Below are 564,690 nucleotides of genomic sequence, written 5' to 3' on the forward strand. Positions count from 1 at the left end.
TTGCACTGCCACTCATTTCCAGGCTGGAAGGCTCAGGGGCTGCAAGGGAGTGAATCTGTTCATCAGCCTACCTAAGAAGAGCAAACAGATGAATGTGAGATGGTGTTTCTGGACAAGATTAATAAATTCTTGCTGAAAGGAAAGTGGGGGTGAGGGTAGGGAAGGGGGTAGCTCTAAAAGACTGGCTGTTTGTTTTTTTTTTCCTAGGGATATCTTGACTCAGTGGCATGGCTGCAGTGAAATTTTCAAAACCAAGCTTTAGGCCCAGTCACCTTCTCAGTTGCTTTGAACACATCCATCTTACTGGCTGTCTCATCCTGCTTTCCCTTGTCTAGTAACCCTCCTTGTGCAGGTTCATGGTTTGCTGTCAGTCCCGCAGTTTGATGTAATTACAGTTGTACCTTTCTCCAGAAGCAGCGTAGTGGGTCAGCACTTCTCCAGTAGGTGCAGAGGCCCATAATCTCTCTTCTTCAGTCTCAGCGCTTTCACTGGCTCCGGCTATTTATAGGTCCTGTGATCCCTTCCTCCCCGTGTTTCCCTTCTATCCTATCAGCTGGAAATCTTCCAGGTCCTGTATTCTTCCCCTTTGACTTCCTGAGTCTATTGTTCCTGCTTTCAGCAGGAGGCTGACACTGGAAGTGTCGCTGTCCCCAGCTGTGATCGTGCTAGCCCTTTCTCTCAAATCCTGCTCAGGGCCACACAGGTGCCACACAGTTCCTAAGGAAAGCTTCATCCACAGCCCAGTGTATGTTTGCATCCTCTCTACACATTGTGGCCACCCGCAGAGCCGAAACACTGCTACCTACTCACTCTCCACCCAAATCCCATTTCACAGTGGTGCTTATATTCTCTGGGAATTGTGTATTTTCAAAACTTTTATAGTAAAGCAACAGCTTTCTGATTTTTCCTTGTTTACACTGTTTTTTTTTTAGCATTGCCTGCCTTGGGTCGCTGTCTTCTGCTCTAGGCATGCTTCCCACTCCTGTGGGGCCTGCAGGCAACTAGTCCCTGTACTGGAGGGATTCAGTTTAGGACACTGGTGAGTGAGGTGATCTGCAGGGAACATGGAGATTACATGCCCGCTGGAAGAGTCAGAAAAGTCACGTATAATAGGACAGCCCTTCCAGCTCTGTCCTACAGCAAATCAGTGCCTGTGCTGTGGACTGCCCCTGAAAGGAGGCAGCGGCCAGGCAACTCAGAAACTCCAGAAGAGGCTCGTTGTTCTGGGGTGAAAAAGGAGGCGTTTCCCCCACTGGAGTACCACCACCTTCCCCCTTCTCCACCTCCCTTCTTCCCCCACCCCCAGGTCACTTGGTTTTTCAGCTTATTTAATTCCAGCATTAAAGTGCTTCAGGAAAGATGCTCAAAACCACAGAAAGCACTAGCTTTTAACTCCCACATGGTCTGTCCCAGGCCTGCAGGCTGGCAGCTAAGCTAGTCCTGACAGCCCAAGACCAACACAAGCAATAATTCTCAAAGACAGTACCTTTTCTTCAAGGAGTTGGACTTCTTGTGACTTCAGGGTCTGCGAACAAAACCAATGCCTTTGATGCCTGGGCCTCGAGTTGTCTGAGAGGACAGCCAAGGCTTTCGGCCTTGTGCTGCCACTGCTGTTCCTGAAGTTTCAGCTGCTGCAGGTGTTGAAGACTGGTGAGCCACTCAGAAAATCAAGTAATAGCCTCACGCCCTGCACACTGAGGCAAAGCCAGGTTGGCTGTGAAATAAAGGTCTCTGCTGTGCTCCTGCTGACCAGCTGTGGAGCACCATTCCCCTGGAGCTGCTGCTCTGGCCAGGCTGACGTCCCCCTGCCTGCAAACAGCCTGGGGATCCCTCTCCTGCTGCAGAGCACCCTGGTGAGACACGCAGTGCCAGCACATGGCCTTGCTGCTCACCTGGAAGGTCCCAGAGCCTGCAGCGTTCTGTGGACAAAGGTGTGCAGGTAGCAGGGACACTGGTGTCCCCGGGTTCCTGCTGCCACACACAGGAAGACTTCTGCAGCCACTGACGCATCGTCTGCACTGTAAACCCCAGCTCTAAAGTCAGTCATTGTGTGCCACATGTCGTAACGGAGCTGCCTCTCCAGCAACATTGCTCCAAAGAGCAGCAAACAACATCAGAAATCTGTCCTCTGCATGCAGCCTGCCTGCTGAGGCACTGAAGGCTGAGCTCAGGGCTGGTGTTGGAGCTGGAGACACCTGCAATGGAGAACACAGGAAGCTGAAGGAGAAAGATTTAATGAAACCATGGCCTAGGAAGAACTTGAGCAATGAGGAAGTGGCTACAAACCCTAAAGGCCACCTGCTCCTGTGTGATCTGAGGGGTAACAGTCTCCCAAAGTGCTCTCCTTCCCTGCGGCAGGCTGCTTTGGTTTTCTGTCAGAGGCTGATGGATTCCCACCCCTCTTGGGTTCAGAGAACATGTTCCTCTCTCACTCCCTCTGGGAGTCTTTTTTGGCCTTTGCTCTATCCAAGGTTTCACAATTAGGTACTGAGATCTGCTGGTGTGCAGTTTTCTGTTCCCTAAAGAAGTTCTATTCCCCTTCATCCCAGCTGTGCCTCTTTCCTGCTTGCCCACGAGGATGTCTGCCAGTCACCCAGATGCAAGCTGCTGCCTGCTTTCCCTGGTTCCCAGCCTTTCTGCTTCAGGCTCATCACTGAACACGACCTCATTTACCAGATGAAATGCTGTGTGACACAAGGCACACTCCAGGCCCCGCGCTGCTCTGTGGCTCTCCACTGCTCCTTACAAGCTTCCCCCTTTCCTGCAGCTCAGTACAGCACTGGGCACAGCAAACCTTGACTCTCCTATTTATTAACCACTTCCCAGGGCTGAACATGTCTTTTATCAACCTCTGACTAATGGCTAAGTTTATCAACTGCCCTCTGGGAGAGGGATGCAGCAACTGTGCCCTGGCTTGCTGTGGGGTCTGGCTGAGGGTCATTTTTCTTGCAGCTTCCATCCCTTTCAAGGCTGACAGCAGACCCAACGCAATTTTCCCAATATGCCAGCAAATGTTTATTTTTTGTAACCTATTCTACTTCCACGTCCCATCCCCAGGACTTTCCAGAAGTTCCCCCTCATGGCTGAGGAGCCACTGTGACTGCTATGAGCCTGTGGCCGTGCAACAGCACAGCCAAGAGCTCCAGTTCTGCCATGCTTGAGGCAGACAGGGTTTTTCTAGCTGCAATGAGGCAGAAGCTCTGCAAGGAGACTGTGCTGCTGCCATTTCCATTTTTTATGTACCTTGTTAGCTAGGACAGGAGTGATGTCTGTTGTTGAACCAGTCTTTCTGGTGCCAACTTCTGCTGTATTTTGGGGGACCTCAGGGTGTGCGTTGCTCCTTGGATGGCTTCTGTGTGGGAGAAAACAGTGGGTCATTCCAAGAACAGTTAAGACTGTGATGAATAAATCACCCCCAAAGGCATCCCCAAAACCTCCCATGTCCCCAGCACCTGCAACACCAGGTGAGTGTTTCAAACCAGACCTTTGAAAATAAATATTTGCTTACAAGAGTGGAAATGGAGTTACGAAAGAAGAGCATGAAGACACACGTGCATGCACACACGCAGAGAGTCACTTAACAACTAGGTTATCGGCAGCAATCAGGACTCACGCTCCAGTTACCGTTTCCATCAAGCCCCAGCAGTTTTGCCTGGCAGCCCAGCAACATCAGCTGATGCAACTGAGAGGGACAGTCCTCTCCTCTCCTCTCCCTGTCAAGCCTTCCTAGCCCTTCCCTTACTCTTGCAGTCACAGGGGAAAGAGGGAGACCAGCTCAGCCACCAGAGCGGGTGCAAGGGGCATGACGTGCAGCAGGACCGGCCTTTCGGCTGCAGCGCAACCCCAAACTGGATGAAGCCAGCCACGACTGCTCCTCAGTATCTCCCAAGTTACCCACTCATCGTCTTCCTTTGTAGGTTCCTTCTACCTTTGCTGGATTGTCTCCAAACCACAACATTTGTAAGACTGCAGTAAAATTGTGTAAGTTGTAAACCTTAACAAAATATTCACTCTGCACATAACGTATTAGCTCCTTATCTTAAATCTTGCTGGAAGCATTGTACGGAGTCAGTGTGTGACGTGCCTGCCTGCCTTTGTACAGTACTTTTCCTAGGGAGGCAGTTACTAATTGCACTGGCACAGTGGCAGACTGGTCCCCAGTATCAGTAAACTGGTTGGTTAAAAAAAAATAAAAAAAAAAAAATAGAAAAATAAAAGACTTAAGAATTTCTCCTCTCCCCAGGGAATAGCTAAATTCCTGGTACCCCACCACTCGCATTGTGATCCATGGGAAACTGTCTCTCCCAGTTATTTTGGGGCAGTTTACTGAATTTCCTGCTCCCTCCCCTATTCTTCTCATTCAGCAAAAGCACAAGAGGCCAACAGGTCCAAGAAGGAGGGCAGGACCCAGCCAGCACCCTCCCTCTCCCGCACAGTCCTTGCAGCCTGCAGTCTGTGCTGAGCAGTGGAAAACAGCAAAGCCCCTGCTGCCCTCTGGGACCACCCTGCTTCCAGACAGATCCCCAGAGGGGCACCTTCTCCTTGCCTTCGCTCTGACCTGCAAGTGCAGGGCAGGTTTTCCCCCATCACAGCACTTCACTTCTGAGCCTCCCGAGCCCTCATCTGACTATCTCCTTGCTTTGCCATTTATCCTTCCACGGTAACCTCAAACAGCAAGATTCTGTGCTGATAAAAGCATCCCCAGTGGTATGGCAGGCTCCAAGAGCAAGCCTGGTCACCCTCCTTCGCTCTCCTGGATGATGCTGGGGACTGTCACCTCCTGACGGCAGTAGCAGCAAGGAGATCTCCGATTATGGGGCTACAGCTGGCTCGGGGTCTGGTGTCACAGCAGTCAGGAGGAAAGAGGTGAATGTCAGATATGATGTAGGTGGACATGAAAGCTGAGGGCCAAAGAGCAGGCTGCCAGCTTGCAGCTCAGAAATTCAACAGCAAAGCACATGAGATGCAAGAGAAACAGATGCAGGAAATAGCAAGGACTGTGCAGTGACAGCACACGCTCGCAGGGAACAGTCAGCAGCGGGAGGTCTTTCCTGTACTGACAAAGGCAACAAAAAGAAGCTGACTATTTTTCAGACCAGCAGCATGCTCTTCCTGCTGTTTTTATGTAAAACTGATGGACAGGATCAGCAGCCTTGCCAGCACTTGGAGCAAACAGCGTGGGCTGGAAGGCTTGCAAGGGACACAGCTGAGGCAAGGAAGCTCAAGGAACCCTGCTGTAGCAAGTCCTCTTTGGACACAGCACAGCGAGCATAAACCATGCACCCTTCCCAGAGCAGAGCAGCCTGCACTGTCTCTCCAGGTGCCTCCTAGCACAGACAGGCAGGGACATCGTGTGACACTGACCTACAGACCTCTGAGGCTGCCTGGGCTCGTGCCATTTCTCTCTCGTAAGCCCCAACTAGGGTTAACACCACCACAAATAGATTCTGTCCCTCCTGGCCCCTGCACAGCATCTCTGCCACATGGCCAAGCACAGACGCAGGCAGAATAAAGCCAGCAGAGGAGGGGAGCAGCAGCACACAACAGATGGGACAAGGCAGGAGCAAGCACCTCAGGCTAACACTGCTCAGGCCAGCAGAACACCACCACTCCCAGTATATGCTCACTGCCTGAACTGGCTTTCAGCAAATGCTCCTCTTCATGACAATACACAGTTTATGCAGTCTCCACCAAGCCACTATATGCTCTACCTCCTATCTCTCAGTCTGCCTTCAGCTGCTACAACCCTAACAGCACTAACAGATCTTAATTGCCCTGAGCAGCCCCACCTGGAGCATTTACCCACAGCTGCTGCCCATGTGTGGGTGGGTGTGGGTGTCCATTTAAGTTCAGCCCAGGGCTATTACCTCTTGTTTGAGCTAACCTGGGGAGGTGCTGCAGTCTGGCTGTGCCTTCTGGATCCTGCTGAGCTTGAGCCTGTTGCTAAATTCAGCTTGCCACCATGGACCTGCCTGGTGATTGCTAGACATCATCCTGAGTTGTGAATTGCCTTCCTAGCCTGACTGCAGGCCTACCTCGTTGCCAGGGGCTTGCCTGGCAATCTCACCTCTTGGCTGCTCCCCTGCTTGCTGGGCTCAGGTTTTATGGGATGGGCCAGGACTGCTGAAGGCACAGCCCTACCGGGAGCTCCTCTCAGCTCCCCTTTTCCTAGGGTGCAGCCAGCCCTCACTGCTGGCCCTCCTGGTATGTGCCCAGACAGCTGCACCACAAATGGGAGCAGGGAGCTCAGCTGGCTTAAAAATAGCCATGACAAAAAGCTATCGCTTACTCCTTCTACCTGAGGGGGTCCCCCAGCACTGCAGGGGTAACCCAGAAAGGGGCACAGAAACCACCACGAGGCAGGGGCAGCCAGGGCTGTGCCTCACGGCCTCACCGTGGGGGAGCTCAGGGCGGGTGCCTCAGCGGAGGGGCAGCCTGCCTCCTAGATCGGGTCTTGGCAGCGAGACCTGAAGTACAACGCCTGATTCCTCCGCTAAACCTTGTTTGTTTGATTGTTTTTTTTCTATTTTTTTTTCAGGGTCTTTTGCTGATTAGTTCAGTTGTTGCTGATTTTATCTGCGTGTCTTGGTGTTATGGAACTTAAGATCATGGATCGTGGGCTCCTAGGGCAGTTAGTGCCACAGTCCTCGTGTGGGGGAAAAAAATAAAACGAAGCGAAAGGCAAGCCGTTCGATTTAACCCGAAAGCCGTTAAACTTAACCTGAAAGCCGCCATGCCCAGGCACTAACCCATTTCCTCTTATTTTATACGCAATAACTTGTCGTGACGGAGCAGCGTCCTCCGTGAGGCGAGCCCCCCCCCTCAGTGCCCGCCCCGCCCTGCCGCTCCCCTCACGGGCGGCCGCCGCCGAGCCCCGGGCGGGCGGGCGGGAGGCGGTGCCCGGGCCGCCCCCCTCGGAGGCCGGGGCCCGTCCGGCTCCCGTAGCACCGCCCGTGGCTGCGGTGGCGTGTGGGAAGGAGAGACGATGGCGGCGGAGCCGGGCCGGGCGGAGATCCAGGCCTTCTTCAGGCGGCTGCGGGCGGCGCCGGCCAACAAGGTAACGGGCGGCGGGGGAGGAAGGGCGAGGGGACGGGGATCGGGAGGGAGCCGCCGGCCCTCAGCCGCCCTCTGCCTCTCTCTGCCTTAGTCCTGCTTCGACTGCGGCGCCAAGAACCCGAGCTGGGCCAGCGTCACCTACGGCGTCTTCCTCTGCATCGACTGCTCCGGAGCGCACCGCGCCCTGGGCGTGCACCTCAGCTTCATCAGGTTGGGGGCACCCTGCGGGGCTGGGCGAGCTGGGGAGGAGAAGAGTTCGGGTTTGGCTTCTGTGTGCGGGGAGAATGGGTCTGGGGTGCCGCTGTCTGGCCGTGTGTGCTGCCCCGAGGGGCTGTGAGGCGGTGAGGTGCCACCCTCACCTTCTAAATGTGAGTGCTGATCACTCACGGACTTTACTGATCACTTTAAAAGTCCAAATCGATTCCTTCTGGGAGTAAACAAGTTACCGAGATGTTCTTCCCCCCCTTTGCCACCATTACTCTGCTGGGATATCTGGCGATTCGAGCTCAGAGCATGGTTTTTTTTTTTTTTTTTTTTTGCCTTTGCCACGCCTGCCTATTGTTGATAGGAGTAACTTGTTCTCGCGCAGGTCCACGGAGCTGGATTCCAACTGGAACTGGTTCCAGCTGAGGTGCATGCAAGTCGGCAGCAATGCCAACGCGGTAAGGAGCCTTTGTAGGCGTTTTGTTTGCTTTCCGGTTTGCTAAGCCACGTCCTCTGTTCCTTGTCCCTTTCCTCTGTAGCTTTCTGGGTGCCAGCCTTGCTGCCATACCGTGGTCCATACCGTGTGCTCAGAGCTATACCCTCTGTCTCTGGGAAGCTTCCTCTTCCTGTTGTCTTTGCATCGTGTCTAATGCTTGCCTGAGTGTGACCTGGCAGCCAGGAGACTGAACATTATTCTCTTTTCAGACTGCTTTCTTCCGTCAGCATGGCTGCACTACAACAGATGCCAATGCGAAGTACAACAGTCGAGCTGCCCAGATGTACAGGGAGAAGATCCGGCAGCTGGCGAGCGCTGCCATGGCCAAGTATGGCACTGATGTAAGTTGAAGCAGCTCTATGCTGTTAGATACGTAGAACTGGGTGCTGAGTCTTGTAGGATAGCTTCTTCTTTCCTCTTTTCTCTTCAGCTGCTCATAGATGGACTGAGTGGAGCCCCTGGGCATTCCCCTGACAAGAGCGATGCTGATTTCTTCATGGAGCACACACAGGTGAGAAGCTGTCCAACCAGACAGCCCAAACAGCTCTCAGAGAGCCAGCTGGTCACCCGGGAGCCTGGAGAGGCAGTAGGAACAGTCCTGCTTAGACTGGAGGGATTTTAAGTTGTATACACATTCAGTAGGAACATGGAACAACTAAGATTCAGTCATCAGCCTGGTATATAATCCACAGATCTAAATATTTCCACATGGGGCCTGTAATATCCATGTCCTTTCTCTTTGAAAGTATCTTCATCTTCAAGGGATACTCAGAGTCATCAATTACTCCCTGGAAAATTCTTTTTCTACTGCTTTAATGCAGTGTTTGTGGACAGTTAAAGAGAGGGCTGGCTGTTATGTGAAACTTCTGGTTAAGTCAGCTTTCCAGTGCATAGACCTTGGTGAAGTTGGATTTAGGCAAGTGCTTCTACAATGCAAAGTGGATTATCTCAACTGAATGTAGTGATGTGACAATGTGGCAACAAGTTATCTGGCAGTAAGGACAATGGAAATCACAGTTATTTTCATAGTCCTGCTTTCAGCTGCGATAGTTAATTTTCTACAAAATACCCCCCAGCCTGCTCCCCTCAGTTTCATTGTTCAGCATGATGCTGTGTCGTGTGGGACATCCCTTCGGCCAGTGTGAGTGAGCTGTCCTGGTTGTGTCCTCTCCCAGCTTCTTGTACCCCACCCTCCTTGCTAGCAGGGCACCATAAGAAGCTGCAAAATCCTTGACTCAGCATAAGCACTGCTTAGCAACAACTGAAACATTGTAGTATTAATATCATTCTCATTCTAAATCCAAAACATAACACCATATCAGCTCCCAGACGAAACCAGGACACTCATTCAGCTGGCTTCTCTTTTTTTTTTTTTTTTTTTTGTCCCTGATAATGTGTGGATAGCTCCACATTCCCTTATCTTCAGCAAAGGGTTAGTCTGGAGTTGGGAACATGTTTTCTTGACCTCAAATTCAGTACAAGTTATTGAACTTGAAGTAAGTTGAGGATGGTTAGATTCGTTCATTCTCTGCAAATCATTCAAATGAGCATCTCTTTGCAGTCTTCCAGTACCTGGGACGTAGCTGATGCCAGCCAGAATCTTGCACAGTCTTCCCTGGAGGTGGAAAAAGCACCAAAGTCATCAGAAAGCAGTGAAGCATCAAGTGAGTTCCCTGCTTAATAATTTTCTTGAGAACCTGACTTAATGTCCAGGATGTCCAGGAGAGTACAGTTCTGTACCACAGTTGGAAGGGCTAAGCTTTGTCCCTTGGTTCAGGCTTGAAGAAACTCTGTGTGCTGTCTGATGTTAAATTAGTGGACACTTAAAAGAACAGCTTGGTTTGGGCTCAAGGAGTCAGTTCTTTGCATTTCCTGAAATGCATGAAAAACAGTTTAGTTGGGGCTGGTTGCTCTGTTTCTCTACTTCCAGACGTAATTCTTCATTTAAACACTTTTCTCTATCCCTTGAATTTGATTGTTCTATATTCACATTTTATTTTCAGACCTGAAAACCATTTCTAGGGTGAATTACAAAGAAACCAAGAATGTGGGAGAACAGATGTAATTTGAAACAGCTTTTGTATTCCCTTGACAGAGTATTTACTTTCTTTTAATGCATTAAGAGCACTGCAGAATGGTTAACTTGCTCTGTGGAGACTTAAGGTGGTTGTGCTTGGCAAATTGCACCTTTCAAATGGAAATTAGATTGTTGAAGGAATTTCTGGGTGATGGGGGGGCAGAGGAGGTAGAAGACATAGGGCAGAACTGTGAACACAGAAAAGGAAGGAGAATTTCTCTGAATGTTCTCTTCTGTTCTTGTGCTCGCAGATCCCAGCCAAGGTCCATCTATTGACTTGTTGAGCACATCTCCTAAAGCTCCTCTAGGTAAGTAACGCTTCAGTATGTCCTGGATCAGTCTTGCTGTTACACGTACTGTTCTGTAGTAACTTTAGTGGAACTGTAACTAATGAGCCCATTTTCAGAATATTGAAAGGTGTTTTATCTGACTATGGAGCAAATACTGATGATCTCCATAAATTCCAAAACCACTCCACAGCTTATTGGAGGTTTCTTGCTCCTTTGGATGATTGAGTCCAAAGCTGTCTCGTTCTCAAAAACTTGTTTTCGTTTCTGGGCTTTGGTCAAAACTTGGTATTTGCATATCTGGAACTTGGTTGACCAAGGCCACGTGGCTGTTTTGTGTTTCATCTGGCTTTTTCCCCTAGAAGCTTGGAACAAATACGCATTTAGTTTGCTGAATAACAGGTGTTTATATCTGATTGTCCCCCACCATTACTGTCCTGGCCACACACAACGTATAGCTCAGCTTCTTTTCTTACCAAGAGTGTGTTCCTGGCCCACAGGGGGCTTCATCCTGGGTGGAAAGCCTGTGTCCTTAAGCGTCTGTTCATTCCCCGTGTTTGTTTCTTCTCAGACGCGTCCATGTGTCTATCAACACAAGAGCCTGCTCCTGCCAGAGGTAACTGGCTAACAGCTGGCCTGCTCTGGCTGCTTGTGACAACTCTGCCTGCCCCTTTTGTAATTCTGCCTTCAATAACTTTAGCTTCTTGTGCTTAGAGGGAGAGAATGAGCCAAAGCTTACATGTATTGTATTGGGATCTAAACCAGCTATTACTTCTCTGGAAATGGACCTTATTGTTACTTCTATTAAAACATTTCTTGACAGTAATCAATAAAATCAGGACCAGTATGCTGAAAGCAGTCTGATAGTGATGAACGTGCCAAACCCCTTATTTCAAAAAAAAATCTTATGGTAAAATGAGAAAAGATCGTTCTTGACAGCCTTCCCAGTATCTCAAGTATGGATTGACAAAAGTCATGTGGGTGTAGAAAGCAAGGAAACAGTTCTGTGGAAGAGAATCCCACGAGGGCAGTAAGACTGGAGCTACATAATGTTAAAAGCTGGAAAAGTGTCCTGGGCAGTCCCCCTTTATGCTTGCTTTGTTCTTACACATTTTCCACAGGCACCTACTGCTTGGCTGGATCTTGGCTGTTATACAGGTGTGGCGTGCTTTATGCCCTCAGAGTGACAGGTTTCTGGTAGAAGGTGTTGAGGAACCTGTTGCTTCTACAGCTCGCTGCACTTTAGGTCCATTTTGTTGGTGGTCTGTACATGTAAACGTTGCTTTAGGGTTCCTGCTTTCATCCCTAAGGCACTGGTGAGACGCTGACCTTCATGTGGTTTTGAAGCTTCGTTTTCCTGGGTTTATGTATGAAATAAATGTAGTGTCTCTAGCAACCCTGATCTGTACTGGACAGGGTCGCCAACTGCATGACACCTGGAGGAGCTTTTTGAAGGTCTCAATTCAGTTAAAAGCTTCTCCAGGGATGGGCATGCTTCTCTAGGCCACCAGCCTGCAATTGTGGAGCTTTTCAGTGCATCTTTCTTGGCTGGGTGAAATCACCCAGCTTTCTGATGCAAAGCTGCATGGTGTGCCCTGGATTCTGTAGCAGCTGGACTGGGGTGGATGTCTGTGTGGGTTCCTGACTAATTTTGGCTTCTTAAATTAATTCATTTCTGTTTGTTTGCTGCTTTCCTCCTCTTGCAGAACTTAAATCCTCCCTCATCGGAAAGAAGAAGCCTGGAGCTGCCAAGAAAGGGGTACGTCTGAGCTCTTACTTTCTGGAGAGGAGGCAGAGCACGTCTCGTATTACTGCTGTCCTTTCCCTGGGCCTGTGCTTTCTGCCATTACCCAAGCTGTCTACTGAGAGATCTGTTTGGGGAAGGCAGAGCTTTATCTCACCGCCTCTTTTGAAAGCTAGCTTGTAAATTAATGGACAAAAACAAATAGGGTTTGGATTGTTACTGGAGTGTATGTGGCTAATCTCTTCACACTGGGCACCGGTGGGTCAACTCTCATGTTTTTTTTCCATCCTCTGCTGCAGGCTGTCCTGGGACTGTAGGTTGTGACTAAACAGGGAGACCAAAAGCCTGAGCTGCTGGTTTTCTTGTACTGCGAACAGCTTAGGGGGAAGAAGTCCTTTTTGTATGTTTTTTTTTTCCTTTCTTTCTCAGCTGGGTGCAAAGAAAGGTCTTGGAGCCCAGAAAGTGAGCAGCCAGAGCTTCAGTGAGATTGAGCGGCAAGCCCAGGTGGCAGAGCAGCTGAAGGAGCAGCAGGCAGCGGAATCCAGGAAACAAGCTGAGGAGTCCATGTAAGTGCCCTGTCTGGGCCGTACGCCTTGTGTACATAAGGTAGAAGTAACACATGGTTGATGCTGTTCTAGGACTGTCTGATATGACTACAGAACATCCACAACCAGTCCTTACAGCAGGGCACAAGCTATATTGCTGTATTTTATTCAAATTAGTACCTCTGGAAGGTTTTAAGGAGCAGATATGCATTTTTTTTATTTTTCTGTGGACCTTTGGCCAGGACTGATAAAAGCAAAGGCTGAGCTGGGTGGGTGTTCTTGTGCATCTGTCTCAGGGGGTACAGAGGCAATACCTACACCAAGAAAATTACATTTTGCTAGAAAAGAGTTGAATCCCAGTGGAGGTGAGGTGGGGAGACAAGCTGCTATGAAGGGATTTCTGGCTGTGCTGCTGTGGAAGCAGGTGTTTTCAGGGGTTGTCAGGGTTGCTCTTCCCCTTGTCCCTCCACAGCATGGGCTGGGTTAGGGCAGAAGGGTAATGGGCTGGTACCCACTGCAGCTCTTTCCTTTAGAGTCACCTCGATGCGACTGGCTTATCAGGAACTGCAGCTCGATCGGAAGAAGGAAGAGAAGAAACTTCAGAACCTCGAAGGGAAGAAGCGTGAACAAGCTGAGAGGCTAGGCATGGGCTTGGTGTCAAGAAGGTACTTGGCTGGGGATGGCATGGGGTAGAGGTGCTCTGGAACCACACTGCTCTAAAACAGTTTCTCAAAGGCAGTAGCTTGCTGCTGCTCTAACAAAAGGAAGGGAATCTTCTTGCATGCTGGACTGTGTCTAAAAATGCTTCACACCGCAGAAGGAATGGAGACTGTTCAAAGGTTCCACTTCTTGTGTGAGCTTTTCCAAAGTTGCTTGTGGCCTGTCAGTGCCTAGCTCTGAAGCCTTACAACTCCACAGATGTCTGCGTGTAGGCAGGCATCACCCTACCTCCCTTAAGAAGGTAACTCAAGACTTTGAGGGATTCAAGCCTGACGTGTGGTAAAGGGGGTTGGCTCCCCACAACTTCCCTCCAGCTCTGTGGCACCTGCCCTGTCTCTGAAGGCCAGATTCAGTTTTGAGGGAGACTGTTTGTAGGAGCTCGTAGCTGTCAGCCCTGACCACCTGTTTGTTGTGCTAGCTCTGTTTCACACTCGGTGATGTCTGAGATGCAAGTCATTGAGCAGGAGACGCCACTGGCTGTGAAATCTTCCCGCTCCCAATTGGACCTGTTTGAAGATGCTGGAAGCTTCACATCTGGACCCCCCAAGTAAGACTAAGCTTCAGTGTAATGTTTGGCTTGTTTCTAAATTGAGTATCTGGCTTAAACTACCTATTTTTGGTACCTAGGTACAAATATAGTCCCTTCTCATTTGAAGATGCCTTTGGCTCACGATGGGAAGCAGACTCCTCATGGGGTGTTGACAAAGAGGAGGAACCAGAGGTGACAATTTCCAGTATTCGGCCAATTTCAGAGAGGTAAAGCACCTGCTACCGTACTGTCCTTGTACGGGACAAAGGGATGGGTCTAGGAGTTGTGGCGGAGATGCTACCGTGCTGTGACAGGAGCTGAGCCTTAGGCTGCAGAAGATCACTTGCATGGGTAATCCTGAGAAAAGGGGCCTTTGGTGAGAGATCCTTTGGGCGCTTCTTTTCCTATTGTGTCACAGCCCTTATGGTCATCAAATGGGGTCTGTCCTGGGGTGGGGGGAGGAGAGAACTCTGGTAGCAGCTAGCCCTTGGGGTTTGTTCCTCTCCTTCCATCAGATGGGATATGAGACATGTCTTTCTCTACTGTGTTGCTGAGCTTAAGCTGAGCTGTCTCCTCTCTCTCTTCCTCAGGCCCACCAGTAGAAGAGATACAGAGAACAGGACATCAGTTGTGGAATCAAATGAAGCTCGGCAGAAGTTCGCAGGAGCTAAAGCTATCTCTTCAGATATGTTCTTTGGGCGGGAAGCAGATGCTGAGGTAAATGCACTTTGCAGTGCTCTGACTTCATCTCCTGTTTGCTCAGGTTGTTCTCTGTTCCGTTCCTTTATCTTTTTTATTTGTTTTCCTTTCTTCTGCAGTACGAAGCCAGATCCCGACTGCAGCAGCTCTCAGGCAGCAGCGCTATCAGTTCTGCAGACCTGTTTGGAGAGGCTGAGAATGCGCACTCAGGTTTGTTAGCGCTCAGTGGGTTGAGGAAGGGAGTGCAGCTTCGGAGGACCTCAACAGGAGGGGCTCAGGGTGTTCTCTGGAGCCGGAGAACTCCAGCCTTACTCCTCCTGGTTCTTGTAGGTGGCGTGTCGATTGGAAATGTCCTGCCTGCAGCCGATATCGCACAGTTCAAGCAAGGAGTAAAGTCAGTTGCTGGCAAGATGGCTGTCCTAGCCAACGGGGTGATGAACTCCCTCCAGGTGAGGTTGCACTGCAGCACCTTCAGACAGGTTCTAGTCATGTTCGGGGACGTCGACCATATCCTGGCCGTTCCGAGTGATTTCACTGGGATTATCATCGTCTTCTCAAATTATATAGAAAGTCCTAGGTAGAGATGAGCCCTTTTGTAGCTGAGGATTCTATAGCTGACCAATTCCCGGTGGCTGGTGAATGCTACTCGGACAACATTATTCTCTTGCTGGACAGGTTACTGTGTTACGTCAGATATGCCTTTTCCCACAGATCTTTAAACTTAAAAAATTGAGCCCATTTTACCTCCTGTCTTTGCAAGGTGTCCTCTCTTGAGGCAACCTGTTGTTGACCATTGTGTATTGATTGCATTAATGCCAAACCCCCATGACCTTGTTATTTTCTTCTTTGGAGTTTGCAGAGTGTTACAGAATGGTGTCTCGGTGTGTTTCCTCCCCAGGATCGTTATGGTTCATATTGATGACCCAGGAACTGCAACTCGCAGGGAAGCCAGCAGGAGGCACTGATGCCACCTTCGCCTGGAGTAAACTCTGCAGGATTGTCTTAGTTTGTCTGGGGTGGGTGGGGAGGGGAGAAGGAAAGCAGAAGGGGGCAGGACATGGCTGTGCCCAGGATGCTTTCCAAATATCTGAATTCCACTCTGCATTAAAATTCGATGTGCCCTCAGACCCACTGCTATCTACTAGCCAGTGGAGATGGGGATAACCTCATGGCTGTGAAAGATGTGGGAATTCCTGTGACTGCCCTCATCAGTGCTCCTATCCTTCTTGGCCCATCCCTTAGCTGACCACGTGACAGAGGAAATGGGAATGCTGTTTTTCTGAACGTGTTACCTGGTCCCCATGGACATGACTGTTGCTTTCTGTTCTGCTCAGTGCTCTTACTGCCTGATCCCAAGCAGGCTGCTGCAGCAGTTCACAGCACGGGTAAGGCATTTTCAACTGCAAGGTTCTAGTGTGCATGGTAAGCCATGGTGTCACAATTCCTCTGTATTTGCAGGGTTTGCCTTTTACCATGGGATAATCCTTTTTATTGTCTTGTAAACCGGCATATATTGATGCGGGAGAACAAATCAAGCAAAGATTATTTTTTTTAGCTTCTAATCACATCATGAGCAAAAAAAAGGCCCAGGCCATGAAGTACTATAAAGATATTTGCTGGACCCTTGGTTATTGTGTTGCCCTACCCTATCTTCCATCCAGACTTGGACAGAGGGGGAAGGTCCTGAAACCCTGGCTTAAGTGGGACAGGGGTGAGGGAGGCTGTCCCCATGGGGACTGCAACCTTAGTCCTACTCAGGTGGGCTCTTTGCTTCTGAGTGTGGTTTCAACAAGAGCAGTTTTCCCTTTTCTTTATGCAGTTGAGGATCGGATGGGCCTCTTTTTTTTTTTCCCTGTTCTTATTTTGCAACTATTGCAAAATAGCTGGATGAGCAAAACGATTTAACTCCATGGGTTCCTGTCAGCAAACGCCCCCTCCAGGGCTGGGCCCCCACCTTGTGCCAGATGTGCACGGACCCCCCTGGTCCATTGGGGGCTGCGTGGCAGCAGCCAGAGGGGCCGTGGTACCCCCAGGGCTGTGGCGGGGGTGGAAGTGGCTGAGGGTTGAATGTGCTTGCGTGGGTGGTGTGGGCACGGTGCCATTTGTGCTGGAGGTGGCAGCGGGCCCCACCCGGGCGGGGTCAGCATTGTGGGGCCCCATGAGAGGCCACTGGGGCCTGGGGGGGAGGGGCACAGACCACAGTTTCTCAGGCTTGGCCCCAGGCCTTGCACTGCATGCTTTATTCCCTTGCTTTGGTTGTTGCCCACTGCTGGGTGAGGAAAAAACGTGCAGTTAAAGAGCATGCTGATAACTTACAATCAATAAATACCTCCCCCTACCTCCACAGCCAGGTCAGCAGTAGCTAAAAGATTACTCTTAAAATAGTTCCAGCATGTGCTGAATCCGCTCGGCTTAGGGCAGCGCTAAGCTTTGGGTTAACAGATCTTAGTAGCCTACACCGTGCAGCATTTTAGGGCAGGGAAGAGCAAAGAGGCTCCCAAAGGCTCACGAGAAATTGGGGTGTCTTGCGAAATAACAAGTCCATGCAAGCTGTGACAGAGATGCATGGCTGGTCAGCTGTTCAGGGCTGTGGAGGCCAAGCTGCAGAGTTAGTTACCACTGAGGCTGCAATTCTTTCTGTAGCTGTACAGGCCACACCGCGATGCTACAACAATGCCAATATTTACAAAAAGTACCTGGGCCTCACTTGAAAACTGCCTCCTTCTCCCCCAGTGCTTCTGCCCACCAACCCCCAGCAGATACACTGTGTTGGCAGGCTGCACCACCACCTGTGGCCAAACCATCTGAAGACTTTTCATCTCTCTGTTCCACCCCCCTCTCCAAAGCCTGCTTTCAGCAAATGAGCTTAACGGGGAGGCCTCCCAGAAGGGAACTCGGCACAGCAGAGGATCCGCAAAGCACCGTGCAGTACTTGCTGAAATCTAGCTTATTATTTGCTTTGGCTTGGCTTGGACTCATGGAGGAGGAAGCTGTGACAGGTGGCAAGGCACTACCTAAACCCTTCTATTCTAGGAACTTAAGGAATTTCTCTACCTTTGATCACATGCAGGTGCAGCTTTACTGGGAATAATTACAATGGAGCGTGAATGCAAAGCTGCCGCTGGCAATTTAACCACTCTATTGTCTAGGCCAAGTCTGAACACAGCTACACAACAAAACCCTGGCACCCAGCCTGTGCCAGCGCTCCCACTGCTCCAGCACCTGCTGAACTGGGAGAGAGCCCTGGCTGGGAGAACGCCGGGCTATTTCCAAGTACGGGCAGCTCGAGCAGCTGCTGGTTTGTCGTCTTACGTGCCAGCAGATGGCAGCAGAACTCTGCAGCTGGAAATAGCTACTCCTACACAGATTTGGATCTAGGGAAAAAAAAAAAAAGGCAGCGTTCTTGCTGGGAAGGGACAGGTGGACTTGGCAATGGGGCCTGGCACAGCCGTGCACACACTGGTGATGTGGATGTAACCCAGTGCCAGAGCAGATGCTCTGGGAGGAGGTGCTGCACCTCCAGGGAGATGTGGACAAACCAAAGATGGGACCGGTGCCCACCCTCACAACCTTCAGTTTTCAGAGGAGTCTGTCTCTTCGTTGGAGCCTTCACTCTCAGCATCCATTTTTCGGCGATGGTGGAGAGGTTTCCAGGGAGAGTTAATCCTGGGTGAGTGACGGACAGGCAAATTAGCAGTGTCCCCGCTGGAGCTGGTAGGAGCAGAGATGGCAAGCCCTGAAACCTGAGCTATCCTGGAAGAGAAAAGACAAATGCTGGGTAGCCGAGCTTGTCATCTCCAGCCTTAACCATAGCAATTTTGGAGTAAACTCGTGAAGAGGACTTGTTCCCAACTAGAAAGATGTTCATGGCAAAGATGGGGAATACTTTACACCAGTATCTGCCAGACTTGCTGTGCAAATCTTTTTCCCCTGTTAAAACAGAACATCTGGGCTCAGCCTGTGTCTCCTAACACTCCTGGTTTTCACCATCCAACTTTTTTTTTTTTCCTAACCAAGGTGCATTTCCTCCCCAGTTTCTGAAGCCTTTTCTAAGGATTTTGTTAGCACCACCAAGGCACCCCAGGAGGCCCTCTCTGCCCAGGCTGCTCTGTTAGCTCCTCTCTTGTCTTATAGTTGAGTAAAAGACTAGGGGCAGTACTTCAGTGAAGCTTTCCTTAACATGCTACTTTCCATCTGTTGTTTTACCTCCTACTCCAGGCAATTCCACTTACAATTTCTCAAGTTCCTGATCCATGGCAGGGTCCAGAAACAAATCTCCTTTATCTGGCAAAGCCCCTGGGAAGAAGAAGGAAAAAAAGTATCAGAGCAGAGTTAGGCTACCCAGGGGTCACCTGTTCGAAGAAAATTACTGAAGTCATACCAGCATCTGTAATGTGTCCTGCAAGACAAAAAAGACCCTTCAGAGGAATGGACATTGAATATTGAGGATCAAGGACAGGCAAAGAATGATGTTGCATACTCTGTGTCCTTCACACAGGCTCTAGCGGGACCTCAGCCTAGATGGGAGGCACTCAGCAGTCTCACCTCTCACAGAACTTGAAAAGCCCAAAGATTTGGCAGGTTCTGTTCCTCGAACTACTGGGTGCTGACTGTCACAGGGTGATGTCCCTGTGAATTGCCCTATACAGCTACCAGTCCTAAATCCTATAAGAACAACACAGCCTTCAGGAAGATGGGGCTCTTAGGAAATCCCTGTAACAAACTCCACCTTGCACAGGGACCGTAGGAGGGTCTGATCGGTCAGCATGGAGATGACAGAAGTTGCCTGAATGATGCCACTGCACACCAGGAAAAATGTATTTGGTAATCTGTACCAACACTGCAGCGAGAAATGCTCTTGTTTTTCAGGAGACCTGGGTGCCACACTGGGTATCCTTGGGAAGGAGCTCTTGTACTGCCCTGGGGGGACACAAAGCAGATGTCTGGCCCTGGCACCTCTGTCCTGAAGGAGGGGCTGGAGAGCCACCTCTTACAGACAGGCAAATGGCAGTCATAAAAAAATGTAGCAATGAGCATCTAACAAATTAGAAGCAGTTCCAACCAGATCTGACTCCTCTACTTCCAGTTCTGGTCTTCTTCTCTTGCACATGACCAGGAAAACCTGGCACAGCAACACAGAGTGGTGGGAGGTCCAGTGCTTGCTTTCACACACTACATTAAAAGAATAAGCAAGCAGCTAAAGCTTAACTTGTTTCTGTGTTTGCAGAATGTAGTGAGGTCTCTGGGGCACAAGAATTACTTGGGAGAGTCAGTAAATGGCACTTAAAGGTTTCACAAATCTACGTTAACACTGGAGTTAGGCTGCAGGTTCCCATTTGCCTGACAAGTTCATCAGTGCTACCCCAGCCAGAATGAACTGCTGTAATCCCTACCCCAGCTCTAGAGGGGCCACTGGCTTTGTGAGGCGGGAGAGCAGGCAGGCCTCCTCACTGAAAGCTCCTTTGCCTGAAACTGCCCTTGCTGAAGGGCTTTGGGGAGCTTGTGATCCCCTACAGACCAAAGACTATTGAAATCACCCTTCAGGAGAGATTAAAAGACACCAGGAAAAGAATCCTCCTCTCCTTGCCAAGATGCTAGCACCTGTCAGACTTGTGGCTGCTGCCCCTCCTCTGCGAGAGGCCTCAGCAGGAGGCTGGCAGAGGGCCAGGGGCCAGGCCCACATTAATAGAAAGGAAAACCCACACACTTTGTAGATGGCACAATGGAAGCTGTGGGCAGGATCTTTTTTTTTTTTTTTTTTCCCCATCTGTTTTCTTTGCACTCGATTGGAAGTGGATTTTGTCGGGCAAAGGAAAAAAGAATTTGTTTGGTGCAATCCAGGCATCACCTGTGAGTACACAGCTTCCTAAACCTGTTTGCAGAGGGGAGTGCAGGGCTGTAGTCATGCACCTTTGATATATAATCTCTGTGTTGCTGGGTAAGCAGCCCTTCCCCAGAGGGGCATTAGAAGCTTAAATTGTTTGCTGGAAGAAGAGGCTCAGCCAGGGAGGGGACACTTCTACTATGACACACCTGTGCAAAAGAACAAGCCCTCAGGCAAGGTACAGCATCTTTTCACTAAGGCTTGTCTTTGAAATATGGGGATTGGCAGATACTCAGGCCTGGAGTAGAGGGAGAGGATAACCAAAGAAAGAGCTTATCCTTACTGACCCGATGGTCTGCTGAGCAGAGTGAAGGTGTGTGAGCCTCCATGCTTTCAAACATTTCTCCTTGTCAAATGCCAAAAGCCATTGCTGTTCCCCTTTGCAGGAGGAAGAGGAGCACAACCAAGTCATATGGGGACAACACAGCGTTATGTGTCTGAATTATGCACGGATTAAAGATGTAAAGCATTGCTGTCTTAGGGCAGCATTTCACACCTCATTTTACTGTGGAAGAAGCTCCACAGCTTCAAGCAGACAAGTAAGGTGCAGTGCTATGTTTCTAAACTTTAATCCATTTCAAAAAAAAAAAAAAAGATGAAAAATGGCCCCACTTTCTTCCTAATGAAGTAAAATCTGGGGCATAACTACAGCGGAAATTCCACAGAAATGCAGAATGACTGAAAATGTAGAGCTGTCCCAGTCATAGAAATTTTACCTAGGGCTCTGTTGATCCCTTGGTCCTTTGCAAGCGCCAAAAGGAATCCATAGAAGGTCAGTCTCTGTGCAGTACTCAGCATTTCCTTCACAAGAGCACAAGGTGGACAGCTAGGAAAAGAGAGACAAAGAGGTTATCTTGTCTATTAAATATCTTTTTTTTTTTTTTCAAGATGCAGCTCAAATTGGAAGAATATGCCCATTTACCTGTTCAAATATTGTCAAGTTGCCCCCATTGTTTAAAACTAATAGCCAACAGCTTGTTTACTTGGCATTGCATCTGCTCCCAATTTGCTAAGCAAAAATGATTGGGCTGGGGTACATCCCTAGGAGCAGTCTCACCTGCCTCCTTTCCAAGGACAGGGAGAAAAACCCAGATCTGCTGAGAAGCATATACACATGTCCACTCTTGACATATCATATTCTTTCATTTAAAAAAAAAAAAAGGAAATCCTTTCTTTTAGCAGTCAATAAACTCCCATTTCTGTGAGGGCACTGTTATTATCACCCTTTTACCATCAACAGACATTCAAGGGGCAGGAAAATCTCTCCAATGACAGACTAAATATGTCCTAAAACATTTGAGTGGGGACTGCAATTCCTATGTCCCCTTCATCTACACTCACCTTAAACCCTGGCCCTGACCTTTAGGCAATATCATCATTATGATTCTTGCTCTTGCTTAATACTCCTTAAAGAGTTTCCTGCAAAATGGAACTGCTGCATGTAGAGGAAATGAAAGTGCTGAACAGATCAGGACTTAGTAGCACTCCTGGGAGATGTGGGTGTGGGCTGGTGATCCCTCAGGCAAAGGTGGTTACCAAAGCCTGGCTGAGCATTGAGCTACTTGAGGAAAGGCTGGGAATGTCTCCCCTCACAGATAGGCTTACAATATCCTCCCCAGCCGAAGCTCTGGGGGCATACAGGGAACGTAGAGCTTCTGTTACTTAAACGTCCAAACAGCCCGGAATCTCTGCTTAGGTGCCTATGGTTCTGGACAGTAGTTCAGAACTAATTTTGGGGATCACAAATTTCGATTCACATAAAGCAGGAGTCAGGTGGGGCCTGTGACATGAGTCTTTTTGTGGATCTAGACCACGACTATCTGCTCACTACCTGCAACTATGAAGAATGTGTCTATTAAAGCTATACAGTAAGGCCTGGTTTTTCTCTGTCCCTTGATGAACCAAGGCTAGTCTTGTGCCTGGGATCTCTAACTGGAGACCAGCTCCATCCCATATTCCAGTTCAGACTAGCAGTGTGATCTTGTCCAGGTGCTAAAGCTTCATCCACCCCAGTGTGGCCTGCCTGTACTTCAACACTCAGGAACATACTTGTATTTGTTTATCTCTTCTAGTTAATCCATGATGGTAGATGAACCCCCCCCCCCCTTGATGAAAATATCAACGTAAAAGCGAGCAGGAAAGCAGAGTCCCAAATCAACCAATTATCCCAATAATCTGCTCAACTCCCCTGTGTTTATTAGGCCCAGGAAATTGTTTTTCTATTTTGGTTAAGGCAGTTCTGCTGTGATCTCTCCCTTCATACTTCTCCAATGAGATCTATGTGGAAGTTACAGCTTGTTCAAAGTCCTGTATTTCTTCGCAGATCCAACCTTACCAAGGGTCTCCAGAGACAGAGACTTCACGTCTGTGTTTTGGACTCTATTCATACCTGTATTTTGATCTGTCACACAAGGACTCTAGGCACTGGTAGAAGAGAGACGCCTCTACCCCATCGAGTGGGTTGCAGTCATTTGGGGGTTGTCGCTGCCGATGTTGCCCAGAGGATGATGTTGGCACAATCACAGTATTTGGATTCTTACCAGCCAATAGGTCTTGATAAATGGCAGCAACACTTTCCAGGAACTCTGAAAAAACAGAAAGCGATTTATAACTCAGGGCTACAGCCAGCTAAGTATCCTCCTGACCTACCAGACCCAGGATTAAATTGTCATTCCCTGCTCTGTGCTGCACATGACACCAACAGGAAATGAATGTAAGCACAATACTAAGGCACCCTGCATATTTAGATCAGATATTATGCAGGCACAAGCAGCCATTTCCATGTAAGTTGCTGGCTTCTCCCTGTCAGGATGGTTATGAGAGGCCAGCCACTCTGTTCAGACTCTTCTAAAGGGAACAGAGGCCAGCACGTGAATAAAGCAGTGGAGTGTGAAAGCTAATGTCAAACACACAGCTAGTTTGCAAAGTCTCAAAAGTTTTCCTTCTTCGTCTGTTACCACCAACCGAGAACTCATCCAAGTTGGGAACAAAATATATGGTACTGCAACAGAAGCAAAGGGAGCAAGTTAGTCAGGGCTCCAGGCTGTATCCCAGCTTGTCTCTGTGCTGCTCCAAAGTAAATATTACATGGGATCTAGAGGAAGGGCCAGGGCAGGTCAGGGCTAGAGTTGGCAGAAAGCCTCTCCCCAGGCTCCTCATACTACCCACTGTTTACTGCAAGAGCCTAATTTTAAACAAGTTTGTTTATGGATGTGGTCAGCAGTTTACAAATCTAGATTCCATTTGGAGTGGTTTGCATGTGTGTGGGTTGGTGGGAGAGCGTATGACAGGCTGCGTGTGTGCGCTGTGCCTGGGCGAGCGGGACAGGGCCGGGCTGCCTGAGTGTGTGCACACAAGGGCGCGTTTGGGAGGGCTCCGGTGGCATTTGTGTCCCCAGCGAATGGAAGTGCGAGGATGTGCGTGAGGCGGCTGGAAAGGAAAGGCGGGATGGCGGCGGGCCCTCGGGCTGCGCTGAGGTTTTGCAGCTCAGTGGAAATATTTTGTTGTATCAGAGAAAAACTTTCCAAGCGCATTTTCTGTCCGCAGCTCAAGGCGCTGCAAGCCTGGTTCTGCCCAACCCAAAATCACCATTTTAACTGTTTTTCTTTGATGACTTGTCACGGGTAATGTTGTGATATGCACAGGGGAGTTATACAGAGAAAAGTACTAAGAAATAGAGATGTTTGTATTAGGAATAGCAGCTGACTCATAACTGCTGGAAAGATGGGAACTGACAGGTTGGATCAGATCAGCAGGCCACCCAAGGCTGCACTCTGACCACAAACTGTGCTCCACCACAGCTTCTAGCCAGTGTCTCCCTGTATCCCTGACCTGGCCCCTTTTGCCTGATCAAGGCCAACCGAGAGCTATGCCCATCAGCAGGAACTGTTAGTGTGAGCGGACAGAATCCCATGAGCTTTTGTTGCCTTTAGAAAGTGCTCTGTGCTGCAAGACGAGTGAGTGAGTGCCTGTGCAGTGCCCCATGCTTGGGAGCATATCTAACTTTGATACGGGAAACGTTTCCCTCTTTTTCCCCACTTGAGCAGTTTCCTGGATGAGTTCCTTTCCTCAACAACATTTTAGGGGGCTAAGACAAACAGGCCAACATACTTTAAAACATCTCCCTGTAAAGAAAAAGCACACGAGTGTTCATCCAAGTTTCTCCCCCTTGCCACCTGAACTTTAGTTTAAAAATACCTCAGGATTTTTACAGCTGTGTATGTGTGGGTGAGTGTATGTAAAAATATGCATACACAAACTATTAGTATTTGATTTGTACTTCTCCTGTCAATAATCTTAAAAGAAGTGCTCCATATACTTAAAACTCAAACTGAGGGAGAGGGGTAGAATATGACAAATGACCAATAATACGAAAAGCATAGATAGGGATTAACTGTTCGTTTTCCCTTCCAACTAGGGGCTCTCAAATCAAATGAGAGGTGGATCTTCGTGGAACAGGTGGCAGACCCATGCAACTCCTTGCCAAGGAGAGTTGTGGAGGTGAAATGTTGATGTGATTTCAAGGGGACACTGGAAAATTCCTTGGGAGAGGAATCCCCTGAGTGTTTCTAAACCTGTAGAAACTATACGCATTTCAGAAACATTTTGAGCTGAAAACAGCTTGTAGTTGGATGAGTATTAGGGGTAAGAATTGGATGAATTTGCCAAGTTCCTTTTTTTTTTTTTTTTTTTTTTTGAGGCACCAGCTCCCAATCCCTGTTGGGGTCAGAACATTGGGTTAGGCTTGCTCTGGGCTGTTCTGATCCTGTCTCCAGCAGGGGCCACTACTTTAGAGGCAGAAATGCTGTATTGCAGAATTACAGAACAAAAATATTAGTAAAAGTTAACTGTTAGGTGCTAACATACACTAGACAAAGCTTGAAATTTATGTCTCAGGGCTAAGACAAATACATGCATAAGCCATAGCTATTACAGGTATCTTGTTATTCATAAACATTTGGAACCTCCTTATGAAGCCTTCTAATCTATTGGCATCAGTGACAGCTTTTATTGATGGGTTCCATTAGCTATATATTCTCTGTGAAAACCCATGCGTGTCCTTACAAGGCTGAAAAAACTGCAGGGATAGAAGAGCTGTAAGGCTGTAATGATATGCCAGAGGGTGAAACCAGCAGCTTCCCAGTATTTACCTGAGTAGTAGAATTGGATCTGGAAAGCAAAGAGGAAATCAGAAAAAGACATCAGGCAATCCATAGCATCATCCATCAGCACAATCCTAGGAATAAGATGAGAGAAACGGTTTGGCATCTCCAAAAGGATTAAAGCCTTCAAGCAGGAACCCCAGATCCAGAGAAAGCACAGCTAGGCAGCTACATGCAACTGAGAACTGCTAGTGGCTTGGCCCAGGGTAAGAGGTTAGGAGAGAGCAATGGGAACACCCACCAGTGCGTGGATGAGGGCACCCTAATATCAAATGAAAGCAGCTTGAGAACCTGGGGTGAGGAGAAGATCCTGAGTATCAGTGCTATCATGCACTAGCTTCAGTGTGACCAGAGCAAGATGAACGTTAAGCATTCAGGCCTGGGGGATGTGCTGGAATGAACATTGGCAGTAAAACTACTAGGCTGGTTCGCATGGCTGTATAAAGAGTAAATTTGCTACAGGCCAGGCAGTTACACGATTATAAAACTGGTGTAAGCAGAATGAGACTTGTGCTATTCTTCTGTACACCAGATTTTATTGAACTAGGCTATTTCCACATTCATAAGTATAATAATAGCCGTTAAATTCCAACCTATGGCCCAACTCCACCTGACTACAGAGGAAATAACACGATGTCTCTTCTGCATCAACAATCAGCTTTAAAATTACTCACCATAAACATCCTATCCTCCCTTTCTCATGGATCAGTCCCTTTTCATATATTATCAGGTCAAATTTCATAGAGACTGAAGACTTCCTGGACAAGGGACAATGTCTTCTTTCTCTCTGCTAAACCCCAGGTGCATCTAGGGAGTTACATGTATCCTTATTTTGAATCATACTTTAGGAATACATAAAATATCAGCAATAGGCCACAGAGATGAAGTACAAGGGATAGCAAACTCCACCTCCTCCTTTTGGGAAAAAAACGCTGGATTTCAGAACTAAGTAGTTAGGGCAAGAAATATAAAAATAAAAATGAAAACAATGCTCTGGTCACTACCAGGGATTAGGAAACTTGAGCTGATCAGCGATAACTTAGACCAGAAAGCAGAAGGAAACACAGCACTTTGACAGGAAAAAAAAAAAACAGTACTCAGAGGATGTTAAAGAAAGGTGGCTGGTGCTTCCTTTCAGCTGTGTGTTTTCTGGACCACCATGCAGCTTTAAGCAGAAACAGGTCTACTGACCCTGTATGGTCAGTATCTGGGATATCACACAAGGAGGATTAGCAGTTCACTACAGCCAAAGTGTGGGCCATCTACTAGGACACTTCTGAACGCAGGGCCAAATGCTGTCCTCAGACCAACTCCTGCAGCATCAATGGTCTGAACACACTGCTGGGGAAACACTGCTATGTCTCGTGTAAAATACTCCAGGGAGCTGTGTGGGAGGCTGTCCTAGAAGAGTTAGAGGATCTTGCAAGAGGCTTACTTCCCCGCCACTCAGACCAGTTCTGTTCACTGTGGCAAAATCAAACATGCAGAGCAGCTTGAATTAATTATCTCAAAGAAGAAAGACTGGGGCTAAGAGGGTCCCCAGGAGAAAAGCCAGTATTTAAAACAAAACCCTTTGAAGATGTCAAAGTGCTTCTGATTTATTTATTATGTTCCAGAAGCCTCCTCCTCCTGTCTAAAGAAGCAGTAGCTTCAGTGCTTAATTCTCACTAATAAGCATGTTACTAAGATTGTCAGTGGCCACATCAAGGAAATAGCTTTGAAGCTGGCAGGCAGAGCATCCTCATCTCTCAGGCAATATTGCTCAGCTACTGGCATTTCCAACCACTCTTTAAGCACTGGAAATGCTATGGGCCACATCACTGAGAAGCTGCACTCCCTCCTTTGAAATAATGGTCTGTCTCCCAGATACCCTCAAAGCACGAGCTCCAAAGCTTTTACCAGTGCATTTCTTCATCCTGGAGAAACAGGAGAACAATACTGGAGAGATTTTTTTACATATTTATTTTGTGGAGAGAAAATATTACATCACCCTCACAACAATCAACTAATTTCACTTGTTTTAAATCTAAAGCTATGGTCGATGGGTGTGCCCTGCAGCAGGAAGTCCCGCTCTGCTACTTACAGAAGAGCATCGGGAAGTGGGCAGAGGTCTGAGAATTTAATATTTCTTGCTGTTAGAGCCAGCAAGGAGCCTCTAAGGAGGGCTGCACAGCACATATGTAACGGAGGAGCGTCTAAATAGAAGCAGGTGCACTCTGGTGCTGGGTTACTGACTCCACTTGGCCCAGGAGCCTGCACTCCGGAAATGTTGAGAAGTCTTTAAATCCAATACAATCATTTATGAGGAGATTGACTGCAGCTGGCTATTCCCCCACATAGCCAGCTGACTGCGCAGCCAGGGAAGCTGAGAGAGCATCACATGCAACATATCTGTACATCTTCCCTGAAGTATCTGGCAGCGAGAGAATCCCAGCCATTGCTGGTCTGTAACCTAGCCAGCAGGAGCTAAACTGAGGATGAAATCTGAAAAGTCTGAACTGGAACTCAAAAGAGTTCATCAGGTAGCTGAGATTTCAACAGTTGCTTTATTCACTCTTGTTCAAATTAGATTTTAAGCCCTTAGGGGCACAGACTTATTTACGAGGTTAGTAGTCAGCACTTAATGAATAATGAAAATTAAGGAGAAACTCTGGAAAGGATGTAAGAAAGATGCCTCCATTTCAGGGACTCTGGTAAGGGTGTAGTGGTCTTTCAGGGTTCAGGCGGGTTTGGCTGACAGGGAAGCCTTGCTATTGTGCCAGTGGGGGAACTTTATCATCTGCTGACTGTGGTGAAAATCTCGGAAACCCAGACTAGACAGGATGTCCCCAGGACAAACTCTAGAGCAGGCAAGTTGAAAGGACTTTTACTGTTCCCCGCTACCATTAAGGGCTAACTGACACTGTGTGTCTTAAGGCCAGGCTGGCTCAAATGGGTCTTCAGGGACGTGGTTAGTTTGCTGATACACAGAGGCAAAAATAAATGGAACATGCAAAAAGAGCAAGATCTGCACTCTCAGGCAATCTTTTACACTTCTATTAGCAGTGACCCGTGCAGCGTGAGCTCCCATATTGCATAAAACAGCATGGGACCTGTGAGCTACTTGGTTCCCACTGCTGTAATGCAGGCAGTGAGCTCTGTGGGTTTCTGTTACAGGAGAGGAGTCAGTGCTCAGGTACAGGTCCTGAGATCCCAGCACCAAACCTGAAAATCCCTTCCTTTTCTGCCCTGTCGCAATTTCAAGATTCAGAAAGCCAGAAGGTGCCTCTGAAGATCAAAGGTATCCCTGTAGATTAAGATCTTTAATCTGCTAATGCCTATGGCCCTTTGAAGGGGAAAAAAAAGTCCAAGAAATCTCACTTATAGCTTGGGTTTTTTAGGGGGTTATGACCCCTGCATTTGTGTGGCACCAGGAACAGACAGATGGAGGTCTCTGGTGTAATGCTAATAAAACCTATATTGTTGTAGCCTCTGTTCTGCTCTGACATTTCCAGGTCCTGTTCGCGTCCAGTGTTTGTTATCAGCGCGTAGCAACAGCTCGTGGGCAAGAGGAGAGCCCTGTGCTCTGAGCTCATCTCAGCCAGGCAGCGCTGGGACCGCAACTGCGACTGCTCCAACAATTACACGGCTCCTGGCTGTACCAGCAAACGCTGGGGCTACTGCCACCACTGCACTTAATTCCTGTCCCAAGGCAAATCAGCACCAAAGTTGCTGGGGGTGTGTGGACAGAAGGAGGAGCGATGTCAGCAGGTCTGCGTGTGCCGTTCCTGCTCCGCAAGGATGTAAGCAAGCAGTGCTGGAAGGCAGCCTGCAGGGCTCACCTTCCCGACTGGAGGAACCGAGGAGGACATTAGGAAGTGGGAACCAGAATAAGCAGCAGCACGGGGCAAGAAAAAGGAAAACGAGTGAGAGAGAGCAGCAGCTAGAAGCAATGAGAAAGATGTTTGAGAAACATGATGAGTTTTATTAAAATTGCTCAACCAGATTATCTTGTAACAGAGGAACAGCAATGTTTAAGTAAATCTCTGGCCAGCCAACAGCAAGAGTGAGGTCATCCCCACCTGAGCCGGGGTGCCTCAGACAGAGATCTCATTTCTCTCTAACACCTGCTCCCAAAGCTGGCTTGTCTGTCTCTAAGGCACACGCACAACAGCGCAGCAGGCCCCTGAATGGGGCCTCTAGTTTACAACAGCCTTGTGGATTAAATTCCTTGACACAAACATCATAACATGTGTAGATACGCTGAAGACTCCTTTCATGCACCATCAAAAATTCCTGCTCCGCTCAGCTGGAGCTCTCTGAAATGCACACCCGCACATCGGACTGGAGCTGCAGTACCTCCATGAAAGGAAGCAGCGGCTAGATCCCTGCTACAGGGTCAGCATTCTTTCTTAGCCCGGCATTGGGGGCCAAGCAACTGTACTCCGCAGAGCCCAGAAGGCCCGCTGATGAGTTAGAGGGAATGGTAGCGCTCCTCTTTTAGTATTAATTGAAGCAACACAGCTTTAACTGCGGTTCAGTTCGGAGAGCAGAACAGAGAAGCCTGGGAAGAATTCAGAGAATCAGCCAAGTGGAAGTGCTAGCAGATGGATAACATTTTTTCATTCTCTTTTCTTAATACACTTTTCAAGGGACTCTCATTCTGTTATCTTTCTTCAGCATCAAAGACAGAAAATGAGGACCTCTTCATTATGCAGGCCATGAGCAACACAGGCAGCAGCTATCATCCTGATCACATGCCGGGATTCTGTTTCCAATGCTATATCTATATAGCATTATATATATGAAAAGCCTTTAATTTCCATGCCCCCTCTACTGACATGGCTAGGAATGAAAGTACTTAGTAATCTTGCTGTGATTATGTATACGTGTGTGTGCTCCTACTGAGATCTGAACTGACCCCCTACCCCAACAGATGTATATACCTTATTACATTTTCACTATCAGATAGTTAATAATCAACTGCCTGGGCTGGACTGGAACCAGCAAGCACTAACAGCAAAAAAATCCCGTATCACCTTATCAGTGCCCTGAGCCATCTATCTGCTTTAGGCCTTGTCTAGATTAAAACAAAATTTCAAACAAATTAGGTACCATGTTCTTAGCTACAGTACTTTAAAACAATCCTTCAGAGTTTAGTACCTTTTTTACATGTGATCAAGCATAGGAAACTGGGGAGGGTGGAGGGGAAGGAACACATTTTTAAAATGGTAAACTATTTTAAATAGAGTTTAAAATGGTATCAGTTAAAACCACTTTGACTAACATTTTTGATATGCAACTCATCTGCTGAATTTAGAGATGACAGCAGCATTCTGCGCTGAGATTTCAGTCCTTGTATACCATAAATACACATTCTTTCTCATTGCTAGAAAAAAGACACTCTGTTCTTAATCTCAAATCATGACATGGCTTTTCCCCAGAATCTTAAAAGCTGGAGGTCCCTGTTCATATCTTTACCCACAGATCTAGTTCCTAAGTCCATGTGTGTAGGGCTGATCTTGCCTTAAAAGAATCGATGAGGACCAACCTTGCTGCTTTCTGGGTGAGTTCCATTGGGAAGTCAGGGCAGAGCAGCTGCAGCAGGCAGTGGTATTCCTGTGCTGTCAGCAAATCTGCAAGAAAAAGAGAGGTGAGAACATCAGAATTCTCTTACAGGTTGTTCCCTCCCCTTGTTTCATTTCTAGGAAAGAAATCAAGCTCTCTTCTCTTCTCAATTCAAGCAGACTGGATACTTCTGACACCAAAACTGCTAGCCTTATTCCCCAGGCCCTCAGAACTGGGCTCTGCAGATAGGAGTTGCCAGTGACCCAGGCAATCGGAAAGGGGCCTGATGAAGGGGAAATGCTCCTGAAGAGATTCCCTCAGAGAAACCGGTAACAGGTAGCGGTGATTCAGTGTGAAAAAGAGGTAACCAAAACTGGGCAGTTTCAAGTGACAACACGGTTTGGTTTGACTTGAATATAACCATGTGGAAAAAAGAATCATTTCAAAGTTGCTTAAATTTGCTGAAATTCACTGGCATGGCGACATTCACCACAATGAGCCTGAAAACCGTCCACAGAACATCTGGCAGCAGTAACAAAGGCAAACAAGGTTTTGGGGTTGTATATGGAAGGCTACAGTGTATAAACCACAGACGTTATTACTTTGGCATTCGGTAAGGCAGCTGGACGGTCTCTTCTGGAATAACGTGTACGAATCTGGTCACTCTATTATAGGAAGCACAGAACAAAGATCCAAAAAACACAAGAAAAGCAATCAAATGATTCATGTTTTAGGGAGCTGCTTTGTGCAAGACTGGTCAAGAAAGCTCTCTGTGGTTCAGCAGGAGTCATAGAGGTGAATCTTAGGGAACTTTATAGGATCCCAAGGGAATGGAAACATACTGATGTCAAAAAGCCCTACATGATTGTATGTTCACAGTCCAAAAGCCTGTGGACTGGGCTTACGGAGATGACTAGCTGAACAGCAGCAATTTTGCAGTACTTCTATATACAGAAGAATGTCAAGTATGGAAGAAAGAGCCAGGGGTGGAAGTAGAGCCAAGCAGTAGTCAGGGAGGGAATCCAAAGGGCACAGGCACTAGGGCTGAGGTACAGAACATCAGGTCTGTTACCACGGACACGTCTTAGCCTTCCTTAGCCCTGAAACTCCCATCCAAATAATCAACCTCGTTCCAGGTGATAGCCACGACTTCTTCATATCTCAAAGCATGATAGTTCCACAAAACTAGGAGAGAGAATGCTACACTTCTGTCTGTTTCAAGAGGCAGATATTCAGTAGCAAAGGACATTTCGCTGTGACATCCAGCCCAGCCAAAGTAACGTTTTCAATGCTGACTACTGAAACATTGCAGGATGACTGTCATCAAAATCAGGCTACAGACTTTTCCTTTGCCTACATTACTAGCAAGGGAGGTGGGGGAAAAAAATGAAAGATCTAATACTTCTCTCTTCTGTTCAGGAAACTCTAGAGCTGAAAAACACTGTCATCAGGCTCTTCAACATCCATTATGGATGCTGTCTAGAATTCCATACTTTGCACTGCTCTCAGGAGGACATTCTATCTCACAAAGCACCTTAGATTTAGGGTCATGCTATGAAGAGATTATTTTGAATAATGAGTAGAAAAAAAAAAAAAATGCACTGTCTGGAAAAGCCAACTCTGCAGCCAGAAATCTGCTGTAACAGAAGGAGGTCCCAGTCTGTGCTGAACTGCAACAGCACTGCTGGGATCTGTGCATCCTATTCTGCTATAGGGGTAAGTACATCAGAATCTCTCTTCTTCCCAGATAGGAACACTGAGCTGAATTCAATTTCTGTGACTGCGCTGAAATGGCAGATGTCTCAGAGAATATGGAGGGCACTGTAACATTTTTCTATTGTCATTTCTTACTTAAGCACAGTTCAGAGGCTGCCCTTCATTGCAGATGCTTGCATATATGTCAGCATATATCTGAGCTTGGAAGTTGCTACTTGCAATTTTTCAGCCAACTATTTCTATTTCGTGAAACAACATGGAGAAAAAAAGACTCTTCTCAGTTATTTTGTTAATCCAACATTCATTTATAGCAGTAAAGATTTTGGTCCTAAGTTCTTAAAGAAGCAATCCGAGCAGTTAGGGTACATGCAAGCTTCATGAAATCATCCTCAACTAGCTCAGCACATGGAGCAGGTTAGGGAAACCAGAGAAGCTGGACATAAAAAGGCTCTTTAGAAACAGACACTTTGTTATAATTGAAGAGAATGGCATGGGCCTCTAACAGCTACTCTTGAAGGCTTTCTAAATCTAGCTTTGAATAATGCTGAGCATTAAAATCTTGATCTTTTTCTAAAAAGCTTACACATTGGTCCTCAAGGAGTCACACCATTTGGAAGCTTTACCCAATGCTCAGTTTACATTTCTGGGTTGCTTAAGTTCAAATTCCTGTTTATGCATCCTTACAGTCTCTGAGGCTTCTAGATAAAAGCATCTTAAAAGAGTAACTGGGCCCTAAGCAAGCATTAGTTCTGAGGCATAGAGATCTCTCCCTTGCTGGAATTAACGTATTTTTAAAACTTAATAATCATTTATGAGGTCTTTTTCTCCTTTCCCTTTGCACTGAGTCAAGGCATCATCCTCACTCCTCCATCACAAAACCACAAAGCAACATCCAGCTAAAGCACAAGTCTGCTCAAAAGGACCTTGGGAAAGGGCGTCAGAGACCTCTCCAGCCAGCACATCAGCAGGTGATGTGTATTCTCAGCACACGTGAATTCACTAATTGCAGTTTGAGTCTTTGAGCAAGCGGTCTGTTTAGATGGGAACTGCACGCAGAGCTGAAGCGGTGCAGAGAAGTTCCTGCTGTAAAGAAAGCAGCTCATTCTTTACTCCTTCCTTCTCGCTGCTTGTGCCTGGAGCGAGGGCACCCTCAGCTGAGTCATCCAGCACGCAGGCAGGCTCTTTCAGCCCAGAACGCAGCTCAGCCCGTAGACACCCCAGGCATCCGACCAATAAATCATATCAATTTCTCAGACTATGGATGGGTACCTATTACACAGGAAGGGGGATCACCGCAGACCTTAGGAGGTGTCTACAGTTTGCTGTGATGGCTGTTTTCCTATTCCCTACGGCAAGGTCAATGAAGCCCATGCAGAAAATTACATTTGCCCATGCACCATATTGTCTGCCAAGAGCTGCTTGGAATAAACAAGGGCAGTTTTGGTGCATGACCACATCGCTCCTTCCTGTCTCCAGGCCACAGCTGAGTAAATAGTGTTCAATGCTGCATGATGAAGAAAGAAAGAAAAGGAGGAAGGTACCGGTCAGAATGAGTGAAAACTGGAATCCACAACTGCTACTTTGGTTGCTACCACAAATTACTGCATCTCAAGTTCCAGTAACAAATGAAGCAAATCACAGAGTTTAAATCTGACCCCATAGCATAGGGCAGCGAGCTATAAGCACTCTACCACGCTCTCGCAGTGGAACAAACTTGGTCATACCGTGTGCTTAAGGATGGAGAGAGACTGATTGCAATCTGCATGTTAATCGTGTTCATTTACAGCTGAAAATAATGCTTTGCTCTTCTCCTGTAAAACAGCTAATCAAGAAACTCCAGAGTGATTTTAAAACAGCAGTCCACTAAGGAGGAGCTGGGAGGCTTAACAGAAAAAGTAGAGGAAAAAGTAAATGGGTATGGCTGAAGTTGCAGAGGAAGCTCAACTGTTTAATCTCAATTTTTGCTGTGCTGGTCTTCAAACTCCTGCCCAGCCTGCTGCTCCTGTGCTACTAGGAAAACGCAGGCTGTTCCCTACCACCTCTTACTGCCCATGATTAGTTTATTGGCCTTCAGTGCCTGGGGCAGACTCATCCTTACATTTCAGAGACACAGGGGAAAAGGGTTTTTGTCCATGTGGTATAGTTGTGGAACACAAACACTGCTTTCTGGACAAAAATGGCCCCACAGTTGAGAAATATGGAGGCAGCCACTTCATATTTCCCTGGCTTTTAAAACATAGGCTCTTTTTACCCCCTTCCTTTGCTGTGTGTGTGTAGCTGACAGGCAGCACCTAACGCAAACTGATGCAGACCTGAGGAATGCTAAATGACGCGTTTATGCTGTTATCAGTGTCCTGAACAGAGTGCAGCACACACACACCTGAGCCATCCTTAAACCAGTTCTTTCCTACTGACAGCAGCCCAGTCACAGAAGCCTGGAGCTCAGTGAAGGCTGTAAAATCAACCCAGGAAGCCAATAAATATTTAGGACTTAGCTTGAAGTGCAGTCATTGCTGCTATATCTAGGCTGCTTTCGGCACAAAGGGTAGCTATCTACAGTGCTGTCACAACACTATGACAGCTATAAATATGCCAAAAGCAGTAAAAGAATATTTATCGCAGTTGGTGTATGAAATCTGACCCAAAAAGCCATATTAGTAACTCCCCAGAAACTGGAGGATTTCCTTGATGAATATAAATTGAAGTTCCTTATTCCCATCGTATTTCACATACAACTACCCGAACAGGCTGGAGCGCTGAGCAATGTAGCCTTCCCCTCTGGATTACGGTAGGACACAAAATTTCCACAGACTGCTTTTCTGCCACAGTCACGACGTCATTCAAGAGCCATAAAGTCAGAGAGCTGTAAATCAGCCTCCTAGAAATATAACAGAACAGCCTAATAAATAATCAAATGTAATTTTAAATGCTGGGAGAGTCTTTCTCGGCCTTTAGATTTTTAGGATTTCTGGTACAAATATCACATTCTTCGGATTCTCTCCATATCTGTGCAGTCTCGTAACCTTGTAAAGAATGAAAACAAAGCCTCTAAAAATAAAAGTCTAGGTGTTCTTGTGCTGCCTATAGGAGCTGCAATCTTACAAATAAATAAATAAATAAACACATCTACTGATAATACTGCAACTTCACAACTCTCATTTGACCAATAGGCTGCACTCTGCACGTCTCACTCTCAGGATACCGATAGCCTCATTTCCTTACCTCTCCATACATCTAGCACTAATAACAAACAGAAAACCGAGAACTCAAGGAAAAGGAATGCAAACATTCTTTCCTTTCTTCCTCATAAAACTTTAAGCTTAATAAAAAAAAAATCCTTCCTTATTAATCATTTATAAAATTTGACATTGAGAGATTTTATGAATTATCATGAAAAAGATCTGTTCCTGTAACTCGAAGAATTAATAAGAATTTTAAAGAAAATAAAAGCATTCAAGTACTGTTTCTTTGACTAATTTTTTTTTAATGACAAGAAGAGATATAAAATAAACAGAAACCATATCCAGAACTTGCATTTGTCTTATTTTAAAAACTTGTTTTCTTTATTTTTCAAGCAAGTTAGAAAATAGTCCTAAGAGCAGAGAAAATCAAAAGAAAACTCACAGAGACTTAAGAGTTACTTTTAAGTGACAGGAAAATGTACTGAAGCCAAAGATTTCTGCCAGGTTAGCTCAAAACCAGCTTCCCCCTAAGGAAGGTTTCTAGCAAATATTTTATAGAGTGCAATGGTCAGATCTGTTTCACGGATCAACACAAGATCCTGTGCTTTACATGGAATTTTGGACATGAAGCTTTAAAGGACTAGTTTTAATAACTGGATGCATTACCTCTGCCTTCCTAATGGTGCAGGTCAAGAAGCAGCTAAGACAGTTTAAAACCTTCCTCTTACTGAAAGGGTCCCCTCTACCCTTTTTCCCTTTCCCCTTCTTGCAGCTGGCCACATGGTTGTGAACGACCCCTGGTACCAGCTCTGCAGCTCAGCAGACCCTTTAGGAGAAAATTCAACTTTTCCCCTGGGCCAGTGAATTGAACTGACTCTCAAAAACATGTGATGAAAGTTTGTGCAAAGTAAGCTGTGGAGAGGTGCAGGGAAGAGAGAAGGTAGAGGGAGAGCAGGACCTCCCCTTTTCAGCAGAGATAAACCTAGACAGGCTCAGGTAATTCCCTGCTTAAGGTGTTTTAATTCATAAGCCCAGGATATGCAATCCTATTGTCATAGGATTAATGATCCTTGTAATCAAAAGTAGGTTTGGGTCAGCTGGCTGAATTTGCATTACACTGCTAAGACAGTTTGTTAACACTCTGCTATCAGACACTCTTGAGACTCAAATTCTGGCATCCTTACTATATCCAAGCAGACAACTCATGAATCCCATCTGCTCTTTCCACAGATACCATTTAGGTCCTTCCAGAAAGGATCCCAGGGCATCCTCAGGAAGACTCAGGACCGTGGAAGATTTGTGCCTGACACAACAGCAGAGGCAAGCAGGATAACTGAAGAATTCAGTTGCTAAAGTTTGGCTCTGTGGGTGGATTCTTCCCAAAGGGTACTTGAAGCACTGAGTGCATGCTGGATTGCCTCTACTGACCTGAGAGCATTTGCAAAATCCTGCCAGAACCAGATGTGAGAGAGCTGCTGCAGGCAGCTAGCCTTCACAAGGTGTTTTGGAGCACAGCTGCGAGCAGTAGTATATTTAGGTGACTCCTGATGGCAAGAGGTAGAAAGACCCAGCTTTGGATGTGAAAAAGAAGAAAAGAGTGACAGAGATGTAGTGAGATTTGCCTGGAACAACCTGTGTCAGACTCGGGACAAATATAGTGGAGAGCTAAAGCAGACTGACCTAAAAAGATTTGTTGGGGGAGTGCTGAAAGAGAGAACAGTTCGAGAGGATTAGCACCGTGCTTGAGCAGAAAGCTAGTTTGAAGGCACTCAGGTAAGAAGGAAAAGATTCAGCTGCAGCTGAAATAAAGAATGAAAGCATTAGTCCTGAAGGGAACCTGAACAGTTCATATGAACAGTAAACTCACAGCTGTCTCACTATGGGCAAAGCTCCAGTAGCACCACATTTTGAGTGAGTTAAAGAATATTTTTTTAAATAAAATCCTCTAAACAGTGCAATTATTTTTCTGTCCCTTGATCTTGAGCCCTTTTATCAATAAGCCACTTGCCAGATTAACAAAAACAAGACACGAATCTCTATAGAACTGCTCCAGTTCTATCCCCAAAATCCAGAATCTTGCTGTTTATGCAAACTTTCAATCATCCTCTAGTCCCTTTCAAATTCCCTGTAATTATCCTGCAGTATGAAACATTTCATGTGGCAGAATTACTTAGAGCGACTGTTAGTCAGGGCAGGATGAGCTGTGCCAAAGGTACAGTCCAAAGCTATCATGTGGCATACTTATGTGGCTAGCATGGCACATCCAGAAACTGAAGAATTTAAACTTTCATTAGAAACAAAAAATGTTCTCAGCTCTCATGGTTGTAAAGAAAACATTCCAACAGTGGAAGAGTTTAGCCATCATCAGTGTGGCATCCCTGAACCCACAGACAGTTTGAAACATAACTCAAGAATGAACTTTCCACCGACTTTGGGAACCCTAAGCCTAAAACCCGATGAAATATTAAAGGCAATGCTAACTCTTCCATTTTGTGTTTTAGCTATAGGCTGGGACTTCAAATGAAGCTGAATTTTAAAGAATTCAGAGTTCTTGAAGTGCAAGAACAGCAAATAATAAGAAAGAAGATGTGACCACTACTTCTGACAGTATTTTCAGAAGTAGAAGATAGAAGACAACAAACAAAAAGGGATGGTTTAAATTTCTCAATCTATTGCTGACTACAGCAAACAAATAGTATATAAAACTTTATTTGCTGCATAGACTTCCAATTTTCTCCATGCAGCCTTCTTTCATGTTTGCAAAGATATTTCTGTGTATATTCAGAAGCATGGATAATCCTAAAGATACGCTCAGCTCTTTGAGTATGATCCAAAAGGACATTTAGCCTCCTTCAAAGGACATATGCCTGAAGCTGGTTTGGTGGACTACAGTATAAAAATTTATGGCTTTCCATCATATTTAGAGGCATTAAAAAGCCAAGTAAGAAATGTTAAGCATACCCTAACATCTGAAGTTGAGTGTGATAATAAATACGCTGTATATGCTTGGGTAACTGTAAAGCTGTGACCAAGCAGAAATTACCCCTGGTAATCCTCAGCCTGTAGGTACCTACAAGGGAAACAACACCAGATAATAGTAAGTACTTTAATCCACCAAATATACATATAGCAAATACAAAACAAAACAGGACTGGCTCTTAATACAGATAAACTGGAAAATCAGAAATAAGGTATAATTACAGAGTGAGATTAATTTAAAACTAAAACATTGTGACATTTGACATTCTTTGTGTGCCATCTACGAAACCATTTTTTTCATTTCACCCTCATGTCCCTGAAGATGCAGCTAGCAGATCTTCCAAAGGATAGGTGACTTAAGAGAGAGAGACTGCTTCACTCTTGTTCACCAGTTGATTTTCCTCACTTTGAGGAGCTTTCAGTCTCTCATTGAGCAAATAATCAATCCAATGCCAGAGCTAAGTGGTTGTGTAAACAATAAGGAGCAAACATTCCCGTAGGAGTTCTGGCCATCTGGGGGGCAGACTGCTCAACCACTTGAAACGGGACCCACAGCAATCTTCATAGTGAGCTACAGGAATGCCGGCAACACTTCACTGGAGGGGACCAGCAACATTTCCCCGAGCTCTCAAACAGCATCAGTAATCTTTAGGCAAGATGTGGCTCAGGCTCGATTCAAGAAAACAAGTTGTCATTAAGCTTAAGATCTTCAAAACAACTAAAGAATTCAGAGCTACACATCACGAGAAGGGTAGAGCAAAGGGCAGGTGGTATGCAGCTGCATCTCATGCAACACAGGACCTTACGTACAACCCCCTCAGATACACACTAGGTCTTGTGACAGTAATAGGACCATGGCCAAGGAGAGGCACAGAGTCTTCTGTCACTGCCTGCTATTTTCTTTCTGTTTTGGGAGCCCTAAGGAGTAGTTGGCTGGCAGACAGCTCATCTGTGTCATGCACAGAGGGTCTGGGAGCAGAAGAAAAGCTATGGCATTGTCCTAGAAAGAGGAAAGAAAGGACGTACGATGAACTCTGGAAATGCTGCAGAGTGCTGTAACAATTTCAGGTCAAAGAACTCCTTGACTTACAGTTTCTTTCTAGCCTGACCTTTCCAGGAAACACCAACAAAAGGTTCTGGTGAACCAGTTCCAGTAGAATCAAGTATTTCAAACACACTGAATTTCCCAAGCGTTTCAGACTCCACATGGGACATACAAAGCATGAAGTGCAACGGTCAACAATTTCCCCAGAACAATGAGTGAAGCTGGAATGTTTTGGACTTTTATCTACTGTTTCAGAAGAGGCTTTCAGGGAACAATGCAGTTGCTACAAGCACCCTACGGAAGGCTGACAAAACATTTCAGCATAATTTAGAATGCCATTATGCAAAGCAGCCAACTCGCTGTGGATGAAGCTAGCTGTGATCCACAAAGCACTGAATGGTCTGGCACATCTTTCTCTGTAAACTTGTGTCCACCTGGGTCAACATCTTGACTTAAACATGAACCTACCAAGAACCAGAAGCCATTCACAGTCCTGGCCATTCTTTGGCTGCACTGCACAGTACATTTATATATAGGGTTTTCCACAAACTATGCCGTACAATCCTAAGCACCCAGACTGTTAGCTAGTTTTCTCCAATTTTCTTTTACTAATTATAATGCTGAGGGAAACAGTGTGAAAGAACTCTTTTTTAGGAGCTTCTGAGTCAACAGTTAAAGCCTCTATTCATAGAAACAAACACTGGAGTACATGAAGCCATGGTTTGACAATGTTTTTCTGTCACGTATAATGCTCTTGAACACTCTGACACTAGATCTCTTTTCTGAGTGTGAAAACCTAAGAAGAAAATGAACCTGAAACTAAACAAGTCAATAAGAGAACTGGTTGGAGAAAGGTTAGCCGGTTAATGACAAGACAGAAGAAGTCACCAGTTGGTTATTTAGAAGGAAAGGCAGTGGAGCATGTAAGCTCCACAGAGAGTGTTTGCAGCCCATTACAATAACAATGAGCTAGATTAATGATTATAAATGACTACCAGTACAGAACTGGCCTGAATGCAGAGCAGAATGAATGTGCTAGGAGCAACCTGAAACAAGGCATCCAACCACCCCTTTTACGGGTATGCTTTTGGCCAAGGGTCTGTAACCTCAATCTTGATTTTAACTCTTAAATACTCTAGTGAGCAGTATGCCCCCCCCCCCACACACAGAAGAGAGAATTTTATCTGTATTTCCCCTACATTTTAAAATAAGAACTTATCACAAACATTCACTAAAAAAATAGAAATTGTTTGTCGTTCTTTAAATTTCAGCCCAACAAGTTCTAAACTCTTCATATGTCCATTAGTCCAGGAAGTTTCACATGGACAGCATGCATTTTTGTCAAAATTTAACTTAAACACCATCTATTTTACGGTGTAATACATTTCCATGGACCATCTACCATGAACCACAAATTAAGATTATTTTGCTGGAGGAAGGTTCAAGCAAATGCCCTAAATTCTCCAGCATTATGTCCTAACACTGATGGTATGCATATATTATGGTAATGAGGGAAGTGTAAGAAATTAGACAAAAGAGTGCCTCTTGTTGGCAAAAGAAAAAGGACACTCTTGTTGCTGCACAGGATTTTCTAGAGAAAACAAAGGCCATCTACTGGAGGACAAATGTAGAGATAAATCCATACTGTAATTCTTGCTTGAAGACACTGAAAATAGCTAAAGTTCAGTTGTTTAATCTTCTTTCAGCCTCATAACAAGGTGAGGCTCTTCAGCTGGCAGTGTGAAGATCTTTATGGAGGGAGCAATAAAAAGGAGTATCGCTCAACAGAATTGTGGTGATAGCTTAGCATAGCGAGCAAATGCTTGTGACCAGTTATGATATACAAGTGATTTCTTCTAAAGGAAGCATGATCAATACTCTGTGTAAACTCCTGTATGACTGCTGCTGCAATGCAGGCTACTGAGAAGAGAATCAAAGATGAAACAAAACCAGAACTTTTAAGAGATGTAGGGCTATCCTTATTTGGGAAGAAAAAAAAAAAAAAGAATTGCAGGAGTCCTAGTACCCCAGTTACTGCTGACTGACCCATTTGATGACAACAGTAAGAGAGGCCATCCATACTAACACTATATTAACCTTTACTAGCAGCTGGATCCTCACTTACATTGTTCTAACACAACTGTACTCTTTGTGGTTTTGCTCTTACATTTTTTTTTTGTCTCTTGTGCAACAATATCCTGACTGTTCAGCAAAAAAACCATCATGGAAATGCAAGTATGATAAACCCTCAGAGTGGGAGTCAAGATGAAAGCTGCTCTTTAAGCATCTCCAGCCATTAAAGACTTACAAAACACATGTTCCTTTTATTTGCTGCAACATTTGCCCTTCTTTTCCCATTTGATGGTGAGACTTATGGAACAAGTCTGAAAATCAGATGGTGCAAATCATACAGCAATATAGCATTAAGGAGTACTTAAACGTAATGTATTTCAGCATATGTTCTTGACTCAAAGGAAATATGCCGGATCTTTCAAAGCAGAGCTTAAAAGTTGAGGTCCTGTTTGCTCCATGCAATTATAAATGTTTCTTCATGGTGTCTTGTTGGGAAAAAATTTGCTTCCTGGTGTTTCTGGCAAAAGAACTGTATCTAAAGACACTACATCAGATGTAGCTGCATTTTAGTAGTGCTCTATGTGAAGCGAATGGTAAAAGAATTCATAATAAAGATGCTATATACACGTATTGATTCGGATTCCTCTCACTTCCATGCCACATTTAAAGGTAACATCCATCCCTCCAGTTGTCTTTCACATGAGTTATCTCCTGTCTGGATCTGTTTCAGGCTTTGCTGTTCCAGGTCCACACCCACATGTAATACCGAGGGCTCTGAAACTAGTAGTGCTAGCTTTTAAAAGATTCAGGATTAAATACAATTATTAACATATAGTTAATGGTCCCAAAGGAAAGCTGAAAATATTCCACCTCCAAAAAAAATTCCAAGATGTTTAGCAGGTAGACGTTACAAGAAACAGCTCCTCATTTATTACAGAAATACAGAAGTGACTCTCTGGACTTGAGAACCTGGTTCCAAGTGCCAAACCAAGGCTTTACTTACAAGCTCCTGGAATCAGGAACAGACAGAAAGAACAGGGCCCCGGAGGATCCATGTTGGTGGGCAACAAACAAAACGCTGAAGTTCAAGGTTTCTAATTATCTTCGCTAATATGGGATATGTTTGGAAAGTCACTTTACATGACATGTTTTTCAGGAGAAGCAAATCTTCTCGCTATTTACTTTTGCTCTTTCCTTTTAAGAGGATGTCTTCTGGCGTTTGCTAGAGAACAAACAGATGAGAGCTGCAAAGGGAAATAGACTGAAAGCCTTTATGTGCACATCTCATTTTCACTTCCAGCTCTGTATACACAGCTGTGACCAGAACAGACTTCTGCTGAATGAAGGACACAGTTCTGCATCCACTGTCACAGCACATGGAAAATCATCATTTCTTCCTTTTCAGTTAAGGTTTGAAATAACAAATCAGTGAATTATTTGGAAGTTTAATGAGCCTTTCTTCTGATTTCCTTTTCTTTTTGAACTGCTGTCTGTGCCACTCTACAGTCTTCCCATGAATACAGTGTAGATTTGAAAGCTTTTCAGTGCTAGACAGATTAGATTCTCATTTCAATGTCTGAGTGAAAATTTTAACTATTCTAGATGTTAAAAGGAAGCTATGAAAATGCTTTTTATTATAACTACTAATAAACACAAAGAAAGCTATACAACTACTAGAAATTTCTGGTATATCAGGAATATGTGGAGATGTATGAGCAGAATTTGTGGTCTCAGACAGTTTCTGCCTTCGGATATTAAATAGAGATAGGGAGAGAGGAGTTTTGACTACATAAGACTCATTCTCTGTAAAACAAGCAAGTCTAATTTATTATTTGTCTTTCCAGTATAAAACTACTTCCTTGAGAATGCAGTATTTTATTTTTTTTAAGTGTGAATACTGCTGGTCAGTAACAAACAAGATTGGTACTTTGCGATAATGACATATCAGCATATGGACACACCTGGCTCAAAAACATCCAAAAGTTAGAGTAGAAAAAATCATTGAATGTAAGGGTGAAATTAATGTAGGTGAAATATTAAGCAGAAAGATAAAAATATTCCTGATTTTCTCCAAAAAATGACAATGTTCAGCTGAGTCACAGACCTGTCACAGTGCAAACAGCACTTGCTGTGCCATAGGAAGTCTGGGATTCAGTCACAATTCCACCCCTTTTTTGGGAATACAAGAAAAGAATACAGTGATCTAGTTATTCATGCTTGGGGCACCTAATAATAGGTTAAAAGTTAATGTGTAACATTATAAATAGAGATCTATAATCACCTTTTGAACTTGGCTATCTTGGTCTGCAAGTATAATGACGATAGAAGATAGGGCATGAATGAACCATCTAGGTGACTGAACGTTTTTGAAAAGACCAAAGTTGATACCGTCCCCTGAAAACCTGGGACAGCAGTTACTAGTACACTTGCAGGTCACCACTTCCATCTGCAGAGACTGGAAACAAATAAAACAAAAAACCAAAGCACCAGCATTCCCATTTCCCCAAAGTAGATTAGGATCACTTGGAGAAAGAAGATGGTTTCTTATCAGGGAAAACCCAAGACTGCCAGTGATCTGTGATACAGAAGCAAACAAACATGAAAAGTGAAATGTAGAAGTGGCTGGAGCCACTCTGAACTCCATGAACTCTGCCTGACCCTCAGGTGGAAGATGGCAAGATGACCTTACAGACAAGCCTCTAAAGTTTTCTTTAAACATTTTTCTCTAGAGGACTTGGAAGCATCTATTGCTAGCATTACTACCTCAGAGAGGATGGAAGTACAGGCAGCAAGGTTCAGTCAGACCAAACTCTGGGTTCTGCTTAGGCAAAGGTACAGCAAACTCAGGAACCAAACATGCAACAAGAAAATCAGAATTATTCCACCCTGCATCAGGTTGGAGACTAAGGAAGAAAGATGCACTGAGTTACTTAAGTTCAACAATTCATCCAGTCTGCTAGCTGTGAGTGCTTACTTCCCACTGTGCACCTGACAATATTGATGTAACACACAAACAGAGGTCTTTCCTTTTCCTAAGATGATGAACTGCAGTGCTGAATGTGCTAATTTGCCTTTCTCACTGTGAACTTTCCCACTAAGAACTATGAGCTATAGCTGAAGTAGAACCCATACAGCAAAGGAACTTCTTACCTCTTGTTTACTTACCCAAGACAGAAACAATCTTGTTCTCTCTTCTTAAATTACATCTCCCCAGCCTTTTCACTTTCAAAGCTTTGGGTCAAGAGAGACTCAACTGTCACAGTATGCCAACAGAATTAGGGCACCTAATGTAATCAGAAACCTGGGGATAGACTGCTGCCCTTTTGGTACAGAACATCAGCAACACTACCACACATTCGGTCAGCTACCCAACGCTAGCTAGATACTTCAGTAATCTCAAAATAGCATTGAATATTTTCCTCATTGATTTGGGTGGGTAGATTATCACTGAAAGCCTAATTGTGCATCACTGCTACCAGACTGTATGAAAACCCATACAATAAATGCATGGAATCCCAAAGAAATCTGAGAGCACTGTGAGGCAGACAGTCACTAGTGTTCTAAACAAAACCTCCCTTTATTAAATTGGTGAATATCTTAAGTTTTAAAATATGAAGACATGTGTGTTTCTATTTCTAGGGTTTTCCTTTCCCGTTCCAAGACAGATCATTAAAGCATCCCATGATATTGGAGCTGAAAATCAGCTGTACAGAAGGAAGGTCTTTAAGTGATAGTACACGATACTGCATTTAACTGTGCTTCTGTGCCAGTCTGCATAATGAGAAGGGGATGAAAAGCAATCGTTTTTCTTCATGTACCGCTCAGTAAGGACAGTTCCAAGCCTGCCACACAAAACTTCTTTAATAATGCAATCCAGTGCCTTTGATTTGAGGAACACGCAAAAGAATAAACAACCTATTAATCTAAATTTTCTAGTTTGCCTGAAAGTACAAAGCGGCAATGAACAAACCTCTTGGCTACATTAAGTGTACTGAAATGCAAAACGGCTTCTTTCTCACCCTACAGTTAGTTACTCAGGAAAAAAAAGGGGGAAGAAGAGGGAAGGGAGAGAACAGGCAAGGGAAGCAGAAATGGTTTTAATATAAATTGCTCAGTCAAAACACAGGGCATAAAGAATTCTGAAGAAGGCTTTCAAGTATTGCCACACGAAGGCACTTTAATGCAAGTGGATGTGCTCAGAAGATGAGTGCAGGAGATAGCATTACTTAGTAAAGAGCAAGAATCCTCAGGCTAACCAGCTCTCAATTGAGCTGCTACTGTCAAGATGAAGGAACCAATGGTAGCAGTTTGATTAATGCTTTCAGTGGTTTTGTTTGTTTGGGGAAGCTGCAATACAAAATACAGGTGAACACCTTGATTAATGTTAGTCTCCTGCCTGTCTGCAGTGGTGTGCTTTGCTCTGTTATTCTAATGGACTCGCAGTCGGCAGAGGTGCTTTCATCATCCATCCCCGGGTTTTAGCATCTGAACTGGAATTGTTCTAGAAGCACTGTCAGTCTGACTCACAGCAAGGCTGCTGCCTGAGCACTACCAGTTTGGTTGGAGGATATGTTTAGGCATTTGGTTAAATGGTTTTTGGCAAAAGTTCTTGGTTCCCCTACGGCCTTTTTCACAGCTTGAGAAGGGCAAAGAGATATTAAAGACAAGCAGCTTTACTACACCAATGGTTTGGGTAAAACATGGATAGTTTCAGTCAAACTCTTCTCACTATGTACAGAAAATTACAACGTACTTGGGAAAGTTAGACAAAAAAAAAAAAAGGATGAAAATGCTGCTTCATTGTCTGTAACATAAATGGACTTTTGGAAAAAGTAGAAGTTTTCTGACAGCTTGGGATGAACAAAACCATGAACTGAGAAAAGGGTGGGGCTGATGCCTCAGAGGATTTCATTAATACCCCTGGGCTAGACTTCTCTAATACTTTCTGTATCAAAAATTCAGTGAGAGGCTCTAAATACCTGCAACCAGGGTATTTTTGGTAAAACGTTATTTGAGCCAATATACTAGTCATCTTTTTGCTTCAGCATGCAGTTAAATCCAGACGTGACAGATTTAGCAAGCTGTTGGTAGCTTATGCCACAGTTGTAAACAAGAGACCCGAGCTTATATATAAATTGTTTTCTGAGGAACAGAAGCTTGATGGCATTAAGAGTAAATTTGGCCTACTAGGCTCTTTATGTCACTACCAAGAAAAGCCATAGTACAAACCCAGACGGCCATCTGCTGAAAAGCTCAGTCCTCCTCCCTGCTCTTCACACCTAGCTTCTCCACAGCTGCTTATACAGCTCTACTGTGAACGGGTCGAGAACCTGATTAAACTGAGAAGTAACTTCTTTTTTTTCCAGGTTATTTTTTGTTTGGATTAGCTCTGTGCTGTCTTCACACAGCCAGCTTTGCCACCACAAAGGAAGGGGAAGAAACTGGTAGCACAAAGGAAGCCAGGACTACTCCTTCCCTCAGCAATGCCAACCTAAAAGTGCTTATCTAACCACAGTTGCCTTCCTTGGAAAGAGGCAGTTTCCTTGCAAGCAATCTTGTAGAATAGTTTGGCTTGGCACAGGCCTGTCCATAAAAGTTTCCTCCTAATTCTCCCATGTCCAAAAGCAATGCATCATCTTCCTCAGAATGCAATCCATAAAACATCCCTGCTTCCACGGAAAAGAGGACAGAGTGACAGACAATATTTCATGGCCCTAAAAACGATAGCAACTATGATTAGAAAATGCAAATGAAATCCATAATATTCCTGGTTTAAAAAAAAAAAAAAATGGATAAATGTCAACACTGGTGAAAAAGCAGGAAATTAATCTCTTGGAGAGTAAATTTAACTATCTTCTGCATCGTGCAATTCTAAATCATTAAGGAAATAGCTTATGGTTATTAAAAGCTAGAGAATTAAAGGGATAAATCATTCCGAATTTATCTACTGAAGAATCTCTTACAAGAGTAAAAAAATCATACTAAATTTAGTGAACAAGTGCCAGATGCTTCCAATTATACCCTCCAGTAGCCACCATCTGAAGAAATTTAGGGTCATCTTAATTAAGGACAAATGAATCTTAACCAGACACTTTAGTACACAGCAATGGTCTATGAACTTCTGTTTTGTAGCAGTCAGAGGTTGAATTTTCAAGTTTTATTAAACAAGATGGGAACATCCCTTGCTCTGGGCAAAAAAGTCATTAGATGCAGCTAGTTCCACCCTGTCTCTCTTAGGCTTTTGTATTTGACTTGGAAAGGTGCGTCTCCTTCAAAAGTGCCATGTCTGCCTTAAGGTTTTCCAACTGAGTCAATTTTCTTTCCTAGTAATGGGACTACTTACCCTTTTGAAGTTTTTTTTTTCCTTCCTTTTTCTTTCTTTTTTTTTTTTTTTTTTTTTTTAGAGTTACTCATGATTATCAGGTGGTTGAAAGTGTAATAATTAATTCTAAAAAATTACCAGATCACACTTCTCTGCAGAGAGCAGATTATTAATAGCTGAAGAGTTCAAAATTCTGAAAATCCACCCACACTTGGAATGACATGTCAACATGAGGCATATTTTGCCTTTACTGTCAGTTTCTATCACTAATTAGTAGAATTACTATTCAACTTTATGAACAGCAAATGGCATTACAATAAACTTCTCTAATACGTGTAAATTGCAAGAACTGGCTTTGGATCTTCACAGTCTAAAAGTCTACTTTTCCACTCAATAGAGTAAAAGGATGAGCATGGATCAACCAATTTATAGTTTAATAACCTTTTTAGGAACTTTACAATATTGCCTACATACTGAAATTCTAATCTGATGTTACAATTTACCATTCCAAACCGAAATTTTCCCTGTTTACATCTTCACATGTTTCAGAAGTCATGCAAAGAATTAACAAGGCTTTGTCCCACCTGTTACCAAATTTCATACACATCTAATAGAATGAACACAAGAAAAATTACCTATTAGGAAATTTCTTCTGTACATCAGATAGGAAGGCAGTTAGTATTAATCAATTATTTCAGTTGTGTGAAATCTTGTTCATCTCAACAACAACAATGTAAAAGCATGTAAAAAAAGCTTGACGGCACTACAGAACTATATTTGTATTGCTAAGTACTGTAAATGTCAGAAAATACTAAAATTAGGAATGAACAGAAAACTTTATCTTTCTCAAGTCCATATAAGTTATATGACCACATCCTTCGTTATGCAAACACTATTCTTAAGCATTATAATATTAAGTTTTTCCTAGCTTCTTTGCAAAGTCTGTTGTTTTTGCCTACTTCATAAAAATTTCATTGTGCCAATGTAGTAGTGCCAACACATTAATTTTTTTGTTATATTTTATTTGAATAAAATGTCATTTTATTTATTTTCCAAAAGGTGCACAGTGTACAGAAAGTGAAATTAAGATAATAGGAGAGATTAAGTGCCAAAACACTGATAAAATTTTAGCTACTTTTCTGGTATATTTCAATTGGAAGATTCAAATAAAACTGACGTAGTTTTGGCATCGATGTCTTTCTTGGACTCCTAAGCAGTATAAAAATAAATCATACAAAGTAAAAAAAGGCTCTGCTGACAGCAATGAATAATAGTGAGAAGCCACGACTTTGGAGATAATTGAAAAGAGAAACAAAATGAAAGAGGGGAAAAAATAAGGGGACAAAAAGATAATTATATGTATATCAGGAGAAAACTGTAGTAATGATAGTGCTCTTGACATTTTGCTCTGGGGAGGAAAGGAGGGGGATAAAGGAGTATTCAGAAAAAGTGTGTGCTGCATTTAATATAATACATATCATCCTTCTTTTTCTGTGCAATGCAAACATTTTCCATTTCAGTGATGACTTGGGAAGATGTCAGTAGTGAAGTGGTACTTAACATATTAAGAAATTAAAAACAGATGTTCATAATTTGTCAGAATTTTGAAGTGAGTTGGCTGAGAAGCTCTCAGCACTGTGGAAAATTGATTTGCAAAGTCTACAACACCTGGGAAATTTTGTAGAACTAAAAGACAGTTAAATTTCTATTAGCACTTAAAATTATAAGATCAGTGGTTTATTCTGAAGTGCTTACCCAACAGGAGCATGCATGCAGGAGCTAGCGCAAAGATGGGGTCAACACAGGGCCTACAGTGCTGCCACAAGATGACTTAAATATTTGTACCATGGCCAGCTCAACAGAACTCTCAAAGAAAACATTCGAACAGGAAACACCGGACTTCTTCCAGTGAACCTACCAATAGCTATCAACTATGAAAAAAATAACCTTGGAGAATTATCTTTTCGAATGGGAATAAAAACCTAGATGTAAAAAAGCATCGTATAACAAGCTTTGAGAGATATTGCACTACACTAAGCAGTGCCGTGATTAGAAAATGTGAATGCTATAAGAGGACACCTTAACAGAATAACTGTTGTATCTCAAAATGAGGATGAGGAATCACCACTTAGAAGGTGCATTTCACCTGGGACCACCAAGAATACCACCACAGATCTACACTCTGAAGAACTTTCTAAATTAATGGCCTACAACAGCACAAAAATTAATTTGTGAGCCATATAGCAACTGTAGAAATATCAAAACTTTGAGGAAAGAGTAGTGACATAGGAAAAAAAAAACACTGACAGACTTTGCTTACACCTAGTTTAGAGTACCATCATGTATGAAATAGAAACAAATCTAGAAACAAATAATGCAGAGGGCTCCACCTAGGTAATAAGCTTCTACAAAGACAATGGAGAGGAAGGTGAACATGAATGCTCAGAACAATGCAACTTGGAAGGTAATCATCTTCAGATGAATACACACAGTAATGCCAATTAGAGAGGCTGAGTTACCAGTGCTTGGCCAGTCTGAAATACTCACAACTCAAAAATGATGGTGAGAACTGAAAAGGCGTCAAAACAGCTGCAAAACTAAAAATGAGCTTTCAAAACATGCCTTAGACAGAGGTTCAAGGTGATAATTTACTTGGCTTATTGAAAAGGTGGCTAAGACACTGGCTTCAACATATGATTCAAGTAGTTAAGAAAACGTAATTTTCATAAACTTCTTAAATGGATATATTTAAGGAGAAGATAATCAGATTGTTAGAGACTGCCACAAGTTGAGGTTGTACTGCAGTGCTCAGGATTTTGATTTTACTAGTTCCTGATATTTTTCAGTTTGAAGTCAAGCAAATCTTAGTAAATCCAGTCCTCTCACAAAACCAAAGTTATCCAAAAAAAAACAAAAAACAACACTGACAACCTTACTCTTCCAAGGAGGGTTTCTTTCTCATCTGTCCCTTCTGCTACCACAAGGAGCCCATAAAAGCCACGTCCTTTTCAGCAGCAGAGAGCAGAGCGTGCCCCGGAGCCACCCAACCACGTGTGTGCAGAACTGCTGCGCATCTCTCGGGCCTCCTGCCCGTGTGTTAAGGCATGTTCGAACACACCGGGCACAAGGTGTCTGAGAGCAAGCTATTTCCAGCAGCCCTCCTTCCCATGAAAACTTGGTGCTTCGTGGGGCCCGGGCCGCAGGCCAGCCTAATTGCTCTGGCAGCTCCACCAGCTGACTGCTTCCTGCTGCTATTTTTCCCAGGGGCCTTCGTCCCCTTCAGTGCCACATGACTTAATCAAACCTGAATGCCCTTCTGGAAGATATGCAAATGATTTTTCAGTCACACAAAAGGGTTTTGGCTCGATACTGGTGTTACTAAGTGAAGTTTAATGATGTGCTATACAGGTCAGGCTACATGGCCTAGTGGTGCTTTCTGGCTATAAACTCTATGAGTGTATTACTCTCTAAAAGAGGTTTTAAAACAAAATACTAGCATATTGCATTGTATTATCTAATTAGACTGGGCCAAGTGTCAACACAAAGGAGTACGACCTGTACTTGAGGGCCAGGCTTGTCCAAATGGGAGTTATGGCATTTATAAAGTGCTGGTTTGAGTTCAGCTGTGGTGCCAGCCTCTGCAGCCCACCTCACGCGTGACCTTGCAGTGGCGCAGCTCAGCGTGCTCTGCTGACAGAAACTAACTCAACCAGCACAAATACTACACAGCTTTCTGCCAGTTTAGCATGCTGAGGCAGATCAGTACAAGAAGGGACAAGTGCTGGGGCTGGCATAAGAAGGATGTGAGAAGGCACTATCTAGCTAGCCAGCAATTAGATCGCGTTATGCTGACACGGAACTGCAGCTTTAAGTAAGGTATTAGCAGAATCTCAGATGCATTCAGAGAAGGCATCAACTTCAGTTTATGATCTATCCTAGGCATATGACCAGAATAGGTTTCTCTTCCCTGTATGGCTCTTACCACAAGGAACTGCATCACCGAGATATCCTTAAGTACTGAGCTGAAGCTTTTTCCACTGCAAATTAGGATAAACCTATGATGAATGTTTCATAGCCACATGAAGCATGCTAGTCTGGTTTTGAAGCCAGTTTAAAACTGTTTGTTTGTGAGGAAAGATGAATTATGTTGCTTTCAAGGCAACAAAGGTACAATCCCTAAAAGAACAGGTTTCAACTTGCAGGATTCCATCGTGCTCTGGGCAACCCATTCACACTGCGTGGTGGAGCAGCCTTGTGTGTTCCCTTTGTTTGTATTAAAGACACAGTGAGGGATCCTAAAAATGCCTTACAGGTGATAACACTTAATATTGGACAACTCCACATGCATTTTCTTGGTACTTTCACCTGTTAAAATTGACTCGGAAAAACGCTAGAGGTAATGCTAAGACAAAGACACTAGTAGTTGTACAATAAGGCTTCTGGGATAAACTGGCAAGCATATCACTAGATGCTGGGATCAGTTGTTCCTAAATAATAGTGGTACATCTACCTTCTCCTGCCAGCTGCATGTCCTTGTATACTTTACTAGAATACTATACAGAACTCCAGATAACTCATTGTTTATTTACAACCACCCTTCTCACATGCTAATGAGTGACACCAGCTCTTCAAAGAGAAGGAGAATCTGCTTTTCTTGCCAACTCACCCTTGGCAGACTCTGCCCTTGAAACAGAAGATTTCAGAGAGGGACTGAAGCCAATGAAAGGGAATGTAAGAGGATAGTATGATATGAGAAGAATGCCTGCAATTTCACTGGGAGAAGACCCAGCTGCCACTTATTTAGATGTTTCAACTCACACACAGATATTAAGCTATTCCATCACCAAAAGGTACACACTTAGATACTTAATTGTCAGAAAATGCCAGGGAACAACAGGTCCTCTAAACTCCTTATGTATTTATAATTGAAGGTGGCTGCTTTAAGAAATAATGCAATATACCATACTTTCTCCCACCCCCGAAAAAAAAGGAAAATATCTCTACTACTACACCTTCATTTCTACTGTGGACAAAGCCTACGAAGATAACATAGTTACTAGCAGCTTCTTCAAACTGACCTTTGATTAGGGTAAACTATGCTGGCCTTGGCACTTTTCTCAACAAGCAAAAACCGAACATAATTCAGAATTTTGAAACTCTTCCAAACGAACAAACAAGAAAGCAACAATGAAGTAGTTTGCCTCTCTTTTGTTGTATTCCAAGCTCCTATCAGTCCATAGTGATGCTTTTGTCCCTTTCCAAATCATTGGATGCTACTGAGAAGCAAAGGGATTGCACTCTGTAGCTTTAGGAGAATGCATCTGTTCAGTGATGCTTTTTTTTTTTTTTTTTTTTTAAAGCATTCAGACATGAAAATCACACACTAAACCTGTAAAATAAGAGAATCAAAGGATTTCTTGGAGAAGTAACTTCCACACTAGGCTAAAACTGCAGAACACATCTCTTCAGTACCTTTCCTGTACACTACTGTAAATGGAAAAATGACATAGTTACATATGCGGAAACAGGAGAACAAACTACGCAATGAATTTCGGTGCTGATGAGTATTGTAAGATATTAACATTAGTGGAATCTGATGTAGTTAAAGCCTAAACGGAATTTTGCAAAACGTCACCCAATTGATTTCCAACTCATTCCCATTCACCCAGTTGATTCTGATCCGCTGTAAAGATTAAAGAAACGGATGTGTATGCACTGTTCTCTACCTAGTGGCTTTAGGAGAAAGACTGTAAAATAAAAGAAAGCTCATCCATATTAATAGCCAACCTAAAGTCCAGCTTGTGAAGCACCACACAAAGGTTCCCCCCCACCACCTAACTTATTAATTTTCATTTCAGCATTACTAATTAGTCAATGACATTTACTGCCACTTATACCCAAACTTCCTTACTTTCTGCTACACTCATCTTTATAATGAGCAAGCTAATTATATTTTAGACATCCATCAAAAGCTACTTAACCTACTCTGGTAGGGGGAGGGGAGTTGTCAGCCAGTTTTAATTTATAACTATCATGGGAAGGAGAGATAGAGTATGTTGGTTAAGATAATTGGATAATCTTTTTTAAAGCTTTAAATTAGAATCACATTTATATTTTGCTACCTGCTGTTATATTAAGGTACAAGGCTATAGACAGGTATAAAATTTCATACAAATAGATTTTTTTGTTTAATAATTTGTAGCCAAGAATTGGAGATGATCATATTTACAGCTGTAACAAGAATAAACTCAAACACATCAGAAGAACAAAAGTATGTTCTTCAGGTAGGTTTCAATTTGTACAGTGGAGGTCTGTTAGTGGGTATCTCTTTCTTTGATAGCAAATTTGACCATTTATCACTTCCACATGCTCCTGTCACAGTTCATGGCTCTTTGTTTGCCAAATCAATTGTTTTAGGGAACGTGTCATAAATCCGATTATTAAAGTAATCCAAGTTAAAAATAACCTATTAGAAATCAGTAAAGAAGTAGTGAAAGGACAAAACACTATACTGACTACATCTGTCTAATCCCACAGTTTAAGAGGAAAAAAAGAAAAAGAGAACTTTTGCAGAAAACTCAGCAGTCCACACGTCACCCTAGCTTCATTCAAGTCCCCAGCCATTCTGTATTGCACTTTCAACTACAGCAGATGTGAGCTGATCTAAGAGGCTAAATCTAAAGTATTTTGGTGAGTTATCACTTCCAGTTATTTCTCAGTGTTGTTGCTTTTGGTTGATTGGCTTTGTTTCTCCTCAAAACCATCACAGATGGCAAACAATGCAAAATTCTCTTCGGGGCTCCAGGTGAATAATATCCATCAGAACTGAACTTACCTTGAAACTATGTGAAGCCTGAAATTATCTGTATGAGGTTCCTAACAAGTAGATGAGTCATTCCCAGGTACTTCAGCAACTTGAAGACTCAGTATTTTGAAGAAAAATCTACATTTTATTTAAATCATCTCTTCTACGGAAATACAAGCTATTTCATCCTGTAATTATTTACCTTTGCTGGTATTTCCTCAAAAAACGTACTATAGTCTGAAAGTAAGACTTTAGACTAACTTCTGGCTATAACATGAACAATAATGGCTATAACATGAACAATAATGTTCCACACAGATTAGGTTGTAAGGAACATACATCTGTGTAAAATGACCCAGTTAACTTGCTCATGATTCAAACTCCTCTACAGTTACTTACAACCACACTCCAGTTACAGATTGATCATTGCTGTGTAACTGTAGAGGTTATGTAAATTCCTTTTGCAATGTTGCCTGCAAATGACCTTATAAGTCATATAAATAATTTTCTAGTGAGAGCTAACTTACTAGCAAGCAAATATGCAGTGTTTTGAGGATGTTTAAAATAAGAGATTACCTCAACACTTACCTAAGCCTCTTCTCAAAATACCTTACAGCCATTCCTTAGTGGTGATTGAATATTGAGGTCTGCAGGGTAGTCATAAGCCACTGCTCTGTGCTTAACAGTCAGAAATACAATCTTACAAATACTCACAAATTAAGTATCAGATGTATTTCACCAATGCCTAATTTTTTAATAGCCATTTAATAAATGCTCATATACAGATACATCAAGAAAAACATCGAGGCAAGGAAACAAATTTCAACTTTCTGACTAAAAAACATTGGTCTACTTCATCTCTGTTGAAAGCATGCTGGGCCTGAAAGAGTTCAAGATGATTGTGTATGTTGTGTGTGATAGTTTTCTGCAACCAAACCACAACAAACAAAGCTGCCACTTTCATATTTCCTTTCTGCAGGTTTAGTTAGTTTTTGCATGAATAGATATAGCTCTTGAAATCCTATTCTAACTATCAAAAAGTATTTTCTTCCTTCTTTCAGAACTTATTTTACTATCATCCAAAGAGCTGTTAAAAGGCAGAAAAATTCCCATAGGAAAAAACTTCAGAGGGGAATGGCAAGAGGAGGAGGAGGTAGAGGGGAAGATGAGAAGGATTAAAGCTTTTTAATGTCAAATGCTTACACTGCTTTACTCATTCTTTGTATATTTAAAGAATTTTTATTTTAGCAAAAGGAAGAAGCAATGAAGTTTGCATGCTCTTCTGCTGAAAACTAACTGCTTAATACAAACAAAACAAGTGAGAGTTCATTAAAGCCTTGATGCTGTCAAATGTGATCTACACAGACATCTAAGTAGTCTCAGTTTTACTTATCTAGCCAAAACTCCTATGTCCAGTGTGCTAGTCTGATTCAACAGGTGGAAGTCCAGGTTATAAATAGGAAAACAGAAGTGCATTGAGGTTAAGTGATCTGCCCAGGACACTGCCTAAAAGGATTAGGATTCAGGAGTTGCCAGTCTGCATTTCTGTTGTTTGTCCCACTGTTGCTCCACCAGATTATGTACAATAAGAAGAGCAGGGAAGGAAGGAAAATGCTTACATCTTACGCTTGGAGCCAACAAAAAATACTGTCACACTATTTAATATCAGATATTTACCTACAGATTTGCTTTACATACCTAAACCACGTCTATAATCTGAAATAATACAAGTACACAAGAACTAAATTATTTCATTTGAAATCAGCACAAGTTCTTACAAAACTAATATCCAGACTCTGTGTATGTAGAGGGATATTGTGGATACAATCTCTAGCATGGCAAAAGAAAGAATGGATAAATTTACAGTAGCTATCATCTATGCTAAAAAAAAATAATAAAAAAAAAGCTTCCCTGAAATGCCATCTTTAATTTCTTCATCTGCTAAAGCTGTCAGTGTTCACTTTCAGAGAAACGGGTCGCATTTCACTAGATTTTTTTTCACCTGTAACATTAGATCTCCAAGATGTCTTAAATAGGATTCCAAATGAAATACTTCAAGAGATTATAAATTTGATTTCAGTGACTGTGGGTTTGTTTAATAAGACTTAATATGATATTAATTTTCTCTCCCCTACTTAGCAGATACTTGAGATACAAAAGTTGTAGAAGATTTATAAGGGAAGAAAAGCATTTTGGAATCAAACACTTTCCTAAAAGGCTTATTTATGGGTACTACAGAACAGTGAGCGACAAACTGAAATGAAACAGCATCATCAAAAAGGTGCATTTTGCTAAGGGTTTTGTGTACTCCTCTGAGAAATAGCACATCAGTGAAATTGAAGAGTGCAAAGGTAATTTTTATGCTGTCCATATGTTTTAACCTCTGGTGACAAACTTAGAACCTCTAAGGCTGCTCTACATAAACTCCTAATATAATCATTAAATAAAGATTCATGGCAAGATCCCACCTGAACTGTTCAAAGCTGCCCTCAGATCACCCCTCGGATCACCCCTTCTCTGTTGGCTATAAAAGACGACTATGGAGACTCGATTTCTATTCTGTGCATCGATTCCCATTGGAGAATTCTCTTGTATTCTCATGGGACAGGGGGAATTCTAATCAGATGTTAGGGGGGAAAAAAATCTCAACCAGAGTAGTCAAACACTGGGACAATTTACTCAGGGGCATCTCCACAATTGAGGATCCTCAAAACTCAGCTGGGGAGAGCCCTGGGCCTGCTCAGAGGAAGGCACTGACCCAGGTAAACCACAGGTGTTGCTCTCAGCCCAAATTACTCTGTACATCCTCAACATGAATTCCAACTTTCCAAAAGTGTTTTCCTCCTTTTTCTTCCTTGTGACCTTCACACAGATCTCCCTTATGCAGTCTATGCCAAGACTAACACATTAAGAATCCTCTTCACCAATTTGTGTCCTTTTTATTTTTATTATTATATTTTTATTCCTTTAGTTCAAGAAGGTTGAAAGTAACAGCTGCAGCTCCAGCAGGTATTCTTCAGCTTTGGTTACTCAAGTGCACATGCACAACTTTTCAGTGCAGACTTGTTGGAGCCAATGCCAAAATCTCACTTTGTTGGGTTTGAGATCCAAAGCTCAGCTTATAAACCAGTATTTCCAGATAAATAGCAAGGTATAACAGAGCCAGCTCAAGTTCTAGGCTTCTCCTCTCTAGGGCTTAAACAGAATTCAGACAACAGCTCTTCACAGAACAGATGTGCTCAGGAAATCTTTCACTAGACAGAACGTGCAACTCACCCAGCAGTCTGGACCTAAGGGGACAGAACTGTATAATATTTTATAAGGTGGTCCCTTGAAGAATAACATGTTTGAACATGACTCTATACTAGTTAGTCCTTTGAAGTTATGGAGAAACAACAAAAGACTGAAACCTCTGTATAAAAGGAAAATATTCTGAATTTACAATGAGGGAAGATGAATAAAGGAGATACTCCAGCATACAAAGTAGTTTCTATTTTGAGCTCCTTCAAAACAGAAAATCTCTTGCCAATTTAACATTAGAAGCTAGCAACTTCTATACAAAGGGATTTGCTTTTTAAGTGACAAAGTTACCAGATAAGCACCAGAATGCTTCTGAGCCAAGGCACATGCACATGAGATTACCAGGATTGAAAGGGGTACTAAGCATGTGGTTCTACAACAGAGATGAATATGACAACATTTGTTAGCTAAATGACTTCTGTTTTGCTCCAAAGATTTTGACTTGAAAAGCAAACAGTGAAGGGGGTTAGAATATCCAACTTGAGAAGAACTAAAAAATACATCCTATGACTGCATGCAGGTCATGCACTGCGGTATACTATTGTCAGTAAGCCAATGATCACTCAAAACTGTTACAAATTAAATATAAACCAGCTTTAAAAATAATTTATTTAAACAACATTGCTTCACAGTAATAGTTACGTTTTCCCTACTTGTCTCATGGTAAAAGTAGCCCATGTTATGATTTGTCATTTGTCATAACTCAACACTGGTAGGAAGAGTAGGAAGAAAAACAGGAATAGATCACCAGATCCCAGGTCTAGAAGGAAGCATATTTGAGAAACAGGTGATCAAAATAAACACAGATAAACTCAGGAGAACAGCAAGGTGATGATAAATTATAAAAAATGGGCAGGTAAAGAACTGAATAGAGGAAGGAATGAATATAGTTCAGAATGAAAATTTGTCCTACGGTTCAATGGAACAAAAAGCGGAAAGGCTGAAATGCCATTTAGAATAATATCACCTTTCCTGACTTCCCTCCTCTCTCTACAAAAATGAACACTAGTAAAACTTTGGAACCTGACATACTTGCACTTTCCACCACCACCAAAAAATAATCAATTTCTTTTCAACCGTTTGATTTCCTTTAGGTTTACCTACTCAGCTCCTTGTACTCTCCAATCCTTAGCACTGCTTCTTCTCTTACGCAACGGGAGGTTAATTTCACTATTACAAATAATACACAAGTTCTACTGAGGAATTTATACCAGTTTATTAAGTCAGCTGATGTAAATTTTGAGTGCTTCTGGGCCTAGACTTTAATGCAGGAAAACCTCAGAAGACAAGTTTTAACAAGTAGCTCTGTGAGCACTGGAACTAACAAAGCCTTTCTCCTGCAGATTTGTGGGTTTTGGCTAAACTGACATTACAGTCGAGGAAGGTGTGAACTTCTATTGAAGCTTTTCCTGCACCTGAAGCATTTCTAAGGTCTTTGTCTTTATACCTAAACAACCATTTCATGAAGCTTTCAGGAATTTATCTGATTCCTATTCTTCTGTCAAGTTTAGTTGAAATCAACTAGAAGATACTGAGAGAGGACACACAGAAAACAATCATAGACACAACCACAACCCAGTCATACATGAAGAGAGAAACGAAACCAGTACTTGTTCTGGAAGTACCAAATAAGGCTGTGATGAGGCTAATTTTGTAGATGTTTAAACCCTTACGAAAAGGAGACGAAAGAGAAAGCTATGTTTTTGACAGTCACACCTGGTTTGTTAGCAATCCCTCTGGTTTTATTTCTAGAGAAAGACTTCCTACTTCAAATCTCAGTGAATAGAAGAACAATGGGGTTTGGATGCTCTAGTTTAACAGGGATTTCTTAGTCCCACTGAGATTTAAGGGTGGTCAAACACTGGAACAGTTTGTCCACAGTGGTTATGTAGTCTGCATTTGTGGAAACATTCAAAGCCCAACTAGATGCTGTTCTGGACAACATGCTCTAGCTGACCCTGCTTGGTTCCTTCCAACCTAAACAGTTTTGTGATAACGTTCAGAGTTTTCTACCCAATAGCGCCTTTCTTATCACATCCAAAACTTATTTCCTTTTTCAAAACTTAATCTTCTTTCTACCATTTTCCTTGTGAGAGCAGAAATCACCTTGGAAACATACACCAGGCAGCAGTGACAAAGTCCCAGGCCTCACTCGTGCATCTATCTTGGGTTATTTGAAGAAGCATACCCGATTGTGGCAGTCTCTAGATAGCACTTAAAACACATTGAAAATTCAAGAGTTCCCTACAGCACAGATATGCTGTTGAGTAGCCTCCGCATCAGTGAGCAGCACAGCAGAAGATTGCTCTGGAAGTATCAGTTACAGTTAATTATCCTTATGGTGTACTGAAAAAGACACTAAACACCCATTATTTCTTTTGGGGGATTCTTTGTATCAAATACAAACAATAAGTTTAGTTTTTTGCAGCTATCTGTATGGAGGATCCACATCACTGAGCTAGGCAATATTCCATACGGTTCTGGATAACAGTGAAATAAAGGGATTAAAGGGAGGGATTTTATTTTGGTAAAAGTATATCGTAGACCAAGTCATTTCACTTCCCACTTTTTTCTTCCCCAATTCCGTGTTTTGCAGTTAACAAAAAGGAAGGATTGTGCCATCGGAGGTGAGTTCATGCTTTGTAAGGCCATGGAAGGCAAGTTACTCTCAGATCAGCTTGTGAAGGAAGATACCACACTGTACAATGTCAGAATCATGTGCTGGTGAAAAACTCAAAATAGATCGAGCTTTATTTATAAATATTACCAACTCTATTTTGTAGCTCATTTGCAGATGACAGGATTTCCGCAGTACTACCTTACTGCCATTTCACAAAGTAGTAGTAGTATATCAAAGTACTAATCATGCATGCAGATCACTTCTACTGATATTCATCTAGAATTCTCACAGGATGCACAGCAGAATACAACTCTTTTTTTTGTTTAATCATATACAACACCTTTATTCATGATCATACTGATTTAAACCAGACTTACATAAGTCTGGTAAGGTAAGACAACTTTAGGATGATGTAAGAACTCCTACACCTAGGCACAGCTGCGCTGTTTAGCTAAACTAATTCAACATCACACCTTCAGTCAAACAGGGGCATCCTGAAGGGCACCAAGACCTCAAACCAAAATGCAGAGCAGGGACTTCCTGAGAGATTATGAGTTTGTAGGCATTAATTACCTTGCCTAGTAGGAAAAGATTAGCTGGAAGAGTTTGGTAACATTATTACAGGAATAGAAATTTAGCTTATATCAGTCCTTTGTCACCACAGGGAAAAATCTGTTCCCAGAAGAAATAAACGGCATTAAGAAGCCTGTTTCACCAGAATAACTGCACTTCAAGTTTTTGGTGAGTATAACCAGTTGTGGAAGAAAAGTAACAAGAGTGAGAGACTGTGATTGTCCATACTCACAATCAACAAAGAGATCAAAACCCTTTTAGATAGAGATTAGGCCTCCTTCATCCTATAGGTCATGGTACATGCTCGAGTCAGAAGCACATTCTGTAAATCAAAAGGGTTAATTTACAAAAGCTAGGACAAGAATTTACAGTGATGGAAACTATGCATAAAAAAGAACACCAGAGAGGAAAGCTACAAGCAGCAGCTGGGACAATAAAGGCACAAAAGACTGGTTCAGAGCAGCTGGATGACAGTATTGAATAGATAGATAGATGTAGATACACCTTCATTTATCATGACATCTGCTAGCACCTAGGCCACTTTGAAGAATTAACTGTATGTGTGTAAATGAGGTTCTTTATTCTGTTCACACTGAACAGGAATACACATTCTCTCTTGATATTGCTCATCCTCAGGTTGCATCTACACTGCAAAGTATCTCAGCACACAGTCCAGAGTTTATTCCATGGCAATGAGCTGCACGGACTCACCGTAACAGCACTGCTCGTATGTCAACTGACCTGCTGAGAGATAGCTGGTCTCAGGCTGCTAACAAAGAAATTCAACTCTGCAACTTTAAGGTCCCAAGCTAGTATCAGGAGATAATGCTGAATTGTGTGATATGGAAACATCATCCTTGAGTTTTGATTGTCTATATAAACACTGCATTATACAGCACAGATGTATGCTGGAAACAAGCAGCTTGGGGAGAAACGTTTCATTGTTCAGTGAGAAGGATGAAGATAACACTTCTCTCAGTTAAGGCACTTTCACGTCTCAAGGCAGGTTAAGAGCCAACAGTGGGTTGAAAGCAGATGTGGATTTCACAGAGGTTCTTGTTTTCCTACAACTTTTTGCAAAAGTCACAATATAAAGAATCAAGAGGGAAAAAAAAGGTGCTCCTCTCCTTTCTCTATCTCTCCCCCTTTCTTTTAGCATCTCTGCTGCTGAGGAGTAGATGAGAAACACCATAAAACATCCTAGTTAATGAAGCCAATGCTTCAAAGACCTTCTGCTGGATAATTGCCCACGCATGTATAGTGTGCAGATCACCTCTCAAAACTTGTCACAAGTGACAAAAGATAGAGACCAAGATCATTTAATATAAAAAACATGGAGAGTTCAGAATCCCAGCCCAGATCACACAACTTAGAACTAGTTTTATTCCAGGGAACTTCCCCACGATTTGGAATACCAATTCTCCAGGCCCATATCGGAACCTAAAAAAGTCTTAAGTGACTTAATTGAAAAAATCCATTTCAGTTGGTTTGAATAAGGATGCTGTCATAGGGATGGGCAACTTGCCAAAAGACTGCAAAGCAAATGGTAATAATGATTGTCAGTTGAATTTTGGATAATTGCTTAGCAGAATGCAACAATGATCACTGTGCACAAACTCATTTAAATGTTTCATTCTAACTGGGATGAAAAATAAAGAACATATTAATTTAATTTGCCAGTGACAAAGCCAGTGGAGTACTGTAAGACACAAATAGCCAGAAAAATGATTAAGAAGAAAACACAGAAAATTTATTGTTTTTCCAAAAAAAGTGTATTTCGAGAGACCTAGAATATGAAGTTATGAAGTTGAGAAAAACATTTGGAAATTAAAATGAGCTTCTGCTTGTTCAAAGATATAGTTAAAATGGAAATGCAACATAGGGGGGTAAGATTAGATAAGGATGACTTCTAGTGTACTATACTGAATTTCACAAACTGCATAGAGAAAGACTGAATTCAAGGAGAGGCTGGGTGAAGATTTGATCACTGACCTGTGTGTTGTTCCTACTACAAGTGATTACTGCAGTGCATTTTGTGTCTATGTAAAGCAGATGTTTTGACTTACAATGATTGTAGATATACCTCACCATCTCTATAACGTAATCCTCTACTTATTTCTCTTCAGTTTCCGAAATCCTTTGTACTGATATTTGGGAGTCATCAGTGGTTCCAGACACAGCTACATCAATAAATCATAAGTAGTAACAGCTACAATTGTAGGGCAACGGAACTACCAAGTGAACAAAGGCTAGAGATCAATCATTTCAGCTAAGGCCATTTCACTGCAGAATGAACTTCAGAGATCACTATATTAAAATCCATAGCTTAATCATCTTTAGGACATACCACAAGCCCTTACCAATTCATAAAAAACTTTCCTGCAGTAACATTATATAAAGATCTAATTTGGTTTTAATAGCAAAAGGGAAAAGGCAGTAGATTCTGCATTTATCTTGATCATCACTGTATCATTCTATGCATCTCACTAAATAAGGGACTGCAACTGCTTAAGCTATAAATGGAGTATAAAAACTTACGAGGGAGAAAGTAAAAAAAAAAAAAAAAAAAAGGAGAGAGAGAAGAGTTTAATATAGGGAATTAAATGGGGAAGCGTTAAGATGACACTAGCAAAGGAAGAGGTTTCAGAACCTCAAGAAAGTAATCTTGTCAGTGAAATGCATTAAAATGTATCTTTCAAAGGAGCTGGGAGAACAGTGTTCTTTCTAGCTCTTCTCAATCTTCAAGTTACATGAATCATACAGATATGGTATTTCTTTAATTTCTGTAAGGAGTCTAACCTTCCCGGTGAACCCAAGAAGACCTAGTCAGAGTCGCATACCACCCTTCTCACTCCCTGACAGATACGTGCTTGTGATATGTCTTCTCTCCAGAAGCTCCAAAAGTAGGTAGACTATCAATTTCTTAATTCATGTGTGCAGAAACAAAGCCATTACACCATGTGATGAATGTGAAAGAAACAAGCGAAGTATAGAAGATTTTATTTCAATTCAAGCAGTAACACTACTTTGTCTGAAGGGGAGGTAACAGCCTGCAAAAAGGATTCTTAGCCAATATACTCCAGCATACTTTCTGCAGCAGTTTTATGCTTCAGTGCTGTGTGGATCTAAATAAAGTGACAACCACCCCTGCGTGCAAGGATAAGATCCTGTATCTGCTATTGAACCATTCTAGGACTATATCTAAAGTATCAGACAGGAACTATTTTTCCTGGAGGCAATTTTAAGTTGAAGGTTTTTAAAAAAGAAAAAAAAAAAAAAAAAAAAAAAAAAAGGAAAGAAAGAACGAAAGAAAAAAGAAAAAAGAAAAGAAAAGCTGTTGAAAAGCACCAAAGAAAGCTGGGTCTCTAGAAAAAAAAGTGCCAATGATCCTGACTGAGCTTTCTGTTTGCTTCTCAATACATCAGGCCTGGAACAAGTTTCTCAGTGCAAAATTTCTCTAATTGGCTGGAAAGCATTTAAGGAAAAAATCTTTTTAATTAAAAACAGAGAACCAAAAAGACATGAAAGCCATGGGGGTTGGGAGAGGCATATGTTGACCTTATGAAGCTTCACAGCAGAACTCTGCAGGGGCTGTTTAAACTGAGAAAGCACAGTTTTAATTAAAGAGTCCTGAGGAACAGACAATTCAAAAGAGCAGGTCAGCTAGATTCCAAGAGGTCAATTTAAGCATAAGAGGAGGGAAAACAAGACTTCTGGTCATTTCGCCTTCCTCTGGGAGAAATCTGTTTCTAACCAAGCATTATGCTCTGTGTTTCTCAACACAGAAACTGGCTGTCCCTCTGACCACCTCCATGGGTGTTGTGTATCATCGGTAAGTGCTTATGGGATGGAAAAAATTTTGTCAAGTCCACCCCAGTTTCTTGACACCGGGTCACATTCTAAAATAAACCCAATTGTATTTTTTCCCCAGTGCATGGAATCCCAGATATGCTTATGCATACTTGAAAACAAAACTCTGAACTTTGCTAAGCTTTGAAAAACAGTGGGAAACCCTGTCAAAACCAGATCCGTTACATTGAAATCCTCCTCCTTTTTCTTTTCCTAAACTTTTTCTTTACTTTTTGAAGTGTGCTATGTTGCTAACACAGTTAGTGAAGCTAGTGATTTTTCCTTGCTATTTGGAGACAAACTGAAAAATAAATCCAGTCTCCAAACAGAACGCATGAGCAACGTCACTAGAACTGATCAAGTATCAGGGCTAACATACAAAATCCTAATATAAAAGGTGCTTCATTTCTCCAAGAAGAACTAGATGCCTTTAATTCAAAAGGATAAGGAATTAAGCAGAAGGGTAGTATCTACAGGCTGCCAAGGGAAACAATAATTTTAGTTCATTTCAATTAGTGTATATAGGGTTCTGCACATGCACTGATTCTGAGTATTGCTCCTGTTCAGATCTCTCTTATTGACCCTTTGAGAACTCATGGCTAGATGCATCTGCTTGGTGAACAAAGTGCACCAAAATCAAGACATGCTTATTTCAAGAATTATAGATCAAGTAATAAATCCTACAGGGAGAATTTCACTGCATTGAGCAGAAGCAATTAGCAGCCAGATTAGTTGGTCAGTTCACTCATTTGTGAAATAGTCTGCTTTTCTAAAATCCCAATTAAATTCTCAGAACTGGGAATTTTTATTTATTTCTTAAGATTTTTATACACTTAGGAATCACATTGTCTCATAGGCATCTTTAATCCTATTGTCTCCTGCTTCATCCAGAGTGCAAACTTTGATGCAAGTTCTTGTTTGCGTTGATCTACATCCTCAGAGCCGGCATTTATGCAGTTTGTACCCACCACAAATGGAGAAAACTAAGAAAAAGCCATCCACTTGCTTCTAAAACAGAAATTCAGGTCTGGCATGAAACTGAAAAGAATCGAAAGGGATGACTGGCACCAAACACATTTGTGGCAAAGGAATGAACAACAACAGAAACTTTCCATTCACCTGACACAGTGCACCAATTGTAGAGAGACACTAGTTCCCTTCTCAAAAGCTATATTCCAGGATATCTGGAGCAATACTGCTTCTAATTCCAGAACTGGCAGGTTGTTTGCCCTGTCATCAGTTGCATGGTGTAGGATTACCATAAACAAAATTTCTGAACAGGACTCTTAACTTTTCTACCTCTTGTACATAATTAAGTTAAAATTGTCCTAATTGTATCAATGTAAAATGACATGCTGTAGCAACAAACTGTCTTTAGGTAGAGTTATGATTCCATGCAAACTCATAACTACGTTTCTTTGATATATACGTGCAGTCTTGCATTCTCTTTCAGTGATCATAAAGAAACAACTAATTTCTGGAATAATCTAATTCGAAGACACTCTGACAGCCATGCTTCTAAGGAAAGCTCCAAGCTGGGAGTCTTACTTGCTTTGGTTATCACTTAAATTTGACTTTTTCTATTGTAACAAGACATATTTTGTAGTTTGGATCACCGAACTAACTTCTGATTGCTGTCATTTGTTGTATAACATTATTTCTTCCTGCATTCACCCCCAAAACATCTTATTTCTGATAAATATATCCAAGTCTAGCCTACACGTGAGAGTGGTAACAATCATCTTTCATCTGCCATGTTACAGAGGTTAGGTGGCAGCTGCTTCTTAGTAAATTGAGTTTAGTGCTTAAGAGACCATGGATGTTCTGAGTTCTCTTATGCACAAGTGTAGTATTTTGATTGCAGATACAGAGTAATTCCTTTAAGAAATGAATGCCTGCTACATGATGCATTAGGGACAATAAGCTCAGAGCAAGTAAAACTAAAATGAATAAAAGCAAGGTTCGAGATTGTAATTACTGATATCAAACCAGAGAAGTTGGACTGAATGGCTGAAAATCTTGTCAGCAACTTCTCTAAAATTGATTAATTTCTACCTCTAATTAACTTAAAAAGGAAACATATATAAACAATGTATAAATATACAGGTAAACATGTTGTATTTGCTTAGACTAAGAAATACAGCCACTGGACTTTGAAGTCAGAAAAATATATCCTAAGCTTTTTTAAAACCATAACCAGAGTATAGTAGCATTCACCTGAGCTTTTGTTCTTATGGTCCTCCCTTTCCTTTCAAAGTACCTTGGTGGTTACATTTTCATCCAAGACCTTTTCCATATTCACATAAAACTGCTCCAAGTATTGACTTATTATGTAGTCAAAGCTTTTTGTTTCTTTCTAACAAATTCAATTACCTTTCATCTGGCCAGATCGGATGTTAGATAGACAAAGTGTGGTGAGAACTTGCATTGGAAATACAACAATTGGTACCTTCCATCACATAGCTTCTCAGTTTGTCAACAAGGTTCACCACTGACAAGCTGCAGTTCTGGTGGATGACTTCTTCACTGTCATCTCTCAACTCTACTACAGAAACCTGTTCCAGGAATCTGTACTCTATCTTTCCTGACCAAGACCTGACCTTACATCATAGATGTCTTCATGGCATACTCATTAGATTAGTACCATACAATTTACCTGGTATCTTAAAGGTGTTATCCTTAAACCAAAATAAATGATTTAGAACATAACAGAACTATGACTAGCAAGAAGGTGTTACAGACAGCATACCTAGTCACCTCAGTAGCTAATTACAGATTTTGTCATGTTAACTACAATTGTCAAATTTCAAAGGATCTAAAACAGATATGTCAAAAGACATCTCCTTATTTATACTCTTGGAAACTGTTCATCATAATCAGAAACCTTGCAAAGCTTAGCTAGAAGTTGAGTATTTATCTGTATGTACAAAGATGGTTCTAGTCTTCCCTGCTACAAGAAGTGAGGCTGAATAGCTTGAAACAACTGAGGCTCATAGTCAAAAAGAAACCAAAAAGCAAAAAACAAAACAGACAAACAAACAAAAAAAAACAAACACCACTAAAATTCATATTTGTACAACAACATTTAGTATGTTTGCTTAAAATTTTGAACTAAAAACCAAACCAAAACTTAATTTTAGTTGCATGTAGTTACATGAGTTTATTTTGAACTCTGGCCAGTTCTCCAATACCTAATCTACAGTGTACAGCATAAGAATAGCTAGACAAGATAGTACAGTGCTGAATGGTTATTTTGGCATTGAATCTTTTTCCTTGTGGGTGGGGTTGGGGAAGAGGTCACACAGCTGTCAGTGGTCCCTGTTCCATACTCATCAGGGTCCTGTAATGTGATCTAGGAGATGTTCCAGGACTAGCTCAGGCACAGCTTAGGTGCCCGTGTTCACCACCCTACAGCCCAACACCACTGTAACTCCTACCTCCTGCAGAGCTCATGGTCAAAGCACTGGGCATTTAGTGCTCTCAGTCTGAATACAGAGTAGGAAGCATATCTCCACAACTGCTATCCCACTCCCATCCACTGATGCCCAGCACTTTTTTTTTCTTTGCATCCCCGTGCATAGTCCCACAAATGTCCTCCCTCTGGTCTGTTGTTGCTCAACACGCTGTTCTGTAATGGAAGGAGCACAGGCAACAAGGTGCCCCTATACTAATTTTCACATATTCCACAGGGTACTGTGATGATGTTTCCCTTTTTACAGCATTAGAACATTCAGCCAGTGTGCAGTGTCAGTATTTGTATTGCACTAATAGCCTAGCTAACAATTTTGATGTCAATATAACAAGATATCAGCAGATGCTGGAATACTTGCCTCCGTTCTTCCCCACCGTTCGGAAACATCTCCAGAAGGTCCGAAGAAAAGATGCTCTGTTATGAGGGGTAGCTTGGACAAAGCTGAACTCACGGAACAAAATGTGTGTTCCTTGACGCACACTGTTAAAACTGTGGAGATAAAGTAAAAACAACAAAACGTTAGAAAGCTGAACCAATGTGAATGTTCTGGGGCCAGCTGGAACAGTAGCAAAAAACCACTGGCAGTTATATTTTGTGAAACCAAATCTCTAAAGCTTATATCCATCTGTTCTCTAGAGAGAAGACTATTTGCAAAAACCACACATTGAAACTTAATTATAGGAATTAAGGGTTTGTCAAAGTAAAATTCATTCTAAAGAATCCCAGCAAGGGGTGTCCAAGAGCCACTTAAATTCTTGAGACCAATCCACTGGAAAATGAGTGGCTAAGAGTTACTGTTGTTTGTCTGACCAGAAGATGCCTTTTCTTTTAGCACCATTTGAATTTCACTGCTATTCTCACCAGTTTTCCCCGAAGCCACAAAATAACAACAAAAAACTTCTTCAACAGAAGTCTCAAGATTTTATTTCTAGGTTACTTGACTGAGACATGACTGTACTGAATGTATAAAATCTGCTTTAGTTGTCATGAAAACTAGACTGGCACCTCCCTAAATAGCTCTTTGCACCAGTGCATTTTGAAAATAGTAGCTGGTCATTACGATGGAGAGTCAATTTGATATTCAAAGTCTTGGATTTTAGTACAAATTTCTCATATTTGACTTGTAAGCACTTCAGGCTAACTTCTTATGGCAAACATTTGTCTTAAAAAGGTTTCTCTGAAGTGTAAGAAGCTCTCCTTTGGGTATGGTGGAGCTCAGCATGTAAGAACAATAGAAATGCAAATACAAACATTATATACCAAAGGTACAATGACAGGGTTGCCTCAAAGATGGATTTTGCGCATTTCTCTCTGAATCATGCAAGTGGGACAAAAGCTTTCAAACACTCCAGAGAGATCATTAAAAACATTCACATGGGACAGCAGCTTAACTTGCCTGCACAGTGGAGAATTAATGAAAAGATACAAGCTTATCTTTCATCACAGCAGAACCTCTCCGTAGGTAGCATCTCCGCAACAGAAAAAATCCAGTGGTCAGTGGGAGCCCATTCAGTTTGCAATTTTAAAATCATCTTACATATAACTAGTTTCAATCACCTTTTTATGCTGCCTAGCATAGAAAAGGGCCTCACATTTCAGAGAGAATTATACCAGAGATAGCAAAAATTAAAGCCATATTATCAGTTTAGGGGGATGGGAGGGTGGAGTGGTTGTAGCCCTCCTATTCTGAAGGGAATGCAACTCACATAAAATAAGTACAACCACATTATGATTAAAAAACACTCATCCTTGAATCCTGGAAATCAGGAACACTTTTTTTTTCTGTAAATATCATGAACAAATTGATTATTTCACATTTATGAAGCCTCACTCATGTACCTGTGCTGTGCAAGCCAGTGAAAAGCACAGGCATCGTAGCAAAAGATTTAAGTAAATAAGTAGAACCTGTGTCTGATCAAAATATCCCAAAATTAGAGGAAAGGGCTCCCATGACTATCACTGTAAGTGAAGAATATTCACTACAAAGTGTTATAGCTCATTATTTAGAGGGAAGAAGTACAGAGGAAGGGAAAGAAACTTGCTTTAAATCCCACAAAGCAACTGTGACAAAGCTGGAAATGGCATTTCAGATCATCTCATCCCAAACCACAACCTATAAGACTTTTTTGATTTCTTATTTGCATTGTTTTGTTGATGATTTGACAGCCTGATGGAAAAAAAAGAAGGGTACAAATGAAAAAGAAGCAGCTTGGTGTAATTGAAGAAGGCAGCTTTCAGAAAGATGACACGTAAGGGAGATATATAGGAAGAGGAAAAAAAGATGAAGGCAAGAGTACGGTTGTACAGACCCCTGAGGGAACGAGAAAGAATACTCAAAAGTTTAAATCTGAGAAAGAAATAGGGGGAGGTTAGCTGCACGATGATTTATCTAAATGTACCCAAGTTATATTGCTCAGAATAACTACAGTACCTACACCAGCTGGAAGCAAATCCTGGCACATCTATAAGGGAAAGTTCCAGACATGAAGCTAACATACTATTAGCTCACAGCAGACAGCTCTGCTATATTACTCCTTAGTCCTAATAAGAGAAAACTCAAGGCACTTGGATTTTCAGCACGGGATGGCTCTAAAGCTAGCAGGCAGAAGGGAATGATATCGTTTGTTGTTGCTTACTCGGCTATAAGAGTGGGTGGATATGTTGGAACACAGCACACCTGCGTGTACTGACAGCCAAGTGCCGTCAGCTAGTTGAGAGAAGAGGTCCATTGCTTCTTTCGTTCCTCATTTCTTGCAATAACATTTCATTTAACTATACAATGAGAGGATTTTGCCCCAAAAGCTCAAGTCTGCAACCACAGGAGTTAGTGTTATCTCCGTTAAGATGCTGCATTTCAGTAATTACTTTATACATTCTTTTTTTATAGTTTGCAAGTGCTCAGCTCAAAGGAGAGCACCACCTCCTGCAGCCCACGGTGGAGCTATCCAGCAAGCAGCCCACTGAGATCAACAGGTCTGGTCTCAGGCAGGGTCAACACCGCTACCAGGGACAGGAATTTTAAACATATTTTAAACATATTTTATAATACTTAGAGTATTTATTTTATAGTGGGTAGAGGGGCAGTATAAATCTAACTCTGGCACCTTTTCCATAAGGATCACCCAGAGATGAAGTTATCATTCATGTGGCAAGTAGCAATGGCCTGCAGGTAAACTCTGCTGAAAGCAAAAGGAATGGTGACTACCAAAACCTACTGCAGTTATTTCAACTGCATGTCTGCAGTGTGACCAACACATTACCTTTGATTCTAATATACACTTGAACAGATGTCTTTTCCAGTTTCTTTTGAACACAGGAATAAAAGAAGCTGCCCTCCCAGAGGAATGGTTTAAGTAAGCAAGATATCAACTGCAAGGCAACAAACTTAGCTCAAAGATTTTCAGCAAGTTTAACAGCTGCTGAGGTTCCTCCCTTAGGATTGCTCAGTCTTTTCCTCTATCTGTCCTCCTCTCATGGAACAATTCATACCCTCAGCAAAGTCAGGTGGCCATAGCTCAGCAGCACATTGTGCAGGAGAAAGACCTACAAACTAGGCTATCTTTACAAGCTGTTAGTTTGTCCTCATTCATTTGAAAGCGGGCTTGTGAACCTAGAAATACAAGCTGGGAAAATAACTCCTCACTTATCTGGTTACCTCCTCCTTTCCCCGCTTTCAGGCATTCAGCGTGGCCATTTGCAGAGAATCCTCCTAGAAGGAAGCTTAGAAAGTTTCAAAGTCTTCAACTGCAGAACTAATGGCTGTCTTGGCCCTCTACCTTACCAGTAAACAGTGTAGACAAATAAGAACACTACCAGAAGTTATTAATGACACGATTATGTTTGTCTGAAATAAAAAATGAGACCAGGCAGTGAGTTGAATATTAACACCAGTTTACTGCAGACACTCATATTTCACACAAGAATTGTTACACAACAAGGTACTGTGCTAAGCTTCTCATTCACTTAAGAGAATATTCTGGGGAAAGATGAGACAGGTTTAAAGCAAGGTTCTTGCTCAATGGGAAACTTTGAAAATTTGAAGAAGGTTTTGCAGCAGGGACCTAAAGGTCTTCCTTTTTCACTCTTTTCCATCATGTGCCCTAGAGCAGCCAACCCAAGGAATCAAATCTCTTCCGATGCCTCTGCTGAGAAAGCTGCATCTTGCAGCACACCCAGTCCATGCTTGGGGGATGGCACGTGCATGGGAGAAGAAGAAAAAAGTTTTGGGAAGAGACTGATAAAACAACCCCAGCTCTCAGAAACGGCTGTGCTGGGAACCCTCGCACTCAGGTGCTGCTTCTCCAAACAGAGCTGCTTTCAGTAAGGCTTTGTCTTTTGTGTAATTACATTTCGGCAACTTGCCAGAGTTCAGAAACTTTCAAGCACTCTTTTCAAACCTTTGGACTTCTAAATAGATTGTAAAAGTCCCAGGATGCTATGGTAACATCCCAATTGAAACCCACTGCAGTAGTTAGCCTCTGCCTGCTGAACTCGGGCAAAGCCAAACATGCACAATGCAGAGAGAGCCCCGTGCCCTGCAAAGGACAGAAGTTTGCCAGCGCCCCGCTGTCCCCCTAGCAGGTGCCACCTTTGGTTACTGAATGAGTTCTCAGGCCCCCTTCTCTACTAAAGCAAGGAACAGGGACCGTTATTCCTTAGCTTACACCATACTGCTTTCATTTTCCACCAAGAGCATGATGAAGGAGGAAAAGCTCACTTTGCTGGCTTATGCTGCTTCTGCAGAGGACTTGATGTCAATGCTGTGGGTATTTCAGGGTTCATTTTTCTTGAAACACACTTTGGACTGGCTCTGGTTTGGTCTCCTGGACCGCATGCTCATTTGCAGTTGGAACACATCTTTCAGTTTAGTTCATCTGAAAGGAACCCAGGTCACGAGCTCCAAGTCTGCTTCATGGTGTGAACCAAAGCACAGTAAGTAGGGATAATCAGGAGTATTAGGATTAGAAACTACGGTACAATGGGTAACAAAGAACTAGCTCTAGCAATAGAAAATACTGGAATTCAAAAGGCCTTAAAGCTCAGGCAATTTCTGTTGTTAAATAACTCATCCATGCACAAAGCATCGCGAAGCGACCAATCACACTTACCCAAGGTTTTGCTCCAAAATAGCAAAGTCAGGTTTACCTTGCCTGGAAAGAGCCCAGAGAGGGGAAACATTTAAAATAACGGGCATCACTGAGAAAAAAATCCCAGATATACTGCTACGATGAATAAAGTACTACTGAATGAGCATAGTTTAATGTAAGATTGCTGTTCCTTACCTATTTAAGTTTACTAGGCTACGTGCAAGATGCAGACCAATCATTGGATTATTTCTTTAGCTATCACTCTTGGAAGGTAGCAGAGAAATATCAGCATTCCTCAACGCAAAGCTGTTGTACCAAGTGCTTTGTGAAATTCCAGAGATACTAAGATTCAGGACAATGAAGTTAACCTAAAAGAAATCAACATCTTCCTCTAATGAAATTAACAGTGCTTTTTAGGCACTTCCTTTGAAATGTGTTAATGGTATTAAGGTGAAACAGATGCCGACAGTTATTCCTGATGGCTGACTTTAAGGAAAAAAATCCTTTTTTAACAACTGGGCAGATAGGAAATCATTAACACTTAACATTTTGGTGCGACTGGGTGATGTAACACTGCAAACAGACTTTGTGGGTTGTTTTTTTTTTGCAATCCATTCTGTCTCACCCACTCAAGTTTATTTCAGCTGAGAGGAGCGGAAAGAGAGAAAGGAGTGACACAAATGTTAGAGATTTGTTTTCAGGCTTTCTGGTGTAGGCTCAGGGATCTCTGTATTCATGGCAGCATTAGTACAGGTGGTACAGAGATTATCCCCAGTACCGTCTGAAAGGAAATGAAGCACAGCACCTGTGACACAGCTCAGATAGGCAGCAAACAGGCCTTCTTATGTTGCTTTGTATCAAATCAAACCCTCTGAGACCAGTCTACAGATTCTGGAGAAGGAAAGGATAAAAAGAGTTGCTGTGCTTGCTTTTTATTACCTGGAATCCCTTTATCTTTTTAGAGTCCCCTCCCTTGATTTTTCCTGTGCTAGGTCAGTAATTTAAGACCTTGAAGCTTTCAAATCAAAAGCTAAAATGACCTTACTGTGTTGAATTATTAGCCCAGGATTTAAAAACAAAAGCAGCAAATGGGGGCTGGGAGGGGAATCTCTTAAAACAGAGGCCTTTTGATCAGAGCAGCATCCTGCAGTTTGCTGTAACTCAAGCTGGCCATTCTTACAGAGCAGGAATTAAGGACTCCCCCTGCCAGGCAGGGCCCTATTAAAACACAATAGCTGCTTGAAAAGAGTAAGGCAAGCTGATATGGATATAATAGGCCACATATTGAGGCCCCTTTCTGCTTTGAAATAAAGCCGCTGCTTAGAGTTATGAGCTGGGAAATCTAGTATTTGGGAAGATGGGAAGGGCGTACAATGGCAGGCTGTAAATAGCCGTGCAGAAGCCCTCCAAGGTGCTTAAGGAAAAAGTAAGGAAGCCTTCAGAGATAAGCATCAATCACCACGAGTTGCTTTTTCAGTCTGATCAGGTAATTTCAGACCACATGGTGCTTCAGTGAGCCTAGAAAGGTCTTGCTGGTATAAATGGAGGTTTAGTTTTTAGGGCAGAATACAAAAACACAGCGTGTTGCCCACTGCAGAGACGGCTGCATGAATGCTGTTAGAACAGGTTTTAAGGAGATCACGAAGTTGCTACTCAGCTTCCCTCAAAAACCCTTGCCCTCCTTGTACCTCAACATTAAATAATTAAATAAGTAAAATGCAGAATTATAACTACACCAAGGAAGGTGCTAACTCTCCAGCTAATGTGGTTAGTATTTGTTCAAACTCGTCTAGGTAGACATTTCTTGGGAAGAAGAGGCCTCTGTATTGAACTGCTCAATAACCTTCGCTATGCAGATGGCATGGGAGATTCAAGCCTTCAATAAGCATTGCTAACACCATGAACTCCATTCTTTGCCTTCCTTTATTTACGCGGATATATTGTTGCTCTACCTGTCACACTGCGGAATTGATTCACGGTCTCTGAGATGCTACAGCAACCGTTAAGGGAACTGGGGGCAAGGGTGAGAGAATGGCACAAGGAAAAGAAACCATTAAAAATGCAAGCATCACAAGGTAGCAGTCGGATTACTTCCAGCCTAACAAGTCTGGAAGTTGCTACGGAATTGACAGTGGCTGGAGATGGAACTTGATACCAAAAAGTCAATGTCCACTGAAAGAGGAGTGTGAATTTGAGAATCGCTGAATGACTGAACCCATCTCGTACCATTGAGATCAAAGTAAAGGCAAACTGGCTTCTCAGAAAGGTGAGGGCCTGCTTGCTCCACTCTGCACAGTCTCCTGTAGGTCATATTGCCAGACAGTTCAAGACAGCTCTGTTATAATAAATCAGACTTTTAATTAGTTTAAAAGATATCAGTACAATCGCATTATGATGGTGATGATCCACAAACCACTGAAACAAAACCTCACGACTGTTTTAAAAGGAGATTCAATGCTGCATGGTTCTGCCATGCGTGCAGCTCCAATATTTGCTTTTTTCAGTCTTGGTCAGAATGGAGAAATTTAGAAGGAACAAAACCAACAACCAGTATTCCCTCACCTGATTCAGTCGCACTGGCAAGAACCACAGCACATCAGAGACTGAGCAGCTTCCAGGATTTCCATCACGGCAACGAATGAACACTGCCAGAATTCCTCAGCAGAGATGAAGCTTCATCATTTTACGTTAATGTTAGGTCTGCATTTAGAGATTGCTGAGCTAAACCACTTTATGCCCACTGCTTGGCTGTAGCATTGACGAGCTACTGTTTGTCCAATTTATTTGATGAAATGCAATGGGATTCATTTTGTCAGACATGAGATTACTGCAAGTCTCTGAGGCTAACGTTCTGGAATCTGTATGGTTTCAACACTACACAACAGCACAAAATCTCAGGTTTACTATTTTTAAAAAGGAGAGAAAAGGAAACTAACTAGAAGAACTATAAGGCTTTCAGCTGTCTGCTATTCTTGGGAATGCAGAGACATTTAAGGGATTTTACCTTGTAAAGGATACAGAATCCTATAATAGGATCTTGTTGCATCCCATGCTGTAGGCATTTGCTGATTTTTACAGCTTGGTATAACCAGTTTATGAGAAATTTTACATTTGTTGGCCATGTTCTTAGCAAGACAATTGGAAATGCTCCTCAAATTTTCCTCTAACACCACAACATTTTACAGCCTAAGAACAAACACAAAACTTCTTCCAATATCCCCAAGACAATAAATGCCTAAATTCTGTTCCATCTTTTCTTAAAGATCTTTCCAGGACAGATAAAACATTCCTCAAACTTACATTACTTTATTCTACTTTAATACAAAGTCTTGTAAGTTTAAATGGATGGAAGCCAAACATTCTTCTGAAATTGATCTCCCATTTGCACATAGTCTAGATTCATGCCAAAATGCTTCATTAAAACTAGAACAAAACCAAATGAGGTTGTAATACAGGGAAAGGTATAGTTAATACTGAAGCCATCATGTATGCAACAGTGGTTTTCTTACAGTTTGAGACATCAAAAACTGTTTTGGAGGAACTAGTGTGTTCCAAAAAATTTCCTTACAGAAAAGGAAGAGACTATGACATGTAAATTCCTAAAAAGAAAAAAGAGTATAGTAAAATGAAGTTACCCATGGGTACTAAGCTTCCTCCATTATTATGCTTTTCCAGAGCTCCTATTTTCTCCTGCATTTCTACTGAATCCCCAGTGCCAATTACACATTACTAAAACAGTTCTCTTCAAAACATTTACAGAAGCTGCAGGAAATCCAATCCTTACGGCAAGTGACCAAGCATGACAAGAGATTACTCTTTTATATACACATTGCAGATTGTAAGCAAAAGACTGTAAATAGACCCACTACATCTGTTGTGGATAAGTCACTATTTGCCTCTTTTTCCAATATATTCCAACCCAGAGTGACTCAGCAAGCACAAATAAGCCATTTTCCAGAATGATGGAGAAAGATGTTTTTCAAAGTGATCTCAGCATTGAGTGTTTACTTTGCATTACAGAAAGCTCTGCTCCAGAGCTTCCCTCGGTGGAAGACAGACAATATACGATTCTGACTCGAGGGCCCTCTCACTTCTGCAAGAATTCAGACTAAAGCAGAGCAGAAATATGTGATCAGAAATGCAAGAACAGGGAGAAGGAAGTAAGCGTCAAATACCACAGATATAAAAAACAAACAAACAAACAAACAAAAAAAAAAACACAAAACAGTAGACAGTTGGAGAAAATAAAATGAAACAAAAGACCCTGTAGCGTCCCAAAAGTAACACAACGATCATCTATAAAATACCCAACTGATGAAATAAGTTATGGCGAAATGACCCCAAAGAACTCATGTACAGGAGTTTCCCTAAAGATGTTCTTAGGAACTGCAATGACTTACACATCTATTTTGTTGCACTGCCAAATGCAGACAGCAGGGGTGGACCAGGGAGTAGGAAAACTGTATCACAAACCAAATAGATCAAGTTAAAATTACTTCTGGTACCTTCTAATCCACATGAGAGTGATCAGTTTTCAGCATATTGCAGGATCTCATCCTTTTCAATTACTCCCTAAATTATTCAAACTGTTCCAAGAATAAATTTATACATTCAACGTATCTTAACAACAGCCTGATATTAACTTCCAGCTGGGATCATGCATGTGTGTCCAAATTTGCATTAGTAACATTAACAACTACACCAAAAACTAATAAAAATTTGGAAGCATAAGCAGAATTATTACCTAAAGCTAGACAGAGGAAAATACATTCAAACCTAGCCCAGAGAAACAGCATAAACATAGCTAACTCAGATACACATCATCCTACCACTTACACCATTTGCCAGGTTTCTGGAGTTCACCTTTTGGAAAATTTCAGATGTCTGTTTTTCAGGCTCATTAGCTATCAACACTGCTTATATGCAATTAGGTTTAATGATCATTGAAGGCATCTCAGCTCTATGGCAAACGTGTTGCCTTTCAGCATTCAAGGTTATAAGAAGGCATACAGATACACCCAGCTATATAAAGGTCTTCTATCAGGCAGTCAGACCACATGTGCTGCAACATGTAGTTTCCACGATGTAAAGCAATAGTAAAGAAGCAAAGACTGCACTGATACACAGTGAATGCCTCCTGGAAGCATCACAATCTGACCACACTGCATATGAAAGATGCAATTGCTCCCCTTCAGACAGCAAGAGCAGAGTGCAGCTCGGCTATTTAGAAGGGGAGGCTTACCTGTAGAGAACTACCCTGTGCTGCCACTGCGCTGATATCAAGTGCTAACGTTCCTATGTTATGGCACGTTTTCTAGATTCTGCTGTCATCAAAACAGTATTATAAGTTTCCTGAGTGGAATGTATTATCATACGCAGCATCAAACATAAACGTTGCCTTCTATGTTCAATGCTATGTTGCTCTTCTGACTGCAAACTTCATCTGTTTGTCCTGCTTACCAAACATCCTCTTTATGATATTTCCCCCCCTCTTTCTTTGCAAGGGTTTGGATTCATCCAAGCGTCTCCTCACTTTTAAGATTCTCAACTATGTGGGAAAAAAAAAGTTATATTTTTGAATATATTGGCAACTGGTACAAGCTTCAGTGGGAATCGGTGTGTTATTCCCATTAATATATGCATTTTTTCCAGCTGTTTACTCAACAGCAGCCATCCCAATCAGCATACTTGTCAGGCTAGGACTTGTTGCAATGTTTGTTGCAAAGAAACAACTCTGGGAAAACTGGGACTTCACAGAACCTGCCTGTCAGATGAAGATACGAGTACTGTTCCTGCTGTCAAGCAGTTCTTTACTGGAAACATCAAGCTACAGGCAATCTACAGGCACTGGACAAAATTTGTGTAATTTTAAATGACAAATGATCTGAGTTATCTACCCTCCCATATCTTCCATAGCTCTCATACAAAACATATGCCCTTACTCTGTAGGCAGGTGGTACTGAAATCCTTTTTCTGCTATGGCTTGGAGAAACTTTGATTATAATGAAGAGACAGACTTCCCGTTCTAACAAGTCTGCTCTGTAGAGGCAACAAATGGACTTTAACAGAAAGGCTTTGTGTCCGTTCACCACACATCTGTGAGTGTAGAAATATGCAACTATTATAGGTTCCCCAGGAAAATTTATCGCCAAATTCAGTCCTGCAAATCTATCTGCTCTCCGGAAACGGACACTGAGAACGTCTTGCTCATAGTAACTCATTCACATGAGCTGCAAAATCTGTTCCTCAGAGTGCTTGGCACGAGTGCTGTCTCTCAGAATGCATATATTCATTCTCTCTCCACTGATAACTGAAAAGTGAAGGAGAGACAGGCAGCACTCTTATGTAGTGCCCTAGGGACCAAGGAATCCCAAGCAAGAGCCTGTCAGGAGCCATCACGCACATCCCCCCAGCTGAGATTTTCAGCCCAAAGGGCTGCTTCACAGCTGGGTCGCTGACAGCAGCAGCTTCACACCTATCACACAGCTCACTGCAGGCTCACACTGAGCATGATAATTTTGTAGTTTTGTCTCCAGAGCAAAAGAATTGCAGAAGTCCTGAGAGCATTTAAGGAACGCAGGAAATACAATCTCATGAGCTATTGCAAAAATAGTGAGAGAGCTTATCAACATTTGCTGTAAGAACCTGAAAGAATTTTTACCTGCCAGATGCTGAGTTTCTCAAAACCAAAAAACACAGAATGAGGGGGAGGAAAAAAAACAACACAAAAAAATAACCTTCCCCACCAACAAACAAACACACACCCGCCCCAAACAGTCTTGCCAACAAGTTCTAATGACGACACCCTGCTAGACTCCATCTCTCAAAAAGGGAATCCAGTACAACCTGTCAAAGCCCTAAGGACCTTCTCACTACTGTTTTTGCTGTTTATACTACAACCGTACAAAGCATGGAGACAATGTCATACAGTGCTGCATGCTGTAAAATACATGCAGTACAATATAATTCCTGTCTTGAAGAGCTTACACTATCCTTGCAAGCAAGATAGAACAAGTTACTGTGAAAAGGGGAAAGATACAGTGCAGATGACAGCGAGATGACGACGATAAGGCCTACGCACACAGAGGGCTGAAAAAAAAAACCAAAACATATGGCTCTGAGTTAGCTCTAAGAATCTCTCCTGTTTATAAGTAGATAATTCAGCTTATTTCCAGTTGTCATTCAGTGCTGCCTTCAGTGAGTGGCTTATTTCTCACAGGCATCCCATCTGTCCCATTCCTGGCCCTTCCCCTCTGCCTCTTCCATTCCCCCAAGGGTACTGAGACCATTTTAAACAGGAGGACATTGTTTCCTCTACACTTTTATTTAGCTAAAGAAAGGTAGATGTACAGGACTGAACAAGCTGAAAGCTTTTTTCTGATAACGAAGCTGGTGTCACTGCTATTGCCAGAGGAGGTCAAAAAAGCAGTATCACAGCTGTCCCTAAGGAATAAGTTCACCAAATTGTTCTAGCCAATCCAGAGAGCAGGAGAAAATGAGGGACCTTCATTACTATATTATTTCTCACCACGATAACATCTTCCTGTCCCATGGTCTCAAGCTATATAGCACTGGCAGTCCTGTTATTCTGAACTAGATAAGTGTCCCTTAGTGTAAAAGTGCTCTACATAGCGGAGACCTGGGATTTTGAAAAAAAAACTCCATGCCAACCACACAACTGACCTAAATGCAGCATCCAGCCCCCCCTCACAGCAAACACACACATCACACACAGCTTCTCAGATAGATATTATCAAAGCAGTCATCAGAGAGCACATGAATGTGCACAAGATCCAGCAGGGACGCTTCAAGTTAAACCCAGCTGAAACATCCTTTTACATAAACAGGGAATCTTGGACATCAGTTTGCAGAGCCAAATAGAGGCGATGAGGCATCTGCAAAACAACAGCAAGATGCCTTTCTCAGTCGTGCTCCAGCTGGCAGGTAGACCCAAAGACATTGCACCATAAACAAAGGAAAACAACAAGTGTTCTGGAAGAAGAACAAAAAAAATGCCTTTCCAAGGAGTCTTGAACAGAGCAGGTCATCTACCTGCAAACTGGAAAAGTTTCAAGCACACTGTCAGCACAGAAAAAAAAAAAAAAAAGGACTAAAAGGAAGCCTTTTGGTAAAGAAAAGTTTGTGCTGCTTCTTCTAGCTGAAGGGAAATAAACACACAGCTTCCCCTTAAGATCCCAGAAAGCTTGAAGTGGGGCATGATGCACATTCCCTCTGAGTGATCAAATCCACTAGCACGGGGGCCCTGCTTTTCTTGAGTACAAGAACAATCAAGAAAACAGGATAATAAATAATGTATAGGAGGAACGTGTCCCTTTAAGATATGTTGGCACAGAAGATAGGCTGGAAGAAGTAAAGCAGCATTAGTCCATAATTACACGGAGGGTTTTCAAGAGTCTGTATTTCATGGAGATTCAAAAGCAGAGCAGAGACTTCTTGGGTTTGTAACGAGCAAATACCAGTAGCATTTCAGCAGATCTATAAAATTTAGACTAGTCCTGAGAGAGGAATAATTTTACTCTTTAGCAAAAAGATGTGGATTAATTCACAGAAGAGTGATTGAGCCCTGTTCCTCTAAGAGCCAGGAGCGAGTCAGGTGAGAAAAGCCTCAAGGAACTCCCAAGATTAAAAGCAGATGTCCACATAATTGGGACAAATGAACAATTGAATAAAGTGGGTGAAAAAAAAATATCCTTAAAGACTAAAAATATTCTGGAAGGGGAGCTGCGGAGATGAGGGTCAGCCCTCTGCAATCAGCAATCAGTGCTAGGCAGTGAATAGCAGTGGAATACATAACCAGCCTCATTTCCGGAGCTAAGAACAACTCCTTGCCTGCAAAACACTTACAGCTTGATCCATACAGAGCTCTATGACCACCTAGTTTTCAACTCTGAAATTTCACTCAAATAAGCTAAACCCCAAAACCGAGTATTTTCTTAATAATTATAAGCTGTTGTAACTGGTACAAAGACTTGAAGTGACCCACGGTAATGTGTGATGGAAAGGCCACAACTGCTCTTCAGTGGTGAATCCAGTGAGGAGGGGTTGTCCATGCAACACCACTATGTTGAACAGTGTGCCCTCTGAAAAGAGTTTGGAGAATATCTAACACACTAACTTCACATCCTTGACACACTAACTTCATTATTTCTGCAAAGTTACAGAAGTTGTATTACTTCTGTAATACAAACTTGAAAAAAATTACTTGCTTGGGCCTACCTCCTAGCTTCCTAAATTCTGGGCTTTTAGCCTGTGATGCTAAGCGAACACTGTGCTGTCCTTACTAACGTGAAGGATTGGACACCTAAAAACAAGCTCCTTTATCTTAAATCCCTACAGCGTACTTCAAAATACAGACATGCCAATCCTCTCCCGTAGAATAACCTGGAACAAGCAAAACACTAGAACAGTACAAACAAACCTTAGGAATCTCACGAGTTATCTTAGAGTTCTAAGGTATTAAGATCAAAAAATAAAAATCAAGATCAAGCATAGCCTGAACAAACACTGACGGATGGGTGAATAGAATTCCACTGGGCAGCAAGGACACACCACTTACCCCTGGGAAACTGCCTATTCTGTCTGTCTCCATAGTTCTGATTATTTTTTCTCCACATAAGAAAGATTCACACATTCCACATGCTAAGAGTTTCACAGCTCTCCAAATCACAAAGGCTGTTTGTGCTTTGGTACAGGGACACAATGTCATCCGTTAAATTCCAGCTATACCACATAAAAAAAAAAAAAAGACAGAAAAAAAAAAAAAGAAATTACTCTAAATTACTCACAGAAAAAAAAAAAAAAAAAAGCCATCTTCTTCTGTCTTTCAAAAAATCAGAAGCTCCATGGAAAACTCAGTGTGAACACAAAGCCATTGTAGAAAGCCATATCTTTGAAAATAAACAGGAAAAACATGAGCTCCAGCACTTACGTCAATCAGAGGGTTGTGCTCCGTGCTGACAGTTCTGTTTGTTTGTTGCAATGATCTGGAATTACTATTTATGCTTTCAGCGGTGGAAGAGGGCTAGGAAGTGTAAAGGTGGTGGTTATCAGGTCACGATGAAGAAATACTGCAGAGAAGCAACATCAGCAGTTTTTAAAGAGTGTGGTAGACCTCTTTGACCACCATTTAATTTTTGAAGTATGTATGTGCAGAAGTTTGGAAAAGGCCCTGAGGTGTCAGCTTGAAAGCAGGTGCAAACCAAACCCAATCTGGACAGATGCCTGAATGACAATTTCGACTAGGTATTTCAGAGCCACCTTGTTTTCAGTCTTGGTAAACAAATCCTGCTGAGGGTGGAGGTCATTATAGTTGTGCTCTTTATCTTCAAGCTCTTGTTTACTATTTGTTCAGATGATTAATCTTGGTATTACTTTCTGTGGAAAGTCACCTGTATCTGATGGAGTATCATCATTCCCAATCACATCGTGTGCAGAGATTGTAACTTCGTTTGTCCCCAGTACCTGCTCTCAGTGATTAACTCTCCATAACTCTCACATACCAATGACTGCTACCACTGCAACTTGCTCAGAACATGGAAGTGCACTACAGGGAAAGGTTAATAGTAAAACATAACAGCCTTGTTCAGCTGTTTGATTCTTCTTGATTGTTCTGTGTAAATGCCTTTATTCTGGAAGTCGTACATGGGACTTCCAGATTTTGTAACAGGGACAATTCACTCCAAGTGAAATCTGGAAGTACTTTGTTGAGAACAAGAGAGATAAGGAACTACCAAAAAAACATTTTCTTGTTACAATGCGACCTACCTAAAAGACTTGTTCTATAAACAGAAAAATGAGATAGCCCATATCTTACCTCCTCTGCCAAGCATGGACAAAACACACTGGTCTCGAGCAGCTTCTCACCCTGTTTCCAAAACAACTTGCTTTGAAAATTTCCACTCAGACTTGCTGCATAGTTTATTTTAATTACTACTTTACCAGTGAGAATCTCTGGTATCTATAAGTTTAAAATATGCATGGGGCAGGAAAATATAATGTAAGTAGTCCAGACAACTGAAATAGCAAGTTAGATCTCATTTGGAGGTCAAATTGATGCTTCAGTAAAAAAAAAACACCTCTGGTCAGCTCAGAAAGAAAGTTGCTCCTGTGCTTTGAAATTCTCTTCCACAGACGTAGTACAGAGAGTTTTGTGAAATGCTCTGCACGTTGATTTGTCTCAGCAAAAGTTAACAGGAAAGGAAGCAAGCAAGCAGATTTTCAAATGGGCAAAGGACAGACTGAAACATACCAACTGCAAGCACACCCATTACCAAGAGATTTTTAATGAAGCTGCCTGGAGACCTTGAAATATTGTGTAAGACAATAAGTTCGCAAAACATACAGTGATCAGCTGAGTCAACACCAATAACGTTGAAGACTAGCACGCAGTTTCCCTCCCCCCTAAATCCTTCTAAACTAGTAGGAAGAGATTATCTGTGCTAATTATTATGTTCCTTTTAAGGACTTACACAGATTATAAGGGAGCAAGAGACATTCTATTAAAGCATTCAGCATGATAACAATCACACAAGGAGACAAAACAGTTCAAATTCATGTTCAGAAAAAGAAAGAATAAGTGCTGCTGAAACCAGAAGCACTCCCTGCTTTTGATACTGGCCAACAGCCCTGATTAAGCCAAGCACAATTTGTTTTTTTAATATGCTTTTAAAAACTCTCTTCCCCAAAGTGACTGCTTCACATGGAGGTTTGTAACAGGAGAGGTACCAAACTGTACGAAACCCATGCACGTTTCTGAAACATGCTCAGGCAGCCCTTGGCTAACCTAGTGAAATGCAGCATTCACAACATAATCAGCATGTGTCCAGCTCCATTCTCCATGTACCCTGCCTGTTTCCAAAAGCCCCCCTCAGGCTGCCCGTGTTGGCAGTGTCCTCGTGTACTTACTATTCAGTGAAGAACCTGGCAATGCCATACTGACTAATATCTTCTCTGTTCTCCAACAGCTGGCTCACTGCATCCTCCATGTACGTGAGGACATGTCTTTGAGCTGCAAATAAAAGACAGTAAGAGAGAGAAATTAGAATACAAGTGGGCCTGCAAAGCCCAGAGCCAGACTAGCCTCACTCTGTGCCTTACAAAAACAAACCAATAAGCATTTGCTCCCTCAGTTAGAAAGCAGAGCTTAAATTCTGCTAGATATGGATAGTAGAACTCCTCACTTAAGTCCTGCTTTCATTCCTGGCTACACAGAGGTAGTCATTAACAGTGTGGACCCTTTTTTAAGTCCCCTGAGATTCTGCAAGCAAAGGAAGTTGCAGATGCAATGGAGTTGTCTGCCTTGCTGGAAAATGCTTACTCCTGATCTCTGTTCCGAGTCACAACCATCTTTCCCATACAGCTCATCAATGCTGTATCAATGGGGTTGTTGCAGAGCTTTACATGTTCCCCACCCGTCCCTGCTTACGAAGCCAAGTAGCTCTAAGGTTGTTCTGTAAAGATTTTTTCCTAAAGGTGCAACTAAAAGTACATCTGCTTCCATGCAAGCATCAATGGCTGTTCTTGGAGTGGCAGGTGGGGAACAGGTCTCAGTGCCAAGAGAGATTTATATTGCTCAACAGTCAATCTCAACTAACTGCCTAACCAAACGCAAGGAGATTTCAGAAGAGGCAGATCTGCCAGAGCCCAACCACAGAACCCCGCTCACTTCTGAGTTAAGGTAGTTTGGTACAAGACAAACCATTTTGCTGCTTCTACAGGGGGCAGACTCTGTACAAGTCAAGCGCTTGCCAGGGAGGAAACAGCGTGGATTTGCCACTGCGAGCCTTTGATGTTTTTGGCTGGAAACCAACTCGGAGCAACAAAGAGCCGAGGCTGGGGTGATGCGCCAGCTAGCAAGCAGAAGACTTTCCAAATCTACAAGTTCAACAATCAGAAGACAAGTCACAACGAACCCAGGAAAATCGTTCCTAACCTGGAAAGCGCACAAGCCCTGTTCCCAAAGCACACGCCTCCATCCTAAACACGTATGCTACTGCACCTTTGCAAGTAGTGTCGTGTCCTAAAAAGAGCAGGAGAAAACCCTCAGGGGATATAGGAAAGGCAAAGGCTGTTCTTGCTCCTTGCCAATCTATTCCAGACTTGGCAGCATCATCCCCTCAACCAGCAACTGGCCAACCTCAGACCCACATCAATATTCTTCAAACCATTTTAATTTGTGCTTAATACCCTGGTAAGTGTCAAGCCTGTGCCACTCGATACACAGCGTGGAAATCCCTTTCATCTTAGTGTGGGGCAGGTGGACTTCAAGAGAGGCCCGGAAGTGATTATTCCCAGTGGATACAGCGATTAAAAATATGTATGAACATTGATTGCTATCAGGGGATTTCTCTGCCTAGAACACTTTTCAGGACAATGGCAAAATTGGTTAAGCACACCCTGGAAAATACCTTGCAGCTGATAGCAAAATGGTGAGCCAAAGGTTCAAAGATATTATCTGGCACTAAAAGATACAGGGCGTAGCTTTATTTAATTATTTTAATGCAAAGGAATAAATTTAATTTATGTGAGTGATTAAAGAAAAATAGCTCTGCGCACCTGTGTCCCCTGAGGGAGGAATGAGTCGTGCAGCTCAGTCACAGTCTTAAGATAACAGCAACTGGGTAACTTTATTCCAGCCCATCCTTCCTCCCTCTTCATTATGCAGCCCATCTTACACCCAGAAACTGTCTTCCCAGGCCCCTCGTGGGCTGTCAGTGGTACCAGGTTAAGCCAGGAAGCCCTGCTAGCAGCCAGCCTTCCACTCACGTTGGTCTGCAAGCAATGTCTGAGTTCCCACTCAACTGTAAAACCATTTCCTAAACCTCGTGGGGAAGCACACGCACCTTTTGTTGAAGAGCCCCTATCAGCGAAACACATTTCTGTTATTTGGCTTGCTTGGAGTCATTAACCTCTCCCCGAAAAGACCAAGGGAATAAACAGGCACGGTCCTACAGTGCTGCACAACACAATAAGACCGACCTCTATAACAAAGACCTTTAAGTCTGCTCCTGGAGAATAAATTAACTTTCAGCATGGAATTTCAGCCATTTCTGTCACACGTAAGTGTACACAAATATGCACGGGTCACTACTGAATACAGTCCCTGGACAAAGGATATTTCTGTTAAGCTTTTTGCTGCATGGTCTCCGGATCCTGGCAAAGAACCTCTCTCCATATTTCCCAGAAGGTAGGTAGGGGAGTAGGGGAGGGAAGAAATTAGTGAGCAGAGAAGCTGAAAGAAAATAGCACTTGCAATCTACTTTAGAAGCCTCTCTCCTTGGCTCTTTGACTACTGTGCTGTTTTCCAGGTAGCACAGCTCACGGTGCCAAACCAAATTCCAGTTCTGGCTTCCTGTTCTCTGGCTGCCTAGTTTCATGGAACGGTACGAGCAGTGTTTTATAGCCCGACCAACTCGATCCTACACAAAAAAAGGCATAGAATATAACTTAATTTGCAGGCAGGTTCTAGCAGGCCAGGGAGGCAAAATAAAACGCCAGGAGTCTGGTTATAGCAAAACACGAGTGCCATAATTTATACAAATGGTACTTTCCATAACAAACACGGGAACCATACCGCAACATTATCTATTTATGCGAGCAGAGAGTTAAAAATCCATGGGGTCCTGTGCAAAATAAACATGATGATTCATAGCTTTTAACAACGTTTTAGATTCTTTGAAAATCTGGGGAGATGGAGTATTGGTATAGTCAGTGCTCATACTTTTGAAGTTAACTTTGCAATAAGGCAACAAGTCCAAATCAGAATGTAAAGCCCAAATACTCATTCAACAATGCCATTACAGCTTGCTCTCCCTGCTCATTTCCTTCCTGATAGGACTCCTGTATACTGCAGCTTCCATGCACATTACCTTCATCATTTATTGTTTATGGCTTATTCCAACAAAAGCTCTTCTCCCTGCTCATACAAAACCTTCCTAGGTAATGGATCACGCAACCTGTATTTGCTGAGCTCTTCCCCAAACATGCCCACACCCCACCATCACGCACGTGCTCAAGGTTCAAAGTTAATTTTGGAATTAAGGCACTCTGGCTCAAAACCAAGTTCAGGGTTGAATAGTGGCTGTTCAACTCAAGCATGGCCAGACCAGGTCATACAAGTTTCCTCCAGCTTACAAGAAAAAGGCAAACAAGGATTACATCCACAGTCAGTCCACATTCTCTGTTTACATGACCCCAACTAATTCCCTTTAGCTGTAACAGTACCAAATCATGTACTAAAACCAGTCCTTTCCTAAGTCTGTGAGTGACCTCTTTCAGTCTGCTTATGAGAACAAACAGTCCTGGTAATCTGTAGACTTGATTACAAAATATGCTAAGTACAAGCATTGATACTTGAAAAAATCTTGAAGGAAAAGGAAAAATGAATGCAAATAATACCAATACATGAAACAGAATATGTGTCTTGAAATTCTCAAAGCCAGAAATTCAGGAGGAAGGAAGGAAATACACGTCACCTTTAAGTAATGATACTGCATTTATGTATTTTTTTATTTTTTTTTAATTACTGGTAGTGCTCAGGAACCAGGAGGATTAAGACCTTACGTGCGCTGTAGCACTGTTCACAAGAGTTGCGTAACACCTACTTCAGCACACACTGGCAACACGATGGAGTTAACTGTGCTGCTTCTGCATATTAGCTACCTACTGTTACAGCTTAGGTGCATTTCTCTATCACTACATTAATAATTAGCTTTTATTTCCAGTAAGTTTGCTTTTTCTAAGATGGCATAGAGAAAAATAATAATACTGAAGATAAATATACCAGCATGCTTACCAGAATGTGTTACTGCATGTCATAAACAAAGGGACTAGGAAACATGGGGTGGCCGGAAGATGCAATAAAAAGATCAGCAGAAGCTGCAAACAGAAAAATAAAGTGTGCCAAACAAACTGAAGGAAGACTATGATTAGAATAAACTCACACAGGATAGTGAAACACACATCAGGACAGGCCACCAGGTATATCCTGTTAAAAGAAGCAGCAGAACAGAGCCTTAGAGCAGAGGTAAATCCAACCAAATGATCAAATTTTTTTAATTATTTTTTTTCCCCTAGCTGGTTCATTCCTAGCATAGCAGAATATTTTGAAAAATTGGGAGTGAGAATTCCTGGATAATAAGACCAATTTTTATTAATTATTTGCCTCCTCCTTAACTAAAGTGCTGAAAATACACACTCTTCGATGCAATTAACTTTGTAACTCATTTCAGTTATCAGAAGTTCAAAAGCATTATAAGCTTTAACACACTTGAAATATTTTCTGCATTTCTAAATCTCTAAGAGTGTACAAAGTATCAGCTAAGTACACTTTCTGAATTTATTCTAAATTGGTGCTTAACTAAGGAGCCTGCTGCATTACTGACTTTTGGAAAGAGACATCTATGACTACACCAAACCAGCTTCATGCAAGGAACTATAATGATGTGAGAAGGAATTAGCAAGGATACAAATTGCAAGAACAAAATAACAAATTCTGGAAGATTTTCCAGCATTAATGGTCTTTCAGGATGCTATTCTTAATCTCTTCAGATATCCCCAAGGAAAGGACTGAGCAAGAGAAGTATGTAAACAAAACAATCAACCTAAAAGCTTAATCACTGTACAGCTGTGGTTCCTTCCAGCTTGGCAGTAAAATTTCCTATTAACCCTAAAAAAATGGGGTTAAAGGACAGAACGTGTGGCAAAGTGCAAGGAGACCTGGTGGCACCAGAAATAAACACTAGGATGGGAGACACCGCCATTCAGGAAAGCACGCTAAAAGACAACAGGACACATTGTATTTTGTACGTTTACAGTTTCAAAACTGCTTTCAACAACACCACCAACAAAAAGAAATGTTTCAGTTTATAGGTTAATCCTGACCATAACTGAAAATTTGTCTCAAACAATTAATCAGCATATTAATTGCAAACCATGACGTTGCCCTCCTTCAGTTTGCACACACATCCTCAGACCACACACAGACCGACTTCACTGCTCAAGTCCCTCCAGCAACCACCTCCTGCAAGACACAGTACAGCTGCTGGGAATCACCACCTCTTCATTGCAAAACTGTTGAGCTATTTAAAAAAATACAAAATAAAAAAAAAAATCTGAGTTTAAGCAGTACATTATTAACACTGTGGAAGTAATCATCATTCCAGCTTGTTCTAAGGACACTAAATAACCCAGTGGCTCCCTACCTCTTCATACTCACATGCTCTCCAGTTCTGGAAATCTCCCTAGCTCAGTCTCAGATTTCCCTTATGCCCTTCAAGCTAAGGTGGAAGTCCTGAAGTGCAGCAGCAGGTTTGGGGATGAAACTGCAAAGTTGGAGAAAGTCCTAGATTTTGGAGAAACTGCTAGTATCTTAGAAGATTCTAATGTATCATTTTTACAATCAAACTTGAATGCATCAGTGAGGAAGTCATTCATACTCCACGTTATAGATCTCCTATCCATACAACAGAGCAAGAAAGAAAAAGAAGGGGGGAAAAAAAAAAAAAGCATTGCATTGTTTTCACTTTTTAGACCACAAGCTTTTTCAGCCAGAAAAAGCTTGTCAGATACCTCGATGAAGAGGAGATTCAGCATGGGCTGAGATGTCTGGATACCAATATAATCTGTATGTTGAATACGCTGGTGAATAAATTGTGCTCAGGAAAATTGAGTTTGGAAGTCCAAGACTGTTCAGAAAAAGAGTAAATCCTGGTTGTGTGCAAAGTATCTGCACAACTGAAGTTCTCTGCTGGAAGCTGCCCTTGGTTTTGTAAAAGCACCAATGCCATGAATGTTCTTTCAACTCATTAAGCTCAAGCCCTCTTAAGAGAGAGATGAGGAAACAGGACCTTGTTTCTGGCACTCGGTAGCCCCATGCTTTACCAAGAAGGCATTTCCCTAACAGAATATTTATGTTCTTACATGTCTTATGTTGGCAGAGGAAGAAAAGAAACAACATCCTGGAGCTGGCAAGTGAAAAGCGGGAGAATCCAGGGGAAAATAAAAGTTCAGAAATTTGCAATAATCTTCAGCACTTTCTTTATAACAGAGGAGGAGGGGAAACATACAATTTGAAGCTTCAGAAGACAGCTGCATGAGTAGAACAATACACTAAGTGCTCCACTGCCTGCTATAAATAACCAAGCAATCACCAGTTATTAAACCATAATGAGGAAGGCATGGAAAAGTGTCTCAAATAGGCCTCATTTTGCCTACTGTAGTTCTAGTCTCATCCATCAAATGTAAAACACATTTTCATCACTATCCCCAAACACTAAATGTTGTTTACTCAGTGAAAACGCTGTTTAAAATATCCTGCTTGTTACAACTTCTTCACTGTAGCCTTTGTGCCAACTTTGCAGACCTCATTTCTTTTCCTATTCTCTCAATTCTAGTCACCTCTGTTCTTTACCTGCTGTCTCGCAGTCACTATGGCCTGAGTTCTGTATTTTCCAGGAACTCTGCTGTACCAAAGCTTTGCATTTATTTTTCATTTTAAGAGAATGCTTGATTCACTTCTCCATGTTTATTTATATTTTAACTCACAACTGCTTTTTTCCCCTTAGAATATGTTCAACTGTGTAGTACTCTTAGCATCCAAATTGGACACAAAATATTTTTTTTTCCATATTTAAGGTAAAAGTGAACACAGCAAGTAACACAAGGTTATTTTGGCCACTGATTTTTATTTGTTTGCCTATTTTCAGTTGTGAGAAGGGAGGGAAAAGAGGTTAGGTGTAGCTCACCCATTCCAGGCCAGGAAAGACAGAGTGCCACCTGATCTGGGAGACTCAAAGAATACCTCATGTGGCAGCCTGGGGCAACACAATTTCAGAATGAAATTACAGAATGTGAAACTTGTTTATCACAGTTGCTTACAACCCCACATCAGACAACAATATTAACAAGACTTTGAGGAACACAATAGGACGAATCCAACCAACGGTGATTTCAGAATGCCAAATAATGCAGAAAACTAAAAAGCATCTTATAGAAACAGTTTTTATCAATTCCCCACTGTGAAGACAAAATTCATTCTCTTTTGTGTGTGAGCAGCTTGGTAAGTTACAAAGTCTCACGAAGACAAAACAATTATTCTTGATGACATTTACGGCCAATGAAAACACCCCTGCGTAGCAGACGCTTTCTCTCTAATAGAGGACAGATTGTAACTTAAACAGAAGGATGCGCTATGTGAGCAACAGAACAAGCTCTTATACAAGCTACTGCTCAACCTGCATGCTCCTGTGTGTCTTCACCTAACCCAAATGTCACAGAAATTTAGGTTTTACAAAATGAAAAGGGAAGGGTAGATCAGCAAGTAGAACAGAGATAAAAGGAGGCTCACTTTAAGTAGGCTAATAATGCTGCTTGTACCACGCAATGTTACATACCTCTCAGAAGTCTCACTTCTCAGCTTCAGGTGTAAAACAGAAAACTGGTTATTTCTCCTCACTCTCTAAGATTTTTTTAGTCTGCCTCCTAGATTGTTTTGACTGATTCAGTCCTTACTGACAAGTTTCACACGAGTAAGAGTTAAGCGCCGATTTCATTAAAAACAATTAAACGAACCTAAAACCAAGTTGGCTCATTAAAAAGAAAGAAATTTTGCAAGTTGCAGCCTAGAGCAACTCTGTGGAAAAGTTATGAGCACCTCTATTAATGAATAGGTTGAAAATGCTGACGTGGTGTGATAGAGCAGTACACAACTGAAGGGTGTATTTACACGGCACGCCGTGATATTGTTCTCAAATACCTGAACTAGCGCCAACATTGAAATCAGTAGTAAGAACTTCACCAAAGTGGATCTCCTGAGAATCATCCTGACCTGAGAACTAAACCTCTGATTTCTGCCTTGAGTTTCCTTAACGCAGAACAGCACCGTGGTCACGTAGGGGGATGCACAAAGCATCCCAGTAATGGCCTAGTAGCAAAATTATGAGATTCTACTCCAAGAGGACCTACATCACTCCTCTGCTTAACCACTTCAGCTCTCTTTCTTGCCATGATGCACTCTGAAAGACGGGTCAGATCCCTACTCATTGACACCAGTGCTAGGCTAAAGAAACTGAGTTCCTGTAGCCTCCCGCCTGTAGGACTGGATTTCCATTTACTGGAAGCTAGCGATGTTTTCTAGCCTTGTCCCATTCTGACTGACCAGAGATGGCAAAATCATGGTGGACTATGTACCACAAACCAATAGATGACGTTTCTTACCTTTTCTTGTATAAGAAAGCTCCAGAACGTTATGTATATCTTAACAGTTGTTACCAAATAGCATCTCGGGCCTAGAAAGTGATGGCTGAAGAATTTCACTTTTAAAATATTGATTTGTATGTGTTCCAAATGCTTACCACTTGCAATTCATCTCCTCTTTAGCAATTAAATGAAGTCATATTGACTTTTTTCCACCATAATTACTTTTCTTGACGTACTAACACCTAATCTCTTTGTTCCTTAGTTTACTGAACATTGAGTAGTAGCAACACAAACTGCTAGAGCTTCAAAGTTTGCAGTCAGTAAGGGAGCAGCTGCTTTATGAGTGAAAAGATTCCCATTTTACGGGACACAGATCAGTAGGAAACACCACCTTTATTCCAGAAGAAAGGCTAACACCCAAACCACCTCAGGCCCTAGCCCGAACCACCTCACAACCTAAGAGCAGCACCCGTTCTGACATTGCAAAACAAGCCTAAAATAGGGTTGCTTTCACAGAGGGCAAACAGAGGACTTCCAGAAGTCCTCACAGAGGATTTCGGATGGGCTACAGGGGGGCAGGGGCAGCAGCACCTTGCTCCGCGCCACCCCCACAGCCCAAGGATGCAGGCAGGCGGTGGCAGCCCACCCTCCTCAGCCCAACCCAGCCTGCAGGGAGATGGCACCCACTGGTCCAAGAGGGGCACCCAGAGGGATGCAAGAGCCCCGTTCCCCACCCGCAAGCCCCAGGCAGCCGAGATGGCGGACACGGAGCCCCCTCCTCTCGCCTCAGGGGCTCGCCCCGGGCGGGGAGGGCAGGCACCGGGCAGCCCCTCCGCGCCGCCCCGCTCCTCACCCAGGTACTCGGGCCCCGGCAGCGAGAGCCGCTCGGGGCTCAGCATCCTCTCGCCGCCGCTCCCTGACGGTTTCCGCCCGTTTCCAAGGCTCCCGACGCTCAGGGCCCGGCGCTGCTCCTCCGCCGGCCCCGGCTGGGAACGAGCCCCGCCGCTGCCACCGTTCCGGGCCCCGCAGCGCTCGGCCGGGGGCTCCTCGCCCCACCGCCTGCAGCGGGGCCACGGCGGTCACCCTGCACCCGCCCGGTGCTCGGCACCGGCCTGGGGCTGAGGGAGAGGCTGGGAGGCCGTGAGCCGCCTCAGGGGACGGGGCTGTGGAGGGCGATGTGACGGCACGGCTTGCCCTAAGGGGCTGGGGTTGACATGGCGGCCATGCCCTGAGGAAGGGGCCGGGGGTGATGGCCTGGGCTGCGGGCATCCTCAGCTCCTGGGGACTCCTCAGAGGAAGGGCTGAAGAGCCAAAATGGCACGAGGAGCGAAGGCATATGAAGTCGTTCTGGTTCAATTTGGAAACCAGAAGGTGCCTAAGACTGCTGGAGGTTCTGGGCTACGGCTGTGGGGGGAAAGATCCAAATTTGAAGGTAAATGGAAATAAGTCACTGAAAGGCGTTATGTAGCAACCTTGTTCCAGAGAGCCAGGCCTGAGCAGGGTGACCATGAAGGCCCCTTACGGTTACATCAGTCTGTCAGTACTGCTGCTTGGCTCCCAGGCTGTTTTTTTGGCAGCCCTGGTTCTCCAGAGAGGAGGGAACGGGTGGCATCGGGCATTACCCATTGCTCACAGGAAAGCAGAAAGTAACAGAAAAGCTCTGAGCCTCTGAGCAGCTCTGCTGGGTGCCTTTTCTCCAGAAGCTGATAGGGCTGAAATTTCCCAATGCCTTTGCAGTTTTTTCTTGCATCAGCATTAGAAAAAGCCCAGCCTAGGATGTAATCCCAGGAGTTCCAAAAGAAGAACTGGAAAGTGTTATGTTTTTAATGACAAATGCAAAAGAACAGAAATTAAATAAACCACTTATGTGTGCATGCAAGCCTTTACTCCACAAAAGGAAAAAGCTGTCGCTGTTGGAAACTCAGCTTTAACTTCTACTCAAAGTACAGCCAAAAGAGCAAATAGGATGTTACAGATAACCTACTTAAATTCCACATTACCCCACCCTCCATCCCCCCGCCCTCCCCAAATTGCCTGGACCTTTCTGCTGTCTTTGTCTTGTTCTGTCTTTAAAATGTCTTAGATATAAATATTTGAAAGCTAAGTAGTGAGAATAATGTAAGAAACAGACTGAGACACCCCAATGTGAAGAGTGATTGGATAAAAGATAAAACTGTCTTAAAGAGGATCGTTAAACATATCAAATGACAATATTATTGAAAATTATTTGTGCTACAATGAAGTTCATTTTAAAAATCATGTGTCCACTTTTGCAGTTTACACATTTAGTCCTGTGTATTTAAAGGCTATAAATTTAAAGAAGAGATTTTGATACCAGATAAAATCAGAATGTATCTTGCATTGATGCAAGATATTTTTGGAGCCAAGAATTCAGCAGAATTTAGAAAGGAAGTAGATGTTTTTACACAGAATGAGAAAATACAGGATTATGTTATTACATATAAAACCATACAGGGGGAAAAAAAGAGCACAGTGACTGGAGGAACATGAACTTCGTGGTGAAGGCAATTATCTGACTAATGGGGTTTTGGAAAAGATTTTTCCTAACATGAGGTCTATCCATAACTGCTCACTTTAGGGTTTCAGACACTTTGCAGTGAGGTGTCTGCTTCTAGGCCACTGTTGGAGAGGAGACAGAATTTGGTAGACCCCCTGTGATCCTTAGGTTTAAGAACACAGTTCTTGTGCTTCTAAAACTAGTGTCAAGATCTGTTTTCACAAGCAGTCCTTTACAATCATCCAGGCAGTTTTACTGGTATTTAAAAGCCAAATCTAGAAGACTTTCCTCTCCTATATTCCCAGTCAGCTGTGCTGGTTGGGGCCTTCCACAGGTTCATTATTTCTTTTCTGTTGTTTAACCCATTTCTGTAAAACACAGTTTCTCCTTGATCAATTTCTGGAGCGCTCATTTACAAGATGCTTTTAACGTCCATTTTTAACAACTACATTATAATATTTCTATTTTGCATTTTCTCTGGGATTTTTTTTTTTCTTGTTACGGTTTGGTCTCTATGGATTGGACTATGTTATTTCCCTTAAGCTAGCTCAGGGAATCCTTTTGGACACCGAGCCCATTTGTGGTTGTAATAATGATAAGTTTCAGCAGTAGTGGCGCCTGACTGTTAATGACTCAAAGAAAAATATATAAAAACAAGACGTCATTTCTGGAGCCATTTATAAACTTCCCTATTTACTATAATTTCTTTCTGGGCTTGCCAGAGCCAGGATTAGGTGATATAACCAATCAGCTGCAGCACTCACCTGTTCTCTCAAGCTTGTGACCTGAAAAGGGAGAAATGCTGCCAGCCTGGCCATGGGTATTGCTTTCCTATATTCATCCTTGAACCCAAGACTATTGTGTTTTAATAAAAAGCTCTTTTAAATTGAGAAGGCTTTTCTGGATCAGTGGGAAACATCTGCAAGTTTAATAGCTGCTCCAGGAAGAACAGCCCTCTAACAGGAGGTTAATGTTCCTTTGGACCCAGCTGGAAGAATGACAATGAAAACCAGTAGTTTTCTCTGTCAGCAGCTCCTCAGTGGATAATCAGGGGTACAGGTCTTGCTTTAGGACAAACATAGGGAGTAGACTCTCAAGGTTACCATCCGCCCTGGCAAACATGGTGATGCTTGCATCTTTTAACTAAACGTGCTGAGTTCGTCTACCAGCATTTGGGAATCCAAATCAGTCTTTCAAGAAGATCAGTTGGACTACACTGATATATTTTGTGAACACTGTCTCTCAAAGTTAAAGTGACCTTGATTTGATTTAGCTTAATTCACTTCAAAGTCTGGTTTTGGAAGGCCTTCAGAAGTCATACCTTTAGGTAAATAGGGGTAATTTGCTTTTATAAGAGACCATGTGTTCACAAGTTTGAAAATAGTCAGTGGCATAATTTAAATTATATCATGAAGGAAAGTATCTCTATTATGTTATGATGCATGGACTGGAAAACTCCTTCCTGTGTCAGTTTTACAAGAGTTTCTCATCAATTTAGCTTAAATCAGATTTGTCTTCTCCGTTCCCACATACTTTGCACCCACTGTGTTAATTGTGTTGTTTAATCTTTGCTGTTTTTATGGTCACTGTTCTAAATGATACTATCAAAGTTCTTCTGATTTTTTTTTTTTTTTAATTAGTCAGAGTTCTGTGAGGCAGCTCCTAATTCAGAGAGATTATTGTATAGAATAATAAACAGGACTAGATATCAAGCAACAAATTCCAGAGGAAATGCCTTGTTTTAAACAGACTGAGTCATTTTGTCTGGCTTCTATTAATTCTTCTTGGAATGAAATATTTTATTTGCTTAGAATTTTAACAATTGTTGCTAAAGTATTTACAATAAAGCATAGTGGTATCGGAGGCAAAAATGTAACTTTTTTTTTTTTTTTTCTTCAGGAAGCAATTGGAAACTGTCGCTTTAAAGGTTATAACTACAACATACAAAGAACTAGGTTGTGGGGAGTCTTCAGTCCTGTTCCAGGTCCGACTTCTATTCATGTAAGCAAGTTTCACAAGAAACACCAGGAAACTGTCTCTAGACTTTCTTGTTTATCTTCTGAGCGTCCAAAGCATTGTCCTATTTAGAAGAGTTAACTAAGAACCTATACTGTGCAGGACTTTGGGGGATTTGGTGGTGCTTTGTATTTTTTGAGGTCTCCCATATATTTGCCAACTGAGGTTTACCTAGTACGTGAGAAATAAGAAAATTGCTGGTGGGATAACAAAACACATTTATCTGAAGACATCTGAAAAACAAATCACAGTGAGAGGAGAAAACACTGAGTGAAAACTGCTGTCAATTTTTATTGATGATCTATTGTTTTAGGCACCAGAGCAGAGAGAAGTTTTGAAGGGCGATCTGAAGGAATGGGGAATAAGATCTTCACATACTATTGTTTATGTAAATTATTGGAAATCTTGTAAATGAGATTAGGATTCTATTATGCAAGACATTTGAAAAATAATTGGTGCTGCAGCTGGATGATTCATTTGTGAGTCAGTTGCAAACTCATAAAAAAACTCCCAATTAATTTCTGATTTAATAATTATATGTATGAATTATGATCAAACTCTCTAAACACATGCACTAAAAATAAGATTATCTTAAATTAAAAGGTCAGCCAAAACCACAATGAAATTATGTGATGAAATCTGTATTTTCATATTGTTGATTCCTCAGGAGACATTTACAGAGAAAGATCCAGTACTCCCAGTGCTTATCCTGCTCTGAGCCTCCTCATGCTGAATGAACTGTTTATCTAGTTTACAGTCAGCACAGAGGTTTAGCACAACATTTAATGCTGTCACTTTTCCCTAATAAGATAGTATTAATACTAATTTACCTCTGCATGTAAAACCTAGGCAACCAGATGGGTTTTAGATTGTTTTTAAGGCCAACAGATGTTAGAGAAATAAGATTCACAGTTTCTCACTCCTTACATCTGCTACAAAATGAAGTCTAGAAACAACATTGTATTTTGCAGCTAGTGATAGGATATGATGACAGCAGCAGCTCTCTTAAACTGCCAGGATTTGTACCATTAAAAGGGCTTAAGTTCGATACATGTAATTATACCTGGAATTCTTAAGTCGAGGATATACTTAACTGGTAAGGTGTCATAAACACGCAGGAGACTACGCTGTGAACATGATTTATTTCTTCTTTACTAGTAGTTTACCTGCTAATCCTTAGTCTGGATCACTGAGATTTTGTCTTGTTCCTTGAACTGGTGGACAGAAAGAAAGTAAGTAGAGATCTGATGTAATTTTGAGGACTCTCTATGCCGATAAACTTTATGTTCACCTGAGGATTTAGGTTTAATCAAGTTGTGCGATGCTTATATTTTAAATGTAAGTTCTTAAAGAAAAAAAATGTGAAACATTCTTCTACTTGTTGGTCATGAGAGTAGTTTTATATTCTGGATGATCTGCTTATGAGAAGAGGGAATATTATTATGACAGGTTCTGTGACTTATGGAGGCTGCATCTTCATTTTACAATCAAGGGTAGCTCTAGGTGGTGTGGTAGATTCCTGTCATGTATTATATGTGTTGTCCAAATTTTAGTTGTTTTTGAGCTCGATGTTAGTAAGCAAATTTGGCTTTTTTTTTTTTGTAACAGCAAACTGTTGAAAGACTCTCCTTCAGTTTTTGTTCCCATTATCTCTTCAGGAAGGAAAGGACAACATCTTTAAAAATACTTAAGTACCAAGCGAGTGACCCTTCTCTGCTGGAATGCCGCCCCACTAATGATGCAGAGAAGAAAAACAGCCATTTCTGGCAGAGTTTTCAGGATCTCTCATGCCAAACACACACACACCAAAAAAAAAAAAAAAAGTCTAAAATGCCTGGTAAAAATAAATATCAGTAAGAAATCCTGGCATGGAAAACATTTCTGACAGCCAAGGCTTAGCTCATCCTGGGGGGTAACTCAAGAAGGCCTGCAATTTTCATTCTTCTTTTCTGCTCATTGAATGCTCCTTGCAAACTTAAGCATCTAGAGCATATCATCTATTGGGCCAGGTGTCTGTGTGATAAAATAAGTAAATGAAGTTCTGTGTGTGTGTTTATACACACACAAGAGAAGGAGCGGGTCTGTGTGGAAATGAGCTGTTGCTTCTTAGGCTGAAGTGAAGCAGTTACTCTGACAGCTGGACTGGCCAGCTCTTATGGGAAAGGGACATAAATTCCTATCTGCAGTACAGAGACTTAGCACATTCAAAATAGTCTGGAAGTAAGTAAGACAGAAGGCTTACAACATCTACAGGGAAGATCAAATGATGGAAACAAGGAAAAAATAGCAGAAGGAAGTGAAAATCATAGATTCATTAAAGTTGTGAAACTCTTGTAAAAGAATCCTTAGCTTTACTTTTCAGGTACATAAAAGAGAGCCCGAGTATTTATTAGGGCTATTGCAAGGGAGCACTGCAGAACATTGCAGCTATGCAAGAGCTGAAGTCAGTGTTCTTTTTAGTGAGAGCACACACTGATATGCCAGTCATTCACGCAGTAATCTAAGACAACAAAGTGAAGAATGTTCTTTCCTTTCTGCTACATAATACTTGAGGTGTTTTCAGGAGTAACAGCTTTGTGGAGTCACCAAAAGAGAAGATAGAGACCAGAAGATTATATAGTGGTTGGAGAGTTTAGGAAGATATATTGAGAAGCAATAGATGGGAGATAGAAAAGGTGGCATGCAAATCACTTACTGAGGGAGAAGATAAGCCAAAGGAGACTGAACCAGCAAATTAAGATACTAAGTTTTATCTGAGGAATGTATTTAAATTTTGCTTTTGATTTTCTGACTTTATTGTGCTTGTTTCTAAAACAGAAAAATAGATCGACCATTCTCCATTTGAAATTCATAATAACACATAAGATAGTCAGAAACTTTCTTTAAGTCTCCAATTCTTTACACATTAAACTTTACGCAGCAAAAGCAGAGTTGCTCCTCGAACACTCCTGAAGTTTAGGTATGCGTCAGAGTTTCCCTCAAGCTCTGTGACTGGATTACATTTCTGGTATTTACTAATCATATTCGGTGTGGTCTAAGTTATGTGAAAGGGAAACCTGCACTCTCTGTGACAAAATTTTCACTGTGCATCAAAAGCATACTTCTGTGCTTGCTTAAGTCCTTAAGTTTCTATCAACATTTATGAATGAATTAATTTAGGCTGAATTAAAGCCTAAATTGCAATACACAACCCCCCATTACCTAGAATTCTCAGAATATTAGGGTGAATAGTATTAAAAGGGTAATGCTTAAGTGTCCTAAAATCCTAAAATCGCAATGACATAGATGTGAGTATACATGGCTGGGAGGGAGATTGGACATGTGTGTATATGTGTGGGCAGCTGATCTCAGAGGTGGAGGGTGTGTACAACTCTGGGATCTTGCTCCCACCTGTGCCTTTATTCAGGTCTCACTTGGTGCTGGTAAGAAGCAATTAATTTGTTCCCTCATTCACATTTATCAAGAGCTAATATGAGAGAGGGAGAGGTGTTAAGAGGCGTCTCTGATTCAGCCACCTGATAGGAGAGCAGATGGTTGACATGTAGTATCTCTTATCAGAAAGGCTCAAGGGTTATATCTTGTGCATGCTGGCAGTACTTGCCTAACTCATCATGCCAGTAAAGTATTAGAACTGAATCATCTTCAAGAAAGAAAACACTCTTTATCTGTCTGTCTACATTTTTACATGTCACTCATCTCCATAGTGGCTGGGTTTCTGCAAACAAGAAAGGTTTGTGAGCTGAAGGAAAGATCTGTTTGTGTCTTTCACATCTATTCCCATGGCTCCTTGTTTCTCTTGCGGGCCCAATTCAGGTACTCTGCTTTTTTTGAGGAAGGAAAGCTCTGCCCATCAAAGCTATTCCTTGTACTGAGGTGTAAGGTCACCTTTCTTTCTGGTTGTGTGACTGAGTTCCAGAGTTCCACCACAAACTTTTTGTTTGAACTCGGAACCTATTGATTACAAACCACATTAAGAGCCTGAAATCAAAGAAAAGTCCTGGTCCTCAGTTCTTTGGAAAATGCTTCTCTATGCATTCAAGAATTACTTTAGGAGCCACAACTTGTTGCTTATCCATTTGAATGTGTTTGGAGAATAAAGGTGGTTAGGTTTTTGCCTTCAAATTGAATTCTTCTACTGCTAGCTTTTAAAAGAACATTTTTCTTTTATGCTCTTCCTTTTTCTCTCTCTCTCTCTCTCTCTCTTTTTTTTTTTTTTTTTTTTTTTTTTTTTTCTGCCAGAGTCAAGGTATTAAACTGTGCTCTTCCTAAGGCTAGGCCACAGGCTACCTTTGCAATGCAGACATTGTGCAAGGCCTGGGTAATTGCCATTTCACTGCAGGGAGGAGTCCAATCAAGAATAGAAGAGGGTGTATTTGCATTATTTTTACATAGAGGATGTAAAGGAACTGGCAAAAGAAAGAGCAGAACCAGCTTGCAGGACACCCAGGAAGAGCTACTGTCTCAAGCAAAACATGAAGGAAGGTTTGGTTTGCTCTTTTTCCTCCTGATTTGAGAGTCAATTTACTTACTTGGGGCTTTTTGCACCTCTCCATCAAGTGTCAGTAGATAAATAAATAAATAAAAGAGCTTTCAGATGAATCTGCACTTGGGTCATTAAATTACGTAGTGACTTTTGCAGGATTCTTCGTATCTCAGCTTCTGAGTGCAGCCATTTAATGTAATGTTTAGTTTTACTGTTCTGCACCATAAAGTAGAATTAATAGTTGTCTGTTAGATGGTCACAAATTTCCCTCAAATAAATTGGAATTTGACTGTTTTAGAAGGTAGTAAATAGAAAAAAGGCTGAGAATGGGAAGTAGTGCATGAGCTCTGACTTGTTAACCTGAATTTTGTTTTGTCGCAAATGAAAACAACTGCGGTAACGCTGCAGAAGACAACATATGGATTACTGTTGTCTTCACAGTAAGTGGCTTCAGCTTGAGAAACAGCATAAAGGACAGTACTGACAGGACTGGAATGTTTATGACATCTAAAAGGACATCTGGGTTCAAAGTAGTGGTGCTACTGCTAGAAAAATTCAGGAAAGGCAACAAGGGAAAAAGCAATAGCATAGCATAAAATATAAATCAATGCTAACATTTCACTTAATGTATTTAACACTGAGACCATCATTTACAAACTAGGTCACCAGCTGTGAATGCTGCAGGCCCCTCAGCTCTTTGGAAAATCAAACTGTTTCTTTCTATGTACAACAGTGAATTCTGAGGCCCAACTGCATATCTGCATCTTCCTCCATATGGGTAAAATCTTCATTTTTATCTTACCGGGCATTCCAAGCTACAGCCTCTTTGGTTCACTAGTGACACAGAAAAGGGAACTGGTATGGGTAATATAGCAGGAGAATAATGATAGAAATTAAAAGGGCCATTGAAAAATCCCACAGTCTGATGGCACTGTCATTTTATCTTGAATGTAGAGCTCGGTAGGGAGCAACTTGTTATTTTCCTGGATTTTCTATTTAGTTAAGGAAGCCCATTAGTACAGCAGAATTTGAACAACCAAAATGTAGACTTCATATTGATCTTTCCAGTTAAATTTTTTTGAGTTATATCCATAGTGGAACTGGAGGTTTGGAAGAGATCCCAAAAGACCACCTAGCTCAACCTGTACCACATCCAGATTAATTATATCAAGGCCAGCACTAGCAAGTTTATCCAATTTCGTTCTTAAAAAAAATCCAATGGAATTGATTCCACAATGCCTCTAGACAGTCTGCTGCAGTGTTTAAAAAAAATGCTTAGCTGGAATGCTGATTAGCAAAATCTTTTAAGTATTTCTTGTCAGAAATCAAGTTGACTCTTTAATGCCTTTCTACTGGAGCCATAGAGAATAGCTGATCACCATCTCTATAGCGAGCTTTTATGTATCAGAAAGCTGCATCTACTTGGAGCTTATTTTCTTGACTAAGCTAATCTAAATTCCTTCAGCTTTTTCTCGTAGGGTTTGTTTTATAAACTTCTTGTTCTTGTTGTTATTTTCTTGTTTCTCTTCAGCTGTGTTTGTATTTCTAAGGTGTTCAGCTAAAATGAGATGCAGCGTGCTACTTGGGGCTTCAGTACCATGAGAAGCTTAGAAATGAAACAAATTGTCTTCCTTGTGACACACCTTTTAATGCATTCCAGAATGAAATGAATTTTTTGGCAGTGGCACTGCACCGCTGATTTATACTGTTTGTTATACGTGTAACCCTAAGATGTGTTTTTGCTGTATTTCTGACTTGTCAGGAATTCACAATGTTTACAGATGTCTGTTTCTGAAGAATAATATTTTACATTTCTCGTTACTGTTTTCTTCCTTGTTGATTTTTGGGCAATCTGTCCAATTTGTCAATAGTATTTGGGGAATCTGATCTCACCCTTCCTAGTGTTTGCGTCCCCTGCTGTTCTTTTGAGATTATCAGGGTTTCTTTAATACAGATATTCAAGCATAAATAGTGTGTTACCTAAGCTGTCTCTGAACATACAAAGCAAAACAGGGGTTAGGACAGACTCTGAGAGGTACCAACTGACATGCCTTTGCATTTTGATAAATAACCACTGATGACCACTGTGGTTTTCTTCTATCAGATGCCTACACACTTTCCACTAGTTGTATTTAAAGTATGATTCTGTGAAAACATCCTGTGAGACAGTGTTAAAAGTCATACCAGATTTATTGTGTCTTCTGTTTACCCAGTAAGCCTAACATTACTTAAAAAAGGGAGGCTAGCATTTTGCCCTTATTAAATTAACTCATACAATCCTAAATATTTAGAACATGATTGCTCCAAACCTTTGTGAACATACGAATTAAATTATCTGGTCTGTCATTCTCTTCTAGGAAACTTGAGGTGTGGAGCAGCATCTTCCAAGGAAGGGCCATTTGTGTGCTTTAGAAGTACTTTGACAGGTAAGAACAAAACTGCCCATCTTTCTCTCTCTCTCTCTCTCTCTCTTTTTTTTTTTTAACCTATTTTTAGGATCTTTATGGTTTAAAAATAGCTAAAGTGCATTTTCTCTCGTAATCCTACCTGGTTCTAGATCCTTTCCTTTTTCCTTTTCCAATGTCCTTGGTGTTCTGGACGCAGTTGCTACAAATGGTGCTAAAGTTTAATATTATTTCATTGTAGTTATTTTCTCTCATTGGGTTGGTTTATTTCTGTAATGCATCTATTATTTGGAGGAAAATTGTGTCATGAAATGGTCGTTATGATGATAATTTCCCTGTTCCCTTTATAATGCCTGCTTTATTTGATTAAGCATATTGTCATATCAATTAATCATTAATTATATTTTAATTACTCCTTTCCCATTTTCATTACAATACTTATGCTATATGTCACTTATCAATGATCTATAAATTATTACAAGTTACATAATATTCTTCCCTCACAGCTGTGTGTAAAAACCAGTACATATCTTGTGCATGTGTTGAAATGTCTTCTGGTATCCATGTAGTTTTTCTTCAAGTTATTTGGTTTGAGAGAGTTAAGTTCTAAGCATATGGTTCAATTTTACCAGCATTATTTAGCAGCTTTTCTACTGTTTTTTCACCAAAAATATTCATTTTGCACTACATCAGTCCACTTCACAATTATTCCTGAAAGATCCCACATGGAATCAGGGCTATATTCAGTCACAGTATTGTATCATCAGGTAGGTAACTCAGAGGGTTAGGAGAAAAATTTCCATCCTCTCTACTGCAGCAGATCTAGGAAGTTGTTATGAAAAGCAGAATAATACTAGTGCTTCTCTATCATTTCACCTTGGGATTTCAATATGATTTATAAGTCAGAGATTTAATTATAGGGAAATTGAGCACAGAGAGGAAAGTGATTGCCGGAACACAGGCACGAGTTGCAGAGGACTGGTAAACACACTTCAGCAAACACAAGTGGGTAAAAATGTTTGTTCCCTGGGGAGAGAAGGACTGAAGAGATAACAAGTGAATTTATTTGTGTTTATGACAATATTTTTTCAAGAGGCTTTTGTTTCAAACACAGGAAAACACTCCTCTCGATTGCTGGAAGACTGTTTCATGACTTAAGTATGTAGTTATCAGGAAGTTCTGGGCCCTGTGTTTGTGCATTATCACGTGCAGTACTTTAGCATCTAAACTTCTCACAAGCTTCTGTGAGCCTGAAGTGAGCGGGGCTTCTCTGATTTACCCACAACCTTCTCTGATTTACACCACAATCTAGCCTCAATAGAGAATATATACTTGAATGAATTGTGGGTGTGTTGCCCTGTATTTTTAGGGGGTGCAATAATGTGAGGGTTTGGCATGGTAGCCAGCCAGCCAGCCCCCTGTCAGAGTTATGTTAATGTTTTCTCACCTTTAACTTCAGCCCCCTGTTCCCAACTCTTCCACTTCAATCATCTCGGAGCTTATTCTCTTACAATAACTGCTTTTTCTTTTCGTGCCTCAGTCTGTCCCTGTTTCCAAGTCAATGTTAGCATAGCGAGGCTTTTTAATCGCTCCACCTCAATTAGTCCCTCTTGGCTACCTTTTTTGTTGTTACTGGTTGGCAACTTTGTGCACTTTGTGTCTGTCAAAGGCGCAGGATTCAGAGCCATAGCCGAGGTGCTATTGCACACATGCTGCGTAGAGCGGATCTATTCCCCTCCTGAAGCAGCAATTCAGCATATAAAACAAATAGACTGTTGTGTGGGTATTTTTTGCAATCTGGGCCCCATATATTGTAAATTTATGCTTGGTTTGCTTCTTCTGGTGTTCCTGTTCTTGGGAGTTCTCCTCAGTGAAGCTGTTTCGGATTATTTTTTTTCTTTAGATTTCTTTTTTTTTTCTCTCAGTTCGTCAAGAATCAGCCCCTGCTTTAATTTTCTGTTGACATGTTTAATAATATCCTTTGTTTTCGCCATTTTACACTTAATTAATAGGAATGGCAGAATTGTCTCAGTCACATGCTGTGCTGTTTACTTGCTCTTGTGATTCTTTAAAGGAGAGGAATAATTGCAGCTTCCTCTGGATTCATCTGCGTGAAGGCTTTAAATAAGACCATTGCTAACTCCGGCCCTTTGGTGTCAATTTGACGAAATTCCCATCTTCCCCTGTGGTCCAGGGTTTGGGCTATCTGAATCAGCTTGCCATCCGAATTAATACTTAGAAATCATCCGAGATTAATTACATAACAGAACTTTCTTGCGTTGCCAACCCCGCGTATTAAGATGTCAAGTCATGCCACAGAGGATCGTAAAACTTGTTTTAACAATGACATCCAGTGAAAGCCTGTCTGCTTTTAAACTCAAGGCAGAAACCAGAAGGCACGGAAGACGATTGTCCAAGTGTTAATTTCTACTCCTACAGGCTTCGACCCTGGCTCCCTTTTTTTTTATTATTTTTTAGGGTAGCAGAGATTCCTACATCATCGGCTGTCTCCAGGCTGTAAAAAAAACATCAAATATGAGAAGAATTGCGATGAACGGGGGGGGAAAATTTCTCCCTCGGAGCAGGGAGCTGGGGAAGGGGCTGCTCAGGGGCGTTCAGTTCCCGAAGGGTGCGCGGCGAAGGGGCTGGGACGGGGCGCAGGGGCTCTGCCTCGGCTGCACCGGGCACAAGGCGGGGAGCTCTCCGCCCCCGGGGGGAGCCCGGAGCCCCGGGGACCGCTTTGGGGAGCCCGCAGAGGGCCGAGCCCGAGGGTCCCGTGGCGGTGCCGACCCCGGGAGGGGGGAAGGCGACGGGTCGGGGTCTCAGCACGGAGCCGCCTCCGCCGCGCGGAAAGTTTGGGAAGCGCCGGGGGGGAGCGGGGCGGGGGCTGCCCCGGCGGGGCTCCTCCTCCGGGGCCGGGCCTGGGCCGGGCGGAGCGGGGAGCGAGCCCCCAGCCCCGGAGCCGCCGCGGCTGCCGAGGGAGCGAGCGAGAGAGCGGCGGCGGCGGGGAGCGGGGCTGCGGCGCGCAGGAGGAGCCGGCGAGGGGGCTGCGGGGCCGGGGCGCTGCCAGCATGGGGCGGCGCGGCGGGGGCTGCCTCTCGCCCGCTCCTCCGCCGCTCCTGCTGCTGCTGCTGCTGTTGGGAGCGCTGCTCCACGCCAGAGGTAAGCCGCTGCCGAGGCGCCCTCTGCCCTCGGGGGGGGGGGTCCCGGTACCGGCCGGGAGCCGCTCACCTGCCCGCGCCCGCCCGCCGGGGAGCGCTGCCCCGGGGCCGCCGCCGGAGGGGATCCCTCGGAGGGGGTCCCCGGAGCCCCAGGCGGCCGCTGCCCCCCTTGGGAGCCGTGCGGCGGGCTCGGGCTTTGTTCCCGTGGGGCGGGCGCGCAGGTTGCCTCCGAGCCTGCCGTGCCCGGCGTGTCGGGACAGCCGCCGCTCCGCAGCAGGAATGCAGCCGCGGGCCCCTTAAAGGCGCAGCCCGGCTCCGCCGTGGCTCCCCCCGGCCCCGGGCTACCTGCCCCGGCCGGCACAGGGGGTGGGGGGGGCGCTTCCCCCAAAATAGCGGCGGTGGGGCCGGGGGGAGGCTGGTTGCCGAGCGGGGACGCGCTTGCGGCGAGGCTCGTCGGGGGAAAAAACTTCGCCCCGCGGTTGCCCCGCCGCCTGCGAAGCGCTCTTCGTCCTCGTGCGCGGCGGTGCCTTGTTTTCCGAGCGCGCCCGGTGGAGGGGAAACCATCCAAACGCTCCTCGGGATTGTTTATAAAGAGTTGGGAGGCTTCGGGGGGAGGGGAGCGGAGATACGGACCTCGCTTCTCTCCCTTCGCTCCTCCGGCAGCTGCCGCGGGATTTCACCCATCCTTTTTCTCCTCCGCTTCTCTGAAATTACAGGAAGCGTTTGCAGCGGTGCTGCTGACCTCCTCCATCGTTCTACAGGCATCGCCTCTGGGGCACAATCACATGGGGTTTGGGTTTCAAGTAATATTATTTCTCTTCTAACAAGGGACCTAATTGCAGGCAGCTTTGAAGAAGGTGCTAAAGCAGCTCGGGAAGGCTGAGTAGAGGGCTGCAGTTCCGTGTATCAGAAAATCTGCTTTTTAAAGCAAGAGGTGCTCTTAAGTTCCCAAGTGCCACACGTTTAGCTGCGCTCTAGGAGTGAGAAGGATGTAAAGCATAGGTCTTCGTGTAGGTACAGATCTGGATGTGTTTTATTTTGGCTGTTACCCAGGTGCTCCTAGTTAATGTGTCTGGGCTGTTAACAGCCATGTGGGGGATGTCTGATTGTAAAGAGTGGGTTTGTTCCTAGGTGGTTGTGTCTTGATGTCTCTGGGACACTTTTATGGCAGTTTGTCTCTCTTTCAAGTAGTTTTCCCATCAGCGCCCTTTTCTCTATCCTCTTGTCAAGTGAGCGTGAGTTTTTGATTGGATGCACCAACTATTCCCAGAAGTGAGCTGCTGCTTTCTTTCACAGGGAGAAATGCTTCCCAATAATGCAGGACACAATTCCTGAACAATATTTTTTGTATTTAGAAGTAAGGAAAAAGATAGGGAGGTGGCAGAGAAGATGCCAAAGCCAGTGGCGAATTGGTGGCCCTAGTTTCCACCCCTTAGCTTTTGCAGAGCTTTTCCCATCGGTGTTCCTTAGAAGTACGTGTGGGGACAGTGTATAGCTCAACTGTCATAAAGCATCAACAGCCACAGAATTTGCAATGCCAAACAAGTAAATTATAGGAAATGTTAAAAGCACCCGGTCATTTACTGCCTGCCGAACCTCACTGCAGGAGCGGGTAAAGCAAACAAATCTCCAGGACTGAACTTTGATCTTCTGTTGGTGGATAGGGGCAGTTGAAACGGGAGAAGTCTGTGCAGGGGAATAAAGCAGGTCTGCAACTATCATGAGCTCTTGGAAAAGCATCTCACAGGTAACAACAGGCACAGAGGGGGAGAATTAAAAGTTAATGGCATGCACCGGTGGTGCATGGTGATGAAGAAGGGCCTGACGGTATGATGGTCTGTGTTAGTATAAACACAGAATGTCACAGAACCTGTCTGGGTGATGTGTTTGCTGTTCTAGCTCCTGGAGCTGTGCCAGGAAAATACATGGCTAGTATCAGAGCTTCACTCCCCGAACATCTTGACTCTTAGAGTCACGAACTTGAAGGTGGTACCTCTGGAGAAGTACAGTTTGCAGTGGGCGTCAAGATCTTCACTACCTGTGTTTGGCATCACTGTTGATTGTACAGCTCTGAGCCAGGTGCAAAGCGCTTGTTTTCCTCTTGTCAGTTTAGAGCTGATAATGCTCTTCTTCCTGGTTAGGCTGAGTGTACTTGGGTTTGGTGTCAATCAGGTTGGATGATATCCCCAGCTTGTGCTGGTCATGAAATTTCTCTTGACCGTTTCTTTTTGTCAAAGCGATGAAAGCACTGAAAAACGTCTCCACTTTTAAAATGAAGAGTAAGATGCAGCAGGAAAATGAAAATGTTGGGTGTCTTATGTTGTGTTTTTTTTTTTTTTTTTTTTAAACAATTCTTTGTCAACTAAAACATGGTAGCATGTGAAAAATAGTGAAAAAACATAAAACATAATCTTCCAGTACGCAGTTAACATTGCTGTTTATTTAGTGTAGATAAGCAATGTTCTTTTGTGTTCTGGTTCCAAAAGCTTTCAGCTCTGTGCTTCAGCACTGCTGTCTGCACTAGAGAATCCCTTCTTGCATCCTGGCAGTGTGGGTGTATGCAGCGACCAAATTAATAGGCACTTAGTTATGTAAAGTGCTTGCATTTCCAGAGTGTCTTGTGAATCCTGAAGAGGGATGTTCTGTTCATGTGGGCCACAGGCTGGGATTTTGGAGAATTGGAGACGTTTCCCTACATTCTGTTTGTTGAAGTTAAACAAGAAAATGTGGTTGTATGTAAAGATTATGCAGTTTTTTGTAGTTCAAGCCTGAAAACAGTACTTGCTGTATGTTAACTAGGAAAAGAAATCAAGGTGATTGTATTTTGTTTTAACTCCTGAAAGCCTGCAGTTCTCCAGACTAGTGACATTAACATGAAAAAATAATTAAAACATTCATTCTGTGAGAATGATCTGTAGTCTGATAGTCCTCCTGAATTTTACTGCACTCTTTTGAAATAGGCAAATATTATCCTTGTTTTGTATATGTGGGAAGTGAAGTAGAAATTGTCTTGCCCAAGGCCAATTCCATTTGCCCTAGAATGCAACTTAGCATTGAACACAATAGAATGCATGCTTCATAACATTTTGCCTCTAACATACTAACATACTGCTTATAAAAGCTGATAAAGAGATGTTATCTTGAAAACCAAGGTTTTAAAAATAGGTTAAAAAGTAAGTGCATGTCCTACACCTTCATTGAATTCTTCTGCTACTTGTGATTTTTGTCTATTTCTCTTTTTTATTAATACTTCTATTTCTTTTGCCGATGACCAAAGACACATGAGATAGCGGAAATTGACTGACTCTCCATCAGAACAAACGAATTACAAGTAAAGTGTTGTCAAAAGAAACATACCATAAAAGTGGACAACTTATTTACTTTGCTGTTATTTCCACCTTAGTTATTTATGATGTTATCTCACCCAGTTTTATATTACAAGGTGATATATACACACATGCATTTACGCCAACCATCATCCATTAAAGATGTTTGACTATACCTGATATAACATCCAGAGCTGGAGCTCTGGCATGCAGCAGACCCACTCCATTAATTGGCATCCTGTATTTAGTGGCTGTCTGTGTTTCACACAAATCACGGCAGAGAACACTAATTGTAATTGTCATCCATGCATCTAATGAGCTTGATGGTTCAGCTCTTGCTTTTGCATCTGTAGTGCCTGTGGTTCTTTGATGTGACTGCTATGTTAGGCATTAATCTTTCATGGGATTTTGTTGCCTATCCTGCACGAAGACTGGGCACTGTAACGGTTCCTGAGTCTTTTTGTATCATCTTCCCTGTAGATTTCCATCTCCCTGTAGTAAAGATAAAAACAGTAACTGCATGGATCCAGGGACTTGTAAACCAAAGGTTTGTGATTTATTCCTTCTGTGTATTGGGTTGCTCTGGGACTGTTACCTTGGGAGTATTTGGCTGCCATCCTCCTGTGGGTGAGTTTATGTTCAGGTTTTTCAGCTTTCCAGTCTTTTTTTTGCTACTGCCTGTTAAATGTTGAAGTATTCCATCCTGTGTGCTTAGTCTGAGAGACTCTTGAGCTGCAGTCAACGCTTCTGTGAGGAGCAGAACTCCTCCTAGATTGCCATGGGCCCAGATGAAAGGAGACTCGCTATGCAAAGGCAGGAAAATAAGTTCTCATAAGAGTTTATTAATGTTAAACATTGTGGGCTTTTGCCTTGCTCAACTGTGGAAACTGAATACTGACTGAAAGTCTTCATATCAAGGAATTATGGTGGGATTGAGCAGTCAGAAGCCTGATGGTCTGAGATACATCTACGCGTCCTGCTACAGTCACGTTAGCACAACTTTGGAGTGTGAAGAGGTTTAAGAGAAGCTTCTGTTTTTCATGAGGTTCTTCTTAGGTCATTAGATGTCTCTGCATTTAACCACCAGTTAGCAGGTCACAAACTATTAAGATAAATGGATAATAAATATCATATATGCAAAGTAAATGTTTGTACTGCAAATTGGAGGCTTGTCAAAAAGTGTCTGACCAAAGACTACGTGGGCTCCTGTTTCCCAGGCTGTCAGATGTTGCTAGCAACTTCCTGATGTCGTTGTAATGCTCAGAGCGAAGAAGCACCAGCTACTTCCCCTGGATGGGTTAGGATGACAGGAAAATTCACCTCACTGTAGCATGGCAATGAGGATGTTTAACGAAGTGTTGTCCAGCAGAGCTTCCAGCAGGGACCGTGTCTGCCTGAAAACAGATCCCACGTTCTGCGGTGTCAAGGTGAAGCCTTACTCCTGGAGCTGAACTTGCCAGCAGTGAGACATCGTTAGGCCACGGGGCAGAGGGGACCCTTCTCCAGGCTACCAGCGTGGTGACTTCCTCCACATGCCCTAGTATGGGGCATAGTCTTCTGTATCTCTTTGTTAGTGCCTGACAGCCCCTCCCGGCTGCTGGAGCTTTCTGTTCCTATTGCATAGCAGCAGTTCTTTAATCAGAAATCTTGTTAGTATTCAAGGATAATTGATCCGACTCTCTGGTAGGGGGTGGGGACCCAGCCTTGCATCCTTCTCCTACTTGCCACCCCCAGTTTGACCCCTGTTGTCTCTTTGTTTTCTCCTGTTAAGTTTGTGCCAGTGGTGTGTGTGTGTGCTGTTTTTCCAAGCAGCCTGAAGTTGGCTGTAACCAAGAGCAGCAGTTAAATAGAGCCCGATTTCCCCGCTTCCTGGCGTTTAGTTGTTCGGCTCCATTTTCTGGTCTTCTGTGTTTTTGATTTGCAGAGAAGGAACTTACTTGGTGCCCCCGGGCATCTCTTAAACCCATTAGAACAAACTCCATTATTTCCCTGTACTTAGAAATCCTCCTCCTTTAGTCCCAGCATCCATCAAAATAATGTATCCTCTGTAAGGCCCTCTGGAAAATGTTTAATAGGATCTTTTCAAACTCAAGGACAGTTCCAGTTTGCAAGGGGGAGGGGGGATGGCTAATGGAAGATCTGACTGTGACTCGCAGTAAGCCTGAACTTGGCCTGTGTCAGCTCTCCCTTCACCTCCATGCCGAGGGAGTGCTGAACAGAGCGGATCCAACACTGGGATCAAAGCTGGGAACAAAAGGCTTTGGGAGAAAAATTTCCCGTCTGGCCAAGAGGCAGCCACACAAAGGTGGTGCATAATTTATCATTCGAGGTTTATTTCTGCTGTGCTTCTTCTGGAGAGGGAAGAAAAAAAGCAATGACTCTCCTGCTGTTTTGAAGGGGATAAGTGATGGCTTTGGGACTTGAGGCGGGAAGCAACTAGAGGTACCACGGAAAAGCCTTTTCAGTACAGTCTATGCCCAGCTTCTCTCTTCTCAGACAATGTCAGGCAGTCTTTCTTTTTTTTGGGGGGGAGGTGGCTGGGAGCCGGGGGGAACCACTCTTGCCTTTGGAATTTTTGAAGAGCGAGTACTTCTCACTGCTCGAGTCATTCCCAAGTCCCAGTGCGTGGAGTGGAGCTGATCTTGGCAAAATGAAATTGTTTGCATTTCTGAGGTATTTTCCTTACCTTAAGGATCGGTCTAAGTGCTGTGGCTCTGTGTAACGTGGAGGAAGAGGCTACGTTTGCCTGAAGGGTTTGTAGTCTAAATTAGACATCTGATAAGGATCAGGGATGTGATAATTCTAGTGGGATAGATAAGGTCCAATATTAAAATAGCATAGCTTTCTAATTAAATTTCCTTTTGCTTTGGTTTAATGGGAAAAGCTTCGGAAAGGTTTTCTTTCCAATCACTTCTTAAAACAAGGGTAGAGAGTTGGGTTGTTCTGTTGTTGGTCTTTTTTTTTTTTTTTTTTTTGGATGGGGTTGGCATGGAAAGCTACTGAAAGGCGGTAAATGGGGAAATGAGGATGAGGAAGCAGCTGTAAGAGTAGTTCAAACCATGAGAAGAAAGGAAGGGGGTATAGGAGCACAGATGCTAACAGAAACAAAGATAGGGATTTTGGAAACGAGAGCCAAGGACTTGAGCTGGCAAAGGAACAGAAGAGCCACGTAAGGAGATCCAAGTGGAATAATTATATGAAATCTGATGGCAGAAAGTTATTAATTAGGTAGTGTAAAAGATAGAAGTTTTCAAAGCGGAGGTGAGCATTGAGCAAAACGTAACTGTTGAGGTAGAGAGAGAATTATTTTAGTGATGCTTTGAAGGAAGTGGCAACTTGTTAGGTACCCTCAACGGTAGAGTTCCTGTCCTAATGGGGTGATCTTAAGCCATATGAGGAGCTTAGCCAAGGGGACGAGAGGTGGAAATAGAGACTGATGCTGGCATAGTACAGGGATGGTAAACCTGTGAGTTAAAGGTGGTGATGGGGTTGTCTGCATCTGTGGAATTTGGGACCAGTCAGGCTTGGGAGTGTGTACAGCCAGAAGGATTTTTGCATGGGATGTCCAGGAAGATAGAGAACAGTCCTGTCCGGAAAAGGTTATGAAATGGGAGAGCAGAGTTGAGAAGAAAAGCCAGGAGGCTGGAGATGATTGCCTGGAAAAAGGCATAAAGTGAGAAGAGGAGATCATTCTGGGTTTGGAAAGAAGTCTGGGTATAGGCAAGGAACGGGACTGGTGACAGAAAATATCCTTTCCTGCAGAAGGAGGCTACCTCTGCCTCCTCTCCATTGCTAAGTGAGGGGATGACTCATTAGGGAGAACTGTTACAACACTGCCATGTGACGTTCCCAGCCTCCTGCTCTGAAAGGATCATAAGAAGCCTTGTGTGGCTCTGTAAGAAGGTTAGAGGGAAATACGGGCTCTGCTCCTTGAGCCTGTATCTCCAGCTGCGTCAGTTCGTTTGATTTGGTGACAGCTGGAGTGGCTGGGAGAGGTTCTTGCCTAAGGTGCAGCCCTTCGCTGCAGCAGAACTGTGTCTCATGGGATCTAGGGTTGGAATAAAATAAAGACACACCTTTTTTTTTTTTTTTTTGTCTTTCTTTCTTTTGTGCTCCCACCCAATTTTAGTTCTAAATTTCCATAACTGCTGAATAGTCAAATGCTTTCTTTGCAACTCTTGACTGCAGGAAAAAAGATGAGAAGTCTCAGGATTATCATTAGCTGCTTCTGTTCTGAGCTCCCAAGGATGAAATTAGGAAATATTTTTTCTACGACCTCAGAGATTTTGTTCCTCTCTGGTGATTTTGGAGCCTGTTACTCTTGAAAAGCCTGAGGTGTTTCTTACAGCTTGAGGACATGCCCCTAATTTGTGCTGCCTTTTGAAAAGGCCTTGATCAGCATAGCGCCTATTAGCATGAGGAAAAGCATAATGGGCCTGGCTGTGAGAGAAGACTGGAAAGCTTGTGGTATGGGAAAAGGAAATAGATGGGAGGTTGCTGTTCTGGAGGTTTTAACATCCAAGAAGCACGAAAGGATGCTTACAGATGAGTAGGACATAAGAATACTATCGGACTACCTGCATTTTTGTCATGGACCCTCAAAAAGAAGTTCTGAGTGTCTAACTCTTAGAAATAATGTGAGGTTTCCTGATCAGGGCACAGGGAGTTGCCTTGCAAACAGATGTGGCTTTAATGCAAGGGAAGAGGTAGGTTGAATTGAGAGCCGTATCCATGCAGAGGGAAACTGGGGAAGGGATTTTTCTTGGGCATTGATGTGGAAACAGGGAAGAAGTGAACTGATCTGGTTGGTGAGGTTCCTGCCTTTGGCCGTCTTTACTAGGCTTTAGGGAAGACTGCCTGTGGGTCTGACTTCTTTCCTGTACCCAGTCAAGCAGCGAACAACAGCTGCGAGAGGGTGTTGACTCACGAACAGCTGATTCACGAGCGGTTAAGATGTCTCCACCACAAGGGTGGTAACCTCATCTGTTGTCCCAGTTTGAACAGTCATTGCTCGTGAATCAACACCCTCTGTAGGCTTTTGTTCGCTGCATTTTTGTGTAAGAAAGAATTCAGACCTGCAGTCAGCATTATCTTAAATAACAGAAGGCTTTTAGGCATTATTTTCATTTTTATTTTTTCAGGCCCACAGTTCTTTTATCTGTGGAGCAGGTGGATGCCCTGTCTGTGCCTCAGCTCCTCTGGAGGGGCAGTTTGAATGTGTCTGCATCTTTGTGAGATCTGTTGAGTAATTTCTAGGCTACAAGTACTCAAAGGCTTCTTCCCCGCCTAACCAGGAAAGAATCACCTTGTTGATCCATGCCTTCTGCAACTTTTCACTAAAATCTTCTTTGCTTGAAATGGCTCATCTGTTCACAAGAGAAACCCATTGTTTCTCTGTTTCTCTTGTTTGTGACCTGCCTTCTGTGAAGTGGAAGGTGAGGAGTTGTAATCTTTTGCTGCTCTTTGTGCAAATTGCAGACTAGAACAAAATTAGTTCCGTAGGTTAAGTTTTCCAGTCATTGTCCTTAGATTTTTTTTTTTTCCTCTTTGTTTCTGTTCTTGTTTGTTAAGGTCTGTTCTTCACCCACAGCTCTTCAGAAAACCCGAGACTGAACACTGAAGCTGAAAAGGATTGTCCAAAAAATAAGTAATTCCTGTGACATTCTGTAGTAATGTTTTGTTGGTTGTTTCTTCTGGAGAAGTAAACTCTTGATGGCAGTAATACTTGTGCTGGAGGGAGAAGAGAAGCTCAGATGATGAGTTTCTGAGAAATGACCCATAACCACTCTTTGTGCTGCAGATGCTTTTGAACAGGCTGGCAGGGAAAAGGGGTGGCAGGCACTTGCCTACTTTAAACACTTGACAAAAAACCCTGCTTAGCTTAATCTGGCATGCAGGGCCAAATCTAACATGGTTACAGTATGGAACTAATGGGAGATGCAGGGCAAATTAAACCTATGTACAATCCATCAGTTGTAGAATAAAAATAAACACTACTCAGAAGCCTTCGAGCAAGGAAGGGAGTGAGGCAGAGATGACATCTTCGGTATGTACATCTTGACTTACGCTCTCAGGCGAAACAGCCTCTGAGCTCGGGCTTCCGCTTAAGTGACTGGGACAGCTGCCAAAACACCTACATTTGCTAGCTAATGTACTGGGTGCAGTGCATTGGTCCTGCAGGTTAATCTGGGTAAGGCATGATGTGATATCTGGGCTGGTTTGGGTCTTTTTCTTGAACAATGTCGTAACAACATGATTTGCATGCTGTATTTCAAGGTCTTAAAATAAATGTGGTGGGGATGCTTAAACTGACTATTAAAGTGTTGTGAGGAAAGAGGGCCATCAGTTATGCCACAGAAGACCAGATATGCCTAAGGAGCCAGCTTCCCTGACCTTGCAGTCTGCATACCAAAGTCTGAGGTATGTGCAATGGGGCTCTGTACCCTTTAGAGACAAGTAGAAGAGGAGAGGCTCACAGGAGGGAAATGACTAGCTCTGTAAGGATATAATTATTCTATTGCAGGATAGGCCTGGGCTGAGCTGGGCATGCATCAAGGTCCCTCTACAGCCCTGCACTATCCAGCCTAAGGAGTCTGTGTGTGTAAAAGGCTTGATGCCAGTGTGGCGATGCTGGGTACTTGGAGGTCCTATCAAGTAAGACTCACTTTAACTACTTAAATAATGAGATCTGTGAGTACAATCCACAGATTTTGCTGCTATACCATTCAGTGGCAAGTTAAACTCAATTCCCCCATGGATGAATTCCAGAGCTCTGTATATCCTTACATTGTAACCAAATGGAAGTTTTTTATTTTCAGATCTGCAAAGATGTGGTGGGACTACATCTATGAAACCTATACAGTGATAGCTGCGGAGTAGAACTGGGAGGATTTCCATTGCTGATGTTTGCATAAAAAGGCTTGGCTTTGCTGCTATCTCAGCCAAAGCGGCAAAAGCTGCCGCCTCCTAAAAGTTCTAGAGACACATAAACTGAAACCAAACGAAAATGCTGTCCATTCCTATGAAAATATTGCTTCTTGGACTTGGAACTCCTTTTGAGTCTAACGAAGCAAAAAAATTAATCCAAAATCCATCTGCTTGAGAAACTGGTCTGAATCTAAACCAGAACACAAGTTTCTGTAACAAAAACAGCAAAAAAGTACAAACCTAGTAGCCAGCTAGACTGCAACAAGTTATTGCGCAAAGTTATCATGCTGGCAGATAGCACAAAATGAAATGTGCAAAACTAAGTCAGACTCTTACCAAATCCTGAACTGGCATGTGCAACTTTTGAGTTGGATACAGGGAAAACTCCATAAATCAAACTTTAAAAGTCTGGAAAAGAGAAGTAAAAGTAGAGACTTAGAAGGAAATCTTCTGATGCTGTGAGTAAAATACAAAAGTTGAGAGAAGGCAAGAAAAGATAGTACTAGAAATAAAATATTTTTCATTTGAATATTTTCATTCCTATTATTGGCCTCCATGCGATGTAGCCTTCTCGTGAAACCTTTGTGAAGGCAAGCACTTCATATGTTGAATCCACTTTTGGGAGAAACTCAAGTGTGGTGTCTCTTACATGTGGGTAACACTTGCAGAGCTTGTTTTGCCAATAAAATTATCTTTGAATTGACTGTCGTGGGATGTGGTGCAAGTTCTGATGCAACATGAGGTTCTTTGTAAGTGTGGATTTTGATGAGAACTCCTCTCTAAAATCTCTAGTAATCTTGTTTTCTTGTTGCTGTTGTGAATTGGCTCCTTCCTTTCTGTGGTCCATTGTTGTATGGTTGATCTTTGAAAATGAAATGTCTTCCATCTGCTTGAGAAATTTGGTTTATCCTTGGAGGCCTGAACTACTGCCTTCCCTAGTAGGAAATAAACAATGCTTCCAACTGTCCCCAATTATCACCCACTTGCCTTCCTGCAGATCCACGTCTCTTGCAGGGCCACTAGAAGAAATGACTTATGGAGCATGAATTGCATTTTTGCTGTCTTCTCTTCCTTAATCTCTGCAAATGTAGTCCCTTCTTCCTGTTTAAACTTTGTAAATTAAACATACTACTTAAAGCATTTAAACAACAAGCTGGACAGTAGCTTACTTGGAGCATATGCAGTAGCTTTTTTTTAGGTGACGTAAGTGACTCGCTGTGTTCCTACGGACACATTCAGGTAGCTGACTTGTAGTCCAGGTTAGTGTAACCCAACCCTATGGGAAACGTCTTCAAAATACAGTTTGAGGCTAATGTAAAGCCCGTGTTTTGGAATATCAGAATGAGAGGAATTTTTTTTTTCCTGCTGCCACTTGCTTTTGGTACACCCAATGCCTCTCTTGGTGATAGAGGGGGGGAAGAAATCGGTAGGAGTACCAGGATGCTGTCATGGCTGAGGATGGTTCTCTGCCTGGAATATATGTGACTTGGGCTATAGCTACACGGCTTCCTTGATGCACGGGCTGTGGTTTCACACTAAACCTGATCTAAAGTAACTGTGGCTTACCTCACAAGAGCAGTCTCACCCTCGTGTCCCTTTGATAGGTTTGTGTGTGCGTGTGTCTGCTGGATGAATCGCTTCAGCTTGTTCATCTATCAACAGAGCTAAGCTGCAAAATGGTGAAACCAGCAATACCACAGGTTGCACGGCATTTGCGAGCTGAACAGAATTGCTCTTCAGTGAGCCAGTCAGTATGGACTGATTGAAATACGAGGGATGGAGGAAGGCAAGGCCAACTTAGTTTTTTTTCCTTCGGTAGTGATTTGCTGCTGCTTTGCTTTATCTTAACTGTAGGTTGGAAGGACTAGCTCTGGGAACAAAGAGAGGGCAGAATTCAAGCATGAGATTCAGTTTCTGTAGCTCATGTAAAATGTAACCTGTCATGCCTGTAATTAGCAGTCCTAACTGTATTAGCATCAACATGCAGTGAAAGATTAACCTATAGTTATTGGAACTGGTGTAGTATGTTAATTAGTGATGCCTTTTGTGGGGAAAACATCTGTTCATTAAAACTTGAAGCAAATACCTCCTATCTTGTGTTACTTGGGCTAACACAGACTTATGTTCTGAGTTGTTGCCAGAGAAGTTGTCAATCTGAATAAGAAAAGCTTTATCCCCTTGCTAGCTTCCGTAATATTGCCTTTTAAATGACTGATGTGTAGTGAAGAGTTATTTTTTTGACCCTTAGTTGCAGAATCTGGATTTGAGTTTTTTTCTTGCCACCTCTCCACTGATGTGGTGATGTAGTTTGATGAGCCTGGCGTGGGCATGCACACCCAAGGAGGCACAATGCCTCTTTCCCCCTGAGTTGATGTAGAAATGGCAGCGATGGCTGTAAGTGCCTGGCTGGTCCAAGGAAGACAGAGGTAACTGTTTGGAAACATCTGCTGCCTAAGCAGCCATTTCCCTTCTCCCTGAATGATTATGTAGGAGACTGAAGGGGAAGATCTGCACGGGCTGAATCTCACACATGAGTTGTCAATTGGATCGTTTAAAGATCCACTCTGATGGAAATCGGAGCTTTGCATTGTTATATGCAGTGTGTGCATACAATAAGGACAGTCCCTGCTGAAGAGTTCCTAATTTCTGCATGCAATAAATTGACAGATGTATCAAGTAATAAGAAGAAACATAATGAAATACTGATAAACATAGTAAGTAAGGGCTCTGAAATGTTTTGCCCTTTAGTCTGTATGTTGATAATTCTTGTCCTCTCCATCCTCAGAATGCCTTTTTGTTGAAGCTGTGTATCTCTATTCTTTTTTTTCCCCTTCTGACATGCTGCATGCTGCATTATCACTAGTAAACGGATACATTTGGTATGTGTGGGGTCTGATACCAGGAGAATGAAAATTATTTTCAGATGTAATGCCTTTCTAAAAGGATCTTGCTGCGTTTGTCCTAGGTAGCACATGTTCCTGTTTTCTGCCAGTGTGTTTAATAAATGCTTGTGATTTAGTCCAGTGAGGGGTATCATATCTGAACCTGTCTCACAAAGATCTTTTCAACCTTCATGTCTATTTCGTTCTTTTCCATATACTGACTGTAGCAACTTTTAGGATGGATCACAAATGGATATTTAACCATGTAACCACAAAGGTCAAGAAATATGAGAACAGACGCATAACTTGGACTTGGTTAGGAATCCAAGTGTTAAACCATGGATTCCTGACTTGGAATAGTTTAGCTGCAGCCAACTTCAAATAATAATTATTAAATGTTCCTCTTGCTGCTTTGTAGCAGGAAGCTAAATTGCTGGGTACAATTCTGTAAATACGTAGCTGGCCTTAGCAGCCATACTCCCAATAGCTTAAGTGTGTTTTTCTTTCTGAAAAGCTTTGGAGATTTTTTGTACAGTATTTGACTTGGGAGCGTCCCCTTTGCAGGCAGTGGCGTAGCTGTTCACCGTGATGGTTGCGCCAGGTGTGCCAACAGTTGGGACTTTCTTTTTTTTGTCTAAGGATAGATGACAACTTGATTTTGGAGGCAACAGAATTTCTTCTTGCAAGGGTAAAAAACTGAACCATGGTAACTGGTTGCTTAAGAGCTCTTTTTTTCTGCGTACTGAAGTCAGTGGCTTTTTCCCAAATTAGAATGTTATGTTTTTAAACATTTACTGTACTCAAGTGTAGAATGATCTAATTCACCATGTTTATTCCTTTTCATAAGAATTTTCAGCACGGCAGCATGCATACCCGACTTCTAAATGCACAAACAATTGGTAAACAGACTGGAAGAAGAAAACAACTCCTGAGCCACTGTAGTAAATATGTCTGTAAAGCCATAAATAGGAAATGACCCCAACTTCTTCTCCTGTCAGTTTGGCTCTGGGGCTATGGTTTCGTGAGCAGTGAAGCTGAGGGAGAAATTAAATCGACTGGGTGAAAAGGAATTAGAAGGCCCTTCCAATTTCCCCTGCTTACCCTCACTGTACCATTTTCCCTAATCTATTTCTTAAAAGGCTGTACAAAGACCTGTGCGAGCTCATGGACAGTCATGGGGCTGGTAGTAGGGAAAGGAGGGCTGGGAGCCCTTGGAGCTGCCTCTCCTGCTGAATATGAAACCACAGTCGAAGTTTCTTTTCTGTTTTGATCAAGTATTAGTTTGTTTCTGGAGGACCTGTGGGCTGTCTTACTTCTTAAACATAGTCAAATCAAGACTGCTTCCTGTCCTTTGCTTGTCATGCACAGAAGAGGGTTTGTTTTGGGAGGATATCTGGCAAAGAAATCAAGAAACTAGGTTATAGCATGAAGGGCAGGAGATTATATCTTCCACATGGAAAATAGTCATGCTCTGTTGAGGACTTGATACCTAAATCATCTTGTATGTAGTTCAGTTTGCCAAGTATTTGTACAGTTTTAAGGAGGAACATGGGAACAATTTCCAGAACGCTGCTGCTATTTGTAATCCTAAATTGTCTGATAGCGTACAAAAAAAAAAAATGGAGGGAGGGGAACGAACCTCTAAGCACTCTTCTTCTCAGAACCTGAAATTAATCAACTTTCGACCTCTGAATAAAGGACCAGGAAATGGGAAAGCTAACTGAGCTCAACCTCTGAGGAAGCCCCTATTCCAAGGTGAGATGTACGCTATTATGACCCTAATGGTACGTAGCTTAGAGGCATGCTGTGATAAGCATACAGTAGACTGATCTTGAGCCTTCAAGGCTTGTTGGCTGAAGGTCTAAATGTACTAGATGTTCTTACTTCATAGAGAATTATCTGTAGGAATAAATATTATGTTTTCTCAGGGTTTAGGAATGGGAGTGCAAGGTACAAGAAATACTTAGCAAATTCAGTCAAGATGCAGCTCTACACTGAAACCTTTTGCCCTCATCATAGAAATCCATATTTTTTTTTGTGACTGAAAAAAGTCATTTTACTGCATAACCACTAAAATAGATTACTACATAATGTCCACTTAGGAGTGGAAAGACAGGAAAAAGTCTGCATCCAACTGAAAAAAAAACAACAGGAACTTCTCAAGGTAGATGGTAATTACTGGAGATAAAGTTCTGCTACAAAAGGAAGTAACTAGAAGAGTAGCCCCATGTTCTGCAGCATCTTTGCTGCTGTCCAGTTATTTTAGGTGGCGGTTATAACACTGAGAGGCTTGGGTCGTTCTTTGATCAGAGAAAGCATGCTATATTTGGCTGGATAACGTCACTTCTTGCAGTGCCCACGAGTTGTCTCAAAAGCTTGATTCAGCTTGACTTGTTGCACCCTACTCCTAAAAGTACAGTGGAATAAGAGAAGGAAAATGGCTGTCAAGACAACAGAAGATGGAACAGCTGCTTTTCGTGTTTTTTGGCTCTGAGATGATGGTTCCAGTACGAGGCAGCATGCCTGTGTGTAAGGTAAACCTTTGCTCTGTAGACAGAAAAGGTTAAAAAACTTTATTTAAAAAAAGTGTCAAAAATTCTTATTACAGGACTGAATGGTGTATCTGCTGAAATAAAGTGTGGGATTTGTGGAGAATACGTGTTTTGTTTTGTTTTTTATTTAGATATGCATCTCAGGTCTTGGAGCTTGGTCCAGGAAGTAGTATCAGGAGGAATTCTTAATAATATTGTTAATATTGGCTCTTCTCATGAGAAAAATCTACAGGCATCTTTGCCCTGCTTTTGGATGGAAACAATGGTTATTTCAATGTGTGTGCGTATTTTCTCGCCCCCAAAAACCTGGTCGCAGAGAAGTTTCATGAAAATAGGCAGCACAATAAAGGGGAGGCACCACCTAAGTGACTGGGCTGTAGGTGAAGATTACTTGTGAGTTTGCATTTTGTCAGACATCAAAGAATGCATTCCCTGCATTTGGCAAGAGATGTACCAAAACTGACTATTTGAGATGAACCCATCTGAAACTGGCTTTTTTAGTTCTGCTTCTCATGGAGCTCTTGAGGTTAATCAGGTGTGCACGCTGGAGTCTGGCTGGACATACGCCTATTTCCAGGTTCCCAGGCAGTGGCAGTGGTCCAAGAAGGTTCACCAAGCTCAGGAGATAATTCAGTCTGTGCTCGTGAGGAGACAGAAGTCTTCAGTTGGCTTTAATTGGGTTGCACTTGAGGACTGCTCCCAAGCTTTGGCTGGTATAGCATGTGGCTGCTTGGCTGCAGAGTGATATTTCTGGTGAGAGAAGCACGGTCAACTTGTGTTTTGAGCCACTGGCTGGTTCCCAGACAGGAATGAAAGGCTTTGTTTGTTTGTTTTGTTGTGTTTGTTTGTTTTGCTTAAACCTGTTAAATTGTTGGACTGGATTTGATCTGCTAGTGGTCTGATCTTCTGCTCATCGCCCACTGAAGGTCCACAGAGGCTGGCTTCGCTTGTACAGGAACAATTTTAACCAGGCTGTCTGAAGTAATGACCCCTCCCAGGGGTCTGTCCTGGGCCTTGGAATGGCTGAGTAAGAGATAAAATAGTGCTGAATGTCACAGTTCACAGCCTGGCAACTTGCATTTATTTTAGTAGGCCAGATTATAAACTGGTGCTTTGGGAGCTGTGCACAAGTGTCCCGAGGTAACATCTTGCCAGATAAGATCCTCCGGATTGCTGGGTCAGGGCTGATTGAACTGGAAGGAGCTGCAGGCGGGATGCTCTTCGCCCCCTGGAGACCTGAATCTCTTGGTCTTCAAGTCGCGTTACGAGGCCTGCATGCCTCAGCACGGACAGAGCAGAGAAGCAAGCTGAGAGGTTTTGCTGAGGGCAGAGAGGAAAGGAAGACGTCCTGTGTGTTTCCAAACCTCCTCAGCGCCTCGGAGCACACGAGAGACACTTTACAATGCTAGTTGAACCAGTTCTGATGGTCCTTCCTAATTAGTCACATCAGAAAAGGCCAGGGATCTTTATTTCTTTTACTGATTTTTTTTTTTCCTGTCTTTTTTCTTTCTCTTTTGTCTTGCTTTCAGTTCACCCATCTGCATCTGGTCTTGCCTGGGCAGCTGCTGCTCTATTTGTATGTTCCCTGGGGGAGCTCTGGTGCTCCTTTAAGATCTCCTGTTGCTTTGGGAATTCACCTTTTAGACATGGTGCTTCATTAGCCTCACTCATTTATTTAGGACTGTGAGAAAAGATTTCCCCTCCCAAAAAGCAGAAGAACGGGTTTCCAGCAGCATCTGCTTGAGCGAAGAGTGTCTGTGTAAATAGAGCGTGTTTCAAAGCCTCTGCAATCAGCAAAGGAGCGGCTGGGGAGTTTTTGAAGGAATATTGTTTGACCGAGCTGGCACTATGTGGCCCGTTTGGAGGCGAGGCCTGAAGAGTTCCCGTCTGCTCTTTCTAGCCTGGGGAAGGTTTGGGGTTCGTGAGTGGCCTTGCTGCCCTTCCAAACCTCTCCAAACCAGAGAAAGGAGACTTTCTGGATTTTTTTGACCTCCAGGTTCTGTGTTTTCTTGTGGTTTGCTGCACCTCTCCCCCGTCGGGTGTTGTGGGAGAGCCGTCCCCTCTGCAGGCGCTTGTGGGAACGGCCCCGGCCTCACTTATCACCGGTGACAAATCAATGGCAGCCTTCAGAAAGCTGGCCCCCAGGATCCCCGCTTGGCCCGGGTCTGGAGCAGTGGGAGGCTTCCCTGGCAGATAAAGGGCTCCTTCCAGCTCTGACTTGTTGCCTTAAATCTAACCGAGGAAACCCTTTCATTCCCTATAGCAGCGGCCCCCTCCCTTCTCAATTTGTCTTAGGGAAGGTGGCGGTGGGTGGAAGGGGGGCACCTGGTGAGGGGAGGGGAATGGGAATGGGGGAGCATTTGGGTTTGTAGTGGTTTTTCTGTTTCCCTTTCACAATAGTCTGGCTGGTGCATGCGGAGCTGGGCTCACAAAGCCTCCCCAAAGTGCCTGGAGTCCCGCAGGGCTCCTCACAGTGCAAGTTTGCTGTGTGTATTCCTACCGACAATACAGCTGGGCCCAGCGACGGGCTCCAGCTTTGGGCAAATATTTCTACAGCTTTCCCTTAATCACTTTGAGGGGAGGAGGGTGAGATGGGTTTGCGAGGTGGGAGGGGGGGAAAGAAAACTTGTATACATGAGGAAGGGCAAAACAGAGATGGGTGGAGGGGGATTTATCTCCAGCTTCTGTGATCCAGGCTTTTAAAGGGAGCCTTTGTCAGTGTTCAGCATCCACATTAAAGCTGGAGGGTTTGGGGGGCATCAGTGTTGGATCTGAGGGAGGAGATAGGTTTGGGCAGACAGCGCGTAATGGTTTGGGTTCGGCCAGTCTCCTTTATGGTTTTTCTTTTAGTAGGAGACATTAGCTGACATGTCCCTTCTGGGTGGTTTCATCTAAAGTGTTGGCATAGGCTGAAAGGGCAGACTTCTCGTGTTAAATATGTCTAGCTTATTTCTGCTCAACTGTCCTGTATGTTTTTATACTTGACTTTATGTTCCCTCTACTACCTGTGAACTATCTCTCTATTTCTAGTTTATTTGATCTGGCTCCCAGCTCCAGATGTGAAAGAAATCAGAGAATTGATATCTGTTTAAAGCAGGTTATTGAAGCTTGAGTGCCTGATAGGTTTTAGCCTTAGGAGTTCCTTGCACCCCTGCTTGTAGTTCTGGAATAGCTTGGTAACCTCTTACCTACATGCTGCTTCTGTCCTCTCTTTCTAAAGCTCCAGTGAAGGTATATAAATGGCACAAAACTACTTGTTTGTGACAAAGGACCATACAAGCTCACTTCTCACTAGCATTAAGGGTAAAAAGTAACCAGGCAGCCTCCATTAAAAATTCTTTTCCTTCCCTGCAGGGCTCTGAGCAAGCCTGCAGTTTGGGGCTAAATTCTTACTTTGGATACTCTGTATAGCAGGTGTTATTTGTTGTGTATTAAAGACTGAAATGACTTCTTATACCGGATGCTCTTGTTATAGTAGAAGTGATGCCAGAAGCATCATCTTTGTTCTAAATCACGTCAGAATTGAAAATTGGCCAGGAGCTGCTTACCTGTGTCAGCATTGTTCTAAGGTCGTAGCTCCAGAGGTGCTTCAATCTGAATGTAACTACGAGCTGCTCAGATGGAGGCTGGACTACCAGAACTCTCTGGCCAAGGCCTGGCTCATCTTCTGTTTCCAGTCAGTTAAATCCCAGCGAAATTTCCGAACTGAATCCAGTCTCCAAGCGATCAGCAGAATTATGTAAGTAAAGATTATTCTGTGTCAGCATATGGGAGGACATGCAGGTTGAGAGAAGAAAAATCTGCGGTGCTATGGTAAAGCTCACAGTAAAGTTCTTAGCATGGATACAGTGAATACATTCAAATGAGGGACATCCATGCCTCTCATTTGGAGACGAGGGTAGTAAGTCCTTTTTTTTGTGGGAAGAAATTACTGACATGCCAAATACAGACCTGAGTAAAAAGAATGTTCTTAAGTATCTTTATGGAGATTTTTTTTTTAAAGCATCCTTATCCTCACTGGTATCTGGTGACTGCCCCTTTCTTCCGTATTGTTCACGATGCAATATTTGTAGAGGCATTCTATCCTCAGATCATCACAACTGCAACTGAGGGCAAGGTTTGTAGGGAAAGAGAACAACTTTAGGCTGGCTTATAAGCCTGGAAAAAGACACGGTTTTGGGAGCACAATTTCTCCTGAGAAGTAAAATAGAATATAAATCTTTAAGTGCACATTGAGAACAACTACTTTGAGTGCAGTTTGTATTAATGTATTAGAAATTGAAGAGAGGGTTTCTTATACCTCTGAAACAGAAGGCCATGTGTGTGAGAGGAGTGGTGCCATAGGAACCAAGCCTACCACAATCCCTAACTAATTTTCACTCTTTTCAGTTGCTTGAAGTTTGACCAACTTCTAACTTTCTAAGGCTGAAACTTGAGGGAGAGAGAGAAGAGTTTCTGCTTAAAACCCTCTGTAAAACTACAATTAAAAATGGTTCAGTGAGTTTGCAGAATAAGTATAGAGTGGAAATGCTTTGTTTTCCCATGATTAAAAACTTGCCATTCGGCAGAGAAGCTTCAGCGTGGTTTTTAAGCCTGCCATGCTCCAGAAATACAAATAGTGGAAAGTACTCAAAGACTCTTTGCTTTCACTGAAATCCACCCGTGTATGGTGGAGTTGTAAATCTTTGAAAATCAATATTGGTATGTGCTGAGTCCAAGTTAAAAAGGCAAACAGCAAAAGCCTCTTTGACATCTCTCTGTGATGAATATTAGCTATCCAGTGTCCGGCTTGAGCTGAACAGGAGCTGTGCTCCAAGTGTTCCCCCAAGTGAAGGGCTGCAGAGGAACTGGGGTCTAGATAATGCCTTCTGGGCCGAGCAGGCAGTGAGGAGGAGGAGAAGACAGCTTGAGTAGGCTATTTCTGTGTGATACAATGCAGTACTGAAGATGGTGTTGCAACGCAAAAAATAACATAGTTCCCTATATAGTTGATTCTGTCATGCCACGAGTCAGTAAAGCCAGTGCACAAAACATGCAGCTGTGTGATTCCGGACAGTAATGCAACCTGTCTGCCTGTGCAAGTTCTTTCATGTAATTTTGAAGGCTTAACTTTTCACTAGCTGTTTTCCATCTTGATCACTTAGCTGTTTTTTTTTGCAGTCATCTTGCACCTGGCTTAAACTAAGGTATGTATTCTCAGTCAGAATAGAGAGAGGGCTGACTGTTTTCACCTGACTTGGATCAGGTTGAATTTCTGGGCGCTCCAGGTAAGCAAAGATGTTGTTCAAAGCTGAAAGAGCATCCTTCCTTTGAGAAAGTAGAATTAGCCCATTTGAAATGCCCTGCTGGTGTGTATCTGTTCTTGTAGTGTTGCTGTAGAGAGAGAGGTAGGAGTTGAGAAGGAAAGAGTAAGAGGATAATAAACTTCCCTACTTCCATAATAATTAGGTAACAGAAAAGTGACGAAGGCATCTGGGCAGCTGTGAGATGGGAGATGCTGCCTCCTGCTCACCTTTTCTACATCTTGCCTCCTGCTCCCAAGTCTCACTTTTCTGTAGTGGCTTGCCAAAAAGCAGCATGTATCTTTCAGGGTCTTTTCTTTTGCCTGTCCTTTTACTTAAAAAGTAGATCTGAAGTTTGAGAGGCCTGAGACTGACTGGTTTGCTTCTCTTCCTCCGGTGTTGCTCTCCTTTCCTTCTGTTGTGTTTTAAATGTACTGTTGTCAGCATCAGCTGGCTTTATTTTCTTCTGAAGCATGCTCTGTGATACTGTTTTTACCAGTCTGTTGCTCAGTCCTGCTGTGAGAATTTTTTCATACCAGGAAGTTCATACTTTTTAAGTTCATACGTGTAAAAGTAAATTTACTGAAATTTTTCAGGTTCTGTAACTGTTGGTGTGCTAGACCTGACCCCTCAGTTACCTTCTGTGAAAAGAGAGAGAGGTGGTGCTTGGGAGTCGTGGTGTGTCCACTCTTAGCGTGCTCTCCACTGCTGCCTCTGTGGTTAAGTTGTTCCTCACACAGCGTTCATTCTGTCTAATTCTTTGCACGGACACGTTCCCCATTCTGCAGAGGAACCAGCGTGTCTACATGTAGTATTTAGTATGAGGTTATTTTTTCCTCGGAGCTGTCCCATAGCATCTCCCTCCTATTTTTGATCCTTCAGGAGGAAGAGAGCCAAGTCTCTCCTAGCAGTGCTGCTTGTAGCCTCTTGCAGCCTCTTCTGACCCATTCCCTGGTGAATGAGAGAGTTGAGCGGAGGCCACAGGTCTGCCCATGAGAAACACAAGGAACATGAGTTGAGATCCATGTTAATTTCCCCCCGGAAGCTGCCTCTCTGTAATTACAGTTCCAACATCCTCCAGAAGAAAAGGGCCCCGTCCCTCCTGCAGCCCCCCTGGCACACGCGATGCTCCTTGCAGCAGGGAAGGCAGGCGTGGAGCGGGGCAGGTCAGCTGGGGCCTGAGAACGCTCCCGGTCTCTGTCTTCCTTGCAGAAAGGGGGTGGGGGCTGTCCTCCCCCCCAGCCCCTTCCTTACCCCTTCCCCCAAATCTCCCAAGTAAATACAATTTTATTTTATTATATTGCTGCCGATCTGCTGTTGTTTTTCATACAAAAAAGGTGGAAGGGGCAAGAAGGAACGAAAGAGTCTGGCGACAGGAAGAGATGAATTGCTGAAGAATGACACTGGCAGGGACTATTGTTCATTTTAACGCTGGAGCAGGAGCAGAGAGAAACGTTCACACGCCATTCTTGGGCATCCTGCTGGGCAGGCTAGGAAAGGGGCATTCCAGCTGGTCATGAGATTTGGCCGGACAGATTGAATTGGGCTGAATAGAGTGCTAGCTGTTTTTATTATTATTTTTTTTTTTCTTATAAAAGCCCACTGATTAATTGCAATGGAACCCGATTAAAGGGAGAGTCTGAAACCCACATAGACACTACAGACATAAAGCTGTCAGCCTACCAGCATGGGATAACTGGGCCTTAACCCTTTACGAGGCTCACAGGGGAGGGGGATGCTCACCAGAGTCAGCCTTGCTCGGTCGGTGTTTACATGTTTGTGTGAGAGAAGACTTCTTTCATTTGGGGAAAGGGTTGTGTGCACAGCAGGAGCCCTGTAAACAGACTCTATCTCATGAAGGACAAGTGGCTGAAGAATGAAAATAAGGTTTGGGGATATTGTGCTCATGGAGACGTTGTATGGGAATTTGCTGAAATGTTGCTGGTTATATATTAATAACTTCGCAAGTTTAGCAACCCTTGTCCACATCTGTCTCCTCTTCTGGGCTTTCTTCAATACAACAATAGGAAAAAATTCATGAAGGGACCTGCAAAGTTCCACAGGCTCTGTGCAGATTTTTGCAAACAAGCTTAGTAGAAATGCAAATAAACCGGTGGTGTATATAAAGTGACAAAATGGGTAGGTGTGTAAAAGAATGTTGTAATCTGTGGGAGAACAAAGCTGTAGTTCAGGTGAACATGGGAACTGATGCAGAGAGACAACCTGGACATGCATTATCTGAGCAGTGAAAGGATGGAGTTTCAAGATGCTTAGAGACCTCTTTCTGAGTGAAAACCCTGGTTTCATTTCAAATCAATGGAGAAAAAAGGTCTAAGTTGTGATACTTCTGGTTCCCTTTATTTATCACTCAACTGATTTAGTGTCTGGACATGGCTGAATGCTCTCTGCTCATTCTCCATCTTTACTATCATGATTGCAGTTTGCTTCTGCTGTTGAGAACAGATGAGTTATTCAAACAGACTCTTCAGGCTTTGAAAGGGGTCTCTGTGTTGCCGTGTGAGATTCTGGGGGGGAGGAAACGCTCTAGCCCCCCAGCAATGTTTAGCTTCAAGCATGGCAGAGTAAAAGATGGCAATGTAAGATCTCTAATGAGAGTGCCGTTCGGCCGTTTTATCCTTTTCTACAGCAAACCCTGCACGTGTGTGCCCACTGGCTCGGAAATGTTTCCCTAGAGAGGTGAAAAGAGCAGGGATACAGTTGGTAGCAAACAAAGGTTCTTTGTGGGGCCTTTGGGAACATGATGGAGGGATTACTTTTTGCTATCTAAAATCTTCCAATTCATCTCTCCAAATGATTTATAGGAGCAATGGGAGGTTCCTGAGCAGAAAGTTGCTCGTCTTCCTTTTTCTTGTCCTGCATCTGTGGTCGCTTCCATCAGAAGCGATCAGTGCAGGTTGTTCCCTGCCAGACTGGCTTGGTTTCACAGGAAGCAACTGGGGGAGTCTTCATGCTCAGCTCCTTCCTCTCGAGAGAAGGAAAAATATCATAACAGACGGAAATATCTTTATCCTCTCTTTACATAGATGTTTGTATTAGATGGAGTGTTTGAGTATTCAAGGCAAGAAGGGCACTATGCTAAATCCATACAATTCATCAGTGAAAATGGAGAACAGTGTGAATGGACAGTTAGGATCTTGCATATTGCCCTGTGAGAACATGGGCTCTGTGAAGATCCCGAGTGGGGAGACTGGAAGTAACCACCTGCTCTTGGTTGACCAAGGACAGGAGTTCAGTTTCATGGTAACTCAGCTTTGACATAGCCAACGAGCTGGGAATAACAGAATTTCCTTGTTCTTATTCTGTATTTTGAATGTGGAGAAAGAAAGGTGGATGAGAACTACTGTAGTTAGAAAAAAAAAAATAGGAGAAAGTGAGACCTAAAGAGTGCTGTTCACACAACCTAGTAGGAGGTTGGACAGGGGAGTCACTTCTGCACAAAAATATTCTTACTCGGTGGTGTCTTCCCGTATCTTGTTTCTTTTTTCTGTTTCTTCTGTTTGTTTGTGCCTCCCCCTCCTTCCTCCCTGCCACCTACTAGTCCTGCTGTAGTCCTTTCCTGCAGCTCTGTTAACGTTTAACAAATTTCCCTTCAGTTCCTATGTTTCTTTTGGCTGTAGCTCAAGGCAAACTCCCCAGATCCAAAACTAATTTAGGGCTCTGAGCAACAGTAGCATTTAAATGTTGGCTTTATGCCATCAGGCGGGCAGCCTCTTCACTGAGAAGAAATCTAATTCCAGTGTTTATTAGATCAACAGTGGCCTCAGGGCTGGACTTCCTTTAATGTTGGCCTTTTAATAATCGTAAGGCTAATACAGGAACTTGGGACCCCCAGGAGGGTCTCAGGAGCCTGGCTCTGACCTTTTTTTGGGGAAGCAGGACTTGGATCTTGCTTAATTTGGGTCAGGGAGCGGAGGGGAGCAGACTGGTGAAGTGGAGCGGGAGGTGTTATTTTGACTTCCCCAGCAGTGCGTGTAAATCCTTCCCCATTTGTGCAATGGTGACTTTGATTTCCTGCGAGTTTGTTTTAATGAGCTCTCTGGGGTAAGGATCTAGGTAGGGCAGGGCAAATTGTGCCCTGATTAAGAAGTGGACTGGGACTGGGTAGGATCTGCGTTAATTTCTCCATTTGGCCACAGGCTCTTGGGGAAGTCACTTAGGACTCAGGTTTCCAAGCACGAAGAGTGCCTGCGGTGGGAGGTATGAGTACTCGGTAATACCGAGCGTCAGGTCTAAATCTTCTGGGCCAGATGTGTAATGATAGGTAAATGTCTAATTTTCCGCCGTTTTTAAATGACTTAGGCACTCAAGTGCTTACAGATCTATGCCGCTGGGCTTCCCCTTTCTGCTTTTGAACCAAAGATGATACTTCCCAGTTTCAAGGGGTGCTGAAATCTTTCATTAAAGGAGAAAGGCTCTCCGACACTACCGTAGTGGAGAAAGATGTGCTTCCATAATTAGGCCACGTTGCTTTTTCTGCATCTTCCTCTGCCTGCCTCAGTGCTCTTGCCATTATTTCGTGGAAGGTGGAGGTGAAACCCAACATCAACAATATGAAATTGGCTGTATGGGATTCTCTGGTCCTTTTTCACTCTTGTGGTTAATTTTTCCGCCGTGGGAATACGAACGAACTGCCGAGCTCGTGGCTTTGTGCAGGCAGCACCTGAGCCCCACAGCTGAAGCAGAGGAAGAGCTTTGCGACCACTCTGTAAGTCATGCGAAGGAGCCTCGAGGCCAGGCGCTGTGGGAGGTGCAGGACGGTGCTTCGTGAGCTGCCTAGAAAGCGAGCGAGTGCGGGTGGGCTGAATGGGGCCGATGCACGGCATAGCTGCCCTGCAGTAACCCCGCTCCGACGTTCTTGCTTTTCCTCTTGGCAAATCCGTTGGAAAGAACTTGTCCCATCTGAGCCCATAAAACATGCTTGTGTTAAACTTGTGCCTTTGAGTGCAAGAGTGCACGTGTGTGTGTACTCAAAAAACGTTACTTTTTTTTTTTTCCTTTTTTTCCTTTTAAGTGAATCCAGTTCTCTGGTAGGCAGTACGGTTGCTGTGATGTCTTTGTGGTCGTGTGGTACCTCTCTTTGCCAGGCCCAACCCTGTTCTTCCAGCTCAGTCTGGCCAGCTAATAATTGCCCCTTCGTTGCTCATCCTCTGAGGGCAACATAGTATCATGTGTGGGATTATTTTTTTTTATATTTTTATTTTATTTTTTTTGAAAAAGCAGTACAGAACAACTCTTTTCCCAAGATAGCTCCGTTTATCTTGTGGTTTGCGCTTTTGAAGTCCTCCTGCCTGTGGGATTGCAAAAATGAGCTTGTGCCTCCTTATTGCCACAAAACCACCCTGTGTATCCTACCCCTTCCCTGGAGAACTCCTCTGCTAAGCTGAGCTATTGTGGTTGGCTTCCCAGTTTCTTGTGCGGCGGGGAGCTGGAAAGCTCCAGAGCTCAGATGCTGCACCACTAACATGATGGCTTCTTTAAAGGAGACCAAATAGACTTCTTAAAATGACCCTGTCAGAGAGCAGTCTCTGTCTTATCCAGGAGCCTGGCCTTTTCTGTGTTATGCCATCATGACGAGAAGAAGCTGACTGCAGCCTGCAAAAGCCAAAATGGGCTTTGGGGGTGGTGATGGTGGGGGGAAAGCCTGTCATCTCCTCACCTTATGTGCCTGGACAACTGCAAAATGTTTGGTTCCTGGAAAAGGAGGATGTTATAATGCTGACATTTTATTTCCTGAAAAGAGATGTATGAATGTCCATGCTGATGTATCCTGATCAGGACAGGAGAACTTGGCTTTTGTCTTGAATAGGTTAAACAAACAAAGGAATGTCCTGGCTTCTAGCTCTGGAGAAAAGCTGGGCATGACAGAACATCCTTACAGCTAGTCCAGTGCCTGGAGAATCATACAGATGAAAGAGGCTGACTGACAATTTCCTGTGGAACAAAGTTATTTAGTGTACTTCAGAGAGCCGGTGCAGGAGGAAACCGTGAAGGCCAGTTCAGCAATGGCATCTGAATGTATTGTGAGCATGGTTTTGGATGCTTTGTAAATCGAGAGCACTGGATTGGACAAGCACTGATGCACTAATTGATGAAGATTATAAAAGGTGCAGGAGAGAAAGCTAAAAGCTCAAGAAGCTTCTGAGTCTGTCAAGAAAGGAGCCAATTTCTTAGAGGATCTGTGGCAATGAGGTGGTTGTGTATAATCTTTTGTGCTCTGAACTTTCCTAAGTATGTTTACCAGACTTTTAATCCTTGCAACTCAGATCCAAAAGTGTCACTTTCAGCTTTCTTGGCTCTGTGAAGCCTCTGAGTGCTACTTTTCAAGCAAGGATGGCAGCAGTGCTTTTCTACTCCTAGCTGTCCTCTTTTGACCGCTCTGTTTTCTTAGCCCCCTTCCCCCCACATCCAAGAGACAGCTCAGCTTCTTGGGAAGCTGCAGTTAAACAGGTGCGGTGTATAGATGGTAGACATAGCTGTCCTCCTACAAAACTAAACACTTTTTAAAGCTCAAATCAGGTTGAATTAGATCATGCACAGTGAGATGACAGCTCTGTCTCAGCTGCTGAGCAAGGGATTTAGGAAATCCCAAAGATGCTTAGAGCTTGGAAGAGGACATGACAGGAATGGGAGCAGAAACAGAGTAAATGTTGGAACTGTACTGAAAGTTTGTTTGCCCTGAAAGTTAATATTTGGGTTATTTAAACTAAGGGAAGTGAAGTAGAAGAGGGAGGAATGCATGGATACAAATTCAAGGTTTTTTTCCCTCATATTACCGTTACAAGTGACAGATGCTGAACTGTTTTTCATTAGGTGTTGTAGTCTGCTTGCTCTCATTTCCATTCAGAGAAGGGGAAGAATTGGAAAGCTTCAGAATTTGTGAAATACCTCTGAACTTCTGATTCTTCCAAGTCACTTCCAGGACGTGACAGAGTATGTATTTGCTGTGACTGTAGAAAAGCTCAGGTGCTCCTGCAGCTGAGGTAACATAAAGCTCACTGTAGGATAATTGCTTCTAGTATTTACTTGACTACTTTAGCAGGTGGATTGGGCTATGTGCATTTCTGACCTGACTGCTACCCAAACCTTAGTCAACTAAGTCCACTCTTCCAGAGCTAACTTCAGTAGATCTGCAGTACGCCTTAGGGACAGTAGCAATAGAAGCAACCTGTTTGCAAAACAGTGTCTGTAGCAGTAAGAGCAGGCCGGGGGTTATTTCTAGGGTCTTGCAGAGAACCTGTTTTCCAAAACTTCCTTCTGAAGGGCTGTAAGTAGCACTATTTGGTTAAAGCAGTGAGCTGCTGCTTCAGCTACAGTATGTTTGATATATGGGATGTGCAGGATGTAACCTTGAAAGTCAAGAAGTGGTGGTATTGAGTTTAGAAGATGGATAAGTTGTGTCTTTCGTAACATCTGGTGGACCCATGGCACCCAAACTATGCCTCTGAGGAAACTTCTTTGTCTTGGCCAATTAAAGCTTTGGGGAATAAACCTATCATTAGGGTTATGAGTGTTGCATTGTGTAGGCCACATTTCAATAACTTGAGGGGTGGTGTTTGTCCTGCTTCCTTCTGTTAGGAATTGCTTCCCTGTGGTGAGCACAGCAGTTTTGTGTGTTTATCCTTAGCTTTTTATTGTAAGCTTGCTTTTAGGAGGATATACCATAAGAAAACTATCTAGAAATTCCCTCATAATAGAGAACTTCCTACCAGAGATGTGAGCCAGTCTAACTCCAAAGCTCAGTTTGTTATTTGCAGAAGAGAAAGATTAACTTTTTCACTACTTTGTAGACAGAGGGATTTCTCTAAAGGAAAGCTTATGAAACTAAAATAGTGCTGCTTTCTGTCCTGTAGCCGGGGAAACAAACTCCAGTGCTTCACTAGCCCTAATCAACATCTATAGGTCATCTCCATGGACATACAAGAGTAGAAGAAGGATTTCCGACTGCTCACTCAACTTCAGACTCAAGAACTAACATGCTAGTGGAAGTAGAGTAGCTGAAATGCATCGGATGTACCCTTCTTCCTATGGGTTATCTGTTTCTTAAAACAGCAGATTGCTTCCCTAGCTGGCACTTACCAGTTGTCTGCTATCTTGAAGGTCTCCTGGTAACACTTCTGTTGTTTTGCCATTATTTTGTAACTTTGAGTGTCTACTGTGCTGTATGATTCATGACAAAAGAGTAGTAAATTGTTCACATCTATTATGGGACAGGAAAGGATAGAGGTTATTAGTCTGTGGTTTGGAAAAAAAAAAAAGTGAAAGAAATGGAAAGTTATTTGTCTCATCTTGCTGAGGTGACTAATTCTTGCAAAGCACGATGTAGGTTTAAGGTAGTATTTTAAAGTGTTTGTCTAGTGTTTACGTTCGGAAAGGGTTTGAATTCTGTAGTTCCTGCCTTGCAGGCCACGGTGTTCCAGCTAAAAATTGCTGTGTTGTTCTAGAGCAGATGATTATATTTCTGCTCTGTCTTATGCAGCAGCAACCTGTTAGTATGCTGTCCATTTCTGAGGGATTTCTGGTTAATGTACTTGAGTGAAATGGTTCTGCACGACAAGTAATTTCGTGCTGTGGCTGAGCACTAAAGACCTGTCCCTTGGATTGTTCATTGCAGTTCTCTGTGGACACGCAGTTGCACAGGAGCTTGCGGCTGTGCAAGGAAATGCCACTCCAGGCTAAAATAAGCAAAACGTGTCTTCTGATGGTGTCTTTCAAATATCACTCTACACCTCATGACAGAAGATGGATGAAATGCTCTGTGTTTAAGAGAGCAAATCTACAGACAATGAAATGTCAAGGCTGAAGGGATGCTTTTAATAATGACAGGAAGGAAACTTCACAAGGTGGGAAGCATAACGGTCCTTGGAGTCCAAATTTATGAGCAAGACAAATAATTAAGTTTTCCACAGTGAAAACAACAAATTCATTGGATAAAAGGATTTGGGAGGCTGAACCTCTTCCTGTAAGGGCCTTGGAGAATGTCAGAGATGGTGGACTGTAGCTCATGACTTTCTTTAGTCTTTGTTTTACCAAGAATCTGTGAAGGGGAGAATGGATGTTCCCAGCGTGTAAAGTTTCAGAACACTCTTGTAGAGGTAATGGCAAAACTGTCGCACTGAATTATGACCTTTTGAAATACTGAAAGCCCTTTCTAAAAGATGTCTCTGTTGGATTTTCATTGGACTTCGACACCTGAAGCTGGCTGATACAAGGCTGGTAGTGTGCCTGGTTCCTTGGATGAGCACACCACTTGGCAGGCCTCTGGAAGAAGGCCACAGAACAAAACTTGTGTTTTTGAATCCTCGACCAGAAGTCATAAGGGTAGTGTGCTAATGCATTTGCTGTACGTTTTGTTGCTGCAGTTAGAATATCTTGTTTAGTTTCCTTATATTAACCTGGTGCTGGGGTGTGTGGAACCGAGTGCTTTAACCTAGTTCTGCACAGAGAGAAAATTTCTTCCTCCATGGTGTGACACTTCTGCATGTTTAACCTAAAAATACTTTTTTGGCTGCCATATTGCGTCATGACATAAATCCATGGCCAGCTTGTCTTTTATTATTGTTCCTTGATTTCTGCAGGCATTGCTGCATCCCAGATTTTTCTTTTCAGTTTCTTTTTTTTTTTTTTTTTCCAGTTGAGTATCTGTTTCAAATTACTTTCCACCAGATGCATTAGCTGCCTTTTTTTCCTTAATTTTTTTGAAAGGTTGAATCTTAATTTCCTGCTCATAATTCTAATCTTCTAAGGTCTCATCTGTATTATTTCTCTGTCCTCTGTGGTATTTGCAGAGGAGTGTTTCCTATTTTGGTATCCCTTGCAAGCTGCTTTAGCATGGTTCTTATTCTCTCTTCCATATTGTTAATGAAGTTATTTAATGGGACTGGATCTAATGCTGATCCCTATGGTATCTACTAGCCATCTCCACCCCCTGCAGCTTGACTTGCTGCCATTTCTCATTATCTTTTGTTTATGGTCCTTCAGCTGATTTTTTTGGTCCGTGTGTGCTTGTAGCCAAGCCAATTTGAATTAGTTTTTGTGAGCAGGATTTCATGGCAATAATACTGTCCTTTCTGCTCAGTCTCTGGATATTTAGGAGAACACAGCAAGCTTTAGCACGCTGTGCTGAGGTGGCAGTAGGATCCCTGTTTCTAGAGGGGGGAGAAGTAATTTGTAGAATGTTGTACAAGATAGAAATAGATCTAGGACAAGTGTCTAGAGACCTTGGTTCCAGTCATCTTGTTTATTACGAAGTGTCCATTTAGGAGTTAACGTGCTTGGGAGCACAAGCTGTAACCATTGCTCCTTGATCCTTGAGTCTTTTTATGTTCAACTCTTTCTTCAGTCTTTTCCTGTCGATAGCTGTTTCTGTTAATGCTTTCCTATCCCAGTGCAGAATGAGGTTTTCAGTGGGGCTGGTAATCTTCTGTGGAATCAGAATTGGGCCCCAGGGAGTCAAACATGTTTTTAAAGGCCTCATATCTCCTGATCCAGGTAGTATTTCTGAAATACAGCCTCTGTTCCTGTCTCCCCCTGCCTCACACATAGCACCAAACACTAACTAATTTTGCACTTTTAATGCTTTCCTTATTTTCTTTAAAAGCTAAGTAGCAGACATCCCCTGGCATTTCTCTTCCTTGTGCTTGTTATTCCCTGTTGTCATATCCACTGTAACGTTTTTCAGGTCTACCTGGCATAGGTGTGCAATTGAATGAGAGCTAAAGGGTGGTTGTAGTTAATAACATGCCTCTCCACAGAACTTTGTTCAGCCACGTCTTTGTTTGAGAACCACTGGTTCAGGCTGAGGTTTCCCTTCTTTTCCCTCTAAGCCTGGAAAACTTTCATCCTTGCTTGAAAACTGTTAAGGTATGTGCAATACCCCGTTACAATAAAATAAAAATCTTTGTCAAAAGAAGCTGTAACATCCCTGATATTCTCCACCTTATGCTTTTGTTTGTTTGTTTTTTAACAAAACCTCACCACTGTAACGTTTTTCTCTCAAACAACAACAAAAAAAGTTTTGTTTAAAACTTTGGAGTCTTTTGGGTTGCTCATCCCACTGACATGTGAGGTTAATTTTACTCTAGGCAGGCATCAGATACTTGGACACCCTGTGGGTACCTAGTAAGAGCTGCTTCAGGTACTTCAACAGTGTGAGTAATAAAAGAAAAAAAAACCCTGTTGGCTTTTATCAGTGCGAGGTTACCCCTTCTGACATCAGGCTGTGCTGTAATGTTGCTTTTGCTGTGTCTGCCAGCAGAGCTCTGGGCTTAAACAATGGTCAGCAAATCCGTCTTCTAAAGGTGGATTAACTGTACTTTCCTTCAGTGGAAACTGCTATTTGGGTAAGGGAGAAGAATCCAAAATTCTCATTTTCCTTCAAGATAGGCAAGAAAAGAAAGCTGAGCTACTTTGCTACAGAAACAGCAAAGTGCTGGACAACGAATATGTATCAACTGAACTATGTACAAGGCTGTCTGAAATGTCCAAGGTCTTTCCTCATCAAGGAATACATGTAATGGGAATATAAAAGCAAGCTTGGCCTGGAAGAGAAGGAAGAGAAAAGGTATCCAACACAGGACTTACAACAGCAGGTAAACAAGGTGCTAGAGGCTATTAAAAGCTGTGCTGCAGAATTCACTGATTTTAACCCCAAATAAACAATTAGATGCTCATGGGTTCCAGAAATTAGAAATGAAGTGCACTTACCAAAGCCAGGGCAAAATATTCTGATGCTTAAACTTTTTTTTTCTTTTTCCCTCCAGTAATGATTTTTGGTATAACCTTCTGTACTTCTTCTGGGGGAGAATATTCATAGCCTTGTGCCTGTCACCGTTAGGATTTGTTTTTTGCTCTAATTTTCCATTTAATTCCATTGTTCATACTCCAGTTCTGTTATACAGCCCTAGATTTTTCCTGTATGTCACTGCCAAATATTTGTGCTGTATTCTCACAACTTTTCAATATCCAGTTATATCTTCTATCCTCTGCCGGGGACTTAGATGGTAGGATTAAAATTATAAAAGCTGGTATTGTCATCTTTTTTGTTTTGGTTGCATCTCCTGTGGTAGTGAGATGGCTCAGAAATATCTGTCTTTCCCTGGAGGTCTTCTGGAGGTGATGAAATGCGGAATCTGTCCCTGGACGGGGAGGAACCCAGGGCTATGTTGCTCAGTCCTGGACCAAAACAATGAATATTCTTTTCAAAGGCCTCTGTTTCTGAACTGAACGCTCTGCAACCATAGGTCATGCCAATTATTTTAGTAGCTTTTTTAGGGTTTTCTAAACGTGCTGGTATTGTTTTTTACCTTGCAGTATAGAAGAAATAAATGGATACTTAGCCATGATTAGCTGTGCTACTGTGCTATGTGTACACAAAGATTTATGGGATGGTACAAGCAAACTGATGGCTGTGAATTTAATACTACTGCTTTAAAAAATAGCAGTAAGAATTTCTGTGTTAGGGTGAAGGGGAAAAGATGCGATGAATAGGGTGGCATGGAGAGGAAGAGTCTCTGGCATAGTCATTTCTTGGTACCTGGAAAGAAAGAACATGTGGAAAGGCAGCGTGGTATTGCCTGTAGATGCCAGGATCTTTGGCAGTTGTTTGTGCAGTATTCTTGGCCCTCATCCATTTGAGGTAACTTTGTAATATGTGAGAAAATCCTGCTGTTTGCTAGAATGCTGCCAGGGCCTGACAGAAGTGATGGACCCTGAAGAAGAAGAAGGTGTTTAAGCAACAGCCTGTGGAAGGTGGAATCCCTACAAACTAGGGGTAAGAGCTGCCATCTGTCACTATTTGCACTGAAAATAGGAGAAGCTTTTCTCCTCCTGGCATGCCATCAGGATTTAAAAGAAAAAGTGTTTTCAGTCTCCCCTAAAAACTTGCTGTTGCTAACAACAAGGGGTACAGAGTTCAGCGTGATAATTATTCAGTCTGCTTAAGTTTCCTTTGTAGTTTCAGGGACTCTGTGGCAAATACAGGGCTGTTAAGTAATAGCTCAGAGCGTTGCAAGTGACCTCATCAGCAAAACGAACCTTTGCAGGACTGGCCAAGACAGGCCAGGAGAGTTGAGTGATGTTAGCTCAGAACCTGGCAGTGTCTCTGCATAGCTTCTATATATTGTTTTATGTATATTTCAGTGTTAAAATATGTCATTTTTTGCCTCTTGCATAAGCAAAATGATTTTGGAGTACAGAGGGTTGTTAAAACGTCCAAGCCTCCAGCGTGATGAAAAGTTTTAGGAAAATTGCTTGTCACGGCTAAGCCCCAGAGGCGCCCCTTGTTCTTGCTCTGGAATAATGTGCAGAAGTGTAAGAAGATATTTCTGCTTTGATTGCTGGTCCAGTTGCCTGAAGGGCAGGCGCTGACTTCCGTTGTGTTCCTGGACCCCTGACGGACTGGTCTTGAAACGTGACACTGGAGGTTTATGTTCCACCCTAATGCGTGTTTGGTTAGTCTTCCATCTCACGCTCCCCATCTTTGGTAAGAGCTCAATGTTAAAGAAGAAGTCTTGTGTTGAGGCTTCTCACGCCAAATGCCCTTCTTCCGCTTGTCTTGGAGGTGATGGAAGAAAACGCGCTTCTCATCTTTCTTCTTCCTGGCCCTCTCTGGTTACAGAGGGTGCTGTCACTGGAGCTCTGAGCACTGGGAAATAATCTTGGGACACCAAGGGTGAAACACTGTCCACATTGAGAAAATTGAGAAATGCCCAATTGAGAAAATTCCTGTTATCTGCAGCTTGTCCCAGGCTTCATTCAGTCTCTTCTTTGTATTGGATAAATGCCAGTCATCTGGGATTGGTTCTTCTGATACTATTTACAGGTTGGAATAAGTTACTGCATTAAAAATGGTCATCTTTCAAGGTGAGCAATATTTGTGCTCTCTGAACATGAAAGCCCAAGTGTAAGATTAAGGTAAAACCTGATTTATAAAGCATGTCATAAAGACTAGAAGGTTAGTTAACTTCAAGATCACAAATTGCAAAGCTTGGAAAGGTCATAACATACTGTGCTCCACTAGTCTAAATTGACATAATAGTACCATGGATATAGGCTCGTGCATATAAGGGAGCGTTGGTACTTGGGTTATAACATACCCTTCATCTCCCTACGGTTTCTGAAGCCTTATAAAGACACAAGCCAGAGGTGGCTGAACATAGCAACTTCAGTGAGGTGGGAGGAACAGGTTAAAACGTGTATATTTGTATAACCTGATATTGGTTGCAGTAACTTTGGAAGATCAGTGTGTTGAACAATTCAGCTGGTTAAGTTGTAGTATGCAGGTTTCCCAGCACCAGACAGCTGCACTAATTCTTCCTCTGCAATTGCAGAGGTGTTCCTCCATGCTGCTATCCAGCAGCTAAAGTACCTCTCACTTTTACTTTTTTTTCCCCAACTTCTCTGACTGAATATTTTCCTCAAATTTAAGAGCTGTTTGTCTCAATGTTTGATCCTTTCCTGTCTTTCCTGTTGCTGAAGCTACCCTAGGTCATGACATGGCGGGGGCTTGGCAATATAGAACAAGTTGCTGGTACTTTCATGTGTGTTTTTTTTTTTTTTTTTTTTTTAAGGGTAATGAGGATGATGATCATCATCTTGGTGTCATCATCAACAGGAAGGGATATTGGAGCTGAAAGTAGTTAGAGTAAGTGCTTCGGGTTACTGTTGAGCAAAACAGTAGAAAAAATGCTTTGAAAGAGGTAATTTAAACAGCAGCTACCTTAGTTACAATATGCAGCTGGTTCTGCCTTCCTGAGCTGTGGTAGGCTCTGGCAGAAGGTGATTTGTTCTGAATTTCCTGTGCTGTCAGTTTGAAGGAACTTCTGCTTGACCTTTGGGGAAGCTTGTGGTTCTTCCGAATTTCATTGTGATTATTTGTAATAGTCAAGTGTATTGTGTTGATGATGTGTTACTTTTCCTTAAGGATGTCTGTGCTGAGTTTTTTGCCTTCTGACTCACATTAGGGTTAAACTTGTCTTTTGAAATCTGCATCACTCACTCGCTGTCTTTTTGAGCCAGGCTTTGCTCTGGCCGTACCTGGTGAGTTCATTGAGTGTCTGAGACCACTCCACTCCCTTTCATTTCTAGGTCCTTCTTTCTGTTCCTTGTTCACCTTATACTCTTCCTCCTTCTGTCTCTTTTTACACCAAATATTCACCGCTTTCCCTAGCATCTACAGTGGTGCCTTAGATGTGCTTTTTCTACTAAGCCTTTTAAAGATAATTTGTAGCAGAGATGGGAAATAACAAAAAGCTTATAGCACCCCTGGTAGTCTATGAAAGGGAAGACATGGCAGCTGATTTCATTGGCCCAATTCAGTAGCTCGTGGATGTGCTTGGGAAACAGTTTGTAGTGAGCCCTTGCAACAGGCAGTATAGCAGTGGGGGCAAGCAGCAGGGGCTGGCACAAAGCTCAGACAGCTCTGTTGCAGAAGGAATTTATCATGGTATTATTCCTCTCAGAAGAAGTGCATCCCATCAAAACTTAAATCTTAGCTTAACTTGTCCAAGTGGATGTCTTCACTGGAGAGAGTTCTACTGCTGAGAAAGCTTGCAGAACAGTTGCATAAAATTTTGCAGGTAGTGCTTTTAACAGTTAGAATAGGAAATAAATTAAGAGGCTTTTTTTTTTTTCCCTCTCTGTAGGATTTTGTGGTTTATGGTTTATCTTGGATATACTAACAGTAACAACTGAGATCAATAAGTCTGCAAGTAAATAGGTTGGGGAGTCGTGTCTGGGGATACCACTTGTGGCAGGTATCCCTCTGAACTTCTTTAGTTAAGATTTATTTCTTACACTTAAAGTTTTAACATTGTTTGAATTGCAGCAAAAAGGAACCACCAAAAAATCCAGTCACAGATTAGCCCGAGGTGGTTGCTGATTGATAGAATAATCATTTATTTAACAATGATATTGATTATATTGATTTGTCTAGATAACTTCAGACAGAAGTTCAGGTATGACTTCTTCCCCTTTGAGAGGTGGGCTGTAGCCTGTTCTCTTAAGGCAGAGGCTTACTCACAGAACGTGTGGGTTAACATCTTAAACAGTTTTATTTGCAAATGGGTGAGAGTCAGAGTTGAGCAGAGCATTGTTCTGTAGCTGGGAAAGTGGAGAACAGGATTGGGAACTCCTTAAGCTAACATTAAGGCTGAAAAAAAAGTTCTTATCGGATTATAGCTTGACATTTGGACTGCGTTTTCTTTTGGTCAGTTTGTAGAGCTGAAAATCCTCTTCTCTTGCTTTCATGAGTGTCAGTTATACACACGGCAATGTCACAGGTTAATCTCTGTCACAGGTTAATTAATAAATAAGAAGGATGTCTTTTTTATTTTACTGAAATCTCTAAAGCTGTGACATGTAAAAGGTTGGCATCTAGAAAGTTCCAAGTCTGGAGAAGATCCCTGATAACTCCTCTGAATCAGAGTCTTTGATATTCCTTCTGTTCTGTTGTCAGAGCTAAATGCTAAGTGGAGCAGCATCAGTGCTGTGCCGTAGAAGACTGAGTCTGTAAAATAAAAAAGGGTGTTCTGATGCCTGGGATTCCTTGAATTTGATTGTGACTAGTGCTGAGTTATTTTCCACCTAACTGATTCCTAAATCTCTTTTTGGCAGGTTGCTATTTGCTGTTGTCTTCAAATAGCTCCATTCCAGGAAACTGTGGATAGTGCTCGATCTCCTATTTCAGCAGTGTGAGAGGGATGAATGCTTTTCTTTGCAGGAGAGTGTATGTTCGTGCACGGAGTGTGTACGTGGAGAACAATTGTAATGTCAGTTTGTATTTAATGTGTGTACCATAAAATAGAGCCACGTCTTCAAAACATCTTTTTTCCTTTTGTTCCTTTGCAGGTGTATCGAGTAGCACCGAATGCTCCTGTGGACGTAATCACTTCACATGTGCTGTCAGCGCTTTCGGTGAATGTACGTGCATCCCTGCTCAGTGGCAGTGTGATGGAGACAATGACTGTGGGGACCACAGTGATGAAGACGGCTGCAGTAAGAATACCATTTGTGACTTGTGTTTGTGAAAGCTGAATGTTTTAACTGTGACAGGTAACTTCAAACAAACCATGTGTAAGAAAGCAAGATACTCAGCAGTGAGAGAGCTGCACCTGTGGAAAGCATGGGCAGAGACAGTTTCTTCCTTTTGAGTGAGATGTTTTAGTTCTGAGATGAATTTTCAGTGTTGTTTTCTTTTTCTGTGTGTGTGTTCTGTTGCAAACTGTACAACAAACTGACATTTTTAGAATCAGTTCCAGTAGGTTTTTCCTCAACCATTATCTTTTCAACACATCCCAGACTGACTGACTTTTTCCTATAAATATTTTCAGCTTGGATTGATGTCCTCAGACTGCCTGGTTCTTGTAGGTGTTTTCCTGTAGTTCTCAGGAGAGTCCTGCCTCTGCTTACCTGGCTATGACGGGAACTGTTTTTCTTGCAAATCTGAAGCCCTGCTGTGACAGGAGCCAATTATTCCGTGACATGTTTGCTTCCTGCTCCAGATCATGTTTACAAGCCATAGTCCTGTAGTAATAATAGTAATAAGCAACCTACCAGCTGTCATGCCAGCTTCATAGACTTTCTCTATTTGGTGTCAGCTCTCTGGCTTGCTGACAGTGTCTGACTTGGAAGCCTTCGCTACACATGCCCAGAGTAGCTCAGCTGCCTTCCTGCCTTGTGCCAACAGAGACTACTTTGGACTGTCCCTAACGAAAGCTGCGTGCGAGAAGAGGAATGGTTTTCATTCTGCCCTTCTATATGTACTTTGAAGTCCAGTGTGGTGTGAATGAGTCTTACTTCCTGTGGCAAGGGTGAAAGGACAACTGAGTAAACTTGGCCTGAGGATTGATAAATAGTTCTGTTTCTCATAAGATACGCCAAATCCTGTCCTAACCATCCCCCAACAGAGCCATTTTACTCTGAATTTAGCATCTGTATTGTGCCTCCTCAGCTTGTAAATGTGTCGCTCCATGGAACTCAGACATGCTTGCCGAGCTGCATGTGCTGTTGTACAATGCTATTTCATTTAAAGAGCCTGAAAAAGAATTTACTTCTTTTACCTTAAAGCATACTGAAAGTAGCCTTCTGTTTCCATCTCATTTGGGAACTTCACGTAATTCCTGTTGAGCTACAACACATTCAAGTCCAGTAGATTTTCTTTGTTGCCAGAAACAGTATAGCTACTACACCTACCAGTCCCACACAAATGTGTTCTGTGATGATGTGAGGATAAAAATATCCCAGGCCTTTTACTGAAACTGATGGAAACTTTTTTTAGAAAAATAGTCTTCCCTCTGCCTTCTCCATAATCACCAGTCCGGGGCTCAGATGCAAGAGCTTAGGTGAAGCTTTGCTTCTAAACTTCTGGTTTGGCTAAACTGAGTTTATGGTTTCTGTTGAAAAGACACCACTTCCATATCTGGTATTTCTTGTGAGTAAAGTTTACTTCATGCTTTATTATTTTATTGGGCTTGCTTTTTCTTTAAAAGGCATCAAAGGGCATCCCAATTAATGCAGTGCCCCTCAGGCATAGCCCTTTTGATTGAAGGGTGGTGGAAGATTGGGTGTTGATACCCTTTTTTCTTCTCTTTCTTCTTATAATTTTGACCAGCAAAGTGCGTAAATACAGTTTGACAGCACTGTTGAAAGTGTTTTCTGTTATTCTGGAACTAGACTTTCCAAAAAACAGTTGATGAAATCTGTGTGCATACAGACATGTAGCTATATGAGTACAGCTGAGGGTCAGGCTACTGGTAGCATGAACTTTTTGTAATTAATATTTAAACTAACTCCTCATTCTTTGTATGACTGAGGGTTTGTCTAATCAAACCGTATTGTTCAGCCTGCTGTGATCCAGTTCTGAGCACCAGTCACTCACTGTCCTTGGGCACGAAGCAACCTGGGCACTGCAGGCAACAGGGATAAAGTGTTCAAAGGCTAGTGGGACGTGATTGAAGCTGCGTTTCACCTTATAAACTTCCCTTTCCCCCTGCTCTTCCCCCTCCCCTTCAGCTTGGCCATAAAAGAGTGCCCTGTGTAATAGGAGTTGGGAGAGGGGGAGGAATAGCAGGCCTACGATAGACCTAGCTTTGCTGAAACATTGGATGATGTCCAGTGTGACCATGCAGAGGGATGAGCTCAGGGAAATGGTTGGAAGTTCAAAGGCCTTTTTGTGTTGCTCACTGCAAGTTGACAGATGTGCTCTCTTAGGCTGTCGCTGGCCCGCTTAGCTCTTCCCGCACGCTCCCTTTCCTTGTGCTTGTTCCCTCTGCTTGGGGAAGCAGGTTAGTTCCTATCCGTGTGCCACTTGTCTGTCTTCAGCTCCATCCTAGGACTTGCCTTTGCTTATTCCTTTCAAGAAAAATACTGCTGCTTTGCACGAATGCGGAGAGAATTGAGTAGGGAAAGGGGGGGGCAGGGGTTTGAGGCTTAGTTGCGTTTACCGTTGCAGTGCCTAAATGCCTGATCCTGCTCTAGTAGTGGTAAAACCATGTTAGTGCAGTCTAACAGTTTCTCATCAGTGGAAACTGCCTATGAAGGCCTTGCAGCTATCATAGGAAGTAATAAATGTCCTTAGTTTTACCCCCGCTAGAAGTGGGGCTGAAGTGCTAGAACTGTCCCACAGTCATGCAATAATTGCTATCAAAGCTGGGGAGCAAATATAGGTGTGCTGTTTCCAGGCTTCTGGCTGCTAATCCAGTTTGATAATCCACTCTTTCTCCCTCTCTGGCAGTGGAAGGAATCCTTGATGTTTCACAGGTGTAGCCATGTATTCTTCTAATTGAGGGAGGAAGAAGATGGAAGCGTGGCTTTTAAAGTTAGTTAAAGCAGTAAAATCCCTTAGCAAATTGTAAAGGTATTCCATGATGGCAGAAGAAAATATAGTGGAGGTTGTTTGAATACCCTGCACTATGTGTTTTCCGAAGCGTGACACCTTAACTTTTAAATTTCCTCTTAACTTTTTAATTTTCAAACAATTTGGGGAGAAATACTTACAACAGCACTAAATTTTATCCTCTGGACTAATGATATGCCCTCAGCTTTAACTCCATAGGAAGAGAACTCAAAATATGAAGAAATAAATGACTAACAGAAGGGCTGAACAATAATAGCCCCAGAACAAAGGGCTGTACAGTGGGACTGAAGCTGACGTGTGTAGAACTAACAGGAAGACATGCAGGAATGTTTCAGTGAGGACAGCTTGCTTTTTAAAGGGGAGAAGGGATCATGGGCTGGGAGGATCAGGGCTGGGAAGAGGGGATAGGGACAGGCTGCCCCTGCGCAAAAGCTGCTCCTGGAATCTCCTGCGTTTGCCTTTTGAAGCGTCTGTTTCTGAACATTATTAGATTCAGGTTACAAATTTACACAGATCCCTGGCCCGATCCCATTGGTGGTTCCTAAGCTTTATGAAACATCAGCCTTCATTCATTATTTTTTTTGTCTTAAGTGTTTTTTTCTTTCTTTCCATTTTCCTTCCTCCTTTAAAGGAGAGCTCCTCTGGAAGGGGATTTATCTCCCCCCTGGTGTTGTCTGGGCTGGCACATACTTGCTGTCTGCTAGGGTGGGAATTAGGTCCTCCTTTGTATGTGGCAGTTTGTGTTTTGCTCTCTTTCCCCTGCTCCTGCTCCCCCTCCCCTGTGGTTGCAGCTCAATTTTTATATTTAAGGGAGAGTATGAAATTGGCTGAACTGCTCCCTGTAGGGGTGGAATTTCATTTTGTGTTGTTACCTCATGAAGGGATGCAGCAGTTCAATGGGATAATGGTATCAGCTCTGAACCAGTGCTAATGGCCTAACCCTCTGGGAGCCTGAAGAATTCTCCCCTGGAGAGTCAGCATGCAAATTCCCTTCCAGGCGGCTCCTGTGCAGTCCTTTGGTGATTAGTCACGCTGGGACTGGGCAGAGCAGACAGAAAAGCATATGCTGGGGGGATGGTCTTAGTCCTGAAACTGCAGCTGAGGCCAGGGAAGGTTTGCTCAGCATGTGAAGTATGTATGGGAGCTGCACTTGGGGGAGAGAGGGCTGATCTGTGGGGCTGGCTCTCTGAATCCAAATATCTGCCTTGGCTTTGTTCGGAAGCAGAGTTGGGATTTCTTTCCCCTTTCTATCTGCCCTGGGGAAGAAGGAGGCTCTCCTCCTTCGCTTTGATGCAGCAGCACAGGGCTGCTCAGAGAAAGCACAGGGTAGGGAAGTGGGCCAGCCTCCGGACTACTAGGGTGTTGTCAGAGCCGTGAGGGTGGCGATACAGATCTGTGTGCCTCCTGCATACCTCTCTGAGGCCTGGAAGTGGCTGAGTGTGATCTGAGCGTATACCTACACCAAGACGTCGTGGATGTGATAGGATGAACCTTTTCCTGAGGGCCGGTGCCACAGTCTGTATTTTGTCATCAAGTGTGGTGTTCAGCGGTGACGCCCTGTCAAATACAGAGTTGTGGCTTAGGTGATCCACATCCGTGCTTAGACTCTTACAGCCAGTCTGAATTGAGCTGCAGTAGTGTATTCTTAGGGTTGGGAGGCTTCTGGGCCAGGCACTCGGTATGAAATGTTGGAGGGTGTGCTATAAAGAGCTGTGAGTGATTCCGTGCAGTGTAATCCATACTGCTAACACAGGGCACTGGCACCAGTCCTGGCCTATGTGGAAATGGAGGGGTGAGGAAGCTGGGAAAGTAGAAAATGTGGCTATTTGTTCTCCTTATTAAATCCTCCTCCTTGTGTGTGTGGCTGCTGTCTTCACCTTCTTTTAAGCCTTGCGCCCCCACCCCCGGGACAGCGTTGTCAGGGGAAGAAGTAGAGGCAGAGCAGAGGAGGGCTGAGCCCCTGGTGACAGATGGGAGATGCTGTCGGCAAGCTGGGCTGGGATGAAAGGGTTTCAGGCACTGGCCTCTGCAGCCTGCTCTCCTTCACGTCGCTGAGCTAACCTTGCACTTCGGAGAACACACCTGTCAGGAGCGGGGTCTTTTGCAGCCCCTTCCCCACCACAGCTGGCAGCACTTAAAAGCATGAACCTCCCCGGGGTTGAGGGTTTCTCTCATCCGTGGGGGCAGGACGGAGCTGATGCTCCCCCGTGAATTCCAGCTTTGTGGCTCTGGGCCGCCTTGAATGCTGTGGATTTGTGGTTCCACTCCGTTGCCAGCAGAGTCCTGTGTAGACAAGTGTCCCATACACCCTCTCCCTCTATCCCTTCCGGAGACCTTTAGCGGGGTTTGAACCCTATTGCCCATACCCAAGGCACAGTGAATTTGTCCTCAGCAATGGGTTCCTGCCTCTAAGCTTCTCCTCACAGATTTAGACAAAAAAAGCTGGCAGAATCCCCAAGCTGAAACACACTTTTCATGTGTTTTTCCTGTGGCATGTGCCTTGCAAAACCCTGTTCCCCAAACCATTGTTTCTGATGGTTTTTATCCTAAAGAACTCACTGGGTAATTGAAACAGGATGGACTGTACTGGGAAGCATGCAGGAAAATGTTGATATTGTAATTTTCCTTGTTATGAAACAAGTGCCATTATGGGATGATAGCAGGCTTAGGGATGAAAGAGAAAAAAGGAACTCAGTGGGGAATTGTGATGGCTACTCTATTGTGGAAAGGTCAGTGCTCCTCTGGGGAGGAAAGGCTGACAAACTGCAGACCTATCCTGCCACCCCTCTGAGGCAGAGCTCTTCCTTGTGACTTGAAATTTCATGTCTTTTGTTTCTAAGAGCCTTCTCCCATCAGGAGGGAAGGAACTTCTTTTCAGGAAGGAAGCTGGCTGTAGCTCCATACTGAGGTGTTTCTTTGCTCTTGCAGTGCTGCCCACTTGCTCCCCCTTGGACTTCCACTGCGACAACGGGAAGTGCATCCGCCGGTCATGGGTCTGTGATGGAGACAACGACTGCGAGGACGATTCTGATGAACAGGACTGCCGTAAGTCACCTCTCAGAGGGGAGGGAGTCATGCTGCATGCCTGCCATGGGTGAGGAAAGTTAGCCCACTCTGTTACAGGATTTTAAGAGTTTATCCACTGAGGCAGACCTTTGGCTTGCAATAAGCTATATCCTGCCTCTGACAGAGATGTGTACCTGATGTCCGTAAGCCCTCCCCCATTGGCACCTGGCTTGTGGTTCAGATGTGTGTCCTGGGGGAGGGGGTGCTGCTCTGTCCAGCTGGAGAACAGCTTATGCCCTGCAGCTTTGCTAGTTAATGTCCCATGAAGCACTTCCCCGAGCTGAGCGCTTCATGTCCTCCCCTGTTCGTGGAAACGCCTAACCCCTGCCAAATCCAACTGAACTGCCTGTCTGGCTGACTTCCTGTGGCCTCAGGTTCCACTGTCTGACTTTTCTGCTGTGCTGGGTTGTCCCCAGCATCCTATCCCTTTAAACTGAGCTCCCTGAGAGAAAGGTGCTGTAGTTATGCTCCCCACACAGAGACCAGTTACCCTGAAAGCTGACCGACTGCTGCCGTATGAGGTTGCCATCTTCAGAAGAGCTGCCATGGCAGGCTGCTAGCTGTGAGCACTGCTGTTGTGCTTCTGCAGCTTACTAAAACTAAGTGAATTTGGCCTGAGCCCTTGCAGCTTTCAGCCCCTTCCTTTTACACTTGGTGTTGTGGATGAGGTTTACTTGTGGTAGGCTTCTGTTAGCAAAAGGTGGTCAGGGGGTGCAACGTTCCTTCTTCACAACAGATCATCCAGTTTGTACTTGGCAACATGTGCCAGGGAGCCAGCACACTGCATAGTCCTTGAGCTTCAGATTCTCTGAAACTGCACTGGTTGCTAGGGCTGACATCAGGCTGCAGTTAGAAGCAAAATTTTGTGCTGCCTGTTTGAGATGATTGCAGCTGCTCGATAAGCATCACTCTGCAGTCCTTGAATTCTACAGAAATTGGGTGCGTAGTGCTCCAGAGTGGCTCTGATGGAGGAACAAGAAAAATAAATTTATTGGCTGTAAAATATTCCGTGTCATTTTAGCCATTTATGCAATGATTGCATGCTAATGAATTCACTTTTTGATCAGCATTGCCCTGATCTTTGCCTTCCGGGCAGAGGGCTGGGAAGCAGGGTCCAGGGATCTGACATCCTTGTTATACTCTGGGTGGTAGGACTAAGGTTGGTTTTCCAGTCTCTTTTCAAAGCTTTTCATAAAAAAAAAAAAAAAGTTATTTAGGTCTGGGTCTGTTTGGTCTTCTGTTTTTCAGAAAAGGTTGGAAAGCCCTCATATTTAAGACAACAGTAGAGAAGGGTGTGATCAAAAGTTTTGGAGACTAATGAAAGGAAAAAGGCAAGGTTCTGAGAATAAGAGACTCCTAGGGAGTTGTCCAGACTAGCACTTAACCATAGGAGGGTTTCGGTTGGATTAAGGTCCTCAGGTGCTAATTTTGCAGTCCCTTTTTCTTTTCCTCACTGGCCTGCAGACAAGCTTTTGTAGAAGACTGGCAAAGAGTGGAATGAGGCTGCAAGTACTGGAGAGTTTGGAAGAGAAAGTTGAAATTTCTCCCTTTTCAATGAACATTTCCTTTCCTTTGAAGGTAGTTTTGGTATTGTGGGAAAAAAAGGTGGAGGTACAATTCTGACAAAGTATTTGTTAGGTAATGATAGGCCATATTAATTGCTTTAAAAAAAGAGGCCTGCATTGCCTTTTTTTCTTGTGGTGTTCACTTGAACCACGCTTGGGGCTGTGCAAGAATGCCAGCCCAGGGTGGGTGGCTCCATTATTCTGTTCCAGGTCCTTCCTCCAACCCATGTTCTCAGGTTTTAGAGCCCACTGTGCAAGCAACTTGCAGCTGGAGTGGAAGAGAAAGGTTCGGGGAATATCACAGTGGCCATCTTGATGTTGTTAGGATAAGGGAAATGAACTCTCCAATTAAGTAGCCTCCTTGGAGGAGGATGCTCGATCTGTGACACGCCACAGGTTTGGCATTTGCTAAGCTTAATCTTACTGCCTTGTCTTCACCTTATTCTCTTTCGTGTCCCTGCAGCTCCACGGGAGTGTGAGGAAGATGAGTTCTCATGTCAGAATGGATATTGCATCCGCAGCCTATGGCACTGTGATGGAGATAACGACTGTGGAGACAACAGCGATGAGCAATGTGGTGAGTAGTGGCCCTGCCAATATCATGAATGACAGTGATGGCTGCCTGCCCTGCTAGGGCTTGAAAAGGCATCGCACAGGCTCCCACCTGTGCAGTTCTAGGGTCCTCTTAGCGTGGCAAGGGCTCACAGCTGGCTTATCTGGACCAGCCTATGGGATATTGTGTTCCCATGGCTGGCTGGGATTTCAGGTTGTGTGGCTTATTTGCCAGGCAAAAATCACTTGAGGCTTGTTATTCCTTCACATGCAATTGTGAAGACCCATGGATTCCTTTCAAATCCAGTGCTCTGTGTCTGTTAAATGAGCACTGACAGTTTTGTCCTGGCACTGCATGACATGGAAATGTATGGTTTAACGAGCAGTCTTGTTTGTCAGTGCCCTAGGAGCTTCAGGAGCATTGTGTGGTTGTTTCCTGGGTACTCTGAGAAAAGACAAGGCTTTGTTTGTATTACTATCTTTGCAGATATGAGAAAGTGCTCGGAGAAGGAGTTTCGTTGCAGTGATGGCAGCTGCATAGCTGAGCACTGGTTCTGCGATGGTGACACAGACTGCAAGGATGGTTCTGATGAAGAGAATTGCCGTAAGTGCTCTCCTTGCTTTGTAACCACAGGAAATAGCCTTTTGGACCTGCTCCTGTCTTGGGGTTTGGCACGTTTTCTGCAGCAGAGATCAGAAACGAGTTAGTCCTGCCTGTACTGGCAGCTAGGCTGCCTTCCGTTGTCTACCCCAGAGGGCATGAGAGGAGGATGGTATGCCTCTTGTGTTACCTCACAGAAATACTTAGGCTGTTCCTGGCTGCTTCTCTGTTGCTTCCCATGGATATATGATCTTGACTCGGAGCAGGGGGCTTACGCTTCATTGGATAGAGCTCTATATAAAACTGTAAGAGCTGGAGGGCAGAGAAAAAGGGGAGAAAACTGCTCCCTCCTTTATTCTCTTGTCTGATTCCTGCCTGAAATCTCCTGGGGGGCTTTGCCCACTGACAGCATCCTAAGGGACCGCATGTTCCCAGCTGGCATGCTGCAAGGGCTGCCTGCCTGCCCAACCCCTCTTCACTCAGATGCTTTACTCAGGACCTCGTCAGATAAGGGCTGATAGGATGAATTAGTTGGAAGCTGATTTGACTGATGGAGATGGGGGAAGGTGGGGGTGTGAGAACCCACAGCAGTTTTCTCCTCCACCATCATGGGCTTGTGGCAAGTGGAACAGGAGTCTATTATGTCCCTTCCTAACCCCCACTGCTCTCTGCCATGTCTCTGAGCACATTTAGTGTCTGTGGAAGTTTCAGCGGTCCCTTCCCCCACCCTGCTTTCAAAGGCATTTTGCAGAATTTCTTCTAGATAGCAAGAAACTTCAAAAAGCTCTAGGAGGGGGGGATCAGGGCCGCCAGCTCCTGAAGGGCAGGGGAGTGGATGCATGGGGGAGTTGTCTTTTATCTCTCCAGATAATGAGAGTTGGCAGCAAGCCAGGGGCTGCAAACATTTCTAAGCTGGGAAAAGGCTCTAAAAGGAAGCCAGCCTCTTTCCCTCGCCTTTACCCCTCTCTCCTTTCTCATTCCCTTGCCTGTTGATTCCGTGCAGGCCATGAATAGGCTCTGGGGAAGTGAGGAGAGATGTTTCAACCTTGCCTCCTATGCAGGTGGAAGGGCAACCTGAATTCATGCCCATGCTCCTCTGAGTTGAAATGCTTCTCAAATCGTGGCTGGCAGTTTTCTCTGTAAAGCGTTTTAGTAAGGAACTTCACTAAGAAGCTCATTTTGGCTGCCTCCCTTTCTCTTACCTTACTCAGTGTGGCTGTCAACTTTTCCTTATGTCCAGTCCTGTTCATTCTTCATCTAAGACAATGTGGGACTACACTTTTTTTTTTTTTTTTTTGATGGCATGGGATGTATAATTGTGCTACATGAGAATATAAGTCATCAACTTCATTTTCTCCTCAGGGAGGCCCAAACGCTACTTTCAGATTGCTTAGGTGAGGCACAGGTTAACACACCTAGTAACACACGTTAGTAACTAGCCACTGGATACTGGCTGAACTGGAGCTCTTACTATGTGCCTGGAGGCTCTGCCCACTACTTGAGGTTGGATAGGCAGGCGTAGTTCAGGTCCCTGATTGCCAGCCTTTGTTTTCCCTTTTGCTGAGTGTATTTGTTTTCTGACCTCCTCAGCTGAAAGACTCGTGCCTGAAACATGCAGTTCATTCTCCGGACAGCATGAGAAGAGGTGTCAGATTCTGTTGTGTGGGACTTAGATTTTTCATCACTTCCCACGTAGTGTACTGCTGAACAGAAAACAGTGGGCAAATCCTTGACTGCAAGTTTGTTGGGCTCTGCCTAGGGTCATCTGCCCGCCAGTGCTCCGAACTGATAAGGCACGGTTTGTTTTAGCAATGGCTTGAGAGGAAAGGGAGGGGGGAAAATTCAAAGGTCAGGTGCAGAAGCGGGCACCTTGCTGCTTGCTTCCTTTGGTCTTCAAATGTTTGTTTTTGTTAAAATTTTAAAGGAATCATGCCATATTTTAGCTTTGCATTGTGATGTGCCTCAGTCCTTAATATAGAGCTACCCCAAAAGGTAGCTTTGTTTTTATACCTGACTTTCAAAGGTTTAATAAACATTTCAAACCTTTATACAGGGCACTAAGACATAGATAGTATCTTGAGCGTAAGAGGGAAGGTGACACTCTTGGATCCTTTTTGTTGCTTTCTCATCAACCCCTTTGTGTTTGTTTGTTTTTTTTTTAAGTGAGTTGACTGCACAGTTTTGTTTGTACATAGCTTTAAACTGCCCCTCAGTGAAGCACAAACAGCATTCAAGTTCTCAGCGATACAGGCCATGCAAAGCTATGCAGCAAGGGCTAGTAATTTCCAACGCTTTTCTATTGAATATTTGCTAGTGCATTATTAGATGGAGAAAGGTTGCATTTAAACTGGATTGTGCCCTTTTACCTTAGGCATTTTTTGTTTGATTCCCTTGTTAGCATCAGATGTTCCAGCTGCCACCTGCAGCTTGGAGGAGTTCCAGTGTGCGTATGGACGTTGCATCTTGGACATCTACCACTGTGATGGCGACGATGACTGTGGGGACTGGTCTGATGAATCTGACTGCTGTAAGTTAGTGCAGAGTGGTACTGGTCCAAGCTTCTGACCTGCAAGCCTAAATGGATTTTGCATTGGCTGGAGAGACAGCTATCTAATTTGTCACACATAAGCTGATTCTTTGATTATTAATTTTTTAACTCAAGACAGCGAGAGTAGTGATGGGGGTTGCTGTGTAGTCAGCACATTCCTGCATGCAGGAATTAAAGCAGTTTCCAGGAGGGATCTGTTGAGGACCAAGTTCCACTATAGTGGAGCATAAATGTGGTGTTGAGAGATTTCTGGGATGTTCCATAGGTCTGAGTTTGCTCCATATTTATTTATTTATTTATTTAATCTCTCCACAGCATCTCACCAGCCATGTCGCTCTGGGGAGTTCATGTGCAACAGTGGCTTGTGCATTAATGCTGGCTGGAGGTGTGATGGAGACTCCGACTGCGATGACCAGTCAGACGAGAGGAACTGCAGTGAGTGCTGGGGACTGGTGGGAGTGTTCTGTTTCTGTGGATGCAAGAGAATATGTGGAAGTGTTATCTTTGAAACAGGTCTCTTCTGATCCTTCTTGCTCACCTAATTTTCTCTTTTTTTTGGGTCCCTCAGCTACATCTATGTGCACAGCTGACCAGTTCCGCTGTAAATCAGGGCGCTGTGTCCGTCTGTCCTGGCGCTGTGATGGGGAAGATGACTGCTCTGACAACAGTGATGAGGAGAACTGTGAGAATACAGGTTTGGCCTGCTGCCTTGCTGCTTATAGCTAACATTTCTATCCTGGAGGTACAGATAGTGAGATCTCTTTTGGATAGTTTGAGTTAAGCCTCGACTTACTGTGCTTCCCAGAGTATGAGATCTGTAAACTGTCTTCTACACTTGCAAACACGCGCTGGTCTGTGTGCTTAAACTAACCTAAGTAGTGGTGTTTTCTGGTCAGGTGTCAGATCCCTGTATATGCCTATCCTGCCCATACTCTATGAATTACAACAAAGCTCTGAGACGCTTCCATTCAAACCTGGAAGCATTAATGAAGTTCAAAGTTCCTACTCTTGTCAAATGGACTGAGTCTGGCTCGTTCCTTCTAGGTAATTCTGGGTAGCTTTCATGTTGCCTTATGAAGCTGCCAAGCACTTTTAACAGGAGATCGTATCAAAAAGGGCATTTTGTAAAAGTGAAGAATAAAGCTTTTGTTTTAGAGGGTTAAGGGTACCAGCCTCACCGTGCCTTAGACATTTTCTAGGCAGTCTCTTGCTATTTCTTGTAACCATTTCCCCTAGAGCTATTCTTCTATATGATGGATATGGAAAAGAAGAGGGTTTTAACAGACCTCTGTATTGTGGTAAGATTCAGGAAATAACTAGAATCTTCTATTTTTCTTAATTTTTTCAGGTTGCTTGTAGCCCTCATAGAGGAATAGTATATACTGGTCTGTGAATTTGTCACAGTGAGAAGAGCCCAACTATGTATACTGACCTATTTAGATCAGAGTATTTCAAAACTGTGTTTAGAGTGACAAAAAGGACTTTTAAAACTGCAGCCCTTGTTTGGGCCTGTTGAGGAGAGGGCAGTGTGTGTTGTACAGGTATAGATGAGCTCAGAGGACCTGGAGCTATTGCTCTGGATAAGTCAGCTGGCATGAATAGCATTGTGCAGGAGGTGGTGGTGATCCTGGAAAAAGCAATTGTGCTTAGACAAACCGGTAAACCCATTGCCTTATCTTGATAACCAAGATATTTAAACAAATACTGAAAGAACTGTTGCAGCCCAGAAGCCAAATCAAACTTCCAGAGCCACTGAACTTCAACCTCCCCACTCCAAACGAAACCCGAGATGGTAGAGTATGACTGTTGTCACCACAAGGTTGGTTGTGCAGTTCTGCATTAGGTCTACAGTGATAGTCGTCAGGTAAAAATTAACTGAGGGGTTCTAGTCCCAGCAGAAGTACTGGCTCATCTAATGAGAAATAGTGCACTGTCTTGATGTCTTTAGCAAGTTAAAAACCTGTGTCAGTTCTTGGATTTATATTTTTATTGGCTATAGGGAGAAAATTCCTAGAACACTAGGAGATCAGCTGATGTAAGAATCTTTGTCTTCATTATGACAAATGCAGTCCAAGTTTTGGAATCCTTTATTAAAAAGTATTTCTGTTCTCTGAGAAGTGAATCCGTATGTGATTTGTTTTTATGTTCCCGGTTGGTGTGTCTGTTAGTTCTTATTTGTACTTGATAATCTCACAACTACCCTTTTCAACTCTGCTTGCAGGCAGTCTGCCAATCTAATTGTTTCTTTGCTGATAACTGTATTGTCCTGTTACACTCCTAGGATTATCAGAGGGTGATGGTTTGGAAACCACTGACAAAGTCAGCTTGAGAGGTATAAGAAATAAGAGGCAACAGGACAGTGCTGTTATTGACAAAGACACAATTAGATTGGCAGAGTCCCTACAAATAGCATTACTTTACTTACAAGAATTTTGTAGAGCCTTCCTGCCAACAGCACAAGTTGAAGTGTGTAGCTCGTGTGAAATCCTGTTGCCTGAGCTCAGATTTCAGTGATGCATGTAAATCTCATTCCAAGTCCGTCACAGTGCAGTTAGGGCTGGACAAGACGCCCATTCCTAGGCAGGCTTAAGATCCATAGCCGTGCTGGGGTGGCATCTCAGATGATTAAAGTGAAGAACTGACTCCACTCTGACACATGCTGAGGAGGGTTGTGGAATCTGGAACCAAAGGGAATTAAGCCAGGACCTTGAAGTCGTTCTGAGAGTGATTAAATAGCAGAGCTTCCCAATATAGCAGCATTGGACTCGGTCTGGAGGAGAGCTCACAGGCCTCTGAATCAGCATGAAGATATTTGGAGCAGTAAGGAGTGGAAGATGAGCTGAATTCAAGGAAAGAGGAAGTAATGGATTTGTGTTCATATATAAAGATTGTAACAAATCTTAGAAAGTGTTCTGTGTCCTTTTCTCTACCATGACTGTTGTTGAATCAGTAAGCTCTGGTGTTTACTTTCTCCTTCCTCTTATTTCAGGGACGCCTCAGTGTGCCCCAGACCAGTTCCTCTGTGGGAACGGGCGTTGTATTGGACAGAGAAAGCTGTGCAATGGAGCAAATGACTGTGGAGATGGTAGTGATGAGAGCCCACATCAAAACTGCCGTAAGTCAATAACAGACTCCAAGACAAGTCTTAAATATAAATGGAGGCACTGTGTGTGGGAGTCTGTCTGGTGTTGCTGAAGGATGCGTGCAAGGAAGAAAGCCTGGGTTGTGTTAATGGGAGAGTGTGTGGGTTGAAGACTGAGGAAAATGACCTTTGTGGTTTTGCCAATTGCATGGTGTGGAGTGGGAATAATGGGGAGAAGATTATGCTTTCAGGTATCAAAGTTTGTCTGCAGAGATGGTAAATCCCAAACCATATTATTCTGAGCTTTGTTGTCCAGATCTTGGGAAGGGCTGATACCCATTGGTTGTGGCCTGCAGGGGAGAGTTCTGACTGAAAAGGGGCAGCTTCCAGCACAGTTTGTCTTCCCTGTGTTGCTTAGCCTATTCTAAAGTGTGGCTGCTGCCTAACTGCTGAGGACACAAGCAGCTGCCTTGCGGTTTCAGCTTAGTTATCTTCATGCATTGCTTTTGCAGGTCCACGAACGGGGGAGGAGAACTGTAATGTCAACAACGGTGGCTGTGCTCAGAAGTGCCAGATGGCACGAGGGATGGTGCAGTGCACCTGCCATACAGGTTACAGGCTCCTGGAAGATGGACGATCGTGCCAAGGTGGGTTTTTGGAGCAGTAGCCTCCTCCCTGCTGCTTTGATGTGCTTGGAGTTGATGGCTACGATAGGTTGCAAATCAGAGCATGAAAGCAGAAGCAACCTGTCAGTGAGGTTGCCTGACTTGTTGATGATATAATGGTAATTTTCTCCCTTTGTAACATGCAGATGTGAATGAATGTGCTGAAGAAGGTTACTGTAGCCAAGGCTGTACCAACAGTGAAGGAGGCTTCCAGTGCTGGTGTGAGCAAGGCTACGAGCTGCGACCTGACAAACGTAGCTGCAAAGCTCTAGGTAAAGAGGAATTCAACCTTACACTGGTGCATGTGTGTTGATACATACATGTTGTTCTCATAACTTTGTCTCTGATGCTTTTTGGCAGCATTATGCTGTTCACTGAGCCAATGTGCGACACAAGGAAGTACCTGGATTTTTATTAGATATGCCTAGGTTGTCAGTGAAAATGTGTGGAAACTTTGTGATTTTGACTATGGAGAGATATTTCTGTCATTTCTTTCCTTGCCACTGGGACAGCCTTTGTCTGCTTTTTGTAGTTTCTTGTCATTCCTGGTGACCCAGACCATGGGACAAAACTAGTATCCTGTCTCTGTTTAGGAAGCGTCTCAATCCTTCCTTGTCAGTGAAGTTGCATCACATGTCCTTGCTCTGGTTTAACCTTTGATGCTGGTCACCAGTTCTGAATGTTGTGAGTGGCTGCTCTATGGACATCTGTTTTTAAGGGCATATATACATTTGTAGAACTTAACTTCTCAGCTCCCCTAATGTAGGAAATGAGGAATTAAGAGTTCCGTTACGTAAATTAGGAATATTATTAGGAATTCCCCTAATGAAATCAACAAAGAACTTCAATTCTTTTTTAAGCAGAAGTATCTGCTGAGTTTATATCTGGCTGAGGCATACTTTAACTATGTCATGTTTTGCTGTGACAGTAGGCTGTGGTAGAAGGTGTGGTACAGCATGTGTGTTTATATGGCTGGGAGGTGGATATAGGCAAAGGAAACTATAAACTTGCTGCCAAGTGTGTGCCTAGTGGTATGGCTTCAGAGGCTGAGGTGAGGTGAGCTCAGATGGAGCCTGGAATGATCGCATCTTGACAAAGCTCTTGGCAAACATTTATTTAAAACTGCCAGATTTTGAGTTAAGTTTGTGTATTGTGGTTATGGAAACAGCTCTTTGAGGCGTTTTGCACTTGGGCGTTGATTTCTTGTTGCTGGTACTTCAAAACAACATTGTGGAACTTAGAGCAAAGGGAATGGTAGGCAGGACCCTGTCAGAGTACTCTAATGCTGTCTTCCCATTTATCCTCAGGGCCAGAGCCAGTGCTGCTCTTTGCCAACCGAATTGATATCCGACAAGTGTTGCCTCATCGCTCAGAGTATACGCTGCTCCTGAACAACTTGGAAAATGCCATTGCCCTTGACTTCCACCACAGCAAGGAGCTGGTGTTCTGGTCTGATGTCACTCTGGATCGCATAATGAGGGCCAATCTGAACGGTAGCAATGTGGAAGAAGTGGTTTCCACAGGGCTGGAGAGCCCAGGTGCGTCACCACAAAAAAGACAAAGGTCTGGGCGCTATCTGTGGTGTGAGAATAGGGATGGGTGAGTGGAGAAAAGTGGGTACCCAGAGTTCAAAATGGAGTGCATCTCCCTGAGCAAGGGGACGGATGGGTTGGATGGAATTGGGTGTGAGATGATTGTCTCCCTGGAATTCATCTCATCTGACAGCGTAGAAGACAGGAGGACTGAACTGGGACTTCCCTGAAGCTAAGAAGGAAAGGGAACTATTTTTCCAAGCAAAGTCTGCTCCTGATTTCACTCTGTGCTTAATTCTCCCCTGGAGATAGGTGGACTTGCTATTGACTGGATCCATGACAAACTATACTGGACAGATTCTGGGACATCTCGAATTGAAGTAGCAAATTTGGATGGCACTCACAGGAAGGTGCTTTTGTGGCAGAACCTGGAGAAACCCCGAGCGATTGCCCTTCATCCTATGGAGGGGTGAGTGAGAACTTAAGACCTCAGAGAGCTTTCCATGCAAGTGCTTCTGTGTGGACAATAAAAACCCTATTCTTGGTCACTAAGGCTGCCTTTGGACTCGAGCCCTTTATTTGATACCAGCAGTTTGGGAAACCTTGAGGTGCTGAGGGCTTTCAGAGCCTTAGTCCTATTCTGGAGCCTCCAGATTTCAACAGCTGGCTGTTGCTTCTTCCGTGGCTGTGGCCCAGGTCTCACGTTTGAGGTCACAGGATCGACAGTGTTTTGCCCTGATAGGAAGTGATGCTGTGTGCATTACGTGGGACATGAGTTTTCTAACCCGTTTCTCCTTGCCTCCTCCAGCACTATCTACTGGACTGACTGGGGCAACACTCCCCGCATCGAGTATTCCAACATGGATGGCTCTAATCGGCGCATCATTGCGGACACGCACCTCTTCTGGCCCAACGGACTGACCATCGACTATGCAGGGCATCGGATGTACTGGGTGGATGCCAAGCACCATGTCATCGAGAGGGCTGACCTCGACGGGCGGAACAGGAAAGCTGTTATTAGCCAAGGTAAATAACGGGGCTGGGTACAGGGAATGCTCTCTGTAGTAAAGAAGAGTAGTAGAATGTTAACCTGAGTTTCAGAGCCACCTGCTTGTAGGTGAATTCTGTTGTGTTTTTACCGTGGGATGAATTTTGTCACTGCTGTGAGATGAGCTCCGCTATCTGGACATTAATGGACAGGAAGTTTCTGTCATGTTAGTTTAAGGTGGATTTGAACAGGTTGATTGTGGAAATGTCTATGGGGTGGTGCTAAGAGTTCCCTTGCCTCTGTGCTTGCCTGACTCCTGTTGAGAATAATTAAATCCCTTTATTGGACATCCATTACAGGCCTCCCACACCCGTTTGCTATCACCGTGTTTGAGGACAGTTTGTACTGGACAGACTGGCACACCAAAAGCATCAATAGTGCCAACAAATTCACAGGCAAGAACCAGGAGATCATCCGGAATAAACTCCACTTCCCTATGGACATCCACACGCTGCATCCTCAGCGCCAGCCAGCAGGTAACTGCAGAGGGAGTAGAGACCTATTAGAGCCTCTGGAAGATCTGCTGCCACCCACCCTGTAAAGCAGGGAGACGGCAAGCCTGAACCCAGGACATTGACACATCCTCCACTTCTGTCCAGAGCTGCCACCGCACCTGCTTCATCCAGCAGTTCAGTTTAGGTCCCCCAGTAGCAGACAGAGCTAAGTGTTACCTCAGCTCCCCCTGCTGACGCTTGGGAGTGGATGCTCGCCAGTGAGAAATAAGTTGTGGTTCGTGTACTAAGAACAACTGGGGGAAGAAGGGGATGGGAGGGAAGTGCAGGAATCATAAGTGGGCACTAGTAATGACCGACACCTCCCTTATTCTTTTTAAATTACTGTAATCTGCTTGGCAAGTGGATTGATTTAAAAGCTTTTTTTTTTTTTTTTTTATCAGATCAACCCCTACAAGTGGAGTTAGTGCTTTAGTTTATTGTCTTATCTACACAGAAGTTCATTGAGAATAAGTCGAGTTATGTTATCCGTGTGAGACTTTGTATCTTGGCTGGTATTTTTCCTCTTTTCTTTTACTCTTTGCTTTATGTGTGGTTGTCTTTGTCTTTGGCTACTTGAGCAGGGAGAAACCGTTGTGGGGCCAACAATGGGGGCTGTACGCATCTCTGCCTGCCGAGCAGCAAGGATTACACCTGTGCCTGCCCCACTGGCTTCCGCAAGACCAGCAGCCATGCCTGTGCCCAGAGTAAGTGAGGTGGGACCACAGCCTGTGTGCCCAGATGTTTGTTGGGTGGCAGAGGGTTGGAGACGGGAGTAAGCAGCAGAAGTTGCTTCCAAGGGGATGCAGCTGGATGGACTCAGTAGTATTAAGGGCCCTGCTGCAGAATATCTCACCTTCTTGATGCATTCCCATGTTCTGCATTCGCACTCCCCTTGATAGGCTGGATGGGTGGGGATGCAGAGAAGTTCCATCCTTCAGTCGTTAATCCAGTGTTGCTATTGGTGCAGTGCTGTCTGTCGCAGCTGACTGTTTCCCTAGAGCTCCTATAGCTGTGTCAGTGATGAACAAAAAATTCAGCTTTGCTGACTGCCAGAGTTTCTCTTAGTTTGCAGCCAGATGGGAGAATCAGGCCAACTGTTGTCCTAGATTCTCGAGAGATGGCATAGTTATTTGATTTGGAGAGATGTCTGTGCCATTCTTTGAAGAACATGGTTGAATTTATTCGTTTTGCGTAGGTTACCCTCAGGAGACAGCTCTCTACTGCTATGCTTCTCCCTGCTCCCAATCCCCAATAAAGTGATATTTTTTGCTACCAATAAAATCCTGGGCTGTGACCTGCCAGTGATAGATGATGTAAGGTTAAGTTTGGATATAGCAGGGAATTGTCTGTGTCTATCACTGTGTTGTTGAACTTAGAGAAATTAAAAGAAGACCTTTCGACCTTTGATCAGGTCTTGACAAGTTCCTGCTTTTTGCCCGAAGGATGGACATCCGTCGGATCAGCTTTGACACAGATGACCTGTCAGATGATGTCATCCCCCTTGCTGATGTGCGCAGCGCTGTGGCTCTGGACTGGGACTCCAAGGATGACTATGTCTACTGGACAGATGTTAGCACCGACTCAATCAGCCGAGCAAAATGGGATGGATCAAGCCAGGAGGTACAGTGTTAACTATGTGTGGAGACCATCTAGCCAGGAGACTCTTAGAATATCAGTTTTGAATCTACTGGGATCTACTGGCTTCCTAAGGAGCTGTAGTTCATGTTGTATTTAATGTTCATTGAGGCCCTAAGATCACTTAAGACTTCATACACAAGTATGGTATATGTTCCCGTTTTTCTGGAAGACATTGAAGTGGGACACAAAGCACGTTGATTTACTAGCTTTGTTGTAGCCCTAAAATCTGAAAGGAAAAAGTATTAATTCTTCCAGTGATGTACTACATTAATAACAAGAGCCACAGTCCTTGGGACTTGCATGTGCCCTTAATGAGGAGAACAGAGTTCAAGGTTTTGGAATAGTATTTTAAACAGACAATGAAAAATAGGTGTTTCTTCAAATGTAAGAGTTATTTGAACTTGTAAGCCCTTAGTGCTCTCATATGGCATTGTTCTCCTTGTGCTTTTGCCTTTTGAGAATTACATTGTTTGAGAATGAGTAGTGCATTGGGCCAGTGCTTTTTCTCTAAGGTCTAATCACATTAATGATTTTTTTATTTTTCTTTTTGTTTAGGTCGTGGTGGATACCAGCCTGGAAAGTCCAGCTGGACTGGCAATTGACTGGGTTACCAACAAACTATACTGGACTGATGCAGGTATGGGATTCCTCTGCTTTACATAGGCTTAAACCTTCCTTATTAGTAATGAAAAGTGAATAATAGCTGGGTAGTTCTAACTCATCCCCAAGTTTGTCTGTTTCTGTCTAGCAAAAAAAAAAAAAAAAAAAAAGCACTTGAGATGAAACTCGCTTTAACGAAGTGGGAGCTGAGGTGATATCTTTAGGTTAATTCTCTTTGCAGCGTCCCCAGTACTAATTCTGTAGAAAGGTTTATAGCAGAAATCAAGGCCCACTGTTGTCTTGCTGCAGAGCTTGTGGTTGTACATGTTCACGTATCTTCCAGCAGCGTATCTTGCGGTGCAGCAGTTAGGATTTGGAGGTTGTTCCCTGCCAGAGAGTCATAGTTCAGAGAGATGTAAGAAAGACGATTCCTTTCCAGCTGTTCTCTCATGCCTCTGTAGAGGTCTTGGGAGCTTATTAAAGTGCATGAGACTCTGCACCAGTCACAGCCATGAAGTGGCATGAGAGATCTAATGGAGGATGATACTTTGAGCCAAGCTTGTTACCTATTTTCTAGGTATGAAGAGAGATGGAGAGAAAGGAATAAAGCATTGCTATATGGATGTTTCTTGTGTTACTTATTATGATTCCAGAAGTGCGTGTCTAATTCTTTCTCTCAATATATGTAGGAACAGATCGGATAGAGGTCTCCAACACAGATGGGACCATGAGGACTGTTCTGATCTGGGAGAACCTAGACAGACCTAGAGATATTGTGGTGGACCCTGTTGGAGGGTGAGAGACAATTTTTTCTGGGATGATGTGGGAATTCTTCTGTCTCTAAAGTTGTTTGGGTGCTTTGTTGTTGTGCAAATGTCTCTCCCTGGTGCCTTTTGTTCTACGTCCTGCCGAAGTCTGAAATTAGAGACCTGATTTGGGTGCTACCACTAATATCCAAACAGGATAAGTAGGGGTAACTACCTGTCATGCTGTAGAGCTTTTGCAGGAACTGGCTGCTGTTTTCATTTGTTTATCTTTGGGACCTAATGACTAGAGATCTGTTACAGAAATGTTGTGAATGAGATCTCTTCTGTTTGTTTTATACCTATGTTAAATTTCTATTCAAACTCTCTGCTTATCAACCAGAGTTGAATCAGAAGGATTTCCTCAGGTAGATTAGTGCTGATCTTAAGCAAGATGTAATGCTAGTGATCTGTTGGCTTCAAAGCATTGCCTCAGTGGGAATATTGAGGGATCAACTACACCACAGAAAGCAAACCTGAGTAGAATAACAGAAACAAATAGTTTTAATTAGGGATTTTGCTTCTGAATTACAAGACTGTGGAGCTAGGGATTGGATGGATAGAAAGAAGAGTACTGCTCTTTCCTTGAGTGGATTACTGGAAGACCATTTCAGCAAGAGTATAAAGGACTAGTGGTGGAGACTGGTAAATAACTGGTTATTTATTAGACCTTGAACTTTTTCCTCCATGTGTTAATAAGGCCAGTACACGGACAATGGAGAGGATATCAATTTGAGTATGATTTTAGGCACAATACAGAAACCCAAGGCTAGTCTAATACTGTGCCCTGTTGGCTTCTGAAGGCACCAGGCTCTTTTGTGTCTCACTACAGGCACTACCTGGCTGTGAAAGCAGTAGAGGAGTGCAGGCATTTACTTCTGTCTTGGCCTTGTGTTCAGGTTCATGTACTGGACTGACTGGGGAGCCAACCCAAAAATTGAGCGTGCTGGTATGGATGCCTCAAACCGCTTGGTGATCATTTCTTCCAACCTGACATGGCCTAATGGCTTGGCCATTGACTATGAGTCACAACGCTTGTACTGGGCAGATGCGGGCATGAAGACCATTGAGTACGCCAGCCTGGATGGCAGCAACAGGAAGGTAAGGAGGTTGTCTTTAAGGAGAAAATTTTGGAGCCTGAGGTGCAAGTCCTAGAGCACCAAGTGCGAAGAGGCCCTGCCCCTCTTTCCAGTTGAAAGTGAAATAACCAAATCAAGACATGCTAAGCTGCTTTCACTGGGATAGAAGAGCTCCCTTTCAGTTACAAACTGTGTATGAGGAAGCCTCTGTTTGAGGGTTCATGTTGCCTCATCACTCTCCTCATGCTGTGACTCTATATTATAATGTTGAGAGAGGGGGCAAGGGGAGCCATTAGTGACATCTTAGTAATGTTTTTCTTAGTAATGTTTTTTTTGGGGGGGTGCTGGGGGTGATCTGACCAGGTGCTGATTGGGAGCAATCTGCCTCACCCCTTTGGACTTACTCTTTATGGCGAGAGAATCTACTGGACAGACTGGCAAGCCAAAAGCATCCAGAGTGCAGATAGAAGGACTGGGCAGGCTCGTGAAACACTGCAGGACAATCTGGAGAATCTTATGGATATTCACGTTTTCCACCGGCACAGGCCACAAGGTACAGAGTTCATCCAAAGCCACATGGAGAAGAGAGCTTGCTGAGGCTCTGCTGTGTGGCACAGCTCTCCAGCAAGGAGCTGGCCTGTCTGTCAACCCTCAATGCCTTAAGTCTGGATGGAATATGAGAGCATGAAAATAACCCTGGGCTTGACATTTAAGGGCATTCTAGAATACATTTCTATAGCTATTCTACTCTGTTTGTTCTCATTTTACTGGCTTATGGATTCACATCATCTTTCTTGTAGTACGTACACCATGTGAAGTTAACAATGGAGGCTGCAGTCACCTATGCCTTCTGGCACCTCTTCCAAAAGGTTACAGCTGTACCTGTCCTACTGGCATCAATCTGCAGGCTGATGGCAAGACCTGCTCTCATGGTGAGTCCCCTCTGCAGGATCTTCATTGTAACTGGACCATAACTACATTCCGCTCCCACCTTGTTACAGAACAAAATTCACTTCATGCACTTACCTGCTTTACTCCCCTTGAAAAGCCCGTTTGCTGCCTGTACTTTCACTGTGAGAGGGAAACACTGAAAAAAGCTGTCAGTAACTGGATTGATGCAGAAAAAATTGTACTTGAAATTGCACTGGCCTAACTAAACTGGCTCTCACATTTTCCTCATGCTTTTGCTCTAACTTACTTTTAACTACAAGGTGCTATATCCTTTAGTAGATCTGTACTCACTCCTTCTATTGACTCTTTTTTGAGGATTGTGGAAGGCTCTTGGCTTCAGGCCAAGGTACGTTCATTTGGACATCTTAACAGGAAAGCCAACTCCTGATTCCTGTTCCCCACATGGTACCAGAAGTAACTCTTCCATGAGTGCACTCATTTTCAACTTGGAAATACTGAGTGATGTGGAATGATTCTTTAAAGCTCTTGTGCCCCAACTCCCCATAAGCAGAGATCTGTCTCAGACTTCACCTTTTCCACTGAAGTGGGTTTTGGCTCCAGAATGCTCAATAAATCAGGCCTTGCAGTTGGCTGGACTTGTTTCTCACTGATACCTGTCTGCTTTCAACTTTCTGCAGGAATGACCAGCTTTCTGATCTTTGCCAGAAGGACTGACATCCGTATGGTCTCTCTGGATATTCCCTACTTTGCAGATGTCGTTGTCTCAGTCAATGTCACCATGAAAAACACCATTGCAATTGGAGTGGATCCTCGTGAAGGTATGAACTTCATAGTGTATCAAACTGCCTGTTTGAGAGGCAATAAGTGACTTCAGTATCTAAATGTCTGAATAAAGACCTGGGTGCAGATTTCACTGTTGTAGATTGTGAATTTGGGTAGATTTTTTTTTCTAGTATATGCTGCAAATGTTCCTTTCACATCAGGAAAGGAATACCTACATGAGAACAGACAGCCCCAGCTAAGTGGCCAAAGCTGCATGCTATACAGGGAGAGGTTCCTGTCCATTTTGGATTTAAGAAAGCTTTCCTCCTGCTGAATTGTGTTACAGCAGTAGAGCTGAGGCTTTGTCTATTGGCTTATACTAAAATCTGATGCTGTGCTTGATGTAAACCTACTGCTGTGTAGTAAGGTAGATGATATGATTGCTGTCCTCAGGGACATTGCTAGAAATAAGACGTGGGATTCTACTACTAGCTGATAATGCGTTATATGTTCTCTGACCTTGTGTGTAGGTCACTGTTAGAACAGCAGAGAACTCCCCAGAGCCAGTGCTACCACACCTTTTGGGAAGAACTGGAACAAGATAATTTGTGTTGTTCTATTGCTCTAGCTGAACAGTCTTGTGCTGCTGCTATTCCTGTGCAGTCAGATCAGTCTTGAATGGCCTAGCTGGTAGTCAGAGACCTGGATCTGATTGTTAAGGGTTTCGGTGATTTATTTTAATTTCTCTTCTTCCACCCAGGAAAGGTTTACTGGTCAGACAGCACACTGCGAAAGATCAGCCGGGCTGCCCTTGATGGCTCCAAATTTGAAGATATCATCACCACAGGTAAGAGTGATTTTGTCCAGGGGTCCTCTTGTGCAGTGTGGAAAAAAGAGATTCTCTGATCTCCCGGTGGAATAATCTTTAAATTTTTGGTGGAAGGGCAGGCAAAGAATAAAGCAACGCCCCGATGAGTTGCAAAAAAACAATATTGGAAGCTTCTGAGTAAGCTGAGAGGATGAGCAGTGACTGATACACCTTAGTGTTTTCTCAGGTCTGTTGACTACGGATGGGCTGGCCGTGGATGCTATTGGCAGGAAGATATATTGGACAGATACAGGAACAAACCGTATTGAAGTGGGCAACCTTGATGGCTCCATGAGGAAAGTCTTGGTCTGGCAGAATCTGGACAGCCCACGGGCAATAGCCTTATACCATGAGATGGGGTTAGTGTTGTCAAGAGGGTTATCTAGGTGTTGGAACACAGCTTCTGACATCTATTTCCATAATACTTACTGCTTTTCTCTAGGTATATGTACTGGACAGACTGGGGCGAGAATGCCAAGCTGGAACGCTCTGGAATGGATGGCTCAGGACGTGTGGTGTTGATCAGCAACAACCTGGGCTGGCCTAATGGACTGGCAGTGGATAAGGCTGGGTCCCAGCTGCTCTGGGCTGACGCACACACTGAGGTCTGTTTCTGTTCTTTAGTATGGTTTGTCACTGGGTCTTTAGTAGATCCTGGAGGCTATTTTGAAGCTCTTGAACAAGCTATTGTAAGAACAAGGGGAACATAAGTTTTTCCAAGAGCTTGGGCTGTGTGGAGGGTGGACTTGAATAACATCACTTAGGCTCTGGTTCCCACTTGATATAGTCGCTGTTACCAAGAGGGTCAGTGTGTTGAGTGTTCTGCTGATGTGATTGCTTCTTTCTTCAGCGTATTGAGGCTGCAGATCTCAATGGTGCTAACCGCCGCACCCTGCTGTCCCCAGTGCAACACCCCTATGGCCTGACTTTGCTGGACTCTTACATCTATTGGACTGACTGGCAAACTCGCAGCATTCACAGGGCTGACAAGGATACTGGTGCCAATGTCATCTTGGTGAGGGCAAACCTGCCTGGCCTCATGGACATACAGGCTGTCGACAGGGCACGGCCCCTGGGTGAGTTGCTAGGCTGCTCCCAAATGAGTGTGTCTGCTTGTGGTGATTAGGAGAACCCTTGGGTCATTGAAAGTAGTCCTTTGAAAAAAAATGAGTGATAGAAATAGAGCACCAGAATCAGCTTTTCTTCTTCCCTCTTGTGTATCTTTTTTTATAATTTCCCCTGTTCATCCAGCTCCATAGGCCTGTTATTTATTTTTTACTGCATGCCTTTTGACCGTTCACTTCATTTCCTTCACTGGATTGCACTGACAGCCTCATTATCACGTGCATCAGAGCCATTTTCTTAGGAAGACTGAGTCATGCAATATTAGACTTCACCTGAGTCTTCTGGCAGTGGACAGTCTTGTGTTTTTTTTTTTGTAATCTCCAAAAGACAATCATTCCTCTTAAGCTTGTTGCTGAAACCTTGTTTCAAGTTCCAGTCATTTTTTGCCCAACTACTGCATGCTTCATCTTCCCACTTGCCACTTTGCTCTACAAATCTGTGCTTTGTTAGCAACTCTTAATATATCATCCGTTCTGTGCCAGAGTGGAATTCCTTATGTTACCTTTTGGGGATCCTATACAACCTCATCTTGTCTCCTTGCTCTTCAGTGTGAGTTGCTTTGTGTTGTCCCTTCATACTGGGGAAATTCCACTGAAATGTACTTCTACAAAAGACTCTGTGCTGCTTCTCTGTCACTACTAACAGTAGAGCATTGCTCTTGACAGTACAACTTAACAGTATAACCTGAAGCTAGAACTCTAGCCATCATATCCCTCTTACATTCCCTCCACTCCCTGCACCTTAAGGGCTTATCCCCTCCTAATAAATGTATGCTGGCTTTTCAATGAAGAAAAAGAGTCGGAACTGAAGATATGACCCTAATATGTCAGACACTTACAGCAGGCTTCTCTGATGCCTTTGTTTATTTGCCACTGTGTGCAGCTAACTTGAAACAGAAGCTTCTTTGTCAGCCTGGCCTCTGGTGCATTGTCACGCTGCTTCCCCACAGGGTGGGATCTTTAAGTCAGCATTATTTTTTTGCAGCTATAATAAATCTAGGCTGCAGTTCTGTGAATCTATCAGCATTTGTATGATCCTTTTTCCATGGGAAAACTGATCAGCAAGGAATAAAGGTCAGGATTTTGCTCCTGTGCTCCCCGCTACTTCTGTGCCTTTCTGTTCTCCTTGCCCAACCATTCATTTTGGAGGGAGGCAATCTCTGTATGCAGGGCCGTAGATTCCCAGTAAGGCTACAGTTAGGATGAACTCAGCTGCTAGCAAGTTGTGCATGTGTGTAGACTTTAAAATAAAGCTTTGTTCTCTGGGACCACATTGATCCTTAAAATGTGCTTTGTCTACTTCTAAAGGCTTTAATAAATGTGGATTTCGTAATGGTGGCTGCTCCCACCTTTGCTTGCCTCACCCCACTGGCTTTTCCTGTGCCTGCCCCACTGGCATCCAGCTGAAGCGAGATGAGCAGACGTGTGACTCTTCTCCAGAGACCTACCTACTCTTCTCTAGCCGTGCTTCCATCCGTCGTATCTCACTGGACACCAGTGACCATACAGATGTGCACATCCCTGTTCCCGAGCTGAACAACGTCATTTCTCTGGACTATGACAGTGTGGATGGCAAGATTTACTACACAGATGTTTTTCTTGATGTCATCAGGTGTGTGCCAGTGATCTGCTCGGCCAGTGCCCAGGTCACCCAGCTGTGTGTGCTCTGTGCCACAGTGAGCTGTGTGGAGTGTGCCAGGAAGTTGGGGAAACCATGAGATGCTGTCAATACACCACTATTCATGCCTTGTCTGTGGCCTGCAGCATCATGTGGTTTGCTGAAGTAAATGTTAAAGGTGTCTTTAACCGGCTGGAGATTATGGGGAGAAAAGAGATTTAGGAGGCAGCAGTATGAAGTAATCCTGTTGGTGGGGGGACCTTCTTGTGTGATCCCTGTCAGGAGCTACCTATTCCTCACTGCCGTTTGTTACTGATTTTTTTTTTTCAGGCGATCTGATCTGAATGGTAGCAACATGGAAACTGTTATTGGTCAGGGTCTGAAGACTACAGATGGCCTGGCAGTGGACTGGGTCGCGAGGAACCTCTACTGGACAGACACAGGACGCAATACTGTAGAAGTAGCTAGGCTGGATGGCAGCTCCAGGAAAGTGCTGATCAATAACAGTCTGGATGAGCCCCGAGCTATTGCTGTCTTTCCCAAGAAGGGGTAGGTTGGGCAGATAGTTGGGAGAAGCAAACTACAGACCACATGAGCCTTTCTGAAACCAAATAACGCAGTTTACTGAAACTTCTAGCTGAATAAGGCTGAATAAAATGTTCTTTTTTTCTTGCATTTGCCTCTTATCTCATTAGGTACCTCTTCTGGACAGATTGGGGTCACATTGCTAAAATTGAACGGGCAAACTTGGATGGCTCTGAACGTAAAATCTTGATCAACACAGACCTAGGATGGCCAAATGGTTTGACCTTGGATTATGACACAAGGAGGTCAGTGAAATGATTTCTTGCACCTGTATAGAATTAAAGGATATAATAAATTTTCTTTAACTGTTTTAGCTTAGTTTCAGGAAGTGTTTTGATTGGTCTAGTCCATTTTGGCTAGCAAATGACTAGAAAGTAAAGAGGGATTGGAAGCTCACCTCTTTCCCTGTTCCTCCAGGATTTACTGGGTGGATGCACATCTTGATCGCATAGAGAGTTGTGATCTCAATGGGAAGCTACGACAAGTGTTGGTCAGCCAGGTGTCACATCCCTTTGCTCTGACCCAGGTAAGAAGATTTACGCCCACATACCTTTCTCCCTGCTGTGTTGTTTGGACAGTGGAGCTTTTGGACAGGCAATTATTATAGTCCGGGGGAAAACGAAATAGATATGGGGTAGTACTTCTGTGGAGTTAACAAAGGAATTTTGTCTGAAATCCTCTGGGGTGTACACAGTCTTTTTCTTTATGACAAGAAGGGGTTGAAAAGGCCTTTCTCTGGGGCCTTCTGACACTGGGACATGTTTTTGATGGGTATCCTGCATCTATGTGGCTAAACATGCTAATGGCTGTGAGTTTTTTCCTTCTTGCTATCTCCCTGAGCAGCAGGACAGATGGATATACTGGACTGACTGGCAAACCAAATCTATCCAGAGGGTGGACAAATACTCTGGACGGAACAAAGAGACAGTCCTGGCCAATGTTGAGGGGCTAATGGATATCATTGTAGTTTCCCCTCAAAGACAAACAGGTAAATAGGAGGGCCTCCTCTCAGGCAAATGTTAATTGGAGTCAAAAGGAAATCTAGAACACTGTGCTACTATAGATGTCAGGTGAGGTTGACATCCTTCCTTGGATGCAAACTTAATGTGTCTTCCCTGGGCACGTTCTTTGTCTGCCTGTGACATTTCAGCCAAGAACATCTTGACTGTGTTCTCTTACAGCTTTGATCAGCAAATGTCACTGTCTGTATTATTCATCTGACATTGTGTTAAAACAGAATGTGAGCTTGTTTTTTTTTTATCTGTGCAGCTCTGTTGACTGGGCTCCTGTCTACTGATTTCCAGTGCCTTTGTTTCAAGGCTATCCTAATCTTACCAACATCTGGCTATTGTCATCACTTTCTTAGCAGTCAGATATAGGGCATGTACCAGAGAATAGTAATTTGCTGAATTTCTAGGAAGTAGCTCTGGCTGAGCAAGAAAAAAAAGATTGTTGAGCTCCTACCTGGCCATCTGCAAGAGATTTAAAAATTGCTTGTTCCTTCCAGGTACTAATGCTTGTGGAGTGAACAATGGAGGCTGCACTCACCTCTGCTTTGCCAGGGCTTCTGACTTTGTCTGTGCCTGTCCAGATGAACCAGATGGGCGGCCCTGTTCTACTGGTGAGTTTTGTGAGCATCGCTTGGGTAGTAGCTTCCATATGTGAGCCACTGCCACTACTTACATGTTGAGCATTCATTTGTCTATGGCAACCAGAGCATCCTGAAGCTCTCTAGTGCGAAAAGTTTGCAAAGCCTTGTACTTGGAAGTAAGACAACTGTGAGCAGAACTTTCTTCCGTCCTTTCTGCTTGACAGGCTGGGTTTGGGATGGCAATCACATTTCAGAAGCTATCTATAGCTTACCAGACTTGTTCATCTGTCTCACAAAGTTGGGGTCGTCTTTATTTTTCTTTGTCATTCTAGTTCCTGGTGTGGTGCCCCCTGGTCCTGAAACCACCAGAGTAAGTGAGAAAAGTCAGACACCACCTGGCAGAATGGGTACCTCAACAGCCAAACCTCTCACATCTCTGGAAGCAGTGGAAGGAAAGTAAGTACTATTGTTCTGTTGGAGTTGGAGTTTGAAAGTCACCATTTGTGCAAGATGCAACATACAAGCTTTCTCTGGCTGTCATCATCCAAATACACATCTCCTTAGCCAAAAGGGGCTATTCCAGCTCCAGACTTTACAGACATAAAGACATAATGAAGTGTTAAATTCCTCCTGAGCCCACGTTGCTCCTTTTGATTTATTTTTCAACTCCTGATTTTAAGAACTTAATTTTGAGAAGAGACAGGAATTTGTTGCTCTAGTTCACTCCAATGCATCACACCTGACAGACAACTGAGGAAGTGGTTTTGCTGGGTAATATATGGCTGTAAATATACAAGGCAAACTTTTGGCTTTGTTGGATACAATCTATTGGACAGAAAGATCTCTGTGCTGACTCTAGGAAGTTTTTTCTTTTTCTTCAGCACTGTGATTTTTGCTTCAGCACTGACACTGAAAACGTTGTGATCTAGTGAAATACACATATGAGGTCCTCTCTCCTCTGGATGCAGGAGGGTACTAGAGAGGAGAATGGAGGGCTCCTGTTGTTGAGTTGGAAATGGAAGGGATTTCAGTGCTAGCCTGTTCCATCCTGTCTTTTGATACTTTTGGTATTACTTTCAGTAACAGGATACTAACTGAGTCCTTTTGTCATTCAGCTGCTCTGACAAAGATGCTATACGAGGCTTGTGTACCCATGCCAATGAGGCAGTGTTGGCAACAGTGGGTGAGTTCCCTTTCTTTGCTCTTAAACTTGATCCTTAATTCCTCAAATGCTTTCTGAGCAAAATGTATCTGAAAACGAATAACAGTCATACACATACATTAGCCTATATGGGGACTTTTCCAAACGCCACTTTGGTGTGAAGAATACTGTTGTTTTCTTTCATCTCCTACTTCATCCACTGGGCTCTCTCCTTTAATGTTACCCCGCTTCACCATCCTCTTTGTGTTTAGTGGAGGATGGTTGGTTAGGTTAATGGTTTCTCACTACATGAATAATCTGTTAGCAAGGAGGTCTAACTCATCTTTATCCAGCCCCATTACAAAGATCGTGATGCTCCTGGTTTGCTGGGGCCTAGGTGGGAGGAATGGATTTGTTAATATGTCAAATAAAACCCTTTGCTAAACCTCTGTGTGTTGACATTTTACTTCACGTACTTCTGTATTTTGTTACTGAGGTCAGAATTATCCAGTGGAAGTTAAGGAAAGTGTATAATGTACCCTTGCTGTTCTCTTTCAGGAGAAGGACTGCACGTTAGCTACATTATTGGGGGCCTTCTCAGCATCTTGTTTATTTTGCTGCTTATTGCTGCTTTCATTATATATAGGTAAGTGATCTTTTCCCCTTCTCCTGGACCATAGTAAAATCTAGCCTGTTTAAGAGCAGAAACCTCCTGAGTAACACTTTGTAAATGCCAATGAAGAAAGACAATCCCTTTGTTTTCATTTGTAAGCAGTGTCTGATGATTGTATTAGCCAGATCAGTACTGTTCCTTTGAAGTGTTGGGCGTGCACATATTTTTGAAGCAGTATTGGCTAAATTTTCTGCAGTGAGCTTAGGAGTTATGGACGGGGATGTGAGGTGATTCGTATCTCAGTACATGTGTGGGCCTGTGTGTGCTCTGCCAGGTAGCTTCTCCGATTATTGCCAGTATAGCTTTAGTGGTTACATGGCAGAGCCTTGCTGCACTGGTAGCTAGTGAGTAGAGTATACTGGTAGCTGAAGAGCTTGGTGAAACCAGTGTTCCCCCTCTCTTTGAGGGGCAGTGAAGATTGCTGGAGCTTTCCGTTCACTGAACACTCAGGAGCTTCAGATCCTGGCAGAAGGGCTCTTTCTCTTTTCTAACTGCTCTCTTCCTCTAGGCATAATAAGTCCAAGTTCACAGACCCTGGCCTGGGGAACCTAACCTACAGCAATCCTTCGTATCGGACATCTACCCAGGAGGTGAAGATTGAAGCGATTCCCAAGCCAACAATGTACAACCAGTTGTGCTATAAGAAAGAGGTAAGAGCTGCTACTAAAGATATGGAAGACGAGTTCAAGCTGCTGTTAGGTATAACAGGCTTTCACGTGTGAAAATGTTGCAGCTCTGTCAGCATTTACCCTTTAGGACACTGGAGGGACAGCTTCAGTAAATTTCTCAGGCTCCTCCAAGCAGCAGCATTTCTTCCCCAGTGAGCTGTAGTGAATTGGGCCTGTCTTTAGCTCTGTGCTTCTTCTCCACTCCCGCAGTGTCTTATATTTCATTTGCATTGGATGTTGGCTGCTGAAGTACAGGAGTCAAAGGGAATTGTCTTTGCTGGGCACAGTCCTGGTTGGTGACTGTTGCCCCAGGGCTGCTTTGGGCATTCACCAGGGGAACAAGGAAGGCAGAAAGAATTTGGTAACAAGAACGTGGCTCCTGGCTGTGCACTGCATGGAAGGGGTGGGTGGGGTAGGATGAGAAATGGAGCTCTTACTAAATGTGGCACTTGAAAGGCCCTCCAGAGGCCCACCTTGTGTGCATGGCAGGATGGAGAGGGTTTAATAAGATGTCTTGCAGCACTTAGTTTCTCCTCTGTTTTCTCCTCAGAAGCTTTCTTATCACTCAGATAGTTTCTCATCTTCCCTCTTCTGATTTCCATCCACATCCTCACGTCAGGTATCACTATTGTGTGTGTTTGATCCTGCCTCCCTCACTCGAGCTGTGTTGTGTGGCTGTCCCATACTAATTCCTCTTTCTTGTTTTTTTCCTTGGCTTTTATGTCCTTAAATCAGTTCTACTGTCTGCCAAGAAAGTTGAGGTCACTTTCTCTGGTCTTGGCTTTGGCTACTTAGTATGTGAGATCTGAAAAATAATTTCTGTACAAGTATTTATGATAGCCTGTTAAATGACTTAGCTCCTCTAGCAGGGATCATGACAAGACTTATGCAGAGAAGAGTTTTCCCTGGCTTTGTTTTTCAAATATGCTATCTAATAGGTTTCCCAAACTTTCCTGCAAATTTAGCCTTGCCTAGTAAGGATAAGACAGGATGATTTCTTTGGAAATCCACATCCTTACCACTTACTTCTGCTGCTTTTACATATGCCCAGATGTATTCCCCTCTCACTCCACTTTCTTCCCAGTGAACATCAGATGTTCTAATGCTCCTTACTTGCCAGTGAGCCAAGTAAGGCAGATTTCTTTACTTTAATCTTATCAGAGGCTAGCATGACCATACTGATTTCCATCATTTCCCTATAATCTGCTTCCCCGTATCACTGTGGAGCTCAGACTCAGCAGCGGTGTTCCAGCTGTGCCTTCCTGAGAGCTGAATCTAGAATGACTCAGATATCAATTCACTAAACCTACCTATTTTTACCATGAAGTTTTCTAGCTCTTTCTGCTTTCCATGTTTTGGTGGGTTTTTCTTTTTCTTTTTTTATTTATTTTTTTTCTTTTTGGCTGGTTGGTTACTTCTTGTTTAACTCCTTTTTAGGCTCAATATCCTTGCTCCCTGCTGCCAGAGGTTCTATATAATTGAATTAGGAGAGCTACCTCATGCTTATTCCCCTTCCATGATTTCAAGGAGTTTGTAATGAGAGCTCTTGCAGGGACAATTGTATCTGGGGAAGGGTGAAGAACTGAGGGGAAACTTAGAATGGGTTTTGCCATTGTGACAGTGAGAGCCAGTGGCTGTTTACATGGTCCAGCCTGTTACCTGCTTCGTGCTTTGTGCCGACTCTGCTTTGCTCTTTGCCTTGTTTTTACATAGATGTATTGTTTTTTCACTCATCTCTCTGCTCCTTAGACTGGTCCTGACCACAGCTACACCAAGGAGAAGATAAAGATTGTGGAGGGCATATGCCTTTTATCCAGTGATGATTCAGAGTGGGATGACCTTAAGCAAATTCGGAGCTCTCGAGGAGGGATCCTCCGGGACCATGTTTGCATGAAGACAGACACGGTCTCTATCCAGGCTAGTTCTGGTTCACTGGATGACACTGAAACTGAGCAGCTGCTTCAGGAAGAACAGTCTGAATGCAGCAGTGTTAACACAGCAGCAGCCACTCCTGAACGGCGGGGCTCACTCCCAGACACAGGCTGGAAACACCAACGCAAGCCCTCCACGGAGAGCGAGGTCTAAAGTACACGCTCCTTTGGAAATGCTCGTACCCTCCCTAGCCTTTGCTCTGCACAAAAAAGACAGGACTCTGCCTGCAGGCAAGGAAGGGCACAGAGACTAGCCTCTCTTGTGAGGGGCCCAGAGACTGTGACTGCCTTTCAGCAAGGAGCTTGGGCAGCTGTGCTGTTGTGGTTGGAGGGGGAGGATGGGTGGGTTGGAACCCAGAGACCCTTTTGGCTCATTTTCACTGTCTGTGGTTTATTTATATGTTCCCTTTTCCTGGAAGCTGCCACGTTAACTTTTGCAGTGACTCCTTTGGCCTGAATCTGGTCCAGGTTCTGTGTTCTCTGGCAACCTGCAAGTCCCGTGCCGTCCAGCTCACAGTCGATGCCCATGAAGAGAGCAGAGCTGCCTCGACGCTAGCTCCTGGTCACAGAAGTTCCCCTAGTCATTCCAGCACCAGCAGCACTCTTTGAGGCTTTATGTTGTGGGGTCTCTGACTGGAGAGATGTTTTGGAATAGATGGAGTATACTCTGGGGCTCAAGGGGACAGTGACACAGTGTCAGGTCACCTTTTGAGGGCATAAAGAGGGTAACCACAGTTGCCGTGACACTTCAGGAGAGCATCACTGTTTACGTTCCCATCTGCTAGTAAAAATCCTTACGGAATTCTCAGATCGGAGCACTGTGTCTGTTGCTGGCAGTGGACACTGCTCCTGTTTCTCCCCTTTCCTCTTGAAAAATATTTCTATTCCAGAAAAGTAAGAGTCAGCAAGTCGCCCTTTCAAAACTGCTCCCTGTGGGTACTGGAGTCAGAGTGCTGTACTCGAGGAAAGAATAAACCGGTATTGTTCGTAGCTCTAGAGAGCTAATGGGAGGAAATGCATCTCAGCCAGACCCAAGTTTTACTCTTGCCTTTGCATAATTGATATATATAAATATATATATATATATATTAAAAATAAAAATAAAATTGCTAAATCCCCACCAGTTCCAGTTCTTTTGGAACTGAACAGGTCCCAGTTCTCTTGGCCTTTATGACCTTTGATTACCGTGGCAAGGGAAAAAGGAATTCCTAGGTCAAGCGTCCCCCAGGGGCACCCTCAGTGCTAACAGTTAGGAGCTGGTTTATTACAAAGCCGAGCGCATTTGACCTAGAGTTGGAGACAATAATCACGGAGCTGCAAGGGCCATTTTAAAATAGTTTGTCAGGGAGAATAGCACTTTAAGCCCCGCTGTTCTAAAGAGCTCTCCTTGCAAAGTTGTTTTTCCCATCAGCTGTGTGAGCTTCAGTTGTTCTCTGGCCTCCAAGGCCTTTACCCTCTAGGGGGGTAATTCTACCCTTGCAGTTACACCCCAGCAGCAGCTGGAGCTTGCACGCTCCCAAGGACTGTTGCCACCTTTTCATAGTGTCCTGACTTCTCTTGTCATCTGTTTGTTCAGGCAGGAAAAAAGATTGAGCAAATGTCTCTTGACGCTTCTTCAGAAATGAGATTTAAATCAACCCCTCAAATTACATGAATACTATCATGGTAAAATAGTAAGTGTTAAACCAGATACTTGGAAGCAGAACTTTCCAGTGAAGAATTTCTCACGGCAAACTGTGACCTCTTTATCTCCTAGGAAGAAGCCAAGTACATTCCCACCCATGGTGTAAAGAGAGCAAAGCATACGGTAGATGTGCAGGGGAGGATACATCTCCTGTGCAATATTTTTCCAGCTAGTAAAAAAAAAAAAAAAAAAGGAAAATCAGAAAATCAATCCTACTCTGCTCTAACCTTGTTCATATACTAACAGTCCTGCCACCCCTGAAAACATGACGGTTGCTGGTGGGTTGGCTGTACATCTTACCCCAGAGGTAGCTTTGCAGTAAGGGGAAGGCTGCAGCTTTGCCCTGGCTAGGTGGCTTGAAACTGTTCATAACTGCACCATTGGGCCGACTGGTGTGTATTGCTGTGGAAAACAAACTGGAGCGAAGGCTTGGATATCTCCCTGTGTTAATGTGGGACTCTTCCCTACTCCCAGAGGGATTTTTTTTTTTATTAGATTTTTATTTAATTATTTATTTGATTGACTCCAGCATGGGAAACTTTTTTTATTGTTGGACGGGGGCACTTCTGGATTGAGGTGTGGACTCAGGTGGGGACTGAGAAAGGATTGTGTATCACTGACATGGACCTGGTCGGTCTAGGCTGCCTCATACGGGGACATCAAAGGCTGAAGCACAGGCACAAGGCTCAATCTGAACAGAAGCCACGTGTAGGGGCAGGGGCATTAGAGCTGGGAGTGAAGGACAGGGGAGGAAGACTTTGACTTGTGGGAGAGCAGGAGCTTTTTTTTTATTTATTTACTTTTCCCCAGTAGCTCTCTAAGTGTGCACCAACCTCCTGAGGTGGGACAGGGGTGAAAGGAAACATCTGTCTAGACTGGCCCTTGAGGTTCAGTCAAGCCTGTTGAAATAATTGCTGTCCAAGTCACGAGTGCAGAAGGGAAAGGAAAACCCAGTCAGTCCTTCCAACAACTAATGGTGCTTGTGATCTCCACCTTGGTTTATCCTCTGCTGCTTCTGAGGAGGGACCTTGCATACTCCAGCCTAACAACCATTCATAACTGCCCCATTCCTGAGAAGAATACGGCAGAAAGGCACCAAAACATCCCCCAGTCTCTCCTCTGCAAGTGAGGTGGACAAAAATTAGTTTCTTAAAGTATGGAGAAAGCTCCAGTGAGATGCTGCCTCGGGGGTGCTTCGTGTTTCCCCAGTCTGGGGAAGAGAAGACCCTCATTGCACTTAGGCTGCTAAGAATGTAAAAAGGCCACTGGAGGATGATCTCTTGAGCACTGATTTACTATGTAAAAAGCAAACCTCTCTCCTGTCTGTCCTGAGCTAACATCAGTGATTTCCCTGTGTTCCTGTGTAATGGTTTTAACGTTACTCACTGGAGACATCGGACTTTCTGGAGTTATTTAACCACTGTGTTCAGTATTTTAGGGGTTGATGATAATTTAATATAAATTTAGCTTTTCTTAACCACTCTGCCTGGCTTTTGGTTGTGAATCGTGCATGTTATTTGGACTCTACTTTGAAAGAGGAGCTCCCAGACCTGTTTGCACAAAACCTCACCTTACTTTCAGTTGAGAGGAACACAAAGGTAGGAGGGGATGGGGGTGGTTTCCCTCAGCAGTGTCACACACACTTCTGTCACTAAGGCTTTGAAGCAAGGGCCAGCTCCCTCCACTCACCTTTACGTCCCTACACCCACGTGTACTCTCACCCTGCCCCTATTTGTTTTTTTTCCCTTTACCATTTTGACATGGGGACAGCCCAGGAGTGTGGCCTTTATATTTTTTTATGGGAAGTCTCAGGACAACTGCTCTCCAGCAGCGTATGACAAAGAAAAGGGTTGGTGGAAAACGGAGCCCTGAAGAAGAGGAGGTGCTGGCTGGGGCCTTTTTTAATAACAGAGCTTAACGAAGGAGGCAGAATACTGAAGGACACGTTCAGTAGGAACTGCCTGCTCGCTCCTGGTGCTGATCTCGCATTCCCTGCTGCCTGTTCCTGGGGGAGCAGAACACCACCGACACCATTCCAAAAACTTCTGCTTTATTCCTCCACAGCCTCTGAGATAGCGCAGGAGTGATCACCCTGAGGCCACACACAAATGCTTTGACACCTCATTTTTATTTAATGCCCGTCCCCTGGGTGGGGCGGGGGGCACAGGGGCAGGGGGAGGCGCTGCGTGTCCCGAAGCCGCCCCTTTGGGTCCCCCCCGTGCTGAGGGCGGCTCCCCCCGGCCGCAGCCCCCTCAGCTCCCGGGGCTCTCCTCAGGGCCGGGCCGGGCCTCGCCGCTGCCGGATTCAAACGGCCCAATGAGGAGCGCGGCTGCGGCAGCGGGCGGGGCGGGCGCGGGCCAATGGGCGAGGAGGACACTGGGAGGTGCGGGCGGGGGGAGCGATTTCAAACGGCGCCGAGCAGCGGCCGGACACTCGCCGCGCCCGACCCGCGGCGGCCAGGTGAGAGCCACCCCCGCTCCGCCGCGCTCCGCCGGGCCCCCGCCGCCGCCTCCCGCCGCCGCCTCCCGCCGCGCTTCGCCGGGCCCACGGAGGCCGCTGGTGGCTGAGGTAGGCCCCGGCCCTCCGCTAGGCCTAGCGCCGGGCCCTCCGCCCTGTCAGGGGGCCGCGGCCCCGGGAGCGGCGCTGCCGCCCCCCTGCGGGAAGGCGCCGGGCCCCCCCCAGCTGTCCCCGGGCCGCTGCCGCGCTGTGAGGGGGGGACTGGGAGCGGGGGAGGCCGCGGCCTGCGCCGTGCAGGCGGCTGGGGCCTGGCGGGGCCGCGGCTGCGTCGCTCGTGGCATCGCGGCGGGGAGGTGCTGGGAGGTACTGGGGGGTACTGGGAGCTGCTGGGGTCGATCCTGGGAGGCGGCCGGGCTCGGCCCGCTGCTGGAGCCCCGTCACGGAGGCGTTTTGCTGGCCTCCCGCCCCCCCCACCCCCAGCCCTTGTGTGGGGATGGCTACCTTTCGCGAATCACCTGGGGAAGATGTCCCTCGAGATAATGACGGCCTCACAGCAAAACCTGCGAACGCTCCTGCTGGTCCTCCGTCCTCTGGGCCCGTCCCCAGGTGCTGAGCCCTCTGTAGCTGGTAGCAGTGTGGGATCCCCCCACCCCTCTCCTCGTCGGCTTCATTCTGGTTCTGAGTCACAGTCTTGTGATGCTCCTTAACGCAGGAGCTTTCACGTTGCTTGGGGGGGGTCCTCCAGAATCTGGGGTTTTTCCAGCAAGGGACCCATAGGATTGTGCAGCAGAGGCTGGGGAATGAAACTTGTGTGCAGCGCAAGCAGGCCTGGACTCTGCTGTTTAAAACAAAACAAAACAAAGCACACCCATCCCCCAAAACACCCCAAACTCTTCTGCTACAACCTGCTGTCTGATTTTTGTTCAGTGTGTATCAGCTATCTAATTATGTTGAGGATTTTTTTTTTCTGATTCTTATGTTACGTTTAGTATTAAATCCTCCAGTGCTTGTACTAAACTACGGTGCTATTACAAATTGCCCTCTGCAGGTGGGGAAGGAAGGAGTAGCTGTCAGGATGCTGGGCTGCCAGCTGTGGGAGACCTTCCTCCCTTATTACTGCTGCGTTGGAGAAGGCATTGCTCTGCACTTTCAATTAGCACGCTAATTAGTTGGAAACTGTAAAGACGCATGTTTCCAAACGCTGCTAGTCTCAAATATTGAAGTATTATGAAAGGCTACTAATAACAATCTATTATTATTGAAACTTTGCAATAGCATCACGCCAGAAAGAAGAGTGATGGGGTGCAAGCTGCTGTTACAGTATTGACACTTCCGCTGTCCAGGATCAGATTGATTGGTTGGGTAAAAATTAGGATTTTGTTGCACTGTCTCTTCCCTCATGCTTCACCTTCCTTAAAACTTTGCTGTTCTTGTTGGTTTCCTCCATTCAAAACCTATAGACACGCCTTCTTTTTTCCCCTTCAGACAATTGCAATAGGGTTAAAGCTTTTAAGCTTCACCAAGAAATGGATTTATCAAGGTAGTATCAACAAAAGCAGCAATCAGGTACAGTGAGCTGGTTGTCAACAGAGTTATAGATGTGTTTATTGAAGGTAACTCTAAAGAACACAAAATTGGGAATATTAACTAGGGGACCTGCAATGGAAAAAATTATTTGTGGCACCTGCACAAAAATAGATGGAACTTGGATTTTGGAGGAATGGGAGATTAGAGCCAGACTGCTTTAAATCTGTACTGATGCAAGACTTCTCATTTGCTAAGTTAATATAAAAAAAATGAATGTGTGCTAATGGGTGGGTATTACTGGTTCTCATGCCCGTGTGACTTGGATCTGTGGGACTTGTTTCCATGCTGACTCTTGTCCTTCCCCTGATGTGTGCCAGTTATGTAATCTGGGCCTGTGTCTCCCAAAAACCTGGCCTGTGCCACTGTGGAGCTGCTAATCTCGTGTAGACCTTACAGTTCTGACAGACATCGCGTTCCTGTTTCCCTGTCAGTTCCAAAAACCTGCTTTCCAGCTCACGTTACGACTTGTTTTTCTCCCGTGCCTATGTGTGCGAGGTGATGAATTTACAGCTGAAATTCACTTGTCACGTTGTGAGCTTTTTCAGTCAATCCTTTTTTTTCCCCCCTCCTTTGCTACCCTGGCTAATTGTCATCTGCTGCCTGCACCAGCTCCCTGCATCCCTTTGTAGGTCTGTTAGGAACATCCTGAACTGTGCATGCAGTTGGAGGTTGATCTGAGCACTTTGTGGGATGGAAATAATTGTCTCCAAATCTTAAGTATCTGATATGAAGGTTTTGTTGTGCAGGGAGTATGACTTGAAGGACCCTTGAGAGCTGTAAATACTTGGAAATCCTAATTACAGGCTGTACTAAGTCAGAGTCAGCGATTATCTGATTGTTTCTTTTTCCCCTTCCCATTTCTCCTCTGTCCCATTGTTCCAGCTAGATGTGCTCTTCCGTCTCGTAAAAGAAACGTATTACGTTATGTTGCTAATTTGTCAATAAAATACTGAATACGTGTTGTGAAAGCCCTGCTGGAGTAGGATGGGATGCAGGCCGCGGCTGGTTTGGGGACAGCACGGGGCACGGCGGGGGGACCCGTACAGCCACCAGCACGCTTGGCGGTGCCCCCCGCGGGTTACAAAGGCCCCCGCCTGGTTCATTGAACCCCGGCCTCGCAGCGGGCGGCGTCGGGGGCTTGATTTAAAGACCCCGCGGGGCAGGGGCAGGGGCAGGGGAGCCGCGTGGTGCCCGGCAGTGCCAGCCTGCGGGCCGCCTCCGTGCTGCCGCAGCAGCCGGGGGCCGGGGGAGCCGCCCCGGGGGAGCCCCCGTGTCCGCGGGGTGCCGGCGCTGCCCTGCCCGCCTTTGTCTGGCCGGGCTGGGGCCGGCTCCCCCCGCCCCCGGGCCCCGGCCCCGCCGCGGCGCCCCCGGCCCCGCCCGCCCGCGGGGCGGCGCTTCCAGCCCGGCCCGGCCCGGCCCTGCCCTCGCCGCCTCCCCGCCGCCGGAGCCGGGCCGGGGCCGCCAGGTGAGCGGGGCCGGGGCGCGGGGGGAGGCGGCCGCAGACAATGCGGGCGGGGCTGCACCATCCTGCCTTGGTGGGGGCTCCCGGGGGCTTCCCCGTGGCAGCAGCTCCCGCCGGCCTCCAAGGGAGCATCCCGGGGGCCTCGCCTGCTTTGGCAGCGCCCAGGCTCCCCGCCCCTGCTGCCCCCCCTCCCACCAGCCATCCGCCCTCACGGTCACCTCAGGGCGCGCAGCCGTGCCCCAGAGCTGCCCTTCTCCCCGCTCTCTGCTGTGTCAGGTTGGCTTTGCTGCGGGCTTACCCCTGTGGCAAGGAATCGCAAATATGGATCTGCAAGCAGGAGGTCGGTTTGTTTTGCCTCGTCTCTCACTTCGAGGCTATTTCCACGCACCTAAGTCATTTGAGGGGACTGTGCCTTGAAATGTATCCCAGAGAAATGAGCTGTCTCCCTCACCAATAACTTAGCAGCGTTGCTATTAAGATATCACTGAGCCTGCTCAGGACAAATGCATTAGAGCAGGCAGGAGAATGTGATGCTGTTTACTCTTGTGTGCCATTCCAGTGCTGCTGGAGCTGCGAGGAGCTGTGCCATGCACTCCGCAGCCTGCAAAGCAATTCCTTTTAACCATGTGTTTCTCCTATTTAATCTTCATTATTCCGAGGCCCTACTTTCCTTTCATCAAGAGCCTGTGTATTTTGCATCTTCTAATTGAAATTGCCGGCCTCTAAAAGATGAGGAAATTTTTATGGCCTAAGCAGCAGATAGCCTTCTGTGGTGTTTTTCTTGTGTGTGTTTGTTTTTAAACCTGATCTTCACTTTGTGGACTGAAGCTGGAAGGCAAATGGTCAGCATGACAAAGTTCTTCTGACTCTTCAGCTTTTTGCAGGCCTCTTTAGTTCAAGAATATTAGCTGGACTTCATCTTTCCTTCTGATGGTGGAGTTTACTAAAGCAACCCATTGCGTTGTTTCACTGACTAAGCTACAGTTCTCCGATTCGCATACTCAGTGTGTCTGAGTTGTGTTTAAAATAAAAATTTAACTATGCTATGGTTACTTTAATTTTTCATTATTTTTTTTAAGCCCTGTTATATTGTAGCTAGCAAACACAAAGGTTTAGTAAGGAAGTACTAGCAGTTCTGCTGGGCTGAACTTCTGAGGCAGTGAAACTTCATGTTTTCAGAGACGAAGAGCAAATGTGACCCAAAACTGCCATTAAACAAATAAAAATTCTTTGTGCTGAGAAGACTGGACTGTACTGGCAGAGAACTGTGCTGAGAAGCGTAGTCTCAACTGAAACGTGACATACAGCTTTGTGCTTTCCAAGTATGTGCTCTACTCTGCAGGAACATATCAAACCCAATTTGCCTTGAAAGTGGCCTGCCTTGCTTTCTCGGAACTTCCTCTTTGGGTGAACCTTCTGGGAAGGTTACTTTGGCATCAAGAGTTTTGATGACTTAAAAGCTGTTCTTGCACAGGAGTGACGCTCAGTAGGTGGAAGTGGGTAGGGAGAAGTGGACAATCGGTATCAAGAAACATCTGGTTTGGTTAGCACAAAATGGCTCCCTAGGTTGTGGTGCACTTTTTATGGGAAAATGGTCTGGAAGCTGAAGGTTCGTGATAATATACAGTGAATTGGTAATGAACATCTGCTTCAAAATACAACATTTCAGAATGTTACATCCAGAGGCTTTGCTTTAGCAGTGTCCTGTAAGGTTGATGCTGTTCAGCCCTCAAAAACGGTAGCAGAGAAAGCATTTATTTAGAGGCTGAGTTGGGAACTTCTCAGATCAGTGTGTAGCTAAGCCACAGATTCCTGCAATGTCACTTTCCCGTGTTCTCTTAACGTGTTGATAAATTTGTTTCCTACACTTATATCCAGTGGGCCACTTTTACACTTTTTCTTGCATTTGTGCTGCCTTAAATATTTTCTGTACTTGCTGTTTTTGCATTGTCTCCCTTTAAGATATATCCTGTTCTTTCCTTGTTGGCCTTCATTTTCTTACTGCTCCGTAGTACAAGAGCTTGCCCTGCCAAGAACTGTCAGGGAAGATTTGTTGTTCCTCTCCATTGCAGACTGCTCAGCTGACTTGCTTTTGTAAATGTTCTGTTGACCACGTTACTAACAGGCCTCTCTCACAAAACTTATTTTGGTGGGTCAGTCACTTCAGAGCTCCTGTTCACTGTATTCTACCAAAATGGGTGTTGCTACAGAAAGACTGAAATCTGTTTGTTTCGAGGCTGTAAAATTAGTTGTGCTCAAAAGAAAGCTATATAGGTCAAACGCTTCGTTGCTGCAAATTCACTGCTAGTAACGTAATTTAGCTGTATTATAGTAGAGAGAAGCTACTTGCTGTTTAGTGTTGAGAAGTGATGGAAGAAGCTTACCTATCTTTGCAAAGAAACTTTAAAAAATAATAAATGTAGGATCATTTCTGAATATACAGAAACCAGTGATGTAACTGAAGGGAGAAACAACAGTCTCTTATTCTGGTAAAGGCAAGACTCAGGCAGCACAAGGTTTTGGGATTAGGGCAGGTGTGAACAGTGATGGAGCTGGAGAGAAGTGATGTTTGAGGGAGCGCTCCCTCTGTGCCTCTAGATAACATCCTGATAAACTGTTCCAAAGGGATTTGTAAGTTAGTGGAGAGGACGTATAATTTCAGCGCTATTTTTAGATGCAGGATTCAGCACAGAAGGCAACTTAACCCATTTTATAATTGAAGTAACAGTTGTAGATGTTGCAATTAAAAATAGTAGGGGAACTGACTTGACCAGGCTGAAAAAATGGGTGGGAATACGCACTGTGTTACCCTCCCCATCCCCACAAGGTGAGTTCCTCCTGGTGTTGGGAAGGAAGTGCTAGGTCTTCTTCTCTTAGTTTCTGTAATGCAGCACTAGGATATACAACCCAGGGTCAAACTTCATAGCAGTGAACTATTGTCAGCGTGTAAAGGTTTAAAAGGAATGTACTTAGAAATCTGCATCAGGCTTGCAACGGCCGAGGCTTTTTAGGGGAACTGCTCCTGATTGAGTGTTTGAACCGATTGTAGGGTTGCAGTAAGGCATCACTGACCTGCACTAAGATTTTCCCTGGTGGAACAAGTCTCTGGAGAGAAAGGTGCCCCCTTGCACTGCTGAGGTCGGGAGTTTGTGTTGCTGACAGGTTTCCAAACAAACGGGGTGTAGATGAGGGTTTGTTGTGTTACAAGTGTCAAAACTGGTGTGTTACAAGTGTCAAAAACTCTGGTGTTTGTGCTGCTGCCAGGTATGTTGGTGCCTTACTCCTTTTCCTGTTTTACCCGTGAGTACCTCTTGTCCTTGTGTTGCTTTCATCAACAAAAGGATACAGACAGGGAACGGCTTGAATACTACTTCCAAGTTCCTCAGCGAGATTGAAAACTATTGAACTCCTTATCCTTGACAAGAATAAATGGAGTGCGTTCAGTGTGTGTGAGCCTGGGAGGGAGCGCTGTATCTAGTTGTGATTTGCATCCCCACTTAGGAAGTGCCCCCATATTTTCTGTACTGGTACGTGAAGTTAAAGGTGTTCCTGATGCAAACGCAGCTTATATGGCAATGATGTGCCTCTCCTGATGTTGCTTGGCTGCGAGGCTGACCTGATGGATTAAAAAAGGGGAGTCTGCTCCCGTGACTGCACTCACATGGGGGCATTCCCGTGTCCTTGACTAGATGAGCTGTTTGAAAAGTGTTTTTTATCATAAATGCAGCTTCATTTTCTCGTGGAGTATTGCTAGCCTGGTGTTCCTATTGCACCAGCTGTATGTTAGTGCTGTGTGGCTGGCAGATAGCTTTGCAGGACTTGCTTGTATTAACTTACACTGATGAAATTCCGCTCCTTATTCTAGGGCCTATTTGGCTATGGAGAACTGCTGTGTGTACTTTGTATGAAGCACTTTGTAGGTGAAATAAGCAGTTTTGCTGGCATAGGCTGAATTTACATCAGGAGTATTGTGCTCCTGAAGGTGTTTATATACCAGCAGAGTTGGATTATTGAATATAGTGGCCACCAGTTTTTGGAGTCTTCCTCTCTTTTTTTTTTTTTTTTTGTCTGTGGATTTGAATTGGTATTCTGGAACGTGCTAATCCTTACCTGGTTTGATTTCACTTGTTTGTATAAATAATGTTTCGAGTCTTCTCATTGCTGCTGTTTTCATTTTGCTTATTTCCTCTTCATCAAGCTTATTCTCTGAGTGTTTGTATTAGTTGTACAGCATGTCAAAGATGGGCCTTAAGCCTGAGGTCTCATCTCATACCCCTAATGGTCAATATTCCTATTTTAATAAGGGGGGGAAAACACTTACAAACTTGAATTGAGTAATGTTTTGAGCCTACATAAAGTAAGAAACTGATCTCTTGTTGACAGTTGGCAATGCTGATTATGTTAGAATTGGGGCATAAGGGCACAGCTAGCAAAAAGGGAGATTGTTCTTCTCTTGGGACTGTTCATTTCAGATGTGCTGTGTGTAAAGTGGCTAAAATGGCTGTCCTCATGCTAGCACCCGATTATTTTTTCAACACTGATTCATGCCACCTGTTACAGAAAGCACATGTCAGTAAGAGTCAGTTTGCTGGTGTTGATGGGTAGTCATTTCTTATCAGCTCCTTCATTGTAGTACATTATTCCTCAAGCCTAGACAAGGCTATATTCTGCATGCTTTAATCTTAGTTTACTAAAACTTCCACAGATTGAGAATTTTAATACCTGAAATGTTACTCAACGCACGGCTCTTTAACCTTCAGTGGCTTCTGGTAGCCTTACAGGGCTAAAAGAGTACTGCTCTAGTCTTAGTACATACCTAAATACAATTACAAGCTTGGGAGCATGGGTTTCATGTTGGCTAGAAGACTTGGTACAGAACTGTCTTTTTTTTTTTTTTTTTTCCTCAACTGTGTTGCAGGTAATGCCTCATGTATTTTTCTGTGTTCTGACTTGTCTCTGTCTCCGCAGGAATTAGTGTAATTGTAGAGAGAACCTGAATTAACAATGGGGGACGACAGTGAGTGGATGAAACTGCCCATTGACCAGAAATGTGAACATAAGGTAGGACACCTTCTCTTTGGGTTTGGTTTATTGTATATCAGTGCTGTGGTGAGGCAGTGGTATTCCCTTACCTGTTTGCACCAAAATTAGGTAATATAGCTGCACAGCATGTGTATGACGGGTCTGAAATCACCAGTTCTGCTCAGCCTAGAGGTAGAATAACATCTATTAAGCACAATTTAGTTGCATGATAATCTGTATGGCATAAGCGTGTGTGCTGAAAGATCAGCGTACTTGTGCATGTGGAGAGATTACTCATCTGTAGCTGATACTCTGGTTAGGATCACACCTACTCACTGGTGGTTGCTAGAGCTTGTGAAGAGCAGCGTAGCGTACTGGCATCTCTCTAGCCAGATCACTGTTGACAGGAAAACAGTGTTTTGTCCTGTTGCATGTTATTCATGTAGTCATTGAAGATAGATCCTGAGGATGCTAGCTTACTGAGCACACCTTCAACTATGATTGAAGTACTTTGCAAGACTGGTGAGTTAAGGTTTGTACTAGCACAATACTTATGCATTTGACTTTTGTTTCCAGCTGTGGAAAGCCAGATTAAATGGCTATGAAGAAGCCCTTAAGCTCTTCCAGAAGATAGATGATGAGAAGAGTCCTGAATGGTCCAAGTATCTTGGATTGATAAAGAAATTTGTGACAGACTCCAATGCAGTGGCTCAGTTGAAAGGACTGGAAGCAGCACTTGCCTATGTTGAAAATGCTCACGTAGCAGGGAAGTAAGTAGCCTTTGCTTGCTATCAGTAGGCTGTTAGGAGTTTCATGTGCCTCTCTGAGAGTCTGCAGGTGAATTTTATGGTGGCCATTAATAACTCTGGTATTTACTGTTGAGAGCAGGATTAGCTTTCAGATCTAGAAAGCTTGCTGAATGGCAGGCTTTCCTTGTAGATGGTCTCCATGTGCATGTTAATGTGTCACAAGTTGCTTACATAATGCCATATGATAACAATGTTCAAAGGAACTATTCAAGAGTAATACAGATTTCTGAAGTGGCAGAGAATCTGTAAATTGGTGATATGGATGTTGTGAATTGGAATCCCTGTTATTTTTTTTTAATTATTTTATTTTTTAAAAAAAAAAAAAAGTGTGTATATACAGGGAGGCTCTTTCCTGGGTGATATTCCTATAATTTAACCATTATGTTTATGTGGAGTTGCATCTAGCTTAACTGGTCTGAATCTGCATAGCTGCCAATTTCTTCACAGGACGTTTGTTAGTATTTCTTGGCTGTCAAGCCCCTGAAATAGCCTGTGCTCCTGGGGGTGAAATTAAAAATCCTAATGCACCTGATCAGTGTTTTGGTCCACTGGCTTTAAGTGACCTGATAAAATGAATAAAAAAAAGTATCTTTAACAAATGCATAAATCCAAACCATAGATCAAAAATCTAACAGCTTTTCCAAGCCCCTTAACTTACAAGTGGTGTAAATGAAACAATTTCATTACAAAGCGTGTCGGCAGCTTTGAAATAATCCCAACAAATTAATTTCTATTTATTCTCCAGTGCAGTATGTTAACAGTAATATATGCAATTTCAGGAGATAACATTCAGTTACGGACCAGAACTAATGTGTATTAATAAATATACTTCTGAGAAAATGTCTTGTATTCGCTGTTTGGTGTAGCCTACTATTAGGAACATGCAGAATAGCACTCAGTCTGCAGGAGTTCTCTTGATTAAACGAGAGGTTAAAATCATCTCTTACAGAAGGTTATTACCTTTTGAAGTTAGTTTAGAATTTAGTCCCTATTGTATGAGGACTTACTGAGTTCTAATCCATATTTCTGATGTTGTGTGTGCTTTTTCCTGTGGATAACAATGGAGGACACCTGATTCACCTAAACATTCTTCCTTCTTCCAGGACAACAGGAGAAGTAGCTTCTGGAGTTGTAAATAAAGTGTTCAATCAGCCAAAAGCCAGAGCGAAGGAGCTGGGTGTAGATATATGTCTAATGTATATAGAAATTGAGAAAGGGGAGGCAGTACAAGAAGAGTTACTGAAGGGTCTGGATAACAAAAACCCGAAAATCATAGTAGCGTGTATAGAGACACTGAGGAAAGCACTAAGGTAAGCTTTTAGTTTGGGGACTTTCTTATTCTGTGTGTTGTGTGTTTTTTTTTTTCTTTTTTTTTTTTTTTTTTCTGTGTGTGCATTTTCTTTCCTTCCCCTAGCTCCAGTAGAATGTGGAGACACTTCAGTGTTTTTAACAGGCTAAAAAGACTTGTTGAATAGGATGTATCTATACCGGCATTTTATGGCAACAACAGTTGTTAGAGCATCATGGGGTTTGTTAGATGTGAGGGATCTCTTTGTTGTACAAGCCTCATCAGGATCACTTTGGTTAATGGTAACTGTTTGCCAAACTTCCTTTTTCACAATGGACCTCTGAAAGAGAAGGGCAGGATTAGCGTGTCTTGTTCCAGACAGTGCTGCTTCTCTTCTGAATTCTGAAAAACAGCGAAGGGAAAACTAAAATGTATTTGTTTCTATTTAAAAAAAAAAAAAAAGTTTTTCTCACTGATATGAACCCTGTTGGCTACATTGTGTATTTTCAAAAGAGAAAGATCACTGCAGCTTAAATGTGTTTTGAATCAGAATTACGTCAATTTCCACTGTCCATATAACAGTATCTTCATTGAAAAATAAAAGATGTTCATACTTACAAAAAAACCAAATTTAATCTTGAAACCAACTACCCAGTCTTAAAAGTGGAGCATCTTTGTTTGTTCACCTTCAAATGTATTTTCTGATTTTGAAGATTGAGTGAAAAATACTGTTTTTAATCAAATTCTTCTATGTTGGGTGTGTATGTACCCAATCGGTAGTGAATTATTTAAAAAAAGAAACATAATATTGGTCAGAATAACTATTTTTTGTCAGAAAAAAGGCAATCTGAAAACACAAATACAGATATTTTATATGTTTTTTTATTATGTTTGAAATGGCAAGATCAAATTAGTTCATGGAGCCTTATTAACTTCTCCTTTAAAGTTGTCTTCTGCTTTCATAGAGTTTCTGCATTGATAGCAAGATTTGTGTTGTACCTAGTTTAGCTTTTGGTGTTTTTTATCTTGTGTTAAAGCTTCTGCTTTTCTTCTTGTGTTATACGAATCAGATAAGAACGTGAGAAGTTGGGGTGGCCTATTGTTGTATAGCCACTTTTCCTCATACACCCTTTTAGTTTTTCTGTATCACTCATTTGTTCTTAGTTTGCATTTAAGTTGCATTAATTCCAAGATCAGAGCCTGTTTTGCATGTTTTATTACTTCATATTTCTAGCAGTAGAATTTTTAGAACTTAAGGATGCAAGTTTCAGTACTTGAGCAGACGTTTTTACTAGACTAGCTTTCTCATGAAAAATTTGGCTGAAAAGAAGCAGAAGAAAATGTGATTAGAAAGTTTAATTTAGAGTTCTCAAGGAAGAGAAATGGTTCTGAATCAATATTTTATTGCTTCTGAAGTAATCTAGATATGCTTTAAGAACCTAAGCAGTTTACTATAAGTATCAAAAGGAAACTTGTGTTTTCATTCAACAGTGATTGAAAAATGAAGTGTTGTGTGTTAAATCCAACAACATGTAGAATCTGCTGACAGGAGAGAGTGAGTGGCTGGGGAAAATTGTGTCCTTTCAGTAGCACGTATTTCAACACATGTATTTTCTGTGAAGATGACCCAGGCTTACTATAATTATCTGATCCAACAAGTAGCAAAATGACTAATGCTTTTACTGCAGTTTGCCTCCAAGGATAGACAAAGGAGATTCTATTCTGATTTAAAAAAAAAAAAAAAAGTAGGTCATACAAATTTCAGTTTAAGGACGCTTTTTTTTTTTTTTTTTTTTCCCTTTCTGGCAAGGGGACAGATTTAGGCAGTGGATTGGAGTAAATGCTTTGAAGTAATTTCAGAAGAGGCCTGATTTTGGTAATTCCAATCTGGTTGTTGAGAGTAATTATGTTAGGACAAATATTTTTTTAAATTGTGCAGCAACTGAGTAGTGTCACCAAAAAAAAAAAATGGTTTCAGTAAATGTCAGAATCCCTAGTGTATGTACTAGGTGCATATCATAGATTTTGTTTTAAATATTTTTTTTATTTTTTTTGTGGCTCACTCCTTGGTTCCTACTTGGACTCTGATGCTATTCCATGTTTTTAATTTTCAGTGAATTTGGTTCAAAAATAATCTCATTGAAGCCAATCATTAAAGTGTTGCCAAAACTATTCGAGTCTCGTGAAAAGGCTGTTCGAGATGAAGCCAAACTCCTTGCTGTGGAGATCTACCGTTGGATACGGGATGCACTGAGACCTCCGTTGCAGAACATAAATTCTGTTCAGGTAGGCAGAATGTAGTCTTGTATCCACACATTTGAGAAAACACTTCTACACGTGCATGTGCTCGCCCTCCCTGATCCTGTGGTGTTGGTCATCCTTAAAGGTCAAAACTGGAGCTTTCATTAACGAGGCATTATTTTTAGCTTCCTGTTTAGTGCCTCTTTGTTTGAAAAGACAGGACAACATTTTGTTGTTTGTACTGAAACTGAGGAGGAGATTTGGAAAAGTAAAACGGCTTGTCTTGGGGATCTAACCCAAGGGCAAGTAATTTCCTGCATAAAGGACTCCTGCACTGAAAGTGTTCAGGTCCACAATTTTTCCGCTCAATTTTCTTGTGTGATTGCTGTACTTTGGGAAGTGGCATCGCATTAGGACAGATAACTATGCTATTGGAGATGGAACAGTCCATTACTTGAAAACTTTATAAATTATTAATGAATCTTTCTCTACTACCCACTTGTATTAATTGTGTTCGGGTAGAAAGCAGTAACTTCCTGGAGCAAGGTATAATTTTTGTTTGTTTTTTTCAACTGTCTCGTCATACGTATCAGCGTGTTATGTTTCATCTTCATTTTACTATCTGAGAACAGCATGGATTTAACAAGGATCTTCCTCCGTGCTCAGCCATTCTTATTTTAAACCTTCTACGGAGGCTGCACAACATTCTGACTGTTCTACAGTTTGTTCTTATGCAAATGCTTTGCATTTTTGTTGACGATGTTGTGTTATGTTACTATACTTACTCAAAAGCTTCTGAACAGTGAGTGTGAACAGCGAGTCACTTTGTTGGTGGCAGGAAAAGGAACTTAAAAGATAGCACCGTCTTGGATTTGAGATGGGAACATTCTGTTGCTTTCTGTGAAGGGTGTCTTGTCTGTGGTATGTACAAAATATCTCGGATATGATGATTCTTTTCCCTTTGGCAGCTAAAAGAACTGGAAGAAGAGTGGGTCAAAGTGTCAGCAGCTGCTCCTAAGCAAACCAGGTTCCTGCGTTCCCAACAGGAGCTGAAAGCAAAATTTGAGCAGCAGCAGGCAGTTGGAGGAGATGGAGACGGAGGTAAATTACTTACGCTTTTTAGTGGAGTGCAGAGATTATCACTGATACACTATTTGTTAACAAATACTTCAGTCACAAAGGTTCCTTTATTCAAGCTGGTGCAAAACAAGTGGAATGCACAATAAAATGTGACTGGGGTAAGAACTTTATATGAGAGAGTATCTGTCCTTTGAAACAGCAAAATCACAAGTGTTGATACTGTTTTTTAAATGAGCCTTAGGCAGTAGTGTAGCTGACATTTCACTTGTCACTATGCTTACGTTTTTCTCATTTCTGGTTGCAGGAGATGATGATGGGGAAGAGGTGGTACCGCAAGTAGATGCATATGAGTTGCTTGAAGCTGTAGAAATTCTTTCCAAGCTTCCCAAAGACTTCTATGAGAAAATAGTAAGCAGAAACTTTAACACTAATACTACCCGTTAATTCCATGGCACATGGTGCTAATGAATCTAAAGATGGACTAGTATTTTGCGATGTAAGCTATACTGCTACTTGAATGGATAGTAGCAGACTAGTGTAAGCAAAATATAGACTATCGTAAGTAAATATAAATTTCTTCTTTATTTTTACCAGCAAGAAAGCTGTAATTTTAAGGCGCTGAGGTAATCATCCTGGGAAAGTACTGTATTTAATGTTTCACTGCAGTTATTGATGTTAAGCTGTAGGGAAACTTTTTTAACAAGTTTTGACTTTCTCAGAATAGAGTTAAGCTTTAAAGTCTATCGCTTTTGCTAATTATGCTTCTCTAGAACTGTTTGCACTTATAAACCAATGTGATTTGCTCTGCAGGAAGCGAAAAAGTGGCAGGAGAGGAAAGAAGCTCTAGAAGCTGTTGAACTGCTGGTGAAAAATCCCAAATTGGAATCAGGAGACTATGCAGACTTGGTGAAAGTTCTCAAAAAGGTAATAAATAAGACCCAGTGTGTACATACAGTTTAATATTTTTTAATAAAGGTTCTTTGTATTAAAGTTTAGAAGTTCTAATTGAGGTAATGCTCAGGAGTAGAAACTTCTTCAGTTATTCGCACCACTGTTACAACTTACCTGTAGCACGTTAGCTGTATTAAGAAATCTTTCCAAGTCTCTGAAACTTGGAGTTTTCAACCTGTCATTGCTTTTTGCTCTCCAGGTTGTTGGAAAGGATACAAATGTTATGTTAGTTGCTTTGGCTGCCAAATGCCTTGCTGGACTAGCTACTGGCCTCCGAAAGAAATTTGGACAATATGCAGGACATGTAAGTAAGAGTATGTACTTCTTTTTCTGTTTTTCTTTGCTGGACACCAGGAAATATCTTGGGTTTATTTATCTGTTTAGTGTTTTGCTTGTCAAGGGCTGGTATTTATCAGAGAGATTTTGTACTGTTATGAATACCTACCTACCCCTTGATGGAGCAAGAAGTGAAGTGCCTGCCAGGGTGTCTTGCAGCTTAAGGTCTCAAAGGTTCTTGCTTATTAACATGGAACAATATAAAGCTTGTTGTTGCAATGAATCTTGTTTGCTACAATAACTGTGATTTATCTGCCATGAGATGAACTTTATTTACAGTACCCCATCCTGGAGGTACACCCACAGAAACGCATTTGTGGCTCGCAGTGGAAAAAGAGCACTTCTGAGCCTGAATTCTACATAGCTGCTCCGTCGTGTATAGTTGGCTTTTTTTTTTTTTTTTGGTTTATTTCTTGTTTTGTTACCTGCTTTAGATAGCCAAATTGCTGAGACTTCAGTATCAAAATGTTCTGGTGATCTAGATTAATCTCTACTCTGCTCTCCTTTGCTACTCTTGTCTCATGAACAGCTAACATCAGGGGAGCTTAACCAACCTTTGGAAATAAAGGCAGCTTTAATTGCTGGTATCTCACTTGTTTCTTAAGTCACTGTTGCATTGTTCGTTAAGTTAATCACCTTTAATTTTATCTTCTAACAAGTCAAAGGGAGCTGGGGGTAGAGCTTGAGACCAAGAGAAATGTGTCTGGCTGCTGTTAGAATTAAATTTTGTGAGGAGTTGTGAATGTTTCTGGAGTAATGAGATTTGGTGACTTTAAGTCTCCTGAACTGTGAACAAAAGTTTGGGCAAAGACAATTTCATTCTGAAAGCTGTAGGTAGTTGTAAGTAACAGTCTTACACCTGTTTATGCTTGATGTGTATTTTAAAGGTATTTTAAATATTAACTCTGCAGCTCCTCACAGCTGTGGAGTTAATATTGGGGAGAAAAATAAGCTTCTAAAATAAAGGTATAGTTCCATTCAAGCAGCTAAGCAAGCTGCATTGAGATGTAGATATTTTTTTTAAGTACCATAATGACAGCTCTGAATTGCATCATCTCAGCACCTGTTCTACAAGTTGACTCGGTTTGTGTGCTGGACTGATTTACTGGCGTGCTAGATGTAGGCTTTTCCTGAGAGCAGTTTTTTTAAGTCTTGGGAAACAAAGTTATTGCTAGAAACGTTGCTAGATGTAGTATAAATTCCACTAGTTAAATATAGGACTCTAATGTCCAACTCTGTGGGACTTGAAACAAAGGAGCAATGAAATTAAGCACAGAACCATACTACTCATTATAGTTGAGTGCATGATGACCTTCTTCATCTTTGACTGCCTTTGAAGCCCTAGACTGATCGTTTTTCCCCACACACAGACCTCCTTTCTCCCTCTTCCCCCCACATCACCACTATCTTCTCTCTCTCTTTTTTCTCTTACACATAGGGTATAGCTTCTAACTTTCACGTTTAAAAAAAAAAAAAAAGTGCACCCTCTAGCTGTCAGCATTTACTAAAACAGATTTAATGATTCAGTATCCTTCCTATGAGAAGGTTCTATGGTCTTAAATATTTTCAGGGATGGGACATCCACAATTTCTCGGGGTCTCACCACCATCATAGTAAAGAATTTGTTCCTAATATCTCATCTAAACCTACCCTTTTTTTTTAGTTTAAATCCATTACCCCTTATCCTATCGCTATACTCCCTGAGAAAGAGTCTCTTCCCCAGCTTTCCTGTAGGCCCCCTTTTGGTACTGGAAAGCTGCAATAAGGTCTCTCCAGAGCTTTCTCATCTCCAGGCTGAACAAGCCCAACTCCCTCAGCCTGTCTTCACAGGAGACATGCTCCAGCCCCTAGATCGTCTTCATGGCCCTCCTCTGGACTTGTTCTGATATACCTGTGATATGTCTGGTCACAGTGCGTTGAGATTTTGTGGTCCACTTTTGAGTAGAAAGTGGTAGTTGTGGAAAACCTATTTTGTATCATGTAAGAGCTTATATCCTCTATGTAATCAGCTTCTAAACTATCAACTGTTATGTTTACAAAACCTTTGAAGTAGCTTGCTTTCCACAGGTAAAAGCTCTGCACGTCCGTAGTTTAATGGTAGAAGTTCTTGTTACAGTACCAACTGTGTAGGTTATAGAGACCATAGTTAAGTGGAGCTGCTTGTATTACTGGCACGTGAGTGTGCCAGCTGATCTCTTTCAGCACTGGCTGACTGAGCAGCTGTATTGGGTATAAAATGCTGCGAAATTCCTACGTGACATGGTTTAGTGACAGGTATGCTTTTTCAAGTTGTTACATCCAAAAACACCACTGTAGGGACGGTGCAGGTGTATTGCTCTAGGAAAGATTCAGGCTTTAGAATGTAGCCGTGCCAGCTGTGAGTCAAATGAGAGCATTTTACAGAGCTGTGCTGAATGCTGTGAGGAAGCTGGGAAAGAGGGAACAGGTTATATACCTTCTTGGATTCCTACAGGATGAGAGCACAGTACTCTGCTGTGTAACTGTTTGATTTCTATTCAATTTCTTTGTGTCCCAGACCAGTCAATCCAGAATATTTATCTGTAATTATGTGAACTTGTACATCTGCCTTTTGTTTAGGGTTTTTGAACAATTTCTCATAGCAAAGCTATATTTGAAAAAAGATGGACTAGAAAGAATTTAATGTTAGAGACAGCTAGAATAAACTAGTTCATATTGTTGTTGTATGGCCTTGAGGGGCAGTAGTGATTCTGATTTGCGTTATTGGTTTCTTTGTGCAAAATCAGGGAGCAGACTATCAGGCTTTATATATAATTACACTAGTGAAGAATGGATTGACTTTTTTCCTTTTTCTCTCTTCTATAGGTTGTTCCAACAATCTTGGAGAAGTTTAAAGAGAAGAAACCTCAGGTAGTGCAGGCATTACAGGAGGCCATTGATGCAATCTTTCTTACGGTAAGTAAAAGACTGACAATTGGTGCTCCCCCCCCCAAAAAACAAACAAACTGCTGTTGTCTTAGATTTGATCTCTAGTACTTACTTGCTTTTTTCTTCCTTTACTGAAAATTAATGACTTATTTATCAAACATTGTAGACCACATTGCAGAACATAAGCGAAGATATTTTGGCAGTGATGGACAACAAAAATCCAACAATCAAGCAGCAAACATCCCTTTTCATTGCAAGAAGCTTCCGTCACTGCACGCCTTCTACTCTGCCAAAGAGCCTGTTAAAACCCTTCTGTGCTGCACTTCTCAAGGTAAAACAGGAGGAATTGTTAATTCTCTGGTACTGAAGTATTGTTAAGAAGCATTGGGTTGTTTGGGAAAAAGACTTATGGTACAGCAGAGACTGAGAGAGCTTGTGTGCTATGTGGCCATCAGAGTGAGTCTTGACTGTTGAACTCTAAGATGACTGTCAGTCATGGGAATAGTTTACTCTCCTCATCCTTAGCTGTCTCTAAAACAGAAGACTCACCTAGTTTGTAATAGTTAAGATAGTGATGTGTAAGTATTAAACTGCTGGGCACTGCTACTTGCCTCTTGCAGATTATCTGTAGCAAGCTTTTATTGGAATGCTAAAAAAGAACTGTCATTAATTCATAGACTACAAGTACGCTAGACCATTTACCAGTGTAAAAAAAAAAAAAAATGATGTATGGGTTTTTTTCCACTATGAAGTAACCCTTTCCTTCTTGGAAGCTTCCCTGGCTTCAAAAATGAAGATTTGAAAAGGATTGCAGGACTTCAAACTTTTTGTAAACTTTCATGGTATTGCAATATCTCTTAAAGCCTAAATATTTACCACCTTCTTGTTCTCTGAAAGATGTAATGATGGGAAGCTAGCTGTGTTTGAGAAACAGTAGAATTGATCAGTACATGGGAAAAAATAAGTGGAAAAATAACTTTTTTCTTTCCACCATGGAAAGAATATTAAGGATTATTCCGTAGTAGCTGTAGGCTTTTAAAAAAGGTGGGGAGGGATTGATACAGAATGTGGATTTAAAATTTTGTTTAGATGTGAGCTGCAAGTTGCGTTATGTGCACTGTATTTCTCTGCAGCATATCAACGATTCGGCCCCCGAAGTAAGAGATGCTGGTTTTGAAGCATTAGGCACTGCCTTGAAAGTGGCTGGAGAGAAAGCTGTGAATCCTTTTCTAGCAGATGTGGACAAACTAAAGCTTGATCGTGTGAGTTTATTGTAACTGCTGTAAAAATGCTTTATCTATCCATTTAAGATCTATTTTAAGCTAGAGAAGACTAAAGAGGATGCTTGAGCTGCTGATTTGAAACAGATTTTTGAATTTAGTTATTTATTATTTTTTTTTTTACTTAGAAGTTACCGATGCAGCAGGGAGTCTGAGTATCTTTTTATTTCTTGCTAAGTATCATGTATCCTTTCTTTAACTTTCAGTACCTAAACTGTATTGATATGCTGTCAGTGCACCTTTTCATTCTTAGATACAGTATCTGTTTGGTTTAAAGACCTGTGGAGTGGCATGTCTTTTTTTTTTGTTTTGCTTGGTTCTGTAATGGTTTTTGTTTGGACACTGTACATCTAGTTGTGGTAGCTGAACAGCTTTTTTTTTTTTTTTTTTTTTTTTTATAACCATTTGGCAGATTAAAGAGTGTGCTGAGAAGGTAGAACTGGTTTATGGTAAAAAGACAGGAGGAGCTGCTGAGAAAAAGGAAAGCAAACCTGTTGCTGGAAAGACCCCTGCTCTTTCAGGGACTGCTGCTGATAAAGAAACAAAAGATGCAGCAGCCAAACCAGGACCACTGAAAAAAGCACCTGCTGCGAAGGTAAGAGATTTTCAAGAGGTTGTTGATAAATGTATTTGTCTGTGATTGTATAGACATATGTTGAAGTTGAAAGGTGGACTGTTGAACATCTCCTTCCAGTGAAGAATCACTGTGACGAAAATGTCCTTGTGTAGGAGTTGGTGAGCCTAATAACAAAAGGAATCTGGGACTTTCTGATCAAGTACCTGCTGAAATCTCAGGGCTTTTTATCATACTAAACATAAGCAACAAACTTTATACCAAATTTTAATAATGAAATAATAGTAGACCACTGGAGGCAATCGGGTGAGCCTCATATGTGCTTTGTGGTGGCGTAGTAATATTTGGCTCTTTTTATAAATAGCAAGGTTACTACTGAAATGTTGTGTTCTCTTAAGTGTTTGTTATCGTAAGTAACTTAAACCATTAGCCTGTATTATTTTAAAACGGTTATTTGGATTTTAAGAATTGATTTAAGCATCCCAATAGATATTTCTAGTGCTGTACTTCTCCAGGTGGGAATCCTGGGAGTGAATAGTAGAATAGATTGTATTTTTTTTTTGTTAGTATTTATTAATACTCTAACATCATTTTTCCAGGCTGCCAGTCACAGATTTAATATCTAATCTGTATCTATAGGAAAATGCAGGGATGAGTTCACGAGTTCCTGAACCTTCACAAATGCATACATTCTTTCCCTTTTCATCTGTCTTGCATGTCCCTGTACTGTACCTGGTCAGAAAGCAATGTATGAACTAAATAAGCTGTAACGTTGCCTGTAACAGTTATGGTAACAGATTGTCTTCTAAATGCATCTTCTGACATCAGAATGTATAGATGTGGAAAACCAGCAATTCATTTGGAGTCTGATGAGTCAGAGACCTGTTTGGTCTTGGCTAACTTGCTTGTTTCCTTTCTAGCCTGGGGGCCCACCCAAGAAAGGCAAGCCAGCTGCAGCTGCGGGTATGGGAGGTGCTGGGGCTAAAGGCAAGAAGGCTCCCGAGACCAAAGAGATATTTGAATCAGAGCTCTCAGTAAGTATCCCCCTATTCTCTGAAATACAAAGTGCTTTATGCAAGTAGTTGATCAGTTCTGCAGCTACTAAAATTATTTTCACAGAAGTTGGGGTATTTTTGTTGGACAAGGAAAAGCAGTGCACTCAAATAAATGGAAGTCATAACCAGTAAAATGGATGTTTGATATATTCTGGTAAATTCACACTTGTTCTACAGGCTGTTGTTGGTATCAGGTTGTGTAAGACAGTAAATACTAAATCATGCTAATATCATGAGGGATGTTATGTTGCCTCTGAACTAGGAACAGATAAAGGCAGAGATAGAAACACTTTTAATGTAACTGCATATGTGATTTGCTGCAGGGGTACTAACTCAAATTTATTCTATATTATTCATAGTAAGTTGAGTCAGGAAAATGTTTAAATTTTGCGTGTTAATTGAGCCACTCATATAGTTTATAGATATGGGTTAGACACTGTTTCTACTTTTCCTAGAAAAACTTTCCTACTGTATCGTCTTGGTAGATTACCTCATTCCCCTCATCTGTGGGTAAAACAGTAGTAAAGCTATAAAGGTCTGATTTACTGCTTTACTAGATCTACGGGCAAGGTTTTTGGATTGTCAGTTATCTTTATGGTGTTAAGTACTATTACTTTCTATTATACCCTGTTTACATTATACAACACAAAATAAGGATACAGTTCTTGAGGGTAATGCAGACACCAGTGAAACAAGGGAATTTTATCTTGTTTCACATACTAAACTTGACTCATTTTGCTAAAATGGATACATAAGATGTATTCTACCATTTGCCTTTATCAACCCTCAGTTTGTTGCTATGAACGTTTACCCACGCTTCCATTGAAATTACCTTCAAAATTTTAGTTTACTTTTACTGTAGCTACCTGCTGTCATTTTTGACTGCTTATACTTCTCAGGGATTATTCTTCTGTTGCAGTATGACTTAACAGCCTCCCAAATTCATAAGGCCCCTAAACTGTATCCCATACAAAATATTTCAGTCTACAACAGAACTTATGATATGGTGACTTGCATTTTGTAAATGCACTGCAGGGCAGGGGTCATTCCAGCATCTTATCTGCCCTTAAGGCTGCAGCCTGCTGTATCGTGGGATCCTGCAGGGTATGTTAACCTTGTTCTGTTCTGACTGCAGATAGAAGTATGTGAAGAGAAAGCTGCTGCCGTCCTTCCAGCTTCTTGTATCCAACAGTTGGACAGTGGTAATTGGAAAGAGAGGCTTGCGTGCATGGAGGAGTTTCAGAAGGTGAGTTTGCAGCAGTTGATAGGAGGAGAGGTGAAGAAGGAGAAAGCAAAAAATGTAATTTCTTCAGCTTTTTAGGCCTGGTAGTTCTTATAAAAAGGCATAGCAGAGTCGTGATATGTCAGCACAGTAGTTCTTCAGATAGATTAAACAATGTTTGCAAAAGATAAGTGGTTTATGTTTTAAACTAGTTATTAATCTATAACTATAGCACAGTAAGTGTCTAAGTTTTTAATGTAGATATGCTTTTGTCAAAAGTACTTGTATGTGTATTGAGGATGCATACAGGTATCTTTAAAATACTATGCAATTCTAAAGCTTAGTGTCAAAGATAGCTAGGCTTAAGCAAAGGCTTGCAATTATTTTGGCAAAAACACTTGCAAGTACCTGTTGACTGAATGTTAAGCAGCAATTGATTAATAAACGTAATAATGATGGAAATAAAATTTCAGTTGGCAAATAGCTGATGTTTGAAGCCTATGATGACATCAGCCTAAATAGCTGGTAGTGAATACTTTGTGTAGTTGCAAATAAGCGTGATGTCACATACAACTAGAACAGGAAGCCTGGCTACTGTATAATACCGTAAGATCATTGAGAGATCACATTCAAAAAGCCATCAATTGCAGATGTACAAATAGTTCATAACACTGCACCGTAGTTGCTCTTGCATTTTAATATTTTAGTTGAAAAGGTCACTAACTGAAATTGGAAACAGTGACTGGCTGCACTGAAATGCTGCTGCAGAAGCCAGAGTAGTTTTACTCAAATGTAAAGATCTTATGGTTTCATTGGAAGGTGTTTATTCTCTCTTTTTTTGAATGGATGAGTCTAACAACAACTACAGCTAATTTAGGTTATGTTCAAGCTTAATCTGCTTTCTAGTCAGGCCACTTATTAAGTGTTAAATTCCCAGGGCTGGAATGGCCAATAGGTGCTTCTAAGTACGCTTTTTAAAGAATATACAAAGTGTAGCAATATGAATACTGTCACTTAAATGGCTTTGCACATGTAAAATGGACTACGTGTGGAAATGGGCCTTGTGGTAAGGCTGTTCAGGTCGATTGTTATGTTCAGAGCTTCTGCAACTTAGTCCAATGTTAAGAAAGTTACAGGACAGTTGAGGTAACTTCACTTGTGTGGGTGTTTTGTTAGGTGTTTGTTGTTGTTGTTGTTGTTGTTTTTGCACTGTTCATGATGGACTGGCTAACTTAATATTTATCCTTCAGGCTGTTGAGCTCATGGAAAGAAGTGAAATGCCTTGCCAAGCTCTAGTAAGAATGCTGGCCAAGAAACCTGGTTGGAAGGAAACAAACTTTCAGGTAATACATTTTATTTACATTAACTAACAGTAATGGACTGTTAGTTACTGTGAATTGCCTTTCTAACTAACTGAAAGGCCCTAGCTGCATGTACATCACTGATGACAATCTTAGTACATATATAAAGCTGCTGAGCTTTATATATATGTAGTACATATGTACTATGTATAATATATCGTTTAAATATAATTATAAAATTATATAATATTATATAGTTATAACTATAATTTTTAAAAGGTCTTAAAACATGAAAACATGAGTGACTTCCTTGCTGCTATGAACGTTGCAGGTGATGCAGATGAAGCTGCATATAGTTGCATTGATTGCACAGAAAGGAAACTTCTCCAAAACTTCAGCACAGGTTGTGCTAGATGGTCTCGTAGACAAGGTTGGTGATGTGAAATGTGGGAGTAATGCAAAAGAAGCCATGACAGCGATAGCTGAGGCATGTCAGTTGCCATGGACTGCTGAGCAGGTGAGTGAATAGTAAAGGTATTCTTCCAGTAAAGGCAGAAATACTATGTGGGATATTTTCAGTCGGAGGAATAACTCCTAAATCTTTGATTTATTTATTTTGTGTTTTCTGGAATTAATTTGCTTTCAAGGTATCTCTTGAGGTAGCAGTTAAATAAACCTTAATTCAAAAGAGGTAATAGCAAGGTACTGACTTACTTGTTGAGATATTGTCAAAACAGTTAAACTTGCATAGCACAGGTGATCTCCAGCTGCCTTTTAGTACTTCTGTAACCTCTGGGTCACTTCAGCTGCAATCATATTATGCTGTAGTGACACAACAAGTTCTGGCTTGCTTATTATGCTAGCTGTTTTGGTTTATTTGCCCTGGCTTGTTTTTTTCTTTGCAGGTATTTTAACTCATTTGTTGCAGTGCTTAGTCACCTGGCTTGTCAATGAAAATTCACATTTAACTCTTCTGTTCCAGGTTGTGGCTACGGCTTTCTCTCAAAAGAATCCTAAAAACCAGTCAGAAACCTTGAACTGGCTCTCAAACGCGATCAAAGAGTTTGGCTTTTCTGGGTATGTCTTTTAAGTAAATTGGCAAGAGCAACTTGAATGAAACTATTTCTTATATTGGACTGAGAATCTGTTCATCCTAATAAGTGCAAATGCACTGAACTTTTGTTCCCTCATCTGTAATGCTGGCTATATCAGTTGCCTTTCCAGCTCTATATGTGTAAATAAAAGCATCTAACTTCAGTAATAAGATACGATCCTTTATCACTACTCCATTCTCACTGGATGATCCTGAGACAGGTCAACAAAAGAGTACCTTTTATTATGCACCTGTATATCAGGTGCTTAAATGATACTGGACTTATCCTTTGGGATTTGAGTCCTAGCAGTTGTGTGGGTGTCATAGTTTAAGAAAATGTACAGCTGTAATAAATGCAGTCTTTGTTGTAAAATATCCTAGGTTTACTGTACTGACGTTCTTATTAGGTTATTTCCAAAACCTGTCTATTTCAGTATCTTTTTAAATAGCTACCATCTGCATTGTACCCGGCATATTATACTGTGCAAATATTTTCTGCTTCTAAGTCATTTGTATGTATCTGGTTTATTCTCATTGCATTATTTTAATCTGTAGCATGTTGTGATGATTTTGTTTCTCATTGGTGTTTGCTGTGTTGCGTTTTACTCACGGGAGCATCTTTTTCCCCACAGACTGAATGTCAAAGCTTTCATCAGTAACGTGAAGACAGCTCTTGCTGCAACTAACCCAGTAAGTAAATTTACAATTTTAATACTGACTTTTTTTTTTGGTCCTTAATTGGAAGACTGAGTGCTTTTATCATCTTTCTGACAGGCTGTAAGGACTTCTGCCATTACCCTGCTGGGAGTCATGTACCTTTATGTGGGGCCTCCTTTGCGAATGTTTTTTGAAGATGAGAAGCCCGCCCTTCTCTCCCAGATAGATGCAGAATTTGAAAAGGTATGAAGTCTAGCACTCTTAATAACAAGTACCATTAAAACTAAAACTACTTGGAAACTTCAGTAGTTGGAATGTGTAGTAAAACTGTGGTCTAACCTGTGTTTTTGTAAATGAATCAAACTTCTGAAGATAACCTGCCAAAGCAGCTGCAAACACACAGTGTGTAGCTTGGTCAATAGTCTATTTTTTTTATCCTATGACAGAATTAAAAAGCTTCTGGTTTTGGGGGTATCATTATGTTCTAGAAGTCTGTTACACTGAGATAGCATATTTGGGTCATGCAACAGTCTCCGTTTTTCATGTCAAATGAAAAACTCTAAAATAGCAATTTCTGTCTTTTGTGTTGCTTCCAGATGCAAGGGCAGACAGCACCAGCCCCAACTCGTGGCATTTCCAGGCACAGCGGAGGCAGTGGGGATGATGGTGAGGAAGAGGAACAGGAGGATGTTGGGAATGATGTTGTGGATCTCTTGCCAAGAACAGATATTGGGTACGTTAGGGTTCTACAGCTTGAAGGCATATTTGCCCTGCAATTCAAAGCTTGCTATTTCTAAGCACTTCATAAGCAGATATCTGTGTTGTTAAAGGGCTAAATTACTAAAAAAACACGTAGCAAAGAAAATGGGCTTTTTACTACTTTTTTTTTTCTCTTACAGTGATAAGATCACAGCTGAGCTAGTGTCTAAGATTGGGGATAAAAACTGGAAGATCCGAAAGGAAGGTCTAGATGAAGTGACGAGCATAATTAATGATGCTAAGTTCATACAGCCCAACATAGGAGAACTTCCAGCTGCTTTGAAGAGTCGTCTCAATGACTCCAATAAAATCTTGGTATGTTATTTGAAATCCTATTTCAACTATTTACAGCATAGAACTACAGACAAGATATTTCTGAACCTTGCTTATGGTTCACATCTATTAATAATGTCATGAAATGAAGAGTTTGAAACCAGTGAACAGCGTATTTACAGATTATGTGCTTTCCCATTCTTACAAACATTTGTCTTTGCAGATTTTTATAATGTCTTTGGAGAAAAAAAAAAGTCAAAAAGGGGGAAAGTTTACCTCTGTACTCAGAGTAATGTAAGCAAACTCGAAAAAAAAAAAAGTTGCATTGCTTTACTTGTGGCAAAAAATAAGTCTCTTGTTTCAAACATTTTTTTGCTGAACTTGATTGGAATTTACTTAATATAGAAATAACTTTTGCCTGTTTGTGTGATGAATTTGAGGTCTGGAAAGGATATAGTTGAGTAGGCATTCTAAAGTAAAAGCCTAGCTAAACAGCAGTGTTGCTTTCCCCATATGACTTGGAGTTTTGTGCAGGTGCTTGTGGCTGTAGTTTATTCCAAGCCTTTCTGTTTATGTGCAGGTGCAACAGACGCTGAGCATTCTTCAGCAGCTAGCAACAGCGATGGGCCCCAATATCAAGCAGCATGTGAAAAACCTGGGCATTCCTGTCATTACAGTCCTTGGAGACAGTAAGGTAGGACACTCGAGACCTCTTTCCTTTTTGCCTTTCACTATCTAAGCTATGTCTGAGAATAACTATATAGGCTATAGTATTTAGCCTTGCTTTTGAGACACAGATGGTAATTTGTAAGCTAATGAAGAAGTTTTAAAGTCGTGGTGCTGTTGGACTTTTCTTGGGGCGTGGTTCTTTCTTAAATGACAGCTTATTATCAAAATAACAATTTCTACCTTGTTATATATTCTGAGATATATTTTACTGCTTGTGAATAAATGCAGTCAAGGTTGTGCTTCAACTTTAAATGAAACAAAATGACTGTATGTAGATGTACTTTTGATGCTGAAAATATACCACTTGACCAAACAAACCTGATTAGCTTTTAAAGTTGCTTGTTAGTACTCTTCTTTTCGTGTATCAATGTGGATTCCAGTGTACCTTGTCTAGTTATGTAGGAGACCTTTGAACTGGAGGTAGAAACATGTCACTGATGACCAACACCAAAGCTTGTATAATGTTAGTGTGGAGCTTGTCAAGATACAGTGTCAAAATCAAAGCTAGGACCATGGGAAAGCTATTTTGAGGAGTTAGGGAAAGGAGGCTTGGTACGATGCCAATGTCTTGTGCCAGAATTCACAGGCAATTATCAGAGATGGTGTACTTCTGATGTTTCTACTCTGCATGTGAGTAGGGAAAAAGAACAGAAAATAGGCGACCAGCCTGAAGCTGAAAGTCCTAATAGCAACAGAAGCTATCACTTCGAAAGCTTCCAAAGATGTGTGTCAGAACTAGATTCCTACCAAAATACTTTGCTGTTGGTAGTGCCCATAGGAGAAAGGCTCTTGACACAGTCTGCATTTCTGTGCAGAAGAATGGTCTTGCCAGTACCTCCCCCAAGCTCAATTTTGAGCCGAATTGCCAGGAGATTAGAGCAACTCTGCTGGAGGCCAACGCTTACTCAGCATAGACTCAGCAAGCACCTTCTAATCCTCCACAAGCATATAGGATTCTTTCCCTCCCTTGCTTGAAGAAAGCTGATCGTCACTCTCTAGGAAAAGGAAACTGCTCCTCTGTCTCAGTGTTACGGATTTTCCTGCTTGTAAGGAGCCTATATATCTGAAAGCAAGAGAAAACAGTTTACAAGCTGTGATGTTCATGCATCTACTAATGAAAAATCAAAATGTGTTCTAGTCTGCTAACAAGCTATCCTGAAATTTAAAGTACAGCATGCGCATATTGATGTATGCCAACATGCATTAGCACATTAATGCTCAATGTGTCTGTATCCTTGGTACTGGCAGTGTATGCATTGGTGCTTCTCTTATTTTACTGAAGGGGCAAAAACTCTAAATTACTGTGCACGTTACTCCTATTTATATAAGACTTGCGCCTTTTGGTTGTTTGATGCTGTTCTAAAGTAGTCTGAAGATGGAAAATGAGTAAGAGTAGAGGGCTCCCCTATTCCTGGTTCGACTTCTGCTCACATGTATCCTAAATAACAGTGCCCTGCAACTAATAACAGGTTCTATAACCCACTTGCCCTGATTTATGAACATGCCACATCTATCTTTACAATTAGATAAATCATTAACCTTATTCTTTAGCTAGGAAACTAAGCTAAAGGAGACTCCCAAACTCTCATCAATGAATGGTAGCAAGTTCAGAGTGCTTCTAAGGATGCCTTTTATCATTTTTTAGTAGTAGTTTAGTAAAAAAGGACAAATTAGTATGATGCAATTTGTTCATTTCTGCATCTCATAGCATTACTAAAAATAGGTTCTTCTGAATATTAGGTTTCTCGAGCAGTGAAGAGAAGGTTTCAAAGCCTATAACCTAGAATCTTCTGTTGTAATCTTCTGACCCTTCTTTAGAATTATTCTTCTTAAATCTTTTTGTTACAGAATAATGTTCGTGCTGCTGCGTTAGCAACTGTGAATGCCTGGGCTGAACAAACAGGAATGAAGGAGTGGTTGGAAGGTGAAGATCTATCTGAGGAACTCAAAAAAGAAAATCCGTTCCTAAGACAAGAGGTAGGCTTCTGCTAAGTAAACATCTCCACATGTGCATGTAATCAAGATAACCTTACTTACAAAGGAATATGTTCAATTAAGCAGACTGACATTGCATAATACGACCGTTACATGGGTAAACAAGTAACTCTGTTCTTACTGACAAAATGTCAAACTTCACAAGGCTGATGAGCTGTCACCCCTGCATGTTAGCCGTAATTCAGATTTCATTGCCTCCCAAATGGAAAGTTTGCCTGTTTTGATTACCCTTTTGTTTTTTTTCTAATTAACCCTATGGTGATGAAGACCTGAACTGAACTGGAGGCATTAATAAATTGAAGTGAATGAAGTGCAACTTATTAATCAGCTGTGCTAGCTGAAATTACAATGCTTTTTTTCAAAAGGAAGAAACAGCTCAAGCAGTCTTAGCTAACCAGGCTCCAAATTTTAAATTAGCTGCATATTGACATACTGTACTCATTTTTTTTAAACTGCTGATATTAAAGTTCACATTAAGAATGTTTGTCTGAACAGATGTTGTAGGGCTTTGTTCTTTTTGTGTGTGGAGATGTGAAACACTTCTACAACTGAGCTGCTCTTTGGCTTATGCTAGGTGTTCCAAATAGCAGCAAGCACTTCCCTAGAAACTTTTTATTCTTTCTTTCAGCTGCTTGGTTGGTTAGCTGAAAAGTTGCCTACCCTCCGTGCTGTTCCTTCTGACCTGCTCTTGTGTGTGCCTCACCTCTACTCCTGTCTTGAAGATCGAAATGGGGATGTGCGTAAAAAGGCACAGGATGCCTTGCCGTTCTTTATGATGCATCTTGGATTTGAGAAGATGGCAAAAGCCACCAGCAAGCTGAAGGTATTGTTGTCACTAAGATTAGATAATGTGACCTTGAATAGTGGATATTAACAAGTCACACTCACAATCTCATGACTTGATGTCTTCGGTCATTAAAAGCCTGTCTTCAGTCCCTTTGAGTTCAATGCAAATAGCATCAGGATTGCTAGTTCACGTTTCCTATAGGTCCTGCAGAAAGAAGCTAACGGATGACATGTGCTTTACCTCAGAACAGAAATATCTGAAAATATAATATTTTAAGATAAGCATCGTGGAAGATGCTAACTAGAGAGTGGTACTGTTTGCCTTGTCTGTAGCATGTATTAGCATCGTAAAACTTCCATATCCGTTACTTTTTCCCCCTCTGTTCTCTAGCCAACTTCCAAAGACCAGGTACTGGCCATGCTTGAGAAAGCCAAGGCCAACATGCCAGCCAAACCAGCTCCTGCTGCTAAAGCATCTTCCAGAGTGGGTGGGGGAGCAGCTCCAGCCAAATTCCAACCTGCATCAGGTAACCTCTCGAGTTTTGGGAAATGAGCAATAGAAGGGTGGGTTTTCCTTCCTTTAAGTAAATTTATTGGGTTAAATAGCACTTTGAAGTTTGATTATATTTTTTGAGAGCACAGCTTCAGTAAAATTGATTCTCTAATTGATTTTCCCAACTTGGGACTACATAAAAAGGAGTTTTATTTGCATGATCTGAGCATTAGAATTAGTGGATAAGCTTACAGTTACTGTACTAAGTTTGAGATAGTAGGTCAGTCATCTGCAGGGAAGAGCTTTTGGCTATATATGGATATTACTAACTGCGGTACGCCATTGTAGAGTTTGTTGTAGACATTCTTTTTAGATTGATAAGCAAGTTGTTTTGAAGGTAACTTTCGGAAATACTCTTTACACAAAGTCTGTGGTCTGGACTATTACTAAAAACATGGTTTCATAGGTCCAAAGACAAGGGTGTCAGTGGAATATTAACCTGGAAATCTGTTTTAATATTATGTACCTGTATCTAAAGAAACAGAACAACACTTAAAAAAAGAAGTCTGAACTTTTGAACAACAACAAAAAAAAGTTAAAATCTTGGTCCTTCTCAATTTCTAAATTAACTTCTATTGATTTAGTACTATGCATTTCTGAAAGAGTATCCTTGCAGAGAATGACTTGATTACGCTTGTATTTACTCAAACTTCTTCAGTGCATGCAGGCAAATTAATAGTCTTACGTATCTGTTTCACGGAGCTTAAGTTTTGAGGTTTCCAGGGAACCTTTTTGTCAAGACCACTTAACAGGAGAAGGAATTTCAGCGTAGTTAGAGTTGCAAACAGCTTTGTGCTTCAGTCAGTTGTGCCTGTGGTTCTGGTCAGGGTTCTGGTCAGTCATGCAGTTGATTTGACTTTCATTGTAGGAGGGTGTGGGGTTTCTTCTTGTTTTCGTTTTGTTTGCTTGTTTTTAAAATCGTTCCATACAACTGTCTGCGAGCTTCTCTTTGAAAATATCTGTGGTATCGAAAATAAAAAATGGCTTAATTGTTATGCTAAAATCGATTACCAAAAAATTCTGTGACAACACTTAAAAATTATCTGGATGATCTGTCCAGTGTAGTTTACTGTGGGGCTACTGGAATGCTTGTGCTGACACAAGGGAGAGGGTGACAGGATTGGGTTACAGGGGATTAGAAGAAGCAGTCCTGCATTATCTCCTTCTTAGGGTCAGCTTGCCTGCTCAAACTGAGGACAGCTACAGCTTCAGACATGAGCACACACAGTACATCTGCGTGCATGTTTTTAAACCTATTTTGATAATGACAAATTTGACATAGTATGATTTTAATTGAGAACTTTGTACGCTAACATGCAATAGAAGGAATTTCTTTTACACATTTGAAGTCCTCAGATATCAGTGTGACAAAGGCATTATTATCTTCATCAACATTTTTTCTTCTCTGCTAAGGACAGAAAACCAGCACTGACCTAAAATAGACTTGCGTGTAGTTTGAAATGGTCTGTTGTTTTTCCAGCTTTTGCTGAAGATTCAGGGTCCAACACCATGGAATCCAAGCCTGATCCCAAAAAAGCCAAAGCAGGAGGTGCCTCCTCTAAAGCTAAGGTATGCTGATTGCATTTTGTATGAAATCGGTTCAATTAAGTTAGTAGATGTAGTTTGTTAACGTATTATAAGTTTAAAAAAAAGAGTATAGCCCTTGCTAGGGACTGCATTTACTAAGAATTATTGTGATTGTCTGATTTCTGAAATTGTTCCCATATCATCTACTTCATCACTATTTTTTTTGTTATTAACTGTTGAATTAGTCTGTTGGCACAAATGCAGTTTTGTGAACAGCTTACTCCATGTTCTGAATATGCTTGATGTCCTTGGTTTCATGCAATTGAGAACTCACTATTTCTATTGCAGTTCCAACATTATACTTGGTACAGTAGTTTTGAGCCCATGTATTGGAAGAAATTAATCTCTCCTTTACAGTAGGGCGCATAAAATGCGCTCTCACACAGGAGAAGGAAGATGCTTAAATGCATAGTAATAGCCTCAGCTGTGGCTTACATTTGAATTGTGGTTAGGTGTTTCTGCTTTGTTACAGTAATTTTTCTGCTATTAATTTTTAAACGCAACAACAAAAAGAAAACCTGTTCTACAGTCCTGTTGCCTCCTTTGTTGAAAGTAATGCTGTAATGAGATCAGTTTTGATACAGGTCCAGATTTATGACAGAAAAGAATGAATCAAACTTTGAAGGATATTATAGGCTTGCCTAGGTTAATACGTTCATCTGTCAAAACTCTGATGCCAGAATTAATGCCTCTGCTGTGAACTCATAGGAATTTTGGAATAGTAGCTCTAGTGAGTAAATCTTTCTAACAACAAAGCCTTTTTTGTGGCTTATTTACAGCAGTCAGATGTTAATAGCACTATGTCCAAGGGCAATACCAGCCTGTCCAAAACTAATACAAGCCTCAGCAAAGGCAATACCAGTCTGGCAAAGAACAAATCTGTCAAACAGGTACCACGTTGGGTTTTAGGGATGTGTGTGGGTGACTAGTGCACTGGTTGAGTGACATGTCATATTTCACGGAGTACTATTGCGCACATTGTCATGGGTATTGCTTCCACAGCAGCAGAGCACGTACTTCTAAAATTCTAATCAATGTTACTCTTCTAGTTTCTCTCTGGCTCTTGTACACCTTGGCAGCATGAGGTTGGCTGGTATCTAACGCTTGCAATTGCTTGCCTAAGGCATGTATGTGTCTTGCATTGCCTCTTAAAACCTTGTGTTTGTGTTGTGTTTTTTTTCAGGGTGTACAGGGGAAGAAAGTATTAAGTAAGCCTACTTTGAAGGAAGATGATGATAAATCGGGTCCTATTTTTATCATAGTCCCAAATGGGAAAGAGCAGAGAATGAAAGATGAGAAAGGTCTGAAGGTGAGGAAAAAAAAATGGATGTATTCACCTGTTTTGAAGTAGTATAACCTCATACCTTCCTTTTTGTTCTGGTACTTAGTTAAACATGCTAGGGCATGAAAGTACTAGGCTCTGTCCATCCTTTGGATTGATTTTTCTACTGTCTGGTTGACTTTCACAGGTCCGTATCAGTCTTACTGTGGTGTTTTTGTTTTTCCTGAATTTTGTGCATTCTTGTAAAACACAAAGGCCTTTTTACAACTTCATTCAGTGGAGAACTCTCTCGGGTATCAAGTTAATCGACTGTTTTCACATAACTAATTCTAGAGTTGTAAGATCCACTGTAAATTCTTCATGCTTGTTTTTTTTAACAGCACTTCTTATAAAGCTTGTCTTATCCGTGGAAGTTCTGTTATTTAAAACACAGGGTTTATCGATTACTTGCTAGTGAATAGGCCTATTTTGCCTAAAAACAACCATTTAAAGTAACTGGTAATAATTAAGGTAACAGCCTAAAGATAACCACTCTACATAATCTTTCACATAAGCCAAGATGAGGAAACACCACCAAACTTTTCCCCACTGCCTTTTGATGATGAGAAGACTTTGAAAACAGATTCTGAAGCAATATTAAAAGCAATGCAACTTGCAGGTTATTTCAAGAACAGAAGGTACTGCATGCTTTGAGTTCTAAATGCTGGCTTTTGCAGGTGTTAAAGTGGAATTTCACTACTCCTCGTGATGAATATATTGAGCAGCTGAAGACTCAGATGTCCAGTTGTGTGGCCAAATGGCTACAGGATGAGATGTTTCACGCAGACTTTCAGCACCACAACAAAGCACTGGCTGTTATGATTGAGGTAAGTTTGGATCTGTGATAGTGGATGACAACATATAAAATTATTCCTTACTGTTTCTTGAGAGAGGAAAAAATGAGTTAGTTCACTGGAGACTTCATAGAATTTCAGAAAGCTGTACAAGGTAAAAGTGAGCACTTGAAATTTTAGGAGTCAACCAGTAAAAGTAGACAGTTTTAACAGGCATAACTTTTCCTTATATCTGCCATCTTGAACAGAGTTACACTTTGCACAACCTCCTTTTTTTCTTTTCCTGTCACTTCAAGCATTTGGAGAGTGAAAAAGATGGAGTCATCAGCTGCCTGGATCTGATCTTAAAGTGGCTGACCCTGCGGTTCTTCGATACCAACACAAGTGTTCTCATGAAAGCACTTGAGTACCTCAAATTGCTTTTCAATTTGCTGAGTCAAGAAGAGTATCACCTTACTGAAAATGAAGCATCCTCTTTCATCCCGTATCTCATCCTAAAGGTACTTTTCATTGTTTAAGTTAACCTTATTTTTTGTGGGAAACATAGGATGGCGTCAAACACCTCAGTAATTTGTTCTTTTTGAATATATCGCACATCTGACTTTAAAAGGCATTTGCAAAACCATTCTTGATGCAAAAACCTTTTTTGGGTTTTCTTAACATTATTTAGACTGTCTCATCAATGGTAAGATGAGGCTGTTGAAAATGTTACGTATTTTCCACACACATGCCAATCTTTTCTTCTAGGTAGGAGAACCAAAAGATGTCATCCGCAAAGATGTCCGTGCCATTCTGAACAGGATGTGTCTCATATATCCAGCCAGCAAGATGTTTACTTTTATCATGGAGGGGACAAAATCTAAAAACTCAAAACAGCGTGCAGGTGGGAAATAGCATTATGAACTGAGCAATTGCAAGTAGTTCAAACTGTATGGTTTAGTATTCCAAAAAGCCAGCATAACTTTTGGTGAAACATGAGATTTGCCCTGTGTGTAGAATTCTGTGCACTTGCAAATAATCCTTACGGGGTGTAGATTTTAAAGGAGAATAATCTTTATTTTGTGTCTTTGGGAGGTACAACAATCTGTTAAATTACTATCAATGTTAAGATAGTCTCCCTTGAGTATGCTTGTCTTAATAAAATAGTACTAGGGAGAATGGTGATGAGAATATTGTCCAAGTGACTAGGGGACTCGGATAAACTGATCAGAACTTTGAAAAGAAGTATCTCTACACTGCACATCTGTCTTAATTATATTTTGGGAATTATTTATCATATGGTGTTTGTGTAGTTCAGACCACTCTGGTCACCTTAGGGATATCTCATCCTGATATAACTAGAGAGTTAAATTCTATGCATAAAACAACATTGTAAGCTCACAACTGTCTAAGCTACCTAGATGTAAAGTTAAACATCACATTGCTTGTATATGGTAATAGGAAATATTTGCAATGGTATGGGGATGACCGACAGCTCTAACATGCTATCTCTGTGCCACTTGCCCCATGAATCACCTGGAGAGTGTGTATCTATCAACAGGGAGGGCAAAAATTACTGTTCTGATAAGAAATTCAGCATTGTGATTCATGCTTCTCTACAGTGAACATTCAAATTGTGCAAGCAGCACAGAAATCTGAGGGCTCTCTTCCCAGCAGCTTTAAATTTGCATGTGTGTGTCATTTTCTTCCTCTAGAGTGCCTGGAAGAGCTTGGATGTCTGGTTGAATCATATGGCATGAATGTATGCCAGCCAACTCCAGGGAAAGCCTTGAAAGAAATGGCAACTCACATTGGTGATAGGGACAACACTGTGCGCAATGCTGCACTGAACACCATTGTGACTGTCTATAATGTTCATGGTGACCAAGTATTCAAGCTGATTGGAAATGTAAGTGTAACTGGAAATACGTCCTTTTGTTCAAATCCATACGCTTGCGTAGGGATTTGCACTGTTTTTCTTGTGATGGGTCATGTTACATTTTGCTGTTGGTGTCAAGAGCATTTTTGTTATGTTGGGAATAACTTGCTATACCATAGATACCCTAAAAGTTGATTATTTTTTTTCCTGACTGTGAAATTTATAACCTGGTTGCTCATGAATGAAAAGTAAAATTTGCAGAAATGAGCAAAACACTGACCTTTAATAGGAATTAAGAAGTTTGTAAGGAACAACTTGCTACAGAGTTTGGAATTCTTGTGATTTGAAATGAGATTTGGATAAACTTGGCCAAAAAAAAAAATGCTAGTTGTTGAGGCTTCCTCAAGTACTTGGCTTGCTTTTTTTTTTTCCTATGCCTATCTCCACAAGCTGTTTAGCAGCTGAAGTCTGGTAAGTTTGGTTTGTTTGCTTTATCTTACTGCACTTACGTGTTGAAGGTCTGTGCCAGTCCTGTGTAGCTTTGTATTGCTGTTGTTTTGTTTTCTGGAAATCATATTTATCCATGTTATATAAATGCAGCAGAAGTTAAAGGTAGCAAAACTCAGTTTCCAAAATAAGCTGGTCTCCCATTCTCGAGCGGTGGAAAGCCAGTTTCTTGAGTTTTCTACAATTGTTGTGCATAACAGATCAGGTATCCTGAATTCTAACTTGAGTCAAGAGCTTTTAGACCACTTTCTCCTGTTCTGTTCTCTGAATTTGCGGTCTCTCTCAATAATGTTTTTAGCAACACTTAAACTGCTGGGAATATGATGGTAATGAGCAGGGAAACAAGGCTGTTGACTCCACACTCCCTTTCTGGTTCCTGAAGTAATTCAGGATGCTATATTGAAATTGGTTTAATGTGATTCTCTGTTACTTTCACTAGTAGCAATCTCTGTGTGAAGTAATGCTGCATTTTCTTCAACCTGTTAGATTCACTTCTTATTTTAGATCTCTTGTTCGGAGTGCAGTCTGCCTCCTTTTGAGTGTTATGTTGCATAGTCCATTTCCAGATTTTCGAGGTTAAGAAAAGAATTGCTGTCAGCTTCAGAATGCCCTGCCTAGTCCCTATATCCACAGCATTTCAGAAAGGTTTATACATCTTATAAGTGCTGGAGAGTACCACCCACAAAAATGTCCAGGCTACTTTTGCTCAAATGTTGTTACTGGTAATCCTCAGTCCTGTAGATAAGCATATAAATATGCTTCTTATCACCGCAAGAGTTGCAGCATTCAGTTGGCTTACCTTGTTTTCACGTTGAGTTATGGGTACATTCAATAGGCCAGCTCTAGAAGGACCCTGGCTTTTGTGACAGGGTCCACAGTGTTAAAACATTGACTGGGCTTCCTAACAGGGGATATGGATATGTGAGTGGGTAGTTTGGTTTTTCAGCAACACGAGCAACAGTTAGAAGTACATGGTAGTGCCAGGGTTTGAATTCAGAATGACTTGTTTCTTGGAAACTGTGGACTAGAACTGGCTGTATTCCATATTACAGCTTGTTAACATGGGTTAATTTAACACCTTCAGGAGTATCTGGTAGCACAGAGTGGCCCTGATAGAGTGCTGCTAAATGGTGGTGTTGAGCTACCCTTGGTATTATGAAATCTAAGTCTGAGGTAGTAAGCGTATACCTCCTATAAATGACCAAGATTTCTAAATTCAACACAACTCAAACTAAGTGAAAGCATTATTTTTTGTAGCTATCAGAAAAAGACATGAGCATGCTGGAGGAGAGAATAAAACGATCAGCCAAGAGACCATCAGCAGCTCCCGTGAGACAAGTAGAGGAGAAACCTCAGCGTGCTCAAAACATCAGCGCTAATGCTAGCATGCTGCGGAAGGGACCAGTTGAGGACATGTCTTCCAAACTCAAGTATGTAATGATACGTTGTGGTCTGCAGCTGGTATAGTATGTGTGCTAATATCATGTCCAGCAATGTTATTTTAGTTCTTGTATCATCATCTTTGCATGTTGTGAAAATTGGCCAAATAATTTAAAGCAAAATGTCTAAAATTTTTTTTGTCTTGTCTGTCTTTAAATCTTTCTAAATGGTCTTGTGCCTTTTTTCACTGCTTCTCCATGGACAGAATTATGTATCGCACTTATAGGATGTAAGTACTGCCCACTAACTCCTTGGTAGCAAGGCTCTTATCTTTTAATTTCTATCCTGGTCATGCCTTCCTGTGGGTGACAGGTTTATCAAGGCTGACTCTAGGTTATTTACATTCTCTGATCTAAATGAAAGTAAGGAACAAAAAATACATGTTTCTACAAAGCTAACTGTAGATCAAAGTGCAGGCAGACATGGCACTTTGGCTAGGTAGCTGTTGAAAATGCTGGGAGAATTTAGGATTACACGTTACATTTGGTGTTTACTGAGCCCTGTTCTTGTTAGGGCAGGCAAATAGTGCAGAAGTGGATGAGCATGTGTGAGTCATGGAGCCTGGAGCAACAGTACTAGAAACAAAAGCTCAGAAACAGTATTTCTAACACTTGCTTGTTATCTTGGAATAAAAGTCCCTGTTGAGAATCATGTACTAGAACACTTCTGTTGAAAGATATACTACAAAACATTAGTTCTGAAGGACAATGAGAGTCCTACATTCAGTTAAGCTTGCAAGATTCCCATATGCATATGCATCCTATTCATCAGTTGAAAAAGCCCCCCATGAAACTTAACTCTGTATTCCATTCATGCTACTTTAAGCTGTGCTGGAACACTTTCAGAATGAACCAGTGTGTACCTAACACTGCTGTAGGGGGGTTTCAGGTTGTATTACGAGCATTACTAAGAAGGCAACTAGCAGCTACTCTTCTGACCCTATTAAAAAAATGTTTTAATAAGGGGAATAGCAAAGGGGATTGATTATTAAGGGGCTCGAATAAAATCATATCTCCAAAATCTGTGCTATTCTATTATGAGAGCTTTAGGGCTACCAGTGGATGCTAGTGCTAGTACTCATGCCTGTTGTATATACAATTAACACCTCTCTCCTGGTTTCTGTAGCCAAAATCGCAACATGGGCGGTCACTCTGAGACATCACATGCAGTTCCACGGGAATTCCAGCTGGATCTTGATGAAATTGAAAATGACAATGGTCCTGTCAAATGTGAGATGCCAGCACTTGTACAGCACAAACTAGATGACATCTTTGAGCCAGTTCTGATTCCTGAGCCCAAGTGAGTCTAGTTGCATCTCTTTAATGAAGTCATAGGGCTACTTGAAACTATTTTGAGAAGCTGAAATGACCGTGCTGGTTTGTACATTCAAACCTCTTTACATAACAATGCAAACAGTCAACTAGTTCGAAGATAGATGTCAAAGTGACAGTAGGGGGTACTGTTCTAAAGTCTGGATAAGTTTTTTTTCTAATAAGAAGAGACACTGATTTCTGTTCATTTTTGTATTTTACATGTTTTTTAAGACAATATTGAGTTTCTAAATGTATTATCAGTGTCTTTACATAGTGCAATAGACACGCTACAAATGATTTCTGCCTTCAGTGTCCCCTGTGAAGATGAAATCCTTCTCTCTTGTCTCTAAACTGTCACTGGGGAATAGCAGTTCAGTACGAACCAGAACTCTTTGGAGAAAGGGTAACAAAATCTTGTTTTCTTCAACTGTTTAGGATCCGTGCTGTGTCCCCACACTTTGATGACATGCACAGTAATACAGCTTCTACTATCAACTTCGTCATTTCCCAAGTAGCCAGTGGTGATATAAATACAAGCATCCAGGCTCTGGCCCAGGTAAGAGAACTAAGGTAGCAACTACTCATACTGTATTCAACTATTTATCTGCGAGAGTGATGAGCTGCACTCTGGTGGAGCGACCGTGTTGGGTGACATGGGCTCTGCTCAGAATCTCCCTGATGACAACACTAAGTGCACAGGGGCCATCTGACTCGCTTTAGCAATAAAAATTTTGCTTGATCAAACTTAGAGAAGCACTAAGGGGGAAAAAAAATCAGTACGTCTTTTGGTTTTGTCAAGTGTATGTATACCTATGCTAAAAGTTCGAAAAAGCAGACTTGGAATGAGGCTTAACTTTTAAATGTAAACTGTTTTGCAGGTCCTCAGCAAAAGAATTTTGTATTTTCCCTCATAGCTTTTATGTGTTTATAGGGTGGCTTTAAATATGTAGAAGTGTTTTTTTTCTGGAAGATTTTATGAAGCTGTTAATTCCAGAATCTGTAATGCAGCATGTAATGTTCTCATTTGTACAGGATAGAACTGCAGCTCTATAAAAGAGAAATACTTTGTATTGGGATTAGCAATAGAAATTTGTGGTTACTGGTTTCAGGTAAAAGCTTAGAACAGAAATGCCTTGACAAATAGATTGGAAGGGCAAGACCTTTCTTACAGAAATGTTTTCAAGTTACAGTTATTTTGCACTGTTTTCAGTATGTTGACTTCACTGTACTTGGGTGTTTTGTTTTTAAATCTTAGATTGATGAGGTCCTCAGACAGGAGGACAAAGCAGAAGCAATGTCTGGACATATTGACCAATTTCTAATAGCTACGTTTATGCAGCTTCGGCTAATCTACAATACACACATGGCAGATGAGAAGCTAGACAAAGATGAAATAGTGAAACTTTACAGCTGTATTATTGGGAGCATGATATCGGTAAGGCTTTAACCTACAAATTAATGAGAAAAGCAAGTGATCTCTGTGTGGAAGTTGCAGGCAAATGGACCATCTGACTAATTCCTTACCTTTTGAGTGCTTAGTTGGGGGTTGAAGTATATTCAGAAGTCATTTAGTAGAAGTAACCTCCCTAGTTGCATTTTTATTGTTTAATGTTGAGGGGTGGGGCAGGAATGTCAAAGGATTAGGTAGTGTGGTGAAATCCTTATATTGAAGTATTTCATGCAGGGAAATCTTCTAATCTTGTCCTCAATTGGTAGCTATTTCAGATAGAGAGTCTGGCTCGAGAGGCTTCTACTGGTGTACTGAAGGACCTAATGCACGGTCTTATCACATTAATGCTGGATTCTCGGGTTGAAGACCTCGAGGAGGGTGAACAGGTCATCCGATCAGTCAACCTCTTGGTAGTGAAAGTTCTGGAAAAGTCTGATCAGACCAACATCTTAAGGTATATTTTGAACAAGAAAAAGGAAGTTACAAACTGTGATTACTGCTTCTCTTCACCTGTTCTTCTGTGATCTAATTGTGCTTGTTAGTCATTTTATAAGGAAAGAATGATGTATATAAAATTGTTGAGTTAGTTAATAAAGAGTTGTCATTGATTGTTGGTGGCAGTCAGAGCGTGACTGCACAATCTCTACTGCTGAAGGCAGGTTAAGTGAACTAGCTTAGTGCAATTCTGTGTGCTTGGTAGGTCAGCATACTGCCTCTTAAACTCCTGTAAAGTACTGGAAAGAAAGAGCTCTTACACAACATGACATAAACTGCTGGACTAGCCCCAGTCTCTAGTGTGATACTGTGTTTGGGAACTGGCATCTTATCTGTGTGTAGCACTTCCCTGTGTAATTCTGTTACTGAATTTATTCATTCTAGTGCTTTGCTTGTTCTGCTCCAAGACAGTCTACTAGCAACAGCCAGCTCTCCTAAGTTTTCAGAGCTTGTCATGAAGGTGAGTCTTTAATAGAGATTTCAAACTCCAAAACATTTGGTTTATCTGAATCAACAACCTAACTTTAAAAAACAGATATATTTAAAAAAAAAAAAAAAAAAAGTGACCATAAATTGAAATATTTCTTATAATTCTATTAAATGTTACATGCAGTGACTTCATTGTGTATGCTAAGCTTACATCTGCTAATAGTCACATCCACTAATAGTTCGCAGAAGTTTGTGTGTAAACTCCCTACAGAGGAGTCACCTGCTGGATTTATTTGCTTAGGCACAGCACGGTACTATGCATTCAAAGAATCCCAGGCTGGAGCTGGCTTAAATTTAGGCAGAAGGGACACACAAATGTGTGCATTTATTAGTATGGATGTAATTTTTTTTTCTTTATCATACAACACCCCTTTGTAACTAGCATGGTTTAGGGAACTAAGACTGAGTTCTTCTCATTAAAAATTTAATAAGGCTAAACCTGAAAGCATGTTGTTCAGATGTACTTAGTATGCATGCATTATCTGCTGACACTTCTTAGCACAAAGCATTCAGTCTCCTGTTACTGGTAGTGAGGTCAGCACTAACGCATACAGTTTTATGTATTGTTGCTAAAGAAGGACCTGGACATGGTGCAGCTAGTTACAAAGACTGTATGTACCAGTTAAACAAATTTTGAGAGACATGCTGCATGTGTCAGGGTATGTAGTAGCAGAGTGAAATGACTCATTGATACTTCTGTATAATCTGCTCTTAAAGTACTTAAATGCTTCTTCCATGAGTTGTCTTGCTCTAAGTAAGCCTGTCATTCCAGTGTCTGTGGAGAATGGTGCGTCTTCTTCCGGAAACTATTAATAGCATCAATCTGGATCGGATTCTACTGGATATCCACAATTTCATGAAGGTCTTTCCCAAAGAGAAGCTGAAGCAGTGTAAGAGTGAGTTTCCTATAAGGACACTGAAGACTCTGCTTCACACCCTGTGCAAGCTGAAAGGGCCCAAGGTCAGAGACAGTGATAGTTATTTGCTTTGAAATTGGATGTTAATGTGTTCTATAAAGTTTTTGCCTGTTTTTCTTCAGATCTTAGATCACTTAACGATGATAGACAACAAAAATGAGTCTGAGCTGGAGGCTCACCTATGTAGAGTAATGAAACACTCCATGGACCAGACTGGAAGCAAAGCTGATAAGGATACGGAAAAAGGGGCTTCTCGCACAGTAAGTAACAGAAATGTGATGGTGGGAAGAGGGAATGTAAGGCAATTTACTCAAGGAACAAGCTTAATGACTGTGGAGTATGAAGTAGTACTTACTTGTCCAACATACAACAAACGTTGGAAGTGCTTTCCTAGTTCCACTTCTATGGTGGTTTTGGGAACTTAGTGTGTTTCTGTTATATGCACACAATATTCAGGTGATTTCAGGATCAGATGGTCTCTGAGACATTCAGGTATGCAGCACAGGCTTGATACTGCTTGTTACTGTACTTCATCTGCGAACAGCTGACACTGCCCAAAACAGGTTTTAAACACTGGTCTCTTAGAAGCATGCTTACAGCTTGATGATGTCTTTACTCTCATTCTGTGTAAACAGTGGCTATGCAACAATCCTAGTCACCTCAAGGTTTTCTTCATCTTTGAAGCTCTGTATCCAGCTAACGGGTTTGAGCATACTGTGGATTTGTCTAGCTGCCCTTTATTTTTAAGAGAAGTTTATATTATTCATGTTGTTTAGAAGTTTCCCTTTATTTATTTAGGAGGAAAAAGCTTCAAAGGCCAAAGTGAATGATATTTTGGCAGAGATATTTAAGAAGATTGGCTCCAAGGAGAACACTAAAGAGGTAATTGGTCTCTTCCTGCAAGGAAGAAGGCATGATGCATTAGAATGGCGTATACAGCAGTTGTAGTAATACACAGGAACTCTTCTCTCCCAGGGTTTGGCAGAGCTATATGAATACAAAAAGAAATATTCTGATGCAGACATTGAGCCCTTCCTGAAAAACTCATCTCAGTTCTTCCAGAGCTATGTGGAAAGAGGCCTCCGGCTGATAGAAACAGAACGGGAGGGGAAAGGACGCATTCCTTCTTCTACAGGTATATTTTATAGCAACACAATTTGATTTATGAGAAGCAGACATCATACAAGGAGAGCAGTTGCATGTGCCATGTTAAATATTTGAAATTTTTATGGTATTCTGAAGTAATTTATGTATTCTCTTAGCACTTGCGTTGCTTCATGAGGCACCGTTTGCAGAGACTACACATTTTTTTGTTTATAAGAAAGTTGTTATAACCATTGTCACACTGCATCGAAAATATCTGAAAGGCGCTTGATAAAACAGCTGTTCTAATTTGTTTTAATTTGTCTTGTACTGTGTATTAAACATTAGCATATGTTTCATGTTTCTGGTATCGAGAATTGTTTCTGGAAGGCATACAGCTGGTTTGTAACAGCAGCAGCTGTCAGGTTCTCCTTTCACCTTTTCATTACAAAAACGGTACGGCAGGCTTTTTGCTGGAGCTCTGCTTGTTATGGAATTTGAAAGTTTTAACAGATGTCTCCTTTTCAACAAGTAAACTTCTATATGGTATAAATTACTGTTAAACATGCTTTAAGTTTTAGTGAGTATTTTCGTTGCAGATAAGTACAAATGACTAATGCAGTGTTAGAGAGGAATGTGACAAATGATTAGCTAACAGTAAAACCTGATACAGTCTGGCAAAACTACACTTATTTCTTCAAGTATCTAACTGTCCTGTGAGATTTTAATCTTCAGCTACTGTTCTTTCTCCTGTTCCTGCATTGTGAATTACTGTGAGAAGAAAGCTTATTTCAGAACCTTATAAATGTGTCTGACTAGATAGAACAGAAAATTCTGCATTATGTTCTAAAATTCTGTACAGCCAAGAAATTTTAGTTTGGCAGTTAACACTTTGAATTTGTGCCCCAGTTTTGTCGTCTTTCCCCAACTGTAATAGTTAAATACAATGAAGGATATTGGTCTGTCTTGTGAGCTTGGCTTTATTTAAACCAAGTATAAACACTTTAATTCTCAAATCTATTTTAAACACCCTTGCAGTAAACTAGTAAAAACAAATCCCTGTCCACGCTAAGCGTTGTAACTTGATGTTCACTTCAGAATGAAAGTTTTTCTCCTAATGTGAAGTCCTTTCCTAGTCTTTTAACAAAGTGTTTAAAGTTTCTCTACTACATGCCTTTTGGAAAGCATTATTTCAGATTCAACTGGAATTTGCAATACCTTTCAAGTTAACTGAACAAGAAGTAAAGAGTTTAGAATCAGTGGTGAGGTCTGCCAGAAGTACTACTGAACTTAGAAAAAGAGAAGGCTCCAAATATTTTCCATCCTGCCAGTGTAATTGCTGAGTTCCCTCTATTGTTTACTTTTGATCTGCATCAGCATCTTTCTCCCTCCCATGCACACCCTTCCTTCTCCAGCTGTCAGCACCAGCGCTACTTCTGGAGCTGCTCTACTGCTGCTTAAATGTCTTCATTTCTTTTCTCGCTTTTCAGTTGTTGCTCTTTCAAGGAAATGATCTAATGCATGTGAAAATGCAAAGAGTTTACTAGTCTATGGATTGGTTGATTCTTCATCTATCGCATCTCACTTGAAGCAACTGATCAAGAAGGGTTATTTTTGAGTTTTTAATATTTTATTTTTTCTTTACTTTTTTTCCTCCTCCCCCATCCTCCAGGAATTTCTCCTCAGATGGAAGGAACATGTGTTCCTGTTTCTACCCACACTGTATCTTCATCTATAGGAAACACAAATGGGGAGGAAGTGGGGCCTTCGGTTTACTTGGAAAGATTAAAAATCCTCAGGCAGCGTTGTGGCCTTGACAATGCAAAGGTATTGTATTTGACAATGCTTGCAAATCCTGTGGAGTTGTACCTCATTTGCACTTTTTTTTTTTTTTTTTTTTTTTTTTTTAAGAAATCAAATGATTGGCTCCTCTGTGCCTAAGACAGATTCAAGTCAGAGTCTAGATTTGATCTGAGGCTGAAAGGTCTCAAACGTATTGTCGTGAGTCTAGTGTGACTACTTCTTGCAGATGGTTGGACTTCTGCAGATTTTGTGTCCAAACTGACATCAAGGTAACAAAGAACTACTTTAGAAAAAAAAAAAAAACAAACACAAATTATAGGAATTGAATATTGTAGTTAGCTTTGCATGGTTCTGCCTTTGGCAACTGACTTTATAACACTGATGACTTAGAGGAAAGGAAAGGAAAGATACCACTCTGTTTTCAGTGTTTTCTGATGAAAAGCCATGAATTATGCTCTGTACTTAATGGCTTTTGCCATTATCTGTCTTAACACTTCACTTTCCTCCATCGTAGCAGGAAGACAGACCACCTCTGACATCTCTGCTCTCTAAGCCAGCAGTCCCTACAGTTGCATCCTCTACAGATATGCTTCACAGTAAGCTTTCCCAGCTCCGTGAGTCACGGGAGCAGTACCAACATCTGGACCTGGACTCCAATCAGACTCATTCCTCTGGCATTGGAACTACCCCAGCTTCACCCTCTTCTGCAGCAGCTAATATTGATGACTTGAAAAAAAGATTGGAGAGAATAAAAAGCAGTCGCAAATAGAGATGCGAGAGGGACAGCATCACGGTTGCTTGGGCTGTCTTCAGCTTTAGTTTACTAAACTAGAAGTCTTCATAGTTAAATGGCCTCGTTTAGGCCTAATGTATACAAACTGGTTTATGTATAATACGGTGGATTTTGGGGGGTTGAGTCATTGTGGCACAAGTATTTGTACATACTCTGCTTCTCAGTGAGCATCTCTTGACAATAGAAGGCTGTCTGTGTATTAGTTTTAGTGTACAGACCTGTAAACAACCATCCTCTTGCTCAGACTAGTTTCTCATAACTTGTTTTTTATTTGTAAAATTGTCGTTAAGATCTTTTTTCCTAGTTCTTAACTCTTAGAAGATCTTTAGTGCTTTCACTTTTAATTTTGTGAATTCTTCTCCATGTAATCCTTGAACTGTTGATTCTGTATGGACACATGGCATGAAGTAACTAATTTAAGTGTCTTTTGTAAATAAAGTTTGCATTAACTATACCAGTCTCTGTAGGAACAGCAGTGACTGCTGGCGAGAGAAGTTGCTCTCTATTCCTGAATGTTAGTGACTGGGCATCTAGCAACTGAACTGAGTTATTGACATGAACACGGGGCTTGGATATATTATAGGGACGATGAGTATATTCAGTGTATACTATCTGTGGGTTGCAGTCCTGAGACTTTGCACTCTTCTATAAGCAGTAGTGCATTTTTTCGTGTAGTTGCTCTTTATTTTTGTTCCAGAATATGGTTTCAGTAAGTTGAGACTGCTTAGTTTGCTAACATGCTTATTTTAAATTACTAATCCTTGTGATGCCTCTACCCAGATTAAGCATAATCTCATCTGTGTACAAATAATGCTTTCTCTTTGAGGGAGCCTGCTGCTGTTGATAAGGAATAGATTAGCAGTGAAGTACAGTCAGTGTACTCGCTTATCCTGAATTTATTTAAGTGGTCGTCTTCAGGTAGACTGCAGCACCACATTCAGTTGCATTTAAACATCCAATGTTAGCAAACTCTCCTGTTTTATAAAACTAGAAAAGACCTGGTAGTGTTAGTCTGCAAAAGCTGCAGTCACTGCTTTTTAATTCGAGAGAGAGTTCTGACTAGCCTTTTTCAGAAGCAACGAGTACGAAAGCTTAAAGACCTACACTGTGTAGCCTTTCTAGCCCTTTCATCTCTAGGGAGGTGATGTATTTTAACCTTGCTACTTCACTTCCGTGGGTGAGCTGGTTGTGAAGTATAAATTCCACATCTGTTCCATAGCTGGACTGGAGTTGTTGAGGAGTTGGATGGGCAGGCTTAAAACAGCACGTTTCTGCTCTGGGTTTTAACTTGGTTCCATGTAACTGCTGCTTTTGTTGTTTGCTCTGGGACCCAACAGTCTCTGCATCTGGGCTGTTGCTGAATCAATCTTGCCTGATTATAGTAAAAAACAGACTTTAAATTAATACCTGTATAACAAATCTATGCTAGAGCTTCTGCAAATGGCTGCAATTTTCCTGTTACAGGACCCCTAGGCTGGGGTTGCAGTGGATTTGTAATACTGCTTGGTGCTTGTGGTGAGTTTGTGCACTGTGATAGCAGGTGACTTGTGAGCGTTCACCATCCTGTGTTAATTGACATGATGCCATTCATTGCTCCACCGCTTTGATTTAGTAGTTGCAGTCTCCTATCCTAACCTGAAGCGGTCATGCCCTTTCTTGTGAAACACACCTGAATGACAAGTGGAAGTGTTTGGACGTTATTGGTAAGTGCTGAGGTTTTGTGCACTTAAATTGAGGCTGTTTGCGAATAGTTGATGTCTGGCTTGCATTGGAGTTACTGCCACTACCTCTCAATTATCAGCTGCTTTTTGAAACCTACTGACATTTAAATGAACCCATGTGTTGATTTACTGTACCACATCTAGCAGACATTCTGAAGAGCTGTTTGTTAATTAGCTCAGGATGTTAAAACAGTGATGCCTGCAAACCTGCATACAACTATTTTAAACTTGAAACTGAATTGGGAGTGAAGTACAGGAATAATTGAGTAGAAGATATAGTTGCTTACTATGAATGAGTTTTTGCCCTGTGTCTCTGTAGTGTTTGGTTGGACTCAATATCCTGGGAGTTCTGAACTAAAACTTGTGCACATAAATTAATAAAGCCTAATCTTTAGCCCAGAAAATATTTAAATAACATTAAACTGAGTTTTAAAAATGATTCTTCTGTATTGTTTGTAATAAGTCCGCATTAACAGTGACTTACTCCAGAAATTGTATGGTCCTGGTTCCCATCTGTTAGATAGTTTCTTACAGATACTGGATAGTTGTGGAAGGGTGAGGCTAAAAATGCAAGCATTAGAAGTGCTAAACATTTTCATTTTTCTATGCCTGTGGGTATCAGTGACTTTAAATGGTTGTGGAATGGTTGTGCAGTTAAAAATTGGTTTCTTCAGGTATCTCTGGGAAGTTGTTATTGTACTTGCTTTGGGAAATTAAAGTGGGTTGTCTTCAAGTTGGTTCCCAGATAAGCCATCTTCAAGGAGGTTGCAAAAGCAAAACACAGTAATTGATTGCTAACTTTGTTATCAGCTAATTTCAGGTAGTTCTGCCATATTTTTTCACGTCTCCTTTCACTCTCCTTAATACTCTCTGAAGCACAATCAACGTTATCTATTGCCTGCTTCTCTAACGTGATGGCACTGTGAAGGAAGAGGAATTGGTAATACGATGTCACAGGCAGCAAGGATAGCTTACAAATCTCATGGTCACTTTAAAAGAAAATTGCACTGAACCGATCGGTTTGTCAAGAATACGTTATTTGCTACTGTACTGCTGGGTCTCTGGTGGTCTGCAAATATTGCTAAAGAGTTCATGAACGAACTGGAGCTTGAGAGTGATTCCTAAATGGGCTTTATAAGAACAAAACTGGTAGAGTGCAGGATGCTTCCTTTGGATGCACCTTTGACCATGCACAAATTGCTTTTCTGAATCTGGCTATGCCAGTGGAAAATACGCTTCCAGGAGCCAGCACCACCTGCCGTGTAAAAAGTTACTGCCATGCAATAAATCCAATGCTACTTCTTCATCTGTTCCAACCCCTATTCCTGTGTAGGATGAGTTGCATGTAGCTGGCATCTATAACATCTTTAGACGCTAATTTTGCAAATAATGGTGCTGGTACTTTGTTGACTGCTATCACAGCCAAGAACAATGCCTTTCTTATTTAAAAAAAAAAAAAAAAAAAGTTGATTTATTTCTGACATCAGTATTGTCATTTTGATAATTCCACATTTTTTGTAGGGGGCTTATCTCCAGTACATTTTCTGATCAATTTATGGAAGAGAAAATGCGTTGACTTGAAGGGAGGAAATGGTGTATGAGGGAAGTTTTGCTTACTGCATCTGAAGGCCATCGTCTGAGGTCTAAGATCTCTCGATTATTAGAGCCAATAGAAGGGAAGAGAACGTTTGAGGCACAGCAGGTAATTAGCAGTACAACTGGTGGTGTTTGATACTCCCAGCTATTGTGATTGCATGGATTCAAGTGCAATTCAATTCATGAACAAAAGGAAGATGAGTTTGTTGAGAACTTTTATTTTCAAGGAAGAACACCTTCCTTAGTCAAGTTGTAGGCATGTAACTTTCACTTCAAGATCTTCAATGCTTATGTTTTCAAGAACTGGAATACTGTAGCAAAACTGAGAACAAGCAAGGGAAATGCTTCTTCTATCCCCCATGTTTTTCAATGGCTTTTCTCATCCACTTCTTCAGGCGGAATACGTGGGTATAAAATCCGTATTTGCCATCTCGGTCACAGCCTTCTCCCCATGAGACTATCCCCACTTGATACCAGCGGTTGTCATCTGGGTTCTAAATCAAAGCAAAATGGGATCGGCATGAGGAGGGAGAGACTTGGATCTGAGCCTTGTTTGTGCCCCAGCCTGTTTAGTCATGCATGCTGCTTTGGAATTGAGCTTGGCGTATACTAGGTAACAGCTTATTGGCATAACTGTGTCTCCACTCTTAAACCTCTAAGTGGGATTTGGCCATCACTTAAGAAATCCTCAGCTGATCTCTCTATTTGCTGAGAGCTCAGTACAGAAACGGAGCTGAGGTAGATGACTGCAGGATTCATCTCAGTTGCTCAGCTCAGGCTTGAGAGGGGTTTGCTTCAGCCACTCAATAGTTTGTATCTGTGCTGCTGTTTTTTAGACAACTATAAAAGTTCAGTACAACACAACCCCAGTGCCATGCGTTTTATAAGTTTGAGCTTATTGAATGTACCTTCATTACAAAAGGTCCCCCACTGTCCCCTTCACAGGCATCTCCTCTCTTTGAGTCTTCGGGACTGTAACCTACAGGAAAGAAAAGTCAGACATCTGGCTGTAGGGGAAGTGACTGGTGTTGGCCATCTTTTCCTTGAATTATCGCTGCATAACATGTCAGAGCCATGAGATTGCTTGCTGCTTCTACCAGTGTTGGACTTAAAGGGGTTTAAATTTGATATTTATAAAACAGCCAACTGCTTCTGTCTTTGCAGAGTTACTGATTGTATTATACTGTGCCACCCTCTGTGCTCTCATTCCTATTTTTCATCGGAATAGCTGTTAGTCAGCTGCCACCTTATTTTCAGCTGTAGCTTAGGCTACTCTGCCTTTGTTTCTACAAACTTGTGTGCTCAAGTTCTGTGTACCTTGGTCTTTCATTGTATTGACTAGAGACATGGCCTTCATCACTTTTATTTTCCTGTCATTCTGCAGGTTCTGTTCTTTGTCTCGTCCAACTGATTGTGTTTATTTTCCTACAGACATGTCACAAAGAAAATAGGGGTTTTACTTGGATACTGCCTAGTTCATCAGGAATTCTTGCATTTTCCATCACTCAAGTCTCCCTTTTGAAGTCTCCCTTTTGCTGCCCTATGTCTGAATCTCACCTATTTTACAAGTGTTTTCTAGAAAAAGGAACTATGAATACTATATTGTTGGTGTACTCTACTATGAAATTGGCTTCTATACTAACTTTCAAGCATTTATGTTATTAGATGGAAAGAGGACAAACTCTGCCAAAACTTTTTGGAGATTTGCTTGCAGAAACTTATGAAGACTGCAGGAATGAAGAATATAGTAGAAAGTATTAAACCAGTACATAAATCCATAGCGTGTTTATATCTTCAATGCTATGTTTATGCCTCTTCCCTCTCCAAAAGGGTATGGTGCTAGAAGAGATTTAAGAAGGTGCAACAAGGATTATCAGAAGTACAGAATGCCTTCTATATTAGGAAAAATGAAGTCCTACTCAGCTTGGGAGAAAGATGACAGAGCTGTGAGAGGTCTGTAAAATATCATATTACATCAAGAAAAGTGTTTTTAAAGCTATGATTATAGATGTGCACCTCTTCAAATTTGTTAGACAGGAAATTTAACAGAACGTGAGGAATGCCTCTCTTCTCACATGCTGTAACTAATCTGTGAAGGAGCCTGCCACAGAAATTGTGGGCATAAGAGTAAACAGGTGCTCAAAAGGTTGAGATAAGTACAGAATGAGTCACTTAGCCTAGTGAGTACTATAGCTGGTTTGCAGCCTTTAATGACGGAAGTTGCTGAACTGTTCCTTGTGCTGGTGAAAAGATTGTTCTCAGAGCTCTTGCACAGCTGTTGCTGATACATAGCGGTGCCATTGTGCTAGTTGGTCTGACAGCGTGGTGGCACAAACCTTATTCATAGCTTTAACTTCTCCTGCCTTCAAGTCTGAGAGTTGAAAAAAAATATCATGGGAAAGTTACTCTTTAGGAGGGCACTTAAAAATTTATCAGAAAGTAACCTTGTGGTATGTGTCCCAGCAGGAGCTCAGCCCGCTTGTCTTCAGTGGCAGGTGTTTGCCTTATGTCTCTGGGTCTACTTACCTGCACAGAACATGTTGTCAGTGACTTTAACTCTGGTGGACGCCTTGCAGGTATCTTGGTCTACAATGGGTATGTTGAGCTGTTGCAGGACTGTGGGGAGGTTGCTTGGGCTAGTGGCCCATGTTTCTTTCAGATTCCCCCAGCCAGTTACCCGCCCTTTATAACCTGCCAGCATCAGCCTGTGGAAGCAATCACAGAATGGAAGGAAGCGTAATTTATAATCAAATTATAATCCTTCTGTGGAAATCCTTCCACAGAATGGAAAGAAGCAGAATTATAAAATCAAATATGTTGTAACAGCTTTCTCCTGTCTGGCTCCTTTGCTGTGAATCGCCTATACAGGCATTTTTATTTTGTCTTCTCTGAAGGCCCAAAGGGCGCTGTTGCAGCCTGTATTTCTAGGTTTGCTGCCTCACCTTTGCACAACCTCTTTGGTAGGCAGGCAGACAGGATGGATGTAGTCACTGAAGGCGATGGGTCTCTTCAGGTGCAGGAGGGCAATGTCTCGGTCCATGTTCTCTTTCCAGTTGTACTTGGGATGGAGGATGATCTTATCCAACAGAGCAATTTTCTCTTTGTTCTTTTCATATCTGAAATAGTTGTGAAGGAAAGAACGCGTTGTACAATAGGAAATGAGCAGCTCTGAGGCTGATGCTTCTCTCAGATCTGTTGTGCCCTCTGAGACGTTGTCCCCCTCCTGACAGGGGAGTGCCCCTTTAGACCTTCCAGGGTTCTGCTCGCCCTTTCAATATCAGCAACTGCTGTCTCCATTAAATCTCATTCTTCAGATTAATAGCATTGACTCTATATGTTTCCTTGGGTACTGAATGATATTCTAACCTCACTGCATCTCACTACCTCAAGAGAAAAGCTAGTGTACTCTCACTTAGTTTAGGCTGTTCAGGCTCTTACTTTGCCCTGAAATGTTTGCCAATCCGCACCAAGATGTCATTTGTAGTTAAGTTCTTGTCCCAGGGTGGATAAAAAAGACAATGAGCAGCAGTCAAGACCCAGTTACTACTGATGAGGCTGGCACCACACAGGAGCTCTTGAGGGCTCTTTTTGTAGAGCATCACCTGCCTGAAACAAAAAGAAAGAGGAAGACTTAAGACTAATGTCTTGGCTTGCAGTGTGTGTCTTGGGGCAATTCAAGGAGAGCAGAGTTTGGATCGAGCAGGGAAGGGCTTTGTGCTGTACTGGTAAAGACTGCAGAGGTCTATTTCTATGTAATAGGCAATTTACCTTATCTCCTTTACATACCTCTCTGCTCCAGCAAAGCTGGAAAGAGGAGCGATGAACCCCACCACCACTAGCATTCCCTGGCAAGCATGCATTTAGCTGAAGCACAGAGAAGCTTCTTTCCTACTGTTTTTCTACCCCTCTGTCACATGCTTGGAGAATCTGTGCTTAGAAACGATACTAACTGCATGATTCCTGCCATGAGAGATCCCTTTTATTTTCCCCTGTGGTGGAAATGAAGGACTATGATGAGATAATGCTTACCAGGGGGAACTTCCCAGTTCTGCATCATCCCCATGCACAACTCTGCCTCCTATATAGGACTCCAGCAGCTCCTTCTCACTTTTGTCTGTTAACTTTTTCTTCTCAAATAAAGGACGAGTGCCACAATCTGGGGGGGAAAAAAAAAAAAAAAAAAAAAAAAACAGACAATCTGGTTTTGATACTCTGCCTCATTCACAGTAGCAAAATTGTCTGCAGTCACCATGCTCAGCTTGAAAAGCTTAGGACAGGCATGCTAATTAGCTCCATGATTTTAACTAGAGCTTAACTTTTGATGAACCTTTACACAAATTAAATATCTCCTACCCTTGCTTTTGACAGCATTTGGTAAGCTGACATTTCTGAGATACAGTGAGTGCTCTGTGGGAAGAAGCTGCAACTTTTCTACCAACTGATGCTGTATCTAGAGTTTTTGCTCACCTGCTTCGCCTGTACCAAAAGTTGCATCATCAAAGAAGGTTTGGAACTCTTGAGGAAGGAGGGTACGTCCTCCTCTTTCCTCCAGCTGTTCATACTCATCCTCTAGCAAGCTGTCTGAGAGAGACAGAAAGATAACATTGTAAAAGGCTTAGCTGCTGTGGTCTCCATCTTCAGAGCAGCGTCGATGTCCATTTCCCAACACAGTGAGAATGACAGAGGAATGATGGTTGAGAGCCCTTGCTACTTTTAATGCTCATTGTCTACCAGCGAGAGACACCCAAGAGAGTTCAGTTACATGCATGTATGGCAGGTTAGTACATGAAGGCTTCCACATGTGTGGCATTGTGTTAGTGGTAGACATGTCAGTACTAGGTTAAAGGTTGGACTAGATGATCTTAGAGGCCTTTTCCATCCTGACTGATTCTATAATGATTCTATGATTATAATTCCTCCTCCCCCTCCCCTGTCAGGTCCTTCATTCTACTTGCACGTACTACCTTTTTTGCCCCTGCCTCAAACCAATACAGGATTCTCACCGCAGTAGTTCAGGTCACAATATTCGAAGTAGGGTGGTTCATCTGTTACACACCAGACACCCTCTTCATCTGCATCAGGGTTCCGACAGTAATTCTCCAGCAGCTTCACCTCTGGGGTGATGTCTTTATTTTGGAGCAATGCCTTGGCCTTCTCTGAGTTCCACGGCAGGCATTTTGCCCCAGACACAGTGACTGAGAGGGTCCCGGTATAAAGCATGCCTCTCTCCGGTTCACAGGCCTGCACTGGAGCTGTTGTTGTGACCCGTGGAGTAAATTCAACTGTTGTCCTGTCTTGACCTGGAAGGACAGAAAGCTGTGATTTAAGTCATAGCTTTGCATTAGAAAATACTGAGCAGCCATTGAGGAAGCAGTAGTAAGCACTTTAACGGGGGAGACTGCATCTCTGTGAGACTGATTCATGGCAACTTGATCACAAAGGAACTGTACAAGAAAGCTAAGGATTTTCTAGTCCAGTTATATCCATGCACGTGTAAGTGTAACAGTTGGTTACTTTGCCATAGGGCAGAAACTAACTCATGAGCAGAGACGGTGCCAATGTGTGGTCATCCCAAAAGCCGAGCATTATTTTTCTCCAGTTTGCCACATGTCAGATTGGAGCAATGTTAATGATTTTAATGCTTCAGAACAATTATTTGTCAAATTTGTTATGACCTCTATGACTTTCATGAGTCATTGCCTCTAGTCTCTGCTTTTGCAAGAGAAGCTTCTGCTGTGACAAGGTTCTCCACTTTCAACCATTTCTTCTGAGATGAAGGCCAAGCCCCAGAGGAGACAGCTCTGTGTTGTAGAGAAGAAATGGGAAGGTACAAGTGGAGGGGGATAGTTCTCCATCCTGTCAAAGGGGATAATGAGACAAGGGCATCTTCTGTCTTCTTGAGAGGAGACAGAATGTCACATGCTGCACGCTTCTGTATGAGCGAACATTAAGGCGAGCAGTCAAGCGTAAGTTGTGGTGGTTTTATCCTAAAGGAATTTTGACCCAAAAAAAGGCAATATGACTCATTGCTGTCACAAGTTAGAGGCAGCTGAGTCAGGATCTGGGGGTGCTCCTGGCTGGCAAAATTGCAGTAGACTGCTGGAAACTGTTGACAGCAGGTTTAATCTCGTTTTGTATTAGTCTAGAGAAAACACGGCGTTAGAGGGTCTTACCCAAGGTAGATGGATGGGCACCTCCTTGCCACTTTCTCCCCAGCCACTTTTAACCTTTAAGGCACAGCTTCCCTACTCTGAATGACCTCTGTTTGTATAAGATCCCTTCCTGCTAATTCTCACCCCTTCCTTAGCATCAGTGTTAGTGCAAAGTTCCTTGCTAGTGGAGAGCTTGCAGGGGCGCAGTGGTGAGGCGTACCGCACACTGGAATGGGACATTCCTCCCGTTCCACTGTTGGGTCTCGGGTGTAGCACCACGGGCCTTCAGAGTTGTTGTCTGGGTTCCTGCAGTAGTTCTCGATGAGGTTGGGATAGATGGTGGCATTAAACCTGGGGGAAAAGGCTGGTTAAGCTAGGAAGGAAGGACACCAGGGAAAACTCTCCAGGGGAAAGGGGGAGATGCACTTACTTAGGGATATGTGGGTATTTGCTTGTCCACACTTGACATTCAATCCCGGATTTGGTGTAACTAATTGTCCCCTGATAGTTCTGGCCAAGACCAGCAGAGCAGTTACCTGTCAAAAGCCCAATACAGGGTAAGCCTGGGCCAGTGGACATGGATGTTACACTTCTCAAGGTCAGAGGTACCCTCCCACAAAGCCCTTTATCTTTTACTGCATACACAAGCCTGCACAGGCGTTCTCTTTAGGGGGTGGGAAGAGCACATGGCTTAAACTCTCTCTGCTTCATCAGAGGGAGCTCATCCTGAGGCTTTGTTCTTTGCTTTGGCTGTAGGCACAGGTCAGAGTATTTCTGAGAGGCCAGTCTAGCCTAGAGCTGGTCAGGGACACACTACTGTGTCACTGGGAAAATGAATGCTACCCTGTATCGTTTTAATTGGAAAGTTAGGCAGTTTGTGAAATGGTTACTGGGGAAATAAAGAGGATGAAAGGAATTTCAAGATCCCCTCATGCTATTTTTTCCTTCTAATCAGATGACCTCACCACCTTCAGATTGTTTTTTTCCATCCAGACTGTATGAAGCAGGTTTCTGGCACTCAGGGAACTTGAGGTCCCCATGAATTTCTTACCTTCTAAACAAGCATCCAAAGCCGTCCTGGTCTTTCTCATGCCCTGACATGCTAACAAAATAAGAAAAATAAAAAACATTACAAGAAAGGAATCTAAGCAAGCATCATGGTTTGAACCATTTTATCATCTAGGGCTTATTTTAACATAATGGCTTTGTCCTGGAGAGTGAGCTCTCCTGAGGGGGAAGGGAGCCATTCCTCCAGGATGGGTCAGTACAGCCTGAGGGAGAGCAGAGCGCCTGCAGGACTTGGAGCAACTTACCTTGGTATTTTGGCCAAAATACATTCTGTAAAAACAAACAAACAAAAATATTGAAGAGCAGAGTGCAGACATCAGACCTTGCTTAGCTGCTGCAATTCAACCAGTAGAATGCCTTATCACAGCAAGTGGCACAAACTAACCTAGCTCTTTTGATAGCAAATACGGTGAAGTCCAACAAAGCAAAAAATCTAATATAAAACTCCATTCCCACCCACCAGACTCAGGGATCAGGTCTTTTTCAGCTTTGCCCAAGCTAGGCAAGCATTTTGGAGGCAAAACACTGAACTTCATGCATGCGTGTTTCTGCATCTTTGCAATACCCAGACGTAAGATCTCCACCATCTCCAACAGTCTGAAGCTTGGAACGACCTCATCTGTAAGCCCCTGTCCCTAGCTAAGTGGAGGTGGGACAACTGTTGAGGAATATTACAACAGCTTCTGGTTATCTACCTTCCTTTCGCAACCATGGAGCTCCAAAATTACGTTTTTATCCTGTTACTATACAATGTGCTTTGCTTTATGCCCCATGCTGGCAAAAACCAGTACCATAATATAGCCGTGTCCCTGTGACAAACTAGCCTGATGTGTGCAGGTGTCTGTACCATCCCGTGAAAGGTCATTTTGACCGTTCTGTCTGTCCTGAGCCTCCACCTTGTGTTTGTCTTCTCTGGATTGACCTAGAACAGGATGTGCCAAAGGGAACTTTTATCCCTAACAAAAGCGGAGATGCAAACCCTGAAGATCAGTTACTGTGCAGGAACATTTGTTGTCTCTTTTAGACTCTTGATCATGCAACGGATCATCTCCAGGAGAGACTCTGGTTGTTTGCTATGGACTTGCAACTAATCAGAGTAACAGAGAGAACGGTCACTTTTAAAAAAGACCAGAGATGCTTACAGCAATTCTCCCTCATCAATGTGCAGAGGAAGCAGAGCTTGTGCTGCAGTATGGAAGTCCAAAGAATTGAACCCAGAACTTCTAAAGATCATATGCAGGTCCTGCTCCATTCTTCAGATCTGCACCTCTCCTACGCAGCCTGAGAGTTTGTGCTGCCCTAGGAATACTCTGCAGAGCTTCTTTCCTGCTGGCTTAAACTCCTAGCTGGTCATCTGGTTTGTGTTTTATTCTCAGGTGTGGAATTCAGCACTGATACTGGCCTTGGGGCTAGGAGCATTTCACAAAATGACAATGAAAAAAATGTAGCAGAGTGAGAGTGTGTCTGAAAACCAGAAGAAGGGACAAACTATGCCAGAGTTTCAGCTCAGAGGGGCTTGAGGCACCTGCACTCCGGGTTTGATTGCGAAGGCATCTGTTCTGTGACTGTCTGGGGCTGTGGCAGTTCAAATGTGTGTGGCAGCATGCTGGACTAGTGCAAGATGAAATTCTTGGCTAGTAGTTGAGGAAATACTCACTTTTTTTCACTTCATGTTTACAATAGAGAAGGAAGGAAAAGAATCTGAGCTTTGAGGTGCGTTTCCTGGTGTGGCTCTAGGAGGGAGTCTCCCTGAGGGTGTCTAAGCTCCCTGTGTGTCGCACACACACCAACCTTATCTTTCTATCACAAAATTCAGCCTTAAAACCCCAGTGCCTAGCTTTGTGTGACCCACTGCTCTCACTGCAGGAGTCAGCCGCGGGACACCCCCGTGCCCTGTGACGTACCGTGTCAACGGTGGATTCGAGGGCTTCGAAGGCCTCCTCGTAACTGCATATCTCCTCCAGGCACTCTCGCTCCAGGTTTCCTTTAAGCATCTCTTCGAGAAATCCCTTGTTGGCACGTCGCGGGCGCTTGAGCAATGACAGTGCCTGCCCCTTTTCCAGGAAAACTACCGAGTCAGAACACTGCCAGTCAAAGGGATGCTCACAGTGGGAGGGTCCCCGCATCTTCCCTCGCAGTTTCCAAAAGTCACGCTCAGCTGATGTGCTGATCCCATAGCCCAACCTCCCCCAGCTCACCACAGAGAGAGGAGAAGCCCTGCCCAAGACCTGTCAAGTCCACACCTGACGATCAGCGCAGTCTTGCTATAATTCATCTTTTGGGGTTGGCAGCGCTGAGGCAGCAGAAGCGATAGGAGTCCTCAGCAAAGCTGCTCTGCCGATTTGCAGTTAGATAGAGGCTTGTTTGCCCAGAGCCCGCCTAGAGCTCTCTGCCAACCAGTGTATTTCTGTCTCGCCAGCCTCATGCTACTGTGGCAGGCATAGCTTGATTCCATCTTTGTGTTCAGAGACTCTGAACTGAGACCTGTGGACAGGTCTTCCCTCACAAAGCAATGTGTCAGAGAGGACCTAAGCTCATATTAAGAACAGATGGATGAAGTAAAGGCTCTGGGAGAAGAAACGGAGCAATGAGCAGGAAGGCTGCATACTGCATCTGACCTAAACTGTAGATAAGGGCAGCTGAAGAGGCAACAGAGAATTGTAGCAACACAGGCGAGCTGAGGAACTAACCCAAAAAGTGGCTGTGCTACACAAGGTCCTGAACTGAGCCCCGTTCCCCTTCCCCACCATCTCCCAGGTGACCCACAAAATCTACTGAGCTGTTGGCTTTCCCTGCCAGCTGCTGGATGCTGCTGCATCCTCCTGTGCAGGAAAGCCCTCTGCTCAGTCCACTCTCTGCACCCTTTTGCTCCTAGCTACAAGGTTTAGAAGCTCCACAAGCTTCATCCCTGGAAAGAAGTAAGTCCATCTTCCTTCCTTCATCACCCACTGGTCCAGCCCTTCTCCCTGTGCCAGAGACTTACCTCCATCGTGGCTCAAGGTGAGGTGCAGGAGGCTGGAAAGGAGCAGGCCCTGCAGTATGCTGGTTTTGCTGTGCGCCATGCTGTACAGCCCTGGCTGTGGAGGAAATGCAACGGGAGCAGAATAAGCGGAGTCACAGCCCGGCCGGGTTAATATTAAACCAGAATGAAGAAACAGGACTCCAGAGGTCATGGTGTGTCAGGGACAGCGGGACTGAGGCTTCTCTTATCCATCCTCTTTTGGCATCTCTCCCTCCCTTTTCATTTTCATACTTAATTGGTGGAAGCCAAACAAAATACCTCTAAATGCACACACCCCAGGAGAAAAATTAGCATCTCATTTCATAACAGGGAAGATGCGAGAGGACAAGCTTGTCCCAGGGCACAGGGAGAACTTGGGCCGGCCGAGAGAGGTCTCTGCCAGGGGACAGCCACCCCAGCCCAAGCAGCTCACTACTTTTCCTGCGGTGCCACCCGGCTCCCCCCACAGCTCTTGGCATGACTGCTGCCTCCCCACCGTGCTGGTTCCAAATCCTTCTGCTTTTAGGAGCAAGCTGCCCCTTTTTCCCCTGGTGTCCAGTTGTCTTTTCTCCCTGCAGTTATCACCAAGCTTAGCCCCAGCTATTTTGGCACCCAAACCCACAGTTTAAGTCTCCTCCATCTCCCTCATCCATGCCATGTATCAGAAGGGGTGCCTGCTGCAGCCCATGTGGAATTTAATTTCCCCCCCCAGTGAGGTCAGCAATGCCATTCTCAGTGTGTGTGACTTCCCACTGTATATTAAAATACATCCAAAAGGAAGCAGAGGCTCTGCCAAGCAAGGAGCTAGCACACCTGAAACAGGCAGAAAAACAAGGGCTTGCAGGAACAGGGAGGCAGGAGTAATTCAGGTGCCACAACATCAGCTAATAAATAAGTAAAGAACTGGACTTCCAGAGCTGGGAACACCGTCATGATCCCTACAACAATCAGAAAATCGGCATGGTGAGAACACAGCAGAAAGCAGGGCAGGGTCAGGACGGTCTCTAGAGCTGCCACATGGCACAAAAGTGTTTTCTGCCAGCAGGGAGCATGTTTTGTGCTGTGCCTCCGTGCAGGGGATACAGCTGTAATATTTATCTCCATAGAAGGAGTGCAAATATTAGCATTAGGGTGGCTCAGGAATGACTCTGTGTCCACTGGTACAAAGAGCAGTTGCAGAGGCTCCCGCCCTCACCCAACAGGAGTATCCCCTGTTCTCACCCACCACACCTGGGTTTTGGAGAGGCGCCTTCAGGAACAGCCAAACTGCCCTGGGTGTGTGTATATAGGATTAGGCACAACCCTAGAAACACCCCGCGTTACTTTGCAGGAGGGAACTGGCATTTAGGAGAAATGCACAGGCAGGGACTGCAGTAAGGCGGGGGCAGGAGGGAAGCATCAGTGCACAAACAAAGGTTTGGAAGAACGGGGAAATCAGAGCTGCTGCTGCCCCACTCAGCAGCCACCGCCGCTCCTCACTGTGCAAGGAGGCTCAAACAGCCCCACGTTTCTGTAAGCCTGGCTGGCAACCAGCGGGACTTGCTCAGCTGGTAGAATAGAAGAGGATGGCAGCAGGGACAGTTTCTTTACTCTCTGTATGATAATTTGGTTCTGGTCTCACACTGCAGGTGGGACAAATGACCTCAGGGTTGTTTTCACCAGGGCAGAACTGAGCGATCCCAAGTGGCTGTGCATGCGGAGCAGAAATAGCACTGGTGGAAGACCACCCTGACTTCTTGGCTGTAGTGATGAGTGATGGATATGCCAGTGTTCATTGTGCGAGTGTTCATTGTGGATCCCAGTAAGAAAGGGCACAGAGTGCACAAGGTATTGATTAAAATGGCATTTGTTGGAGATCACATTAGAAGGCAAAGAGGGATAGCATTAGATAATCTTAGGTCCCGTCAGATGCTGGCAACAGCAAGTAGCGGAGCATCAGGCCATCATGGTATGCTGTGCAAATATTGTCTGTGCTGAGGTTCACCAGCTTTGTGGTCTTGTGTTTTTTTTTTTTTTAAGAGGATTTTCTTGGAAGCAAACAACTCTATTTGTCGTTTCCAATGTCAAACGAACGGATGTTCCCATAAGAATATGCTGCCTCACTCTGAGATAAAGACAAGGCTGCTTGGTGGTGGTGGCATCAGCACCAGTGCCAAGTGGAAGCAGCCTGTAGGCTCTCCAGTTAGCATTAGCCATCCTAGCTCACCCTGTGGCCAAGTGATACATGCAGCACAGCACAAGGCTGCTGCTACTCACACCAACTCGCTATGTGGATCCCTGGAGTATTCCCCTTCATAAGAATTTCCAATATACTCATTTTTTTTTTCTTCATTCCTGCACTTCTCTCTGTCTCTTCTTTGTAATAACCACACAACCTTTATACTAGAGCTGAAATCAGCAGCTGTTATGTTTATGCACAGCATTTTACCATCTTGCTTTTCCTTTCAAGGAGAAATGTTAGCACTTTATATGATATCATGCATCGTATAGGGGGAAGTTTAAGCAACACTATAATCTGGCTGTTAAGCTTGGTTATTGGACAGATATCCATATCCTTTGATATTTATCTGTCATCTACCTTTGGTGTCAGAAATCTGTTCTGATGCCTTCATCTGTTTTGTTGCTTAAAAACTTGTTTAAAAAAAAAAAAAAGTTACTGAAACCAACTGTTCTGTCACTGCGTCTGGCTGCTTCTTTTCCAGTTGCTGTTCTTCAGCGGCTTCCCCTGTGAAACAGGACCAAACCCAGTGCTGTAAGGCTGATAACTGTAACTGCTGCAGCCTCTTGTCTCAACTGTCACTTAAGTTTCAGCTATTTCTTTACACTGACATTGCATTATATGTGGAGATTTCTGCTACATCCTGGGGCTTTTTCATCACATCCCCAGGGGTTTTGACTTCCACGCTTTGAACATTTAACTCTTCCATCTCTATTCGTCATTCCTGTAAGCAACTTTTTATCATCTCCTTTTCTTTTTGCCTGTAATGGATGCTATTTTCTTTCCTAGGTGAAGATTTGCACCTTTATGCTCCCACAAGTATGGTTTTCAACACAAATGGGAGTTTTGAGCTCTTTCCCCATATGGGTTAACTCTTTTTTTTAAATGAAGAAAATATTTGTCATTTACCAGTATCCCAAAGCCCTGGTGAAGCCCTTCCAGCAAGGCAGACCGTGACTGGACAGAAGACCTGTGTGCTTGCTGCTGGGAGATGTATGGGTCACAGGCATGCAGGATCTCCAATGAGACCCCAACCAGACAGGTTCTACAATTCTCTTGGTTGTCATCTCACACCAGGATTGTGTGATGAGGTTGCCCAGGAGGTCCCTTCACTTTGGTCATAATTAATGGTCCCATGTTCTGGGATCCCAAACTTTGCCCTGTACTTTCTGCTTACGGATTATACTGCCTACAAACGGCACAGCAGCGAGCAGCCTGCTCCTTCACCTGCATTTCTTGCTGCTGGGATACCCAGACTAGTTCTTTCCTTATCCTCCATATTTCCATATCCACACAAGAGACTCTTTTACCCCTCGCATCAGACCAAAACATTCCCACACTCTTTTCAAGCATGTTAGTAACATGCAAGTACAACACATTCTTGTTGAACTTTTCTCATCCCTTCCTCTTGGAGAAAACTTAATATTTCAGCTGGAGTGGGACTTCCAAATATCTCCTTCTGAATCTCCCAGATCACCAGAAGGTCACCCAGGCCAAACACCACGTGATTATTTCTCATGACTGTCGACAGGACCCGGCAGAAACCCATTCTTTTCCTCACTATCCGTCCAGTAAGGCATTTCTCACCAGGATCCTTCTGACTACACCAAATGTAGTGCAAGTGTTCATTACAGATCCCCATAAGAAAGGCACTCAGACTCCACAATATGTTAATTAAAATACCATTTATTGGAGATAACATTGGAGACAAAGGGGATGGCATTCGAACATCTTACAACTCTACAGATGCTGTGAACCCCGAGTTCCGTGGATCCTATCCTTGCTGAGGTTCACCAGCATCCTCGTCTTTGGAGTTATGATAGGATTTCCTTAGAATTAAATAACTCTATTCATCACTTTTACCATTAAGATGTTCACAGTCACTAACACAACAGTTTTTCTGTTAGGACGACTTAATTGCTCCTGTTTATTCTCCCCTATTCGCTCAGAATGAAGAAGGCAGTTACAGGGCAGCAGATTAAGCAACAGGGGCCTGGATTCTCCCCTTCCCTTTGCCCTGCTGTTCCCCCTTCTCTCCCAGTTGTGCTGTGACAGAGGGCACAGGCTTCAAACACAGCATGAGAGCTCCAGTGAGAACACTTTGCAGCTGTGTCAATATTTGAAAGCTGCAAGAGTTCAGTCAGGCACCACAGGGGGAGCAGTAGAAAGCAGTGCAGCTTCAAATTTAAGCCCTCCCGCATACACCTGTGCTCCCACTGCTCTGTCTCCAAGCTCTCAGGGCAAAGACTGAGCGCATCTGCCCCGACTTCAGAGAAAACAGCTGAAAATGAGGATATCCAGCAGCTCATCAGCTGAATTTTACCTACCTGCCTCACCTCAAATCAAGGTGTTGTGGATCTGACTCTAGTGCCTCATCTACAAACCAGTCATAAAAGTTTATGGAAAAAGTTGAAAGAAAGATGAGTAAAAACCACAATGAACAGTTTCTCAGATGGTCACATTACTGTCTTCATAGCGCCCCAAAAGCAAATTGTGCTACTGATGATTCTCAGGTGACGCTTATCCCCTCCTTTTGCAGTGGGCATAAAAAGCCCAGAGATCTTAGGCCTCTGAACAAAACTTTCTAGGGAAACGTGGATGTTGGAGAGGATCAAGATGGAGACAATGAATGGCTAAAGTTAAGGAGGTGGCAAATGAAAATGGTTTGTGTAAGAAATGCAAGTGTGGGGCAGGCAGGACTGAAAGATCTCTGGTAGGGCTGATACTGTTGATTTCTCCCTATAAGGCCAAACTTGCATGGCCTTTGGAAATGTGCACTTCTTTCCAGGTACCAATTTTATTCAGTGTATCTCAGATGGCAAATGAGCACCAAAGAAGATGAAGCAGTGGGAATATTTGGGGTGTAGTTGCAGTTTTGCTGTCTTTTAGCTTTATGGTGCAGGAACAGGAAAGAACTGGAAGACAGGAAGCAAGAATACAAGAAAAAGAACAAGGAAACAGATTAGTGAACCCCATTTGCATGTGGCGGGGAAAGGGAAAATCTGAGCATACTGAAATGAGCTGTTGAACCCTTACCTGGACAGGTAAGGCGCTTCTTGGCCGGGAACAGTGAAAATTCACTGTACAATGCTCCTAGTACTGTGAGAAAGGAAACAATCCTTTACCATCCCTGGACAGACCAGAGAGCCAGGAAGCCAACAGCAAACAAAACAGGGGAAAACAGAGGAAAAACACTGAGCCCTAGCTCTAAGGCAGGACTTTGCTTCTGCTGATTGTGAAAAATGGTTTTCAAAAAAAAAAAACAACACAACAGGGACACCTTGTAAATGCTTGTAAATGCATCCCAGCAATGTCTGGCATTAGCATCACACTCATGTGGTCAGAAATGCTGTTGGGCTCCAGCATAAAATCCCAGAAAAGTGCTTGAATAGCAACAGTTAAGCAGGAAAAGAAAAATTTGAAAGGAAGGAATTGTTCAAGGCTGCTGCTTTTAGATTTTTCCCCATGGTGCACCATCACCCGCTGACAATGTAACAGACAGAGCAGGGGCCCTGCTTATTAAAACGCTGTTTCCTCTCTAAGTTGTTCCCATCAACAGCCAATGCCTTCCCTGCACCAGGCCTGGCACGTGTAGGTTCATAGCAGCTACTGAAAAGACCGAGCTCTACACCCACAAGTTACCTCTACAGCTACTATTTCTGCCTGGTGCTGAGCCCCTGGGCCTTTGTTGCCACAGAAAACGAAACAAACCAAAACAAACAAACAAAAAAAAGAGCTTTTTTTAAAACAAACAAACAAACAAACAAAAAAAACACTTTAATATTCTGTACAGAAGCTCTGCAAGCTGAGATAGTCAGGTCCCAGTCTCGACCTCCACCACTTCGGCCAGTGCTCCGAAGCCCACCCCCTCCTGGATGATGACCACGTCACTTGGTGAGCCCTTGTCCTGCACAATAACGCACTTGTCCTCGTGCTCGGAGATGGTGATTTCAATGACGTCCTTTGTCAATGGCAAATGCTCAGCAGGTCTCCTGTGTGCCTCAGGACCTGAGGGGCTGCCCTGAGGCTGGTAAGCAGCAATGCAGTGACCACTGGCTGTGATCAGGAGCTCTGCCTCATTGTCTGGCTCCAGCACCTCCACCATGAGCAAGGCAGGCTCTGCCACCTCCTCCTCTTGATGGCTTTTCCTCTGAGGCCTTCTCCTTGCTGCCCGGGGTAGGTTCACAGCAAGAGAGGCCCCTGCGGCGTTCAGTCCCTCAGGGTCCTTTTCTGCCTTGTGGGCGAGCATGTGGCGTGCCAGGCTCTGCGAAAGGTTGTAGCCCATGCCGCAGAGCTCACATTGGTAGGGCTTGTCAGCCAGGTGGCACTTCTGGTGGCGCTGCAGCTTGGTGGCCAGGGTGTAGGACTTGCTGCAGCGCTCGCAGTGGAAGGGGCGCTCGTGGGTGTGCAGCGTGTGGGGGTCCTGCAGCGCCTTGCTGCACACCATGCAGAGGTGGGCCTCGCCCGTGTGCGAGATGAGGTGGCGCCACAGCTCCAGCAGCTTGGGGAAGGCGTCGCCGCAGAAGCAGCACTCGTAGGGCTTCTCGCCCGTGTGCAGCCGGAGGTGCTCGCGCAGGTTGCTCTGCTGTCGGAAGGCCTTGCCGCAGTAGAGACAGGCATAAGGGTGCTCCCCGCTGTGCAGCCGCATGTGGTTGTGCAGGGAGCCGGGGTTGGCCAGGTGGTGCCCGCAGATGGCACACTGGCATCCCTTGGGATCAGCCGGGCCGGTCGCTGCGGCCGCGTGGGTCTTCCTGTGGATGCGCAGCGAGGGCCGGCGCGCAAAGGCCTTGCCGCAGTGCTCGCAGGAGAAGGGGCGCTGCCCGCTGTGCAGGACCCGGTGCTCCTGCAGGTCGCGCTTCGTGCGGTACGCCTTGTCGCACCGGGGGCACTCAAAAGGCCGCATGCCCCGGTGGGCCAACAGGTGGGCTTTTGAAGCTCTCCTCCGAGCTGTAGCTCTTGCCACACTCCGTGCAGAGGAAGGGTTTGTGGCCAGCATGGACGAAACAATGCTTCTTGAGGTGGCAGAGCTGCAGGAAGGCTTTGCCACACTCCCCACACCGGTACCTGCGCCTGGCCAGCTCCTTGTGGGACAGGGCACCTGGCAGGGGGGCCAGGCTGCCAGCATGACCCCGCACCAGCTCCATGCAGTCCTCCTGCTCTCCAGGCTGCCCCAGTGAGCCCTTTTCCCCATGCTCCGGGGATCCCAGCTTGGAGTCTTCGCAAACTTTGCCCTCTTTCCTGCAAGTCCCTATATCCTCTCCTGAAGGCCTGGGCTGCCGGGGTTCTTCCCCAGCTGTCCTGGCCCCACAGCCCTTAAGGCACTTCTGGAGCTGCCCACTTGAGGGCAATAACAGCTCCCGCTCTCCCGAGCACGCCTCTTTTTGCCCCATCTCCACTTCTCCTGCCGCGGATCTCGGCTCCGCACCCTTGCCCAGTCCTTGCCCTTGGCATTAGCTCTCGGGACGGCCTGGAGGTGCCGATTCCCGGCCCGTGGCACTTTGCCTCGCCACAGCTCATGTTTTGGGAGCGGGGCTCTCCCCTCCTGGCTTCGGCTCCGTGCTGCCGGGGGGGAGGCGGCCGGGGCGGGGAGCGTTCCCCCGGCGACACGCCGCCCTTCCGCCGGATACGGGGCGGCCGGCAGGGCCGGGAGGAGGCCGCTGGAGGGCCGCAGGTACCGGTGGAAAGGGGGGGACACGGGGCTGGGAGCGGGGCGTGAGGAGAAGGGCAGAGGGGCAGAGGGCGGCGGGGCGCTGCCTGCCCCCGCGCCTCAGCGGCTGCCCGTGAGGGGACGCTGAGCCCTTTTGCTGGTGAGTCGCAGCCTTAGTGTAAGGCTTTGAGGTCTGCTGCCGAGGAGCTGGCTGCCTTTTGTTGTGTTACGAGGAGAGGAGCCGTCCAGAGGGGCCGTGCCTCACAGGAACGCTGCCTGCTGAGGTGCCCATCGCTGTTCCTGACTGGTGGGTGCAGCGAAACAGGCGCTGGGGCAAATAAAACTAAGCGGGGAGGAGCTGGCGGTGGCAGCACAAGCAGAAAATTATTGAGACACCCCAGGACCGGGATTCCTGCTTGGCTGCAGCGTGGCGGTGGTAATTGGTTGGGGAGAAGGAGCCATTGGCCTTTTGGTGGTGGAAGGACGGGCCCGGGGGGTGCTAACGCGCGTCCGATGTGCAGGTTTACTCCGGGATTAATAGTAGGGCTGGAAGAAAAACAGGAAAAGGAAACTGCAGAGGAGGTCTAGAAACAAGTGGTGGCGAGGCGGTGAAACTGGAATTGGAAAAAAACCACCACCAGAAAACCACCACCAAAAAGTCTGTGTGAACAGCAGCTACCAGCACGTCATCGATACCAGAGAGCTGCCTTCCCTGGGTGAATTCTGGTAGGATCTTGTACAGGGAGTGTCCAGCAATAAAAACTGTGTTTTAAAGGGCCGCGGTTTCTCTCTTTCTGCAGAACGTGCTGTTCTGCACATCTCTGTCTTAGCCAAAAAGTCAGTTTTTATTAGAGAGCCAAGGACATGGCTCAGCAAGCATTGAGATCACCAGGAAAGGTGCAGAAAACACTTGGAAAAATGGAAGGAGTTGTCTTGTTAGAGCCTGGCTTCTGGTGTCAGGAGTGATTCTCGAGGTTTTAAATGCTTGAGCAGGCTTCGTAGTTTTTAAATCTAGCTGCATCGCTTTCCTTACATTTTCATTGGCTGTGCAGGGTGTGCGATTTGCATCTTGCCAGGACATTTATCTAAGAACCGTGGGGCTCTTAAATTGTGTTACATCTGCTAAAAGGCTGGTGTTTTTTTTTGACAGCTGTTTCACCCTTATACTGATGCAGGACGCACTTTCTGTTTAACAACAGGTCCTGCTTCCAGGTCAGTTTTGGCTAGACAGGGAAAAGATCTTGTGCAGCTGTTCTGTCAGAAAATAAAATGTGTGCCCTCATGCTAAGATCCCTATTTAATTTCTTACATCTGAACCTTCAGCTCCAGGTCTCTTTCTCAGTGCCCACGAGTTCCTGGGCACTGAGAGGCTTGTGTTTCTCTGAACTGCTCTGATGTGGGAGATGCTGTGCTATTGGCTTTTGCACAGTTGGTAAAGGACTGGGGGAACTTCTGTGAGAAGCCTTCTGGAATCCCCTGGGCCCTACAGGCTGGTTCACAAGCAGAGCCTGCGATCTGTGAGGATTGGATCCTCTTTCCATTAACATTTCTGTCGTGAAGCACTAACCTAGAGCTGAGCAATGGAGCTGCCTGCCCCGTAGAGAAAAAAAAAAAAAAGCAGATACCTGGCAAGTCTGGCAAGGGTAAGGACGGTTTTGGCAAGAGGCTATTTTGGCTCCTTTTGCAGTGTGGAACTGTAAGGATCCTAGCGATGACTTCCTTCTACCTCATGGTGCCACACTAGGATTAATTTCAGGAGCATGCCCAAGGGGAAGTCCCCCGGTGGTGTCCAACAACCTGCCCTTATGCCCTGGTGAAGCACTGCCAGTTTTTTCTGAAGCCAAGTCGTGATCCTTGGAGCGAGAAGTGAGGAGACCTGGTGGCTTGCTGGCCCCGTGGTGGTGCTGCTGCTGCTCTGTAGGAAGATTTGGGTTTGGACCCTGAGCACTTCGGGACCTTGCTCTGGGGACGCAGTTGCTGTGGGGCACTCTGGAGAACTGGAAGGTGTCTCAATAGGTCAGTGGGTGCAGGAAGGTCCTCTGTCCCCACCAGGGCTGGGAATTCCCTGGGAACTGGGTGCACTCGGGGCCCACATGCAGCAGGCCGCCCTGTGGGGCCATGGATGCTGGTTTGTGGGGCCGCTGAGCCGCAGCGGGGAGCGCTTTAAGCACACTGAGTCACAGGCACTGGTGCCTGGCGTTACCATAGGAATCCGAGCAGTTGCTAGGGGTGGGGAGCTGGCTGTCACTCGGCCCTGCTGCTGCGTGGTTCCAGCATGAGCTCATGGTGCAGAGGAACCTGATTTCTTGCTCCCTGCCCCTGTGAGAGCAGAGGTCAGGCAGCTCTCAGCCCTTGCGGGAGGAGGGCAGGGAATAACTTTGCCTGGGCCTCCGCTCGGCTGCTGTGCTCAGACCCCTCGTGCTTGCCATTCCGCTGTGGTGATCCACTGCTGTGTGTATCTTGATCTTTCTTGTTTTGGGAATCCAATTTCTTTTGCTTAGCCATAGCTCCCAGCACCCTGGGAGCCCGTGAGAAGTGAAAACTGGTTGTAAACTGATGAGTAAGAGATAAGCTTGCTCCTCCCATCCTCCCAGGGAGTAATCAAGGGACAGGGGGCAGATGCCGACTGTCCAGTTCTGTGCTCACATCCCCGTGGCTGCCTGCTCATCTTCTCTGGATGGATGCACACGTTCAAGCTCTGGGGATGGAAGATGCAAAACATCATCGCCCCCCTCTATGCTGCTAAAGGAAATAGCCTTGCTCTGAGTGTCATCTTTCCACAGAGAGGTGTTGTGCCTCCTCAGATCATCTTTGAACCCTGCGCTCCCCTCGTAATGGAAAACAAGCACGAGCCTGCCCGCGAACCAGCGTTACAGAGAATCTTGCTGATGCAAGGTGTCAGTTTGTTTTGCTACAGTTCCTCTTGGCTCACGGCCTGTTGGCCCTGAGCTGCTGTCCCTGTGGTGATGCTGGCTTTGCTCGGTGTGAGCAGTCGAGGTCTGCCTGTCTGTCCTGCCAGTATTTCCTTGCTTATTTCCAGGAGACTGACGTTAGAGGGCAACAGCAGTTCTCCCAAAGAGCTGGTACCCTTGGAGGGTGCTGCGTGCTGTGCCAGCTCAGAGCTGGGTCTGATGGAGCATCGGCTCCAGGTGGGAGTGAGAAACGTTTGTGAGCAACAGCAAACGCAGTTGTCTGCTTCTCGGACCCTCTTGATTCCTTGGTCCCCTCGGTAGTGTGGGATGCTTGGTGAGGAACGCTCCTCGTGGCAGCAGGGCTTCGAGTTAAAGCGCTGAGTGCTCTACTTCTCGCTGCTGTGTCACAGGAACGGTTTGATGGCGGTGCGTGTGGTGTTCCCCACGTCTCACCAGCTCAGCCTGCGAAATCCTGTTTTGAGAAGCTCGGAGCTGTTCACTTGTGCGTGCAGATCCCAGCACACCGAGGCACCCACTTTGGTGTTGCTGAGAGCTCTGGCCCTCCCCTGTGGGGAGAAAGGGGGGGTGATTCCTGGGAAAGCTTCCAGCGCTGGGCCAACTGTGGAAAGGGCTGGGCTTTGTGCCAGCCCTTCGGAGGGAGGGGGAGCTCTTAGCTGCAGTGAGTGTGTCAGGCAGGGGCTGGCATAGCCTGTCGCCTTCCTGGGCGGCTCGCTGCTGCTCCTGTGCCAGGAGAGAAACTGATCTGGACACAGCTGTGGTCAAGCAGAGCCTCACCGAGCGGGTTGGTACAGGCTCCCGACGGCCTTTTGGGAGCAACTGGCACAAAAAAGCTGACATATGTCGGTGCTGCTGGGAGGAGGAGGAGTTCCTGCTTGCCTCGAGGGGGAGGGGAAGCACGATCTCGGGGTAGGTGAAGAAAAGGCGGGCTTGGGGGAAAATCAGGGAGAAGGGGAAGAGCCTCTTTGGGGAGGGAAACTCGTGGTCTCGGTGTCTCACCTAGCCATCTCTGCAGTCCGTGCTCTAGGTGCTGCAGGACAGACGGCGGTATTCGGGCACCATGGCTACAGACCCACTCTCGGAGCTTCAGGATGACCTGAACTTGGATGATACCAACCAGTCCCTCAGCCAGCTCAAACTGGCCTCCATAGACGATAAGAACTGGCCAGCAGATGAAGTCCCTGCGTTCCCCAAATCAGGTAAGTGTCCTAATAATTTGGGGGCTGGCTTGAGGCCAAAAAGGAGTTGTTTGTCCTGCATCATTGTGGTCAGATCTGCACGCAGACAGAGTCCCAGCTCCATCTAAAAGCTTTACAGACCCATTACTGTTGCACCACGCCCAAGTGAATTAGGCCTGCCATTGAATAGCACTGAAAGCTCTGAGCCAGCTGCTGTAGATGTATTCTTTGTAAATATATTCTTCTCAGTTCTGGCACTGGCTGCGCTTTGATGGTGACGGTATGGACACACTGTAAATCCTCGAGTGTTCTCTGTTACTGTCTCTTGCAGGACCGTTTGATCTTCCTTGATGGAAAGGTCTTGAGCTTCCATATGGGAAGCAGGACTGGAGAACTGGGCTGTTGCTCTGAAAGTCTGTAGGAATGCAGTCAACTCCTGCACTATGAACTGTTGCCCAAGGAGGTGTGGGAAACCAGCTGAAGGGCACGTAGGGCAGCCAATCCAGATCCCTTCTGCTAATTTCTTGTTCCTTATGTTTTGTGCAGAGGACTCCAAAGGCTCCCCCGAGCCCGTCACTCACCTGCGGTGGGATGATCCCTACTACGATATCGCCAGGCACCACATTGTGGAAGTAGCAGGTAGTCTTTGCTCTCTGTTTTCCCCTCGGATATCTTTGCAGCTGGGCTGAGGCAGGGTCTCTGTAAGGGAGTTGTGGGGGCATTTGCTACGTGCCAGGCCCAAGTGGCAATGACAGCTGGCATCATAAGGAGAAGGAGCACCAAACTTCTTGAATGCTTGCCATAAGTGCAGTTTTTCCCTGACCTTGGTTAAACTTGCATTCCTTCTTGGTTCTTGCTGTCTTGATTATATTATTAGCAGGACTTGGTCATTTTTGTCAAATTGTTTTAGGTGTGTATCCTTGACTGTATCCTGAGCACAAGACGTGGATTCTACGTGATAATGTCACACAAATTACCTAGTTGTGAGCTCCCTCAGCTGACTGAGTGTGGCAGCTCTGTTGTATCTGAATGGCCAGTTTGCCATCCTGTCCTTATTCAGCATTTTTAGAAACCTGAAATCTGGGGAAAAGGCCTGGGGCACACTGCAAGGAAGGACCTGACCATTCAGGGTTGCAAACATTCTGATTTCTTCTGTGTAGTTGTCTCATCAACATTATTTTAATTACGCTAACCCTCAGCATTTACAGCTGGGACCTCCATGAGAAAAACTCGTGGAGACAGTTTTTAGGTTGCTGTGGTAAGTCTGAGGGAAGGTCATTCTAGTTTGTCTTGCATTCCCTGTTTAAGAAAAAAAAGCCTCTTCAACCTGTTGGGACTTGACACACTTCCTCCTTAATCATCTACAGCCACCTCCTTCCCTTCCTCTTGCCGTTTCTCTGTACCTTGGTTCCTGCCCCACGTGAGAATTTGCAGAGAGGCGGAAGCACAAGCTGGAGTCCTCCTGATAAAGGGTTGTTCTGCAGCTGGGCTGGGTTAGAGAGGAAAGATTTGCAGGCAAGAACCTTGGCAAGAGTTGTCCTGACATTATTCTTTCCTAGGCTGTCATCTAGAATGAAGTTCCTTTCTCCTGACCTCTCATGTTACATTTTTAGGGAACAAAATGATAATGGCAAACTCAAAACCTTCTTTGTCTCCCTGTGTGCCTTTGGCTGCTTAGGATGACAGGCAGAGCGTTTAGCATTTGAGCCCTTGTGTCTTCCAGATTCTCTACCAGCGCTTTGATTTGCAGATGTGTTAGTAACCTGCTCCATGGGGCTGGACTTCGAGGACTGGAGTTAATTTGGGTCTGCACTCTGGCCTCCCTGCTGCCGAAATTGCAAGGGAACAAATGTGTGGAGTCCTGCCCTTTCAGTGACAGTAGCTAGAGCGTTTGTAATGCAAACGGCAGAGGTGCCCGGTGTTCCTGAACTCTGGGAGCTGGTGAGTTAAGTTGCCCTGTTGTTCACTGCAGACAAAGCCCCAGTGCTTAGCAGAGTGTTTAGATCGCAGACATCGATAAGACTGGAATGTCGACCCAAGCCCAGCACAGGCTTTGTGCTCTGCCTCTTGATGTTAGCACCAGCCTTTCTGCGGGATTCCTGTTCCAAGGTAACGCGGCGGCTGTTTGACCAGCTCGCTGAGTATCCCTGCGAAGGGGATGATGCCTCGGTGGTGCTGGAAAGCAGCCATTTGACACAGGCGTCTAGGATAGCACACGAAGAATTACCTAACTTCCTGGAAGCGTTTCAGGCCGGTAAGATGGCTGCCTGGGAGGTGTGCCTGCCTTCTGAAGGGCATCTCTTCCCCGTCATGGCTTGAATTTGTGTTTCGAGTGAGTTCCCCGGCCCTGTTCGCGTGTCTGTGCAGCGCAGCAGCATCTCACAGAGCCATCTGTTGCTGGCTGGCATGAGCCACTTTCCACCACTGGCCTGTTTATCTGAAAATGTCTGATAGGGCCCACCACAAAATGTGGTGCAATGCCTTTTCTGGGTAAAGAAGCCCAGCTCCACGTAGTGGGTTTGCTGGCGCTTTCATTTTGAGGCTCGCTGGTGTTGTCTCATCTCCTGGAAGTAGGATTTATGAAGGTGGGGGCTGGAGCTGAAGCAGTTTGTTCAGTTTTCTTGGTCAATAATTAATAACATTAACCGTTCACAGAATCAGACAGGGTAATGTTCTCTGGGCTGTCACTGGAGGCAAACAATCTGGTGAAGCTGGAAAAATCCTTTTAGAAGTAGCCTGTGGAGTCAAAATCTCGCTGGGGGATTAAAGGGGAACTGTTTGGTGCTGGCTGTGCTGACAAGCCGTGCTTGTCAGCACTTCTAGGTGCAGCCAACGTTTGCCACGCTGAGTCTGAAGCAAAACAGCTCCACCCCAGCTCTCCTGTAAATATGAGCAGGTGGCAGCAGATCAAGGGTAGTTTTATCCATTCTGCTGTTTATGAGCTTTCACTTCTGTGTTCTTCCCTGCTCTTCGCTTCAGAGCAGAAAGCATATGGCTAATTCTGTTTGTGCTTTCCCCAAAATACATTCTGGGGTGCTGATGCTATTTTGAGACAAAAGCAGAAGGCTGCTTACCGTCCTTGGGCTGAGATCCCAGGGTTATCCTGTGTGGTCAGAGCACTAACTGCTTCTAGCGGGCTGGCGCGTGGTGTTAATAGTAGCTTATTTTAAAAACATTAAAAAAATAGGAAAGGAAAGAAAAAAACAACCACCAAAACAAACAACCCCAGTTCTGATTACAGAAAGTTAGTGCGCTCGTTTTCTTGCTGACTTCAATTTGTGACTCAAATCAAGTCATGCCAGATTTCGCTATCACAGCTATCTGGCTTAAGAGGAAGGAAATTATTCAAAAAATAAAGTTTGCCTTAAAAAAAAAAGTTTCTGTTTTCATTTCCCCCACTTCAAAACAGCGCAGCACTTTCCTGGAAGCTCCCCTTCGTGCCCTGTGCTCCTGTCTCCTGGGGGCTGGGACCTTCCTGGATGGGGCCATGCATCACGACCTGCCTTTTGTCCACGGAACAGAGCTGGCGTGTCATTGCTGTTCCTAGGGGGGTGCCTCACAGGGAGACAGGGCAAAAGGCGCTGTTACGAACCAGAATGTTTTAGGAAAGCTTGTTTTGGTTCAGGAATTTAATGCTTTTTGGAAGGAAAGAGATGGCACTATTTACCTGTCCTTTCAGACCTGCCCTCAGCAGTTTGTTTTTGGAGCATCTTACGGAGGTTGTGGAGAGGTCCCTGTGGTTGTGCTCTTCCTGACTCTGAGTTCTTCTTTCTGTGAGTGCTGTAGCCAATAACTTTGTCTTTACACGTGGATAAAGTTGGAGCAGATGTAGCTCGGTTTCCCTGCACAAACCACTTCTGCAAAGTGATGTTTTTTTTTCCTTACATCATGTAATGCTTGGAGGAAACACAAGCTTCTGGCTGAAGGCTGTTGAACCGTCCCACGTCCCAAACTTCTGATAAGTTTAAGAGATGCTGTGTCCTGCTGCCAGGTCTGCTGTGGCAAAGGTGCTGCTACGTCGTCCCTGCCCAGTGACTTCAGTGCCTTAATGAAGCTTACAGCATGTTTCTGCTAGTCTTGTGGGAAATCTGCTGCCTCCCCCCATTAATGGGCAGCCTGTAGGGCTGCCCTTGCAGAGAAGGCTTGGTGCCAGGGTGTAGTAAGACCTGCTACTGAAATGGGGGAGCCAGGTGGCAAGCTGGAGCTGTTCTTGAGCGTTACTAGATGGCAGAGAATCCTTTTTCTTGGTGCCAGGTACCAAACCTACCTAAAAAGCATCGTTGCTGGCTGCAGGTGCCAAAGTTGTAACTAATGCTGACGATGGTGGTGATGGATGTGGGGAGATAAAATCCATCTTGGAGCAAGCTCCAGTAGCTGCTGTTGCACCAAGCAGGCAAAGGCAGAAGTTGCAGACAAAGCTTGCGTAGGAAGTAGGTTGCATCGTTGCACCCCTCCGATAATAAGGGTCCTTTCCCCTTCTAGCATGGTGCATTATTATGGGCTCTGTTAATGTGGGAAGCCTGCATTTCTGCTGCATTTGAATGTACTTTCTGGCTTTTGCTCTTTTTTTTTTTTTTTAACGGTATTTATATGATACAGAATGATGAGTTGCTTCTGTGGAATTGGGCCCATCCAAAGGCAGCCCAGCTTCTGCACCATGTTTTGAGATAAGAGACCAAGGGAATGGAGAGTTTCTTGTTAGACCCTTGCACTACTGAGCTTCCTATGTCAACAGGCCCATTTGGGTTTGGGGAGCATACATGGCTGTGGGAGAGATGGAAAGGAGATGGGGATGGCAATAAATGCCTTCATAACCTCCTCCCTGAACAGAAAAAACATTTTCCCCCCTAATTGCCTTCTTTTTTTAATTCAGAATCTCATAAGATTTTCTTATAACCTGTGTTGAAGATCCAAATTGTCCTCACGTTCCTGTTAGAAATTTGGCTTCTTCCCAAACAGTCTGTTGAGCGTGCCGTTCATACATGTCATCCTATGTACACTTTGCAAGTTGTTCAAAGGACCTTGACTTTCTGAATTTGTGGCATTTAACCCTTTTAAAAGTGGCAACATGGTGGTTGTCATTTTGTTGGTGGGGCAGATGTTAACTGCAAGTGCCAGAAATTGGACTAAGATTATACAGAATTTGTTGCAAATTCAAGAAAGAGGCTCAGGAATCCTGGGTACAGGATTACCACCTCTGTTAGTTATGGTTACTTTTGGAGAGGAGCATGGGGGAAAGATGAAGGAGCTTAACTGCTGCACGACGGCAAGTAAATGCATCCCAGTGGCAATTTGGCTAGACTCTGAGACTTTATGCTCAAGGTTACTTTCTGGAAAAGAGCGCAAAACTTGGCTTGCTATAACCTTGTTTCTGTTCCTCCAGACCAGGGTGCACTTGATGGGGCCCAACCAGGTAGGTAGATGTTTTGTGATGCTGTAGATCCCGGTATTCCTTCAGCATGACCGTGGCCTGTAGCTGGGTTATCTCAGGGGAGCCCAAACTTTGCTCAGCCTTGGGCTGTGCTGGCAATTTTTCAGGAGTCCAAAGGCTGCACAAAATTGTCATCTGAGGACTGCACCTCTGCCTCAGGCACAGCAGTATCATCTGAGCCAAATTTGGCCTGTGGGCTTTACTTGGGGCACTTTGGGGCTGTCGGGTCTCAGTGTAAATCCTGTTCCTCTTCTGGTGGTGGCCTGCTTGGACCAGTTCAGTTCGAACACAGAGATACCTTGTTGTCATGTGTGCTTCAGAAGCTCATCCTAGGATTGCTTCCCATTCCTTCAGACGATCTGCTGCTGCGTGCACTTACAGTGCAGCTGGCACTGAAATTGGATTCTCCAGCTGGAAGCTACTATGAGCAAGTTCTTCTCCGTTTGGCTGCAGAGATGTTGGGTTTGGGTCACCTGTTCCTTATTCCAGCCTGAAGCTGCGCTAGACTGCTCTGTGCTTGCTGAGCATTTGTGAATAGTCTGGCCTTCAGCCCCAAGCTTTAAGGATTTCACACTTCTTGGTGTAGATGAAACTCTTGTGGTACGAAATCCTTTCTGCTGTTTCTGAACAGCAGGCCAAGATCTTTGCACAGTCCATGGAAATGCTGATCCTCATTACACGGGTTCTTGTCTACCATTTGCTGTGGGAGACATCCTTCTGTTTTATGTTCTTTAATCTGATCCTTTAGGTTCTGTTTTTTTTTTTTTGTTTGTTTGTTTGTTTGTTTATTATCAGTTAGGGCTTTAGTCACTTGATAAAGCTTGATAATTCCAGCAGAGTTTGGATATTGGGAGTATCTAGGTGTAAGATGTATTAAAATGTGGCTACTTCAACCTCCTTACTTTCTTTTCTTGAGAGGCTAAATCCATGTTGGAATTTCTCGGGCATCTAAAATCTGCTATGGATACTTTAACACAGCACTGTGTCATAAGTTTGGCATGAATCTGAAATTTCATTAGAGGAGTTTTTTGTTTTTGTTTTTTTTGTTTTGTTACTGATGGTGGCTCTGATAAGCATCCTGAGCTTTGTGAAACTTGTGTAGAGGTGTTCTGGATTTCTGTACTGATGTCCCCTCCTTCTCCCTGACCTGGCAGCTTTGTTGCTTTACTGATGACACTAGCTCTTCACAGAACCACGGAACGGTTTGGGTTGGAAGGGACCTTAAAGACCACCTGCATTCTCTCAGTATCCACGTACCAGGATCTTCTCACTTGCATCTTCCATCGAAGTGGGATCCTCAGCTGAGGGTATTTGGCGAATGAGCAGGGCACCTGAGCTGCAGTTTTACTGGTAGCATCAAATCGTGGCAGAAAAGCTGACCGATGATTTTCAGGAGAAACACGTAGAAATATATAGCAGGATTTGCGAGTCAAGCACGTATTTTCCATGTTGGTCGTACAGATTTGTTTAGCAGAGTCCTGTCTCAGGACAGTCCTGCTACCTTGATAGGAATTCCTGCTCTGGTACGTTTGCTTTGCTGCGGGTTGCAAACCTTAGCCTTGGTGATTGAGCTTCAGCTTCTAGGGGCATGGTCCTACGCTGATGGTTTGGAACTGCAAGAATGGTGTTCTCAGCCCACGTCTCAGGAGTGCATTGGAAACAGAATCTTCAGAAGGGAGTTGGAAATGAATTTGGGCCTTAAAAGCACCGCAGCAACGTTCAGGAGAATCAGCACATCTGAGTGCCACAAGTCAATATCTATTTAGATGAGCAGCAGTCTTGACTGGTAGGCTCTGCGTGTTGGCTGCTGTCCTGCTCTTTGTTGTTTACAAAATAATAATTGGGAATTCCAGCCTGTAGGGAGGTCAGTGGGTTCTGGAGTACCCTGAAAGTATGTTTTATGCATGAGCATACAAAGGCGTGCACTCTGTTGGGGTGCTCCGAGAGTGCTAACATATATAATTGCCTCCTCGTTGGTTTGTTGTTAACTATTGCTGAGCATTTCTGGTCTGGGAGAGGTAGCAGACAGGCTGAGAATCTGAGCAGCTACTGCACGGTCTACAGTTGTGCTCAGTGGAAACTGTAGGTACTTGCACTTGCAAGCAAGGGGTGAAAATGTAGATAGATAAAATTAATACTGCAAGCAAGAGAACAAACAGTACAAGGGATGGAGCATCTGGGAAAGATCAAATGTGATAAGGAACCGCTCAGTCTGAGGCAGAGAGGCCACCTGGAGGCAGTTTCCTCTGGCAACCAAGAATACATGGAATGGGCTTTAGGTTCTTGTTTATAAACTGGGACCAGCTGATTGTTCATCTTTGATGCTCAGGAGCTGAACTTTATATCTGGAGAAACCAGACTGATCTGATACACGTCAGGTGGAAACAGGATTGGCACTGAGTGGGTTTGAATGTTTGTGTTGACAGGCTGAGCCCAGTGTGAAACTCACAACTCAGTAATGGGCGTGCTGGTTCCTGTGGAGTTCTCATGCAAAAATTCATTCGTATTTGGAAGGCAAAAAGGGCCACTCCTTTTCCAGTGATCCAAGGGACTGTAGGTAATCTTTTGGTGTGCTTGGCCCTGTAAATTATCCAGGGGAAACATGCCAATTCCCTTTGGCAGAATCGTGGATTGTCTGTTTTTTCTTTTATCAGCAATCCCAGGGCTCTTCACCAAGGCTGTGTTTAGAAATGAGATTCTGGACTTTGCATAGGCCCTGCTGAAGGCTTTCATGTCATTCTGGAGGAAGGTGCTCAAGGTTTTGGGTTCCTGACTTGTGATTTGTCCAGCCTGGAAGTCGGCACCCAGGAGTCTGAGCGGGCTGTGTGGCCACCTGCAACATCACACGAGGATGGAGCTGTACTGCAGTCCCCCACCACCAAGGCCTGCCTTCATCAAGCTTACATCTGCTTCACGCCCTCAGACCATCCATGTGGATCTGAGTTGCATCCTGTTAACTGAAGACAGCAGCTATTCTTCTTTAACAGAGCTGTGAACTGCACAGATCGGTGGGCTTTGTGGCCATTTTCTTTCATCACCACAAAACTCAGCAGATTCTGAGATGCTGACATCTTCTTGCTGCTCTGTGCAGGCGGGATCCTTTGTCTTCCAGATGGTGCCATAAAAATGGTTAAAGACCACTGGGTAGAGCCACAGTTTGCCGTACCCTCTTGCCCAGAACTTTCTAGCCTTTGTTCTGTAGACACCTCGCGTGCATTTGAGCCAGCCCTAAAGCTCACAGCAAGCTACCAAGAAACTCCGGGCTAGGCAGAGAGTGGGCTGCCGTGGGATGTGCAATGTGGTGTTGGTCTCGTGGCCTGGCTGTGCCTGTACCCGGTTGTTCCAGACCATCCTTGCATCACTCTCTTCTAGTCCTGCTTTCTGGGTCGTGTGTCCTCCCGAGCTGCCCCCAGCTGCGCATGTGTGTGTCGGTGTGAGCCTCTGCCAGCCTCTCCTGGGCTGTACCTGGTGCTGCCTCAGTGTCCCTAACCTTTGTAGAGGCTCTGGCTTGTGTGCATCACTGCGTTCTGTCTCGTGCTGTCTGGTGAAAAGTGGCTTGAAAGTGAGACTTGCAAGGGAAAAACAGAAGTGAAAAAGCAGAGGGAGTCTTCTTCTGGCCAGGGTAGGGATAAAAGATAGGCTTAGAGGCTTCTTAATGTCGTGGCTTGTGTATGTAAATTCTCTGGCTTCCTTTTGCTGCGGCAGTGGTCGTCTGTTACAAACAGGCATCGCTCCTGGCAGCCTCAGGTTTGCTTAGGTTTGATTTAAGATCTCAGTTGCTGCACGGCAAGTCTAACCAAGCAGGGTTTGGGCACTGGAGCCCAAGCAAGGGGGAGGAAACAGCTGCATGCTCTGAATACTGCAAATCCAGCATGGGGAAAAGGATATCTTTCAGGAGGAATGTGTACTAAAGGGCTATCCTGCATAAGTAGAGATCTTTGCTGCTTTCTGTGATGTGGTCTGAATGGGATGGTTGTGCTGCAGGGGAGGGAGGAGGGCCTTCTTGAATATAGCCTCAGTAGCCCCTTTCACTGCGCTGTGCTCCTTCTGATTTGACAAGAAACCATTGCTCTCAGAGCAGGGTGAGTAGCCAAAAAGACAAGAAAACGTTAACCCTTGACACTGAAGGAACAATTTCACCTCCACGGGTGCTAAAAAGTAAGTCATCCTTATGGAAATGAATTGGGGAGGTGTCCATCTGGGAGAGAACCAGATTTCCCTCAAACTCTGCATATCCAAATGATTTGTGACTTGGTTCTCACTTACCTAAATCCCTCAGTTCCCCCAGCATGTCTGCTAAGTGTGTCCATGCCCACCTGCTTGGGTTTTGTTCGTGGTGCCGGCAGAAGTACCCTGATGCTTTGGGGAAGATTTGGTTTGTTGCCTCTGAAGCCTCAAGAGGTGGCTGGGAGTGTCCTCCCCTAAGATGATGAGGTTGTTTTATCGGTTATTTGGCTCCTTTGTGGTGGGGACTGTTTTCTGCTAGGGGTTTGACATAGAATTGGCTCGGTTGTGCCACGCTTTGCAGCTCCTTCCATTTCAGAATGGGAAAATACAACTGTAGATGGAAAAACCTGGGAAGCAGCGAACAGCAGCTTGTTCTGCAGACCGCTGTGGAGAATCTGGTAGGGCTAACCTGGTCCATCTGTAGAAGAGGCTTGTGATGATGCTTGCTCCTCGTCTCTGGGATGTGGCTGGGCCTGCCTGTTTCTGGGAATTTCTTGGTTTTCAGGATGTGAAACTGCTTTGTTCCGTGTGCAGGATGAAGCTGTAGGTGAAACAAAAGCCACACGCACCAGACCATGAGTAGTCTGGGACTGTGTGCAGAAGGGGAGGAGCAGTTTTTGTGCCTGTGAGGGGCAGTTTTCCTGTGCCTCCCTGTGCACACATACAAGGGGAGCAGTGCCCTCGGGAGCAGCGTTGCAGGACTAATGTTCCGGGTACTCTGCTCCGTACCGGAGGCCTCCATTCCTACGTGCTCTGACTCATCCTGGCTTCCAAATCTTCCTCTTCTTTCAGGGCTGGAGCATGGACTGTTCTCCGTTCACGTTGCCAATTTGCCAGGCCCTTGGGGTTCAGGTTTCTGCTCCTATACTAGGCCTGTGGCAACTCTGCTGAAAGTCAGGTTTACCTTTACTGTCAGCTTTGGCAATCTCAATTTCTGCCTTGTTATGGTGGTTTTCCGTGCTCCATTACCCCTTTGCTGCCAAGACCACAGCGTAGTGCTGGAACTCCCTGTAATCTCTGGCATTTCATCTGCAGGTGATGACAAATATGGAAGGAAAGTCATTTTGTTCAGTGCCTGCCGGATGCCCCCAAGTCATCAGCTTGATCACGTGAAACTGCTGGGGTGAGTAGTGTCTTCGGAGGCTGCTATTAACTTCTTAACCCTGACACGATTCCCAGGTACTGGATGCCTGAGGCTAAATCTGTATGGAGTGTCTTCTTTATCTTGACATGTCCTTGCAAAGTGCTTACGTTCATTGATGGGGATACAAATCCTCTGCTATGGCACGCTAAAAAGAGGCCCAAAGGGAGGAAGAGCCTCTGTGTGGCAGAGCATGAAGCGAGTTCATCAGCTGTCTGTTTTCAGGTACCTGAAATTCACACTGGACCAGTATGTGGAGAGTGATTACACACTGGTGTATCTGCACCACGGCCTGACCAGTGAGAACAAGCCATCCCTCAGCTGGCTGCGAGACGCTTACAGGGAATTTGATCGCAAGTGAGTAGGGGGCAGCAGGCAAGGGTGTGGCATGCTGCTCTGCAGCCTAACACAGGAGATCTTTCCCCTGCGCCCACGTAGCCCGGTGATCATAATTTACTATTGCTTGTTTCTACTGCTTGTGGAGGTGGTTTTCTTTTTGATGCAGGCTGAATCACAGGATGCCCAGCTCTTCCTGGCCAACAGGCAAGCAGCAAAACCAGGAAGCAGTGCAAGTGTGTCAGCCCCGTGGTATAATTGTTGCTTCTTGGTGAGGCTGGTCACTGCTGCTGGGTGAATCCTGCAATAATGTAGAGCATGCCCTTAGGCTGCTGGGCAGCCTGACGCTGCTATCAAGTGTGGAAGAGCAGGGTTCTGGGGAGTGGTGAGGCAGAATCCAAAAGGAATGGAGCATCTGGGATGCCTTAAACTTGTGAAAAGGTTGGTTCCCCTGCTTAAGGCACAGTTCATCCTTACTTAGCTTCTCTTGGCAGGTACAAGAAGAACATCAAAGCCTTGTACATTGTGCACCCAACCATGTTCATCAAGACCCTGCTGATTCTCTTCAAGCCTCTGATCAGGTAGGAAGCCTCTGGTCACCCACATCCTCACAGCGATGGGGAGTAATGGGGTGATTCTTTGGGGGGGACACACAGGATGTGTCCAGGCTGCCGAGCCTGCCTTGCTGGCCCTTGCCCTCTGCTGTCTCCTCCTGTTTCTGAGCTCAGAAATATTCAGATGCAACAACTACCTACAGAACATGCAGATCTGTGCTGCTCCTTGGTTATCCAGACAATTGGAAGTAATGTGGTGCAGGCTCTGCTAATAATGAAAAAAGAAGAGAGAGAATTGGTCTAAATTATACTTAATTCGTTGTGTTGATGCTGAAATCCTAACTGTAAAATAATCAAAAAGTTGTCTGCAGCTTACTGCTGAGCTTAGGAAGGAGAAAGCCAGGGCTTTAGGGAGGCTGCTTCTGCAAGGGCTTCTGACGGGACCTGGAAAGTCTTGGCATCTCCTGGTAAAATATGTGGAGCTGTAGAGCTGCATGGGTAACACATCTGCCGTTCAGCCATACTTTCTCATACCCATCAATGTCTCTTTCAGACCCCTGCTCTGCTTGCTTGTAAGAAGTCCACCATTCTGATACCGGATTTCCTGATTCCTTACCTGCTACTTGTCTCTTGTTTTTCAGCTTTAAGTTTGGACGAAAAATCTTTTATGTGAACTTCCTCAGTGAGCTGGAGGAGTATGTGAAGCTGGAACAGTTGGGGATCCCGAGCCAAGTGCTGAAGTGAGAGTGCTACCTATCTCCCGTGTGTTTAGGGCTCTACAAGAGGGGATTTTACTGGATGAATGGCAAAGGGAAGAAGGGATTGTACCACCTATGCAGTGTTTTTTGAGTGAATGGTGGTAAATTGCCATAAGGACTGTTGTTTCTCTCCACTGTCTCTCCTGTGTGTGCACCCCAGTACCCAGTTCTGTCCTTGAGTTAAAAAAAGCTCCAGTGGAGCACCCATCATGCCCACCCACCCTTCAGGGACTTTCTGCAAGCTATTGACATTAACACTGACTTGGACCTTGTGGTGTGTATCTGCTCTGGCTGGGCAACTGTTTTCCTCCCTTGGCACAGTTCAGCTTGTCTTTGAGGCTTCCCGAAGTTACCACAATCTTGGTCCAACCATCCGTCCCTCACACATGTGCAACTGTCTCATCACAAACAGTGTTGCCCTGACCTCTTTCTTGTGCTGTTATCTTCAGCTTCTCCAGCTCTTGATTCCATATATATCTTCCTTCCTTCTGCTTTTTGTTTTTTATTTTCTGGCAACCAAATATTTATATGTGTTTATCTAGGGCTGTCTATCCCGTTTTTGCATAAGTGGAACCATGCAAAGGCTGGAGGTGTTACTAGTGTGTTAGCAGTGGGTCATGTGCAGTGTGGGGTTTGTGCTCTTTCTGGAGCTGGACTGGCTTTTTACTATTCTGTCTTGCCACAGATATGATGAATATCTGAGATCCCTGCAGAAGCCTGCCCAAGTGCCCCAGAAGCCGACACCCCCACGCCCGCCACTGCCAAACCAGCAGTTTGGAGTCTCGCTCCAGCAGTGAGTATCTCTGGATTATGTTGCTTTAGCTCTGACCTGGTGGATATGAGGTTACTGTATTTATAGCTGAACAGCTGCAGGAGTGGTTGTAAAATTTCTTGCAGTTTGGACTTCCGACAAAACTATAATCGTCCTTCTGAGGAACTCTGTGTTCATGTCCAGGGCCTGACTGACTCAGTTCAGTTCAGCTCTCTTTGTTCCCGGACTAGATCCTAACCTCCATCCTAAATTAGTATGAGGCTGTTTCTGCAGCTAAGGCTTACCAAAGGAGAAACAAAACAAGGACCATGAGGACAGCTTTATGCCACTAAAAACTTCGTTTAAGCAAAGGAAGTACGTGAGAGGTGGATTGAGGTGTCTTTACAGTGCTATTTTTATTGAGTAGGACTGCAGATCTTTTTTTTTTCCATATCGTAATTACTATTTTAAAAGCACTTCTACTTACCCTTGTACTGATTTCCACCACCCATTCCTGCACAATGACACAGGCAAACACAGACACTGGCAAGGGATAGTGATACTGGCTAAGTGCTGAAGGTATTTTTAACCTTGAGTGTGATTTTGCGGCTGTGGAATGAGGAGGGGCCAGCGTTGTGTGTCCAGACAGATCCTCTGAAGCAATGTGGGAATGCATTCCCCAGCTTCAACACAACATTTCCAAATGTAATCCCTGTGGTGCTGTGTGCCTGAGCCTGGTAGAGGCCTGAGAGGGGTGAACAGCTCCATACCAAGTGGTACAAACTGTGCAAGTGAGGGTGGCACAGATGCCTCAGCATCACTAGGCCTTTCTTGACAGCTATTGTGTTGGTGTGTCTTCCATCACAGGAACTGGGTGGATAAGTTTATTCCATGTGTGTGTGTCAGCTTCTTTCTGCCTTTGTCCACAAGAGGGAAAGACAAAGGCAGTTAACTCTCTTCACCTGGTTTGTAACTGGCAGCCTTGCCTTCTGGGAACCCTGTTGCCCTGGTGTCTACATGCTGTGATTTTTATAGAAGACAAAGAAATATTGCTGTGGTGTGGCATTGATCCTAGACTTGCTCCAGTGAATGACTTAGCCCAGTGGGTGAACAGGAGAGAACGCAGGAATAAATGGGTGAACTGGGGGACTGGGATAGCAAGATCCTGAGTGCCAATCAAAGGTAGTGCTTGTGTGGGCAATCTAAGGTCTCAGGGGCTGCATGCAGGGCGGGGAGAATGAGTTATTGTAACCTTTTGTCTCTTCCCACAGTCTAAGGGAGAAGAGCCCTGATCAGTCTCCTGTTCCTCTGGTGGTCAGAGAGACCATTGCTCATTTGCAGGAGCACGGTAAGTGTTAAAGGGAAGCTGCAACCCCTCGTAATTTCACATTGGTGGCCTCTCCTACACCCAGTTCCCATCCAGAGTGTGGTGAGAAACAGCAGAGCAGCAATCTAGAATAAGTTGTAAAGGCCTGACCCAGGGGGATAAGCCTTCAAGAGACTGCATTTTCATGGCTTGGAAGAACTTTTTCTCTTAGCTGTTCATACTCCCACTTGTATAAGAGTAGCAAATGCTGCTTGTACCCTTTGCCTGCTGCTGGAGGCAGGAAGAATTGCAGTTCTATAAAAAAAAAAGGGATGTGTTGGCAACTGCCTGAACACCATACAGCATGGATTTATAGTTAAGACCAATGTTCCTGGAGACTCCCGCGTATCTGATCTTTTTTCTCCATCTGCTCTCCCTTGACAGCTCTTGCAACAGAAGGGATTTTCCGGAGATCGGCCAATACACAGGTTGTCAGGGAGGTCCAGCAGAAATACAACATGGGTAAGTGTCCCAGCTCAGCAGAGCCCGTCTCATTCTCTGACTCCTGCTGTCTAGCTAGAACGGTGTTGGAGCTAGTCCAGCATGGCTCTTCACCTTCTCTGATGAGGCCCCATCCTCACCTTCTCTAGGGGAGGCCCCATCGGGGGAAGACCCGAGTTGCAAGGAAGAAGCATCTGACACTGCATAGTATTTCTGCTATGTGGGAAGCATAGTTCTTCCCACTCATGTTTCCTACACTGCCCTTTTATGTCCTGAATATTTCCCCGTTTCTCAGGGTAGGATATACCACGTTTGTCTAGTTATGCCAGAGGGACTGAAGATGACGGGGAAGAAACCTGGTCATCTGTTTGGTTTGCTTTTTTCTAATGAGTTAGTGATGGATTCAGCAGTGCTTTGCATATGCTTTTGGGACACATTTTGTCACTCTGTTAGAAGATGTTGTGCTTTGTTATCCTCTTACATTCTTTAAAATGCTGCTTCTGCAGCTCTGGGCTCTGACCATCATGCCACGTTCTGTGGAGGAGATCCTACTTTGGCCAGTGAATGCTGAATCTCTTCTTTACTTCCTCAGGCGTGCCGGTAGATTTCCAGCAGTATGAAGATGTCCACCTCCCTGCTGTGATTCTCAAGACCTTCCTGAGGGAGCTACCCGAGCCCCTCCTCACCTTTGGCCTCTACAGCCATGTTGTCAGCTTCCAGAGTGAGTTGTAACAAGAGTGTGCTCTATACACCCTGCATGTTGCATTGGCCAAAGACAAATCTTCCAAACTACCCTTATCTGTGAAAGGGCCAGTCCTGCATGGGATACCCTGTGACTACAAACTGTGCTTTCACTGGGATGCGTGCTGAGGTATTCATCTTTTGTGTGGAGAGATTAGAATTTCTCATGGGCCTGCTTGTCCCATCTCTCCTGCATTTTAGGTGTGGAGGAGGAGAATCGTGTGGACGTTGTTCGTAAAACACTCCAAAGTCTGCCAGAGGAAAACTACGAAGTGCTCCATTTACTGACAGCCTTCCTGGTGCAGGTGAGCTGCTCTGAGATTTGGAAGTTGTCTTCTAGTTCAGTTGCCAATGCCTTGCATCAGCTTTTTGCCTGCCTGCTCCCTCCTTCCCTTTGAGAAGAAATGAGTCTCAAGCTAGGAGATTGCCTCTCTCTACCTTATGTTCCTCTTATTTGGGGTCTCACGACTGAGAGGTGCAGGCAGGCATTAAGCCAGTGTGAGCTGTACCAGGGAGGCTGAAAAAGCTCCCCAGGGTGGAGGTACAACAGCAAAAATAACTGAGTAGAAGATAGGACTAGGAGAGGGGTCACAGATCTACCCCAGATCATTTTGGTTAGTGATGATCTGGACTGCAGAGGTACTGCCTGACAGTGCTCTTGGTCCTATTATCATATGGCCTGATTGTTGAGCCATAATGGGATGTGGGAAGTGGCAAGATGTTGCTCCTCACCTCCAGAGTGCTAAAAATCATGTGTTTCCCCCAGCTACCTTCTGGCAGTGGGTCTTCAGCTTCTGCCTGCCATCCTCCTTCCAGTTTACCTGGAGAGTCTGCCAGCTCTGGCTTTGGGGAGGGTAGAGGGCAGCTGCTCTGTCGTTCTGTAGGATTCACAATGGTTTCTTTTTTTCCCACATAGGTCTCTGCTCACAGTGACAGAAACAAGATGACAAACACCAACCTGGCCGTTGTGTTTGGCCCGAATCTGCTGTGGGCCAAAGATGTAGCCATCACCCTAAAAGCCATCAACCCCATCAATACCTTTACCAAGTTCCTGCTGGACCACCAGAAGGAGCTCTTTGAGAACGTGGAGGCCTGAATCCAGGCCAGCCCACTCCAGCACACTGTGCCCACCTTCCCACCTTCTTTCCCACCTTGTCTTGGAGCTGTGACCAAGCTGCCTCCAGTGCAAAGGGACCATTGATCCCCTGGGTGATGAGCAGAATGAGGGCTGTGGAGATGGTGGAGAAGGTGTAAGTAAGCAGCAGACCTCTTGCGTCAGGTGGGGATGGGAGCTGGTCTCCCGGCTGCTGGGTGGAGTCCTCCCCAACCTGCCAGTCTGTGCAGCTCCTCCAGGGCTCATCACCAGCTTGCCGCCCTATAATGACCCGCCTTCCTTTCCTCCTTCCCTCACCTGCCTTTTTTCTGCCCTCCTGGTCCCTTCCTCAGCAAAGATATTTTTTGGTTTCAACTCCCAACAGCCCCAGCTCGCTCCCCTTGCCTCAGCTGGGCTACCAGGGCTAGGGCAGACTTGCTGGGTTCGTGGCAGAGGTGTTCTTGCTGAGTGCCATCTTCCAGCACTGAACATGCATCCTGCCTTCTCCCAGAGGCACCTGAAGCACTGAAGGGAGCAGGCAGCCCTTGTGCTTCATGTAGCATCGTGCTCTGCACTTGCAAACACCTCTCCAGGCCCACGGTTTTGACCAGCAAGTGAAAGACAGGTTCATAGCACGTGGGCTGTGTAGGCCTGCCAGACTGCAGCACAGGGAAGCTGAATTTAGCCCGTATTCCTCTGGGCTCACCCACTCTGGGTACTCTTCAGCTTTTCCTGGGGTGAGGTTGCTCCTGTAGTTACCCAGCTCAGCTGTTTTTGTCCCTCCAGCAGCATTTCCAGCCTGGCTGGGACGGTTCGTGCCGGGCCTGGCTGTGCAGGGGTCTGGCTGGGGCCCTTTCCCAGACGGGAGGAGGTGCCCCGGTGGCACTGAGCTGCTGAACACCGTGAAGATCACTGCCTTGCCCTGTGGCAGCAACACGAGGCCTCTCATACTCCTTCAGGCATGTGTACCTGTGCTGCCAGGCACAGCCTGCCTTGTTGGTTCTTCTTTTTTCTTCCGTTTGAGCAGAACTTTCTCTAGCACAACGCAACAGTGAGCGTGGCCGTGAGGGGAGGTCTGGAGCCTCGCACTGGGGTGCACCAGGCCTGGCTTACAGGTTTCTGCCCCGGTGCTGAGCTCTCGTGTGCCAAAGTTGTGAGGGAACAGCTATTCCATGCTGAGGGCCCTGCCCTCTCTCCTCCTCGGTTCATAGTTCCCTTGCATCCTGCCATGGAAGCCTCCTCAGATACATCCCCTCTGCCCTCAGCATGCCTGGAGAAAACTGGGAGGTCTGGAGGCAGGTTTAGGGCAGGATGTGCCCGGTGCCTTCCCCGAGCAGGGCATCGCTGTCGGTTTGGGGTGCAGCCTGCTGGTGGCCTGAGCTCAAAGCGATCCCTGCCCTTAGCCTGGGCCCGAGGGGGCTTCTGAAGCGTGGAGCTTCTCGCCTTATTCCTCTGGTGTTATTTACCTTTGTATCTCGTGCCCTGCATGCCTGGGCCAGTCCCACTCCCTGTCGCATCTGGCCCTGGGGACAAACGGTTCGGACCAAACAACTCATTTTTTTTTTTACAAGCTACTGGATGCTAAATGGGGCTTGCCTCTTCACAGCCTTTCAGCCTGAACAAAAGCTGGTGCCCCAGCTGTAATGAAAGGAAGGGAGCTGTGAGCTGTGCTGCGGGGCTGATGGAAGCGGCTGCTTCTGCTAAGCTGAGGAGCGGGGCTGGGTGCCAACACAGGGAGCGTGGCGGGGCAGCACCCGGCTGGCTGGGAGGAGGCACAGCGGCTGGGAGCTGGGCATTGCTACGGCTGGAGCCAGAGGTGTGCTAGGGCAGGGCTGGGCCCCATCCCTTCTAGGTAGGGGGGACTTTGCCCCGAGGAGGCTACGAGGTTGCCGAGTTTCCCTCCTGCAAGAGTAGGACTCTTCCCTGTTTGGCCAAGATAGGAGCTGCTGCAGTTAGGCTTTACCAGCGGGGAGACTCCTGCTCTGGCTCTGCAGCTGGCTCTGGCCTTGCTTGCGTCTCCCTAGAGGAAAGGCAAACCCAGCTAACTTCTCCAGGGACAAACGAGCTTGGAACAGCAAGTGCCTGTCTGCTGGGGCACGAGGCCTTGATCCTACAGGCAGCTGCAGCTCTGGGCAGGGTGGCAGGTTGCAGCCCTCCGGGGCAGCAAGTGCCAGCCCGTGCCCGGGGGCCAGGAGCAGCCCTGGTGTAGCTCAGCTGCTCTCCAGGGGGAGAGCAGGGGTCGCTGCAAGTGTCTGTGTTCTCTCTGGAGTTTGTTGGGTGGCTGTTTTTTCTCGTTTTGTTTTTGTTTTTTTGTGAATTTTTGAAATCCTGTTTCCTTTTTTTAGCAAAAAGGAGCCTGGTGCACCCCCTGCAGGCAGGGATAACAGCCTGCTCCAGGTCAGTGCCTGCAGGGAGCAGATTGGGAGGGTGTTCAGGAAGCTGCCACTGCTCGTGGTGGGAAGGTGCTTGAAAATCCTGGAAGGGACCCAGTGTAAATATCCCCTTTCCTCCCAGGCTCCTCATGCGGGAGCTGCCAGGGGCCCTGGAGTAGGCACAGTAACCGGGGCTGCTTTTGCTTCTGCACTCTCCCCTCCTGAATGCCTTCTGTGGAGAGATCCCTCCTGTGATTTGAGCAGGGAACTGGCCTGGGCCTGCCCGCAGCCTCTGTTGGGTGGATGAAATCCCCTCGCCCTGGTCAGCCTCCTCGCGGGGAGCACCGCCAGCAGGGCACGGGCCTGGCCGGGCTGCTGCTGTCCTCTGTGTGTCGCTGGGGCCAGGATCTGCTGAGGGTGCCCGTCTTTGTCGTTTTTCTCCTCGTAGAGCTGCCCAAGGTCTCTGGTTTGTCTTTCAGGTTAGCAATGAGCCATTTCTCCCTGCGGGGATGGAGAATTTGCTCCGTTCCACACCTCTGCTTTTTAGCACCTAGGCCATTCCCCTCTGGGGTGCTGTCTTACCTGCCCCTGGTCACTCCCTGCTCCCTGCCCCAAGCTGCGCTGTGGCATCAGAGGTTTTGGGTAGTGCAGAGGGGGCTGCAGCCATCTGGATGCCTTGTGGCAATGTCTGCAAATCTGACAGAGAGCTGAGCGCCAGTTTGGTCCCTGTTTCCTCTTTGAAGCACAGGGGCCCCTGTGCAAAATTTTTGGCTTTGCTTTTGTTGCCGGTGTTCCCTGCCTTCTTTTCTGTCGACGTTCATTAGGTGCAGGGATGGGGTTTTCACAGTGGTATTAAGTCACATTGTTTATTTCCTTCTAATCTGCACCGATCTTATATTTCACGGTTTGCACTTTTTGTATTTCAATAAAAATGGAAATGTAATCCCAGCTCCAGGTGTGTCTGTCCCGCGGCAGCAGCTGCAGCACCACTCCAAGAAGCAGAAGTAAGGCTGGCAGTGCTGCCAGCCACCACCACACAGAGCTGAGTGAGCACGAGATGCCTCGTATGTGAGTAACGCGGGGAGGTAGGAGTACTTTGCAGGAGCATCAGGCTGGAAAGAGATCTAGAAAAAGAATGAAGTGTTGCAAGTTTGGCTCTCTCCTGACAGCAGGAGCCTAACCAGGGCTGGGCATCCAAGGTGTTACCTCCCTCTGGTGACGAGGCGAGTCATCTGCACAGACCTGCCCTCCCCGGGAGTAGCCAGGCGCTTCCCCAGGTTATCTTCTCACCGTGTGCCAAGGGGGAGCAGTCGCTGGCTCCCCCGTTAGGTTTATCATTTCTCTGACAGCCCACTGATGTGCGCAGCGCAGCACCAGCCTGCACCCACTCCTGTCAGTTTGTTTTGTGGGTCACTGACTCCTGCATGTATGGTGGTCTTGGGTTAGGGCCACTGCACCCCAGCCCTTGATGCAGACATGGTTAACTGGCTTTTCCTAGAGACGCTGTAGTTCCTGGTTAAATCAGGAGGCTTTTTGGCTTGTAGAAAGACTTTTACATCGCAAGTGATTAGTACAGCATAACAAGCAAAAGATACTGGATGTGGGAGTAGGAGTACAGAGAGCACTGGAACTAAAAGCTCTACCCTTGGGCAGTAGCAGGAGCCCTGGCTGCTTGGCTTGGTGTCTGGCAATGTTGAATATGATGTTAGCACTTGCCATTATACAACAGCCTGCTGCTCTTCAGCTTTTATTACCGATTGTGTATCATTCAAGGCCCATGCTATCCCATTAAGGGCTTCCCCACCTTGCCAATTTGCCATCTACATCTTGGCACTCTTCAGTGGGACTTGTGAGAAGCCATCAGCCAGATACCAGAAGGCATTTTTGGCACCTGTTCACAAGTGCTAATTTGTGGATGGTCCTTGTGGTCTTTTTAATTAATTTATTTACCTGCTGTAACTGCACGGTATCTCATACCTAGAGCTGAAGAGGTTCCTTAACCTTACTACTTCTGTGGGGCCTTTTCATGTGGATGGTGCTTTTGGCTGTAGCCTGTGCTGTCATAGACTGAAGTCTGTGACTGAAGTCTGTGACTGGGGGTGGTTAGCAGCCAGCCGTGAGCTGTGTGCTACCTCCAAACAGCAGAGCAGCGAGCTCCTTCACCAGCATTTGCTGCTGGCATGCTCACACTAGTTCTTCCTGCATCTTATATGTCTCTTCTACATCTTGTATCAGATCTAAATATTCCTAAGCTCTTATTAAGTGTGATAGTAACAACCACAGAGCATGCATCTTCTGTTTTTTTTTCTACCACTCTAGGAGGTAAGTTAACATTTCAGCTGGGGTGGGACATCCAGGAAAGTCTGGATCCAAATAAGTCAGGACTTTTTCCCCCCACCTGTGTACAGAATGAGGCAGGCACCTGTTTTGTCTTTTTCCTTGCTCTCTTTCTCCCTGGAAGGCAGCCTCACTGAGGTCCTGCTAACTACTCCAAACATAGCACAGCCTAACCCTGGTGGAGGCAACGAGCCTGCTCCATCCTGCACTCAGTGGCAGGCAGCTCACTGACGGTCCTTTTTCCTGAAGGAGAAAGATTGAGAGGTTGGGACTGCTCCAAAGCGGTCAGTAGATGTGGAGAAAAGCCTGTAACAGAGCAGTGCAGCACTCCATTGCTTACATAAAAGTTTTATTGGAAATTCTTCGAATACTTGAAGTACATTGGAGACTATTTCCAAAACAATACAATTCCCCTTCCCCTTCACCCAAAGTATCTGTAAAGCAGCAGCTATACACATGCTGTCTTCAACACAGAACTGAGCAGACACCTGCAAAAATAAACAGCCCCCATAACAAGCTGTGGCAGGCTGCAGCGGCATCTAGCTCTTTCTTGAAGCAGAGCATTTACACAGTGGTCAGAGAACTCAGAGCCTACCTAGATGTAGCAACTATGTGTTGAAGCTGAGGAATGTCCAGAGAAGAGGCACATAACTCAGCCCTAGAGCATCTCTTTATTGCTGTGGCCATCCAGCTCAACACTAGCAGCTTATATAGGCAAATGTCCAGCCTGCTGAAGTAGAAAAGAACTGCCCCACTGAAGTGCTGCCTAACGGGATGTGGGAGCTGCAGCCACGTTAGGAACTGCAGCAGCTGAGCGCAAGTACTTGGCTCAGGGGCCCTCCTGGGCAGGACTAGCAGAATGGCATGCCCTCTGCCGCTCCCTGGCTTTTCGTTGTGACGAGAGGGGACAGCAGTAGCACTGGCTAGATGAAGTTCAATCTGTTCTAGGCATCCCCCTGAATACAGTGTGAACCAGCACTTTTCCTACTCTGCTGCTTTGTGGCTCAGCTCAACCTGCCTGTACGTTAAGGGAAAGGTGACAGCAACCACCCCTACAAGGTGACAGGGACCAGCTTCCTGAGCAGAGACGAGAACCAGGCAATACCCTCGTTCCTTGTGTTCTGCACTCTTCTGATACCTCTTCTACCTGTAAAACGAGGTGGCTCTGGCTGTGGGGATCAAGTATTTGCTAAATCCCAGGTAACTAAAGTCCTCTATTAAGCCATTTAGAAACTTTAAGATGTCTGTGCACCTACTTTTGTGAGGCTACTGAGAAGTTGGATTGGGTGAGTAAGCTGGGTAAGTCAGGCTGGGTAATTCTCCTTCAGTACAGCTCTTATCTGGGCTTTTGGAGCTCACATGACCTTCACGTGATGGAACACATCACTTAATACAAAAGCCAGTAAAGTTCAAGCACTGCGGTGATCTGACCTTACAACAAGCTCTACTCTGAGCTTGGTTCCTTGCTCTGCCAGGGGCACAGAGTTAGTGTTCTAGAGAGGAGCTGGGCTTCCCCCATCACCTGCTAGCAATCTCTTTCAGTTAAGAATGCAGCAAAGCTGAAGAAGCTGCCACACCACACTAACTTGAAGGCTGGTTACTTAACCACTCTAGGGAAACTACGATGGTTCCTCAGTACTGAGAGAACAGCCTCACTTCTGGAGAAAGGGAAAGAACAAACATATATTAGGACAGTAAGGGGTCTTGCAATTGCTTGCTTGTTACACGTGGGAGGAGGAAAGAACCACGAGACCTACCTTATCTAGGTTTCTGCTTAGTGTCACTGCTGCTCCTCCCCTCCTTACGTCAGACAAAAGACACACAACAGCCAAACCACCCCGAGTGCTGCCAGCCAGTCACACTGCTAGTAGCCAGCTCATTACAAAAATAAAATTTCAGCTCATCGAAAGCCAGCTGATTAAAAAGTACCATAAGCTCCCAAAAATGTGCTTCTTTAAAGAAGCTGCCTTCTGAATGGCTGAAGAACACTGCAAATTCATCCATACCTATCAGAATACAGCTTTTAACCTAAGTCCCCACCACTCCACTACACTGCTGTGTGCATTTCATTGTATCAGTGGGCCCTGACTGGATGTAATGGAAACATAGTCCCCAAAGCAGAATATTATATTAGAATAATCAAGTCTGTCTTAGAAAATAAATATCTTGGATATTTTCCTGCAAAAGGAGACTCACTGGACAGGGTTCCATGGCACACATGCTGTCTGCAGTGATCCAGGGCAGAATGACCCGCACTACTACATGAAAACAACATCTTTTAAATATAGGTTTCTTTAAAAGCAATAAATATTTCTTGATTAAGATCATCTATTAACCATAAAGCAGAAAAGTTTGCACGGGTTAGAGGAAAGAATCTTGGACTAAGACTCCTAATTACATTAACCCTACAGAAATAGGATTCCTAGTATTTACAGTTACATTTCAAAAGCAGAGACTATGAATTCAGCATCATCACAGCTGCTACGTGCAGGCTTGTCAACACTGGTAAACTCAGCACGGCTGAGTGGCAGTACACTCAGGAAGGAAATGTGGAAAGCACTTCTGCAGTTCCACTCCTGCTTATCAGCGAGCATAACAGAAGGCCTCACAAAACGACTGCGTGGAGACCCAGTTCCTCAGAAGCAGGAAAACAAAAGGTAACTTGTGTTACGCAGGTCCCAAAGCCGACGGCTCTCCCTGGGCTCCAAGCGCTCACACTGAAGTCAGGCCAAAATGCCCCATTCTGCGGAATGGATGTCCTGGACTTAGAACTGCTGATCTGCTGAACTCGCAGACCTTGGAAGTGAGCCAAAGCTTTCTATGCTCTAACAGGATCAAAGACTGTAGGAAAAACAGTCTGTTAGCAAGAAACTAGGTCGAGGGAAACTTACACCATGGGATCTTTGGAGGAAACACATGGCAACTTTTCACAAAGCCCCTCCACACAGGACAGACTGAAGAGAAAATGAGTTTCATACATCGGAGTTTGACTTCCTGTGTACCTACTGGTCATAAAGTCCAAACTGAAGACGAACAGGAAGAGCGGTCCAGAACTATGCAGAGGAGTAGCTGAGGGAAACCAGCAGGTGAGCTGTATCTGCTGTTAAAGAGCAATCAAAGAAAGCTCACTTGATGGAAGGAAATAGTCAAAGTGAGACAGAAGGCAGAACAGGGGTGATAGAGATATTTGTTGACATTGTTCTCCAGGATGCCTCGAAGAGGAAGAACTGCTGCAGCAAAACTGGAAAACACCTTCACTGCAAGGTTTCTACAAAGGCATCAAACTCTTTGACATTTTTCTCATGGACTGCCAACTTCTCTGGTAATGAGTCCTGTAAAAGCAAAGAAGGGTGCAGATCAGGACTCACTCACAGCAGATAGTGCATGCATTTACAGCTTCCTTCTATGGTAAAAATTCCTTATCTAAGTCATCCAACCCCTCTCCACTGCTCTGGGCTCCCCTTCCCACATGCACAGGAGTCCTCTGGTAGGATCCAGCAAGTGACCCTGAGAAGGGCACTCTGCCCAGGGATTGTTTATTCCGCAGGAAGAGGAGGTGCACTGGGGCCTAGCCTTGTGCAGTTCCTCCAACAGATGGAGCACAACAGCCTGCTCAAGTCACTGCCTTCATCAAGGCACTTGCAGCACTTCGCCTTTGGAATTCATTTTTCCCCACAGTATGTTACAGTGGCTGCAAATTCAATACTGCGCTCACCCAGACAACTCTTTCACCAGGATTTTACCTCTGCTCAGGCTGCAAGATCAGGCCTCGTCTGCCACTAAGCCTGATGCAGCAGAAGCAGGATCAGTTCTGAGGGATTAGTTTTGGGGGTCTGAATGACAACCACAGCAAGCAACCACAGGCAGCAACTTTTAGCTTGAAAATAAACATGCAAGCTTCAGAGCCTCAGGTGTGCCACAAACAAATCTTCATTTCTCTGGAACATATTAATGAGGGACCCCCACTTTGGGCAGGGCCTCTCTTCTGAGAGGATGCTACTTCTTTCAAACTAGGAATAGGGGGAGTACTATAAAGAACATACAATGCCCACAAACAGAAAATTCATGGTTCCATACCAAATCCTCTGCCATGGACTGAGCTCCTATGTCAATGGAGAGGCTGCTGAGTTGAGGGGGGTTCTGAAACTCACGGTAAAATGTCCCCAGGTCCATTGGAAGGATGTCGTCTTTTGAAAATGCTGGTTTCTAGAATCAAAAACACTGCTGTCAATTCTCATTCGGAGACACTGGCTTCCCTTTTACCATGAACTTAGGTAAAGATATTACCTGCTATAGGTCACCATCTTGGTATAACAGCTCTTGCAATATTGCAGATTAAATAACTGAACAGCTCCAGCTTTAGACCCTGCCTAGGCCAAGATCAGTTTGACTGAGTACTTGGACGGAAGCAGTTCCTTGGAAGCTAATTCCTTTAAGCATTGGAGAGGACAAAAAGCCCAGATGTTGATACAAACTATAAAATTACTTCATCAGTAGCTGCTGGTACTCTGTGTCAGTGTTATTGCAGTTCTGCGACTGGCCAGCTCTATTTGGGAGCAGACAATCATGGATCTTTTCCCCCCAGTGAAAACAGCTCTTAAACCATTTGCCATGACACCAGCCCATAAAGCCCACCTGCGGATGCAGCTGTGTGAGAGCACTGATCAGGGCACTTACAAAGTCAATCATAACGAAGTCATCGTGGGTGTTCCCTGTGCTGCTGCCACTGGAGCCCTCTGAGTGTAAGCTGCCTTGTAGAGGAGATTCAGCTTCTGGGGAGTCAGGAGGATTGACCTGCCCAAGAAAGCAAACACGGTGAGTACTGATCTTATGATCACATCTGCATATTTTAACAGTGTGGGGACGGTTAGGAGGTTGGACCATAAGCACGTGCTGCAGAAGGGGCAGCAAAGATGTGCTTGAACATCGAGAGACCCCAAGACTCAGCACAGGAGATTTCTTGAAACCAAGTAAGCTTAACTAGTTCCTTTTTCAAAAATAAAATAAGAACACCCCCTTAAAAACAAAACAAAAAACACCATCACCAACAAAAAAAATACCACAAAGTATATTCAAGGAAGGGAATAGCATGGACGTTGCATGAGAGGTGCTAAGAAGGTACATACTGTATTTCTGAAGGGGCTTACCATAGGGTCATTATCTTCCAGCTCAACATTCTTGGGAGCAAACATGGCAAAAGGAATGTCTAAGTTGGCCATGGTCACCTGAAAAGATTCAGCAAAAAGAATTTTACTGAGATGCTCTGCTCACCCAGCACAGAAAAAGCTACTGAAAGTCTTTGCCAGGCTTACTAAAAATTGCCCAAGATCACATCATCAGCTTGGCAGGAGGCTGACCACCTCATTTAAAAGGCATGAAATAGATTGCACTCAGCTGACCTAATACACATATTCTGAGGTGGGATTTCACATACACCTCTTATACAAGACAGATAAGGATTAATGCACTGCTAAACATTCAAGCAAACCCTCTTCGTCCATCCAAAGAGCCTAGAAGAGGGCTTAAAAAAAACTTACTTAAAAGCAGCTTTAGCAACTGGGCAGATCTCTAAGATGAGCTTCCTAAATGCTTGATTACTTGTGATGAACTGGTCTATCGCACAGGCTAAGAAAGGAGGCTTGCTGCCAGCTTCTCCAATTTATGAACCTGTGGTAGTAGCAGATCACTGTAGGACTGCAGTGGGGTATGAAGTCTTCCATACCCAAACAGGGTGTTGACAAAGTAGGGCAAATTCAGCAGCTGCCACATCCCAAAAGGATTTTATGAAAAACATGCCTGTGACAAGACCCTGTAGGCAAATGTTGCAGGCAGAAATACGCACACACAGGCTCCTTGACCACCCTGGCATTGGGGTGCTTTTTTCCTTGGTGTAAGATGGGAGAACCAGAGTACAGTGCCCTCAGAAAATGAACTGCCAGTTACCTGGTTAATGGGTTTGTTGACAAAAGCTCCCACTTTCCGGATAAAGATGGTCTCCAAAAGGTCATGTGGGGAGCCACACTTCCCTTCACTGCTGTTTGATACTGTTTCTGTGTCCTCACTGGGAAAGGAGAGCAAACAAGTGACTCATGGCTCAAACAATACAGACAAATCACATGCTGTGAAAGACTCCTCCATTTTTCTGGATCTACTCCTAGTATTAGAAAGGAGAAGAACAGAAATCTCTGTCCTTGTTTCCCACCATCCTCTTCAGTCATCAGCACAAAAGGGGACTGGGACACTTGTGGACTTAGATTTTTTTATTATTATTATTATTTTTTTTTTTTTTTTTTTTTATATCTGGAACAGAGCTAGTTAGTTGAATGAAAAGGCCAACTGACTTGGAACAGCTTTTTCTTTCTTAGAGAGGGACTTAACTTCAGAACATGTATGTTCAGAGCTGTTCCTACTCATCACTCCTATTTTTTCAGAAATCTGTCAGAAGGTGAGGGCAAGTACCAGAATTTTATCAGTCATTCTGGTTACAGAGGCAGCAGTCTAATGTGTCAGAACAGCCAGTGCCAGCATGGTTAATTCTCTACGTGGCTACTGTTTATTTCTATGGCCTGTTTACTTTCCTACCACAAGTATTTGGAAATTTAAAACATCAAAGAAAAAGGTTGAGTCTTCTGGCACAATGACTGTTTACATAAAATACCCAGAAAAGTGCTAGTGCTGTTATGATTTGTGGTTTCCTCATAGCAAAATCTCTGCTTAACATATTGACTCAGAACTATGTGACCCCAAGAGACACTTCATAAGAAATGAATATGGTGACCAAAAAAAGGACTTAATTAGCAGAAAGGGAGTTGATTTAGGACAGTTTGAGGCTGCATTGTTTAAGTAACTTTGTGCCTGAAGTTTCTTAATGTTGTACGTAGATTTGCACTAACTATAACTATTTTCCACAACAATTCTCTTTAAATCTCTTAAGAATTTAAGATTCACTTGTAAACTTACTTCACCTTGTTACTTCACAATCAGCAAAACCAGTACAGAGCTTAAAAAATACAAACTGTACAATAAGGTTGCAATAACAGAAGGCACAAGCATGTTATGGTGACCAGCAGCTCTAAGTAGATGGGTGAGATCATTGTTTGGGGCAAGGCTGAAGAAGTCCCAGTCAGAGAAAGCTGCTCACTCTTTTAGGGGTAGGGGAGAGAAGACGAGAGTTATGCTACAAACAATAACTAAAAGGGGAAAACACAAAGTTTTATGTTAACGTGATTCTAAATGGGTTAGCGCAAGCAGTGATTCATCTAAAACCAACCTACCTACTAGAAGGAGTAGCAGCTGAGTAGTGGACTCCATCTAGCGGGGTGCACATCCGCTCTTGGTCAGCTTGGGTGCCATGTGCTGGCTGGCTAGGAACTGGGGGAACTCCCCCCTCTTTGCCTGGACCAATCAGCTGAGATGGAGAGGAACGATCAAGTTAGACATCTCAAAATCAGTGCCACAACACAGGGCAATGCAGAGCAGATTCCGACAGACTGGGACTAAACTGTGTTTTTTGGCATATGACTTGGGTTCTTGCCCCCATGAGATGACATCAAGTAGATGGTGAGCACCTCAGTACAAACTCTTGTTCCCTTCCTATTCCTCTCCACTTCAGGCCTGTTCTATAGGGCAGGGCTCTCTGTCCATAGGCCCTCTGCTTATGGAGAGGGGAGGAAATAAAAATAAAAAATCCTATCTTCTTACTACCATCACTACATCAGCAAAACTCTAGTGCAGAAGCAACATTACAGGCAGAGATAGACTTCTGTCAACTTAGCTGACTTTGTCTGATGCGTGGATGCAAATACACCAATGTGGACTGCCAGCGTGTCCTACAACGCCAAGCTCTGTGCTGCGCTTGGAGACTCTCAGTGGCAGCAGCTCTGTCAGGCAGCCAAAGTTTGGAATTAGTGGCACATTGGTGCAGGCAAACAGGTTTGGTTCTGCAAACAGGTCTGGCCTCTCTTAGCACAGTTTCTCTACATGACCTTTACCCTACCACAGCACAGTCAAGGATGCTGGGGAGCCAATTCCTAGCTTCTGTGCAAGCTGTGCTTTCCCTGTATTTACCCTAGATTCTTTTCATTCCTGACAGACAGGACACCAACGCATGCACTAGTTTCCAGGCCTCTCTCAGATGTAGAGGTGATGTAATTGTTGCAGTACCAGCCATGCTTGTTCTTCTACCCTCTACAAGTACCTGGTGAGGGTGCGCAGCATTCAAGCCACCAGCAAAGATTACGGGGTACCCCATGTCAGCTGATCCAACTCCCAGGGCAGCAGGCTGATAGGAAAGACGAGAGCTGGAAAGCTAAGAAAGAAGAGAAAAAACAAGGGCAAGGGGAGAGGAGAGAGGAAGGGGAAGGGGAATGCCCCACAGTCTGAATAATCAGTCACTGAAGAAGGAACAGGAGAAGTCAGAGGCACAGCACGGTGTTTCAGGCTGGCAGAAGGATGCTAGATTTTCATTAGTCACTTGCAGAGGTCATTACTTTGAAAAGTTCTTATTGCAAGGGACAAAGTTAGGGCCTTGACAAGAAAGCAAGACTGGTTTCCTACACATACAAGAGGCTATGTGAGGTATGGCTGACATTCAGTCACAGGGCAGCTCTGCAGGCCTGTTTCACATACTTCGGGAGATAATGTTTTATTTTCCCCAAAACCAACTGTGTTATCAACTGAACCCCTTTCCACTGCACATGAAAATAGCTGATCTACAGGAAACTGACTGATGAGAAGCACTTTTATCCAAATGAGGCTAGTTAAGCTGAAAGGAGCAATCTTTTCTCAGAGCAGGTACAGTATTGTTAGTATTTTGCTCTAGAGATATCCAGCAAACTTGACTCTTTTTGAAGAACTCACACTGCCTTGAAGATTTTACATGCATCTTCCTGGAGAAGTTTCTTAAGGAATTTATGTGAGCATTGCTCACTGATATTACCTCTGTTTAAGAAATACTCAATATCTACAGCCACGCTTCTCCATTCTTTAACCACTTTTTCTAAGCTTTGTAGTAGCCAAGCATTCCTACTTTTATTTGTTTATTTAAATATTTCTCTGTCCTCTGTTGTGACACTCACTCAAATATGAGGAATATGACTTTAGACAGACCTGTGAGATGTAAACAAGTAACAGTAATTCAGGTCTTCACCAGGTGTTACTCATAACCAGGAAGACAGATGAAAGTGTTTGTTTTGCTTTTTTCTCCTTCAAATTAACAGCATCTCTGTTTTAATGACTAGTGCAGGTTCTAGGGAATGCCAGCTCCTTCTCAACCCCTGACCAGCCTGAAAAATCTGTGCTGTGCCTTTTTCTTTTTTTAAACAAAAACCAAAACCTTGCTCTCCAGTGAAAATCCTTTTAAAACCTTGCAGAAAACTCCTCTTTCTCCTGTATCAAGTTTTACAGGCTGCTTCCTGCAGGACTGCTGCTCAGTGCAAAGATTCCAGGTGGGCTTTATATTTAGAGCACACTGGTTTTGCAAACTGTTAACTGGTTACTTGACCATATAACATACCTGTCCCGTTTGGGGTTGACCAGCCTGTCCCATGTACAACAACCATTCTGCATTGTCCCGTTTGTACTTTCCTGTTTTTGTTCTGTCGTGCCAGTACTACCTGGCCATGTATAACATATTCGATTGACAACTCACTTGATGTGAAAAGGCCAGTCCCATCACTGGGACCTTCAGGGTGTCCGTCACGACAGGAGGAGGGGTCTGAAAATGTGCCTTTGTGACAGTAAAAACACACTGTGCACAAACACAGACACACAGAGGAAACAAGGAAAAGAAAGAGTGAGAGGGGGAGAGAGAAAGAGAGAGAGAAAGAGAAAGAAGGACTTCAGAGAAGAACTATAAAGAGTTGGATGAACTGAATGCTAGTGAGGAGTGTTTGGCTGCAGCAGCCACGCCTCCACATGGAGCGGAATTCTCAATATTGCCAGAAACACATTCATTTTATAAAGAATTGACTGCTTTCCAATCTCGGTGAACCACACAGGTAATATTTAAGACTCCAGTGAACACCAACAGAAAGTAACTGCCAGAGACTCTGTCCCACAGCTAATTAGACCTGTTACCAGCCAATTAGCAAGGAGAAGCCTGAGTGCTTGCCAGAAAAAGCCAAGAGCAATTTTGTTTTGGAATGTACAAATCACACATATTTCCATACTTTCCACCCATACACACTCTTAGTCTTCCAGTATTCGCAAGGGCAGCAGGGATTGTATCTCTGCATGTCTGTGCTGCACCCTAAGACTAAAGAGGGCCCAGACTAAGGGAAATACAAACGTATCGATGTGAAGAGAGAGCTCCTTCACCAGCACTGACACTCCAGAAGCAAACACTGTCTTACAGAGACTGCTCACGCAAAAAGGGCAACCCAGGTCTGGTTTAGTCCTATACCTTATAGCAGTCATTCTCCTAACAGCACAGAATTATGACAAATTGTTTCTGGGTATTACCTGTGGCCAGGTTTTCTCATGAATTTGGGGTACTTTACAACACAACAGATACAAGCTCACAGGGATAAGGTTTATTTCCTTGTATCATGCAGGCTAGACCTCATTTCTACTGGGAAGGCAGTAGAAAGAGCTTTGGACAGTCTGCCTATAGGCTGTCTACACCACACAGTTTCCAGTATTCTCTTAAGCATTAAGTTGTAAATAGAAAATTGGAGAAAGAAATTAGTTTTCCCCCTCCAATTTACTTTAGAAACCACTCTGTCAAGACAGCCATACAATTCTAACTGTGGTAAAGAAGACTGGCAGTTGCTTTATAAATAAGCATACAGCATATGGCAGCTATGAGCCACAAAAAAGCAAGAATGTAGGCTCATACTTGATGTGAATCCTTGAGGTTCATCTGGTTTCATAAAGCTTTTTCCCTCAGTGACAGCAAAGCTCCACGTCCCCTGGGGAAATGTCAACTTCAGTGTATTTACAAACATTCTTACTGTTAAGTAACGCTGGCATGAGCAAGCCAGTGGAAATTTCCTCATGACCTTACTGCACTTAGCTTGCTTTGTTAACAGGCAGGACACAACTCTGCCACAAACCCATCTCCTCAGCTGTGTATCCTGGAACAGGAAAAAAACTTTATTCCTTCAGACTTACCGTGAGTGCTGGCTGATCACTTCAACATTGCCTGAGGCTCACTGCCTGAGGTCCTGTCACCCAAAAGCTGCCAGTTGGCACAAAAATGCTTCCTAAGAAGAGCTCATTTCTGGCTCATTCATTCAGTAGAACGTACTCTGCTAAACCAATCATACTGCTCCCTCTGAAGCAGCAGAAAGACCCATAGCAAATTCTTTCGATTTGGAACCACATTGCAATTGTACTTCATTCTGCATTTCACATCCAGAGCAAAAGAGATTTACAGAGTCTTTAGACTGTCTTTAAAGTTCAGTAGAGCCATCTGCTTGGCTGGACAGCAAGGCGAAACATTCATGAATATTTAAAGTCATAGGAAAACAGCAAAATTGGCCAAGTCTTCAAAATACAAAATTGTGGAGTCAGATATATATGGACAGGAGAAAAGGGAGTAATTGGAATTCCCATTTTTCAAGATTCAGAAGGCATCCATTTTCTTTTTATTTTAAAATCGAAACTTCAATAAAATTTGCATGGGTAGGTAGAAGTACAGAGAACTGTATGAAGTCCTTAGTTCAACATGATGACCCAGTTTATTTGCTGATACTTACTCCTGCTGCCCAAACTTGTTTTAGATGGTCCAGCAAAGGCTTTTGTCTTTTTTCTGATTTTCCAGACTGCTGTCTGGAAAATATGACTGTGCCACATGCGTCTTCCTGATAATTCAGTGTTTTTTTTCTCAATATCAGCCTGTTACCTCTACCTAAGCTACCTGGCATTGATCCCTCGAATTCCTGTTTTCGCAGTACCAGTATGTGTATGTATCTAGTACGCTGCTATCCTCTTCAGGCATGTCTCAGACCAGCTAAAGGAGTTGGTTCTTTTGGTCTTTCTCAGTAATTCGGTCTTTCTAGTCCTTTAGCATCCTGTTGAAATTAGTGTCTGACTAGGTTTTACTCAGAAAGCAATCAGAGTAAGAAGCTTGCACATTAAATTTTAATTAGCAGCAGGAGTCTGCATGTTTGCACAGTACTTGATGTAGGAGTATGCACACTACACTAGCAGTGATTGTTCTTCCTAGGAATAAAAAGAGCCTGTTTCCTCTTACCTGAGATGGAGGAGAGGTGGAGAATGATGTGGTACACACTTCTTGGGAATCTTCTACTGAGGGGTATACCGCACCGTTGTCCTCACCAGCTCTAAAGTAGGAAGGGAAGAAAAACATCCTAACTGGAAATATTCCACACAACTAACAAATAGCAAAACACACTGGGACAAATGCTGCAGGGAAGTTGAGAGTATTTGGGTGGAGTTGAAAGGAGAATTATTAAGGGCTCTCATAATCTACTTGGGAGAACTGAGGAAAACAGGGTATGAAAATATTCGTTTTCCCCAGAATTATCCTAAGAGCTTCTCTTCTACCCACAGATAGAAACACAACCCTGTATGTTTTTGTTTGTTAAAAACAAACACTAAGGAAAAGGTTTTCTTAAACACTAAACAAAGTTTTTCTTATACCAGCCAATGCTACAAGCTTTTGTGTTTACCGAACCACTCTCAAAAAATACCTCTGGTCCTATTCTGAGTGCTCACAGAAGAACTTTGGACAAACCTCTCATCTACAAAGAGAAATTCACCTTTAATCTTTCTCTATTAGAAATCTCTGGAGCTGCATGCCTCTGGACTTGGAGTTCTACAGCAAGAGTAACTATTACCCTTCTAAACTCACGAAGACAGCCAAGGTTAAACCTCTTTTGTCTCAGAGTGTTTCTGTAAGGAATTTGGCTTCATGCACTCAATATTCTAGACACAAATGTTGCCTTTCCTTACATGCTCAACCAGATCAATAGGATTGACCCTAATCTTCCAGTCTCCCTTCCCATGCAGTCAGTGGAAAAGGCTCTGTATTTGGGCATAACGATGCCTTCACCATGGCCCATGACTTCACTCAGCATTTCCTCACCTGTAATTGCAGGGGTGCATGGGCGAAGAGCTGGGATAGGGACGGTCCACAAAGTGATCAATGATAATCCCCATGATAGGAGGGGTCCTCTCAAACTGCCTGCAAGGCAACAAGCAATGGCATTATTGGAAAAGCTGCTTTTTCTCTTTACTGCATCCCAATTCATGGTACCCTCACAGAGAGCCCTAGTGCCTAGAAACGGGACCAGAGCATCTTTACAGTTCAGCCCTCCAACTCCAAGCAATTTGGAGTTCTAGAGCCTGACTCAGGGCTACCCAAATACTCTGCTTGCTGCAAGACTGGAGCATTAGGGAATATTCTCCATTAAGGAGAATATCAGCAGGAAAGGATAAGCAGAAGGGAAAGATTTAGGGGCGTATAATATGAGGAGTTTAATACTACGTTATTGTGAAACAGTTTGTGGTACGATCTTATTTTCTCACCTGGTTGACATGAAAGCAAGGTTGATTCTGTAGGCACAAGACAAAGTGATGGTGCCAACTGGGGTACCCACTGTCCCAACACGAACTGTTTGGAAACCTGTAGGGTTAAAGAATGATTATCAGTTCTACTGATTGCACAGAACCTGATTATTTATGTTCCTTACTGCCTTCTTGTATGGTCTTATTTCTATGGTGTTTTCATTATCCCTTGCAATCTCATCTCCAAACACACACACGCACACACGCAACCTTTATCAAAGCAGGACTAGGTTGCCTTGCTGGCAGGCTTCATCTACAAGACTACTGATGTTGTTTCTTATCTTGGTCTCATATATTGCTCTGAAATGCTTCTTGATCCTGAGTAGATCACTATCTCCTTTACTGGTTCTGTGCCTTATAAACATACCTTCATAGTCTTCTTTCAATTCTGGATCACTAGAGTCAAACTGGCAATCGTTCTAGATTTGTCAAAGCACCACATTGTACCTGCCACGTTATGACATGACCCTTTACCGATCCAGATAAAAATCATGTCTAAACCTCAGGCTTTACGTTCCTTGTGGCACTTAGGAATAGTAACAAATGTGTCACCAGCACAGAAAACAGTTCTGCTCTAGTTTGTGTGTGTTGCCTAGCCATACCTTCTCCCAAGCCACTCAGTTGCACTTCACCAAAATATATCCTGAAAGAAAGAAAAAAAAATCTATTAGGTCCAGTGGGCACATAAGTCTAGTATACATCTGTATTACTTATTTAATTCTTTGAGTTGAACAGTTGGAACCACTTTTCCTCTTTAGGAAAAAACATAAGCAGCAGCTAGAATGCCCATCTCAGCCTTCCAGCTACTTCAGAGGAAGACATGCCACATAAAATGGAAGAGAAAATTGTAGTTGAGTCTAATCAAAAATATTTCTTTAAGTTTAAAATGTCTGTGAATGAGGCTGTAAGGTGACACACAGTTCAAAGTTCTCTTTATTGCTCTTCAGTAGTAGTTAAATCCAATTCATTTGAATTTACTGTCACTCATCCCTTTTTACCACATTTACAGTTGCTCTATGCAAATCTATTTTTGTTTCTGCTATTCCAGATAAGGAATTTCATATTCCACTTCACCTGTACAATATCACATATTCATGGCCTTGTTTCCTTGAGAGTCTGTAGGCTGGAGTTACCCTGGTTATAGCAAGCAAAGACTTCAGTAGTAGAGACAGCCTGTTGTATACGGTGTATGAAACTTTGATTTCTTTGTCACACCTGTAGAACACAAAGGAAAAAATTAGGAGTAAGAAGGCAAATTTTTAATCAAAATGAGTCTGGGCCAATTCTTTCATGTCAGTTTTATTGCCAAAATGACAAAAATAAGGTCCCAATGCAGTTTGCTGTTATTGACCAATCTGCTAAGAGTCCTACTTCAATCTAGTCACCTGTTGTAGAATTATTGAAAAATGCCATGCAGCCTGGTACTAGACAGAAACATCTTTAGAATATTAGAAAAAAATGTAGTTAATGAGCATATGTACTCTTGTATCTCAGGAGGTCTACTAATTATAATGGAAGAATGAACAAAATTACTATTTTCTTTTCTTGACACTACTATTAAACAGCTTGACAGCTGCACTAGACAAAGAGGCAACTTCCCTCTGAAGTGTCACAGGCCACACAGCCAATTATGTGCTCATTCACCAACATGGATCGAGCGCTTCCCCATTTCACAAGCTAAAACAAACAAATAGCAAACACAAAAGAAGTGTGAAGAATGCACTTACTTTTCATTCATTTCTAGACACCAAATCTCTAGCTCCATGGAATCCCCCTGGATCAGAGAAAGATGGCAAACAAAGGCTCATTTCAGAGAACAATTCTTTTCATATCTCATCAATAATCAGCAACAACCGCACCTCTCAGTACACACAGTTTCTCCCAGTTCCCACTTTCTTACAATGCAACAATAGAAAAAGGTGCACTGGAAGTCTCACCAAAAAACTTGATCATCTGAGGGAATGCCCTCCTCAGAATGGCTAAGCTCCTCATGGGTTATGAAACTAAGTTTTGCTGCTCTGCCATTTGTGTGTTTGGCTTCAGATACTTGCAGTGTATTGTTTTTGTCAAGCAACGCATTTCATTAACGCATTACCTAACTTCATAAATGGAGATGCTTCTGCATTATTTTGGGCTAAAAGGTAAGAGCTCTGGAACGTGACTTAAGATTCAAGTAAAAAAAATAAATTAAATCACCATCTATTTTAACTCAGTCCTCACCTCTGAGGTTTTGAGAGAAATCTCCACACACATGGACCGTCCAACAGCGGGCAGCTGTCCTGCCAAGGCTTTCTTTGCTTCATGAGTAACCTCTGGTATATCTTTGATGGCCAAATTGAACTGCAGAATGAAAGAGATGAATAAATTTTTGCATTTCTTTGAAAAACTGCCTAATAGTACACTGCAGAGGCCTATATATAACATACTAGGTCAGTGTCCATTGAAATATTTATGAAACAGAAAATTCCCAGATTGGCTCAGGCTTTTCATATTTGCAAACATTTCCTTGGCTGCTAATTCAAGTGTTTTTCTTGATCCTGCTGTAAAAAACTTGTTCCTTTTCTCTCACTTGCGTCATACGTTCACCCACAGAGTATCTTGTGTCTCTCCAATTTTAATAAAGCCCATCACTTATACAGTCCTGAGCTGCAGAACTGCAAACTTCTGACAGAAGAGAACTCATCACCCCATCCCCAGCAGATCTTGGAAATCTGCCCTAGTCAGCTGGCAGGAGCTGCTGAGAGGTGTCATTTATCTCTCCTCTAATCAGCCCTTAGAGAGCCCAGAGTGACACGCTGCATGTCAACAAGAAAAAAAAATGCCAATCAACATAATTGAATATAGTAGCTGTTATATGAATAGTTATTACAGCCTGCACAAGACTGAAAGAACCTTATTGTGTTCTCAACACAAAAAAACAAAAACAGAAATGGAGCTGCTTTACAAAACGTGACGTTACCCAGTCAGAGCCTGTTGGGGAGGATGATGATCGGGTACAGATCTTCTCTCCAAGTCGGGCCTGGACAATTACTTGTACCGTCTGAAATAGAAAGGACAAGATCTGAGCTCCTGAGCTCAGCAGAGTTCAGAACCTCACCGATATTCCAAGTAAAAAATGAAAGGGCCGACCAAAACATAGAGAAGTAAAGTTTGCTAATCTTCAGGTGTAATTATCTTAAATTATTACATGCAACAGCCAAACGTATTTCAGATAGAAAATGATTTTAAGCTGGCCCTTCTTTGCTAGAACATGAAATGACTAAGTTGGTTTTGTGATCAGGAGTTGCATAGCTTCCTTTACGACTGAACCAAAGTTCACAGTTATATCCTGAACCTGGACACACAAACAGACGTCAAGCCATTCCGTACGTTTATAACATATCCACTGCCGGAGTTTCTACTTGCATCTAGCAAGGCCAGGAAGTAAAATCTAGGTACCAAGTGAGGCCAAGTTTTATAGTTACATGTCAGCATTAATGTAGATAGGGTGAAAAGGAAGTTTCGAGCCCAACAGAAGGTACTGCCTAACTGCAGGGTGATAAGTTGACAGGAGCCCCGCGCTGACAGAGCTGTGATGTGCCTGCCACTCATTCCATGGCTTTTTTCATAAACAAGAAAAACTGAGGGATTTACACATATGAGAAAAAATTACCTTTAGAGCAAAAAATTTGATGAACTTGTCCAGGTCCTTCCTGTCCTGGGAACTGAGATCAGTGTCCATTGCATATGGCAATCTGAAATATAGCACAGGCATGGAAATGAATCTTCCTTCAGCTTTCTGTCTGGAGTTTAAGATTTCAAAATATTTTGCCATTTGAGGCTACTTCAAGAGAAATATGTAAGCACCAAGCACCTGTTAAAAGACCAACATGCTAAGAACTTTGAACTTTTTAAAAATTCCTGTGAATAATGATATATACGGTCCACATAAAAGGTACTAGGGAAAAAAAGTAACAAAACAGGGGTCACGTAAAACTGGGTAGATTTTCTCTAATTTTGCTAGTTTAATTTTAATACGAAACAAAACACCCACCAACACCACACGGGTTCTGTATCAAGCTGTCCATCAGACAGGGCAGTCTTGGCTTCAGAAACAAGATATTCTCTGTTAACAGCACTGGTCAAAACCAAGCCACATTGTTTTTTCTTGGGTCCGAAGTTCTAAAACCAGTATCCAGGTGTATTTCAGCAGGTACCGAAATCGGTATAACAAACCATTGCTGGAATGGGCTTCTTTACTCCCAGCAAACAGTATTGACAGTAAATCTGTACAGCCACAAGTGCACCTACAAGCAACCCAAAAGATGTATTTCCTCAAAGGACAGACCACAATGCCACCTGCACTCCTTGACAGCCTCAGATGCCAAACACTCAGCTCCCACAATCACACCAGCTTGATTTTCAAAGTATTACCGATGGTTTTAGCAGCGCCGTGGGACTTGCACAGTGCCTGAAGCCAGGCCGGCCAAGCTACTAAGCAGATTTCTGCCACCATCACCTCACGTGGTCTGGGATAAATGTCAACTTCCCTGTCTCTCAGCTTCTTCATGTCTAAGTTAATAACCATACAGAGACCGTGGGGAGGACTGCCTTAATTAACCGTTTTGATTGAGCTTTTTGCTCGTAAGCCTTCAAAGAATCAATTCATTCTTAACTCCTGTTGCTGTTTTGGCTCTGAGACAGCTTGTCACCTCAAAGTGCCTCGTCCAACATCACCTGCACAGGGACTGCGCTGCCCAGGGCAGGTTGGGGTCCCCAGGTCAGTGGGCGAGCAGCGGGTGTGCGCGGTCACTTCACCCAGCGTCGAACCTCTGAGCAATGCCTGAACTTGCAGCAGGACCGTAGCGTCGAGAATGGCTGGGTATGTGACTTAATACAACTTAAAGCTTAGCCAAAGGGGCCAATAACCCTGATCGGACAGAAAATATCGTATAATCTTTCATGCCTACGCATATCCAGAAGTTCTACTTGAAATATTTCAATTAATAGAAGTAAACGCCTATTTTAAGTAACGCTGCTACATGAGAGCACTGCAGTTAACAGGGCCGAATGCTGCTTTCTGCATGACTCGATAAAAACAAAGCCGAGCACCTAGTGTGGTGGGAAGTTCCTGGGCTACATTCATAGGGCACCTCCCAGCACTCCACCTCTTTTATTACATATTATGATTTGAAAACTAACAACATAAATGATTTAACAGTAGATATGTTATCAAATTTCGATATCCTAACCTCCGCAGAAGAAGCTTTCAGTATTGACCCTTCCCACTATGAAAAAAAAAGGTGAGTAATAATAATTTTTCTGACTTAATTAAGTGTAGGGGTTAAGAGGACCTGAGATCCACAGAAAACCTGGCTGATATGGGCAGTAAAACACTGCATTAAAAAAATCTTTTTCTCAGCAAGAAAAATGCTGACACTTAAATACCAAGAGAAATCAAATTAGCTTTTAATGTGAAAAGAAGCAAGAGGACATTTATTTGTGACTCCTGAGAAAGGTACAAGGAAGAATTTATCCTTATGGCATAGGAGAGCTGTCAAATAGATCACCTGCATTTGCCTTATGGGACTGGAAAGAAATTCTGGGTATCGACTGCCACAAAACATTAGGGAACTAACAAAAGATGTTAAGATCAGTGGCCAGTTAGGTAAGGAAACAATGCAAACCATCAGCATGGTTCTCTGTGCAACGTAGGCATTAGTTCTGGTATTACCCAAATACCTCTAGAGGGGACAGAAACAGCCACCAGAGCCATGCCTTGGATGCAGGGTTCCAAGAATGAGAGCTTCACAGTTCTGCCCTGCTCCAGCAGGAACAGAAATCTTTCTGCAAGATCCCAAACTTTCTGTAACATCCATGAAACAGTTGGAGTTTCATTCCTCAAGCTCCAAATGCCAGCAACAGCTGACTCACCCGAGTTTGAAGCACAGCAGGAACAATCGAGCAAGACTTCACGTCAGGGATCTGTAATTTCAGGGAAAACTATGACCCTGGAACTCAGCCCCTGGCATGTCTAAGGCCTGTCATCTGGCAACCAGCATCTCCTCATTTTTGCAGGGAAGCCTCTGATGATTACTTGCCACCTGCTGAGGCAGTGTTCACCTGCAGAATCACTCTTGAGAAGAGTCAACACAGACCTAGAACTACAGATGTTTTATTTACAAAAACGCTTTCATGACCACGGGTTTGCTTCCACAATCTGACCTCAAAATTCTTTAAGTTCCACCAAACTCATTCAACTCCTGAAGTCCTGCAGGTTGTGATGCCGACACGATCCTTGTTAAGTGCCAGTTACCCAAGCAATGCTCAGCTCAGCGAGGACGCTATCTAATTTTACACTGACTAACACCCAGAAGGAACTAACCTTTGGTCTTGTTCAGAAATCTCCAGATGACTGCTTCCCCCTCAACCAAATAATCCCTTAAACAAACAGACACCTCGCTGCTTTAGCCTTGCACACAGGCTGCTCACAGGTAAAACAAGCGTCTCGGCTACCTGGCTTTCTGCTTTGCCTCTCCCTTTCTGCAATACCTACTTTCATACTCATCTTTATTCACGTGGCTTTGTCTCCTCTTCCCTCCCTACAGAAAAGTCGGAGAAAAATACTCAAAGAAGAAATGCCACGTGGCTTTTTTAGCTAAAGACTCTCTCTTTTTTACAAGGTTACAAGGTAAATATTAGCCTTCCCCATTGTTTTGACACCCAAGCATGGTGCCACGCTCTACCTGTAGCTACAGCCTGCTTCGCCAAGCAAAGGGCACGTGAACAGAAGGCGAGGGCACCTCGCCTGCCTGATGCAACAAGCTGCAAGAGCTGTCCCCTCGGTGTGTCGGTGCAGCACACGTGGCCCCACTCCGCTGCCAGCGGCCGCACTGCATGCAAGCACTTGTGAGCCCGGCGCCCGACAGGTGCACGGCGACACCTGCGAGCACCTGCATTGCCCTACGGGTTTTGTGCCTGGGAATTCGCTGGGCACGAGCGTTTGACACTCGCGTAAAGGAGCTGAAGCACCTGACACGCACTGGGCGTCAGCGTTAGTGCTGGGGAAAGCACGTACAGGCTGCTGCCATTACCTCCCTGCTCTGAGATTTCACTCTGAGCCACGGCCGCTACAGCTTTACCTCATCGTGCTTCCCTTTAAAGCAGATACACACAGTAATTCGTCAAGGTTTCCACCCCAGAGCACCACACCGGCACTAAAAAAGAGCAGAGGGCAGTGAGAGCCCTTCCATGCCTATGAGGTGGGCTGTGCTCATCCCAGTCCCCCCTCCCCAGTTACCTACTTGATGGTGCCCCCAGAGCGGGTTCCCTGCTCTCGCCCCTCTTTCAGACCTGCCTTGTACACGCAGGACCCCGAACTCACGCCTGAGCTCGTCCTCCGTGGGGCTCCGGCAGCTCCTTGTCGGGTCCCTCAGGTAAACAAGAAGTTTGGGAAGCTTTTAATAGCGCGCCTCGGACAAATAGGCCCGGCTGCCAAGAAGCCTTTCCTAGAAGCTCTCCTTTCGAAGCACGAAGCCTTGGTGCAAGCAGGTATTTTGAGCGCATTAACAAGCGCCTATAAAAAGCCCCCTGCTGCACAGCGCCCTGCTGGGGGGCGAGGCCTGGAGATCAAGCTCCGCGCAGCCCGGGCGGTTGCTGGCAGCTCACCTCCATTTCCCTGCCGGGCGGGTTATTCACAAACCCTTTTTTTTAGGTTTTAACCCGTTTCGGGCTCCCCTCACCCACCCCCCCTCCCCCTCAGCGCCCGGTGGCGGTACCTGCGCGGGGGCGGCGGTGCGGGGGGCTCATCCCGCGGGAACCCCGTGAGGCGAGGCGGTGTCGGTGTCGGTGTCGGGGGGGGCTCCGCTGCGCCTCACAGCCTCGGCCCGCTCCGCGCCGCCATCACGGCCGCTTGTTTTCATCGGCGGAGGCGCCGCCTGAGCATCCGCCGCCGCACTTTCCACACGCCGGCAGCGCTCGCCGCCCCTCCGCCGGGGAGGGAGGAGGCGAGGCGGGGAGCAACGAGGCAGCGCCCCCTCAGCAGCCGCCCCCCTGCCCGCCCTGCCCGCCCTGCCCGCTCGCTGGGGGCTGGCGTGAGGCTGTGGCGAATCTGCCGCCCCCCCACCTCCACCCCCACCCCCGGGTGCCGGCCATGGCCGTGCCCGTGGCGGTGCTGGACTGCGACCTGCTGCTGTACGGCCGCGGGCAGCGCACGCTGGACAGGTTCAGGCTGGAGGACGTGACGGACGAGTACCTGGTGGCCACCTACGGCTTCCCCCGCCGCTTCATCCGCTACCTGGTGGAGCTGCTGGGGGCCAGCCTGTCGCGCCCCACGCAGCGCTCCAGGGCCATCAGCCCCGAGACGCAGGTGCTGGCGGCGCTGGGCTTCTACACCTCCGGCTCCTTCCAGACCCGCATGGGCGACGCCATGGGCATCAGCCAGGCCTCCATGAGCCGCTGCGTCGCCAACGTCACCGAGGCGCTGGTGGAAAGGGCCTCGCGCTTCATCCGCTTCCCCGAGGACGAGGCGGCGGTGCAGGGCCTGAAGGAGGACTTCTACGGGCTGGCGGGCATGCCGGGGGTGCTGGGGGTGGTCGACTGCACGCACGTGGCCATCAAGGCGCCCAACGCCGAGGACCTGTCCTACGTCAACCGCAAGGGCCTCCACTCGCTCAACTGCCTGATGGTGTGCGACGCCAGAGGAGCCCTGCTGAGCGCGGAGACGCACTGGCCAGGCAGCCTGCCCGACTGCGCCGTCCTGCAGCAGGCAGCCCTCGCCAGCCAGTTCGAAAACGCGCTCCATAAGGACGGCTGGCTGCTTGGTAAGTCGGCTTTTCCTCACGCCTGCCTGCGGAAAGGCCCTGCCCTTTCTGCGTTGGCTCCTCGTTGAGTTTGAAGCCTCTCAGCACAGGCGATAAGTTCAGTTCTTACTGCTTTCCTGCAAATTCCTCAAGACTTGACGTTCAGTTTGGACTATTCTTGGAAGTGTAGAACAGTAACTTGCAATCTGTGTTACAAATACTACCATCATTGTATATACTAATTCGTATTCGTATTGTAATTTGTACTGATTTGTACAATTTAATTTCTATTTGACCATTTCAGAATTCTACCCCTTTCTAAGATGAATGCCGCAATGATTCTGTTGATGCTCTTGGTCCAGTTGTCTTACTTTCACCATATTGCACAGTAAATGGATTCTCTTATTCTATTCCACGTACTTCAAGGATTAAAGGGAATGTCTTTACTTTGTTATTTGTCACATTTGTAAACCAGTTATTGTTGCTCTTTCATCTTTTCTGTTCTAGCCTGAGAGATAAGTTATTGCACATCCACGCTACCAGAAAACCTGGGGTGAAGAGCTGAAGCCCTGAGGTGGCTAACTGTAGGTCTGTAACCCGTCTCCCTTCTTTTCACTGCCAACAGGTGACAGCTCCTTCTTTCTCCGAACCTGGCTGATGACCCCCCTGCACATCCCCGAGACCCCCGCAGAGTACCGCTACAACATGGCGCACTCTGCCACCCACAACGTCATTGAGCGGACATTCAGAACCATTCGGTCACGCTTCCGCTGCCTGGACGGGTCCAAAGGCACCCTGCAGTATTCCCCGGAGAAATCCAGCCACATCATTCTGGCCTGCTGCGTGCTCCATAACATCTCCCTGGAACACGGGCTGGACGTGTGGTCCTCCCCGGCCACGGGACACGTGGAGCAGCCCGAAGAGGAGTATGAGCAGATGGAATCAATGGACTCGGAAGCCTGTCGTATTCGTCAGGAGCTTCTGCTTACGCACTTTAGCTAGTGTTGTGACAGGGGGAAGGCTTCAGCGGGTCATCTGAGATGATACAGAGAGCAACTGTGTCCCTCTCCTTAAGTTTGTAATGACTGTGCGGGTGTGGGACAAGGGCAAATTTTATTCACTTCATTTCAGGGGGTATTATGAGCTTCTCTTGATCTCCTCATAGGTGTCATTTAATTGCTAAATGTTCACTGTTACTGATGCTTATAGACTCCCCTTTTATTTCGGGAACAATGACTGTAACGCGAGATCAGCGGAGAGCCTTGGGACGTTGTCTTTGATAACAATGGAAAACCTGTAAGCCTTGCACTATTTCACAACAGTTCCGTGCCTCTTTGTAACCCAGCTGATTTTTAAATCAGCGTTTCACACACATTAAACTCCCGTTTAATTTCGGACCCCGAATTCATGAGCAGCAGGGTGTAAGGGCTGCTCTTTTGGTTTTCAGGTGTACATTTGTGCAAAGTCCTCACAAGACCCTGCATTGGGGGGGCAGCGTGCACACCCCCACACCCCTGGGGGGTGATGAGGGGCCGGGTGCGAGGCTGGGGGCGCTCCATCGCCGTTCCGCTCGGCGCTCCACTGGCCGTGCCTGGCTGCCGGGCCGGCTGCAGGGGGGGGGTGGCGGCGGCGGCGCTGGCAGGCGCTCGGCGCTCGGCAGGTGCGGGCTGCCGCCGCCGCTCCGCCTTCGGCTGCTCGGGCCTGGCCGCCGCTCCTCGGCGCCGCTCCCCGGGCGCGGCTCGGCGCTCGGCTGCCCGGCCTGGCCGGAGCTCGGAGCGGCGGCGGCGGCGGCGAGCGAGCGGTGGGGCCGCTCCGACCGGCCCGGCCCCGGCCCCGGCCCCCGCCCCGGCCCCGGCTCCCCTCAGGCCGCGGCCCCCGCCGCAGGTAGGCCCCGGCCGCGCTCCTCGGCCCGCCCCCGCCTCGGCGCCGCTTCCCCGGGCGGGCCCCGGAAGGTGGCGGCGGAGGCCGCGCCGGGCCCTCGGCGCCCCGGAGGCTCCCCCCGTGCTGCGCTGCGCTGCGAGCCCCCGCTGCCCTGCGGTAAGGGCGAGGGGCTGGGTGTGGGGCCCTGGGGCTGCGGAGGCGCTGGGGAGCGGCGCCCCGTGCCGCCCGGTTTCTCCCCCAAGCCAGGCGTTTGGGCTCTGCAGGCAGCCCAGCCGTGTTTCTCGGCCCGTCTTTGTTTGCCGCTCCCCCCAGCCGGGTGCCCTTCGCAAATGTCAGCTCGGCTCCCCGGCCCCCGCCCCTCCCATCCTCTCTGGGGTGGCCGGTGGGGATGGGGAGATGGAGCCTGGCGCTGACCTGCTGGTGCCCGGCCGGTGCAGCGCTGCCTGGTTCTGGGGCTGGGTGCGTTTTCAGAAGGAGGGATGAGGATAAATCCGGGCACGCTCCAATGCCTGGTGAGGAACGCAGCAGCGAGTTCCAGGTCTAGTTCCATAACTTCAACATCCTTGTTTGTCTTCTGGACTGCTGCTGTGGTTCAGCTTCTGGTGTTCAGAGCTCTTCGGTAGGGCTTGCTTGCTAATTCTGCAGTTAACCAATTCAGTTGGGGTTGCTGTAGATCGCTGTTTTCTTCAGAAATGGCCCATCTGTGTATTGAAGATAGCAGGCGAGTATCTGGTACTCTTCCATGGCGTTGCGGTGGGGATGTTAACGAGGGCAGCAGGCCGTGAGCCATTCTGTGTTTTTTTTCTAGTGCTTGGAATGAAGAACACGTCTGGATCCAGATTGCTGGGCTCGCCTGCTCTGACTTAGCTACCGGGGAGTGCACGCGGAGTGTTTACTTTGCTGTCAGCTTCTCCTTAATTTTCTTTCTTTTGCCCTTTTCTGAGTCATAGCTGACCCCCTGGATTCTTGTTTGGTTGTTTTCTACTTTTCCGTTTTCCACGCAGCACTTTCAACTTTTGTGCAGCTGCAGTGAGCGTCCGTAAGGAAGGCGAGCAGTAACGCTGCCTGCCAGGATCCCCCTGTCACCAGTTAGGGATTTGAATATTTCCTGCCTTCCTGCACCATAATTTTGTTTAACGAAACCGAGAGACAATAACTTCAGTATCTTTTGTGCGGTGGCTAGCAAGCTGACTGAACTCAGGACACCTACAAAGTCACTGTTGATGCTGGTAGTATAGTTAACGCTCATTAACATTGTTTAGGTGAATAGCGTTAAGGTTTCTTTTCTTTCTTCTTCCCCCCCATTGAGTTTGTATTGTTGGAGACCTGATAAGGGGCAGAGTACATGTTAATAGTTACCTTGTGAGCTCTTCTGGTGAGAGTCCTGCACGAATCTGGGAAGGAGAGTGACAGAAGCGAATTGTTAGTGACGTGAGCACAAAAGAACAGTGCTTTTTGGAAGTGAGTAGCGGGGTGATGTGCCATGGAAGGGGATTTGTGTTAGAAATGTTTTCATGGAAGGTTGGAAATTGTATGGCAGTTGCTCAATGAAAGACCTACTGATGGAGTTGCTTAAACCAAGAGACAAAAGCCCCTGGTGGATTTAACGTGGGTTGTGAAGGACTTTGACAGTGACTGCTGTCCAGTAGCTGTTTGTTCTCTCGGTTCCGGGTGGTGAGGTGCCAGGTCTGAGCGGGGAGGGAGTCATCCTGCTCTGTGCTGTGGCACAGCTCCGCTTGTGATGCTCTCGGTGAGGTCTGCGGGGCTGTCCTGGCAGAGCAAGGCCGTCCTGCTGCCCTGTTGCAGTGTGTGGCACTAACTCGCCACCTGGAGCAGCGCAGAATGGTTCACAGCAGTGTCCGAGCCCCATTTCTGATACTTTTTTGTTCCTTCCTCCTTAAGGTTTTCATATGCTTCATCTGAGGCTGAGAAGGGGAAAGGGTGTCAGGAATTGGCAGCGCAGCTTTGTATAAATAAAATCCTTTCTCTGCACCCTATGGTTGGATACCCATGCCATTCCCAAAACCCTTCCATGCCAACCCAAACCACTGTGCTCTGATGCCGGTGCTCCCAAGTCGCTCTTGCATGCGTGATGCCAGTAGGTAGCACTTGGCTGCGGCTCTTGAGCTTGAGGAACCTTCATGGGACTTTTCAAAACCTCAATATTTACATTAATTGAGAACTTCTTTCCTCTTCTATCAAAATGAGAGTGGTTCTCTGAAGGGGTTAAGCTGCTTCCTTTTTTTGCTCTATTTTTCTCTTTGCTCTGCCCCTCCTTTCCTACTGCGTGCGGGACTTTGCCAAAGATACCACGGGCTGAGTGCGGAGTTGGGACACAAACTCTTTAATCTCCTGGATCTCAGGTCTGCTCTGTGACAGACCTTGCAGCTTTGTGAGATTATATTTATTCTCTTCCCGGCTTGTGGATCGGAGCTAGCATCTCTTCAAGAATTCTTGAAGCTTACGTGGAAATAGCGATAACAGACAGGGAAACGCTTGGTGTTATCGCTGGCAAATGAAGCTGCCAGACGCCAGACACAGCTTATCGCTTACCTTTTTATGACTTCCCTGCTCATCCGCGCCACCGGTTTGCTGACCTTTAGAAGCTGGGATCCGCAGCTTTCTCTCCCACTTCCCGGTATTTTTGCTGTACATAAGGAGCAATTAAAAGTACTGCTCTCGCAGGTATTCCAGCTCGCTTCATCCAGACTGGGAAGGCACATTGAGGTTCTGATGGCAGTCAGCTCCACCTTGTTGTCAGTTCATATCTTGAAACGACAGCGTGCTCTTGACATCTTTGTAATCTAATTAAATTTCCTGAGCTGTTTGTGGTTGCAATTTAAAGCACAGCAATGGATTCTTTAATCAAGAAGCACTAATGCTAGTTATTTTTCTTTCATAATCCTGTTGTGATTTATATGGAAATGCGTCGAGCTGCAGATACAACTTGGAGCCATGCATCCAGTGCATCTGCAGAAGATGTGCTTTGGAGTTACTTTCTAAATCTCTCTCCCTTTAATCGAGGGAAAACTTCAGCTTGCTGAATATCTTTAAAGCTTTGAAGAGTAAAAAGAGTCACACAATGAAAGTGCCTTCGTGGTGGCAATTCTGGGCCCTGTTACCCAGCTCCATCACAGACTCACTGCCTATCCTCTTCAGGTTCTTTTCTTGTTGCAGTTTGGGGCGGGTGGTTTAGGTCTGGCTTTATGCTCTTTGGTAGCCTGATGTCAGGAGCCTGCATATTTCCAGTGTTAATTTCCAGTCTTAATTTAAAGTTCCCATGGTTTTATTTTGTTTGTTTTTTTTAGGATAATCAGGGACACAGAAGAAGAAACAGAAAGCAATGTAACACACTTCAGTTTTGCTTCTTTCATTCTTTCACTTTATTTCCAACGCATGTCCATTTAAATATCGCTGCAGGATAACTTGGAAGTTATCGCTTGGAGTTAAGGGAGGATGAATTGTGGTATTAGGAAAATGTAAAAATGCAGCTGATCAGGTACTTTCTCAGAAATTCATGTGGCTTGGCTGCTTTTTGTGGAGCACAAGACAAGTTTTGGAAGAGCAGGAGGTACTAAGTTTAGATCAGTGGAACTGCTCTGGATATGAGTCATGTCACCCTTTTTTACTGATTTTTGTTGTTGTTTTTGCATTGTTCAAATTCCAGTGCTACATAGTTCGATTACTTACCAAACTAGGACTCTCTGACTCGTCCTGTTTGTTTAGCGGAGCTGATACAGCATGGAGAGGGCAAATCAGCTTTTTTGTTTTGGTTTTACATCAACTTATTTTTTTTGTTTTGCTCAGTCTTTCAAGTGGAGACATGAAAAGGTTTAGAGGGAATGGCAAGGCACTCGGTATGAATTCAGTCAACGATTTTAATAAAACTGCTGGTAGGTTTGAGGTCCTCTTCTACCCAGGGCAGCATTTCTGGGGCTTTTTATACATCTTGTTTTGTGCAGTTTAGGAAGATGTTGGCATCGCTGTCCCCATATTGCAGAAGGGGAAACTCGGAGCAGAAACAGGGCACTGAACTAGAAAGTCACAGGAGCTGTGTCACTGCTCACACATGTTTTGAGCGATGCTTTAAGCTTCTAGTTCTGATTTGGAGATGTCCTGTCTCTGGGTCTTGGAGAACGAGGCTTTTACCACCATAAAAACTGTTCTGTGCACGGTCTGCAGATGGTTACTGGTAGAAGTCACCTGCGTGTGCGATAGTGGAATTGTTGAGTTATTACTAATATTTATTAAATACAATCAAAGCCACTGCGTAGTGTTTTTGGTTGTATTTACATTAGTACACTACGTACTGCTGGCACTGGCCCATGACTTGTGGGGATCCCATTGGTTTTATAGTCAGCGCCTTCTGGAAGCCTTAAAACTTGCCAAAGGGACTCGGAGGCAGAAACTAACAGCACGTGCTCCCTTCCTCCCCTCTGGGCTTTTCTGGGGGATTCTCTCCATGGATCCCAGCTTGCAGAGCCAGAGACAGTTTTTATCTTTCCCTTAATGTTGTTTCTGTTTTCCACAATCACTTGAGAGCTCTTTAGGTAGCAAAGCTGTCTGAAATTATTTGGACATTTGTGTCTCTTGGACAGAACTCCTGTTACAAGTAGTGTTTACTGATTGCAGCTTTTTTCATATAACCACTGGTGGAGCAGATACTGCTGCTCCTGTACGCACGCATCAGGAAAGGCTCCCAGGGGCGTGCTCAGCACACAACCAGGAGGTCCTTAGGAGTGGTAGGAGATCTGTAGTCAAGAGCTGAAGGCCACGTGAAATAACTTTTTCCCCAAAGCCAGCTGTGGTCCCAGATTCTCCACAAAATTATTAACGCCAAAGCTGTATGTGCTTAAGAAATGGGAGCAGGATCTCTGTAAAATGCTGAAGCTTCTTAGTGGAAGACTGACCCACTGCATAACACACAAAATACCTCAGCATCCTTTCTGTAAGGCCACTTGAATGTGTTTGGGTTTATTCCTCTTCTCTCCACGCCTTCTTGTCAGTGTTTTCTTGTGGTCCTGTACCACTATGAGGTGTTAGCAGTTGGTTTGCTGCTTCACTTTGGTTTTGGGGAGGTTCAGTATCCGCAGAAGTGCCGTTCACAACTGAGCTCACGCTGATCCAAGGCCGGGAGTTCTTGAGGCTTCTTCAAGGACAGCTGGCGCAGAGCAAGTAAAAAGGCTTGGGGTTGGGCTGTGCTCTTTCCAAAATTATAAACAGCCCAGTGTGCTGTCCTGAAATGCCCTGAAGGGAGAAAACTGTTAAGGAAACAAAGCCGCCAATTACAGAAAAATTTCTGAGTTTCCACTTTGGGAATTTCTCTGGAGCCCTGGCCTACATCCAGGGCATCACCTAATCGTCTAGCTGTCGGACTCCGCTTCTGGTCATTCTGCTTTAAAAACACAAGACAACAGAAAAATACCGGTCCCAAAGCAGCTCCTGCTGCTAGTGGTGGGCTGCTCATCAGCTGTGATGGCTCAGCTTTTGTAACAGAAGCAGTGCTGCTGCTGAATCAATCCACCGCTGGCCCAGGCAGGTTTGGTCCAAGGAGCTGCACGTTTTCATGATGCTGAGGCCTCAGTAGTATTTTTCAAGCCCACTGAGCTCCTTTTAAACTTTGTTAGTTGGATGCCAGCTGTTCAGCTAGCTGTAAATGTGGTTGGTGCTTCAGTGTTTTGTTTTATCTTGGTGTTTAGTGACACTGTCATTTTTTTCCTTACACCTGGGCAAAATGTTTGGATTTGATGGGTTCCTCTATTAGATTAGAGAAGGAACTGGGTCTGTCTCTTGGGGGAAAAAACAAACACAAGCGAACAAACCAAAACCAACAAAGCAAAACAAACAAACGAAAACAACAACAAAACCCTGAGCAGATGATACAGTAATAAAGTTAAAGTCTTCCTGCTAATGGTAGCAGAGATAACGCCCGTATCTGTGCTGCATCTCTTTCTCCATTCAAAGGCTCGGTTTTTCTTTTTCCTTGCCAATCCAAAGTGTTGCAGAGCGTGTCGCCAAGCAGTGGAGAGCAGTTACTGTATTCAGGCTAATTCAGGTAAGGGATTAAACTTCTGAAGCACGAATAAAGCCTGGTCCCCAGAGGGACTGACGCTGACTCCAGAGTGCCAGCTCTGCTCAGGAAGGATGCACTCAGCTATTCCTGACAAGATCCCAGCTTTTAAAGATGTTGAGCAGGTAGCAAAGGCTTTAAGTCTGGGGCTTTATTTTGTTTTCTTTTCAAGTGATTTAAAGAGGTGAGTCAGTTCAAAGCAGCTGGAAAATGAGGGACAGTCCCTGAGGGAGAAATTGCAAGTTTGGACGCGCTCAGGAGGCTCACGTATGAAGTGTTTGTTATATCCGAATTAGTTCAAAAAATTAGTACGCGTCTGCGAAGGTTTAGCTAAGTTGTTTTAAGGGAGGTACTCGCTTTTATGCTGTGAAGGTGACTTAATCTTTACAGTAAGGTGAATACAAGGAGCTCCCTACATGCATTTGTAGGTGTTATCTGTTTATTTTGCAGTATGTAAACTTACTCATGGCATAAACAAACATCAAGATGCTTGATAAACATCTTGGTTTCCTTGTTGCCATTGTACTTCATGTAATCTCAGTCCCTATAGGACTGAAATGTTCCCAAGCTGTCGGAGCTTGTACTTTCTCATGAGTAATTGGGTTATCCTGCTTGTAAATTACCAGCTTCTATTAAGTTATTTAGGTTATTTGTCCTTTACGCCTACTGGAAGGCTGCTCTGAAGCTTGGTGGTTGAGGTCTTGGACTTCCAGTGTGGTCTCCCGTTTGTGTTTGGTTTACACATTTATTCTTGCATTGACATCGTACTCACTCCTTGAAAGCACCCATAAAGAGCAGTCAGCTGCTGTTTCCTTAATTTTCCTAGGCAAAGCTAGACGTATGGTTTGCTCCCATAAAACAGGCTTTTTATTGCCTGCGTTGTTCCTGACCTGGCCTTCCCAGCCGCGCTTCCTCCGCTCTGACCCCGTTTGCTTCTGGAGGTGGGTGACCGGCCTCGCTTGCAGAATCCAGATTAGGGTTTATTAGTGTTCAGCAAAGGAAGATTTTCGTTCAGTGATTCGTGTGCTGAACAGTGCTTCTGGCTGCGTCTACTCTCGTTAGGCTTTTTGTAGCGTTCTAGCATTTGGGGTTTGGGCTCCTTTCATCTGTGCAGTTGCTCCTGTGAACTCCCTTGCGGTAAGACAACTTCAGCTTTCCTATCGCTTCCCAGTAAGGCTTTTATTTTGTAGAGTAATTCCTACATACTGCTTGGCTGACTTGCTGACTCTCAAAAGCAGGCTTACTTTATATTGGGCAGTTTAGCTTCCCTGGAATAGACGATCCCCATGCTGTTCACATTAAGCATCAGGAAAGTTCCAGCTAGCTTCAGTTTCTGTGGTGGGTTTCACTTCTCCAAAGGTTGATGCATTTACTTGTCCCTCACTTCACTTTAATACCCTTTATTGCACTTTTACAAATGAAAACCGGCCGGCTTTATTGGAACTCATTTTCCTGGCTTATCTCTTCAGACAGCTCCTCCCAGCACGCAGCAGCTGCCTTGAATCATCTGCTCGGGAGGGTTTTTTTAGGGAGAGTGGGAGGAAAGGAAGGTTTGCTAATGACCGCTCTGAATTCCGTCATTGAACAATTAGCTCTTCTTGCGTCCATGTGAACCTATTTTCCTGTGTGTGTGTTTTTGCTTGTTTTTTTTTTTTTTTTTTTTTTTGTTGTTTTTTTTTTAAGTTGCCACTTCCTTTGTGATCGAGTATTGGTGGTTTTGTTTCATGTGACGTGAAGCGAGGAGGATTTATCTTTAGATCTTTACATTGAAAAGAGCTGGCAGAGCAGTATGCGCGCTCTGCTGGGATCAGAAGGTAATAACATCGCAGCAGCGCTCCTTGTTTTGTCTTTTCTAAAAAAAAAAAAAAAAAAAAATCTTCTTTTGGGAAAGCTTTTGGTAACAAGCCCCAATGCAGGAGACTATTTAAAAGCTATGTAACATGGTTGCTATTTTGTTCTGTCAAAAAAATAACTTTTTTCTAAAAACCAACCAAGAAGTCTTACTAATGCTTTCCCTTAGCAGCTCAAAACACACTAAAAGCATCAATCTTTGCCGTTGTGTATTACTTAGGGGATCTGTTGTTCTGAGACAGGAAGATGATTTGCAGACAGGCAAAATGAGCCATCGTGGTGGAGTTAGCCAACATGCCGCTGCAGCCCTCGGTGACAGGTTTTGGTCTGCCACGTGCTTGTTTCCATACACTGTGAGCTGTTGGGATAGAAAGGGAAATAATTAGGACTTGAGGTGCATCAGTTGTCTAACTTGTGCAGTGCTAATGGTTACCGTTACTGAAATCTGCACAATTTTGCAGAGACTTCTGTAGTTATTGTCAATTTTTAATGCTATTCCTCTAGCTATCTGTCAGCCTTCCCAGATAGGAGCTAAATCTTTAAGGTGTAAAGTGTGTCACTTTGTAGATTTTTTTTTCTTTTATTATATACGGCAAGAGATGGAGGGAAGGGTGAAAGTTTCAAGTCCAATTTTTAATTCTCTTTCGATGTGGTATGTCTGCAATATCTGTACGTGGAAAGGGCTAGGTGCTTTCAAAAACCTTTTAAAGTAATCTTTGGCCGCAAAACTGTCAAAACTGGACCTTGATAATGGAAAAAGGCAGCAAAGGTGGGGGAGAGGGTAGATGCTCCTCTTAAATCTGTTGTATTGGGATTTAAAGTTCTTCCTTCATCTAGGTAGAAGCTGCCTTTCTTATCGCTCTTTCTCCGTCTAGGTTTCCATGAAGATAAACAGTTGACATGTGGATAGCCTGTCTGTAGCTCAGTGCTGGTTGTCATCTGGAACCTGCTGGTGTCTTCTCCCGCTGGTTGGCGTAACGTTGGCCGCTGAGAGCCATGAAGTTTGTACCGGAGAAGAACGCGGTGCGCATCCTGTGGGGTAGGGAGCGGGGCACCCAGGCGCTGGGTGCTCAGCGGCTCCTGCAGGAGCTGGTGGAGGATAAGACGCGATGGATGAAATGGGAGGGCAAGGTAAGGTCACAGCATGGAGGTGCGCAGGTTGGTGTTGGAAAGGGGGATGGGAGGCAGGGGTTTGAAGATCAAATTGTCTCGTGATTGTACATTTGATGTGTTACACTTGATATGCTCTCTGGCTCTGTTCAGTTCCTGCAGCGGTGTGATTGTAGATATGTTCCTGCAGCGGGTTCCCCTTACTGTCCGTGTGGCTTACAGTTAAAGTACGATCATGTGACACTTGCAACACTTCCTGCTTTGTTGGCTTTTTCAGAAAGTTGAGTTGCCAGACAGTCCACGCTCCACCTTCTTGCTGGCGTTTAGTCCAGACAGGTAATTAACTCCTAGTTCGTTCCCTGTTTCAGCAGTCTCCTTACGCTTAAAAAAAGCGAAGGAGGCTTGTGCCCGTCGAGTTGTTCAGTCCTGAACGGCCAAGTGAAACTCCTGGTTCCTGGCATGCATGGATGGAATGTGCACACCTTCCTAATCTCACAGCTTCAGGCGTAGCAGGTGTTTAATTCTGAGGCACCCGAGTGATGCATAGCCCTAAGGAAAAAGGGTCTGTGTGGCCACCATGGGATTTCATGAAAAACTTGAGGGAGTAAAGGGTGTTTTGCTACCCCATCCCAAGTGATGGGGCGCACCCACTGGGATAGCGAGGACTAAAGAACAGAGCAAAATGCGGCGTGCATTGGAAACAGGATTGGAGGTGGGATCTCTCAGTGTCAGAACTGGGAATGTTTATTTGCCCCCAACTGTCACTCGGAAGAGTTTCTTCTGAGCTGCATGATGACTCTTTCAAGGTCAAGTTTGTGCTTGCAGATCTGATGAGCTCTTGCTTGCATGGGCCTTGAAATCTGGCCATAAGAACCCTTCTGGCCACTGGTGGTAGAGTAGCCTCTTACCATTTGAGTGTGGGGCTATGTGTGCTGGGTTAGGTGCCAAAAGACCCTGTTGAGATGAAGCTAACAGCAATCTGTTTTGCTGTACTCTTCTCGTGCTAATTCTTGTCCTGCCTTCTGCATCCCTAGAACCCTGATGGCTTCCACACACGTGAACCACAACATCTACATCACGGAGGTGAAAACGGGCAAGTGTGTTCATTCCTTGGTTGGACATCGCCGCACTCCCTGGTGTGTGACCTTCCATCCCACCATCCCAGGCCTCATTGCTTCAGGATGCCTAGATGGGGAGGTTAGAATTTGGGATTTACATGTAAGTCTTTCTGAAACACATACGCTTTTGCATTTGGTGGGTGGTGACCTTTTTTGTCTGAGTTTGTTTGCCAAATGTTGCCTGATAAGAAAGATGTTTGGAAGTTTTGCATAGAATAGAGCAGACTGTAGCCATCCTCCTTTGTCTAGAGAGGAGATGACAGATTCTTCATTCAGTCTGCCAAGTAGGTCATGCTCCTTAGCCCTGATATGAGCTGTACAGATAATGCTGGAGAACTTTAAGCTGAACACGTCTTGCACATGTGAAAGACTTGCCATTTTTCATTCCCTTGGAATTTAGAAATTCTGCTGCCCTGCCAGTTCTACCTAGCCTGGTGATTGGCCCACAGACAAAATAAGGATGATTACCTGGTCGCTTTGATGGCATTTGTACAGCATTTGTACAGGCTGTTTGAGACACACATGTAAAAGTACACCTGCGGTCATTGTTGGGGGTAGTACTATGTTCTGGATATGGTCTCATATGAGAGCAGCTGTTGTTGAAAGCATCACTTCAATGCTGTAGGCAAAGTCTCAGAAGGGGCATGTGCATGGAAACCTAATGATCTTAAATTGTATCATAAACTGCTTGTGGTTCTTGACTCCTCACTCAGGGTGGAAGTGAGAGCTGGTTCACAGATAGCAACAATGCCATTGCATCACTTGCTTTCCATCCTACGGCTCAGCTCTTGCTGATTGCAACTGCCAACGAGATACATTTCTGGGACTGGAGTCGTCGGGAGCCTTTTGCAGTGGTGAAAACAGCCAGCGAAATGGAGCGGGTCCGGTGAGTTCTTGTTTCCAGAGGAAGAGGGCACTTGTCTGGAAAAATGGTCAGGTTTGGGGAATACAGGTTTTTCCTCTGGGATGCTGCACTGTCTGTGCTGAAGCAGAGGAGAGAAGCATTGTTAGCAACTACATGACCCATCTGGTAGGAAAAAAAAACCAACCCTGTGAATAGGGAAAAAAAAGCAATTGGAAATAATATATCTGTTTGGATGTTCGTATTTGTAATCAGCCCTGTGTCCTACAAATGCTTTCAGGATCTACTCCATTTTCATTTGTAAGCTTAGTAGTTAAACTTGTCAACCATAAGGATGAGAAAACCCAGAAGCTGCTGGAAGAGAGTGCTGAACTACTATTTTAGTGCGGTTACAGAGGAAACTGCCACTGGAAACTTGATGCCATCCTTTGAGCAGTTTAAGATGATGAAGTAACATTCAGGAGTAGTTAATCTCTCCCTTTGTACCAAATTCCAGAGTATATGTACGTCTTCCCTAAAACTTCCTGGCTGCTTCTACTGATATAGCAGTGCTTACTGCCAGCTTTTAACTTCTGTATAGAGTTGCTGTGGACTGAAAAATAGCTGCAGTCTTCAGCTAAATAAGTATGTTTTCTTCTTAATGCGTAAGCTTTTTTGACATCCTTCAGAAGCCAAGCTGGTAGGTAATATAGTAACAGTGCAGATATTTTCATGTGGGATTTTCTTTCGTGCTGTGTCTAGTTTCCTGTGTCAATGTGGAATGTGAACTGATGATTGATACTCTGGCTCTGCTTTTGTTTTAGGTTAGTACGGTTTGATCCCTTGGGACACTACTTGCTCACAGCAATCGTTAACCCTTCCAACCAGCAGGTGAGGGTAATGCATTGACTGACTAATTACAAGGTGCTTTGTGTATTAACCCTGGTCTCCTCCTAAGCAGCCTTATGCTTTTCTGAAAATCTGCAGTCTTTCCAAGCTGAATTCTGTTCCAACTTAATTGGGTACAGAGATGTTCTCATGTAATATGCAGGGCTGTTAAAGAACTCTCTTAAGTGTGCTCGTTTTGCCCTCACTGTCTCATTAGTGGTGGGACAGATGTCTCAATGCCCCTGCTCTTTCCGTTGTGTTGCGACATCCTGCTGGATTTGAAGCTCCATGACCTATTAGCTGTGCTCCCCACAGCTGCTGACCCTCAGATGCTACTGCTTCTGTTGGTATGAGCAGCATGTTGTTGAAGCTCACTGGGCTGGAGGAAGAGATGGTCTGGATCCAAAAAATGAGGTCCTTTGAAGTAAAGAGTTGGCTTCCTGCAACTCAAGGCCGGAGCCTTTTTTCCCTCTCTAGGAAGAGGCTTATCACATCCTTTCATCTGTCTGGGGTGGTAGCGGCTTTCTTCATTTTATCTGGAAGCGTAGGATTTTGCTGTGAGGTGACTGAACCTTGATCCTTTCCTTTGCAGAGCGACGAGGAAGTGGAGATCTCTGTGGACAGTACAGAGATGCCGCATTATCGCCAGCGCGCTATCCTCCCCTCTCAGCCCGTGAGGCGCACGCCTCTCCTCCACAACTTCCTGCATATGTTGTCCTCCCGCTCCTCCGGCATACAGGTGGGAGAGCAAAACAGTGTTCAAGACTCTGCTACCCCATCCCCTCCACCGCCTCCACCACCACCACCTCCACCTCCAGCCAGTGAGAACACAAGGGCATCTGTCTATAACAGGCTCCGGGAGCGTGTCAGCTACCCCACAGCAGAGTGCTGCCAGCACCTGGGGATGTTGTGCCTTTGCAGCCGATGCTCTAGTGCAAGACTTCCATCTTCTCTCTTCCCACACCAGGAAAACGCACCCTCCACGTCTTCTGGTGCCACTGGCACGTCCTTCTCCTCTGTGCAGACAGAGCCTTACCAACCCCCAGAGCAGGCCTCTGTAGCACAGGAGGAGCAGGGGATACTTAACAGGCCCTCTGCTTTCAGCACAGTTCAGAGCAGCACTGCTGGCAACACCCTGCGCAACCTTAGCCTGGGCCCCACGCGGCGCTCCCTGAGCGGGCCTTTGGCAGGCCACCAGTCCCGCTACCAACAGTCTGCGAGAGAGATGGCTTCGGGCTTAGGTGGGTCTGACTGGTCCAGGACAGTGCTGAACATGAGCTCCCGCTCGGAGCTGGAAGCCATGCCTCCCCCTAGGACCAGTGCCTCCTCCGTGAGCTTGCTGTCGGTGCTGAGGCAGCAGGAGGGAGGTTCCCAGGCGTCGGTCTATACCTCGGCGACAGAAGGGAGAGGCTTCCTAGCCCCCGGGGCCGAGGGGGACAGCGGTAGTAGCGCTGGCCCGAGCAACCCGGCCAGCATCCGTAATGAGCTCCAGTGTGATTTGAGGCGATTCTTCCTGGAATATGACCGGCTGCAGGAGTTAGATCAGGGGATTGGTGGGGAGCCCAGCCAGTCGCAACAGGCTCAAGAAATGCTCAACAACAACATTGAGCCTGATCGGCCTGGTCCCTCCCATCAGCAGACTCCGCACAGCAGTGAAAACAATTCCAATTTGTCCCGGGGTCACCTGAACCGCTGTCGCGCTTGTCATAACCTGCTGACCTTTAACAATGACACGCTGCGCTGGGAAAGAAGCACGCCTAGCTATACGCCAGGGCAGGTCCAAAGCACGTTTGAGGGTGTGCCTCCAAATACCAGCCAGGTGCAGCCTGCAGAGAGAACCGAGGGCAGAGCTCCTGCCTCTAGCAGGCTGCAGCTGGGCAGCTCTTCCACCCCGCAGGAGGAGAGGACCGTGGGAGTGGTCTTTAACCAGGAGACGGGGCACTGGGAAAGAGTTTACAGCCAGTCGGCTTCAAGCAGACCTGGGAATGTATCACAGGAGGCCTTAAACCAGGAAATGCCTGAGGAAAGCTCAGAGGAGGATTCACTCAGGAGGTAAGATACATGCTCTGCCTTCCTCCTCCGTTTATTTTCTTAAACCTTTCCCATCTGGTCTGAGTTTTTCAGTGTTTTCAGAGTTAAAAACCTCTTGTCATGTGTTCGTGTGCTACTTGTGTGGATGAAAGTAGAGATGCTGCATTGATGCCTTTTATAGATGCCACTGTCATTCTGCAGATGTGTTCTGAAGGTTGTAAGGGCAGAGACCAGGCCTCCTAATGGGCGAGGAGGGTGATAGTGCAAACAGGCAAAAGGACAGGCTCCAGTAGCAGAGCTCTGGGGTGAACTGTGCTACTGATGTTCCTCAGATCTTGCAGAGGGGGTGGGAACACAGGATGTGCTATGCTCTCCTTTGTACCCCAGAGCATGTGCGTGGTGTACATGGAAAATCTGCCCAGGTGAGGCATGGGGAATTGAGCGGGAGTTGGGAACAGCTTTCTTGAGTGCTCTGTCTTGTTGAGGTTGTGGTTGCTACATTGGAAGGGTTAACAATGATTTCCTTGGTGCTACCACGTAGGGTGAAAAAAGCTAAAGCTCTGTGTCAGAGTGTTGGGAATATATATTGGCTGCGAGTGTTTGATCAAACCCATGTGCTTTGCTTGCCCTTGACAAAGAGGTTTTAAAAGTGGCTCTCGTTCAAAGAGGTAGCTTTTAAAAGTGGATCTTGCCACTTTTAAAAAGTGGCACAATACCACGTGATGCCTCCAGGATCGTTCTCCTGGATGGATGGGCTGTTTAGGACCCCGCTGATTACTGAACGTTTTAGGGTCTGCTGTATTCCTTTTTAGCAAGGGAATTCTTTTTTTGGAAGGACTTTTTAGATGTCATAGATGTTGCAGGCGACTAGAGCAAGCCAAATCAGGCCCGCACTGGGAAGGATCTGTGCTTTGTGTGGAAGTCTCTCGGCTGGCTTGTACCAACGATTCAGCTATGTGCATGCTTTGGATAGGGTTTCCTCACTGCTTTCAGATTGACGTCCTCTTGGTCAAGTGATTTGCATGCTTGTCAGAGGGAAGGTCCAGTCCTGGTGTTTCTTGGAAATGGATGCCTTGTGCTTTAGGAAAGCTCAGTTTCCAGGTTTGATGCAAATGTAACTGACTGATGAGGCTTTGTACACAGAAGTGCCTGAGGAAAGGGAATTCTTCCCTTCTTCCTGCAGATAAGCTGCTTACGCTCAGACCGGAACAGTGACTGCCTTTCTTTTGCTGTAGTTGCATAGCAAATAAGTGGCAATAGTCATGAAATGATTCATTTGCTTCTAAATCCTTGCCCCAGTTTTTTTTATAGCCTGCCTTAATGAGACTCTCAAGCTGATTACATGGTAACTACTTCTTTCTTGGGCCTAGACTTACCTGACGCTAATTTATATCAGATATCCTCTAGACCCTTATAAAAGAGCAGAGAGGTGAGGAGCTGACAAATACAGTTTTAAAACTGCACTTGTGTAAGTCTTGCATTACTTTATTTCTTTTGAAATAGCTGTACGTGCTCATAATACCTCCACCACATTGGTTGTTCCCTGGGCCAGTCACTGCAGTGTCAGAAATAAAAGGGGCAAATAACCGTTGTAATGATCAGGCTACTGGTACATATTTGGATGGTAAGATATGGTGGAATCTGCAGATGCAATCTTCCAGCTAGTTCTGTAGGAATTAGCATTTAAAAATGCTCTGAAGTGTTCGTCTTAGTCTATCCCACAGTGCAGGAGCTGAACTGGCTGTGGCCTAAATGCTGGAATCCTGTAACTAAATCTCTGGGTCACTTTGCAGGTGCTGGTTGCTGCTCTCTCCTCCGTGGTTGTAGCATCTGTGCAGGGTCAGCTTTCTACCTGGTTGCCTGTGCAAACAGATGTTTTTTGCAAGGATGAATGAATCTGGGGCACGTAGCTCAATAAGTGAGCCTAATTCCAGAGGAATTCCTATAGTACGAAAGCTGCTTCTGTTGTCAGACTTCCCCTGAGAACAGGCACGGCACGGACTTCTGCTTCGAGCTGAAGTTAAGGTGACTGTTGAGTAGGGAGGTAAGGAACAGGGAGCACTCTGGTAGTAAAATGCTTATGGCAATTTCCTTGAAGCAAAGCTTCATTTGCTTTCCTGTTAAACGTGCTGCGTGGACCCGTGGGGAGCTTTATCAAATCCTTCCCCTGAAAAGGAACCCTGCTTGTGGGATACCTGTGTCCTGCAGCTGTCATTTTTTCCCCCTTTCTTAGGCTATATTATATTTTCCCTCCCAGAGCAGTACAAGTCAGCAAGCAGCCACTTACCTATTTTTCCCCCTAGAATGAGCGCACTCAGGGCCAGCTGCCTGATCTTCCAGACCTAGATTGTGCTGTAATGGGCAATGAATCACTTCTGCACAGCAGCATCCAAAAGGTGTATTAATTTTTGCAGCTCTAGAAGTGTGCAAAGATGGTGACTAAGGTTCCTGAGGTGTAAGCTTTGTAACACAAAGTGATGGGGAAAGAGAGGAGGGGAGGAGAGTCTGTGAGCCCGAGGAAGCAAGTGATGACTGATACCTACTTTCAATCAATGTAATTTGTGCCTGTGGACCTCAGGTTAGGGAGGTCTTAGCACTGGGGTACATCTATTTGCTCCAAACTTGCATCTTATCTTCTGTTTTTCTTTGTTCCTCCATTAGATGTCCTCGTAGGGCAATCGAGCTCTTTATTCAAAGGCTAGCTGAAAAATTTAAGACAGAAATTGCATCTGGAAACTATGTGCGTACTCCCCTTGCCAGTCCATGGGCAGGATCCATTTCTTGACCTGGCTTGCCTGGCTGAGAAGCGCCTTGCTGAGAAGAAGTTGCTGTAGAGGGTCAATTAAGTTAATAGGTAGTTTAATGAAGGTTGTTCCTCTTTGAATTCTGTTGATGCAGTTACACCATCTGGGTAGAGAGAATTCTGCTCTTTCTGATGGTGCTGGATTAATTATCTTGGGCTAATCATGGAGGCACTAATAAGCATGTAATGAAGCTATTCCTGACTAACAGCTCTGGCACCTCTAATAGGCAGCATGTGTCACTGAGAGCCTCGATGGTGCAGCAGTCTTGTCATACCCAGCTTGGCATGAAAGCAGCACAGGCAGTGAGGAGCTCGAAGCTGTGTCAGGGATGTATGAAGTTGGGGAACGCCATGGTCTACCTTAAGCAGAAGTTCCTGAGATTGAGCTTCAGCTTTTCTGAGGTTCTCCAGGCTGATCTCATTAATTAAAATGTAGGGTTTTTTCCCCTGTGGATTGATTTTTTGCCTCACTTCTAACATCAAAGTGAAAAGAGCCCTAGAAATCCCTGAAGTTGGCATGTGAAATGTGCTGCATGAAATTGGTGATAGGAGCAATTGGCAAGATCTGGATGAAGCAAAGATAATTGAGCAACAGATGTTAGCTAGTTTAATTTTTCTATAACTTTTTAATTAAAAAAATATGTATAGAGAAAGCATTGTGTTAATACTGTAATCTCAGTGAGGGAAAAGATCCTGTAAGTACCTTAAGCCATTGTTGCTGCATCGGCCAATTCAGGTTTATAATGAAAAGTTGAACAGGGGATGAGAGAGAATCCTAGTCAGCTGCTTGCTTGCGAGTAGCTGGTGTCACCTTCTTAAGAAAATGATGTATAAAATATAAAAGCCTAGTGGCAGTCCTTCCTGACGCCTATTTCAGCTCCTCAGCTAATGAGAGAGGTACGGTGCCATGCTGTCTGATAAACCTGATCCACATCTTCAAATGCCACCTCTCCAGCCATTTCATTACGATACCAGTGATCTCTAAGGAACTAGTGAGTTGTTACACTAAATAAATAAATAAAATCCTCTGGTTTTAAATCTACTGTTGTTTTTGTATTCTGGCATGACACACCAAGCCATAATCTTTCAAGCAGGGATGCAAGGAGCACGTAGTGCCACCTGTGTCCCTGTTCATGTAACTCAAACCTCATCCCGTGAAACAGGGAAAAGAAACGTACAAGGTGAAACTTGTCCTCTACGTGTTCAAGCTGTAGCTGCTCATATTGTGCTAAGGGGGAAATCTCAATGTTGTTTACCTGTTTGTTTTGACTGGAGATTTAAATGGATTACTGTAAATGAAAGGTGAGCCCTGTCTTACTGCCAGGCAGGTTTGACAGAAGCCTGTGTTTCATGAGGAAAGGTGTTTTGTTGTCCTTATTCTTGCGTTGAGAAGCCTTGTCTGACAATTACGCCAGGCTCCTCTAACCACTGCATTGTGCTGGTTCCTGAGGTCACGTTGTGCAGGCTGAGGTATGAGCAACTCGTGGGCCTGCTTTAAGAATACATCGCCTTGCTCACCAGTTTAGTTTTCAGGCTAATGAAGCTGCCTGAAAACCTGAGAAGTCTTTTGAACCATCCTAGGTTTTGCCATGTGCAGGCGTAGGAGCGTGTGTGAGGTGGGGGAGTTGGTGTTGGTATGAACTCCTGCCTGTTGTTTGGGAGGCTTCTCCCCTGAGCCAAGATGGTGGCACTCAGCTGAGATGGGGAGGTTGTATGTAGGATTATGAGAGCAGTCCAGCCACCAGCACTGTATGTGGCGAGAGTTTGGCTGTGGTGTTGCCCTTAGTAAGGTGTGAGTGCTCTCCCTGTGGCTTCACCTGCTAGACAGCCCCAGGCCTCTATGCCGTGCTCCTGCCAGGTGCGTGAGGGCCTGGAGGCTGTGTGGGACTTGAGCTCATACCATGGCTTTCTTCAGTCCTGACGGCCTTTCTGGCAGCACATAGCTCTCCATATGCACACCAGGTACGAAAAGAAACACCCAGTCCGTTTCCCTCTGAGCTCATTTCATTTCCATATTGCCTTGCTGCCACAAGGTGGTAATGTTGCTTCTGCTCCTTGCTTTCCCCATCTCCTTGCAGAACCGAAAAGTTCGAGTTCTCGTAAACAGGGGAAAAAATAGATAGCCCGAGGTCCCATGCCTCCCCACCTCCAGTCCTAAATTGCAGCTTATCTACTTAGTCACCAGACATTTGCAAGCTCTTCAGTGTTTGGGGAAAGGTATGAATGGGGATCCTGAGGGGAAATGGCTCAGGTCCTGAATGAAAGCAAGGCAGCAGCTTAGCCTCTTGGCTTTTGTCAGGTTTTGAAAGGGGTGGATTTGGATCTCAAGGTGAAAGATATTTTTTTGACAAGCGAATACCTGTAAATTGAAGATGTAAGAGAGCTAGCCAAATTCACAGAACTTGTCACAAATTCATGCTCATTGTCTACCAAGCCCCGAGCAGACCTTTCTTTACAGTCTGTCTTCTTGGAGGATTTTGTCTGCATTTAAATGGATGCTCTTCCTTTGAAGACCTGCATAATACGTGGCTTATTTTCTGGAGGAATGCTTGGCAGGTGTTGACTGGAGTTTGAGTGGCCACCTTTTCCATGGGGCTGTGTTTATTTTGTTCAAGTATGCCTTTAACTCTTACCCAAACTTTTAGGCTTCTCCATAAGAAGTCAATGAATGGTTGTGTGTGTTGGCTTTTTTTTTTTTTTTCTTTTTTTTCTTTTTCCTGATGCAAATATGCATGGCTTACTCATGACCACGAGGGGATGCCTCTTCCGATTCGAAATTGTAGCTGTGGTGTTGACTTGTGGTCAGGCTGGGATTAAACTGGACTGGCAGGGTAGGGACAGCCACGTTCCTGCCCGGCGATGCTAAGTGCTATAGTCACTTCTAAAGCTCGGTGTGGAGCTCCTGGTAGAGCCTGAGCCTCTGATGTGCTGCTCTAATTTCTGGTGTAACTGACCAGCTGGTTCAGATCTCTGCATATATTGGCTTCAGGGAGCTTTTTCACCAAATAAAGCACCGAATGTAAAGGCGCATGTCGCTCATATCCTAGCCTTAAAAACAAAGCAACCAGAACGTTTCTGTGCCCTCTGCCGTGGGTGCAGAGTTGCCTCCTAGGAGACATTTCCATGACCGAAATGTATCATCAAATTGGCTAGAGGTGGCCTAAAATAGAAAAGCGTAGTGCTGCTCCCTTTGCTTTTTTTGGAGGGGAGGAAGCTGAAGCATGGGGGAACTGCAGCCTTGCCTAAAGCTACAAAATGCATCTTGTCGCAGAGACAGAACGCGTACCTAGTGTATCCAGCCTTGTTTTGTTCCATAATTAACAAAAACAATGTTGTTACTATTTTTTCCTAATTGCTTACAGCAACTGTGGCTTGTTTATTCAAATATTTGATATTTATTGCAGCAGTGACGTATTGAGTCCACTTAAAAAGGGGGGGAGTCGAGCAGGAGGACGGCACATCGCCGAGTTGTAAAGAAGAGATGCAGCAGTGCAATGCTGACTGCTCAGACCAGACATCACTGTGAATGTTTCCCGTGCCAACTCCAAACCAACCTGTCCAACAGTGCATACTGAGCGGGTTTGTCATTGCTTACACTCAGACCCCTTTCTGCTGGAAACCTTGCTAGTCCTGACGCTTGTATTTTGGGCTCAGTGTTCAGTTTAAACTGGTAGTGTGTAGCCCTCAAAGCAACAAAAAGCTTATAAAACTCTGGTTTAAACACAGATAAATTTTGGCCAGGTCATGCATTAGAAGGACAGATAGCCTTAGATAAGGTACACAAGGAAAAAAAGAAATAATATAGGTCTTACACCTGTCTCACGTTAGTGTCTTTTTGTAGGTGCTGTGGAAAGAAGGATTTTCTTGCAAACCTTGTAGGCTTCGTAGGCCAAAGTGGTACTTCTCAGAAGTTTATGCTGTGCTCTTTTCAAGCTTGTTAAGAAATCCTGGAGATGCTCATCACAAGTGATTGTGATAGAGATGAGTAATATCTCAGTAGGGAGTGAGGAACAGTGGGATAAAGAGAAATTACAAAGGGGGTTGCAGGCAGAGAAAAGTGAATCAGGTTCGTGGTAGAGGAGAAGGGCAAAACTGTGGGGCAGGGGTCTGATTTCTGGCAACGTTAGCCTGGACATAGAGGAATGAAAAAAAAATTGTCAGTGCTGAATGTAAAGCGAAGTGCTAGTCTGAAGGTGACATATTTTAACATGATTTGCTGCATTGAGGGTGAGATGCTCAGGTTGTGGACAAACTGAGCTAGCATTGTTTATTTGGCCTTTACTAAAAATAGCAATGGCTTTCATCACGGAAACGTGACAACAGCGTGAGCTGTAGGAGAGGCTGCAGTGATATCTGGGTGGTCACTTGGTGTCTGTGTGAGCCCTGAGGCTTTTGCTGCCGATCTTCCAGCTTTGTTTTTTTCCAGACCAAGTGTGCTGTGTTTGTGTGGTCAGGAAAGGCTTTGTTTTACTGAAGTGTTACAAGTTCGGGCTCTTGAATATGCTGCTAGTTGTTATGTAGAAGAGCAAGTGAAAGAAGTACCCTCTCTTGCACAAATGTTCCTCCCCGTGCCTTTGACGACTGGTTTCCTGGCTTAAGAATAATTTAAGGCTGCTTTTTGCATCTACTTCCTTACTGAAAGTTGGTGCGGGGAAAAAATGATGCTTGTGTTTCGCCTCTTGTAGTGACTAATAGAGGTTACTCCCTGCTGCTGAGCTTCCCACTGTACTTTGGAAAGCTGAGCATGTGCAGTTTTTGCCAAACTTGGAGAAAGGCTTAAGCCTCCTTTTCTTTTCGTTGGCCTGAATTTAAATATACAGCAATGGCTGTAGCACACAAACAGAGATTTCTTCCCTTGTTACTCTTGCAACAGTTTGGCTTGTAAGCTGTGCAGGTATAGCAGCAGCTCTCTCTGCCTTCTCAAAACACCTTCGTGGTGTTTCCTCAGCCAAACCACTTTCCTTCTCTTACCTCTTTCTTGGTAGCCCAGGCCTAGCAGTGAGGCGTTCACCTGTAAAATAAATAGGTAAAGTTTTTCTACAGTTTCAGGAAAGTGAAGATCTGTTTCCCAACAGGTCTCTGTTCGTGGAATTGTTCAGGTAAAGTACTTGGCTCTTTGTGCACCTGCTCCTGCATGGCAGCAAGGGAACTTGTGGAAATTTCACAGTTAGGATGGAAGAGGAGCATGCTTCCAAACTGCCCTACTTTTTTGTTTCTCCTGCAGAACAATGAGAGCTAAAGGGGTGGGGGTCTGGTTTTGGTGTCAGAGGTTTCTTTTGGGGAGGGTGGGAGGGCTGGGCTGTCTGAGACAACCACAGAACAAGTATGTTGGTTAAAGACAGATTGCTTGGAAGCTGGAGGACAGCTGACTTCAACCAGATAAAGCAGATAGCTATTTGAGGATACTGTAAAACAGTGTTTCTTGGCTTTCCTACAGGCAGGGAGAAGTGCAAATAGCTTCCCCTCTCTTGGAAGATGTCTCTTTGTTAGGCTGTCTGTCCTGTGCTGTCTGCATGTGGCTTCCCTGCAGCCTCCTGCTCCAACAACAGCAGCATGGGCAGCGTATCCAGGCAGGCCCACCTGATCTGGAGCAGTTGCTCGTGTTCACCTATTAGCTACGTACGTTGAGTTCACATAAACGTGGTGTTCTGTATTGGAGATGACTCTCAGCTTATGGCTAATAGTGGTCTTTGACATGCCTAAATTATCTAGCCACAATTCCTCCATCTTGTTGTCTGGCTTCAGGTAAGGAATGTGAAAACAATCTCTTAATTTTTTTTTTCCTTTTGCCAAGAAACAAGCTGTGGGCAGGCTCTCAGACCTCCTATTTCAGTCCCACTTGCTCAACTAAATGATTTTTGTAGCTTTCTTGAGTGTGGGGTGGAGCTGGAGATGTTGGCGGTATAATGTGCCTCTTTTTTATGCTAATATAAGCCCTCAATCATTAGATGTGCAGTCACTTACATATATTGCGTGCGTGCGCTTATTTTTCACGCTCTTTATAAATGCACACGGCACAGTGTGCCTGGGGACAACGTGCCCTCATCCAATTATTCGCTCCTTAGTACAGAATCTGGGCTGGAGAATTTGCAGTGGAGCGCACACTTACTGCCTAGTCCTGGAGCCAAGTGGAGAGAGGGAGAGAGAGAAGAGGAGGGGGGGACCTGTGGTCTGACTCCGTAATACAGCTGTAACCAAAATAGTGATGATTCTAGATTTCTCCAGTTGAGCCGTTCTGGTCTGTTGAATAGCTAACGTGCATTTCAAATGTTTTCCACATACATATTTAACTGATTGCGCCAAATGGCTGTTTGTGTGATGATGTAACTGACCCCCTCCCTTGCTCTTCTTGAGAAAGCACCTGCTGGAACTCAAGTCTGTGAATAAACAGGGTTCATTATCTGCCAGGAAACTGACTCATTTTTCTGCTCAGAATGCGTTAGTATTAAATCCTTCCCCCATCTTCGTGAAGTGGGAGGGCTGGGGTAAGTGGCTGAATTGTCCTGCAGGTCATCTGTTGACCCACGTCTTTTCATTATTTCAGCCTAAGCTAAAGGAAGTGATTGATGTGCAGAGGGACCTCTGTTTTCATAGCCTTAGAAACCTACAGAGATAACAGTATGGCTTCTGCCCCCTCAGGAAAGACACCTCCTCTTCAGTTCCCTATGGAGAAGCGGGAGTCCTATGTAATTATCCCAGAAGCTGACGCAGATCTGCATGCGTGGGTAAGCAGAGCTTTCTGCTGTCCACACAATCTGTGGTGTTGGGAACTCCCAGAACAAGGAGAATGTGAAGCACACACTCTGCATATGAGGGCAGGTAGAACAACCCTCAGAAGAACAAAGGTGTCTGCAGGCTCAGGGAGTTCAGCACGTTGCCTATGTTCTGGCTGGGCTTTCACGCCTGTTTTCATAACCGTGATGACTAGGACCCAGTTAGCTGAATTTCTGATATAATCACATGTTAGAGTCCAGGTGAAAGGTATGTGATGTCTGTCTGCAGCTTAGCTGAAGTGCCTGTCCCATTCTGAGCAGTGTTATAAACCCCTTACTGTAAAGCAAAGCAGCCTGTGCAGGAGCTCAAGCTGGAGTTGATTTACATTTCTCCCCCCCACCCCAAGTCTTATCGCTGCAAAACGAGAGTGTACAATCTTTCGTTGCTCTTTTAATTTCAGAGTTATTGGCAAACTAATCAATGCTGTCATAGCTGCACTTGACCCTTTTAATGTCTATCACAGACACGTGCTTCCTCTTGCCAGTTGAAATAACACATTAATTATTCCATGGGTGCTGTGTGATGAGGACCTCTGCATAATGATCCCTCATCTTCTGTTCTGATGCATGGCCTTTGTCAGCAAGTGAAGCAATAGATTAAGAATGTGACCTTGGGTCCACTTAGGGAATTTGTTATCTTTCTTAGAGCCACCGACCTTCCTGTGATGAACTTGAAGGTGCTGTGCAGCTCCTATGGCATCAGGTGGAGGTTGAAGTTCCTAGTCAGAGCGCAAACGTGCAGAAATAGTAGAATTTATCATGGGGTAGTTAAATGGAAGTGGGTAAGTGCTGAAGAGTTAACTGTGTTCTCTTGGAACTGTCTGCTCCCTGCCTCATGATTAGAACTCAAATCCCAACCTTTATTTTAACTGTTAGTACTCTTACCTACAGTTCTTTGTTTCCTTTTCCCTGCACTCTTTCCCCCTTTCTATCTTGGCTGAAGACCTGATGTGCTGTTTTCTGACTAAGAAACACTTAAAGCTTGTTTTCTACAGGATTCTTGCACCAAAACAGTGAAATGGGAAAATGTTTTTTCATGAGCACTGTTCTGTATCCAACCTGCTTCTCCTCCAGGAAAACAGATTCTGGTTCTCTGACAACTCCACACCTTCAGCTGGGTAGTATGCCTTTGCTGTCCCTGTCTGCCCTTCAGAGTTAGTGCAAACTCTCCCAAACAGGCCAAAATGTCCTACAGAGTCCATGTTTAGAACATACCTGTGATTGCATCTTTGCTGTCACTGTTCCCTCCTTTTCCTAAACAAAGGAAACTTTATTGTAAAGGTTGTTAACTATTTGGAAGAACTTTAACACGCCCCCCCCCAAAAAAAACCAAAAAAGCACAAACCAAAGAACATAGGATCAAAAGAATGCCTAATGGTGCTTGGATACCCCTGAGAGAGGCAGCCCACCAGCTCTAGGATGAGGAGCTGCATAGCAGAGATGGGAACAAGAGGCTGGAGGAGCAATTCAGAACTGTGAAACTCAGCACTGAGGTGTTCATCAGCACTGAAGTTCTGGGGTTATCTGTCTTTTGTATTTATCTAGGTGTCTACACCTTGTAGGTGGTTACAACTGTCTTAAGAAAAGCATATCCTTCTTTGAACACCTCTTCACTTCTAATCATCTGCTTGCGATCTGCCTTAATTCAGTCTTGATGCCAGGCTCACGATGACTAACCATAGCCATGAGAAAGTTGAAACAGTCTAGAAATGTAAACTTAGAGGTATCAGAGTAGATTCTGTTAAGGACTTAATTTTAGAAATCATCTTGTCAGGCAATCTTTAGAACTGCATGCTGATTGCTTTTTTATTTTAGGCTTGAATATGAAACCAGTGATAGCAATAGTGTTTTGCTGTTTGACAAGGACTACAAAACTTTTTTTGAACATAGAGCTGTGGAACAAAATGCCTGATGGGTTCTGCATACGTGACTTCAATTCGCTCGTTGAAATTGGGCAACACAGTACAGAGTTGTCTGAAATAGTTTTTCCCTATTCTTCAGAGAGAAGGAAAGGGGGGAAAAAACAAAACCAGTGGATGGTGTTGGCTGAGGTTTTTGTTTAGCATAGCTTTCTAGTCTTCTACTGCGACTGTAAGCGGTCTCCAAGAATTAACTGGACTTGTTAGCAGTTAATGGTTGAATTTAGGATTTGAGAGAGGGTAGCAGCGTTACTGGAGAGCCAGAGAACATTCATCTGTCTTCACATTTCAGCTTTCTTCTTGTCTTTATGTTAAACATTGTGCTGTCAGAAGAGGAGGATGACTGAAGGGAATCTAGTTTTAAGCTGTTGCTGTGTTTTACATTCATTAGGAGCACATCCACAGGGACAAGTGCTCGGGAGAACTGATTGCTAGCTGTAAGTCAGAGGACTGAAAAAGGGATGTGATATGAAGTAGTGCAGTAACTTTACTTCCAAATGAGCAGCAGGGAATTCTGTAAAAGCCTTTCCAGGGAAGATGTAAAACCTGGGGAGGAAGTTCACAAGCTGCTAGAATTGTCAATGTACTTCTCCTTCAAAGGATAATTAAGAATTGCTCTGTTTTAGGCTCTCTGTGTAGCTGAAGGCTGGGATTATGTGTAGGGTAGGAGTGTATGCTGTCCTTGGAGCACTTCATTTTATCGATTTACTCTGGTTATTGGTGTGTGGCAGCTTAGGAGGATGGAAGCTGACTGCACAACCTTTTGGTTGTAGGGAAGCTAATCCTCAGTGCTGCTTGGTAGTGCTTCCCTTTTGGGAGAAGAGCCCTTCCCTCGGTGTGGTTTGGATAGTAGCACTACGCGGTAAGGCGCCTGCTGTGATAGCACATCTTGAGATCTGGTGTAGGAATTGCATGTCACCAGAAATTGTTACTGAGAAGTTAAATTTGCTGCATTTAAGTGTCTTCTCAAAGCCTGCCTAGATGAATCACTCTGTCCCAAGAGGCTTTGGTGGTGATCCTCGCCCCCGGGGAGTGTGGTGCAGTCTGATAGTTGGTGTGCTGTGAGGAGATCGTATCCTCACTTTTCTCCTCCTCGGGCTGCAGCTTCTGGCACTCAGCTGCTTATTCCTGATAAGTTTCCCTTTTCTGCCCATAGTGTTCAGCACATTCATGCTCTTCTCTCTCTCATCCAAAGGCATGCCGTAACTCAGACCTTGCTTCCTTTTTCCCCTCAGTAGTGCGGCTGTTTGCAGACCCGAGTTGATGGAGCGATCACTGAGCAGCAGTCCTGTAGTTCCTGACGTCTGGCAGAAAAGGCATCTGCTGAGATACCAGTGCTGCTGAGCAGGGGCCATTTATATCTTCGTGTAGTAGTTTTAAAACAACAATCACAAACAAAAACACACGCACAAAACACAATCCCCCTCCTCCTATTTTAGCAAGCCGGGCCAGAAGCATCTCCCAGGGTGAGCAGAGTTAATCTTCATCATCGTGGCATTGACTGACAACCTGGAGGATGATAATGTGTGATTTTTCCTGGTGAGCGGGGGAGGAGAGTGGAAATTGCAGTTTCGCTGTTAATTGTACTTTAGATGTCATTTGTGACAATTTCATATTGTCTAGACAGATATAGTGGAGCAGTTGCTTCCACAGAGCCTAGTGTTAGCCCGTTATATATCTGGGTAGCAAAAAATGGAGCTGGGGGGGTGCAGCAGGGAGGAGAGTGCAGTAAGCTCCGGAAAGGATTGGGGAGTCAAGCATGATCTACTGAAATCTTTCCAAAGAAGATACAAGCAACGTGTATTTCTGTTCTCTCTTTGCATGTCTGTCAGAAACTGTTAGACATCAGTGGCTAGCACCTCCCTGTAACAGAGCTGCTGCTATTTGTCCGTGGTTTGTCTTTATTCTACTTAACAGAATTGCTCCTAACCTCAGTGTATATCTTGGCAGGGAACTGGGCTACGTTAGACTGAGCTTACTGAAAACATATAGTCTGTGTCTCTTTCAGGACTTAGGGTAGCAAAAGCTATGAATGCAACATCCAAGACTTCTATAATATGCAATGTGGCTTACTTTAAAAACATTTATTTGCACCTTCCTTAGGGACAGGAGGTTACACTGTCACCATCACAAATTAGACAATTTATTGATGCTTATAGCAGCGTCCCTTTTATTGAAGCCATTTGTCAGTACCCGATGCATTCAGATCTCTAACTTGGACCTCAAGGGCTTAGCCTAGAATGAATTAGTTAATAGATTTTATTCATGTTCAGTACTCCGGTTTCAGTACAGATTTTGTTATTCGCAGGAGCATGAAGTGCAGAGATCCATCTGGATCTCACGAGATTGCGCGTTGCCTTTTTCGTTTTGTTTTTTTGCCTGCTATTATATCTGTCGATGCTCACCTGTTGGTTGCCCATAGTGACTGGAGAGGGCACAGTTGGAGGATAATTAAGAATCAATAGTTGCTAGCAGTTTCTTAGCTGAATTATCTTTGTCCACGTGATTTGAATGAGGCCTCACTAAGTGGCTCGTATGCCTTGGTGTGGTGTAGTGCAGGTGTCTTTGGTGTTGGCAGGCTTGGAAGGCTCCACTGGCACAACCATTTCAGCAGAGACCGTTCAACTCTGGCAGTGTGGTCTGAGAGCGGGTCCTGTGGATGATGCTTCACGGGGTGGAGTTGCAAAGGTTCAGGTAAAATCATGGGGCTCTGAGGCCTATAGGAAGCTGGTTTCTCTGGATAACTGGCTGTGGAGCATCAGTCTGCGGCTCAGGCAGCTGTTGGTTTGTGCTTTACTTGGTGCTCATTTGAAGTGACACATGCCCTGCAGAGCAAGGTTTTTCAGGTGTTTATTTCAAGGATCAGCTGGGGTCTAAACCTGGGGATTGTAGATTTCCTCAAGCCTGATGTTTCAGAGATAAGCAGAGTGCCTTCTGGCACAATGGTACTAGATGCTGTGAGGTGTGCTGTGCCCCTGTTTGCACACCCTTTTGGAGCCCTCTGCTTGGTGTGTGTTTTGATTTCTTTCAGCTTAGCTGCTGGCTGCTTTCTGAGGGTCATCCAGCTAACTCAATGCCCTTTTTGGGCAATTGCCAGCGTTTCCAAAGGAGAGAAAAAATATATATAGATGGAGAATACCTGGAAATGCCTTTCTAACAGATCCTGCTGGGCTGTGCAGCATGTGCTGGTCATCTGCCCTTGTAACCCATTGACTGTGCTGCGTCATTTAGTGGAGAGAGCCCAAAAGGTAGGGAAAGAGGGCATCATGTGCGTTGTATAAGCCCCAAGACTTGACAGTGACGATGAGTTGGACAGTTATTTGTGTGCACATCATCTGGGCACTGTCAGCTTTGCAGGAAATGGCACCCAGCGGACCACTGGCGTTGTGTGTAAGTTGCTCGTACCCACAAGGAGACGACTGCTGTTCCCTGGGCTGGGAGCTGACCGGGCCCTGCCAGGATCTGCGTGCTGTGGGAGCTCTTTCTGCCAGATGAAGTCCAGCAGGGGTAGTGCTGCTGAGCTCTACAGCTGGCAGGCATGGGACTGCTCCTAACACAGGGTGAAGCCTGGCTCCTGTGCCATCCTCTAAAACACTGCTCTGTACTCACCGGCTGTTGGGATACCGGGCAGTGAGTGCTTCACGGGCTGCATGCGGTCTGTGGGATGCCACTTGTCTTGCTGCAGGCTTGGGTCTGACAGAGGAAGGAAACTCCCCTGGTTTTGCTGGTTTGAAGCATCCTTTGCAGAACATGAAACCACTGATACGGACTGTTAATAGACTGCCCTGCGTTGTTGGAGGGAAGCACTCAAGAAGAGATTGTGCAGGGCTGTTCACAAGGGTGGCAGCCTCAGCTGGTGCTGGAGTGCTCTGTGTAAGCAGCTCTCAAGAGTCTGCTTGACTGTGTTGATGCTGCAGTGCCAGTAACCCAGTCTCTGAACCCTGAGCTGGTGGCTCAGAAAGGGACCAGTTGACTGAACAGGTAGAATATCTGGTACAGTCATGCTCAACCATCCACCGCGTCCCCCCAGAAGTAATAATAGCAGTTTATATATAGAGTGAGTGATAGACCTGCAGTCACTACAACCTGTCTTGCAAAACTGTTGCACCATTTGTTCTGGGTTGCCTGCCTTGGCATATATTGACTTCTACACTTAGAGCAGGAGAGAGGATTTGGTAGTATGATAACTTTCTGGGGAGCCGAGGGTTTCCCATCTTCAACATCTAGCGGTGTTGAAGGTTAGAGCTTTTGACTCAGTTACTTGGGAAATTAATTCATCTCAAAGTTGAGAGATTTAATAACTCTTCTTGGGTAAGACAAATGGTTGCCAAGCAACTTTGTACCAGGGAGGACAGGATTTCTTCTTTACCTTCTCTAAAGTCCTAGTGCTTTGCAGCAGATGTGTGCTTTTCCAAGTAACTAGAGCCATCTTTTTGCTGTTTCCTGTACTCTAGGTTTAAAATGTAAAAGTCAAGGGTTTTATTTACTTATTTTATTCCTGGAATGCAATCCAGATTTGTCTTTTGAGCCTGATGGGGAAGCTACTACTGGGAAAAACGTGTCTCATTTGCATTTGTGCTGTATATACCTGAGAAACATTCTGGCTGGGCTTGTGCTCTCACTATCTTCTTTCTTTTGTGATATTTTGACTTGCTGGCTAGAAATGGGAGGCTGGATGTGGATCTGGTCCATCATCCTGCTTCCCGTGTTGACGCTTGCTGTCCTGCATTGCAAATGCTGCCTGCGAAGGAGGTACATGGGGCTAAGGCTGAGAGACTCAAATGTTTCTCGCCGAGCCTGTGTGGGGGTGAATAGAACAGATGTGGTGTTGGATCTCTTTGACTTTCAAACCATAACAATTTTAATTTGGGTTACAATGACTGGAAAACAGATTTTATCAGGAGTTTCGAGACAAAAAGACTTGAAAGGAAACTCAGCAGCCTTATAAACTTTGGTAGTTGATTTTTCCACTCTCCGCACCCGCCCAAAATCATCTCTCTTGTAAGTGTTAATGTAATGGCTGCAGCAGGCTTGAATGAGTCAGTCTTGAAACAATGCCATCCTCTGCTTTGTGACGAGAAGCTAGCTAGAGGTGCATGTAGAAGCCGCGGTGGAGGACATGTTCCTGCTATATACTTTGATTCTGCTGCCTTCATGACTCAGACTCGCTTCTCGTGTATTCAAGCTGTCTGGCTGCATTTGCATACATTTGCTTCTTGAGTGAATATTTGGTATCTCTCCCTGTGACTGATTAAGATGCAGAGGAAATGAACGCTTCTGTGTCCAAAAACCTCTCTTTCTGAGCCTTGAGACTAAGATTGAATGTTTTGCCATGAATATATGCCAGCAGTGTCCTTAGTGTCTCCATACCAAGCTGTGTTCTTTGTCCTGTGCTCCTTGGCCCATTCCATATGTGGCCACCTTTGAGTAGGTACGAATTTGACAGATGGCCAATGCAGCGTTAGTGTTTATGGACTTGGCAAACTGGGGTGGCTTATCTCCAAAGGAAAAATAACATCTGCATTTTTCCCTTGAAATTTGGAAGCGGGTTTGGGACCACTCTTCTTGCTCGAGGTATTCTTTCTCTTTTATAGTGAGAATATTACACTTTGTATAGCTATGTGACAAAAACACTTATGCCATCAGTCAGTGGTTTAGTATGTTGCAGAATTCTTTGCACCAATGATAGAAATAGTTTTAAGAGGCTTCAGCAAGTAGGACATAAATAGGAGGGATGCTCCTGGATGGTCTCTGACTTAGTCATTTGTTTTTTTCTTTATAGGAGGTTGCTGGAGTCTTCCCTCATTTCATTATCTCGCTACGATGGAGCAGGGTCCCGGGAACATCCAATCTACCCAGATCCAGCCAGGTAAGAGCTAAATGCAATTTAAAGACATTTTAGTTTCATAGACAAAAGCATTACTTTGGTCCAACTCCCTGAATCTTTTGGCAGTGGTCCTAATATTGGGCCCATCCTCTTCTCAGTGACTTGCCATAGGGGCAAGAGAGGAAACCAAATGAAAAGATGTCATTAGGTCTTGAGGAGAATGAGGAAAAGAAGAAATTGCTGTTGAAGTAAGCGCATAAGAATTCCAGAAATCATTTGGGATGGAGAACACTAGGTGGCAAGCAGGTCCAATAGTAGAAATGAGATGATACCAATACATTTGAAGTATCTTCTAAAGGCAAAAACGCAGAAAAAAAGAAAAAGCCTATTAGGGAGTAAGGGTGACTGCAGTAAAGGCAGTTAAGAGCTGGTGAGAGCAAACAACGTGCTTGGAAGAATGGAATGTCTCCATAACTGTGTAAGTATGAGAAAGCATAACCAGGATGTGAAGTATACTTAACTAAGAATGAATTACTGACAATTATTTCTGAAGAGTCATGAATCATTGACATTAGAAATAGGAACACCTGTAGTGCTGCTTAACCTCCAGAAGAGGTGGGAGTATTTCAGAGGACTAGAAAAAGCAAACATGGCAGAGTTATCAAAAATGGAAAGGAGTGATCTTTGCAGTTACCACTTAATGTATTAAGAAAACAACAGATGGGATAATATGACCTACAGACTCTGTCAGAAAAGATGATAGAATCGTGAACAGCAAGCAGCTTTGGAGGCTTTCAAAGACTAAGTTATGACAACAAGCTTTCTTTAGATGGGTTTAACAAAGGTATAAACGAGGAAAATTCAGTAAGTTTTAAATATATCTAATTTAGGCTCTTAAGGAACCTCTAGCATAATTGCATGATTTGAAGGTTACTAGGATTTATCATACGAGCGATACAGGAACAATGTATCAAAACTAAATATCGAAGTTGCTGATGGAGGTGCTTTTTTCCCCTCTTGTTCTTTTCTATATTGACACCAACATACATTTTTATACAGACAGTACTCTAAGTACAAGTTCTCAAATAAGAGGTGATGTTGCAAACTGGCCACACAGTATAATTATGCTATTAAATGACTCTTTGACTATCTCTGTAAATAAATCCTTGCAGGGGAGAAATGTTATATCAGGCTTTTTTTCCATCTGTTATGAAGAAATTTACTCTGTAAAGATAATTGAATGGTTTAAGAAAGATATAAAGCTGTCTGGAGTGAGGTGTAAGTAAGGTGGAGTGTGTTTCCCATATATGAGGTCACTGGAAGACCTACCTAGGTTACTACAGAATGTCTTGGTAACCAAATGTCAGAATAATGCTGATAAATGTAAAAAGCTTTCTAGTTGGCAATTGATTAAATGATAGAGGGACAAACTCATTTACCCAGAGAGATAAAAATATTTTACAAAGGTCAGTTAAAGGATATTACTACATTCAAGTCAATTTATGAATGCTAAGAGCTGTTAGATGTCTGGAAGTGCATCATTTCTTATATTCTGGAATGCACAATCCAAAATAGGCAGATTTCTCGAGATTGTAAGAAGTGGTTTTGGCTCTCTGGGAACTGCATTTTGAAAAGGAAAAAAATAAGAGCCTGCCTAGATTACCGAATCTTTTTTCCCCCTCTGTCAGACCTCTCCCATAGTGAAGCTCAATAAAGTGTATGAGAAAGGATCCCTGTCTGAGACATTTCCTAGCATAAGTTGGAGCATTGTCAAAAGTATTTTTCTACCTGAAGCCATTTTTGAACTGATATGGCACTCTTCACGTTCAAGTTCAATCTTTTTTTTTTTTTTTTTTTAAATCTTATAGAAGGTATAGTAACTTGAGTTTCAAAGGAGCTTTGGAAGAGCAGTCCAGTGGTGAAACTTCATCTAAGAAGCTTAATTTGTTCCACTCAGTGTCACTTTGTCTTTTTCAGAGGATGAGGTACATAATGTTAATTGGCATGAACTAGAAATTTGAGTGGGGTAAGATCAGAGTCTTCCTCCACAAATCTTGTTGGTGTGTGAGACTAGTAGGATCTCTTTAATTGTCCCTTGACCTTTTTAGAAATTGGCAGGGGATGGGTGTATATAATTAAATGGGATGTTTCTCCATTTGAGTTTTCTGTAACATTACGAGTTTGTAACAGGAAAGTTCAAACTTCCAGATGTTCTTCAGTAACAAAGTGGAAAAAGTGAAACAAAGGTGAAACGAACTCTCTCTCTATCTCCTTAGGACCAAATATCCTTAAGACCAAGCTGTCTCAGTGGATTTTTTTAAATTCCCATCCATGCTCTGAATATTTTTTTTCAGTCTGTGTGGTAGATGTCTCTGCATCTCCAGTGTGTAATGGTTCTATGTTTGAATAGCCTAGGTCAGGAGTGAGGCACAGAGAACGTTTTTGAAGTTCCCTTGGGTTTTGAATGAATATTCTGCTGTAGACTGCTGCAGCCTTTCTCAGTGGCCTTGCTGAACTCCTCTAAGGATGGCTTGGCTGTTAGGTCGTTCTCCACAGCTTCAGGATATACTAAGCTCAGAAAACAAGCTGCAGATGAATCAAATAGAGCTGGTATCAACAGAACATCTATATATATAGATAGATTATTTCTTAAATAGAGATACTCAGAAATATACTCTCAGACTATATATGTAAAGCAGCACAGGAACGGTTGTTAGATACATCTCTAGAAAAATCTAAGCTGTTCAAATAGTTCCTGGGAAAGAGATGCTTGGCTTGGCGGGCCTGACTGTTGCCTGAGTCGAAGGCTAAAGAGGAATGGAAGCAACCAAAGGCTGGAGTCTGTTATCAGCAGTGCCTTCAACTCAAGGGCTAGTGGTGTGTATGCTGCTTGAGTGATCACTGAGGAAATCAGTGTCACCAGTCAGGTAACTACCTTAAAACACGTCTGCTGGCCGAGAGACACTTAGAGGTGTGGGCTCTAACAACGGCAGTGAATATTCTGGACATCAGCATGAGGACAGGGTAGCTGAGCGGTGTTGGTACTTGTGAAGTATCTGGGAGCTCGTGGCAGGGCAGCGTGCTGCCCTTGGGTGCAGATAGGCCAGTTCTTGCTGTGGCTGGTCTGGGTAACTGGGCGTAGACATCCTCGCTGAAGTTCTTGTGAATTTTAATTTTCTTTCCTTTGAAAATACTAAAATGGGGAGGGTGAAGAGAAGCAGCCCTTGTTTAAAATTTTTCATACTATCTGTAAATATGTCCAGCCTGTTTGGATTTCTGACTGTATTTGAGGATGCTGCTGTGTAGTAGCTCTTGCTCTAAATGGCATCATGAGTATTGAAGAACGGTATTTGAACTTTACTAATTTAGCAAAATGTTTCCTTCAGTTAATTCTCTCTTCCTTCAAGTTCCTCTTCTCGCTGGCCAGCCAGCAGCACTAGGTGCCTAGTTAGAGCCCTGTTTCTCACCGACATAGTTGTTGGGTGAGACAGAAGCTGTTTGGTTCTGTTTTTTTGCACGGCAGCCTTTCTCCCACTCAGCGCCTCGTTCTGTGGCTGTCATGTGTGGCAGCCTCGTCTCCTACTCTGAACCATCTGCTTCTGTAAGCAGGGTCTAGTCACCTCAGAGACTAGGTTAATTCAGCTCCTGCGGTGCTGTCAAATACAGCCTACTGTCCTGGGCATGCAAACTTGGCTTAAGAATTGCTGGATAAACTTTTTGTGTGTTTTGCCGCAGCTTTAGCAGAAGCACAGGTGAGAAATAAATGAATCAAGTGGTCTGCTGTGACTGGCTTGTGCTTAGCCTGCTGGTAAATGAGCGTCAGTCAGGGGCTGATGTACACTTGTGTTCAGTAGCTGAATGAACTGAAGAGGTATGTTTAATGTTAAACAGCATTTCTTATGCTGCTTTGCAGCCTTCTCCTCCCTCCAGGACAGCTAAATCTCTTACGTTGGTTCTCAACTCTGATTCTGATTTGTGTTATAACCATATTCCAAAGAGAGACATCCTGACAAATACTTTCTTTGGGCTGTGCATACCCAAGCACTCATCTGCAAAGATTAGTTCCTTAGTCCCTTGCTTTGAATATGTTTCTCCCTTGCCCTTTGTATGTTAGCACTTGCACCTTTCTGTGTGTCAGACTTAAGCTTCTTGTCTTACCTTTAGAAATCCTCTTCACTATCTATCCGTTGTACTTACCATGTGCTGTTGGGAAGCTGAGTCTGACTTCTGGTCATGTGTTATTGCCAGTCTTTGTGGCTTATTCTTTCTTGTTCTTCACACAAGAATCACACTGTTTTCTCTTGTGGTGTCCTGCATGACTTCAGAATACTAAATATCTGCAAAACTTCTTCACATCCTTCTGTAAAAAATCTCCCTTGGTGTGCTGTTAACAAAGAAAGAAGTTCCAGTGATTGCACTGCTGGACTGCTGAGAGCACTGTTCATGTCTTCCTGTATTGCCTTGCTTCTCTACCTGTTCGTATTATGCTGTAGACTTGTTTTTTTTTTTTTGGCATTCACAGAGACTTTGGATTATGCAAAAGGGCAAAGAGAACAGCTTCTCTTTTATATGTGGTGGTCAAGACCAGGTTGGACAAAGCTCTGGGCAACCTGGTGTAGTGGGTGGCATCCCCCATGGGACTGGAACCAGATGATGTTTAAGGCCCCTTCCAGCCCAGGCCGTTCTATGGTTGCAGTAAAGCCTTGCTGGTTTGTGCTTGGCGTATTAAATCTTCAGGGGAATAAAGAGAAATGCAATGTTTGTATAGCAAAGTCTTCTACATTATACAAGCATGAGCAGCTTCAACTCATCTCACAGCGCGTAAAAGGTACAGGAGGCATCCAAAACAAAGTGCACCCTTTACCACTTTGGGTGTGTGGTGAGTACGTTTAGAGGCCCCATAGCCTGCATTCTGTCTGTAAACTTCCCATGCTAAAGAAATAAGAGACTGGTAGGGTGCAGGGAGCTTACCCTGCAGAAGAGGCATCTCTTAGTCTCTACACGCTTCTTGTCACCTTCTCTTTTGCTCATGTGCCATGAATGTATGGAGGAATGGGAGATAGATTGTATTAATGTTGTTTTGGCTGCAGACAACTATCAAGGACAATCAATCTCTTGAAGAATTAGTATGTCTTTCTCATGCTGCTCTGGGGAGCAGTCTCTCAAAATACTATTAAATAGTTTTCCGTTGAAATATGACTTTAGGGATAGTAGCAGAGCACTTTATCAGACCTGGTCTGATTGTTTGCTGCTCATGCTGATGGATGTGAATCTATTCATGTATTACTCCTGGTACATCACCGCAGAGCCAGCACAGCTCTGGAAGGATCAAGTCTTCCATGTTATACAGCAGTCATATTATCAAAAGATAATTATGGAGTTGCATTTTGTTACTAGTTGTAGCATAACACACACTTTGTAGTGGTAGTCACTGTAAAGGTGAATTTATCCTTTCTCTTGGTTCTCATGGCTGACAGCAAGGTCCATTTTAAAGAGTTTAACTCGAAGGTCTGTTCTGAAGATGAACAGCATTTGTATAAGGCAGACATTTCCCCTCTTGTGTGATTGTAAATATATATATATTTATCTCTATATTAATCCATGGAATTTGCTGTTCACTTGTTTGTTTGTTTGTTTTTTGCTTTTTGTTTGTTTAAAGCTGCTCAAATTTTCATCTGTAGATTAAAAAAAAATAAATAGGGCTGTGCTGCCCATTATCAGTCTCTTGCCCATGGTGCCTTTATAGAAAATGAGATCGGTACTTGCCAGGGTTATGAAAATATAGTCTGGTAACTTGCACCGATTTAAAAAGAACAAAATCAAACGCATGGAATGTGGGAGCTAGGCATTAATCCACCCATTCCTTTAATATCTAAGCTGCTGGGTTTGTTTGTTTGTGTCTCCCCCTCCCCAATTAGGTCTCAAGTCTAGCTCAAATAAGGCTGAAGAAATGGTTATTTGAGTATCTGAGGTCTCTGGACTTTAATACTGAGATCCTGTCTCGCAGACTGTGCTAGAAGTTGTGGATGTGCGTAGGATGGGGAAAAACGCGTCTTTACCCATTTAGCACCAAGGAGCTGGGTAACGCTCAGGCATGACAGCTGATGCAAACAAAGGCCAAGTTCTGCTTGTGGAAGGATTAAGAGTTAATTGCAGAGGAAAGTGGGACTCAGGCTTTTAATCACAGTGCTGCTCTTACAACGTGTAGTGGATCTAATGAAATTGTCATTATACAAAAGCCCTAACATTTGGATTAAAAAAAAAAATTAAAGCTATTTCACCCTTTTTCCAAGTTGATACTTTGTGGTGCTCCCATTAAGTACCCTCAAAACACCACCACCTTTATTCAGTATTTATTTGAACACTGCTGCTGTTTGGCATTGACAGCAGAGTGTAGATTGGGAGTGGGCTTGATTCTTACCGGGGATGCTTGCTGGGATTAGGTTTGTGAACTGGTAATAAACGAAGAATGGACTCCGGAGACTCCTGAGAAGAAAACTCTGAGCTGTGGGTAAGGTTTTTGTTTACAGGTACTCTATAGTACTTCTGTTTGCACAACAAGGAAGTCACGTGGGTGTGAGGAGCATAAAGGGAAAATTGGTTCTACTTGTTTTCTTTATTCACGTTGTCTTACTCATGCATAAAACACAACCAACCTATTTCGTGATATGCTGCTACTATCCTGGAACCTGAAGCTCCAGAGGAAGAACAAGGCTGGCTGTCATTCTATGCTTTTGTAACAAATGCCTGTCTCTCTCTTGCTCAGGTTGTCTCCTGCTGCATATTATGCTCAGAGGATGATTCAGTATCTTTCCCGGAGGGACAGTATTCGACAGCGCTCTATGCGATACCAACAAAACCGTCTCCGCTCTTCCTCCTCCTCTTCTTCCACTTCAGAGAACTCAAGCCCATCTGTAGAGGGAAATGACCTGGAATTTGAAGATTTTGAGTAAGTGTGCGTGCTGCCTTGCCCTCTTGCTACTGCGTGTTGTCAACACAAGACTGCTTTGTGGCTTCCTGCTGCTTAACATGCAAAGACATCTCAGGCTTCCTGTAGGAACAAGATAAGTTTAAGTCATTCAATTAGTCATTCAATGAAAACTGATCGCTACACATGGATCTTGTCATTTCTGTTATGAAAAGTGAAAGAGGCTTTAGGCAACCTTTGGCACATCATACTATCTCAACCAGATTTAAAGGACTGGTTAAACAAAGGAAAGGAGAATCTTGTCCTCTCATGGAACTGATGAGGAGCCAAGAGTTTATTAGAGCTTTCAAGTCTTGAGACAGAACAGGAGCCCCAAAGAGGCTTTGCTGGACTTAGTTATTTGATCTAAGGCTGTGAGAGACAGCCAGCATGTTCTGTTACTTTTACTTGCGGTATCTGCACAACTTTGTCAGTTGAGCTGAAGTTTCTGGGATTGCTTTTTTGGAAGACTGTGATTGTGAATCTGTGTTAAGGCTTAATTTCCTGTAAGGAGAGCAAATGGCCTCTAGTGTCAAAGTGAGGAATGGCCCTGCATCCTAACCTTAAAACAGTGCTCCTGGAAGCCACTGTATTTCTTTCTGAGCAGTTCTGACAAACTTGGAAATCTGTCCTCCGACATCTACTTTTGGACTTTGAGGTACCCAGCGTGATCTCAGTGAGCAAACTTATAGCAAATCCTTTCCAATAAATGGTATTAGAGTAATGGACAGTTTGGATAACATGGAGACCGAAAGCTCAGGCATTTAGATTAAAATCAATTTTAGCAGGAAAGAGAATATGACCCTTCAAATCTGTCTTCAATCGTTGCCTTTAAATATGAGATTTTTCCCTTGGTACTTGAAGTATTTCACTGATTTTTTTTGGCCCTTTGTGTATATTGAGCTTAAAACATGCGATGATTCTGAGCAAGGTTATAAAAGTAATCTATGGAGATTGTGTGGTGGGAAGCCGTGTTTGACTGAGAGGAGCTGTGAGCCCCTCAAAAGTCTGGACTCTTATGTTGTTGCTGCCAGCAGAGGATGCTGTCAACTCTGCTACTGCTATGACTTTGATGTTTACTTGCTGCAGTGGCACATGCATGATTGAGATGGCATGATGCTAAACCTCCATGCTTTGTGGCAGGGTGAAGTCCCTTTATGAAGGACACTGGTAAAACTAGCTATCCCCCAAAAAAGTATGATGTTAATCCCTTTAAGTGGTGGTAGAATACATTTTTTTCTGGAGTATCGTTCTGTTAAGCTGTCATTTCATGCTTTGGCAATTAAATATTCAAAAGTACAGAGTAGAATGAATGTCTTCCCCTGTCACTGTGGCCTTGTTTGTGTAAGATGTAAATGAAGGAAGATAGTGCAGCGTAGTCACCGACTAGTAGGTTTTCCCAAGCAGCTTCAGGCCTGGAAAAGCAGAGATGTGGTGGTTGCTGGGCCAGTTTTGTAAGGCGGGTACTTCGTGAGCACAGATCTATTTCTTTTATCCCATTCCGTTTGTCTGGGGCTGTTTGTTCTGTTGGGAAAATAAAAGCTGGTAGGTTTTCCATTCACAGAGCAAGGCAAATACCTGCAGAGAAGTGTGCTCCCCTGAAGATAATATTCGCACAGTGAGAGCACCCAGTCAGGGAAGCAATTCAATCAGACATGCTAAGGTTGTCTTTCATTTCATACTGAGCAAAGAGGAATGTTTATTCTGTACTGTGCACTTGCTGAATTTGTTGGCTGAATATTTCATACTGAATTCTGGTCTGTGCATTCAAGACATTCTGTCTTTTTCCTTCCCTGCTTCATTATTTCCCCTGGCTGCTTAGAGAGAGCTGCTGTGCAGGGTCCTTTGAGCTGGAACTTGTCTCGTGATTCATTTGATTTCTTCTGTTGACACTTCAAAATGGAATCTCTTAAAAGGAATAGAAAGAGCTCTATATGCCTCCTGCATTGCTTCATTCTTGCATTCTCACCCAAGCAGGGTCATGTATCTCTTTCTTGCCCTAGTCTAGATGCTCTGTTTTGCCTGTTTCTCCAGATCTCGTGCATGACAGCGTGTTGCTGCTGCATCTAGCTGTATGCAGCTCATGCTTTTCTCCTGAAATCTAATGAACTTCTATTAATGTAAAATCAATAGCAATTTGCCTTTGATGCTTTATCTTTCTAAACTGGTTAATGTCGTTGGTAAATATTCTCTCTTCTTTCTCCTGATTTCTAGGAAATTGAAAGGTGGATGTAGCATTAGAGGGCAGGTAGTTCTACCATATGTAAAGCTGTGGGCGAGGAGCAAGCCCTGTGCTTGCTCAGGGTGCCCACCAGACAAGGCACCCTTAGCTCTCATCTTCCGTGGGGTTTTGAGGTTTCTTCTCCTCCAAGAGGAGCTGTATCTTTTCAGCTTTGCTTACGTGATAACCTAGGGATGTGAGCAACATGTTCTGTGTGCTATTTGTGTGCATATTGCCTACAAACTGATGCTGAAGCCTCTGTTCCTGTGTGCCAGTCTCTTGATGCCATTTTCTCCAGAATGCATGCAGTTTCTCCAGGATCTCATTTGAATTCATTCATAAATATGTTTAGTTTGTGGTAGACAAACACTACTGCTATTGCTAAAAATGTGGAGTAAAGTGGTTTTTTTTTATAAGTATTAGTAATATCCTTTCATTACACCAGCTGCTATGGGTGGGGAGAGGAGGGAGACACAAGCTATACCTGTATTATTTGGTCTAATAAGATATTATCTCTCTGCATGCGCTGCCTGTGTTTAACCTGTCACTGTTGTCATCTCAGTGCTTATTGAATACAACTGACAACTGTAAACTTAGTCATGTCTGCATGAAAGTATTTTATACAGGCTGTAATATATATCCAGATTGTAATATTAGGTTATTAACAGATAAATTGATATGAGTGGGTTTTTAGGTTAGCTTTAACAGAATTGTGAACTGAAATGAAAAGGCTTCTTGTATTCTAGGATGAGAGTCTGAGTGGAGAATGACGTCACTTTATTCTTCCAGAATAACTGGTAAAAATAGGTTCTTTGTAGACAAGCCACAGATGTTGAACTTTATAATTTCAAGGTCTTTTCAAGCGTCTTATGTCTGGAGCACGTAGTAAGTTTAGATTTATAGAGCTTAACTGTCTTTTTACTCCTTCAATAGATTTGACTGGGTTGCTTCCAGAGTGACCTTTAGTTTGGAATAGTGATGATGTTGGAGACTACATGGTGCTTCTAGGACTTTTTTCATGTGTATTTCTAAATATGGGAAAGAATACAGGTTCTTCAGTCTGTCAGACTGAAAACCAGCAGTTATCTAGAATGGCACACCACCTTGTTGTCTGAAAGCCTTGCTCAAATCCTTCATTTCAGTTCCATAAAGAATTTCAAGCCAAGGCTAAAGCTGTGGCTTTGGCCAACTCCTCTATCTGCTTTTGAGAGTAGGCAGCCTGGTAGAATATAGCTATGAAGGAGGTAGAATATAGTTATGAAGGAGCTTGGAGACTGCGCTTTAACATCTGCAGCTTTTTCCCTTTCTGTCTTTTCTCTTTCCTCTCAGGACAATCTGTGTTGGGGTAGCTCCATTCAGTTCTGTCGTTGTCACAGAGTAGGAAGGTCTTTATTGTCTTGTCTCTATAAAGCAAGAAGGGCTTCACCTCGCATGCCTCAGAGCATCTTTTGGTGCTTTAACTTTTTGATTTCCTTTGAGACGTTCCTGAGCACCCAGACAAAGAGCACGAGCATGGTAGATACTTTTGCTGAGACCATGGTAGATGCTCTCTGCTAAGCAAGAGACTATTTCCACAAAAACAGATGATGAAAGCTGTGGAAAGCTTACAAGGTTCAGGGTCAGATTGTTTAGCTTTCTTTGTTAACTTTAAATCCTTACAGTTAAGGCATTTTCTGGGCTTGCAGTTTCTCAGATGGGCATCTTAAAGGGGTCTCTTCTTCATTAGTGAGAGTATCCACGGTGTCTGTCTTCTGCCATTCCTGGTTTCCTTACTGATGCTGTCTCAGCAAGTTTCCTCCAGTAGTCTCTTGCCTTAAAAGGTTCTACAATTGAAACCTGCCAGCTGACTGACACTTCATTGGAGCCGAATGTTTCACTTTTGGTTTCCTGAACGTGACTTCAGTTTATTTTGGAGAGTAGCATGGTTGATGTTCTTTCCCTCTTCTGCAGGTCAAGTGTTTGTGTTAGGAATCTGCTCTGTGCCATAATCAGTTATCTGCCTCAAGCTAGCATTTTGGTTTAACTTACTTTATATATTAAGTAGAAAAGTTCCTGGCTAGTTTGCTTAATGGCCCAGGTGGAAAGAGATTTTGTGAAGTGTGAGTGAATGAGGGGAGAAGGGTTTGAGAAATACTTACTGAAATATTTTTTTCCCTACACTTGTGAAGGAATTCCATGCTCATTTATAAATCCAGTTTCTGCCTTTTCAGTCTGTCTCTAGATCATTTGCTGGAGATGTGGAACAATTAAAGCAATTTGTAGAAATGCAATCACTTCACAATGCACCTGCTGTTTTCACTTAGCACATCAACTACTAAGAGCACACAGCAGAACTGACTTTTTATATTCAGTCTTTCTCTTTACTGTCCTCCTTTTCAGCTGTCCACTGTGCATTAATGTATTTCAGAGAGCTTTTTCCTTCCTATGACAACCTTCAACTTCTGCAAAAGAAACTCCATAAAGTAGCAATCTTTTTTTTTTTTTTGGCAGTAGAGAGGAGAGTTTAGAATGGCTAAAGTTTTTGTGAGACCTGAAATAAGTATGGAGATTTTGATCTGCAGCTCCAGAACAACAGCTAAAAGCAATTCTGTCCTTATGGAAAGAAAAGTTCAGGGAATCCAAGGGGTAAAGAAAAAAGGTTACTCTGTAGTGTGACTTCATAGCTTAACCTGACATCCCACGCATCCAGAGGTGTCAAGTGCTCTGTTCTGATATGTTGCAGTGAAGGTTGGTAAGAGAGGTGACTTAATCGGTGATCACCTTTTGGTGTAGTGGTAGAAAAGTAGTGTATCCAAGCTGTGAGGTTTGTAAAAAGCAAATTGACTTTGTTTCCTTCTTACTGATGCTATCCAAGGTGTGTGTTTGAGGTTAACAAAAAATACATGGCAGGAGGTGGGAAAATAAATATGGGCTCTAATTGTCCCATAAATGTTGATGGAAAGAGATTTTTAGAATCTTTGCACCTGTGGAAAAAGCAGTGATTTCTTTCTGGAAGTCTTGGATGGAAAGTTTGTCATCTGTCTGTCTTACCTGAGCTCCTACAAATAATATTCCTGTTGGTGTTTTGTTACTGAATTCAGATAAAGATATAAAAAGTGTTGTTATTAGTTGCATGTAGCTGCCTTTGTTGTTATTTTCTTCCCAGAGCCCTTTTATCTGTGCTTTTGATGCTGTCTCCTCTGCTTCTGTTTCTCAGTTCACATGGCTCAGCCTCATTGATTTTGATGAAGATGGACTTTCTAAAAGGACCTTCTTAAAAGTGGCTGAAAGCCAGACTGAATTTTGTGGAACTCGGTGGTCGCTTTGTTCTTTTTCACTCTGGTATAGGTGTCTGGAGCAGTTAGCACTGGGACATTGTTCCTAGATGCATAGCAATTTATGTTAATTATATTCATCATCTTAAAACACAGTAGCAGGCTAAGAATGCTAACAAGTCCAGGATGAATGGGAATGATACTGAACCTACTCTTTGAACTTCACTTTTCAAGGATTAGTGAGTGTCTTAGTTTGGCATATGACATACTTGTAGTAGCCTGCAGCTTCATTTTCCTTGTTCTTTTTATCTTTATCTTTTGTGACAGTCTTTTATATTCTCCTTATCTTGGTCTTAATGCCTAATAATGCTGCCTGATGCAGTGACAGGGAATGACTACATGTATTTCCTTGGAGTATCACTGCAGGATATTGGTAACCTCTCCAGCATAATGCTGTGTGGCCATTAGGTCAGATTCCAGCGAGGCAAGTGTGGTGGTGAAGGAATAGCAGGGTGGTGAAGGAATGACTGCCTTTTGGAAGATGATAGTTGCCAGAAAAGCTCACATATTCCACACTGTATGTTGTCTGGGCTTGTAGAAACAGTCTTGATGTCAAGATGGTATCCTTCATGCCAGTTTGTTTGTTTTTTTTCCCACTTAAGCTACTTTTAACCTGTGTTCATTGTTTTCCTTTTGCTTTTATTTTGTCTCTGTGAAACTCTTAAGTCAAACAAGGTCACCTCGTAAGTGATGTCTGGTGTTGATGAGAGTGATTAGGAAGCAAGCTGTTTTTAGTTTGTTGCAGGCTATGCAGAGCAGGCTGTGGTTAGCATTCTGCAAGCCTGTAGACCTGACAGATTAGGGTTGATTGTGCAGTTATGTTTTCATTTCTGTTTCTCCTGGAAGAGCAGTGTTGTGATGGTGCAATGTGGTTGGGTTTTTTTGTTTGTTTTGTTAGTGCTTGCTTCTGACTCTTTATTCCAGTATGGCAGTCCAATGGGGCAGCTGATGCATGTTTGCTCTACAAACTGTATTCATTTAGCACCAGTTGTGAAGTTTACAAGCGATTAGAATTAGCAGTAGCGATGCTTTCCCTTCTCACATTCATGTTCGAATGCTTGAAAATGCCCAGTAAATGGGTCTCAAAGGAAAGGTGGTTGTTATGTTGGATGCTCTATTATTTTTTCATAAAACATTGAGTGCTGGTTCATATAAACATATGATAGTTCCAAGCTGGGGCGCAGGGATTCTCTACCTTTGGCCTCAGTTTTGCTTTCCAAGGATTCAGTGTAGCTGTGGAGCATATCAGCCTTGTTCTAAAAGGTGCCATCTATTTGCAAACCCACCACACGGTGAGATGATTAGAACAGAGACAACTGCACCTAGATCAGAGCAAGTGCTTCATTGTGATTCAAAATTAGGCTTTCTCTGAAGCAATTAATCCTCAGCATTTAACAGGCAAGCGCTGCTGTTTCTCTTGACCAGGTGATAAATCCTCTCTTATGTGATGCTTGTCTGAAGCACTTGATCTTCTGAAGTGCCATTTTTAATCTTGTAAATACGTTTCCCCCCTGAACGGCCCTCTAAGAGGTAATCAAGGCTGGAGGTTTTGTTTCCCTCTGGTCAGGAGAGCCATTAGTAACACAGCAATCTACAGCACTACTGCTGCTTTATAGGAAGTTTTAGCTGATAAATGCATGAAAGTTTTCTCGGGTGTTCCCTTGAAAAGCTGTTAGTGAAAGACTGACATTTAAGCCTTCAAAAAAATATAGGAGAACAGAAAGGCACTATGTCTTGAGTGACTTACTTAACTTCTTTATCAACTACCATATTAAGTAGCTGCATTTCAAGTCTATTCTTCTAATTCCTGTCTCTCCAGCTGGGCAACGCTGCTCTTTCCAGTTCCTCTAATATTTTTATTCTTCAGTTTTGTTGGGCTTCCACTGTTACACCTGGGAATCCGTTCTATGGTCCAAATACATTTGGTCCAAATACATTTAGTGCTAGGAAAGGCTTTTTGTGTAGCAGATGCTGCTTTTGGCTTAATTTTTTTAAGTTCTTGTTTTATCTGCCTTAATAACTTCAATAATGGTCATATCCTTCAAAGATAAGTAGATTAATGTATACCTTTAATTTTTACTAGGTTATGTATATTATTTTAATTCTGTGTCTTCATAATTTTATTGTCTGTGGACATTAATACTTATTACAGGTTTTAGCATGCCCAGTGCTCCTTCCTTACTTATTTGTACCGATGTGTGGGGAAACAAAAATTTCTGCTCAGAAATAAGTCAGTTGTCTCGAGTCTTTTCTATTAAACATATTCCTGGTTTTAGGTAAGATACTGTTGTTCTCAGAAAAATAAATAGGGTGGGCCCCTTTTCCTAACATGGAGTGTACAAATTCTCCAAGACTTGAGGATTGTGAATAAAATAACATCTGCTAGATGGAAACTCCATGTTTTGAAAGACTCCTGTTACTGATCCAGGAGTTGTTACTCCAGCAGCGCTTTCCTTTCAGTCTCTTTCAGTCTTCTAGGATAGCTGTATCTCACTGAAATATACTGAATGTCAAGGTTTTGTTTATTTTGTGTTCACATCTCAATTTTGAGAAGTTTATTTCCTAGAAACGCTCACAGTTTTCCCTAACCTTATTTGCAGGAGATACTCAGGATCTTGAAAGATCAGGCAGAGAAAAACAAAAGTTCTACAATCAGGTGTTTTGCTGCTCCTCTGTTGTAAAGATAGTAGTAATTTACTGTCATAGTGCTCCCAACACTGTGCCTCTTACTCATCAGTAATGGTGCCGGAAAGTGGCTGACATGTTCTTGGAATCGCTACCAAACAGAACGTGTCCCCCCACCTTTTTTCCTCATTATGCACCCTTTGTGGAAATGCACTACGTGCTTTGTCTTGTCCTTTGCAGCTCCTGGGAGAACACCCTTCCCAGGATATGTCATCTGTTTTAGTCTATATCTGCAGACAGTCCCATGAATTGCAACATTTCAGGATCTGTTTCTTTCTGTCCAATTATGATGTCCTCCATGGACCCTCTCTAGAGGGTCTGGGGTCGGAGTTGACCAACCTTCAGAGCCAAATAACTGTGTTTTCTTGTAACCTCCTCTGAGCTCCTGATGTGATGTTTGTGCTACTCCTGCCCTCCTGCTGTTTCCTCTGTGGTAACCTCCTGTGGTCTTACACAACTGATAGCAAGTGCACGGAGATACCCAGTGTTTGAAGTACCAAGGAATTACTATTTTTTTGTTACATGAATGGTGTCGCATCAAAATCCAGTTTAAAGATATTAGCAGGTGCCAGTTAAGCAGTTACTTCACATTGGAATTAAGTGTCTAACTTCTGCAATAGAAATTGATTTAGTGCTTGATGGGATCACATGAAACACTATAAAATGCTGAAAATATGGAACAATTGGCTTGGTCTGGCATAATTTGATTCTTTTGCACTTGCATGGCTTACTGGTGCTGGCTCTGATAATTAAATGGTTTTTCAAAATGGTCATTGTTGACCTAATTCTGTTGGCAGCGTAGTCAGTGGGAGTTTTAATGTTGACTACAATGGGAACAGTTAGACCAACAGATTGCATTAGAAATCCCATGCTGTGTGTTTAATTTCACTTCCTAATACAACAATCTCTAAATATTAAAGACTACTCTTGCCAAGATAGAGAAGCAGAACATAGCTGTGTTTTTTCCTTTTCTGACTATCTTGGCTATCTTCTGTATCCACTCAGTTATTAATGCGGTAGCCAAGTTACCAGCTGAAAGAAGAGAAAAGCTACCTTTTCCTCCAAACTAGAATGCCAAGCTTTGCATCTCTGACTCTGCTTTCACAACCATCATTTTCACTTGGTTGTATCTACATGTATGTTGGTCAAGTCTTTTTTTTCTCAGAAAGCAAACTAAACAGTAGCAGAAAAATACCGAGAAGTTACCCAGTTCAAGATGAACATTCATCCTTCTTGTGTCCTACTACAGCTCCACAAACCTCCTCGAATGTATGGGAATGTTTCTTCCTTTTCCTGCTCCATTCTGTGTTTGTGTTAATGCTGTTTTTCTCCTTCCAACTCTTACTCTCTGTATTGCTGTTTTGATTTGTCCCATGCTGGTGTCTAAGCAAGTTATGAATAACCTGAATTTGGGCCAGACCTTTAAAGTTAATTTGACCAGTTGTTGGTTCTTGCAGTTTTCCTCTGGAGAGAAATTAGTCTGTTTGCTGGTTGTAGTAAGAAGTCTCCCTTGTAGCCTTATGTACTTTTAACTTCTGATTCTTTCCCTGCACCTTGCTTAATGGATTGCTTAGGTCCTTCATTGTTTTTCACTGAACTTTCCCTGTGCCATTCACTTTTGCTGGTACACTTATAACAAAGGATATTCCAAGAGATTTTTTAGCCTTGTTATAGCACTCACCATGTCACATTTGTTTCATTTGTGCAAGGAAGCTGTTGGGTTGCTTTACAGAAGAAGCTTGTGTACACACCTGCTGAGGGATCTGCATTTTCAGGTTATGTTAATTGAACTAGCCACTGCAAATCATTAGCTAAATGAGTCTGCAGGTAGTTGACACTAGATAAAAAGTAGAGCTTTGATCTTCTCTAGTATCTCAGAGAACTTTGTTGGAAGCTTTTTGTTTCTTGCAGGAGTGCTTCACTCTGGCACTGCAGTCGTGCTAACATCTGCTCTGCTCCCTCTGTCAGCAGGCTGTACGTGGTACAGAAATAACACAAAGTGCCACCCATCTCCACTGGTCTGTAGGGTTTTTTATTTTCCTTTTTAGAAGGTGCAGAAATAATCTTCAGCTGGTACCAGGGTATTATCAGCTCTTCCAGCTTTTCAGCAGTAGATGCTTAAAAACAATCTTACATGGCATTGGGCATAGGAGTTTAGATATAAATGACTGTAGATCAGTGATTCAGAGTAATGTTTGGTAATATGCCTCTTTCACACAGACATTTAAGGGAGCGAATCTTACGATTCCATTATGGTATGTAGAAATTTTAGTATTCTCACAGGTTAGTCACCGTTCCAAATGCTGTTGTTTGAATTATAGGGTGTAGTGGTAGTTGGGGGGTGACTTTTATTATTATTATTTGTTTATTAAGGGGATGTTACAAAGAGATTACTATCTCTTGAGTTGCTAGGGTCTCTATGCCATGGTGAAAACTGAAGCAAGTCTAGTCTGTATTTTTTTTTCCTCCTTCAGGCTTTGTGTACTGGGAGGGTGTATGAATGGTGAAAGGGACAGTAAAGGAGTTCTCCTATCAGAAAGTCTAGTTCATTAGACTGTGTGTCCTAAAATATTTTTTATGGATGCTAAGAGCTTTGGCTAGTGGCATTTTAAAAAACTCAAATCACTTGCTTAAGGTCTCTTGCTTTGTGCTGTGGGAGAGTTTGCACCTTGCCTTTTTTGTCTGTCTGCTAGAGCCAATTCCTCATTCCTTTTGAAAAGTGCTGTAGAGATTCTCTTTAAATGGGTAATTCTGCAGGGTGTAGTCCTATTTTTGTTCTTACTGTTGTTATTTATCACTTTCAAAAGCATCTTCTAATTCTAATAAATGTCCAAAGCAAATGTAAACCTTGAAAACCATTTTGTTTCTGTTCTCCCAGGCTTGTATATCAGCGTATCAGCATAGTTTAAAAAACTGCTATGTGAACTCATAAAAAAATACAGATATATATATTTCTTGCCTGACTTTCACTAGCTCTTAATGTGTGTGGTGGGATCTGGAACATGACACTTCTTTTCCCCTTTAGCCTTTTCTCTTTTATCAGGAAAAGTTGATATGTCAGCACTTGACTTCTCAGTATTTTTCCTGTTACTGATCTGTTCCCTAATAGAGTGGAGGACTCTGATAAAAGAACAGCAGCAGCCTTTACTTTGCTAATTTCAGGAAGCCTGTTGGCTTCACAGAAACCTCAGGGAAAGGTGCAGCTTTGGCTGTGAACTGCAAATGCTGTGTCTGCAGTGGGAGGAGAAATGGGAGCTTTTAGCTTTGATTCAGGTTAGGTTTTGGTGAAATAGCTTGAAATGCTAATGAACTTTGCAGAACAGCCTCTGCTCTTGTGTTCCTGGTTCCTGAAGCGTGTGGGAAACAAGCACGCAATGGAGTTTCTTCTCAGCGCACGTTTTTTGCTCTCAGACTCGAAGAGGAAGGGGGGGGGGAGACACACCACCACCACAAAAAAAGGCAGCAAAACAAACAAACAAGAACAACAACAAAAAACAACTGACAACATGCACAGCTTGCTGGAGTCAATTAGGAATGTGCTGCTGATGTGTTGCGTAACAAATACTTAGTTTTCTAATGATTCTAAAGCTCTGCAAATAATATTCTCCCCACAGCTGCCTGGGAAAGAGGCAAGTAGAGCTGCAGTCAGATAGAGATCTAGAATGCAGGGACAACAGACTTGCTGTTTGTGCAAGGTCACACAAATTTCTGGATGGAGTAAATCTTTGCAGAGGTCTGTTTCAGAGCTGGAGATAGTGATGTAGTTTCATTATTTTCCTTGCAGTTTTAGGACTGTATAATTACAGACCCTCTGTGACCTATGAATGTGGTATCATGAATTTTGCTTCTTGGAGGTTTTTCAGTCTGGTCTGCTGCTTGATGTTGGGTTGCTATTGCCAAAATCAGATTGTCAATTGTGGCTTTGTCTAGCTCTGGCTTGAGACTTCCAAGGTTGGCAATTCCACAGGTGCTCTCGGTGACCTATTCAGTGGTGCAGTGTCCTGGGGAAGAAGGCTTTCCTGTGCCTACTTTAGGAAAACAGATTCTAGACCCTTTCACATCCCCCAAGGCACAGCTCTTTATTGTGAAACGGGATGAGAGGTTTTTGAGAAGTTATGTTTTTTGTCTGATACCATCACCTAACATTTGTGATTTCACTGGAAAAGCTTGTGAAAGGTGAGATGTATCGTAGCCTGTAATGGCACGTAACCAGGACCTTGAAGGAGGGAGTTCAAAAGGATAGTTTGCAGATGATGATCCTTTGACAGCATTCCTAGAAATGAACAAATGAAACTTAGCAGATCTCTTTGACTAGCAGAAAGTTTTCATCAGGACTATGGCATGCATGCTTTTTCTCTCACAGTCCAAATTGTAAGGTTTCTGGTCTATTTGCTTGGGTACCGACACTAATTTATTGACTGATTTTGTTGATACTTTTGAGGCACCCTCAAACAATGAGGTAAGTGGATGTTAGGCTACCTGCATGCAAACCTATCAGGAGTTTTTGGTAGAGTAAGTCGCGTGAATTTGGAACTAAAGCATATGACTTCTGCAAGAGAAGCATTAAAACTCAGTCAAGAGGAGTAGTTGACATGACCTGTGTGGGGTTTTTTGGTTGGTTTGTTTTCTGGATAAGGTTCCAATGCATAGTATTTTTAATGTGCAATATTTTTTGTTTTTCTTTTGTTGAAGGGACAATGGAGACCGATCTCGGCACCGAGCTCCCCGTAATGCCCGCATGTCTGCACCGTCTCTGGGGCGCTTTGTCCCAAGGTAAGGTTTGTACACACAGCTGTATAAGGGTGTGAAAATCTTTGAGGTACCAGTTGCAGTACAGCTCTGTGGTACTTTCAGATGGATTTCCTTTCTTGCACGAGGCTGCTATTTTCTTGGTTTGCAATATCTGGAACCCCAGAGGTGGCATGTTAGCGTGACCAGCTCACCCTGTGACATTTTGAAGCACAGCATGGTCTTAGTGCTTCTTACGTGCATGATGGAGCTATGGTTTGAAGGCGGAGTAGGAGAAAAGAACCTGATGGGAGATTCTCAGTGAGACCTGCTGGTTTGAGATTAGAAAGCTGTTGTAGGAGGTAAAGGATTTGTTTAATGGTGACTTCACAGCCACATTGATCAGAGGAGGATCTAACCTGTAATTTGCCACTCATTTGAAGCCATGAAGTGGCTGGCTAAGCAAAAGAGCCCAGTCTTCTGCTATAGTCGGCTGGAATTTAGTCAGGTTTCCTCAAAGTAATTGTAGTTGCTGTCCAGGGCTTGTAGCATACTGGGATGTTTTTTCCCCATGTAAATTTACTCTTTCTTTTGCAGACGCTTCTTGTTGCCAGAGTACTTGCCTTATGCTGGGATTTTCCACGAAAGGGGACAGCCTGGTTTGGCCACCCATTCCTCTGTCAACAGGGTTTTGGCAGGTAATGAGATTTCCTTGTTTGCAGTTGTTGTGTATATTAGCGGTGTTTTTCTTGTGAATCTGTGCAGAAGAGAACTGATTGGGACAAGACTAATTCCAGCTTTGGAGATGCTTTTTAAGTCTCTGAAACAAAAGAAAGGCCTGTTAGGGTGATGTGGTAAGCTGTCATTCAAGTGCTTGGCGCTGCAGATTCCATACTTCAAACAAATGTATGGGATTTTCAGCATGAATTGGGGAGGGGTGCTGTTAACAGTTCTCCCTTTGTTTAGCTTCCTCCCCTATTCCTAGATGTCTTTTACTTAACAACCTGACAGGCTAATGATAAGCTTGCTGCAGGTCCTTCTAATTGAATTATAGGGTGCCTTGTTCGTGTTCTGGCTGGCAAGATGCACACAAGGCAACGTGGGATTCAATTAGGATCTTAATAAGTGCGTATTAAAACTAGGCTGCCACCACATACAGTGCACAGGCATTTGGGAGCCTTAAAGGGCAGGCGGAGGCGGGAGGGGACATGGAGGAGGGAGCAGGAGTTATGGCACTCTGGCAGTTCATGAATGAAATGGCTTTGGATAACATAGTTCTTGAGGGTGCTTTTTTGGCTGGGTCCGAGATTCTCTCCAGTGCAGGGGGGAGTCATTTTGGTGCTTGGGGGAGACTGAGGAAAGGGGTATGGACAGTTAAGTTGGGATGTGCTGCTTTCCTTTTTGTAAGCAGTCACAGGAACATCAGTTAGAGGACTGCTGTAAGGTCTCTTGAGAGTCTGTGTGACCCTTTTCCTTATCCTAAAGCACGATCAACTATGCCTAAACCATTTTGAACAGGATTTATCTAACCTGCTCTCATCAGCCTCTGCTGGATATTTCCTAAACAATCTGGGGTGGAGCCGTTGTGGTTTTTTTGCATGGCTCATTTAGGATGACGGTTCTCTTGTCTTTTGATTTCTGGCTTTTAAGTGCCAGAAGCATCTCCTAGATTTTTGCGTCTCTGGATGTTTTGTCTGAGTGCATGTATGGTTCATAGACCTTGTTGCAATAATAGCAAAGAAATTAACCAAAGGCTAGGCTCCAAAGCACCTCTGCTTTTTTTTCTAAGGAAGCAGTGGAACTAGCCTGAAGCTTTAGCTGACGCATGTACTTTCCCATGCTTGCTGCCTGTGTGGGCTTTGGTTGTTGGCACGTGGAAACAGCACACTGGCAGATAATTACTTGCTGCCAGGCAACACTGCAGATCTTTTCTGTGGCCCAGCTTTACAGGAGACACCTGCCTTCAACCCTCTTCCAGCCTTCCTCACAGTTTGCCTGTTCCTTAGTGCCTGGGAAACAGCCCGGCTTTTTTTTCTTGCACATTTTAGGGAATTTGAGCCCCAAAATGCACACTTTCTGTTTCTTGTATGTATGCCAAGATTAACAAAAGATGGAAGAAGTTACAGTCATGGGGCTTCCAACCGACATCACCTATCTTTACTGTATGGCACTGTGCTGAACATACTTAAGAAAAGGTTGTTGGCTCCTGTTACGATTCTTCACGCTGGAAATGAATGGGATTCCACAGTAAAGACTTTATTGACTTAAATATTAAAAGAATTAATTCTCCTAATACAGCAGTTCCTTGTCATAATTTTGTTTCAACATTCTGTTTATTGTAGTCTGTTACTTACGCTTTCAGCTTTGAAAATGTTTTGCACTTGCGTTCACGTAATGTGTTACAGAAACCAGGAAAGTTGAAGATGTAAATATTAGGTGGAGGTGTGAAGGATGAGAACTGGAAAATGAGGTAGTGGTGGGATAGAGAATTTTGTGTGTTTGTTAGGTCAGTTGGCAGCATTGGCAGTTTGGATGTTTTGTTTTGGAGCTGTTGAAGGTTGCAGTGCTGATAGTATGCCTTCTTTTCACTTAGCCTCTGCCAAAGCTTCTTTCTTCACTACCATAGTGGAAAAACATCTACTCAAGCTCAAAAGTACTTTAACCCCTGGCCTGGCAGTTATGGGTGAGGTTGCCAGCCTTGGCTGAGGAAAAATCATCTTCCACTTAATACAGGCTAATCTAAGCTTGAGTGCCTTAAATTGTTTCATCCTACTGTATAACTCTGAAGTGACGGCCTGGATATGTTTTAAATGCACAAATGCCAAGTGCATTTCTTATGCAACCTCTACAGGATTAGAGAAAAAGGTGCCAAAAACCATATTCCTAACCTGACAACTTGCTCAAATGGGCAATAGACTTCTGTGGTCACGTATCAGTGAGAGCTGTTATTTGGAGAGAAGTAAGGAATTGATTATACTTCTCCTGTCCCTTGCCCCATTTATTGCTATATGAGGAGAGGAAATAAAAGAAGTAGACAGATCTCAAGGGTTTGTTATTTACTTCGTGGTGTGCTGACTGAATTTCTTAATGTCAAAGCTCTTGCTGTCAAGTTTTGTACATACTCTAGTTTCAGATTTCTGCTTTGTATGAACAACTTTCCATTATTCAAGTATCGTTCTCATGCAACTGTTACAGGCAATATCTCCATGCTAGGTAAGACTGTCTTATGAATAAATTTGTAGAGCAATCTGTTTTAATGAGCCACCAAAAATGAGTTATCTAAGCAGATGGGCTAGTACAACAGCGTAGATTTGGCAGCATGGCTTTGTTAGTACGGCAGGGCTCTGAGATGTCAGGCAGGGCTGAGGTCAGGGTTAGAGATTGCTTTGTACAGGTCAGGGACGTGCACCTATGCCTGCTCCAAAGCACTTCCAGGAGAAGGTAAGGAAAGGTGGCAACAGATGGATAAAGCAGGTGGGAGTTCAGGGCAGAGGAAATGAAGCGATACTAGTCAACACGACAGACAGATAATCTGCGTGCCAGCAGCCTAATTTGCATGTAGCATTGGAACAAAACCGAGTCCCGGTAGCATCCTGCCCATCTCATCTATGGGTGTACTGGTTCGGTGCAGACTGAACAGTCAGAAGACACGGTACGCTGCATCACTGTGCTTTGTGGCACCAGGTAAGACATTGTGCGAATATTTATTACATCAACATTGCTACCTTTAGCATTCAAACTTGTAATCACACCAAAAAGTGTTGGTAGTTTGACAAGTTATATTTTCCTGTAAAGTCTCTCTTGATTGGCAGTAATTACACTGTCCTCCTTTATTAACTGAGTCTCTTATCAGCTTTTTCATTATTTTGTCTGGAATCAATGTCAGGATGACAAGACTGACATGTCTCATCCTATTTCAACCTTTTAAAATACTGGTATAACACTAGCATATTTTTCAGTCTTCGGCATTCCCCTTTTATTTCAAGACTCGTCAAAAAACTGGGAGTTCATTTGGCAGCTCTTCTGAAGCTCTTGGTGGTGTGGGCTGTAAGGTGCCCTCTGGATTGTCCTCTCCTTGTTGAACTGCCGTAAGTGGTGGGGTTATGGCCTCCAAGGAAACATCCATAAAGTGAAAACTAGTCAAATTAAAAATATATATATTAAAAGTTGGTGAAAGCAATAAATGCATTTTGGCATTCTCATCCGATAGAATTGGCCAATTGCATGCAGTGGAATTCAGCATCTTGGGACTGTTCGTCTTCTAGTCTAGCCAGCAGAGTACATTTTTCTTTTTTCTTTTTTCTTTTTCTTTTTTTTTTTTTTTTCATTATAGGCATGTGTGCTTCCTAGGAGAGAGCAAAGAGCTGTTCTGTGGGATGAGGTTACACCTTTCTTGATGGGATTTAGTACTGCTGCAGAGTTCAGCATTGCAACATGCCTGACTCTGGATCAAGGAAGGCACAGCTCTGTATCGTTTACCACCTCCTACTGCTTTTTTCTTTTCTTGAGGTTGAGTACTTCTGCCCACAATTTTCTTTGCAAATTTCTTTGTCCTAAGTCACACTGTGGACAAATGAGGACTCAAAACATGCACAGCTTGGCCCTCAAATAATGAGGACTCACCTCATTATTTGAGGGCCAAGCTGTGCATGTTTTTTGTCTTCTAGTAGTAGACAAATGTAGGTCTTAATACATTATTAAAAATGAGTAAATATAACCCTAAAAACCTTCATTCCCACTAAAGTACTTCTGACCTCTTGTTCACCTGTATGAGCTTTTTCCTTTAGGCTTTGTAGTAATTATCTGACTACTTTAGGATGGACAAAAACTTGCTTGTGGTGGTATAGTAGAACGAAGAACGTTTTGATTTCAGTTCAGTGCAAGCGCAGGGGAAGAAAATCAGTGTTTGCCGAGGAACGTTTGCTCGAAGCCTGAAAAGTTGACACAGATACCAGTTCATGTTCCTGTTACTCAGCAGGAGACCATCATATGTAAGTTTACTGGAAATGCTTCAGTCTCACCTTGCTTTGGTGTAATAGGCATCTTGCGGAGATGTGCATCTCAGCAAGTAAAATATTTTTTTTCTTGTATGGACACAGATTGTGTGTCTGTTCTAGCTCTGCCACCAGATTTTATCTGTTCAAATGCAGTCCATCACAGTTGCTCGAAATCTTCTACCTCGTGGAGAGATCCAGACTCAGCATGGCTTAGGGGCTGAATGATGCAACACTGTACATTTAGTTGTATACAGTTGTATAGTGGTTGCTATTTCAGGGCAGTAGATTCAGACTAGAGACAGAATGCTAACATGTTTCAAAAAAAAGCTTGATATTACAGGTTTTTCTACAGCTTATACTTATTCAGCGTATTGCTTGCTACAGGAGGGGTAATATTACAGCTTTGGACATCTCTACTTAAGTTGCAAACAAAGCTATGCAATTCTGATTGTGATGTTTATCTTTTACATTGAAATAGGGCTGAGGCTATAGGTGAAACTAGGACTCAGTCATCTTTAAACTCAGTAACATTGGAACATTGCCTTTGCTTTGGGATGTTGAACTTCCAAGTGTAATGTCCAGGTGATGTTTGATGTTTTCCCAAAATCACATGAGCTATCCCATTATTCTGGAATAATTCCTGAGAGAATTCCAGGCTGTGCATCTTCAAGTGAGGTAGGACCTCAGCTTCTTGTTTCTGTACTTCTGCCAGAAACTACTAACAGTTGCTAGAGCATTTGAAGTTTCATTGAGATAAAAACTAGCTAAGATGGTGGATAAATGTCCTTTGGTGGATAAATGTCCTTCTGTAACAGGAAGACTTATTTGAGAGCTTGATAGTTATCCTAATAAGGATTAGGGTGATGACCTTTCACCAGTCAAATTTATAAACCAGACCCGCTAGCTATGATGCCTCCTGGTGTGTGTTCCAAATCTGTTACCACTGTAGTTGTGTTAAGGGCTCACTTGTTCACGTACAAGTCAATGGCTCTAACCCAAGGCCAGTGAAAATGGGTGTTGATAAGTCCCCAGTATCTATAACTGGGAAGACTACTGGTTGCTGCTGCTACTAGAATTAGCCCAGAATTCACTTCTGCTCTAATGATGAAAGTGGTTGTGATGAGAGGCTGCTTTGGTTGCCTTAGAAACAAAACCAGGCAGATTCTGTGGTTCCTCTGGCATCACAGGTGTGAATTTCTCCCATGGTTCAAGTCTCCTTGACCTAATGCTGTTCTGTCGCTTCAAGTGTCATAGTGAGCTGTGAATTCTGCTCTGAGATGCCCTCACCCTTCAAATGTGCTTGCAGCGATGCAGAGCTGTACAAGGTAGGATGGAAATAGAAGACTCAAGAACTCCAAAAGGTCAGCAGGAGTTGATGGGAAAATATATCTCTCCTTTCCTTGTTCCCTTGTTTCTCCTCACTATTAGCAAGTATGTAGTTCGCTTTCTCTGAGAAGGCTTGTGCACATTTTCCACTTTCCGCTCTGTACTGTAGCTAGTTCATGCATCCACAGTTCAGCACTACAGCCTCTCTTCTTTATATTTCTGTGTGAGAGGCTGTACTTCCACAAAAATTACAAGCAATTCTCAAGCCTGTCATGAAGGTGACAAGTATCTATAGCTCTCCAGTCACAAAAGAACTTGAGACATGTTTTAAGCTTATGTTGTTCAGTGACTGCTGACATTGACTATGGAGAGACCACAAAGAATAAAGTGACTCAGAAGTTTGCATCTTTTCATTTTAAGCAGTATCCAACAGATACACAGTGCATAGAGAGCCAGCCACACAGGTATGTTCGTTGATTGTATTGCACTACAGATCTGTCTATTGTGAAGACAAAGATGAGATCAAGATTCTAATCCAAATTAATGTAGTTGTCTTAAATGAAGAAGCAGAAAAGCAAGCTAACAAGAAAAAGCCAGTGATGGACAGCTGTGAGTTAACTGTATCTTAGTATTAGATCGGTCATTGACTTCTTTACAGATTCTGCAGCAGTGGCTACAAGGCAATACCACATCAGGACTGTGGTCAGAAAGTAAGCTTCTTGGTAAATATTCTTCAAATGAAATCCCTCTTGCGGAATGTTGGAATCAATTTGTTTTCACTTAAAAAACAAAACAAAAAAAAACACCACCTAGAAACCAACTGGTATCAAGTAAGTATTTGTGGCTATGTAGGGGTCATATAGCTGATCCATAGATGCTGTGTTCTCCCTAGCAGGTCCATCTTTATAGTACACCAGTCATTTCATTTCTCTCTGTATTGCAAGACACTCGTGAACTCGTTCTTTGTGGCATTGTGTTTTAATTGACAGTCCAGCTGCTCCTTTTCTCATGCAGTAACTTGTGTCATTGGCTCAATGGAGGCTGAAAGGTAGTTGGTATCGTTAGCATTTGGGTGACCCCCAGGCCATCTCTCTCTGGAAATACAAGTCCTGTGCAAGGACCCCACAGAAATTCCCAAGCTGGTGGCATTGGTTTTAGTGCAGGTAAATGCTGCTCTGAGCAGAAGGGGATCTAGTTCTGACTAGCTAGACATCTCCTGAAAGGGCACGGTAGATAGTGTTGAAGAAAGCTATTAATATGCATTAATGTGATAAAAAAGGTTGTGTGTTGTTTCCAGTTAGCCTTTCCCTCCCATCCAAAATGTCAAATTCCACAGTGAGAATCTGTGCAGTTACTCATCCTCATTTTGATGTCCACTTCTGCTGTATACTGTCGCATACAAAAAGCATAGGCAGCAAGAAAGTGTCAGGACACTTCATCTGCTGGAATGGAAGAAGATTAATCTGGCTGTCTGCTTGTAAGCCCTGCTTGCTCAATGTCTCTGTTTACTTGTTTCTTCCATTTAGCAGCAAAGGTGCTTGTGGGCATGGAGACTTTTGTTGTCAGCTGTGAACAGATCCAGTCTGAAGTTTTTGACTGGGGCATTAAGAACACAGAGTCCTAGAGATTGAAGGGCAGAGGGGAGTGAACTCGCATCAGAATAAAAAGGATAATCATTTTAAGAGAGAACCTTTGTAAGATGCCCCTGTTCGATTCCAGAGACCAGAGCACTCTCAAGGCTTGTGTAGAATCTCCAAAACCAGTTTAATTTCTAAATAATCTTGTAGTAATGTATTTATATATCAGTGTCTTTATACAGTAAGAGCTGCCTCTTCTCACTTGAGAGCTGGAGATGGTCAAAATGCCTCTTAAATATTACACAGTAAAGGTGCAACTGAAGAGTCAAAATACTGCTATTAGTGTTTTAAAGCTTGCTCTTGCTCAGTCCTTTTTGTTCTTGTCTTCCCTTTATGCTTTTGTAGCTCAACCCGCAGTTCACCTCAATCTGTTAAGTTTGGGAATGTGTTAATTGAGAGGGAAAATGAGTCAACTGGAAATAAGAATCCACAGCTATGTACACTGTGGGGGGTATTTACACTATAATTTTTTGGGCATCTGACTTGGGAGACTAAGCTTCCTATATAGTTAGAGAGGCTTTTGCTCTGATTCATCATCTGAAAGGAGCTGAACTTAGGTGCTCTGAATCTTACATGGAGCTGCCAGTCTCTCTATCTCCGATTATATAAGGAGTTTGGGAAGAAGAGTACCTTTCTATTGTGGGTACCTTTAGATGCATAAAATTAGGCTGGTTGCATCCTGCCCTTACAGCGGGGTGCAGAGAGAATGATACCTAGAAGAGGAGCAGAAGGGATGAAATGAAAGCAGCAGGGGTGGGATAAGAAACTAATAAAGAAGGAACTTGGAGAGAAGGAAAAGCAGCAGCTGTCTTGCTTATATAGAGCATGTTCCTTTTTTTTTTGTACTTTGCTTCCAGAGGTTAAATACTGCTTGGCAGAGCGGTAGTGCCAAGTAATTCAGCCTACAGTGACAAGGAAGGTTGGACTAGATGATCTCCGGAGGTATTTTCCATCACTGAGCTTCAGGGATTTTCTGATTTGAGAGCTCAAGAGCAGAGAAATTATGCTTAGGTTCACTGTAGGTAAGAATGGAGTTTCGGTAGAAGCAGACAGTGCAGCTGCTTCTAGCTGCATGTGTTGGGATAGTTTGCTGAGCCTGTTGTAAAACCTTGTGGTGACTGTTACTGCAGAAATGGCTCTTTCAAGGTTTGTCTGAGAGAGCAGATGTTACTGGAGAATGCTTTGTTACTGGCTTGCTATGAAGATCCTCATTTTGTGCCAAGAGTCTCTCCTTTTCGCTTCCTTTTGGTAAGCTGAACCGAAAAGCCCAAAACCTTTCAATCACCTGCTTACATAGTGTACGTGTCCGTAGAAAAAGCATGGATTAGCTGCTGTATGTTAAAAGCATAATTTATAACGTTATTTGCAAGCGTAGATTACAATGAGTCCAACTTTTCCAGTCAGAGTGAGTACAGACCACTTGTCTTACAGGATATGCTTGATGAAGCCTTAGGTGTCAGGGGAATTTTGGCTAGGATCTGGAAATGTGACTGGACTGAGATTAGCACTGGTTGGGAAGATCTGCATTTACTCAAGTGTGACAGATGTTGCCTGTGACTGGCTGCGTTTCAGGAGTTGTGGAGATGTTTTTGATATGGTGCCCTTGGTTATACTGCCCCATGAGAGGAGGTTCTGCTGCTGAAAATGTGTATGACTCTGTCCTTCCCCATCCTCCACGTGACAAAATCCTGTTAAAGGGTTAAGAGGTCCCAAATGCAGAGCCCTGAAGTACTGATGACACTTGTGCCATCCTGTTAGAAGGATGATTACCATGATCGCTTCCCGGAAGAGATGAGGGATGTGACTGCACAGTGGCTGTTCCCAGCTCCCAGCCCCGGTGGAGGCACAGCTCAAACAGGAGCAGTGTGGTACTCCAACCCCTGAATTAAGCTGAAACAATTTGGAGGTTAAAGGAAACCATTTCTATGGAACAACCCTAGGCCAGAGGCTTCAAAGAAGCCAATTGTTAAGCTCAGCTAGCAGCCTCTAGTTCAGTGGTACTGGTCTATTGCTGTCGGCCTTTCAAAGAACCGGGACTTTAGGATCTTGCATCAATCCGTTTCTGACTGCAGACACTAAAACATGGAGCGTGACAGAGGTAATTTCCATCTGTTTGTTTGGAGAACAGATCTGCCCTGCAGAGGCTTCCTTCCCTGTGATGATCTAAGCGATGGGATGAGTAAATGGGTGAGTGTGAGGTTAGGTGCCTTGAGACAAGTTGTGTATCACATTTTCAGGGTGTGAAGTCTTGTTCTGGGCAAAGTATTAACTCAGAAAACGTTTTTGGGAGGGGGAATTGCATGTGAACCAAGGGAACATGAATTCTTATGATGACATAAATATAGATCTAAGGCCTTACATAAAGCAAGCAATACCAGAGCATGAAACTGTTGTTTCATTTCTATATGGTCTTAGTAATTCTGTTTCAGATGCTCTGCAAATGCACATGCAGCTTTTGTGTCTGCACTTTGGAAGGGCTCAAAATTGATACAGGAAGAATCTGCTGATTAAAAACTTCAAATATAGAATGACATAAGCTTAATGTACTTCACTAATCAAAGAAGTAGTAGGTAGAAGTTTTTACTTGGTTGGTCTAGATATATCTAAGCGGGGGAAAGATTTCTGAGAGAGCACCCTTTAACAGACAAAATGAATAAAAAGATCCAGAAGCTTATGGCAGATCTAGACTTGAAACAAATGGCAGATGTTTGGTCATGGTAAAGTTGTTTTTTTTTAATTTATTTCTTAAGGTCTTGCTGTATAAAGTTTACCATCTACCTTGCAGTAATTAATTGTTAAAACAAGTAGTTTGGTTGTTTTTTTTTCAGTACATGGGGTGTTTAAATTAGCAAAGTTGTTACCTGAGCTCAAGGGGAAGCTTATGAACATGGTACTGGTCCCACAGTTTCTGGTCTGTGCAGGAATATGAACTGGATGTCCTCGGTGGACCCAGTGAAGGAGGTCCTGCTAGCTATTTGCATCATTTCTTAAGCTGTGAGCACTGAGAATGAGAAAGCTTGTGAATAGTATTTACTGATAGAGACTGTCCTTGTCTTTCCCGTTTTGGTGGCTGGGAGCTAAAGCTTGCTTTAAGATTCAGAAAGGTGAAATGTGTAGCTTGAGGAGAGATGATGTTCTCAAAAGTGAAGAGTGCAGGCTGATTCCTTTTGTGTGCATTGTTCAAGTGATGAATTTCGAGATACCATTGTATCAGAAGGGGTAAGATTTTACTGAAGTGTTCATCATCTTGTGGGCGGTGAGGGCCCCTTGGGGACATGTCTCTTTGTGGGTGGTAAAACTCATTTAGCTTAAAAAGTATTTTCCCACAGCTCACTGCCATTTTTTTAATAAAAAAAAAAAATTAACCCCCACTTGAGAGTGGGGAAGGAAGGCAGAGAACCGGTGTGCTCTGTCATGCCAGAGTGGGGTTGTAGGTCTTCTCAGTGACCTGCTGTATTTGACTTTTATCTGTGAAGAGAATAGTCACAATTTTTGCTTGTTTTACATGGGGGGAAGCAAACCTAGAGCCAGATTTTGCTGCATCCATTATAGACTATCCTCACAGACTTTTATAGCAACCCTTGCATAAAGATGGAGGAAGCTCTTACTATGGCAACATAGTTGTATGTCATATGAGAGGTGTGATAAGGATGCTGTGTATTGATCTCTAGCTCCTTTTCCCAGGTAGATTGGATTGTATCATTGAATCTTTCTGCTTGTTTTCCTGGAGTTTTTGGTAACAGAGCAATGCATCAATCTGTTATCGTTTAGGGAATACATATCAAAGATTGTTGCTTGCTATTAGATTCTGCAGTGGTAGTTTTCCTGCAACCATAGTATCACTGCTTTGGCTTACTCTGCCACTCCTCAGCACTGCCTTTAAGTATATACAATTTCAGCTGTATCGAGCTGCTTCAACCCACCTGTTTTTGCAGCAATGGGTGGGAGAGTGTATGTAGCTGTGGCTTATGACCAATTAGATAACTTGGGAGCTGGCAGCAAGCACAGAGCTTGGCGGGGAAGGAGATCTGGTGATGTTTGTAACTGCTCATTTGTTTCCTTAGGCAAATTTGGGGGTGGGAGTGGTAGAAGTCATTCACAGAAGCCACTCAAAAGTCAAAAATGTTACCACCTTTGCTATGTCAGTAAAGATGATGGTTACAAAACTAGTTCTGAGCTTTGACCAGGAAGCAGTCGCTAAAAACAGTGCAGCTCTAGGAGGATTTGAGAGATGGAAGGTAGGCTGGAGAGGATCTAAACTGGATTTGTCAGGAAAGAAAAATGACGGCTGGTTCACATGGTGCAGTTTGAGAGCTGGGAAGGAGATTGTACAGAAGAACAAGGTCATGGTGAATATATTTCCCCTTTTCACCCTACACGTTCAAACTATGGTCCAGAGCATCTGAGGAATTCAGAGATGTAAGAACTTAATGTGTGTTTGTGTTGTGAGAGGAAAGAGAGGAGCACACAAAGGTGTGCTGACACGTGACAAGGATTGAAAATTGGCACAAAAGAAACGAGGACAAAATCGTTGGGGCAGGTGGAAAGCTGAGAAAGATTGGCAAGATTCTTCTGTATGTGATGGGAGGAATTGCAAAAGGGGACTGGAAGGATGGAAGAAGTAATGTCATTCTGTAATTTTCTCATAAGCAATTGAGATTCTGCGCAGAGGGAAATGGAGGCTGGAGGAGGGGAGGGATTGAGGAATGAGTCAAAGGTGGTGACAAGGCAGCTGGGATTGCAGGCGTGGGTTTCTGTTAAAATGGAGAAGCACTCTTCCTTCTTTCAAACAATTGTTCGTATTAGCATTCCTGGTGTGGGCACGCATGCACCCATCCATGTGATACGTGTCTCCTCGAGTGCTGCACACAGGTTGTTCAAGTACTCATGACAGAGACCAGCCAAGTCAGACCTGTGTCTTCCCTGGGTTGCCATAGTAGAAGAGAAAAGTGTATTGTGAATGCTGTTAGTCTGGTGGCAGGGTTTTTGTTAGTTATCTTGCAGTACATAGTGAAATGGGAATTGGTGTCGGGGTTGGTCAGGCTGAAATCTGGTGAGGAGCATGACTGTGAGGAAGGAGGCAAAATAAAAAACAGCTCTCGTTCGGACAGTGAAAAGGGTGAAGGGAATAAATATTTTGACAGAGCAGAAGTGAAATAAGAGTGCTGTGGGTAGCTGTGTAACTGATGGTGCTTGTAGACTTGAAATCATAGCAAGACAGAGAAGAGTTAACAGAAACACTGGAAGACATGAAATTGTGGAGCGGAGGGATTCACTAAGAGAAAATTGAGAGAACAGTCCTGTAGGGCTCATGGAATGAAGAGACTTGCAAGGATGTTGATGGAAGGAAGGGTGTAGGTAAGGGACTTGATTGGGTCCTCTGTGCAGAAGGCACGGAGGTGATGTGAGGAGAGATTGATGTTCAAGGGGCATCCTCCATCTTCTTCTGGCCCAGCTTGGCCACTGAGATTGCATGGGAGACCCCTCATTTGGTAGGTGCATGGGTTTCTCTTGACACAGGGAGGAGTGAAAGCTGAAGGCAAAGCTGTGTCATTACTTCTCAGCTTGCAAAGAATCTAGCTCTAACTGGGAATGTCAGTATCTTGCTGCATAGGCAAGGTGAGTTCAAATAAGATTTTTTTTTTTTTTATTATTTAATTTGTGGCACCAAGGAGCTGCTGCCAGCCTAGCCCCCTCAGCAGGAAGCCCTGTGGTGCAGGGTGTCAGCCCTCATGGTCCTAGCCATAGACAGTGCAGCAGCAGTGTTGCCCGAGAAGCAGGCTGTATCGGTGTTCTGGTTCTCACTGGAATGAAAAATTCCTGTTGATAGCTAGCTAACAACCTCCCTTCTGCCACCAGATTCTTTTGTTTCAAGGCTCTTGCTTTTGAGTGTATGCAGACGCTCCGTAATGTCTTTGCCTTAGGTGCCTGCATTAAATGCAGGGCACCTGCCTGCAGTGCCCTTTCCAGCAGGCTGACGGCGCAGAGCTGTGAGGAGATCAGTCTCACCATCTTTGTGATTTAGTGAGCTACTGCCTACCTTCTGCTGTCCCTCTGACCCCTGAGGCCCAATAAAGTTGTCTTTGTAGGACCGTACCGTTACACGGAGTCCTAGGACTGAGAGGCTGACCTGGAGTGCTCCTCATCATCTAGGCTGTGCCAGTGCTGATGCTCTGGACTGGTAGGAGCTGGACCTCTGGCTCTGCTGCTGTGAGCCTCTCACCACAGTTTTTTTAGCTCATGACCTCTGTCTCCAATAAAGCATGGCTTGCGCTAAATTGTGTATAATATAAAATTTTACAACAAGCCAGTAAATTTCAATTGCCCCATTTTCACTGCCTGAATTTCCTTCTGCTCTCGCTTTAAAAAGTGTCGGAGTAGCTGTGGTGATTACACTGGATAGCAGTTTCTTGGACAGGTCTGCTTGTGTCCTCTGAAAGTATTAGGAACTAATTCTAGTTGGATTAAGGTCAAGTCTGCCCCAGAAAGAAATAAAACCTATCTGCAGTATCCATCCATTGTGCAGCCCTGGGCCTGCATGCCGAGTAGCTGCGGTGTACTTCTGCCTTGAGCTTAGGTCTTGGTTTTTCTCTTTGTGGCTTTGAGTTTGATTCCTAATTCTCCTTAAAATAATGGGATAAAGTGTCAGTCTCTTTTGATCTTGTAGTTGCTTTTGTAATTGCAGTGGATTGGACCTGTCTGGGTTGCACTCAGCTGTGGCACTGATTTACAGAAGTCACTGCAAGGTTGTGAACTCAGCTGAACTCCTCGATCCTTCTGGGAGCTGGAGTGATGCTGAGTCACTTTGTTTTCCGTGTTGTGCCGTTACTGTCGTGTAACTGTCCAGTAGCACGTGGACCAGTGTGCTTTGTCGGTCCTGCTCAGGGATCTTGATTGCTCCTTGAACATCAATCTCTGCAGGGATTGCTGTTTTCACTGGGATGCTGGAACCTCCTTTGTGCATCGAATCTCATGGCAATAAGGAAGGAGTCTCATTTCCACTGCTGTCACCTAGATCATCCCAAACCACCCTCAAGAACTTCCTTCATCAGAAAGTATTCAAAACATTACAAGAGCCAAATACTTTGTTTACTGTAGGTTACTTTTACCTTGTTCTTTCCCAGCTGGAGCAATGTGGTCTCCTCAGTGCGTTCTTCCAGGTTGGATTTCCTCCTTTCTAACTCACTGTGCTTTAATTTTAAACTGCCTTCCCATTAGTTTGACTTTTCTTAGGTTTTACATTTTCTCAGTTTGCTCATTTTCTGCTTTTCTTAGTTGTCTCCCTGTTCACCACTTTACTCAGAAAGCAGTTAGCTCGCCTGCTTGCTTTCCAATTCTGTCCTGCCTTCTCATCAGATGGGGATACCTCGCAAATTGCTCCATTAGTGATGTCTCTTCAGCTTTGTATTCCCAAAGCAAGGCTAGTGCCTGTTTTGTTTGCAGACACAGTGACTGTACAGGACCCACCAGTCTGAATGGAGGCCTTTAATGAGCACAGCTCAGTTCTTAAAATACGTTTCTTAAATGCCACCTGTCAGCAATTCATTTCCCCTAAGACACTGTTAGTTTATTATATGGAGTTTGTTTAAGTTGTCAGGACCTGCATTCTTATTAATGGAGCTGCGTTCTTCTCCAAGGACACGTGTTTTCATCTTAAGCTCCCTCTGTGAGTACACATTCAGAACAGGCAAGCGTTTCCTCAGCAGACCTATCCTGGTCACAGGATATTATGACTGTGAAATGTAATCAACCACTGAGCGTGTTTAGCTTACTGCCTGGTATTGCGATGGTAGCTCTGGTCGTGTCGCCGAGCTGATGCAGCACTTTCATTGTAGGTTTGGGTGCTCAGGGTTTATGCTGTAATACTGCTAGTCCTGAAATGTGTTTAAAGATAGTAAGAGTCTTTGCAAGACTTCATCCATTCACTGACGAGCGCAAGGCTTTGAATGTGTTTCTGTGCTCGGAGCTTTTATTGCTACTGCATGCTGCTATTCCCACAATGAAAAGTGGCTCCAGCGTGGAAGCTTTGTGCTGTGCTGATATACAGTTAAATCTTGGGAATTTGGACCCTTCTGTGGAACATAATGCCTTGTGGATTAGTGAAAGTTTGTGTTATTACAATGGGGTGGTTGATAAGGCACTTATGTGCTCTGTGAGGGTACCGCTGAGTTTTTTTCCACTGCGGCTGAGTGTTTTGGCATAAGCCACGAATGCATTTGAAGCTGTGCTAGGCACATGTTCTTGCAGTAAGAGCTGCAGAGGCGGTAGCAGACATTTGGTTTGCTGATTTGTTTGCATTAATAGGATTTCACAAAGTTAAAATGCACACTCACAAGGAAAAAGGCTATTCTCTGTGAGAAGCATTTAACTCGATATTTTTACGTCGGTTCTGCATCTATCTGTTGGCACAGCTACATTGCTTAGCTGGGAGTGCTGTTGTAACAGTATTTGAGGCTCCCCTCAGGAGAGGAGCTTCGTAGAGTGAACTGAAAGTGTGGCCACATAAATCTATCAGGTATGGAGCCAGCGATGAAGTATAACCCGTGTGGGGTATGAGAGAAAGCTGGCAGGTGTGTCAGTCCCTACAAGAAAATCTTAAGAAATCGGAGGAGCTCTGAATTAGCTATACCCATATAGAGCAATTCTGGTAAGGCTGGGTTAGCCTGACACTGCTCTAGCCTCTGTCAGACAAGTGAACCTAACATCAAGCGATATGTGAGGCCTCGGCCCAAGCAGCGCTTCAGTCACCCAGCACTATGAGCTCACGTGGGCTCCTGTGCTTGGAGAGCCATCCAGGAAAGCAAGAGGCTCTTTCCAGCAGAGCTTCGTGGGGAATTTTGGCCTTGTGTTCTCCAAAAATGTAGCAAAATGCAAGGGAAACTCTGGAGACCCATGAGCTTAGAGCCTGGTGGCAGCTCCGGCCTGCACAGAGCCCCGCTCCTTGGCGGAAGGCTGCCCCTTTGTTTGGTCTCCGCGAGGCTCTCCATCCGAGGCAATTAGGATTAGCAGTCACATTTCATGCTCTGAAAAGTCAGAAAGGGAAAGAAAAGGGAGCCTTACAAAAAAGACTTGCCTGCCAGGCACAGATTTCGCTCTGTTTTTGTGCAGAGAATAAACACAGATGTGAAGGTTAAAAAGCAGGCTTCCAATAGCCCTTAATGAAGGGCTTGGAAACGATGCGAGGGACTTGGCGGTGGAGGAGAGTGGAGGCAGTGCACGGGGCAGAGTTGGCAGAGGGAGGAGCCGGGGTGACACACGGCACAGATAAGCTCCTGAGACCTTGCTGGCTCACCTTCAGAGGGATTTCAGGAAATTCAGCCTCTGGCAGGAGAGATGTGGCATTTTGGCTCCCAGAGCTCTACCTACTGTTTGGGGAAATGGAGAAGGGAGGAGAGCTGTAAACATGCCCTTGCGCATGGGCCCAAACAGGTGAAGGAAGACAATACACATTGCTTTGAAGGTTGCAGATTTCCACTTTGTTTTGCCTTTTTGTCTAGCAGTGTGTCCTGGCCTCATTGGGAAGCGTAAACCCCTTTCTCCAACCCTTTACTCGGTGTTTTTTTTATTAGGGCTTCTTCACACATACAGACAAAACCATCTAAAATGCTGAAAATATGCAGACATGGTTGAAACAAACATTAGATGAAATAAAGTGCAGATTGGAATGTATTTTTAGTGCTTGAATATTTTCCCTAAAAGCCTGTGCTGTAGGAAACACGTTTTGCTGCTTGAATCATATGGTAATATGAGGCATGCTTTTGACACATGCTGCTGTCACATGGAAACACAGAAATGGTCTCAAAACAAGCAACACTGTGTACAGATGCTTCTTTTAATGGCTCCAGCAGCTTGCTGATTGGAAGACTCCAGCCTTGACTCTTATTCCCAGCAAGGGGCCCAAATGGAGGAAAGAAAAAAAGAAAAGGGGGAAAGCTTACATGCCCACCCACTTCTTAAACAACTTGTGATGGCTGTCACTGACAGTAGCAGATGTTTGTTTCGGTTTCCATAACCTTTTACTGTCAAGCTCTTTTAATGATGCAGCATCTCTATTTGCAGGAAGATTTCACTTGACATTCTAGCCTGCTGACATTTGTTTCCACCTGCATGTTTTGTGGAGTACCTCCGTCTCCTTAGGAATGGGTTGAAGTACTGGAATTTCAGGCGTTTAGGGAATGCCATGAAACAAGGGGGGTTGCTCTTAAAAATACAGGTATGCATGTGTGCTGTTAATGTAAAGCAACTCGCATAGTAGAACCTTCCTATAGGAATTCCTCTCCACTGCAGCTAAAAGCATCATAAATGACAAATAAGAAAGACAAGCACTATAGAGTCCCTCTTCACAAAAGTTTTCTCATAAAGAAGAAAATTGCACTTAGAAGCTTTGAGCTGTACAAATGTAAGACTGGCAAGCAAGATTTAATGTGTCTGTTCTCTGTTGAATTGTACCAACTACCCTGCAAGAACAAACTTTTAAACTGTTCAAATGAAATATCTTCTGAAGCAGTGAATCTACACAAACTAAATAATGACATATCAGTAACAAGGTACAACTATTGCTTTGGGTTCTGTTGCCAAACTCAGTCTCAACGTCTCATTCATCTCTTCCCCTTTCTAGAAGCTGTTGAGCAATCATCTTGCTCTCCACTCATCACTAAGGTGAGGCTTGAGTAAGACGCTTGTATGCTCACAATTCAGATGATATTTGTCATTACCTAGATTTTTCTTGATGGCAGGAGAGTTTCTATTTGCAAGAATGATAAGTGTGCAAAAATTGCTTTAAATCCTGACTGATTTTTATTGTGGCGAGGCTGTATTTGAGGTGATGATCAGGAGTGATTTAGGAAGTAGAAAGAAAGAATTCCTTTAGATTTTTTTTTTATTATTTTATTTTTCAACGGTGTATGTCTGATATTAAATGGCTACAGAAAGTTTTTAGCACATAGGAGGCTGAGACCATGATCTGTCACCAACAGTAGCTGCGGGTGTGGAGGTGTAGTTATAGGAAGGAAGTGAAACTGCTTGTTTGTTATCAGTTGCCCTGAGGAGGATGAGTGCTTCCTAAGCAGTGACCTTGGCTTGCTCCAATGTTTATATTCAAAGGCTATGATAAGATACCTTATTTATCACCCTGGAGGGTACAGGGCTTTTCCTGGTCTGAGAAAATCTATGTGAATATTGTTGGCTGAGCTCTTGGTGTTTCTGGAAACTCACCATACTCTTTCATAATTGGTTTTCCAGCTTTCATGTGTAGCAGAGTGGCATGAGCAGGGACATCTCTGTGGGGTGAACAACAGGAGAAAAGAGCGAGTTCTCTTTAGTGAAGAGAAAATTATCAGCTTGATTGATGAAGTGCAAACAATTTGGACAAGAAGGGAATGCATTTGAAAATGACCTTAATATTGTCTAGTTCCCCTGAGGGACAACTAGATCCTACAGTCAAAGACAGACACTTTCCTTATGCGTTTCTGTATCAGTTGTTGCATGATCAGACAGGAACGTCTCTGATGCCGGGATGTCAAGGAGCCACCGTGAGTGTACCAGGGATAGAAGCTTTGGCAGGGCATCTGTTCATTTACTCTTTGTGTTCCTTGCAAATAAACTGATTTCTTTTTCAAGTCTGAAACTTGTGACAGGAAAATTCTTTCCCGTGTCATGCTTGCATTGTTCACAATATGAATGAAGCCCTGGGGCACTTGACTGAGGACATTCATCTTTGCTACCTGCAGCTGAGGCCTGCTCGCATTTCCATCCATGATTAGGGCTGTGGAACTGGGCAGGCTAAGTGTTGCCCTTTTTAGAAGAAAATTTTGCAATAAGAATGAATGGACCACTGCATTTCTTATTTTATACATCTGTGGTAAAGAAAAAATAATAGCTTTTTGAAGGGTTTAGCCTTCGGAGAGCTTAGACCTCTCTGGGGCTTTCTCAGTTAGCGTCACTGAATCCAGGATCCCTTCAGCGTTTAGCAGATGCTGAGCTACCCTCAGTAACATTTTGTGCATCCATTCTTGAAAATAATTTTGCCGGCTTGCTATTTAAAGCTTGCTGGTAAGTTGAAATGGTCTCTTCAAATGGCTACTTAGCAAAACGAATCCTTGAAAATTCTAGGCTGCTACGCATGCTGTTTATACAACGTTAGCACAGTAATAGATGGTTAGCTCTACCACTTCAAAGGCAACATCTTCATGGTAGCCCAGAATAAAGATTTGCCGTGACTTGTCAAAATCATGTTCGGGATTGAATATATTTACTGTGATCAAAGGTAGTCCCCAAAGCCAGGCTGCGGCGTAAAATAAGGTCAGAGATGTGCAAGAAGCTGCTACAACTCCAACTAGTTGATGAGGATCCAGTGATCAGTAGTCATATTGCAGCTGAATTCAAATTGCTTCCAAATTGGTTGAGGAAATCCAATATATTCTTGCAGCAAAGAGCTTTATCTTTGGTTTATCAAATAAGCTTGTCCTGTGTCTTGGGCTTCCTGGAGCCTGGTTTATAGTAAATCTAGGACCAGTAAATGTAAAACTCGCCATCTGTGACAGATCCCTTCTGCAAGTGTTGAATAACCTCAGCATCATTAGCTACAGTTACAAATGGGCACATAAAGAGGTAATTACTTCTCAAAGGTACTCATGCTTAAAGATGCAAGTACTGATCTAGGGGGAGTTTTATACCAGGGCCTAATCACTGTCTCAAATTGAGTCACAAATTAGCTCAGGGACTTTGCCAACTTCCTCAAAGGCGTCTGCCTTATCTTTAAGCATCTTAATAAATTTTTCTCTGACTGTGAGGGAATCTGCCAGACAGTAAAAACTTGAGGTAAAGATCTAGTCTGGGGAAAAAAATAAAATAAACTCCACTTTCTGTTAAGTTTATGGCAGAGAAATTTTCGTAATGTGTAGATGGTCCACATTCTTGAAACTTGTACCCCAGAGCCTCTGTGTAGTTGTCAAGTATTAGCTCATTTTCTGAGAATGATAGGAGTAGTCTGGAAGTGTCCTGCTCTTCACCAGAAGAGTACCGTGGAAAGTGGGTTTGCACCTCTCTTTTTTTTCCCCTTTCAGTCTAAACTCAGAGATTGGCTTGATTCATAAATGAGCAATAGCTGACTGACAAAGGTTCATTTTCCACATGCCAAGATGAGTTGGACCCTCTGAGGGGATTGAGACTGACGGATAAATAACTGTCACGTGTAGGTGGCCTGTAAGAAAAGATTTTTGGTGGGTTTTTTTTGTTGTTTTTTTTTTTTTGAGTCTTTGTTAAGACTTTTTCCCCCCACTCTTTAAACTCTCCTGTCATGTGCTGAGTGGGGGTGGGTGGAGATCAGGGCGGTGGGGGGAGAAGGGGGTGCTGCTGAAAGCATTTCTCTTCATTTCTGCCATCACCCAGTGTTTATTACGCAGTGATAGACAGACGCAGGAAAGCTGCCAATCAAACCTACGTTCACTGCATTTCAATTGGCCTTCGCTTTGGCTTTCAGCATTTTGAAATCTACATCTCCTCTTCGGAAAAAGGTCGTTCTGTTCATGGCGATGACAAGCCCGAGACCCTCGGGTACCCACTGCAGTCACTTGTGATCCCATCAAACAGTGGAGGATCCAAGGAGCAGGACAGACTGTCAGGGGCTTGGTGAGAGCTGTTGCTTATAAGAGCTGATCTCCTGCTGCCCAGATTTAAGAAGCTGGGGTGTGATTTTTGCCTCTAGTAAGTTACACTAGGTCTTAAGAGGCAACAGCACTTCCTTATGCTCTCGCCCAGACTGAAATCCTGACTGGGCAAAGCATCTGAGAACAAGTCCTGGAGCTGCACAGTGAGCAGAAGCTCTGTAAGTGAGGGTTTGAACATTTCCATGAAGTTTTTCTCCTGTGGTCTCAAGTTGTCCCTATCAACCAGTGGAAAAAGCAAACAAAAAAGGTTAAGATAGCGTAATTGTGTACTGTGGTTTATTTTCTTGCCTAAATTAAATGTCTCAAATGTTTGCATGCTTTTAATTGTCTCTACTGTAGGACAGTGCGTGCATGCATGTGGGAGGCTTCTGGCAGGATTTGTGATACGATACAAATGTTATTCCCTCTTGTTGTATGTAACTAGATATAATTTAATAATTACAGTTCTCAATTACACAATTAGTGTAAGTGGAGGTAATTACTTAAAACATGTAGATCATCGAACTGCCATTTGTGTCGGGCTCAATGGTTTGGATCCTTTGAGAAATGGACCAAATCCTTTTGAACCTGCAATTTTCCCTCTGTGAACCTTGTTCCCTCCTCCTCCTTGATAAAGGTGTTTGTTCCTTGAAGCACTAGCATTAGTTGGTGGCTTTTGCTGGCTCTGGAATCTGTGCAGTCTTGCCCTCTAGATGGGGAGAGGAGCTGCTGCTTTCCTCTGGTAGCTTCTCGTGTAGGACGAGGATGCCTTGGGAGGTGCAAGGGGGTGAGGTTCAGCTGAATGCCCTGACTCACCTGAAGGTTTTAGGGGAAGGGAAGACCAGAATCTCTATAGGAAAACTTCAAAAAACATTTCCCAACAGCTTTTTGATAGTACTTGTGCGACATTTGTAGAAGCCAGATGACTTGCTGTTTGTGGAGCAGTGGGTGATGTTGCTAGGCTTCTGTGATGCAGCGGGACTGCAAGATTACTCTCCGAAGGATATGTTATTCTCCAGTTCGTATGTTACCGGCTATGCCTACAAAGATTGTCATCATTGCAAAACAGGTGATGACCTTGTGATGCTGGTCTGGCGAAAGAAGATGAGTATTGTGCAATTATGTGCCCTGAGCAGTTCTTCCATTGCCTGTCTTGGCAGAGTAATTCCTTGCCTTAGTCCTGTGAGGCTGTTGTTACCCAGTCAGTGATGCTAGGTACTGTTTGTATGCAGCAGGTCCCCGTGCCCAAAATTAGCACAGGGCCTAGTTTTTTGTTCTCCATCTGGTGGTTAGAGACAACACAGCAAGAGCTGCCCTTGTGTACCAGCCCTGAGCTTGTAATGAGGAGACTTTTAAAGCCGAAGGAACACGAAATTTAATTGTCCTTCTTCCACTTCTGGTTGCAAAATGTAATTTCATTAATGCATTGAGTCTGCTTTCTCCAGCGCGTCTCTTTTGTTCAGAGGAGCCTTTTGTTTGGGGGGATATGGAGAACGAGGCCTTGGGCGTATGCGAGGGCAAAGGAAATATTCTTGCTTTTGCTCTCGCAGTGATACGTGAGCATCTGTCAGGGGCAGATACAGAGGCTGAGCAGATGCACAATGGAGGTCTGTCAGTCGCTGCAGGCCTGGCACAGCTGAATACACAGCATAAAGCTGCCTGCTCAGAAATCTGGCTCTTGGTGCACTTCTGAGCTTTCTCCAAAACCAAAAATCAGGACTTGAGACAGTTCATCTATGAAAAGAGGACTAGCAGGAGCCTTCTTGGTGTCTTTATCAGCGCTGGTCTAGGATTTACTTCCCAAATGGGCCCTGATCCCCTTGTTCTCTACTCTGCAGAGAAAACGTGTGTATCTGTGTATTTTCAGGCCGTTTTTGTTTTACAGCCCTGAGTGTTCTGCTTGGATTTGATGAAGAAAGTAAAAATCCAGCCACCCTAGTCTCCTCATCTTCCTCCGCATCAGTGTGGTTTCCCAGCAGTTCGCCAGCTTTTAGCGCTCTGCACAGGCAGTTTTCCTGCTGGGTGCAGTAACACAACTGTCCCAGCACTGCTCTTCCACTGATGGAGCAGCAAAGTCCTGAGGCAGTCCTTCTGGGAGAACCAAGCCACTGACTCCTCTGCGTGCTTCCTATCGGAGACAGTGTAGAGATGCCTACATCCAGCCTGCTGAACCCTGGAGGCTGTGCTTTTACCCATTTGTGTATGGGGACAATCTTGTTTTGCTCTCCCTTACCAAATTCTCTTACCATGAGTGTCTCTGGGTGTCAGCGTGTGTATGTAGCACAAGGACTGCATGCATCTGAAGGCCTTAGAGACCAGAAATAGCAGTAGGTTTTTGACTCCAGTACTATAAAGGGAGAACTGTTTCTTTTCTCCACTTGTCTCCATAGGGATTGCATTTAATGCCTCGGGGCTTTCTTCATGTATGCCAACTGAGTTAGCAGTGGCAGTTCCTTTCTGTCTGGAAAATTGTTCTTTGTGCTATTTCTGAATCATTCTGCTTAGCCGTGTGCGTTGGGCTGCTGCCCAAATCCTAGGGTGGTTAGCAAGGGGCATGTCGTTTGCCTGGAGTCAGGGCAATCCCTGCCTGTAGTAACTTGGGCCACCCAGAACAGGAAAGGCAGGAGAATCCCAAGGCCAGCTCTTACTTCTGCCTGGTGAGGAGGACCTAACCACCATCCTGCTTATGCAAATAATGAACAATTTTTCTGTGCTTTCCCCGAATAAATGGATTACCAAAGCCCACAGCCTGCATTTGTGCTGTTCTTATGCAATTTCAGAGGGCCCAAAAAGGAGCACCTGTATCAGGGATGTAGGTTAGGCTCTCTAGTGGACTCTAATTTTACCTTCATTTCAGGTAGAGTTGCTAATACTCAGTTATAATCCTCACTGTGTGGCAAGTACTGCATCCTTCTGAGTGGAGTTCACATCAGTAGCAAGGAGTATGTCCACAAGTGTGTGTTATTTGACAGGGCAACAATTTTGTCCTTCATAGCTGTACTAGAAAATTTTAGGTCTGTGAAAATACACCTTTCTAGCACTGGTAAATGGTATGTGCTTGGATCAAATGAATCTGATTAAGATTTCTACCTTGTGAACCTGGGCAAATATCACTTATCAACCTCTTTTCCTTTCAGAAATATGTTGCAAGGAAGTGCGTTCCTATTAATTTCCTGTGCTTTGTGGATTATTTAGGTGTTGCCATTTCTGTAAATAAGGTTTCTTTAAGAATCTAGAGTTTTATTACTTGGATTTTGAAAAGCTTTTTTATGGTTTTGTCACCCGAGCTGTTTTCTGGATGATCTCTTGGGGGTTAAATTGATAATTATTTCTACCTCTTCTGTAGGTGCTGTGATTGGGGATGGACAGTCAGCTGTGGCCAGCAACATTGCCAACACAACCTACCGGCTCCAGTGGTGGGACTTCACAAAGTTTGACCTGCCTGAAATCAGCAATGGTAAGTTGGAAAGGACGCTTACTTCCTTTTAAGTCTGTGCTAACTAGAGCTGCCGTAATCTGTACGATTTTTGGAAGGTAGCTATATATTGCAGGGCTTGGATTATTTGTCTTGTATTGGAAACTGTAAAATGCTTAGCTGTTTGTGAAAAGTAATATTGACAAAATGTGTTCAGATCTGTTACTGCCTTGTTCATCTTACATATTCTTACTATCAGCAAATCCTTGTGTAAGTCGGGCTTTTCTGTTAGTAATGTCATGAGAATATATAATCCTTGTATAAAAATTCTGTGTCCCATCCTCTCATTCCTTTGCCAAGTTTCTAGAGGGATTACTGATTGGCATATTTATTGTCTTTATACCTTGGCATTAGAACCTGCTAATAAATTGGGTCTGGATCTTTCAAGTTAGACACACTGCTGTGATTTAAAATGCTGCAATGTGTTTTGATAATTGGGGTCCTGGTCTATTGCTTTACGACCGTGTTGTAAGCTTCTAGGCATTTGCAAAAGCAATAATTTGTTTTATATCTCATGTGGAAGGCACTTTTGGGTCAAGAATGAGCAGTATTACTGTAGAGGTGGTGGTTATGATTGTATTTTTCCTTTCCCTTGCCTTAGTGAAATTAGACCATAGTTTTACAGGTGTTCTGTACTGGCATAAGCTAGCTATTGCACTGGAAGAGGCTTGTTATGCTGGTGCAAGAATATTTGATGCTTGTAGTTGGCTGATCAAGAAATGACATTTGGGGGAGATTGAAAACTAAAATTACTAAAAATACTATTTTTAACCCAGAATGGTATCCTGATATAGCTTGCTGCACAGATGCAGGAATGTTTGTGGCAGCCTGAGATGAAGAAATAAGATAGAAGATAGGTAGGAATGTTTGTTCAGTGATTCTTAACGTAGGCCATCTCTATGCATATATGAAATTTATTGCTTGACTTCTTTTTAGGGGGAACAGGGATTCTGTTTGCAGGAAGTCTTTAAGGTCACTTCCAATCCAAACCATTCTGTGATTCTACATCCTTTGTTTTTACAGATAGCCATTGAAATGAACTAAGTAGAAAACCTCTCCTAGACTAAGCTCTGTCTGTTCTGCATTTCCAAAAATTACATATCCACCAAGAATTGTCTCTGGAGTATTGTCCTGCTGCTTAATAAAAATAAATAAATAAACACCAAAGGAGCACATACAGTGACACTGTAGCAGCAGAAATGCAGAGAATTGAACTAGGAGGGGCCATTCATCTCCCAGAGGCTGGGAAATTAGAGTAGCTAGGGGAAAGCTAGAAGTTGCCTGTCCCGTTACAAAAAGCTGCTTCTTACTGTGTCATTCCTCCAGACAAAGTATCTGGTGTTTGTCTTATATTCTTCCTTCATGTTTTATAGAATATTGTGGTGTGATGTTTATAGCCTGGCGGGAAATAAAAGCCCTGATTTTAGAAGATAGCCCTTGATGTTATACAGGAGAAAGGTGCTTTATATTTAGTCTGAGAAGCATTCTGTGTCATGGTAAGGAGCATGCAGAGTCATTTTGAAGGCAGAATATTTCATTGAATTTAAATGTGCCAGTGCTTTGACTTGTCCAGTTAAGTGTCAAACTGTAGTGCTAGTGTAAGTTTGTAGGCTGAGGATCAGTGTACAAAGTAAAGTCTTGCCATGTGCTGGCAATAATTGCCATGGTCCATCCAGGATCAGGAGCAGAATAAAGCTGAGACTGGAGGAGGGAGAAGCATCTTGCTGCTGACTTAGAGTCCTAGGGACTTCTCTGCAAGCTTGAAAAGTATTTGAAGAGTTCTTCAAAAAGGTTTTCTGGCCTCATCTGGCTGCTGAGGAGACGGTTGCTGATTTTTCTTTTCTTTTGAAAAAAAATAAAAATAAAAAATGCCCAAGGTGCTTGTAATTTATGGAATTCCTTAAAAAATAAGGACCATCTGCTGTTCAAGGCATTAGTATTTCAGTCTTCTCCCTCTCCTCTAGCAGGACACTTCCATTCTGAAATCTCTTCTGAACAGCTGGATATTGGGCTAATGCCTCTGTCATTATGCCCTTCTTGCAGGCAGGGTTCCTGTTACAAGCCCATCACTAGCTCTTCTGACTCCCCACTTTGTAATACTTGGCTTGTCCATCTTGATTTATGACTTTTTGGAAATGTTTGGGTTTACTGTGTTTTCACTTCAGATGTTGAGCCCAAATCTGGTTTTTGTAGGCCATTAGCCCTGTCTCCCTTTGCAAAGGTCTAGTAAAGGTGTACGAATGCAGAGCAGCTGTGCTCATTCTCAAACAGGCATTTACTACGCTTGCACATGCACCAAACAAAGGCAAGCTGCGACTTTGCCAAACCAGAAGGACATTAATGTAGCTTAGGGCTATCAATATTCCCCCTTTATTAGGGGGACTGATATTCCCCCTTCATAGCCTGATGCTTGGTAGTGCTGCTGCTCATCTGTGTTTTTAAGTGCCAGGCCCAGTTTTCTATAACGAGGCCTCCATGAAGAAACATGCTTATTTCAATGTGCCTCTTGGTAAAAATGTTGCTCCAGGTGCAAAAATTTGTAGAGATATTGCAACAAGAAGTGTGTGACAGTGGAATGGAGGAATTTTTTCAGACTGTTTGTGGTCTCGGACACAAACTATTTTCCCAGTAAAGCATTTGACCTCAAAATCTCCTTTTTTTCCATCATTTTCTGTAAATCAGAGATGGTCATGTGAGAGAGTCTGCTTACAAAGAGGGTGCTATTGCACTTCCTGGGACAGGCTTGAGCCACAAGTGGTTTGGGAGCGAAGGCAGATGAGATGATGCAGCTGAAATGTGGGACTGCCTGCCAGCTCCACTTTCAGAGGAATGGTTCCGTGGCCAACCTCCATCTCAGAGCAGCTCTTCTTCCTGTTACAATTAAACAAAGAGAAGGTAGTTTGGAAATAGGATGTTTTGCACTGAAACAATACGCCTGAGCAAGTGACAGCGGCGCGATTAGCGCAGCCCTGCGATCTCAGCACCCTCAGAGCCCCAGGGCAAGGACCTCACTGACACCACAGCCAGGGACTCCAACAGTCTTGGGGAGATGGCTCTGCAGGGACCTGGGGGATTTTACCCTCCAGCCTATCTTCCTCTGTTATTTACAGAACAGAAGAAGATTTTGTCAGATTTCTTCTCTCCTTTTGCCTATTTTCATTTTATTAACTTCAAAATGGATATGACCCAGCCTTTGATTGTAACTGTCAGTCGTGCCGGCATTAGGCTGGGGAGTTTATTTGGCAGCAGAAACAAAGCTCTCCCTAGCCATTTATTTAATATTATTCTAGTAGGTGCTGCTGCTATCACTACCTCAGATCCTTAAAATTGCCTGCAGCTAACAGGTAAGTATTGAATCAGCGAAGGCTGTAGAATATTCCCTTTCCACAGGTAAAATATTTGAAGGCTTTGACTCTCGAATCATTTTAATAGAGCTTCTCGTAGCACTCACTGCTCATTACTTCAATTTCTAACCACCATGGCTGATCTACTTCTTCCACATTCAGTCACGAGTCAGGAGTTTGTCCTCTGCTGTAACGCTGGCTGGGACTTGAGGAAGGTGATTTGGTCACTGCTTGCTGATTTACAGTGTGATGCAGCAAAACTTAGAAGGAAGAATAACGCATTAGGAAAGCATCATCGTTAGGGGTGGCTAGGAGAGGATGAAAGCCCGTACCCTCCGTTGTGTGCTGGGTTATCTCTGGCAAGCAGTGCTGGTCCTGGTGGCCTTCCAGGCCTTCCCCAGCTTCAACTGGGATTATGCTGTAGGTGTCAGCACTCCAAGTTGGCACAAGAGCTTGATTAATTTGTTCTCTGATGTTTCTTTTGATCTATTCTGTCAGCTCAATGGCTGCATTAACAACAAAAGAAAACAAGAGATGAAAGGGTGGCCTTGTTGCAACTGGTTTTCCAAAAATAGCAGTTTTCCCCTAAAATCTTCTGCATTGGCTTTGTTTTCATAGACTGGGCCTCAGACTCAAAGAAATCAAATAGCCTGTGGCTTTGTCAAACACAAACGTTTTGATCCTCCTCATGACTTGGGAATCTCTTAGATGCTGTTCCTTAAGATGAAACCTTGCTGAGATCTCCACCCCTCAGTTTTAGAGTTGTTCTTCTGGCAGAGTAAGGCAGTGTAAGCTCCTTTGGTTCTAGGTGTCAGCGCTCCCAAATTCCCTTGTCTTCTGCAAGGGAGGAAAGAGCAAAGAACCATGATGCCAGTGTGAATCAGATCTTGAAAGACTGAAATAAAGGGCACTCTTCTTGTTCAGTGCAACTTGCATCTGTGATGTTTTATGTTCCAGACACACATCAAGGGGGAAAGATAGTTCACTTCTGGCAGGGGAGCTCACAATCTGTTTTGCTAAGAGGCATTCAGCATATGCATTAAACCTTAAAAAGAACAAGACATGCAGTCATGTTGGACATCATTTTGAAGAGCTTACCAAAAGCCACTGTACTGTGTGCTGTGCTGGAGGAGAGGAAGGAAAAGAAAAACACAACCACACAGACAAAGGTAGAAAATGAGTGGTATGTGATATATGGACTATTGGTGAATGGTGACCCAAACCAGATATTGCTTTAAAAGGTTATAGTTAAAGCTACACGAGGAGGAGGATTAGAGACCTAGAGAGGGAGAAAATTGACCATTGAACTGCAGAGATATATACAAGACCTGGTAATGGTCTCTGAGTCTGTAAAAGGTACGGAAGAAATTTAAGCATTTCTTACCTTATGAAAATTACAAAAGTACAAAGCTGCATTTTATTTAAAAATAAAACAATTTGAAAAACATATGAAGAGGTAAGAATTGTCTAGGCTACGATTTTTCAATAGCTACAAGAACAAGGAAAAAACATTGCCTGTGCCCAGAAAAATCGGTATCTGACCCCCTCTAAAATTTCTTGCACCAGCAGTTGGTCAGTGCAGAAGGTTTCCTGGGCTACATGACACTCATATCTTTGGTCTGGTTTTGGAGAGCAGGCTTTTGTGTTTCGTAGTTGTATCTCTGGCAGACGTTCTTCCTGTGTAATGTGTATTTTCAATTCGTTGTTGGCCTTCTTGCTTGGTTCTCTTAAGTAGTTAATGCAGGTTTGGCTGGGAGGATCCTCATACTCACCTGTTCAGTAAGTCCCCATCCATTTTTTTCTAATTTTTTAAAATATCATGTCAGATTAGAGTACAACTCCAAAGAAATAGATGAGAAAGGTGACCCCTTTAAGCACTGAGCCTAGTTCCCTGCTGTCTTAGGCAAGCGCATCCTATAGCTCCTTTTATTCTGTTAAAATTAGTTAAATTCCTTGCCCCTTTCAATTCTGTTGAAAAACTATTCTACAGTCTTAGTACTCTGATTATAAATAAATAAATCTAATTTCTAAACTTAATGGCTGCTTTTACCCACTTACTCACCTGTCAATGCTATTTGTGAAGAGAACTATGACTAATGTTCTCTGGCACTTATGTTTTTGGAACTTTTTTCTAAATGCAATCCCATTTCCTCTCAATCACTTTTTTAAACCATAAAATGAATCTTGCGTTTCCCCCAGTCATCTTTATAGCTATTTACTGGATTTGCTATCATTTAGGATTTAATCTTTTTTGAACATGGCTAACTAAAACTGTGTGCTCAGTATCCTGCACGTGCACTCGGCACAAGCTTGTGTGTTAGCATTGACATCTCCCTGGTGAACCTGCTCCCCAGTGCAGTTCAGGATTGCCATCTTGTTCACTGTTATGCTAGGTGGGTGGCTGAGTCCTTGCTATGATCACCAAAATCAATCCTCTGTTGTTTTCAAGTGACAAAGCAGAAGTTTGTAAGTGTTAACACACTTGTAGAAGTCTTGCATTTCATTTCTTTTATGCTTCTGTGAAGTTCAGTTCTCCGTTTGTGGTCTGATCATGTTCTGTTAGTGAAGTTACCCAACTTCTTCAACAGAATTCACCAACCAGCTCCAATCTTTAAGTCTATCCAATTGAAAAAAAATAATAAATAGAATAATAAATAGGACTGGTTTTGAAATGAGTCTCTGAAGAACTCTGTGGAAATCCTCCTAGTTTGGGGATGACAGTAGTGCAACCTGTTGTCATGTATCCTGTAGCTAGTTCACTGCGTATACTGTAGTTCATGTGTGGATGCCTATCTTCTCTTGTGATGGCAGAGTACTTCAGTGAAGCTTATCAAAAAAATACACATTTTAATTCTGAAATGCAAATTTTAATTCTGCCTCCTTGAAATGAGGCAGTGCAGTCCTTAACCTTTACTCTATGTTCTTTCTGTTCTACTAGTTTTAGACTAAGTGCTCAGGAATTTTGTCATCTTTTGAACTGGCTGTTCTTTGACGGGCCAAAAGTATTTTAGGTTATTACAGCACTGGCAGTGACTACATTATTTACCTTTTTTTGTTCAGCACCTTTCTGTTTATACTAGGCTGAAAATTACTGTTTTTAGCAGCTCTGAAACTAGAAAAAAATGGCTGAGTAAATTTAGAGTACAGGTGTAGGTGGTTTGGTACAGAATGTAATTAAATAGTCCACTTCTTATCCTCGTCTGTTTAATTGGAGTTTCTTAAATGGAACAGTAGAAGTTGATACTCAACCATATAGGAAAGCAGTTCCCAGGAAGAATGTCTTCTAGACCAGAAAAAAACACTAAAGATTAGGTTCAGCTTTAAATCAACAGAGGTGGAAGAAGGATCAGTCCTGGCTCCCTTCCCATCACGTCTTTTCCTGCTGCTGCAAGTGTCTGCGTGGCCGTGAGGCATACCAGGTTAGGGAATGGTTCTGGCTAAGGTGTGACGAAATTATCAGTCAGTAATTTTTCAGCCATATCACATCCTGGGTGTAGCTTTTCACAGAAGTGTTGGAAATAAGGGACACGGATTCTTCCTTCTGGCAGCGGTGCCAGTTTTCTGAAATGTTGAGGTACAGCCTTAATTTGATTTGGAAGTTCAAACTCTCAGATCTACAAAGCATTCTTGGCACTGTTCTTTTATTAAACTAATAAGGGGTATAGCCCAAGAAGTGCCTTCATAAAATGATACGCAATTTAGCCAAACAAATCAAAGCTGCCTCTAGGCTGGGCATAGTCTTAATGTTTGGAAGAGAGCTTCTGGACTATAAGAGCTAAGGTAGTGCTGCACATGATGCTGCAGATTCAGTGTGTGAGATGGGCTCTTCAGTCTTAATGGCATGCAATTCCTCTGTATTGCAAATGTGAGCTCTATTATTGTTTTTTATAATTACTTCTAGACCTTTGATTTTGAAAATACTGGGATCTGAAAATCGCTCTCTCTTAAAATAGTGTATTCAGTTTCAACACCAAATCTCCTGGAATAACCAGAGCAGTTTTAATCAAAAAGCTGAAGTGCTTTTAAGCTTAAGCTGAGGAAGTGAACATCATAACTCCAGTCTTGTCTTAGCAAGCTGTTGGTGCAGATGATGCCAAAAAGCAGTGGAACCTTGTTGTACTAGGAATAGCATGAGTTTGTAGTAAGATTCAATAGTCCAAAGACCTCACAGGCTGCATACACAAGGCACAAAGGGGGAAAGATTTGTTCAAGGTCACCCGGTAGCTCACTGGCAGAGTTGAAAATAAAACTTCTTTTCTGAAATGCTGCTTGCTACCTTGTCTGCTGAATAGTTTCTTCACTGATTGCACAAGTGCCTCAAATACTGGGGCAATTAAATGGTGGACTGGCTAGAGAAGTCTCTGTCCTTTCTTGCTTGCTTTATCCAAGATCGGTGTAAAAATCAGTGAACAGAGAGGAATGCCTGTATCTGCAGGGAGGAATTTTTCCTTTACCTCCTGTTTATTGGAGATAAGGGAGGTGGAACTCAGGGGCTCCGCACAAGAAGAGGAAATGAGTTAAGGTGTACTGTTTCTAATGATACCACTGCTGGAGTTTGTCAAAGAGTCACAATTTGGGACTTGTTTAAACTGTGCTGTCCTTTGCAAAGGATGATGTTATGCTCAAGAAAGAAGGGGTTGATGAAATGCAATCACCACTATTTCTTGGCTGAAGGCTCCAGGAGATGAACGGATTTCATTCCTTGGGCTCATTGTGGTGTCTTATCTCCGTTTTGGAGCAAGTTTTACATTTAATCCAGGTATAAACTTCTGGAGGAAGCTAAATGTCCTGAGTGCCTTTTGCATGTACTGTCTTGACTCCAGCATCAGGTTTGAATCTTGCTTTATTCTCTGTTGAACCAGAGTGCTTTAATCGTTCTTCCTTTCGTTCCTCAGCCTCCGTCAACGTGCTTGTTCAGAACTGCAAGATTTACAACGATGCTAGCTGCGATATCTCTGCAGATGGGCAGCTGCTAGCAGCCTTCATTCCCAGCAGCCAACGAGGCTTCCCTGATGAAGGGATACTGGCTGTGTATTCTCTGGCACCCCATAACTTGGGCGAGATGCTTTATACAAAGCGATTTGGTAAGCATGCAGCCAGAAGGCAGGGGCGGTGGGTGGGGCTGTGAAGTTACCTCAAAATTAGCCTTCAATGAGAAATGCCACAGTCTGAATGTCAGTACCTGTCTATTGGAGTCACAGAATATATGCTATTGGCCTACCCCCAGCCACAAATACACTAATGCTGGGGAGAAAATTGCAATACTGTGTGGATGCATGAAGTACTGGTAGGGGGGAGCTGCTACAAGGTGTTTTTTTATTCCTTAAAGAACTTTTAGGAGCTTTTATCATCTTAGAGGAAGATACCTGCAGCAAGGAAACGTTTTGCAAAATTTGTACTTGTGCAGGTCTCTTTGTTCTCCTCTGCCCCTTATAAGAATGATCTTAGTATGCTGTACATTATGTGAATACCTAAAGGGGTTGAAGGAACTGTGAGGATAAGGTGTCAGGAGGAATGTCAATCTTTGAGAGAAGTAACTGCTATTCTGTTTGTAGGCCCAAACGCCATTTCCGTGAGCCTGTCTCCAATGGGCAGATATGTAATGGTGGGACTGGCTTCCCGACGTATCCTGTTGCATCCCTCCACAGAACACATGGTTGCTCAAGTCTTCAGGCTGCAACAACCCCATGGTGGAGAAACCTCTATGAGGGTGAGTATGTGTATAATCTGTTTCTATAAGTTTTTGTTGGTGATACCATGTTGATTTAGGTCTAGCCTAGTGGTTAGTTGCTCGTTTATAATAGCAAAAAAGTAACATGCTCCAGGCCCACTAAATAATAAACACATGTAGGAATTTATCACAGAAATATGTGAACACGACAGGAGAACATAAATATAACAGAATTGGGAAACTACTCTGGTTTCAGGTATGACGACAAAAATATTCAATGTTGTGTGTGGTAGCGTAAGTCTAAATGTCACTCAGAGTATTTAGTAGATGTTCTGTACTTTTGGGGGGTAATTGGCATGTATCTTGTGGCACTGTGGTTGGCTTTGTTGATGGAGCATATCAGCTCAGGTTTCTAGATTATTTCCTGACATTCCTGAAAGGGGCTGACTGAGGGAAGTTGCCACCAGTGGTTTCAAGAAGGGTTGGAGCTAAGCTTCATCCTGGACTTACAGACTGAAAGAGAGGCTTAGCATGCTTTTGCCAAATAGGCTTTTGTTGGCTAATTATTAGTGAGCTTTCTGCATATATGTAGGCCTATTTTGGGAATGGAATTATTCTTCTGTACTTTTGCTTTGGGGGAACTGAACTATGACCCACCCTGACTAATTCATTATGTGTGGAAAACCTTCATCTTTTTTCAAACTAGCAAAGAGACTTAAGAGAACATGTATTGCTTGCTTCGCTCATTAGGAGAGCACAACAGCTGTTTAGAGATGGTTCAGGATGGTAAAAGCCATGTCCAGTTAATAATGCACAAGAAGTGTTGAGGAGGTGGAACTAGATGGTTCCTGAAGCTGAAATTTGGCCTGGATACAAATTTTATGCCATATATTCAGGTGACTTTTGTTTCAGGACATGAAAACTTTTCACTTTTGATGATAACTTGATTGTAGTGGAATTGTTTCCACTATGAATGGCTTTTTTTCCACTCTGTTTGTATCTCCAATTTTTAAAGGACGGAGCTTTCCTAATATATCAGGGTTGCACTGAAGCATTTGACTAATGGCCTACCACTGGTGGGAGACTAGTTTCTAGCTCCAATGGCCTGATTCAACTTCAGATTGTAGTTGCTCTTCAAAGTACTCGTGATTCATAGAGGGTCATCTCAGCTATGTTGTTACACGAGCTACTTTATCAGCTGATGTAAAATTCTTGTTTAGCTTCATCACCTGCTCCATGTTATGAGGCAAGGTAAGACCGATAATAAAGATTCTTTAGTGAACCAAGTCAGCATGTTTTTAGCCCTGGTTCTGAGCTACCCTGCTGGTGTGGGTCTCTGAAGGTAAGAAACAGGAAGATTAAAGAGTAATTGTGAAAACAGCACAATTTAGTTAACAGGTATGGTTTGTGAAATTTGTCTGGATGTGATAAGATCACTGATTATATGGATTCAGTATCCTGTTGGATCCTTTTAACAGTCTAGTATGCCCTGGTACTGGTTGGTGGTTTTGTTTGTTTTTTTCCCCAGTTATTTTCAGGTCCTAGTGAAATATATAGTTTCCACTGCCAGATACGGAGTGTCCCTTCCTACAGTTTTCTTAATGTATCATAGTAAGTTAAGATGGAGAAGCCCTATTAGCTAAAATCTTGTCTCTTCCCGTAAAGAGCTATGGTAGGATTCTTTCCTCTCATCCATTCTTTGTGTTTGCTCTAAACTGCAGTCACTGTGCTTCTAGCCATTCCTTTTGGAGACATTTTTTTGTAACTAGCTAATTCAGTAAGCTTTCATCTGAATCTTCCGATGCAATGTCTTCTACTTATTTCATCATCTTCATTTCAAACATATCTTCTTTCCCTATGCTGTTACACTCTCCAAACTCTTGTACCCTTGCTCTTAGTCACCGTTTAATAAAGTAATGCTTTGTATTCCCTTAATCTTTTCTTGTAATTCAATCTTCCAGCTTTATTTTTATTCAAGCGAATTCTCTCCAAAATAACTATTTTTTTTTCCTCAGTCTGGAGTATGTTTAAATGTACATAATGTGATAAGTATAGTCTTACCAGAACCCCACAGGATATTTTCAAGCTGTTTTGTTTTTTTGTTTTTTTGTTTTTTTTTTCATTTATATAGGGCTTTACTTACAGTTTTTTCATTTTTTGTTATGGTGCCTTGAAAACTTTGTACAATTTCTCTCTCATTTTTCAGACTTGTGCCACATCACTGCACCCCTGTCTTTCTCATCTGCTATAGTTCTGGATTATTTTTTCTCCAGATGGAGTGCATGTATTCTAAAGGTTGCTTTTTTCATCTTTCTTGCACATGTATTTTTAGCTTCCAAAAGTCTTTCCCCCACATTCTCAAATCTATCCAGTCTAGCAGGATTTGTTAACTAATTTGCTGTTTTTCCCCTTTCCTGCATCACGATTAAAGATGTTGAAAATGTCTCATTTCTGACTGCTTTGGACTTTCAGCTTTCTGCCTATGTGACAGGGTCACAGTTAGACCAATCTGAATTAATTTGATTAAAGAGCCTTCCTGTCGGATAACATCAGATATTGTTTCAGCATTCTGGTGTAGTGTTGGTTGTCTCTGCAGTCTATAGGACCAAGCTTGAAAAACATAGAGTTGTTAATCTTGTAGATGTTATTCCTTCATCTAGTTGTAAAAACTAGTAAGTCAGCTACTGGCACCAGAAGAACTGATGCTTTTTTCTATCTTGAATTTTGCAATAGGACTGCTCCATAAGTTTGTAATGCTTTTTAGAACCTGCAAAATAAAAATTTAAGTAGGAAACTTTACAATACTCTTACCACTCTGTCTTTAAAGGGGCTGCTGCGTTCATATTCAGTGGAGTGTAAAACCAGTTTGCAGCTTGGCCAGCATGCGGTAGAGAAAGGTTTAAGAAAAAAAAGCATTGGTGGAAAAATATTCTTCAATCTGTAATTTAATGTGCACGTTAGAGAGAATCAGAATGCATCCTTGTTGCCTCTGTGCCAACAGCTTGTAATACAAAGCAATTATTGCTCAACTTCTTAATTAAAAATAAGTCATAGCCGTGTTCTTTAGCAATGCATTGTGGATATTTTAATTTTACATAACTTGCAAAACTCCCAAGAGAGAAATTCAAGAAAAAATCTGTATCAGATTCTATGAAAATTCTTAAAAGTTGTTTCAGGGTTGTCTCTTTCTTTCTGACACTGTTTGATTTCCAGTCAATGCACTGGGAGAGTAAGGCTTGGCAATGTGGCCTCTAAGTCATTGCAAAAGCTTGGCAGCCTGCTGAGGAGTGAAACACAATGATAGCTTCTGCTTTCAATTAAAATGGGAAGACCCTTTCTCCACACCCCTGACGAGCATTCAGGATAACGCCAGTTTCTGTTCCTCAGATAGTTTTCTTTCTTTTCCTGCTGCAATAGAGGTTTTGAAGATGCAATTACTTAGCTTTATTATATGAAACTCTAATACGTGTAATTGTGCCTAGAAACCCACTGGCTGCTGGTGTAATTTTCAGAGATGAAGAGAAATGTCCTCTCTGAGAGCTGCAGCACTTCTTGGTTGTACTAAGGAACATGTTGGTTACAGAAGCATGTTTTGTCTGTATACATCTTGCTCGTAACATTTAGGGTATATTGGTCAGAAAACATGATTTGACTATTACGAGTTGTGCTTAGAAGTGGAATAAAAGTACTAGACTGCCAGCAAACATGGTAGAGTGATGAGCTAGAGATTCATCCTTTTTCTTTGCTCAGTCCCTTAAGATTTGCTATGCTTAGCATTTCAAATAGAAACCTAGCTTTGCTGAAGAAAAAGATTGTTTTTTGGATTGAAACTTTAAAAGCTTGTTAGTAGAATCAGCTTTTAAGGAGAGTAGTAAGCGTAAGCCTTGGATTTTTTTGTTTGTTTGACAAGTCTAGTTAACATCTCTGAAATCTCTCTGTAGCTGCAGAATATAAGGAAGGAACTGCTTTTAGCAGATCTCTAGCTTGGGGTGGTACAAGTAGCAGTGGTACTGGGAATTGTCATGAGACGGTGGAATTTCAGAGGTGGGAAGTTTGGAGAATGAATGCAGGGTTTTGCAGCCTGTTTTGAAATTCTAAGTGGAGATGGTCTCTGAATAAGGATCTGCTTTCAAGCTGCTTGGGCCTGGAATGACTTCTGATTTCCGAATGATTCCAGGAATATGTGGATGTTAAAGAACATAGAATAATATGATGATAGGAATTTGGAGCTGAAATTCCATGGAAACTTAGAGTGAGGATCATATTGCTCTGGGTCTGTTAGCAATGGATGTTAGCAAGAAAGAAGGCCAGCAGGTAGCTCTGCTTCTGGCATTCACAAATCCCGATGCCCTTGCTATGTTCAATATTTTCTGTGTTTTACCCAGAGGAAGCTAACTCTGAAATCAAAAAAATGTGATTACTGTAATTCAAATTAAAACATAACTTGGCAAGGGTTTTTTTAAACAGAAAACAAAGTGAGGTAGGTGATTTGAAAAATTTGATTGACACAGAGCTGAAGAGCTAATCATGCAATCTGTGGGGATAAGATGACTTAACCAAGTCCTGTCTCAGATATTGCTTTGTGATTTGAATCTAGAAGGAATACGGGCTGTGGAGACGCATATTTAACTCTTGACGAGACTACTGGCATTTGGGAAACATCCTGTTGAAATGGTTGGTCAGTAGCCTGGACGGAACGGGATATGTGTGCACTTCCATTGTAAACAGGAGAATTCCAAGTAGTGCAGGAAGAAAGGCCTGAAGCAGAAAGGCACAGCGCGTGTCAGCACGGAGCCAAGCTTTCTTTCGGTGGATTTAACTCTTAACTGGGACAACACGCAGAGCATTTGAGAAGATGCACAGTTTTACTGAGTGCTCTGAGCTTTGTGCAAGTGTCAACAGAATGCATTCAGTATGGGCAGCAAAGGTGGTGGCACTGCCACACCTCATTGACTTGTAGGTGAGTTATGAATGCTCCTGCAGCTGTACGTGAAGGGGCTTGAGGCCTGAAAGCAAATGGCTGTGCTCATTTGCTTCACAGGGGCACAAGTTATTGAGGGTTCTGACAAAACTACAATGTGAAAAGAAAACTGATGAGAATATATGGAGATTGCCTACTGTAACAAGTTATCTCCATTGGAAAAGTTCTTATGAACTAACACACTTCTGAAAACACGAACAATTTGCAAGAAAGAGTAGCAACCTCTTACTGTGTTACGGAAAAAGCATTCTTACTGGTGCAGTCTCTTGTGTCTCTGTTTGAGAGATTTTGTATCTTCAGGTGAAGAGAGGGAACTTTTGACAATTCTAAATAGAACTGAGTTTGGTACATCCAATTCCTGCCCTAATATATTTTTTGCTGTCAACAGATGTTCAGCCACGTAGATGCTTCTTTGACAACTGAAATTCCAAATGGTCACGGACTGTTTGACTGTACTTGTTGGTACTAGCAAGAGGGCACGGAGGCAGAACCCTCTTCTTACTGATTTGAGAAATCTCTCCTTTTTATTCAGAGAGGAGCATGATAGTCTGCTTGAAGCCAAGTAGTTTTCTATGGTCTGTGTATCAGCAGATTCTAGCAAGCATCTTTAACAAAACAACACATCCAAAACCCATGTTAGGAAGCACTGCCTATGTAGGGTGCTGTAAATAAGAACTGTATTCAGCATCATCAGAAAGTGCAGCGCTACCTTCGTGTTGCAGATGGCATGAAGAATTGCACAGATGTGCATGCTGGAGTATAGATGCAGGAATGGTACGTTTGAAGAGTTAATAAAATTGCTGTCTTGACTGGTTCACCCTTGTCTGCACAAAGGCTGCTGAGGCAGAACGTAAAGGAACTGTAGGAATTTAACTCATTAGGTTACCTTCAGAAAATACTGTGTTAGTGTCTTATACAATGATTAAATAAGTGATCAGCATTGTTTTTAGCAAATTTGTGTGAAGAAAAGGAAAATGACACTTCTTCAGGATGCATTTACTTCATGGCATCTGATGATGATAGCCAAGACCTTTTGTTTAAAGGTTTTGTTTTGTGTTGTTGGGAAAATAGTTTTAACTAGATAGAAATAATTATGGCAAAGATGGTTCCACATCTGAAATTATTTAGGTACAGCCCTCTTGCCAAAGTCAGCTTGGGAAAAGGGAGCCTTGGTAAATTGCTACCAGATTTGTGCTAAAGTCAACATAGGCTGGGAAAGAGGTATGCAATTTCATGAAGGTTTTTTTCAGTGCTTCTTCCTACTGTCTTTCTTGAATTATATTTAAGCTCTTTTCTCCAGTAGTTATTCCTTCCAGACGTGTAGGCAGCTGGATGACAGCCTCTTATCACCCAGATGAAGGTGCATATAGCTCTGTCATCAACATATTGTTGACACTTGATCTTGCATGCTGCTCTGTGCAGGCTCAGCAGACAGAGAGCAGGGTGGAATGGCAGCTGCACAAAAATCCTCTGCTCTTGTCATTAGATCTTTAACATATTGCAGATTTTGCTGTTACGGTCTCTGTGCGACATTTAATGGGGAATTCAGAGGTAGCGCTTTCGGTTTGCAGCCTGAGTTAAGGGCAAAAATAAAGGGGCTTGTCATTCCTTTTGCCGTAGAATTGACCATATTTTTATTAGATTGTTCCAGCATTGACAGCTGTCAGTGATTTTTGCAGGAGACAGCAGTAGCTGGGGGCGCAGTCCTGTTTGCACAGTTCAGTTGACTTTTGCATCTGCCCTGAATATATATGTATCTATCTTCTGTCACGCTAACGCCCCCTTCGGCATTCCTCTTCCTGTCCTTTCATCTGTTCCAACCACACACGCGCAATTGAAAGGACAATTGTTTTGTTTGGCAATTTCTTGCTTACTCAGCCCTCGATTTCAGATCCAGGCTCAGACCAGTCCCCTAAAGGGCTTTTTGGAGGTATTACCCTGGTTTCGCAGCCTTTGGGAGACTGGTAGCAAATAAATGAGCTGTTTCATTGCAAGAGTGTTATTTTCATGGTGAGAGCTTTGTTACCTAAAATGATGAGCTGCTTTATATGACCTAGCTCTTGTTAATGTTTCGTTATTTTAAAGCTGCTTTCCATGTAGTAGTTGGATGGCAGGCTTGTGAGATAAAGTACCAGGTGCTAATGCTAATAGCTAGCCTGAAGAAAGGAAGGGCTAGGTGTGCTCTAATGAGACCTCACCTGATCTGAAAGATCAGCAAGAAGTAACATGACCAAGACTGGTCAGGGAGAACCAACAAATGCTTTATCTGTCTGCAAAGTTCCTTGGTCCATCCACAGGCACCTCTGATGCTGACTCGTTTTAGGAAATAGATCGAGCCTCCTCAGTTAAGGTTTTCAATTGTTACTGAAAATAAAGGATTAGTTCTCAGTTAATTCACTGTAGCTCAGAAAGCAAAGCTAGGATTTTCCACACTGGCAACAGATGCAGAAAAAGGCAGAAAGAGGTTTGTTGCATCAGTAAAGAATGAAGAAGAATTTCATGTATGATCCTATTGCATCTGGAGAAGATAAATGGAGTTGAAAGAAATTTTATTTGTGCTGTGCATTGGATGATAAGATCCATTTGAGGATAAGACTGACAAATCCAAGAAGATAAGTGCATTATTTTTGCTTCTTCCATTTTAACGGAGAAGATCTAATGGAAAGACGTGTCTGTTGTTGGCAGGAATTAACTCTGGGGGGAGGGGATGAGCACAGCATGGACCAACCTGTTTAATAAGAAGAGACTAGGAGCAAAAAAGCAATTTTTCTTTTCCTGTCTGCTCATGGGAAATGCATACCTATCTGTAGATGCAGAGAAAAAGCCACAGAAAGGAGGCTCCTTCCAAACAGAAGGGAGATTTGCCTCATTGCAAAACATAAATGAATGTATATTGTCTTACGAATGAATGTAATGAACCATCAGTCATTTTTTTCCATGGAGTATTTATTTTGCTTTGCATTCAAGGTCCTCTGCTTTAGACAAGCTGGATCTGAATTCTGCTGCAGAGGTCTCTGGGTTTGATGGCAGTGCACAGCGTAAGCCTGCTTTTCAGCAGCTTTCGTGAAATTCATAAATAGAAGGTGGAGTAAAGAATGGTAATCTAAGCAAAAAGGGGATAATGTTATTTATTAAGGAGGTCAGGTTAGGGTGTCTGTTTCTTATTATACTTCTGGACCTTAAAAAGCCCGAGTTGTTTAAAGTAATTGGCAGCATTAGAGAAGTCAGTGGTGCAGGTGGCTTCCTGGCAGCGAAGCAGAGGACATGCAGTGCTTTCCAAAGAGTGGTGGATTCCTTACAGCACCTTCTTACCTGGTGTGCTAGTGTCAGAAGTGAACTAGTTAACACATTGACATCAAAGCATACCAGGTGAGATTTTTCAGTGGCAACACACTTTTGGGGTGAATAAGGCAAAAAATAAAAAAATCCTGAATTGCTTTAGGTGTTCTGTCTCAGTATGGTGCTTGCAGTTAAAAAAAGATGAGTTGAAACTTCAAGATCAGTTTGTGGAGCTGAAGATGAAGGGCAGATGGGGAAGTGCAAAACATGTACAGCCCTAGTTGTACTGTTGATTTTGTTGTGCTCCTACCTTCATCCTGTCACTGCATCTTGTCTGCTGCTTGGCAAAGCACAAGTGCAGTTTGCAGTTTTCTACCAATTGCTGCTACTACTGTTTGAGTGCTCATTGACTAGTTTCAAACTGAATGTAGGCTTTGCTTTCTGGTGTACTTTCAGTGAACTTAACGCAGTGTTGTGAATTGACCATGCTTTCAAGGCTGCCTCTGTATTACATGGTTCGTGTAGCTTATTTGTTAAAGTGTATTATCAAGTGAGGTATCTGTGCAGGCTAACGGCTCGAGCATAGCTGCAGTTACACTGACAAGCTGTGCTGTCTGAGATTGCTTTGGTGATATAACCTGAATCCATATGAAAAGTGCTTTGCTGATCTGTGCTGTGTGTGTATAGCTGTAGCTGTGCTGTCAACACTTGTATCTTGTGCCCGTGCAGATCTAAAGCTGCTGCTGGTAACCATTCTTTTCTGAACCTTTTTTCTTTGCAGCCCAGGTCAGGGTGGCTGTGAAGCTTTGGATTTTGCTAGTCCCCCAGAAAGAGAGACTGCTGTCTGGGAAGCAGGGTATGACACTTGTACAGATGAGGGAGGATGCAAGAGCACAAGGACAGAGAAGCGTGAGGTGGTCAGGGGCCCAGGTCTTCATGCTTGCACATTCAGCCTCAATTTTGGGGGTAGGGGGAAGGCTTTAATTCTTCCTTGTGGTTCTGTAGGTAGAATCTGCTTGCCCTTTTGACCTGTTCAGCAGCTTTGTGCCCACTTTATTCTCAGGGAAGAGTCAGCCCCTTGCAGGATGTTTGCAGTTTGACACTCGGATCGATGCAGTCGATGCTCTTGCCATCTTTGTGCTCTGTACCTTAGTTCCTAGCAATCTTTTCTCACTTGCACCTCCCTGCCCAGTTCCGCTTAAATGTTTCTTGTGCTCTGTTGGGGTTAGCACGCTAGATGTTTCTCTTCCTGCATGTTTTCACAGTTAGCCTCTGGTGACAGCATTGACTCAGTTGGAAATTAATAATTAAATTTTAGCCTGGTGCCTGATAAACCCACCTCATCAGCTCCAGCCTTTCCTCACCCTTTACCTGTCAGGATGGAGCTTCACGGATGAGGAGGTTTCCCCATGTAAACAGGAGAACAGCTGCACCCCCTCCCCACACACTCTTTATCAAGGCTGATCTAACAGCCCAATTTACTGCCTGGGCTAAGCAAAGGTAATGGCTTGAAATTTATTGGCATCTTGAAAGGAGATGCATATAGTTGAGAGCAGAAATGTCTCTATTGAATTTAAAAAGATAAAAACGCGAGAGTTCCTGCTGAGTTTCCCTCCACGCTTGTGCCAACTTTCTCTTTCCTCCGGCTTCAAAACATGTTTTTTCCTCCTTGAGTGCCAACGAGGAGGAGCAGAAAGGTCCCACTCTGTTCAAGTGGTGGTAGTCAGCCCTCCCCTGCTCTCGGTTGCTCTCCTTAGAGCAGGAGGAAAGCCTCGAGCAAAGAAATGGCTGTGCACGCGATGTGGTCTGCAGGTGCGGTGCAGCACCACTGCCAAGGCAGGAGCAGCACAGGTTTGGGGCAGCCTGCTGCTGCTTCGACTGGCAGCATCCTGGCGAGTGCCCCCTCCAGCTTTTTAACGTTGGCAGACCCCGTAAATGGGGTGGGCAGGTGGAATTTGAGGAGTGTTATTAAAGAGCAGCAACTTCCCCAAGATGGAGTGTGAGGGGGACTAGGGAAGCACTAGGTCAGTAACTAGGGCTTTGTGCAGCAGAAACTTACAGCAAGAAGTTTTCTTACTCCTTCAGGGCAGGTACAAATTAACTGTCTAGCTCCATGCGTGTACGTTGTGCCCAGGGCCCCCTTCTTCCCCTGCAAGTCAGCTCCTTGATGGTGAGGAAGAGATCACTGGGAAAGATTCCTTGAGGCTGCTGGTTGTCATGCAGCCTCTCCTGGCTCCCTGCCACAAGTAAATATTTAGTTTAATACCTAAGCAGGGGCTGTGACAGGTGCTGCAGGGCTGATGTGCCAGCACTGACAAGTTGGAGGGGGAGCAGCAGCAGTGGACTTAAGGTGGCCTTTGCACTCCACACAGCACGCGTGCTGAACGCTTTGAAGGGCCTGTTTTCTTGTTTTTCCTCTTGCCTTACAGCCCTTCTTTCTCTAAGCCATCTTCCTCCCCTGCTGAATTGCATGTTGCTCCTAGATTAGCTGTAGAAGTGGCTGTGAAGTGATGAAATCAGCTTCAGGGAGTTTTATAGGTAATGCGTATGCCCACTCCTGTTCAGGGAGGGTGGAAGAGACGCACCGAAGAGGTAAGCAGCTGCTTCTAGTGCAGTCTTTGAAAACAGGCACGCAGACATAAACAACTCGACCAAATCTTTCCTCACACTTCATGGTTACGGGGATGTAAAATGAAAGCAACCAGCTGTTTCTTTAATGAGCATTGCTCTCCCTTTGTGTTAGCATTGCCTTCTGTGTGGAAGCCTAGCTACCTAGAGAGTTTGGGTATTTCTAGAGCAAGGCTTCTCACCTTGCCAGCATCCCCTGCACTCAGATGGGAAAGGAGTCCCTTTTGGATCTCCTGTGAGGTATGGGGAAGTCACTGGAGACGGGATTTTCTACAAATGTAAGCAAAGCTCAAGCAATAGTTCTGCGAATTAGACTGGGTTATGTAGCTTCGAAAGGGAAGGGGCAGGAGCTTTCTTGCCCACTGAAATGACTGATATGTTTGTCATTGCCAAGAAGACAGTAGCTTGCCAAACTGATGTTGCCTGTTTGGGCTCAAGCTTCCACACTGATGCTCTGAAATGCCCTGTGGGGCAACTCGTGAAGCTCCCAATCCTCAGACTTCCCAGTGTTTATTGTTAGAGAAACATATCATTCAAAGCCCTGTTTCAGAACATCATCTGGAAACAAATGAAATGCAGCTGCCAACTTAATAAAATGCTGAGTGGCCACTTCTAATGGTGTGGCTCTGTAATATTGAATTAGCAGTGCAGCACTACAGAGGGTGAGTTTGCCATTGGCCATGGTGAATTGCCTGGAAGCTTGCTGTGGCTGCTGCTGCTGATTATGGGCTGATAATGCTGATAGTGTGATGCAGCATGATGTCTGTCCAAAATGAAAATGCCACCCTCTTAAATATAACTGCTCTGGAGGCTGTGGTTTGCTGTGGTGGGTGCCTTAAAGATCAGTGGATGTTTACAACAGTGATTCTAAACAGGTTCTTGAGCCCTTGCACATCAGCATTGTTTTTGCATATGGTTTGCAACTGGTTTGTGGACCAGCTCTAAAGAACAAGAACTGGAGAATTGTCAGCTTTATGCCTTTGTGTTGCCAGTTTTATGAGTGTTTGAGGGCTGGCAGCAGTCTCTTGATGTAGAAACTGGGGAATAGTGTTAGTGTGGGATTCCTGTAATAACTTGAATGTTCCTAGAAGTTCAGAACTAAAAAGCATGGACAATCCCACTGGCAAAGAGGTGCAGCCACTCCCGTTTATTTCAGGCTGACTGCTTTGGCTGAAATATCTCAGTAACTTTACAAGATTTAGCGATGGAAGCAAAAAAAAAAAAAAAAAAAAAAAAAAAAAAAAAAAAAAAGCCAAAACAAATTGGCTGTGATCTGTGGAGAATGTTTCCTGGAAGGCTTCTGATCTTTGACAAGAAGGACCTGCTGATGTTGAAGGAACTTTATTTATTTATTTATTTATTTATTTTTCCCTCCCTGTGGGTAGAGTAGGGGGTCTTGCTAATGGATGCAATTGCAACAGCCAATCTGTATGACTGCATCAGATTGATTAGCTGGGTCCTGGTTACTGCTGCGAGTGGTGATTATGCCAGTACAGCTGCTCTCTCTTTTTCTGTACTAATTACCACACGCACGGATGTCATCACCCTTAACACTGCATGGAGTTGTCCCATTAGCGTGGGAGTGGGAAGCAGCAGGGGAGGGGAGCTCTTCGGCGTGACAAGCTGTTTAGAAGTGTGCGGAGAAGTGGAGTGATGAAGCATCGTACGGAGAATGTCTGAGCCATCTTGTCTTTGAGATTCTGCCCTCAGCCAACACTTTTGCAGGTTGTCAGGACCAGCCCCGTGTCCTTGGCAGCACTCTCCATGGGGTGCCACTCGCTGTGAAGCACCCTGGTGTTGAGCTGGAGCTGGCAAGTCCCTGCCCTGCCGTGGCCAGCGGCTGGACCAACTGGCCTGCCAGGGGAGGAGAACTTAGGGCGGGCTCCAGAAGGCAGCTTCCCCAGCTGTCATGCCTTACAGAGGTGTTCTCAGGAGAAAAACTGTTTTTCTGACTTGCTGAAGAATCATGTCCTTATATGATGGAATACTCTTGCAGTTCTGGAGAGACCTGGAAAGACAAATTTCTGAATGTATGCTCCAGCTCTGGAGGACCACTCCCCTTCTCCTCCCTGCCTCCCCATCTGAGTGCACCATGATCTCCATGGTAACAGGTGTTACCAACATATGCCTGATGGTGATTTTTTTTTTCTTCCCCTTTTCCACCAAAAGCAAGAGGGGAGAACGAGGCAGACATGACAGCAGTGGGTAAGAGCAACGTAAACCCCAAAGAACAAGTTCCTTCAAACACACAGCTTCTCTGAATACCACTGACTGCTGAGTGATATCTGGGGCAAAGAGTGCCCAGCTTCTGTCACGCAGAGAAATCCTAAAGGACATTTTCTCCTTTAATGCGGCCTCCTCGGAGAAGAGGTTAAATGTGTTACTGATGGCAGGACATAATGTAGTTACGTTGCTTTGCTCTGACTTGCTTTTTTGGCATCGTGATGGTCAAGATGAAGGTTCTGGGTGTTATGCTACTGGAGGGCACATAGTTTTCATGCTTCAGACTTCTCAAGCTGTAAAACAGCTGAGAAGTGAGGTGGAGGGGAAGAGCTGTAGAGAAAAACAGGCATATAAGCTGTTGTCTTGAGTCCTGGGTCATAATGCCAGCTGATAAGTCTCCCACTAATTATTAGTTCAAGCTACCTCAGCAGCACAGTAGTGGCTGATCAGCATTCCTGTCTACCTTTATCATCTTTTTCCCCTGCATTCTCATTCCCTTCCCTGATCACTGGTCCTGCACCGTCCCCATTTTCTAGGTAGTCTGGAAGAGAGGTTTCGGGATGGATGAATGGTTGCCCACGCACTAGAAAATCTAATGAAAATGTGTCTCAACGGGGATTAAACCCATTGAAAGTGTAGATTCCAAGTCTATGCTATATACCAGTGCTGCTCACTGACTAGCAGGATGCAGGGGAGCAGTGTTCTGTACAGAAGACATTAGCTTCTTGGAGTAGGAGAGTAGCCTGCATAGGTACAATCTGTTCCACTTCATTGTTTTTGCCTTTCAAGCCTGTGCACTACAGAAACCAAGCGAGTGTATACCAGAAACAGCTTGCTATTGGTCCTGCGTGTGCACAGTTTTCATTCTCCTGTACTAATGCAGCGTTTAGGATGTGCTGTTTTGCAGCTGTGATTGCTGCCTGCAATCTGAGCAGCTTTTGAGCTCTCACCATACTGCAGGTAGAATAGATGGAAGGGAAGCTGGAGTGAGGGATTTGTTTCTTGCAAATTTGTGCTGTATCCATAATCCCTGGACGTTAATTTTCCTTGTTTGTGCACTGTTGATGTGGGTGTTGGTCAAACTGAAATATTTTCAGGAAGCTGTTTAAATGTTTTAAAAAGAAAAGAGCTGTGTATTATTTTCGTGTACAGTATGGTTTTCTTAATAGAAAAAATAAACTGTTGATGCTGAAAGCCCATGCACTTGCCAGTTTGCTGTTCCACCTCAGTTAAGATGAGAGGTGAAGCCTGAAGGGTCCCGGTTGTCCTGCCATGCCACTTGTCACCATCACTGAAGCTCTGCAGCCTGCTGAGTGACATGAAGACTCTCCTGGTGGCAGAATTGTTCATGTTCTGCAGCGATGTGCCTGGCTGTCTACTAAACACTTGTGGGCACGTGTGTGGCTCTCTCAAGCAGATGCTTACTCCTGCTGCTGGATTAGGAGTTTCTTGTAACATCCATGTCTTCTTGGCCAGCTGTGTTGCTGCAGGGAGACTGAATGTTAATTTGAGCCTCCTTGGCTCCCCTGCCTTGTTTTGTCTTGTCAAGTAACTTTCTGTCTTTGTTTCAGAGAGTTTTCAACGTTCTGTATCCAATGCCTGCTGACCAGAGAAGACACGTCAGCATAAACTCTGCTCGCTGGCTGCCTGAACCAGGCCTGGGATTGGCATATGGCACCAATAAAGGGGACCTGGTGATTTGCCGACCAGAGTAAGTGATTGCTTTACGTCGAGTTATAACTGCTTTTGTCGTTCTCTTTTTAGAGCAGTGGGAATAAGGTAGCTTTTTAGTGCTTTGGGGCGTTATGCTTGAAGGATACCCTCCACCCAAAATAAAAAGTAACCTTGATACTCCTTTTGGGCTACCAAAGTGTTTGCCCAGTCTCACGCAATTAGTGTTAGTTTTGCTGATTATAAACTTAAAAGGACATACGAGGTACATCTCATTTGCTCTTTTTATTTCCTATGTCTGTCTTGGCTTTCTAGATCCTTTGTTCCATGCCTAGTGTAATGTATTTGTCTCTTCGCATTATGGTGCTCTAAAACTTCCCACTGAGAACAGCAAATTTGAGCTGTTAGAGATATGCTTGGTTTCCAGCAGCCACAGGTTGAAAGCTGCTGACCTGGACTTACCAGATACTTACTGCAGTGCTCGAGCATGAAATTCTATGAACTGCAAAGGCTTTTGTCATGATTGTGAGCCAGCCAGTGAATTGGTTTGGTCCTCGCTTGTAAGCACAATGGTTTGACGTGTAGACTTCAGCTCTTTTTTATTTATACAGCACCATGAGGTATGTAACTTTGCCTTTGTAAGCTTGCCATTAAGCACAAGCTAACTTAGGTGTTGTGTGACACAGGATGACAGAGTCTGAGCGGTGAAATGAATATTGTTTTCAGTGTTGCTGGGGCTCTCTACACCATACATTGCTGAGACCTTTTTCTCCATTGTGTTGTGCAACTAGTTCTTTTGGAGCAGTGTTTTTCTTATGCTACAGGAACACTTCAGTTATTTCCTGGTACTAAGCTACCTCAGCACTCATTTAGGTTATGCTTTGCATGTTGAAGTTTTTGGTAACTTAGAAGCCAGTATCTAGAAACTTGCAGCACTGCTGGTGATCTTACCAAATGTGTGTGGACTCCATCTGTTGTGCATGCGATTAGGCATGTGGTGCTTGTGAAGAGTCATATGGTCAGTGTAGAACCACTACCTAAATCAGAATAAATATGTACAATTGCAATAGTGACTAACTCAGTACAGCCTTCTGGTGAAATTTGCAGTTAGAATTCATATTGGACCAATTTCAGTACTACAGAATGCCAGTGCTCTTCAAACAGCCCTCTTATTCACTTGAACAGAATCTTTCATCAAGGGCTTATTTATACATGAAGTTCTACAAGATATTATTATGGAATAAGCTATAATCACTCTCTTCCAGGATAAGTGGCTTTCTTCAAGAATAGTTGCTGTACTTTCTAAGCAGAAGAATTGTTAAGGAAAAATGGCTTTCTTCTCAAACACTGGTTGTTCTAAGTTGCTCTCAGTATAGAGAAGTGATAAGATCTAGTCTATTGATTATTGCTCATGAGATGAACTTGGACAAGAATTTGGGGAAATGAAGGGGAAGGAAATGAAAAGGCATTTGAATGTCCTCTGTAGAGTCAAGCTTGACTGACTACAGTCAAATAATACTTGACAACAGTCAAGCTTGACTACAGTCAAGCTTGGTTTGTAGAGTCAAGCTGCCTGTCTAGGCTTGCCACGTCCCATGTTAAGTATCCATTCTGGCGCTTATAGTATCCCCAAGCTAAGTGCCATGTTCTTATTGGCACTTCCCTAATTAAGGATATGCCAGGAATCCCTTCATATGTTATGGAAGCACTCTCAGTCCTTCTGCAGCATCTCTGTGAAATCTTTCTTAGCTAACTAATTTGCTTAGGGCATTTTTCCGTCTCCTTATTTCTATCTTAGCAACAGTCGTTGTCAACAAAAATGAACTTCTGGGGTATGAACATGAAATAGGATGAATACAGAGGTTACAGATCTATTGGTGGATTGAAATAACTGGTGCTTCTGGGGATTTTTGCAGCCTTCACATGGACTGCTCAGTTCTTTTTCAAGCAGGACTCCTAATATGTTCAGTTCTCGATTTGCATCATTTTACAGGCCAACAACAAAGATGTAGATGTTCACTAATATGAATAGTTTGCACTGAGACTCTAACATCAGAACACATCAGTAAGGCACTATCAGAGAAGAAGCGGCTTGCAACTATGATGTCTGTCGCAGGTCTAACCTGGAAAGTCCTCAGAGAAAGATGATAAATTCCAACGTGTTGATGCCATCTAAGTAGTTCTTGGCTTAATAGACTTGGTTTGAGGTTGGTGTATCTGATGCCTTTAACTTGAGAGATGAGGGAGAAGGATGAAAAACATTTGTGTAGTTTCCATACACAGTAATACAGAGGAAGAGAAATACTAAATAAAGGACTTAGCAATTGGCAGAGTATTATATGGGGACGGTCTAATAAACAGCAGGGATCAAAAAAACACTGCACTGCTGAAAACACCCCCACTGTTCTCATTTGGCAAAGAAAACAGTGGTCAGTAGCAAACAACCGAGAAGGTTATAATTCCCTGGGTCTTTATTCTCGTGCACAGTGGAAGCATTTGAAGCCAAGTGCTACAGGGATAACTTAAACAGGTTGGAATAGCAGCTGTGACTCGAATACAGTGTTTGAAAAGCATGTGTTTAGGGAAATAGAGATGAGTAGATTGGAGGTACAAACTTAACACATGTGAAAAAGCATAACTTGAAGCTTAGTGGGCTTGTAATGAGAGGTTATGCAAGTAGTTATTCCAGAGTTCTAAAGAAATTGTAATTAAAATCAAAAGTTTAGGGGTATATTGCTAAGTTGGGGTAGCACTGATGGCAGCTGGAAATGGGGAAGGTCAGATTATGCTGGCAATCCATAATGTGGGCTCAGTATGCAGGTTTACGGGATATCTTTAGAATGAAAGGAAAATTAAAACCAATTAGAGCAGGATCAAATGCATTATAGTTTGACTAAGGTAGGGTACAGCAGGAATTTTACTTGAGAAATTTATTTACTTGAGAAATTTATTTACTTGAGAATTTTATTTACAATTAAAAGGTTAACTAGGGAATTGCTCCAGCTCTGTTACCCGTTTTAGTAAAGCAGTTACTATATTGGTACTACAATATATCTAGTTAAATTGCTAAGAATTAGAACAAAATTTGGTAAGGAGCCAGTAAAGGTCTGCTTAAGGAAAGAATACAGCATGATTGAAAGCTGGGCTCTGTCACAAAAGAGATTACTGAGGAACCTATTCTGGGGCTGGTTGTTATTACTATTTACACTAATGCCTCGTAAGGGGGAGCTGAATAAATTTGCAGAGAATGTGACATTAGCCTTGTCATTGCAGAGAAGGATCAGAGCATTGCACAAGAATTGGATTGTCTTGAAAATGACTGGAGCTATAGAAATGAGATAGAACTTAATAGTACAAAGTGCACTTAGTGACTAATAACACTGAGCTCAGTAGTTAAAATGACAGAGGAGGAAAAAGACCTGAGGTTTTAGTTGATCATAGATGATTGAGCCATCAATACAAGTGGCTGTAAAAACAACAAATTCAGTTGGAGTATGAGACACAAGATACTTAACAGTAAAGATAGCAGAATGTTAGTATCACTGTAGAAGAAACTAGATACATAAGTTAGAACAGTTTAAAATTCAGATATCCACGTTCAGAAGTGGATATCTGATTTTTTTTTATCTACCTTTGAACTGCTGTGGTAGTTGAGAAGGGCTGCTAGTGCCATCAGTGGAATGGGTTTATCTAACAGAACCTGCAGCTTGGGGTCTTCATTCTACAAAAGGAAGGGTAAGGAGGGGCTTATATAGCTTTCCATAAATGTCCAGGAAAGGAGAACTATTTGTTTTCTAGTGAAAAGTATATAAACATAAAGGCATAAATTTACTGTGACTAGGTTATGGCTGCAAACTAGAGAAAGGCTTTAACTGATCTCTGCTAGAGCCTGTGAGTCGGTTGGGTGAATGTAAAAGGCTCAGATGTTTGGAGAGGTAGCTTGGCTGGTTTTTAAAGACAAGTATATAAATTGAATACTTGTGACTGGAGGTGGGACTGCATTGCTGAGCCATGAGGCATTTTTCAGTATTTTGAACCAAGGTCTGTGTCTAAACAGGTGTTGGCAAGCTGGCTCTCTGAGCTGTTCTGCTGTAGAGAAGTAAGGTGGTGACAGCAGTGTTCATCCACAGATGGAAATACACCTAATGGGCCTCAAAAGTCTGTAAAAGATTGGAACTCATAAGCCAGTACAGTAGTTATAAGGATAAAATAAAATACGTTATTAGCCAACAGCGGTTTTGGTTTCGGCTTTTCAAGATCTGTTATCAGAAAATGCATGCCTTCCTGGCAAGGTTGCATTCTGGCAAGTACAGTGTCTGCTACCTTTTGTATGTTCTTTTCTGTTTATTTAGCTGCCAGTTTCATTTGATTGTAAATAAACCACCCCTCTTAGAGCAGGTCTCTATGACCTTCTCCTTTTCCTGCTGAATTACTGTCTTTTTGAGGATTGGCCTGTGTGAAAGCAGTAGGAAAAGAACACAGCTTTCAGAAACAACTTCCTCTGCAAGTGGCCAACAGGACAAGCAATTTACTTTTCATGAGTCTGTTTGATCTTTTGTTTGAAAAAATCATTAGAAAAGGAGTCACCAGGAAAGGATCATAGAAGTAACCCTCGAGGAGAGAGCACAAAGTGCAGGAAGCTGGCACAAAGAAAAGCATCTACAAGTCCTGAAGATGCACAGTAATGAACAGAATTGAGTAGATCTTTGGCAGTGTAAGTGTCTTCAGGGGATGCTTCTTGCTTGTCTTGTGTTTTAATCACCTGCAGTGACAACAGCTGGAGTCAGAGTACTCAGGTCTGTGGTTTGTAGGTGAGTCCTTTTTAGCTTCCTCCAAGTTTTCTCACCCACCATCTGCTGCCTGACATCCCTTGTAACTATGGCTAGTGCTCATGCATGTCCTCCTTGGCTCTACATAGTTTAAGGCTTGATTCTGTTCATGAATCCTTGATTTTTGCAACGTGGAATGAAATCCACAGTGTCTTGTACAGTAAAGACACCTCTACTAAATGTAAAAGGATTTTTTTTCCATGTTGGTAACCTTCCCTGTACTGTCACATTCTAACAAGAGCTTTCCCATTCAAAAACATCTCTGATGGGGATTCTTCAATGTCTTGTAGAACATGAAGAGCTCATACCAAAACTGAGGGGGAGCAGACTGCATGCTGCTTACTGCCCTTTTGCTGGATTCCCTTGTGAGGAAGATTATCATGGGAGAAAGGGGGAGGTCTTCTTATCAGTCTCTCATCATTTCATCTTGAGTACCCCCCATAGTTAGGAGCAGGTTCTGGTAGGGCTCGGTGCTCATGTGCTTTCAGAAATACTAATCCAAAATCCCCAGTGTTCCGAGAATATAATTTAAAAGCCAAGTGTTGAAGGCACCTTGTCGAGGGCTGGCTATGTAATGCAGGCATCTGTGAAAGAGGAACGATTTCTTCGGCAGACAGAGCCTCTGGTAATGGAATTAAAATACCCCCTGAAGATGTGTCTGGTTCAGAGACAGCATCTCATGGAATTCTGTCATTGTGAAGTAGGTGTGGAGAGTCTCAGATTGATTCAGTGGTATGCAGTGTGCATATTTTAATTCGTTGTGGTGAGCTCTGCCATGAACATGAAATTTTTCTGTGAAAATTCCCTTCACAAGAAATTTCTGTGCTTTGCAAAGGATCGTTGCTATGGTCTGCACATGCCGGTCCTGGTTTTTCCTCTGAGAACTGCATATCCTCTTATCTAGGGATGGGAACAATGTGTCTGCAGTTATCAGTGCTGGTAGGGAGATGGTAACCTGTCCTGCTGCCTGGCATTTCCTTTCTCTCTGTTGCCTGATTCCATTCGTCAGGGTCCTCAGACTCTAGCAATGATGCCTCCCAGCAGCATAAGCCCTGGTGCTTTTTTTTTTTTTTTTTTTTTTTTTTTTTTTTTTTTTTCCTTTTAAGAATAGCTTCTGGAGGATGGAGTTAACAGTGAGTGAGGCAGAAGGAGGAGCTGTCTGTCTTTGTGTAACTGAGGGATGTTAGCAAACCTGCCCAGGGAGTATTGTCACATTCATTAAGTGGGACAGATAGAGAGAGGGGTTAGGTCAAAGTCTTCTCTGCAAATGACCTCTTGAAAGGCAGCATCTGAGCAGTAGCCTTTGACTGTGGCCAAGTAAGCAAATGAATGTTCTGGACTTCTGCTGCCTCTTCACCACAAGATGTATTTCTTTTTAAAATGAAGGTAGAGGGTGGTTTTGATTGATAGTAGGACTGAAAAAGGGGATGAGATGACCCATTTTGCACTAACGATGCATCCTGAAAGCTTACCTTCAGATTTTCTTATTCGTACACTTAAGTGAAAACTAAAGTGAATTATTTCCAAATTGTGGAAAGCCTAGGTATCTAGAGGGCTGAGAGGCTCAGTCATTGCAGATGCATGAGAAGTGGAGAGGTAATATGGAGGCTTGGAACAGCATCTCCATTCTGATACTGTTTTATTCCATTTCTGTTTCTATTTCTGAATGTGTGTTTGATACCCAAGATGAATGATGGCATTAGGTGGAAGATGCCCTCATGCAATTCCATTTAATATGTCTGTGAATCTTAGAGATAAATGTTGAGAGCTGCTTTAAGTCCTCGGTTATTAGCAAGTTCATTTCCTTTACCCACTTCAAGATATGCTGAAGCACTGACTCGTTAGTGAGACTAATTTTCCTCCATGAGAATGAAAACTTGTTTCAGAGCTCAGTGTTAAAGAAACTTAACCTGTTGCTTACTGGCTTGTTTATAATGCCACTGCACTTCTGCAGGACCTTGCTGGTTCTCAGCTTGGGCAGCGATCTTTTTATCGGAGATCATAGCCGTGTACTTTAAGAACAAGTACTAAATGCTTCACTTATATCTATCTATTCAGATCACATCTGCCGCCTTCTCTTCCTTTACTTTTTCTAATTCTATCTACAAAAGCAATTAAATTTCATGCAATTATTTGACTTACTAAAGCCCCCCTGCCTACTTCATGTGGCTCATTCTTTCATTGTTTTCAGATGTATTCTTTTTTCTCTTTGTTATATTGCTCTCCTCAAGGATAAAAGTTACACTTAGGAGAGAGTAGTTGTCAAATTAAGTAAGTCTTTCTTTTTGAATAGTGCTGCTAAGTTGGCTTTTTTGGCCTTTTGTCAATTCTCATTTTTTTTCTAACTCTTAAAATCAGATCTGAATGGTTAAAAAAAAAAAAAAAAAGTTAACTTTTTTTAATTGAACTAGCTGCGAAGTCTGGCTTTGTCTTTTACCAAAGACTTTTCTTACTCCTAATTGCATAAGCACCATTGGATATTTTTAAGTGGATACTTCAGAGAGAAAATTCAGCATCTCGGCCGCTTTGAGTCTTCATTGATTTTGTCCTTAGCTTCACTGATAAATAGACCTTTTTTCATTCTAGTACCATTTTCCTCATGTTTATTTTTAGAATGTCTTTTCCCTCTTTGGCAATACCAGTTCATCCTGCTTTCTTATAACCTTTCTTTGCCGGTCTATACTAGACCTTTCTTGTTTGGTTGTTTATCCCCTTGGCTTTCCAATAAGATCATCTTTAATCTTGCAGGCTTTGATCCAGTTTATTTGTGGAGTTACTGGTTGTCACGCGTACATTTTTCAGCAGGACTGGTGAATCGAGCTAGCAAGTAAAACAGTCAGCTTCTTTGTCATTTTCTTTCCCTTGGTTAAACCCTCGCTCTATCTGATTCTGTAAGTGGTCTCAACTCAATGTCTGCAAAATGTAATTGGAGAAAAAAATGTGGGGTTTTTGCTTTAGGGAGCTGATTTCCCCTGCAAACTATACTGAACGCTTTTAATGAACTAATTTCAAAACTGCTGGAGAAAAAAAATATAAAGCTTGGCCTGCTTCATGGATCTCACTGACATTAGACCAAGCAAAGACCTTGGTTCTAGAGTTTGGCAGCCTCGTATGTACTCAGTGCAATATTCTATTTAGAAAAAGGAGGAGGGAAAAAAAGCATTTGTTATGCTTGCTGATTTTAAACACTGTGATGTTGATTTCTCCCATTCTAAATATATTTTCCTGGTTAAGTTTGTTGGCATGAGATCTACAAACCAAGCCTACTTCAAAGTTGCAGTCTTTGAATCAACATAAATGTTAGTTTCTGCTAAAACTCTAGTGAAAGTTCAAAGAAGACTGAAGAGTAAGTTTGGCTCGCAAGACTTGTAGTAGTTTGATGTTTAAGGCCTTAGAAGGCTTAAGCAATTTGCACTCCCCTGAAGTCTCATAGCATCGTAAGTTGTCTAAGCCACTGGAAGAGCTCAGATCATAAACAGCTTAAGATATTCTGAGTGTTCAAAGCTTATTCAGCGCATAGTCTGCCTATAATCACTTTAAGCAATTAGCAAGGCTTTAGGTTTTCAAGGGAATTTAAGCAAGTTATCCATCTTTAGAACTTGGTTTAAGGTGATACTAAGCTGAATTGTTTTCACTTAAGGAACTCAACAAATTTCAGAATGCGAAGTTTTATTTCCCTGTATTTCTCTACATTGTACGTGGCGTGGCTGAAGTCACTTAAGTGGAGTGATACCATGGAATATTGTAAGGTTTTGAGTGAGAAGAAAGTCAGCAAATGTTCAGGAAATTCTTATTTGGCCTACTTCTGCCATGTTTGTTCCAGGGTATTTGGCCTGCAGGCTCTTATTCACGTTGGTTAACAGTGTTAAAACTACTGCATTCTGCACTATATGATACACAAAGATCTTATCAGCATTTCAAGGGAAAAACTCTAGGTTTTCCTATCTTGAGTGTTTTGTCCATCTTCTCACAATGTTGTAGCAATTCAAATATTTTGTATTTAATGATGGTTCCAGTGTGCCACTCCAAATTGGGATATACCTCTTCTAACTGTCAAAGTAGTTCATGTGTAGTTACAGCTCAGGTAGCACAGGCGTCGAGAGCAGAGGGTTTCCAGTTTTCTCTCAGCAGTGAGTTACAGATTCCTATGTCATGCTGACAGTAGCGTGACAAAGCTCTTGGAGAAGCTGCTTTAAAACACAGCTGTAGTATTTTAATAGGAAAATTAGCATGGGCAAGAAAGTTGTCTGTGAGAGATTTTCTTGTCTTTGTTCTCAACACAGGTTTAGCTGTGTAGCTTCATGCCCCTTAAGGCGAGTCCTCTCAACTGTGATATTTGTACTTGGGTTCCAAGATAATCAACCATTCGCACTTTCATATGAAAGTCTCTCCTGCCCTTTCAATGTTTTGGTGCTTAATTTCCATTTATCACTCACGTTGAATATGTTGGAAGACTGATTTTTACTGTAGGATGCTTTCCCTAAGAATGTAAGACGAATTCCTCATGTTACTTTCTCTTGGTGTGTCTTTTGTAATACTCATTTTGAGTTTGCTCTGTAGTGACCCTGTGGATCAGAAGAAACCATTCTGTTTGTGCTCTTCCTACTGTGTTAATAGCTTTTCTCTCTCTCTTTGAGGTCTCTAACAGCTTAGCTGAAATATGACTCTTCCTGAGCTGAAATGTCACGTTTTTGCCCAGGGAAGAAGACTCTCAGAGGTGTGCCTTCCATCTAAATCTTGCACACCAGCTGCAAGAGCCTGGATTGTATCTGGCTTAGTTGCTCACTGCTGGGCAGAACAAACTCATGTATATTCCTGTTGTTGAGACAGGAAAGTGTTATTAGGCTCTGGTGTTTCCAGATTTAAAAGACTGACCTCATTTAGATGGTGTGAGTTTGAAGGGAGTTTCTTCAGAATCCCCATATTTAACTTAGCTGGCAGGATTGCACAATCAAATAAATTAACTGGGCCAGTCATCTTGCACAGTGTTCTGAGTTAAGTTGGCATCATCCCTGAAGCAGGCACGTGGCCACCAGCTGCACCAAGCTGCTTGCTGTCCTGCTTCTGCAGCACCTTTAGCAATTCAAGTAGGTGTCAGGATGTGTTTCTGCATGGTTGCTGGTTTCCAGGCAGGCGAAGCTTGCGGAATTCTGGAAAATTAGCAGGCTGTTTGAGTGGAGGGATCTACACAGTAAAAACGCACCTGCTGCTAGCTTCAGAGAAGAAGTTGACCTTTCTTTTGCTCCCCTGAAAGTGATGAATAGGATAATTTCACACATCAGTTAAATACCTTAAACTGCAGTCCTCTTGTTTTCTGTGACTTATCCTGTTAGGAATTCCTATCCTCAGCCTCGTGCTCTTCCCCAGCTAGTCACACATGGGCTGTATACTCTGTGGGAGTGCTCTGAAATAGGCAGGTGCTAGTGAAGCTGCCACCTCTTCCTTGGTCAAAGAGGATTACTGCCCAGGAGAGCTGTTCCAGGAATCCCACGTGCTGGTTCAATACAGGTTGCGCTGCAGCCAGTTTTTGCTTGAATCTGTCTCTGCATGTGGTTCACTGCATGCACAGAAAGCTAAATATTTATGAACTAGGGTGTTAGAAATGATTATTTTCCTACCTAGGCAGCTGCTGGGAGTGCCACACACGGCCTTATTCTGACAACAGTGTTGCCTAGCTAATCATGGGAGCCAGGGAGGGGGCTTGCTGTGCTGATCAGCACACATTGGAAGAGAGAATGAGCTACTGACAAGGATGCAACTGGAATCTGGCTGAGCATTACATTGCACAGGATACCATGCACTGCTTCTTCCTTCCCAAGCAGGACAATGAATTCCTGTCCTTGACATAGCGTCACCTTGCTCTCCGTGATTCCCCATATATTTCCTTGAAACAGTTCGAATGGTTTAAGAATGGCAAGTTTAAACAAAGGGAGGAAAATTGTCATAGGGAATTCAAATCTTCTGTAAACTAACCTGGGTTTCTATGATGGCTCTTAATGGTCTTGAATGAACAGTATATCTGAGAAATCATCTTTAAAGAGTAACTTATTTTATGGAGAAAGTGAGCCTTGGCAGCATGAAAATCAGATATTCACCTAGTTATGTGCTCTATGGCTTTGCTTTCCAGAAGGTCTACTCCACAATACTTTTAGATGGGAGGGATTGCAAGCAGTAACGTCTTAACCAAAAACGAATTCAGTGCTGTTGCAGACGAGTGTGCTGCTGTTGGGCCTTCCCATGTGGCAGGATTTGAAAGAGCAGTGCATTTGGCCACCACTGGTACGTTCTTCAGTATTGGGGATGGCTTAAGTGAAAAGACAGTAAACAAATGTTATTTATGCCTTTGTGGACATCCATACCATGCTTGCAACTGATTTCTTTGTCTTGCCTTCTTGTTGCTGAGATTTACTTTTATGGCTGAGTTGAAGAACTTGTGTTCTAATCCTTCCTCCTCCTCCTCTTCCTCTTCAACCCCTGATTTTGAATATTCCAGACGGGGCATTACCCAGATGTCTAAGTCATTTTGTGCTGACCCGTGCTTTGTCAGTTTACTTTTCAAATGTTGGTTAAGCCAGTGCAGTAAGTACTGTTTCGTAGGTATAATTTTGTCATTAATTCCTAGAGATTGATCCTAGGTTCTTCAGGGGGCTGTACCTGAGCTGCGTAGCTCCATGAAGAGGGAGAGGCTGTGCTACTGAACCCGTTGGCACTTGGTACTTAGCAGGCTCCGCACTAAGTCCTTATTCAGCTCTCAGCAAAGCGTGCGAGTCTGTGCCCTTCATCTTCCTCAAGCTCATTAACGACATGAGCTGGACAGAGGCGTGAAGGAAAAGTCCACCTTGGAACAGATTCCTGCTGGGAAAGCCTGTCTCAGAGCAGCTCTGCATTTAACAAAGCTAATGGAAATTTCCAGTGAGGGCTTAAAGAGCTTAGAGCCATAAGAAGGAGGAGGAAAAAAAAAAAAAAAGAGCTTGACTTAGTGGACTTCACTGTCCATGACTGACACAGTGTGGAGAATTGCAATTTTTCACTCCGAAGCCCTTGGCAGTATATGTCCTCCTTATTGCATCCCCAGCCAAGTGGCAACATGCTCCATGCTCCACAGAGCTTCTACCTTATGCCCTGGAAAATGTAAAGGGCTTCCAGCATTCCAAACCTAGAGCTTGATGGAGCAAAAGTTAAATGCTTCCATTACCTGAAAAATATTCATTTCTCCAGTGTGAGCTCTGCTTCTGTGAAATGAATAGTCAGGCCTTGATTTGCAAATCTCCTGGGAAACGTGCTGCAAAAGGCTTGCTAATTTACAAAAAAAATCAAGTGATATTTTGCAAAGGGTGTTAAAAAAACCTTTAGATTTTCTGCCAAGAGAGATTGCACTGTTTTAAATAGGTGTGGTTAAGCCAGTGCAAATCTTTAAGCTTAATTGAAAATCTGTTCTAAACGAAGGTACTTGTGGTTGTCATATATTATGTACTTGTATTAGTTTAAAGTACAAATATCTGAGCAAATTACTAAAGCAAGCATGGTCCTAAAACCGACACTTAACCCATACAATAGTGGCATTTCTTTAATGAAATCTGTGCTAATCAAGAAAAGAAATGGTGGTCTTTGTATAAATGATACTGCTCAGCTAACTCCCTCTAATAGGTTCAGACATTTGTTTTCTCCTCTGTACCTTGATGCGGTTTGAAGCCCCCATAGCATAGTCTCAGTCATCCAAAGGCTGGAAGGCTTAATCAGGAGCAAGCTGGATATCTGCCTTATGGCTGTGGGTGCCAGGTCAGAGGTGTATGTACTTGCAAGAAAGAAGAAAGATCATGCTGAGGGCTTTATCGCTCAAAGTCATTTACAAGAAGTGGACTTGGGAGAGGGCAGGTTGGTTGGCCCTGGTGGAGGAAGGGTCTGCTGAAGGTCAGCAGTGAAGATGCTTGCTGCTGCAGTGGGGAGTGCCCACTGTCTGTTCTCAGCCAGTTTTCTGGCCCTGCAGGTAGACATACGTACTCAGTCTACACTAAAAAGCCAGGTGAGAGTGGTAGTGAAGACGCTGAACTCCCATCGCAACTAGGTCTAGTGACCTTGGCTTAAGCATCCCCAGAATCAGCAAAGAGAGCAGTGGCATTGGCTGCCACAGGTCTTCCTCCTGGGAAAGGAAAGCAAAATCCTCGATTCTCTGGCAGTAAATGAATAGCAAGTAGGTCCCTGGCAGTGAAACATAGCTGATAAATGGCAGCATTTAAAACCTGTGTGCAAAGTCATGTATTCAATGGAATGGATATTGATTTTGCTGTCCAGGGAAAGGTGTGAATTGACAGCAAAGAGTTGGAATGGAGTTTCCTATACGACAACCTGACTGTACAGCAACGTGCCTCCCCAGAACAGGTGGGAGAAGGGAAGAAGTATTTAACCTTGCATTGTTTGTCAGTCTGGTACCATGATGCTTTTGTAAAAGTGAGATGAATCAGACTCAAAATGTGTATGTGTGCATACACATGCAGGATCTGAGCTTTCTGTGCAGTACGTACCCATGGTGTTTGTGGGAAGGGGAGAACTCAGTATTGCCAGCTCGTGATTTAGCTTAGGGAAAGCTTTGCAGTCTTCTGGGTTTTAGAGGTGGGAGCTGACAAAACCATATAGAGCACATGGATGCTCGGTGAGGAATGTGAGTTGTGTTTGCGGCTGTGAGGACTGTGTCTATACTTCGGAAAGCATGAAGTGTGGAGGGTACGGGGGAAGAGCATGGGGTCACTTCACCTCTGTTGGATAACAGCTGCAGATGCCAAGGAAACCAGGCTTTTTCTGGAAAATTTGACTACCAGGTCAGAAAGTCTCCCTTGCCGAGGGATTGTGTTGCTTTGCAGACAGCAAAGTGTGACAGATCTCAGTGAACTGGGCAGAGGATGAACAGCCAGAGAGGGACTGGTAAGTGTGCAGCAGCAGGTTACCATCTGTCAGTGAACTCCAAAGTCATTGAAAATTTGTATCTCCCTGGCAGCTGCTTTCATGCAGCACAGGGTTAGCACAGAAAAAAAAAAAAAAAAAAAAGTAATTATTGCTTTCTGTAGACTCTGTGCGTGGTTCTGTTGACCTAATTTTCTCCAGCTTGGTCCTGACCTGGGGTGCTGTTACCCCATCAGCCTTGCCCGAGGCCTCCAGCAGACTCAGCTCTACCATTGCCTCTTCTAAGCTGGGGTTCTTGATGCAGCTCTGAGACTTCTCATTACAGGGACAACGTGTGCCTTCATATATATGTACATACACTGTTTGTTTGTGCCTGAGCCATAACCTACCAACTACTTGTCCTAGATCCTTTCTTTAGATTCTGGGTGTGTCCTTTGTTCTTGCCCTGAGAGGTGATGCTAGTCCAGCTTTTTAATGCCATCCATTCTGCCTATGCAGGACTTCTTTTTTAACCTCCTTAGGTGACCACCGCACAGCACTGCTATCTTTCTACCTGTTTTCTGTAGCTAGCACCAGTGGGGACAAATCTGCAGTGCAGCAGCCAGTACACAGCATCACTTAGAAATCCTCAGGCCAGCTCACAGGGAGCTGGTATACCAGCACGGCATGGCAAAACCCCTTGTAGAAGTTCCCCGTGAGGCCAGCCCCATGCTAATTCAGCCCCCACGGGGCTTTTGGAGGTGGGCCGCAGCAGTAGGTGGGACATCTCTCACACTGTACAGCATGTGCCTGTTTCTTGGTTTAGAGTGTCCCTCTGCTTGTCTCACTGTGTAACTTGCTGACTAGGCTTCCTAGTGCCCTAGGGAGCCCCCTGCTTTCTGTCTTCATTTAGCTTATCGGGATCCACGAGCCTCAGGTGCTCCCTGCTTCTCAAGTGTGTATTGAGCTGCTGGCCTGTCTGTGCGCGTATTTCTGTCATCTGAGACCATTTTCCTTACAGCATAACCAGTGACTATAGGGTGGGAGGCCTGTTCCTGAGCTGATCAGCCAGGCAAACAGTGAGGGCACTTTATGAAGGTCCCCCACACACCTTGCTGGCTGCACTCCTGCAGCGTGGGTCCTGGGGTCCTGGGAGCTACTCTTACTGCCATGGCTCGTCTGCCCAAAGGATCCTTCCCAAGCAAGGTCCTGTCGCTGCATTTTGGATTCTGTGGAGGGAGTGGCCTTACAAAGCCTTGTGGATGACTCTTAGGCTTATATTTATGTCCCTTCTGTTATCCCAGACTTCAGATAACTACAGTCGTGTCCATGCTCTAGCATTTTGTGGGAGCAGGGCTTCTAGGCTGACTAGGCCAAATCCCACAGTGAATCACTTTGGTCCTGTAAGAGAAGATGGGGGCTCTTACGTGACTAGAAGGGCTCCATCGTGTATGGCATAGAGTAAGTTGGATTCGCTGTCTTCCAGTTGAAGAGCTACTGGGCCTCAGAAGTTGTGGGAGGTGTACTTAGAGCATCACGGTTATGACAGCTTAGTGTCTTCAGCAGTGGAGAGGTGATTCACGATATGTTGTTGACCTTCCCTGTTTGTGTGAGGTGATTAGCCAGCCCTGGATTTACACAGCTTTTTAGGAAATGCATTGTGAAAGTTTGCCAAAGCATTGATGTTTTGCTAAACTTAGTAGCATTAGCTGTAAAATTGAAGCTTTGGACTTCTCCGGTACAGACACAGTTGATCCAGCACAAACTCTTTTGTGAAAATTTACAAAAATATCCTCTGCATCTGCCCTTGTTCTGCAGTGACTGTCAGTGGGAAGGCTGTGTAGAGATTTATTTATAGGTAGAAAGAGCGAGAACCTTTCGCAAAGAAACTAAATGTAGAATACAGAGCAGTATTTTACTTAGCATTACCTAGCGCAGGAAATGCTGGCAGGCACCGCAAAGAGAATTGGTCTTCCCATTCCAATTCTTTGCTTAGTCACTTGGAGGTACGGTAACCTGATTTTATACACACAGTTGTATGTCTTCATTTCCTGAAAATCTCTCCATTCGTGGTGCCTTGCTTCAGTGCTAATATTGAATTGAAATGAATGGGAATGGGATATTCCAGAGCTATCTGGGTAGTGCAGTACTCCGTGTTCGCAAGTGATGATGCGCCCTTGTAATGAAGACATGAACTGAGCTAGATCTGCAGTTTCTGTGGGTCAGGAATCAACACTGTCCTCAATGTTATGGGGGTGTAATGCATGCTGGATGGAATAGTGTCCTGCTGTACTGATGTATCTTTTCTTCTTTGTTGTTTCAAGGGCCTTAAACTCTGGAGTTGAGTACCACTGGGACCAGCAGAACGAGAATGTCTTCGCTGTGCATTCCAGCAGCAGGAGCACTGAGCGGCCTGGGTGAGTCTCCTGAGCGTGGGTTAGAGTAGGCTGACCCTTTCTGCTGTCTTCATTACATATAACAGCACCACTTCTTTCCCCTTTTTTTTCTTTGGTACTGCTTTGTTGGGCCATCTGAAATGCTGCTAGCAGCATTCAGTGCCCCAGGATGCTGCCAGTGATAGCAAAGTACATGTCATCCATGGCCTTAGCAGCATCCTTGAGAAAGCTGTGGAAGGAACATGTGGGGCTTGAAGCATCAAAGATACTCTGCAAAGTAAATGGTGCCTTTGAGGATAAACTGAAGAATGTGATGGTTTGCAGAAGTGAATGCAAATCCAACAGGTTGCCCTTGTGACTGATTTTCATCTTTTTGGTGTGTAGTCATGGGACAGTTGTTTCTCGGGACTAAACTCTGAAAATAAAGCTAAATCCCTTGAGAACCCTGCTGGCTGTTTCATCCAGTCTGCCCAGTGATGCACCCATTAGTTATCCTAAAGATGAGAGAAATAAGCAGCACCATGCTTATTTCCCCAGTCAAGAGTACTTCTCCTTAGGCCAACTGTTCTTGACAAAAGGGTGGCAGTCCTGTTTCTGAACTATGAGCTCCAAGATCCCAAGGAAGTTATGAGCCTGTGCCTGTTCTGTCCTACAGCCCTGGCCTGACTGAGGGTGAATTAACAAGCAGAGATTCTTTCTCTGCCACATGAGTGGATATTGCCATTACTTGCCTTTTTTGACAACGCATATCAGTCTTGTAAGCTGCTCCGAACAGCTTGAAGGGTGAGAGCTCCATCCCCTCTTTAGGGGACTAAGGTATCAGTGGCAGAAACACTGCTCGAGAATGAACTATCTCCCTGTGAGAGGGCAAGATAAAGTGTGGTAGGTTTCAAAACCTTATGATAGAATGTAGATTGTGATGAGGCAGTCTTTCCTAGAAACTCCTTACCATTCCCAGCATTTATAGCCAGAGGTCAGTTTTGGAAAGAGCATCCAAGCATTGCCAATATTCAGTTTTTGTAGTTGAATACACTTCAAATGTTTGTCTCTGAGAAGAAGCTAATGAGCCTTGAGGCGGTTCCTGTTATTTACTTTGGAGAACAGAGAATTTCTCGTCTGACTGGAATGAGCAGAAATGCCTGCCAGAGTGCATTCATGTGTGATGCTGACAAACTAGGAGGTCCAAAGGAGGGAAGGGATACAGGCTGTGTCCTCAGGAGCTGAAACTGTCCTGCTGACGTGCAGAGGGAAGCTGTGTGTGTGTTTATGGTCCTGCGCTGCATTTGTGTTGTCGACTTAACTCAGTGACCCCAAGAGCAAGTTGTTCTACAGCCTGTGATACTGCAGGGATATCTATCTATGCCTGTCAGACACACTGCTTCTGTGGAAGGGTGAGTGGACTGAAAGCTTAAAACAGGAGACCAGCCAGCTGAAGCCAGAGGGAAGTCTGTATGTAAGTGCAGGTGGTGATTTCCTCCTGCCCCTTTCTGCTCAGTGGTTGGCAGGTGTGTGGTTGGAGTGGAGGCTCAGATGGATGCTTCCATCTTGCTGGGGCATATTGCCTCCAATGCTCCCAGTCTTATTTGTTTTTCTCTCTTTTCAGAACCAGCAGAGCCACATGGAGGACAGACAGGGACATGGGCCTGATGAATGCCATAGGCCTGCAACCCCGAAATCCCCCCACCTCTGTGACTTCGCAGGGTACCCAGACCTTGGCGCCTCAGCTGCAGAATGCGGAGACTCAGACAGAGAGGGAGGTACAGGAGCAGGAATCCGCCTCTGCAGGGACTGGGGAAGGTAGGAGCTCAATCAGTCACTTATTTGACAGAGTTTACTTGGTGGGTGAGGAGTTTTCACGTAGGTTCCACATCATGTGGTCCGTTTGGACACTTACATCTCTTCAACAATGATTTTTCTAGCCTAATTTACGTGTAGCCAGACCAAGATGATCAGTTCAATGAATCTCCATCCGTACAAATAGAAAGGATGTCTTTTTCATGTGCTTTTACAGGGCAAAATGAACTTCTCTCCAGATCATTGCATCTTTGTAAAGTCAGTTGTACTGGCATCACTCCTTACAAATCTCCTGAAATGTAACCATTAGTAAGGCTGCAGACTGCTAATAATCATCCTTTCTGCCTCTGTTAGAGCTTGGCTTGGTCTTTCAACCTCTGCACCTAAAACCCATGTAGGTTTCACAAACTCAGCCTCTGGATACAAAATAAAATACTGTAAATTACTTCTTACAAAGCAGGTACGAGTATTCTGTTTACTATGATTGACGAAGACTGATGAGTGTCCAGCTCAGCTGTTCAAAAACATCTCTAATGTTTTCCAGTCTCGGAAAATTTATTAGCATGTAAAGAGCTGTAAGAAGCTGATGTGCAATTCCTTTATGGTAACAAATCACCAATTTTTTGAAAGCATGGTGATCTTGTCCAGGCTTCCTGTCTCTATTACTGTACCACGGTGCTTTGGTGCTCTGGACGCTGGGCTAGGAATGCATTGGGCACTTTATATATGGGAAAGGCAGAGAAAATCAGAGATGCAATTTTGAAAGTGTTGCTTCATGATGAACTCATCGGGCTTTGGAAAGCAGCCCCACGATTTACCTCTTCGTGCCTGTATGCTTGAGCTCTGTCATTCTGGGAGATCCCTGTCAGCCTGCAACTCTTCCACAATTGCTGCTGTGCAGCATCCAGCATGTGGGATAAGGCTTTGTGTTTCTCTGATCTTGGCTCTTGTGTTCAAAGTTAAACGACAAATTCCTGACCTGTGGGGTTTCCCATCTGCTTATCTCAGCAGGACTGGGATTAACCTCTCTAGAAAGTTAATGCAGTTGAGGGTGTGTGAATTCGGCTGGAACATAGGATGTCTGGACAAGTGTCGATCTTGTGGGAACTGTTTCTTCCACTGAATGTAGTATGCAGACCGAGAACAGGGGTACGTAGGGTATGCAGCAGCTGTGGGACCTTCCTGCATCAATGCAGCGACGGCTGATGCTGCAGCCTCTCTCTGCTCTATTAAATCAGAGGACTTCTCCAGTGGCTTCCTCCCACAGCTGCTGTTCTGCAGTCATCTGAAAGTTTCACGTCCTCATTCTCTTTAATTAGCCTTTCAATTTGCAGATCTAGAACGTGGCTTGTAACTATACCTGTTAGTGAGATGAGGAAAGGTTGTTCTTAACTAGTGCCTTGGGCAAGTTATGCACAGTGGGGCAAAACACAGAGCACGTGAAAGAAAAGGGGTGTAGATAGCAAGCAAATGATGGAGACTTCCTGTTGTCTGTCTCTTGCTTGGAAGAAGGTTGTCAGGTTCCATAACTGGTGAGGTCTCTGGCTCAGACTTACCATATATCCTTCCACAAGTGGCTTCACATGCAAAATGGGCTGTCACTCCCCTGTCTACTATATGGATTCTCAGAACAAAGGAGGCTTTTTCCAGGACAGGCGCATGCACTGGAGATGATTCATGTGTTTTGGTTGATCAATTATTTCGCTATTTACATTCTCAGTGGAAATTCCTGTGCCAAAACAGGGAGAGTTAATGCAGTTGAGGACGTGTGAAGAGATTAACTATGAGGAGAGTTTAGGATCCAAATACAACTGCAATTATTGACAGAGGAATAGCATGAGGACCTGTTGTGAAACGGAAAGACAAGTTTGGATGGACTGGCTTGTTCAGCTACTCTGTCTACCACCTCAGGGACGTGTGACATCAGTGGTATGGTTCATCCAAGGGTCCTATTGTTTCACACTAGTACAGCTTGAGCCCTATTGAGCTTGCTGTGGCGTTACGTTTACCTTTATTCCAGCATCATAATCTCTTAATACGCATGTAGTGCATTTAAACAGGTTAGATTAGATGCTGCTTTTGTGATGGTTAATTTGCCCACTGTATCTGCCATAACTCTTTGCCCTGTTGAAGGTAAACAGAGTTTCACTAATAGCAGGATCTAGATGCCAGGAATATTCAAAGAAAAGAAGTGTGCTACCACTAACTTGGTGTGTGACCTGGGGCAAACTATTAATCATCTATCAAATGGGAATAAATCTTCCCATACAGTGCACCAGGGGCTGTGAAGATTAATTAGTGTTTTGTATGGGGCTTTGAAGATGTAAATCACTATGTAAGGGCTTAGCAGTATTATCAGCAGCAAAATGGATAAATCAGATGTGATTCTGAGTGATGTAAAGGAAGTGTTATCACTTCATCATGAGGAAAGGAAAAAAAAAAAACCCTGAATGTTGTCCTAAAAAATAAAAACAAGGACTGGTGCTACCCCCCAAGAGTGGGCTTGTGTCCTGCATCCTGCCAGCTCTACTTTTGTGGGGAGTTCTGGATCAGGGCATTTCTTGCAGATATGTGCTTACTGTACAGGAAAAAAAAAGGCAGAATTGCATCAGAAATCTAATTAAGCTCTGTGCTGGTATAAATAGTTTCCTTTTCTCATGCAAAGCTCTGCGGGGACTTTGCTGTTCTGATTATCTTTCTACCTCCTTTGGAGGAATGAGTATATGATGACTTTATTAGAAGTGAATCCCTCTAATGTCTGTATCGTTTTGTTTTACAGCAGTTGACAGCTGCCTTGTGAGCTCTGCTCACCAGCCACACATGAACCAAGCAAAGTTAGATTTGTGTGGAAAGCTGAGAGGTACTAAGAAATTCCTAAACCAATGTTTCAGTTGTCTCCTACTTTCTTTTAAGCTGACAGACACAGTGGAAATCGTGATGGAGTTGTAACTTTGAGGCACTCTTAATTAGAAACAATCTGTTGGGCATTATACTACATTTTCCCTCGCAAATGGACAGTCATGATGGGGAAGGATGTGTATTCAACTGGCAAATTAAATCTCACTCGAAACCAGCAAGATTCTTTATGAGTGTTAATGACCTCTCTTTAACCTTTAGAAATAGTAACTCCCAGCCCAGATTGTGTCATGCTGTGGCTGACACTCGCTCAGACTGCTGAGGCGTGTGGAGTGTGCTGCAAGCAGCAGCAGCAGCTGGCAGGGGATGGAGTTATGGAAAGAAAAGGTGCGGCAGGCCGAAGTGAAGGGGTCTTTGCACATGCTTGCCCGTTTGTGTGCCCGCGCTGTCCTTGGCTCTTGACAGTGTATTGATAGAGCTTCAAGATAATCCTTTTTTTTTTTTTTTTAATAAAAGAGGAAAGAGGTATTTCCAAAACTAGTAAAAATACCTGAGTGACCATCATCTTCGTTCCCATCATCTGCATTATTTTTGGGGCTTAAAATTCAGATAGCTAGTTAAATGCTCGTTGTGCAAGTAGGCACCAGTTACATAGCCATCAGTGGATTGCTACTTTGCCTGTCTTTGAGGAATCAACACATTGACTGTTGCCATATAAAGTTTTTTTAAAAACCTACTTGAATAGGTTAAATTCCCTGGCCAGTACACACTTCTGTCCTGTCCAACTGCTTTCAGAGGCTGCTGCTGGTGCTTTTGGTAGGAAAAAGGGTTGTGGGATTCATTCTGTTCAAATAGTAGTGAAAAGAGACCACATGCAGGTGAAACTTTCATGGTACAAACAGAGCATCCTGAGGATGCCTAAACAGCATTTATGAGCAGAGTCAGTGTGCCTAGATGCAATGTAATATGCTTGATCTGAGACATCAGGAACACGTGCTGTGGCCTGCATGGGCAGGAATACTGTGACCCCAGCAGAGTCTCACGTGTTTCACAAAGAAACATGCTGGTTTGAATTAGCTGCACTCATTCCTGCAATGCTCTTGTCAGATGTAATATGACTTTTTGGGGATTAGTGTGGGAACCATACAAATGGGATCCAGGACACCACGGATCTATTTCCAGATCTGCTTCTCATTCTCCAGGCAGAAACGTGGGTAGATCCCTTAACCTTTCATCTGTCTGTCCATCTGTAAAACGTCACGTGTCCTATAGAACTGCAAATCTGTAAAATGTTTTACAAGCCCTATAGAGCTCTGAAGTTCGGTTTCTCTTTAAAACCCTCTGAAAAGTGCTCACTAAAAAATAGCGTCGGGTACTGTGCAAGCCTTCGCACTGCTAAGTACTTCAAGTACCTCGCTCTCTTGGGATTAAATTATAGAGCAATTTTTAAACTCTAATTAGAAAAATAAGTTTCACTCTACAAATCACCAAGGTGAGATGCTGTTAAGAAATTGGTTACAAGTCGAAGCAGTTGTGCCTTTTCTATGTAGATGAGCTACCTCAGAAGGGGAGCGTGAATGTGCTTCTGAGCTAGGTTGGGGAGGAAAGTAACTGGTAGTATTTCTTCTTGCACTAAGAGAGATGTGATTATTTGTAGCTGGTTAGGCAGAGCTGTGACCCTCCCTTTCCTCTCCTTCTGCAAGGAGTGAATTAATTTAAAAGTGCTGATATTTTTATCTTTGAGCATCTGAATTAGTGGGTCAGCTCACACCTCAGAGCTGTTGTTCCATGTACTCTGAAGACTTAGACGTCTCTGCAGTTCTAACACTAATTTTGTAGCTTTGTTTGCAAGCATAGCTACTAACTACTGCTTGTTTTAGAAAGAGGAAGGCTGAGAATAGGAAAAGTTTGAAGAGTGATACCAGCTGCAGATGAGCCTGATCTCACCCTTGCCTCTATGGGCTTTGCTCTATCAGGTGTGTGTTCTCCGTGTCCACAGGTAACTTAGACCTTATGTCCTGTTGCCTGTAAGTGTGGCAGAGTTCACTTTGTTTAAGAATGGAAATGTTCCTTATGCACTGCTCCTTGTGTCTTATGCCCAGCTCCATTGAAAGGTTGGTGGCTGTTTTGCCCTTGTAGTCTTCCGTACCCAAGTCCTGTTTTGCTGGAGTGGTGTGGTAGAGGGCTTCTGAAGACAGATGTGTTAGCTAGAGGGTATCCTAGTTATCATTTCGGTAATTGTTGGAGCCAGTCACCTAGAGTGACAGAAATCCACTGGTCTGTGGGATAAGTTTTGGTATGTGTTTGTGAGATTTATGGGGTTCTGGAACTCTGGAGAGGTTACTTTGGGAAGAGTATAAAATGGTTGTAGGAGCAGCCCAGTAGACATAATAGTAATACTTGTGTTGTGGGAGGGAACAACGTGTGATGATTTTCTGTGCTGTCAGGCACAGAATTTGAGTATCCTTGGCCAGAACTTGGAGACTTTTGAGATCACTGCCCTGTGATGGATTCTGACGTAGGGACAGCTGGGGCGGAGGACAAATTGCCAGGTCTTATGGTGCTTCACACACAGTCTGTTTCTGGAACTGGTTAGCTCAGTTGTCTGGGCATTGTCTTTAGTACTCTGCATTATTTTTCTATTTTCCTGGCCCAAGAAGGTAGGCTTAGAAGAAAGTGAGTTGAGGATGAAGGATTTTACAGGGCTTGAAAGAAGAGAATGTAGTTCTGAGCATAAAATGAGAGAAGAGGAATTGCCTTTTCTGAGTGGAGAATGAGAGATGCTGTCACATGGATTATTCATCCCACACAAGCTCAGGTTATGCTTAAAACCCTTGGAGTCTGGAGAGAGAGGAAAAAAAAAAAAAAAGTATCACCAGCACAGGTTTTTCTCTGTCCTGGTTTTGTTCAGCTGGTGGAGCAGAGAATGGAGTTTGGCCACTGCAGCAAGTTGGAATTTCTGGCGACCTCAGGTGTGGGTTTTACAGCACTGCTGCTGTTTTGGGTAAGTGCCCACGTATGTAGCCTGAACCTCCACTAAATGGAAGTTAGCTTCCATTTCACTCGTGCTGAGGGCTAGTGTGGTCTGCATTGGCAGCATGGAGAAGAACATGTGTGGGAGGCTTCAGACAGTGGAAATGGTCTGTGCAGGAATCTGTGCTGTAGCTCAGCTCAAGGCAAATCACTCAGGAAGCTGTGCTCCGAACCAGTCAGCCAAAATTGGAACCTGAGGGGCGGGGGGAAAGGGAGGACAGCTCCCCAGCCCCCAGAGCAGAGGTGCTTTTGTGGCTGCTTGAATGGTGAGGCTCACTCCTGACCTTTGGTCTGTCTTGCTGGCGTTTCCAATACTGCTGTCTCTCTGTCCCCATAACCTGAAGGCTTGGGACTTGCTGATTCCTCCTGTGGCATCAGCCCTTGCCTGGTTTCTGAGCAGGCAGCCACCTCGACTGGCAAGTCCGCCACAACACATGGTAATTAAGGGGAAGGGAGCAGCAGGGGGTGCTGCAGTTTGTGCTGTCTGCGTGGGCTCCCCTCGTGAAGCACATGTTTGTGATGTTAAGGGACACTGTCCAGGGACCCTTGCTGATTCACAGCTCCAGTTCTGTATGGGCCAGTTCAGAGCAAGCGATCTGTCAAGAGCACAGTACCTGCTGGTCCAGGGCTTGCGTAGATAGGGCAGGCTGGCAAGCCTCTAAACCAGGTTGCACGTCTTGGCTCTCTCAAGCTTCCTGTCTGGCCTGGCCAGATGGTTGTTAACAAAGTGCTTACGACTATGCCCTCAGAAGGAAACGACAACTGAATTCAAAACCACGCTTCTCAAACCTTCCACTTACTCCTGCTCATGATTAATGCTCCAATATCCTCTGGCATTCATGTTTTTCACGCTCAAGTTTCCAGTCCTATAATAGTCTCCTCTGTTCTCAGTCTTGTTCGCGCTGGTCAGCCTGGTTCCTAGCTCATGCACCAACCACGTCCTGGACAAGATTTCTCTGCTAGTTTTTGGCCAGGCTCTGCCCAGAAGGTCGTTCTTGCACGATCCGCTGGGCTCTGCTCCAAATTCTCATGTGGTTACTGGTGTCTGTGGTCTTGCTAATGCTCTAAATCAAGGAGCTGTGTCACTGCTGTACGTATGGTTGATACAGCAGGCTTACTACATTCCTAGCAGAAAGGGACTTAGTCTGCTTGTGAGAATTAAGCTTGTTCTTGATATCCGCGGTATTTCTACAGCAGGGCAGTATGTCAGCAGACTTGCTTGAAGATGAGATTAGCCTTACACTGGTGGAAGAAGCCAGTGGTATTTTGGTGCACTGAGCTGAAGAAGAAAGGGAATAAGCTGTTAGTGACTGGCTGCATGCATGTTAACAGCTTTAACTATGTTCATTATTTAAAAAACAAAACAAAACAAAAAACAACGGTAGCAGCATGGTGTAGACTGTGTTGAATACCCCAGATCCCATGTTGGAGACACGATCTCCATCCCAAGTCCCAAACTCTTTGTCTTCCTAGTCAATGTGGCATTTTCTTTTTATTGTGTTTTAACTCCTGCCTCCATCTAGCCTTGTTGACATTTGTGTTGATTTCCTTGGTGCCAGGAGAGCTCATGGTTTTCTCCTCCTCTAATCAGCACTGTGATAGCTTCATGGAGCTGGGAGTGAGATTTATCTCTTTAATAAGAATAGTCAGGATCCCACTGTGGAATGGTTCTGGCAGTTTATGATTACAGATTGTTTTCCCCAGACAGTCTGGTTAAAGTCTGTAGCAAAAGGAGGATGCTGGGAAACAGAACTGGGCTGGATGTTCCTGCCACAGGGATTTAATTTCCTACATGGGCTATCTTTCTGAGAAATTTTCTTCTTCAAAGGCAATCTTTAGCAACTAAGGCATCTGACAATGGTTCCCTCAGAGCTCAGTACAGCCTGACCATGAAGGAACTCTCAGAGGCAGAGTAGGCAAAGACCCCAGATCTTTGTTCATTTTGTTCCTCAAAAGATACCAGTGGAGGAGAGCAGAAGACTAAATGCTTGATCTTTCCTCAGTCACAGGTGATGTGGAAGCACAGACTGTGTTCTGTAGCTGCTGTCTGCACTTGGCCAGCTGCCCATGTCCTCCCTCATACTGGGGAGAGTGCCTTCATGTTGCTTGCCTGGGGTGCTCTCAGATGGGTGAGACACATTACCACCCATTTGAGAACCATGGTGAAATGTTTGGTTTACTGCAACGCAAACAGAGCTTTCTTTTCTTCCTGCTCTGTGGAAGTGGCAGGACTGTCCTCACGGCTGTGAGAGCACCACCTCTGCCTCCTCTCTGGCTGAGCCACGTGGCTAGGTAGAAGCCTCCTCTTCGAGGCCTGGGCAAACAAGTCTGTGAGGGATACCTGTGGGAGTGACCAAGATTTTCATGACAGAGCGTGCTGAATTTGTTTGGCACTTCAGTGAACGTTACTGAAATAAAGCATTGGGCTCCCTCTGGAGCAAATCTTGTCTTCTGTCCCAGCACGGCTGCATGGTGATTCAGCAACCCAGCGTGTTTGTCTTTGTCTTGTAGTTTGCCGCGTGCACCAACGTTGCTTCTGCTCTCTCTTGCAGGTGAAGGTCCAGAGTATGGGGCCAGTGGGGAGGATGCCCTGAGCAGGATCCAAAGGCTGATGGCAGAAGGTGGCATGACCGCTGTGGTGCAGCGGGAGCAGAGCACCACCATGGCGTCCATGGGTGGCTTCGGCAACAACATCATCGTCAGTCACCGCATCCACCGCAGCTCTCAGACGGGTGCGGAGTCCACAGGGGCTGAGGGCACAGCAGCAGCACAGCAGTCCACCTCGCAGCAGCTGGCGGCTGAGCTGGAGGGACGCATCCTTTCAGAGTCTATGCAGCTGTCAGAGCACGGCCTGAGCCCGCGGACAGCCCCTGGCGGGAGTGAAGGACAAGGCGCCGGTGACCTGGACCTGCCAGAGCAGGCCCAGTCCTCCATGGACACTGAGGGACCAATTGAGTACAGTGACCTAACTAATAATAACCATCTTCCTGACAGTACCAACTTCTATAGTAATGACAGCACCAGTGGGGAGTCGCGGAACAGGTAGAGATGAGTTGTGTGTTGGTGCTACCCTTGTACTGCTCAGCAGAGACCTGTACCTCACAGCTGGCCAGAAGCTGGAAGAGTAGGGACTTGTGGCTCTGACAGGACGTTGGTGGTTCAGGGGGTTTCTATATCCTGGGTGAGTGGCAAGGGATAAGAACTTCAAGAAAGCCATGGGCAAGAAAGCATACTACCTTAACTTCCAACATTCCCGCTGCTGAATAGTTTAACAGGATTATAAAAAAAAAAAAAACATGCTGGCTGCACCCCATGCAGATTTTGAAGTCCTGTGGGATCCCCTGAGCTCAGCCCTAATCCTGCAATTTGGTCAGTGTCATCCTTTGTAAAGCTTCTTTCCTTTTCTTTTCCTTTCCTGTCTTTTCCTCTTTCCTGCCCTTTTATGCCCAGGGGCTGATCAGTAGAGTGAAGAAAAGGAAACGGGCCTGCAGCATCCTTCTGGAGACTGGAGGTCCTCCTGGGCAAACCTGGGTGTGATGCTCCAGCCCTGTTGCTGGAGTGGAGGAGTCTTCCAGGCCACAGTCCTGCTCCGTGGCTCAGCACTGCTACCCCTCAGAGCATGATGTTCTGGGACCCTTCCTGCCTGCGTTGTGGTCTTTTCTGGGAGGAGCTGGGCTTCGTCAAAACCTGCATGGCTCAGGAACTGCTCGCAAGAGGGGATCCTTCCTTTTTAGAATTAGTTTAGTACTTGGCAGGAACCTAAGCAGAGCTGCTATATGAATGGGTAGAGGGACAGGGGCTACTGCTCTCTAGTCGGGATGCAGTTCACACAAGGATATCCTAAGCTGTGCCAACATAAACGTGAATGAGCCATCCCAGTGGTTTCATGGTGCCAGGACTGAGCTGCACCTCCTTGGCAGGGGGCAGGAAATGTCTTTCAGCTCCAGGCCAGGGTGTGAGGTATGGGTCTGTGATGTAAGGTGTTGCATGTGAAATCTTGACCTTGTACATGTAGTTTCTAGTGGAGAAATCAAGGCTCTGATATTTTGTTTTTAGTCTCAAATGTGATTTTCCTTTTCGTTTGTAACTCTCCATCCCTAGTAGGTTTGTGGAGGAAGGACGGGGAGAGCGTGAGTGCTAACGAGGGAAACACCAAAGATCAATGTCATTAAAATATGACAAACCCTTGCTTGACCTGCTGTCTTCATTTGTGTGATGGATGTCTGTGTGATCGGCCTCGGGGTAGCTACATCCAGCTCAGAAGCTTGAGGTAGCTTACAAATGTCAAATGATGATCATCCCCTTCCCAGGAGGACAACAGGCTCAGCCTTTGAGTTGGAGGCTCACAATGGGAAAACAGAGGAGCAGTTGAGAGTCTTGATTGCAAATTGCCTTTTAACCAGTATGGAGATGAGCAGGCACTCCTGCGTTTCCCATCATTCAAGTATTTCAGCAGGGAGAGAGGGGAGAGTATTTCACCCATCCTGCTCAGAAAGGAATGTAAAGATGCAGCACTGTCTGTCTTGCTGACCTCTTAAAGCAGAAAGGAGATGCAATGTCTGGCTGTCCTGGATAAAGGAATGCATGCCCCAGTGCCTGTTACCACTTTCTGTGCTGAGGGATGCTTCCCCTGCCATCTGAGCACCTGCCAGCAGCTGCTGTGCTCCTGCCCTGCTTCTGTAGACTCTGTACTGCAAAGACATTACGATAAATAAGGCTGTCATTAGGCAGCACTCAGGCTCCCAGTCAGAAGAGTCTGTTAGAGAACATTAAGCAAATCTTCTCTTAAATCACAGCCTGGAAATGAACCTTAAATCAAATCAGCTGCTGCCAGGCCTCATTGCAGAGTGTTAATGAGGCTCTAAAACCTGCCCTGAGCCAACCACATCCCTGATCTGACAAGAGAGCAGCCTGAAAAACGGGATTCCCTTGTGCAGTGAGCAAGGTTTCATGCGTCCCTGTATTGCCTCAGTGTAGGTTGGCCTGAGGATGTGCTGACACGGGGAGCCAGAGGAACTGTCTCAGCTGAAGCCCTGTGCAGACAGGGTGGTGCAGGTCTAGGCGGAACTGCTTACTTCTCTGCTTGAAAACAAAGAAAAACAGAGGCTGGAAAAAACTGCTGCTGCTTCAGCTCATCCTGGCATCTCCTGTTCCCACTCCCGGCATGATTCCTGGAAGAGTCTTTAGGCCCGTTCTCAGTAGATGCGCTGCAGAGCGCTTACAGATGTCCATTTCCACAGCCAGAGCCAAGCTACCTACAGAAAAATTTCCATCGCGGTTGGGGAATGGTCTTCGGGGAGGCCTTGCTCTAGTGCTGGCAGACTCTCAAAGGCCTGGTGTGCACCAGGGCTGGGCATGCTGGCCAAGCTGCTGTGCCACAGCTCCACCAGGGCCTGCAGCCTGCTCGGCTGAGAGCTTCCACTTGGTCAAGACCTGTCCCTGTTGAGATGGTGGCAGAGCTGCAGTGAACTCCAGTGGGAGCACGAGACAACTGCAGCCACTGCTTGGTGTCAGCCTGGGGACATCACTGAGGCTCCTGAGCAGCTTTTGGTTTGAGGCTTGCAGGGAAGGCTCTTCTGGATGAGAGATAAGGCTGGTGGAGGCCTCAGAGCAGGAGGCTTTGATGCTTCTCCTAAACCTGCTTTGTAGCTTTGGGCCAGAGACTGATGACAGCTGCGGCCTGACTTCAACAAGCTCTGAGCAGGAGTGGGTGTGGGTGGGCTCGCTCTTCAGAGGCTGCCTTGGATGTGCTTGGTAGATGTCCTGCCATGGGCACAAAACCAGTGGGTGGGCTTTTATACAGAGAACACATTTTATTTTTTGAGTTCAGCCCTAAAACGTGCCAAGCTCAGCTCCTTTGCCTTGCCTCAGGCTGCCACATTTTAGCCCAAGAGGCTTTTTGGTGGTTGGTTTGGGCAGGGCTGGGCTGACCTCCACATGTGGGCCTACAAACACCCTTGAGCTGACATGGTGGGCACAGAGCCCTGTGTGGGACGGGCCTGGGGGGCTGCCCACCTCCAGGGCAAGTGCAGCAGCAGCAGCACAGGGGCTCCTTCCAAAAAAAATGATGTGATAACACAGCACGGAGGCAAATGCCCTGCCAGGAGCGAGGTGGAAATTCAACACGAGCTGCCTGAGGAAGCCGGAGCCACGCACGTTTGTTGGCCCAATTTAGGAAGCAAAATGAGAGCTTTGCTGCTTAGGAGCAGGAAATAATCTTAAAAACCAAAAGCTTTCATCAGCCTTAGCTTGTCAGGAGCCTTTAAATGTGCTAACAAAATCCTGGGAGAAATGCGGTGCGGAGAATTTTATTTAGCTTTCAAAAGGCTTTTGATAAAGCCCCTCGCAAGAGGCTACTAAAGAAACTGAGTCACCTCAGGGTGAGAGGTAAAGTCCTGGAAATGGAAACTGCTCGAAGTGGGAATTCAAGTCAAAAGTAAGAGCTAGATCTGGGTGTGGAAAGAGGTTACTGGTGGGTTGGCCAGGTTTGGAGGAGCCAGGGTTCTCCAAATGCCCTGATGAGCTGAGAGGAGGGGGACAGCTGAGGACACGAGATTACTTAGGTCAGGTGGGAAGAGAGAAGGTGCCAGAAGCCTGAGCCAGTGGGAGGAAGTAATGGGTGGAACTACCTGCAGTAGATGCAGGCTCCAGCACCCCAGGCTTGCCTCCTAAGCAGCTCGTGGCAAGGAGAGACCCTTGGGTCTGAACATGGGGTTGCCAAAGCCCTGCAGGCAGTGCAGTGAAACGGTGAGGCACATTTGTCCTGTAAATCCTGCCTTTTCTGTCCTCTCTCCTTTGCTGGCCTCCTGCTCTGTCTCCAGCATATCCACTGATGTCCCACCTTCACAGAATCTCAGAATTTCTAGGTTGGAAGAGACCTCAAGATCATCGAGTCCAACCTCTGACCTAACGCTAGCAGTCCCCGCTAAACCATATCCCTAAGCTCTACATCTAAACGTCTTTTGAAGACTTCCAGGGATGGTGACTCCACCACTTCCCTGGGCAGCCTGTTCCAGTGCCTCACAACCCTTTCAGTGAAGAAGTTCTTCCTAACATCTAACCTAAAACTCCCCTGGCTCAACTTAAGCCCATTCCCCCTCGTCCTGTCACCAGGCACGTGGGAGAACAGACCAACCCCCACCTCGCTACAGCCTCCCTTGAGGTACCCATAGAGAGCGATAAGGTCGCCCCTGAGCCTCCTCTTCTCCAGGCTGAACAAGCCCTGCTCCCTCAGCCGCTCCTCGTAGGACTTGTTCTCCAGGCCCCTCACCAGCTTCGTTGCCCTTCTCTGCACCCGCTCAAGCACCTCGATGTCCTTCTTGTAGCGAGGGGCCCAAAACTGAACACAGTACTCGAGGTGTGGCCTCACCATAGCAGAGTACAGGGGGACGATCACCTCCCTAGCCCTGCTGGTCACACTGTTTCTGATACAAGCCAGGATGCCGTTGGCCTTCTTGGCCACCTGAGCACACTGCTGGCTCATATTCAGCCGACTATCCACCATCACTCCCAGGTCCTTCTCCGCCTGGCAGCTTTCCAACCATTCCTCTCCCAGCCTGTAGCACTGCTTGGGGTTATTGCGCCCCAGGTGCAGGACCCGGCACTTGGCCTTGTTGAACTTCATGCAGTTGACCTCAGCCCATCGGTGCAGCCTATCCAGACCTTGCAGCAACCAGCGCCAGCCTCGGGGCCACCACGGGGTGACCCTACAGACACATGGTGTGGGGACCCCAGCTCCGCAGGACAGCCAGAAAGGGAGCAAGAGGGCAGGGGCCAGGGCACAGCTAAGCGCACAGAGACTTCTTCCTTGGTGTCACCAGTGTCAGTGGCTGTTTTTGTCCCTTTTCACACATGTCAAGGGATGTGGTTGCTCATCACAGCTTGTCTCATCCACACAGGCCAGCGACAGGGCTGTGGGTGTCCCCTGGGGCCTTTTCCAAAGCCAAGGAGTGGACTTGTGCTGCTGCCAGCCTTTCCCAGGCCAAGGCCTGGGATTGTCCTCTCCCCCTGCTGCTGGGGCCAAGGACGAGCAGTTCACCAGGGAGTAGCTGGTCCCAATCTGTCAGAGAAGTCATTCACCAACAGGAAAAGGCAAATTAATTAAAGCATGCAGCATGTGAGCCATCCGCCTCTAATTGGGATCTTGGTGTGCAGCACACAAATGTCACACTGCTGCCAGCCCTGGGCGGTGCTCAGTACGTGTAGGGGACGGCCTCTTGTTTCCAGCTGACACCCTCAGCCCATCCCCAGCCCGTTAACTATGGTGCCCCTTCCTCCTCTGGGCTGACGTGGTTTTTTTTGGAGCCTCTGAGGTTTCTTTTTCTGTCCTTGCTCCAGTTTGGCTGGTGGAGATGGACACCGAAGCCCCTCCCCTTCTGAAGCTCAGGAGGCACCCGAGTCCCTCTGGCTCTCTGTGCTTGCCCACTGAGCTCCTGCCTCCATCCAGCTTTACAGAAACAGTGTGCAAGCTTGTGCAAAACCTTGGGATTTTGTGGTGCTTGGGGCTTACTTCTTTCTACACCTTAGGCTCGGGCACTGCTCACACCCACGTGGTGCCATGGATCCAGCACTGCTATGGCAGCAGGAAAGCAGGAGCCCAGAGCTGGTCACAGTGGGTGCTCTGCTGTGAGTAAACTGGGGAAAGGGAGAAAGCACCTGGTGTCACGGCCTTTCCTGGGGTTTAGTGCTGGAACCCTGATACCATCGTAGCTCAGAGTGCCCTCCCTCCACACCCAGCCCAATAACCCAGTAACACCCTGATAGCATCAGGGGCTGGCTCTGGCCGTGGGTTAGCTCCAGCCTCTCCTGCAGAGCAGGGCCCTGCCACCACATCGCAGGGCACCTGTAATTGGCAATTATTTATTTTTGAGGCACTTCAGCCCCAGACAGGCTCAGGAAAGGCTCGTGTGGATTAATGAAGATGGACTGGCAGCTGGCAGGGAGGCTGGCATTAAGGCATGTAAATGCTAAAGCAGCACAGGGCTGCCGCTGGTCTGCCTGCCCGCTGCAAAAGTTCCCGTGGAACTAATCACCTACATCAGCCTGAGCCCTAATTAAAGCAATCATTTAGGGAGGAAGCGAGGCTGGTCCTGCTGCACTGCTGTGAGGCTCCGAGCTCAGCCCCAGGCCAGCAAATTTTGGGCTGCGGGGGTGATGAGCAGGACCCTCGGGGCAGAGGGATGCAGGCAGGGGGCTTGGGCAGCTCTTGGGGTGCTGTGACCTGGGAGAAGCCCCCAAGATGGCTTTGCCCCAGAGGTGCTGAAGAAGGATAAAGCCGGTATTGTTTTTGTGATGAGATTTCAGCTTTGGTTGACAAAGGTAGCTGCGTCGGCATAATACGCTTAGGCTCCTGTAAGGTATTTGACGTGATACGGCGTGACAGCCTGATCAGAAATTAGCCCCGTGCGGCACTCGGTGGGTTTAATGCAGCTAAGTGCGTGGCTGTGTGTTTGGGGATGCTGAATGTAGGTCGTGGCAGCGAGACGGGGCTGGGGGCAGTGTGGCTGTGGTCCTGATGTGACAGGAGGACGAGCATCACCTGAGGGTGCTCACTGCCTCGGGGCTACTCAGGGAAATGAAGCTTGGGGAACACCCTGTGTAACGCCCCAGTGGCACACTAAAGGGACACAAAAGGGCCTCGGCGTGGTGTCCCCGCTCCCCCTTGGGATTTCTGTGGCTTCTTTCTGCGGGGCCAGCAGCACAGGGCACCTCTGGCCCCAGGGGCTTCTCCCTGCTTTCCTTCCCCTGCCTGCTGGCTCTCGCCTCCCACCAGGGGACTTTCTCCAGCACCCTCCTCCTGCTTGTTTTTTCACCCCCTCTGGACAGTTATTTATCTTATGCTCATCAGCTCAAATGGGTTTTTCTTCCTAGGAGCTCTGCCTCCCACGCAGCTAATGGGCTTGACGGGAACGGGACAGGCTGGAGATGACACTTGCCGGGGCTTGGATCCTGCCCGGCTACCCCGAGGGGACGCCTGGGGCCGCACAGCTTCAGAGGAGGAGAGCTGAGCCCAGCTCGTGTCCTGCACACGCCACAGCAGGGGGGAGTTTGGGCTGCCACTCTGGGCCTGGACAGGCCAGGGGAGCAACCCAACCTCATCCCATGTCGCAGGCATGGGGCTGTGTGCCAGCACGGGGCTGCTTCTCTGCCCTGCAGCACCGACCCTCTGAGCAGTCCCTCTGCAAGTGGTTTTGCAGCAGCAGTGTGCTTTTTTCCCCTCTCTGGAGAGATTTGAGACTCTTGTTGGGAGGTATAATAAACCAGAGAATAAATTAGCTCTCCCCTAGGGAAGGCCTTTCTACCTGGTTCCTTTTAATGGGGCTGATAACGTATTATCCTGTTTCTGCCTACACAGCCTTCCCTTCCCTTTCAGGAGGGAAATTTTCCTGGTGTTGGTTTTGCTCTCCCCCGCTGGGGCAATGCTCAAAGCACTTCACATTCCAGCTCTCTCCCCGCTTGCTTTTCCCCTTCTCCCAGGGCTGGGGGGGGGGCTCTCATGAGCCTGGGGGGCTGCAGCCTTGCTGGGGGGTGAGGGGACACGTCCCAGGCAAGGTCTTGGTGCAGGAGAATTGCTGGCATGGGCAGGGCAGGAGCTGTTCCGGCTGCTGCTGCAGGGAGGATGAGGAAGAGGAGGAAGGCTGCACGTGTGTATTTGCACGCGTGAGCTGGAAGGACAGACGGAGCGCTGCGGGGGGCTGGGGACGCCTGGCTGGGCCGGGGGCCTCCTGCCTTTCTCCTCCTCTTCTGCACTCTGCTCCGAGGAGCCTTATTCAAACAAATGGTGCAATTACAGGGAATTAAGGGGAGGTGAGGGATTGATGCCAAAACAGAGCCTTCTAATTTCCAACTTCACCGCGTCCTCTGGGTTTCTCTGCATGCCCTCTCCCCCTCTCTCAAGATTTCTCTTCCTCCCAGTAAAATCTTTGGAGGGATGGGGAAGGATGGATGAAGACCAGCCCGGCTGGAGCTGTCCTGGCGGTGGCAGCCCTGCAGCTGGGTCCCCGTGTAGGAGTTGGGGTCCTGTGTGCCTGCCCCTCACTGGGGTCCCACAGCCCCCCCGGGGCTGCAGGCAGCTCCTGCCCCCCGTCCCCTGCTCCCCAGCACCCCCTGCTCGCCTCCCCGGCAGGCACCGCGCTGAGATTATCGTAATGATCCCCGACAAGGCACTATCAGGAATTATGCTGATAAATCTAAACAGACAGCTTATAAAAAAAATAAAAATAAACAAACCACAAGCCCGGGCCCGTAATTTAATACAAGGTTATTAGCCTGGCTGGCAGGGAACAGAGCTCTCTCCTGCTGCAGCCTTGAGTCTCCTCTGCCCCTGGCTCTGCCTGGAGCCTTTGGCCAGGTCCCTGCAACACGGGGGGACCCCAGACCTGCTGGTCCTTGGGTGCTGGGAAGTTTAGGGGAAGGTTTGAAGTGTTTGGGGAGGGGAAGAGCGGCAGAATCAGGATGTGTGGAGGGTGTGGGGACGTGGCCAGAAATAAAAGTGAGAGGTGCAAGGGGGGAGATGGAAGGGGGGTGGCTGCTGGCGAGCAGGGGTGAGGAGTTGTGTGTCAGCACATCCCCGAGGTGTGAGTCCTGCATGTATCCTCGTGGGCACGTTCACAGCCCTGAGATGGGGACAAGGGAGCGGTGGCCTGGCCCCCAGCTGCGGAGGGGCCAGGCTGCAGAAGAGGATGTTTTGGGGGGCTTCCCCCAGGAGCAGCACAGGCTGATTTTGGGGGACTTTCATCCATTAAATCCACACTGAACGTGATGGCAATGAAGCAGCAGTGCCCGGAGGCACACGTTAACAGAAGCATAGCGCTGACCTTCTCGTCAGCCGAGCCATCGCCAGATGTTTTTTCCTTGCTCTGGTTTCTGCACGGTTGCTGCTCTCCCCTGGGTTTCATTCCCTGTGAGCAGGACCGTGGATGGCGTTAATATTAATGGGGCTCGGGGCCAGGCAAACAGCACAAATCCTGCCCAAACGCGGGGGCTGAGCTGGGCTGCCTGGGGTGAGACGCATGGAGCACTCCGCGCCCCTGCAGCGCTGGCGATTGCTCCGAATTGAGGGGAGCCCGGCTTTTTAATAGGGACATTTAAAGCCGTGGGCGTGTAAAAGCACACTTCTATTAGGCTGTGTGCGTGGCACAGGCTGGGCTCTGTCACGCTGCCCAAACCTGAGCTGTGGCTCAGGACCTGCCCGGGCTCCCAGCCGCTGCGCAGGGCATTGCCGCAGCCTGGGGAGCGGCAGCGTGGTGATACAATACAACGGGAAGCAGCTCCAAGCTGCATTTCCACTCCCCCCCCCACTTATTTTTTTTAAATAATAGGTATAAAAGAAGTGATTCAGAAGCACTTTACCCCTTCCATTACCCAGAAAGCAAATAAGAGTTGCAAGAATGGGGACTGCAACACAACAATTATATTGAAATATTCCAAGTCGTGCTTATATGGCGAATGTGACAAAATTGAGTGCAACCTTAAAATAGCAGCAGCGATCTTTTAAAACACAAAAAGCAGATGATTATTGACTGGAGGGATGGCAGCGCACCGGGATGGGAGGCAGGCTGCCGGATTTAACTCTCCTGAGGTGTGTGCGCTCTCTGGGCTGCCCCAAAAGTGGTTTGGATGGGCTCAAGCAAGTGGCTGTGCCCGGTGTTAGAGGGCTAAAATTGTGTGAGATGGCACGTAACGTGGAGATATTGTCTGATCCAGCACCTGCAGAAGGAGCAGGAGTCCACAGCTGGTCAGGGGCGCCTGGGGCTGAGCCCCCCTCACTGTCAGTGCCTGCTGCCCAGCTCTCTGCCTCTCCATTTCAGGTTCTTTTTTATTTTATTATTATTATTATATTTTCTTAGGGGCTGATAGGCAGATTAGCATTTATCAGCGAGCCGACTACCAGAGGGTTATTAAAAGCCATTTGCAATGTAAATACTTTCATCAGCAGCCACGTTTTCCTTAGACTGGGGTTGACTTTTATGAATATTGAAGATGTCAGGATGGGTCTGCCGGGTTCACGGGAGCGTGGCTGCTGGAGGGCAGGGGCTGGGCTCGCGCTGCGCTGTGGGAGGCAGCCGGGAGCATGAGAGGATCCATGCGGGGCAAGGGAGAGCCTCTGTGGAAGGACAGGGAGCAAGGCTGTGTGTCTGAGAGCATCTGTACGGGGGGAGAGAAGGGATTTTGCCTGCCTCTAGGCAGATGTGGCTTGGGCTGAGGGCACGGTTTGAGGCAGAGCCCGGTGGAGGCTCGCCAACTGGTGGTGGGAGAGCGGGGATTGCTGATGGGCTGTCAGGCAGAGCGAAGCTCGGGGCATGGCCAAGAAAAAAAACAGAGAAGCCGTCCAAAACCAGAGGATGGAAATAAAGGGATGAGGCAGGGATGTGCGAGTGTTTCGAGTGGAGAGATGCAACCACGATTTCTAACCAGAACGTGAGCCTGGGCCTTCAGAGGCTCCACTTCTTCTGCCCAGTGAGAGGGAATAGCGCTGGGAGAAGAGCTAGAAGTTGAAAAGTTTTGTTCTTAATTTGGCTACACGTTTTCATCTCCACGACTGATCAGCTTTGGAGGAAGGCTCCTCGCTGTTCATTACAGCCTTTTGTCTACCCGAGGGGAGCTGCAGTTTCAAACAAGAGCCCAATCAAACCACCCAGCCCCGGTGCCATCAGATTGTCTTCCAGGCAGACATCTCCTCGCTCGGATGAGTCCTCCCGGGGCGCGGCCATTCTCCCTACACCATTTGGGGCTCGGCATTTGGCTTGGAGAGGCCAAAACCCAGCGGAGGGGCACATCTCCGGCCCGGGAGGGGGGCACAGCCCTGAGAGGCCGCTCTCGGGGGGCAGGAGCCGTGAGAGGGGCCGGGGCAGGAGCTGGGGGGGCTTCGGCTGTGAGCCCCCGGGGGGCTCCGTGCGGGGCGAGCCTCGGGCGCTGTCCGCGGTGCTGCCGGGGCGGCGCCGGAGGGTGGGGAGGGTAAAAAAAGGGGGAAGGGGGGGGGGGCAGCAGATTTTTTTAGATTTTATTTTATTCTGGGAGGGAGGCAGCAGCGAGGGGATTGGCCGCGGCACCGTGACGCCGCGGTCGCCCCCTCCCCTCGTTGCTCCAAGCCTCCCCCCGACGTGGGGGTGATGCTGGGGAGCTGGGGGGGGCACCGGGCCGAGCCGGCAGAGCCGGGTCCTCCCCCTCCTCCTCCTCCTCATCCTCCTCCTCCTCCTCCTCCTCCTCTTCCCCACGCCCCTCCCCGCCCTCCGCACGGCGCCGCCGGCAGCCGGGAGCCGGGAGGAGCCGGCCGGGGCCATGAGCACCGGAGCCCCCGACGGGGCGGCGGCGAGCTCGGCGCTGCGGGATGGCCGCTGACAACCGCTCGGCGGCGGGCGGCGGAGAGCCCTGGGGGCTGCCCGGTGAGTGGCGGGGGGCAGGGGGCACCCCCGGACCGGGGGGCACCCCGAGGAGGTGGGGGGGTGCAGGGGGGCGTGCTCCCGAGGCGCGCACCCCCGGGCATGGCGCACACGGGGAGGGGGTCGGGGGGGCTCTCTGACAACTTTCCTCGGCCACGCAGCCCCCTGCCCCTCTGGACACCCCGCTGGCTGTCCCATCCCGTCCCGTCCCCCTTGTCCCGTCCCGTCCCGTCCCGCAGCAGCCAGGGGCAGCGCTCGCCCCCTTCCTCCCCATCCTGGGCTGCCCCCTGTCCCCATCCCGCTGACATCCCGGCTGGCGGGGGTCGCGCAGCCCCACCCTTCTCCTTGCCAAAATCGTGGCTTTGGCTTCAGACCAGGGGGCCGGTTCTTGGCACTCCTTCAAACCGAAGCAGCGCCGGCTTCTCCTCTCTCTCCCTCTTTAAGCCCCTCCGACTGTGCCACGGCCGCGTTTGCCGTCTGGTCCTTGCAGACACTGGGGCTGGAGGGGCTGGAGGGGCACTTCCCCAGCTGGGAAAGAGCCGTCCTGCCTCGTCCTGAGGAGCTGGGCTGTGGGTGTCAGCGTATGGAGGAGCCCTGCTTTGCCCCGGGCACCCGGGGTGACCTCGGAGGGTGGCCGGGTTCCCCCGCGCTGCTGGCAGGGTGAGCAGGGGCTGGCACCCGGCTCCTTGAGCCTGGAGCTAGCAAAACACACAAGATGCCAGCGAGCCAGGGCCCAGGCCTCCGGTGAAACATCCCCGGTGGCAGTGCTCGTGCTGAAAGCACAGGTAGCAGTGGGACGCGTGGATCTGTCACCACCTCGGGGCACCGCCGCTTCCTAACGCCTGGCCTCGTGTGCTCGGAGCGCCCATAGCCCGGGCTAGGTCCCGTTACGCACCCCAGGACATGCTCCCAGGGGAGCTGAGCGGCTGGCTTCACCCTCACGGACGGGCTAAAAATTAGGGACACGTCCCTGGTGCTCACTTGGCCGGGCTGGAGGCGGGCGGGCAGGGTGGGCTGCAGATGCAGGAAGGCGTCCAGCAAACGCGGTTTGTTCCCCCACGTGAGGGGCATGCCCGTCACCGCAGGTCAGTCTGGTTTCTTTCATCGAAGAGAAATGAACTGCAATGATTAATTAATGCTGCGATGCAATTACTCTGAGTTTGCAGAAGAAGTATGGCTTTTCTCTTTAAACTATCCCCAAGAGGAGCCTATTGATACCAGCTCCTGTCATGGTCGTGCTTGTTGTTGTCGTTGTTTTTTTTTTTCTTGTAACGAACATGACAGACGTCTCCCCAGCAAAACGCAGCCAGAAGCAGGGATGGATGTGGTGAGAGAGGTGCCCAGCACACCTTGGCTTTGGAGCCCCTCTTCCCCCGATGTGCTGGGACGTGGCCGCAGCGGGGCCGGTGGGCGCAGCCGGCGGCAGCGGGGAGAGCAGCAGCAGGAGGAGAGGGAAATGGAGGCTGTTCGCAAGGGGCTGCTGCTCGCTGCACAAACACAGCTCGTCGTTCCACGTGCGTGCACACACAGCCAGCCCTTCACGTGCACAAACTGCCCCTTGGCACTCAGCGGGGCATTTACCACAGAAGCAGGCTCTGTCCTTGGCTGGTCGCTGCTGGGTTTGGCAGGGGGATATGCCCCTCTTGTTCTCCAGTGATCCGAGGGGGGAGATTTCTTTTGCATTTCAGCACCCTCCCCGGGCTGGCTCTAACGCCAGCTCAGGAAGCCGCAAGGTGGGCACCGGGGCAGCGAGGCAGTGGAAGTCTGAACCGAGCCATTCCCATCCACCTCCCTCCCCTCTTCATCCCCGCTGCTCAGCCTGTGTTAGCCCCACAGCCGTGCCAGGACCAGCGGTGGGGATGCTCAGCCCTGAGCCACGCCGAGGACTCTTCAAGCCAGCACACGGTCTGGAGGCACACCAAAGCCCGAGCGGAGCTGCGGCGGCCCCGTGCTGCTCCCGTGACTCAGAGGGGCCGGGAGGGATGCAGGGAGCCGAGCGGCGGCTGTTTGCTCGGCTTCGAGAGCCTGGCAGAGGAGCCCCATCCCGGGTCAGCTGGAGGGGAGGAGCGGCAGCGGGGAACCTGGCCATTAAAGGCAGGGTGCTGGAAGTGTGGCAGGCTGCCCCGATGCCACGCTGAGCGGGCTCTGCCGCAGCCCCTGCCAGTGGTGCAGCAGCCAGATGCAGGAGACCCAGCTGGAGAAGCAGCCCCTCGATTACCACTATATTCTTAACGTGTTTTACAGCTCCTCGCAGCTTGCAAGGCGCCACAGCAGCAGGCATTTGCCCTGCCCAAGCCAGGCCGTGGTGGCACTGGGTGGCACCAAGCTTCGGGCACTGTGAGGAGAGGGGTACTGGGCTCGGGGACAGGCACAGAAATTGCTGAGGTGCTTTGCGACGGACTGGGTGGGAGCCGGCTGCCACCCGCAGTGTTAAGGGTTAATGGCGAGTTGGTTTGGGTCCAGCAGCGCGGGGCCGATTGGCCTGTGGGAAACTCAAAAGTTTTGGTTGTGCAACACCAAGGGCCGAAAACATCATTTTGTGCAAACACAATGTCCTGTGGCCGGGTCACAGGGCAAATCTCGAGCGGCAGCTCGGCGCCTGGATCCCAAACCCTCCCAGCACCTCCTTGGCGGGGCAGCAGGATCATCCGACTGCTGGGATGGGATGGGACGGGATGGGATGGATGCCTTATGGGGTCAGCACAGGGCAGCTGGGATCCCTGCTCCCCCGCAGTTGCCTTGTTTTCGGTCCCAAGCTGTCCTCACTGCTCCCTCTCCCCCTGGTCCCTGTCTCTCCTGTAAGCCTCTTATCCGGGCAGCCACTTGTTGCAGCCACCCTCCAGCCCTCTCCCTCCATCCCCTCTCCCCTGCCCTTTTCTACTGTGTTATCCGGGGTTATTTCTGCTGCGCCGCCTCCGAGCAGCTGGGTCCTGCTGAAGCTCCAGCCCAGGGCTACAGAAGAGCGTGAGCATCTCTCTGAGGCAGGCAGCATTAATGCAGCAGGCGCCAGAAGCTCAGCTCTGTCCTGGGGTCCGCAGAGACCCAAGAGCATCCCGACCTCTGTGCGAGTCCTCTGGCAGGCCCGCTTGCTGCCAGACTGACATTTTTGGGGACTTTGGTGCTCCCCCAGCCTCACCATGCAGGGGCAAAAGGAGCCTGGCAGTCCCAGAGGAGCACATCCCGCCGGCCCCTCTGCTCCTGGCTGCTTTCCCACTTGTTTCATCGCCTCCATCGCTCCCCAGGTGTGGAGCAGCCAGGCAGAGCCCCCCGAGGAACCCCCCAGCAGCAGGACCCCTCCTTTACCCGCTCCCCACACATCTCGCTGCATCCCTGGGGTGCCTGCGGCGGGTTCCCAGGACTTCCACGCACTCCAGAGGTGTGAATCTGCCAACCAGAACAGCCCCTTGCTGGATGTAAGCTGCTGCCGTGACTCAGAAACTCGTTAGAAGCTATTAGATAACGCAATTAGCACCACAAACTGCCACCCCAGTGAGCAGAGGTAGCCATTCAGCATTCCCTACCCCTCCCCTCTCCCTTCTCCCTTTTGCTGAGGGCTGAGCCCCACATCACAGCCCCAGCTGGTCACGTTGGGCCTAACCCTGTGGCATTTTTAACCTCTGGGTCCTTTGGGTCGTCAGCCTTTAGGTTCATGGCATCAGCGTTAATGGCACGCCAAACCTGGCCGCCCCAAGGCGGGTTGCCCCAACCCCACCTGCAGCCTTGGATGCACCTCATCCCTTCAGCCCCGCTGTGTGGGGAGGGAACACGCTTCCCTGCCTCGAGGACATACTTTTTAGTGGCTCCACGGAGAGGAGAAAGCTGCGAAATTCACTGCAGGCAGCCCCAGGGAGGGAGCAGGCGGCTGAGGATGCTGCAGCTGGTGGAAGCGGGGCCGGGGGCACCTCTGCTGAGCGCTGTGGCCAAGGGACAGTGTGTGCAGGGACAGAAACCAGCCAGTATCTGGGGCTGTGGGCCCTGTGGGCATCAGCCCCAGGAAACCCCACGGGATGTCCTTTGGGCTTTGCCAGGGCTGCATCTCCTCTCCGGCTGTGGTGTGTGGAGGGGATGGGGACCAGGAGGACTGTGGGGAGGGGAGGAACACGCTGCTGGAGGTGCAGGAGGAGAGAGCTGGGCATGGAAGAGGACAGCCCGAAGGCATCCTTTTCTATCGTGCTCCCTCCATCCTACCCAAGGGTGTCCCCATCCCATGGGGCCAGCAGCGGGGCTGCTCCTCGGGGAGGGAAACCCGCCTGGGAGGGCTGGAGCTGCTGCTGGGGAAGGGGACCTTGTGCCACCAGGCAAAGCAAGGCAAGGTGACACCGAGAGGGTGGCAAACACAAAGCACGACCTCTGTCCCCAGTGCCACCACGGTGGCTGAGCTGTGGGCACGATGCACGGCCTGGCTGTGGAGAGGTGGTGGGGTGCAGAGAGCAGCAGGAGGGGAAAGAAAAGCTGCCCGATAGACCGGGGCATGGCAGAAAACAGCCAATATTCATTTTCAAAACACTGGTTGAAGTCCTTCATCCCGAGGATCCGGTTTCCTCTTTTTTCAATCCAGAAATTTTCAGCCTGACCTCTGGGTGGCATCCAAGGACATTTCAGCGGGGCCTCTGCAGCCCTCTCCCTAATGCCCTGTGAGTCGTGCCGCCCGTGTGGTGTGGTGGGATGAGCTGCACTTGTCTTACTTACATATTTTGGATCCATTTGCACACCTGGGACACATGCATGGTGGGGCAAAGCCAGTGCTGCTCTATTTTGACAGCCCTTGGTCTACACGAGCAGCCAGCAAGGATAACCGTGCATTATTGGCAAAATCAGCTCCAGGACACCCGGGGTGCTGGGAGCCAGTGCTGCCTCCACAGCTGGCTGCAAGGGGCAAACTTTGCCAGCCACACACCAGCTTGGGCTGCTGCTGGCCTCCATCAGGCCTGTGGTGGCCACCTCCTCTTAGCCTCACCCCCAGCAGCCCCAGGGCCAGGGCTCAGCAAAAATCATCACAGAAAGTATCGCTGCTTTCTGAGAGATACAGGAGGCAAAGAAGAATATTTGCTCTGGAAGTACGGTGTAATAATAAGCGAGGCTTCATTAGAAAAACAAACATGTTCCTCCTTTCCTTTCTTTCAGCTCTGGAGGGTTTTCTTAAAGCAAGTTTTGGGGCTGGGTGGTGTGTGAGAGGCAGGTCGGATGGGAAGCTCTGCCCAGCCCCTTTGCTTCTCCTCCCCCCTCCACGAAATTCCCCCTTTGTACCAATTTTGGTCCATTGATTTTCTTAAGGGCCACGCTCCTCTCAGCCATCCCCCTGGAGGATTACCCACAGGCACTGTGGTTTGGATGGAGGCAGTCTTTCTGCCCATCATCTCCCACACCCACCAGGGCCAGGCTGTGAACCCAGCCAAGACAAATTACCCCCAGATGGCAGCCCTTTCCCCGCCTGCTCCAAAATCAGACACAGCTTTTGGGGAAGGCAGGCCAGGCTGGTGCGCTGTAGGACGTGTATGGACGTCTCGGGGTTGAAACCAAGTGTAACTTGCTGTTTTCTGTGTCTCAGATTTCCTCTTCCAGAAGGAGCTGCTTGCTGCCAGAGACACAGGTGAGCACCGCGGGTTGTGGTGTGGCTTTGTGGGGTGTCCTGCCGGTGGGCAGCCCTCCCCGGGGGTTCACAGCCCCCCAGGATGGACACACGGACCCGCAGGTGTGATAACGTTCTCCCTTTCTGTCCCCGCTCCCCTTGCAGACCCCATGCACAACCTCTCTGCGCAGCCCTGGCAGGCGAAGATGGCCAACCTGACCTACGACAACGTCACCCTCAGCAACCGCTCCGAGGTGGCCATCCAGCCTCCCACCAACTACAAGACGGTGGAGATGGTCTTCATCGCCACGGTCACCGGCTCGCTCAGCCTCGTCACCGTGGTGGGCAACATCCTGGTGATGCTGTCCATCAAGGTGAACCGCCAGCTCCAGACCGTCAACAACTACTTCCTCTTCAGCCTGGCCTGCGCGGACCTCATCATCGGGGTCTTCTCCATGAACCTCTACACGGTCTACATCATCAAAGGCTACTGGCCGCTGGGGGCCGTGGTGTGCGACCTGTGGCTGGCCCTGGACTACGTGGTGAGCAACGCCTCGGTCATGAACTTACTCATCATCAGCTTTGACCGCTACTTCTGTGTCACCAAGCCCCTGACGTACCCGGCCAGGAGGACCACCAAGATGGCAGGGCTAATGATTGCGGCTGCGTGGATATTGTCCTTCATTCTCTGGGCCCCTGCCATCTTGTTCTGGCAGTTCATTGTGGGCAAGAGGACAGTCCCCGAGGGGGAATGCTACATCCAGTTCCTCTCCAACCCGGCAGTGACCTTCGGCACGGCCATCGCTGCTTTCTACCTGCCTGTGGTCATCATGACGGTGCTGTACATCCACATCTCCCTGGCCAGCAGGAGCAGGGTGAGGAGGCACAAGCCTGAAAGCAGGAAAGAGAGGAAAGGCAAGTCCCTCAGCTTTTTCAAGGCCCCCCTGATCAAACAGAATAACAACAACTCCCCCAAGAGGGCAGTGGAGGTGAAGGAGGAGGTGAGGAATGGGAAGGTGGACGACCAGCCCTCGGCACAGACAGAGGCCACTGGCCACCAGGAGGAGAAGGAGACCTCCAACGAGTCCAGCACGGTCAGCATGACCCAGACCACAAAAGACAAGACCACAGCGGAAATCTTGCCAGCGGGGCAAGGGCAGAGCCCGTCCCACACCCGGGTGAACCCAACTTCCAAGTGGTCCAAGATCAAGATCGTCACCAAGCAGACGGGGACCGAGTGCGTCACCGCCATCGAGATCGTCCCGGCCAAGGGAGGTGCCTCTGAGCACAACTCCCTGTCCAACAGCCGCCCGGCCAACGTCGCCAGGAAGTTTGCCAGCATCGCCAGGAGCCAGGTGCGGAAGAAGCGCCAGATGGCAGCCCGGGAGAAGAAGGTCACCCGGACCATATTTGCCATCCTGCTGGCCTTCATACTCACCTGGACTCCATACAACGTCATGGTCCTCATTAACACCTTCTGCCAGACCTGCGTTCCCGAAACGGTGTGGTCCATCGGCTACTGGCTCTGCTACGTCAACAGCACCATCAACCCGGCCTGCTACGCCCTCTGCAACGCCACCTTCAAGAAAACCTTCAAGCATCTCCTCATGTGCCAGTACAGGAACATTGGCACGGCCAGATAAGCTGGCACTCAGGGACCACTTCAGCCAAGTTACGGCGGGCCTCCCCTTTGTCTCCTTTGCCCCGAGGGGAGACAGAGGTGGGGGGTCCTCTGCTCCCCACTCACAGAAGTGCAGACTGTGAAGTGCTTGCAGGTGATGCCCTTCAACGCTGATGAAGGCCCACGGCACTGCTGGGCTGCAGCTCCTCCAGTCACCCCGGGCCCAGGGACTCGCTGGGGGAGCCAGAGAGAGAGCTGGAGGTGAGATGAGACCAGGAGGGGTGGTTGCCAGGAGCCCTCCCAGCCCTTGAAATGTTGGCCGAAGGGCATCAGTGCTTCTCATCAGACTGGGTGCCTCTTCCGACCACCTCCCAGGCCTCAGAGCTTGTTTGCACGCAGGCGGCCCAACGCCAGATGCTTTCGATAGGCTTGTAGACCATTTATTGCCCAAGACGAAAAGAAACAGGGGGCCAAACTTGCCAGCCACTTCGGACCAGGCTGGCTTGCGTGTGCTGACAGAAAGCCCTTCTGGCCCATCCAGGCCCTCTCCTGAGGAGGTCAAGGTTGTGCCGTAGCAGCTGTGCCGAGCTCCCCTCCTCCCCCCCAATCTCACATCCTGACCCAGGGACCTGTGGGGAAAGCATGGGGCACGACCCAGGGACGTGTGGGGAAGGTGTGGGGCACCTGTCCCACCGGTGGTGGCCCGCGTGCACCCCAGGGAGGACGGAGGAGCTGGCCGCTGAGCTTTGTACATGGATGTAACCCCACGGCTGCTGCCGTCGCGGAGTCCTCAGCATGCGGGGCCCCCCAGCCCCGTCCCAGCCCAAACCCCATCGTGCCAATGCCCCGCTTCTCCCAAGGCCGGGGCTCTGCCGAAATGTGGGGGCACGGCCGTGTCCGTGCGTCTGTCCTGTCCCCAGGGCGACGCCGTGCGACCTGGAGATGGGCTGCCCCGGCTGGGTGGGGACCCCCTCACTGCCTTTAGGATAACCGACATAGCGTGTCACTACAGTGCCCAGCGGGTTGGTTTGGGGTGTTCTGAGAAGTGTGACAACGACGGCTGCCCCCCCCCCAGCAAATAAAGACCTCGGACCAGAAACCAAAGGCCATCGGTTGAGGAGTCCATGTGGCGTCACCTGGTTGCTGTCCCCAGCATCCCGTGGGGATGGTGAGAGCAGACGATGGTCCCTGGGGACCTCCCTGTGGCCACGTTTGCTTTTGTCACAGAAAGAGCATGGGTGGGAGCAGGGGAGAGGGGTGGCAGGCAGCCCAAAGTGCTGTTGAGATGGGGTGCTGGCACAGGGCACGTGTGTGTGGCACCCAGGCCACTGTCCCCAGCCACCCAGTGACTTCTCTGCTCGCTGGTCCTGGGGGGTGCCCCATGCTGGTGCTGGCCCCTCCGAAGGTGTTTGCAGCCTCACCCCGAGTGGAGGATGGATGTGGTGGCTGCAGGGCTGGTTTCCCTTCTTCTGGGGGACCCCACAGGGATGAGAGGCGATTCTGATTCATGGATTTTTTTAAAAAGATTTTTATTGGAAAAGAAACCGAACCCCATTTTCCAAAAGACACAAGAGTGCCCACCTGGCGCTGGTGCTGGTGCTGGCACGGTGCAAGTCGAGGCGACGTGCAGAGGGGACACGGTGGCCACCAGGCTGGTGGCACCTTCCCGAGGTGGGCACGCCTGCTCTCGACTAGAGTAGCGGTTAAACAAGGCATCTCCGTGAAAGGGGAGGTGGTGGGGAGAGGAGAGGGAGGAGGAGGAGGAGGAGGAGGAAGGCTGGAGCATGGCTCGCTGCAGTGGGGAGAGGTGCACATGTCCAGGGGCCGACGAGGACGCCGGCGTCCCGCTCTAGTCCTTCCCCTTGCCCTTCTTTGCTGCAGCCGATGACCATGGGAGACAGGCGTTAGCACGGCTGCTGGCAGACCCCCGCTGCCCCAAAACAGCCCCCCCAGCCCCAAGAGCCACTGCCTGGGGCCGGGTGGGAGGCTGAGGACTCACCTTTGGACTTGGATTTCATCTTGGAGGCACAGGGCTTGCTCACGTAGACGATCTCCTCGCACTGGGCGTTGTACAGGGCTTTCTTCAGGATGCCCGAGCGAGTTTTCACGCCCGTCTGCGCGCTGCACCCTCCCCAGCTCTCAAACTTGTACTTGCAGTCGGCTGCGAGAGGCAAGAGGCAAGAGGTGTTACGGACGTGCAGCACCCGGCGCAGCCCCCAGCCACCCCCCGGCCGCCCCCGCACCTCCGAATTTCTTCTTCCAGTTGCAGGGGATCTTGCACTTGAGCTTCTTGCTCTCGTCCCCACAGGTCCCCTCGCGGTAGCCCAAGCCGCAGTCCTTGCTGTTGGGGACGCAGGGCCCCCAGCGCCAGTCCTGGCACTCGGAGCCATCCTTCTTCACCTTGTCTGCAAGACAGGGAGCGGGTGGGAGTGGTGGGAGCGTGCCCCAGACCCCCCCACATCCCCCCAGGCTCCCCCTCACCTTTCTTGGCTTTGCCAGCCTCGGTGGTGACAGCCAGCAGCAGCAGCGCCAGGAGGAGGAGGAGGCCCCGGGGCTGCATCCTGCCTGGGGAAGGAGGGATGGGGGGGACGGTGGGGACCCCGTGCCACACGGCTCCGCAGTGCTCAGCGGCTCTCATCCAGCACCAAGGAACGCCAGGGCCAGAGCCTGTGGCTGCCATGGTGCCTTACCCCGGCTCCCAAGGAATCCGGGGATGGGAGAAACAATCCCAGCAAAAGCAGCCCCCTGCCATGGGGGGGCCGGGGAGCTGAGCCAGCAGATCTCACACACAAGTGCACGCAGTGTGCGAGCTCGCCGGAGCGATTTAGCAGGAGCGCTGCGCCCACTGCTGGCTCTACAGCCCTCAGCACATCGCTCATGCACCAGGCATGTGCACCAGGCGTGTGATTGAGTGTGTGTGTGCGTGTGTGTGTCTGTGTGTGTGTGCACAACGGCAGGGCGAGCCCTTCCTGGCAGCAGCACCGTGGGCTGGGGGACCGATGCCTGCTGGAGAGCGGCGCCCGCGTTAGGCAGGCTCCAGCGCCCTCGCCTCCGTGCGCCCGCTGCTGGCTTCGCTCTGAATGGAGCTGTCAGGGGGGATTACACAGCCCGGCTGGATGAAGGCTGGGAACCGTCCTGCCCAGCACGGCCCTGCTGCCTTCGGAGGGGATGAGGGCTCAGCCCACAAGCCTGATTTCGGAGGGCAGGGCTGGGGCTGAGCTGCTCCTGCCCCGCTTGCTGCTTGGTCCCCTGGGGCGGCGCTGGCACTCGCACGATGCACGGCGTCGCCCGATGCTCGCTGTTTGGTGCTCTGTAACTTCTTCCCTCCGCCACAGAGCACTTCCCTTGGTGTCTGCGCCCTCTGGCACTGTCCCTGCTCAGCCCCCTCCTCAGCCGTGGGCGCCCCTGGGTCCCCAAGGCGTGGGGACCCCATGCAGGGTGCGCAGGGACCCTCATCCTCAAGCGATCATGGATAAAAGGCAGGGCAGCTTTCCGCCCGCTTTCCCCTCCTTCCCCCTGCCCGCTGCTCACCCAAAGGGCTGTCCCCGCTTCCCCTCCCTGCTCCGGGTGCCCTGACCCTAAACCAGAGCCCAAACCCCCCCGGCGATGCTGGGAGAGGCTCCCCAGCACCGGGGCTGAGCTCCTCCTCGGCTGGGCAGCGGGGGGGTGGGCACAGGGGACAGGACCCCTCTGTCCCCACAGCACCAGGACCGGGCACTTTGGGGACAAGGGGGGCTTTCTGCCCCATCCCCCGACCCCCTGAAGCCGAAGGGAGCACCCAGCGCCCCCCACGCCCCTTCCCCACCCTCGGGCACCCCCGTCCCCTCCCCAAGCGTGTGCGCGGGGGGCTAAGATCCAGCACCCCCCACGTCTCCCCTCTTGCTCCGAGACCCCCGCAGCTGCTCCCTCACCCCATAACCCCCCTTCTCCCGCCCCCCGGGGGATGGGGATGGGGTTTGGGGAGCCGGGGCACCCCGTCGGGGCCGCACTCACCTGGGGCGCGGAGCGGCGCCGCTGCCTTTGTGTGGCGGCCGCGTGCGGAGCCGCCGCGCAGCGCTGCACAGCGGCCCCTGACGTCGGGCTCGGCCGGCAGAGAAAGGTGGGCTCGGCCCCAAATTTTGGCAGGCTCCTCCCCTGTGTGTGTCCCCCCCCCCCCGCCTCTAACCCCCGGGCACGGCCAGGCACAAAAGGGGGCGGCCCCCGGGGTGGAGGGGGCTGGAGGGGGATGCTCAGCCCCGAGGGGGCGGCTCCGAGCCCCCAAATGGGGAGGGGGTCCCCACGTCCCTTGTCCCTTGTCCCCCTGGCCGGGCGCTGTAGGGTGGCTGAACGGGGGGCGAGCTGGTGCTGCTCGCTCTGGGGCTCCGAGCCCCCTTTGGTGATGCCCTGTCGTGGTTCCGCTCGAGTGGGCAGCCGAGCTCCACCACAGCCGCTCTCTCACTCCCCCTCCTCAAAGAGGAATGGGGAGAAAATATGTGAAAAGGGCTCAAGGATTGAGATAAGGACGAGAAAATCACGCAATAATTATTGTAACGGGCAAAACAGACTCGGCATAAGGAGATAGTAAGATTTATTGCCTACAACTAACAAGCGAGAGAAGTGAGAAAACAAAGGAAAAAAAAAAAAAAAAAAAAACCAAAAGCACCTTCCCCCCCCATCCACCCTTTTCCACCTCCTCCCCCCGAGCGGCGCAGGGGAACGGGGAATGGGGGTTATGGTCAGTCTACAGCACTTCTTCTCTGCCGCTCCTTCTCGGTCACTCTCGTCCCCTGTGCTGTGGGGTCCCACCCACGGGATGCAGTCCTTGATGAACTGATCCGGCGTGGGCTTCCCACAGGCAGCAGCTCTTCCAGAACTGCTCCAGATATGGGTCCGTACCACGGGGTCCATCCCTCAGGAGAAAACTGCTCCAACCTGGCTCCCCTACGGGCAGCAGCTCCTGCCAGATCACCTGCTCCTGCGCGGGCTCCTCTCCACGGGCTACAGGTCCGGCCCGGAATCTGCTCCGGCAGGGGTCTTCCACAGGCGGCAGCCTCCGTCGGTGCAGGGCCACCTGCTCCACCGTGGTCTCCTCCACGGGCTGCAGCGTGGAACCCTGCTCCACCGTGGTACTCCATGGGCTGCAGGGGGACATCCTGCTTCACCATGGTCCTCACCACAGGCCGCAGGGGACTTCTGCTCCGGCGCCTGGAGCACCTCTCCCCCTCCTTCTACACTGACCTTGGTGCAAGGCTGTTCTCCCACTCCCTTGACTCTCCCGGCTGCTGTGTGGCGCAGCGTTTTTTCCCTGTCTTAAATATGCTCTCACAGAGGCGCAAAACAACATCGCTTATTGGCTCGGATCTGGAAAACAATGGGGCCCTTCCCAAACATGGGGCAGCTTCTAGATCTTTCTCACAGAAACCACCCCTATGGCTCCCTGCTACCAAAACCTTGCCACGTAAACCCACTACATGCCCCCACAACCCCGGGGCTCGATGGGGCAAAGGGACGGCCCCGTGTCCCCACCTCGTGCCTCCTTCCCTCTCCTGGTGACTTCTGCCACCCACGGACGGACCCGCCACCATCTCTGTCCCCATGGGAGAGCAGGGGTAGGGGCTGAGCCGAGGCTCCCCTCGCATTACCCATCAGGAGAACGGGGCTGTGGTGGGGAGCTGGGCTATTTCCCCCCCCCGGAGCCAGCAGGAAGGCTGCTGAGAGCAGGGCACTGCTTCCCATGAGCTTTTTCTCTCACTTTCCAAGAGCGCCACACTCAACTTGCACGCTGTGGGCTGGTTGCTGGGGGCTGCAGGGGCAGGAGGGCTGGCAGAGCCCCCAGGGCTGCTGTGGGATCGGTGGGGCACACACACCGGGATGGGTTACGGGGCTGCGATGAGCAAACCAGAGCCACGTAGAGCTGGGAAGAGCTGGCAGCAGGGTGAGCACCGCTGGTTGCCTTCAGCCTGCCCTGGACAGGAGCCAAAGAGCCCCTTGGAGCCCCCAGCGTGGTGCTGCCCAAGGTAGGGCGCAGCTCTGGGCAAAGTCCCCCCCGTTTTCAGACGGGGCCGCGCTCGGTCCCTGCCGGGCCCTTTCTGCGGGATGCAGGGGAAGCGGCTCCTGCGGCTCAAATCAGAAGCAGAAGGCAGCGCTTGCAGAAAGGGGCCTCATACCAAGGGAAGGAGGGAAGGGAAGGAAAGTGAGCGTGACAAACCCAGGTGCATTTCCCCACCACTTTTCTAGGGCTTTTTACCCCCTTAACACCATCACAAGGCAACTCGCGGCGTGCTGGCGGCACGTTTTCCACCCCCAGCACAAAAAGCCTGCTCCTTGGGGCACCGTGACCGCACGCTGCAGCGGTGCCAGCGCGGGGACATGGCTACGTGTGAGGGGAAAGCTCCTCACTGGGGCGTGGGTGAGGCGAGAGCACCGCCGGCACAGGCGGCGATTTACACAGCCCTCACTCCGGGCTGGCAGGGTCCCCGTGGGCGCTCACACACACCCCATGCGTGCTGCCCACACCGGGAACTGCTCCTCTCCCCCACCATAAACCCGACACCGGGGCGTCTGGAAAACCCATTGCCATGGTTACTGGCAGCCCTCGCTGCGGAGACGCGGGCCGAGCGCCAGCAGGCCGGCACCGCGCGCGGCTGGGCCCCGGGCAGGGCCTGGCACCCACGGGTCCCTCTGGCAGCTCCCGGGCTGCAGCCAGAGGGAGGGGGGCTTTGTGGGGCAGGGACGATGTGGTGGGGACGGAGAAGGGGCCGTGGTGGTGCCAGGCAGGCGGCCAGGCTGCCTTGTGAAGCTGACTTGAAGGTACGGGACCGCAGCCCGCGCCTGCCTCCAGCTCCCTCGCCGGGCCCGGCGGGCTCGATTACCTCCCCTCTGCGAAGGGAGCTCTGCGGGAGGGATGGTGTTGGCCACAGGCATCCCGACGCGTCAGCGGCTGGGCTGGAGGCAGAAGCCTTCCTAATCCCCTCCTTTTGTAACCAGATAGCAGTCCTCCTGCTGCGGCTAATCCCCAACCTCGCAATGCTGCCCCAGTGCCCGGCGCTGGAAGCAGGAGCCCCCCTGCGAGGCTGGGGATGGACAGGAAGGCAGACTCGTCCCCCGTGGAGCAGGCGGACAGCTTGCCACAAAGAAGGGCCCTGCAGGAGGTGCTGGAGGTGGGATGCTGCTGCTGTAACCCATCAAGAGCTGTGCAGCTGCTAAAGGGCAAGGCGTGATCATGGGACTGCTGCCTCCCGGGGGCCCAGAGCAGCGTGAGCAGGGCAGGGGCAGGAGCTGGCAGCTCCTGGCACACTTCTCAGCTCTCCTGCATCACTTGGTGGGTCTTCTCCCTGTTCCACGCGATGCTGAATAGCAATGGCATGTGGGACAGAAGACCTGGGGTCAGTCCTTGCTCAGTGCCAGCCGTCACCCACGCCTTGCCCACTGCAGCAGCAATTAAAGGAGGGAGGAATTAAAACATCCAACTCTTTATTTCAATGGCAAGAAACAACAACATCCAAACAGTCAAAGTTGAAAAGCAACAGGAGCGCAGGCTCATGCCAGGCCCTGGGCCTGCTAGAGCCGGCACCCTTACAGAGTTACAAAAATACAGTCCTACGACAGCATCTGGGAAACACAGAACCAGGTATTGCACAGATCCCCTGCCCTCCGCGGGCAGGGCTACAAACACCCCCTCCGCCTCTGCCTAAGAAACCAGCCAGACGTGGAATTGCACAGCAACTCGGCTCACGCACGCAGGGGCCCGGCGGGGAGGGGGACAGTGTGTCTCTGAACTACCTGTACAAAAACTAAAGGGACATACAAAACTGGGGAGGAAGGGGGAAGCTGGGGCTGTAAATGCCCCCAGACCAGGCTGGGAGGCAGCAGCTTGCACCTTTGAGAAGATGACAGTGCCTTGTCTGTCTGCAGCAAGCGAGCAGCACTGGTGGGAACTCCTGGCACTGCTGGAGCATCACGGTCAGGACAAGGATATTGACTGCTGATTCTGCTGCTGAACCCCAACACCAGCCTCACGCACTGCCCTGGCCCAGCTTCCCCCCATACTCGAGGGTAACTCTGCCCCCCAACCTGAAGCCTGAACAGCATTGTGGTTCTCTGTGGTATCGTGACACGTTCGTTCTTTTTGGTATTGGTGCTGTGGGGGGATGCAGAGGGTGTCAGCCGGCACCGTGCAGCAGCCACAGCTGGGTGTGAGCGCACGGTGGGGCAGCCCCAGCCTCCTCTCCTGGTACTCAACCTGCCAGCAGCAACCTGCACCTGACTGAACACACCAAGCAGATCCACAACGCACTCAGCTGCCTGCTCTCCTCCCCTGCTGCCACCTCTGCATCCCAGAGACTGCTGCTGCTGCTGCAAAAGCTGCTGCAGGGGCTGCTCTGATACCCCTGGGCTCACAGCTGCTGCAGGGCAGACGGTGCCTCGTGCCCCGTGGCAGGTGGTACCCAAAATGCCAGCCCAGCACATGCGGGACTCAGGGCCGGGGTCCCTGATGCTTCCTACGCATCCAAACCCCTCGTTCTGCTAAAACCCTGGAGGTAGGCTGGCCGCCTGCCCAGGGAGCTTGTGTCTGGGCAGGGCAGCCTCCCAGGTTTTCCCTGCAAAGCCCCGTGTCCCGTTTGTGGGGCTGGCAGAAGTCATGCTCAGAGGATGCACGCCCACAGGCTGGGGGCGCGGGGGGAATCCCTGAGAGCAGCATAGACCCCAGCACCAAAGGCACCCAGGAGGGCAGCGGCTGCCAGGCTTCCAGCTGCGCCAGTCCCAGGAGCCCTGAGGAAGGGGTGGGTGCACGTCCCCTAATGCCAGGGACCTTCCTCCTGCCACAGAGAGCCGGGGCAGTCCCAAAGCAGCAGGAGGGACGAGGACTCAGAGGCCACAAGTCGCAGAGCTTCCCTCGGGGCAAGGTTTTAGGCTCACAGCCCCTGTGCAGGCAACGCTGCTGCCTGCCTGCACCTCCCGTGGCTGCTGGGGAGGAGAGCAGGAAGGGGCCGTGAACCGAGTGAAGCGGCTAATGGGGGGCACTGCCGGCAGGGAGAGGGCTGAGCAGGGACATCCCACGTGGGTCACAGCTGAGGACCTGCCGGGGGCACTGGCAGCGTTCCCCTGTGCAAAGGTGACGGGCGGCTCCATCCCTGCCGGCCCCAGTGGGGTTTGGGAAGGAGCCCATCCAGAGCAGGGAACGTGGTGGATGAGAGGCAAAGGGGGACACACAAAGAGCCGGGCTTCAAGTCCCAAATACCCACTGTCCTCAAACAGAGTCCCAGCCCAGCCTGGAGCAGAGCTCTGCTGTCTCCATCTCCTCCTCCGAGGCTGACACCCAGGGAGGGCTGGGCCAGACTCACAGCTCTGCCAGGTGCCGTCCTCTTCTCGTCCTGCCCGAGCTGGCTTGGGCTAAGGCACGCTGAGCACTACACAGCTGTCTCCTGGTCCTCCCGCTGGATCATCTGGTAGTGCTGTCGGTTCTCGAGGTAGGCAGCCAGGTCAGGGTCATTGGCTTTCTCTGCCCTGTGCTTGGGGGTGTCTCCCTGCGGGGGGGAGGCAACACGTCAGCACAAGGAGCACGGCCTAAAGGCAGTCTTGTGAGCCCTCCTGGCACCCTGAGATTCCCCCGTTAAAAAGGGGGCTCTGGATGGGCCCTGCAGCCCCACAGCCAAGCCCTGAGGCAGGCAGCACCCACTGCCCGTGTGCCTGCTACGGGGCAAAAGCGAGCTCCCGAGGAGCCCAGCTGAGCCGCGGGGCTGGAAGCCATCCCAAAAAGGGCCACGCGCCCTACGTGCGGGACAGGACCAGGACCAGGACCAGTCCCACCTCCACCAGCCCCGCAGAGGAGACAAAGGCTGCTCCCCGTGACCTGCTCTTCCCCGGCACTGCGCAGGCAGGCAGGAGAGGGTGAGGAATGAGGGGTATGTCTGGGGAATGCCCGGGAATACCAACCCCCCTTCCCTCTCGCAGCCTCACCAGCGCTCCCACTCCCGGAGGAGGCTCACATTTCACCAGCTTATTGCAGCCATCTGGACTGTGTCCACTAATGAACTCCCGCACTCCATAAAAAGCAAATCTGTTAACAGCTCGCCGCTACGTCTCCTCTCCCCCTCCCTCCCCCTGCTCCTCGCTCCTTCTCGTTAAGCGCCCGGGCTCTGCGGTGCTGAACAAACCCTCTGCTGAGAAAGGCCACAGAAACCTGGCACGCTGCCGCTGCCATTGAAAAGCGGCCCCCGGAGGGAAGCACGGCTTGCCCAGCTCGTCCCGCGGCGCACAGCAGGGCACGGGGGGCTGCAGGGGGCGCGGGGGCCCTCAGGACAACCCGCAGCTCCGTTGCTTCAGCACGAACAAAGGCCAGGCACAAGGAGCCTCTGCCCTGCGTGGGTACAAAAAGCTCGAGCCCACCCCGCTGTAAGGACAGAGCCACCACGGGGACAGCTCTGTTCTGGCTGCCAAGTGTGCAAGAGCCTATTTTGCACACACACACACACACACGGGCATGCCACAAGGTCCTGTGCAAGCAGGCGCTCGGGCAGGGGGCTGGGGGCTGTTCTGTGCTTCACTGCTCGGGGGGCCTCCTCTCTGCATCGGCTGAATCCAAGCAGTCATTTAGCAAAGGGGGGAAAAAAAAAAAACAACAGGAGGAGGAATTGAGTTTCTCCCTCGTCCCCCTGCAGAAGCCTTGATCCGGCACTGCCTGCCCAGATCCACAGCCTGAAACTGGAGCTCGCAGGGCCCCTCTGCAGGGCCGGGCTGATGCATGCTACCTGATAAGGGCCAGCCTCCCTCTCCGCTGCAGGGGACGGATCAGGCTGTCTCCCAGCTGCGCTGCAGGTCTGACAAAGGGTCCTGCAGCGGGCTTTCTGCCGCGGCTAGCTCCTGCCTGTGCAGGCAGGCTGTAACCCGGGGGGCTACGCAAGGTCAGCGCCACGGAGCAGATGGGTCCCCAGGCAGCTACAAAGCCAGGCATGTGCTCACGCAGGCACACGCAAGCCCCGCGCCCCGGGGCAGGCGTCATTCCTGAGCCGGGCTCCTTTCTGTGCTGGCAGGTCTGGGGCTGCTCATCAGGCAGATACCTCAGCCTGCGCCCCTGCCCGAAGCACCGAGAAGGGCCGTGCCTCCCCAGCTGCCCTCTCCCGCTGGCTCTCCCCTCAGCTGGGCAGCACCTTCTCATCCTGTGGCTACCGGCCGAGCCCCCAGCGGGCCAGCCCCCCAGGAGGACTGATCGGTAGCCAGAGATTGTCTGTACAGCATCCCCCCGGCAGCTGGCAAAGGGGCTGCTCATTGTCTGAGGCAGCCCCCGAGCTCCACCAGCCCCAGCGAGCTTGCAGCCCCGGTCCGGCTCCTGGTTGCGGCCCCATGGGCTGCATTTTTTGGACGTGGCACCTCGTCTCCCCTGTCAGGTATGAGCACATCCCCTCCGCTGCCACGCCAGCCCCAGGAGCCTCACGTACCAAAACACCGCTTCAGCCCCCTTCCTGCAGCTCCTCTGCGGGGGCTGGCACGAGTCCCTGGCACCAAGACACATCTCAATTAATCTGGCATGTGAAGGAGAGGGCCCCGACCGCCTGCTGACACTCTCTGCTTCACCCGAGGAGCTCCGAGCGCTCCCAGCCCGGCTCCGCGGGGGGAGCCCTGCAGCTGGGAGGGAGCTCGCCAGAGAGACTGTCCTCGCTGTGACCCCAGAGGGTGGGAAGGGGGAGACAGGGATGAGACATTCCAGCGCCTTGCTCCTAATTTAATAAAACAACAGAGGGAGAAGCAAATGGGAGAAGGGGGGGGAGAAGAGGGATTTAACCCCTCTGCTGCTGGGAGCCCTGAATGGCTCCTCTCCTCCCAGCTCTGCCTTTCCCATGTGCAGGCTGCCTGCTGGCAAAGACTCCAGCCAAAACGCTGCTGATCTCCTCCTCGGACAGCCCTGTGAGGCCCTGCTCCTGCCACGGTGCCCCCAGCAAGCCCCTTCCCAGCCCTCTGCCATCACCTGCAGGTCCGTTTTCATCAGCGATGCCCCAGCCTCCACGATGTAGTGGCAGATCGTGCGCTGGCGTAACGCTGCAGCCTGGTGCAAGCTGGTCTCACCGCTGAGGGGAAAAAGGGGGAGATGTGAGACCTTCCCCATCAACGTGACAAGACGGGACAAGCACTGCGTGTGAGGGATGTCCCTCGGGCTGCAGAAGGAGCTCATGGCGGGCTGCATGCTTGTCCGGGCAGCCCTGGCAGAGGAGGGGATGCTGCTTGGGGATGGTTTGAGCAGGCTGGAAGCCTTGTCTGGGGATTACAGCGAGGACAGCGGGGCATGAGAAGGGCCTGGGTGACTCTAGTCATCGTGCAGGGGGTCCGGCCAACAAGGTAAAACGGGTCAGGAAACGACTTACTTCTCCTCCTCTGTGGCATCGAGGATTTCTGAAGGGGCTGTGGAGAGAAAGAGTGCAGGGCAAGTGAGACCCAGCTGCGGGGCAGAGCTGGGCCTACCCGCTCCCCAGCCACGCGCTGCCTCTGTCTGTAGGGGCTGCTATCTGCACCGCCTGCGAGGGGCTGGGCTCCCAAACACTCAGGCCAGCAACTGCATCTGACCCCAGCTGAGAGCAGGGAAGAAGAGTTGCTTGTGGTCTCATTACAGAGAAATATCTAAATAAAAATAAATCAGCCTGCATTTCAGCAGGAGCTGCCAAAAACAACAGGTCAGCTCCCCCGAAAGCAGAAGCGGGACACTGGGAAATTTTTCCCAGGGACATGCTGGGCCCAGCAAGGATGTGGTAACAGCCTGGGGGCACCCCAATACTTGCAGACAGAGGCTAAAGAAAGCCCGTGTCACAGTGGGAGGGTGTGATGAATGTGGAGGGACGGGATCCTGTGCCCAGGAGCACTCTGGCCGCAGCATGCCTGCCCCAGCTCACCGTTCTCGATGATGTATTTGACGATGTCCTTGCTCCCTGATTTGACAGCGTGGTGCAGGACGGTCCGGCCCGAGGAGTCTCGCACCATCAGGTCTTTTCCAGCCCGGTGCAGCTCTTGGAACTACGGGATTGCCAGAGAGCTCCAGGTGAATTTCCATGCTCATCCATAACCCTCAAGCCCTGGCACTGCGTCCCTGGGGTACCCAGCAGGTTGTGTGGGTATTCGGTGCCGGGCAGGGAGCTTTGTCCAGCTCAGCCACGCTGCAAAGTCCCTTCCCTCCACGTTCCCCAGCTGAGGATCAGGGCTCCTTGCCAGCAGCCCGCCTGCTTTTCACCCCCTTGGGTGCTGCCTGGAGGAAGGGCCTCAACAGGAGCTGCTGCAGGTCGGCAGTGATGTTCGGAGCCAGCCCTGGCTGTGTCGTGGCACACAGCCAAAGCACCCACCTTGCTGAAGTCGCCGCTCTTGGCAGCTTCTATCAGAAGGTCATCTGCAAAGAAGAGAGACGGGTTGGGATCAGACAAGCAAAGCTGCAATGCTATTTATCTGACTGGGGAGCCAAGAGCTGGACACCAGAGGCTCCAAGCAGGCAGCTGAGGTCCTCCAGCTAACCCCTTGTTCTCAGGGTGAGCAGCAACCACACGGATTTTATACAGCTCCATCACCTTCTGCTATGGGAGGGACAAGCCAGGTGAGGGAGAGGGGCACCCATGCATCTGGGGGTGCAGCCAGAGCTCAGCCCCAGGGAGACGTGTGGTACAGGAGCAGGGGCTGTGCCCGTGGGCAGGGTGCCTGGTGATGGAAGCAGGGAGCAGATCTGGGTGTCGGCCAGCGGCCAAGACGCCTCTCACCAGTGACTCACTCACACTTCCAGGCACTGGGCTCTGCTCAAGCTCCAGGAAACTCTTTCCATTTGCTCAGCTTAGCGAGGCCCCTGACCTTGTGCTCCCACCTCCCGAGCTCCCGCAGAGGCCTGGCAGAGACATCCCCTGGCCCAGGCAGCGGCGCACGGCTCCGCAGGTGGGGGATTAACCCCCCTGCCATGCTGCTTCCTGCCCTCCCCTGCAGCTCAGCCTGGCCTGGGCAGCTCCACAAATCATCCTCAGGTCTCTCCTGCCCGCCTCTGGGGTCACCCGCCCCCGCCTAGCACACGAGCTGCAGGGCTCCTGGCTGCACATCAGAGGAAGGACAGGCCAAAAAGTGATGGCAGGAACCCAAAATAGCTCGACACGTGAGGAGGCACGGCAGCTTGAGAGCCCTGCTCGAGCCCTGCTCGGCGCCTGCAGCGAGGACAGAAGAACTCACCTTTCTGCGGGAGGCAGAGCTCGGCCTCAGCACTGGAAGGGAAGAAGAAGAGGCATAACTAACCCTGGCAGCACAGCAGCCAGAAGAGCACATGGTGGGTGGAGGGATGGCTGTGGAGATGCCAACCTGTGGCACTCCTCCAGCAGGCAGGAGCAGCAGGCCAAAGGATTAGCTGTCCTTTGCGCACACCATCTGCTTCTATCCCGAGCTGGATTCTCTCCCATCCCCACTCCCACCTCCACCCCCAGCTCCAGACCCATGCCCGTGGACAGGGAGGGTGCTGGAGCTCAGCCCCGTGGCTGAGTTGCCTGGTGGTGCTCCACTGCCCTCAGCCGAGCCAGCAGGGAGCAGGAATGGCAGGGCAGCATCCCAGCCCTGGGTCTAACTGAGCAGGGAATTCTTGCTCACTTCCTGAGAGCAGCCTCTGCAACCCAGCCCAGGGATCAAAGCTATGAAGCCATCCGTGACTCCCACATTGCTGCCCATCCTTCCTGAGGCCCAGCACCCTATTTCCCCCCACTCCAGACTCACATGGGGGCAGGAGAGCAGGGTGGAGAGGAGGAAGAGGAGGGGAATGCAAAATGGTGCCCAGTAGGTGCAGCGGATGAGTCCACGAGGTCAGGCATGGCAGGAGAGGTGCCCACAGTCTGGGTGATCACCAGCTCCGGGTCCAGCACATAGAGCTCATCCTGAGAGATCTCCGTCACGTAGTTGAGGTGCTCCTGGAACGCACAAGTCAGCCCCTTTAGAAGCAAGACCTACGTCTATGCAGCTCCATCTCCCATCTGCTCACGCCCCGTGCCTCGTGTCCCACCCACACACTCGGCAGTGATGATGGCTCAGAGTCCTGGGTGCCCCGTCTGGGAAGCCTCTGCCCCCGTTCAGGGTTCTCAGACCCTCACAGGACTCCTGTCCTGGCCCAAAGCATGCCCCTGATGATGCCTGGACACTAATCCCCACTTGGCTGGGTTAAAACAACCTCTCCCCTGCCAGCTGCCTGCACAGTGCACAGGTGATGCCAAGACAAACTCGTGCACCAGTGAGACACAGCCTATGGGGGGTGGCTCCCACACTGCTACCTGCTCTGGGCTGAGGCATTAAACATCCCCCCTCCATTTCCAACCCCCTAGCCTCAAGCAGTCTGGGCTGCTTTCGGTGGTCTCCATCCCCTGGGCTTCCCCCACCTCAGTTTAAGGTTGTTTTTCCCCACGCTCACCTGCGCACGGTCTATCCTGTAGAACCGATCCGCCGTGGTTGCTGCAAGACAGGGACAGGGACAGATGGGGTGACTCTGGGTGGGGAACGAGTGGGGTGGCTGCTCCCCACCACGGGGTGTTGGTGAACTGTTCAGCCACTCCGTGACCTGCACTGAGGGTGCAGCAAAGCCAACAGCACCCCCCAGCCAGGAGCAGCCCCCTGCCCTTTGGGACCTGCTGTTCTCTCCACCTGAGAGGCAGCCCTACAGATCTCCATGTCCCATGCAATGTGCCTTTGCTCAGTGTCCTCTCCTCAATGATTCCTGGCAACATCAGGAGGCAGAGGGAAGGCACAACCATACCTAGCTGGCACCACGGCCTTTCTGGGGATTTTGAGGTGTTTCAGCATTGCAGCTGCAATGCTGAGAGAAGAGACAAGGCTCAAGGCTGTGCTCATATCAGAATCTGCTTGGACAAGGTGAGGAAACACTCTGATTAACATGACACATCTTGTTGCACAGCACAGGGAAATTGTGGCACTGAGGGCTGGAAGAACACCAGGCTGCTGGTGGCTGCCCAGGTGAGGTTGCTCTGGTGAGACCCTTGGGGACCTGGGGAATTCTCTCTGCAGAAGGAGTGGGGACAGGCCGGAGCAGATTAGAGGAGTGAAAGAACCCCGTTTATCCTGTCCTGGCTGGAGATTTACAGCCATGAAGCTGCTGTAATTCAGCCGCTTTAATGAGCCTGCGCTGTCTTGAATGAGGCCCTGGCCTCTTTCCTGACACATTTTCCTGAGCTCAGAACCTGCTGCTGGGAGACTGGCTGGAGGAGGGAAAGCAGTCCTGGTAGCGACACCTGGGAGCAGCCATCCCTGCAGGGCCGAAGGCACCAAGGCAGAAGCTACATCCTTTCTGCCTAGCAGGAGGCTTCCCAAGCCCATGCTGTAACTCGTGGCTGTGCGTGGTGTCCCCTTCCACAATAAAGAGGCCCAACACATGTGCCTGAGAGCTGGAATCTCAGAGGAAACACAGCAGTATCTCTGTGAGCTGTCAGCTCTAGGGATGGGGTTGGCTTTTGCTCTTGGCTTTCCTCCTGGCCCCCTGCAACCCTCCTGCACGCAGGGGCTAAGCTCCTGTGCGCTGCCCTCTGACAGCACAGGAGGAGAGCAGCTCTGCTCTGCCCTACGCCCTGCTACTGGGAGCTAGAAACTCCTCTTGCGAGTCAGGGAGATGAAATATCTCTCGTAGTCACTTCTCTCGGCCAGCTTCCAGGTACACAGGGAGAGCTCTGGCCTCCAGGTCAGCAAAGACAAAGAGGAATGAGAAAGCTCTTCCCAGGATGGGAGGGAGAAGCAGCTGAAGACAAGCAGGGAGACTCGTCCCCATACCTCCAGGATAAAAAAGGTGATGTCTTGCTCCCAGCGTGCTGGAGCATGGGGGCCCCCTGCCTGCACGACACAGGAGAGCAGCCCCTCCAGTCCTGTAAAGACCTGGCATGCACTGCAGAGCCACCTTCAGCTCTGGGGACTGGAGACCAGCAGATGCTCCTCGCCTCGCAGGCACATTGCTTCACTTGTGGCAAGCAGCCAGAGGCACAGCCTGGGGCCAAAAACTACTGAACCTGGCTACAAAGACCCCAGCATCCTTGAGTCCCAGATCCCACATGGCTCTCTTTGGCTTGCCACTAAAGGCCTCTCCCATCACCCCCCTGATTCATGCACAGTGCTCCCAGGGGAAGAGGATACTCACAGTCCAGGAAACACCACTTTGGTGACAGCTTCTGGGATGACAGTGTCTTCGGTTTGGCTCCATCTCCTTCCTGCATAAAAAAAGAGGAGTTATGTCTCTTGGCCTCCCTGTTCTCTCCCCAGTGTGTCCCTCCTGCCCTGGGAGGTCCCTGCAGACTGGAGGGCTGCAGGGACCTGGACAGAAAGGGGAACTTTGAACACAGTCACAGCACACAGTGATGAGAAACAGCATGGGACAAACCAGAGCTGACACACTCCATCTCACTGGAGAAATGCCACAAGATGAGCCCACAAGACCAGCATGGTGTACATGAAAGATGGGCCTGGGGGACAGAGCGAAACCATACACACCTGAAAGAGCAGGCGCTGCAAAGCAGAGGGCTGTGGAGGGAAATCCTGCAGAAAGGCAAGGTGTGCTGTTACAGTGCCTGTCTGGGCAGCCCCCAGTCCCTTCTTTGGTCCCCCAGGGGTTGGCTCTGTCACCACACTGCAGATGTGGCAAGAAGCTTTACATCCTGCCAGGCCAAGGTCCCTGCCTTGCTCCGGGGCCAGAGCACAGGATTTGCTCAAGGAGAGAGAAGGGGTAAAACACAGAGTGGCTCGGGTTGGAAGGTTGTCCTGTAGATCTTCTGGGAGAAAAATGGATTGTGCAGTACAACACCAGAAGCCCCGCTGTGGGCTCAGAAGGCACTGCTCACCAGGAGCAAGGTTTATGCGGCCTGTGTGCAGGTTGGGGGCATGCACTAGCACAGCGGCAGGAGCATTAAGGTTAGTACTTGCCACTGAAAAGATTTGGAAGGGGGAGCAACCCTAATCCAGGTACCCAGGGAGAGGCAGAGTTGTGCAAGGAGACAGAGCCTGCAGAAGGCTGAAGGAACACACAGTATAACAAGTACATGGAGAGAGGAAAGGTCTCCCCGCAAACAGCCAGGAGGTGACAGGTCCCTGTAGGATGTGTACTGGCCTCTTCCACTGGCCCGGAATTTTTCTGGGCCACTGACACTCTGTCCGGGAGAACAAGGTCAGAAGAGCAATGCTGAGAAATAAGTCGCTAGAGAGCAGGGAGAAATATGCCAACCAGCTTGGGATCTTGCCTCCATCACATGATAAAAGCAAACTGTGAGCATGTGTGCTGGTGTGTGCAGATCAAAGAGGCCTAGAAATCCCTTCTCCCAGCCCCTCCATTCTCAGCATCCATCTGCAACCACTTCCCATGTAGAGCCTCACCTCCTGCAGCCTCTCGATTTGGGTCCGGCACAACTCCAGGTCACTGTCTCCTGGAACCACGATGATCCCCAGCGGCACGGCTGCACAACAGGACACAAACACAACTCAGGGAGCAGATTGTGCCTGATCCCCAGCACCTCACACAGCTCAGCTGTGGGCACTGCTGGACTTGGGGAGTGCAGTTCCCACCCCTGGGTACTCAGCTGGTCACTCACAGGCTTCCTTGAGCTTCTCCTTGTCGTAGTGCAGTGCCTCATAGTCGCGCATGCTGATTCGGCTCACCCGGATTCGCAGCCGCTCAGGTACTGGCTGCTGGCTGCATGCAGGGGAAAGGAAAAGAGAAGGGTCAGAAAGTGACAGCTCACTTTCTTCTTATCCACCCCACTCCTGTGATATAAGGAATAACACAGGCTGGGGTGGGAGCTTGCCACCAGCAGCTTCTCCAGCATCAGGGTCTAGCTACACATCTGCAGCCTGATCCCTTCCCAGCCCCTCCTTGAGAGGATCGAAATGCTCGTGGGAGTGACAGATGAGTCCTTCCCCATCCCCATCCACCCCTTCTGCTTTGGAGAGGAGGTGACAGGCCCATCTGAGGAACCTACTCGTTGAGCAGAGGCATGGAGTTGCGCCGCTTGGTCTTCTGCACCATGTTGGCTTGGTTGCGCAGCGAGATGTGGATGCAGGAAGCCGCCAGCTTGCAGGGCTCCCCGTCCACCTGCATGGGGATGGCCTTGGACGTGGTGAGAACCACCTGCCGGCACTGGCACAGCCGCTCCCCATGGCCACCCACCTGCAGAGCAGCCTGGGAAAGAATTCCAGAGTGAGAGCAGAGCACGGACTGAGAGGTGGATGGGGAGAACACCCACTGACGGCCAGACTTTGCAAGTGAGCTGAGTTCTCAGGGTTTCAGATGATTCACAGGGATCAGTGCATGACAGCACCTTGCCTAAATCTCAGATACTGTCACTTGCCAGCACCACAACTCCACGGGAGGAGAGCTGAGGAGCAGTGGGGCTCCCTGACTCCTGGGCGATGGGACCGGTCACTCATAGAATCACAGAATGGCTCAGGTTGGAAGGGACCCTAAAGATCATCTAACTCCAGCTCCCCTGCCACTCCCCTGGCTGCTAGCTACCACCGGCGACAGCACCAACTCACCAGGGAGGTCATGGTGAAGCCGATGACTTCAATGCAGCCGTCATCGTGGCGCTGTGGTTCGAAGTCGTGGTGCTCGCCGGGGTTGCCCCAGGGCATAGTGCCTGCACAGTACCTGTGAGGGGACATGAGCATGAACAGGCACCCTCAGACTCACAGATCCGTTGGAAGGCAGTGAGGAGTCCAGCACACAAGGGGCTGCTCACCTGGGGATGTTCAGGAAGACCAAGCACTGGGGCTTCAGGTCCTGGATCTTGGGGGTCAGGTCTGTCCCATCGCACTGGAGACAACACAGGGGCATTCAGGCTGCTGGAACGAGGGGTTCTGTCCCACCCTACCCACTTGGGATGAAACGGCCTCCCCCTCTGCTCCTCATGGCCACTGAGCTCCCAGCCAGAGGAGGGGAGCTCAGAGGTACTCAGTGTGCTTAGAGGGGACGCTCCTCACCCCCAGTACAGTTTTTGCCCCCCTCCCTGGCCCAGAGCACTGATGCACACTCACAACCAACTTGACGTGCTTCGCTAAGTCTTTGGAGCTCCCTGTGAGGAAGTCGGAGAAAGCCGTCTGCCAAGGCAAGAGACAAAGTTAGTGCCCAGACGGTCACTGAAATGGGCAGCCAGGAAGCCTGCCATCCACCCTCAGACTTCGGCTGCTGAGAGGAGCAAAGACCCTCCCTGTCTGCTGGCAGAAATCCTCTTCTCTCCCCTTCTCAAAACAACCTGATCTGTTCCTCTTGACATTTTACCTACCAAAAACCTTGGGGCACCTCACTTTCCCCTGTTAGCCCAGTCCTGGCTTTAGGGAATAACAAGCAAGGGGGGTTTCCTCTACCAAGACGCTCGAGTCACAAGAGACAAATTCAGTCTCAAGCATAAAACAGAGATCGTGTGACCCCGTTTAGAGATACCAGGAGAGACTGTATGGCCTCTGTTGCATAGATCCTAAGGTACCCTTTGTGTTTAACTGTGCAGCGAGGACGGGGGACAACTAGGAGAGATGTGAGATGGTGCAGAGCAGCATTTGGCCTTCAGTACTGCTCAAATACCAGTCACCATCACCTGGGTAGGGAGGTACATTGAGGGCCTAGGGATGGACAAATAAACAAGATCCTGAGACAAAGACTCTAGGAGGCATTATTAGCCAGGGAGCTGTAACTGGCCCAAGGTTTAAAAAAAAGGAAAAAAAAAAAGACCAAAGTAGTGTGGGGACTGCATAGAGAGGCTTCCCGCTCCCCTGCAGGAGGGCCAGCCTGCCTTCCCACAGCTCTGGGGAGGTCCTGCCTGGCTGACTGTCCACGAGCCTCAGAATAAGAACAATAGTGGCAGGAGATCAAGGGAGCAACTGTACCACAGGCCAGAGAGTCAGCTGTACCACCAGAAGCATTTGCAGCCAAGCAGAGCTGCAACTCCCAGGGCTTCAGCCCTTCTCTAGCACCTCTCCACAGCTTCAGGGGCAGGGCTCAGTTTGGGTGTATACAGGCCCCAGTAGCTCAGAATTGTGGCTTCAGACCGTGAACAGGAGCTGGGGCCACGCCTGAGCTCCAGCCAAATCTACGAGGGCATGCCCAGATACCCTCATGCACTCACCCCAGCATAGAACATTTTATTCCGAAACCGGCTGTTGAACTTCTCTGGATTGGCCTCTAGGGAAAGAAGAACAAAGTCCAGGTCATTGGCCCGCACGTGGAAATACTTCCCTTGCCTGCTCTGTCCAAACACGGCTCTCCAGCCAGCCTCAGCCAGGACAGTCCCCAGCTCTCTTCCCTTGCAGGCACCCCTCTTCCCTCTCAACAGCTCCACTCAGCCCCCTGATTTCACCTCTGTCCCTCTATCAATCCTCTCATCTGCCTTCCTGAGGAGCCACCTCTGTGGCACCCCCTCACCACAGACCTCGCCCCAGCCCTGCCGCTCCCTGCTGCCACCTACCTCGGGATTCGTGAAACTCCAGTGTCACCCGTGCATCAAAGCCAAGGCTAAAGTAGTTATTGAAGACATCCAAGGGGAGCTGAAATGGAATGGAAGAATAAGACTGGAAACCCTGCTGCTGGCAGGATGGGGCTGCCCGTGTGTGGCCATGGCAAAGACGAGGTGAGGCTATAGTAAAGCCATGCACTGTGTTCATGAGGTTGAGTGGGGACTCGCCTTCCCCCCAGGACATAAGAGGTGACCAGCATGAGGTGATGGACCACCCCTTTTCTGCTGCCCTCAGCTCAGTGGCCTCACGACATTGGCACAGGCCACAGGACAGGCAGAGCCCAGGAACAGGGACCATAGGGGACCATGCAGCATCCAGCCAGCCCCTGCTGAGCCGGGGTGCAGCAGATACTTCAGCGGAGCAGGGAACGAAGGCAGAGAGGAGCTGACCCACCTTGTCAGCGGCTGCCTCATCCTTTTCCTCAGGGTTTGCATCAGGGTTTGGCTCCACATGGAGGTTCCAGCGATCAAGCTGCACAATGTTTCCATCTTCCACATGTGACAAGATCTTGGACAGAGGCTCATCTGTGTAACCCTGGTAAAGAGCAGGATCTGGTGAGTCTGATGTCTGTCTCCCAGAGATGTCCCAGAGACAGTGGACTGTGGGCAGACATCCCAGAGCAAAGGATGTGGAAAAGACAGATTCTACTGGAATGCACAACAATTAAAAGGGGCTTTCAATTTAAAAACAATACATCTTTCTCCTAAAAATCTCCTGAAAGTATGAAATAATGATTGCTTTTGTTAATGCCCTAATATATTATAATCTAATTCAGGGTAACTCAAATGTCAGAAGAACAGTTACTGTCCAAATGACACTTGGTTTGTTTTTATAGAAAGTTGGTGCAAATCCCCGCCACACGTCTAGAATCAGGGTCAAAGCACTCAGGCCCACCTCTGGCAGCAGTAAGCTCTTCTGCCCATCACTTACCCCACCCCAGTTCAGTGTCCTGGCCAAGTCGTTCCCCGTCCCCAAGGGCAGGATGGCCACAGGAGGAGGTGGGTTGAGGCGTAGCTGGTCCAGAATGGAGAGTATCCAGCCCACCTGCTCGAGCAAGAGAGCGCGGAGAAACAGTTGGTTATTTCAGGGACCAGCAAGTAGGTGAAGGTGACATGGAGCACTAGCTATGGCCACAGAAAGAGACAGGTGCCCTTAGCCACTGCTGAGGCTCTTCATGTTCCTTATTGCTCCAAACGGGTGCTGCAGCAGATACCAGAAACCCCAGTGGGGACACTGCTCCCCACAGTGACCACAAAAGCAGACACACCATGCAAATGGTGCACCCTGGAAAGGTGCCTGAGGGAACCCACAGCATCTGGTGCTACCAGTCGCACCACAGACAGAGTGCACACATTTTGCCCCGCTCTGGATTACAGCGAGGGGAGCTGCTGAAAGGGTACTGCAAGGTTATGGAGGGCACCAGGGGGCAGGGGGACTCACCGTGCCATCTCCCCCACATGCCAGGATCCGCAGGTTGTGGACCTTGCGGTACAGCTCCAGCCTGCAGGGAACAGGGAGGGACAAGAGGGGAGGGCAGACACTGAGACTGCAGCCAGGGAAAGGTGTCACTGCAGGGTCCCTGCCCTCACAGAGCCCTGAGGGAGGTGGCATTCACAAAGCTGTGCTCGTCTCCCTATCACCTCAGCAGTGGGCAAGCCATGGTAATTTTGCCTTCAACGGCTCTTGTGGAGGAAGAGTGGGCTATTTATAGTCACTGTATATATGGATAAACTGAAACACAGCAAACAAACCGGACTCACGTGGCACTGATGCAACATAAATTAGGTTTGGGAATGTCACCTCCCAGCTCATCTCTTAGCCACTAGCCTTAAGGTTGGACCATCTGTCCTGCAGAAAACACTGGAAAGTCAGGACTGGCCAGAACATGTCCTAGAGAGGCCTCTCAGATCCTGAACTTGTTTGAATGTCTCTGCACAAGGGAGCTACGGAGCATCAGGCCTCTGCCAGCTGCAGAATGAGCTCTGGGGAAGGGAAGGGTGCTGCCCCCATCAGTACTCACGCCTCCTTGGGTCCACCCTGGCTGAGGTCAAACACTTGCCGTGGGTTGAGATACCACATGAAGGACTGGATGATCTTGGCTCCCTACGGGGATAAGAAAGGCTTCAGGAAACAGGCAGTTCCCAGTGGACAGAGGAAAGAAGGCATCTGATTTTGGGGACAGGCCAAGACAATGGTGTTCGGGGGGACTCAGGCAAAGCCTGGGTTAGGAGGGAAGCACCAGGCAGCAAACTGACACCATGGAGGTTGCTGACCTCTTCTGCAGCTGGGACATTATCAAAGCTATGCAGAGTTCTCAGCAGCCGATTGGCAATGCCCTCAGAGAGCTGCATTGTCAGGGAGGTGTAGGAAAAGGCCATACCTGATTCCCACCACTCTTGGGGTTCACAAACACCAGCAGGGGTTTCATGAGAGGAGCTGGCATGGGCTTGATGACAAAGGGTTTCCACCTCCCTTCCTGCAAGAGATGCCATATGTTCATCAACAAACCTGGTGAAATGTGAACTCCCACCTCCATCTGAGTGCTAACACCACACAGATTAGGAGCTGGGGGAAGAAAACACCCCAGCCACCCCATAAGCCTTACAGCTGGGATTTACCCTGCCAGCAGGCATAACTCACCTCCCCGGCCTTTCTCATCTCTGTGCCATCCTCTGAGATCTTCAGCCACCCCCCGAGGCTCCTCCTTGCCCCAGCACCCTCCCTCCACCTCACTCTCCTTAACCTCAGCACAGACCCTGCAAAGCGCCCTTGCTTCCCAATCCTGCTCCTTGCTGCTCAGACCCTCTGCCCTTCCAACACAAGGTCCCGTTCCCTTATCTCTTACCTCAGCACCCTTTTTGCTGGATTTCCGCTTGAATGATGTCCTCTTCTTCTTCTTACTGGATTTCATTGGGTTCTGGAGATAAAACCCAAACTGTGTGAGGAGCTGCTGGGCAAGCAGGAGTCAGGCACTAACCCAGGAGCTGATATGCCTTACCTGGGGCCGTCGGACCCGCAAAATCCAAGTGGGAGGAACAACGACAGCAGCATGAGCCCCCAGTGAGCAGGGCTCTTCAATGTGTTGCAGCATGAAACAAGACACTTTGCTGTGATACTGGAGAAGCAGAGAGACAGAGAGAAAACTCAGCTGCTCCATTTGCTGGGGACAGCCACTTTCTCCTCCCAGCCCCCCCATGCCATTGCTGTAGGAAATGACATAGGAGTTCTGTAATGGGAAGGCTTCCCTTGGGAGGCACTGAGGAGAGAGTTTACCAAAAGAGCTTCCAGCCACACCACTGAGAGGAGCTGTAAGGGCAGGCTGCAGAGAATAAGCTAGGGGAGTCCCAAGAGAACACAGGGGTCATTAGATACAGAGCAGAGTAGTAAGACATTCACTGGGGGCTTTGCTCACCGCTTGCTTGCACCAGGAACAGCTGATGGCTACAATCTCTTTACTGTGGAAGGCAAACTTTTGCTGGAAACCCTGCAGAGGGAAGGTTAAGAGGCTTAGGGAATTCTTTGACAGCTTCCTACCATCCAACGGGACTTTCCCACCACTAGGAAAGACATAAACAAAGAGAATGTGCCTGCAGCTGGAGCCCTCTGGATCCTTGTCAGATAGCCCCAACCACCACTACAGCACCAGTGACCCTGTTACCCAAATAAAATATGTCAGGAATAAAATATGTCCCTCTAGGACTGATCGGGCCCAGGGGGAGAACAACTCTAAATGGGACCTAGGTAGTATTTCACTATGCAAAACAGGGCAGGAGCCTTGGCTTTGCCCTAGGCTGCTCCTGCCTAGCAGGAATAGTGGGATGTTATGCAGGAATTCTGCCTCCCAGCCCTGCTGTTGTTCCTAGTCTGACTTTAGCTTTCCTTCAGGCTGAGAAAAAAACAAGATGCCCTCTCACCTTGCCACACTGCCGGCATTTCCCTTCCTGCCGTCTCCGGTGCACCCAGTGATGCCGGACAACTATAGGCTAAAGAGAAAAGAAAAAAAGTTAAAAAAAAAAATAGTTAAAGGATAAGTATGTGCAAGAATGGAGAAACGGGCATGAGGAATGGATACAGGCCAGCCAGGACCTCTGCTATTGCAGCAAGCCCACTGTTCACATGCACCAGCAATAAACCTCTAGTCAAAGCCAAAGAACTGAGGCCAACTTAAGATGCTCAGAGAAGAGGGAATTAAACAAAACAAAAACAAACAAGCAAACAAAACCACACACATAAAAACAAACAAACAAAAAAAATACAGGAAGGAAGCAAGGGAAATGGAAGACAGGATCACAGAAAGCAAACAAAAGACTAGGTAAGCAGTAGTGTGGAATGCTACTTTGGCAATAAATCACATCTCTGTCTCAATATCTCTGACTAGATGACCACAGGATAAGGTGAAAAAAGTGACAGTGGAAGGTATGAAAAACCCCTGTGAGACAGTTTGTGTGTACAGCAAGATGATCAGAGTGCCTGCAGCCAAGCAGCTGCCTGCCTAGCTCCTAACAGCCATGTTCTTTGAGGAAAGAAGCAGCACCCACTACATCACGATGTGGAATAAAGGGGTCCAACAGCACCACTGCGGAGTTCTTCCATTGCTACATGGAGTACCTGTGTCATGCACGGCAAGACTGAGTAAGAAAGCAAGAAGTGAGCCCACACTGCCCCCTTCCAAACTGTGGAGACTCAGGAAACCACTGCCTGCTCTATTTGCTTGGGGACCAGCACAGGAGGGGCAAAAACCCTCTCAGGAAACACTGTTTGCAGGTTCCCCCCGTGCAGGTACAGGAGCTGTAGCACATGCAAACCAGCAGATGCTCTGCCTTTTGCTGCTTGCAATCTCCTCTCTCCACACAACCAGTCTGTGCTGGTGCCTGGCAAAGAAAGATTCCTTTATTGCACCTCCTCTTCGGAGACAGGAGGCAGCACAATGCCAGTGCTTTGATGGACAACATGCTGCCAGCATGGGCTGGGAGCACGCTGGCAGCATCTGATCCCTTTGTCACCAAACTGGAAAGGTGACAAGGCAGACATGGGCACAGTCCAAGGCACATCTCTCACCTCCCGTACGTTCCGGGATCCTGACTCCCTGAAGGAAGGTTTGCAGCGGAAATTTATCTGTGGATTGAACACACATGGGAGGAATCAGTAAAACCATCACCTGAAGGAAACCTACCGGAATTTATTTTACTAGAGCAGAGCCTCTGGAGATGTTCACTGCTTGTGTATGAAACTCCCAACTTATCTCTCTCACTGAACAAAATGGGGCCAGGGGTCCCAATCACATCATTAGCGCTCCTTTTGGTATTGTCTCCTCACAGAAACCCTCTTCACCACAATGCATAGCAGTTCCCAACCCTCTTGAATTGCCTTATCCCAGAGACAGGGCAAAGGCTGTTAGAGCTTTGCAAGCCACAGAGAGGGGCTTAACAGGCTTTACTCACTTTCTCCAGCTGTTCTATGCAGGGCGTATGCACTACGATCTTGCAGGCTGCACACTTACGCCTGGAGAGAGGTTTTTGCTGGAGGATGAGAAAAGAGGAGGAAAAACATGCTCGTGAGCAGCAGGGTTCAGAGGCCAGCAAGCTCAATCTCCCCTCACACTGCCTTCATATTTTTCAGAGCACAGAACAAGTCCTGCAGGAGTTACATACAACCTAGTAAGCAAGTGAAGGGACTTAAACATGTACGTAGAGCTGATGCTCTTGGTTCTGCAACACAGCAGGGAGGTGCCCACAATATGTTTGGGCTCCAGTCCTGCTATACAGGGTCAGGAGACAGCAGGCTTGGGTCTCCAGAGCTCATTTTTCCCCACTATTGAATGGTCTTTCCAGAGCAGATGGGTTCAGATTCCTCCTCTAAGCATGTGGGATCCCAACAACCTTTCCCTGGAACATCATCTCACTTCTGGCTGGTTTGCAACCGCAAACCGAACATCGGCACTGGCAGAAACCGGGGATGCGGCACTCCAGCACACAGATGTAGGAGGAACACATGGTCTCTTCCTCTTGCTAGCTCTCCAGGCCCCCCACGCTTCTTCTCCCAGCACCAGGCAGTGGCAGAGCCTTCGTGGTCTCTCCGCCGGGTGGCAGCACAGCCTGCATCTGCGGACCTTGCGAGGGCCGCGGGTGACCCCAGGTGACTTACCAGCAGTTTTGCCATGCAGTTCTGTTCCCCAACGTAGCAGAAATCCCCAGAGACGTTGGTCTCAAACCAGATGTGCTCCCCGTAGACTGCAGTCTCCTGAAAGGCACGAGACAACGGATTTCTGAGAGCACCCCCAAAGCGGCATCCGATCCCTAAACTGCTTTGTGCTAGGGACAAGATAACTGGAAGGAGGTGTGGGGGGAGGGAGAAGAAGCTAAATCCAGGGCGACAAGGTGCACTGCACAACCAGGGCTAACATCCGCACAAAGGAAACCTCACAAAGCGGCTGCCACCACCCACCCACTAGCAATCAGAGCTCCTCAGGAAACCGACTCTCCCCCCTTTCGGATCCCACAGCAAGGACCTACTGCCCAGTTGCAAAGTGTCCTGCACAGAAGCACCGCTTCCACCACCCTGAGAGGAGCCATCTGGGCAAATTCACCACACATGAACAGTTTCTGCTTTATGACCCAAAGGTGCAGCTTAAAACCTGCCTGGCTCTGCCTGTGAAGGAGCAGAGGCTCCTGTCCTCAGCCCCAGCCACCAGCAGCCCTCCACAGCAGGAACAGAAAAGCTGAAGCGCCGTATCTGTGCCACCCTCCCAGGGCACAGCCTGTGGCTGCACGGCCTCTCCTCGCAGCGTCGAGGGGTGCTGCCAGCAGCACAGATGCTGGCACCAGCTGGTGGCAACGGCGGGGGCCATAAATGTGTCAAAGCCGAAGCCACCTGGGAAGCCTCAGCATGGGAAGAGCCCGCTGCTTCCTGGCCACGAGCCCACCGCACGCAGTGCCCGGTGCAACACAACACAACTCGCAAGATGCAACCCAACTTACGCTCCAGTCCACGGTGCTGCGGATCTGCCTCTCCGACTCGCTCCTCAGGGCTAGCGTGGGGTTTGGCTGGGCTACCATGTGCTGGAGGCTGGACTTGGCAATAGCTTTCCTGGAAGACACGGGAGGGCCGCCTATTAGCTCAGGGGAGAAGGAACACACACCGAAGCCCTCAGGGATGTTAAATCCCTTGCAACACACCCCGGATTGCTCCACCAAGACGCGGCGGAGCCTGAAGCAGCCTTCCCGGGGGCGCAGAGCACCCTCTCACCCCTCCCAACCTCCCTTCCCTCTGCATCACCTCCTGCGCCCCGCCATACATACAGCAGCCGGGGGCTCCAGCCGTCGGGGCAGCAGGCGGGCTCCGGTCCCAAGCACTTGGGGAAGGCGGCCCCGGCTGCCCCCGCGCACTGCTGGGCCAGCCGCCACGCGCGGCCGGGGGACAGCAGCCCGGGCCGCAGGGCGTCACTGGAGCGGCGGCGCTGGCTCAGGCGGCGGTAGCGGCCCGGCAGGCCGTGGGGCACCCGGCCGCAGCCGCTGTCGGTGGGCAGGAGGTGGGAGGAGGCGCGGCGCAGGCAGCGGGGACCCCTCGACAGCAGCCCGGCCTGCAGCGGCCGCAGCCGGGGCAGCATGGTCAGCCAGCTCTCCTCGGCCCACCGCCCGCCCCGCTCTGCCTCGCCGCTCGCCGCGTGGCCACCGCCATCCTCCAGAGGCCAGGAGATGGAGGTGTCGGTGCACGGCGCCCCTTTGCCCTCCTCTCCGTCGGGGAGGAGGCCAGCCAGCAGCACGGGGCGGCCCAGAAGTTGGGCATCGATGGCTGGCGGCCGTCCCCCGCGGTGCTGCTGCACGGCGAAGCGGGGGCTGAGGCAGGGCGGTGTGGTGCTGGAGCGGCGCCGGGGGCTGCTGCGGCGGGGCAGGGGCAGGCAGGAGAGGGGCAGCGGCACGGTGCTGGAGCCGCGGCGGCGCTGGGCCAAGGAGGCGGAGGGCAGCCCGGCCTGGGAGCGGCGGCGGGCTTTGCTGGTGGGCACGGCCACCACGCTGGCATGCCGCGGCCCCGGTGAGCCCTTCCTCCCGAAATGCCTCTTAAAAAAGGTTTCCATCACAGGCGGGTGGGTGGTGGCTGTTGGCACAGAAACCAGGGGTTAAAGAGGCTCCCCGCGGATCTGCGGGGCATGGCGGGGACGGGGGGCAGGAGCAGGGACACGGCGGGGAGCTGGGTGCTGCGATGCATGGCGGGGCTCAGACTGGCACCTGCTAAAGCCACCGCCAGCAGCTGGGCCACGGGGCTCTCCCTCCCCTCGAGCTCAGAGCCAAAGCTCTTTTTTACGGCAGTCTCTCCATCTATTTTCACAGCTTAGCACAGGGAAGGAGTCTCAGAAACACCTGCTGGAGTGCTCTGAGGACAAGCTCCTGCCCTGCTGCCTGAAGGACAGCAGTCCCGGCACCTCTCAGCAAGGTCAGCCCTGGCCACTGCCCCCCTGCTTTCTGCTCCCCTGGTGCTGGCACTCTTGGTGTCCCAGCCGTAAGCACTTGGCACAAGCAGCAGCCCCGCAGAATTTGTGGCAAATGGAAACTAAGCACGAAAGAAGGAAAAAGGTCAGGCAAGTCAAAGTGGGGCAGGCACATGTAGCGGAGTCTGGCGGAGAGAGCCGGAGCAGAGGAAAGCTAGGAAAAACATCCTATCTGTGCTGCTCAAAGCTTCCCTCTCGCTTTGGAAAGAGCTTTAACAGGTCTCTCGACCTTTCCCTGCCCGGCCCTCCAAGCCTGACAGCTTGCCAGGACGTGGCAGCTGTCCGTGGGGCCACAGATGGAAGCTGCTGCCGCAGTGGTTTCAGCGCTCTCAGCTTGGCATGCAAATGTCTGAGTGGGAGAGGCTGGCTGACTAGCACCAGCACTCCTGTCCTCCAGAGCTAGTGCTTCTCTTCCAGCTCTCCAGCCACCGCTTGTCTTCAGCCTCTAAACAGAGAGGATTTATTTGAGGGTAACTCAAAAAACACTGGCACCCGCAGCTTGGTAGAAGCAAACTTCTGGATCGTCAGTTGCTACAAAGGCAGGGGACTCGAGATTACGCAGGCACACACCAGCTGCCACCCCCACAACTCTCAACAACTTCTGTGCTGAAAAGGCTGCTCCTCTCCCCTTCACCAGGGCAGAGCACGTCAACCACCACGGCGCTAGGATTAGCATCTGCTGTGCTCACATCTTTCTTCCTCCCTAGTCATGCTCTTTTAGGTACTCGCAGGTCAGCAATGCTTGAAGACCGTCAGAACACCATGATCCAAACCCAACACCCTGAGATCCATGCAAAAAGGCAATTTTTTTCAGACAGAAGCTTCCCTTTCTGGTGTATGCATATAAGATGGTACATACATGCTATTTTCTGGAGCTTTTGCTCAGTGCTTGTACCGCAAGCAAGAGGCACATTGGACTATGCCTCCATTTCTTTGAGAGGAGTCTAAAGCAGAGTTTGTATTTTTGCAGAAGGCAAGGCTTGGTTCCATCTCATCCAGCCTGGCTATGCAAAGGAGCTTGCTCTTCAGTTTCTCGTCTCATTGCCATGTCTGTACTCAGCAATATCAGACAAGGAGGGAAAAAAGTGCAGTGATGCTCTCCAGAGGAATCTGCAGTTCAGAGAGCAGCATCAGGGGAGCTAAAGCCCTGCTGAACCAAAAGCAAAACCAAAGTGCAATCTCCTCGGAAGGATTCCTCCAGTTCCATCACAGTGAGCAATGTGGGTTTCTCCCTCATCTGAGGGACAGTGCAGCAAATTGCATCATCGCCAACAGGTGTTAAAATTGTCTGAGGAAATGAAACGTGCTAAAACAACACCAGAGAGAACTGCCTGGGTACAGCAAACTGCAGCAAACTCTTCTTGACTGGTTTAAACTACTGGGGGAGATGTAATTGTCCAACTCCATCCCAAACGAGCTGAAGGGATGCTCCCTTCTGCCCCAGATATCCCACTGACATGAAGCTGGTGCAGTGCTTGCTGAGCTGCTGCTATGGGCAGGAAGATCTCTCAACACAGCTTCCTTCCTTTTCGCACCACAGTCGCATGAGGAAACTTGCTAGAACAACCTTGGCTTGACATTTAAGTTTGGTTACTAGCTGATTACAGCTCTTTTTATCTTCAGAGCTGTCAGAAAGTGGCACATGGACTCACGCTTCAGCCACCAGTGGTGAAGGTTATTGCTGGGCAGTCATCTGACAGCCCACACCAGCGCCGTGCGGCAGCTCAGATCCGATGGTGAAGATATCCCTCCCCTTTGCTTGCAACTGGCTCCCAGCCTGAGGGCCAAATGGTGTTTCGAAGGTGTCGAGAGCTGCTGCTGGCAGTGCAGATGGAGTGCCCGCACGGGGTGCCCAGGATTGATGTGCACCACCAAAGCTGTGTGCAGAGCAGCTGGGGAACCGTGAGCTGGGCGGAGAGGAGCCTAAGGAGAGCTGAGTCTTGGATGCTCCTGGCCTAACACTACCAGCATTTCTGTGATCTCCCTTCTCTTAAGAGACTGCTTGCAGCTGAGGCAGGACAGAGAGCAGCCGGTGCTTGTTGCAGCTCTGCAGGCTGCATCACTGGGCTGTTAGGTAAGGGGGCAGTCTGGCATTTGCAGAGTGGGAGGGGAAGGAAACACTGCTGCATGCACTAGGATATCAGTGCCACTTACAAGCAGCTTTTAACGTTTCAATCTCCTTCTGTGAATAAGGAAGGAGAGATCAACTCTGGCCTGCTCAAGATCTGCAATCGGAGTTTTTGGGAGTTTTTTTTTCTAGCCAGACCTCTCAGAGCTCCTCAGCCTCCCACGCTCCTGCCTGGCATTGGTGGCAGAGATGTTGCTAAAGCAGGGACATATCCCAGGGTGTGTGCTGCCCTCAGGAGCTGAGGGAGGAGGAACTGTAGTACCCCCCTGGGCACTCAGAGAAAGCTCATACTGTAAGGACAGAACCAACTTTGGGGGCAGGATCTAAATGCCCCTGGAAAGTCAAGCAGAGATGGAAGAGAAAGAACTTATATCTTGTTCCTTGACTGGACACAGAGGTAGTGGATCAGCTGATATGGAGACCCCAATCACCCAGCAGCCATCCCTCCTGTGGTGGTGGTAGCTACAAAACCCAACGTGCAGACTCCTGCACCCAAACATGCAATATCCCTCAAGGCACAGGCTCTGCCTATATCATGGAGAGCTTCTTGATACTCAGGTCCATCACTCTGCTTTGCTCCAGAAGCCTCAAGTAAACCCCTAGGTATTATGTTGATCATGCCCGTAATCTGCTTGGTCCTTCCTGTGTTATCATTCCTTCTGCCCCTCCAACAGCCCAGCGTCCTCCTGACAGTGCCCAGAAGCGAGAACGATGCCAGGCTGCCTCTCCATGCTCCCAGCTGTGGCTTGCACCAAAGGTGGCAAGAAACCCCCACTTAGGACACTCCTGGCTGCATGACCGACAAGCCTTGGGCCTTAGAGAAGTCTGGACTTGAAAAACGCCATCAGCTCCTCCAGACCTTTCAGCAAGCCTCTACTTAGTCGGCTGGAAATGCATTTTTTCCAACCACCGGGCTACAGTGAGGGAAACGAGCCCGAGTTTCACCCTGCTCCATGACGAGGGCCCGTCCTGGCTGAGTCTCTGAAGCCAGGCTTGCTGCAGCTGCTGGGCTGCTGCTGTGGCACCCGGGCTGGCAGCATGCAAACCAGAGCCCACTGCAGCTTACAGGCTGCCTTCCCCAGGCCAGGACGGTTGACTTGCACAGCTCAACCACGGCGAAGGCGTGTTATTAACAGCCACCCATGTGTGACACCGAGATCTCCTGGGCTTCTGTTTCCTCCCTGTCAGGACACTGGAGGGACCAAGGGACAAAAGCCTGGGAGTCCACCCAGGGAGCTGCTGCTATCCCTGCCCCGCTGACACACTGCAGCTTGCCTTCAGCCTCATTTCCCGTCATCAGCTCGCGCTCCCCCGTCCTTTCTGCCTTCCCATGTACACTGCTGTCCCCACGCTGCCTCTGCCGATACCCCGTCCCCTTGTCCCTGCTCCCTGACATCAGCTGCTGGCCTCTCCTCTCCCTTGGGCTCCTCTGAGGCACTGGGAAGCGTGACCTGCGTGGAGAAGCCTGCTGAGAAAGGTGCCCGTGCTGGATGGGGAAGGGAGCACGCTGGTCAAGATGTGGTACAGCCCTCAGGGCTTTGGTTACAGCGAGGCGAGCGAGTTCCCAAACTCTGCGCAGTTCCTTTCTGCCCAGAATTTCCATTCCAGCTGTAATCTGTCCGACATCACACAACTCAGACAGAGGCAGAAGCTGCTCGAAGGGGGCAAGGCCGTGAGAACAAGGGCCTCGGGGGCCAAAAGGTCTGAGAATAATCTGCGCTGAGCTCTCAGCCGGCCCCGAAGCGAGGGGCAGGCATCTCCCCACCAGCACCAGAGCAGGACGGCAGCAGCGAGCGCCTGCAGGCTGCACAAGCACTCGGCAGTCATCGTGGTGGGGACTGTAGTGCCTGCCTCCTGCATAAATGAGAGCAGGAGCTCTCATGGAGCAGCACCACCAGCCTGCCTCCTTCCCATTCAGCGCCACAGCTGACGTGTGAGTGAGCAGTGCTGCACGCCCGGGCACGGCTCGTGGGCCTGAGGCAGCCAAAAATACCTCTAGCACAGCGGCAGGAAGGCTCCGTCCAAACCGTGAGCCTTTCGAAGTGCTGTGAAGGGTGGACCATGGGCCTTCTATTTTCAGATTTATTCATGTAATGCAACAAGTGCCACCGCCTATGCACAGCACCTCACTCGCAGGCCCCCGAGCTGCATGACCACAGCAGGCCTGTGGCCGAGGACACCTTGAGTTGTGGACACCCTCACGTTGCAGAGGAGGAGAGTACTGCCACAGCCTGAGGGCTGACCCTCCAGGCAGCACAATGCCATTTTGGCCCTTGTAGAGCACTCGGAGGGGAGTCTTGAGGTCTACTGGCAGGGCTACCTGAGCACAACCTGAGAGCAGGTCACCCCAGGCACCACCTGAGGGCTTTGCTGACTCGCTCAGAAACCTGTCAGTGTCACTGAGCATGTTGGTTGGCAAAACTGAAGGTCCCAGCACTGCTCTGACTCACAAGGGACAGGCAGCTACACCAGCTGGGCCTCCCTGTGCTGTAAAGCTTGCATGTGCTGTGCAAATCATGACACTCTGCAGCCAGGTCTGCACACACAGAGCAGATGAGAGCAACAGGTTGCAGACCTAGCACAGAGGCCACCAATCACCCACCCTGAGCACGTGGCCTAGCAAAAGCAAAATCTGCAGCCTCCTGCTCGCACACGACAAGCCTCTGCTCCGTGACCTCGCAGCAGTGCCAGCGCAGGGACCTGCTCTAAACACCCACAAAGTCTGGCACCGAAAGGTAACGGGATCCCTGCAGAGGATGGCCAGATGGAAAACTCACCCACACACTTTATTTCAGGAGACTGGAATTTTTTGGGGCAGCCCAGATAGCCCAGCTGGCAGCGAGGGCTCAGGGAAAGGGCACCAGGTCAGTGCCCCTCCTGCCTGCTGCTGCCTCGGGCAGATTACCGCGCAGTACACATGAGGACAAGACCAGGCTTTGCAGGCAGCCACCACTGATTTTAATCCCACACCATTTTTAGCCTTTTGGGCAGCTCCGTCAGGTGACTCTGCCACCATCAAGCTCACCAAGTAGGTTAAAGCAGGACCCTCGGTGCTTCCCTCTGTCAACGGGAAGAGGACACTCGTCTGTCAGACCCCAGTAGTTCCCATCTTGTCTCATCACACACCAACACGTTTCCCAACTGCCAGAAGGAAAAAAGTCACTGAACAACCCCTTCTTGCACTCCCCTCCTACAGCAGTCCTCAACACGCACCCCAGCCCTGTCCCTGCACACGCTGATCTTGTCCACCAGCACCTCGCTTCACTGTGTCACGGGAGCCCGATTTTGGCCACGAGGTAAGTGTCTGTGTGCCCTGAGCCTGTTATATCTCATGTCCCCGTGGCGCAGCTGCCTCACGTGGGGCGGCTGCAGGGAAGCAAGGAAACGCTGCGGCTTTGCAGTTTCTCATAGGAAGCTTGTCCAAGGGGCAAAGCGATGCTGAAGGAACTACCCGAGCCCACGCAGCAATTCGAACACAGTCCCCACCGCTTGGCCGGGCCTTGACCAAAATAAGGCAAAAGGGACCGGCTGTCCCACCTCCTGCCTGGCCCTTCATGAGAAAATGTTCTCAAGGTGGGGCTTGCTGGGGAGAGCAGGGTCTGGGAGCAGAAGGGCCTCGTGCTTTTTTTTTCTACAGTTCTTGGCATAATCCCACCTCCATCCTGCCTCTCTCCTAGCTCTGGTCCCACTGCCCCTTCGCTGCCTTCTCAGCACAAACCAGGCCAACCTCGAGCCCTGGTGCGACACGCAACCCTTCAGGGCACGGCATGGCACAGCCCTCCCCTTCCTTGCTCCTCCAGTCCCAAGCCCCAGCCAGCACCCCAAGGCTCGCAGCACTGGGAGGGTTTCACAGCAGGGTGCTCAGCACCGCTCCTGTGTGGTCCCGCTGCCATATGCAGCGTGCCTCAGGCTTGATTTAAGGCTCTCCTGCCAGGCTAGCTCAGCCCCTCCACTTATGCTTCATAAAGTCAGGAGTTTGCCAGCCCTCGGGCTCAGAGTAATGTTCCCATTACAACAATGTGATTTCCTTCCCAAAATCCATGGAAGATGGAGTTTTGTCTTAATTTAAACTAAAGCTGTCTCCTTGGAGGCTCCCGGGCTGAGTCTGCGCATTCATATCCCTTGACAACTTTCCACCATCATAACATTACCAAGTTTATTTGCCACTACACTAAACAACCTGCCTCCTGGTTATCGAGAAATTGGACAGTGCTGATTTATACAAGCCACTGCTGAGTTTGTTTGCCATGCCAAGAGCCGAGCGTCTGGACCAGCAGCCTGGGGTAGCGAATTATCCACGACGAAATGCAGAGGGTGAGCAAACAACAGCAGCACACAGGGGCCAGGCGAGAGCAGGGGATGGGGCAGCAGCAATCCGTGCAGTTTCTATTTTGGTCGCATCAGCATCACCCTGACCCGGGCTGGGACGGATGTTAAAAAGCTCCTTATCTTCCAAAACTCCCTCTGGAGAGCAGCAAAGCAGCGGTGGGTCGGGCATGCTGGCACCGGCAATTTTGGGAGCGCAGGAAGGGCCAGGCTCTGCTTCCTGCAGCAGATGCCTGCTGTTCCCCCCCAGAGCTGATCCCCTCCTTCGGTATACACAGCTCTGTGCCTCACGTAGAGGAGGGACCCGAGGGAGATGCTATTTAAAGGGAGGCCAGCCCGGCAGTCCAGCTGCCTGAGCCCGGCTCCCCAGCATGTGGGAAGCTGGGGGAAACTCCCCAGCGCGGAGCCAGCCTGGGCTGGGGACCCTGGCAGCATCCCGAGGGAAGAGGCAGGGAAAAAAGCACAGAGAAAAAGCGCCAGTGTGAGGGATGCAGAGCTCAGGCAGTGATGCCCGGTGCCAGGGGGACGCACAGACCTCCTGAAGGAGCCTCAGGCCCTCAGCTACAGGCACAGAAACACAGAGACCGGCAGGACACCAGCCTGCAGCAGGGAGCAGAAGGGCATCCTACCACCCCCAGCAAAAGCAGCGGGTGCCACCAGCACCAGGGGAGATGCCAGGAGCCCAGAAGGCAGCCCTGTACCCCCAAAAAACTATTCTGGGACAAAGCAGCTGGCATGAGCTATCCTCCTACACCACAGCTTTCCCCCTGCTCTTCCCCCCTGCCCTCCACGTGCCGCACAGGCTGGCAGGACACAGCCCGTGCCTACCAGCAAGCAGAGCGTGCGGCTGGAAACCCACCTCTGGCAGGGGAAGCAGCAGCCAAGTGCTGCAAAGTGCCACAGTGCTGGGTTTCCCAGAGCCCCCGTGCCAGCCCCAGGGATCGCTCGTAGCCCACGGGACGGCTGCGGCTCAATCCTGCCTCCAGCAGCCAGCAGGGTGAGGGTTTTGGGGGTGATTCAGGGCTCTGCTCCCCCCTGCCCCTACCCGGCGTGGTGGGACACCTGCTCAGACCAAACCCACCAGCTACGGGCTCCGTCCCCCGTCCCCCGTCCCCTCCCTTCCCCCACCGAGCACAAATGAAAGCAGGAAAGCACAGGGACGGGGAGGAGGAGAGGAAAGGAGGGCAGAGCGTGGGGAAAAGCCTCTGTGACCTGATCCGGAGCGGCGCTGAGGTCCCTGCAGGTGATGAGCGGGCGGCAGCGGCCGAGGAGCAGCGGCAGGCCGGCCCTCTGCGACCAAGTCCTAGTTTGGCGAGCGAGCGCTCCACTGCTCCCTCCGCCTCCTCCCCGCGCTGCAAACCCTGACAGCGCTCGTTAAAATAACCAACTGCACTTCCTCTGCGAGCAGCCCCGGGCGGGCTTGCCCCGAGCGAGAGAGACGCACGCAGAAGGGACCCAGAAAGAGACGGGGACCCCTAGCACCACACCACTCGCCCCCTCGGTGCCTGCGGACATCTCAAAGCGGCTCTCCCCCTCCCAAAAGCATCCTGTGTCCCAAATCCATGCGCCCCACTCTCAGTTGGTGAAGCACAAGGACCAAACCCGATGATGTGTGTTAATAATCCACCCCCCAGCCCGCTCATGGTGCAGGGAGACACATTGTGCCGACCCCAGCTCAGGAGACCCCTGCAGGGAGCTGCCTGGCCTCTGGGAAAGGATCGTGCCTCGGTACCCGGCTCTGGACCCCATAGAGCACCAGCCCTGGTTTGATCCCGCAGAGCACGCTGTGCCTGGTGAGTGCTGAAGCAGGGTGCCCCCCTCAGGCACAAGCACCTGAAGATGACACGGCAAGGTGATGTCTCCTCAGCCTTTCACAACCAAACCACTTCTGCAAACGTGGGATGCAACTGCTTCCCTCAAAGCAACGCAGGGAGGATCACGGGATGCGTGATTCTCCCCCACCTCCTTGGGCCATCGTTAAAAATAAAGGGTTCTGCACGGCCTGAGGAGCAGGCGGCCTTCAGGAGCGTGTTATTGCTGTGGCGAGGGGCCCTGGTGCAGGGACAGCAGCGGCAGCTGCCTCGCTCCGAGATGCCCCGAGGAAGGAGTCACCCGCCGCGGCCGGCGCTGAAGCGAGCGCTGGTGACCAGCTCGGGCAGACACGCAGGCGGCCGCGGTGAGTCACCGCAGGGCCCTGCAGCTGGGACCTCATCCCTTCACACCCGGCCTCCTCCCGGCTGCTCGCTCCCCCCGCGTACGTCACGGCTAAAATTAGAGCCGGAGCTCTTTCTGTGCGCGAGCGTGCGTGCGCTCGGACCGTGCCCGGCGCTCCTCGGGGACCGCAGAGAGGAGACGGTAAAACGATAACAACAAAACGTCAACGCAGAGCGCTGCCAGAGCAGCAGAGGCAGGCAGGGCCGGCTGCCTTCCCGCGGCAGCGCTGCCGATGGGTATCTCTAAAGCCACTCACAGGAAGCCGTGAGCCAGACAGGAGCCAGGCCCCATGGCTGAGCCACCGCCACCGCGCTGTCACGCGGGTGGACCCGGCGGCCTCTGCAAGGCGGCGGGAGAGGACATGTAGGCAAACCTCAGCCCCGTGTTGGGGCTGTTTTGGCTCTGCTTGCAGGCTGCTGGCAGGGAAGGCAGCTGGAGACAACGGGGGCAGGCAGCAGGAAGCATCTGCGTGCCGAGCTCTGCCTTCTCCCCGCTCCAATCCGGCAGGCGCTGCGGGCCGGCGCGCTCTGCCCTCTCCTCGCACCAGGCCCGCTTCCTTCCTCCTCCCTCCCCGCAGCCTGCAGCTCCAGCTCTGCCCGCACACCCCGCAGGGACAGGGACAGGGACGGCTGCCACCAGCAGGTTCCTGTGTCCTGACAGCCCCGGTGGCTGTGGGACAGGCTGCAACCCCAGCTGAGGGAGAAGAGTGTCCTGAGGGGCCTAGGAGCAGAGCCCTGAGCTATCCCTGTTCAGATCTGCTCGCTGGGACTGGCAGAGTGTTTTTGTGGTGTATTTATCCAAGAGGAAATTAAAATGGAGATTGGGCTAGCTGGCCATCCAGTGCAAACAAGCACTGATCCCCATACAACCACGAGACCAGCTTCCCAAGCAAGGTGGCCGGCTTCCCGTGGGATAAGGGACCCCATCCCAGCCACTGCAGGTGCCTGGGGGAAAAGAGCAGGGCCCGAAACCAGGGGCAGGGCTCAGCACCTCTGAGAAATCAGGTCCCCACACAGGGCTGAGGCTGGGGCAGGAAAGGCACCTCCTGCTTCTGTGTCCCCAGCCATCACCGTGACCCCGTGACTAAGCTGCGACTCACACCCCAAAGGGTGCTTGTTGGCTTAGCTGTGACCTTGTTGCTGGTATCACATCCAACCTCTGGTGTCTTTTTCACCCTGTGGCAGTGGGTTACACAGTCTCTTTTCTCCCCCTCTCAGGTACAGACTGAAGTGACTCTAAAAAGAGTCACTGCTAAACTTTTTGATTCTGCTAAAGGTCAGCTTGTCCCCATTACAAATGGAAGGGCAGGGAGACAAGTTGATTTTTTTTCCTCCGCGCTTTTTGCTCTGATTGCCTTCTGCCTATCTGCCCTCATGTGCTTCCTTCTCTTCTGTTCCCTCATCCCTTTATCTGCTGGTCTGCCACTTGCTGCACTCTGAGGGGCTCTCCCGCTGTGCTCTGCTTTGTGGAGCAGATCCTAGGTGAAGATTTGCCCTTCGGGACAGGGGCTAACACGTGACCTCAGGCTGGTAGGGCACGGCTGCACTGCTCTGCTCACCCTTTCTCTGCTCCTCATGCACTCCAGCACTGCCCTTAACCCTACGAGAAGGGAGGCACCGTGTGGGCCACACAAGAGGTGCTCTGTCAGCTCCCTTGTACAAAGGGGGAGAGAAAAACCATCAGAAGCAAGGAGACCAGGCCCACGGGAGGGCCATCCCATGGCACCCAGCCCCAGCAAGCCCCAAGGAAAGTGCTGGCACTGTCTGGGGAGCTCTTCCCTCCCCGGCATCCCTCCAGCGCGCAGCACAGAAGAGCGACCATGCCCTCTGGTGTTCAACCCGCAGCACTCTGGGCCTCTCCAAACCCCATCCGCCTGCAGCGTGCAGAGCTACCCGACAGGCACGCTGCTGTCACCCGCAGCACCTCCGCCCACGGGGCTCCCAGGCGGCACCGAGGCACGAGACTTGTGTATCTGTAAGGTCTGGTGAGCTGGAGACCGCTGCGATCAGAGAGAGCGCGCTGGGTGACGAGCAGGAAACCCGGAGAGGTCTGGGACGTTGTGTGGGTGGGTGACACCCCGAGGAGCCGTGTAACACACGGCAAGAAGCAAGGCAGCCGAGGCCTCACCAGGCTGATGTGCTGCTCCACAAGGGCTTTGGTGTAAGGAGCCCATGATCAGGACCTGCTGCTGTCTCCACACCTCCTTGGGAACACTCCTGAGCCCCCAGCAGCACGGTTAGTCCAGGTGTTAGCCCCCTGCAGTCATGTTTACCCCCAGGCCCTGATTTCCCACTACGGCTGGCATGCTCAGCCCAGCTGAACACCAGGCTGCTTCACCATTCCGGTAAACCACCCTCTGTGTGCTGCCATTTCAGGTCTTTAAAGTGCTCGGCTTGCACAGGGGCCGGGTGCCACAGCCCTCATGCCCACGACAGCCAGGCCATGGAGGAGGAAGCCCTTGGCATGCCTTCAACCCAAACACAGCAGGACGGGGCCGCCACGTTAGCAGAGGGAGGTCCGGCAGCGAGCTGCCCTCTAGCACAAGGTTAGCGACACACGCAGCAGGCAGCAGCCTGGCTTTTGGTGGCCTTAGTTAGTGCAGACACAAGAGGGTGACGCGGGGTGAGACGTGGGTGGGAGGGAGGAGAGCTCTCGAGCAGCGCCGTCGGAGCAGCTGCTGGAACTGCGCAGCCTGCGCAAGCCAATAAAAATACCACATACTTATACACCGCCGGCCGGTGCTTTATCCTCCTGGATCCCCATCGGCCGGGCTGGCTGCCCTGGAGACAAGGGAAGACACCTTTGTGGGGCAGGTGGATTCTAGGGACACAAAGAGAGTGGTCAGCAAGCCCTCCCCATAAACGCCTCCAGCCGCCCGGCGACTCTGCTGCCCCGGCACCATCCCTCCTCCTCCCCAAACACTCTCCCCACAGCCTCGGGGTCTGCAGCCAAGGTGGCAGCACCCGTGTCACCTCCCCTGCTGCCAGCCACAGAGGCCTTGCAGTCAGGCAGCAAACACCCAGCACCACGCTCCGGCTGCTGGGACGCAGGAATCCAGCCCAGTCCAGAGTCACCTCAACCCCAGGGCCAAAACAAACACGGCGAGAGCCACCCACAGCCTGCTGCCAAAGAACCGCCGCTCGCACCGGGAGGGCTGGAGGTGCTTCCCTCCCTCCTCTTCCTCCTTCTCCTCTTTTTCTCCAGCCCCAGCATCAGCCCGGCTCCTGGCAGCCTTTGCCTCGACTGCCAGGCCCAGGCACGGATTTGAATTTCAGATGAATTATGAAGGCACTCGGCGAACCTCACGTGAAGGAGCATTGTGAGAACAGGGCAGGGCAGCGTGCCTGCTCCAAAACCTGCGGCCCCTGTGTGTCGGCAGGGACAGGAGGTGCCAGGAGCAGCACAGGGAGCCCCCGAGCTGCCACCAGCCAGGGGCCAAGCAGTCTGAGACCCAGCATGGAGGAGCAGGGCGTTCAGACCCCTCCGACCCTTTCTGCCACCACCTCTGCTTCCTCTGGCAGCCAGGGGACAGCAAAACTGGCCGGCGGGTGATGTGAAGAGCCAGGGGACCCTTGCTGGTGGTCTCTGACGAGGCAGCTCCTGTCCCTGCTGGCTCCGTGTCCCCCTTCCCCTTCGTGGGGAGGTGCTGAGCAGGGCCAGGCATGCACACAACCGCGGCAGCGGTGGCTGCAGAGCTCTGCCTGGCCGGATGGCTCTGACCTCGGTCTCGCGGTGCACCCTCCGCAGCCAAATTTGCAACAGCCACAGCTTTAAGGAGGTCAGAGCGGTGTGCGCCTTCAGCAGGACACGCTCCTCGGCGGACAGCCCTCAGAAAACCTCCCACATCAGTGAATCCATCACTGAAGGGACCCCGCTGTTCCCCACACGGAGCCCAGCCCCCCCACTTCACCTCCCCCAGGCTGTCCCCTACCCTGGTGGCCGCCCCATCCCCATCCCCATCCCACGGGATGGCTCCAGCTCCACAGCAGGCACACGGGGCCCCTGCCAGCAGATCCGCTGCTTAATCTCCCCATCTGCCAGCCTCTCACGGGCACGAAATCCCTGCGGAGAACACCCCCCACCACACTTCAGCTGCCCGCAGGCAGCGCTCCCCACCCCAGGCGATGCTCCCTTGCGTGGTGACCTCGGGTTTTTTGCAGTAAGAGGCTTAGTGCTGAATCTGAGCGGCTCCCGGCCGAGGCCAGGGCCAGCGAGGCAGGAGGAGATAGGGATAATCTGATGGAGGGGGAACTTTCGCATGGAGGGGCCGGCACATGGATGCTGCACGGCCCCCACTGCCTCTCCGCAAGGCCGGGCTGGCTGCAGGCTGTGCCAGCAGCTCGGGACCAGCCCCCGTCAGGTCTGGATGCTCCTGCCCCATGAATTTTCATCCTCCCCATGCTGTCGAGCCCTGCCCGGACTGCAGTGGGAGCCCAGGGGCTGGGAAGCAGGCAGGGAGGAGGCTCCCCGCGGACTCTGCCCCAGACCCACACCTGGGCTGCCAGCGACAAGCGAGCCCGGCTGCACCGGCACCCACGTTTCCTGTGGGAGCCGAGCAGCGCCAAAACCAGGGGAAAACCCTTCGCAACGAGCCTTTTTGTTAGCTTCTCTGACTTCCTGGGACAGAAAACCAGCGGGCCCACGTGACTTGCTGCAAAGCCACAGTGTATTTTGGAGCCTGAGACCGCTCCTGCCCCACAAAGCTGCAGCTAGCAAGCACGGGGAGGGAGATGGGGCGAGGTGAACAGCCAGGTGCCGTCCCCCCACCCACTGCCACGTACCTGCCCTGGCCCCTGCCACTGCCGGTCCCCGCCGGGTCAGAAGGGCTCCTCAGGGAGCAGAGATGCTCAGCTCAGCTCCCCAAGCCCTGGATCACTGGGGGAAGCCGTGAGATGGACAAAGCTGGGGTGGGGTGGGCTGTTCCCAGGCACGGAGCAAGAAACTGCAGCCAGCACGACCTGCCCGGCAGGCAGGAGGCCCGGCACCGTCTGGGATAGCAGAAGACATCCTCTGAGCCAGCAGGAAACACCCGTCCCCTGCGTGGCGAGGGCAGGGCTGGCTGCTCACTACAAAGTCATCCCCTCCAGGCAGCAGGGCCTGAATCGTGGGCTGGAGGAGAGCGAGGCTGGGTGCCCCACGCGCCTGATGCAGGACAGAGGGCTCCGTGCCTGTACACAGCTCACCTGGTGGCCTCGCTGCGTGCCCTGGTGGAGTTTCACCACCTGCCTAACGCCCTGACGTGGATAAGAGAAAAGCCTCTCTTGTTCCCGGCTCCCAGACGGCGACTGCAGCTGCTGCCATGGCTGAGAGTTTCAACAGAAACACGAGGAAAGGGCACTGTGTGCTTTTGCAATGCTGGAGAGCTGGCCCGGGGAAAGCTCCCGTGCTCCGGATCACCAAGACAGAGGCACTTATTCCTGCAGAGCCTGGTGCCAGCCCCAGAACCAGCAGGACAGGTTTCGGTATTTCCACACCCTGCCCATGACCCCAAGCAGGTCCTGCATCCGAGCCGACATCAAAAAGCCTCTTGCAGAAGCGCCTCAGCTCCCGCCAGCCCCCAGCCTCTCTGAAAAGCAGGGTTTATGATCCCGAGCATCAGTCTGCAGCCTTAGCTCTGCTTCTGAGCTCAGCACCTCGAAGCCAGCACCCGTTCGTGGCACCGAGCAAGAGCAGGGCTGAGAGCTACCTCATGAGCTTCAGCTCAGGGGGTCACCTGGGGAAAAGAAACCAGAGCTCCAAGGAGAGCGGAGCTGGAAGTTACCAAAGTTACAGCCCCACTGTCCTCTCACCACCCCATCCCTCAGCCCCTCGACGAGAGGACACGCTTTCAGGGAAGGCCCACGCCAGCTCCTAATCAGATTAGGGCTCCTGCCACCTTCTCCAGCCCCGGCACACTGCGCTCTGCAGGGCGGCTGGAGCTCGCCTTGGTGCCGGAGAGCTGCGGAGCCCCCCGCCCGCCCGTCACCTGCGAGCAGCACGAGGCTGCAGGAGCGGGGAGCTGGAGGCTCCGCAGGCAGATGGAGATCTGCATGTGCGGAGGAGGAGGAGGCATCCTCTCGCTTGCTCAACAGCTAGTTGGCAGTGAGGCGCTGGGTGAAAAAGCCTGTCCCGAGGTAAGCTCTGCCCCGGCCCTGGCGGCGTGCTGATTTTAAAGCTCGCCAACCTCGCTGCTGCCACAGCCGCCTGCTTCTCCCTCGCAGCACCTGGGATTTACCCCACGGCTGCGCGAGGGGAAAGCGCACACAAGGCCCTGCGTCCCGCAGCCGCTGCTCTGGGGTGCGGGCTCGCCGCTCAGGCAGCTCAGAGGAAAGGGGACGGCGAGTTCAAGGGGACATGGAGGTGCCACCAGCACGGTGGGCAGGGGGAAGGCAGGGGGGCAGCCAGAGCTCCCCCGGGCGCTTCTCCCCCGGCTTTCACACGGGCGTCAGCATTGAGCAGAGAGACGAGCGGCGTCCCAGAAAGGTGTAGGCGAGCGCTCAGCTCAGTTTCTCGAGTGCCGTTTACCCGCACGCTGTGCCACCCACAGACCTTCCCCTGCGATGGCACGCACCCCCCCCGGCTTTCAGCTCCCAGCTGCAGTCCCACGCTCCCCTCCCTGTGGGGCTGCGCCTGCGGGCTGTGCTGCTGGCGGCCCCGCTGCACCAAACCTCTCCATCACGCTGGAGGGGAGCACCGTGAGGGTCCCAAACCCTTTGGGGAGATCCACGTGAGTGGCTCCGCTCTCCAGCACGGGGCAGAGCAGGAGTGGGGGTCGTCCCCCCAGCACTCGCACGGTCCTCCCTCCCCTTCACAGCTGGAAGGGGTACACCACGCTGTTCACTTACACCACAAGAAACAGGGCACCTCGGAAGGAAATTTAATCCTAACCACCTATTATCTGATCAGCTCCAATCTCTTTATCAGCCCAATTAAAAGAATTACCCATCTGTGGCCCGGATGCACGTATTGTGCACTTGTCTCTGTCAGCTCGGGAGCCAATTACTCCACCCTCCTTTAAGGCAATTACAAGGTACAGAAATAAGCCCGTTGCAGCACCCAGGAGGCTAATGTGCCGTAGCTTCAGGGCAAACTCAGGGTCTCACTCCTCTTTTGCTTAAAAACCTCTCGGGATCCATCTGCAGCGAGATGCCCACGAAGCCCTGCACGCCAGCCCCGAGGACAGATGGGCTCCGGGGGTGTCAGAGGAGGCAAGAAGCATTTGGTGCTGCTGCACTCTCCTGTTTCTTGGATCCTCCTCTGAGGGTGTGCTCCTGCTGTTACTGCGACTGGCCTGAGCGACCGACGGCCTCAGAGGAACCGAAGAGCCAAGCAGCGTGTGCCCAGCTCAGGAGACCTCTCTCCTCGCAGCCAGGGCTCTCCAGATGCAAGGCTTCATCTCCCCGCGCAAAGTTTCCTTTCCACTTTTTTTCCTGGCCAAACAGGCTCTGGCTGAGCTCCAGAATCCAAGGGGGTGCAAGTTTCTTCACCAATCGCTGTTCGAAAGCGTTTCACGGATGAGTACTGACTGTACTTCTCCAAAACAAAGGAGAATAAGCACCTTACCCCGCAGTTCCCTCTGACGAAGTGGAACTCGGTGCCACCTTCTGCTCTGCTGTTGAGGTGGGCACGAATTCGGCAGCTCCCAGCAGCTCCCAGCCAATTCTCCTCCACGCCTTCGGCCCACTCTCCCCACCCACAGGTGCGTGCGGGGGTTTCTTCCTTCCTCGCGGCCTTTGGGAATTTCTTCTTCCTCCCCTACAGCTTTTCACAGCTCTGAGTGCTGTATTCGGCATCCAGGGGGAACCAAGTTCCTCCCACCAGTGGAAGAAGAGCAAGAGATGTATCCAAGCACTGAGCAATTCGAGGGGCATCTCAAGGCGCTCTGCAGGGCGTGCTGGCCTGGCCAGGTCCGTGTTTCCTGCCCGTCCCACACATCTGCACCACACAAACCATCCACACGTGGAGAATTTCCCCATTGTACTCAGAAATAATGGCTTGCTCAGGGACACGTGAACCCCCAGGAGCCAGAGACACCCGCTAGTACTGGGGAGAGGACAGAAACTGCAAGAAGCTCCACGTGGCCGCTGCCGAGAGCTCTGAAACCAGAGCAGAGGAAAGCAGCTCTCGCTCTGGGGTGGAGTGACCTTGCAAACCCTTCACTCCCAGCTCCCCTGTGGCTTTGTGAGGTGTGCTGTGCAGGCTGGCAGCAGGGCCCTTCCCCTCTGTATAGGGCCTGTGAGACCGCGCTGGGAGCACTGCCCAGTGCTTCCACCCCCCTGTACAAAAAGATGCTGCAAGTCAGCAGAAGGCCACTGAGACGGCTGGGGCAGGTTGGACTAGATGGCCTCCAGAGGTCCCTTCGTACCTAAACTAACCTTGTTTTTACACACCTCTGGATGTGCAGGGTCACTTCACTTACATGGCTCGAGCATCCCAAAAATCAGGTGAGTGCCAGGACCCTGGGGAGGAAGCGGTGGCATGTACCTTGAGGACACCTGGTCAGGGTGTGTGAGCAAGCCTGGAGTGGGGCAGCTGATGTCCCCAAGCCCCCTGGGAGCAGCACAGGACTCGCACGGCCACGGCCTCACTGCTGCAGGACTGCCGAAATCATAGCTGGAGCACGAAGCACGTGCACGGGGATGGTGACAGAGTGGTGCTGGGAGCATGGAAACAAATCCTCCAGACACGAGGCTCTGACTACTCCAGGAAGGAGGCTGGGGTCAGCGAGGGCAATGCTTCCCAACTTCCCATTCCTCATGCCAACAGTCCGAAAGGAGAAAAACGCAAACTCATCTTCCTCCATCCCCACGAGTCCCACACCCTCGGGCAGCTTCGGCACACCTCGGCCAGCCGCCTCCTTCGGGCCAGCACCTCTGGGGGACCCGGTGCCTTGACAGCGCGACGCAGACGGCTGCCCAAAACTCCTGGGAGCAGACAGAGGCTGCCTGGAGATCCTCCAGCAGAGCCCAAAAGCTGCTGCCCACCTCGGCCACCCTCCGTGGGGTGCACCCGGGGCTCACCGCGCACGCGGGGGCAGGTGCCCAGCCCCGGTGGTGGCGGCCAGCTCCGTGCACAGCGGGGCTGCAGCACCTCGGGGGCTGCCCCCCGTGCCCCCTGTGCCCCCCGTAGCCCCCGGGAGCCCCCTCCCGACCCCGGGGGCCGCTGCTCACCTGCGCCCGAAGAGCTTGAGGCCGGTGAAGCGCTTGTTGCTGTGCCGGCGGCCGGGCGGCGGCGGCCCCCGCTCGGGCTCGGCACCTCCCGATGCCCCGGCGGCGGCGGCGGAGGAGGAGGAGGAGGAGGAGGAGGAAGGCGAGCCGCCGGGAGGAGGGGGCCCGGCCGCCTCCATGGCCGGGCTGGGGGGCTCGGAGCCGCCGCTACCGGCCCGCAGCCCCGCGCCGCGGCTCCATGCGAGGGGAGGGACGGAGGAGGAGGAGGAGGGCAGGGAAAGGGAAAGGAGGGAGGGAAAGAGAAAAGGAGGCGGCGCTGCCACCCGCCCCGCCGCGCCCGGAGCAGGGCAGGAAGTACCGGGGGCACGGCCGGGCCGCCAGCGCCCCCTGCTGCCCCCCGGCACCGGGCACCGGGCACCGGCACCGGGTGCCAGCAGCACCGGGGGGCAGCCAGGCCCCGCAGCCCTCCCCCGTCCCGTCCCGGCTCAGGAAGCCGAGTGCCGGCCCCGCCGCCGCCCCCGCGCTCGGGAAGAGGCCCCGGAGCCTCCCGCGTCCTCCCATTGTTCGCCCGCTGGCCCCAGCCCCGTGGCATGGGGATAGGGGACAGGGGACGGGGCAGTGTCCGCAGGCGCAGGGCGCCTTCGTCTCTCCTGTGCCAGGTGGCGAGGGCAGCCCTCGGTCCTCCTTTGCATGGCAAATGAGCCATGGAGCTGGTGGTGAGCGGGGCACGGAGCCCGCACCGAAACTCAGCTCCTGGGGGGCTGCCGGGGTGAGGCCCCTGCTGCCAGCACGGTGCGGGGCGCGCTGAGCCCCCAGCCCCACGCTGCTCCGTTCCTCAAGCAGGAACCCTGATGGGAGAGCATGCAGGGTGCAGCTGGGGGCTTCAAATCACCCCTGCTCCCAGGGGGAAGGCAATGGGCTCAAGTCAGCAGCGTCCACGCATGCGGCCCACCAGCATCCCTGCTGGCGAGGCTGCACCGGGAGAAGTGGAGGGGGCTGCGGGCGAGGAGCCAGGAGAGCCCAGAGGAACCTCTCCCCCTCCCCAAAGCGCGGGGTGCCAGCGCTCAGCCCCCCAGGACACCGTCTCGGCGGGTACCTCATGCTGGTGGCCCCTGCGGGGCTCTGGGGAACGTCCCATGAGCGGTGCCGCCACATCTGCCGCAGCACGAGCGGGTGCTGCTCAGCCGGCCCAGGCTTCACTCTCGCTCTTCCTCCCCCGGCGGCTGTTTTCCGGAGTCATCCCGAGGGCAGGTCCCTGGCAGGGCTCCGCCGCCCGGTCGCGGTGGCGTGGGCCCCGGCTTTGTTTGCACCCTCCACCTGGTTCCTCTCTCTCTGCACTTCCTGGAAGTGCGAGGGCGGCTGTCATTGCGGCGCCGCGCTCTTCCCCCCGCAGCCCGCGTCCTGGGGCGAGCTCTCCTCTGGAGGAGCCTCGCGAGGCCGCGGCCGGACGGCGGCTCTCCGGACGTCCTCCGTCCCTGCTCGCCCTGCGCCGGGCGCTGGGGAGGGGAAGCGGCCGGGAGAAGCGGGTACGGGCACCAAAGCTGAAGGCCCGGCCTCCAGAAGGTGAAGAAGCTGCCTCCAGTTCATAATCCATCGCCTGGGCCGCGTCTGCGGGGCGCAGCATGGAGGCCTGGCACGTCCCCAGCTGCAGAAAGCTCAGCTCTGTGCAGCCAGGCTCTGCCCGGAGTGCTCTGCCTCCAGGCCTTTGCACCAGGAGGGTGCCCATGGGGAGCTTCCATGGAGCTGGGGAAAGGCAACCAAGCAGAGCCGCTTCCTGGGGAAGGTATTTCTAAAGGGTGCACGGTATGCTGTTAGACTGCATCATCAGAAGGGGTTAAAAGCAACAAAAGGCATCGAAAGGCCTTGATCTCGCTCAGCTAGCTCTGAAACCGAGCACAGCCCACTTCACCGGTTAACGTGCACGGGGTGGAAAAGGCAGGTCCCGAACACCCTGCTCCAGCTCAGAAACCTTGCAGAGGGAGGGGAGCGGCTCTGTCACCGCAGCTGCCACCAAAGTGGCTCGTGGGCTCTGCCGCTTTGCATGTGATGAGGGCTTGGTCCCGTCCGCGCTCTGCCCGCAGACATTTCCCTTTCAACGTCTCATGCTGCGGCGCTAACGTCCAGCCCTGTACCCAGGGGCACTGGGAGAAGCAGCACACCGCACCCGTGGTCACAGTGCTCCAGCCGCCGTGCCCCTGCCTGGGCTGGAGGAGGTCGTGCCAGCCCCTCTTTGTGGGTTTTGGGTGCAGGAAGATGCCTCATGGGAAGCGGTGCAGGAACCCAGGCCCCCATTGTTCATCCCTCACCATCCTGCTCTGCCCACACGAACCCGCTGTCTCAAGGAGTATCGTGACGCTTTGCATATGCACACATGCAAATCTGCACTTCCCAGGAAGGAATCTGATAATCTGCCCTGGGGTCACAACGTCCATCCCTGCCCCAGGACCTGCTCTGTGTCTGTTTGTCCTTCCCTCCATGCAAAACCAAAACGAAAAAAAGATCCAGTTCTGTTTGTTGGTGGTTAGGAGACCAGCGGGCAGGGAAGCATTGCTGGGGGGGCCAGGAGCATCCCCACTGTCCCTGAGCGGTGTGAGGCAGGGCATGTGGCTGGGGTTGGGTCTGCCCTACACCTTCTTGTCACCCCCTACCCAGGTCTGCAAGGAGCTGCCTGCTCCGTAGGGTTTGCCAGCGCTGCCAGCATCCCCCCGGCCGTGCCCAGGGTGCCAGCCACCTCCTCCCCCAGCTGCACGGAGGGACGCAGAGACAGATGTCTCTGTCAAGGCAGAGCAGGCTCGTCTTGGTGGGGATGAATGGGAATTTGATTACGCTGCTCGGCACAGCCTGGCTAACGCGATTAACGGGGCAGCAGAGAGGATTCAGGCTGCGGGAAGGAGGCAGCCTTGCTGCCCCTCTCCCCTCGCAGCCCAGCCGTTCTCCCAGCCCCAGCACTGCCCAGCTGGGACGGGGGTGCTGTGCACCCTCTGCTCCCAGTGTGCAGAGAAATCCCCATTTCTGCTGTCCCCACGCAGGGACTGACACCCTGTCCACCTGGAAGACAGCACTGGGGAGCCCTATCGTGTACCCACACCATGGCTGGAACAAGCCCACCCTCCTCTCCCCTCTGCCCTGCCCTGCCCGGGGTGACCAAGCTCGCCCTCCCTTGCTATTTACATTACAAAGCCCCTCTGCTCCGCTCTGGGTTATATTTAGCTCCCCGGCACAGAACAGCCTGTGAGATGTTGGCGCATCCTAGCCACCCACGTGCCGAGCAGCTGGGGCACCCCACATCCCTGCTTTGCTCCGTGGGGTGCAAAAGGCTGGGCTGGGGGGCACAGGGGGGTACTGCAGCCCCCTTTTCTGACCACCACGGGGTGCCTGTGCCAGGCACTGCTGCCCCACCGAGGTGGCAGGAGCCGGGGCTGGGAGCAGGAGAGCAGAGGTCTGGCTCCCGGCACGCTCCTTGCCCCATGCGTGTGGCCCGTGCAGCGAGTGCTGTGTGCTGTGGTTTCCTTTCTGCATAAACACCCCCACGGGCTGTGCTGCTGGGCGCAGCGCTGCCGACAGAAGGCCACTGCTGCAAGCCTCACCCCAAAGCGAGGCAGAAAGATGAGAGAGAGCCCTGAGCTGCTGCGCTGTGCAAGTGTTGAGCTGTGGGGTGCTGCGGGACATTGCCCGGGGCCAAAGGAGCTGGCTGGCTGGAGCTGCCCCTGGCTGTACCCGCTCTGCGAGCTGGAGATGCTCCTGCCCCACTGCCACAGCACCACGGGGACACCTGGAGCAGGAGCTGGTGTGACACGGGACTCTGACCGAGCTCCTTGGCCCAGCAATGCTGGCAGCGAGGCACAAATCCCGGCACTTGTCCCGGGCTTGTAGCGGTGACAGGGAGCACGGGGCCCTCCTGGCGCCGCAGAGGCACCTCCCTCCGGGCGAAATTGTCCCAGAATCTGCAAAGCCGGTGCACAAGCCAGCATCATTAATAAGCTTGGCACGGAACTGCTACTCAAAGCCCTAAATATAACCTGAGTGCTGAGCTCTGTTCCACCCGCCCAAGGCGCCTCCGTACACCACGGCAGCTATTTCTGGAAGGAACGTTATTTCCATAGGCTTAATATCATTTCTGCTCATTTCAAACCCTTTATATAGTGGCTAACGCCGCCTGCCCCTCGTGATGACTAATGAGTCCCAGCAGGAGCAGGCAGCCTGGCAGCAGGAGAGCTGGGGCCTCCCACCTTCGCTTGACATTGAGGACACCGATGATGACCATGGCCCTCGGAGCAGGGCCCCCAAACTCCAAAACGGGGTCAGGAAGTGCCTTTGGCTCCATGTGGCGGTGTGGTGAGGGGGTTTCTGCCACCCCCCCGTGCCAGGTCAGCCCAGTTCTGGGCACCAGCTGCTCCGGGCAGCAGCTCTGCCCCCGCCTGCCCCCCACCTGGCACAGGAACCAGGAGCAGCTGGTCCCAGCCCCGTGTGGGCGGCACAAGCAGATTTTCACCTCCAGATACTTCCTCTCCCGTTTTCTCTTCCCTTTGCCCTGCTGCCTTGAACTGGATGGTCGGGGCAGCAGCTCAGCCTCCTCCCTGGCACGGGGCAGCAGGTAGCTGTGGGTGCCCTCCACCCAGGAACACCCCAAGGAGCCCCACTGTGGGGGGACGGGAGGACAGAAGTGTTTTGGGGAAGGGCAGCGCGGGTCGGAGAGGATGAGCAGAGCCGCGTGTGTGGGGTGGCCGGGGTGGGAGCAGCAGGATGTAAACAGTCCCCTGCAACACTGGACAATTCTGGAGCGAATTCAGGCTGATCAAATTAGGTTGCAAGATGTTCCCTTCCTCCCCTGGGGAGGCTGGATAATTGCAGCTGGCTAATCCGCTCGCAGAGCGCACGGCGCACATCTGGAGGAAGACAGCGAGGAGAAGAAAATCCTGCTCGGCTGCTGCGCTCTGCACATCCATCCATCTCTCTTCCTTGGCATCACAGCGGGGCAGAGCCCTTCCCCGGTCTGCTGGGCGCCTCATGGAGCAGCCCCGGGCACCAAAGTGGGGCCAGGAGCGCTGCCCCAGCCCCAGCTCCCACAGCCAGGCACTAATTTGGTACGGGCTCTGCCGCCCCTGCTCCCGCTCGCCACCCACTGCAGGAATAACAAGTGCCTGGGATGAGTCAGCCCGGGGCCCCTCCTGCTCTGCAGGCACTAATTCGGTTTCCCATTAGTTCCCATTACCGCAGTATTAGAGAGCAACTCGCTCCCAGTTTGCACGGCAGCCCTTGCAAGGGGGGAGAAGGGCTGCTGCATGCTTGGGAGCCGAGCCAGGAGGTGACTGAGTGTGTCCCAAAGCGCAAGAAACCTCCCTCCCAGCACAGCTCTGCACCCCGCGGCCCCAAATCCCCGCAGCAGGCACTGTGTGAGCACCGCAGGACGCGCTGCCCAGGGGCACGCTTCATCCGCAGCAGCTCTGCTGGGCTGCAGCCGTGCTGGGGGAGCCACAAGCAGAAAAGTCACGCCGAGAGCCAGCACAGATCCTCCCCTCGCTGCAAAGAGCCCCCGCAGGCTTTTCAGCCTCAGCCCCTTCACCTCCGCATCCCTGCTCCCAGCTGGGAGGTCCCCATGTCCCCGTGCGTGGACAGGGCAGTGGGATGGGGTGGCGTGGCATGGCTCAGTGGGGCAGGGAGACCCCCAGGAGGATCCTACAGGGCTCATCTTGGGAACCAGGGCACGGCGATGCAGGACGTCTCTAGCGGGAAGCTACCAGTGGCCACCCCCAAGAGCCAGCCCTGACCCCAATGCAGCGAGAAACCCGGGTCAGGTCCCGCGGCACCCCTCCGCCCCAGCCCATCCCAGGGGCTCCTACCTGTAGGACACCTGCTTTCTGATGGCCACGTGCAGGAACTGCTCCTCCACCTCCGCCACCGCCACGGCCCCTCGCATCTCCTCCCAAGCCGGGTCCACGCCGCGGAGGCCCAGGCTTCGCTCTCGCCCGCTGCTCTCTGCACCCGCTGCTCCCAGGGGGCTCGCCGCAGCCCCCCTGGCCCCCTGGCCGTCACCCCTGGCCGGGGTGAGGTCTCTCCAGCTCCCGGGACCTTCTGCCATGCTGGGGCAAGACGCTTCTCCAGGCAGGGAGCTGCGCTCGGCTCGGTCTCCCCAGGGCCTCGGGTGGATGCCGGTGAGGCTTCGCTCCCCGGGGGAGCACAATCTCAGGGGAAAAGTAGCGGAGCCGCCGTCCAACTTTTCGCCGTGCTTTCTTTCGGCCTCTGGGCAGCACTTTGAGGGGCTCAGCCTCCGTCTGCCTCCCTGCCCTGCCTCAGCGAAGCGGAGGAACGGCGGGCAGAAACCTGCCGACGTCGGTGCCGCGGCTCCGAGGTGCCAGGGCAGCAGGGGAGCGCGGTGCCGGTGGGGAAAGGGGTCTCAGGAGAGAGACCAGGAGTGAAGGAGAGCCCGGGCTGCCTGCTGGGGGGACCAGGGCCAGGTGCGTCCCTCGGCGTCCCCTGCGGCAGCGGGAGAGGCAGGGAGAGGCTGGCAGCGAGGAAGGTGCCTGTGCACCGATCCTGCAGCAGCCCTCAAAAGACAAAGCAGAAAGCGAGCGTGAGCGTGTGCGTGGGGAGGGGGGCTGCGGGGAGCGACAGGAGCGTGGTGTCACCTTAGAGACACTCGGAAACTGGCACTTAACCCTTCGGGGGCCGGGGAGGCTGAGGAGGGCGAGGACGGCAGCCGTCCCTCACTGCTCACAGCCCAGCCTTGCCGGGGCTGCTCACCTGATGAGGGTGTGTGCAGCGGGAACCCCAAAAACCTGCAGGACAGCAGCCCCAGCAGAGAAAAGGATCTGCTGCTCGGGGTCCCAGTCACTTTGTGACCCCGGTCCCAGCCACGCCAGCTGGGCTGAGAGACCCCTGCACGGCTCCCATATGTGCCTGGCATCTTGGCTGGGATTTGCTCTGCCCCCTGTTCACGCACCGGGGCTCTCTACCTGCTGGGCACCGGCACGTCGGTGCTTGGGGTCTGGGGCAGCCACCCGCTTGCCCCAGGGACCTGTGTGCTTTCCAAGACCGGCTCTGTAGCCCCCAGGCCCCAAACCCACACAGCTGGGACTTGTGGGGAGCCCTGAGCCCTCCTTGCAGTGTGACTCAGCCTCTCCAGCCCCCACAGTGGGATTGTTCCCCCCACAGCCTTCCCCTGGGCACATGGGGGAGCTCCGTGCCTGGTGCCTCCTGCTCACAGCCTCGGTGTCCCCCTACATTTGTCACATCAGGGCTTGTAGACCCACCCTCACCCGGGCTGGCCAGCCAGGGATGCAGGATGTGGGTCTTCCTCTGGGTTTTATGACACATGCCCAGGGCCCCCGGAGCTGCAGTGCCTCTTGTCGAGTGCCTCTGGGCTGCCCACGGGGCTGTTCCTGCATTATGGGAAGCCTCTATGGGAGGAGAAGCAGGGCGCAGGGGATTTTGCCCTTTCCATCCTTCGGCGTGGGCACGTGGCACCGTGCAAGGACAGCTCGGTGTTTCCACACACACCCTTCCTCCTTTCAGCTTCTCCCATCACAGGCAGGGCAAGCACTCCCCGGGCAGCAACGTCTGCAGTGAGTAAAGCCCCGTGAGGGCGCAGTCTCCTCTGCCGGGCACAAGACACGGCCTCACGGCCTCACGGCCCCGGCTCCATCGCCACGAACAAGCACCATGCACTAGGGGGTGTGAGGAGGCCTGAGCACCTCGCAAGGTAACCGAAAGCTCAGGCTCCTTGCCCGGGAGCAGGAACAAAGCCTGCGTGTCCCAGGAGGGATCAGCACTAGGACGGGCGGTATGGTCAGGTACAGCCCCGAGCAGTGACACCGGGAGGGAACACGCTGCTCTCGGGGAGCGGGGACGCTCTGCTGGAAGCCCTAATAGCTCACGTCCTGCTGTAACAAATCAATGTTCCCAGGGACCGCTGGTGGCCCAGCGGTGAGCTGCAAAGGCAGTGCTTTTTTTTTTTTTTTTTCTTTTTTTTCTTTTTTTTTCTTTTTTTTTCTTTTTTCCAAGTTGGCCTGGTAACAGAGAGCAGTTGGGAATAACTCGTCTCTGCAAAAGGAAGACCGTGTTCTGTCAGGGCTCTTTTGTGCAGAGCTTGTACGTATTGACAGCGCGCAGCCTGGCTGGGAACACGACCCTGGAAGGGAAAAGCCCAGCCTGGAGCGGCAGAGCTTGGCCGTGGGCACCTGGAGCAGAGCGAGCGCAACGCAGCGAGGCTGGAGGTGACCTGTAAAGAAGGTGCCCCTCGCTCTGCTAATTCCCTCCTTCTGCTCTAATTACTTGCTGTAGCCACATTGGTAGGTGCGATTGGCTGGCTGTGTTTTGGGAGGCAGAGCGAGGATCAGAAGATCCTGATGTGCCTGCTTTGAGAGGCTCAGAGCTCTCTGGTAGACGGCAGAATTGAGAGGATTTGTCTGGATGAAGGGAAATTTGTGATGGAGGGGGTTCTGGTTGCTCTGGCTGCATCAGTGTTTAAATCATCCTTTTAAGAGCCTTCTCTTGGCATTTCAGAACATGAGTGAAGGGCTGGAGCCAGGCTCTCCCTGGAAGGCAGTGCCCCAAGAGCTCGGGGATGTTTCATGGGGGTGAACCAGGCAGGAGCCCTTTGGATGAAGCCTGGCCATGCAGTGGGATGGTGGCTCCACATCACTGACCCGGGCAGGAGGCTGCTTTTGGACGAGATGCTTAAAAATGAGCCTTCGAGCAGCTCTGAAGCCCCACTGCCTCCTGCTTGGGCTCCCTTCCAGCCGCGGAGGTGCTGATTGTGAGATGGAGTCATTTCAATGCCCAAAGCCTAACAAACCCAGTGGGAGCTCTCTAGAAAACGAAGATTCATTTTCTGGACCCCCTGCTGCCTTGTGTTTCACACAAAATCATGACAAAACTAATCAGTTTTCACAGATGTAAATGGACTATCGGAGGTGCAGGCTAACAGGCAGTGGGGTCTCAAGCTGTTCTGATCTAAGTGCAGCTGTTCTGCTTTTAGTTAACTGAAGGATTAAAGATTTTTTTTTCTTTTTCCTATTTTTTTTTTCTGTTGGGACAGAACCAGAGCCATGGTGCTATGAGCAGTGTCTTTGTTGTACAGACCCTGCACAGATCCTTCATCAGAGGAGCTCACTGCACCCCACAAACTTTCTTCCACGCTCTTCCACGAGGATGACGTTAGCGATATTTTGGAGAGGGAGAAGAAACGGAGCCGTAACAGTTCTGATGTGCCCAGAACTGCAGAAGACCTCACGGTGCTGCTGGAAATAAAACATGCCAGTTTGCTTCCAGCCCAAAGGCTGAGCACGAGGTCCCGGTGCTGAGCCAGTTCTGCATGCAGCCGGTGAGTGGGACAGCCGGGGAGCACGAGGTGAGAAGCTGTGCGCGCGGGCTGCTGTGACAGCCGTGCTTGAATGAAAGGATCCGTCAGCCCAGGATTGATGCTGCATCTTTTTATTTTATTTTTATTTTGCTTCTCTAAGCGAATGCAGAGCGAGTGACAGGAGGAGAGGAAAAGGTGGCTTGAAAAGCAAAACAAAACAAAACAAAACCAAAAACTGGAGGGAAGAGGCAGCTACTGGAGTATAAGGGGAAAGTGAGCTGCTAACAAGAAGGAAGTCCATAGATGCCAAGCCCGCACTAACTCTTAATAAAATACAATACTGAAAATAGGATCTGAGAGTCTCCAAAATACAATATCTTAAGGGATCGGCAATAATACAAAATAAGGTTCATTATGTACAAACGAGTTCTGCTCTTGGTCTCTGTACAACGGTGTGAGTGGGAGGCACGGGGACGTGCACGTGGACGTGTTGGGGTGGAGGAGGGCATGCTTGGACCCGGCAGTGGTTCTTTGCACTGGGGCGGAGGACGGGGAAGGCAGTGGGATGTGGTGACCAGCGGATCCTGTGTGAGCCCTGAGAGGAGAAGAGCTGTGCTGGAGCTTTTCTTGTCCCTCCCACTGGCCAAGCGTGTGTGGTGGCAGCTAGCTGTGTCCAAATTTGTCCTAAACGGCTTCGGGGGGGGGGGGGCAAAAGCAGTTTTCAAAAGAGAGGAGAGAGAGGGATGTGAGGGCCCTTCCCTCACTTCTTCCAGTCCTTGAGTAAGAGCCGTCCCATCCTTCCTCTCCGGGGGAGAGGCTGGTGGGGAGGCTGGGGCAATGCAGAGCGAGTCTTGAAGAGAAACCAGCCAAGGGGGTGTCTGCTGTGAGACCTGGCGGAGCACACAGGGACTCCCGCGTACAAACACGGGGCAATCTGCTGTGTCCCAAATCTCAGGCCCTCAAGTCCCACATTGTCCTTCCAGCAAAGAGCAGCTGAGCGAACGGAGTGGGGAGACACTTGAGCCTTTCAGCAGAGAAAGGGAGGAAGAAGGGTCAGAAGTGGATGTCTGGGTGCTAAAGAGAACAGAACAGCCTTGAGATGAGGTCATTTCAGCACCAAACTTGGCAAGTCCGGCCTGAAGGGGGGTATGGCGAGAGGTTGGTACCTTTGGTGCCAGCATTGAGAAGGAGGAGGTCTAAAACAGTCTTTGGTTACCCTGGCCAATTCCAACATGCCACCTCTTTGCTGACAGAAGTACCCGTCACCAGAGATGCCAGCACATCCTCAGTGGCTTTCACAACACTGCTGGGCACGCAGAGGATGTGAGGGGAATGATGGCTCGCTGACAGCCCTCCAGAGCTCGTGTCGATGGTTCCTAGGAAGACCCCATTTGGCATGAAGCAGAAGTGGGGATGGAGAGCTGTGATAAGGAGCAGGTTACGGGACTGAATTTCTGGCACCTGCTCTCAAAGCAAGGGGGTGTGCAGAACGGGAAGTGGGAAAGCCACTGACCTGGTTAGCGCTGCACTGCGGGGCCCAAGCTGGGAACAAAAAGGGAAATGCCACCCCTGCCAAAGCAAGGGTGCCGAGGGCGGGGAGAAGTGGGCTGTGGGTGAAAATTGTTCTCTGTTTCAGAGCTCTGGCTGCCCAGAAGCTGCCAGTAAATTTTCATGGTGGCTTATCTCAGTCTGGGATCTGTCTCCCCCACTCCGTTTGTGTGCAGATCTTTGCAGATAGTTGGCGTGGAAGTTATGTAGGCACATCCATCAAGAGAAAAGTAGAGCAAGGAAGAACTAGTTTTTCTCTCAACAGAGGCAGAAGTATACTAACAGATGGAGGGGAAGGAATGAGCTCAAACTCTCCAGAGTCATCTCTCTAGCCCCAGCGTCACCCACTCCTAAGTCCCTCAGGCAGGGCAGAAAATCCAGCACTCTCTCTCTCTCTCCTTCAGGTGCATCTGGTGTAGCCAAGGGGTACGTGCCTGGGGACAGCCCCCTCGGAGGCTTTGGGGAGTGAGCTGAATAGTTTGGGTGCCTCCCCCTGACCTCCCTCCACTCCAAGGTGAGCCCACACCCATAGGGTAGTGCTCATTCAAGCAGAAGATAAGGCCAGGAGGAGAGGGCGTCTCAGGACTTTGCCAGGCATTTATTGCTGGTTCTGGCAGTCCTGAGACTCCCCTCAGAGAGATAGATCAGTACCAAAGGGGGCCATGGGGAAGGGGAGGAGCTGAACCCAAGGCCGGTGTAGGAGTGTCTGAATGCAGTGTCCTCTCCTGCCAAGTCCCCTCAGTTGCTCGGTGAGGAGGGAATCCTGCAGTCAGACAGATGAGGCCTTGAGGTCCAGCAGCTGCTACAAGTATTCAGTTGTCTCACTGGAACTTGTCTCCCTGAGGGAAAAAAAAAAAAGAAAAAGACAAGGCATTAGTCAAGGTTCATTGCAGCTTCCTAAGCAAATTCACCTCTCTGCCCAGCTGTTCTGCTCTGACCGGGACGGAGCTCTTCCCTGGGACACGGGATGTCCAGCAAACCTGGGACCACCTGAGTCACCCATCCTCAGCTTTAGGCCAGCGGGACACCGCTTTACGGAGCCCCAAATTTTGCTCTAAAAAACACTCTTGGCCTTATGCTCTCTTCCAGCATTGGCCTCCTCCGGCTGTTGCTCCTTAGCTCCCTGTCCCAGGGAGCTTGGCTACCCTGAGCTTGCAGAGAAGGGGACGTGCCTGCTGGTCCCTCCCAGATGCCATGCTGTGGTTTGGGGCTGGGAGCGGGGCCCCCACCTGCTTACCTCTCGTGGAATTGCTCTTTGAGGTGAGTGAGAGTTGGGTCAGTTTGGTTCTGGTCAGGACTCTCCAGACGGGGTTTGCTCAGGTATTTGGCTGTCTCATGTGTCCTGGCCAGATGAGGCCTTGGCTCGTCAGACTGCCCTTTTTCGGCCTCCCACCCCTCAGGATGGTCCATGGTTAGGAAGGAGCTATAGCTCTCTTCTAAGGAGCCAGCACCTTCATCATAGAACAGGAGGCTCCGTGACTGAACTGCAAACAAGGAGAGAACTGGTTAATAATGGGGACGAGGTGTTTTGCAAAGGGTGTGGGTCGCGGTGGTGGTGGTTCAGCACATGCTCACGCAGGAGGCCTGCTCTGCAGGATACCCTGGGGGCAAGATACCCTTGGACACACCGCCTCTCCAGAGGGCAATCAGTTTGCCCTGGGGCTTTTCCCTCATTTCTGCATAGCCTTTATTATTTGTCATGTTTTAGGACAATGGCTAGCAGAGAATGAAAACAGGCACAAGCAAGGTGCTGTTGTCAGGGCTCATACCACTGACAGGCCAGGAATCCCTTCGTGCAAGAGATGTGGGGCAGGCACTGAAGGGAGGATGCCACTGCTGGACCAGGTGTGTCAGGAGAAGTGTCAAAAACGGTTTGATGGGATTAAAGGGAGGTACCACATTAGACTCACTCTTACTAGTTGTGTAAATGTCTGGCGCTGGTGTTGCTTTCACTGTCTGTGATGCTGAAGAGAACTCCGGGAGGCAGGGCATCACGGATCCCAGGATCAGAACGAAGCAGAGCGCCAGCACCTATTGAGGAGATGTCAGCATGCAGTCAGTGCTGCTAGCCCAGCAAGCACCCCTGCCAGCGCACCGACATGAGGCTGAGAGACAACATGTGGTCAGGCTTACAACATGGTCACTGCGGTCCCCCAGAGAGGGAAAGGGCTTGCTCTGCTAATCTCTGATGGAAATCTAAGAAAGGGAAGTCAGAAGCTCCCTCGTGTTGCTTTTTCTGAAGTATTTGTAGTTGAATGGTGAGAACTCGCCTGGCCGGTTGATGAGAGATGCTCACAGCTAGGGAACAATTTGGGAAGGAAGAACGCTCAACAGAAGAGATGAAGTTTGCCTTTACCAGAGGGGGCATGACCATTGGCACAGCAGGAGCTGTGGTGGGCTGCAAGAAAACATTTTGAGAACAAGAAATTTATAAGATACCCACAGCACACTGCAAAGCGAAACTACCGTCCACGCTAGGACAGAAGTGGCAGCAGAACTGCAGCAGGCCATCTGACAGGATGGAGAGTCCAAGGAAGGGGTTAAATTTATGCTTAGCCTGCACAGATTCTAGGATGTGTCTGTGCCTTCCGGCTGTTGGGCAGACCAGTCAGAGCTACTGGATAAGGATAAAAGGAGAAAAGATGAAAGCCCTCTGGAAATCTCCCTCTGGTAGGCCTGCACCTGTCTGTAAATTCAGCCATAATGGTAAAGCTTCAGAGTGAGATGCCAGTGCTGATTGCAAGGGACTCCGCAATGTTTAGGGAGCTAAATAGTACAAAGCAAGAGGGGACACATGGGAAATGACAAAGAGCCAAATCTTTATTACCAGTATACCCACATGTTGTGGGTGTTATATTAATTGCTGCCTCCAGCCTAGTGTTCAGCCTGAGAAAGTCTGAAGAGGAAATGCATCTGTTGATGATTTCTACTACCTATGTTCAAATTTGTTAAGTGTCACCTGTGAGGACATCTGTGAGGACAGCCAGCAATTTCTTGACTGCTTTTCAGAATAGGCAACTATTTTGAAATAGCCATGCCTAAGCAACACACAGAAGCTGGTACATCAAGCTACTACTGACTACCTGTGTATTCCGGGAGATGCAGAAGATCAAATGATAGCATGGCAATACTATACTATGTAAATGGTGAGTTTAGCTTTTGAGACTCTCCATGAGTAGTTTTGAAGTAAATAAATTACCCGTGGACAGCATGGCTGCTGAGCACATCATATTGGGTGCACAAGCTATTTAGACTCTTTATTCCACAAAAACAAAAACAAAAACAAACAAACAAACAAAAAAGGAAAGGAAAAAATAAACTGTGAATAGATGTTGCTTGGAATTATCACAGCCAAGAACCAAGAACACAGCATTCAGAAATGGAGCTAGCCCTCTGAAACCTCTCTTTCTGTTTGAAAACAAAACAGGCTTTATGGGCAGGGAAAGAGCAGTATACTTAACATCTTGCTTTAACAAGGCTTTCATCTGGGGCTTTGCAAAACAACATTGTTTTACTCTGTTTTGTTTCAGTTTAACTCTGGCTTTCTGATTCAGTTCTGGTTCAAATTCTAATACATTTCGTAACAGTAGCTCTTAGTTTGAGTCTGAGTACCATTCATCTCCCTGATTTTGAACAACTCACCATTTTGACCTCTTAAAAAGTGGGGGAAACTAGGCTAGAGGAAAACACCGCAAAACCAGTTAGAAAGATAGATGCAAAATTCATCAAAAAAAGATGTTTTCAGAATGTAGGTATCAGATGGTTCATTCTCAAACTGGGAGGATGTAGCAGATGGAGTAGCAAAGTGATCTGTTGTGGCCCTGGCAAGATACAACATTTTAAAGCTTGACTTGGATGATGGACTGAATCAAATCTACAGATGGGAGAGACCACAAGTAGACCGGCTTTTGGTCAGGATTCAAATTCAGAATGAATTTGAACCATCTTGACCAGCTGGAAGAGAGCTCTGAGGATAACAGCCTACAAGGGAAGACTGAAGAAACTGGTGATTTAGCAGAGCAGGCTGAAGGGTGTTACCTGAGAACAACAGTTTTCAAACATGTAAAATGCAGCTGCACAAAGGGAGGGTAAACTGATCTTGCTTACAGTGGGCAGAAGAAGTTGTAATAGGCTTAAGCTATTACAAGGAAGATTCAGATGAGATATCAAGAAAGTTTTATCTGGGAAAGATAACAAAGCCCTGGAAACATTTGTCTGGGGAGGCTGAGGACTGCTTACCACTGAAGGCCTTCAAGAACTGGCTAGAAAAATATCCATCAGGAATGACACAGCACTAGAAGAAAAGGGTCTTCTGCTCCACTCCCATGCTGCAAGGCATGATTATTTTACATATCTGTCATGATAAGGAGTTCTCTGTTTGGAGACTAAATGGAAAATGGGAACTAGGAGGCCTATGAGAGGAACTGGCCAAAGATAGAAAAGCAAATTACAAATTCTTGAAATGCTTCAAAGCTCAGAAGCCTGAGTGAGTTGGTGTGTGGGCTGGGATGCCGTGGAATGAAGAGAGCAGCAAGGAGAGATATGACATTGCTAGGAAGCTAAATTAGGTATTTTATCAGCTTATATAGCACAGGGGACATCTGGGAGGCACCTCTCCTGGACGCGCTCATTCCAGGTAGTGGTGATGAAGAACTGCCAGAGCCAGGGGTGCTCTGATGAGCTGCTGCATTAAGGAGCAATGAGTCACTGGGCCCAGTGGGGTCACACCCAAAAATGTGGAAAGAACTCGGGAATGAAGCAACAGAGCAGCCAACAGAAAAGACAGCCTGTCTTTAAAATCTGATCTGACATGGGGGCAGCAAAGAGTAGCAAAAGTCTGAGCAGATTTTGAAAGGAGAAAGTGCTGGGAACTACAAAGCAGGGGCTCTGGAACCAGAGAAACTGATTGAACCAAGAGAAAAAAAAAAAAAACAACCCCTCAGGACACTGAGTGTGATGAGAAAGTGGGGCAAGCACTTCACCATCTGTCTGTATTTCATGACTGTTAGCAGTACAGAAGCAGTAACTAGATAAATAGGTAACTTTGGCATATTTGTCACAAGCACCTACTATGACAATCCTGCAAAGACATCACAGGGTTGGAGGCTGTATTTTTATCATGGATCAGAAAATTCCCCCTTGACGAAAAAAAGATGAAGAATAAGCAGTTGACTCTACTTATGGCCACACAGTGGCATGCCCCAAAGCTCTACAGTGAAGCCAAGATTGCTTAACTATGATCCCCCACTATGAGAAATGAGAGGCAAACAGGAATTACCAAAACCAACAGATGAACTCGAATCATTTTGGTTAGTCAAAGGGCAAATGAGGAGAATTCCAGCTGGATTTAACAATGCCTGATGTACAGGCATAGCAAGAGCAGATGCCATTTCTTGCTGATAAACACAAGGTAATGCCCACTGGGAGGAATACTCAAACAGTTCGTCCACCCTGCTGAGTTAAACATTAAGCATTACTAACTCAGCAGAAGAAAAATCTACCCCTTATGATGGAAGCTCATTGAAGACTTCTTTTGCTGAACGTCCAATAGCTAATGAAAAGTAAACAAAGTGCTGTTTTGTTCAAAGAACAAGATAGTGAAAACACAGGAATTATTCTCATGCTGTTGCATAAACAACTGACACTACCGATGTGTGTACAACACGGGCCTAGTTCCAGTGACTCTTAACACAAAAGTAGAGAGTAGGAGTAACTGGCAACAGAGATGGACAGAGGGGAAGAGAGCAGGGACAGGCAATTGACAAAGCTGTCTGTGGAAGCATGGCCAGTAATGAATGATGGAAATGATGCTCATACCATTAGGCAGGTCCCGGTCTGTGTGGAAGCCATTTTGTAAGGTCTGGAGACTTTCCCAGCTACCAGAGCCTGCAGCTTCTGTAACTGCTGGAGCAGAGTCCTGGAATAGGAAACAAACCGAATCAGAATTTGATAAAGAAGTAACAGCCAGTGAGTGATGCAAGACTTCCACTACCCCCTTTGTACTTTACCCTGATTTTCCTTTCTTGTAAAAGCAAATCTTTGCCTGTTGCTATATTTTGCCCATCTTCTCCCACAAAACAGGCTAAGGAAGCACAAAACAAACAAAAAAAGGGTGAATTTGAGATATGAGGTGTGCAGGAACTTGTGGGAGAAATGCCCCAATGTGCCATTATGCTGCAGCACCTTCCCTCAGTCTTCTCACCAGCAGACCCACCACAACCTTCACTGCAGCTACCCACAGTTATGAATGTCACATTTAAGTGCAGCCAGTCATCTCCCAAAGCCTTGTAGAGCGAGGCTACCATAAAAATCACCCTCTGGGATGGAGGCTGCATGTTAGGGTCAAGTCAGACCTTGAGCACGGGCCTGCCTGCTTCCACATCCCTCAGAGACGCGTGCTCGACCCATGCCCCAAACCATATGGTGGAGAGAGAAACAAAAAACAATTCTGATCCCCTCCAGCTTCTTCAGTCTTGGCAAACTCTGCAGAGGGATGTGGGCAAAGCCAAATGTTGAGTTCAGCGATTAATTCACTCTCTGGCTGCTCTGGTGGGAACACGTGCTGAGGTCTCTCTGCCCCGTTTAACTGAACACAGGCATCGGCACACACAAACACAGAACAGTGGTAGGTGTGGTACGAAGAGCCACCAAACCCTTGACTGGGTTGGTGAAGAAATTTGGGACAAGGGAGACTAACCACAGAGCGTGCAGTTCCCGAGAGCGCCAGATTCCTGAAATACGGACTACTGAACATTCCCCCCTGGGATCACTGGCTGTTTTACACAAATAAGCTTGAGCTTTTATAAAATAAAAAGGTCATAGAGCCAGGAGGTTGCAGGAGAATCCCAGCTTTATCTCTTTCCAAATCCTCTTCTGCTGCTTGTATATGTGGAGAGAAGCACAGAGTGTCCCCCTGGCTGTGCTAGAAAAACAAACCCAATTAGAAAGAACAGTGCGTATTTCGATTCATAAGTGAGTAAATAAATCAATCCCCTGGCTTTTAGGTCTATCTCCTGATTTTGCAGCGTGGGGCTCATGCTTTTTCAGCAGCAGGGCTGCCCGTGGTCCCAGGGAGGCCAGGCAGCAGGCTGCACCCCATGGGCAAGAGTGGCCAGGCAGCAGTGTCTGGCAGGCAGGGCACTTTGGCTGGGCCCACGGCAGCCCTCAGCCCCAGCAGCAGTGGCTGGCCTGGAAGCTGGGGACACAGCCCTTGTGTCACGGATGGGAGAAAAGGAATTTGGCAGAGCCTTGAGGAGTGGTTCAGATCTTTGCAAGCTGCAGAGGCAGTAAACGAGGCTATAGAAATGAGCTTCCCTCTCGCCAGCCCTGCAGCAGCCCCTGTCCTTGCTCACACCTACTGCGCCCAGTAAGAGGAAGCAGGGCTGGGCTCTCCTCCAGCTCCTGCTGTGCATCCCCACCGCAGCAGCACGAATCTTCCTTATCTGCTTCCGAGGAAGCAAGTTCTCCTCATGATCTGTTGGCTGGCTCTGCGTCTTGGGGCACAAATGCTCACCAGAGCCTTGGGTGAGGAAGCCAGGAGCCTGCTCCAGGGCTGTGGGAGCAGCTTGCTCCTTTCAGGCAGGCGGCAGCAGCAGATGGGAAGGAAAATCTCCAGGCTTGCAGGGAGAGCCTTCAGCCTTGCTTTGCCAGAGGATGAGGCATGGCAAGGGCTGCAGGACTGGACTGCACAGTTCCCACTGGTACCACATGCACAGGGAGTTGCCCTGGATGTGGAGGGAGCTGGAATCCATGCCTGTACTAGAGGAAGGGGCTTTCCCTGTACCCACCAGCTCTGTTCAGCTGTCTCTCAAGAGAAACCTGAAACAGCCACCTGATGCCCAGAAGAGCAGAAACAGTGGGCTTGAGAGGCTGCTGCACGGGGCCTCCCTTGGAGCTGCCGTCCTGGAGACAGCCAGAGGCCTGGAGGGCTACGGGGAGGGCAGCGTGAGCCAGAAGGGCTGCAGGGAGAAGGAGGAAGAGATGGGAGAAATCTCTCTCCCTGCCTCCCTCCCCTCGCTGCAGCGCGGCCTGGCCGTCCCAACACAAACATTCCAGCTCGCTAACCAAACCCAGCTGCTGCCACGGGCCGAAAACCAGCGCCTCGCTGCGCGGCGCCCGCCCCGCCAGGAGCTGGGGTGCTGCCTTTCCCTCCTCTCCCTCCTGCCCCAGTGCTCCCCTGGCCTCCCTTCCATCGCACGCCCCGCAGGGAGGGCAGGTGTAGCCCCTCTTACCTGTTTGCGTTTTCTAAGGTCTCCACTTTTTTCCAGAGTTCATTGTTTTCTGTCGTGTATGTTTCAACCCTGTGGGAATAAAACCCATGGCCGGTTAGCTACACGGGCTGGTCAGATGAAGCAGACGTTGTCCTTGCCTCTCTGGCAGCGGGGAGGCCCAGTGGCCTCATCCATCGCCTGCAGATGTGGTCCTGGAGCCAGATGTTCCTGGCTTGCCTGGCTGCCACCAGACCGCAAGGAAAAGGGATGTGGGTGCGGGTGGACAGCGAGGTGCAACAGCCCAGGCTTTGCTGAGGGCTGGGAGAGCTGACAGCACCCCCTGCACCCAGGACATGGGGATACGAAGGTGTTTCCAGCCCCTCCAACCCCCTTTGGGGCTGGAGGCACGGCAAAGGAACCGGGGGGTACAAATTCACACCTCTCCCACACAGAGTGAGGACCTGTCCTGGCTGGGCGCCCTGCACAGGGCAAGCGGGCAGCTCTGAGCAAATGCTGGGCCAGCTCTGACTGCAGGCACTTGAGGGCAGCAGAGAACCTGCAGGCTGCCTCCCACTGCTCCCGAGAGGAAAGTGGTTGTGCTGTGCTCAGGACAAGTGATCTCCAGGCCCAGGGACGCAGCCTGGTCGTGCTGAGGGTTTCCAGCACCACCTCCAAGCCAGGTGTTCGCGTAAAAACTGGGCTTACAGCAAAGGTGTCCAACCGAATGCTGAAAGGCCCAAGGACAGACGTTGCAGAAAGCCAAGCTGACTGACTTGTTGCATTCAAAAAAAAAAAATAAAAAATTCACTGAATGCTCCTTTTGGTTTGCATTTAAACCTGGCATTGTTTGAAAGCCATCTGTCACTGCAACACGCTAGCATTACAGAGCACTGAGAGCGCCCAGGCACTGCAGCCACGTCGGGGATGAGGCCCCAGCACAGAAAACCCCGGACCTGCCACTCAGCGAGGCCTCCCCAGCCCCGGCGTGAAGGATCGGGGTGACAGTGTGGGACACCACCTAGAGGTGATGTCCTCCGACGCCTGGACACGCACCAAGGTGCTGCTGGTGGAGGGGCGTGAGAAGCTGAAGGTGCGTTGAGTCATCTGTTTTTGTTCAGCATTTCTGTGCACTTAGGCAAGATAAACAAATAGCATCGGGGGAAGAGTTAATTAAGGTTGGGTTTGGGGGATTTTTTTCCATTTTGCCGATCTCAGGTGGTGTTAGTAACAGGGAACGAGATGGTATTTAAACAGAAATGTGAGTTTACAGCTGGATCCCTGCATTCCTCTTTGCCTGGGAATGTCCACTGGGGCTGCCAGTATGGAGAGGATCACAGGATCAGGCCCTCAGGAGTTATTTTCAGCCCTCAGTGACATGTGTCACTGTCATGTGATGTCACCTTAGGTTTATCCTTGCCATACCTGCAGGACCTGAGGGTTGCAAGGAGCAAAACAAAGCTCATGCAGGGAGAGGGGAAAGGGAAGGGAAGGGAAGGGAAAAGGGTAGTAACAGCAGTGTAATGTTTTTCTTGCTGTCAGATGCTTGTGTCTCCACCTCATGGGGAGAAGGGGAAAAGCTGTAGTCACTGCCCTCCACAGGCTTACTCCTTATGGGACAGGCAAATAAAGAGCAACTTCTAGTGGGGAACATGACTCTTACCCCAAACCCCACCTTGCTGGCAGCCAAAATGGCCCATGTTCTGTTGGGGACCAGCCAAACTAAGCAGTTGGAAACACGAGGTTTCTAGAGCATTCTTCATCCTGGAAGAGGATTTCTAGGAGGGAGGGGAGTAGGGGCAGGATCCCAAACTAAACTTCTGTGCAGCCAGCCTTGCAAGGAATTGTGCTTTTTGAGCAAGTCAGTAGTTTTCTGAGTTGAAAATAACCTTTTTTTTTTTTTTTTTTTTTTTTTTTTTTTACAGTCCAGTGCAAGTCCAGTGCCTGCTGATTGCTTCCCACTGTCAAACAAGTAACCCCCAGCTAGGGGCAGATACCGCGTCTCATACGGAGACAGCAGAAATTCCTGCTGCTCTTCTGGCATTTTAAAGTTCACCATCTAGGTAAGAAGAGGTTCTAAGAGCCAACCTAAGGCACGATGTCACTGCTGAGCGGAGCTTCTGTACCCATCCTCGTACCATACTGGGAGTGAGAGGGGGGAGCCCTGACCCTGACTCAGCCACCTTTGATCTGAGGAGCTGTGGGGAAGAATAACTACAAATGGGTGGGAGCAAGGGGGCTGTCAGAGCCAAAAGCACTAGAAAGAGGGGCTTTGAGGGAACAGGGATCCTCTATCAAAGTTAAGACTGAAAAGAAGAAACTTACTTTTTCTCTAGACACTCCACATATTCCTTCTTCTTCCTGCGACTCTCCTGAGCAGAGATCTGTGAGAGGGGCAGCCATCAGAGAGGAGTCAGTACCTAGGGTATCTGGAGCCTCCAGACATTTCTTTGTGCCTCCCTTGTCTTGTCTGCTCCCTGCATATACAGCACCCTCAGGTAAATGGGGAAGGCATCTTCCAGTCTGCTGTTCCGACTGGTCTCTGGGAGGGATGGATGCTGCAGGCATGCAGCCTTCTTTGGCCTGTAGACCACAACCATTTGTTGCAGTACGCCTGATCCCCTTGCTGCTGAGAGCATCTTTTGGGTTGCATTTAACTCCTCTGACTCACACGGGTACGTGCTGTGGCCATCTGGGCAGATTCTGCCCCAGACCACTTCTGAGTCACTGGGTGACTAATTCAGGGTCTCATTATTTCTCCCACAAGATGCTTTCCAATCACAGTCTGATAGCTTCTGCCTGGCTAATGAGCTCTGTTAGCCGCTCATGTCCTACGCTGTGAAGTGGCTTTTGTTTCCCTGTCTCCACAGAGAGGCCTGACCAGGACAGATCTGTGATGTCTTAGCTTGTGGGCCCCATCCCAGGCCATGTACTTGCAGGAGATGGGCCAGAAGCCACACTCTCCAGCTACAGCATGTGTACAGAGATGAACTAGATGATCTTTAAGGTCCCTTCCCACCCAAACTGTTCTTTGAGCCATGGTACTGTTTCTGTGGATCGGGAGGCTTGTGCCAGTGCACCAAAGGTGGGATCCCACCTCTTCTGAGCTGCATTGCAGCTGAGGAGGCAGGGATAACTATAGCACTGGTCAGATGAAGCTGCTCTGGAATCAAGAAAACCTCACAGTTACGTTTTTTGCCATCACCTTGTTCTTGATTTTCCTCCTGACCCTCTTCAGTGCTTTCTCTTCTGCTTTGGTGAGGGGCAGCTTAGTAGGAATTGGGTAGCCCTCGGCAATCAAGGTGCGTTTCTCCTCTTCAGTCAGGAGCAGAGGGCCAGAGGTCCCTTGTAACTTCTGAAACACAGAGAGCAGCTATCAGCATCAGCAAGGAGTCCTATCCCACCCAGTGATCCTCCTTAAAGTCTTGTAGGGCAGCTAGGGGTGCAGTACAAGTAGGCGCAGTGCAGTGCTCCTTCCTGCTTCACCCTGATCCTGGAGACACAACTCAGCAGCTGCTTTCCTCTTTACCTGGAAGGGCACCTGCTCAGTTATTCCTTACTCTTCCATTAACTTCCTCAAAAAATCCCTCAGGGCAGAGGCCACTTCCCAAAGTATGGGGTGAAAGAGCACTTGCTAAAACAAGGTAGCTGCTGGTCGGCATTTTGCAGGACTCACTGGGCCTCTCCTCACTCCTGTGAACACCACCCTGTCCCCACACCCCTGTGCCAGGCCATCACATTGCTTTGGCAGGGTGTTTCGGCTATGAGACCTTAACAAGGACAGGATCCCCCACGTGAGCCTCAGAAAGCCTCCAGCACCCCTTTGAGCACCAAGGAGCCCCGTGTCTCAGCGACATCCTGCTGCCTCCTTACGTGTGGTGCTGTGAGGAGAGGTGAGGAGGAGATGGCAGTAGAAGAGCGAGCAGCGGGTCGGGCTGGGCTGGAGGGAGGCAGGGACCGGGGGCTCTGGGATCCGTCGCTGTCACTGCCGTGGCTGCTGGGCGGAGTTGGAGGCATCTGCACCAGGTCATCTACTGAGAATTAAGGATAGTGAGTCAATGGCTGTCAGGTCAGCTGCTGGGACAGTCACAGTGCCCTGAGTAGCAAGAGGAAGAGGCACTGCCATAAAATAGGACTGAAAGGAGAGGGTGATGAGTTTTTCAAGGTGGGGTGGCTCTAAGAATAAGGTTGGACTGAGTGTCGCCCAAGACAGAGGTGAGGCTGACCTCAAATGTGCTAAACTAGGAACTACGGGAGTCAGAGAACTGGCAGGGGCTTTGCCAAGGCACTGAAGGTATTTACAAAGCAATAACGTGCCCTGGTGTCAACCAAAATGGAGTACAAAGCCCGTGATGTTTTGCTCCACAGCCTGTTCACATGTGCAGGAAGCTCTGTAGGAGAAGAGCTCTTCCAAAAGCACCACAGGGCTCACACACTTGCCAGCACACTTGATCCAAAGGGGCTCTGGTCACTCAGCTGGTTGCCAAGCACTTGAAAACTGTCCCCACTTTGTACTAGAGAGCCCTGGGGGCCTTCATGGAGGTGGGAATATGCCTAAGGAATGTCTCTCTGAGGCAGAGTGGGAGTTCCTATAGTGCTTTCATTTGTACATCAGCGGGCTTTCAGATGCTTGGGTTTCTTTCAAATTAAACTGGATCCTGAATATCCTGACTTTCAGATGGTTGTTTTTGGATAATGCCGCAGTCCCTCTGAGGATTTTAAAGGCACTCTTGCATATTTCCAGCTCTGAGGTAGCCTGTTTTGCCTGGGACTCCCTGTCTGAACAATTCTGTGTGTGACTGTTGGTCCAGACACAGATCTGAGTTGGAACCATGCCGTGCCCACTCATCTATTGGTCTGTAGCTCAGTACTACCCTGTACATGTGGCTCTGCTCTCAGGTGTTGAATAGTGATGGCCTATACCTGAGTAATTTAGAGGAGTTTATGCCAACTAGCAAATTCTATCTTCTTACCTGCAGGTACATTTAGAAACTGGTTCACCTCTTTGGGTTCAGCTTTGATCACAGGTGCTGGAGTCATTTCTATGGGAGTCTGTGGAAGAGAAGCAGAAAGAGTTCTTGGGTGCTGTCGCTTCCCCTGCCCAGAGGCTCCCACCAGTTCTGCTCCCAGCCATTGCTCCCCGCTCTGCGTTCTGCCCCATAGCAGAGCTCTGCCCCAAAGCAGCCTCTCGCTGCACACAACAGCAGCCAGGAGTCCAAACATAACCCCCTGAAGTCTGTGTCGCTGGGCAGAAAGAGTGCAAACACGTGTTTGTGGAGGAACAGGCAGTGGCAGATGGATGTGCTGCCAACCCATGCACTGCGTACCTCCGAGAGGGAGACTACTTTTATCCTTGGCAATCCTTCCCTTGCTAGACCCAGACAGCGCAATTTAAACCAACCTCGGCATTACCATGGGAAGCCCCTCTTTGATCTGCCTTCATTAGAAATGGGAGTATAGAGGTTGTACAGAAAAAGAAACAGAACAAAACCCCCATCCTGCTCACATGATCTTCACCAGGACCACTGGGCATCTGTTTCCAATTGGAGGGGATTGAGAGTTAAATAAAGAGTACTTTTCTTTCCATCTGGGCTGTGCTGCCCCTCAGCTCCCTGGCTCACCAGCCCCCAGGCCACCACAGGCTGGGGGAGTTTTTACACTGAACAGACACATTGCAAACTCCTCCAGACTGTAAACACAGCTGAGAGAGCGCCATGGTATGGCTGCCGAGCACACACAGCAGAGCTTCGAGGGCACAGCAAGTTCAAGCTGTGTAAATAGTGGAGGAAGTTTGTGCACAGCTTTGGCTGGAAGTACGCATTTGTTTTGGAAGGTTGTTTAAATGGGAAGATGCTCAGCATGAGTGAAAAAAAGGAAGTGAACCCCAGAGATGCTCTCCTGTTATCTGCTGAGCTGCTAGAAGATAGCTGAGGTTCGTGTGAGACTGGTCAGACCTTCCTGTCCAACACGGCTGGACTCAAGGACAGCCAAACTGAGCCCCCAGCTTCCTCCCACACAGCAGTGGCATGCGTGACTCTCCTTCAGACAAACAGACTTCTTAAGGACTTAGATATGACCAACTGGCTTGGCCCCTTGTTTCTGAAATAATAGTTCCCATTTCCTCATAGGAAAAAGCGAGTAGGACCTGGAGTGGGGCTTCCATTTCCAGTGAGCAGCTGATAGAAGTGAGAGGCCATATGATAAGCCCAAGACCGTGAAAAAGACAGTGGCAGGGCAGGGTTCTGTACTCAGAAGTAGTGGGGTCATTGGCATCACGTTAACTGACACTGCTCTCTGAGAAAAAATGTAATCCAAAGTCAATGAAAATAAGCAAAAGAGTGGTTACAGAAATATTGGCAGATTGGAGGGGACAGGCCTCCAGCATGTGCGAGCTTAAAAGCCTTTGGGTTTTGTGCCAAGGAAACATGCTTGTATTTAACCCAGATTGTAAAGCCTTCTGTGCCAGAGAAAACCCTCCTTCCATCGCTTTCTCTGGAAGGATAAACTGTCTTGTAGCTTCGCTGAAGGAATCGAGAAGACAGTTCTAGCTACCCTAAGGTTTGGTGCTGCTCTGACTGCTATTTCAAGAGAGGAATGATAAATAACGCAATGTCTGGGCTCTGCATCACCCTCCTCTGTCTGCCCAAAAGCTAAATCACCTAGCAGGACCCTGCAGCCGCATGGCTGGGTCCACATCAGCAGGGGTGCAGCTGTGTGAGAGCCCGGGTTCCCGATGGATCGTAGATGGGCTCACCTCCTCGGGGACCGGCAGTCTCTGCAGAGGGTTGAGGTTCAGCACCGGTATGGAGCTGGCAGCTAGCTGGGGCTCAGGCAGGTCTAGAGGCAGGTTCTGTTCCTGTTTCACCATGATGGAGCAGAGCTTGGGCCCCAGAGACCACACTCCATTCTCCAGCTCTGAAACATGCACAACGTGAGAGTCAAACTCCAGCAAGAACAGGACAAGAAAAAAATAAAAATAATATATATTAAAAAAAAAAAAAAAAAGCCATGCAGACAGCTCCCCCCCCTCCCCCAGGGAGGCTGCCTTTCCAAGTTTAGCACTGTCACCACACAAGCATGTGCAAGCCCACAACAGAGGGAACAAAAAGGAACAAGCCCCCAGCCTGTGGGGTGCAGACAGGACAGAGCTACAGGGATTGATTCTCTGCTCTTCTCCGCTCTCCCTGTGCAGCCCGTGCTGGAGGACAGCTGCTGGGTTTCTTCCCTGCTGATGTCTCGATCTATCCTCTGGAGTCCATTTGTATTTAGAGCTCCGTGTGAGAAGGATGCTGGGCTCCTCAGGCAGCATGGGCAGCATCACAGGGCTGCCAGGAGTGTTACCAAGAACAGCAGCACCTCTGTGCTTTGCGAGCTGCAAAGAGGGCAGGCGTGAAGGCAGCGAAAGGCTGATGGGGTCCATACGTGCTGCTCTGACCTCCTGCCGATGCTGTGCTGGGTACCAGAGCTTTGCTGCATGAAGGAGAGGATGAAAGAAGGCTGGTGTGGCACCTTGCTTGTGGTGCTGCTCCCCTGTCTCACGTCCACCACTCTGTGCTGCTCAGAGGCTGCATGCAGCCCTGGCAGGAGCATGAGCAGCAGCAAGTGCCTGAAAAGCACCGAAAGGAGCTGTGTGGGGCTGCTCTCCTCAGTCCCTGCCTGCCCCTGTCCCATGCATATCTGTGGCATGAGCTGGGCTCTCTCTGGAAGCAGGGATCCCAGGAGCTAGGATTCAGGCAGCGGCGCAGCTCAGATGTGGAAAAAAAAAAAGCTGCTAAGCAGGAGAGCTGCCTGGGCTCTGCTCTGAAGTTTTGGTCCCCTTATTGCTCTTCAAACACTTCAGCCTGCCAAAAAGCTACTTCTAGCTGGCCTGGAGCCTGCATCCTCCTCTCTAATCCTCATCTCTTCCCTTCCCCTTTTTATCTGACAACCAGAAACTCATTTGTCTTGACACAGGACAGACTTTTGCTAAGTATGTCACCAGATAGTGCCCCAGTTGGCTCAGCATGAGGCAACATTCAGGCTCACTCACCGGCCCCCTGCACTTCCCTGAATGCGTACAGCACTCTCAGACCTGGGGGAGCTGTCTAGCTGTCTGCTGCCCACAGCAGCTCTGCAGTGCAGGGCCCAGTCTAGAAGACATCCTGGCAAGAGGAGAGGGGCAGAAAGGTCCTTCTCTTCCTAGCAGAGGATCGTTCCTTCCTGCTTCCCATGTGGCTGGAAACCTTGGAGCTGAGACACCAGCTGCTGTGGCTGCTCTGCATGCGTAGTGGCTCAGCGTGCTGCTCCCAGTGCTGCTGGATCTTCTCCTGGAGCTTCCACAGTGCTGCAGGGCCAGCAGCGCTGGGGAGCGCATCAGGCAGGGGCGCGCTGCGCGGCTGTGACAGCTGGGCAGACACAGACTGAGTTGCATTTTCTTTGCCCGACTATGTACACCAAAACCACAGCTGGTAACGAAGTCCCAGTCACCTCTGGTACGCAAGCAAGCCCTTTCTTAGCGAAGGAGGCAAGGTGTTACACAAGTATTTTCAGACAAAAAAACCTTGGACTTTCTCTATCTGACCACAGCCTGTTACAGAGATGAGGGATTAAGCCTCGCTCTCCTCATCCTCCCTTTCTGTTGCAAAACTTTGTACAACTTTTTCTCAGAGGCATCCTCCATCTGGGAGGGCTGCTGCTGAAGCAAGTTACTAGAGCAGACCACCAAGGGTTTTCCCCGTTCACATTTGACTCAGCAAGAGGGCAGCCCCCCGTGCTGTCAGCCCAGACAGCTCAACGAGCAGACACCCAAATAAGTATGTGCTGTCCTCCTGTTTCCTGTCTACATTCTGACCCTGCTCTCTTTCCCACCCTCAGAGATTTATCTGGGGAATGATTGGGTTGCAGGCTCAAACATATAAGCCATGAGAGGGTCAATGAGGGACTGAGAACGAGGCCTTTTGTGTGGACACATCTGAGTTCTGCTGTCTGAGAGAACATTTCGGAGGTATGGCCAGTGTGTAACCACTGCAGAATCCACTGCATATTGCTGGGTGAGGGACGCCAGGAAGGTCATCTTCTGCTGGTACTCCGTACGTAATGGGAAAAAGCATGGCTGTCAAATATCCATAGCTGCCCTGGGCTGGAGAGGTGGTAAGGCAAAGAGCAGCGAGGAAGCAGGACCCGGACAGGAGGGGCTGGTTCAGCACCCACTGTTTTACACGACCCCGGCTCTCCCTGCTCCTGGCATTGAATCACACCTCGCAGTACTGAGGGCTGGTACTGAGAACTGGAGCAGCCAGTCTGTGCGTGCAAACCATCTGGAAAGCAGACTCCCCTGATAAACAGGGTCACAACGCACCCAGCAGCTTGCCCTGGCTGACCCGTGTTAGTGGGAACCATGTGGGAAGGGGCAGGATTTGGAAGTGCTGGAGGTCTGCAGCAAAGCTGGGAGAAAGCTGATAAACGGCAATCCTCAGCCAGCTCCAAGCCCAGACAGAGCCCGGGCATTCCTGAGGAGCTCTGCAGACCAAGCAGTGCTTGGTTAATGTTAAAGAAAAGCCACTCCTGGGTAATTAATTTGAGCTGAGTGTCTAAAAGGACTGAGACTGGATGGAGCTGTGCCAAAAGGACTGCACAGTGTTACAAATACTGGACCTGACTCAGGGCTACGCTACAATATGACTCACATCCCATTACAAGCCAAGAGAGCCCTGGAAAGATGGGCTGAATTATCCCACTGCGGGACGGGGTGCAGAGGTACCCCTGTCCTTGGCACACTGACACCAGGCCTCTCTCCCTGTACAGAGCTCGTCTGCACCCTTGCAGAGCAAGTGGCAGGCACACCTGCAGCTCTCCTGGGTTATGTGCTTCACGCTGTGCTGGCCTCTGCCCAAAGGGCAATGTCACACTCCGTTCAGGAGACTCGTGGTCTTGCCTCGGAGAGACTGCAGCTGAAGCAGGCGCATGCCCGGACACAGAGGAGTGGATGTGGTGACAAGTGTCCTAGGGAGAAGTCCCTGAGGTAGCTTCATGCAGCCAGGCTTCATGGAGCATTTTGCTGCTCTCTACAGCTCATGCTTTTTGCTTCTCTCATTCCCAAGCCTCATCCTCCTCGTGTTCGTTTGCAGGGGCAAAATAATGACTCGTCTGTGCGCTCACACCGGTTTGTTTTTTGTTAGTTGCCTGGTTGCCTGTCTGGGCTGAGTGCTCTCCAAGACCGCGCTGGGGTTAAAGCTAGGAAAAAAGCACCGTGCAAATGGAAAGCTTTTCGATACCAAGGCAAGAGCTTGCTCGGCCTGCCACGAGCCTCCCTCCCAGCACCTCTCCGAGTGGCCCCTACGGAACGTGGTAGCAATGGCTGTGCTCTCTGCAGGGACCAAAGGGGCAGGGGAGGCCAGTTCCACTCCTCCTGCCTTTGTACCACAGAGCTGGGATCCTTCCTGGCCATAATAGGGAAGCCTCTGTCCCAGGTCTCACTCTCATTCAAAGTAATGGCTTTCTTCTGTGTATACTGAGCCTGTGCCACTGCTTTTTCAGGCAGCCTGGTTGTCCATCAGCTGTTGGGACACCCACACAGTCCCGCAAATTACAGGACTCTCTGCAAGGACGGCTCTAAAAATATCCAGCCATCATAAATTATCCTGAAATGAATTGTTTTAAAAATAGGTTTTGAAATGACTGTTCCTCTCTGTCTCCTGCTAAAAGATCTGCTGGTAAAGAAGCCACTTAGCTTTCCACATGTACCAGCACTGGTTGCAGCCAGAGACGCATGCTTCCTCTATCCAAGCCAAAACCCTGCTGACGGATGCCAAAACAGACCTGGATCTGGGGCATCCACACCCAGGCTTGCAGGATCCTAAAAAGACATTGCCTGTTGCTTGCCAGAAGCTGGCAGCACGCAGAACCACAGCCAAGTATTATCCTCATAAGTATGTTAGCCCGGCAGAGGAGCAATGTGGCCGTCAGAGCACAAACTGAAGGAAAAAAATGTGGGCTGTGTTTGACAATGGCAGATCAAATTCTTCCCTGGATTAGCCATGCGCAAGCCCAAGGAATAGCCAGTTTGTCCTTATACATGGAAGGCAGCCAGAGCCTCTGCTAACAGATGTGCCTGAAGCTGTGCAGTGCGCACGTCTCACGCTCACCGTTAGCATTATCTTCAGTCTTGACAGGCATGAGGGGGCTCTGGGGAGCCGAGTCTCCACTGAGGGAGTAGCTGTGCTCTGCCTGGATGCCTGGAGTGGGTGGGTCCAGGTCCATGTCCAGCAGCGGGTTCTTTTCAGCCAGCACCGGGTCATCGAAGAAACTGCTGAAGAGGTCGTTGGAGAAATCCTCCATGTTGTCGGAGAAGTGATCCAGGTTCTCGGAGAAGTGCTGAGGGAAGACCAAGGGAGAGGGATTGTTAGTGTCAAGTCCAGGAGGGATCTTAGAGCCTTCCTCTGTGCTGAGAGCCAAACCTCAGTGACAGCCCTTTCTGGATGGGAAAAAGCAGTTGCTATCCCTCCCTTGCATCAGATTGTTCAAAACACTACAAATTTAGATAGAAAGGGCCTAGGTGCTGTTCAGCATCTCTGCCTGTTTATCTATGCCACAAACACTCACGAAACTCTTCTATATTCCCACATCCCCTCCCTCCTCAGTGTGTAACTGTCTTCAGCTTCCCAGCACCATCTCACTACGACATCTAGCTGAACAGAGCACAAGGCAAGAAATCCCTGCGATGACAAAATGCAAGTGTGGCAGAAAATCATGGTCTTCAGCACCTGTCTGTGGTGACAGACACTTTCTCATGTTCTCTGCCAGCAGCAAGAGGCACTCTGATGCCCCAGAGAACATCAAACCAGCTGCTGATTTCTATCAGAGAAAAAAAAAAAAGATCAGTTGGATCAACATAACAGGAAGGCCCCCTGTTGTATTTAATTTCCTCTGGGATTTCACAGCCCCTCTGTGGACCATATGAAGCTGTCCTTCAGCCAGATAATGCCTGTGAAATTCTGCTCCCCGATGAAGTTTAAACACTACAGATGGGCTGTTAACAACAAACAATCATTCCACTAATCATTCCAGTAACAGCCAGTAAATCTGGCCGGGGTGGCTGTGGAGCTGGGCTTCTGATGCCACAGGGAACCTGCTTCCTTTGAGGCACATCCTCCTATTCAGAAGTCCGATCGCTAACTTTTCCATTTGCTACAACAAAGCACTGGTTGGGCAGGGAGAAAAATTACGATTGCCAAACACCAGCTGAAAAATGATCCCATTCGTTGGCAGATTGAGGCTTCTGGCTCACGGAGAGGAAAGAAAAGACAGATACATTCAAGGGACTATATTACACAGACGGAACTGTGCAACTTAAATGAACTGGAGAGAGCTCAGCCGAGTCAGACTGGGTCCCCCCCCGCCTGCAAAAGCATCTGGGTGGGCAGAAAGGCATTGAGAGCAGCATACTGAAATACCACGAGCAATAGGGTATGGGTGAAAGAGAGTGGGAGAGAGCACGCAGGTCCCGGAGCAGAGGCATGAGTGCCAGGGCATTCCAGTGGGAGAGCCGAGCTGGGGAAGGAGCCCAGCTCCTGCAGGAGCAGGGGGTGCACGCAGCCTTTCTTTCCCCACCTCTAGGACGGAGGGAGGTGTTGGCCAGAGGACCCCGGATGCTGGAGCCTGCAGGTTCCTGTTCCTCCAGGAAGGTATATTTGCTTTACCTGAGCACAATATCACTCTGTCAACATTACGCAGGCTGTCAGAGTGCAGGGTGAGGCTGGGGAGCGCTTCCCACCGAGGGGGGAGAGGCAGGCAGTGAGCTGCTGCAGCTTCCATCACGGCAGCGCCCTTCACACCCTAACACCGTCCCTCAGCCACTCAGTTAAAAACCAGATGCCCACTCCGCTGCATGGAGCAACAGACAGCCTTGACACTGCCATCCCTGGGAGGGCAGACACTGCTCGTGCAGGTACAGCAGCGAAGGAGCACTCGTGCTAAATCCCAGTGCTGAGGCCCTTCCCGGGATGCCGGGGCTGAAGTTTCCTCCACTTGTTCCCGTGCGGAAGCAGGGCTGGCGAGGCAGCGCGGTAAAAGCTACCCGGCCATCTCTAAGTTGCCTAGAAGCATTGCTGCGCTTGAATCGAGTGACAGCAGACGCCTCCCATCTGTGCTGAGCATAACCATTCTTCAGAGGGAGCTGAGTCAGCAGATGGAATTGGGTTAGATATTTATCTAAAAAGCCCTGGCAAACCACGTTTTGGCCTATCCGACAGCACAGAGGGGTAAGAGAGTTTGGAGTTCTGAGCATTAACCCCAGAGAGTGCCTGCTCATGTAACAGCTGTTCTTTGTCTTGCTCTCTCCAAACAACACAAGCAAACACAGGATATGAACACGATACCCTTATGGTAAGGGTGAGAATGTAACCGCGGAAAAGTGAAGGGATTCAGACTTCTGGCTGCCAGTGCATCACGAGACCAGAACTGAGATCTGACACAAGAGATCTGACACTGCCTCCAAATCGTATACGTACTGTCACAGCCATCAAAGCTAGAGTGACCACGTAACCCTCTACGAGAAGCGGGGCTGGATGGGCAGCTGCAGGGAGAACCGCCTGTGACTCTGCCATATGCTTCACATTTCTTTCACAACTTTGCCTTAACAAAGGCAGAGGTGGGAGTGAAGACAGGCGGGGAGAAGATGCATTTATGCATTAGTTCCACTCACTGTCTTTTAGCAGCTTGCCACCCACACTCAGAACAAGGATTTCTTGGTCACTCAACAGTCTTGTCATTGTAGGACAAACCTACCCAGAGGTGAGAGGAGGAGATGTGCCTCTGGGTTTACTCTGAAACCAAAAATTTGCCCCAGCAGTGGCTCAGGGGTGAGAGATCAGTAATGACAGCAAGGGGCTGAGCACACAGGCACAAACACCAGCAGAAGTCCTTGCAGGTTTGTGGTTCTTCCTTTAGACACCCCACAGCAGGCTGTCCAGAGGATCTCCCTGTGTCGAAGTGAGGATGAAGAGGCAGAACCGTTCTTCCAGAGATGTAGGAGCTCAGCTCCCCTGAAGCCCACTCTCTCCCAGGAGACAAAGCAGCCCCTTTTCATCTCCCATCAATCACACAGAGCTAGAGATTGCTATTTTATTCAGAAAAGGAGGCAAGAGGCAAAGGAAAATAGAAGGAAAGGTAAACCAAGGACAATGACATGGCCTTGCAGCTGGCTAAATCCACAACAGAGTCTGCAGGACAAGCAGGAAACTACACCACCAAGCCCCAAGAAGATTGCTGTGTCTGCTGGGTGGGCTTTGTCCTCTCCTGATGCCAACAGGTTTGTTGGCTCTAGGATAGATTTCTGATTACTAAGGGTACCCATGGGTGCAGCCACATGGTAACAGGAAGAAGTGTCCTCTTATCCAGACCCAGCTGTGGTAGGCACAGCGAAGAGCAGCCCAGAGCTATTTTGGAGAGTGTCATCAAAACCACTGTGAATTAGCCTAGATCGAGCCTGCTGGCCCAGATCACACAGATTCTGTGCCACCCATTCTCAGCGGGAGAGCTGCACTTATCTGGCAAAACTCAGAGAGGGCCTCAGATGCTCCCTTCCCTGCTGTGGAGGGATTTTTGTAACACCACAGCAGTGAACATCTCAGCAGACCAGGGGCATGTGTAAGTAGAAGGTCCAAGAAAGAGTGCACAGGCATTGGTGGGGATGGTACAGAGATGCAGGAGCATCTTCTAGCCAGCTCCTGCTCCTTAGGGAACTGGCCAAGTATTTCTAATCGTGACAGTGAAGGAACCTGCAACTCTGCTGAGATTGTCCTACAAGATATCTCAAGTAGCTTTCATGCAGACGGGCCTGGCTTGAGCAAGGGGGACCAGTCAACTGGGAAACGTGATTCCCTACCATCCTGGGCCAGAGGGAGCGGGTGTGAAGTGTACTGGGGGAAAACTGCTTCCAGATGGGATACGAAGCTCACAGCACAGTCTCATTTTGCATTATTCCCTCCTGCTATCTCCCCCTCCCTTTCACACCCTCCTTCCTTCTCCTTCTAACTAGGCTCAAAAGCCAAGAAATAGCACGAGATGTGTTTCCAAAGCTGTATTACCAGTGAGCGGTCAGGGAGGGGGCAGCCAAGGGACAGAAACGCAATGGCGAGGATGTGCTGGGTTTCCTGATCCAAGCCTGATTTCTAGCTGCCCATCCCCCTCAGCGTGGTTCCGGGAGGATGGGGAGGCAGTGCCCGAAGGGGACAAACCTGGGTGTGCAGGTACAGGGGAGGCGATGACCCCCCCATCTCCCGGCAGCCCGAAGCTGCTCTGATGCCACAGGAGAATCTGCTCGGGGCTGAGGCCACCTCAGCTGCAGGGAGAGTGCGAATCTGTCAGCTGCTGGCTCCTGCTCCCTCCCACTCCTGGTGACCGACATAGGCACCGAATCTTCCAAACATATTTCCACCACATGTTTTCACCCTGACCTCATGCTTAGGGTTGTCTAAATAGCAAACTGCGTGTGCGTGCGTGCACTTCTCATTCGAACACCCCTTCCTGTTGTACAGCAGTTATCTTGGGAGCTAATGTAAGGCATCCAGACATCCAAACGCAAGCTCTCTGTTTGCCCCCACCCAGAGCTGGTGTTGGACCTCTGGGGGCCACAGGCAGACACTGAAGCACTGAGCTTTGTCCACTGCCCAGCTGGGCATGGGACACCTTGAGGTGCCACTGTGGTAGCCCAGTGGCCCCACAGAAGCTGAAGGAGGGGACTGTTTCCTCTCCCTGCATCCGCTTCTGCGTGTTGGTCACTTCTGTCTCTCCCTTTCGCTTTGACACATCCACCCTTTGATGGTGCCTTTCCTCTCTCCACCTCCAGCGGAGCCGTTTGGAGACAATCTCCCTTCAGGATCAGTTTAGTTCTCACAGCCTCCATGCTCCCACTACGATGGTCTCGCTCCAAGGAGAAAGCAGCAAGGGGCTAATCCAGCTGGGCGGCAGCCCAGGCCCAGGAGACGAAGGGCCTTTGCAGGTTGGAGGTTCTGCTTGTGCTGGCAGGCAGTGCAGATGAGGAGGGGATTCTTCTGACTTTTCTCTTTTATTTTTGAAAGTATTTTTCCTCTTTGCTTGCCAAGATAAATCTTCTGTCCCAGCTGTGACATCTGCATTTCCCTTCTCTGCTTTCACTAAGGAATGAAGCCCCCTGCACTCCAGCTTCACAGCCGAGGTTTCCTTTACATTCCAGGAAAGAAGAGCCCATACACTCCAGACAGTCCTTCTGCTCGCTTTAAAATGCAGTGAGTTGCAGAGCTTATGAAAGTGAAGGTCTTGAGAGCATTAAGAGGATCCACGCAGGATGGACAGATGCTGTGCACACTTCTCCTCACGGTCTAGTTGGTGCATGTGCACCCCATGGGGCACAAGCGCTCATCCAGCCACCTCCTGGCTCTCTCAAACCCCTCTGCTGTCCCTGTAACCTGACTTGTGTGACTCTTTGTGTCTCCTCTCACCCCTTGTGTACCACAGCTCCCTGCTCAGTCTATGCCCCTGTTCTGCCTGGGCAGTTTGCCCCCTGCTGTTATTGCATCTCTGCATGGCAGGGCTGAAGCACTTCAGCCCGAACCATCTGCAAACCCCAACACTACCTCCCTCCAGCATCCCAAACAGCAGCAGCCCTGTCTTTTTGAGACTGCCACTAATGCCCAGGTAACCCAAGATGATTTTTGGCTTCGTGACCTCGGATCGCACATAAAGCAGACACCTCCCTGACACCTTAGCTCAACCTTATTTGGAACAAACTCAAGATTTTATTGCCTTCTGTAGAATAGTGCGGAATGACAGGAAAAGGGACGGGTAGGTGGGTGTAGTGTCACTGAAAGCAAGGCAGGGGACAGCCGAGCTGTGCCACCCTCGCAGGGCACACGGCCCCTCAGAGCGAAGGTGCTTGGAGCTGTAACTCCTTGGAAGCAGCCCCAGCCATGTCCCCGCTGCCTCGCGGAGTCCCGGCAGAGCTCCTTGTGGAAACCTCCTTCCACCCAGCACCTGTGCCAAGGGGCCTGGATTTACAATTTCCAGCGCTAGGCGCCACAAGACCTAGGAGGGACGACGGGGAGGCTCAAGACACAATCAGGGGAAGGCGATTGCGGGAGCGGCGCCAACACGAGGCGCTCCCTTGGGGCCCTGAAGCGAGGGACCCGCAGCCCCCTCACGAGGCGGCACCGCCCGGGGCTGGGGACACGGCGGGGGCTGTGGTGGGGTGCGCGTGTGTGTGTGTGGGGGGGGCACCCCGCCATCGCCGGCGGTTAACGGCCGCCGCCGCGCGCTTCCAACGGCCGGCAGCGGCCGCAGCCCATTGGCCGGCGCCGCCGAGCGGCGGCCAATGGGAGGCGGCTGCCAGGAGCCGGGCGGCGGCGGCGGCGAGGCGGGCGGGAGGAGTGCAGGGTTAGGACGGAGCGGCCCGCGGGCCGCCGCCACACGCCGCGCCTCGACGGGGCGCACCCGGCCGCCGCCGGCACCGCCTCCTGCCCGCTGCCGGCGCCCCGTCGCCCTCACGGCTCGGCCGGGCGCTGAGGCAGCCTCACGGGGCAGCGCAGCCCCCCTCTCGTCCCCTCATCCCCTCGTTGTCCCGGTGTTGCCACGTAGGGCGGCCTCGTCTACCCGGCGGCTGTAGGGCGGCCTGGTCTACCCATTGATTTCCCCGTAGAGGCACCTCCTAGGCGGCTCTGCACAGGCTGCGGGCTGGGAGCAGCCGTTTGCCGGCTCTGCACGAGGCTCGTGGAGCCTGTGGAGACCGGAGCGTCTCCTCCCAGCAGCAGCGCCCTGGAGGACACGAGGAATGCCTCTGCCTTCCAGCTCGCTCGCGCTGCCTGTGCGCTAGCTACGAAGGCCCAAATTTCCTTTGGCTTACTTTGACTCGGGTAAAAAACAACAAAAAATAATAATTAGAGCAGGATTTAAACCGTGTACAGGAGTGGACGCAACCCCCTCGGAATGAAACATTCAGATCAGCTGCTCTTAGCTGTCATTTGGCAGAATACGGGGGGCTATTTCTAGGAGTCCGTTAAAGGCAAATAAAAAGTTTGGGGCTTTCAAGGTCTTTTTTGAGCTCTGAGAACCAAAGGTACCTGCCTGCTACAAAAAGCAGCCTGCATTTCTGAGCCATCGTGGCAGCTGCTGGGCTGCACTCGAATGGAGGTGGATGAGGGGTATTTGTTCCCCATGGGGATGTGGGTACCCCTGGGCAAGCCATTTGGGGTCTTTTCCTCTGCTCCTCACGCTGAGGTAGTGCCGAGAGAAAGAAGTCCCTGCCTCCAGGGCTCTGCCCCCTTGCCTTAATCAGTGCTTTACCTCTTTGTGTTGACGTGGCAGCCTCTGCTGAGTGTGCAGCAGGCTTCCAAACCCACCCTAACTACTCAGTGACGGGGCCCCACGAGTCTTTCAGCTGCTGTAGGTTGGGAGGGGGTCAATGTGAACTTTCTCTCATTAGATGTGAAAATGCACTGCATCAGCTTTGGGAAGGCCCCATCTGCTACGTTACCCCAATCCACCTCCAACCAGACCTACCCTATGCAAAGCCCATACACATATAGATCCCTTTTCAGTCCCCGCAGAGCCACAGCAGCCAGAACACACTTGGGTTTCTGCAGCCATGTCCATTGGCATGCAGCACCGCTGCACAACCTAGAGGTGCAGCTCAGGCCCAGCCCAGAAAATCTAAAGCCAAATGTACCACGAGAAAGCCCCCTCATTTTAATTGTGTGTGGCAGGTCTGCCTGGACAGCTTAGGGAAAAAATCTTGATGCACTGCAAAAGTCCAAATAGCAAACAGAAGGCTAGAATGTGTGAGAAAAAAAGGAAAAATACCACGAGTAAGGCTGTGCCACGCTACGGTAAGGCTTCATCTGAGTTCCCTCCTGGTCACAGAAGTGCAGAGAGCATTGGCTCAGATGAGCAGAGGTCCAGGAGGTCCGCACAGAAAGCTTGGAGCTGCTGAGGGACACCAGGAGGAACCTGTGGTCCAGGGCAGTCACCTGGGAGTGCTTGTTCGTGTCTCACTATGGTCCTGGTGGAGAGGGACCCACGGTGCAATGAAAGACAGCAGGCAGGGCAAGAGATAGAAAGTGCTGCTTTACTCGGAGTGACTCTGAACTACACGGCTGTGCTGCAGGGAAGCCGAGGTCACGGCATCCCGAAAGACACAAAATAAAGCATGAATGAGCAATGCAATTAAAAATCGATTGGAAAGGGTACAACCGCTCAAGCCAGTCACTAGTAAGGGGGATGGGGGAGTTTGTTCTCTAACTGAAATGAACTAGAATAAACACCACTCCAACATCTCTTCCAACTTTCTTGGAAGCTTCTGGCCCTGTCCAATACTGGGTTGGAGCCACCAGAGCCGGCAGAGCTCTGCTCTTAACGGCTTTTCACCCCCATGTTATTATGGGGCTTCTTTCTGTATCTTGCATGAAAGGCAATCGAAGCAATGGGAAAGGTGCCCTAGGAGACAGAGGAAATCTGCTTTGTAAGATAACCAGTGCAGGAAGAAAGATCTGTATTATCTTTACAATCACCTTCATTTGTCTCATTGAAACCGTTTCTCTTTAACACTCAGAGAACAAAATCAGAGATAATCCACATTTTGTCCCCTGTCAGGCCCCTGGAGAGCCATAAAGAAAAGCCTTGGAAGAGGACGATAGCACTACTCTGTTCAAGTCCAAAGGCTGAGGCATGCAGCTAATACCAAACATTACTGGTGGGTTTCATTCCTCGGGCCTTTGTAAAGGGCAATTACAAGTAAATCTGGACCAGCTGATGCATGACTCAAGGATGTGAGAAGGGTTTTGACTCAAAAGCTCGAGAGGTCAAGAGCTGGGACTCTCTTTAGTGATAAGGCTGGGCAAGAGATGGGCTTTATGACCGGCATGCTGAGTGGGGTCCCAAGCTGCTGCAGCGTTTGCAGTCTCCGTGGATGTGACACGTGCGGGCGTCGTGGTGCTGGAGGAGCCCTGCGTGAGCTGGGATGGGACAGGGCACTGTCTCTTGCTGTCTGTGCATGTGTGTGAGGCGTTCCTGCTTCTGGGCACCAGGACTGTTTTCAAAGCAGTTCAGCTTGGAATGCAGATTTCTGACCTGCTGCCAACATCCCAGTGGAAAATCTGTGCCCTGAGCAACAGATAGGAAATTAAACTTCAGCTCCAGTGCTGAGGGTATCATTTTCGCCTCAGCGGTGGAGCTGCAGAAACAGGAGTCTCAGGAGGATGGGGAAATCCTTCCTTCAGGGCAGTAACACCTCCCAGGCCACTCCTCACTGCTGGGGCAGCCTGGATTAACTCCATCCTCGGGGAGCAGGGAGGTGCAGTGTTACCGAGCAAGGGGTCAAAGCCCCACATTTCCAAAGAAGGGGATGGAGATCTGACTGATCAGAGATAACGCAGCCACTTCAGCCATGGGACAAAAATCAAGGCTGAAGGAGAAAAGCAGCCTTTGACAAGCCTTTCCCAACACCTGGCTCTCCAGCCATCCCTTCTCCAAGCAGGACTTCTCTATGACAAGGGCCAGCAGCTGAGCTCCCTGTAGCTGGTGAAAAGAAGTGGAAACCTGAAGATGCCTGGGATCAGTGCTGGGGTGTATGCAGAAACCTGTGGATTTGGGAATCTGTTCTCCGGATACACCTGGAGCAGCACAAGGAGCTGATGGGTGCTCACAGGTTTTAGGGCCTGGGGGAATCAGTCTGGTAAAAATATATGGATCCTTACCTAGCTGAGTGGAGGAGCTATATTCATAACTCCTGCTTCAAACTCATTATCTGTAGCTGAGCTTCACAGAAAGAAACATCTAGTCTCAGTTAAAAAGCCTTCAGAGAAATCCATCTCTTTCTAACAAAAAACAAACAAAAAAACTTTTGGAAGCTGACTACATTCACCAAACAAATGAGTAATTTCAAACACTGACTCTAGCTTAAATCTCCAGACAAGGCATTTTCTCTGTTTTTTTGCTGTTAGATGAACAAACCTTTACTACCAGAGATCCTTCTGAAAACAAAACCAAGTCTCTTTTTAATCTGTGTAGCGTGGCATGGCACAGCCACTCTGCCAGGTTGTTCTGCGGGCAGCAGAAACGCCACGGGTCTCACTGCAGGCAGGGAGAATTCGGATGCTTAATTAATGACGGCAGGCTGCAGTCATGTAAGTCCATGTTAGCAGCAGATTCAAAGATTAAACTGCCTTGTGTATAATTAATTACTAGGTTTTAACATAATCAAAGCACAGGTGGAAGCGAGTGGTTCCTGTGGCAGAAGTTACAGCCCTGCCACAGTGGCTTTGTACTGCAAGGCAACAACAAAGGCTGTGAGAAAACCAAGATGGAATCTGCAGTGGTTTGGCTTCCAGGCATCCTTTCAGGTACAACCTTATTCTGCATGTGTAGGATCCAGGACCAGAAGCAACAGCAGGCTCTTAGTATCCACCTTGGTTTTATGTGCAACAAAAGAGAAGAAGTGAAATCAGTGAAATCTTACCCCTCTGTACCTTAATCCTGATGCCCAGTGACTTTCCCTAAGCACGGAGCTCTCCATATACACGAAATCCTCCACAGGTGCCCACTGCGTGTCCCAGCACAGACGCACCCAGCCCTATCCCTGCCTGGGTGCCCCCAGCCCCAGACCTCATGCAACCCTCTTCCCTCACGCTCCTCTGTCGCCTTCCTCCCATCTCCTCCCTCTGAAAGGGTGCACACATCTGGGTTGCCTTTATTGTGCGATAAATCTCACCCTGCATCTTGGGTTCATTTTCTGAAAGTTTTGAATGGTGTCTTGGAAATGCTGTTGGACAATAGGAGCTCTTTGAACCCAGGCCAGCTGGACGGGGCTCCTTGCATTGCAGCTGACATGCAGGCTTTGGCGGTCTTTCTCGACTCTTTCCTCTCCTTCTTTTCTTTACAGCATTTGAATTGTCCTCAGACTTTATTTTTGGAGCGGGCAGTGCATTTCTGCATCTTTTCATCATTATATTATTATTAATTACAGTTAGGACTGTTTCTCTTTCTGCTGGCACTCCTGGGTGGATCTCTCCTCTCTCGCTTAATGTCTTGGGTAAGACTACCTTGGCTGCAACCAGCTTAAGCAGTGACTCAGAATCCCTGGCCTGCTCCCAGGAGAGATGCAAGAGTTTTGCCAGTTGCTTTATAAAGAGGCCATCGTTTTCCTCAGCGACTCTCTCGCTCAGCAGAGCTGAGTCGGGTGGAAAAGCTCGGTGCTGCGGTTCCAGTGAGGCCATCCCAGCCCTTGTGGACTGGCCGTCCCCGGGGTGTTACTGAAAGCAGAGCCCTGCTCCCTCCGGGTGCAACCAGGGCAACCTCTGAGCCAGGCACTGGGATCCTCCTCTGAACAGTGCCTTGGTCCCAGGGGGTCACTGCTCTCCCCTTCCCCGTCCCCTGGGCCCTGGAGGAAACAAAGCTGGGCAAGGCATGTGGGCAGGACGAGGCATCGCGAGGGAGGGAACACTGTCTGCGACTGTCGAGCTATTGCCTAATGGCCCGTCACACAGCTACCCTGCTACACACTGAAGCAGGCCTCTTGTATGGCTGGGTGTGAAGTTTGCTTGCAGCAGGGGTAAGCTGTACGTAGGGAAATCCCACCTAGAGAAATCCCACCAGAGGTGTTTGAGCAGCATGCTTTTTATGGAGGCTGAAGTGCACACCCTCTCCGTCTTGTGTGCCGGGAAGGATTTGGGAAGAAAGAAACGGCCTGCCCCAGCGAGGCACGGCCATCTCCTGCAGAGCATGGGGGGAACACAGTCTGAATCTGTCCCGTTACACTGCCCTGCCTCCAGGACCACAGCCGTGCCCTGGCGGTGGCACCGAGTGCTGGAGGTGAGGGGATCCTGCGGGGAAGGGCAGCCCACCTGCTCCACAGAGCCGCCGACAGCCCCGGTGCTGCCTTCAGCAGAGGAGAAGGACTGAGATCATCTGTTGCTTTTTGCTCACACCAACCAAAGTGAGGAGGAATAGGTCGTGGGCCAAATAAAACTCTCCTTCCTCCCATCCCAGGGAAGCCCATGAGCGGTTGGGAAGGGGTGGCCTGCCAGCCTCTCCCCACAGCCCTCTCCGTGCCGCTGTTGAAGGCCGAGATGAGTCCTGGGCTCAGCAGCAGCTGCCTGAGCACCAGGCAGAGGTGTCGTCCTCTCTGCAGCTGCGGCAGGGTGCGAACCACAGCCGGACCCCTCCCCAAATGAGGGGCTGGCTGCTGCTGGCCTGGGCCGGGTGGCATCGCTCCTTCGGCTTGAGGAATGCAAACCGCCTGAGCTGCTCTTGAGGATCGGCCAGGAAAAGTCCACAAATAGCAACAGGAAATCAAAATGCCCGCTCCAGACATGCACCCGATACGAGGCCATCCAGAGCAAGGAGAAAAATCAAATGCTGGACGATGGAGATTACATCATGCTGTGGATAAACCTGCGAGCCCGTCCAGCTGGGGCCATGCCAACAGGTCCAGATGGCTCAGGAATGCTAACTGCATAGCTACCTCTCTCGTCTTTGCTTTTTCTTCCCTCTTTCTTTCCCTATTCCCCATCCCTCCTGGCCTCTTTCCCTCTTCCCTTTCCCAGAATAAATAAATAAAACCTCTGGCAACTCTACAGAGCCCAATTTCATCAAATATCAGCAAGGCAACTGAGAGCACTGCATGGGCACTGCGCAGGGCACGGGTCTCTGGCTCCTGCCCGTAGATGCCCGTGCTGCTGGGCGACTGCACCGCGGTGATGTGAGCCTTCATCTCACCGGGGTCTTCAGCCCCTGGCTGTAAGGGAGGATGCCGCCAGGGCAGCTCCCCTGGAGCACGAGGAGCACGGAGAAATGAGCATTGCTGCCGCGTACCCCAGCTGCTCACAGCTGCCACGGGCTGCTCGCCGTGACGGCAGCACCAGGGGCAGGGAGAAAGCAGTTTTGCTGTCAGAGTTCGCAGCTGCTAGCTGCCACCCGGGCAGTAATTAGTGACAGGGAAACGAGCGCAGCACCCTGTGTTCTGTGCCCAGAGCTGACCAGGCCAGCGCTGCTCCTCGGCTGTCTCCCGGTGGGATAAAAACAGGGCTGGGAGACATGTAGGGAAGGAATTAAAGGTGTGCGCTCTGCCGGGCCCGAAAAAGGGCTGCAGGCCGTTTGCTTGTTATTTAATGCTAATCCAGCTGTCGGACTGCTGCCAATTATCTTTGACACATCCTGAAGAGCGGGAGAGGCAGCAGAGATCGGGAAAACAACCTTAGCACTGCTCTTCCCAGTGCTCAACCCTAACTTTAAGCAGCTCAGGCAGACTTTCTGCAGGGAAAGGGCACCTCGGAGGAGAAAGGGAAAGCAAAAACCCTGCCATGAGCAGCAGGAGTGACCAAGAGGGACCACGGGTCTTTAATGCCCTGCTAGCAGGCTGACGAAGCCACGGCACTCTGATACTCTCAGCTCGTGACCTCCTTAGACACCAAGCAGCCCACACATAATTTGGGAGCCTGGGAGCTCGGCACAGCCCTAACCAAGCAGCAATTTCAGGCAGAAGTGTAACGGGGTGCTCTCAGCAAGCTGCCCAAACCCAGGGGGAAGCTAGGTTTTACAGCTCGGCCAGGATCTGGTTGTTCAGTGGAGGATGAGGTATGAGTACAGCCCTTTCACTGGATTTATAAAGCACAAATTGTTTGGTTTTCAGTATGGCCCAAGGAAGCCGGGCCAGCAACAGTATGGGCCAAGTACTTCAGTTTAAATCCCGACGCTGACAAACTTAGTCATCCAGACTGACACTGAAAGATTGCTCTGGATTAACCTGAAGTATCTGAGGTCAAAATCAGCCACGCACAGTCCATAGGTGGCACAAACGGGAGAAGGGCAATGGATAGCTGGGACATGAGTGGAGGATGGAGCTGCCAAACTGAAAATGTGGCACATATCATCTACAGCTGCAACACAATTCAAAGAGACTAACCGGGGAAACAAAGAAATAGCTCCTACAGACCATTCCTGGCAGGTACCTGCAAGCAATCCCCACCCCAGCCTAACTTGTCACGGGTCTGCTTCGCCCACTGATGGCATTGCACCGTGCAAGTGAGAATAAGGCTGTGCATTCATTTTCAGACAGCAGAAGCTGTGCTGCACCAAGAGACACCCAGAAGATCGCATGCTGGGCGACAGACAGAGCTGGGACTAGCATTCTCCCATTCCTGACAACCTCATGCCCAGTCGCTGCATCACTGCCCATAAGGAAAAAAAAAAAAAACAACAAGAACAAACTCAGCATCATTCGATTGGCAATTCAGTATTTGTGGCTCAACGGCACCTCATCAACTCTCACAGTCTGCACATTTCCTCGGAAAGAAGAGCCAGATTTCCAGCACTCCCTAGGCAAAGAGCTCTCAGATCGAGAGACTGAAAAGGCTTTGAAAGAAACCTTCCATCAGCAGCCTTCACAAATTTCAGCAATCACTTCCTCCTCCCTCAGCTGCCTGGCTTGCAGTCCCTCCCCCGGGGCGGCAGCGAGCTCAGCCAAAAGCACCTGCCCAGCACCTTCCTTCAGCTGTCCTGAATTTATGGCAACAGCACTGAGCTGTCCTGACACGCAGCAATTAACCACCACCGCTCTGGACCTGGCTGCTCTTCTCCATCCTGCTCTCCCTGTGCCTCAGCCACCGCTCCGGGTGGGATCAGCACAAGCACGGCAGGGCGAGGAGCACGTCTGCGAGGTGAGCCCCTGCCCCTCGTCCAGCAGAGATGTTCCTGAGCACAGTGCTCCCACCAGGACTCTCCGTGGCACCCCGAGGAGAAGCCAGCAGCCAACAGTGGGGTGGGGAAGCTCGGCACGAGGAGATTTCTCTGGGCACTTGGCCTAAGGAAGCTCACCCGCAGGGGGGATGCTGACAATCCAACTCCCGGTGCCCGAAGTGGATGTTGTATCCAGCTCCCTCCTGTGTAACAAGCTTGGTAGCTGGCCCAAACTGTATTCCTCCTCCAGCTCCGGCTGCCAGATTCCTCCCAGGGGAGACCTGATATTCCTATTGCATGGGAACTCCTGACACAGCTCGCTGAGCCACGCGTTACTCTGCATCTATTCTAGGAACACTGATAGCTGAGTTTTGGGCAGGCTTTGCTGACTCGGGTCAGCCAGACCAACCTAAACAAACGCTTTTCCTGATCAAGACAAAGCCACAGTGTGAGGAAGCCAAAAGCAACTTTGCAGAGGTAGTCAAGGGTGAGTTTCCTCCGAAACAGGCTGGACAGTGATCATAATGAATGACCCCATATAAAGCATCACCTTAGATCCCTAAAGATGGTACTGATTAGCCCCATCCAACCCAGCACTGCTTTCAATTACCTGCTAGTTTCAGTGAGAACAGCCATGCACATTGCTTCCACCCCGTACAAAGAATTTCTGCCATCCCAGAGAGTGAGAAGATGAGATAGGATGCGCCTCTACATGCAGGAGGAAGGAAGGAGTGGAAGGGTCTGTGGGGTGGTGCAGTCACAGCCTTCACGGGACCTTCTTCTGGCTGAACAGCGTGTCGAGATCGGTGTCAAGCACCTCTCACTTGGACACTGAACAGAGCACCTCCAAATGACTTGGAGGCAGACTTGGAAAGATTTAGGAAAAAAGGAATTAAAGGAGAGATGCGGAGAAATAGAAGAAAAGGTGGATAAGTTAGTCAGAAAGGGATGGGTGACAGGGGAAGGGCTGGGGTGTTCAGTTAGGCTCGGGTGACTGCAGAAAAGGAAAACCTTCCTTAAAACGATGTGACCCTACAGGAAAGCAGAAGCAAACATTTGTTTTCTCAAGCAGCTGGGAGTAAGTTAGATGTAAACACTGCACGGCATGTGAGGGGAGCACCGGGGTTGAAAGGCACAGCCTGCCTTTCAGCACATTACCTGCAGCACCCTGCTGCTCTGGCCTTGCCCTCAGCTCCTCACACCCCTTCAGCTGTTTCTGCTCAGAGGGGTGATGCAGAACGTGCAGACACAGCCCAAGGAAACAGCTCACAGCTCACAACATCATGCTCCAAAGGCAGGAAAGAGAGAGGAGCTCCGTGCAGGCAGCCATCCTGTCCCATGACACACGGCTTCGGTTCCACTCTCACTTCTCATCTCCCCTGTGGAGATACAAACTCCCAGAGGCTCAGGTGAGCAAAGGAGGAGAAGTACAGGCATTGGTGACTGCACCTCACCTTGCAGCACTGACCTGGCACTTCCCTGGGAAGTCTCCTGGTCAAATCAGGCCAAGAGGCAGCTCCTGGGCATTCCTTAGTGGAGCTGTAATGGTCCGCTTCTCCCCTAGGCCCTACCTGCTCCCCTGCAACTGCAGCAAGGACACTGACTGGGTTTTGTGTCCACAACAGGACAAAGGACAAACTGGGAACTCATCCCTTCCCTAAAATGTGCTGATACAACTCAGTCTTGGGAATCAAATCTTCATAGCAAGCAACGTGTGGCTATGAGAAGAGAACCTGCCATGTGGCCATCACAGAGACACCTTCAGAGAGTGCAGTGTGTTCATTCCCTTCCTCTACCACTGAGAATTTGTTAAGTAATATACTATATGTTAACTAAATACTACAGTCTTAAACCTTACAGGAAAGTGCTGAGAAAAAACAAGAGTGAGCCCAGGACTAGACCTTTCTCAGAGGAAACACGGCAGCACATTGCAGAGGTGTCAGCACGGCCCTGTTTTGAATAGCAGGACTACAGCTGCGAAGTCACTCTTCCTAATACTTCCCTTTAAGGCACTGCTTCCAAACGAGGTTTTCTTTCCTCATACGCGAGCACAAGGAAATTCCCCTCCCTACCAGAGACAGCTCCGTCGCGAGCTTCAGCGAGCCAGCACGGTGCTGGATGGGGCCAGCACGGTGCCGGAGGAGACAAGGGCAGCGCTGGATGGGGCCACCCTGGGCAGCAGGAGGCACTGCACTCTGAGGAAGCCAGTGCTTGTCGCAGGATGAAGAAGCCACTAGACACCAAGATATTTCCCGGAGTGCTGTGCCTCCTGCATTGGGCATGGAGGACAACCTTGCTTCTGGGCTACGGGAGGGGGCAGGAAATGCTGAGAGATGTTCTCCAGTGGTCCCAGTCAAACCAGGCCATGCCTCGGGACTCGTACTGGGACCAGGAGTTGCAATGGGGCACAGACCACCTCAGGCTGTCCACAGTCTGGTCCATACAGGTGTGACCCCTGGTTTTCTGCATCTCTGGAAGTGATGGCAGCATCGAATGACTGCCTAATGCCAGAGGGGACGGGGATCACCTGGCAGAGCTGTGTGTGGCTCCGGCACCTCCCAGCCCGTGCTGCTGACGCCCTCCCTCAGTGGGAGCACGCAGGAGGCACAGATGTGCTTCCAGCCCCTGCCAACACGCCCTTTGTTTGCTCTGCAAGCACTTCACTGACGTCCTTCCTGCTTCTCCCCACCAAGACAGTGCCTCTGTCTCTACTGTTTAACCCTGTTTGGGACAGGTGCCTTCCTGCACTCCTGCTCTGAGTTATAGCCTCTCCCCTACCCCTGACCCACCTGTGTGGCTAAAGGGTTCTCCCATTTTGGCAGAGATTTTCATTTTGGCCAGTGGATCCCCAGCATGTGCTGCCAGCTGTCCTACAGATGAACATTTTTTATTTTGGAAGAGGATCTCAGATGTCTCTCAGTTTCTTTCTGGCATGGAAGGATGCACAGGTTATCCCCAAGTCTCTGCGGCGGAATTGCTCTCCTAGTCTTCCAAAGGGAGCTCACATCTCTCCCCCTCTTCGTTACCAAAATGGAAATATGTCTCCTGGTGATGACTCTGCAGTGATGATGCCCATGAGCTGTTGTGTTCACCCTGCGGCTAGCACTTCTGCAGGTGTAAGTCCTGCTGTGAGACAACGAGGAGCAGCACGGGCACAAAGTGGAGGAACCATGAGATGGATCCAAAGAGACTAATGAGATAAGGAAGATCTGGGAACTGCTATTTTGAGATTTATTTCCATTAGAACAGGTCTGATAGCCCCATCTGGTCTCTCTGTATCTGTGCCCCAGACCCCAGGGGAATCTCTTCCCAGCAAGTTCCAAGCAAAATTTAAAGAAAAAACTCCTGTCTTGTGCAATCAGGGATGTGTCACTGACCAAATTTTACCACGCACAGGGACAAGAGGGTCAAAATGCTTTGTGAATGTGTCCCCGTGCAGGACTACCAGCAGTGTCAGACCCAGCCTCCTGGCACAGTGGAGCTCCCTTTGCTACCCACAGGACAATGGATGGCCAAAGCTCGTCATCCTCGCTGCGTGCTGAGGTGGTGGGAGGGAGCTTACACAGCATGAAACTCACCCAGACCAAAGATCAGCCCAGGACCTAAGCAACACTTAAGTGCTATTTCTGTCCCTCTCGCAAGCATAGGAGGAACAGAAATGTGTACAGGCTCCTCGTGGGAGTGACGGTCATCCCTGGTGAAGAGCCTGTGTTTATCTTCAGAGGAAGCTCCCCTTTGAGTTGTACCAGCACTGCCCTCGGCATGCTCACTACCGACAGTCCTGCCACTTTCCTCCTTTCTGCAGGCTGTGACAACGCTAAAGAAAAGAGCAAACGGGAGGCACAAAACCAAGTTCGCACTCAAGGAGCAGCCTGCAGAGACAAGTGGTTCCTCTCCCATTCTGTGGCATCGCAGCGGGCTCCAGCAGGTACCACTTGTCACCTAGCCCAGGAACATCATCAGATCACACAATGACAGAGCACGCTACTGTGCAGCCTCCAAAGCAGCTGGCTGAACACAACAGAGACAAGTCTGAATTGCCATTTTGCTTCTAACAAGCTTCTAACAGCGCAGACCTCAACTAACTTGTAGGTTGTTTTTTTTTGTTTTGTTTTTTTTTGCCTTGATGTCTCCCTTTCAGAAGGAGACTCAGAATACGCTTTGAAAAGCACAGAGTCAAAATGGAGCCGTGTTTACCCGAACATCCAACCCCCAGAGTCATCTTTGAAGGTATTTTTCACACCATGAAATACAGAAACACGAGGAAGAAACAAACCCACTGGGGTACTAGGTTAAAAAGAAACACATGCCTCCTGTTTGGCTGGTTTATTCCGGCTTCGTTCTGACATCAGTGTCACAGACCCAGTGAAGCACAGTGGTGGATCTGACTCAGAAGATAAGCCCTTTGAAGAGTTTCACAACGCCGATAAGAGCGGAGAGAGTAAGAGCCCTGTGAGTGCAGCCGTAATAGATGGTGAGCGAATAGATGGGTCCTAGCAGCAGCAACCAGAAGTGCTGGGCTGGACGGGGGACGAACAGGTGGGATCGATAAGCAATCACCGCATGACGGATTAGTCTCATTTGCAGTGGGTCCCTTCTGGTAGGAAAAGATGAACAAAGTTGTCTCCGTTTAAAAGCAGTAGGCAGCCTCCTGAGCAAGAGGAGCTGGTGGTGTTTTTAGAAGCCATCGTATGCAAGCTGGGTTAGCAGAGGCTAAGTGAAGTAAAAGAAACAATTTGTATCCTCCAGAGATTTCCCCTCCAAGTATGAAGTAGACACCACTCTCCTTAAGATTTAAAAAAAAAAAAAAAAAAAAAAAAAAAACCACCCACCCACCCACACACACAAAATATCAAACAGAAATCCTATAACCGCAGACCCGTGCAGGGTGGGAAGGAGCTCAGGAGATCTCCAAGCCCCCGCTCAGAGCAGGGCCAACACTAAATGCAGACCACATTGCTCAGGGCTTTATCCAGACTGGTCTTGGGAACCTCCGAGGCTGGAGCTTCCACAGCATCTCAGGGCAGCCTCTTCCTACTCCTCAGTGTCCTCACAGTGAGAAATCCTCTCCTCACACCCAGTCTCTGCCTTCCCCATTCCGATTTATGAGCACCGTCTCTCATCCTCCTGCCGTGTGCCGATGTACAGAGCCTGCCTCCCTCTTCACAGCAAGCTCCTCACGGGTGCAGGGGGGCTGCACATTTATCAGTGTCCGAATTATCCCATGGACAAAACCAGACACCACATTTCAGATGGAAAAGGGGCGATCGATTCCCCCTCCCTTACAGCCACGCTTCTGTTGGCAGCTCCAAGCCTCCTTTGCACACCCCTGGCTCGCACCCAGCTGCTGCCACCCAGGACCCCTAAGACCTTTGCAGCACTCCTCTCAGCCAGCCCCAGGAAGGGTCAATGAATTGCTTTTTGCCCTCGCTGCATCTCTTGAGGCTCGTGTCGAGCCATTCCTACAACTTGCCTCGGCTCCTCGGAATGGCAGCCCCCCCCCCAATTAATATTTTTTTCTGTTTCAAGCACACAGACTTCCTTGAGGACACATCTACAGGGCCATTTTTAAAAGAACAAGATGACTAATGAGGAGTGACGGTTCAGGAAAGGCGAGCAGTTCAGAGCCACGTAATTCTTGCCCCAGAGGAGCACAGCCTCTGCAGTAAGGTTCACCCATGCTTTCTCTCCGCTTCTGTTCTGAACAGAAGAAATCGTCCTCAGAAAAAAGAAAAAAAAAAAAAGTTTCATACTGGCATTTTATGGCCAAAATTCCTGGCCTATTCTAAGAAAAATACTTGCTGAACAATATCTGGAAAAGTTTGCCCATCTTTGAAGCAAAGGCACTGGCAACTTTGCAATCTATTGTGCACGGTGATGCTTTGCACAGTACTATGCAAAAAGAACTTCTCAGCACATCTCCAGACCCCATGAGGTTTGCTGGATTTAGTAGGAAAATGTAAGTATATTCCTTCCCCCCATGTTGTCATGCAGCAAAAGAAAAAAGAGGCTGATGTATTATGCCCTGGGGCATGTATTTTCAACAGATTTGGGAGGTGGGAAGCAGCTACAGAATCTGCTCTGCTTATCATATCTGGGAAGAGAAAGCACCAGCTTGACTCGCACACTCCCGCAGAAGTTTGTGGTGTGGGCAGCTAGGGGAAAATCCGCACGGCACTTCGTTTCCTAATTGGAAGCGGAGGACAGTGGTGCCAGAGTCACCCCAACCTGGCGGCAGCCTGCCCCTGGTCACCGCACACTGCGAACACACTGTCCTGGCAGGTGGCACCAGATGGCACTCTTACACAAAAGCTTCTTTTTCTCATGCTCTGCTTGCAGCCAGAAGTTGTATTTAAACTATAAGGAGGTACCAGCTATATGGGCAAGGGGTTTCCCGAGTTCTGACTGCAGCCCCTGTGGCAACTCAGGTCAAAGTGGTGATGCCGAGACATAGTATTTCCACACAGGTAGGAGAATAAATGGTCCTGGCATGCAGCACTCCCATACCAGCACAGCTGCATCCGTGCAGGGTATATAGGGAAGGAGGGGAAATGCAAGGCTCCCAGTGATGGGTCCTGGAGCAGCTGAAGCCCTGCAGTCGCCAGCGGGAGCTGCAAGCACACAGCCGGGCTCTGCTCCTCCTGCAGTGTCCGGCCGTGGCTGGTCCCTGAGGCACGTCAGTATCCCGGGGAGCAGGAGCTGGTGAGCTGTCTGAGGCATGGGACCGCCCGAATAATCTCTTTCCCAGAGCTGCTGTGCCTCCAGACACCAAGCGCGGTGCACCTAGCCTAGTGCAAATTGTGCACCTCTGCTTTCTCCTCCGCGCCGGAGGCAGTGCAAAACAGTATCCTGGGTACCTCTGGGTATCTCATGTGCAGAAGTGGATTTACCAGGCACTTAACAGCCACAGCCCTCCTCTCCCTGTCTCCTGCTCTGGTGCTGTGCTGCTGGCATCACCCCTGCCCCTGCCACCAGGACGGTGCTCGGAGCTGCCCGCATTGCCCCGCCGGGAGCACGGGAGGTGCTGGGGTGGGACGGGGGCACGGCAGGGATGCTCGCCCACCTTTGGCCATGCCAGCCCTGAGGTGGGGCCCTCCTGCACCAGGGCAGAGGGGCAGCGGGGTGTGCAGCACCAGGGCTCCCTGAGAGCCCAACTCGTGGTGCTGGGGCAGGGCAGGAGCCCGTGCACACAGAGCGAGCTGCCAGCCTCGGGACTCGGCTGGCTCCTGGGAGAAGCCAGGCGGTTTCCTCGGGGGTGAACAATGCCCCTTTGGTTTCTTGGGGCTGGCAGCACCCTTCCCTCCCGGGTCACACCGCTCCGAGGGGGGTGCGGGGAGGATGCTCCGTGCCTGGCCACCACCCTGCCCAGGGGTTAGGGGCAGACAGATAGTGGGGGGGAGCCCCAAATCCCTGGGGTCCCGCTCCCACCGCCCTGCGCTCCTATAGCAAAAAATAAATAAAAAGAAGAAGCGAAGGCAAAGCAGCGGTGTCGGGCAGGCAGCGAGGGGCTGCGGCACCCCCACACCCACCCTCCGGGGGCTCTCCCCTTACCACATTGCTGAGGAAATCCGCCTCGCTGAAGTCTCCGAGGTCGAGGAAGCCGGGTCCGGCGGCGGGGAAGAGCCGCTCGGCGGGGAAGGGCTCCAGGATACTGTCCATGGTGCCCGGGGGCCGGGGGCTCGGCGCTGGGCGCGGGGGCTCCGCCGCTCCCCGCCCGCCGGCCTCACAGCGCCGCCTCGCTCCCGCCGCCCAGGCGCCGGCGGTCCATGGGGCGGCGGGGCCGGGGGCAGCCGGGCAGCCTCCTGCCGCCCAGGGGGGCTCGGAGCCGAGCCGAGCCGTGCCGGTGCCCCCGCTCGGGGCGAGCTGTCAGTGCCCCGCTGCGCGCAGGGGCCGGCGCCGGCCCGCCCCCGGCCCGTGCTGGGGAAGCGGCGGGCGGGCCCTGGCGCGCCGACACCCCCTTCAGGCGGCTCCCTCTGCGGGTGGTTGGGGGGCTGGGTGGCCACAAAGGGCCTGGGGAAGGCGAGCTGGCCTCAGGGAAATGGGACTGAGGGTCCCCGTCCCCTCTGAGCCCTGCTCCCGCTTATGGGGATCCCGCCGAAGAAGCCCCAGCGCTGCCTCAGCGCGTCCCTGCTCCATGGCTCTGCGGGAACAGGCTGGCGTCCCAAGGCCAGACCCGCATTTGGAAATCCCCCGGCCAAGTTTTGGGGTTCCTTCTGCACGGCCACCACCGGCTCGTGCCCCGTGCCCTGTCCCAGCACTGACAGCACAAGCCCGGCACTCCCGGGCTGCTCCTCGCACAAGCGGCCGCACGCTGCCTCCCGCACACAAAAGCCGTTCTGCTGGCGCACACAATGGGCTCTTTCAGTCACATTTGCTTTTACCTCATGTTTCAGTCAAGTGTAAAGAGCCTTGGGGTGAAAGGGTCAAAGGCATAAATTCAGCCAAGATGGAGTCACGCCACTGTTCCCGCAAAGTCTTTTAATTTCTTACTTCTACAAGGCAGGAACAGCATTTGGAAACCATCCTCCATGCAGGTGAGGTGCTCGCCATCCCCACAGAGCAGCACTCAGATCTCATGGTGGTGGTAAAGCATTGGGAATAAACCACGGGCTGTCACACAGGACCACCTCAAAGCTCTCCCACCGAGTACAAACACCTCTCCTGGCCGCCCTGTCCCCGCGGGGTGAACCCCACACGGGTGCACACTCCCTCCGCATGGAGACGAGGGCCGTGCTGGCTCCTTAACAGCAAAGGGACAGTAAAGTCCATGGCCAAACACGGATGTTTGGTTCCACGCCTTGCCCACACGAGCACAAAGCAGCCTCCTCTCGGGCCACGCGCTGTGTTTGCCCTCGGCGTGAGGCCGTGGGTTGAGATGCTGCGAGCTGTGGCTGCTGCATGCGCAGCACGGGCGGCCCAAAGGTCAAGCGAAGAAAACCTCGCTCGTTTGTCAGCACCCAAAGGGGAAAACGCTTTGGCACATTCAGACAGGAATTGTAAGGTCCGTTCTGAAGACTAAAAGATCCCGAAACACCGAAATTGGGCAGTGCAAACGTCACCTCTCTGAGTGTTGCAGCTGTTCCTCGGGAGCCAAAAGCATGGCTGTGAAAAAGATACGGGGCACGCTGGGGTATAAATGTAGGAATCCTCCTGCAAAACCTTTAACACGTGTAGAGTTTCCTTTCTGCTCTGCCGGGGACTGATGCAGAGTAGCCAAAATGCCATGCCACACCTGGAGCAAGATGGGGATAGCAGGGCAGAGGCCAGAGGAGGGCAGAGAGAATGAAAGGGGTGGAGAAAAAGGGGCTCTAAAAAGGGACGGAGGGAACTGGGCTGCCTTGGCATAGGGAGAAGGTCCCGTGCCTGCAGTCTGCAGGCATTCGGACAGCTGCGGGAGGCAGGAGGACCAACAACTTACTCCTTCACCATGCTGGGGGGCTGAGCAGTAACAGACTTGCCCCATAGTAAGAAATCTTTAGATCAGGTCACAGAAAAACTGACACAAAAGTACTAGGAGGTGCCTGGGAAGTGGCAATGCGTCCTTCACTGGAGCAACTTCATGAGCAAGTCCTGCAGACTTCTCTTGGGACGCATATAGGGCTGATCTGGAGCCAGCCTTCAGGTAGGGGCGGCACCACGTGCTGGCTCAAATTCCTTTTCAGCTCTATTGTCTCTGATCTTATATTTAGATTTATTTGCAATCTGATTGCAGCAGGGGACTGAAACAGCGGCTGCGTGTGCTTAGACTGATCAAGTCTCAAACCGACAGCAGATAAGCCTTCCTGGCCTTGCAGCCTTTGAAGCTGCGGATGCACATGGATGCCCAAGATCATTTTATCGTTGCTGATAAGGGAATAATCAGCCCCGTTCTCATAACAAAAGCACCCAGCTCTCTCATACTCTGCTCTGCCCTGTCTTGCTGTCTCTGACACCTTCACGGCTGTGGGGTGAGAGTGGGAAGTGCAAGTCCCTTGTTGCACGAGGCAAGGGGACCGGGCTCTGGGCTGGGACATGTGTGCAGCAATCCAGGGCACCGTGCAGCCTGCAAAGCTGGAGCTTTTGTTTCCCCCGGAGCGAGCCAGGAGGTTTCACAAACTCGTAGATGAGTGTTTCTTGAGGAATGTGGGGCGAACTGCATACGTCAGTGGTTTTTGGTTTGCTGCTTGCACACCGCTGTGCTACAGGAGGAATCCTCTGGCCGGGGTGCTTGTGGGGAACATGGTGAGGATGGAAATGGGACCTGGCCTCATCCATGGAAGAGGCACGGCAGTCCCCAGGTGGTCCCTTGGGACGGTGTGTGAGGACACGAGCAGTTGCAGACCCAGCCCTCAGGCTGTGATTTCATGTAGTTTTTGTGGGAACCACTCAAAACCTGTGAAAAAGCGATGGCAGGGGGTGAGGAGTCTAGAAAAATCATCTTCCAGCAAGAGGCAACTTTCGAGGAAGGACTTGCAGATGCCAGAGTCGCTCTCTGCCCTGTGTTCAACAGCCCCGCCTCATCCGGGAAATCCGGCTCCGTTTTGATTTCCTTCCAGCGGCGTGTTTAGACACTTTTCCCTCCAGCTGCTCCCTATTCCCTGCCTCCCAGGCAGGTACCGGAGCACCTGCTCCTGCTGCCAGCAGGGAGGAAATCACACCTCGCTCCGCTATTTTCCACCCTGGGGGGGGGAGACCCGTGAAATTGTGAACCTGCTGCCGCCGTGCCGAGAGGGAGCAGGTCGCGTTGCTCGCCTCGCCTTGCGTGCAGCTGCACCAAAGAGAAGCTCTGCCTGCGAGCAGACACATTTCATGGGGAGCTGCTGAGCCCAGCTAGGTGCAAGACGTGCCGGAGCACTCGAGCGAGGCGCAAACACACGCATGTGTGCGTGTGTGTGAAGGGAACGTACAGCACAGCTCGTGCTTGCTTTCCCCCCTCGCCTGGGAAGTGCAGGGGAAAGTGAAGAGCGTATTAATTGCATGTTTGCATATGGCAGGGATCCATGAATGCTGTGGTTTCAGTGAGCACCCTGGTGCTATGTGGGGAATGAAAGGGAAGCTGCAGAGCTCGGTGCTGCGATTATTATTCTTCCTGGGGTGAACTTTGGGCCCTCGGAGAGGTCCCCATCAGCCTTCTGGGCCAGCAGGCAGGGACGCAGGGAGTCCAAGACCTGGGGGAAGGAAAGCCTTGAACATGAGACCAGAGAGCCCAGGCTCGCTCCTGCACAGAGCCCTTCACCCCCTCATGAAGGCAGCTGAGCTGCCGGTGGCAGGATCAGTCACACCAGAAAGTGAAGCTCAGCTTTCCCATTTCGTTGCTGGAGCACCACACAACTTTCAGGGTGACAACTGAGGGAAGGGCAACTTCAGCGTGTGGGCATCTCTTTGGCCGGCAGCTGAAGGTACAACCCATTATAGGAATGCTCTAAATAACCTCCCTCCAGGAAATTTGGGTGCGTGAGAAGCTCAGGACAGCAGAGGAGGGTCTGTGCAGCAGGGCGGGCATGCAGGGGTCTGCAGGAGCGGGGGGCCAGGGGTTAACAGCGAGGTCTGGATCCACAGGCAGCACTGCAGAGGAGAAAAGCACAAACCAGCAATTCCGGCATGTCTCACCCCAGTTCAAATGACATTGTTTCAGTCCTGTCTGCCTCGCCCCTTGGTGGTAATTACAGACTTTCACTAACGGGGGAACGAGAGACACGGTGGAGGAAACCTTCATTACAGGCTTATCTCCCAGAGCAAAAGCAAGCCCAGAGTAATGTCTGGGGCACGATGCCAGGATCAGCCACCAAAGCAAAATGCTTACATTTAGCACAAAAATAAAAGGGGGAGAAGTGTTAAGTGATTTGGGAAGATTAGAAGCCCACTGTGCTGGCTTCTGCACAGCGCTGGGCGCGGGGAGCGCTTTGGCGGAACTGGCGAGCCGCCCTGGTTTGAAGCACTGTGGCTTGCATCTGATGTTCTTCCTTCCTTCCTACTTCGCTCGTGTCCCTGGCTGCCTGTGCGTGTCCCTTTGTCACCCCTGGCAAGCACCAGCAGGCAAGGAAGGGATGGGGCCCTAGGGATGTCTCTCCTCGGAGCAGCAGATCCTTGGCAATCAGTTGGTGGCATCCGTGGCCAAGCCCTCTTCCTTTGCACACCTAAGCTGTGGTTAGGACACGTGCAGAAGAGCAGGCTTCCAGAATCCAAAGCTGAGGGCTCCTTCTCACTTTGTCTTCCCTGTACCACAGGCAGCTCTGCTAGGAAGGCATTACCTCTGCGCAGGACATCCCTTCTGCCATGATGCATGGCTGTGCCCATTGCTGTGGTGCAGGTCTCCACGGAGGGCTGACGCCTTCTGTGGCAAATGCAGTCTCCTTTCCTCTGCTGCTTTCCTCCTCCTCCTCCCTTGTACTTGCTGTCAGCGAGTGACATGGATGCAAACAAAGTTCCAGTCCTGGCCCCAGGGCATCCACACGTGAGCCTGGTGGCTGCTTGCGGTGGCATGCTGACGTCGGTGTGTATGGCAGGGCTGGTTTCAGCAGCAGGAATTTACCTGCAGAGCTTCTGTTCCTGGTGGTGACACCTTGTTCTGGCTGGGTCTGGGGCTTGTATCAGTAAGGTTCTATAAACTGAGAGCCCCGTCCCACACGGCTAAAGGCAGGGGAGAAGAAAAGCCTTCAATCAGATTGCTGCTCAGATGTGCCTGGGGACCTGGCTGGATTTTAATTGTTCTTTCCCACTCAGTGAGTGAGCACAGGAAAAGATTTACCTTCTGGCCTTCCCACTTGGGCATGTTGACATTTCCAGGCGGCACTTTCCTCTGATGGAGAGCTTTGACGTCAGGTGGGCTGATTACAGCCTGCGGTGCCTCTGACTCATTTGGCGACGGCCTGCGCAAGGGGATTTGTAACGTGCCTCTCCGCTCTCTATCGCTCGTTACGGCTGGCTTTAAATAAATAACGCTGAGCTCCGCTCACAACTGGAGCGAAGACGCGCTCCGCTCAGCCCCAGACGCACATTGCCATGGCGACAGATGCGGGCGGGCGTGCAGAAATGTCGCTGGGAGCAGCCAGCTCCACGGCCCCTCTCCGTGCCGGCCTCGCCTCCGAAGAGCCCGAGTGCGATGCACAAGCACGCCCGAGGGCAGCTGCGCCGGGCAGGGCAGAGAAACGAGAGGTTCGGGGCCGGGTGGTGAACGGGGATACCAGCATCCCCAGATCTTTTGCCTTCTCCAGGAGTCGCGGGACATCCAGTGCATTTCCTAAGGCACGTGGAGGCCTGGCAGCGTGGGAGCTCCTCACCTTCCCCGCTCTTCCCTTAGGCGACTTCTGATGGTTGCAGAGACCCGTCTGATGGTGCACCCCCTGCCAGGAATTTGCAGGGGGAGCAGCAAACCAGAGTAGCTGAGGCTTGTGCCCCGCTGGAGGCTTCGGAAGGGGCAGAAAACAACTTGAGCCAAAAATCCAGTCCTCCAGCATAGATCAGTAGGCCCGAGGAATGTTTTCTAGGTTAATCCTCATTTTGCAGGTTTAATGCTTCCCCAGCCGGGGTGCTGAGTCTGTGTTCTGCCACAGCCGATTTGAAAGTGGCCTTACCTCCTACAGTCACTGTACCATGCCATGCTGGGGAAGTTAATAGCACAAGAAGGGGCTGAACATGTGAAATGTTTTTTATGACTGCATAGATTGAACCACATTTCCATGACAAATCACTGAAATTTGAGAAATCTAATTTACAACACAAATTCCTTTCTTTTGTGTGTCTTTCCCAACTCAAATTCAAGTCAGAAACTCTCTGGGTTCTGCTGCAACTCTCCTCTAGCAAATCTGTGGGTGTAAGAAAGATGAAAAACAATTGCATGAGGTCTCCAGGGCTGGTCCACAATGACTCCAAACCCTAAATTGCTCATCCCTGGAGCGTGGTTTACGACTGCAATGGATCCTGGCGGAGCTGTGTAACCAGCACTTAAATAAAGGGGAGGCAGCGAGCCCTCCTGCATCAGTGGCATTTGTTCTGGGAAGGGCTGACCCAGGGGTGGCCACAGCAAGAAGGTACCGAAACCCACTGTCTCCTCCTAGAAACAGAATTGAAGGTCACAAAGTAAAGACCCCTGCAGCCGCTGCTGGCCTCTGATTAAAAATAAATCCCTTTCATGGCCAGACAGTGGTTTGGGAAGGGGAAGTGCTGAGCTGTGGTGAAAGCTCGGAGGGCTGGTGGCGGTGCGTCCTGCAATGAAAACAACAGAGGCATTAATTCAGGTACTCTGATCTTCTTCCACAGTAAAATCCTGATTTTTAGTGTGCTTTCACCTGGGAGCAAACGTGAGAGCAGCTCAGTGTGAGGAAGGACAGAGGTGAGAGGCTGTGTAGTGTCCTACGGCAGGGCCCGGCCTACACGGCCACAGCAGCTCTCCGATCCCATCACAAGCCAGGCATCTTGCAGCGTCCCACACAAGCATTCATCCCGGTGCCAGCAGGTAGGTTTGCCCAGATTTTGCTGCCTGACCCATCCCGTGTAAGCTGCTCTTCCCTCCCAGCAGGCTGCCGTCCTCTCCTCCTTGACCAGATACCCAGCCGAGTATTTTTGTCTTGGATCGCACAGTCCCAATGTTACAATTACCCGCTGACCTCAAAGACTTACTTTTCAAATTACCCTTCTTTAGCAAACCCTCTGTCTAGTGGGTTGGGTGTTTTTTTATTTTTTATTTTTATGTCTAAATGGTTAAATAGTGGGTGTGGTTGAGGAGAGAGGAAAAGAAGAAAGAGGCTGACAGGGAAGGCGGGAGGGGGAGGGTTGTGAGGGTCTCGAGTGTCCTCCTCAGGATGGAAGAGCCTGCGTGCTCTGGAGAGGAGACATCAGGCTTCCTCTCATTCCTCAGCAGCATCTTCAGGAGGGTCAGTTCTCCTGGCTGACAAATGCCACTTCAGCTCTGAGAGCACAGCAGTCCCTCTTCCTCACAGGTACACCTTGAGACCTCCTCTTGCAGCCACCACAGGGACCCCACAAATCCCCCACAAACCAGCACCCTTTGAACACGGTGTGAAAGTTGGCACCTTCCTGTCAACGCTCACTGATGTTGAACGTAACAGAAGGGACAGGTCAGCACCTCCAGAGTGCTCAGGGCCTACAGACAGACAGGGCTAGGCCAGGGCGAGGCAGCCACAGCTGCAAAGATGTATTAGTGGTAAAAAATGTGTAATATAGGTGTCATTTTTCCACGGTGCTGCTCGGCTGGCAGTTTCATCAAGTCCCTGCAAAGCTTTGCAGAATGCATGGAAACCTCTTGGGAAGGGAGAGCTGAGCATCTCAGGGATGGAGAGCAGGAGGGAACGGGACACCAGTCTGTCCTAGCGAGGTCAAAAAGGGAAGCAGCTCATGGGCTGACTGGAGAAAGTTCAAATCTGCAGCAACACCTCACACCCAGGATGCTCACACAACTTCTTCAGTTTCCAGCCCACCAGGGCTTTCCCTCCATGCTCTAAATATCTTTAAAGCCCAGCTGAGATGGCTCTAAAGCTGAGAGCCACTGTGAAAGATAAGGCTCTGAGTGATACCAACAGCTTCAGCTGGGCTGGTTTTGAAAGCTGGCCTTTAAACTACCTTCTGTCACCTGGCCAGCGGCTGCTCTTCCAGCCGCCTCATGCTCATGTTGTTCTCCATCACCTTCAGGCACACATGTGTCTCAGACTGTGTCTCAGTCCTGGTGGGCTGAGCTTTCATTGTGTCAAACATCACCAACAAAAAGCCAAGACCCTGCTCTGTGCTGCTGTGGCTCTACCTCAGTGTCCCAGCCAGTTGGGAGGGGATGCTCCTCTTCCCTTCATTCCTCCTGTGGCTCCCTGTGGGCACAGCATCTTCTCCCCTTCACTTCATGAACGCTCATGCTGTGGCACTGCCCCATGCTGTCGCAGAGCTGGCCTTACCCACCTCTGCAGTGGATGCTGCATTTCATGGTGGGTGAACAGATCTTGGTCTGGGGTGCGGTTCTCTTGTCAGTTTTGAGAAATGCTTCCAAAGCCTGTGAAACTGAAATGGATTCAGACCGACTACAGGCTGGTTAGCACAGCCCAGGCTGGGGCAGAAAGGAATATCAGAGCTCCAATTAAGTGATACTTATAAATGGTGGCATACAGTGATGATGAGAGAGCATGCGAGGACACAATACTTCTCCCATTTGGATTTAAGAAGCCAAATCCACCTACTACCAACATTTTTTGAGTGGTGTTTATTTCACTGGGTATCAGCAGGCAAGGCATCATTCAGACGTTTTCATTTCTGAAATAAAAAAATAAAATTCTAAACTCTGTTCTTCTAATGAGCTCGGGTAAATTTGCTCCCTTTTGCAGACCTGGGGTCAATCAATTAGTGTCTGCTTAGGGAGAAGCTTAATTACGCTCAGATAACACAACAGAGTTTTCACCCCCTTGCCCTCCCTCTATACACATCCTCCTTCACACATCTGGATAAAAGCTTCGCTGCAAAGCCTAGAGAGAGCAATTGCTTCAAGCAGAGTCCCCGAGAGCACGTCCAAGCTCCCGAAAAGCATTGCAAGCTCTTGCATCATGCAGAGGCAGGAGAAGGCAGAGCAGCTAGGAAGTGAGAAGATCCACTCCGGCAGCTGCTGCCACAGGGGCAGGGTGTCACTCGGAACAGCAAGAGGTGCCTGAGCCGAGGAATCGCCTTGCCACGATTTATCCGTCCTTTAGCAGAGGCAGGATTCCTCCCCGGCCGCCTCGCGATGCCCTCGCGGTGCTGCTCCCGCAAGCAGTGCTGCGCCAGCCATTCAGAAGTAGCCTGAAATCTGGCTCCAGCTGCTCGGCTTTATTAATGACAGAAGCCCTCGAGGGGTGGGATCCAGAGGCATCACAGAGATTTTTTTCCCCTTTCCTAAGCACAAAAGACAGAAGTGGAATGCAGCTGAGGAATGTTTCGCCCTTGGAAGGGATGTAATAAATCTCCTTGGATGTGATATTTGGTTTATTTTGTGGGAGTCATTCAAAAGGAAAATGCAGATTGTGGGGCTTAGCGCTCAGCCTATGCTGGCAAAGGATCCCCGACAAAGAATGTTCATTGGCAGGGAATGTCCTGACTTTGCAAGTGAGCAAACGCCTCTTTTTCAGTTACTCTAAAAGCTGTCTTGTTATTATATAAAAGGTTGCTGCAAAGCAGATTGTGATCCAGCTCCGCTAGGAGAAGGACAAGCAATAATTGGCCTAATCTGCAGGAGAAAAGATTTGGGCTGCGCTCAAGAAAGTGCTTTCTTCCCAGGAAGGTCTCCTGGGTCGCAGGGGGCTGCTGGGGCTGTGGTCCGGTGGCTGGAAGCCTTTCGCACTGCTCGGGGTGACTCCACCTCAGGGGGCGGGGGGAAGATGGCTTCAAAGGCTCGCTGAAGTCCCTGCCAGCCCTCTGGTGATTATTCCTGGTGTGTGATTTTTATTTAACAGTGGGAGTGCCCCCTTTGGAAGGATTCTTCCCCGGCTGAAGGTCGCTGGATCTAGGGATGGGTCAGCAGGCAGGGGTGGGGGGAGAAGCTGGCGGGAGGGACCTGATGTGCAGGTGGACTTGATTTACTGCAGAAGCAAGGAAAAAAAAAAAAAAGAGAAAAAGCCCAGAGGTGACCCTGAACCTAGCAGGGAGGTGAGGCTCACCGACAGAGATCACGGCTGGAGCCTCGCGGCTGTCAGCAAACTCCTGGGGAGAGGTCGCGACGGAGGCCGGGCGGATGGCAGCAAACCATCTGGGAACCCTAAAGCGGGATGAAAGGGAGCTGGTGGAGGAGCAGCAGACTGCATGGAGCCAACCTCAGCTGCCTGCAGCGGCTCCACCACTACGGGAATCGCTCCCGAGGTGGGGGGGCAATGGGAAACGCAGCCACGTGTGTGGTACACAAGCTGTTGTACAATGGTGTAGGCTTGGTGACTGCCAGGGGTACCAACCCAGCTGGAAAAAGAGAGCTCATCGCTCTGCTGGTCCTCCAGAAATGCCATTCTGGGGTGCTGGGGATCCGCCTTTCTCACGTGCTTGTGAGAAGAGATGAAAAAAAGGATACCATTAGCAAGGAGGTGCTTGTAAGATTTTAACTTCCTAGACCAGGAAGCGTGTGTTCGCAGCCCACTTTTAAAAGAGCCCCTCAGGTTGTTGCCCGCCGTTGTCAGCTGCTGGAAGGATGCCTGCATGTTTGCAGCATTCCCGTTCTTGTTAGGGAGCACAAATATCTTCTGTTCTGCTCCCCACGCTTTCATAGGGAGAGGAGGTGCCCGTGTAACACAAGTGACCTTATCAAGAAGCTCGCAGTCATGAGTTATTACCAGAGCTGGACTAAGCACTTTGCTGCCGTTATCATTGCTATTGATTATTCATTTAGAGCGAGCTGCAAATTTACACAGCGCTTAATAAACACAAAGTTTCCTGAACTGCCACTAGTGACAGGAGAATTGGGAGGCCTTTCTTTTAAAAAACAAAACAAAACAAACAAAAAATAAACCGCACACCAAACAAGCGCACCACCAAACTGCAATTACATCATATGTTATTTTTCCACTACAGCACAAGGCTCAAGAGCAGAGGAGCTGCCTCCACACTCTTTTGTGCATGAGCACATCAGGGTATTGTGCGAGCAGATAACGCCTTACCAGACAGAATGGAAATTTTATACCTCTTAAAATTTCCCCCAAGTTTTCCAAAGAAGCTGCATTTTCCTCCTGCAAGAGCGGGGCAGGATGTCTCAGGCCATGATGCAACATGGGGAGTATAGTCTGGACTGAGACATCTGTGGCCAGGGAAGTCCAGCAATGTAAGATTTATTAATTAATTCCTTTTGGTCACAGCACCATTATACCATTATTGGCACAAATATTTTCACTCTTTGGCCAAATTTTTTGTTCATCACCTTAAAAATGAAATTTTTTTGGCTGAAGCCTTTGTAGGTATTTTAAGAATGTTTTTTTTACAGGCACCTCTGAGAGCTGGGCTGATTTCTCCTACCCTCTTCATCGTACATCTGAAAATATCATTTTGTGCAACGCTTGTTGACAAAGACTCAAAAGAAGGAAAGGGCAGAGCAAACAGCTTTGAGGACAGGAGGCTGGAAGATGGGAGGAAAGACTAGAAGTCATGTGGCCTTGAAGAACAGGATAGGAGCACAAGCTGAATCCAAATCATCTCCAATAAATTAAAATGGCAGGTTGGACAATTCCCAGGAGAAAGCACTGGGTCAGGCCTGAGGGGGGCTGAATCATCACATATTGGAGCTTGAAGAGGACTACAGAGAGCACTGAGCTTAAACCCAGTGTTTGGGAGGAACTCAGGTAAGGGAAAACAAAGACTTGAGGGTGATTTTTGGAAAGAAAGAAAGAAACAAACAAAAAAAATGAATGCAAAAATGACATGCCATGCTACAGCAGAAACTCTGTCAGGAAACCAGGTGAGACACATTCTCCCTGGAGGTGGGAATATCCTCTAGGAGTTTGGGTCCCCCACTGCCAGTTCTGCTCGCCACACGGAGGTAAAGCTCTGCCAGTCTGCATTCACTGCTTTCACGCAGTTTACATTGGCAGCTATGGACATTGTTCAGCTGGACGCGGGTGTGGCTGAGTGTGCCCAGGCCCTTTCTGCAGTGCTTCTCCGTGCCTCAGAGGCTGGCATGGCCAAATGGCCCAGCCTTGGAAAATATTATCATCTCACAGCGAACACAGGTTGTGAACTGTACCCAAAGGAGGCCAGCCTGTACGCAGGGAAAACTGGGATCCTTAATGAGCAGCTGGGGGAAATTCCCTCGGCTCTGCATGTGGAGTGAAGCAGAGAAATCAGCTTTTGAAAAGTTCACCTGGGAATACTACCTTACATCTTAGCCCTCAGACTCTGCTTTCAGCGTGATAGCTCCCTGTGTGCCACAGACACAAACCAAATTTCTATTTTTGAAGGACTGGACATGTGTGGATGAAACATTTGTCTGCCTCTTCCACGAGGCTATCCTAAAATACGTGATGAGGCATTAACAACTTGAGGCTGCAGGGTCGTGCAGCAGGATTTCCCTGGGGAAAGGGCCCTGGGAGCAGGCTTCAAGCTCCTTGGCCACGCTTCAGGCACATCCCAGCACAGCTCTGCGATGCCATCTGTCCAGGTATCTCACTGAACCTCTTACTGTACAGGCCAAATGCCTTCTGTTCTGTTCTGTGTCATGACCATATAGGGAATTACCTAGTTTTCTATTTTTTTCTAAATAGTGTTTTTTGTTTTGTTTTGTTTTTGTTTTTCCCATATGCTACTGCGGACCCTGGTAAATACCCACTAAGGCTAAGCCAGGGTGATTCTGCCATGCACGGTGTTATTGTAGAGCCCTTGCCAGCGCTCTCCACAGAACATTTCAACTTCACTTTAACCCACCACTGCTCCATCTGTACATCTCAGTGCATTTGCCAGGCACATATAATGTGATTCAATTTGATCCCGGAGATTTTCTACATGGGCCAGTAGGTATCAGAGTCTATGAGTTATTTTGAGCTCGTCTGCGACATCCAATTCCACCCACCAGGCTTGCACAGATATATAAATCGTGGAGGTGTCTAAAATAACAGGCCCTGAGGAAACATCTGTCACCTCCAAAAGCTTGTGAGGGAGGAAGAAGCATTCAACTCAGCAACTTAAGAGAATTTTCTTTTAGCTCCAAGAAAGCAGAGAGCAGCGGGAGGCTTTGTGACACAGCCCGGATGCCTCAGCACTCAGACTTTCGCATCGCTTTCACAATTTACTTGGCCTGTGAAGGTAAGGCAAGCAACACATAGGTGCTGGGCAATTCGGATGACCTCTGTGCCACCTAACCTTTGCCTTCAAAACGAATGGGTTACTTTTCTCCCTTTTTGTTTCTGGATACATTTATTTATTTATTTATTTTCCGAAAATTGGCTGGTTGGGAGCCTTTGCAGCCAACCCCTCAATGAAAAAACACGCAGCTTGCCATGTCGCAAGTGGCACAGCTGCTCTAGTCCTGAAACCTGCCACCTCCGGTGCTGGTTAAATATAAGGGCATATATTGCATGTCCTGCAGCTGTCGATCTTTTGGGCAAATTTGGGCAGATGCTGATGATAGTGTATTTTCACTCCCTGCATCCTTTTGAAGTGCTTCTTTGCTTGGACCACAACACCCCTAATTCTTTGCTGCCCTTCATAGCAGAGAAAACAGCAGTAGAACTGTGGAAGAAGGGTTAAAAAAACGCAGATTACATGTGGGGAACGGTGCTTATGGGGTGACCCACGACAATGTATGCACACGTGAAGGAAAGCAGCACACACAGCACAGCTGGCGCTGCCCTCCAGCCGCTGCCGAGGCAGCAGGGCACCAGCGGGGGCGAGAGGACCCGCTCGGGCCGAGCCCCCCTCCAAACGCAGCCCCCAAAGGGCGCCGCGGTCCCCCCGTGCCTCCCTCAGGCCCCGCCGCCATCACGGGGCTGGGCGCGCTGGCGCTGACGCGCTCGGCCCGGGCCGGCCCGCGGCGGGGGCGCCCCCTGGCGGCGGGCGGGCGGTGCCGCGCTCGGTGCGGCCGCCAGGGGGCGCCCCCGCCGCGGGCATGGAGATGGCGGCCGGGGTTGGGGAGGGGGGGGAGGAGGAGAGAGGGGCGGCCGCCATCAGGAGCGTTTGGGCGGCGCTGTCAGACTCATTGGGACTGATTTCGGGTGGCTCGGTGATCCTTGGGGTCCCGTGCAGCTCAGGGTGTGCCTGTGGGTCTCCCGGACACCCGCATCCCGGGGATTTGGAGGTGCAGGTTTGGAGAGCAGCTTCCTCTGCAACCCAGTTATGGGATTCACAGAGAGCGCTGAGGCCTAGGCAGCGAAAGCTCCTTTATCAAACACTTTAACCTCCAGATATCGTGGTACAGACACTGCTGCACCCTGCAGAGGGGTCTGGGACAGCTGCGGCAGCCCTTGCCTCCAGACAGGGCCAGCGCCCTCGTGGCACGCTCACGGCGGCCTCACGAGCCGCTAGGTCAGGAGGGTGCTGCTTGGAAGGCAGCACCGAGGTGTAATGGGGTCAGAGTGCTGAAATAAGGTGTAATGAGGGGCTGAAGGTGCGGGGCGGGATTTATGTAAGAGCAATCGAGTTTCATGTAAAGAAGGAGTGAGGGAACCTGCCCCTTCTAGTTAAAAAGATCAGCAGACTGACTAAAACCACCTCACCGGTACCCAGACACTCCTGGATGCAGAAGCACATTTAAGTATAGAAGATGCTAGAGAAAGAGGTAACAGGGTCCAGGCAGCCCGTGGTTTTGTTTCCTACCCGGGACAGCTGACTCTGTAACTCAGGTGTAGCAGCAGTTCATATGGCAGAGCCAGTTTTGGCTGACAGCATGGGTACTAATTGGTGTACCAAGAGCAGCGTGATCTTTCATGCCAGCTACAAACTTGCTGAGAGGCTGGGGAAAGACCCGGGCGCTAAACCCCCTGCAGCCGTGGCTGTCCTGGTAGGAGTTCCTAGCTGGCAGCTGGCTCCGGTACGTCTCCAGTGCTCCGGCAGCAATGTGGCCATGCAGTGAGAAGCACTCCTGCTCGCTGTGTGCCATTATGTTGCTGGTGTCATGTCATCTGTTCCCGGCAGGAGCCTAGGACTGCAGTGCAGGAGGATGGGATAAGCAAGGAATTCATTCCTTCCGCTTTTGTAGCCTTTTGACTCGTGTTCTGAATTGTATCAAACATCCCCCTGTTGCAAAACCACCTGCTCTTTTAAAACAAAATCCAAACAAAGCTTGAAAATAAAAATAAACGTGGAGTTAATCCAGTTTCCACAGGTTTCCTCCCCACCCTTGTAAAAAATAGGATTTTTAAAAGGGGATTGTAGCACTAAAGTAATGGGAAAGCTCTATATTCAAAAAGCGATCAACCTTGTGGTAGGTAACGTATGATTATAACAACACGGAAGCTTACACAGACATGAATGTTTTTGTTGACAGTGGACCAAACTGGGAAATACATATACAGCTGACAAAGTGGTGTAAACAGTAGCAGATTGTCTTAATTGTATGGAGAGTTGCCTAAGAACATCTTCACAGGTTCTTGATGCAAGCAAGAGCTGACCACCAGTGCCATTGCAGTGTCAGTATCTTTCATATTTTATATTGATGTAGGCTCACCACAGGCTAGGATATGTGGTTTCTTCATAGAAGACACTCCTTAGGCTGCCTTGGGCTGCCCACCTGTCTCCAGTTCACACAGACGAAGCAAATTCCACAGAAGCAGGAACATAGAGAGGATTAGAAAAATCCGTAAACTCATACTAAGTTAGGAAAGATCTGCAAGAAAAAGGGATTCAAAATGTGCCAGAGGAGCTGAGTACACTAATTTGTGTACTGCATTTTGTAGGAAACTATACAGAAAATAGTCTGTGGATAGAAATATGAAGGACAGATACATAAGAGATTATGAAAGACTGCAGGCTGAGCTGTCCAAGCCACAGAAGGCACAGGCAGAGCTTTCCCAGCCACTGCGGAGATGCCCACCTGCAGCTAAGTGCAGCGAGCAGAGCACCGGACACGGAAGACTTCCTGATGCACAGTCTGAAGTCCAAATCATGGACACACGGGCTCGCTACACGAAAGAAAGAATCAGGAAGCTTTTAAGGAGCAGCTTATCCTGGAGCAGTTCACCAAACATTATATCTCTTCTAACAGATATTCCACAGGCACTTTTTCACTCCCGTGTAGTGCATCCTTACTTAAAAGGGGGAATAACTGGACGATCAGCTAGTTCTTCAAGAGATGTTGACTACATTCAAACATGCTATATTTGGAATAAATACGTATTGGAATAAATACCACAGAGCCTCTGGAGACTGAAGATTTTGATTTGGTTAGAAAGGTGTCAAATCCAGAGCCTGGAGATATTTAGCTCTATTTTTTGCTGTCTACCGCAGTACCTTATTAGCGCTTCTGATATTATCATCTGCTTTAATAAACAAATTCCCTCAAACAGCAGTAGTCCCTAATAGATCCCTCTTACATTCCCATCTCGTTGGCCACATATTGCTTACTGTGCTAAGTGCTAAATGGCTCTTGGAAAGTGCTAAGAGGGTGTTGTGAAAGGACTAAGCTGAGTCTCACAAACAACTGCCTGTACAGAGAAATAGTGCTGTCAGCAGGGGCGTGCCAGCAGGGCCAGAGGTGGCTTGGTTGAAGACCCCTGTCCTGACAAAGCTGAAGAACTGGACTTCATGGTTGTGTTCTTAAGGTAATGAGACATTTCCACCTTGAGGAAATGAAGTTTTTCTTGATCCTAACTGAAGTAATACAACTGGATACTTCATCACAAGTATTCAACGAGATCAGTATGTTCCTGCTAACCAGGTCAAGTTCATCTGCTCTGCTGCCTCCACCAGAAACCAGCTCAGCACTTGATAATTCTTAGAAGAGAAGAACAATTCTTGGAACATGGTGGGAACAAAGCCCAAAGGCCCCCAAGCTAAAACAGGAACATTGCTTCTTAAGCCCCAGCCAAAGTCAGGAAAAATATAAGACAACAAATGAGCCATCCTGCTTAAAAAGGTACTGGGTCTCCACGACAATCCAAGTGCTCCCTGTCTAATCAAAATTGTTTGGGCGTGGGCAGAAAGAAGGTAAAACAGAGCAGTATTTTTTATCTTCTCCAATGTGTGGCAGCATGTTGGGGCTACTAATAGGCATTAACCAGTGTAGTAGCTTCAGCCTGCAAGTAGAGGGGAAGCATCGCCGTAGGAGAAGCCACTTAATTGCAAGAGCATTTCAAGAAAGTGGTGTGCACAGGGTCTTTCCAGAGAGTCGGTTCCCTGGGTGAACCAGCTCACTCTGTGGTCTTGGGTTGTTTTTCTGCTTATGTATCAAAGTGCTTAACTGTGAGGAGATGTGTTCCTGGGGACTGTGATCACAA

General features: G+C 46.8%; 14 protein-coding genes across 42 annotated transcripts; 7 read left to right on the forward strand and 7 right to left on the reverse strand.

Moving 5' to 3' along the window:
• Positions 1-1,522: 1,522 nt before the first annotated feature.
• Positions 1,523-95,172, reverse strand: CSTPP1 (centriolar satellite-associated tubulin polyglutamylase complex regulator 1). Of its 4 annotated transcripts, XR_014317624.1 has the most exons (11): positions 95,044-95,172; positions 85,899-86,001; positions 69,245-69,375; positions 30,934-31,018; positions 25,392-25,477; positions 22,631-22,826; positions 20,958-21,067; positions 18,590-18,653; positions 17,928-18,110; positions 3,244-3,352; positions 1,523-2,195 (listed from the first exon to the last, which is right to left on the reverse strand). XR_014317624.1 is itself a non-coding variant. In XM_082761821.1 (10 exons), the coding sequence occupies exons 1-9, from the start codon at positions 95,087-95,089 to the stop codon at positions 17,930-17,932; spliced, it is 1,002 nt and encodes a 333-aa protein (XP_082617947.1). In that variant the 5' UTR covers positions 95,090-95,172; the 3' UTR covers positions 3,192-3,352; positions 17,928-17,929. The 4 variants fall into 4 exon arrangements, 3 of the variants coding, with proteins under 3 accessions (XP_082617947.1, XP_082617948.1, XP_082617946.1); XM_082761821.1 differs by lacking the exon at positions 1,523-2,195 and having other exon boundaries at positions 3,192-3,352; XM_082761822.1 differs by lacking the exons at positions 1,523-2,195; positions 3,244-3,352 and adding an exon at positions 14,888-14,930.
• On the forward strand, positions 6,902-15,526 carry ARFGAP2 (ARF GTPase activating protein 2). Of its 2 annotated transcripts, XM_082761818.1 has the most exons (17): positions 6,902-7,057; positions 7,148-7,266; positions 7,646-7,718; positions 7,966-8,097; positions 8,187-8,267; positions 9,318-9,420; positions 10,085-10,141; positions 10,692-10,736; positions 11,827-11,879; positions 12,294-12,430; positions 12,943-13,074; positions 13,548-13,676; positions 13,757-13,885; positions 14,249-14,375; positions 14,477-14,567; positions 14,688-14,806; positions 15,256-15,526. In XM_082761818.1, the coding sequence occupies exons 1-17, from the start codon at positions 6,986-6,988 to the stop codon at positions 15,274-15,276; spliced, it is 1,620 nt and encodes a 539-aa protein (XP_082617944.1). In that variant the 5' UTR covers positions 6,902-6,985; the 3' UTR covers positions 15,277-15,526. The 2 variants fall into 2 exon arrangements, with proteins under 2 accessions (XP_082617944.1, XP_082617945.1); XM_082761819.1 differs by lacking the exon at positions 10,692-10,736.
• Positions 95,173-108,620: 13,448 nt separating the features above from the next.
• Positions 108,621-183,957, forward strand: LRP4 (LDL receptor related protein 4). Of its 3 annotated transcripts, XM_082760993.1 has the most exons (39): positions 108,621-108,774; positions 146,609-146,755; positions 152,544-152,660; positions 154,710-154,823; positions 155,286-155,402; positions 157,798-157,926; positions 158,263-158,382; positions 158,516-158,641; positions 160,937-161,062; positions 161,542-161,676; positions 161,841-161,966; positions 163,002-163,232; positions 163,539-163,695; positions 164,035-164,252; positions 164,574-164,750; positions 165,347-165,472; positions 166,180-166,388; positions 166,962-167,043; positions 167,696-167,801; positions 168,709-168,910; positions 169,252-169,441; positions 169,689-169,820; positions 170,478-170,618; positions 171,323-171,409; positions 171,618-171,789; positions 171,873-172,035; positions 172,281-172,506; positions 173,863-174,166; positions 174,503-174,721; positions 174,868-175,002; positions 175,175-175,283; positions 175,601-175,745; positions 176,265-176,378; positions 176,681-176,804; positions 177,464-177,531; positions 178,048-178,135; positions 178,671-178,812; positions 179,381-179,449; positions 180,580-180,716. In XM_082760993.1, exons 1-38 carry the CDS (start codon positions 108,684-108,686, stop codon positions 179,423-179,425), a joined length of 5,460 nt encoding a protein of 1,819 aa, XP_082617119.1. In that variant the 5' UTR covers positions 108,621-108,683; the 3' UTR covers positions 179,426-179,449; positions 180,580-180,716. The 3 variants fall into 3 exon arrangements, with proteins under 3 accessions (XP_082617119.1, XP_082617117.1, XP_082617118.1); XM_082760991.1 differs by lacking the exon at positions 179,381-179,449 and having other exon boundaries at positions 180,580-183,957; XM_082760992.1 differs by lacking the exon at positions 179,381-179,449 and having other exon boundaries at positions 165,350-165,472; positions 180,580-183,957.
• An 883-nt stretch (positions 183,958-184,840) lies between these two features.
• CKAP5 (cytoskeleton associated protein 5) lies at positions 184,841-232,860 on the forward strand. 4 transcript variants are annotated; one of them, XM_082762356.1, is made up of 45 exons: positions 184,841-184,905; positions 192,920-193,012; positions 193,550-193,743; positions 194,886-195,092; positions 197,185-197,356; positions 198,280-198,412; positions 198,696-198,799; positions 199,202-199,315; positions 199,542-199,646; positions 202,523-202,612; positions 202,752-202,916; positions 203,719-203,847; positions 204,278-204,460; positions 205,360-205,473; positions 206,630-206,740; positions 207,967-208,059; positions 208,349-208,534; positions 209,000-209,094; positions 209,743-209,800; positions 209,885-210,010; positions 210,364-210,500; positions 210,667-210,841; positions 211,380-211,493; positions 213,377-213,505; positions 214,152-214,346; positions 214,701-214,836; positions 216,343-216,431; positions 217,229-217,339; positions 217,633-217,758; positions 218,448-218,597; positions 218,861-219,064; positions 219,312-219,447; positions 220,259-220,452; positions 222,187-222,359; positions 223,495-223,668; positions 224,118-224,238; positions 224,938-225,117; positions 225,399-225,586; positions 226,012-226,087; positions 226,889-227,077; positions 227,156-227,293; positions 227,832-227,915; positions 228,009-228,168; positions 229,789-229,943; positions 230,434-232,860. In XM_082762356.1, exons 2-45 carry the CDS (start codon positions 192,956-192,958, stop codon positions 230,686-230,688), a joined length of 6,225 nt encoding a protein of 2,074 aa, XP_082618482.1. In that variant the 5' UTR covers positions 184,841-184,905; positions 192,920-192,955; the 3' UTR covers positions 230,689-232,860. The 4 variants fall into 4 exon arrangements, with proteins under 4 accessions (XP_082618482.1, XP_082618484.1, XP_082618485.1 ...); XM_082762358.1 differs by having other exon boundaries at positions 217,232-217,339; XM_082762357.1 differs by lacking the exon at positions 184,841-184,905 and adding an exon at positions 184,957-185,013.
• Positions 232,861-234,227: 1,367 nt separating this feature from the next.
• Positions 234,228-244,369, reverse strand: F2 (coagulation factor II, thrombin). The gene is made up of 14 exons (XM_082762228.1): positions 244,233-244,369; positions 243,154-243,317; positions 241,495-241,519; positions 241,233-241,283; positions 240,612-240,717; positions 240,402-240,532; positions 239,033-239,329; positions 238,497-238,610; positions 238,059-238,185; positions 237,468-237,635; positions 236,972-237,145; positions 236,556-236,734; positions 234,938-235,008; positions 234,228-234,523 (listed from the first exon to the last, which is right to left on the reverse strand). Exons 1-14 carry the CDS (start codon positions 244,309-244,311, stop codon positions 234,380-234,382), a joined length of 1,830 nt encoding a protein of 609 aa, XP_082618354.1. The 5' UTR covers positions 244,312-244,369; the 3' UTR covers positions 234,228-234,379.
• Positions 244,370-250,155: 5,786 nt separating this feature from the next.
• Positions 250,156-251,858, reverse strand: ZNF408 (zinc finger protein 408; the record flags this gene model as incomplete). The annotated part of the gene is given in 2 exon segments (XM_082761263.1): positions 250,156-251,398; positions 251,400-251,858. Coding segments are annotated over 2 exon segments (1,575 nt in total). The 3' UTR covers positions 250,156-250,282.
• A 128-nt stretch (positions 251,859-251,986) lies between these two features.
• ARHGAP1 (Rho GTPase activating protein 1) lies at positions 251,987-276,382 on the forward strand. 4 transcript variants are annotated; one of them, XM_082761264.1, is made up of 13 exons: positions 251,987-252,139; positions 256,061-256,244; positions 256,770-256,862; positions 266,917-267,004; positions 267,248-267,379; positions 267,853-267,939; positions 268,554-268,652; positions 269,356-269,463; positions 270,693-270,769; positions 271,172-271,249; positions 271,821-271,949; positions 272,171-272,274; positions 272,886-276,382. In XM_082761264.1, the coding sequence occupies exons 2-13, from the start codon at positions 256,106-256,108 to the stop codon at positions 273,063-273,065; spliced, it is 1,314 nt and encodes a 437-aa protein (XP_082617390.1). In that variant the 5' UTR covers positions 251,987-252,139; positions 256,061-256,105; the 3' UTR covers positions 273,066-276,382. The 4 variants fall into 4 exon arrangements, with proteins under 4 accessions (XP_082617390.1, XP_082617392.1, XP_082617393.1 ...); XM_082761266.1 differs by lacking the exon at positions 251,987-252,139 and adding an exon at positions 252,234-252,275; XM_082761267.1 differs by lacking the exon at positions 251,987-252,139 and adding an exon at positions 252,399-252,422.
• A 1,723-nt stretch (positions 276,383-278,105) lies between these two features.
• Positions 278,106-299,648, reverse strand: ATG13 (autophagy related 13). 9 transcript variants are annotated; one of them, XM_082761937.1, is made up of 18 exons: positions 299,538-299,648; positions 294,957-295,038; positions 294,264-294,344; positions 293,525-293,644; positions 293,032-293,078; positions 292,379-292,519; positions 291,907-291,947; positions 291,266-291,362; positions 290,823-290,921; positions 289,968-290,058; positions 287,421-287,519; positions 285,969-286,079; positions 285,046-285,179; positions 283,715-283,832; positions 282,919-282,996; positions 282,449-282,565; positions 281,849-281,977; positions 278,106-281,103 (listed from the first exon to the last, which is right to left on the reverse strand). In XM_082761937.1, exons 2-18 carry the CDS (start codon positions 295,023-295,025, stop codon positions 281,026-281,028), a joined length of 1,650 nt encoding a protein of 549 aa, XP_082618063.1. In that variant the 5' UTR covers positions 295,026-295,038; positions 299,538-299,648; the 3' UTR covers positions 278,106-281,025. The 9 variants fall into 9 exon arrangements, with proteins under 9 accessions (XP_082618063.1, XP_082618065.1, XP_082618062.1 ...); XM_082761939.1 differs by lacking the exon at positions 299,538-299,648 and adding an exon at positions 299,062-299,196 and having other exon boundaries at positions 285,969-286,052; XM_082761936.1 differs by lacking the exon at positions 299,538-299,648 and adding an exon at positions 299,062-299,196.
• Positions 299,305-301,480, forward strand: HARBI1 (harbinger transposase derived 1). The gene is made up of 2 exons (XM_082761945.1): positions 299,305-300,105; positions 300,710-301,480. The coding sequence occupies exons 1-2, from the start codon at positions 299,436-299,438 to the stop codon at positions 301,084-301,086; spliced, it is 1,047 nt and encodes a 348-aa protein (XP_082618071.1). The 5' UTR covers positions 299,305-299,435; the 3' UTR covers positions 301,087-301,480.
• Positions 301,481-301,764: 284 nt separating this feature from the next.
• On the forward strand, positions 301,765-429,962 carry AMBRA1 (autophagy and beclin 1 regulator 1). 4 transcript variants are annotated; one of them, XM_082761668.1, is made up of 19 exons: positions 301,765-302,121; positions 310,762-311,017; positions 311,274-311,332; positions 312,031-312,214; positions 312,828-313,000; positions 313,780-313,846; positions 314,436-314,582; positions 315,741-315,895; positions 333,152-333,238; positions 339,963-340,145; positions 353,073-353,156; positions 353,709-353,809; positions 378,064-378,174; positions 386,432-386,620; positions 387,092-387,246; positions 401,890-402,029; positions 418,020-418,112; positions 419,695-419,888; positions 428,327-429,962. In XM_082761668.1, the coding sequence occupies exons 2-19, from the start codon at positions 310,883-310,885 to the stop codon at positions 428,818-428,820; spliced, it is 2,751 nt and encodes a 916-aa protein (XP_082617794.1). In that variant the 5' UTR covers positions 301,765-302,121; positions 310,762-310,882; the 3' UTR covers positions 428,821-429,962. The 4 variants fall into 4 exon arrangements, with proteins under 4 accessions (XP_082617794.1, XP_082617791.1, XP_082617793.1 ...); XM_082761665.1 differs by having other exon boundaries at positions 314,436-315,895; XM_082761667.1 differs by having other exon boundaries at positions 314,436-315,895; positions 353,076-353,156.
• Positions 429,963-440,025: 10,063 nt separating this feature from the next.
• Positions 440,026-448,439, forward strand: CHRM4 (cholinergic receptor muscarinic 4). Its single transcript, XM_082760420.1, has 3 exons — positions 440,026-440,158; positions 445,704-445,745; positions 445,890-448,439. The coding sequence occupies exons 1-3, from the start codon at positions 440,104-440,106 to the stop codon at positions 447,365-447,367; spliced, it is 1,575 nt and encodes a 524-aa protein (XP_082616546.1). The 5' UTR covers positions 440,026-440,103; the 3' UTR covers positions 447,368-448,439.
• A 426-nt stretch (positions 448,440-448,865) lies between these two features.
• On the reverse strand, positions 448,866-451,408 carry MDK (midkine). 2 transcript variants are annotated; one of them, XM_082760515.1, is made up of 5 exons: positions 451,339-451,408; positions 449,827-449,910; positions 449,589-449,750; positions 449,345-449,506; positions 448,866-449,220 (listed from the first exon to the last, which is right to left on the reverse strand). In XM_082760515.1, the coding sequence occupies exons 2-5, from the start codon at positions 449,903-449,905 to the stop codon at positions 449,195-449,197; spliced, it is 429 nt and encodes a 142-aa protein (XP_082616641.1). In that variant the 5' UTR covers positions 449,906-449,910; positions 451,339-451,408; the 3' UTR covers positions 448,866-449,194. The 2 variants fall into 2 exon arrangements, with proteins under 2 accessions (XP_082616641.1, XP_082616642.1); XM_082760516.1 differs by having other exon boundaries at positions 449,827-449,906; positions 451,339-451,398.
• A 3,378-nt stretch (positions 451,409-454,786) lies between these two features.
• Positions 454,787-496,390, reverse strand: DGKZ (diacylglycerol kinase zeta). Of its 4 annotated transcripts, XM_082760680.1 has the most exons (33): positions 495,110-495,460; positions 488,682-488,780; positions 476,106-476,897; positions 475,785-475,893; positions 474,952-475,047; positions 474,249-474,326; positions 473,866-473,922; positions 472,722-472,790; positions 472,220-472,291; positions 471,806-471,922; positions 471,653-471,724; positions 471,188-471,283; positions 470,828-470,910; positions 470,248-470,308; positions 469,738-469,851; positions 469,201-469,341; positions 468,759-468,837; positions 468,420-468,475; positions 467,335-467,397; positions 467,040-467,113; positions 466,837-466,948; positions 466,281-466,480; positions 465,894-465,994; positions 465,679-465,758; positions 464,453-464,522; positions 462,725-462,765; positions 462,040-462,230; positions 461,509-461,540; positions 460,650-460,693; positions 460,206-460,326; positions 459,684-459,720; positions 459,290-459,389; positions 454,787-456,851 (listed from the first exon to the last, which is right to left on the reverse strand). In XM_082760680.1, exons 1-33 carry the CDS (start codon positions 495,283-495,285, stop codon positions 456,735-456,737), a joined length of 3,750 nt encoding a protein of 1,249 aa, XP_082616806.1. In that variant the 5' UTR covers positions 495,286-495,460; the 3' UTR covers positions 454,787-456,734. The 4 variants fall into 4 exon arrangements, with proteins under 4 accessions (XP_082616806.1, XP_082616805.1, XP_082616803.1 ...); XM_082760679.1 differs by lacking the exons at positions 476,106-476,897; positions 495,110-495,460 and adding an exon at positions 496,203-496,390; XM_082760677.1 differs by lacking the exons at positions 488,682-488,780; positions 495,110-495,460 and adding an exon at positions 484,959-485,071 and having other exon boundaries at positions 476,106-476,901.
• Positions 496,391-504,547: 8,157 nt separating this feature from the next.
• CREB3L1 (cAMP responsive element binding protein 3 like 1) lies at positions 504,548-547,735 on the reverse strand. Of its 2 annotated transcripts, none has more exons than XM_082762261.1 (12): positions 547,394-547,735; positions 525,286-525,514; positions 520,917-521,077; positions 519,136-519,214; positions 518,036-518,193; positions 517,368-517,517; positions 516,488-516,546; positions 514,187-514,255; positions 511,773-511,872; positions 507,866-507,986; positions 507,193-507,439; positions 504,548-506,794 (listed from the first exon to the last, which is right to left on the reverse strand). In XM_082762261.1, exons 1-12 carry the CDS (start codon positions 547,499-547,501, stop codon positions 506,758-506,760), a joined length of 1,518 nt encoding a protein of 505 aa, XP_082618387.1. In that variant the 5' UTR covers positions 547,502-547,735; the 3' UTR covers positions 504,548-506,757. The 2 variants fall into 2 exon arrangements, with proteins under 2 accessions (XP_082618387.1, XP_082618386.1); XM_082762260.1 differs by having other exon boundaries at positions 518,036-518,196.
• Between the last annotated feature and the right edge of the window lie 16,955 nt (positions 547,736-564,690).

This window comes from Aythya marila (genome assembly GCF_965140915.1).
Source record: "Aythya marila genome assembly, chromosome: 5".
NCBI lineage: Eukaryota > Metazoa > Chordata > Aves > Anseriformes > Anatidae > Aythya > Aythya marila.

Coding starts and splice junctions, on each gene's coding strand:
- ATG13 (XM_082761937.1), bottom strand. CDS start 295,025: ATGGACACTGATCTCAGTTCCCAGGACAGGAAGGACCTGGACAAGTTC. Junction 291,363..291,906: donor ACTGAGTGGCTTGGGAGAAG/GTATGGCTAGGC, acceptor TTAACCCTACAG/GTTTCCAAACAGTTCGTGTT. Junction 281,104..281,848: donor AGTCCATGGCAGAGGATTTG/GTATGGAACCAT, acceptor TTGCTTTTACAG/GACTCATTACCAGAGAAGTT.
- HARBI1 (XM_082761945.1), top strand. CDS start 299,436: ATGGCCGTGCCCGTGGCGGTGCTGGACTGCGACCTGCTGCTGTACGGC. Junction 300,106..300,709: donor TAAGGACGGCTGGCTGCTTG/GTAAGTCGGCTT, acceptor CACTGCCAACAG/GTGACAGCTCCTTCTTTCTC.
- F2 (XM_082762228.1), bottom strand. CDS start 244,311: ATGGCGCACAGCAAAACCAGCATACTGCAGGGCCTGCTCCTTTCCAGC. Junction 238,611..239,032: donor TTGTGACCTGAACTACTGCG/GTGAGAATCCTG, acceptor TGTCTCTCTCAG/ACAGCTTGCTAGAGGATGAG. Junction 236,735..236,971: donor ACCAAAGAGGTTGTGCAAAG/GTGAGGCAGCAA, acceptor TTGCTTCCACAG/GCTGATGCTGGCAGGTTATA.
- MDK (XM_082760515.1), bottom strand. CDS start 449,905: ATGCAGCCCCGGGGCCTCCTCCTCCTCCTGGCGCTGCTGCTGCTGGCT. Junction 449,507..449,588: donor CTGGAAGAAGAAATTCGGAG/GTGCGGGGGCGG, acceptor TGCCTCTCGCAG/CCGACTGCAAGTACAAGTTT. Junction 449,221..449,344: donor GATGAAATCCAAGTCCAAAG/GTGAGTCCTCAG, acceptor CATCGGCTGCAG/CAAAGAAGGGCAAGGGGAAG.
- CSTPP1 (XM_082761821.1), bottom strand. CDS start 95,089: ATGCTGAGCCCCGAGCGGCTCTCGCTGCCGGGGCCCGAGTACCTGG. Junction 22,827..25,391: donor GATCCAATTCTACTACTCAG/GTAAATACTGGG, acceptor CTGTTTTTTCAG/AGTTCCTGGAAAGTGTTGCT. Junction 18,111..18,589: donor GATCAGGAACTTGAGAAATT/GTAAGTGGAATT, acceptor TTTCTCTTCCAG/GATAGCTCAGGTTTCAGGGC.
- DGKZ (XM_082760680.1), bottom strand. CDS start 495,285: ATGGAGGCGGCCGGGCCCCCTCCTCCCGGCGGCTCGCCTTCCTCCTCC. Junction 472,791..473,865: donor GATCCCGGAACGTACGGGAG/GTGAGAGATGTG, acceptor TTTTCTCTTTAG/CCTATAGTTGTCCGGCATCA. Junction 466,481..466,836: donor GCTTCACCATGACCTCCCTG/GTGAGTTGGTGC, acceptor ATTCTTTCCCAG/GCTGCTCTGCAGGTGGGTGG.
- LRP4 (XM_082760991.1), top strand. CDS start 108,684: ATGGGGCGGCGCGGCGGGGGCTGCCTCTCGCCCGCTCCTCCGCCGCTC. Junction 165,473..166,179: donor CAGCCATGCCTGTGCCCAGA/GTAAGTGAGGTG, acceptor ACCTTTGATCAG/GTCTTGACAAGTTCCTGCTT. Junction 166,389..166,961: donor GGGATGGATCAAGCCAGGAG/GTACAGTGTTAA, acceptor CTTTTTGTTTAG/GTCGTGGTGGATACCAGCCT.
- CHRM4 (XM_082760420.1), top strand. CDS start 440,104: ATGGCCGCTGACAACCGCTCGGCGGCGGGCGGCGGAGAGCCCTGGGGG. Junction 440,159..445,703: donor AGAGCCCTGGGGGCTGCCCG/GTGAGTGGCGGG, acceptor TCTGTGTCTCAG/ATTTCCTCTTCCAGAAGGAG. Junction 445,746..445,889: donor GCTTGCTGCCAGAGACACAG/GTGAGCACCGCG, acceptor CTCCCCTTGCAG/ACCCCATGCACAACCTCTCT.
- AMBRA1 (XM_082761665.1), top strand. CDS start 310,883: ATGAAGTTTGTACCGGAGAAGAACGCGGTGCGCATCCTGTGGGGTAGG. Junction 313,001..313,779: donor AGCGAAATGGAGCGGGTCCG/GTGAGTTCTTGT, acceptor CTTTTGTTTTAG/GTTAGTACGGTTTGATCCCT. Junction 313,847..314,435: donor TTAACCCTTCCAACCAGCAG/GTGAGGGTAATG, acceptor TTTCCTTTGCAG/AGCGACGAGGAAGTGGAGAT.
- CREB3L1 (XM_082762260.1), bottom strand. CDS start 547,501: ATGGACAGTATCCTGGAGCCCTTCCCCGCCGAGCGGCTCTTCCCCGCC. Junction 525,515..547,393: donor CGGATTTCCTCAGCAATGTG/GTAAGGGGAGAG, acceptor GTCTTCCCTCAG/CACTTCTCCGAGAACCTGGA. Junction 521,078..525,285: donor GACTGAAGATAATGCTAACG/GTGAGCGTGAGA, acceptor TGCATGTTTCAG/AGCTGGAGAATGGAGTGTGG.
- ARFGAP2 (XM_082761818.1), top strand. CDS start 6,986: ATGGCGGCGGAGCCGGGCCGGGCGGAGATCCAGGCCTTCTTCAGGCGG. Junction 7,058..7,147: donor GGGCGGCGCCGGCCAACAAG/GTAACGGGCGGC, acceptor TCTCTGCCTTAG/TCCTGCTTCGACTGCGGCGC. Junction 10,737..11,826: donor AGAGCCTGCTCCTGCCAGAG/GTAACTGGCTAA, acceptor CTCCTCTTGCAG/AACTTAAATCCTCCCTCATC.
- ARHGAP1 (XM_082761264.1), top strand. CDS start 256,106: ATGGCTACAGACCCACTCTCGGAGCTTCAGGATGACCTGAACTTGGAT. Junction 256,863..266,916: donor CCACATTGTGGAAGTAGCAG/GTAGTCTTTGCT, acceptor TTTCATCTGCAG/GTGATGACAAATATGGAAGG. Junction 267,005..267,247: donor GATCACGTGAAACTGCTGGG/GTGAGTAGTGTC, acceptor GTCTGTTTTCAG/GTACCTGAAATTCACACTGG.
- CKAP5 (XM_082762356.1), top strand. CDS start 192,956: ATGGGGGACGACAGTGAGTGGATGAAACTGCCCATTGACCAGAAATGT. Junction 195,093..197,184: donor ACACTGAGGAAAGCACTAAG/GTAAGCTTTTAG, acceptor TTTAATTTTCAG/TGAATTTGGTTCAAAAATAA. Junction 197,357..198,279: donor AGAACATAAATTCTGTTCAG/GTAGGCAGAATG, acceptor TCCCTTTGGCAG/CTAAAAGAACTGGAAGAAGA.